Source organism: Agelaius phoeniceus, chromosome 5 (genome assembly GCF_051311805.1).
Source record: "Agelaius phoeniceus isolate bAgePho1 chromosome 5, bAgePho1.hap1, whole genome shotgun sequence".
NCBI lineage: Eukaryota > Metazoa > Chordata > Aves > Passeriformes > Icteridae > Agelaius > Agelaius phoeniceus.
In genome coordinates, this window is record NC_135269.1 from 2,502,357 (window position 1) to 3,079,072 (window position 576,716).

Sequence of the window (576,716 nt, forward strand, 5' to 3'; positions counted from 1 at the left end):
GGGTTGGGAGACACTTTGTGCTGGAAGGAAAAGGCCCACGATGGTGGCGGGGTGCTGGAGTGGTGGCAGGAAAGGGCTTGTGCTGGGCACCTGCACTTTGTGACATCACTGCAGCAACACTGGAAGGATGGGGGGCCGAACATTCCATGGCACTCCAGCAGCACACAGGGGCATGAGGAGCCCACTGTGAGCCCAAGCAAGGGCTGGTGATGGCACTGCAGTGAGGGGGCTGGAGCACAGCCACCATGGATGAGAATAGATATCCTTTTTTTCTGCTGCCTTCTCCTCCTCCTCTCCCCTCCCTGCCCTGTGACAGCAGCCATTGGGTCCCCCTGACGTGTCTCCTTCCCCTCAGGCCTGGAGGTGGCCTGGGCACACAGGAGGGTGGTAGGGATGGCCTGGGGCAGCCAGTCCCATCAGCCAGGGCCGGTTGATAAGGTTTGGGTGGGCACAGTGCTGGGGACACTCATTCCTTGGTGTTTCTTGGCATTTCCCACTGTTCCCTGGCGCTGCTGAGGCCCCTCGGCCTCCCCACATTTCCCTCCTCTCACTGCACCCCTTTCTGTACCCTGAGCACCCCCTGATCTCCTTCACTCCCTCCCTTCAGCCCTTCTGGTCACTGACCTCTGAGTCTCTGAGGACAGAGCAAAAATCTCTTCCTGCACACCTGCTGCATTCTCACAAGTCAGATGACAAGGATGTTCTAGAGTATGAGAAAAGGAAAGCACCATCTTCTTAGGTCTAACAAAATGAAACTTCTCCCCCTCATCCCCCCATTAATGGGCAATTTCATGGGCCAGAATCTTCCTTAACTTCATACGTGGTTTTGGAATCTCATTCAGGATGATTTCAAAGATGGGAATATTAATTTTGATGGTTGCATTAGGCTGCTTGAAAAAATGCAAATAAATTTTAATGAAGACCATTTAAAACATATTTTCAAGGTAAGGTGTATGTACATTAAGCAATTAGTAGTTCAGAAGTTCAGTTACACACATCATACCTTTGCTGAATTTTTTCAAGTTAATTTTTCGGGAAATGTATTTCGTGCTAGAGTGGTGTGCAAAATCAGCAAAGATTTTTTTCTCCCCCGGGTCTTTTGTTTCTGTGTAAAATAGATAACCCAAGGCTTGTATTTAAATCACAATCATTCAGATTGAAAAATGCCTCTAAGATCACTGAGTCCAACCATTAATACATTGAAAAGTTCACCTCTAAACCTTGTCCCTAAACACCACATCTACAGGTCTCTTAAATACTTTCAAGGACTGGTGACTCAGACACTTCCCTGGACAGCCTGTTCCAATGCTTGACAACACTTTCAGTGAAGAAATTGTTCCTACTAGCCAGTCTAAACCATCCCTGGCACAATTTGAGTCCACTTCTGCTTGTCCTACTTCTTGGTACTCAGACAAGAGACTAACATCCACATAACTCTGTCTTTCCACCACAACAGATTAGTGTCAGATGGAACACACGTTGATTTTGATTCCCAGGGGTTTTTTGTAACATTACTACACTTAGAAAACGTGAAGCATTCTGGCTTCATCCTATTCAGCTTCTTCTGTGATCAAGCTAATGAGCCCACATGTGTCTGTCTGATGCTGGGTAGAGCCATGAGAGCAACTTCCTCAAAATCCTCTTGCCAGGAGGACAACATGGACTTGTCTGAGCTGCCCAGGCTTTAGATCCAGCACCCATTCATTCTGTTCTCCACTACACCTCTCCTGGAGTATTTAAGAGGTGTGCCTTGAATGGATGGGAATTGCGCTCCAGGGAAAGGATTTGGCCTTGAGATGTGGCAGTGTTTAAGAGATTTCCATAAAGGTTACACCATCCAGCTAGAAACTGGTCTTAGTAAGTTAATTTAGGGTAGGCAAACTACTGCCAAGCAGATCTTGTCCCACTGTTACTGTCATATTTTCTGAAAAATCCCTTTGCCAGGATTTTTTCTCTGAAGCTAAGAACCTTCAGAGAATTGTCTGATTGCTCCTCCTGTGTTTTGCTGCTTTGGAATGTGGTTGGAGATTGTTTATCCAACATGCGAATTGTTTTTACTTAATGACCAATTATGATCTAGCTGTGTCGGGACTCTAGAAGCAGTCACGAGTTTTTAATTAGTATTTTGTTAAGCCTTTTCTTTCAATTTTTTCTCTATTCTTAGTATAGTTTTAGTATAGTATTCTTTAATATAATATAATCTAAAATAATAAATCAGTCTTCTAAAAACATGGAGTCAGATTCTCAATTCCTCCTTTGTCCTGGGGATGCAACAAGTACCACATCCCAGTGAGCATATACTAGAAAACTGTGTGCCTTGGCACATACTGGGTATACATGTTCTTCTTGTAATGACTCAAAAGATGTAAGATTTTCCTTTTACCTCATTCCCCCCCGCCCCCCCCCGCAAAACAGCTGTCTGGTAATGCTGTTTCCCTAAGGGAATGAAAACAAATGTGTATATATATAGAAATACATATTTATTTATTTATTTATTTACACATTTATATACTTTTGAGAATTCTTAAGAATGCTGTAACCAGCTGGCTGATTCTGTCCTGATTTGGCAGAGGAGAATTAACTATGGCAAGTCAGAAGCTTTTAGGTCATTGAGACATAAAACTTAGCAATGCTAAGTTTTCCTCACCCTGTCTTCCTCTCTCATTGTTGTCAAGCCAAGGTAGAACCAGCAGCATGAGCTCAACCCTGGCTGGAGAGGCTTTCTGTGGTTTTGGAACTTGCAAGGAGATATTTGCCAACCTAAAGAACCTCTTGAGAATTTAAAAATACTTCTCACTGTTTTTTCTATCTTTCCCCTACTTTGGTTTCTGGCAGGAGTTTGAGAGTGATCAGCTGTGGGTAGAGAAAAGAATTATTTGAGGGAAGTGACCTGCAAAGAACAAGTCTGATCTAGTTGAGTTTAACAACCTATTATACCCAATAGCTTGATCTAGTTATTTATTGCAGTACTAATAGATGTTCTTTGCTATTTGAGAAAGATTTACAGGTGTTCCGTAGTTTGGGGGCTCAAATATTTAATCAGTGTAATAACACATAAAAATTCAAAGCATTCTGGAAGGGAATCTTACTGACATCATTGTAAGTAACCACACATCAGCAGTTAATCTAATAGTTGCACATAGCAAAATACATTTTATAGAAAACTAATTTTAAGGAATAATCTGCTTTTTTTTCTTGTCTGTTCTCTTTGAGTTTGTTTTACCGTAATACTCTTTTGAGCAGTATGAGCATTAAGGTTTTAAGGAATAATAAATTTTCATATAATTTCTCTCAAGACTCTTTGTCTCTTCTTTTTCTGAACAGCAAAGATTTGATGTGCCTTAATAAAAATAGGAATGACAAAAATCTACCCCCAAAATTGTAAGAATATCTTTTTATAGTGAAATGATTTTTATCACTTTAATTTTTAGAGATCTCTTATGTAGTATTATTGCCTGTATTTCATCAAAAGGCAACTAAAATAGAAACTTTAATTTTTTGCCCAGCTTCTCTTTGTGCCAGTAACTAAGTGAACATCTTCCAAGTCCTGATAGACTGTTTATTGCCAAAATAAGTTGGTATTCTCTTTTCCTGCTTAATGGTTATGAGCAAATTTGCTGTATTGTTAAGAACATTAAAAATTGGATTGAAGATATCAACCTTAGCTGGGGAATTTTTCAGCAGTACTGAAATGTGTATAATTAGCATTTGTACAGAAATATTTTCTTGCTAGTGACTTCTGTTAAAAATCATTATTATTCTCTTTCACAAACTCAAAGCAAATACTGAAGTACTGATTCGTAGGATTTTTTCACTAGAACTCCTCATGAAATTTAATTTTGTACTTGTTTTAGTTATCTAATATATTTTTACTCCTATTGTACTTATTCAGAAGTACAGTAGGAACTTTACTGCTTAGGAAGGAACTGGCAGTGGATCATTAAATTTTAGGTTTTATGCTATGGCTTCAAAACCAATCTAATTTAGCAGCAATCCCAAATCTTGATCAAAGAGCAGGCAGAGCTCAAGTAAGCAATTTCCTGTTTATAGACACTTTGGTGGAAGCCAACCCAGCCATTGTAAGTGCCGTGTTTTGGATGCTGGAACTTGGCCTCTTTGGCACTTTCTGTTTAAGGAGCCAACAATTAGGAATTTTCATCAGCGTGCAGTGATGATCACTGAGGCAGTGGATTGCCATTTGTTTTGGATTTTTGTGAGCAATTTTGTCAGCAGATTTCTCTTAATTTGGCAACTTTTAAGAATAATTCAGGCTAATTTATTCATATTTTGTATGCAGTTACTTATTTTGAGTAGAAAATTTTAAAGGAAAAATTGAATTATTAAACCTGAGAAAAACACAAAAGACAGAAATGGTAAAAAAAAATCATTCTACTCAAATTCTTTTGTCCTTTTCACTTTTCTTTTGACTTTTTTACTGAAACATTGAAATTAATTACTATGCTAACATTTTGTAAGCTCTATGAAAACAAGCTTACAATTCAAGAATTCTGAAAGTGCGAATAATTAACCTAAGTTAAACATTCTGGCTTGTTAAGAACAGAACACGATGCCATAGGTTATTATAAAATATTGTCTTCAAATTTTAATAGTGTTTCTTATTTGAAGTGTTAAAAGACTTGTGTCTCTTGATAACTTGGTCATCCTTATTTCATTTTTAAGATTACTGGTTGATGTTTTTGTATGCAAATTTCACTGACAGTATTTACAATATGATGTCAATAGCTGTTGGAGAGGTATTATACTAAATATATTTTCCACTAGATGAGTTTTATGCTGCACATTTGTTTTAATGCATAGCATTTTAGAGATTTTCTACAATGTATTTTAATATTAAAAATGCATTAAATCTAAATTTATTATACTTATTTAGATGCTAATTATGTCATATGGTCCATTTTACTTTATATAAAATATTTGTAGCACACAAAGTGTAATCTGAAAGTTGAAGAATGTAATCTGATTGTAGTCACTGTTGGATTCTTCTATGATTCTTACTCCTATGGTCAGTTATAAAAAAATGTTTGGTGCATAACTTTGTATATATGAATGTTGTTTTATTGATTTTTTTTAAAAATTTTTTGGTTGCTTTTTTCCTCAGAAAACCATTGACAAACACTCAGGAGATAGAATTAGCATGGACGACTTCAGAGCAATTTATCGAGCTCTTGAACACAGACCTGAATTTGAAGAACTATTCAAGGCTTACTCAATAGATGGCAACATTCTACCTGATGGCCAGCTCCTGAAATTTCTTGCAAAAGAACAATTTCAAACTGAAGCTAATGAAACAACTGCCTTAGAAATTATTATGAAGTATGAACCCATTGATGAAGGTATGCACAGTTAAATTATTTGATATCTAGCTCTGATTTATTGTGCTTCTCTCAATTACTTGGTTTTGCAAAACCTCATCTCTTTATTTATTTTAAAGCATGTCTTTTCATCTATTAATTATTTTTCTTCCTTTGTTTTAATTAATTTTCATGGTGCCCTCCTTTCTCTTCTCTCTCCTTTTTTCTGTCATTTTTTAATCTTTTCTTTCTAGTCCTTCTATAATTCTGTCCTTCAACTCATTACAAATAATTTCCAATTTGTTTTTCTTAAGGTTCTTATCTGCCATTTTTCTTGTCTGCTCATTACCTGTCTTCTCTACCTTGAGTCATTTAGTGATAATGCAAGGCTTCAGACAAGACTTTGATGTCCCTCTGACTTCCTTGCAGAAGCACCGTGTAAGATTTTCAGAGGCGCCTGGTCACCCTTTCTGATTCCCTAGAACTCTGAGATGAGGAGGGGTTCATAAATCTCTAACATGTTCTTCACCTATTTCAAGGTGCCCCAAGCTGAAGTGTAACACTTCTGCTGAGCTTCGCTGATTTCAGCTTGTGGCAAAATTTACCACTGGGCTATGAAAAGGATATAGCTGCATTTTGTTGGAAGCTGTTATTTAATTCAGTGGAATGTGTTTAATCTTTATTTCCTTGGTTCCCAGTCTTTGGAAATGGGTGGAATTGATAACTGGTTAAGAAAAAAAAAGGAGAAAATATTTCTTCTGGGATAAAATCCTGGGGTTTTCTATGTTGACCTGTGGTGAAAGAAGAAAATGAAAAATGCCACTTTTTCAATGAGAAACAAAAGAACATTTGGTGTTTCATTAAGAGACACTTACTGTGCAGTAATAGCTGCAAAACACGTGACTCCTTATGCCCTTACTCTTTGAGGTTGCTTTTCAAATTTGACTGTATTTTATTGGACATATTCTACTGTTTCAGAAGAAGTAATGTGTACTAATTGTACAAGTTACCAGTTTGAAAGGTTCCTGTTATTAACAGGTAATTTTGTGTTACCTGTTTTGATGGGAAAGTTAAAAGCTATAACACAGTTAAACAATGAAAAAACTTGAGTCCATTGCAAAACACCTTTGTAAATATCAACTGATGTTTCTATAGGTATAATTTGATGTCTGGTTTAAATTTCAGATGCTGAGCCAAATTCTTGTTTGTTTCTTCACCTGTGATAAATTTGTTTGTCTCGTAATTGGAAATAATCTTGTTGAGCAAAATAATCTCTGTATTGTTCATGGTCCTTTGAGTGAATTCAAACTCCCACTCAGACATATTTATTGAAAAGTTCCAGTTATGATTGACATGAGAGATGATTCATATGGTATTGTGATAGACCATTTTGTGCAACTGTCATTCTGAATTTGCTACAGAACATTCTTCATCAGGATGATCTGTTGGACTCATCTATCACCCTTGCCCTGTGCTTTACAGAGAGGGAAAAAGGCAGGTTTTGACATTTGATTGACAGGTTTGCTAATAGTAATAACCATTCTCTCATCAATGTGATAGCACTGGTATGTCAAGATTAAAACAACTAAGATGAAAGCAATGACTACATTTTACATATAAATTAAATAAATCCATTTATGGCATTTAGTGCATCCTTAACATTTGTGCAGAGAGATTCCCAAATATATTGGGCCAGATAACTCTGAATTTACTCTCTGTGGGTACCATAACTACTTCAGGAACGAATTACTCTTTCATTTTTGTTATACAATTTAAATGCCTAATGTCAAAATGCTGCACTAACAGATTTTTTCATGTGTATGCTAAAAGCTTGCATTTTTGGCAGAAAGAGCCATTTCTATGGAATTGATCACAAAATATGAATATGTGATTCACACCTGACATTTATGTCTTACTAACACCCAAATTTCAGTTTTGTTCTTCCCAAACATCCCATTATCTGCCCATTTTACTATTAGCTTTGAATAGAAGCCTTGACTCATTAAATGAGGTTAAAGAAAACATGCCAACTAAATGCATTTTTTTTTAGCTTGGTATATATGTCTTTTTAAAAAAAATACTTCTTATTTACATGGATAGGATTAGAGGCAGAGTGAGGATAAGAAGATGCATCCCATTATTATTTATAATGTAGTGCCACTCAAAGACTCTACCCCTGCCTATTTTACTCAAAGACTCTACCCCTGCCTATTTTACTGCTAGGCAATACAAAAACAGGGCAAAAATGCAATCCTGTCTTAAAAAACCAGCTTGCTTTGTAAATAACAATATAAGCCTGGTGCATCTGTCAGATAAGGACTTTGAGTAATCCAGAATGTGTTTGTGAAGCAAAATACTGTCTTCCATTTATTCTAGTATACACAGTCATGAGGGGTTTTTTGGGTTTTTTTGTGCATGTGTGTGAGAGACAGAGCAGGATGTAGAGCAGAAATTTGCAGAAGAGAACATTTGATCCCATTGGCCAATGTAAATCAAATTTAATAAAGCAGACATCTCTGTCAAAGTCCTACAGATTTCATAAAAAATCATATGAAGCAAGAAAGATGAGTTAAAATCTCAACAAAGACAATGGCTGTGGCTGGATTTGTGAGACACAATAGTTCAGATGAACGAAAGGGTGTGTAAATACCCAGTCTCAGGGCAAATTTTCAAAAGGTGATTATGAGATATAAGCCCTTAGGAAACTGAACTGAACTGTTCAGACAGATACTTTATTCGAGTATGCACCAGTTATGGGTGTATGTAAGGTAGAAAAAAAAGCCTCCCTATAATGTAAACTCAGAGTAGAAAAGGAATAACTGTATTTTTACTTTAAGGAATAATACTTTAGTCAGGGAAATACTTCCTTCTTTACAGCTCCCTTAGAGCATGAATGTTCATTCTGATGTGAAGTAGTCAAATTTCACAGTATGAAATTCCATCTGATGATGTTTCTGCCTGACTTTTAACAATGATTGAAAGCTTCCTCCTTCCAGTACAGCAGAGGAACACCCTGGTCTCTGCAGGTCTTTCTCATGAGTTCCCCCCTAAAATTCCCAGTAAATATATCTGTACCCACTTTACTATCTCTGGGTGCCAAGTAATGTAGCTATTTAATTACTAATTCAGCTCCTAGGAAATAAAGAGCACACATACATTTAAAACCATGGGAAACACCTTTCTCCCCATTTCCTAGTCCCAAATTCAGTTCAGGCTCTTCTCTCCCCCACAACCCACTCTCTACTTCAGAAGGACTGTAGGTTGTACTCAGTCCCTCCAGTGCTGTTTTTTTTGGGTTTGGATTGAAGGCACTTGAGATGGTAGTTTATGTTTGGACTCAAGTGTTTATTATTTTTTATTAGTAAAACAGTCTTATTACTGTGACTTTGGCAGTTTTTCATTAGCAGGCACAAAATGGCTAACAATCTTTTGTTACAAGGTCTTTTAAGAATAAACTTTTTAATTAAGAGCTGACACCTGGATTATTTTCCCTTTTAACCCGACAACTGATCCCAAAGAGCCCCCAGTGTGGACTTTTCTGCCCAATTACAAAATGCCACCTAAACTCATAAAGAAGAAGGAAGAAGAAGCATGAAGAAGAAATTCAGGACGACACCTTGTTTCTTTCATTTTGCTTTTATCCACAACATACTAAAAATTTTAAAACCTCAATTTCTCACCAAGTGATGCACCTACACTACTCTCTATATTCCACTCCAGGAGGAAACAGTTCTTGCAGAGGCTCTGGCCAGTGCAGAGTGATTTCTTACTTGTTTTCTCTGCTGCAGTGTGGGTACCCTACAGGCCTTCAGGGCAGCAAATATCTTATGAAAGTTTCCAATTTTTTCTTTCCAGAGAGGAAGAAAAATACTTTCAAAGAAGTTCCAAGATAAATAAGAAAGCGGAATGTAATAAACACTGAAAATAATGTATAATGTAGTCAGAGTCTTTCAAATACTCAGATTATATCCATAATTCCTCTCTGATGTGACAGTATTTGTATATATGGCAGACCTGGAGTTTACCTTAACAGGAGGAATGAGAAAAATAATTTTTTCTTAAATCAGATTGAAAAAAACCCCAAACCATATAAAAGACTATTGCTAATAAAATGAATTCCACACTATCCAAAAGAGGGGGGCAAGAAAAAAAATCATTGAACTTTGTGAACAGAAAGAGGCAATGAGAAGACAGAAATCTTTTCTTGCCTTCCCTTTCTACAAGGAATGGATATGTGTGTGCACACTAGCTACTGCTAAAAGGTCCTAATGGAGAAAAAGACTGAGGTTCCTCAGGGGGAGAAATGTAAGGCCTTGATGAAAGTCTTTTCACTGTGGAATAGTTATGGAGATGAATTCCCATTTCCTTTAATGGAGAAGCAGAAAATGTCTGTAAATGGTCAGAAAATAGTGTGACTGGGCTATTGCTCAGAAATGTAAGGGCCTGAAATAAGCTCTGTAAAAATACAAAGATTTTTATTCTGTTGATTGGAGACATGAGCTGAATGTTTTATTGAAGTCCATATTGACTAACAAAACAATGCTAGATGTTCATTTTTGGGGGATTATGCTCATCAGCATATTTACATAAACATTAATTTCTCTTGAGAATATTGCAGTTAACTTTTGTCGATGACAAGAACAGCCAGGAAAAGCATCATAAATAATTCAGAAAAAAAAGCAAGACTTTGAAAAGCCAGGATTTTTCACTAATTTAATAAATAAATGCAGTAAAGGTAAGAATTGTTAGAAAATAAAAAAATGCACACACACACACACACACACACACACACACACACACACACACAAATAGTTACTAGCTCTACTTGTAATTGCTCAGAGAAATAGACAGACTGTGAAAAATAAATGAATCAGAAATGAAATCCAGACAGTTCATGTAATTCATTGTAAGCAAAGAATACAGGATGAGTGTATTATGTTTTAAATAACATTAAAAAAATTCAAAATGAATTTTAAAGAGACAGAAAGTAGAAAATTAATTCAGTTGTTACAAGTATAGAACAATATAACATGGACATGTGGATAAATCTAAGTCAAGATACTAAATAGGATACTCTTTTCAAGAGTCATCAGGGTGGCAAGAAGTCATCCTGCAAATCTTTTAGTTAAAAGACCAAAGAAATTCCTCTGTAATAGTATTAATATTATTTATTAATATTAGTAAGATCTCAGTCGAAAATACGGATAAAACAGGGTAGGACCTTCTTAAATGATGTAATCAGGTCAGTGAAGACAGGTTGACAAATCCAAGTTCTTAGAAAATTGACTGTAACAAGCTTGGCTAATACAAGTCAAAGGTTACTTTTGAAAATAGGGGGCAAATGAATGATGAATTGAAAGACTGGAAAAGATCAAATGTAATATCTATTTTAGAAAGGGAACATCCAAGCAACTAGACTCTGTCAGTTACTAGAAAAAAAAATGGAGCAAATAATAAATATGTAAACTCTACTAGGATGGTAAAGGTGAGTAGCAGTTTCATGTTTTTTCCTTAGAAGGATTAACAGCACTGGTGGATAACAGAAAAATGAAAATTATCAGAAATCTGAAACAGAAAGATGCTCTGGCTTGGATTTGTTTTTGTGGAAAGCACTGGAAGGAGGCAAGTGTGAGAGCAGTTTTCATCAGTGAAAGAGCGTGGAAACAGAGGAGAGGAATAATACCAAACTGATAAAATATTTTGGACAGCAAGGAAGTTTCAGGGTAAACTTCTGTTTCCTAATGATGGAAAATGTCCTGAAAATAAGGTTATTTAGCTGTTGAAATGGTTTTACTGGGTTGTCTGTGGATTCTTGATCAATGGAAGTGTGGAAGAATAATTTCAGAAAGACTTCTGGTAGGAATAACAGTGGTGCGGTGAATGTATGTTTGATGTCTGGATGGCCTTCTGTTTTTCTTTATCATTGTAAAACATTGCAAGTTTTCTAGTTCAAAGACCTGTGTAATTGAGAAATAATTATTTTCTGTAAATTCTCATTCAGGTGTAAAACTTTCACTCTGATACACCCTGAAGATTGATAATAGCAATTCTAACTTGTGCATTCTGATACTTACAGCTGTAGTAAGAATTACAGGGCAGAAAAGGGGGTTTTCCTGCAGGTATTTCCAGTCCTCAAGCTGGTATACATTGATTTTTAAGTTATTGTTAGCATAAAATAATCTTGGATTATTTACTGCTTGTTCACTACTGGCCTGCTATGATGACAATAAAGTTATTTTAGAGTAAGAACTGGGCAAAATCCCTCCTAATTCAAACTATGTTTTGAAGCAAAGCTGTCTTTTGAGATTATATCATTTGCAAAATGACTGCATTTGAAACAGGACATTGGGAGCAGTAGCTGGCAGTGTAATGGCTCTGTTTGCCATTAAATCAGTCAAAAGCAGAACAAATGGGATGACTATCACTGGGATGGACTCAATTAGTTAATTTTGTTTTAAATGCGGTAGTGTAATAAGCTTGATTTGCAAATCATCTGTATGGGCAGTAAATTCTTTTGTTAAGATGCTATTTTTATTTCAAATATTTCTAAACATGATTTGATCAATATTTATTTGAAATTTTCCACCCCTGGAGAAGATATTTGGTGCTAGGAGTCATAGTTTCTGCAAGATTATATTGAGAATTTCTAACTGAATTTTAGAGAACAATCCTGGTTCTCTTAAAAGGGAAAAGAAGATTCTCTTATCTCATTGTCTGGCATGTCATGTTACTTTCCAAATTAAATAACAAATATTTTACTTTATATTTAATCAGGACTACTGAAAACTCTTCCTACTGCTGTCCGTAGAAAAATATAAGTGTCAAAACACATTTATTTCCTCTCAGAAGTTTGAACCACAGCAATTCAGCTCCAGAGTCACATGTATCTGATTTTTGAGTTATTTATACATTTGTTATGAACTTTAAAATTGCAGGGAAAGTGTTGTGCTGTATAACCTTCAGCAGTGTTCAGAATTGGCTATTAAAAAAAATTTCAGAAAGGACATAGATATAACCATCAGAGTGGCTTCCTTACAGAGATGTTTTTCCTTTTGTTTTTGTGCAGTGAGGAAGAGAAGGCAGATGTCATTTGAAGGATTTATAAGGTACATGAAGTCAGATGAATGTTCAATATTTAAATACCAGCACAGGAGCGTCTATCAAGACATGACCCAGCCATTGTGTGACTATTTTATTTCATCTTCTCACAACACCTACTTGATAGCTGACCAACTAATGGGACCCAGTGATTTATGGGGATATAGCAGGTATTTAGACATTGTTTTTTAATATTTTAAATATTCTTTGGCTTTTTTGAAATGAATGCTAAGTCACATACAATCGTACTTGGCAATAAGGGACAAAGCCATCAAAGATACAAGTTGAAAATGTGAGAGTAGTATTTTATTTTATGTGCACACTTTTCAATACATTTGCCAAACCATCTGTTCATAGTCTGGAAACAATTTATTTTTTTCACTTACATCTCAGAAAGTCAACCTTGCAGCAAATGAAATCTATAGTATGGTGTAGAGTACATTATTAAATCAGTTTTTAATCTCAACACACTGTGCAAAAATAAATAACTGCCTGAAAGAAAGGTAAAAATCCTGGGCAAGCTCTAATCTGTTCAATATAGAGGATGTGTGTTGGAGTATATCTGTGTAAGGAACATATGTGGTCAGTGCATGTGGGCAGTTTAGAAGCAACAAAAACAACAAAACGTGGGCATTCAAGCAGCCAGCAGGGGAGGACCCTCTGCAGGGTGTGAGTCCAGGAGGAGGAGGACCAGGATGGCAGGGAAGGTGGAAATGCATTGTGTAACAAAGGCAACACTGAGGGCAGGATATATTAAGAATTAGGAAGAGGTGTGTCTAGAATTCCTATTATTTGTACTGCTTTAGTGAAGAGAAAGCAGCTGGAACCATCATCTATCTGAACTCTTTTTTTTTTGGTTGCTCTCATAATGTTCTATAGTGACCTGCAAATACCAGAAACAAATACTGAATATATACTGAAACATATATATATTCTGAAATATCAGAAACATAAATACTGAAACACAAATACTGAATTATTAACAGTATTTAAAATTCCATTATGTGAATGCTGCATTGCTGAAAGTAATTGCAAGGAGGGTATAGCCCCCCCTCTTTTCCTCTTTATCTATTATTTGTGTGAGGAAAATGCTAAAATCAGCTAGAGGCATATTTGACATATTGTTAATGTGTGAAAAGCAGCGTGTAAAAGACAGATTGGTAATTAAGTAAAACGGTTTATAAGGAATGTTTCAGTTAGTTGCAAGTCAAATATTAGAAACCTAAGAATTTAAGGGACGCCACTAATTTATTAAAATTAAAGCAGGAAAGTCAAGGTGCCTGAGAAACTTTAGCACTCCCTCTTAGAAATGTGGGCTGGAGAGAACTGACTTATGTAAAGACCAAGTGCAACCTGATTCTCTAAGTGCAATGGATTTTTAAACACAGGCATTCTCAAAATTGCAAGCAAGTTTGGAAGAGTAACAAAAGACCATTTAAAATATTTATTCTTTTGTTTTAAGTGAAAATTTGTCTTTATTCCAAAATTCCTTTATTGAAATCTATGACCCTTGTTTTTAGTCTTTTAAGGAAGACAATTCAGGTAATCCCATATTCTTTAATGCTCTAATAAAGTTTATTACATAACACACCTAAAATAAACAACAGAAAGTATGTCTGTCTCATAAATGTAAAATTCTGTGGGATTTCTTTTTATTTATGATGAAAATGAGGTGGTTTTTCTGTAATTAATCACTGTGCTTGTAATCAGAAATACAGCAACTTGTATAAAAAAGTGTGGTATCTTTCTTTTGGCTGTGAAATGATTTCTCTTTTTCTTCTGAAGTGCTCTCTTAAAAGGATGTCGTTGCCTGGAGATTGACTGCTGGGATGGCCACAACAATGAACCTATTGTGTATCATGGTCACACTTTAACAAGCAAAATCCCATTTCGTTCTGTAATTCACGTGATTGACAAGTTTGCATTTATGGTATGTATAGATATATGTCTACAGAAATAAGTTGGGATGGTGGCTTTGACTAAGCCAGGGACACGGCTCTTATAGATTCTCCAGGGTAAAAAAAATATGAAACAGAGCCTGTGGCAATGGGCATTGTTAAAATTAATTACAGAGCAATTGTGCTATGTATTCTTAATGTATTTTAAAAACTTTTAAAAGAATCATAATCATTTTTCCCGATAATGAATATACACCAAACTTAGTGCAAAGGATCCATGTGATCTTACTCAGCTTCTTAGGTGTAATTCTCATGTGAGATCATTTAAACAAGGATTGAATAAAAATGGAAGAGCTACTTTAGAATTGGTCTGATGTTTTTCTCCTTTTTTATATCTTTTAAAGGTCTTTGTGTCACTTGTTCTTCTGCTGCTATCACTCTGTCTTATATCCTATGTGAGAATTTATGAAATAGACAAAAATTTTAGATAATAGATGAGTCTGAGATTTTGTTTTCCATTTCCTCTCTTTTTATTTTGAATGTTGACCTGATAAATATTAACAGCTACTGATTTTTTTTGGTCAAGTGACTCACAGGGCAAGGTTCTTTCTGCCTATCTCTGGAAAAGCACTGAAATCTGGAGAGATTTTGGCACTGTCTCAGGCTTTTGTATAGGCTTTTGGCAAAACTCCTGCTCAAAGGAAGTGCTGTATTACTGTTAATACAAATCTCAGAATCAGGCCAGCATTATGTGTGTGAATTTATACATCCAAAATCATAAATTTATGTGGATTTTTACACATATGTGTTATTAACCTTCTCAGTGCTAATGAAAGATGTATTTTTTCTGTTCTGTTTTCTATATACAATTTAATTAATCTCTGATTTTAAAAGTGAAATTAAAACCATGATTTTATCCCACTGTTTTTCAAAACTCATTGGATATAACTCTCCTATTCTTGCTAATACACAACATATTGTGCTTAACTCAAATGCAAACTTCATTTCTCAAGCCCAAGTGCCAATGAGATGATAAAATCACAAGAGGTAATGGTTGATACCAGCTGTCCCTGCAGGCTGAGCTCTGCTTCTCTTAACAAAAGCTCATGGGACAAAATGTAAAGACAGGAGAAAATAAAATGGTGTTTTCCTTATTGATAATTTAGGTCCTGCCTGAGCAAAGATTTCATTCGGACTATGGGTTTGGTAGCCACCAGTATTACTGGCAACTTCTGAGATTTATTTATATGTTTAAATGGATATGTTTCTTTTGAGTTATTATCTAAGTTTTACTCAATTTCCCCTTTTCACCTTTTACCTTATATTTTTACTCAATTACCCTTGCTTGAGTACTATGATGAGTAAAGTGCAGACTGTCCCTAGAAATGTTTATGGTATTATTAAAAATAAAAAAATGCATAGCTTGTCTTTGCAAAAGCAGTAATTTCTAAACAAGCTTTGGGGAGACTATCAGCTTGAAAAGTAATTAAAAAAATCTGTCATAAACTAAAGCAAAAGACATTTAATCCTGCTTTATGTTGTCAATTTTAATTTTAGAATTTGATTTACCTTTTAAAACCAAAACAAAGCAGTTCTTTTTACACCTCTGCCTATGTCCAGCTCTGCTTTAGCTTTCTGAAGGTGCATTTTTTTCTTCTTCAATTGTTCTTTCTCTTTTTCAAAAATGTGAGCTTTTTTATTGTCTTACTAACCTGAAACAACTGATCTATATCCAGAACGCTTTGAAAATGAAGGTAAATACAGATTGCCGGGGGACTTTTGTAATGTGTTTTGGAAAAGCAATTATTCTTATTTTTATTTATTAATAATAAAATCCCAAAATTATGTTTCCAGTCATCTCCCTATCCAGTTGTACTGTCTTTGGAAAACCACTGCAGCCCTAAACAGCAGGAAGTGATGGCAATGTGCTTGAAAAGTGTTCTAGGTGACAAACTTCTTTCTGCACCACTTGGTGGTGAGGTAGATATGACAAAACTGCCTTCTCCTGAGGTAATAAGTTTTCATTTTTCTCTATAAAAGAAATGGAAAAAATTGTGGGGTTCTTCATTATTTTGTTTTTAATCCTCTGGAACTGAATTTATGAATCACATCTGGTGTCAGAAATAGACTTCAGTTAGTAACAAAAAAATTTAAACAGCAGAAAAAAGCCCCATGGAAAGATGCACATGTTGGTGTATCTGTTATCTGCTGATTTATTTTTTCTTGCTTGAATTGAAGGAAATTCCTGAAATTTAAACTTGTTATTGAATTGGAAACCTGAACCAGCTTTTTTTTTTTTTTTTGTCAGTAACAGTGACAATGAAGCTTTTTCTTGGTGTTCTGCTACTGCAAAGCCATTCTCTTTCTCAGTGTGTTTCTCCCCAAGACAGTGTTCCTCAGCTGGTGGCCTGAGACCTCTGGGATATTAACTCAGAAAAGGCAATTAGATGGGTGTTGAAAATTTTATTGCAAGCTAAAACAAATAAATTTCCACTGTTCCAGTCTTTGCACATAATTTTCTTTCAAGGACAATTTCTTTTTTAAAATCTCTTGTAGCACAAATACATGCATATATACAAAATACTTATTTAGGCTTGTCACTGTTGCTAGTGATAGCTATATTTTAGACTTTTTTTTTTACAGTAGCTAAAAAAAATGCAAATGAAAATGTGGGGAGGAAGCACTGTCATAAGGAAAAACAACATACACAAAAGGTTGTAATTTTCAAAGGATTTGTTAAAGAAAAATATTTTTGAAGCACTCTTTCCAGAAGATGTGTTAAAGTATTACCATATTCTTCTATTTCCATAAAAATGTTGTTATAAATTTATTTAATAGTCACATTTATCTGCCTTTTATTTTTATTGTAGCATTATATTTTATTACATCACAGTGTCCAATACAATTTTGAAGCCTTAAAAACTGCTTTTTCAATTAGGAAAAAATAGAAACTATACCAAACAGGAGGGCTTGTTTTAAAGCTTCTCAAAACATGGCTAGATTCAGTGTAGGAGATGTCCAAAGATCATACACCCTCTGAAGCAAGCACAAAAGCAGTGAACATGGAATCACTGAATCACTTAAAAATATTACTGTCTATGATATATGTCTCTTATCATATGGTTGCTGTGATATAGGGAATTCATACTTTATATTTCCGTAGCTTAGAGTTTTCATGAGTCATTTTTGCCCAAAAATGGATTGCTGGGTCTATAAGTATGGAAATGCTGACAGGTGAGATTCATTCTCCTGAACTTTCAACATATTAAAGAATTGCAAGACATTTTCCATCTGTGCAAGGTGTAAGGATTACCTAAATACCACCACTGTCCTCAGCTGGTTACAAAAGTTTGAATTTAATAAATTATTATCTTGAGAATGAACATAAATTAGGATCATCTCCATTTCTCCTAAAAGTACTTATCAAGCATGTTAGAAAAATCACTAGGATTTTACCTAGCAATGGAAATATGTAGCTATGACAGAATTTGTAAATTCAGTAGTCAGCTTGACTTTTGGCTGGCATCCTTTTGAAAAACAACTTTTGGTCCATGTTCAAAAGGAGTTTAGTGACATCACATCTTTAAAGCTTGGGACCTTGTGCATTTTCAAGGCCTGGGTAAATTTATTATGATTTTAGAAAACCAAATTCTGAATTTTGTCTTCAGACTGCTTTGCTTAAGCTGTGCAAAGGAGATGATACAGAATCATAAATGATGAATTTAAAATGCTCTTTGTGGGAAGGATTCTCAGTTAGTGTGGAAAAAACCCTCTGTCACCTATATATTTACTGTTCCACTTTTTTCAAGATGGAGCATGAGCAAGAATAGCGAAAAAGCCACCTCAGTGTTCTTCAAGATCAGAATTAAATGGTTCTCTTGTGTGTACATGAAGTGGGAAACCACGCAGTTTATCACAACACTTCAGAGAAACATTTCCCAGTTACAGGTTCCTTTTAGGTTTTGGAGGCTTCCATGGAAATTATTTTCTCTTCTCTTATATGGACAATCTTCTCCTTCCTTCTTTAAGTAGATCTTGAGCTATTCCCTTGTCCACTGAGATGATTTTGTGTGTGTGGAAGGAGGTTAAAATGAGGAACAAACCCACTCTTAGGTGGCTCCTTGGACCACCTTGCAATGAGGTGTCCTACCATTGTAATTCAAAGTGAAATAGACATGGAGGGCCAGAAAATAAAAGAGGAGGATCACTGGACACTTCTTGTCTCTGCTTTTCCCAACACTTGCTTCATCTGAAAAACAAACCCCAGAAAATTTCAGGAAGAAAGGTTTTTATAATTCTTTGCCCTCAGTCATATATTGACACTTCCAGCTGACTATATTGATATTGTTAACTCCCTGCAATTCCTGTATTCTGTAGCATCTCAACACACAATTCTTCCTCTGCATATGGAGGAAAGAGAAGACTTTTGCTCTGTTTCTTTCTTTCACATATACCTTATCTCATGAGAAACTGAGGCTGCCCTTAAGCTTCACCTATCTATCCTACCTCTTTGCAGAGCAGATGTTTTGCCACCCAAAGCAACAGACCTGATAAAATTCTCTGTCCCCAGTCTTGGCCATCATGGTGCTTCTAAAGAGACTTCATGAACCTCCTCTAACGTTCACTGGAATATCAGATCCTTTGAGTCAGTTCCTGCACTAAATTAGATGTGGCGTCACTGACTGGTGCCAGACATCCCTGATGCTTGCACCAGCACTCCTGATGATGTGCTGATATAAAGTGAAGGAATGAAGTGTCTTTAGCAGCAATTCATAGATGAACTTAGAAAATATCAAAAATTTGTGTTAAAATATATGTTAGAAGAGATAAGGTTTTACTTACCCTGCTATGTCCTTCCTCTCTAAGAAATTTGACAGCAATTGAAGGAAACATGTAGGCATCCAATGTAACACAGAAAAGAATGTAAACACATTGCTTTGATGAAGATTTGTTCTTCAATTATTTTGCATTGTGGTGCATTGAACTGCCTTACACTACTGACAGCATATATATATCAGATAGTTAGGGAACTTTTATTATTTGCAGGTTTCCTGTCACAGAGTTGGAATTGATGTGTGATTAACTGAATGGGAAGTGGCAGCTACTGTGATTTTACAAGTTGTCTTTAATGTTTACCACACAGCTGCAAGATCAATTACTGTATTGTGGTGATTCACAAGCATTTCTGGCCAGGATTGCCAAGGCTTCCTATGGTTGTTAAACCTGTGGTGTCCAAATAAAATGATCTATTTAATGATCTCCTTGAGAAAGATCAATAGAAGGTCTCCAGTACAACTTTATGGGCTATGGACATTTTAAATTCTGCTATTATGGGGAAAACCAGCTAACCCCATAAACCAGGACTCATTCTTCCCACTTTTCTTCACCTTTATCTACTCAGTATACAAAGGATCTTTCTCTACACAGTGAGTGTTTTCATGGAGAAATTCAAGATTAAGCCTGCTTTAGCATATCTAATTCTGTTGCTTCAGTTATGAGAGGAATTCCTATTTATTTTGGCAATTAAAAGTATGCAAACATCTTGACCATCTTTGCATCAGAAATGTCTTTGCTTCTTAGCAACTCAAAACATTTCTTTTGCCTTTCAATCAGTCTATGGTATCTATTCTTTACAAAAAGAAGAAAAAAGATATGAGAATATGGTATGTCATGGTGATGACCTCAAAAAAAAAACCAAAACAAACCAGTATTGTTTCTCATAAAATTTCTGGAATCTCTAGGCTATACTGAGTACTTACAGAAGGCTCATCTAATTCCTTCACTATTTTTAGGCATTGCACTCTTCTTGAGGGAATATGGTTTTCCCAGAAATGTGGTAAACATGTGACAGCCATTTTCTGTTGTTAATAGCTTCCCTGTAGTGTAAAGCAACTTCAGGAGGGAACTAAAAGCAAGACATTGCCATATTTTATATCATCACCCAGGCAGGTTGATGGCTTATTTGGTGTCTAAAAATCAGGTTGTTTGTTGGCAAGGTATCTTCCTGGAACACTGAGCTTTGCTAAGGAATCTGCCATGAGGACTCTGAGCACACTGGTTTAATATCCTGGCCAACCTGCAACCATCTTTCTCCATAACCATCCGTTGGATTTCTTTCCAGTTCATCCAGAGATTTAGCTGCCTGTGTAGAATATCATCTCAGCTGTAGAACAGCTGTTTAGCCTTGGACTAGACTTGCCTGAGGTTTACTACAGAGCACAATACAGAAGTGGAATTTTCAGGGTAGGGTGCTTTTCACTGGGTAAATGTATTGTATGAAAACTTGCTATGAGCTAGCTAAAATGGTGCTCCTGATATAATTAATATCTATTTCCCCAGAGCTCAGACATTGCTGGTAGTATTGATTTAAAGTATCTTGATAATTGCGATTTTTAAGGCTGCCACAAAGACATCCAGTCCCACTTCACTAAGTGTGATTCTCTTGAATTGTTAAAGATAGCTGGTGTCAGGTTTTTTAACAGTTGTACTTAATAGATCTTGTCATTGTCTCAAAACCTTTCCCTGTGTTAGACTTCACAGGAGATGCTGCATCTTCACCCTATATCAGAATTTAAGGCAGCAACACAATTCTTGAAATAGAATATTATGCAAAAGTCAGAAGAGATTTTTAACCCTGTTATTTAGCAAGATTTTCAGGATTTGATATTCCTCTAACTAAGAGGAACTAACTCTACAGATGGTCAGGAGAAGACAAGGGAGAACAACAAGCTAAATTTAAACAGGAGAAGCTATTCTTTTTTAAATACTTATATCTCAAATCCAGGGTTTATTCCTTACATTTTTGGGGACTGAAGTTTTGCATTACGTAACCACAGTGATCAATAGGTGGGTTTGCTTGATCCAAAGTGCTTGTGATTTTTGTCTTGGAAACTTCACAATGCTTCAGCTGATTTGTGTTGTACATCACATTAACTAGAATGTACAAAAAAAAAAAAAAGAGTTTTGTTCATTTAATTACGAAAATATTTGTTCCAGTTGATTGTACTTTGAGGCTGGCTTTTGCTTATGCCAGCCTTGAAGTCCACTGTGCTCTAAGGAAGACCTATTATGTTTTACATATTTAAATTTTTTAGTATGCTTACAGTTTATATAGAAGTAAACAGCAAATGTATTTTAACATATTGTGCCTTAATAAAACTAGAAAGGAGAACTTTTAGTGAATGCTCAGAGTTTCAGCTCATTTAAAGAGTTTTCTGCTCTCTTGGAAGACCTGGACTTGTACAGAAAATTGTGTCACATGCTTAGCAGTGCTGATTACCAATTAAAGAACTCAGATTTCACAGTCACTGATTTTGTAACCATACATTTATTGTAAGTTTTTTTGAAGATGTTTGAAGTTCAGACAAAATCCTTGGTATGTCATTTTTTCGCTCTATGTTTCACTTTCAATAATTTGGGGTAACTGTTATTGCAATTTGCTTATGGTCAAAAAATAGTAAATTTTCATATCACTGGAGTATTTTTTATGACTGTTTCTAAAATGAGCCATGATTTAAAAATGTTATCTTTGTAGAAAAAAACCCAAAAAAACCTTAAAAAACTCCTCCTACCTCAGGGTGTTTATGTTTTTGTTAACAGCTTGTAAACAGAATTTTAGAGACTGACTTAAAACATCATGACCCATTTTTTTATAATTACACACACTCATTCTATGGTCTTTTTTATTTAAAGAAATTTGCATACAGGAGGCAATAATGTAACCATAGAAAGTGTTTTATTCCCCTGTATACTAGGTTTGGGGTTTTTTTAATTTGTAGAATTAAGTCTTCCTGGGAATAACAAAATACAAAATTGAAAATGGATAGAATTTCTTTTAAATATTGGGAAATGTGAACATACAAAGGAAAATTCAGAACTCTTTAAAAATATGGGTTGCATTAATAATATTAAAAATATCACAAGGAAAAAACAAAGAGTGCATCAATAAGAAATGAAGGAAATGTTAAAGGGCATCCTTATTCTGAGTCACCAGTGCAGAGAGACTGATCAAACCTCCCAGCAGCATGGCACTGATAGATATTGGGCATGGAATGTCTCATTTCACTGGCACCCTGGCAAACTACCAGCCAGAGATCTGAAGTGATAAAGGCATTATGAGCAATGGAGCAACAATGGAAATGAATGGAATGTCTCTGTCCTTGCCTATGGCTCTGGTTTCCATTATAGAACTTTGGGTTTATGAGTTTCATCATCCACACCTTTCATATTTACTTAGTGGATACCTTAAACCACAGCATTTCAGTTACATTTCATTTATTGTGAAATTATTTGTTTCCTCTTCCTGCCACACTCCCAGCAGTGTAATCACCCTTTTCACTAGAGCACAGGAAATTTAAGGAATATTTTTGAGGATCACTTTATTCAAGAGCCATAGTAAGTCCTGTTACTCACTGGCAGCTCCTGTGTCCAGATGTAGAGTTGATTCTGCTACATAATAGCAGATTTACTATTAATATTATTTTGTAAATTGAAGTGAAATATATACTCAAAGAATTCTGTTGGATAGATGAAAGCCATGTTATTAGAATCAATATAATTCAGAGATGCTTTTCCCCCTTTACATTATATATTATGGAGGTTGATATGTGTCTATAAATGGAGAAACTGCTTAGGCAAAATCACCAAACTGTTGTTTCCCTGACCAGGTAAGATCAGCATAAGGATCTACTGTAAAGAACACAAGTTATAAACAAAACTTTTAATTTGGTACTCAAGACAGATATGCACAAAAAATCAAATGATAAATTTCCTGCAGCCTCAATGATAGATGAAAACATTCCAAATTAACATCAGACACGTCTTTAAGTACATATATATATATATTTAAGGACATTTAGGCATAGTAAAAAATAAACAACTTTGAAGATGAGTTAAATAATACCAAGAGATGAAAAACCTACATAATTCTAGTTACTATTGTTAAACCTCTTTTCTACAGGCATTAAAACACAAAGTTCTGATAAAAAATAAGAAAGTTGGAACACTTGAGCAAGGCATGCTCAGGATGGAGGAGGACTATGCTGGTGAGGCAGAGGAAGTGTCTGACTCTGACGTTCCCTCTGACGATGATTACCCAGAAGACATGTCACCTGTTAGATCCAGGACTCCTTCCAAAAGAAAAGGAGATCGTAGATCTTCACCTCCACCTAAAAGAAAAATCAAGGTAGCTTTTGCTTCAATTGAATATAGAGAACACATAATTTTTTTTTTTTTAAGAAGGACTATATTATCTTAAAATAGAGACTAAATTTAAAAGGGAAACTTTAAAATTACTAAGATCAGCGCATTTGGAAATTGCATGTTTTACCTGAAGGTTTCAGAGTTTTCCTATTTTTATAAGAAAAGTCAAACTGGACCACATTTTAGTATCCAGCAAAAAGCAGCCCCTCCCTGTGCTCCCATCTTGAACTTCAACTCCATTTTCCTCTTTCTGTGCTTGTCCCAGGTGCTCAGTACCACAGTAGATTTAAGATGAAGTTACCCAAGTGTTTTGTTGGTGTCATGGGCCCCTGGAGCTATGTATAGAGAACATTTATAGCAGTTCCTGATGACAACAGGCAGAGTTAACTCTTTCTTCCCCAAGTGTACCTGTCTATTTTTAAGACAGATAGATTCCCCTATTTTCTTCTGTTCTATGATTTTTGCATTAAATTAGGTGCACATTCCTGGTTGTGCTGAAACATTTTTCAGCACCTGGAATTGAAAAGGCATTTTAACATTTATCATGTAGAGACTTAACATTAAGCACGGTTTCTGAAAGAAGTGTAAAAATTTGGTCTAATCTCCTATCTGAAAGTCAAATTGAACTTATTTTTTTTAACCAAGTATAATTCTCTACCATTGAAAATCTGTTGCTTTCTCAGGTTTGAAACTGCTTTGTTCAACTTTTTTAAGATGTCAAGCAGCACCTGAAGTATCCAGTCACTCTTGCACATCATGCTCTGATTACCTGAATGAGGCTAAACTGGCAGTGCTCCTCAGAGCTCAGTGTTCTTGTTGAGAGGCAGTGTCTCTTCTTTTTGTATAATTTAATGGTGAAAGCTTTTGCTTCTTTCTCATTCAATCTGACATGGAGAGACAGCAAGGAAAAATTCTGAGGAAGGATGGAGTCTTCTTTGAGCAACAAATGCCAACTTTCTAGGCTACAGGTTTCAAGTTTATTGGTAGGGCCATGTACAGATGAGAATGTATTCCACATACTCTTAAACAGCCGCAACAAAAAGTATCTGCTCATGTTTCACAGGCAGAAGAGAAAGTGGTTTCCAGGCTCCCACTCTGTGGGAGTATTTGCCTTGCTATCCCACTTTTGGGAGGGTGGGAGAACATTTGAATCTGCAGAAGATGCCCCAGTGATGCTGCTGCCTTTGCCTGCCTCCAGAGAGTTGCATTTTTCAGGATTCCATGGCAGGAGACCCCTATTGCTCCTCGTGGGACACAGCTCCAGAATAATTAATGTTCTTGAACTTTGCATAGTTTAAGAGCTATGAGGAGGCAATCTCTGTTATTTTGTCAGATGAGAATTTACCTTCAGAAGCTTTAATGGAATGTAAACATGATTAGCATCAGCAGCTCTCTGCTGGCTACTGCCCCCAATTAGCTCACAAGTTGTGCTGTGGAAAATGAAATGGTCATGTAGTGCCTCACTCTAAGAGAGAAGACCCTGTTAAAATGTCAGTCATTTCTGCTTGTTTTGGTAATGGAGCAAGACTAAATTAAGATTTTGGTGAGAGAATTTTCAACCTTAATCAAGAAGAGTTTTCCTGACTTCAGAGCAATGATTAGAGGAATAATAGGCCTTTGACTAATTTGCTTGGCACAGTGTAATATTTTCCTGTTATTCTACATTTTATAGATGAGTTTATGCTGTTCGTCTTTTCTAGTACTTCATATAATTACAAATAGAAAGTTGGAGGTATAATTTAAGGAGTAATGTTAAAAGCCAAGAAAAATGATGTTATTGCAAACCAGTCTTAGAAGCAGGAAAACTGTAAAGCTATGCAGAAGAATATTCTGCTAGGAAGCATCTCTCCACTCACCCTATGATTACTACGATGAACATGAACAAAATAACCTCAATTTTCTCTCAGTAGATCAAATCTCACTATTAAAGATCATATTTATTAAATTCATTAACTGTGGCATATTTTGTCCTGCTTTATGCATCCAAAATTATTGTTTCTGTGAATTATCAATAGTAATAATAGTGAAATATGCATTATTGTGACTTTTTTTGTTCCATTATTCATCTAATGATTATTAGGAGAGGAAGATAAAGATTGCCCTTGCATTGTCAGATCTTGTGGTTTATACCAAATCTCAGAAGTTTGTAGGCTTTGAGCATTCCATGCAGTTTCAAAAGTGCTGGGAAAATAATTCCATTGGAGAGTCTCAAGCACGAAAACTTGCAAGAGTTTCAGGTAATTTCTTTTGAGTTAATTAGTTTAAAGTTACATTGTTGCTATGGTTCACTGCTTAAGCATTGGAAGGGTTAAAATTTTATAAAACAACTGCTGTCTGATTTTATTTGGTTCTTTGTATAATACTGTTTAAGGAATGTCCTTTGCATAGCATTTTTTAAAATTTCTGTTGGTTTTGTGGGGAAAATTGAAATTCAACTTTGTTTTAATTCTGTGTATTTTAATAAGAACAAATATTAACACAGTCTACAAAATGAATGTCTGCCTTTTGATTCATTGTTTTCTGCATCAAATAATTTAGGAGTTTCAGCCAGTACTTGAAAAAGTGTGGAATAAATTTCACTCCTCCCCTTCCCCCCTTCCCAAAATCTGGGCTGAGAAAGTGGAGTTGGCTTGGCAGTGCCCTGGCTTTGGTGAGAGCTGCAGATAAGAGCTCTCATTAAAGGGCTGGATAAAGCCCAGAGCAGGCAGTTTGCTCCACTGGAGCACACCTTTCATCCCAGCCAAGCTGGATATTCCAAACTCATTCTGGCTTGGAGCATCTCCGTTTGGTGGAGGCAGCGCAGTGCAGCCTCTGCTGTTCTAACTCCAGCTGCCTGCCCGGGGCTCTGGGGGTGTGGAGAGCAGAGATCACCGACTGTGACAATGACAATGACAATGACAATGACGCCTGCCACATGCCCATTCACTCGGGGCCAGCCCTGCTGCCACCCACCCACTTTGTGGAGGTGCTTCAGTGCCTGGTGAGGTGAATGATGCATCACAAAGTAGGACTTTCCAGCCATCCACAGAGAGAGTCCTCTCTGTTCCTCTGGTACTCTAGGGAATATAAAAGTAGTTCTATAAAACTCACCCCTCCTCATAAAAACCACCCCCAAACAACAAACCCAACCAAAATCAACCAAACAAAACCCCTAAACAAACAAAAAAATGATAAGATGGGAGGAGAATGGAACAGATCAGAGAGATGAGCCTGGAAATGTAGATTTTTGCTGAATAACTAAAAATTGTGTAGATAGAAGTCATCTGGAGCTTCCAAAATCTGTGTAGTCTATGCCTGCATATGAGAAAGGAGGGAACAGAGCCAGCAGAAGGAAAAACAATGTTCATGAATAGTTAACAGCTTTGAGGCTTATATAAGAATAATTTAAGTGGCTTTTAAAAGTGTGCTCTTCCCTGGTCTCAATATCATTTAGTAATTTTATTTAAATCTCCCAACAGCAAACAAGCCAAGATCATCTAGAGATGATTTCCTTTTTCATTTTGAGCTACTATAGAATGAGGAAACTTTTGTGCAGTTTCCTGTTCTGTGTCTTAGTTTCCCGTGGGAACACAGTGGGCTTTAGTGTAGAAATCATATGATTACCCTGTAAAAAGATGAAGAAACAGAATATTCCAGTGAAGGAATGATTTTTGGTTCATGAACTTTTTTAAGAAGTCTGCACTATATACAGAAATACTGTCAGATTAAAATACATGGAAGGTATTAAGGTTTCAAAATAAGATTTTAGGCATAGTTCAGAGCGGTCCATGTATTAATGTTAAAATAGAATACATTGATATAATATTGTGTAAAAAAAATTGCTGGATCCAATGACTACATTTTTATTATTTATTCAAATAGAACCTCTTTAATAGAAAAGGTTTTCTTACCAAGATTTTATCCTTCTGTTTATCAGCTAGCCAGTTTATTGCACATACTACAAGATTTATTACAAGAATTTACCCCAAGGGATCAAGAATGAAATCTTCAAATTATAATCCTCAAGAGTTCTGGAATATAGGGTGTCAAATGGGTATGTATCCTTGCAGAGACTATTGCATTCTAGGCTTTACAAATACAAGGGTTTCTTGCTTTCTATAGTATTTTGGTGTTATATAGGTTGCATATGGCCCACCAGTGGCATTATTTTAATTTTTTGTTATATAAAATTTTCCTTCAACCCACACCTCCCATTAGTTTTTCATCCCTGGTAGTTGTAAATATGACTTTGTGTTGAATAGCTGTCTCTTATCCCAGATATTTAATTTATTATATTTTAGTAATTTCTTTAAAAAACCATTTTGAATTGGATATTAAGAAAAGCACTAATTCAGCATTTTTAAGCTTCCATTACTCAGCAGTGGAAGTTTCTTCTGAGGGGTCTGTGGGTTTTCAGTGGCTCCTGTGACTTGAGCTGTACAGGGGCACGAGATGTGAGCACAGCCATTGACAGTAGTGCCAGAAATCCCAGAACATGATATGTTACACAGGGAAACACAAATATTCCTGGTCAGCACCACACCCAGGTTCAGCTGGGGGCTGCTGGGAGCCTCCAGTCTTTATATAAATGTAACATACATTTAGCATCTTAATTCCCACTGCAATATTAGTTTCCTGAGCAACAAAATAAAAATTACTTCTGCTTCTCTTCATTGCAAGTTATTACTTCGAATTTAAAAATAAGCATGGCATGACTTCTGTACCCAGCAGGCTTTGAAAAACCTCTTACCTGTAAACATTTTGTCCTTTTTAAAGGCCTTAGAGACAATTTTACCTTCATCTGTTTGTTCTTCAGTTTGAAAGATTCTCATTACAGAATATTTTTCTATGTTGCCTGCTACATCTTCTTCAGCCCTAGGTAAAATAGAGCAGAATAGTTGGGGTTTTTTTGTATCCACAAATATATCCTGTCTTTGAGTTTTGGCCAAGGGCACCTGAGGGAGGCTGTGGGGTGAGCAGGGCACTTTGCTGTAGGCTCCTGGTTTTGAGGTGAAAGGTTTGGATTCACCTTGTTATGTTAAAATATACACTCATCCAAGGACAGGCACAGCTTTCAGTCTGCCTGCAGGGCCCTGGAGCTTATGTCACCCTTGTTCCAGGCTGCCTTTCCCACTTGTTTCCTTTCTCAGCTCCCCATATATCTTCTGTGACAAGTTACCTTCTCCATCCTGACTGGTATATTGGGGTAGATTTTTACATAACTCCACAAGGACTAAAAAAATTACTATTTAGTATAAATTTTACTTGTTTCTGTGACCTTATAAATGCTTATTTGCAGTATAGATTTGGACTTGGGCTGGACTATCTAAGTATCTTCTCATTACCACACTGTGTGAAATTGGCTTGATTATGTTCTGTCCTTGTGGTTCATCCACACTTAGTGTAATTTCTGGATTATTGACTGGCGTGCTGCACTCTCTGTATGCTATCTACACTCCATATTGCCATTAAAAACTAGTAAGTTTGTTTCATGCTTAGAGGAAGCACTAGCCAGAGGTCCTTAATTTAAAATTGAATTAATCTCCCAGTCTTATCATACTGCAATTTACTAGTTTTCTTTCTGGCCTGTAAATCTCCACACTTATCTTTGAAAGAATATCAATTTGTTAGATCACAGACAGGGCTGAAGTCTTTCAAAATCACTACACTGATTGTTTACTCAGAGTATACTTTAATGAGAAGTCATTCTAAACATTAGTATGCAAAACATATGACTTTTGGTGCATAGGGGGTTTGGGCCCTTTCCTGGAAGAATGAAAAATATGCAGGAAGTGGTTAGATCTGCCCTCTTGGTCACTTCATTTGCATCTTCACTTAAAAACCCCTCCATTTTTCACATGGGAATAGTCTGATTAAAAACAATTCTCCACGTGTATAATTTCCAAGCTATGTTAGTTCTATTCTTAATTCCCTAATCTGCTTCAGATAAGTGTTTGGCAGAACTACAGCTGCTCTTCACAATGCAACTCCCAAAGTGAACATTCTGCTGATGTCCTTCCACTGATAACACAGAGTTTTGATTTTTTATGTCTGTCCCATTTCTCTATAATTCACACACTTTTTGTGTGTTCTTTACACACCCTGCCTTTGTATTTTACACCTCATGAACAAAAGTGAACCCTCCAGATCCCTTCTACCACTTCCCTAAAACTCTTCAAAGGACTCTCAGGTTTCCCCTACGCCACCTATTCCCCTTCTTACCTCCCTTCTCCTCCCCACACCTGCGAGTTTGCCTTCAAGTTCCTTTAACATCCGTAACTTTTTCTGGCTGGGCAAAGAAAGTATATTAGGTTTTGTTCAGACCTAACATATAATACTGCCTGCCAGGCCTCTGCATCTTGTAATGATGAGAATTGAGTTATTCCTTCACTTCCCTTTCGTGATGGACCCAAAACAGTCTCTCTCCTGTACCTTGCCAGCAATTTTCTCTAAATTGCTTGGAATGTATTAACTCAGAGCAGGCTGGCACTCAGCTAAAGCAGGATGAAATGGTCCAACAGGCTCAAGATTTGTTGGGGCTGAGGATGGGACATGTAATTGTGTAAACCTAATTTCCAGAGGAAGGCAAGTTAAAACCTCACTGAAAAGTACAGAGTTTCCACAAAATAGCTTTTGGATATCGCTGTGCACTCCCTGTCTGTTCTCTGAAAATGGAGACTCATAAGAACAGGAGGTTTTGTGGAAAAAAACCCCCACTTTTCATAGTCTGTGAAAATTAGTATGCCTTCTGCATACAGCTGCAGTGAGGCACTGGAAAGAACTAGTTTGGTGTATCCATGTCTCCTTTCTCTTTAGTAAATAAAATGAAATGGAAAGATTTATGCAGGAAAAGAAAATTCAGGACAGTTATTTAAATAAACTGATAGCAGTTGTTTTATATCAACTGAGAAAAACAACAAAAAATCTGAAACAAAAGAGAGCCTCAGTGAAAAAAAAAGACAAAAAAAGACTTAAATATCCTTTTGAATATGGCATTTCCATGCAGTAGGAAATGTTATAAATGTATCAAAGCACTCTGCAGGAATGACCAAAACATGTGATAAGTTACAGGAGAAAGCCACAGTATGGCAGGTACAGGATTTTGTTTCAGAAGATCCCATATGTGCTTTTTAGTGTGTGCATAAAATTTATATGCTGCTGTGAAAGTTGTACTTGGATGATGGGTTTTTTTTCTTACTGTAGGTTTTGTCTTGGCCTGTAACAGTGAAATGCAGCTTGGCAATTTTGTCACATCTGTTTTGTGGCTCAATTTTGTGTGCCATAACACGACAAAATATGAAAAGAGGCGGGATAAAGAGTTCTCTAACCAGTTCTGATTTTGATCTCTGAAGCAACCAAGGGAAAAGAAACTAACTAATTTTGGTATGCCATACCTGTGCAAATCAAAATGGCTCAAATCTGACCCTGCTTGGGTGCTGTGTCAATAACTATATTATTGCTGTCTTCTATTGGCTTTAATAGCCCAAAAATGCGTCCTTGGGAAGTGAAAACTAGAGGAATATTTTTTTTTTTCATGTTGTCCCTTGAACTTCATTGATTTGATCCTCACTAAGAGGGAAGTGGTGCAGCTAATTCAAGTGTAGACATCTACAAGATAGGTGGGGCAATATGATTCTACATATGAAGCTCCCCAAATGCACTCAAAGCTTTACTTTGGAATGGTTCCAAAGGCCAGGAGCTGTTTTGGATGAAGGTTTCATGTTTCTTCTGCAGAAATGTGTCTGCTTCCAGGTTTATGAAAAAGCTCTTGGGCTACTCTATAGCCTGTTTCTTTTTAGGCAGTTTTTGGTGTGTGGAATAGATACTGGGATTTGACTTAAAAGCAAAGAAACATTGAAATTCCATTTTATCAGTTTTTCCAGCTGTCTTCACTGCAGACAACCAATAGAACAGTAAATAATTTATGTGAAGTCTAATAAATTTTAAAAGAGGATGGGGGAAAAAAATTGCAGGAACACAATTGTTTCTGAAGTCCTTGCAGACCTTGCTCTAAAATCTGTCAGTGATTCAGACTAAAACAGGAAAGGGAAGTTGGTAATACTCACTGTTAAATAGTGAATATTTAACAGTGAATATTATCACTGCCAAGAACCACAAGTTAAATAAATTTTAAAAATTTTGGAAAATTTTCAGGTGTAAAATTGGTCAAATGACAGCCAAAAGATGCTCAGCCTTACACTAAAGTGTGACTTTCAGACTGATACATTAATTAAATAGCAAAAATCAATTTAGATTTTTAGACCTGATAATTTATCAGAAATGTTTTAGGTACTTTTCCCATGAGAACCTCACAAGAGAGGATCCCTACTTAAACCCTTTGCAGATATACTGGGACAATGGATGACTCAATCATCTGACATCTTTTTTTCCAGTAGAACCACTTGTAATTAAGTAAGAACAATGTCAGCAATTATGAAGTGTATGACTGAATTCTTCACATTTCTTTTGACAGTATCTTTGGAGCCACAGTATTAAATTGGCCCAAAGACAATACAGAAAAGACATTATAAGCATATTATGTCACTGTTCTGCATTTATTCAGTTCTCAGAAGAGCAGTCCCTCTTCTTCCTTCACATTGTAAGTCATTCATAAATCAAGTTTCCATAGAATAAAAAAACATTTCAAAATGTGTAGGTGAAAAATAAAGCCAGGAATTATCATTAAGCTTAATAAAATTTGAAGTCTGTTAGGGGAGGGAAAAAACCAACAGTTTGACTGATTTTTTTTTTTTGCCAGGAAGAGAGGTGAGACTTTGTATGCCAAAATTTATACTGTCCATAAAAGATTGCTCTGTTGTAAGGGATTCAATCATTGCATACTTTTTTTTTTTTTTTTCTGGTAGGAAAAAATGGTTTTTTTTCTTTATATTTGGTCCGGTAGACCAAAGTCCTTGTTCATAAAGTTTGTGTGGGGTCTCACCTATTCACAGATTTACTCTTTCATCTTGAAGCCATTCCCCCTTGTCCTGTCATGCCCTTGTAAATAGTCTTGTTCCATCTTTCTTGGACTTGTGAGATATTTCTGTAAATTTAGGCAGTGATGGATTGAGTGCAGCTGTGACCTGCATGTGAGAAGAAAGCCTAGACAGTCCATGCCCAGCCCGGAGTGCTGATGTGGAATGAAAGCAGTGTCCTCAAATCCAAGCACATTGATCATCTCATGGCCAATGGCAGCACTCCAGAGCTTTGGGATACAGGCCTGCTTTCAATAGGATTTCCCAGGCTGTGTGCAATTCAGTTCAGATTTTGAATATCTAAGGCATAGATTTTTTTGTTGCATTCATTGTGAGTGGCCCACTTTAAGAACACAGACAATTGGAAAGAGCTGAGAGGAAAGCAACAAGGCTGATAAAAGTGTGATCTATTAAATCTCTTTAGATTCAAATGAGTGAGGTGAATCATTGAGATAGGAAGCACTGAGTGCTTTTTGCATATGGTATTTTTTGAAATGACATAAAATTCATACACTTTGAGATGCATTTTAAATGGCATAAAATGCAATTAAGTAACTCATTTTAAGTAAAATTGGTGATAAATGTGCCCTTATCCATTTTAAAATCTTCCCATTTGAATGGGGAAATACATTAAACCTTATGGTTGCAATATAGCTAATAGAACCAGAAAGCAAAGAACAAAAAATAAAAAAATTACAATTTAAAAGTCCCACTAGGAATATTAATAAGAGGCGGGATAACAGACAAGATGTGCAGTTTTCCTCAACTGCCTTCAAATCATAGTCACAGTGCTCATTTTGGTTTTAAAAAGCTTTTGCTTTTAGTCTATAAATCAATTATGTCTTGAATGGTGGTGCTTATGGAAGGTGCTGTATAGGAATATTTAGAAAGTCTTTAGCTCTGTACTTGGTTGTGGGACTGACTTCAGTTAACTGTTTGTGATACAGAGATTTGGGGTCAAAAATAGAATTGCTCTGTGTATTATGGAATGGCTCATCTTTTTTGGAGCTGGGCTATTTCCTACCTTCCATTTGCTATATGAAGTTATATAAGTTATTTACTATATAAGTTATTTGCTATATGAGGTTATTTACCCCTGAGACTTACTGGCACAACCATGGCAGCATTGGTGCTTTGCAAGATGATTTGAGTATGGAATATTCTGGTCTGAAGGGGACTTAACCTCGTGGTTCTAGGAATATTTGAATCCATTTCAGGTGCAGGAATCACACGGAGGAATTCCTTTGCTCAGGTTGTTCCTCAGGCTCAGGTTTTGCTGTTCTGCTTTGATTTGGAGTCAATATTAAAAGGCTTTTGGTGCTTAATGAAAGGACTAAAGAAAAAGTTTAATGTACACAGTGTTAAACTTCAGATGCCTTTACTTCCCCAAGAAAACCATGCATCAAGATTATGTACTGCTCAGATGGTTTCACTACAAGCTCATTTAGGCTTCTTTCCAAAGAAACTGTCAGTTTTAATCTCTCTTCATACATGCATTAAATTTATACTGTTTCATAAAACAACAGTACAAAGGATGTTATTGACAGTTCTGCTCTTGAATTCAGCAAAGCTAAAATGAAACACTGGGTAGAAATTCAGGGTTGTTTGCAGAAAGATGTTGCTCAGCCCATGCTGCTAGGCATAGCTTTTGGTTTATGATCATTGCCATTTCTCAAGAAGTGTTAGGGCTATAACTGCACCTGATTAAAAAGAAAAACTGTGCATCAATGCACCATAAAGCAGTGCCCTGGGAGGCCCCAAGCAGCTATGAACCCTCTGAACAGTTTTAGTAGAGGTTTGCATCTCAGAGAATATGACACAAAATCTCACATTTGCTTAATCACCTTAAATCTTGCAACACAAAGAAACCAGCAGGTAAACTAAAACTACTGTTCCATATGTTTTTTAACTTGTTCTAAGGTCAAATTAAATTAAGGGAAAACACAGCGCTGATGTTTGAAGATATGAACCCATAATAACATTGCCCTTCACTTGTGTTGCAAAAGTAATTTTCCTAATATGATAAAATATAAAGTATTCTCATTTGCTTGTTGCTGTTGTTACATCAGATTTTCCTGCTTAGTCGCCTATAAAGCTTGGTAAATTTAGCAGTAGTCTCATTATGTGCAATCATGTAATTTGGTTCATCATGTGGAAGCTGCTATTTGAAACTGACTGTTCAATGTCTGCCTAATTTCAGTTGCACTTTTAAACCCACATATTCTGAAAGTGTGGCCCAGGAATCACCTGAGGACTGAGAGGTCCTGGGTTATCTGTGGTTCAGATTTCCAGGGGCCTCAGGGTTGCTGCTCTTGTAGCATCCTCTGCACAACTTGATTCAGTCTATTGAAATATGACAAGCATCATAGAGCACCAAATCTGGGGCTGTTTCTGGATGATGTTTTGATCATAAAAAGCAAATTGTGAACTACATATCAAAACCACACCAAGAAAATACTTACCCTGTTTAAAAAAAGCAATGATGTGCAAAGGGTAATATGAACACTGTGAAGTTTGATTTCTGTTGTTAAAGGTAAAACAGATTTCCTGTGTATATTAATATAAAATCATGTCTTCATCTACATTAACACTAGTTCCAAGCAGGACTGCATGTTGTGTTTTGCTGTTTCAAGTTTTTGGTTTTTTTTTGTTTGGGGTTTTTCTAGACAGGGTTTCCAGTTGCTCCTACTTGCTGCATATTGGTTCATGATGCAGAGCAATCTTAGCTGGCACAGATGGGATTCCTGTCAGATTAAATAGATGATGCACTCTGGGAGCACGTCATATATTCCACCCATTAATTGGTTTTGAGACTATGGAGCCAGGCCCAAGCTCTTCAGAAGTAACCCCACCAAAAAACATGCGTAGTGCAAATATCAGGTCCATTGTACCAGCTGCTTCATTCCTATTTGTGCTATTTGCTACAGAACATTTTAAAAGGATCATCAAAGCAGTGAAGGAACAAATAATTTTTGCATGAAAACAATTCTGTGTGTTTTCCACCTGCGATAGGATTTTTGCATTATGCCAAATGTTCATTCAATACATTCATATTATCTCATAGGAACAGGTAATAATGTCCTCTTCATGAATTATTATGAGGAGTCACTTGAACTGCTTAAAGTCTTCTTTTTTCATTCCTACCAAACCACCAGTTTAAGTAAATGACTTCTTATCATTGTCTGTTTAACACATGTCACAGGTTCATAATGCCATCATTCACTGCTGATTTGACTTCTGCATTTTCTATTTTGAACGTGACAGGAAGCTCCAATGTACTGGAATAAGGGAAAATTTCATTAAACAGGTCTATTTCAGTGTTGGCTTTATCTCATGAATTACAATATCCTGTTGATGAGAAATGTGATATTTTGTTATTGGTGCTGCAGCATACCAAAAATGTTTTGAACTGCCAAGGAAAGGAAAATCTGTCAGGCGTATTCTTGCAATAATCACCAGTACTGGAGGATTAAACTCCTAGAGAATGTGTGCTCACATAAATTTAAGAACACTTTTTAAATTGGTTCTAGTTCTATAAACTTATATTGCATTTTCACTGGGTGTTCTAACAGTAAACTAAAGCTTCTTAATCTTCTGGGTGAGATGTTTTTGTGACGAATTCTGCACCATAACTAAGGTTGGATACAATCCTGTGGTTTTGACTTCTGCACCAGAACTTTGTTAGCAGCTTTGGAGTGCAGGGTCTTGCTGCTCTAGAGCAACTAGGATGTGAATTCAGTTCTTAGGGAGAAAAAGGATCTCTCATTTCATATTCTCCAAGGTCTAAGAAAGCAAAGGGAAAACAGAGCAACGTAAAAATATCTATAGGGTAATTCTTAAAATGGGATGCAGTTCTAAATAGCGCACTGCTTTTGTGCACAAATAATTATGGGTGTATGAGTATGGGGATTTTTGAAGGGATTTTGAATGAGTTAGAGATGGGATTTCTGAGTTGTTTTGATATGATTTATTGTTCTTATCATCTATGTAAATAGGAAGGGTGAGTTCAGCTCACATCTTTATGATTTAGAAGGTTACAAGACTCCTGGTTATAAGACCTTTTAAGGATTTATTGATTAATAAAGCACTGTTAATAAAGATATTTATGTTTTTGACCTAATCCTTAAATATTTCATCTTATGGACTCATGTTACAGTGTAAGCTGGAAGCTTTCTCAGCCGATCATGTTATAACATATAAACTTACAGTACTGTATTCTAAACTCCTGGTTTACCTCTGTAACTACTTTTATTTTTTTCTATATCTTAAACTCTAAAACTCTAAACTTTCTTCTTCTTAATTTGATGTGTTTCTGCTTTAAACTATAAATCCACATTCTCCCTTCTAGAACTTAAATTTGGAAACTTTTTCCAAGGTCTCAAATTGAATCTTTAATTCTAAGCTTTGGCTTAGAGGCCCAAAGTTCTGAGAATTCCTTACATTTCAGATTCCAGCAATTGAGTATCACTTAATTTAAGGGAAATAGCAGGATCTTACACATGAATTGAGAGATATAGATACCTTAAGCTCATTTGCTTTTTTAAAAAATATTTGTTTTATAAAATGTTATCAAACTTAATTCACTAAAATCAATATTGATCTAATTTTCCAGTGGCCTTAAACTTCCAAACACCAGGCCCATTCTTGGAATTGCAAGTTGGAAAATTCCTGGACAATGGTGGTTGTGGCTATGTGCTGAAACCTGCATTCTTGAGGGATCTCAATACCACATTTACACCCCGAAATGTGGGAGCACACAGCAGACCAATGTCTCTGTCAATAAGGGTAAGATTACTGAAGGGTTGCTTTGTTCCATAAAAAATGGGAAAACAAATGTTATCTAGTTCAGATGCAATTGTTATCTATTTTTTTTTCCGTTTTATTCTCATTCCTGTTTGTTGGGAATTAATATTTTCAACAAGAAAGGTAAAACTCTCATTTAGTATCAACTGCTGCTTGGGTGCTTTCCAATCTGTAGCTCACTTATGTTTGCTAAAAATATGTAAGAGTTCAGAGCCTCTAAGAGTCTCTAAAAATACATGATTTTTCAGGATGCTGTATAAAGAAATATGAATAATGGAGCTGACAAATGGACCAGTTAATTGTGCTTGTGGAAACTGAGCTGAAAACACAGAAATCAAATGTGCACTTTGGGTGTTATTTCTTTCAATATCAATAATACTACGTGTACTATTATAATGCTAATTGAGAAATGGAAATTTTTTAAAGATAAGATAGGAAGCTTTAGGCTTCTTTTAAGTCTCATTATCTTCCTATGCATATATTAAAGGCTATTTATAATCCTAAAATGGGATAAATAAGTGTGAAAGGAGGGATGAATTAATAAGTCTTTGAATTATTTCTACTTCTCCCAAATTATAATGTGATTTACGTCCCAAAAATACTAGAAATACATGTCATTTACAAATAAATGGTTAGAAAAGCCCTTTTTTTTGAGATAAAGTAGATTTGTTATAATTGTTCACTGATTAGAAAACTCCCTTTTCCCAATGAAAAAGCAGTATTTCTGAATACACAGAATACCACTGGCATAAATGCTATTTAATTAGCATATAATTAGTGTGTAATTGCTATTTTGTTTCTTTCAGACTAATAAATAGTGGAGATAAAACAATAGTTAGTGACAATTATAAAATACTTACATAATGCACGCACCTAATCAAGAACATTTTAGTGTCCTGACAGGGAGCATACCAATTGTGAAAAGACATTGCTGGATGATTTCAGGCAGCCAGGCAAATACATCACTTATTGTAGCCCTAATTTGGATGAAGCTGGAATTAGGATGAGGAGAAACCCTGAATTGTAATGCAGGAGACAGAAAAAAATCATTGTCAATGCAAAAGAAGTGTCTGAGCTTGGAAGGAGCTGGAGAAGAGAAAGGCAGTGTTTTAGACTGAGGACTTTAGACTGAGACTACAGGCTGGTAGAGGAGCAGTGGCATCCCACTGGCTGAGGCAATGAAGGGCACAGAGAGCCCCATTCATTCTCAGCAGCAAAAACCAGGAAATGGTGGGTGAAGACAAAAGGAATTGGGAGCAGGAGTCAAAGGAAAAGCAGCTTCTGCTGGAAAAGTTACTAACTGGATGAATGGACAAATGACTAAACTGAAAGCAAAGATATAAAACATCTAGGGGGCAAATCTCTCAGAATGAGTGAATAAAGAACAGAAAAGTCACATAGGGCCTGATTTTACTGAATTCATTATCCTCAATCTGATGTGCCACAATTCCTATCAAGAGGCATGGAGCTTTTGAAGCACAAATAGAGATATTCAAGGTGCTTCATAAAGAGTCTTTTCAGCCTAACAATTTTTATGTCTCTGCATCACCTTGGATCTCAAACATGGATTGGATTTATGTAGTATTTGTGTCCTAGTGTGCTCAAAAGAACTCACTCTTTTCCCACTCCAGGGGAAACTTTGGCTCTAGCAATGGCTCATGCAGGCCTTGGCAAAAGCATTCAGGACATGGCAAGGAATCTCCCAGGTTCTCAGTGGGCAGCCCATCAGGGATTGCAAAGCTTCCTGGTGAAGGCTGTAGCTATTCCCTAGGAAGAAAGGACATCAGTGTTTGCCAAGGCTCTGCTCTTCAATATTTCAGACTAGACCTTCTCTTTGAACAAGGTGTTACAGAAAATACCTAAGCAAAAGGTGGAATTGGTGGGTTGTGATTGTTTGGGTGGTTGACAGGGGAATAAGAAACTCTTACGATGCTTAGTCCTGAGACCAGGATCAGGGGTCATATCTTGCAGCTGTGTTTGCAGGCTTGTATATATCTCTCAAGACATTTCATACACTGATTTCTAAAAAGCTGATTACTGCACAGATGTTTACTCTTTCCTAGGTGTCCTGAAATATAGATAGAAAGCAGACAATGTTGTGACTTTCAGAAGTCCTTTCTTAGGCTGGGTGCCAGATTACAGGGCAGTCTGAGACAAAATTTCCAGGTAGCTAACTAAATTAAGGAGAAAAACTTCAGGAAGCTCACTAAATGAGGAATTTCTGTGTTACTGTGTAAGACATGAGGCACAGGTGAGGGAGTCTGCTACACACCCTGTAGCACAATGCAGATGTCACCGTGGGTCTTGATGCTGATCCACTCCCCACAGACTGGAATTCATGAGCTCATTTATGTGAAAATCACTGTAGACTGATTCCTCCAATGTTATTATTTTGCATGGTAACAAAATATAGAATTTTTATGTGCAGCTACTGAGTAAAAAACCACTGAAAATTATTGTTTAAAATATGGTATCAGTTATATATATATATATATATATATATATATATATGTATGTGTGTGTGTGTGTGTGTGTATACACACATAGTTAGTGACATATATATTATATATTTATTATTCATATATATATTTATCTATTTATATATTTAATTATTTCTATATTTATTTATTTGTAAAGAGGGTGGTGAAACACTGGCACAGGCAGCCCAGAGAGTTTGTATATGTCCCATCCCTATAACTATTCAAGGTCACTTTGGACTGGGCTTGGAGCAATCTGATCTAATTAAAAATGTTCCTAAATATATATATATGTATATATATATCCTAATATATATTATATAAATATATACCACAATATTTCTAAAAAATTATCAACAACTTAAATTAGATGAAATCCATATTCTTGATTCCATTGTATTTAATATGTCTTTAATACACCAGTTTATGTCTGGTATATACTTAAAATAATTTCTTATGAAAGTTATTTCTCTTATGGTTACTATATGGCTGTAAATAGTTCATTCTTACAGTTATTTCAATATAACTTTAATTTTCCAGCTGATCAGTGGCCATCAGTTACCACCCAGTGCCATGTCAAAGACCAACAAAGCTGACCCCACGGTGCAGATAGAAATCTATGGTGTGCCAGAGGATCAAGCCAAAAAGAGATCTAGTGTTGTAAAAAGCAATGGTGAGCAGCAGTCTGATTCTCTTGGCTGTGAACAAAGCACAACAACATTTTATAAGGAATCACCAAGGAATTGTTATAGAAAATGCAATTATTTCTCTCTAGACTAGGGTCTCCTGGCACAAAATCTATAGCAGAAATTCATGCTGAGTGCCATTTTTCTAGACTGGTAGGTTAAGGAAGCACAAACTCCTAGCTGAGAACACTCTCCCTTTCTAAAGAAGATGGAATTTTTTTTGCACACTTCTGTGGGCTCATCCTGGACAGCAGCTCAGCCCCACAGAGCTGATTGCCTGCTCTCCCTCAGGTGGATGGGAAGAGGGCTGGAAGGGCCAAAATGAGAAAACCCATGGGTTGAGAAGACAGTTTAATATGTAAAGTAAAAGCTGCTTTACACACAAGGAAAGCATAATAAGGAATTCATTCACCACTTCCCATGGGCAGGCAGGGGTAGAGCCATTCCCAGGGAAACAAGGCTTCATTATGGAGCTTTGTGTTACTTGGGAAAACAGATGCTGAATGCCCTCCCTTCCTCCTTTCCCCAGCTGTGAGCATGCCACCCTTGCTAAGGAACATCCCTTTGCTGAGCTGGCGTCAGCTGTCCCACCTGTGTCTCCTCCCAGCTTCCTGGGTACCCCCAGCCCCCTCACTGGGATGTGGAGGCTGCTTTGCACAGTGAGAAAGACAGAAATCTCAACACTGTGTGAGCCCTGCTCAGCAACAGCCCAAACTGGTGTGTAATCAGCACTGTTTGGGTTAAAAATCCAAAATGCAGCACCATAGGGGTTGATATGAAGAAAATTAATCTTATCCCAGCCTAAACCAATAGACAAATTGTTAAATTAGACCTTTTTCTTAAGCAATTGCTGTAACTTCATCACTTGTCTCATTTGAAGTTTCTGGTAGGAGTAATCCCTTAATTGCTTGACAGGTGAACTGTGTACTCTTTGTTGCTGTCTTTGAGCACTCCCTTATCTGTATAATATAGATCTTCTTGATGTCTCAGACTACAACTTCCCTCTGATCTCCCTTTTTCTGTATCTCTGTCTTCTGTTCTTCCTTTTTTTTTTTTTTTGAGGGCTGCTGTTTTAAATCAGCCCCTGAATTTCTTTTCTCTGTACAAACATTGCTAAAGACAAAGTAACCCTTTCTGTTCCACATTATTTTTTTGTCTTTCTAGTCAAGTGAATGTTTTACTACCTGAATTTATTTATTCACTGTGAAAGGAGAAGCTTTGGCAAAAGCATGAAACTGGTACGGCTATAGGAAAATTTAGGTTGAGCAGTTCTTAACTTGGCTATCCTTGGCCAACTTTGCTCTCTTTTAAGGGATGATACCAACTGTCTTAGGCTTTTGCACCTCCACAGTCAGTGGGAGTCTGGTTATTTATTTAAATGGGCACAGATATCTAGGGAAAAAGAATGACTCTTTACCAGTTCAGACTAGTGATAGCAGGTGCAATAATTTCGTTACTGAGTAGAAAAAAAAAAAGAAATCACATTTGAATCCTGTTTCTTTTCTCTTTTCCTTAGCTTTGTGCCCTAAATGGAATGAAACCTTCTCTTTCAACATCCAAGTTCCAGAGCTGGCAATGATACGCTTCTGTGTGGAGGATGAGGTGTCTCTGGTCAACAAGGAGTTCCTTGGCCAATACACTTTACCTGTGATGTGCCTGAATACAGGTAATACTTTTATGTCAACCATCTATAACAGCTTAAAAAAATCTGCAAAATTCCAAGCTTAGCTTTTTACTGTAGCATTGAGAGAGTACAGCATCATGCCTGTTTTCTAGAGGGAGATTGTGTAACTAAATGAATACATGGCACTCTCTGTTTTTTGAACTAATTGTATTCTCTGGATGCAAATCCATGATGTTGAAATCAAAGCAGTATTAATGACAGGTGATTATTCCCACTGCAGTATTCCATTCTAGATGGAAACTGCTCAGGTGGTATTTTAATTCATTGCAAGAAGTGAGTCTAGTCAGAATGCTATGAAGGCAGCAGTTTTGTGCAATTCCTACTCAGATAAGTTCAAAACTCAATACCGAATTAAAACAAAACAAACCACCAAAACTCCCTCAGGTAACCTATTTCCAACTTTTCAGAGTGGAGAACAATGGTTATAAATTAGAAAAAAGATGGCATTTTTCTTGCTGGAGTTTCTTTTTTTAAGCCAGTAGAGTTCCTGGAACCTTTGTAATGAATAGGCTGAACATAAAGAGCAGACACAGAAGTCAATAGGCCAAGGAGAAAGGCTTATGTAAAATGGCTGTTTACTACACTGGCTTTCCAAAGCTATTTCTGACAAAACAAACAGCTTTTATTAGAGAATAAAGATGGGAAGGCAAAACACTGGAGCTGGCAACAGGCACTGAGCTATTTTATTAAGCTTAACAGGTTTTTAAATGGCTTTTTTTCCCCTCGTGTTTGGAAGTCATAAAGCTGCTTGTGATTCTTAGTTGAGGTTGAGGAGTTATACAAGAACAAAGACATTACTCTTAGAGCTCAGTTGTTTTTCTACAACATAAATTTTTACACTGATAACCTTTTACTTTCCTTTTATTTGTATACTTCTGGATAATGAAAGAAAACCCACCAATTCACAATGTCTGAGACAAATTCAATTATCAGGCACTGCTGCTTACAAGTGCTTGTAAAATTATTAATTGAGGCTTTTTTTAAGTACAAATTTTCAGTGTGGCTTAATGTCTCTAAATGATTAATTTTGGTCACAAATGAGATATTCATATTTTGGAAAAGTAAGAGCAGTAGATTTTTGAGGAAATATTTCCAGTGGAGTAATTCAAAATGCTAGGGAATGAGTTTAGGTACAAAAACTATAATTGATGCCAAACAAATTGCCCCTTAACACAACATTAAAAAAAAAGTAATTTGCCATCAGGTTGCCCAGAGGCCATTAATAAAATGCTTCTATGATGTGAAATGATAAATAATTTCAAAATTTATTGCAAGCATTTATTGAAATGCTTGCCATTGAGACCTCTGAAACCTGGTCTGGAACAATGGTTTTGCTTTAGGTACTCAGGTTCTCTAAACAGGGAAATGGGAAAATAATGTTCTTGCAGAGGTAAGAAGACAAGGGAAGAACTGCCTAAAATGCTGAAGGGTGAGCTAGGATTTCAGTCTTAGTCTTCAGCACTCCAATTGCTTTAATCTGCGCTACAGGACTGTCCCTCAGTCCCCAGGATTTGTATCCCTGAGGTGTCCCTGAGGGCAAGTTTCTTCCAAAAGTTGAGCAGTGCTTACATCTTTTTTATTTTCTTTGTCAGGTTGTGGGAAAAAGTTGTGCCATTTCCTCCCTCCTCTGCATTTTCTTTTGAAAGGATTCAAACCTAAATCCATACTGCCTTCCTTTCCCCAGCAACAGACTCCCAACTACTTGTAGACTCTACTGGGGAGGAATGTTTGCTGTCCAGCTGTAGCAGAATTTGATTTTCCATGTAGTGATTATGTAGCTATACTCAGAGGGGCTGAAATTGAGAAAAATTCACAACCTGGGTGGTTAAAGGCAAATAGGAGGGGAGTACTCTGTTACAGTCCCTGTGCCAATGAATCTGCCATGGAGAATGCTAATACAGGACAGGAACTCAATTATTACCTCTATTATCATGGGATCCTTCAGTAGTTAATTATTTAATGCAAAATAGAACAATTTCAATTAAAAAAAAAAGTTTTACTTCTTTCAGGACACTTCGTAGAATATTCTCTTGATAGGGGCTAGAACAAAACACACAAGTCTTCCGAAATTAATCTTAGTCCTTGGATAGGAAATCAACCAAGCCTTCCACATATTGTGTGCATGCCTTAAAAACTGATCTCAAATGAAAAGTGTCAGAAACCAGCTTTAATATCTGCTGCCCAGAATCTGAACCTTAAATACCAGAGGAACTTATGTGTAATATGACAGAACAAGGGGAAATGGCCTCAAGCTGTGCCAGGGAAGGTTCAGTTGGACATCAGGGAGAATTTTGCCACTGGAAGTGTTGTTCAGCACTAGAAAGGGCTTCTCAAGAGAGGAGGTGGAATCACCATCCCTGAAGGTGTTCAAGAAACAACTGGATGTGGAACTTAGTGCCACACTCTGGTTCACAAGGTGAAGCCTAAACAATTTTAGGCTTTAAGCCTAAACAATTTTATGATCCTGTATAAAAGAAACAAGAAATTCCAAACCCAGGTAAATGTGGGCCCCAAAGACTCCACAGGCATCCAGACACACCTAAAGAGGGACTTTGACAACTGCAGTTTTGAAAACACAGATGCTGATACAAAACAGAGACTTACTGAAATAGCTGGAGTTATATATACATAGATAGAATACAGAATATTTTTTAATCAAAAGTGACATTGTTTATTATTATGAAATAATGGACATTTAGTCATATAAAGCCATACAGGCTGGGGTTTTAAAGAAGAGATTGTTTTGTTTTCTAAGCAGGTAAGTGAATTATGTTTGAAATTGAGAACTACAGCTTCTCCAAATGCTTCAACCAGCTAGAAGAACACTTTGTTTCTGATGGCATGACTTATCTCTAATAAAGTGAATTACTCATATGAAATCAACTTTTTAAGATGTCATGGCAGAAGATGTTACACTTCATTTTTTTTCTGACTCAGCTGGACAGTGCACAGCTGCTGTAACACCGTTCTGTAGGTGCCCTCACTTCTGTTTCACATGCTGATTTCATTTGCTATCAGAACAATGTGTGCAGCACCTAACCTTGGGTATTACATTGTAACCTTTGCCCATGTTTAAATATCACTTGGCTAAAAACACACTGGAATTTTTCACTCTGTCACTAAAAATACCAGAATCTAAATACTATATATATATATATATATATATATATATAGGAAGAAACAGCACAAATGGTGTTTAGGTGCTGTATAATTTCATTTTATTTTAAAGAGCTATTTAGAGAATCATAAATTATGCCTTATCTGCGTAGATGATCATAAAACCACTCCATTATAATCTGTGCTTGTGGTTAATACACTAATAAGGTGTCATTGTATTTCCAGGTTACCGTAACATTCCACTGATGTCCAAATATGGAACCAGGCTGAAATCTGCATCGCTGTTTGCTCATGTTTGGTTCTATTAGTGATGTTCTGCAGAAGAAATTGTTCTGGGGGATTGTCCCCTGCTTCAATAAAGTAGCATTTCTGGCTTTCCAAGAGCCCAGCGGCCCGATTTCCAGACTGGCACATTCTCAATGATTTTGTGAAGCCAGTGGGACTTTGATGGAAGGGATGTTCTGGATAAAGGCTACTATCCTTGGCCATATGGCTATTTTTCTGTAGGGGAAGACTGAGTTTGAGAAAACCTAAGGAGCTTTGAAATGCACAAGTGTTGAAAAATCCCAGCTCTACAGAGATGAGAGGTGTTTTAAAAGATTTTATTCCATTATCAGTCTTGTAGAAGAGTGAGACATGAGATGTAAAACTCAATGCCATTCTATCAGAAGCCACCCTATTTCCTGCTTACAATACCTTATAAAGGTTTTTCAGCCTATTAGCTTTTGCCACGCAATGCTGCTAATACTTTTAACCCAAATCATCTATTTTTTTATCCTAAGTGGTCTTGCTGCAATGCATCTTTCACAGTTCTAATTCTCCAAAATATCTGGTCTTTTTGCAAGGCCATCTTTTGAAACTTGTTTCTAGTTCAATCTCTCTCTCAACAATGTAATCTCTATTCCATGGCCTTCCTAAGTCAGCGCACTTTATCTCAGAGTTTGCACACAGAGATGTACAAGTCAGGTTTTGAGAATCCTTTACAGATCCATTTCTCATGCATGGGACCTGATGAGATACATCCACAGGTCCTGAGGGAACTGGCCTAAGCTGCTATCCATCATACTTGGGAAGTCATGGGAAGCCAGGGAAGTTCCCACTGATTGAAAAAGGGGAAAATAGCTCACATTTGCTATCAAAAACAGCACTGAGGAGGTGATTTTACCCTCCCCCTCTGCTCTCAGGAGATCCCAACTGGAATGTTGCATTCAGCTCTGGGGCCCCCAACACAAGAAAGATGTTGATTTTTTGGGGTGAGTCCAGAGCAGGGTCATGAAAATGGTCAGAGGTGTGGAGCACCTCTGCTGTGAGGAAAGGTTGAGAGGATTGGAGCTGTTCAGCCCAGAGAAGAAAAGGCTCCAGGGAGACCTTATAGAACCTTCCAGTAGAAGGGCACATAGATTGGACAAGGGTGGATGGTTTTAAACTGAAAGAAGGTTAGTTTAATTGGATATTAGGAAGAAATTATTTTCTGTGGGGGTGGTGAGGCCGTGGCACAGGTTTCCAGAGAAGTTGTGGACTCCTCATCCTTGGAAGTGTCTAAGGCCTGTTGGATGGGGCTCTGAGCAACCTACAAAGTGTTTCTGGCAATGGCAGGGGTTGGAATGAGATGATCTTTAAGATCCCTTCCAACCCAAGCCATTCTGTGATTCTATTATTCTCTCATTATTTAGAAACAATTCATAAATGCTGAGTAGTTTTGGATATTTTTAAAATTCACTTAATGTCACTTGGAACAAATTTCAAATTTATGATTAATTATTGAGTGAGAATGATAGTCCAATATATATGAGAGATCATGCTAATTTTTAGGATATGAGGATGTGAAATGGACCTTTATATTTGTATTGAACAAAATTTTTTACCATTGTACCTTTTCAAGGGAACAGGAAAAATTACACATGCAACCTTCCCTTTAAATTTGTAAAAAGTGGGTTCTGATTGGGCTATTCCTCTTTAGTGCCCACTGTCATTTTCTTACCTGAAAAAATAGTTTTGAGGAAAAAAAAGTACTTCTTAAAATCATAAAAAATCATATGCTAGCACTGGTACCTTTCCTTAGCTTAGTCTTGAACCTGCTGCTGCTAAAGGAAGATAAAAAATTCATGGGCTGGTTTGTAAAGAACCATGTTCCTCCTAGGAACACGGAGCTCAGGAAACACAGTACTCTGAGGAGAGCCAGAGAATTTTAGAAAAAGCCAGGGTTGATTATATGTGTGTGAAGATCCATGAGGACACCTTCTTGCCTACCAGAGCTATCTTTAGTTCTTGTCCATAAGACACAATTTTTCATTTTCCTTTCAGAACTGAAGTACTGTTGGCCTTCCACAGGACTACAGACTAATGGCAGATTTGTTAATTACACAATTAATGGCAGATTTGTTACTCAAATATTATTTTTTTTAATAAAAAGGATGTTATATTGACAAGTTCCTTTAATATCAAACACTATGGCTTAAGTTTGCAGACCGTTCTGATAATGCGTTGTAATGCTTTTTTTATTTATTGTTATTCTAATGCTGTTTTATTTAATGTTGTTCTAAAATGGAAAATCAGGGCATGTGGTAAACAAGGGTTAGAAAATGTCGCAGGAAATAGCACTATTAGAAAATTGCATTATAGTTTTAATAAGGAAACTGAGACAGTAGACTAAGAGGAATCTAAAATCAATATTGAACTGTTAGGTCAGGTAATTTGGTAACTTTGTAAGCTGCTCTCAGAGTGTTTTCTGTGCTTGAATGACAAGGCACTTGATATGTTTCCCAGGAGAGCCTACAGCATAAAATTTCGGTGTCCAGATCTTTGTAGTGATGATATTCTGTGTGCCAGCCAATGTCCCTTGCATGTGGTAAATATTTTACAGTTTCTTACAGTTCTGAATAGACTAATAATATTAATATTCAAACAGAGTTCCCCTCACCTCCCCCTACTGAGGAGGATCTTAGCGCACCAGTTTGACTGGGGAAAGAATTTTCAGATAAAACCTGATTTAGTCCATTGGTTTGATCTGAGAAAAACTCCAGCTTATTTAATTTCCTAGCTAACAGTCCAAGCCCCACTTCAGAGCTTTATACAGCTTTATATCCTGAAGACTGATGTAAATGTCCTTTGGGAGAAGAAGGCAATTACCTTCACTTCTGGGATTATAACCCCTCTGTTGACCAGTTTTCCACCTGGTAGGAGAAATGTCAGATCTGTCCAGTATATGGTAATTTAAAATTTACAGCAGATCAGATCACAAATCAACACATCTCCTGTGCCTTAAAAATGTGCCCCTGGCCCTGGAAAGGTTTATTTACATGGTCAGTGGGTCTGGCAACAATGGACAGTTCACGGTGGCTGCTCACATGCCAAATGCTTAAAGATGTGCTTAAGTGCTTCCTCAAATTAGAGAAAAACAGAGCCCATAATTAGCATCTGTGAACTTAAAGGAACCACCCATGTTCATTATTTAATAGATCAACATATATTTTATAGCCCTGAGGTCTATTCAATGCATGTATTGACTTGAGACCCTTATGCAGCACAGGAGTGCAATGTGGGAAGACTGCTGAACAAATATCTGTGGTATCATGATCTTCAATAAATCCCCCACTGAAAGCTCACATTCAATATATTCTCCTTATTCATGAACATTAGCTTTTCCCTTCTTCTTTACTCACACCAATGACCAAGTTACATCTGTTTCTTGGATGTCAGAATAAAAGAAACAATGACATATATTAATGACAAATTAATATCCTGGATTAAATGTTACATTGTATCAAAACTTTTAAAGTTCTTAAAAAACCAAAGTATTGATTGGGTAAGATTTAATGTGAAATTTGCTGGACATCTGAAATATACATGAAATATATAAACCATCCCATGGATTTCTGGTGAAATCACAGGCAGTGATGATAATTACAGCATTATCAGCATTGTTTCAACACAGTCAGTGGAATAAATGGGCGAAGAATGAGCCCCCACACACTGATGTGTACAGGATTCAGTATTTTTACAGTACTATTTAATATTAACAAAACCAAGCCCTTCATTGCTGTATAAGCAGTTTCTGCATGTTGCTAGGATGTGATTCCTTAAACTAACACTAGCAGGAATCTGTGGCACTTCTAAGACAACAGCCTAATGGTTAGAAATGTTAGGATATATGCTCAGCAGATGACTGCCTATTCTCAAGGGCAACTGAGACAAAATGTACCCTGGGAAATGAGATAAAGAAACATTAGTGGGCAAATAATTGAATCATCTTGGAGAACATTTAAATTACACTGTTTCCCAGTGGGTACCACTTTTCTTCATTGAACTGGACACTGCTCAGTTGAATGTTAACAGCTCCCACAAATGCTCCTTTGCTTTTCACCACAAGCTTCAGGACACGGCCTTGGAGCTCTGGGACTCTGTCATAGACAATCTGAAATCATACACAGTGAAACAGAATAAAACACACAAATTTGTTAATTTATGTAACAGGCAAAGCACTTCAGTGCAGCACACAGGATGATGATTAATCCAATTTTGTGATAATTGCTTTAAACTTCTATCCAGAATAGTAAGTTATTAACCATGAGCCAAATTCAGTTAACTTAGTAAATTTACCTCAGAAATACATTTGACCTTGTCTCATTCATTTAAAGAGATTTTACCTTAAAATCACGAGCTTAGGCTTGTGAGATCTCATTATTTTAAAATAAATATTATTTCAAATCATTAAATTACATACTAATTGTTATATACAATATAATAATATACTATATATAATTATATATATCTTATACAATTATTAGATACATATACCAGATATAATATACACAGTATAATATATATAAAATACATATAATTTAAAATATATATTATGTTATATGATTATATATATTATTATTATATATTATGTGTTAAATATATGTTATAAATATATGTTATCTGTTATGTGTTATCTATAATATATATACACTATATTATATAGTATATATATAATATCTATTTAAAATTATATATAATACATATTATATAGTATATATTATATATCAATATATAATATTGATATATATAATACATAATATATAATATTTAACATAATATTATATATACACTATATATCATTATATATTATATATACTATGTTGTATATATATTATATATTATATAGTCTATATATTTTATCTATATTATAATATAGATAAAATATTACATAATAATATTAAAAATTATTATTTTAGAATAAATCTGGAACCTGTCTTGAGCAATGCTTGAGAGAAAAAAAAATCAGTATTCATAATTTTCCCTGTGAAAACTGGAAAAGATTAGACCCAGTTCAGCAAATGGAAGTTACTAAATTTAGATGTTTCTGATACTCCAGAAGTGCTGTTGATACTTCTCAAAATAAATGAGACAGTAATTTAGTATCTCTTAAAAAATTACTAATGCCTATAAATTTAAAATAGCTTTTAAATTACCTTAATGCTCTGAGAACACACTGGGATTAAGTATGAAATTATAATGGTGTATTTTTTGAATTAAAAAAAAACCCCAAACAATCTGGAGCAATAACCTAACAAAAGTCATCTGCACTCAGAACAGATTCCCATGCTTCAGTCTCTGCATCAATAAAATCTGCTGACTGAAGTGCCTGTGAGGTGACAAAATGTGAGGGAATGCTCTCAGTGCAGGCCTGAAAGGTAAACTCCCTTAAAAGAAGTCCATTTAAGCTATAATTTGTATGGCTGGAAATGTTTTTGCTGTTTTAGTAGCAGTGGAAAAACCCTTTAAGTTTTAATCTCTCTGTGCTGTTTGAAAAGCAAATGTGGTGACATTCTCTCACTTCAGGACAATGGGAAACTGAAACTGCCTAAAAAAGGCATTTTTCTGCTTGGATTTTCTATGGAATCTGTACCCAAGGCACTGCTGGGGAGGAGGAAAGCAGACTGAGCCCCTCCAGCTTGGATCTCTGTGGCTGGACTGCTGAACCCCCTCTATACTTCCACTTCCAACTGCAGGAATTTCACAGGGAGCATGGAATGGACAGGACACCAGGCAACTCTCACAGAAAGCACCAACAAGACCAAGAAAGGTCTTGCCAGGGGATTAACATTTCCTTTTCCATTTAAAAACCTTTGGAAATAGTAGTTTGGGATGGCTAGCATGAAATTGGCACCTGGTGCTTTTTGGTTTTCATGTTTACTGCACCTATTTTGCCAAATTGTCTGTGAATTACAAATTTCACAGCTTCTTTTTCACTCACTGAAATAAAAGTGAGATGATGAAGAAAATCTGAAAAGCAAGGACAGGCAGAGTAAGCATAATACAATTTAGAATAAATCTGTGATCTGACACTGAGGCGATGCTAATGTTACCAAAGAAAGCTGCCTTGTTTTTTACCAATATATTAAAGGTACCAGCTGTTGCTTTAAATCACCAAAAACTACACATATCATCTGTAAATGCTAAGAAACTGAACTGGGGTAATGAACAACTTTTAATCTTTGGCCAAAAAGAGCCTTTAATCTTTGAGCAATGCAACTTTTGCAGTGCAGGGTGGGTGGTTTTCAAATGATCCCAGTAAACTGTTACTAAAATGGTATTGCAAATTCAGCTGGAGCAAGGTATATAATATTATCAGGATGGAGGGACAGAAGAAAGGTCTGGAGAAGGCTGAATTAGAGTGGATTAGTGGATAAAAAAAAATAATTAGTGGATAAAACAAATGCCACCTGCCAGAGTTTGGGAACAGTTAAGTCCTGAAATGACAGTGCAGTGAGAATATTTGCCTGCTTTTTACATAGATAGATCAGATGGAGGTGAGTTATGTGTGGCCATGCAGTGAACCAGTGGGACAGTTAGGGCTGGAATTCAACTGCTCCTGGCTCCAAAAAAGAGAAACACTGTTGACCTACAGGAGTCTAATGACATTTTAATCACAAATGAGGGACAGTTGCTTCTCCTTAGGTAGCCATGGCACAGTTCCTAGATTTGGTAATTAATCCAAGGTAGTTTTGATGCATGGTGCTGAGGGAGTGGCCATGGCTCCTGGTGCAGTTCCCCTCCTCCCTTTCCATCACACTGACTGGGGCTGCTCTGCCTTCATTTTCTCTTTGTATTATTCCATTTCTCTGTATTATTCCTCTTCTTCTCCCCCACCACTTAATCCAATATAACATTTCCTACTGTGAATGCTACAAATTCCAAAATCCAGATACAGGCGCAGGAGAAAAGGACTTGTTTGCTAAAAGCCACTCCAAAACATTTGCTGTAACTCATTTTATTGCCAGCCCTCCTGGACCTTCGCATCTTCACTCTCACACACGAATAAAAAACAAACATAAAAAGCAGTTTTGCAATGTTGATAATTTGCTGTAGGCAGTCATAAGCAATAGAAGTACAAAACTAAAATCAAAAATACCCAAGAGAAGCACATTTCAGATTTTTCTCAGTCTGGAACAAAGAAAGAAATTAATATACAGCTTCCTTCCAGCCATTTGGATTTAATAAAAACTTATGAACTCATAAAAAAGGCTACAACATTTCTGTACACAGTGTTTTGGACAGTAACTAACTTAAGAGACAGCTGACTTATATTTTTAGTACTTTTTCTTCCCTGGGGCGGCTTCTGCCTCAGTCTACCAGCCTTGGATAGAAAATGCATCCAGAATGACATCACATATGGAGGAGCAGAGCTGCTAAAGCACAGGCATCGGGTTGGAAATGGCCAGGTTCAGTGGAACCATATGTCCCCACTGTGATTAGCACTTCCCAGTGAAAAAGATTGAGCATCTGGGAAGGAGGTTCTCAGTTTTGATTAAGGACATTAAAGTTTTCATGGAATTTCTTTTAATGGTGGTGGAATACTTGTTAACCACAATTAAATCTCCTCCCAGTGACTACTGACTGACTGCAGACAGGATTTTGGATTTCATTGCATTCAAAAGGATCTAAGTACAATTTGAAAGATAATTGTCTTCCAGCGTTGCTGGCTTGCTCTTATCTGTTGCCCATTTTGGATACCTTACAATGAATGTTATGATATAATTGTATTATGTTCCTTTGCTTTAAATGTCCTTTAAATGTAAAGGAATTTCTTTAGACAGATTAATTAGATTCATTCCACTCTGATAGCAAAAAAAAAAAAAAAAAAAAAAAAGAAAGAACAAAAAAATAAAGCCTACTTCCTTGTTATTCCACTGCAGTACTGTGGGGAGGGAAATTTGCCTCAGCTGTGAGCAGCAATACTACTCAGGGAGACTTCTTACAGAATGCTGGAAGTCATCAGTGTAAGCAGGCAACTTTTGTAATTAACAGATGTGGGAAAGGAGAAATATTAGAACTCCAGGAGTGAGAAACTAAGAGATAAGCACTCAGACTCTGCTGACTAACCTAAGTTTTATCATATCTTATCTGTGAAACAGGGTGGAGTGGTAATATTTTCCATGCCTTCTACTTCATAGCCTGCTGAAAGAGCATTTGTAAATTACTTTGAGATCTTTAGGAGATTTGTTACATGCAATAATTATAATCTCCAATCCCACCTACTGTTTCAATCTCATCTGCCCTTACAAATGAACACACTTTATACCACTTCCCATTCTGCCATAAATGTTTCTCCATACAAATGTTTCCTTTCACCCCAGAGGCATAAGCACTTCAGTGGTGTGTGAAATAATCATATATAGCTGTGAACTGATGGCATTTTAACATAAAAAGAACCTGGCTATTTATTCTTGTGTTATCATTTAGGACAGTGACAACCAATTTTCAAATGTTAATTTGAATAACAGCAACCATTCAATTAATACTTTCCATGCTATTGTGCATATCTGCATTCAGAACTGCTGGGTTATGGTGCAATGATGCTTGGCCTCATTTGGCTAACATGTAACTGTGGTTATGGGGTGAGACAGAGCGCTGTGAACAATCCAGCTGCTTTCCTGAAGAGAGAGGCTTAAAAGACACTGTTTCACTTCTGAGAAAGGTGCAAAACAGACAGTTGTCCCTTTTTGTGATACATTCCTTCATTTTGGTCATCCTCATTGCTAAAATGCTGTATTGTTGTTTTATTTCAAGAGTGGGCAAAGCAAATAAAACAAGTTGCACCTGTGTGGGTTATGGGTGACCTGCTGGGAAGGACCTGGGGGTCCTGGTGGGCAACAGGCTGTCCATGAGCCAGCAGTGTGCCCTCATGGCCAAAAAGGGTCCTGGGGTGCATTAGGAAAAGCACTGACAGCAGGTTGAGGGGGGTGATCCTGCCTCTAACCAGCCCCAGTGAGGCACATCTGGAGAGCTGTGTCCAGCTCTGGGCTCAACAGACCCAGAAAAGCAGGGCACTCCTGGAGTGAGTCCAGGGAAGGGCTGTGGAGATGGTGAGGCACTGGAGCATCTCTCTCATGAGAAAAAGCTGAGTGATCTGGGCCTGTTCACCCTGGAAAAGAGACAGCTGAGAGGGAGCCTCATCCAGGTCTGCCAGTGTCCACAGGAAAAGCTCAAGGGATGCACCAGGCTCTGCTCTGCAGGGCCCAGAATGGGACAGGAGGCAACAGGAGGAACAGATACCCAGGAAGGTTCACCTGAACATGAGGAAGAACTTCCATGTGCAGTGATTGAGTACTGGAACAGATTGTCCAGAGTGGGTGTGGAGTGTCCTTATTGGAGATATCCCATCTGGGCACACTGCTGTGCCATGTGCTCTGGGATGGCCCTGCTGGAGCTGGGAGGTGGCACCAGGTGCCCACTGTGGGCCCTTCCAGCCTGACCCATTCTGGGATTCTGTGAAACAAGAAAGGGTGGAAGGAAGTGAAGGGAACTCACAAGTTCATTGAAAGTAGGGTCAGAGCCTTTTGGAGCTGTCCTTGTTTTCCTTCGACTGACCTCTCCAGGGTCTGGCAGAAGATAAAATTCAGCATGTGCACTTGGGGCAGAGCCATCTGGGAGGTGCTGGAAAACAAGAAGGTCACAAATATGAATGCCCACGTTGTAGCAAAGAAAACAAATAAAAAAGCACCAAATGATATCTTGGCTTTTAGTAGACACAGAAACAAGTTACATTCTCAAGTATTCTCTGGGCTAAATTGGAGTGCTAGTGGAATAACAAGAATTATTAGAATTCAGCTTAAAATAGAATCAGGAAAATAAAAATTAAAATATACAAAGACAAGGTAAAATTGTCTATCTTTAATATTTACATTCTGATGGAAAAACCCTTAAGCCTCAATCTACCCTAACTCATCTTAATCTGATACAAAGTCCAGCCCTTCCACTTTCTAGAGCAAGGTACAGAAACTGGATTTAAACAGTAAGCTCCTTTTGATTTTAACCCCCAAGTATCAGTGCAGATATGGGGAGAGCCAATTGTTTCTAAGGGTGTTTTGTAAAACATATTACTAAAGAGGACCCAGGAGCATTTCCTGCAGCAATATGGGCAGGACAGGATTCTTTTAACAGCCTTTCCCATCTCACCCATCACACAGCTGCAATCTCTCTTTAATTTTCCAGTTCAGGTTACTGAATGATATTCCACATAGTCCATCTTCTATGGTAGCAACTCCAGATCAGAGACAATCTATTAACCAGGCTCAGTCATCAGCCAGTGCTGGTGGGTGGAGAATTTTTTGATAACTTCTGAGGAGCTCTAAAGTTATTCCTAAAGCAGCATTACAATTACTCAGAAAACACATTGTATTGCTTGAGGCTTTGAAAAAACACACAAGAAACATAAAAATGAAAAAGTGTGGAGCAGGCATGCTGCCAGCACCTGTCACTTAATGCTTGGGTCATAATTGAGTACAAACCCTTGTGCTGGTTACATAGCATACAGTCAGAAAGCACAAAATGGGGTGTATTAAAATATCAGTAATTTTAATCATATAATCAGCATTTTAGACAGGAAGCTCACCTGTCAGCTCCCAGGCAATCCAGTGACAGGATGCAAATAAGAATACAGGCAAAAAGAAGAGAACTTAAAACATTTGGAACCAATGAACCCAGAGGATTATACAGGCTCTTGCATTTATAGCTCCTGTTGTAATTTTACACCTGGCTCAGAATGAAGTAATTTCTCAGATTTTGATTATTCACAATATGTGGCTGGAAATATGGGGCTTTCTACAGCATTATCAACAACTATCCCTGGAATGGAAAAAACTGCTGTCTCCTAGCAATAAATAACTTCTCTATTGGGAAGGAAAATGGTGCTTGTGTGTGTGAACAACCAATTCTTGCACAAAAACCTCTGGTTTTTTGTTATCTGAAATGATCCTTCAAGGCAAATGATGTGGTCAACTGCAAAGCTCATTATTGCTATCATTAACACCACACAGCATCAAAGGATGCCCCACTCAAACCATTACAGATTGTCAGCACTATGGGAGTGATTAATATTCCTATTGCTAAGTTCCCCAAAGCACATCTGACTTAAAATACCCATGGGATTGAGCTGGATGGGATTCAATGGCAACAAAAGAGAGACATTAAAGGGCAGTGGAATGAAAGGGTATTTTCCTAGGATGGGTTGCCACATCATTAATGCAAGATTTATTTACAATTTACACTGTCCAATTGAAAGCTCATCTCTGTTGATCTAGGACTGTACTAAAACTTCAATTGAGGATTACAAGTAACAGTAAACTGAGAATCTCTAAAAAATCAGGAGGGAGAATGAAATGCAGCCTGAAGTACCAGTCCAAGCAATCAGGATTACACCTGAGCAATCAAGCTCTTCACTTCTCAATGAATAGGTAAACATCACTGTAACTTGAAGGTCAGCTGATTTTAGTTGTTTCAGACAAAGAAAGGAACCAGGTTGAGGTGATAGGCTCCAAAGGTAATGTGGTTTAACAGGACCTGGGTGTCCAGAAGTGATTAACTGTCCAGATGTGATTAACTGAAAAGAAGTCACATAAAATTGTCACTATGCCTTTGAGATTTGTCCTGTTACCCTGCCTTCAGCCAACTAACCTTCCCCTGTCAGCTGATTCCTCCCAAAATTTAAGGAAGGCCCTTTGCAGCAGTGCTTTGGCTATATGAGATGGACTGAAAACTACTTCCACACTATCCCTCTGAATGTAGATAAATAGGTGTTGAAAGATGTGAGGGGAAGGAGTGGGTCAAGAGAGAAAATTAAAGGAGAACATTTGAGTGATTCAGATGGGAAAACTCAAGGGGAGATCTGCTGCTCTGGGATATTTCAGAGCTGAAATAAAGCCACTTTTCATGAATAGTGGCAATCAGCCAGTCAGACTGTTAGAGGCAATTTGATGAGCAGCCACTTGAATTCCAAGTAGACATTGTAGTTCTGATTGTTGGTTTTTTTCTCCCCAACTTTACAGGTGACATTTTCCCCCTTCCTCTTCCCGTGCTGAAGAAAGGCAAACAGGCCACTCCAAATCCCACTGCTGTCCCAATTCTCCATCTGCAGTGGCACTGTTATGCCATCAAACAATCAAAAAAGCTTCAGCTGAGCACTCTCCCAGCCAGATCAGGTTCTCCACTTGTCAGCTGCCCTCCCCTGCCTCCTGACACAGCACAATCCATCTAATGAAGGACTCCAGCTGTTAAAGACTCTGTCCCACCATGCACTAATCATTCAAAACTCCACATTAAGAGCAGTTTTAAACCAGTCCCAGCCTTACAAGAGCAGAGTATGGGGAGCTCATATGATGAGTTTTTGCTGGTTTGTCTTTTGATTGGCATAAGTGCTGAATTTTTTTTTCTTGTGAAGAGCCTACTTAGCCACAGGATTTCTTGAGGCAAGACTTGCAGTGGAAAGTTGTACTTTGATAAACACTTCCCTGCAGGAGCAAGGAGTGATAGGGGCAGTTTGACTGCAATAGTGCAAAAACAAGACTGGCATTGACATGGTGAAAGTCTCTTTTTAAATCATAAGTAGGTGGAATTTGAACTAAACAGTTTTAAGACAACTGAAATAGCAGGCAAAAAACCCCCAAGTTTTGGGCAAACTAATTCTTTTCTAGGGCTTCTGAGTTGAGCACTGAACTAAAGGAGAATAGAGAATAAAGGAAAAATGGAGAAAACAATGAAAAATGGAGGAAACATCAGAAATATTTTTCCCACTAAGGATTATGACTTCTGTCATATTACCATATCACATTTAGTGATCACTTCTAACTCAGACTGCACTGGCTTATTTATAAATGTAGTAAACATGAGGAACACCTGACCAAAACCAGAGAATCCCAGATGGGGTCAGGCTGGAAGGACCCACAGTGATCATCTGGCCCCACCTCCCTGCCCAGGCAGGGTCATCCCAGAGCACAGGGCACAGCAGTGTGTGCAGATGGTTCTGGAACATCTCCAGGGAGGGATTCTCCACACCCTCTCTGGGCAATCTGTTCCAGTGCATGGTCACCCACACAGGAAAGAAATTTTTCTCTGTGTTCAGGTGGAATTTCTCTCTTTGCACCAGAGGACCTGTTCTGGTTGAGTTCATTATAGAAACAGAATGATATTTCTACCAGGTTCATAAGTAGTTCTGAAACCCAGCAAACCCCCTCTTTTTTATTATTAAAGGATTAAAAAAAATGACTGATTTCTGTCCATCGTCCAGGCTAGGAAAAAAAAAATAAAAATCAAAGGGTACCTTGGGAAAGCCATTTTGCACCTTACTCTGCAAAACCTTTATAGCTTGAATGCACTTGTGATCAAGCAAACAGAAAAAGCTTAAAGTTTTAAATTGAGTTCTATTTGTGTTTAATTCTGTAGTCATTTTATTAACCCAAAAATAAAGGATTTTTACTTTCTTCAGAAGAAGTTACTCCCAATTTAAATTACTGTCTTAAATCTTTTATTGTGTTTGCTTGCAAATAAATCCAAGCTATAAAAATCTGTCAGGCTGTAAAGGTATAAAACCAAGCTCCCAACAAAAATGCCATAGGTTCTCTTGATATGCTTAGGGACAAAAAGCCCACAAAATTCCCCCGTGATTTTGATCTGCCAATAAAAAAATCTGAATTTAGAAGTTGTCTCAAATTGAATTTAGAAACTGACTGTATTTTCTTTCTTCAAGTACAACCAAGTGATGATTGATCTATTTTCTCAGAGAATGACCAGCCTAGTTGACCTTGATAATGACAGATGTTTCTAAAGGAGCTCAGTTACTATTGCTTGTATTTATGTTTAAAAAGGATTTTACTTTGGAAATGTTATTTTCTTCTAAAGTCAGGAAGAATGTGGTGAAATTATTTAAGAATGAGGGAGAATATGAGAGAGAAATTAAAACTCTGGATTTACTTTTTCCATACCTCTAATTCAATACTGAAAACCTAACATACACAGCCTGTATCTGTTATGACTGTGTTCCATTTTCCACTCCAGTTTTATTTTCCAAAACAAGTTGGTATTTGCTTCCATAAACCCACACAGATGTGTTACATTCTCTACAATTTAATTTTAAATATAGTAGCTGTGGCTGGGAAATAATGGATGAAATTCAATTAATTTTTACACAAGAAATATATTATCCTAATGACTTTTCTCTCCTGATCATTATTAATCATCCAGAACTCTCCTCACACAAGAATCCTTCTTAGTATTACTATTGGCATAACTACTGCAAAATTTTCCATATATTCACCTATTCAGTGATTTAGAATCCAATATGAATATTGATCTATTCTCATATGATTTTTAAAATACTCATTTTAAGGATAATTTATTGTAAAACTTTTTAAAACTCACTTCCTAAGTGACATAAAATTTTCTTTTTAGGTGACTTTTGCCTCAAATTTAAATCATGTCATCAGTTTCTGTTAGTGCTAGACATGCAGATCACCTTTTGTCCTAGAGAGGAACAGATTGATGGCTCCTGAACATTTGATAGTTCCAGCTGCTGTTCTCTTTTTCCCATTTTTCATTTTCAACAATCTTGACAGTAAAAACTAATGATCAACTAACTTGTATTAACTAATGACATCTTTCCTCCTCTATATATAACTACTTTTATTCCCCCCAAAAATTCATTTCCTTGACATTTTTAAATCTCAGTTTCTCTCTTCCTTTTCTTCAATGGAAAAAAAAAATAAAGAAGATATCCAGGCATTAGAAAGACTCCTATTTCAGCTGCAAATAAAAATAATTCATGTTTTCCAGTATTTTTCTTAGTCTCCCTATCCTTTACCATCCTTATGTTGTTCTCTTACATACACTGCTGTGAGAATTTATTTACATGGTGAAGAAAGGACTACAAAATATTCCATAATCGTTAATATCAAGTTTTCCATACACCTTTCAAAAGCAAACCACTATAGTGAGTGGTTAGGAAAAACCTTCAACAAGACAAAATGTCTATATATTATCTGTAGACATTAGGTGGATTTGATTATCATCCAATAAAGGAGGATTAGAAAAAAATCCAGAGAAGAAATCATCCTTGCACTGCAGTAACCTCTGTAAATTACTGGCTGCCTCTAGACTAAATTAAAACCAGTGAGGAACTGGAGGAGCCATCAGTGCTGCTGTTTTCCACTTCCCTCAAGTCCCTGCGCCACTCAGCAGAGGAAGGATAAACCCTGTCTTTCAGAGCTGCAGCTTAATTAGCAAACACAGCCTCTACCTCAGGAAAAAGAGAACATCCTCTGGGCTACTTCTAAGCTTAAAGAGCTGAGAAATTAGTATTACAAAGCAAGAGGTTCCTTCAAAGGCAGATTAATGATATATAAACTTCAGGAAAAAGGGGATTGCTGGGTGAATGGGTGGCTGTGCTGTTGCTACCTGCAGTATTGCACTAATAGGGCACAAAATAGGTAACTAATTTTTTTACAAGGTCTTTTAAGGTTAAACTATCTAATTAACAAATGATACTTAAATTATTTTCACTTTATAACTAATTACTCAAAGTCTGCAAAGCTGACTTTTCTGCCTAATTACAAGATTTTACTTAAACTTATGAAGAAGACGGTAAAGAATAAGAACTAGTCTCTGTTGAAAAACTTTCATCTTGCTTCACATATGTATTAATATTTTCTAAACCCCCAAACTCTAAGTTTTCTACTTTGTGATATGATATACTTCTAATCGACTATACACTTGTAATTTCAGTGCTATTAATTAATTTTGAAAGCTTTTTTCATGGCCTCAGGTCAAATGCAGTGCTCTCTTGGGAGGCAGAGACTATATGCACAAAAAGTCTGAAATTCTCAGTATCCAGAACTCCAACAGCTTCCCAAATCCTAAAGTGCTATCCAAGACCTTTGCTTGTTCTTCCTTTGAGCTCTGCATATCCCAAAGCATGAACACCTCTATTCCACCCTGCTATTGAGCTTTTCATTTCCCTCTCACAAAATATCCCCAAATTGCTTTGAAGGAAATTAAAAATAAAATACCATTTGCAGAAATTAAATAATAATTACAGAAGAAGATAATCCACTCCACCACTATGGTGCACTCTGCATTCTCTGCCATTGGCAAGACAAAACAAGAAGGCAACTTGTCAAAAGTGATTGCACAAATATGGTACTTTTTTTTCCCCAAACAACCACCTTTTTCACCTAAAATTTGAAAATATTGAACTGCTTTTTTTCAACAGCAGTTTTATTTTATTACATTTTTTGATCCCAGTTTTTTTGGGTTATCTGGGTATGTACATAAAGGCAGAAGATCGCTGCCATGGAGGTCAGTGGCAAGGCAAGCAAAGAAGAAATTAATTAATCTCAAGTTAATGCAGGGCAATAAAAATATTTTGCTGTCAGGGAAATTCTGGAAATCTTTCTTTTTTTGAGCAGGCATCTTCTACCTTTTGGAAAGCTGGCAGTGTCCATGGAGCGAGCCTCCAGATGGCTTTGTCATTTCCCATGCTAAAAATGCAAAGATGCTCTATCCACATTATTGATTTGAATATCCAAATATAGCTTATGTCCAAAACCTTCAGCATCCTCATCAACCTGCCTGCAGCAGAGTGGGCAGGACTGGAGCAGCCTGGCTGGAACAGCTGGCTCTGCAGCACTCCTGAGGGGACAACTGGGCTGGAAAAATAGGGTTAGAGCCGTCCTGAGACACAACATTTCTAAAGAGTGAACCAACAACCAACCCTTTCCAAGGTCTCCTGGCTGTCAAATGGGAAAAAAATAACCCTGTCAAGGAGGGAGACCAGCAAGGGATTCACTCTGTCACATTGTGGGCATCTGGTTTGGCTTGGTTAAATTGCCCCCACATTGGTGCCTGGCCCCAGCTGAGAGGGGTCCTGCTGCTCGCGTCACCAGCAGTGACAAAAGGTGTGTATGGAGCTGGAAACTGGGGGGAAAATGGTCCATTCTGGAATGATCAGGTCAGGCAAGATAATTCATGGTATTCAGAACAGCCTGGTCAGGCAGCTGATCCATCACAATGAGATGGAAATGTGATTCCAGCACATCACAGAGGTAAACATCTCAGTTTCAAACTGATCCCAAGGCACAGAGACAGTGGGACTTCCAAAATGAACAGGAATTATTTGTTAAATATTTTAAAAAAATAATTTGTGATTTTTTTAATTTAAGGAGACAGTTCTGGAAAACAGATTGGATCCCAAAAGACTCAGGGCTTTCTAAGAATTATGAAAAATATTTCTGATCTGCTTCAGTCATTTAAGAGGAAAGCCCATCTATCTCTGCTTAAATGAAGTAAGTAAAATGAAAGTGAGGATACCCATAAGGTCACACAGGTTTTTCTCCCAAGCCTTTATTTCTATAGAGCCCTGAAACCCAGAAAGTTGAAGAAATACACTGAGATTTATCTCTGAAGCCCCACTGAAAAAGAATAAATTACTGTCCTGATGATCCAAAGGAGATAAGGAGAGACATAATCCCAAATGAAATGGCGAAGAATCTGCACAACCACACTTTGTAACTATCATAAAACAGCATACTGCCTTTTAGAGACCATTGACGGCAGCAAGGAGGACTAGAATTTCACTCCAGCAAGAAATGACACAACTTTGCATGTGTTTATTTCTGTTTCTGAAGAAGCAGTAGAGACATCACAGAATGGGTTGTGGCTGTACCCAACTCACTCAGAGCTTAACTCCAGCTCCTGACTCTGACAAACTTCTGACCCTGCACTGATATTTGGGACTCCATTCCTGTGTGCTCCACGTGGCACCATGTGGGTATAAAAAAGTTGCCAAGGCTGAAAAACAGAATATAAAGCAGAAGTGGGAATGCATGGAATAAATGTACAACTTCCAGTAAAAAATCTGAGAGAGAATCACACAGAAGTTGGTTTTTTCTGAGAGAAAAGGTAACATGTTCTAGATTTCTGAACCATATGTTGCATTACTATTTTAAGACAATTAACTCCACTGGGTTTTTTTTTTTTTTTGCATAGATGAGAGAAATCAAGGGTCAGGAATGCTTTAAAACTGTATTATCCTGTGGATAAGCAATGTTGGTGTAGGGTGTAGAATGCAGAGAGCAGAATTCATGGACAAGTCTCTGAAGCTTTTATCTCAGAATTACCACCAAGCCCATATAGAAACTAAATTCCATTGCTTTCAACCCTGTATTATTGCTGTGTTTGGAACACTTAATATTCAGATGAATATTTAGTCACAGAGTCTGTGACACTGGCTGAGATAAGAATGATCTTGTTTTGACCCTTAGAAACATAGATCCCAGAATTTCTTCTTTTGAATGAAATACAAAGGAGAACAAATACTAAAGACAAATCCCCATTTCACTTTCCTTTTGAAATCAGTCAGGATTAAGAGCATTGCTGCCTGTTAGAGGGCATGAAAGGAAATTAGCCTTTGAGAAAAGAAACACAAGCAAAGGCTATTGTTCTGTTTCTATCTTTTTGCCACATACAAATTCTTTTCTCTCCTTGCCTGGGCCAAGACAGTAAGTGAATATAAAAATGTGTATAGAAACAGTGAGATTGTGATCCTTGCTTCATTCTGCACTGTTTTTCTTCTCAATTTCTTAATTAGTTACTAAAGTCTGTATATGCCTATCTTTAATTTCTCCAACTGTACAATCTCCCTGCACTTTTCTTTCAATTATTCTGCAGCATGCCATCTCCCTGTGTAAGAAAGCATTTTATTATATGAGGCTTGCAATTTCTGCTCATTAATTAGCTCTCATTACTTCTACTTATGCTCTTGCTCAATGTTCTAAATAATTCCTCCTGAACCTTCCTGTCTTCTCCCTTAAATATTTGCACAATTGACTCGTGTCCTTGTTAGTCTGTTCTTAACTAAGTTTTAGTAACAATAAATCACCCCTGAAGAATCACTCAATCACTCCCCAGCAACCCTACTGAGAGCTGTTCTTTGAACTTGTATTCTAGTTAAAAAAACATCCTGAGAGAAATAGTTTACTATCAAAGCCTTATAAAGATGAACTGCTTCATTTCTGCCCCATGACACCAGGATCTGGCCTTTCTCATTGGCATCTCTTGTAGCAGCCTCATGTCTCACTGTGGGCTTGTTTTATCTTCACATTACTGTGGGATATAGATCTCTCCCTCCCTGAGGAAATATTTTTCATTTGTCCAAGCTGGTTGTAGGGTTCTGGAAATTACTTTTATTCTCTTGATCTTGCTCTGTCTGCACTATTATTTTTAATGTTTTCTTCATTTGCAACCAGTGGCAAATCTAATTTTTGTTCACCTTCATCTCCCAGATCACTCATATTATGAAACAGAACTCACTGTTGTTTTGTTTTGATTTTTTTTTCCTTATTCAACACATATCAACTATGTAGGGAATTACTTATTTAAAAATGAGCAGTTAGAATTTAGAGCTGAGGCAGTACTGTGACTGTGACAGATTAAAGGGTTTAACAAGAAATAATAACAGAACTTTCTGTACAACATATTTGTCAAACACCTTTCAAAACAAATATGTTTGAATCCAACAGTAATCCCTGGGCCACAAGAATCAGACCTCATCTCTTTCCAATTTAAAGTACTGCTGAGTTGTAGTACCCTTTGTTTAGAGGTGTTCAGCTAATTTTCAGTCTCAAGGAGAACACAGCTTATCTGTGCTAATTTCCTTTCACTTTAAAAGAATTTTCTATGAATATAAAATTAAATCCAAATTCTTTATAAGCTAAAGTTAGCGCAAGAGCTTTCTTTCTCATGGCTTTTTATTTTGTTTTCCCGTGCCAGACTAAGGAGAACTTCATCTGAATGTTACCTCCCTCCATCAGCCAAGCTGCTGATTTAATTCTGTCACTGGTACTCTCTGGATAACTTTGTTCAGCTCAAAATGATTTTTTTCCACTTGTTTTCCATCCCTGCCTTGTCTACCTGTGCACCTCCCATCCAATCCCTGTAGGCTGCAGTAAGGAAGGCAGTACACATTCATAAAATTCTGAAAGGATAATGTGGCCTTTTATTTCACTGCCGGGCACTGTGTTGCTGGCAGGCAGTAAATATTTTCCATTTAAATCTATATAATGATAGTCATAAAGTCATTGAGAGGAATGATGGGAACCAACTAAGACTGAACAAAGATCCCTGACCCTTCCCCAGCTCAAACTGAAAGAAAACCCAGCAAAAGCAGCAGAGCATCCACCTGTGCTATAGGTGGGAACATCCCTACAGCCCTCTGCTGCAGGCTTAGACCTCATCCCTTTGGACTTGGGAAAGACTGGCTGCTTTTTTTGGCAGCCTTTTGGTTTTTGGCTTCTTTTCCTACCTCTGTTGAGGTCAGGATTGAAGGCACTTGAGACAATAGTTTGCATTCAGGCTCAGGTGTTTATTATTTCTTATCAATGTTACAGTCTCACAGCAGGGAGTTCTGCAGCCTTTCATTAGAAGGCACAAAATGGCCAACTATCTCTTGTTGCAAGGTCTTTTAAGGCTAAACTATCCAATTAAGAAATGGCACCTAAATTATTTTCACTTTTAACCCAATAACTAATTACTCAAAGTCTGCACTGCAGACTTTTCTGTCCAGTTACAAAACACCACGCAAAGCCATGAAGAAAAGGGTGAAGAAGGTAAAGAACAACCTGTCTCCACCCTAAAACCTTCATCTTGCCTCATATATATTGCTATATTCTAAAACCCCAAACTCTAAGTTTTCTGCCCTGTGATATTACACACTTCTAACCAACTATACACCCATAATCCCAGTGTTATCAATCAATTTTGGAAGCTTCTCCATGACCTCAGGTCAAATGCAGTGTCTCCTGGGAGTCAGAGTCAGCACAGAAAGTCTAAAATTCTCAGCATCCACAACTCCATCAATTGGCTCTCACCTTTTTTTCCCAAAACGTTTCAACCACTGCATCTCACAAACATTTTTGGAAGCAATTTGTACACGCAATGGAAAGAGGCTGGATGTCTGTGCAAGCCTAAAGCTGATTGCTAATTCGTCACCCACGTATCAGCTATCCCAGAATCATTAATCACCAGGAGTGCTACATGACAGCTTCAGAGCTTTTATAAAAGGAAAGCTGGAAGTACTTTTGCAAAGAACTGTAGGAGTTTATTTTTCTTCCAGCAAATTTTCCCCCGTAAAATTGGTTCTGAATTCATCGCCTACGCATGCTTTCCTGAATTCTAGTAACATTTTCCATTTACTGGCAGGAGATTCAGGATAACTTGGCTTTGTTTCTCCTCCCCTCTACCCCTGAGGAGTTACTCTGTCCACAAGAAGTAATGGGCAAAAAATGTTTAGCAGAGAGGATTGAAAGTTTAGCTGCTTATCTAGGAAAACAGGGCATGCCTGAAGCCATGGCAATGAAATCAGTGGCAAAAGCAGGCTTCCTTCTGAGCCAGTGCTGGACCACTGCTCCCTTTGCTTCTCATGAAGCAGGCAAGGAAATGTGTTAGAAACCTTTTCTGGGCATCAGCAGTGGCTATTCCTGCTGCCTCTGGGGATTTTTGAGGAGTGGGCAAGCCCACCAGTAGGTAGCCTTGCTGTTTCTGGCTGTGTGGAACAAACCAGCTCACAGCCAGCCCTGTGTGAGATTTGGTGGGCTCTAGATATCTCCCATTCTCTGTGCTGGTTAATGAAGGTGAACAGAACTGCACTTGAACATTACAAGTTCAAAACCTACATGTGTTTCAATAAATCCATCTCCACATCTGCACAAGCCTACTTTTTTGAGGTAGAGCAGCATTCCCCCTGTGCTCCTGCTCCTGCCTGCTGCTCTTTGTCTGGGTATTGTGCTGCCACAATTGCACTATTCTTGTCCTAAGGTAACAGATCCTTTCAGAGGCCAAAGGAAACCTCCCCTGGGGCTCCTTTATATCCCTCCTGAGATCACTTAATGCACTTTGCCAGGTACTGTGCTATTGTCTTTATGGAATAAGCCTGCCCTGTCTCACCCCTCCACTTGCCACATCCTCCAGGACTCCAGAGGCAAACTCTCCAGGCCTCCAAGGTTTTCACCCCTACACAAATGTTTCCCTCTCCCCCAGCCTCACTTTATTAAGGCAATATTGCCTGTAGTCCAGACAGCGCCCAGTGTGGCACTGCCTGCATTTGAGAGGAGCAATGCCCCAATAAGCTGACTTCAGGTTATGTAATATATTTGGAAAATTGCATTTTTTTGGTATCTTGGCTTTTGTATATTTGAAAATTGAATTTAAAGTTATTTTCCTCAGCAATCACGGTGATGCCATTCAAATCCTAAGTAGAAGCATTGACTTACAGAATCTCAGGATTCTGAGCCACCTGACTTACAGAATCTCAGGATTCAAATGAAACTGAATTGCTGAGGGAAATATTGAGACTGAAACATTTTTAGTATCTTATAAATATCTGTTTAAAAGAACTTGTCTTCATTGTGCACCCACAACCTTGAACTGTAGGCAAACACTACCAACCAGTCTTAACATCTCTGTGTTCAAACAGTTTCCTTGGCTGCAAGTTTTTCCTTAGTGAAAAACCACAGCTTTTTCTTTGCAGAAGGTTAGATTAGATTAATGGCCCTTTCCAGGCACAAAATCCATAAGGCTGTTCTCTGCTCTTTGTCTTTGCAGAAATTTTGATAGAGTTTTCTTGAAGCAGGACTGGATTTTTTTTACGCATGTCTGAAATGTTACAGTGGGGAAGGAGAGGACACTCTGAAGCTGCCCCAGGGATGAGAGTTGTGCATCTGCAGCAAATCTGGCTCTGTGGATGCTTCAGATCCCAGGGGCCCACACAGGCACCCAGATTAACCAGTCCTCACACCAGGGTTCTCTCCACTGCTGCTGCATTTTTCCTCCAACACACCCCATGTGAATGGGCAAATTTCCTTCAGAAGAAATTCCCGCAAAGTTATGGCACTGCAGTCCTCTGGCTTCCTCCTTTAAAGAACCTGTGTGACACCTGAGAGTGGCTATAAAAAATACCAGCTCCTTAGGGAGTCTCTTGTGCATTGTATATCAATATAAGATTTGCACAGCAGGATCTAGGTCTCCTATTAAAACTCCTAGAAGTAAACTCACACAAACACTAAATCAGATTTATTTCTGTGGATCAAAAGTCTTTATCACAATTCCTGTCAGTTCTGTGAAGCTCCATTTGGGATTAATTTGGCCCACTACAATTATTTTCACATCTGAACACATCATAAAATCTCTTTATAGAGATAAATTAAATAGGGAAGAGCAGAACAAAAATTATTTACTATAAATTATGAAATAAAACAAGATAGCAAAGTAATCTCTGCACAGATGAACCACTAAAATATAATTAGTGAGACTCTGCAAAAGAGTGACTATACCTGAAATAGCTTTAACATGTCTTGAATAAGATATGATCTTGGCATACTTTTAAAATCCCTGTTCAGCTCAACCAAAAAAAAGAAGAGGAAAGAGAAGGAAAAAGAAAAGACAGCACATTAGAAAGATTGATTTATATGGCTGGGAAGCTGAGAAGATCACTAATGGGATAAAGAACCTTCCTATTAGAGGTTGCTGGTCTGAAGGCAGTGCAGTATCACAGGACCCTGAAGCACATTTCATATTTCAGATCAGATGACAAGGGATGGATGGCCAGGTGGAAGGAAGGAATTGGAAACCCAGGATTTAAAACCATGATTGGCTAAGTTAGGCTGCCACAGCAATAACCTTATTTTGGAGTCATGAATCATTGTTAGCCTTGCTGAACAAGACTCCTACCACTTCTCTTCAAACCCACTAAAATGGGTTTGATTTAAATTACCTGATTTAAATTACCTATTTCAAAAGCAACACAGTAACTTCAAGTTGTACTATCCCTTTCCATAATGAAGTGAACTGAACCTGGATTTTATGTTTGCACTACAGAGCTATCTGTGCTGTAATTTAATTTAATTAAATGGCTGGAACTTCCTAAGAACACAGTTAGGAGCCTACACAATTACAGTGATGGAAGTAAGGAGAAAGGAAGACTAATTCCAACACCTGCAAATTGTTTGTGTGCATGTCCACATCACCTGCTTGAAGTCTCAAGGATATCATCAGCATGGCAATCACTTAACTATGCCCCTCCCACCAATCAGAGCTTTATCAGAAGCTTATCAAAGTCACTTAGATTTAAAAAGCTCAACAGAAAAAAATAAAGAGGGTCTTGTGCTATATCCTGAAGGTAAAGTTTGTATAAATTGGACCTGTCAGCAGAGGCTGATCTCACCTGTCAGAGTGGCACACAGGACATAGAAAACAAGTCTCAGGACAGAGATGTATGAATGTTATAGACCAGAATGGAGATGCTTGAATTGCAAATGAGAAGCCAGAGTGGCCAGCAGAGAACAGTCAGAGCTGTGTAAGCCTCATGTGCCTCATACCACTAATTAGACAATCAGCCTCATTTTATTACTGGCTGGTGCTCACACAAGCCCCTCAGTTTGGCCCCATTTAGGAAAAGGGATTGCAACCCAGTTTGGGATGGAGGTGGCACAGAGTGTGCACTGAGAGCCCACAATAGCTAATAATAGCTAGAGAAATAAAGGCTCTCTTGCCAGAGCCATTGCTTGAGACGTGAGCCATGGGAATTCATTATGGAGCAGACCCCCCACTCCTCAGTGAGAGATCACACTTCATACACAGCCCCAGTTCCACCTCTGAAGCCACCCTCAGCAGCCAATTCCACCTGCCTTGGGCTGCAGGAGCACTGCCAGCTTCCCCGGCTGCAGCCTGGCTCCAGGAACTCCCAACATTTACCTCCCAGCCTCCTGACAGTGCTACAAAGCTGAGCATCGTGTCTCCAAATGACACTGCTCCTTCAAACACAGCTCTGCTCCCTCTGCTGAGCTCTTCCTTCCTCACAGACAGCCAGGCTGGACTGGGAAGAAATGCCTGGATAATCAATCCCCAGTGCCAGGCTGACATGCTGCAAAAAGTCATGCTGCTGCACCATGCCTTATGTGTGACTGCTATCAAAATGTGTCAGCTGAGAGGGCCAAAACAGAATCAAAATTGGTTTTCTTGGAAAAGGCCATTACCAGCCATTAAGGAGACCCAGCTCCTCTATCTGTCTCACACCTGGAACCATATTGAGTGAGCTCAAAGGGAAAAACCAATTGTTAAATCGTGTCAGAACAGCACTATCATTACTTTGAGCTGAAATTAGTTATCCCAGAAAGGCTGTTTGAAGATTAATGTTTTCACAGTACTCTGCAAATGCAAGGACTTACTGGTTACACATTCTGATAAAAATACTCACGAGGTTCCTCATGTGTTTCAGCATTATTGTCAGGCAGGTGTTCTCATAGGATATGACCAGTTGTACTCCAGGCTTCTCACCAGCTGACTGAGGACCTAAAAAAGGACAGACTTGATTTTTTAGTTAACAGCTTAGAGGAAATAGATCTGTAAAATATTGAATTACACATTAGCTAACATATAAAAACCTGCTGCGTGCTTAAATCAGGAATGAAATGAGAAACCATGGATAAGGAGTGTGATGGAAGAAAGTGGTCTGACATGCAGTACTCTTTTTCTTTCCTGTTTGGTAACTGCCAGTGAGATTTTCTGTTTACTAATTGCCATCAATCTGAAATTCAGTGGGAAATTTATGCTTGAGTGACAAATAATTGGGGCAGTTTTTTTGGCAGTCACTGATGACACTATTCACTATTGTTGCAGTTCTGTCTGCTTAAAAAAACTGTAATTTTTTTTCCCAGTTCCCAAGAGAAAGAAAAAAAGGAAAAATAAAGGAAAAAAAGAAAGGAAAAAAAAGGGAAAAAAGAGCAAGCTTCCTGACCAGTTCCAAAGCAAGTTAGAGAAACAACATTATGTATAAATTCTCCCTTCCTTATTCTGTACTTTATGTGTTCCAGGCTGGTTTTCATGCAACCCATTGCTTTCATAGATTTTTCTACTAAGATGCACTTTAGGAGTCTGATATAATTCCCACTGAAAAAAAGCCATTTTTCATTTTCCAAGCAAGAAGAATCAGTCTCATATTGTGGAAGAAATGACTAAGCAAATCCTGTTCCATCTTTCTCCTGGAGGCACTGAGCCAGCTGTCTTCACTGCCAAAAGGTGTGTCCTTGAGGCTGGGGAAGTAATGTGGTTTACCTGCCCTGCAGAGACAGCAGGGAGGCACAGCAGAGGAAAGATGCCTTTGACCACTGCAAATCAGCTAATGGTGAGCACAACCTCTCCTCAATATCTCTTTGACCTCCTTATTTTTGCAGTGTTTCACCTGAGCAGGGGCTGAAGAGCAGGGCTTGAGCCATTTTTCACCACCTGGTCACCAAGTACAGCCCAGATACTGCCTGGGTGAGATTGCCTGGTTTTAATCAGCCAAACAGGGCTATATTTAATTAAACCAAAGCTGTATTACACTCACTAATTTACCTGAAAAAGCAAGAACTCAATCCTGCTAAGCTTACAACACAATGAGGATGTCTCATGAGCTGGGCTTTGCTCTCCCACCTCCCCTTTAGAGCTGAGCTGGAGACCTCAGCTAGAGAAATCCTGCTCTCCTTTCCGCACCTTGGGATCTGCCACTGACACTCCAGCCCTGAAGCCACTGCAGGGTGACATAACAACATGAGACAAGACAATAGAGTGGTGATTAATTCTTTAAATAGAAACACATCTCGTGAGGAGCAGAGACAGTGGGAAAGGATGATGGGAATGTGAGAACAGCCATCACTCAGAGTCATACACTGCCACAGGAGGCTTTTGGGAGGACCAGACAAGGGAACCCTCCTACTCCCCTGGTAGCAGGAGGGTTCCCTTGTGTCCCTTTCAGCCTCAGCAGAGACCTGGCTGATGCCTCAGGTTTCAGATTTCTATTTTTCAGATTCTGTGCTGCTTTAGTGCTTGGGTCTGAGCTTCCTATTTGGGGATGGTGAGCTCTGTGCACAGAGCAGGGAGACAAAACAATTCCTGCTCCAGCTGGGGACCAAGGACAAATGATCCAAATCTCAGCCCCAAGAGCACAAACAACATGGGCTGGAGAGAGAAAAACAAGCAGGGTGGAACTGCATGGGCTAAAGCTGGAATGGGACAATGAACTGCAAGATGCAAATGGAGCAGAACTGATCCCAGGGAGAGACCCCGTGCCCGGCCGTGCATTTTGGGACCATTTTGGTTCATCTTGGGTGCAGCCCTATGCTCTTTGTGCTACCCAAGGTGGATCCATGGAGGAGATCCTTTGAATAAATCCCTGCTTTATTCTCTAACTCTTTCTATTCACTGATCGAGGTCAGCCTTCACAGAGCATCATGGGCACTCCCTGTCTCACTCCTGCCCTCTCCTCCCCATGTGCCCCAGAGCTCTCACAGCCAGGGTGGTGGGAGCCAGAAATCCAGTTTCTTCTTCTCAGCCTCTCCTCTGTTGCTCAGCAGAGGAGGAGACACAGGGACTGTTATAATGGACAAGCCACGTTGGGTGTATTTTTTCTGAAGAAACCAAATGTGTAACCTCTGGAGCAAACAGAGCCTAAAATAACTGCTCAGCAGACACAGTGACAGTGGGGCCATGTACTGCTGACAGCCAGAGAGGCAGTGTAATTGCCATTTATCCTGAGGAAGGGAGTTCAAATGAATTAGAAATAATACAGTGTGTACATGCAACTGCCATAATACAATTGTACCAACGCTTCTGAGTTTATGATGCTTGGAGTGGAATTTCAGAATATGAATCTATCTCCAATTTCTCCCCTTTAGAGACTACAGAAATACATTTTTAATCACATCCTAACTAGAGAAGGGCCTGAAAGACTCCTGAAAAATTGAAATCTCAGGAAGAAATCACTAAGCTGGGACTCAGAAGAGTGTGTAGCAGTTCTTCATTTGTTATTCTCCCTTATGAACCTTGACAAATCACTTGGCAAGACTGTGCCTTATTTCATTTCTTGTGTTATGAAAATAGGAACAGGGAGGGACAAGGGATGAAAACTCCAGACAATGCTGAGTCTTTTCCAGGTTAAGAGGAAGCCCATAAACTTCAATTCCTTTTTTTTTTTTTCATGTAAAGCCACTTTACCATATTTTTTTCTTAAGCCGTGAGTCCTTTTGCCTTGAATTTGCAAGAGGAAATGTAGAATTCAGGTTACAGCCTCCTAAGTCCCTGACTTCACACAATCAACCCTAAAAACACCAACTGGCTCAGGGCTTCAGTCCTCCAAGCCAGCCAGAGGTGCTCATGGGTGAATGTGATTAACCAGGAAGGCAACTTGTGGCAAAAGCTTTACATCAACAGTGAGCAACTTCAGAAGATCAAAACACTGTGGGACATGAGCAAGAGAGCATTTTTCTCCTCAGGGACTATTCATGAGGACTGTGGCTCTGCATGGAGGGGAATGCCACATTACAATGTCCCTGGATGTCCCTTTACAAGGACACAGAACCTGTTCCCCGAGGCCAGAGGCTCATACAAACACAGGGAGCACTAATTAAACATGCCAGAACTGGGGCTGGGCTGTACAGTGTTACAGCCCAGAGCAGAACCAAAACTGTCTGAATGATTAATATTTTCAGGAGATACAAACTCAAGACAAGAAAAAGAAACAAGTTGGATATTAAATTGTTTTTGGTAGATTTTTCTTTCTTCCTTCCTTTTTTTATAAAAGTCTGATTGTGAAATCATTCCTGTTATCTGCTCTTACGGCCTTGTAGTGAGCTTGGTATAATGAAATGCTGACAATGTTCAGGATAATTCAGAATTCACCCCACTGGGAATACCGATTCAGAATTCATGTCAAGTAAATTTAACACTGATTTCTAATCTCTCTATTGCTGGGAGCAGAGTACAAATTCATAAATTTTAATTTTTATTTTACCTTAGTAAGTGTAATTACCTACAACATTTATAAATTATAGCAGTGTAAGAGAAACATGCTGTTTTGATCAAAATTCATAACCTGATCCTATTGGGCATTAATCTTATTTCATATTGATCCTAACCAAGAGAGAGATGATTTCTTTTGCTTGAGAGAGAAGCTACCAGACCCATGGAAAGCTACAGCCTATATTAAACGTGAGTTATTTTTCAAAAGAGACAAATATTAAGACCCCTATAACCTCAGAAAGCAATGAAATTTGTGGGGGAAAAAAAATCTATGCTTTTATTTATGGCAACCACCTCTTTCCTGCAGGCTCGGTGAATTTAATTCCTCCCCAGACTGACTATGGCATTACTGCAGAGTCTACCTCCAAATCAAGAGGGTTTCTGGGCACCCTCAGCCAGAAAGAACCTCTGGGGCCACTTTGCTCCTCCCAGCAATTCCTTGTTTGCTACCTGGCACCTTGGCATGACCAGACACCTCCTCCTGCCTTAGCTGGACCTGTGTCTCCTCTGGATGCCACCAGTGTGCAGAATGCCATGGAACAAAGATTTCAGTGAGCTCTCTAGGGTGTGGCAGTAGCCTGACTCCAAAGGTGAGGTGAAGAATAGAGAAAAATAAAAATAGAAATATATGTGTTTCAGTAGATTTCTTAGGTGGGTAATCAGCACATGCATGGCAGGTCTTCCACAATTCACCAAAAATGGTGCAGTACTCAGAGCAACCCAGCCCATGATTCCTGTTCTCTGTTTTTACCACGTCTAAACTCATTGCTTGGACCTCATGTACACTGCTGGTTTATTAGTAAATGATAGTGATCAGTTTTCTAGGACAAAGAGAGCTGCTTTTGTTTGTGTTTGGGTTTTGTTTGCTTACCCTTGTTAAACAAAGGTTTTGCCCTAAGTCTAGAAGGGAAGTATCCAAACTTTAAAAGGCAGAGTTCTTGAACAGGATTGGATTCTTGAAAAATCCAATCCCTCAGTAACATCACTGCTGGAGGCCAGAGACCCACTCATCTTCCCCAGCCATGCTGTGACCCTCACCAGGAGTAACTACAAAGTGAGGAACAGATGGGGTTACCTGACACACAGCTCTCACCAAACACCCACTAAACACATTCTTGCCTCTGTTTCTTCATTCTCTTCCTTGATTTTTTTGCCACTGACAACAATAATAGATGGCTCATCTGTGGCATTTTTGGGGTCCTCCGTGGCAGGAAGGAAACGATGAATCTGACTCCATGTTCTTAGAAGGCTAATTTATTATTTTATGTTACTATATTATAATAAAGAATGCTATACTAAATTATACTAAAGAATAGAGAAAGGATACTTACAGAAGGCTTAACAAGATACTAATTAAAAACTCCTGACTCTCTCCAGAGCCTCGACACAACTGGACCGTAATTGACCAATAAGTAAAAACAATTCACATGTTGGATAAACAATCTCCAACCACATTCTAAAGCAGCAGAACACAGGAGAAGCAAATGAGATTTTGTTTTCCTTTTTCTCTGAGGCTTCTCAGCTTCCCCAGAGAAGAAATCCTGGCAAAGGGATTTTTCCAGAAAATATGACAGTGGCAGCTCATCCTTCAGACTACACTGGCTCAGGTCACTGCTGTAGGAATTATGATGTTGCAAGTTATTTCTCAATTTTATTACAGATTCAGTTCGTGATTTTGCATAAAACTTTTACACCCAGATTCTCTGTAAGAATTAGGCAGCTGAATATTAGTGACATATCAAAATTATTCTGGGGTTTTAACTGCCTTGTGCCTGAGCTCCCTCTGACATCTGTAACTTTGCTTAAAGACACCTACAGAGAGATGCATCCCATGGACCCAGATTACATGTTCCTAACACCTAGGACATCTTTGCATTATCTCCCTGATCCTTTGTAAAAGTTAGAGCAACCATTAGTAATTTTCAATAGTCATAATGGGTTTAATATGATAATGGCATGCCCTAATCAAATAAACTCCACACAGGGGGAATCTTCCAAAGGCTGAGAAGCCAGAATGGGATTTATTTTGTTCTGATGGATTAAAAAAAACTGGTCCCAGCAAAAGAGATAATGAAACCTCTGTCTGCAGAGGGATTAAATTAACTTAATGGACATGCAAACTAAATATGCAGAGATACAATCCCTTCTGAAATGTGGAAAACTGATGATCTTGGAAACCATCCTATCACTTGGAGCACATAACAAACAGCTGAATTGTTGTGGTGCAGAGTGCAGCTGCAGACTCCTTTATGAGGTTTTATTTTGCCTAAAAACTGAGTACAGAAGATTATTATCAGTGCAGAACTAAGGCAGTGGAAGACAATAAACATTCAGAGTTTACTTTTTATGGTTTATGCTTTGGCTCTTAATGCTGTAATGTCAGAAATTAGATTAAATTAGGGGCTGGACAGAAGAGGAAAATGGGTTAAGTATTTAGATAGGCTAAGGGAACTGTGCAGCATCTCATTTAGCTAGAAGTGAATTACCACAGTCATTAATAATGTATGCCTAAGCATTAACATAATGTTCTGTTATTTACTTGCTCCACTCATTGTGAAAATTACTTTAGAAGTCACCCCTGATTTTCTTCGCTTGTGCAAGCACACATTGTGCTTTGTCATGACTCACATCCTTTCCTCCAAAATCTTTGAATATTTTGTTTTGTAAAACAAGAAACTTGCCACAATTTGTGTAAATGAACTTTTGCTTTGTATATAAGCATGTTTATTCAAAAAGAAATGAAGCAAGGCTGAAAGGAATTTGAGAAAGAGAAAGAAATCTACAGGTGACGTCAGTAACACATTTTCAAAGACTTTGAGAAATCGGGAATTACATCCTAAAAAAACCCCAAACCATCTAAACACTTTGGACTCACCTTTGCATAAAACTATCAAAGATTATAATTTCTTAGAAAAGAAATAAGATTGGTAATCCACATACCTAAGGTCAGAGATGATTGTTCTGCCAAGGTATTTTTGGACCAGCTGAGGAAGAAGCTGAGTACAAGCTCATTCTGAAAGAGAACACAAACACTATAGGTAATCTCATATGTTGCACTCTGTTCCTTGTATCATTCCCCCCAGAAGCTTGCTGGTAATTTTTAATGCACATATTAGAGTTAGCAATAAAAGGCAGCTTTTCCCTTTTGATCATGAGCTAGGAATCCAGGAGTGACTTCTGCTGTGGCACTGGGAGGATGATGATGGTGTCCTTTAGCACTCTCAGGGATGCTGCTTTGGTGCCTACCTGGCCCCTTTCTGTCAGCACACTTCAGAGCTGTGGGGCCACAGATTTGTGTATGTACAAATCACAAACAGGACAGGACTGCTGGGAATGTGCCCTGAGCTGTTTTATTTTCCAGCATCAGCCTCATTACATGGTTATGGCAATGGGAAGATGCCAGCAGCTCACATCCCAGGCAGCAGACGAGGAACTTAATGTTACAACTTATAAAGTAAGTTTTTTGACTAATCACACAAAGCAAGAGCACATTGACAGTAGTTCCATCCAACCACTATAAGCACAGGTACCTTTGGTTAAAACAATGGTTGCTTATTTCAAATACAATACCTGCTTGTAAGCCTTAGAACACAATGCACAGAGCTCCATTATTAAGCTTAGAATTTCCTAATATCTTGCTAGATAAACTTTTCTGTAGCTTAGGGAGTTATTCTAGACAAGTGTTCACTATTCTAGACCATTGTTCTATTTGTCCTTACTTTTCTACTTCTTACATAATTTTTCTGCTGACCTATCTCATGGCTGCTGCTTAGCTCTAATCACAGTTCTGCTGTCTCTGAGGCCTGCCTTTTGCAGCTTTCCCAAAACCCTCTGATGTTGGATTCCCATGCTGTGGGGCCATAGATCTGTGCTTGTGCTCCATCTCCAGTAGCTCAAGATTTGTCTGAGCAGCTGCAGATGCTGTGACAGAGCAGCCCCTGTGTGAAACAAAGGCAGGAGAGCATCTCCACTCTGGGCTGTGCACTAAGCAGGGAACTTGCCCTTGGCACGGGACTGACCCCAAGTAACTGACCTCGCGTGTGCCTCCCTGAGGCTCAGATATTGTGCAAACCTCCCTCCCACAGCAGCTTAATGGACACTTGTGCTGAAAAGCTCCATACACAGTTAAATCCTACCAGAAACCCACAGGGAGTGAAAGGCAGGATCGTATTTCACCCTCCTGTTTAAAAGAGTAATCCACCTTATGTACTGCTATAACTTTTATTTTTATGTACTGACCTGTGCTGCTCTAGTGAACATATATAACAGGTAGTTACCTTCAGCTGGAGAGAATTAAAACAATAAAGCAAATCCCCAGATTTCAGTATTTTGCAAGGTAATAAAAACGTGAATTCTTAAATGGACTCTTATGACTCTGAATCAAAGCTGGACAGTAATTGCATTTTATTGGCTTTTCATAAAGCCATATTTCAGAATGGCCATTCTTTAAGAGGGTTAGAATTGTTACATTCATGCTGATGTTACATGGACTGACACTGTAATGAATGGGTAGGACAAGAGACTTTTCAGATTCCAGCATTAAAATGTCACCATTGTTTTTTTCCAGTCAGTGGAAAATAATGTGTCTCTTATCAGCAAGATGTACTTCAAGTAGTATTTGTGTTCCTTCAATTTGACAAGATGTAGCATAACTCGTGTAAGGAAAAAAGAAAAGGAACGGGGTAGTGACAAAAGCAGCTAGTGAGGAGTTAACATGTGGTTACAGCAGACACAGGAACAGATGTGTATGCTCAGCGGAGAGATAAGATTTAGAAATCTGGGTTTATTTTCACAGTTGCCTTTCATTTTTCACTCTACTGTTTGGAGTTTTTCCTCCCACATTGATATTTTCTTTAAAACAAAAATCAGGGGGAAAAAAAAAGACAAAAAGAAAGAAAACTCAACATAATTGTTTTCCTTGAATTGAATGACAGATCCTTAAGTTATTAGCAGTGGACTGCCAATACACCTGTCTGTACTGAGCACGAGTAATTATTCTCCCATCTGATGAAGACAGCTGACAGGGGTAAGCCCATACACCTGCCACAGCTTCCAGCAGCTTTAAACAGCAGAGTTATTCCCCAGGGGACCTTCACTTGCTGTTTCAGCACAAGTCCCAAGTGTAGGAAATCTCCAGGGTTGAGAGTGTATTTTTGGCAGCCCAGCCTTTATTTGACAGCCTGAAAATAAGCAAACTCAAGTGGCCCTATGACTTCAAAGATCTTGAGAGAAGTAGGCAGGAGGTGGAAATAAAGATACACAAACTGACTTGAAAGAGAAATAAAAAATTCCACTCTGAGCAGCATGATGTTTTTTCTGCTTCCTCTCCACCTACTCTTTCTGCAATAAATAGAAATGCAAGACAAATAATACAAAGCAAGATGTTTGTAAATAGGACGTGCAGAGATTGCTTCAGGCAAAAATTCCAAAATCTCATTCTAATGGAGAGAAGGCTGAAAAAAAAAGGACATTTGGTTTAAGTACAGGAGTGTGGTGTTGTGAGGTCCCCAGGATGAGGTGAGATGAGAATTTGACTCCAGGTTCTCAGAAGGCTGATTATTATATTATATTATATTATATTATATTATATTATATTATAGTATAGTATAGTATAGTATAGTATAGTATAGTATATACTTAAACTATACTTAAGAAAGAGAGAGGATACATCAGAAGGCCAGAAAAGAATGAATAATAAAAACCCATGACTGACCAGAGTCCTTACACAGCTGGACTGGGATTGGTCATTAAGTTAAAACGATTCACATGGAACCAATGAAAGAATCACCTACCACATTCCAAAGCAGTAAAACACAAGGAGAAGCAATCAGATAATTATTATTTACATTTCTCTCGGAGGCTTCTCAATTTCCCATAGAAGAAATCCTGGCAAAGGGATTTTTCAGAAAATATGACAGTGACACGAGGGTGGAAATGTGCAGAACTTACAACAGGCATGGACAGGACTGGCATGCACCCTGTGGGCCCATCATACTCAAAAGAAGCCTGAGGGGAAGCAGCAAGGCTGATGTTGGCAGAAGGAATGCAAAACCTGAATGGAGCAGATCGTGTGGCAGGAGCAGATGCAGAAGGCTGTCCAGGGCAAGGTGCTTCAGAAGCACTGGGGGTGTCTCCTGGCTGTTTGTGCAGAGAAGCATTGTGCACACTGTTATTTAAAAGACAGCAATTTCCCCCTGACCTGTGCTAATCTGCCTGCTGCAGGACTCCACTTAGATTTCCACCAGAAAATGGGTGCCTTATCGAGCTCCCCCTTTTCCAGCAGACCTCCAAAAATCATACTGAACTTCCAGGTGATTCCTGAATCTGTGAGACCTCCAACAGCTGGACCCCAGCAAATGTGACTGGAGCACAGAATTAAGCCAAGCACACTGCTAAACAAAAGCAGATCTAGCAGAGCTTTGAACACTTGTATGAGCTGTTTGAAGGTGCAGAGTCCATTTCTAACCCAGCAGTTTTTGTTACATGGAAGTGACAGTGGGTGGCAATCTCAGAGACCCCATGATGGCCTTGGCAGAAAGAAAGACACTGAGGATGACCAAAGCATTCCCTCACCCTCTTCCCCCTTGGAACTCTTACCTTTAAATCAGCAAATGGAAATTTCCTAAAATATTGCACACTTACGAAGTCCTCCTATCATTTGCCCAAACATTCTTACCTAATAAGACAATAATCTTCAACAGGTAATTCTGATTTTTTGCAGGTCCCTCAGCACATTATCCCAAACAGGAGCAGAGTGGTCTGTGTGGTCAGTCTGGCTAGAACTCACAGACCTTTTTTCAGCCATTTAACTCAAAAGGCACAAACTCCACCTTTACTTGCACTAGGACCCAACTGAAATAAAATATTTCAGTGGCTTTGGGGGGCTGGCACAGCCCTGCACTGCTGCAGCATGATAGAATTTGTCTGTTGCTCTCCATCAGACACTAACCAGAAAATCACTTTGCAGTTTGTGAAACACAGCCAGGTTTCAAGGCAGATTTAATTTCAATAGAAAGAAAAGCAGCCTCCCCTCTGCTTCCAGCTTTCTTTTCAGCTGTGCTGGAGTAGATTTGGGGTCAGAGAACACCCATGCTCCTTTTATACTGTCACAGGATGGAGAATCAGCAGGAAAGAAAGCAACCAGAAAAAGCTGACCTTGGTGCAGCTGTTATAACTTCAGGAAAGGACAGGGGAAGAGAGAGGACTTTGAACCCTCCCCATTTTGGCTCTGCTGGGTGCCCTGCCACAGGAACAGAGGAGTGGTGAAGTTTAAGGGACCCACACACCCTGGGAGCACTTTGTTCCCCCTCTTTATGTACCCCCCTACAGGCATGTGGGAGCTTTTTCTTCATCTCTGCAAATCACAAGGAGCACCAGTGAATAAAATAGAAATGAAATATGGGAAGCTCTTATCAAATTGATTACTTTTACAGTGTAAAACATCATTCACCCTAGAACAATGCTGTGGGCCTGGTTTTTACTGTGTGCTGGAAAATGAGTGAACATAATTTACAATCATTCCCATTTACATCCTCTTTAAAGTCCTTTTACAAAGCCTGTAAGTCACTATAAAGCTGTTTACAGAGCCTATCCACAGCTGAAACAACACCACTGTTTGCTTACCTGCCTGCACAAGGTTTATCTTCACCTCCAAAGTCCTCTGTTAATTTGAATACTTAGAAAATCTTTCTAGACTCAAACTCCAAAAGAATTTATTTTTTTTTACTGACTAACCTACTGTGCACCTGCACTCACTATTGTGTTTGACACTGGGGCAAAAACCAGACTCAATTAATGGAGTCTTACCTTGATTTTGTGTCCCCAGGCAGTGCACAACCCTCCTATGATACAGCCATAAAAGGAGGAGCCACCAGGGCAGCCCTAATTTATGTGATGAGATTTGGGCTGCAGTTACCATCCAGCCCATCCCTCAGCTGGAATTGAGTGAAACAGAAAAATACAACAATGGTCAGCAGCTGTCTTTTATCACAGACTTTATGCTTTAAGAACACATTTTTGTCCTCTTCCATGTTATCAACTCTCAGTTCAGTATTTCTTGGTGCTTCACCTCTTATTGGTGATATCACTTGGTTGTTTTACCATTTAATGGAGCAAAACTCAAGGATTCTGAAGATTGTTAAGAATTTTGTCCTGCAGATCTAAAAAACTCGGGTATTTCAGTGCATGCAGGTGATGAGTCAGTCAGCAGTGGTGCAGCTGGCCCAAAACTAAACGTTATTTTGCTGTGATCAGAACTACTGACTCTGGTTTGGGACAAGTAGAATGAAATTTAAAAAATATAAAATAAAAAGGTGCAGAAACCTGTTTTTCATCCTGTCCTAATTGACTCAGTTTGACAATGAAGGCTCATCAATTTCTGCATGTTAGTGATTGATGCAATGAATACAGCTTGCTCATGAACACAGTCTGGTGAGGGAGTTATTTATAACACTGCTAACCTGAATCTAAAAAAGGACTCCTATTCTAGGCAATTCTTCAACAAAAGTAACTAAGTGAGGCTTATGCTTAAAGTAAACCATAGACTTAAAAAAAAAACCCCTTGAACAGGGATGGACACGAGCACATTTAAGATTTAAACTGGTCCAAGAACAAATATTCCACCAACTAGTGTTTCTGCATTTACTGGATCTGGCACTAAAATTCAGAGATAGAGGAAGAAAAAGTTTCTATTTATTAAAGAAGGGTTTGAAGAAACATTTAATTCCATTTGAGCTCCAGTGCAAATAAGAAGGCAGCTGTTTTCCACCTCTCCTCCTTCATTCCAACCATTTAGCAGAAAAGGTCAGTGACATTCTGACTTACTCTCAATTATAATAAAATTTTCATAATCAGAACTTAGTGTAGACTAAAAACGCTTGCACTTAAGGCATGACTGAGGAAGGAATTTGGATGTAATCTGATTCTTTCTTCATTTCCAGGATTTATAATTACTTGATTGGTAGAACCAAGCATGTGTTCAGTCCTGTGTGGACTGGACTAAATTCTTCAGAGCAGAAAATGGAGCCTAGTCATTTAGGTTAATGTGTTTACAGAGATTACAAGTGTTACAAGGGTATTTTATAATGAAATAAAAGCTCTTCTCCCTATCTCAGACAATACTGCAGCCCACTCTACAGCTACAATAAATTACATCTACAATTCAGCATAAATGACTGTAGAAAGAAAGTAAAAGGACTCCTGTTCTACAGGCAACTGATCTTCCTAGATCTTCACAAATTTATGAGTTAATTATTTATTCCTACATAGTTTTACTATTTCATAGGAATGACAGTTTGATAATGCTTGAAAACTGACAACTCACTCAATGGTTTCAGCCAGGCTCCTTAACATTTTGAGAAAAAGGACAAATTTGACTGCAAAGTTGTCATAGGCATAGAAAGGGACAAAATAATTGTATTTATTTTTACCAAGAAAGCCTCCTAGGCTTGGAGGCTCTGGCTAAAGCAAAGATAACACCATGATATTTTCAAAAGAGTCATACCAAAGTGAAAAGTAAAGGAAAAGGTAATACAAAGGAAATTACCCACCAACTGCTCTCCTTGTTCTAAGTGGGTCAGAACACGTCAGTATTTTCTAAATTTCTCCCACCTCCCAGCAGGAGAAGCATATTGAGGTAAAAATAACGATTCAATGTTTATGGAGTATCAATAACTTGAAAGGTTATCATCCAGAATTGCAGGTTAGCTGCATGGGGGTGAGCAAGATGATTTCCTACATGCAGCAGCACTTTAGGATGGGAACAATCTGCTCATTCCTCTGCTCCTTATCCCTTGCCCTCCAAGTCCAGCACAGCCCTCACAGGTACAAAATTGCTTTCTTCTCCTCGTGGTTCAGCCCTCCAGGCTGTACCAGCCTGGAAAATTCCTTACTCTCAACAGTTCTTAAAGGTTTCATTTTAAAAGCAGAATCAATACATGGTGATAGTCATAAATAGATACATAAATAAATCTTATTCTTGATTAATGTAATGCATTACTAAGCAGCTTTGTGTTTGTGGTGCATGTTTTTCTCAGGAAACCTTGTGTTAATTAATGTCATCACTGGGTGAGGTGCTCAGATGAGCTACAACACAGCTTCCTAAAAAAGTTTCAAGTTCTGGATCTTACTAAGTAAAACATTTACTTTTAAGTGATGCAGCCAAGTTTTTCATACTGGCACATCTAAGATGATGACATTGACTTCCCCAAAAGCTTTTCCTTAAAACCAGTTTTATTTTGTGGCTCAGAACCACAGCAGTGCCTGTTCCTGAGCATATCTGCCCAGAGTTACCTCCAACACCTCAGCCATGGTTGGGAGGATGTCCCAGCTCCAGGGCTGGGAGGATGTCCCAGCTCCAGGGCTGTGTGCTGCAAACGCACAAAGGGAGCAGGAGGGACACTGGGAAGGACACTGGGGTTTTCTGAGGAGGAGGCCAGGCAGCCTGCTCTGCCTGAGCACCACCCCAAGGATCAGGAGGCACAGCAGAGCTTCTGTGCACCACTGGGAAATGCTTTTATGACTATCCCAGGGCTTTCAGCAGCCTAATTTTTCAGCTGTAGATTAGGCTTCTGCACAGCAGTGCTTGGCCCAAATTGAAAATCCCTGTACCTCCCAGCAGTCCAGAGCACAGCAGAAGACACTGAGCTCTTCATTTCTGGGTCACAGGCTTAGATCAGCTTTTCCTCAGCTGTGACTGAGGGCACTGATGTGAAATAAACCCATCGCCCTAACATGGGGGTCAGAAAGGAACCATGGAATCCTCAGGCTTGGAAGAGACCTTTGGAGATCATCCAGGCCAACCCTGCTGCCACAACAGGGTCACCCAGGGCAGGTGACACAGGAATGTGTCCAGGTTGGTTGGGAATGTCTCCAGGGATAGAAACTCCATGACCTCCTGGGCAGCTGCTCCAGGGCTCTGCCACCCTCAGTGTAAAAAAGTCCTTCCTCATGCTGAGGTGAAATTTCTTGTATTTTACTTGCACAATAATCTGCCCAAACATGAGCAGATTATTTGGCAGTGTCAGTCAAAGGAGCCAAGCACCCAAGTCATCTGTTCTTACCAAATTACGTGTAATTAGTGAGTCAAAAAGATTTTTATCCTCTTTGGAAATCTCAATTTCAACTCAGGGCTCAGAATCTATATTCATATTAATAAGAAAACTTCTGCTTGTTTGGCATATGGACAATTTCCTCTTTAATCTCCATTACAAAGTCACAGCTGGGAAAGTTATATAGTTAGGCAGGAAACTTTTTTTTTCTCCCCTCCTGCAAGATGTTGGAGATTTTGGAGATCAAACATCCTGTCATATCCTCTTTTGGCTGTCCTTGCTATGAAACCCAAGCAGCCCCAGTTTGTGCTGTGGCCCTGAGGTGCACAAGGCTTTGTGCTGGCCCAGACAATGAGAAGTCAATGTTTGTTACCATTTTGGCTCTCCATTTTTAAGCAGGAGGATAACCACAAGCCTCAGAAAACAATAATGAATAAAAAATGAGAAAACACCAGTTTTAATGGACTCAATGCATCATTCTGATGTTATTGAAACATTCTGGGTTAGTTCTTATGTTTAGAAAACTTTCTTCTACCCGTTAAATACATTTTGAAAAAGGTATTTCTGGGCTGCAAGAATGGAACTTTTCATTTAACAACTGTCAAAATCAGACTTTTCAATATTTCAAAGCTTACTTCTTTTTTTAGATGTTACATTTCTCAGAACCTACTCCTTACTGTCAAAAATTCAGTGAATCACTACTTTTCGATGGCAGCAAAGGAAGCAAAGTTTTTTTTTCTGAAAAATGCCCTGCCAAGTCTAATAAACTATTTCTCAGTCCTACTTGTCTTTGTCTTAAGTTTTGATGAATGCTGCAATGGCTCCATCCCAAAAATGTATCATTAGAAGATGTGTCACTTACGTAGTTTTTTTTTTTTAAACAGGCAATGGAAAATTTCCTGAATCTTTTGGTGAAATGCTACTAGAAATCATGTGCAAATAAAAGAAATACTGGAAATGCTCACATTAGCCAGTTTCCTGGAGCCACTTAATAGCTGCTTCAGATAGAGATTCAAATCCTTCACTCTCTTATGTTCAAGATCCGGAAAAGGTAAATGCCATGGGTGGGGAAACCTGCAAAAGAAGAATATTTATGAGCAGAACTCTTGCACTCTGTATTTGCTGAAAATATTTCCAGCTGTACTTAACAGAAGAAAGCCAAGATTTCCTAAGAGGTTTTGCAGGTAAGGGAAGAAATGCTTACAGGGTCATATTACAGTGATTCACTTTCTTCTAATAATTTGCTGCTAAATGGTCTCATACTGAAGCACTTTTTCTCTCTAAATAATTAATTTAAAAGTAAGTAAATAAATAAACAAATCCTACAATACACTTTGCCTTTTATGGTCTCTAAATAGCTCTGAATAACTGGCCCTTTATGATCCCAAGAAAACACTGCCTTTTTGCACAACAGATCTCTGATCTCAGCCCAGAGTTGACATATCCTTACCACAGAACATTGAGCACCAAAGCCTTACAGCAACAATGTGACATTTGATGAATATATCATTGCTAGCATTTTTTTACTTCAGCTATTTAGAGTGTAGATAAGGTTTTCAGAGTAGGCCCCTGATCCCATATCTAATTTCAGGTACTAGCATAATAAAAATAATCTATGAAAACAAACGATCATCACACTAACAAAATCAATCCCAGCAAAAACCAATAACAATAAAAATAGCAAAAGTAATGTTCTTGCTGAATTTTTATTAAGATGAATTTAATTTTGGGTTAGTAAATAAATTACACATGCATAAAATGGCCTTGTGTCAATTTTCAAATACTTTGGTGGTTGAAAATGTCAAAACCTCCCATTTTTTTACTTGAATCATCTTTGCATTTTAGAGACAATGCATATTGGATCAGGCAAAAGGTTAGAGTTTTAACAACACACATAATCAATTTGTATTAACCTTGCCCTGACAAAGGGTATTTATCTCCCAGGCTGAAGGAGCATTAGAAAAGCTATCTGTGTTAAATTGCACTTAATGGGCTTGGTGATACAGATTGCTAATAGCAGGATTCATAATTAACATTATGCTTTATGTCCTCTAATGTATGAGGCAGAGAAAGGTAGAAGTTTTCACCTGGTTGTATTTCATGTCCCACCACCACCACTGTAAATAGTCAAGGGTGCCTTGCTTACAAAACTCGTTCTTTTCTGCTGATGCCTTGTGAAGACTGAGCTAGAAGAGGCTGGGCAGGGCTAAGGAATAAAGCAGGGATTTATTCAAAGGATCTCCTCAATGGATCCACCTTGGGCAGCACAAGAGCCCAGCCAGGCCTGCACCCAAGATGAACCAAAATGGCCCCAAAATGCACCAGCGCTCCCAGGGCCTCTCACTGTGATCAGTTCTGCTCCATTTGCATCTTGCAGTTCATTGTCCCATTCCAGCTTTAGCCTATGCAGTCCCACCCTGCTTGTTTTTCTCTCTCCAGCCCACGGTGTTTGTGCTCTTGGGCCTGAGATTTGGATCATTTGTCCTTGGTGCCCAGCTGGAGAAGGAATTGTTTTGTCTCCCTGCTCTGTGCTGAGCTCACCATCCGCTCATATGAAGCCCAGTCCCACACACTAAAGCAGCACAGAATCTGAAAAATATAAAAGCTAAACCTGAGGCATCACTGCTGTGAGCTTTTTTTTATCCAAGAGATCTCAACATATGTCTGAAGGGTTCAGACAAAGGATCTGTCTGGTTTGTGGTACACTTGGCTAGCCTTTAGGAAGGCAGCTGCAAAATCCTATAGAGAAAACTCAGCTCTGGTGTGATTTAGTCTGGGATTAAACCAGAGAGGGAGCAGGATGACGTCAGCATGCTGCATGTATGGATGAACTTCTGCTGGTCCTTGCCTATGGCCCTGGAAGATCAGGGTTCACTTAGGGGCTGCACAGATGGGTAGCAAGAGGACACTCTTCCCTCAAAATCACAGTGACAGGACACACAATGAGGAGGGAAAAGTGACACGACCCTGGCTCATGACACATGTGAACAGCACAGATAAAAATAGAGCCCAGGTCATCTGGCACACAGAGGCTTCTTTCAAGGGCTGGGAGAGGAGAACAGTTTGGAAGCAGCTTAAAATGAATCAGTCTGTGTAACACAAAGAGAGGGCTCTGGCTGGAGAGTGCAGACCCTCAGAAGATGCACGCAGAGCACAGTGGCCAAACAGAGGACAGAGAAACTGCAGATTGATGGCCCCAGTGACTGCTGGAGTGAAGGACAATGTGAACCTTGTGGTGGCACTGAACCCTTCTTTTAAAGCCCTGCTTGCCTTTGCTGGATCATGGCTGTGCTGTAAGTGGCCTTGCCCTTGAGAGTGCACTTGTGTTAGAAAAGGTGAACTTTCTAACCTGATACTTGGCATCTTCTTTAAATGGATCAGAAAAATATAAACTTGCACCATGTGCAAATGTCCTACACAGAACATTGCATTTCCTACTTGTCTGAACAGTGTTCTGTGTATCAGTTATGTCACCTACAGGTTTTGTTGGGTGAAAAGATTGTTGGCACTTTACAAAACAATAATTAAACACAATTAATACCCTCAAAAAAATCAAAAGAGAAGGATGGTGCTAGAGTGCAAGGGCAGCTGTGTTTCTAACTTTTAAATGTGGGCTGAATGAATACATGTCAATAGCAAAATTTCAGATTCTGGGAACTCTGAGCTTTTGCCATGTGTTTCTTACAATACACTCAGTATTTAGCACTCGTATGAAGCACTCTCATATTTCGTTGTTTTCTCCTAATGAGCCATGAATATGTACAATTCCATAGAATCATTACAAAGCAGAAACCAAGTCCTTTCTGTTAGCAGTTCCAATTAATATTCTAGCAATATTAAACATTTAAATTTTTTAATCAGACACTTTTAAACTGATTTTGTGATTACATTGTGGAACAAGGCTTTTTCCTTCCTTTGAAGCATCTGGCATCAGCCAGAGCTGGAGCTTTGTAACACACAGGCAGACTAATGGTCTGATATGGAATGGCAGTTTCAGTAATAACTTCCTATAAAGAAATAATTAGGTTTTTATTATTAGAATAAAATCTGGGATACATGAAAAACCTCCAATTAATGAAGTTCTGTTAGAACACAACACAAAATTATACCATTAAAAAACATGCCTATCAAAAACCACCATAAAATGAATTGTTTTAACACAATCTTATGGAAAGATCCTGCAGTGACAGGATACTGCTGGGACTGAATTATGGCAATAAAGCACTGGAGCTCCTAGAGACAGCCTCAGTATATGTAGATTTACCCTCAGTGAGTTCTGAAGTGCTCTTTAGCTGTGAAAATGTTGCAAAGGATTTTATCAGAGGTAGATTTATCTGAGAAATGACTAGTACTATTTTTGAAATTCACTACAGGGTTTCTGAGGTTTATGTGTTTCTGAAGAGAAATGTATTTTCTTTTCAAAGGGCTCTGCTCACCACAGGAAAAATTCATAAACAGGTCCTTGTTAAATATTTTATTTTACAACCCAATAGTTAGCCTGCAATATCTCCAAATCAAAACCATGATTCAAACAATTTTTTTCAGTATTTGTTTAGTGAAATTTCAATTCTCACCAGCTGCTGCAAACCAGTTCATGTGAGAAAGCCATAATGAATCAAATTGGAGTCAATAAAATCCCCTCAGGCAGGAGACAGATTCTCTAGAATTAACTAACCTTAAGCCATTTTTTCAGAATGCTTCTCAGGAGCTCAAGGGAATATCAGCTTTGGATCTGAAATTCATGGACTTTAAGTTCAAACCATGTTTGTGGCTATTTACTTCATGTCAAATCCAAAGACCTTTCTCTTTTTCAAGCCTATCACTTAAATCTCAGCTTGGTTTAAGTAAGCTGCTGGTATTTTAGGCCAGATTTATGATGTTTTTTTGTAGATTGAGCTTGAAGAAGGGCTTGTACCAGGTGAGTCAGAAAGATTATCTAAGAGAGGACTACTTTGTACTCACTGGTGTATGCAGTACAAGGTATATCATATATGTAGGAAAAACCACTTGTATTTCTAAAGCCATGGACAATCATTACATAAGATAAAGCTGGTTTATGTAAGACAGAAATAAACCATGGGACTCACTACCCCAGGAAACTGTAAAGAAATAACTTTCAGAAAATGAAAAGCAGGAAAGGACATGCACATGGATAGAAAGTAATATTCAGAATTATTGCAACTAATGACAGCAGATTTTTCAAAGGATGTTAAACTGAATTATGTGAGGCACAAAGTGTTGGGCTTGGGGGCAGGACAGTACATAAAATTATTGTGTATTTCTCAGCTGGGGGAATGTGTACCATGTTGTAAAAATGTTCATCATGGCACTAGAGTCAGAGATTTCTGTTCTGACCCACTGTGAACATTCCTACATTACTTTGACATATGGATCTTGCCATAAGTTTTGATAAACAAAATGAAGAAAGTAAAAAACTATTAGAGGTGCCCTTAATTAACTCAACACCACTTACCCTTTAATTTCATGAGTAGTTTTTTTCAGGCCCAAGCTGTTCCCCTTTTCTCCTCCCATTAAAAAAAGGAACAATAAAATATAAAACTTAGACTGCCACAATGGCCTGTGATTCAGTTTCTTCTGGGGCTGAATAGGAGGCTTGATAGAATATGTCTCTCTGCCTTTGTGTTTCTAAAAATACATCTGCTGTGAATATTCTCACAGATTTATCTGAGCACAGAAGAGAGAACCACTTAACAGCAGAATAACATTGACTATTATGCTGCCTTACTCTGGGAGGGCATGAGATGGGAATTGCTTCTGGAGGTGGCTGTGAAGTTTTGAGAACTGCTGGAATGATTTTTCCACGAAGGTGACCACGTTGCAGGTCTGCACCACCTGGATGAGGTAAACCTGTGTTGGGGGAAAAAGAGAGACAGAGCAGAGAAATGATCAAAGAAATAAATTAAGGTGACCACGTTGCAGGTCTGCACCACCTGGATGAGGTAAACCTGTGTTAGGGGAAAAAGAGAGACAGAGCAGAGAAATGATCAAAGATACAAATTAAAAAAAAAAAGTACAAGAAAACATATAGGGTGATTTCAACAAAGCAAAACCTTCCTTTAATGTACTGCCACGTGCCAGAGAATTCAGTTTGTAATTCATAGTCCTTGCTGCACAGGAAGAGAAACTTGCCTGGGTAGCATACAAGTCAAACACTGAAAGATCACTGCAGTGTGTGAAAACTAATAGTGCACCATTAAAGCATCATATAACAGCCTCCAATTTCTATTAGGCTTCCTAATTTTGTGCCATGCTTTCCTTCTGGATGCTTTAATTAGCTCTTGATTTATTTTTCACTATAGGGAATGAACTGTTCTCCTTAATGGCTCCCTGCAAATATCTGTCTGCCTGGTGCTTTTGCTCTCTGGTAGCTCACTGCTTATGGCACCACTATTCATCCCATGATGGTTTTAATGGAGCACAAGCACATCTCTATAAAGGAGGAGGGAGAGTGCATGAGTTCTTAAAAGTGTCATTAAAGATCAGGCAAATGAGGGCAAGCATAGAAGATAATACATACAGGGTCAGGCTTTCTGCTGAATCCCAGAATGGTGGCCCTTGCAATTGACCTCTCTGTGTCCAGCATCATCCATTCCTGGGGGACACTCTCTGGAGCTGGAGGCTTTGCAGAGCTCCCCACTGACATCTGCATGAGCGTGTGGATCAAGTTGTTGAGTTTAACAGGAAAGCACTCCAAACTTTCCTTTATTTTCCTGAAAAATGAACAAACAGAAGAGGTGCTATTCATGCCTTTTTCTTTTTCCACTCCATGACCCCTCTTTTTACGGATCCAAGTCCAAAAAATCCCAGATTCTAAAGCCTACCTTACATACCCCCCACACACCAGTCACTGCTATTTGCACTGCAGCACATCCAGCCCCTGAGCTCTACTGCTTAAAGGAGTGCTCTTGCCACAACCTGCCTCAAGGCTTAGCTTGGAGCAGCTATTCCTCATGAGCTGGACTTCTTTCAGACATCAGAACATTTCCAAGTGTGTTCTGAGGAGTCCCAGGGTTGAACAGCACGTGTTCATTTTGCTTCCAGGAGAGGAGGCACTAGTTTTGATTATATTTATTTTTGGTTACACTAACCTCACATGGGCTTACACGTGTTTGAGCAAGGCTCTTGGATTCAATTTGTGATTTAGCTGAGCATGATGTGTTGCTAAATCCTCTACCTAGCTCTTAAAAGCTCTATCCCTGTGGAACTGCTTAAGATGAATTTAAAAGAAAAAAAAAGAGAAATTTTCTCCTGGTATCTCACTCCATCTCATCCCTGTGCAAGGGGAGCCAGAAAACTGTTTTGATTGCCTTGAGTTTTGAGATCTTTCATCAGAAAAGACACAATAGATTAAAAAAAACCCTAGATAAACATGAAGATATATACTGCAAATGTGAGATTGAACTCGACTTGAGAAATAACAACCCAAGATAATCAAAGGTCTTTGAAGAGTGAGATGCAGTACTCTTTAGAAACACTTCTCTCTTGAATTCGATTGCTGATTGAATTTTAAGACCTATTAACTTCTGATGGTAATGTTTTTTTGTTTCCCTGCTTAGTTCTACAGCTCTCTGAAGGTATCCTATATCTGTTCTGATTTTATAGAACAACAACCCATTAATTTCAAAATGTATGGCAGCAAGCCTTCTACCAAATTGTCAGGGGTTTGCTGTGTTTTTTTCTCTTTTCTTTCTTTCTCCAGGTTTTGGATTATATCTAACAAGGTTACAAGGGCTGACAACATCCTTAACCACCTTCATCATGCCTTGTCCAAAGCTGAGCAAATGCTCCACCTGTCATTTCAGATTAGATTTCTATTCATGGGTTTCTGTGAGAGGGTTGGAATGTGTAGTGCAATCATTTGAAATCAAGTCCATTCATTGCATTAGCCTAATTTCCATTATCTCAGATGCTCTGGCTAAAGTTTGCAGCTTCACAGACTAAACCAAACCAGAAAGAATAAGGAATATTCTACCTATAGGTATCTCCCCAGCTCACCTCCCTGAAATTCAGATTTTATTCAAAACAGGGTGTGAATTTATCATACACCAATTAGGGATAGTAAACTGGGGAAAGATGTATGTTCCTCTTAATGTAATACAAGGAAAGGTACCTCAGAATTGATTTGGTTAATTACCTTAATTATTAATTATGTTCTTCAGAAACAGACACAAACTATTTAATGAATTAAACAAATTAACACACTGAGTAAAACAAGAAAACAAATCTCATTTCAAAATATTAGTACAGAATCAATTCAGTGATGATTAACCAGGCTGCATCAGGGGTGAACTCTTCCTTTTTAACTCCTATGTGTTTAATTTGATGTGTAGCTTAAACACTTCCTAAATCACTGAGACATTAGGTTATAGAGTCTGTAACTGGCCATATTATGGCACAGCAGTTAGGGAATTTGCCACATTAGTATAAAAGGCACAATAACTTTGCAGCTAAACACACTGCATTTTAATTTACATAAAACAGGCCTCAGCTTGTAAATTACTAGTAATTCAGACATCATCACTACATATCAGACTACCACTATTCCTTTCATGGGGCCATTAGGCTTCTAAAATACTTATAAAACCCTGATTGCTAACCACATCCTTTAGATCTAAAACAGAGCCTTGTGTTGTCATCACTGCAGATTTTCCCTCTGAGTTATTTAAAATTATTACGTCTAAAATCAAATAAGAACAGAAGTATGAGTTGTTTTCTCCCCCTCTCTGTTTTGCCTGCATGCAGTCCTCTTTGCCAGGATAGAAAACATTAAGCAAACCTTATTACATGTAATCAACAAAGAAATCAAGGCCTCTTGGCTATTCTGTGTCTCCCCAGCAAGGTGGAACAACTCTGCTTGTGGCTCTCTGCATTTTCTTTCAAGGGCAAATTGGCTTGAGGAAACCCTTTTTCCCAAAAGCTGGTTCTTAACTAAATACGGGAGCAATGGGGTACATCAAACCTGTGTGTCTTACTTTTTTGAGATTTTGCAGTTTATTTTTGGCCTGGATCAGTTCAGTGACCCAGTTTATCACATTGTGGTACCCGACTCCCCTTTCTGTTGGCATTTTTAAAGTTGATCCTGAGGACCAGTGGTGGAAGTTTCTCCTTGAACTCTCCCAGATCCCCATACACCTCCTTTTCCCTAGCCACATTAAGCTTAGCAATAGTTGAAAGCAGTAAGGTCATGGGTATTCTCTGTAAAAATCCTCCTCTTGCTCCCTGGCCATTACCACCTTTACCTGTGCCCAAAGCTTTGCCTTCACAAAGGTGACAAAAAGTTCCTTATTTATTTGAGAGCTCTGGTAGCCCAGGCTGCATAGAAAATTAGTGCCTGATGGTCTAAAGATTGCTAAACTAAGTGAACAAAGAGTATTAAAAGTCCAGGTTAATCAGAAGAAAATTGGAAACTGTCATTAACTAGAGTAACATTAGCAGTGAATCCAAATATTGCCAACACAGTTTTCAGGGAGAAAAATGCTATTTTCCACATGACAATAACTGTTTACCATGCAGATTGGTTTCTGACCTACTTCTCAGAAAAGAAAGTTAAATATCTGGGATTATTGGAAAGTAATGACTTTCTGCTTTCCACCTGCTGAATTGACTTTGAATTTCAGATTTGGCTTCTTTCTTTCTACAGAGCTGTCAAATTACAGTATCAGGTAAAACATGAACAGACTGTCTGGCTGCTTGTGTAAAAGGAGATGGATGAAAAGTTTGGCTGATGTTTTCACAAGTGCCTAGTGGTAGTTTGCCACTTTAGTTTTAGGAAGCAGACATTCCTTATGGGACTTCTGAGGGCTGGTGCTCAGATTTTTCAGGACAAACCAGCCTTTATACACAGCACATACGACCATTATTACCACCTAGTTTTTAAGATTTTAACCTTGGTGGATATTTCTTTATCTTTCTTGATGATATCCTGCTTCTCATTTCCATCTAGGCCTGAAAATCATTTAGAGTATAATGAGCAAAATTTATTTTCATGGGATTCTCAGATGTTAATGGAGAGTGTTCCATTTATAGTCCACATTTCCATCCATGAATTCACCAAGCTCCATTTTAAAACAAGTTGAATAGTATGCCCTCATATTAATAGAGTTTTCAACAATATTACTGCTTTCAGCAACAGACCTTTTATAATACAAATCCCTCAAAAAACATAAATTCAAGTGGGAAGTCTGCCTCCTGTTCCTTCGGGGCACATACACCACAATTTTACAAACTACTTGGACAGCACTGAAATAAAGTTTAGGGTTGTAGTTTGGTCCATTCCCTTTCAGATGCCACCAACTGCCTCTGTGTTTCACCTTTTTGAGAAATTTCTTGCTGAAATACCCTCAGCCACCTGAGAAACAGAGTTGACTGATCAATTTGAGATCAGAATCATGTTTTGAAAGGAGTTACTGTGGATTGTCCAGCTCGGAGCTGCTGGCATTTGTGGTTTGGAGCCGATGTGCTTGACCCGAGCAGAGACAGGTACCTAAAAAATGAGTCCATTAATAACTAAACAAAGCAGCTGACCCAAGCAGCACTCCCCTCCATCAGGCTGCTGAAGATATGCACTGTGCTCCCCTGGTAATTGTCAGATCCACCCTGCATCTCTTATTCATGGGTTTCTGTGAGTGGGTTAGATTGCACACTGCAATCAATTGAAATCAACTCCATTCATTGCATTAGGCTAACTTTATGCTCTTAAAACCAATTTTAAATACACATCCCTGTGCAGGCACATTAAAAATGTCAGGCAGCCTGCCCCACCATGGTGACATTTGAAGACATCTGCAGAAAATCATAGAGGAAATTTATATCCAGAGGTAAGATGGGTTTCCAGCTTCTGATAAAACTGTGCTGTCAGGGGAAGAGGAAAGGAGGGAGGGGTAAGGATCAAATTGAGTTTCAAGGATCAAACCGAGTTCAGGGCAGATGCTGGAGAGACAAAGATGTTTCATTTGGCAGTAGGTGCACAGGACTGCCAAAGAAACACAGAAACTCTTGTTTAACTCTCAATTGGTGTATTGTTTATCCACAAGTGAGGCTGTGACCTTGCAGAGGGCTGTGAGGCTGAACGCTGCTGCTCATCAGCTCAGAACAGGGGACTGACCCCATGTGGGAAGGGCTGCACACAAATGACACCACAGACTGCTGCACATGACTTAAATCAAGAATGAGAGCAAAGGAATTCAGTAAAACACAGAATGTTTTAGGAGCCTGGAAGGGGTCAGTATGTTACAGTCCAAACCCCAACCCAATTGCTCTGCTGGCCAAAGAGGTGACGGCAAAGACCAAATCAACATCGTTCTGCCAGGAGCTTTTGTGACACCATTCATCATTTCATGCTGTTCCTAAACAACACTAGGGCCAGTGTCAGTGTAATTGCTAAAACCAAACTCAGGGAATTGCTAAAAGCAGCCCATTTCTACAGAAATACAGAGGAATGCTGTTCTCCTGTTTCCACTAGCAGAAGATTGGGATTTTCTGTGGACACGTTATAGGATTGAATCTGAAAGATTACAATAACGATCCTGTACTTAGAACAAGAAACACCTTTCTGTTGGCAACATTTAACATTCCAACTCTTCTTGTCTAGAAAAGAGCTTGTAAAAAACAATGAAGTGGCTTTGGAAGCAATTATAGAGAAAAAGGAGTTACAAATTGCAAGGGATTTGAGAACTACTGGAACTTGTGCTAATAATCAGAACTTCCAATTTCCTTGTCTTTCTAAGGGCAGTTTGAAAAATAGATACAGGAATAAGCCGAAAAGTATGTAACAGACTTTTTATCCTATCAATATTTTGTATAAGAAGGAGATAAGGAATAAAGATGATGTAGCTCACAAAAATCTCAATATATTTACATTCCTAAAGCCAAGTTGGAAATTGTTTTTTACAGAGGGGAAGTCTCTGCATGGATCTGGGTATGAGGTCATCCCAAAATCTTTATTTTGAAAAATGCCTGGATACAATTTCCAGAAGTTAAAATCCTACCAGACATGAGCCATGATATTATTCCTGTGCTCAAACATGTTGAAATGTTAATTAATTTTTTGAATTAACAGAAATAACATTCTAATGAATAGAAATTAGAATAAAGAAGAAAAGAAAGAGAAATGAGATCCATGGAAATTCATGAATCAGTGTAAAGGGATTTTCTTGCAAATGAGCACATCTAATAGAAACAAATCCTAAGAATATTAATGAATAAAATATGCACTCTAGCAATATCTGTCTTTTCTATGTGATGCAATGATGGACAATAACAAAGCTTCAGCATTTTCAAGGAAATTGGAACAATAGCTCTGGAGTTCACAGGATGCATTTTAGGAGAAAAAGCAGTTTCAAATAAGAACAGAGCCCACAGAACAGCTAATTTGTTGGAATTGAGTGGAATTTCCTTCATTTCCTTAGCACCATCACTAAGAAATCTAAGGGGAAGAAGGACATTCTGGCTCCTGAGTCCTACCTATAGTGTCTGTGAGCTGAACAGGATTTCCTAAGGCTAACACAAACCTCTACCAGGCATCAAAGCACACCAACTCTTCCAAATTCCATATTCTTTTTTTAAAATGTTAGTATTGAATGGGATTTGCTTCAAGTCTCAGCTTCACACTAACAGTATGGGTCTTGTCCAGGCTTGTTCCTTTCTGAAATTATTCTGAAAATGTTCTTTTCTCATGTCACTTTATGTGGCCTTGCTCCACATGCTTTGGCTGAGGAAGACTGCAGGTGAATTCCCACCCTGAAGTCCCTAACTCTCAAATGAAAGTGTGGAGATCCAGCTCTGGCCTGAACCAAATCGTCATCCCGACTCTTCCTTAAGCAAGGCTGCAGTGATGCCATCCCATAACTGACTGAACTGGAAGCTGATCCTTTCCACCTCCAGAGGGGCACCAGCTCTGAGCTTTGCATGCCATTGATGCAATTTTCACTCTGAAAACACTGATTTTCCTGCTTGTTTTTTATATCCCAGCCCCTTTTCACTAACTACACAAAGTGGGTATTTTACCCACAAGAGACAGACACAACCACCTGAACTAGTTGACAGAATCAAGACTTCTACAGTTTAATTAGAAACTGCATGCTTCCTATTTCAAGTGGAAATTTAAGTCTGTAATTTGGGAATATATGAAATTTTAAAGGAAAGGATAAGGTAGGAGTTGATGGTGAATGTGAAGCTGTAATTAAATTTTAAAATATAACAATCTTGCTAAGGGGCAGGAATGAAAGCATATGAAAAAAGCAAGTGCTACAGGAAAAGGAACTTAGTGCTATGCTGTGTGTAAAGTCATGGAACAATAGTTTTGTTTCACAAGTTTTTCTCTTTTTTTTTTTTCTCAGAGAAATGTCACCCTTAGAGTCTCTAGGTCTCTGCCCCAGCCTTCTACAAATTTGCTGCCTTGCTCCAAACTTGGTTCCTCAGATTGTAGCAGATTCTAGTGCATAGAAAGGAGACATATAAACAGCACACTCTTAATTTCCCAAGACTTTCATCAGGTCAGAGGAGTCTGGGTCATTTTCCATGTGTAGAGGGTGCCCAGGGAGCACGAATTCATAGTTCGTGGGAAATGATGGTGCTGCTCAGGGCAGACCCTGACAGGAAGATTTTGCCTCATGCTGTGCCCAGAACTGCTGTGGGTTTCCAGTTCCAGAGAAGTCTGCACTCCATCTACAGCATCCTCACAGCAACAGCTGGAATTACAGGTGATGCAGAGCTGAAAGATCAGGACTGAGGTTCTTAGACTGACTTTATGCACACCAGCTGCAGCTCCTCCTCATGAATCCCCAGGTTTCATTATCCTAACACAACTGGAGCTTTAAATATATCTATATTCACACACAAGGCTTTTCTGTGATTGATCTGTTGATCCAAGAACCAGCACAGTTTTGCAGATGGAGAAACTATGACTAGCAGAGGGAAAGCAACATCTCTGAGGCAGCACAGAAGGTCAAAAGAGGAAGAGAAAAAGGAGAAAAATGCAGAAATTGAAGGCTCTCACTCAGACTATTAACAGGTTGAACCTCTTTAAGCAGTCTAAACCCATTTGCATGTAGCTGCTGCATTTAAAAACAGAGAAAACACTTGATACAAATCAGGATGGTTTCACCAAGAAGGCCTAAGAAATCTCCAGGCACTGAGTAAGTGACTTGTTACAAGTGTACCACAAATGCACAACTGTTTCTTCCACAAATTTGAGGAAACTGGTTATAATATGCATAAGGAATGACTTTTTAAAAGTAAACACGTGAACATAAATTATCCTTTAGTGTAATTTCCCTGATTAAGCTTCTAACATAGGAGCAAAATTGCTCCATGCCTGAGGAAGACAAGGTTTCTGGGAAATATTCTGTTTTTACCTTGTAAAGTAGCTTGTAGCCTGGAGATCTGAGTCCTGAGGACGGAGGTTATCATACACATATTTCAGATCCTGGATGCTCTTCAGCTCAGGCAATCCTGCATGCAGCATCTAAATGTAAATAATATTAGATCATTAGTCCACTGTTCTATTGAAAACAAATTTAAATGAAACAGGCCCAAGTGAGAGAAGGAAGGTTTTACACCAAAACAGTCTCGTAGAACAGTTTTGCTGATCTGAAAAGTGATTCTGATGCTAGAGAAATGCCTGGAATAATAAAGTGAATATACTGCATTGTAAACCTCCACACTGAGGCACCTGGAGGAGGCATGGGTCAGAATCAATGATCCATTGCAGTTATTTATTTTCTTTTCTGACACCATAACCTCAAGGTGTGCATGGCTAAGCCTTCTTCAGATCCTTCTAATGGACATAAAGGGAAAGTGACCAAATTCAGCCACCTGAACAATAGTAAGCAGATTTCTGTGGTTTTCTTAGCCCTAATTCAATTTAGCACAACATCAGCCTCTCATTTGTAACTCCTGTTTCCACCAGCTCTGCTCTGGGCTCCTCCTGCAAAGGGACCACAGATTCACTCCCTTTACAGTCAGAGCAGTGATGCCTCACGTTTAACTTTTATATTTTTCACATTCTGTGCTGCTTTAGTGTGTGGGTCTGGGCTTCCTATCAGGGGATGGTGAGCTCTGTGCACAGAGCAGGGAGACAAAACAATTCCTGCTCTAGCTGGGCACCAAGGACAAATGATCCAAATCTCAGCCCCAAGAGCACAAACACCGTGGGCTGGAGAGAGAAAAACAAGCAGGGTGGGACTGCAGGGGCTAAAGCTGGAATGGGACAATGAACTGCAAGATGCAAATGGAGCAGAACTGATCCCAGGGAGAGACCCCGTGCCCGCTCGTGCATTTTGGGGCCATTTTGGTTCATCTTGGGTGCAGCCCTGGCTGGGCTCTGGTGCTGCCCAAGGTGGATCCATGGAGGAGATCCCTTTTATAAATCCCTGCTTTATTCTTTAACTCCAGCTAGTCTCTGTTCTAGGTCAGCCTTCTCCAATATGCAAATGGAGCAGAACCGATAAAAGCGAGAGACCCCATGACCTGCTGTCCATTTTGTGGCCAGTTTAGGTTATGCTGCCCAAGGTAGATCTCTTTGAGGCCTCCTAATAAATCTCTACTTTATTCTTTAGCCCTGTCTAGTCTCAGTTCTAGGTCAGCCTTCACAAGACATCAGGAGAAGAGCTTCTTCAGACACTGATTCATGGCAAGAGCCCTGAGTGGGCAGTGAGAGCTGCCCTCTGGAGCAGGTATCATTCTCCATGGATGAGGGACAGAGCTGTTCTAGTTAGCCAGATCAGATTCAAAAACCAAATAATATCAATATTCCCCTTGCAAAGGAAAAACTTGAGGAGATTAGACAGCCCAGTGTGTCCAATTGCCCATGCAGCTCTCTCCAGGCATTTACAAATGTCAACAACAATAAAATCTACTCTCTTCAAAACCTACTGATTTTTCTCTGCAATCACAGCAAGTTGAGAGTGATGGTTTTTTTTGTGTGTAATGCAGAAAAACATCACTCCTTCAGATTGCACAGATGGAAATGTATCTGAATTTGCAGTCTCTACTGTGTATTTTCCATTGATATTAATGTCTAGCTCAGACAGAAAGTACCACTGAGTTTTTCAAGTAACAGCAAAGAAAAAAGGACACACTGATTTTATTTTAAGGTTATTCCTTCAAACATTCTCAACATCTGTACATTTTCTTTTTGTTATTATGAGGAAAATCTTCCTCAGCCCATTCCAAGCTACCACTGGAGAGTTAGATTGCTGTCTTCACAGAGTTTTGACTGGCAAGGAGCAGAGAGACAGAAAGCTCAATGAGGTGAATTTAAGTGGATTGACAGCAAGGACAATAACAATATTCAGCACTGAAGGACACACAGTGCTATTTATAAATATACCTTCAACCCATTTATAAAAGATGAGAACAACTTTTGCCCCCTTTGGATTAAAAAAAAAAAAAAAAAGTTGTTGCATATTGTTGCAAATTAAGCTCCTTGCCATTCACCAGGAAAGGGAGTGATAAAGTCCCTTTTAATAACTTTCTATATGAAAAAATATTTTTTACAGTAATGGCGTTTGCATTTCTTTAAAGTAGTCAGAAGGTGTTTGTGTCCTGCCTTCACCCTCTTTGTAATAGTTCACATCAAATCTTTAATGAGAGCAAAGCTGATGAACTACAGGCACTTACACAGCTGAACTCTGCCAGAAGACTCTTGGGTCTCCCACAGATGTTTCTGCTTTTGAAAGTGATGGAAACTTCATGGATTATTTCTTACTCCCAGTAGCAAATGTCAGTACAGCTTTAGAGACATGCTGCTCACCACCAAGAAATAACATTAATTCCCAAACTGGGCCAAAAATCCCTCCATTTGTTCATAATCATGTTTGCTCTAAACCACTAATTGTCACTGATCACCCAGGGTACAATTTACTATTCTGTGAGAATTCTGTAAACTCAATGTAATATTCTGTGATATACTGTTTTTCAGTCTTATTTTAATTTTTTTTTGAACCATGTTTTACAAATAGCATCTGGGAAAACAGAATGTGGGAGTAGAATTAAAGATTAATGATGCAGGTTTCCAAACAGGGAGAGAAATCTTAGACTTTCACTGATACAAAGAAGCAGTGATTAGTTTATCTTACCCCTCCATGATGACATCTGAAATTCTGTGTGGAAACGAATTCTAAGTGGAACTTCAAAGTCTATTTATTTTTTTCCAGAAATGACCAATGGAATGGAATAATTTTAATTTTTACAATTTCTGACCAACACCCCACTTCAAGTGCAGAAACAGGCTCACCTTTCCAAATATTACTGGCAAAATCAGGTGCCCTCAAACTGGTCTTGTTTGTTTAACTCTTTTAGCAATGAAGAGCTCGTGGATGGGGTGTGCGTGTGCTGCCAGTTATTTTTCACTTATGAAGTGCAACGCAACTGACTGAGCTGCAGCCCACTGACAAATATTAATTCACATCTGGATGCTGACTTTCAGCTCAGCTCTGTTACCTCTGCTAGAAGATCAGCAGGAACAAAAGATGCAGCCTGTCCTGAATAGAGACAAACCTGAGCTTTGGCCAGGCAGAGAGAGCTATTTCAGAGCTGCTGCTTGGAGCATTTTCCTAACAGGCTCTCTATTATCCCAGGGTAATCTGACATCATCATCTCTGCCTCTTGCAGAAAGAAGGACAAGGAGATGGGGCTTTATTTGCCCACACAGTTTTAGGCAACCTGTTCAGAAATCCTGCAGGGATTACTGCTGTGGATGAGAACAGGCTGATCCTGAGCTTTCCAGAGGCTCTTTAACCTATTCAGGATCTCCTACGACCCCACCCTGCACTGCTTCCAGAGGAAAGTTGTGCTTTATGATGAGAATGCAGTTTTGTGCACCTTTGTGGCTACTAAGCAGCAAGTTCAAGAGATCTGGAGCAATCCTTCCTGCTCTGTGGTAGAGGATCTCTCTCAGAATCCCTGCATCAGAATCCATGGACAAGATGGAAGAGGCAAGGGGAGAGACTGCTTCAGTTTCTATCTCCCACCCCCATCGAAAAACTGAAGATGGTAAATTGGTGTTTACAGAGCAACTTTTTGGCTGTACCCCAATCTCAGCAGCTCTGTTTATAAGGCCGTGTAGGCTTTTTTATGCACAGACCACTCCCTTAGGTTGTGGGGCCCTGCACATAAATTCTGGATTGATATCTTAGCCAAGCATCTTAGCAAATATTAGTTGATGTCATATTCTTGTTGTACCCATGAAGAGGAAAATCATTAACCTTTCCCACACAAGTAAATAGAGGCATAAATCAGATATGGAACTTGCCACAGCACATAAATCAGTAGGAATACTTACTGATAAAAGCTCCTTTAAAAATCTATACAAAAGAATTTAAAAACCTGTGTCAATATGGGTGCTGCCCTTTATTTCCTGTGTTTGCATCCTAGGGAGGGACTGTGGAAACGTGCAACCCCCCCATTGTAAAGGCATCACTAAGTACTGTCAGATCCCCCACCCTGTGAAATATTTAGCTTACTTTGTCTTGTAAACATGAACAGGGATGGTAAATTAAGACCTAGGAAAAGGGCTCAGTGAAATTCCAGAATGCAAAACTTTCACCCAGCTTCTTTTGCAGATTTCTGCTATTTTGTAAGAACCAATGCATTATAAAATGGAAAAGACACCAAGCAGCTTAGCTTTCCTTTTCTCACAAAATATTACTGAAAGTGACCAGCTTCTTTGCACAGGAAGTGCAGCACCTGGGCACCTGATACCTCCTCAAATCAAATCTACTGGAAGCAGCAGAGAGGTGGGGAAAGGAAAGAGAACCCCAGAAATGGACTTTTGTTTTCATCCTCGAGCTCCTTACCATCTCCAGCAGGTTCAGGAGTAGCTGGCTGTGTTTCCTGACTATGTTATAAGCTCGACAACAAAGCTCCACAAACTCCTGGAAACGCTGTGGGTTTTTCCCCCCCTCTGTTATGAAATACTCCATCTCTGATGTGAAGATGAAGGGAGCTCTGTCCCTGCAAAAGAGAACAATTACCTGAGAAATTTCACCCAAAATAGCTAATCATGCAAGACAGTTAATAATTGCAACTCATTATTCACATTTGTGTTTTTCAGTATTACCTTCCTCATTATTTCATCTCTTTCTCAGGGTGGAAATCTCTATTGCTCTAAGTGGACAGAGATAAGTTTGACAGCAAGAGCTTCTGAGTGAGAAATCCAACAACTGAACAAGTGTTTTCTTCTGGTTCTGCTTTGCTTTTCTTTTTAAACCCTCATTGCTTTAATTTCTTGACTCCATCCTGAAAGTGAATCTGGAAACAAGTTCTCTCTTGGTATTGAAATATTTAAAAGCTGTTCTCAAAGAGGGTGGGTTATAAATATCAACTCCCTACTAGGCAAGAAGGGAATTTAAGAAAAAACCCTACACCTCCACAATCCAACAACAAGAAGAAAACCCCAAGGTATGATGCTATCATTAAATATGCACCATTCTGAAGAGATATTTCTGACTCGGGTTCAAAGGGAATATAAATACATTGTCTTGTTTTCCTTACAGTTACTCTGTGTTCACCCTTGGGTAAATAAGGTGCAGAATCTGACAACATGGATTGCCTTTTTTTGTAATCACCAGCACAGTTTGTGGCTATGGCATGCTATTGCAGAAGAAAGCAGATGAGCCAGGCTTGTCCTAACAATCCTATCATTCAATAGTTCCAGAAAGGTCTGATAAACTGCATCCTCACACAGAAAAACCTACTGCAGTGATTTACTCATCCCCACTGTGTACACAGAACCATGTAAACACATCAGAGGGCTCTATTCCAAGGCAATATACAGTGTGTTAACCCTTACTTCAAAATAATTTTAAATAAACTCAGTGTTCTTGCCAAGTTCAAAAGCAGAAATAAATTTCAGGATGTCTATTTCTTGCTAAAACCTCAAACATGGGCTGAGTCAACCCATTGCTTCCTGATACATTCATAAATGAGACAGATGAGCCTTCCTGGGAGTTTTCCTCATCTTCCCATAAAAGTGGCTGTCTTACTTTGCTGCAGAAAGAAAAACAAGTTGTCAGGTGATTATAGACTACAGCTGGAAGTTTAAGTCACAACAAATGCTCGGGTGGCCTTCCCACTTTTATGTTTGGAAAGGCTCCATGGCAGCCAACAGCGAATCCACAGCTCCCATGGTTGTCTTTCACCTCCAAGCAGTGCGGGCCACTGGGGTGGTTTTTAAAAAAAGATAAAATTATTCAATACAGCAAAGTACTACTGGGCATGATAAAGTTCCACAATAAAAATTCTTACCCTCCACTTTTTTCTGTATAATGTAAGATGTGAATTCACATTTGGAGAGTTATGTTAAACTGTTACACAGTTATTCTGGAGTTTTGTGCTGTAGATCTCAAAGAACTACAAACCTGTGTCTGTTACTGATTTCTCAGAGTTCAGGTTTGCCCAGAACCTTCTTTCACTCACTCACTTGTCTTTTATCTTATTCTTTATCAGTGGTATTTGAATATATTTAATAATATATTAATATATTAATAATATATACTATAAATACATTAATATGAATACATTAATATAATAATACAGAATATAAATATATGGCATAATAAATATTATTAAATAGACATTAAGTGTTAAATAAATTGATACAATTAGAATAATGAAATTCAATTTGTGGAAGCCCATAGGAAAGAGAGAGAGATATAGAAAATTATCAGTGTTAACACCTTGATGTATATGTGGATAGAAGGCCAATCTAAATCCTGATTTGAAAGCATTTTAGCATCTTGAAAAGGCCTAAGCCCCAAATTTGTTCCTGGGCAAAAATATTCCAAATCAAAAAACTACCACCATAGATATGCTGCATTTTGTTCAAAATTCATATTTGATTTCTGATGCCCAACTGCATTGAGACACAATGACACCAGGAAAACACAGCCCTTTCTGAGCCAGTCCAAGTCTCCCACACTGAGCTATTTGAGCTGAAAATAGATACTGCAATCAGAAATTACTTTCCTGGAAGAAATACAGTGTTTAACATTGCTGGTTTGGGCTGTGGGCCAATGTCCCCATCATATAATGACTGCAACATTAATCATTTCTCTTACTGTTGTTGCTAAAGGATCTGTGTGAATACATGACTGATATTTTAATATTTTTAGTATTTATAAATTAATTTTATTTGTGGGACGACTGAAATCAGTTTTACAAGGTTCTTAGATTTCTCAGTATCTTTTTTAAATCTTTAAATTTCTCAGTATGTTTTAGAGCATATTCAGTTCTAGGGCATTAGGCCAGTCCTCCCTTGTCAACATGCAATAGATGATGTAGGAATTAGATTTCCCCAGTTCTGTTTAAGGTCTTTTACTATCAGAGCCTCTCCCTCAAGGTAAACCCTGAAAAACCTGGATGCTGAAGCTCCAGAAAATAAGCTGGCTGTTCACAAAGGGAACACTTTGCAATGCAAATAAAAAAAAAAAATTAGAACATGGGAAAACTTAGAATATGGGAAACAAGACCCACTAGAAGGAACAACACAGCCATTTCTCACAACAGCATTATAAAATAAAGTTTCAGTGGGAAGAGACACTCCCTGAACAGCACATAAAGGATTCTGGAAAACCAATTGACAGGATGAATGTCTGTGCACAGATGTAGAATGTTCCTTGCTGTTTTCACAAACTCCTTTGGATAATAATAAACCAGAAGGGAAAATTCTCCAGCAAAATTACAAATAGCCAAGTCCAGTCACTGTCCATCAAGAAGGGAAAATTTACATCAGCAAATACAGGCAGTTTCAGCCTCCAGAAGGAGAAAAGCAATGGGTGCCCTGTTGCTGCCTGTACCAAACCCTGTGAAAATGGTGCAGCTCTGAATTTCTGTATTTAAACCAGGACAGCTTTAACGGGCAGATTTTCTGGGGCAGATTGCCAAGATCACATTCTATTCAGGCTTTTATTCAGAATATAAGCAGTGCATCCAAAGGCCTGGTAACAACAGCCTTCACCTGGACCTCTATCTGTCATCACACAGCTTGCTCACGTGGACTTACCTAGAAGTTACAAACATTAAATACTTTTTACCCAAAGCACCCTCAAGACCACAGCTAAGGCCTACAATACTTTACATGCATGTTTGATGACCAATGACTGTGCAACAGCCAATGGGACAAGACCCTCCTGGCCTAAAATCTGTACTGATACAACTTGCTGCCTCCATCAAACTGAAGAAATGCCTGGCATCAGTTTAAAAAAAACCTGCTATGATGAAGTACTTCCAAGGAAAAGCCTTTCACCATATCTCTGTAGACCAAAAGCTCTTTTTTTCTTATTTATGGTGTGCTAAAGAAATATGGAATTGAAGCATTGTTGAAAGACCTCCATGTGTAATTATAATGTCTGGTACCATTATTTTTTAGAAAAGAAAAGCCTCACTGAGAGAAATAGTATGGCTTGAGATTGACCAAGGATGTACAGCCAATAAAGCCCCCAAAATCATTAAAGCTACCTTATCACATCTTGCCTACTCTTTTCTTTCCTTCTTCTTTTCCCCCTCACTACAGCCCTAGATGAGATTAATGAACCCTTTGGTTTTAGAGTAGAAATCAGTCAAAAAGGCAATACTCCTGTTTATGACAGTCTGATTGCAATCCTGGACTTTAAAGACTTTACTATGGCGGTGACAAAAGAGTTTACTCAAGCCATTCAGTGAGAAACAAGGCTAATTCATGGGAGGTTTATTTTTTTTTCCTTTTTTTATTGTTTTTTTTTTTTTTTGCTTTTAGAGATTTAAGATTTTCATGAGAATGTGTTTTGCAGTTCCTCTGGAGATTATGAATGTTTGGATGATAAATCATGAGAGGGGAAAAAAAGGAAACCTCAAGGAAATGAAGAGATCATCGCACAAAAATAAACTTGGTCTGGGGTGATGGGAACATCTGCTGGGACTTCACTGTGGGCTGGAATTATGCTGCATTCCAAGAAAACTAGTAAGAGCATCAAGATTTGATAGGAAACACTAGATGTAAACTGATTAACAAAGCTTTTAAGGTCAACAATGGTTTTAGCTCTTCCTACTCTGAATCTCACTGTACAGAACATTCAAGATTCATACACAGACTTCTTTTTATATTAAGCAGGAAAAACACATGAGATAACCAACAACAAATGATCTCTGCTCTGCCCCAAAATAAGCTTCCCAATAGTGCACTTACGGAAAAGTCCAAGTCGCGCTCATTAATAAAATGAGATAAATCTGCTGTAGTCCAAGTTTTCACATGGACAGTGTGAGAAACCACATAGAACTCTGAAATTTAAAAATCAGCTGCTCAGCACTAAAATCCACCATGTATTCCCTGACTGCTTTTAAAATCATTTTGTCTGAGTCAAGAGTAACTGATAATATTCAGCATGACTATGTGGAATTTAGATGTATCCAATAAAATAGGAAAAGCTTTTAGGGAGTGCTTGACTGCTGACATCCTTTGCAGAAAAAGCCAAACGCTTATTGAAGAACACAAAAAAAATGAACATGAGTGCTTATTTCTCTAAAGCCAAGTGAAAATATTTAATCATAGTAATCATAGACATTTGTAGACACAGTAAAAAGCCATAATCAATGGCACTCCTTTTATATATTAAATAATGAAACAGGGAACAACCATACAACAAAATTCATCACCAGCAAACAAAGAAATATGCCTGGGCTACAAGACATGCTCCATTTTTCTTCTTATCAGGACAAGATCATAAACATGCTTCTGGCATTCTTATTTAGCCTATTCTCAAAGATTTTTATGATAGACTTCTTCAATCTCCCTATCAAATATCTGTTTCAGGATGTTCCCTCACAGCATTTTTTTCCCCTAATGCCTAATCTAACTCTTGCTGGGCTTTCATCTTATTAATTCTTGCTCTTTCCTAAGAGAACATGAGGATCCCATCTCCCTTACAGCAGCCTCTAAAGTATTTGCAGACTATTACCATGTCTTTCCTCAATCTTCTGTTGACAACTGCTTCCACCTTTTCTCACAAGTCTTGTATTTCAGATGTCCAATGATTTTAATTGCTTTTTTTCTGGTCTCCTTGTAATTTCCCTGGGCTCCTTATCTCCATTTCTCTAAAAGTAAAAAATGTTAAAAATATTCCAGGGGAAGCTTTCCCTGTAAGTGCAAAGGAAAACAAAAGGATTACTTCAAATTTCAAGCTTCTCTATCCAATATCTTATAATCAACTTATATTTGGCTGTGGTAAAACTCTCAGATCCCTTTCTAAAGTCTGCTAATCCAAACTTTCACCACAAAACCTTGTACAAAGGGCCTCTACCAAAAAATGAACAAACACGTTCTGTGTCCCATCATAATGATACTAATGAAAATACTGAAAGATGCCACATGTAAAGATGGTCCACTTAGCATTTATTAATTCATATCCTGCCAAAACTTGAAAGATTTCACTAAACTGGACTAAGTCACCAACATCATGGTGGCACTTGCCTGGGAGGAGAGGCTAAGGAACCTGGGTTTGTTTAGCCAGGAGATAAGAGGTTTTCAAGAGGCCAAAGGGGATTTTCTTGGATCTACAGGAGGCTCTAAAACAGATGGATCCAGGCAAGAATAAGAGAGAAAACTGAACCAGCTGAAGTTCTCACTTGCCATTAACAAATATAAAAAAATCCTCACTATGAGAAAAAGTAAATATTGAAACAGGTTGCCTTGGAAGATTATCCTGGGAGGTTTTAAGATTTAGCTGGACACAGCCTTGGGTAAACTGGTATGAATTTAGTGCTGACCTCATTCCCATAACACAGAAAGATTTCTAATGCCCCAAGTATCCTTGGCTTAAGTAACCTACATGTCCTGGGCAATTAAAACTCACATCTAGTATTTTTTTACCTACATTCTTAAACTAAATTATCAGGCCTATACCAGATTACATGGCCTTAACTCTATATTGTGCCATTTCTGCTGCTGTTTGAGATATCTACTGTAAGAAAATATTTCAAACTACAAATCTGAAGCCTCATTTCTGATTGCAGTTTTACCCACAGTATTTTTTATATGATATATATATTTCATATTATAGATCTGTATTGCATATTATATGTGTATATACATATATATGTATAATGTCTACCTTTAGGCAAAAAGCATTAAACTAGAAAGAATTCCCTGAATTCCTTAGGTAGATAGTTCTTAAACTATTATGGTCTCATTTATTCATTAAGTTAATTCTTCTTTTATGCGTATCAAGTTGCTAATATTTTTTTTTACTATCACAACCTCAATGCTAGCTCTTCAGTCAAATCACTGTGTCGAACATACCCACTATTTTGATCAGCCCTGAAAGCAGCATTCCACACACTGGACTATCCTATTCTGAAAGATTCATGTATTCCTGTCAGTAACTGAATTGGTGGCATTGAGATTTAATCATGTTTAATAGATACAGTTTGAAAACAAGCTGTAGTCCTTGTCTAAGCTAAGGGTTCTGGTTGATTTTCTGCTGACATTGAGTTTTCCCCTGTAAACTGAGTCAGAGCAGCTACTCACTTGTGCCCCTCTGCCTGCACAGAATGTGACTTTACTAAAACCCCTTTCTCTGTGGGCCAATGCAAGCTGGTGAGCAGATAAATCCCAGAGATTTGGTCCTACCTGGTCCTGTAGGATTGCTGTGCTGACAGCACATGTCACAGCACACATCACAGTTAAGACAGCCACAACACACAGAGTGTCACCACACGATTTCAGAAAGTTTCAACCCAAACAGGTAACACCAAACCTCTTCAGAAGGCTTCAGGTGTCTGCCCACACAGAGTAACACCAGACAGCTTCAGCAGGCTGCAGCATCTGCCCTCCCTGTCCCTCAGCCCAGGCTTTTGTGCCCTGCTGCTGCTGCAGTGTCTCTCTGTGCCCTCTGGGGTTGGGCAGTGCCCCTGTGCCCTCCATGGCTCGTTCCTGTTAATGCTGCTCACCTGTGCTGCACAGCTGGAGCCAATGAGGGATGATTGGGCACAGCCCCACCCCAATCACCCCTGACTCTGTGCCTCCAAGTACAGGTCACAGGGCAGGTGACAGCTGAGCTCACACACGGTCACAGCTCCTAGGACAGACCCAGTACTTGCAGTGTGCTGCCACAGGGACCCATCTGGAACCCTGCCATGGAGCAGGGAAGTTGGCAAGGCTCATCATGGGAACACAGGAACTCCCTGGAGGCACCCCTGGATGGGTTTCACTGCAATCCCCAGTTCTGCCACAGCCTGAGCATAGGATTTATTCACTTAGGTCACAGAATTTCAACATTCTTGCAGTTAGCTAGAAAATTCCTGAGAAGATCCTCCCTGAAAGAAGATCTGCTCTGCTTTAGGTGTCTTGAATAGTTTCAGACCTTGTCCTGTTGCCAACACTGACTGGTAAGGAAGCTCCCCTGTGTCCTTTGAGCTGAGCTGGGCTCCTCCATTCTGACAGACACAGCTCAAGCAGCCTGCACTCAGCCACCAGCAATCAGGCTGCAAAACAACATCCAGGTGGAGCTCAATCCTTTCCACCCTTCACCTCCAATACCCACATTTGGCAGTGCTCAGTGCAGCATTCCCAATGCCTTATCTACCATTTTCTAGGACTACCACATTTTCTGTGTTTGCTAGAGTTTATTACCAACCCTATTGATGAACCACTTAAGAGTTAATTCCCAAGGACATTGCAGCAATTCCTCTTGTTAACAGAGATTGTTGGACAATTGCTTTTTGTGTCCTGACTGGCCCTCAGCAGTGAAAGAGATTTTAAAACTGGGACCTAAAAGGTGCCTTAAAAGAAACAGAACAAGTGGGAACAGAACAGAACATAAGCCCTACCCATGGAATATTCAGCTCACAGGCCTTTTCAGTATGAGATGGATATTTAGAAAACACAGTAATAGATGGTTGGAGGGCATTTGTATATCACCAGGCAAAAGAGAGAAATAAACCAGTGATGAAGAAATTGAATTGCAAAGGAATTCCTCAGGGCAGGGGATGAAATCCTACATGAATTAAATACATCAGCATGCTTTCCAGTTAAGGATGAAGGACAAAGGGTTAGTGGGCAGAACAAGCAAAAGAAAAAAAAAGAAAATAAAAAAAAGTAGACCAAGAAACAGAGATTAATTTAAAAGTGCTTGATGTATACTTGACTGTGTATGAGAAGAGCTTCCCCTGAATATAAATGTATGTTTGAGTGCATGTGAGAACAGCTCCTTTGAAGATAAAAAATACGTATAGAAAGCTTTCAAAGGAAGGGGTGATACAACACAATGTTTCTGATGGGAGCAGGGAGGAGAAAATACACATCCCTATGAACAGTTACACTTTGAAAAGCATAACAAATAAAACCATAATCAAAATGGACAGTGACCAGGATGTCTTTTCCCCCTTTTCTTTCTGTTTTGTTAAATTTCCCATCTGTGGAGCCATATCCTACAAATAAATCTCAGGGTGGCTAATAGAATGACAAGGAGGAAAGAGGAGAGAGGAGGGGAATTTGGTAAAAAGTCACTTAAACATCTCATTTGCAGCCAGTCTCCCAAAGCAGAGGGAATTCTGCTGATGGCTCTGGAAGCATCAAGCAGCTTCTCTAGCCCATGTGATTATTGACAGGAATACCAAAAAACTCCTTCAAAAAAGAGAGAGAGAGAGAGAAAGAGAGAAAGAGAGAAGGCAAACTAGGATCGAGGCTCCATAAAGCCAAAGACAACAGAGTGCACCTGAGCTCCCTGACTGCAGTTTGTGCTGTTCATGTGTTCTCAGACTCAGCCTGTGCTCTTGGTGCTCAACTGCTCAATTTGGGACAAATTTTTGACTTTCAAAAGTGATGGACTTCTTCTCTGATAAATTCAAGCCCCTTGCCACCTTGGAGATGGTGGCTGTTTCACCTACAGGTTTTTGTGCATTTTTCCCCTTTCATTCTTTATGTGGATGGCAGGATTTAAACATCTCTATAATCTTGTTAAGATCATTTGGGCTACTAAGGTGCTTTAAGTCATGAAATTAAATCTTTCCAGGGTTGCATCAGAGATTTTTGGAGGGTGGCATACAGCAAGTGCTAAAAGTGAATAGTGGCAAAGAACTAGGACTTACCATTTCACAGAAAGCAATAAATCCAGACCTATCATGTCAGAAAAATAAATATAAACTTCAGAGAATGAAATCTTAACACTGAAAATACCCACTAAAATCTTTCAACATCTAATACAGGTTGGTAGAAGTTTTCATGCACAAATTTAGGGAAAAAAAAGTGATTATGCTTTCAAGTTTTTACTTTCAAGTTTTTGACTTTATGTGAGTACTCTAAATAAAGTTTTAAAAGGGTAAAAAGCAAAAAGTAAAATGTGTTATTTTCAAAGTCTTCCTTCTTCCCATTTTACCTTTTTTTTAAAAAAAAGAACAAACCTTGATACAATAGAATAAAAAAATGCAGATAGCACTTATTTTCCATGTCCACATCCCAACATTTCTGTTTTAGAAAGAAATTCCTGAAAAGATTTTTTTTTATCAGCACTTTTAGTGAAACATTAACACACATTTTAGGTTGTTAACACTAAAAATGAAATGTGTTACTTTTAAAAGGAAAAGAGGCACTACATTTTTATGTACTCAGATGTTCTGAAATCCTTCTCAATATAATAAAACACCAACCTAGGAAGAAAGTGTGGGAAACATAATTTTCCCATATTTTTGGAACTTCCCTAATAACTGGAATTTCCCAAAGGAATAGTCAGGCTGCCTGTAGTAATTAACTTTGTAGAAGAAAACCAGCTTAGCAGATTTAAATTCTGGGAAAGCCATGCCAAGAGCCAGGATTAGTTTGGCAAAGAGACAAGAGGGTCTCTGTGATTCAGATCAGGGAAATGAAAAGGCCAGTGAGTGCTGGGGGTAATCAGGATGACTGGGTTTTTAAGGAAAAGAATGGACCCTGATGTTATCAAAAGGTGGATTTGCAGTGTGCCATGAGCTGCACCACTTTGTGTCCTGCCACCAAATCTCACTCTGCACATGCCTGAGTGGAAAATGACAGATGACAGAGCTGGAAGTGACTGGTAGAGGGGAGGATGTGATTGTCTGCTGAATTTTGGATTAGTTCAGTTAGCACAGGATTTAAATAAATTTTTGGCTGCTTAATTCACCGAGGAAGGGATGTTCAAAAGGAGCTGGTCAGAACTGAAAGGAAGGAAACAAAGGTGAGCAAAGCATGGCACGTAAAACCATGAGCCAGACACCTTCTTCCAAACCACTTGATCAGGACTGAACTAGTCTTGGATGATAATCTGGACAACATTACATCTATTTATGTGTGACTGGGTCTGAGATGATTCCCATAAGACACTCAATAGATGAAGAATAAGGCAGTTATATGAAGAAAGTAAACAAGAAATATTTCTTTGTACAGTTTGGAGAGAACCTGCAGACTTGCCTGTTTTAGGGGAATGTAGGGTCAAAAGTGGAGGCTGGGTTAGAGAATGAAAAGAGCATTTTATTACTGCTAGCAGAAGGTGTCATTCAGTGTGATTAAAAAAAAAATAGGAAGAGAAGATAATGAAATCTCATGGTTCAGTAGGAAAGTTCCCTTTGGGACTTGGGGAATAACTCTTCTGCCAAGCTCTCTGTTATTATGCTATTGGTTAGATAGATCATAAGTCTGCCTCAAACACCTCTGAAATATTAGCTCTAGATGATGCCTCAGGTTTTAGCTTTTATATTTATCACATTCTGTGCTGCTCTATGGTGTGGGTCTGGGCTTCATATTATGGGATGGTGAGCTCTCTTCACAGAATAGGGAGACAAAACAATTCCTGCTCCAGCTGGGCACCAAGGACAAATGATCCAAATCTCAGGCCCAAGAGCACAAACACCGTGGGCTGGAGAGAGAAAAACAAGCAGGGTGGGACTGCAGGGGCTAAAGCTGGAATGGGACAATGAACTGCAAGATGCAAATGGAGCAGAACTGATCCCAGGGAGAGACCCCAGGAGTGCTGGTGCATTTTGGGGCCATTTTGGTTCATCTTGGGTGCAGCCCTGGCTGGGCTCTTGTGCTGCCCAAGGTGAATCCATGGAGGAGATGCTTTGAATAAATCCCTACTTTATTCTCTAACTCTGCCCAGCCTTCTCAAGGCAACATAGATCCATGGAAAGAAGGGTTATTGGTACTATTTAAAGTATTTACTGAACTGTGAAGGCAGATGTAGAAAGAAAGCTCCTGATTCCTCTCCCCTCTCACATCAGGAAGAGCTGATTTTTGACTTGAAACCAAAACTGAGCAGATTTATTGGATATCATTTAAAGATGAGGGCAGGAAATAGAAAAGTTTACTAATCCCCTTTTTATGGTCTTTACAAGTCAGGAATGCAAAAGTGAGCGTGACTGGATGAATGTGTCAGCTCCACCAGGTTCTCTGGAGACTCAGATTGGGTGAGCCCCTAGGCTGCCAAAGCACTTCTGGAACTTCACTTCCATCAGAAGGAGGACAGGATGCTGCACAGGACCTATCATTGGGAAGTTTTCTGAGGAATTAGATTTTTGTAGTGGCAAAGAGCACTCCCTGAGAGCAGGAAATGGACAGCTGTGGCAATCAGCTTGAAAAGCTCTGTAAGAAATGATTGTTTTATACACTTTGAGGAGGGAATCTTTGTCTGTAACCCTTCATTGATCTGCACAGATTTCATTTTACACTCATACACAAAAAAGGTTTGTATGATGTGTGTAAACCCCAAGTAGAGAGATTTGTATCAGATGCTTTGCATTCTTTAAAGCTCATTTAGACCCCCAGAAATGTATGTAAAATATCTACTGTACAACACTCCCCAAGGGTCAGCACTAATAATTCTTAGATTTGGCAGCATTGTGCTGCTGTTTTTTTCAATATTATTTTAGAGTATGATATTCTGGGAGTGCAAAAAAACCTCAAATAAAAATCTAACAAGAACTCAAATAAAAGTGCAATATAGGAGCTGTTAAAGAAACCAGAGGCCAAAGCTGTTTCAGGACTTGCCTTGTGGGAATTAGTAGATACAACTAGCACTGAGAGCTTCAAATTTTGAGAGAACCTGAATTTTGTGACCTGTAAAAATGTGATGTCCCTGTGTTATAAATAATATGTTACATTTTATGAAGGGGCATACAACTACTAAGAACAATAGTCATTAATACTGTATCACTAAAACATTAATACTTTATCTGCTCAGTTTCCTGTGGGCTTGAGGAAAACAATGATTATTCCATGGTGTTTGCAACCTGCTCTTGTGTGGGAGACCCAATCTTCCTAAGAAATCATGGGGGCAGTCCATGAATGGAGGTCCTAAATGTGCGATTTTATTCTGTAGTTTAAAAGCTACACACTGCATTGAGAAATGGGCAAAGAGGCTGATGTTTGTGGAAACGATTATATTTTAAGTTTTCATAGATTTAATAAGAAAGTGTAAGATAACTGAGCTGTAAAACAGTAACATTAATATTTATTTTTATTATTGCTATTACATAATTTAAATTTGGTTGTTGTGTCCCCTCTTATATTTGCTTCATCCTGCTGTTCACTCAACTAGGTAATTTTTTGTTTATGGAAAATTACTACTCAAGGAAATCCCTGCTAGGTTCCAACAGGAGTTTTGTTATGGAGAAGGATGCAGCACTTGAGAAGGAGTGTGCATGAGTATGTTTTTATTACTCTGCTCTGCTTTATTCTTTCCACAGCAAATGAGGGGGATTAAGGGTACATATCTTGAATGATGGACGATAATTCTAAGCACTGCAACTAAATCTTTTGACTGCTTGACTTAGAAGTACTTATTATCCTCATCAGTTTCCCTCAAAGCAATACTCCCATGCTGTTATGTCTGTCTAACACCCTGAGATAGTCTGGAGCAGGAAAAGGCCAGCTTAACAAAAAAAAAAGAACAAAAAATAAATAAGAAAATTATCTCAAACCTAATTTCGATAGTTGTTCTGGAAGTTTTCAGAAAACATGGATGAAAGCATACACAACTACTCATCACTAAAAGGGATCATTCATCCATTCCTTACTTTGCTGTAAAAGCTCCTTCACATTATCTTATCCTTATTCCATTTCAATTCATTCCTTCCTTCAGAAAATGTTCACATTAGGAACATGGATACATGCTCACATTGTTTGATTTATCCTCAGCATGACATAGGTACATCACACCTACCAACGTAATCAGCAAAGTAAATTTGCAAAGCAGCCCCTGAGCTCAGTGTAGTTTGATGTGGAACTCCAAAAGATAATGAAAAAGTTTGCAAATTTACCCATGGAGGCATAATTTAATTATTCTCCATGTCCATGTGGAAAATTTGGTTCTTTCTCTGAATGTGGGAAGAAAGCTGTCAATTAGACAGATATATGGATTTGGATCCATTTTAGGGACCCTCCTCTTTTGGGGAAAAACAAGCAATTGACATCAGAATTCTTCTATTCTGATCACTACTGAACTACATCATTCAAATTCCTGACCAAACAAGGAATTACATTTTTCTTTTACACTGAAAAGGGATCTCCAACATCTTTGAATCCTTCTCCAGTCATTCCTACAATTTTTAGAAGCTTCAAAAAACTACAAAAACACGTTATTTTGGAAAATACAGGAAGGAAACAAAAAGAAAGTGTAATCTCATTTGTATTTTTTTTTTTAATGGGAGTTGATAAGGCTATGAAATTTCAGACCACTGCTTTAAAGTTTACTGTGTGTTACTATAGATACCAACCTTCTGATGCTTCCAAACATCTGTGCATGACCCAAAAATCTTCCAAAATCTATGTGGAACATGTGTCCAGCTTTTGTCAGCATGATGTTGTCACTGTGTCGGTCACAGACGCCCAGGATGAAAGTAACAACACACCAGCCAGCACAGGAATAAAAGAAATTCCTTATGGCCTAGTGAGTAAAACAAAAGCTTTTACATGAAATACCCAGATGTATTTGTGATAAACAAATAAAATTGTGTTTAAAAACAATAAAATAAATATTTTTTAAAATATTTTTTTAAATGTAATCTTACATATCTTATGCTTGTTGGTAACTTGTTAAACCTGTAAAAAAAACCCAAACAAACTGTTAAACCTTTTGAGCCTGTTAAAATTTTACCAGGCAATTTTGAAAAGAGATTCATGAGTCAGGTCTGAGTAAGAATGGTATAAGCATGGCACTAAAAGATTTCAAAGTTACAGTACAAGAACGATTTTATGCATGAGGTTTTCACCTTTTCTGGAAGTCTACAGAAAACTTTAAGAAAAAAAGGTGCTTAAAAAAAAAAGCTACTTGGCAGGAAGTTGGCATTTTCTATTCAGTGTTCTGCAGGCATATTGCAAAAGAACCTGTTAGGAAATTATTTGCAAATAATTTTGCACAAATAATGCACAAATGCAACCATTTGCTTTGTGAAGGGTGCAGGCTGCTCTACATCCACTGCACTGTTTTGTACCTCCTTTGATTTTTTTCTCCACAACTCAGTTCACGTCCCATGACTGTAAATCACAATGTATACAACACCCAAACCATCCTAATCTAGATCTTAATGTTTTTTGGACAAAACCTGCATTGGCCAAGGCAAATGATTATTTAGGCTTTCAGGAATTCCCTGCAGATGCAAGATGCCACCTGCAAAACTTAGGCCACAGCTCAAGAGTTGGCTGAATTTTATGTCTAACTGTGCTACTTACTCACTGTGATGACCTTGGATAAAACACTTAAACTTTCTGTGATTTTGTTCACCCAACTGTAAAATGAGGATATTAAAGCTTGTCCTGCACCAGTTTTCTGGGCACCTTAGATCCAGTACTGTGTGAGTAAAAAATTATGAAGGAGTGAAAAAAGAGAAAGGTTCATTCGCTAGCAAGCACAAAGGGAATGCATAGCAGTAATTTTATGCATTTCCTATATAATCCGATCTGACTGCATTTTATATACTTAAAAAATTGGAAGAAATTGGGTAGGAATTGGTTTTAGAATATTCCACATGAATGGTATTTTTTACAAACAGCAGCTGCAGCAAGAAATCAAGTTTTCACTCAATAACTAGCAGTGCCTCTCTTTTGAATTGAAATGTTGTCTACATTTCTATCATAAAACTGTAAACACAAATATTGTAAAAAAAACCCCATTCTACACATATTGCTCCTGTTTAATAGAACAAAATGATATGCGAGGAATTCAAGAGTTTGTAGTCAAAATATTGATGAGAAAATGTCTATGGAATAATTACAAAATTACTAAACTCTACCAAACATATTTATAATACACACCGACTAACAAACTGCTATAAAAGCATTTCATTCTCAGAGAGCTAAATACTCAAAGCACTCCTTAAAATTTAAAATTCTGGCCCCTAATTTATCATTTAAACTGAAAAAGGATTATAAAAAGTGTCCCAGAAACACAAAAATTGAAAATTTTTTCAGGGCCTCAGAAAATGATCACCCAACAAGGGACTAATAGAAAAAAAAGAACCGATAGAAAGTTTTTCTTGGAAAACCTTTGCTTCTATAAATAAAATTTACAATTTTTTGGCTTATGCAGAACATCTAGTTTCATAAAATCAGGTGCCTACCATGGGATCTCATGAGAACAAGTGATATGAAAAGCATGAGCTTCTGTATTTTGACTCTGACTAGGTGGTTTTGATAAAACACCTTTCTGCAACTCTAGGTATTGGCCTGGTCTTTCCTAAATACAGGAAATCTTTATATGGTTTATACAAAATAAAGAATTTAAAGAGCTAACCTAAAAATATTTTTTTTCTGAGTTCAAGACACTTTCTGTTTCAATTTATCTTCACTTTGCAAATAAATTTCAAAACATCTCTATGACACACGTTTATAGAAAATGCAATAGCATGCACCTGATAAAAAGCAATATTTCCTCAGCTAGAGAGGGGCATTTAAGTGGATTCCCTGCTTTCTCTGCGTGAGACTTGTTTGTCTCGTGTTTGAACCACTCATTTTTGCTGCCTGCTGTAGTTTGGTTCTTTTTTTTTTTTTCCCCCGTGGCATAGCATGAAATGTGTAATAAGCTTCATTATGATATTACCTCTTGGTAACTTGATTCCAGAGGATGGTGATGGTGAAACCATTTTTTAATCGTGTTTTCTTTCAATGGTCCTATCAGCCCAGACTCCCTGTGGATCTTTGCTAGGGTGGTAGCATCTGGCACCATCTGCACCAGTCCTAATCAGATGGAAAAGAGTTTGCATTAAAAATCCTCAACTTTAAAAACACAGAAAAACAATGCATATTGCCATTTGTTTGATCATTCCATGCAGGAAAAAAACTCCAAAAAAACCATGAAGTTAAAAGCTAAAAATAACTAAGTTAAAATAAATAAATATGTTTAAAATGAATAATAAAGAAATAAATAAGTTTAAAGCTATAAATAAATAAATAAGAAAAACCTAAGTTAAAAGCTTAAAAATAATGAATGCAGCACAAAATGTAAAACAATATGTATATATGTTGTTTTAATCTTACTCTTTGGAAATTAGAAATAAAAGGGCACTGAGTGGAAAGGGACAGTTCTGTGAAGGAGAAAACAAATCATCAATAACAATATTGTGGATATAACTGCCTCAAAGTACGAACAAGGTGAACGATTTAGCAAGATTCAAAGTGGGTGGAATATGCACAAAACTAAAAAACAATTAAAAGTAGGATCTGATATTTAATAATATATGTAAATATTATATATAGTATAATATATAATACATATTATAAATATACTTTTATATATTTTATTTATCATATAACATTCTATATTATATAATATAATATAAATACATAATACATATAATATATATTATAACATGCATATATGTATATTATAATAATTATATTTATTATATTATATAAAAAATATATTTTATGTATTTTTACATATTATACATGCATATTTTTATATATTTATATATATATTGTTTCATGTGTATTTATTGTCTAGAAAGGTGCAGAAATTATTCTGGACTATGTGATGCTGATCACAGCTTGGAGAAAGGGTACTGGGATGTTCAGAAATTCAGTGATACTGATCCAGTATGTTACAAACTGGGACTCTGAGGTGCAGAGAGAAGCCGAGCACTTTGCAATGCTTCACTTGAATCCTCAGTCTCTACTGCATGCACTTAATTCCTGTTTTTGTTCCTGGGACCTGGCTTTCCATGCCTGTCCCCATGTGTGGTCCCCTGACATGTCATCCTGATACTCTGCAGCTCAGAAGGACTTTCTCTAAGAATTTGACTTCCTGACAGGCTCCTCTACTTCACCATGACTGGAAAGTGGAATTCTACCAAAGCTTTATTCACTTTTCACTGAATTACAGTGAAATTTTTCACTGAATTTCAGTGAAAAGTGATTTCTGTGCTGCACGACCATGAAATTACCATCTCCCACCCCCTTGTGTGGGAAAGGTGGCCAGGGAGGAAGTCATGAGCCTAGGACTTGGAAAAACTGTGTACCCAAGCCTCCCTAAGGTGTGGGTACATGTGCCCTATGTGACCACAGGCATGTCACTTTATCCTTAATAATTAACTGTAAATCTTTATTCTTAATAATTAACTGTAAATCAATTATCTTAGCACTGATGTGAACTTGTAAGGAAAGACATGTTTAAAATCTGTGAGACACTGAGGGGCTTTTGCTGCTATGATGCTGGAAGGAAGAGACTGTCAGGGTGAGAATATTATTTGCAGATGATCCCTGTATCTCTCTTGGCAAACATCAAATTAAGCATTAGTATATAGAAGAGTCTATATATAATGTCATGTCCAGAAATAGTATTCTTGTATTATCTGCCTTTGAAGCAGAAGCTTTCAAGCTTTGATTCCCATCCCACAAAGGGAGGAGATTTTTCCAGGTCACCACCACCACATGCCTTGTGTCTGAACTCATCTATACTTTTCTCTTATTTCCTTTAGATCATTCCTCCTCTCTCATGCTCACTTTGTGGCTCAGAGAGCAATGATTTTCTTTTAATTTTTCTATTTTAATAGCTTTTGTACAGCAGGTAATCTGGATACATCATCCTTCTCTTTGAGCTAGGATTATTTCCAGTAGAAGATTTGGTCAGGGAAATATAGGCAGCTTACTGCTGTCAGCAGATTTCTACAGCAAGCAATTGGTATCCCTGCTACAGCTCTGCTACAACAACCATAAAAGAGAGAAATAGAGCTTTCAGATGAGTCAGGCCTGCCCTAAGCAACATAAATCACAAGAATAATATTTCAAAATCAACAGCACAAAGCTGTCATCACTTGTCTGCAGGTACTTTGTGTAGCCACATGCATCTAGGCTCATTAAGCATCTATGTAGGAATACACTGGATTAAAACTTCAGTAGCTATGGTGAATTTTCTCCAAAGCCCTCTTTTTGATATGTGAATTTAAGAATGTTTTGTAAGCTGACAGTGTTGAGGCTTTTGGAAAATTCTAGTTGCTACAAAATCCAATGAGTTCTAGAGAGGCAGAATTAATAAATCTTACATGGCACTGTTTAGATGAAATATGAATAATGTAATACAGGCTCCTTTTGTAATTTAAGACTGACCTTGTCCTTTCCCTGTAGATAAACACCTGTAAATGATCATTTGCATATCCAGTCCCTCTTGGAGCCAAATGTTGTCCATCAGGTGAATAATTTGCAGAACCAACATATCTTGACGTAGATCATCACCTATCTGTGAAAATTGCACATGAAATTCATTTTTCTTCTTCAATACCAGACAGAAATAATGTCCTATTTAACTGGGACTTTTTTGCCCACCAGAGCAGCTACATTCATTTCAAGACAAGTAACTCTGTCTTGTTTTCCTTCAATGCTCCTACTTACCTCTCAATAATCTCAGGAGAGGACAGAGTGGATGGCACACACAGACAGAGACAGTTCTGGCAGCCACTGAGATGGCAACAAACGATCTGTACTTAACTGTGGCCTTTCTGCTTATTATTCCAATGTAATTATTAGAATTTGGAAATTTAATCCAGAGGTAGGATCCTAATTTAGTTACATTTTAAAGTCTCCTTAATGCTGGATCCCTCTGCACAAATGACAGCGTTTGTCTCACATTAAGCCTCACAACTTGGTATTTACAAGGGAATTTTATCACAAATTTACATTTTATCCATAATGTGATTCATATTCAGTTCCAAGCAGTGATGACCCCTCTCCCCATGGAGTTAGTCAAACAATAATCTCAGGGAAATGGGGCTTTAATGGTAGCCACAAGAATTAATGAAGAGATTATTTTCAACCACGGCTGAGTAAATGGCCTGCAAAAACAACAGCCCTGATTTTCTCTTTCCCCTCATCCCACTCCATGTAAAATACTTAATTTTTATTGGTATTTTAAGTGCCTTATTCTTTTGTTATATTCTTTTTACACAAGTATTCCAATCTACAGACATTTACTCCCAGGAAAGTATTTGAGAAGACAAACTCATTTTAAAAAGACAAAATATCTGAATCTATTTTTCTCTCATCAAAAGACTCCAATTAATTCTTCTTAGCACCTAAAAATGTAAAAAATATCTTACTCTCTCCACATACCTTCCCTTACATATACAGTGGGAAGACAATTTAGTAAGATACCCTTATCATTTACTGTGCTTATCATTTATGTATGAGTTATCTGTCATGAATAAGCAATGTAACTATAGTACAAACAAAAGGTATTTTAGCACAATGTTTTGCTGACAGGAGAAGGTGACAGCAGCTAAAATACTTCTACAGCAACTGGACAATGAGCTGCTTGCTGAACATTACTAGGCAGAAAAAAATTGTTTGAGTAGAATCAATACAATTGTTTAAAAGCCCCATGAGCAGGTATTCGCTCAAGTGGGTAGGAACCTGCTGCTTAATATTGATTCTCAGATAAAACAGCACATGAAACAGGTTTCTAAATGTTCAGAAAAACTTAAAATTGCTAATTTCTCCCCTTGGCAGGCCTGGAAAGCTTACTTCTATTTCTGAGAATCACAGCTGCTCTAAAGGGCAAGTTAATTTAAGACAGCATAGAATCTAGGTTTTTAAAAAAATTATTTATATCAATTTTTTAATTTCTCGTTTGGAAAATGATTCTGAAAAATAACTAAGAATAATGCCATTGGCAACCAACCATTTTTTACCCCTCAGCCGTTTTATGAACTTGTGTTCTTCTCTCAAAACAATATCCACTATTAGGGAAGACTTCTGCTCTTTGAAAAGAGAACTAACTTTAAAATTGTCTTTTGTGGTTGTGCTGTTCTGAAGCCTGAAGCTTTTCTAGGTGATAACTGCAAAATAAAGCAGAGTTTATTTTGAGTCAGTTCCTCCAAGTAATTCCAATCAGACAAAACTCCTCTGCTGCCTCCTCCAGCTCCATCTTCCTCAGCCCATTCCCCCACACTGGCTGACAGGGGCAGAATTAGGTTTGTGTGGCAAATGGAGCCTCTAACACTCCAGTATTTTGATTTTTTAGAGACATATGGACGAGGTTGAGTGTTCAGTCACTCTGACCTATCTCTTCTCTGAGACCCGCCCTAGTTAATAAACTAGGTTTAAATATGAACTTTATATTCTAGTCTGGTTGTCTTCACTAAGGAAAAAACTGCTATAATTTGTTTGATTCTCTGTTGATCAAAAAGGTGCCACTTCAGTGTATTGCCTCAACATGTTTCATTAATAGTTCTAGTGTCAAAAATAATAGGGATAAACAAGCAGCACAGCTAAATCAACTATTTTCGGACTCACGGTTTAAAATATAAATTAGATGAATTTTCAATGATCACTTTCCATACCAAAAGACCTGAGGAGTGGAGGAAGAACATACCTTAAAAATCACATTGATGTTTCCACTTGGAGCATTCGCATTGATGAAGGAGATTTTTAAGGGAAAGGCATTGGATGTAAAATAAGAACATGACTGCAGGGGAAAGAAAGATGAGACAGAAGAACAACAGTGTCACATAAACAAAACACCAGGCTAATAAAATATCTCTGAAAAAGATTCCAGCTTTAAACACTGCTCAGTAGCAGTGGCAGCAAAAATAAATAATACTTGATATTACTGACTGTTTCATTGGGTCTGAAAAACAAGAAATTCTTGTCCCCAGACAATCTGCTTCACTTAAATATCAGACCATATGAACAGATAATATTTTATGTGCTAATTGTTTTTTCATTTTCACCCAGGCCTATCAACAATAAGCTTTGCCTGTAACTGGGTGGATGAATTATATAAGACTGATCTAATGAGTTTTAAAGCATTGAAAAGCCTGTGGTCCCATTGTTTTCTGAAAAAACCGCAGCCCTGACCAATCAGACATGGAAGCAAAGAACCTGCCAGTTTCTTTGATTACCTCACTCTGTCTGAGGATACAGCAAATTTTGAAAATCATGCTTTATTTTATGTGGAATTTATCTTAATTAAACACAAACTGACTTTCATGCTCTACAGCTCCCTCCACCTGAAGATCTCAAAGGGCTTCAAAAGCATTAATGAGCCAAGCACTGCAAATCCTGTGAGAGTTTGGGGTGGAATTATTACCCTCATTAAAAACATCCAAAGAAAGGTGGTAGGGAAACCCGTCAAAACCAGCTAGAGACAATGGTAAATTAATGGTCTGGTTTGTGGAAATAATGAGCACCACACAAGAGCTGCTGCTGTCCTTACAGGGTGCAGTGCAAGGGAGGCTCAATTTGAGCTCCACCAGACACAGCTGTCTGCAGCTATTCATCTGAACATCTCAAAGCATGGCACCAGCAGGCAAATATTGTCTCAGCCACAGCAAACCTCTGGGATGGGCCAGAGCCATTATCAGTAATGAAATTCTGATCCCTCACCACTGAAATGATTCCATTTCAGTCGGAATTTTGCCAACTGAAATGTCTCAGTGAGTGCTTGAAAGGTTCCTGTGGGATGATGTGACTCTGATGGGGCTGTGAGCAGGGCTTGCTACTGGTAAAATCAATAGATGACACCAAAATGAATTAAATTTAGGTAATTATAAGCACTTAAAAGTTCTAATTTGCATGATTATACTGATGTACAGTCCAATCAAGAAACGACATGTATTTATAGAAAGATAATGGCCTATAATGATATAAGAAAAATGAGAAAAACCCAAAAAAACAAAAAGACCTCTTCAGACATTAGATTTAAACATTTTTGTATCTGTCCAGCCAAGCTAGTGCAGTATAAATAGCATGACTTTATGGTGAGATACCTTTCCATTAGTCATTATTTCCAAAAGCCTGAAAGCAGGGAGCAGCAGCAGGCTTCAAATCCTTCTGACTTGTATCACACACAATTTGCCCAAGCCTGTGGGGTGCTGGAAGACCTCAGTTCTCAGCCAGATCAAGGCTGAATAGCAATTACTTGGAGAAACACAGGTCAGAGGCAATTGAAAGGATCAGCACCTCTTAGAATCAGGTCTACTATGGATAATGAACCAGAGAACAAAAATAGAGCACAAATTACTGTAATTAGGCAGTTATAACTGGTAATATGGCTGTTCAGGTTTTTCTTTTTCCTCATGCTGGATGCATTTTCCTTCTCCAGAGATGAATCAGCTAACTCCTGGCTCTATATTGTTTATGAAAATATTTCTGAACAATGCATAACTGAATCTTAGTACTGCAGTCAAGTCAAGTAACACTAAAGAGCATTGCTATTGCCTTTATCCTTAAGTCATGTTTAATAGAGGTCATAGAGACAGGTAAGTTAGTATGAATATTTAACATTTTAGCAATTCTCAGTCAGCTCAGCAAACAGACAACTGGCTCCAGAGTTTGTGCTGCTCTCATACCTGACATAGGAGAGTCTTGGATGGGAAAAACACCAAGGGCTACCTGGTGGGTATTGCTGGCCAGGGGCTATGTACAAATCACAAATGGGACAGGACTGCTGTGGAACATGCCTTGAGCTGTTTGATTTTCCAGCATCAATCTCACTACATGGCTATGACAACAGAAAGATGCCAGCAGCTCACATCCCAGGCAGCAGACCAAGAACTTAATGTTACAACTCACTTTATAAGTTTTTTGACCAATCACACAAAGCAAGAGCACATTGACAGCAGTTCCATCTGTTGTGGTGTGTTTTATGCTTGTTCAGTTTTCCCTCCATTGTTCTCTCAGAAAGTCCTGCCCTGTTACCAGTTTGTGTCAATCCCCAAACCCCTCCCCAGTTGTCTTGGTTACCAAATGTATCTTTCTTGTTCCCCACCCCTGGCAGCCTGCCTGTCACTCGACACCCCTGCCTCTTTTTCTAGAGAGTTCGGGCCAGGATGTCGAGTGATTGGGTTAGGGGCCAGGGTCCCTCCCGCAACTGTGTTTGATGGGTTCTCCGATCATGCCAATCCTTAATGTATCCCTCTCTGATTTGCTATCTTTCACCCCTCCCACCCTCTGTAAAACCGAGGCTTTTTCCCTGCCTCGGGGCTCTCAGCTTCTTCCACCGAACCTGCACGTTTCCCTACCAATAAAACCACCCCCCCGAAGAAACTGAGGGTCGCCTCTTCATTTCATCCTGCGACTTCGGAGCTCTTTACTGCGGCCACACGTCCGCAAGGCTTGACATCGCCTTGGGCACAAAGCCCTGACTCCGGGTTGGGGAAGTGCCTTACTGGCTGGAGGTTGGCTGGACACTTATCTAGCCTGGGCGTTTCACTTTTCACCGGCCACTGCTCCAGTTTTGGCGCCCGGCGCGGGGCCCCCCCTTTTTTCGGATTCGTGGACCCCACGGACGGGATTTCAAGAATCCCAGCGGTCGCGGAACTACCCTGTGGTCGAGCAGACCTTGTTCGCGAGGTAGCGCTCCCCGGGGACCCTGGACGGCAGCTCCTTGCACCTGGGAGTCGTCCTGTCGCAGGAAACCCCTCGTTCCAGCTTTTCGTTTGTCGCCTCCGGACTTCGTGAGTATTCTGCTACTCTCCCTGTCGCCTTCCCCTCTATTGGTGTTTCGTCACCACCCTTCTTTTTCTCTAGACAGGGGCCGGGGGTGGGCACCCTTATTTTTTTTCTTTCGCGTTTACTGGAACGGGGGGGGCTTTACCGCAGCTGCCACTTATAACATCGAGCGATGGGTGCAAAGTTTTCGCTCTCGGCAGCTCAGAAGGGGCTGTTTTACCAAGTTGTGGGTATCCTAGTTGGGGGGGGTTGCTCCGTTGATAAAAAGGAAGTTAAAAAATTAATCCGATGGCTTTTTTCTGAGTTTCCCGAAGTCTCCCCCGATCAAATTAAAGATCCTGCCTTTTGGCAGAGGGCAAATGCCAAGTTATCAAACTTGATTAGATCAGGAGACACCTCGCTTTCTCCGTTAGCTTTTTGGATTTCACAAATTCGATCTATCTTGAAAGCAGGAGGAAACTCAGAAAAACCTTCGGTCAGTTTTAGTTCGTGCCCCAGTTCTCCCGCCTCTCCCTCTACTCCTAACCCTTCTTCCCGTCCCCATAAACGTAAAACCGGGATTCTGAAGGGTGCAGCGCGCTCCAGCCCCGCGCAGGGTGAACATTCGTCCCCTAGCCCCCTTCAAAATCCTCGGCCCCCCCGCCCTAAGAGTCCTGGCCAGTCTCTTAGGGGCTCCTTGTCTTCCCCTACCTCCTCTGTCCCCAGGTCCTCAGTTTCTAAAACCCCAAAATCCAAAACCCTAATTTCTAAGTCCCCAGTTTGCTCCCAGTCGCCTCCAATTCCCCAAAATGGCTCCTATGGGGCCCAAGATGGAGGCAACCACATGGCTGAAATGGCGGGAAAGCCCTCTTCTTCTCCCCAGAATCCCTTTTTCCCAAGCTCCAACCCCTTCCTGCCAGTCGGCCACTCCCAATGTTCTACCCCCTCGTCCTTCCCCCCTCCTGGTCCCTCCTCCTTTCCAGAAACCTCTTCAGTAGTCCCTCCCCTTTCTCCTCCCACGTCCCCGCCTATGGCTCCTCCCTCGGTCCCTCCCATACCACCTCCCATCTCTCCACCCCCTGCCAGTCAAAAGGTTCCACCCCTTGTCTCCGCCTCCTGGGAGGGTCCCTCGATATCGGATCGCCCTGCTCAAGTTCCCAGCCACGCCCCTACCTCCTCCTCTCCCGGTTCCCACGCTCTCCCTGCCGGCTCCCGCGCTTTGGGTTCCGGGGGGGGGGCAGCAGTTGGGAACCGGGAACCGGGGTCTGCTGCGATACCATCCGCAGCCCCGGTTGTTTACCATCCAGAGGGAGATGGTGGGGTGCGTCGCCAGTGGGTCCCCTTACACCATTCACAAATTAAGGAGCTGTGCAAGGCACAGAAAGATTACGGCCGGGACAGCGAATACTTTCGGGGAGTGTTGCAGGCAACACTTACCGAAGCCGATGTCACCCCCTCTGACATCCGGCGCCTCTTCACGTGCCTGCTCAATCCCACCGAGCGGGCTATGTGGGAGGCAGCCTGGAAGAGGGGAGTGACGGAGGCCCTCCCGAGCCTGTGGGAACAGCCCCACACGGGGCTGGACCTAACAGGCAATGTCCTGGCCATTGATCAGCTCCTAGGGACCGGCAACTGGGCAGATGGGCACTTGCAGGCGAGTGCCATCCCCCAGGAAGCGCTCCGAGAGTCAGCGCGGGCAGCCGAGAAGGCGTTCCTGGCGCTGCCGGGGGCGGCTCCTCTCCTTTCTTTTTCCAGAATCTTTCAGGGCGCCGAGGAATCTTTCCTCGATTTTGTCGAACGTCTTCGAAAAGCTGTCGAGCAGCAAGTGGCGGATGAGGTTGCCCGGGAACATATCCTGAAGGAAGTAGCATCCACGAATGCAAACTCTGCGTGTAGGGATGCCATCCTCAGCCTCCCGATGCACCCACCCCCCTCGCTGCACGATATGCTCGAGGTCTGCACCCGGAAGGTCCTAATCATGCCATCTAGGGAGGGAGAGAAGAGAAAACAGCTGCCACCCCGAGTCAGCGCCGCAGAAGAGGCGCCTGAAAACACCTTCTCTGAAGCCACCTGCCGCTCGCCTGCTCCCGGTCCTTCCGCCGCCAAATCACCCTGCCATCTGTGCGGAAAGCTTGGGCATTGGATGCCCGACTGCCCGCTGCGGCGGGAATTTTATGAATTCAAAAAGGGGCAGGGACTCCTGGGGAAAACCCAGGCAAAAAACTAACATCTGAGCGCAGTTCCCCCCTGCGCCATGATAAAAATAGGGCGGGACAACCAACACCACGCAGGGAGGGGAGATCTCAGGGACCGCCGCCTGCCAAACAAGACATATTCTCACCGGACTTGTCATATGTTGCATGTCTCCAACCTAGACCCGTGCTAACTACCTTTTCTGCTTTCAGACCCTTCCGGCTGCAGCTGACGGAGCCGCTACAACTTAAGAACTCCGATTTTCAACTCGTGTCAGTCAGCCCGGAATGCCCAGGAAACTGGGGGCGGATAAGGTGTAAGTACGTCGTTGTCGGAGACACTAAGCACACACCTTTAGAGGTGAACATAATTCCAGGTCTTCTGCCATCTGACCCGGGACTGTTCGCTGTGGGGCTGCACTGTGTCCAACCCCCCACTTTCCTGCCCAAGGGACAGGTGATCGCGCAAGCGATCCCTGTTCCCGAAATAACTTGGGCCCTGGGGTTTCCTCCGGCTGAACTCCAAAATCCAACAGTAGCTTGGGCCCAAGTCCTGGGGCGGGAAAGGCCTCATGTCACCTGTCATATCTCAAAAGGGGGAGAGGGCAAGCCTCTTAAAGGCTTGTTGGACACAGGAGCAGATGTAACGATCATTCCTTCCCGGGAATGGCCGTCACATTGGGAATTGCAAAACGCGCCTGGCCACGTCCGAGGTGTCGGGGGTTTACAATTGGCACGTCAATCAAAGAGCGTTGTACAAATTACGGGGCCGGATGGGCAATTGGCTTCAGTGCGCCCATTCGTATTAGATTACACGGAACCCCTGTGGGGGAGAGACCTCTTGGCCCAGTGGGGAGCCCGAATTGACCTCCCAGCAGCTCCCCAGGTTTTTCGGGCAGCGGTCACTGATGAGCGCCCTACCTGGAAACTGAATTGGAAATCAGATAAACCAGTGCAGGTAGTGCAGTGGCCGCTCAACAAGCAAAAATTAGCGGCGCTCAATGAGCTTGTTAAGGAGCAGCTACTCAAGGGTAACCTGGTGGAGACCATGTCAGAGTGGAACTCCCCAGTGTTCGTTATCAAAAAGCCCAACAAAGATAAGTGGCGGCTCCTTCACGACCTCCGCCAAATTAACAACATCATTGAAGATATGGGGCCTCTCCAACCAGGGATGCCGTCCCCAACGATGCTCCCCCAAAATTGGAATTTGGTCGTAATTGACATAAAAGATTGCTTTTTCCAAATTCCCTTACACCCGGACGATGCTCCGCGTTTCGCCTTCACGGTTCCTGCCATCAACCGTGAAGCCCCAAGCAAGCGCTATCATTGGCGAGTTCTTCCAAAAGGCCTAAAGGCCAGCCCAATGATCTGCCAATGGTACGTCGCCTCCTTGCTGTCCCCAGTACGTGCAGCCGCCAAAGACACCATCATTTACCATTATATGGATGACATCCTAGTGTGCGCTCCGACCAACGACCTACTTACCCACGCGCTTGACCTGACAATCGATGCATTGGTTGTTGCAGGGTTCGAGCTCCAGCAAGATAAGATTCAACAGATGCCACCCTGGAAGTACCTGGGCCTGGAAATAACGAAGCGGACCATTGTTCCGCAAAAATTGGCTATTAAAACTAACATCAAAAACCTGGCAGATGTCCACCAGCTGTGTGGGTCCTTGAATTGGGTAAGGCCTTGGCTAGGCATTCCAACAGAAGACCTAGCCCCCCTTTTCAATTTATTGAAAGGGGGAGAAGAGCTTAGTTCTCCAAGGTCCCTTACCCCAGAGGCCCAGACAGCGCTGGAGAAGATCCAAAACTCCATCTCGGCCAGGCAGGCCCACAGATATCACCCGGGCCTGCCATTTAAATTCATTGTTCTAGGTAAGCTGCCACACCTCCATGGGGTGATTTTCCAGTGGGACGATTCCATCAAGGGCAAGGACCGGGGCTCGGGGGATCCCCTCTTAATCATAGAGTGGGTGTTCCTCAGCCATCACAGGTCCAAAAGGATGACGCAGCCAGCCGAGCTGGTGGCAGAATTGATCAGAAAGGCTAGATCGCGGATCAGAGAGTTGGCAGGTTGTGACTTTGACTGCATCCACATTCCTTTAAAATTCGATTCAGGCCATCTAAAAAGAAAGATGATTGATAACCTTCTGGAAACAAATGAGATGCTTCAACTGGCTTTGGACAGCTACACCGGCCAAATTGCAGTAGATCGGCCGGCCCACAAATTATTCAATCAGGAATTCACACTGTCTATAAAATCAGTTCAGAGTAGAACCCCTCTGAAGGCTTTGACAGTTTTTACAGACGCGTCTGGAGCATCCCACAAGTCAGTGATGACTTGGAAGGATCCTCAGACTCAGCGGTGGGAGGCAGATGTCACCGAGGTGGAAGGTTCACCTCAAGTTGCTGAGTTGGACGCAGTCGTCAGAGCCTTTGAGAGGTTCTCTGAACCATTCAATTTGGTCACTGATTCAGCCTATGTCGCGGGTGTAGTTTCCAGAGCCGAAAATGCAATTTTACAGGAGGTATCAAACATCCCTTTGTTTAACTTGCTCTCTAAACTTGTGAACTTAGTCTCCCACCGAGAGCAACCCTTTTATGTGATGCATGTCAGGTCACATACCGATTTGCCTGGGTTTATTGCGGAAGGCAATAGGCGTGCTGACGCCCTTGCCGCTCCTGTTCAAGCTGCCCCACTCCCTGATCTGTTCAGTCAGGCCAAGATCAGCCACCAGCAATTTCATCAGAACGCCCCTGGCCTTGTTCGACAATTCCATCTTACACGCGAACAGGCCAAGGCGATCGTGGCTACATGTCCTCAATGCCAGTCCCACCAGCTCCCAACAATACCCTTGGGAGCTAACCCCAGAGGTTTATCTAGTTGTGAGGTGTGGCAGATGGATGTTACCCACATCCCTGCCTTTGGCCGTCTGCAATTCGTACATGTCTCAGTGGATACTTTCTCCGGCGCAGTCTATGCCTCTGCCCACACAGGGGAAAAGGCAGCAGATTGTGAAAAACACCTAGTTCAAGCGTTTGCTGTTCTGGGCATCCCCAAGGTCCTGAAAACAGACAATGGCCCGGCGTATAAATCCAGGGAGCTGCGAAGCTTCCTGCAACAATGGGGAATAGAGCATAAGACCGGCATCCCCTATTCCCCGACAGGCCAAGCCGTGGTGGAGAGGACCCACCAGAGCCTAAAGAGAGTTTTAGAACAACAGCGAGTGGCTGTGAAGGTGGAGTCCCCCCATATCCGTCTCGCGAAGGCGCTTTTTACCATTAACTTCCTAAACTGTTCTTTCGAAAATCTCAATCCGCCTATTGTGCGACATTTCGGGAGACATGAGCAGCTGCAGGCCAGGGTCAGGCCTCCTGTCCTGATTAAGGATCCGGAGACCTGGAAAACGGAGGGGCCTTTCGATCTAGTGACTTGGGGAAGGGGATACGCTTGCGTGTCCACCCCCTCAGGTCCGAGATGGATCCCCGCTAAGTGGGTCAAGCCCTTCCGCCCTGGGAAGACTCTGAGAGCAGAAAACGTAGAACAGGTCACGGAGGCATGTTGGCGGCGGCGGCGGAAGCTCCCAGGGATGGAGCCACTCCCAGTTTAACCCTCTCCCTGCCCCGGGCAGGACCTGATTCAGAGTCATTCCTTATGTCTGTCTCTTGTTTGTTTTTAGTTTTCCCCCAATGGAACGTGTCTACATCTTAGCCCGCTTGACAGCCGTCCTCATCTGGACCCTGATGCCATCAGTGGGCCCATGGATCGTCCCTCAGCCCAAGGCCAACGTTTGGCGCACCCTCGCGAGTGCCCTCGGCCAAGAACACATATGTTTAGATATGGGCTCAGCAGAGGACCCGATGTCGTCATGCCTTGTGGGGATCCCTCTCTCCCTTAATGAATTTCCCTCCCCTTTCAATACTTCCCTCACCTCCCTCTTATCCAAGACCCCTCCTCTAAAAATCAATGCACAAAATGCCTGGGGAGAAGGAGTCAAGGAGCTGGTCCCTTTGAGCTCTGAACCTCCAGAGCTTGATTTGCTCGGCTCAGCCAATGCTTCCCTTTGTATTTGGTTTCAGTTCGCCCCTAACCCTTGGGACAGCAGGTACTTGTGGATCAAACCATCAAGGCCCGAGTACAAAGCTGCCCAGTGGTGTCGAATGACCATCCAGATGCCACTTGCTTCCACCCTGGGTAGCCAACCGCTATCCCTGCCCCGAGGTATCTTTTTCATTTGTGGAGACCGAGCTTGGGCTGGCATCCCCACTCGTCTAGCCGGAGGTATCTGCACTTTTGGGCGGCTGTCGCTGCTTACACCCAACATTACCCAAATTCACGATTGGAAAATGAAAAGAGCACAACCGAATTCGGCCCGCTCCAAAAGAGATCTCAAAGATCTCGACCCGGATTGTGACTCCCAAATTGAACATTGGTCGAAACCAAAAACTGTAGCCCTCACCCTGTTTTTGCCCTGGGTGTCTGTGGCCAAGTCTCTAGGTGAATTGGCCCACCTGGAGTGTTGGGTAGCTAAGCAAGCCAATTTAACGTCAGCGACGCTATCAGACCTCCTCACAGACGAGGAAATTACAAGGAAGGCGACCCTCCAAAACCGCGCGGCAATTGACTTCCTGCTTTTACTGCATCACCACCACTGCGAGGAGTTTGAGGGCCTCTGCTGCCTCAACTTGTCATCTCGGGCTGAAGACGCGAGGGTGGCCATAGATAAAATGCAAGGCCTTGTCCACCAAATAAAACAACAGACATCAGACTGGCTGGGGGACCTCTTTCAAGGATGGGGCTTGTCAAGCTGGGCTGAGTCCATCCTGAAGACTATACTTTCCACCCTTTTAGTTTTGCTTATTGTTTTGATTGCCTGCTCCGTAGTCTGGGGACTCGTAAAGAGACTTATATCCAGGACCATCAATGTCCCAGACGTCAGCCGAGCGGAACTCTCAGAAGAAGGAGAAAGAGTTGACACCGCTTCGTCGGAGAACTCCGATCCTGAAGACTCCAGCTCGGTTTCTAGCGACGCGGAGCAGGCTGAAACTTCATTTTGAACAGTGTTTGCCCTTACAGTTTTTTTATTTTTAAACGAAAAAGGGGGAGATGTTGTGGTGTGTTTTATGCTTGTTCAGTTTTCCCTCCATTGTTCTCTCAGAAAGTCCTGCCCTGTTACCAGTTTGTGTCAATCCCCAAACCCCTCCCCAGTTGTCTTGGTTACCAAATGTATCTTTCTTGTTCCCCACCCCTGGCAGCCTGCCTGTCACTCGACACCCCTGCCTCTTTTTCTAGAGAGTTCGGGCCAGGATGTCGAGTGATTGGGTTAGGGGCCAGGGTCCCTCCCGCAACTGTGTTTGATGGGTTCTCCGATCATGCCAATCCTTAATGTATCCCTCTCTGATTTGCTATCTTTCACCCCTCCCACCCTCTGTAAAACCGAGGCTTTTTCCCTGCCTCGGGGCTCTCAGCTTCTTCCACCGAACCTGCACGTTTCCCTACCAATAAAACCACCCCCCCGAAGAAACTGAGGGTCGCCTCTTCATTTCATCCTGCGACTTCGGAGCTCTTTACTGCGGCCACACGTCCGCAAGGCTTGACATCGCCTTGGGCACAAAGCCCTGACTCCGGGTTGGGGAAGTGCCTTACTGGCTGGAGGTTGGCTGGACACTTATCTAGCCTGGGCGTTTCACTTTTCACCGGCCACTGCTCCATCCATCCAACCACTGTAAGCACATGTACCATTGGTTAAAACAATGGTTGCTTATTTTGAATAAAATAACTGCTTGTAAGCCTTAAAACACAATGCACAGAGCTCCATTATTAAGTTTACAACTCCCTAATATCTCACTAGATAAACTTTTTTTGTAGCTTAGGGAGTTATTCTAGACAACCAGATCATTCTTCTACTTGTCCTTCCTTTTCTACTTCTTACATAATTTTTCTGCTGACCTATCTCATGGCTACTGCTTAGCTCTAATCACAGTTCTGCTGTCTCTGAGGCCTGCCTATTGCAGCTTTCCCAAAACCCTCTGATTTTATGGATTCCCACAGTGGGAACCAGGTCCCAGCTCCCAGGTATTCTTGCCAATGCGAACACCACAGCAGGGCAGCTGAGTTTCCCTACAGAAACTTAGCTGGGGATGGGCTGCTCAGAGGTGAAATCTCTGGCTGGTGTGGCACACGTGCAGCAGCCACCCCAGCCATCCTGTCATCTCTGCCTCAGCCAAGGCAAAGGTTTGAAGGAGATTAGTCTGGGTGTGAATCAACCATATAGTTTATTCTCTATATCACTACGATAATTTCCTGATCATTTCCATGCAGGCATTCTCTCCTTCTGCCCTCTAGACTAAAACCCAAAATTGAAGGTGTAATGGATCCCACTTACATCTGCCTCTATGCCTTGCACAACAAGCGCGGGGTTCAGGGGCAGCCTGCAGAGCTTCACCTCCTGGAAGAAATGCTGCAGCCTGCAGAGCTCCACCTTCAACACCTCCTGCAGCACAAGAACCATTATGGCAGCATGAAAGGACAAAAAAAACCAACTTTTTATTTCTTTCTTTCTAATTTTTTTTTTTTTTTTTTTACTGTCATTCTTTACTTTAAACAAGCTATGCAATTTCCAGAGCTGGCAGCATCCGTGCGACCTTACAACAACTAATGAGGACACACTGGGGTATTAAAAATAAGAGCTGTAATTTTACTCCACATTGATGCCTTTTCTGCCTAGATGTGCTACCAGCTCATACTGCCCCATAGTTCAGATGGAAAGAGTCAGTTTCCAACAGCATGGAGTGACAGGACAAGGGAGAATGGCTTCAAACTGAAGGTTTAGATTGGATGTCTGAAAAAATCTCTGCCTGTGAAACCAGGCTGGATGGGGCCATCTGGTCTGGTGGAAGGTGCCACTGCCCATGGCAGGAGGGTTGGAACTGGACGATTTTTAAGGTCTCTTCCAGCCCAAACCATTCTGTGATTCTATGATTCAACACCCTTCAATAGGGCTCAATTAGCCTTGTATTGCTCTGCTGTATCTCTTGGGCTTTTTTGCCTTTCCTAAGATCTTCCCAATTTGTTGCTTGTTGCCTCAACACTGTGATCTCCCTTGCCTAATTCTATTAACTGTAAGGTTTGGGAGCTTCTCAGTATCATAGTAACTGCAGCCTTGAGATTAATCTCTAAAATCTGAATTATGCATTAGTAATGTATAATGTATTACTACTATTTCTTCTTCTTTGCATGGATTTTCCTTCTGCAAATATTTTTGTCTTTTTACTTCCATGTTTGCTTTGCTGGTCTCAGTAGCAGCACTGAGAGTTTTCTGAGAAACCCTTTGAAAACCTTTGAATCCTTAACAAGGCAGAAAGATTCATGATATTGTTCATGATAACCAGCAGTGGCAAGTACATTTTTATTTGGCTTTCTGCTCTGCCTTGCTGAGATTTCAACGAGAAGCTGTTTTACACACCAGGAAAACAGCAGTTGTCCTGGAAAATTAACAGATCTGAACTGGAAATGTACCTATGCAATATAAAAGCTGCACCCACTGGAGAAGATAACTGCAAGTTTGTCATGGGGGCATCTCTGCAGATATGTGTTCAGTGCTCATTGCTGAGAGCTGTATTTGAGATATTAGCCACATTCCACTATGGTTGTCTTTGCTGAGAAATGAGGCTATGTCCAGCCTGCCAAGAACAACTCTTAGTAAAGCTTCCCAGAAATGCTGCAGCTCTGCAGGGGTCAAATATTTTGGGATGAGGTGCTGAATGTGAGCATTCCTCTCAGTGAAATGATATTCAGCCTTGTTGCCATCATTTCTGGCCACCTCCAGGCCCATTTGAGAAACCACTGATGAAGGAATTTAAATGGATTAAAAGATCTGCAGACCTCAAGAGCAGCAGTGATGAGAGTTGTCCCATTAAATATCTATGTGTTACCTTTTTTCAGAGCTGAAAAATATTAATAAAGTTTAGTTAAGTCTTTGGTTTATTTATGTAAAGGGTATTAAAAGAAATAGGTGTTACTTCAGAAAAAAATAAAATTCCCTACAGAAACTTGTATGGAAGGGGAAGTATTTTTTAACAAACCTTTTTTTTTGGATCACTGGCAGCTTTCACTTTTGTGGCAATGTCTTCCAGAATTCTGATGAGTTTTTCTTCCTTAGAAAACTCATTGTTCAGGGTCTGTCCAGCACAGAATTGGAGAGCAGCCAGAAGTTTCTTATACCACATTCTGAAATGAACTTCATTCTGTGCATTCTTCAGCAGCCTGAAGGAAGGAGGAAAAAAAAAAATCTGTGTATCTAAAAATGAATTTTATTATTTATCAGTTCTAGCAGGGACAAGAAACTCCAGACTAATCTACATTTGGTCACTTTGGGCAGCAGAGAATGAAAAAAAATGTTATTGCTTCTAGGCAATGAGACTCAAGTTCCATTTGATAATAATGAGTTTCCAAATGTGTTGAAAAAACAGAAAACTGTCATTTCTTATTGTCATACATAGTGCAATGCCTCTATTGCTTTTTATTTCTGCAAGAAAAGTTAACAAAGTGAAAAGAAGTTGCATTTTTGAAGGCCAGTGTTAAATGTATATTCCTAAATGTATTTTTTTCCTGCCAGTTCATTTATCCAAGCAAGCACATCTTTCAGCTTTCAGGAGGTGCATTTAAAGACTGTTTTAGTCTCAGAGGTACCATCAATTCTAGAAATTTTCACTATTTTAAGCTGAGAAGACATTTCTGAAATTGGCTATACTGCTAAAAAGAGTGAAATGAGCCCATTTTATTCCCTTCTTTACTGGCAATTGCTGGTCTAAAGCAAAACTCAGCTTTTAGTTCTTCTGAAGCCTGCAAAAGCTTTGGAACTGGAGTTACTGACAACATAAAATCAGAAATAAAGCCAAACCCATACACTTTTTAATAATAATCACCATGAAGTCTTCTCTAATTACACATTTATTTGGGTCAGGAAAGCTGGAGAGTTTAGGGGTTTTTTTTAAATCAAATTGATCATTGGGAGATCTTTTCCTTCTGCAGGCCAGAGGTTCTGTACACTGTGTGATTTATTTTTGTAAGTGTACATGGAATCACCAGCTCTATACTGTTGTTAACATCCTGGGATTTCCCTCTGCCTGAAGGACTGGTGAACTGCTCTTTGCTTTTGTGTGAACTCTCCCCCTCACAGCTTCACTCTTGAGAACATCTGAAACCTTAAATTCCTTACAAATGTCTGAATCTTAATCCCTTACCTAAAATAATGCCACTTTTCACAGGACAGAAATCAGAGAAGCTCTTGACTTTCAAGGCACATCACACAAATGAATATTCATATGTCACATCATAAAAAACAAGAAATTATTTGAAGCACTGATATGTAAGGGTGAAAAACAATAATTCCTATAGACACTTCAACTCCTGCAAATATATATATGACTAATAATAATAATAATAATAATAAAAGGCATTACAGTATTGCCATAATCTGATATCTATATAATATATATAATCTATCTATATAATATATATAATATACAACAGGATATATATGACATATAATAATCATATATAAGGCATTGCAGTATTGCCAGTGCAGCACATGCCTCTTTTGGTGATGAGTGACCTTTCATGGAGCAGTGATTTTTCTAGGTCCTCTTTTCCTATGTAATTCAAGGCATAACAATATCACCTACTGGTTTTCAGAAATCAGTAGGTGATATTTTTTCCAGTTACACAAAACCTCTGAACATCTGAGGATTTGAAAATCCTTAAAGAATGAGTGGTGTTTCTATCAGAAATGCCTAGACATGAAAGGGAAGCAATATGAGAAGTTTATCATCAACACTCTCTGGAGAAGTCTGAAATGACTCTTCTTTTTTCACTGTAGACTAGTAGAAACAAATAATTACTTTTTGGATCTGAAGGAAATACAAGTTGTCATTGCAGTGCCAGGTGGAAGGCAAACCAGAGCACATAGAGGCTGCTGTGTTCTTACCCTGAAGCTTTCACAAACAGAGGAACACTGCACACATGGCAGTGGATAAACATATTCCCTCCTATTTCCATCAGAGTAAGCCCAAGATTCCACAGGATGGGATTCATCTCCTTAAATGCCAATAGCTCATGCCATTTTAGATATCCTAGGAAATCCATTTCCCCCAGCTGCTGCCTTGGAAGGGCATGGGTCCCCTAGAGGCAACATCTCATGTGTGCCACTGCCATGCAGATATCTCAGATTCCCTGTGCTGTCTAAAATAACCTGTGTTTAGGGCACTGCATCACACTCTGCCTTTTAGCTCAGCTGTAGGCAGCAAGACTATTTAAAATAAAAACATACTCAGTCCACTTCAACAGCAAGTCAGGAAGAGACTTGGTGATTATATTTTAAATAAAGGATTGTTGATTATCCTTTAAATAAAGGATTGGTGATTATCTTTTAAATAAAAGCATCACTGGTACAGTCCAAATTGTCACATGGGCAGGAATTTTAGTCTACCAAAGCAAAGCCCAGCTCAGTCTCAGTGCAGCCAAAAAGTGCATTTTTATTGGCACACAGTCAGATTGAACTTTTTCATTTCTGTTCTGCAAATACAAATGCACTGAAACTATCACTGTGATACCTGATTTGAAATGCTGGTGCAGAGCCTTGTCTGCACTAAGGCTTGCACTAGAATCAGCTCCTGAGTATCTAAATCACGTTCATTCACCTACTCCATTTTCAGCAGCACATATTTAGGGAATCCATAAAGGCTACCTCTTCATGTTTGAGATGTCCTTTAATCCTCTCAGATACAGAGAACATTAAACCAGCTTTTATTTCCCTAAAATGAAAGGCTTAGGATTTCACATAGAGCAAGCAAAATAGCAAAACCAAAACAGTTCACTATTTTAAATAGAGCTACTCCCTGCATAAGACAGATCAACATGGAAGATCCATGTTTTGATTATTCTTGTGGCTGAGTGTCTACAGAAAATAAGCTTATACACACCCATATGATATAACAATTTCTTTTTCCTTTCTGAGAAAGGAGTATGGGCCAGATTCAGAGAGCTCATGCATAAGATGGACATGAGGACAGAGGATGTATGGGCAGGTGTGCTCCTAAAAGCCTGCAGACCTCCCTTTGCAAAATAATTTGTACTTACTGGCTGTACCTTTTACATTCATTCTATAAAATTTCTATAAAAGTGGTCCCAAAGAGCACACACAGGACAGGTTTTGATGTGATGACTCATTGTAGGTTTTCCTGAAATGTTTGTCCAACAAATGAACAAATATATTGTTGTAGTTCTGTCCTCCCAGCTTGCTGGCACACACATCTTCACCCTGCCATGGTGAGAACTCAGCAGAGGTAGGAAAATCTGCAGCTTCTGGAGTTGTGAGATGGAGAAGTGCTCAAGACACTAATGAAATTTTCAAGTTAGAACACGATGCCTAGCTGAGACAGAGGAAGACAAAATTGGGATAGTTTAAAACCCAAGGCTACCAGTAAAGAAGCATGTGAAGTTGTTTTTTCCTGATAATATTCAGAGGATTCTGCAAGACAAAAGTCTGTACAAAAGCCTGGCTTTACGCCAGGCCTAGATGAAGCATGTAGCTCCTAACAACAGAGAGGATCCTTACTCTTCAGGTCCTGTGATTTGGGACAAACACCCTCATTCTCTCTGGTGAACTCAGACACCATCCCCAGGTCACTTTTGTGAAATAGTACAGAAGGAAGTTGACCTGAAATCTAGAAATGGAGTAAGTCAGGTACAGGGGTTCTTTGAAAGATGCCTCTGCCTTCTGCAAGCAGCTGCTCCTCCTCTCTGCACACACCTGCTCCTGCAAGCTGGCTCCAGCCCCATTTCCTGGCACTCACAGTTGCAGGGCTGTGTGTGAGTTCCCTGCACCTAGAAATGCAAGAAGGCTGGGAGATTTTTGCCACAGGGAAGAAAGGAAGGTGGAATTGAGTCAGGCTGCTGTGTCAGAGAAGAAAAACCAGGCTAAACCTAGCAGATATAGAGAAAAGGGTAATTAAGGGGGAAAAAAAGAAGGAGATTGGATGGAAGGAAGGGTCCTGGAGGAAAAACAGGTGAGCTGGCCTCATTCTCCCTCCGTGGTGCTGGAAGACAGGGAAGCTGACACAGTCTGCTCTCTGAGTAGGATTTGGCAGACAAATGAAGGAGTGAGGTAGCTCAGACAACTCTGCTGCTTGAACATCTGTTCCTTGTCTCCTCAGAAAGGGGAGCAGGGTGAACTGGGGAGCGATAACTGACAGGACAGATGAGTTCACAGGTAGCCCCTCAAACCACTTGGTACCAAAAAAACCCCAAGAAGAAAAGGGCAGGATTTGCAGAATCTTACTGCAGGTTTAGCCCCTACCTGTTACAAAGGAGCAGGGCAGTTTGACTGGGTTATTTGGACACAATATCAAGAAAGTGACCCTGGTAATTTGTTTCCAAGTGCATTTCTGGGATTTATTACACAAAAGTGGTGCCTGCCAGCACACAGTCTCTACACTCTGCAAAAGGTTTTTTGAATTCAGAGACACACCATGAAAACAAGGTGTCTTAGGGGTGTAAGGTGAGTGCTGAGGTACCTTCTGTTGTTGGTCCATCTTTGGTAAACCTGACCTTGTTCTGAAGGTGCATTTCATGTTTGTTTTCTGTTTTGCTAAGTTGGAGGCAGGACAGATGACAGAAGAAGAAAACAATGGTACAAGACTGCTGCTCATTATGGCAATAATTGCTTTAAAATTATTCTTTGCAGCCCCTCATATCAAAGATTAGCACACAAAACACTCCTCTACCACTGTACAGTTTCTGTGTTTGAGGTTGCCATCTGTCTTAATTATCCTTAGACATCCTGCAAAACTCCTAATCTGTCCTTTGTTCTTTATTGTGCCACAGAGCTGTGGCACACGCCTGAAGCTTTTATCTGTTTTCATTTTCTGCTCCTTGAAGAAAACATTTTACTGTTTGCATTCCTAAACAGGAGAACAAGGAACAGGGCTGGCTTGGCTGTAGGACTTCACTCAGGCTTTGCAGCTCCTTAAGTCTCAGTGCAAGTTCCCCAGAGACACATGGATGACAGAGATGACAAAAATCTACAGCTGAAGATTAAGGACTCCATCTACCCTGTGACAGGTCATGAGCATGAGTGGGCAACTGCAGCTATTAATTAATTACTCAGCTGCAAGTAAACCCTCTCTTTTTTTTTTCTCCCCAGCAGTACACTGGACAACCAGTCTCAAACTTCTGCCATTAATTAATTACTCAGTTGCAAAACCTCTCTGCTTTTTTGACTTTTATCTCCCCAGTAGCACACTGGACATCCAGTCCCAAACTCTAGAAAGGGTGATTTATGTACTACAAATCAAAGAAAAGGAAACAGAAACACAGAAACAACAGCAGCATTGTGGGTGGAACTACTGTGGCATTGCAGATGACAAAATAACAGACATAAAAACAAACTAACAGGTGAGAAGCACTAAATGCCTGTCATATTAAGAACAATACAATTTCTGCAGGGGAAAATAGGGAGCAAAGTCAATTAGGCAGAAGTTACTGTGCAAGAAGAATGGAAGAGAAATTACAATGCTCCCAAGAGACTGGAGTACCCAGCATTTTCCATGGATTTACAGAAACACAGAGCAAGGACATCAACCTGACTGGAAGGATAAAGACTGAACTTCCTTTTGGTCTCCATTTTTTTTGACCAAGTACAAAGCCAACAGGAAGGGAGAGGCACAAAAGGCAAAGCTCTGCTTCATCTGCTGATCTTTCATCTTTATTTCTAGTCTAGAACAAGAAAAGAATGAAAGTTTATGTTTCTTGAGTAGACTGAGTGAAGTGTGGTACATTTTCTATGACTATTTCAGAGAAATTCTATTTCTCTGAATCTTTGTCACCAATAAGCCTCCAAGATGAAGAAACAGCAGCTGTTCAGCTGCTTGAAGCACCTGTCCACTTTTGGCTCTTCAGTCCTCTCATATGAAAAACCTGCAGCCAGTTCCACATGCTGCTTCTCATAAAACAGAGCTGCTTTTATAGACTCATTTTTCAAAGCATTACCCTTGAACAGAAAATAACTCTGCTTAAAGTGAAATTTTGTTTTAACATTCCACGTGATTAATTTGCTTTTGTTTTTCTGATTCTTTTTTTTTATAGCATAGAACAGAAGTCTACCACATTGATCTCCGCTTGACAACAAAATATTGTTGCAGATATATAAAGTATGGGGGTTAGGCTTGAGAAACACAACATTGCCATTATTTTCTAACTTCCTAAAGTTCTTTATGAACACCACAATACAATCTGCATTCAGACAAATCACTTGATTCAGTACATTGAATCAAGGCAGCTCCTCCCACTCCCACTGAGTGCCTGAACTGTGGAATGCATGTCCTGCCGACTCACAAAAAAATTACCAGATCAGTGAAAACAAAGGCCATGCTCTGCTATGCAGGGAAGGTGCCAAACCCTGCTGAGGTTGCCTGGCAGAAAAATGTTTTGTTTGATATGTGATATAGCTAGGTGCACACACTTTGCATTAAGAAAATGAATCCCAGATAAAACCAGTGTTGTCTGGAGGAGAAAGAACTTGAAAGTGAAACAGAAATGAAATGAACCTTGAAAGTGAACTGTATCAAGAATTAATTGAAAGTATAATGCAAAAAGCACAGGTATCACCAGCAGAGAGAGAAGCTGCTTGGTCTAAGGGTTAAGTAAGAAGCAATCACCCCCAAAAGGTCTTCTCCAATTTGTTGAATGGATATGATAACATCAGTGTAAGTGCTACAAGAATCATCCAGTAAAAAGCAGTGCTAACAGTGTCTGTCTCTTTCTGCTCCAGCTGGTAAAAAAAGTAAAATAAAAAAATTGTTAGCAAAGTGTCTTTTTCTAGTTTGCTCTCCTTCATTGGGTAGGATCTGAAAGCAGAAATGTATTAACACACTACCACAAACAAAAAAAATACCTCCAGCAGAACACCAACACAACAAAATTTAGAGGTAGTTTGTGTACAGCAGTATTGACCTTAGATAACTTCAGAGGCCCTGAGTAGGGTCCACCAAAGATGCCACCACACATCAATCCAAAGCTACAGAAATGAAAAGCCTTCACCCCAAAGTCTCATTTAATACTGAGGGTAACTTAAGCTCAGACTTACAACTGTTGGTCTGACTGGTTTTGAGTATTAATAAAAAATATTAATATACCTCTTTAAAGAGTGATTAAATCTCCTCTCCAAAAACTGGATTTGGAAATAGGAAGAAAAAAGAATTTTGTTTAACAAAGGTATTGCATTTAATATCTTCATGAACATTATCAATTGGACAGCATTATTTTCCATTCAATGAGAAACTTGGCATTCAAGTCTGGCATGAATTTTGAAAAGTCTGGTTCCATTTTTGCCAGTGCCTTCTTCACATGACTGAGTGTGTCCCTGTCTGTGCTTTTTCCAAAGCTGCAGATTTTCTCCTCAGAACAAATGACGTATTGTTGTCAGAATTTCATGCAGTATCTTACACTAGCATCAGCAAAGCCTGAAAATTGTCCAACAATCTGTCACTGTGAGAGTTCAGAGTAAATTCATGCAGAGGAACTGAAATGCACCATTCATTCCAGGCATAACAGAAATTGTTGTGTTCTTCCCAGTGGGGAGCTGCACTGGGAGTGAGCAGGGAATGGGATTAGATGGGATAATCACCACTAAAATAAGCAGACCCAATGGCTTTATTGGGATGCTGTCCAATATGCCAGCAATTAATTGAATACAGGAGGTGACTAAGCTACTCTTCTTTCAAACTACATAAATAAAATGCAAAATTAATTCAGATGAAGCAGTCCATGAGAGCCAATGGACTTGCAAAGCTTTGTACTGTTTCTGAATTTAGGCCACAGTTATCACAGCAATACACTGAGGAGAAACTGAAAATGTTTTTTCTTCAACTGCCTATTGTTTGGGTAGTTTATGTCTATCAAAATGGCTTTGGATAGCATCTGTGGTTCCCATTAACTTCACAGCTGAACAAAAAAAAATCCCTCATGACACTACAAAACACAATGTAAGACACAGAACTAATTCTGAATGGCTCCGCATGTGTGGGCAATCTAAATGTACACAAAAATGCAGAATTAAATGAGTTACACCACAGTACTTTGGTAACTTTACTTTGTTTGTTGGTTTATTTTTTTTTAGTTGTGCTGGTTTTATCTGGGGTAGATCTTATTTTCTTCCCAGTAGCTGGTATGAGGCTATGTTTTGGATTTGTGCTGGAAACAGGTGATAATTCAGTTTTAGTTATTGCTGAACAGTGTTGGAAGAGCCAAGGCCTTTTCTGCTCCTCATCCCAACCCACAACTGAGTGGGCACAAAAAGTTGGAAAGCCAGGACAGCTGACCCCAAGCGACCAAAGGGATGTACCAGACCATATGGATCATGCTCAGCAAACAAAGATAGGGAAGTGTCACAGTCACATTTTCTGAAAAATCCTTTTGCCCAAGATTTTGCTCCTGGGAAGCTGAGAAGCCTCAGAGAAAAAAGGAAAACAATAATTATCTGATTTGCTTCTGCTGTGTTTTGCTCATGTGGATGTGTTTGGAGATTGTTTACCCACAGGTGATTGTTTCATTGGTTTCATGTGAGTTATTTTGACTTTTTGACCAATCAGTGCCAAGCTGTGTCAGGACTCTGAAAAGAGTCACGAGATTTCATTATTATCTTTTTAGCCTTCTGTCTGTATCCTTTCTGTATTCTTTAGTATAGTTCAGTATAGAATTCTTTTACATAATATAGTATTATAAAATAATAAATTAGCCTTCTGAGAACATGGAGTCAGATTCGTCATTCCTTCCTTTGTCTGGGAAACCCCACAAATACAATAGGGCAGAAGGAGGAAGGGGGGAAATTTGGGGTGATGGTGTTTGTCTTCCCAAGTCACCAATGTGAGACTTGGGAAGAGTCATTGAACACCTGCCTGCCCATGGGATGTGATGAATGAATTCCTCGTTCCATGCTGCTCCTGCTTTTCCTTTACCTGTTCAAATGTCTTTATCTCAGTCCAGGGATTTCATAACTTTCCTAATTCTCTGCCCCATCCCACTGCAGGGAACAGTGGCTGTGTGGGGCTTGCTTGCCATCTGGGGTTACACCATGACATTAATATACTAACACAGAAATAGCTTCAGGGAGAAAACTGAAATTGTCTTTCTACAAGGTCATTAAGACTGCTCATAACAGGAGAGTTCCAGATTTTATTCATATATTCTGAGCCAGATCTTTACTTATAATCCTAGAGTTTTCAGATTACTTTTTTTTAATGACTCTGGGCACAGGAAAAGAAGAGTTTGGTTTGGGGGGGGTGGGGAAATAGGATAAGACACTGACATTGTTTTTCAAATATTATGACATTTAAAAGGACTCGTTCTGCAGAGCTGTTAATTTTCCTATTTGCTCTGCATTCAGTTACAAGAATTTGCTTTGTTGAACAATGTCTACATTCAAAGCTGTTCTCTTTCAAGTGGAGTCTCAGATTTTTAGAGAAAAGGTGCTCAGATGTCAACAGCAGCAGAAGGATGTCAGAGATTTGATATGTTTCAAACACATTGGGAGTTAATGTTTCTTTTAAGGCAGCAGCCCTTTTACCTCTCTGGAAGAACCTGTCTGTAGATCCACACTGTTTTAAGCACAGGTAGCACAGATACAACAAGATCTGATTCCACATTATTTCCTGACATGTCTGTCTTCTGGATCTTTGCTTTCATCACTGCTGTAAGCTAGCAGACCAGCTTATCTTATTTTCCCAATATCTATCAAAGGGAACTTTATTCAAATCAGTGTCTAACAGGAACAGGGAGGAAACATGAGCCCCAGCAGGTATTGCTGTAAGTGTTTCAGCAATACTGGTAGCTCAGTGTGATTACAAGACCTCTCATATCTGACAGAGCAAGATGTTGAGCCTCCTTTTTGTGACAATTTGCTGTGTGGCAGCTCAATGCTGCACAGCAACAAAGGATGCGGGATCAGACTGTGCGATCACAGTGCTGTGCCAGCTCTGTGCCTCTACCTGGGTGACTTTGTCATAGAATGACTGGAGACAACCCTCAAAGTGGCATCATGAGGACATGCAGCCCCTTAGGCTTCAAAAATGACCCATTTGTTTTCAGAGAATAGCAGAGAGAAAATCAGAGTTTTCTGTGGGACAGTCTTTAGAGTCCAAATCACACTTTTTCATCTTTTCATGGTTCTGACTCCTTTAAAGGAGAAATCTCACATTACAGCTCTTCTTATGCATAAAGTTACTCTGCAATCTTTTTCAAGTAAGATGATAACTACCAGGTTTTAATTTAATTAAAAGAGAGGTGACCATGAAACATGGTGAAAGAAGAGCAAGCATTTACATGGTAAAGAAGAATATTTTATCTTCATACCTTTTCTAGACTGGTTTTATTTCTTTCTCTCTGGTTTTATTTTTCTTCCTCTTTTCTTGGCCTCTATTAATTTTTTGCTCCATGTTATACATAGCAATAGGACCTCTTGCAAAGGTAGGAGAGCAGAGATGGAAATAACTTTAGATTTCTCCTTTTTAAATACTGGTCTGGTTCTGATTTTCCTTCCATTTCACTGCTTTATTGCTCTCAAATATTGGCTTTGTAAATAGAGAAGTGGGAATTTGAAGTTAAGCTCATGTACCAAGGAAAGCTTGCTGTAAGATATTAGTAAGAGAAAAGCTTTCTTTTTTAGATGGCCCCAGGGTATTTTCCTAGTCGACAGCTGGCCTAGTTACCATGGAAAACAGAAGAGCAGGAGGGCAGGCACAGTAGGAAAATGAGGCAGAGACTTACATGAAATTGGGTTGGCTTGCTTTGCAGAGGCTTGCTGAAATGAATCTTGCTTCTGACACCTTGTTGCTCTTTCATTGCTGGGAGTCGACATTGAGTTTCATCTAGGTTTAAAAGTCCATCTCAGCTCTGCTGAGACATGTTCAGCTGTGGGACCAGATCTGAATAAACTTTAGAATAAAGTAAAATCCCTTTTAATGAACCCCTAAGCAAGAAGATGTTGCTTCTTAAGCTTTTACCAAGGAAATCTCACATCAGCTTCTTCAGATCAAACTGAATTTTAACCTTGGGGTTAAAATCCATAGATTTTAATGTCAGAAGAATTTAAGGCAGATATAAGAATGAAAATACATCCTGAATTTTACTTGATAGGTAACCTTGGCAAAATTATTTTATTTCTCTGCGCTTCTGTTTTCTTTGTCAGAAGAGGAGAGATTTATTTCTCATAGGCTCTCCACAGAATGCTGTGTTTGTTTCTAAGCTGCTCTTATGCCAGAGGTAAATACCATGGCAAATAGGTCTTTTTAATAACATTGCCACCTCCTTCCCATGTGGGAACCCATCTCACCAGCGTCTTTCAATCATATGGGAGAAAATAACAGCCCCAGGCAGAGGTTTTTTTCTCATAAGAAAACAGAATTAAGATTCAGTTGTTGTGATAAAAAGTCCAGGTGTGATTCCAAGATTCACAATCACATTTGTGGAAGTCATATTGCAGCAAGCAGATGTCATATTTCCATATGTCCTGAGTCAGGTAAAGAGTGGAGCAAGCTCTCCAGGGGCAGTCACAGCATTGGCAGAATAAATATAGATCAGCCAGCTGACACAGGATGCTCCTGGGACTTTGAAGCTCCCTGGCTCTGATGCTGGCATCTTTCTCACCCTGACTGCTGTCCTTGTGAGGATGCAGCAGGACTGAGATGCAGAGCTCCCATCTTTCCTCTCCTCTCCTGCTATATCTGTGCTCTGTGAATACCCCTCAATCAGCCACACTTCATCAAAATGGGTACTCTGCTGACAGACCAAAAATCTGTGCATGCCAAAAATTAATATGGGTAAATGCCATGTTTTTCCTACCAGCAATACACATGGGGTTGCAGCCATGGTGAGCCCGGCAAATTATTGGTTAAATCACCTTTAAATTGCTGGTCTGAAAACTCCTAATAACAAAGCTTGGCAACAGCTGAAGACAGCACGTGTCAGCTTTGAATTGATGCAAAAAAGATTTAAAATGGAGCATCCTTTGAATGAGGCTCCATTTCCATGACCAAGCAATGTCCCTCTGACTGACACACACAACAAGGCACTGACAGGTCAGGAATATTTGCCACTGTGGCCACGTTGAGAAACTGCCCTATCCACAAATGGGATCTGAGGGCTGTGTGAGCCACTCAAAAGTGACACGTTTAATTAAATTAAAGTGCTTTTCCTGATAGAAATCATCACACCCAATGAATGACATTGTGGAGCAGGTTTAGAAGAATAAATACTGACTTTTAATACCATACTCAATAAAGGAAAGGCTACAGAAATGTCGAAATCTTGTTTACTGCGTGACCTTCTCCATGCCCAGTGCTCACAGTATAATTATTGCAAGTAACAGAGCCTTTTTTCCTAGACAGAGCCCCACTTCCCTTGCTGAAGTAAAAACAAGGCCTTCCTTCAGTTAAAAATGTATAATGTGTTACAACACTCATGGTGAGGGATTGTTCTTTCAGTTAATCCAAGCCAATGAATTTGACTGTGGAAATCCCTGTTCAGTCCTTTCTTCATTAGCCAAGATGGCAGCTGCCACACTACAGTTAATGAGCCTGATTAATATCAATTCAGTAAATTAAATTTTTTTTCCAGACATCAGATAATTTTGTACTAATCCAGACATTTATACCGATTTAATATCAGCTGACATAACATAATTTCTCATTTAACACTAATTGAAAACTACTGATTTCTTATTCTAAAGAGCATTTGCTGTCACTTGTAAATTATGGCTTTTTATAAAGCTATCTTTCAAACAATATCACCATTGAATGTTATGTTTTCTGCCTTCCTGCAGAAACTTTATATGCAAGCATGTGGCTGGTGATGTGGGCAGAATGGAATAATCAGGTAATTTCTCTTAAAGGTTTTCATTTTAACAACTTTTCTTCATATTTTCCATTATATATTTGTAAAATGACTGATTGAAACAAATGATAGAACTCTCAAATGAAACAAATGAAAGAACAAAACAAAAACTCTCCATTTAAGTAGTGTTGAACTCAGCCCCTCTAGCTTTTTTTTTTTCTTTTAAATAATTTTGGGTCTTTTCAGCTTGCCTTCAGGCTTGGTTTCTTCAGATGCTACAGAAGAAAGAGCACATCGCTATTTCTGTGCCAATTGCTGTTATTGTAATGTAAAAACCCCTGTCCTGTGGGTTTCACCATGACACTGTCTCAGCTGAACACCACCTGTGTGGAACCCTACAGACAGGTACTGGTGAAAGCCTCCACCAGGAGAAGCACCTACTACAAAACTGGTTATTTGGAAAACACTCAACATTCTCAATCCTCCCAAAGGTAAGTGTTGGATTAAGCCCTTTTCTGACCCAGAGATGGGGCAACTGAGAGGCATTTTAAAATCTTTTATTCTATTTCAGTCTCATGTGAAGGGTGAGACAATACAGATGTTATAATCCACACCATCACAATCAGAAACTATTTCCTAATTACAATACATTATAAGACCTGCTTGGTTTATCAACTTTTGCCATACTCTGCACGTCCCCTGGTCTGGCCCCTGCTCTAATCAGAGCTAGCTCTGATATTGGATGGGTTGTTCAGAGGGCCTTCCCTCAGCAGCCGGGTGAGAGAGCTCCTGGGGTGGCAGAGGGAACAGCGGTGCAACGTGACTGTGTGATGATTATGATGGGTTTCCAGAACAAGGGGAGCTTCAAAAGTCATGACCCAGTGACAGGCAGGCCTGTCATTTGGCCAGGAACATGAATAAATGTTCCAGGAGCTGCTTTTCTAAGTTCTGTCACTTTTCTGTTTCAAGTGTCACTCTGCTCTGTCCCATCAACCACAGAAACTGGAGGGCAATTTCTGGCAAGCACATCAACCCAGGGCCCAGCTGACACAGGAACAGCAAATATTTCAAAATTCCTGTGATACAGATTAATTTTAGGGTAGGAACCAAGAATCCACATTACTCTTTACACTGACTGGACCATGTCTGGCAGAACCACCCTTGTGTATAAAATAGGAGACTGGGGGTTTGCCCATGGCACTGCCTGGACAAAATTCTCTTATGAGTTTGCAGTGCACAAAATGTGAGGGCTCTATCCTCTGAAGGAACAGCTGAATATTCACTCTTTGGCTTCTAGCTCTTCAGGTTCTCAGGGAAATTATGTCAGACAAAGCTCAGTCAGCCTCAGGATTCATGCAAAGCAATCAAGCAGAAGTCTCCAGGGGCTTTTCCAAAAGGACACTTGATGTCTGTCTCTTTTCTAGAATCAGTAACTTAGAGACTGAGACAGAAGCACAGAGAGATGACATTTCCAGGCACAAGGGTCTTTAAGGGAACATATAGCAATGTAGGAATCAAAATTACACTCTGCAGGAAGGGCAGAGTAGCACAGGTTATACTTGGGAATAATGCTTTATTATGGAACTCATTCTAGATCTCCAGTTCTCTTGGGAACTTCCCTGAATCTAAAGTGAACTGCTGGTAAAAAGTATCATTAGAACACAGCAGATCTATGCAATTTACAGTAGTAGTTATGTCTGCTTTCCTCTTGCTTTTCTGCACCCTTCCTTCTATAAAAATATTTTTCTTGCTGTCCTTTATTCCCTCTTTGTTCCTTTGCCTGCTTATTTTTTATTTTATTTATAAAGCATATTTTTTGTTGCTTCAATTAGTGACACCCTTTGCTGCAAACACTGGGAAAATTGTCACAATTCCCTCCTTTCCCAAGCCAGTGAACACTGCTCAGGATTCTGTTCCTGGGAGAAGATTTGGGATCTTGAAGCAGAATAGGCAGAGATGTTTTCAGAGCAGGTGGAGGGAATTCCCAGCTTCAAGCCTTCCCACTGCCAGAATCATGCTACTTTGCACATTACATCCTCTACCCACTTCCAAGGGAATCTAGATGAATCTTGGGAGGGAAGTGGAAGGAGGCCTTGTGGGAACAGTAATTTTAATTTCACTGGATGACAGACTGTGAACAATTGCTGAGGGAGGCTGAACATGAAAACTGAGCACTTATGTAAGGGGAAAAAATACATTTTTTTAATCTACTTGGATATAAGCCTTGCTACACAAGCTAGAAAAATCAAGTGTAAGAAGCATAAAACAGGATTTTATCTAGAGATATGTTGAAGGTGGCTTTGCTGTTTACATTGAAGTATTTGAGAGTCATCCTTTATGTCCAAGGATTTGAACTCTACAATCCACTTATTAGATAAGGAAGGAAATCTCATTTTGTGTAAGAGGGAGGGTGCTGGATTGAAAGGACCATCCACCTGTGTATGTGCCAGTGTTTCTCTATTCAAGTAAACACTAACTTTTATTACTATGTTATATTATTGTAATACCTATACTACCTCTAATACTGCCAAAAGATAAAGGTATTATTTCCACATCAACAGAACTCTCACCACTCTAGAGCTGCTCCACTGTGCTGTGCTTGCACAGCTTGCAACCACTTTTGATCCAGCAAGCACTGAGCCAGAATGTTATTTTTCTACTACCCACCAAGACCCAGCCCTTGTTACCTCTTTACCAGCTAAAAAAAGGATTTTTTGTCTTTAACATGTGTTTTTCACAAAAAAATATATATTTATACAACTTTCTAAAAGTTCAACAAACCATCAACTCCCAAAATCATCACTCAATTAGTTCTTTTTATCAAACACCAAAAAAACTACCAACAGCTTCTCCTAAAACATGAATTCCATAATAAAAAAACAAAACAAACCTGAACCAGAAAAAATCCTGAGTAGAAAAAAAAAGGAATGAATATGAACAAATTCGTATTCAGCATTTAAAATTTTCAGTGGAGGTAATTTGTACTAGCTCTTGAAAGATAGACAAATGAAAAACAATAACTACTCCAGCACTGAGACTTTGATCAAATTTACAAACAAATAATTTCCCATATATATGCTGCCAGCAGTTTATGCCACTTAAAACCCACATGTTCCACTTCATAACACTTTTTTTTAAACTTCTTCTTAAAATTTTTTCCCTTAACAGAAGGTTTTCCCTCAAGTAACAGCCAGCAGTGAACAGCAGCCAGGCAACACACTGCAGAGGTGAGATACCATTTTTGAAATGGTATTTCAAAAATTACTGTGCCTAAAATATTGGTGTGTTTTCAAGCTAAGAAATAAGGCAACCAAAATGAACACTAAGAGAGGGAAAGAGAAACTTGAAAGATAGAAACTTGAAATTACAAGTGGATGATGGATAGGGATGGCTGAATAGTTTTTTCAAGAGCTGGGACATCACTGGGTGGTTTAAGGCCTTGTTGAAGCCTGGATTGTTAATTCTGTTGGTAATTGTAATTATTGCCCTGTGTCTCCCTTGTCTGCTTCGGTTTTTGCACCAGGCTCTGCAAAAATCCTTGTCAGCTGTGTCTGTTGCTCAAATACAAAAAAGGGGGAAGTATGGAGGGGGATTGACAGCTGGCCTGCAAGCAAAGCTGAGCTGATAGAAGAAATAACAATTGATGATTTTTGAGTGTATCCATAGTAAGGAAGAAGACAAGGCCATCAGCATGGCAACAGATTAGAAAAGATAAATGAAAATTTTTGCAAGCTAGGCTATGTGCATAAGTAAATGTGTATACGTGCCTTACTAAATTTCTGTAAAACTTTTGCCAATTATATTGAGGCTAAGTGCTTTGCACCAATGAATATAATAAGTTATTGTGATGTAGTTAATGACTTAAGATCACCCTTTGTTAAGAGTATATAAGCTAGAGAACATGCAGAAAAAAAACCTTTTTCTTTTTAGACCCTGATCAGAGACAGAGATGTACCTGAGATAACAAACTTTGCATTAGGGATTGTCTGAAAATGTGCATTGCCCCTCCTCTAAGTTGAGTTGGAAACATGCTGGTGACTTGCCTTAGAATGGATGGGATGGTTTATAGCAATAGAGAGGGGAAGGTAAATTGTTCAAAAAACAGCTCAATGTGGCACTCACTGGCTTACCTCAGCCACAAGTCTCTGCTTTGCCATCTGCAGTGACAAGCAGAAGAATTAGGACTTTTTGACAGGCCATCTGAATGTTTCCATCTAAGCTCCATGTTTCTCTGAAAAGCTTTGGTGTTTTGATGAACATTAAAAAAAATCAGTGAAAAATTCCTTGCTGCTTTGCATTACTCTGTCAGCCACCCACTATTGATGCAATATTGTGATAACTTCTCTGAATGCCTTTACACAGGAATAAAGGCCTTTTGGAGGAAAAAAATCAGTTCTTGTAGCCTGGTTTTTTTTTCTGAAACAAAAAATAATGTGCTGAACTTTACCAAACAGTATTCTGTGTATTTGACAGACACCACAGAGAAAGCTAAAGGATAATTCAGCTGTCTGTCTTTTGACAGAGATGCCAATGGCTTGTATGACTCACTGGGAAGAATTTTAGAGGTTTTAGATTTGGATGAAATCCTAATTCTTGCAGATTCACTGGTCACTTTATATTGTTTAATTCAAGGGTCCAATATCATCAGTTCCAACCAGGTGGGCTCTCTGCCAAGAAAACCCTGAAGAAGACAATGTGAGACAATGGTCCCTTTAATAATTCTTTGTTTAAAAGGAGGTTATTACAACATCAGAACAGTGTTGTTCAAGCAAAAGAGCCAAAACCAACCCATCTGACAGCTCTTTCTGTCCTCTCTCAAATGGTTTTTGATTTGGTTACCATCCAAATGACATCATTCTGATGACAGACTAATATACCATTGAGTATGGGTGAGCATTCTGAAAGCAATTAACATTCAGGGAAATATTTTCTAACAGCAAGAGCTTTATGAGTTTAATCCTGAAATATTCATCATCTGCAAACACCTAAAAATACTGAATTATAGTAATCCTGCACTGTTATCCTTACAAGACCTTTTATCAATCCTTCCTGTCTCCTTCCCTAAAATATTACCTTTTATTCTAGTTTATTTATTTATTTATTTTAAAATGTGTTAATAATTATATTTGGGTTCACATTAGGGAATTCTTTTCTAAGAAAAATTACCCAAAACTGAGGAAAAATTACAAAGTAATCGTCTGCTAAATCATGCCCTGATGCAACATATTCTACAATGTCTAATTCATGATTCTATTTCTTCTAATGTTTCAGTTATTTAGGCAAAGGTCCAAGGCCCAGTTTTCATGCTGGTGGAGAGTGATGACTAAACCTAGAAATATTAACCACAGAAAACACATAACTGACAGCAACATTAAGCCTACCAATAACTCATTACATTGGATGTCCTGTAACCACTTGAAGCCTCGTTCTTTATTCATATTTTTCCTTGAAGTTGTCACTGCCAGTGTTCAGAAATAGGAATGATTTACAAAACTCCAGACTGTGACCAACAGCCAAACTATAAATGAGTAGTCCAACCATATCAGTCCAAGGAAATCTGGGCCTGAACTGCATTTATTCAAGTCACGAGGCAAAAACTTTGTGTTCTAAGAAAAATGGATTGAAAACAATGCTCTAAAGTATCTCAAGACAAATTTTGTCAAAAATTGGTTCAAACAGCTACAGTTAAAACATGAAACTTGCTAAGCTGGAAAGAATCAAAGATCTATAAACAGACCAAGACTTATGAAATGCTTCACATAATGTGATGCAATTTTGAAACATCTGCAGACTCATTTTGAGTACAGTAATTGCCATTTCTAGCAAAACAAAAGTTTCAAATTGAAGAAAGAAATGTAATTGTTTTTTTCCAAATATTCCCAAAACATAAAGCCTGAAAGTGAAATCATGAAATGCAACTAAATTAAATTTTTTTAGATACAACATCTGAAAAACTTGTAGTGAGGCATCTTCTCCCAGTATTTCAACTGAGCACTGAGAATCAGGAACACCTGGGCTGCAGAGGCAGCATTTCACCAGTGACACACAGCACCAGCTGCTCAGCTGAGAGTCACAGGAGATTCTCCCCATACTGTTCACTTTCTAACTGAGGCTTTGTCTCTTCAAAATCATTAGAATTTGGGAAATTTGCAGCATCCTTAAATTGCAGTTACTGTTATTTATGATTTGGACACCATTGAGGTTGGCCATTCAGTATTGGCCTAGCCTAACGAAAATTTTCATATAAAGAAACTACTTCTACGATTAGATTCAGGCATCTTTTTCTAGTAGCTTTTCACAGTACACACACAAAAAAAAAATCAAAATAATTCCACAACCTTCAAGTTCATGACTGAAAATTACCCATGTGAAGTGACAGAGCTAGATGAATGTTTTCTCAAAATTTTTCCTGACTTATTACTACTCTGGTTTACATCCCCAAATGTCTCTCTGGGACAACAACGACTACATGAGGCATTCATCAGCAAAGATTTTGTCTCCCTGTTTCGCTTTTCAAAGAAGCAACAATAAAATATTTTTAATGGGAAAATAAGAAAGGCAGAGATGAAAGCTGTGTGTGACACCTGCACAGCACGCTGCTCTGAGTCCCTCTCTGCCCACCCAGGGGAGTAACTGCAGCCCATCATGAGACATGAGAGCACCACAAGGCTCTGTGCAACCCTTCCTACAGGGCACATCCAAGGGGCAAACCCATCCTTCATGTTCAGCTCCATTACTGAAGGGGTTAGCACAGATAGGACTTGAAGCTCGTGGGGAGTTTTCTGGCATAGCTGAAAAAGCAGATTTGTCAGCTCCAGAATTTTTAACTGCAAAAGGAGCCAAATGCAAAATAAATCAGACAAGCCGTGCATGCAAAAAAATTGTACTGAAAAACTTCTTCCTTAGTGCTACCTTATAAATCATGAAGCAGCTAAAAGAATTAAAGCTTTTCAGAACTCTGTCACCTTTTCCAGTTTATCTCTGCAATTCTAAATAGGTTCACTTGTTCACATAACAGTGGTGTGTTTTTTCATTACAGTAACATGCACTAATAACTGGTATTTACAGACTTTCTATGCTTCACTTGACAACGTTAATCCTCCTTGAATATGACTTTTGGCATGAAATTTCCCTTGTTCTAAAGGTGGGACACACACAGAATTATCTCTGTGTTCAGTAACTTATTTAGTGCTGCTGAATATTTGCCTGCACCAATAAAATTAATGATGCTTCACTCCACGCTCACATTGATGTATGATCACCAGGGTGCCTCACCTCTTCCCTTTTATTTGGAAGAAGACCCAGCATTCCTCAATTTCTGGACATTCAGGAACACATTCACTCTACTAAGGATCATTAAAATAATTAAAAACAGATACATACACAACTATGTTATTTATGTCCTTTGTCAGTGACTCACCAGATTTTCTCATATTCGCTAAATTACAAAAAGGCTTAACTTTGTGCTTTATTAATTTTTAAACAGATTTCTTTTTTAAAAAATCTGTAATTTTCAACAGTGTGGAAAAACTCCCTCTTTATACTTTAAATGTTAAAATGCCATACTTAGATTCTTTGTTAACCTTTCCTAGTCGTGTTTTAAGTTTGATTTTTTTTTAAATTCTTTGGAATTTATCTTCATTTTCCTTTTTGTTACAATTTTGAAAGTTTAAAATGGGGTCTTGCCCCACAGTCCTCTAGTCCTCCAGCTGGCACCTCCTTTTATCAATTCCAGCTGAGGTCAAAGCCAGTCTACTCCTCTGTCTTTAGAGACAGCAAAAAGTGACCCTAAAATACTAAATACTTTTTACTAAATACTAATTTTTTTCCTTAAGATCTCAAATGTGTTTTAATTAAATGTAAGATATGGTTTTGTTGATTTATAGCTACCATTTTCTCACTAAGTCAGTAACTACTAAAGGTCAAACCCAACAGTTGTTACTTCTTCACAACAATCTCTTTATTCCATTTGACATCATCTTTTTCTAAAACTGGAGTCTGAGAAAATGGAAAGTCTGTAAATTAGGAAACAAAATAATTATCTGTCTGTTGTACAAGGCAATAACCCAAGGCCCACACAGCTAATAATGAGGCACTCAGCACAGAAGTTGGCTGAATCATTATCTCACACAAATAATGCTCTAATGGTGTTATTTACCAGACCTTTAAGTAACTAAAGAACAAAGAAAGGTCTCCAAATGATTGGTGTTACATAAACAAGAATCATGATTTCAGAACTAGAATCCCAATGTGTGATCTATGGCTGAGGTTCTCTGCAGTCCAAATCATAATGATCACATCAAGTTCTCCGAATTCCAATGAAATTCACAATCACCACTAAGGGGAATCAAAAATATCCTTGGGCTGGCTATTCCTACACAGGTTCAAAGTTACACATATGATTAAATGTTTTTTTAATTCTGCTCAGTAAAAAGGACCAAATTAATACAAAAACAAGAACAGGCATCTTTTGTGTTTACATTCATGTCATTTTAATGGGCTGGGGTTTTCAGCCTGCTCTGCACAGCTATTTGGGAAGTTCATTTCATAATTAGCAGACTCGATAACTTCTGACTGTCAGAGAAGGATACGATAATGCAGGAAGAAAAAGATCTGGAGGATGGTCATCTGTTTAATGTTCAGATAATTAAGAGTGTTGGAAAATGAGTATCTGCTTGATTTATTCCTTCTTTTGAACACTTTAAGTAAATTATGGTTAACATCGACCAGTTCTGACGGTTAAAAATATATTTCCTTTCAGAAAATATGAGGCAATTGTTCCAATGCTGGAGTTCTGAATGAAACAGTGGTAATGATTTTGGAGAAGAGGTATTGAGGTACAAACCTCTCAAGAGCAGAAAATGTAACTGGGGTCTTTTTAAACTTTTATACATTGCTGTTCTTTTTGCTTCTTATAGTTCTTTTTCTGTATATATAGAAAAAAAAAATGTTCTGACCATGAAATCAATAGTCTGATTCACATTGTTTCCAGTGTGTTGAATTCCACCAAGTTCCTTTTTAATCTTACATTCTTACTTTTCTACAAGATGTGGACTTGGAAAAGTCAGAAGACTACTCCCTTTTCTCTTATCAGTCAACCTGCAGTTCAGAAATGTCAAAAACTGGGAAAGTTCTCCAAAGTGACTTAGAGGGCAAGCTACAAAAGAACATTCTGTCTTCAGCAAGGTTTTCACCTGACTTTTACCTTTCCTTGAGCTAAGCAAACTAGATTATTGGAATTTACAAACACTCCCACTCTTGCATGACGATGGTGCTGCTCCCCAGCACCACCTTCAAGCAGCTGCCACAGATCCTGGAGGACATTTCCCCCTGTTATTCAATCTTCCTGTGGAAGGCAACCATCTGTGAAACATTCTCCTGGCCACCTGCTGCCCCAGCCAGCTGTTCTGGCTCCACGCTGCAGCTGCCACCTGTGACAGCAGCTAAAAGCCAAAAACACTCAAGCAAGAGGAAAACCAGCTGGCAGGAAGCCAGGTGGATTAAAGCTCCAGCACAAAAGCTGACAAAAACCCACCTGTGGGTGAAACATCAAGTAGTAAAGAGAAAAGCACTGGCTTTCCGTGAGCAGAAGGGCCCAAAAGGGCTCAGCAGGTTTCTTTCCCCTCAAGCAACTTTTTGTGCTTTGCTAGAACCAGTAAAAAAATAACTTGACACCTTAGCTCCAGGGAATGGGGAAACTTGCTCCAGCCTTCACGCCTGCCAGGAGCTCTGGTGGGACTGGCATCAGAGAGAAAGTCTGGAAGGTATTGGGATAATTCTCCATGTCTCATAGACATTGGGAAGTCCTGAAATAAGACTAAAATGGGATTTAAGTGGTACACTACTCCTAATCAGGCACAGTATGCATGGGCAAATTTTGTCTCCTTGAAGGGTATTCAATGAGAAGGTAAAACACTGATGGATGCAATGGCCCAGATTCCTCAAGAATTTAGAGAATAGAAAAGACACAAATGATAAGAGAAAACCCAAACATTCAAACAGCATGTAAGATCCTTCTCATTCTCAATAGCAGAATTAATGAACAAATCTGCAACAGATAGAAGCAAAGAACAGACTGAAACTATCATGACTGACAACAGCTGAAGGTATGTCCCAAGAATGAAAATTCTCTCTGTTCTGTGCACCTTTGCCAGTTACTGCCCCATAATTTTTAAATAAAATCTTCAGAAAAACTTATCACTGCTTGATGAAAAGAAATTAACAATTTACTATCCAACATTAATATTAAAAAAGTGATGAGATGGTACACTGTTGGTGGGTAGCTGCTTATCTCTGACCTGCATGGAAATTGAGTCAATTTTAAATAATTGATATCTTCTTATAAACAGTATTTGTCACTAAAATAAGTTATAGTGTCAACAGTCACCACCTTTTCTAGTAATTTCTAAATTTACAATAGTAAATTACTATTTACTATTGTAAATTTAGAAATTACTGGAAAGTTATGGAAGTTCACATCAGTTGAATTTTCCCCAGTGGCTCTGAAACAACTTCAGCAGTTTTCTATATTGCATTAGCCTTCTTTTCCAAGTTTTATTTTGGGCAGGTACAGCGTGCACATTATTGTATTATTTAACAGTATTTGTATTGTAATGCCACTCATTACAATTAAAAATAAACAAAAAACTTGTTACTAAAGTTTTTTTTAGCAGTCTTTGCTTCTTGACAGCTAATTTGGTAATGAAACAGAACGTGACACTTGAGAATAAAATGTAACCTAATCACATCTCTTAAAAGAAGTTATCTGAGTGTACATGCACACATGTGCTCCACACATTATTAAATCATTGAACTTCTAAGTCTCTTTAGAAATAAGTGGAAGAAAACCTCTGCTTTCCCTTACCTCTATAATGACTGAAATTCAATTTGTGAAGAAAATACTTTATTAATTATTTAAGACTTTATTAATAAAAGCCACAAAATTACTGGTAAACTTTGTAAGTAGAATTTATGGCTTGGGAAACTCTTTTAAAATACAGGAGCAGGAATATGAGTAATTACATAAATTCGGTAATATTAGGTAGAAAGCAGTTTACAACTGAAGAACAGGGTGGAGCAGAGTAACCAAAAAACTGCTAAAGTGTAGATGGTGAATACAAGCCCCAGTTTTTAAGAGATGCCTGCCACATTTATGTTCTCAGTTTAGCTTGAAACATATGAACTAAACACCTAAATAAAAGAGGTACCCCAGCACGAACAGAACTACTACCAGCTGAAAGGCAGAGAATACAGTGAGAAATAACCTGCCTGATGTGGATGTAGTTACCCTATAAAGCTGCGTATAAAATAAATTTATTTCACCACTTTACATTGCACTGTGCCAGATAAGCATTTATATTCATGATGGAGTAACTGCTCTGTATTACCCAAGGTTATGATATTAGGCAGTTTGGGCAAAATTTGGGGAAAAACAGGGATTTGCACTGGGAAGTAAAGAGGAAGAAGACTGCAGTAATTTTTCTTCTGAGAAGAAGAGAGGAGTTAAAGAAAACACAGGCAAACTAATGATGTTCCCCTGTCCACTGAACTCTGGATATAATTTCTAATTTTACAAGAAAACTACCAGCTCTGAGGGCATGTTTAAAACTCCAGACTAGATATTTTATATACAGTATGACTACGTTTGATATTAGTAGAAATTGTCTCAGGCATATTTCAGGCACTGTTGAAAAATGGCTGGCTAAATGTGGTTCCTCTTTATTTGAAAGATATGCTCATTAAGCACATAATCCTACCCATTTCAGTAAAACAAACACATTAATAATTCTGTTTTATCCCCACTAACACTTCCAGAGACAATGCAGGTATGAAAGTATTATTTATGCTCTTCCCAACCCCACACTTCATCAACCAAATTAATACATTTCAAATTGTTTTCTTTCCTTTGCAGGGAGGAAAGCTTTGGTTTAAGGGATCTGAACCAGTTGAACTGTAAATGAAAGCTCAGTTCATCCATCATTACTAAAGATGGGGGGTTGGGGGGAAAAAAGAAAACACATAAGAGTTTGATTTTCAGATCACAGGGCAGATGTTAAACCATCAAAAAGCCACATTCTTTCTCAGAGAGCCTTGAGGTAACAGCAAAGCAAACATAATAATTCAATAATACAATAAGAGGACCCCTTATGTTGGAGGTAGGTGGTGAATGGCAATTTCTGCTAGGTCTGGTACATCTCCATAATCATGAAAAGAAACTGTCGGAAACTCTACCATCACAAGTCAGACTGTTATAAAAATGGGTAAGACATACATTTTGACACACATGACAACTCTGACAACTTCAGGAAAGGTCAGGGGAATCACAAAAGCAGCTAGCCTCCTTTGAAAGTGAACCAATGCTTGCCAATTTTTATACAAGTTTCCCATATCCAGTGCTGAAAGGGAAGAGCAAAACTTAGCTTTTCTGTTGATTTTAAACCAAAAGAGTTTATCACCAATGGAATCATGGATAAATTTCACGATGACAGAAAATGACTATAATGGCAAAAATTACTGTAATGGTCTTACCAGTAAAGCTGATGGGCTACTTGGATGCTCTGAAGAGAACGATTCAGCAGGAGTTTCACCAGAGGGCTTTCAAGACTCCACTCAAACTTGAGCACCTTAACAGAAAAAATTATGGTAAAAATCAATTTTGTGCTGGCTTTGGTGTCTTTTCTTTGTAACAGAAAGCACCCAGTGCTTAGTTTTAACAAAGCAATCAATGGAGAGTTTGCTCTGGCAACACAATGAGCAGAGAAACTTCAGTTCCCAAGGATCTACCACTAGCTGTAAGACAGACAGACACATATCCATATAAATATGCAGCTCGTCTCCCCCCACTTAAAACTATCACTGCTATATTTAATTTTTTATCTGATTATCTGGTTTGGAAAATAAACTTATTTTAGAACAGAAGCTGAGGAAGGTGAAAGGTCACAGCAGTTTGTGAATGCTGTAAAGCTGTGAAGGTTCTGCTGCCTCACAGTAGTGGATTACATGATTAAATTCATAAATGCATAGAGAGATATCTATCTAGATAAGCAGATATCAAAAACACAGAAAGAACCTCTGAGAAACTCTGCAGTGTGGATAGTGGGTCATCCATATGCACAGTGTCACCAAGTGAGGGGATAAAGCTCCCGAAAGTTCCTGCTCAGCCCCAGCACAGAACCTATTCAATCACCAAGTGCTTTGGAAGCAGTGATGCCATAACTTGTAAAACATTAACTTCCAGCAAAACGCAGTGTACATCTCTAAAGAGACAATTGCACACCAAATGTCCACTTCACTCTGTGTTGACAGTGGTTTGCTCAGTATATGTGGTATTAAAAACCCAGTGATTAAAAACTCAGATATTAAAAATTTCATAGCAACAGCATTTCCTTCCTTGACTGAAATGAAGCCCTTTCACTTGAGCAGAATTTCTCTTGTTCAGATGCACTTTTTGCTTTTCTTTGTTACTTGAAAAATACATTCATTTGCTATCTATAAAAGCCCAATCAGAATGCCAAAACAATTCCTTGCTCCTAAGCTGGAAACTCTCCCTCAGCCCTGTTTTTAACCACTCATTGCATCAGTGGCATTGACAAGACTTATTTGTTCCTCTTACAATGTCTTAACCAACCTGAAAGCATCAAAAATATTTAATGAAGTTATTGATCTGGACTGAAGGCTTCCTTGGCTATCAATTTCCTCCTTACCTGAACCAGCTGTGGGAGGTATTCTAACAATTCATCATTTGACACATTTTCTATTTGTTGGACTGCTGCCCTGCGAATATCTTGATCTGCGAAACTGGAGAAAAAACAAATAGGCATCATTAAGAGCTACCAGACCACTGCAACTCTCCTGAGCTCTCACTGATATAAAATGTTAGAAAAACTGATTTTCACTCAAAATGGAACAGGAAAAAAAATCCTTAAATTTGCTTTATTGTACCAAGAAGCACACCACAGATGACTTAATTGGATTGACTGTTACAATGTCACACAGGGGAAAAAAAACAAACCAAAAAGCTGATCTTCAAATAACTTTTTGAATTTGAAATAGCACGTATTGTAATTTCCCAGAAAATAAAGCAAATTACAGATCTCTCGCTGCTCTTTCTTACCTGAAATAGGAAATTTCTGAGCCATGTGAACTTTCAACAGTCACTTGAAGACTTCATATGTTCTGAGCAACAATACAAAAGCCTTAAATTTCCATTACAAAAAGGATTCATTTCAGATAATTTATTCCCAAATCTGTTTTCTGTCATAACACATTCAAAAATACTTTTTAAACAAAAGCAATTTTAAAATTGAAAACAGGGGCTGGGTATTTTTAGGATTTTATTATGTGAAATTTGGTAAAAAAATTAACACCTTCCTGAGAAAGGCTCCAAGTCTATGAAGCAGACATTTCTGATGAGAAAATGTTTGAGAATTCAGCATAAACCACATTCTCAACTAACTCTGGCTGAAACCAGGGTGGCTGTAGCCTGGTATAGATTTTGTGACAGAGCTCTCATCATAAAAATGATAAAAGAGGAAAACACAGTGTGGCAGCAGTGATAATGCAGAAAAAGAAGGCTGGGTAATATAGATGGGAAAAACATTTTCCTTTGAAAGAGAGTGAAATTTTGGTGTAACCTGATTGATCGAAACTGACTCTTAACAGAACATTTTCTCTCTTCTAAGAGGAAAGGATAGAAAGTATACAGTATCTCTTTTAATATTTGAAAGCCAAAAGATAATCTTTAAAGGACTTATTTTGAAAATATAAAAGTAATTTTGATCTTTTCACGTTTTCCAATTGTGACATTAATCATTAAAGTTTGTGCTCAATGATCTGAAGAAGTCTTTTCCAACCTCAATGATTCTATGATTTTGTACACAGGGAATTTCACATCCACAGGAGTTGCCTAGATTGGTTCAAATTTGGCTGATTTGCTGTCGCTCTGCTTTAACAAGGAAAGGAACAGATGTGCTCTTCCATGTGTGTCTGCTACCTGGTGTCACCCTTTTGTGTGTTCCAGTACCTGCCTGATGGCCATTGCCACCCAAAGAATATTTCCCGTCTTCTGAAGCAAACTGGAAATGTTCCTGGAGACCTTTCAGTTACCAGGGGTTCAAGAAGGGTCAACTCTGCCTGAGGGGCAGAAATGTCTTCAAACAGCACCACAGTGAACTGGACATTGCTCAGAAAAGCTGGTGGGCTTTGATCCAGTTCCCTGAGGGTGAGCACCTGCCCCACAAAAAGCAGAGAATCTCTACCCTATGAACTGATATGGCCATTAGGAGAGATCTCCGATTTGGCAGTCTAGGCACACAAAAAAAAAGAAAAAATGAAGACTAAAGGACAAGGGTTATCCTGTCAATTCACCCTGAGGAAAGTACTTTGAAATCAGATCCTTCATGCATGGCAGGAGATGTCACAGGCCAACAGTGTCACTGCTTCAAGAGCTCAGCACAAAACCACACTGCTCTCTGCCCACCATCCCACCCAGCACCTTTTGCCAATAATATAGAAATAAAATCTGAAGTGAAACAGAGGAAGGCAGTATCACATTTGCAGCTATGACTGCTTGCTGCTATCAAGATAAAAAGAGAAGAAATTGTAAAGCTTGGTGCTCAGCAGTATTATGGCACCTGCTGCTTGAATCTTGAGCTTCTAAGTTCAATAAAACCAGCTGAAGCAGAGCAGTATGTACACTTTGATCAGAGAATTAACTAGAGGCCATCTAATAAAAATGGGGATATTTTGATTAGAAAAAAAAACAACAGGTGGAAAGTTGGACTCAAAAAAAATTAGTTTTCAACCATTTACACTTTTCAACTATTTACACAACCATTTCAACTTGTAACACTTTCCAGCACCCTTTAGCAATGTGACTCAGGTCTGGTTTTACTACTTTGTTTGTCTGTTATGGCACATATTTAATGATGTTTCTAAAATGGTTTATAATTCTTTGTATAATGCCAAGAGGGCCTTGATGGGGAGAGGAGGAACACATCATGAATAAATTATCATCCTAGGTCCAAATTAGATCTTTGCAAGGCTTATTTTTATAACTTATTTATTCTAGACAACCTATTAGGAATGAGAAGGTGTTACTTTAATATTCACATAGCTATTTAGAACAAAACATATTTGAAGGAGGCCTATATATTAAACAAAATAATCCCTTTCGTATCATCCTATTTTCTAATTATGCAATTGCTCCAAAGGCTTGTGTGCCAAGCATGTGCAGATAAGATGGAAATGAGTCTTTCCCTTCCCCTTCTTGCCTAGTTCAACAGGCTACTGAACAGTGAAATACACTCTAAACAGGCGCAAGGCCAGGCAGAAAAATGTTTTTACTTAGTTACAGCTTGTCCTGACCAGCAGCCAAGATCTCAACTCATGCAATGCTATGAGGACAGAAACTACTATTTTTTTTTCCAGCTAGACAAAGAACAAGAAAATTATTTTAATCCCAAACTTTCCAGAAAATTCAGCAGCTAACATTTGATTTATTTAGAATTTATTTGATGTAAGTTAAAACCAGGGCTATGTCTAACTCACCAGAAGCAGTGCCAGGAGATGTGATTAGGGCATGACAGGCACTGTGGTGAAATACCTTTAGGGTGGTTTGCTTCAGGAAACATGGCTCTTGTCATTCTTCTTCAACGAGATTTTGGTAATTTTGGTGACTAAATTGTTTCCTTCAGCTTGTAAATCTTGAGGTCAGCCTGAGGCTTAGCTCAATCTTTTGAACAGAATGGACAATTAGCCTATTTTTTCAACTACCTGACAATTTGTTAATCCCTAGATGCAATATCCATTGCTTTTTCTGAATTTCAGTGTTGTTCAGGACCACAGGTACAAGTGCAATATTGAATTTGTATTTAAATATTGTACACAGGCACAATATTTAATTCTATTTGTTTTCCCCCTTACATTTGTATTTGAGCAAACATTTAACAGCCTCAGAAACATTGGAGTTACAGGAAACTCTAATGAACTCCACTAGTATTACATGGTGCTATGCTATTCACACTTGCATACACCAGTTTATTTGCTAGAAGCCAATAAAAGGGGATGGTTTAGAAGCAAATCTGAGTAAAAAAAATCCTTTCACATGCCTGGAAACTGTGCCATCTTGCAGTCTGGTACTTCATTAGGGCTGGAAGGGGTTTTTTCCAGTGAATAATCTTGAAAATGTTTGAGTTGCATCAAATCTGATTTTAGTAATCCATAAATTAGTCTTGATTAGAGGACAAAATTAATTGGTTTTTGACTCTAACTCAATGCAAGAGAAATCACTTCAGGCCTAAGAAAAAGAGCTTTATATTTTGGATATTAGAGGAGAGCCGATTTCCAGGGCTTGCTGCAATGAACATGCAATTATTTATTTACACATGCCGAAAATTTTGAAAGCAGAGAAGTGAGACAACTCTACCACAACAAATTCAATATTCCAGTCTTTAAGGGGACATTCCTCAGAAATAGGAGCTCATCTTTAGCACAGTCTGTCTACATCAGATCAATTTTTGGAAGGATTTGAAATGACAGAATTCCTGACATGTGGCCTCTGACTGTGGCTTCAGACAGGCAGGACCTTCAAGGACTCTGCTTCCTAACTGCTTTATGGTTGTCACCAAAATATCTGGGAATTTAGCTAAAAAAAAAAACCCAGCTTAAAATGAAATCTTTTAAAAATGCTTGTAAGATTCTTTTATTGCGTAGTTTCAAAATGGTAACTGTCATCCAGGTTTAAGTTTCCACTCACTTATAGTTGTTTGGTTTTTTTCCCTTCAAGAAGCAACTTATTGGTTAATAAATACTTCATTGAATAGAACCACATTGTTGTGGTTCTGGTCTCTGTGACTAGAACCCAAGTGTTCCCCATTTATTTGCCTGGCTGCATTGTAATATCTTGCAGCTTTCTTCTCTTGGCCAATTTAACTGTTCTCTCTTAAAGCAATGAGTACTCCACAACAGAAATCATGGCTTCTTACATACTTGTTCCAGGTTTACACACATCAGAAACACCACAAGCTCTACCAAAAAATAAACAATATACAAATTATTGTTGTTGAGTTTAGTCTTTAGCTACAGGTCACTGTGCAGGACTTCAAATGTCCCCTACCCAACCTGTCTCACAATTTTTATTTTCTATAAGTTATGAAACTGTTTTTCTCTCATTAAACACTCATCTGCTTAAACTCAACACCCCTTTTGCAGTTTTGTTCTCTGCATGATGCCAATGATTGACAGCCACTTGTTTTTTAACATCTAAGTATATTATTAGATCTCCCTTGAGACTTTAAGATGTTTTTGTGACAGTTGAATTTTGAGCTGGGTGAGCATAGATTACAATTTGCTTTAGAAATAAGAAAAACTTTCAGTCTTTGATTCTTTTCATACAGATAGCCAGTCAGGGGCTATTTGTCTAGCTGTACCTTTCAGCTAAATCAGATTCAAAGAGAAAACTAAGTACTGCTGAGGAGTCCTGTGGATCTGTGAAATTCTCTTGAGATTTTAGCATTTGCCAGTGGTGAGCTGATTGTAAATGAGAAATAGATGTGCATTTCATTTTTAACAGTTTTACTATTCTAATTTTATTGTGCTGCCTCAAATAGCTCTGTGCTGGAATACATTTGTCAGGTAAGTGAAACTGCTCAGTTCTCTACATTTTCTGGCACATGATGATCTCTGAAGAGAACAATGTAGCCTTTCACAGGCCTTCTTTTAAGGTAGAGCCTTATATCATGCCACTTATCTCTGCATTTTCCTTTACATTTTAAGTTCTGCTGCATTTTCAAAAAAGAAAAACTTCAGTCCATGAAACAAGGGCAGAAACAAGGGAAGCTGAACTAGCAAACCTGTTGGAATGAGGATTCCAACAGAAAACAAAACACCCTTGGAGTAGTAGAGGATATCATGCCAATAACAGACAGGGAAGTTTTGTGAGGCAGTTAAGGTATTTTGAAAACAATTAGAAATGAAGAGGGAAGAAATTACTAGAATACTGATTAAGGTGTGTAGTTTTAGCTTACAGATAAGGTAAGCAGGACTTTCTGTTTGTGACTTTCATTCTTTTGAGGACTTCTAAAGAAAACACTGTGTGAATGTATGAAGGTCAGAAAAAGTAAGGACTAAAGGAAAGTACAGAAGGATAACAAAAACCATCAATAAAAAGGACACTGCATTTTCTTTTCTTTTTTTTTAAGAGAAAATTCACTCTTCATTGTGAGAGGTCACATGAACTATTCCCAACCCCACTCATTGCAAAGGTCATGGTCATATTCACTCATTTTGCTTTGGCTGATTGATTGGCAGATAGATCTGTGAATTTACTCACAGAAAATATACTTTCAGTGATGCTCAGAGAGATTTTCTACAAGAAATTCTGAGTGAAACAACTAAGAATAAGTTTAAGATGTCATGGAGACCATATGGTGAACCATATCCTAGGACAAGAGTAGGAAGAAATTAAGAAAAAGAAGTTTCCATTTGAAACCTGTATGATCTAGAAGGCTCTTCCCACCCTAGAGACAAACTTCTCTGTTGCATTAAAACCAAAGATTAAACCATGGAAAACATGATTATTTAGATTAAGCTTCCTGACTAGAGTGCACATTTATGCACAAAAACCATGCAATATTCTACATAGTTGTCTATTTGTCCTACTACAGAATTCTGCTGCAATACCCTTATATTTATTGCCAAGAAAGCTCAAAATGGTTAAAAGCAGTTAAAAAAATAAAGAATTCATCATGTGCGACTGCTTAAAAAGAAGCACGCATCACCATCTAAGTTATCACTAAATTTCATGTATATTAAGAATAAGCAGTTTTAAAGCTTTATCAGTAACATGTTCTGTACATCAAAGTATCAAATTAACTGTGGAGTATTGCTTTGTTCTTATCTTATTTCTTTGCCTAAGCCTGTGTTTGCTCTCCATGTTGATGCATAACTGCAGCCAAGGAACAAGATGCAAACAGGCAAGGTATGCTTTACTGCTATCTGATTTATAAATACTCTGCTGTATTTATAAATACTCCATTGTGAGCTCCAAGGGAACATTTTCAATTTTCCTTTTATTGAAACAATAACAATCTGATTCAAAAATTCTAAATCTGTTTGGCTTTCAAAGGTGCAAGAACAAAATTTGTTCTTCAAGGTATCACATTTAATTTTAATTATTGGTTAGGTATCTGAACCTCTGAAATGCCATAGCACTCTGTTACATAAATCAAGAATAATACTGTGACAGTCACAGGCTGAGGGATACTATAACCAAAACTGTGTCTGACACTGATTTGCCACATGGTTTTAAAGGAATGTGCTTTCCTGTGGAGTTGCCCTGACAGAATTAGAATTCAACAAGAAGTTTCCAGGAAAATTTTTAAGCCTAACAGGGAGGTTGCATCTTCACCTCCACAAGCTACTTCAAAAAATTCTCTCTGTAAAATAATTACAGCCATGCACTATACTGGAAAAAAGACTAACATTCCATGGCTCTTTCCAGATTCTAGCTCAATTTCCTCATTCCCAGCCATGACACCTCACAGGGCTGCAAATGTACTCTAAATAGGCCAGAAAAAAAACAAACCCACCAAACCAAAAAAAACCCATCAAAAAAAAAAAAAAAAAAAAAAAAAAATTACCCAAACCAACAAAAACAACTCCCCAAAAAAGCTGAAAAAGACCTTTGCTGGTTTGATTAATGAATGTGCTTGAACTTTCCAGTAATTTGAATAGCAAGATAACCTGCCTAAAAATTCCCAACTGTGGCTGCTCTGAACATACCCAAAACATTGGTCTGCCAACCCTGCCCTTGGTTTCTTTCAGTCATCAAGGAAGTTCTCTGAGTAAAGGAGTGCACTGGTCTTATTTCCCTGGACACAGCTGTAGAAAGATCTAACTCACTAAAGCTTGGCTTTTTACCCAACTCAATAAGTGAAATCAACAGCAAAATGCACAGGGCACCAAGAAGCTGCTCTGAGTAGGAAGGATCCTCTCTATAACTTCTGCCTTAGGGATAATTTTTTATTTCAGGCAATAGCTTATAACCATCCTTCCCTGAAATTAGAGGTAAGAGTGTAAAATCTTTTTTTCTCCACTTCCCCCTCCCATCCTCTCCATCGCATCTTTATTGATTAAAGGAACATTAATGGTTTTTTAAATTCCTTTTTCTAAGCATTGGCTTCTAGGGCTGTAAGAAACAATGCACTTGCTCTGAGTACTGGATTCAAGGTTGCAGCTGAATTTATCTGTGAAATGTACCGTGATTGTGTTTTTCATTTATGAAAGTTCTTCCTTTCCACAGCATAAATGAGCATGTTATCATTTGCCTGCCTTGAGGGCTGCCTGCAAAAGTGGAAGAGCATAAGCAAGAGAGACAAACTCAAAGAACAAGAAACAAGAACAAGAAAATTAAAGGGTGTGTTTAACTGTGAGGTGAACAAAACAACTTAGAAATTGCAGAAAGTTGCAGTGAGGTTTCCAGCTCAGATTCCTGATAAGGGGGCTTGGCCTGATGGACTCTGATACCCCTCCCTTAGCTCTGTGATGCTGCCTTCTATGCCAGGAAGCACCTCCAATGTTTTCATTTCTCTGTCCTCCTCAATGGGTGTTTGAGTTTAATCCGCTGCTTTCTTTGCTCTGAGAAGAAGGATAACCTAGAGTTCCCAAGCCAAGGCTTGCAGAAGTGACAGTGATTTTGAGAACCCTTTCTAAAGAGTGAGCACATGCCTGCAGCACAAATTCAAGTTCTCCTAAAGACACTGCAAACTGAAGTTCCACCACAGAAAGCATCCAGAATCTGGAGTGACTGGAAACTCTTGGTCTCTTTTATGGTATTGATAAATTGTGGTGCACAGAAATAACACAGCACAGAGCTGAGCTGCAGATTTGGCTTTAGGATTGTAAGCTGAATATTTATGCAGAATCAATTTTACTTTGGAAAAAGTCATGGAAGAAAAATGCAAGAGGGCTCTTGCAATAACAGCAACAACAAAATCTGTCTGAGGAAGTCTCTGAGCTACAGAATACTGAAAGCTGGGAGAGTAGCAGTGTCACTATGTTTGGCCCATTTTCACTGTGTTCCCTGGGTAGCTGCTGTCCACTGCAGAGAGAATGCACTAGACTGACTTTTGGGCTGATTTAGTACAGTTGCTCCTGCCAGAAACACTTGTAGACAAAGATCAGCTCTAATTCACTTTCCTTACCCATGGTTTGATAGCGATGGTTACACAAGTCCTTAAAATAGACATGAATATATGGAGAGAATGTATTTTATATTCTGCTCATGTTTTATATGAACTTGGATCTTTCAGCCGTGTCTTCGCAATCACAAGAAATCAGAGAGCTGTTTCCTGGATGATAGAAGTGAGGAACTGAGTTGATGAGTTGTCAATGCCAAACATAAAACGGGATAGAGTTGAATGAATGTTCAAAACCAGCTCAGTTAAAAAGCCTGTGATCCAAAGTCAGTGAGGGTAAGGGGGAAGGAAGGTTGGGCCCCAGCCAGTGTTACTGTACTTTTCTCAAATTGATAGAAAACTGAGAAATAGAGAACCAAGAGAAAAAACCTCAGAAATGCATTTATATGGAAAGTACTCCTCTCCTTCAACCCACTCTCTCAATTTGCATGTATCCAAGTGTCTCAGCAGTTCAATCAGTGACCTAGACAGTTTTGAAATGAGGAAACAATCTCTGTGTTTCTGAAGGTTAGCTTCCCAGCTGTTCATGCACCAACAAGATATTGTGGATATAAGAAGGACAGATTTTTTTCCTAAGAGGATTTCTTCTGTGATGCAAAAGTTCTTTCTGCAGTATTACCATGAAGCAAAAAACCTGGATTGATATTATCTTCTGTGAGAAACTAAAGGGACAAAGCATCTCAGATCCTGATCAGGAGAGAAGTACTTGTTCTTTGGCACAGCTGCAGGTGCCAGCCACTCCCCATGGTGGCACAAGAGGGACAAAGTGGTGACATTTTCCCCTCTTTTCCGTGCCAGCAATCTTTGTTTAGCTAGAATGAACAATGGGTGCACTGCAGCTGATGCACACTGAGAAGCTGGGGGACAGACTAATATTAAATACTCTCTGAAGCACCTGAAAGGGCTGATATTCTGCACCACACCCTCGTGCAGAGCTGCATCTTCAAAGAGCAATCAAGATCTACTCTGAAGTCTGGAACACAACACACTGCTCATAAACTCCTTTCTACATGGATCTTTTAGAAAGTAGAATTGGATCCAAAGAATTTAATAATGATAAATAACAATATTATGCTCCAGAATCTAATCTTTCAGGATCTTTGCTTCCACCATTCCCACTACACATAAAAAAGACATATATGCAAACATGTGAATGTGCTAACGGTTCAGATAGAAACCTGGGATACAAGTATTAGGAAATTGCATCCAGAAAAAAGAATCAGTTTTAGATTATTAAATGTCTATTTTTAATAATCTGACAGTAAATTTACCAAGTCACAGTATATTTCCCAAGTAAAGATTTGGAGGAGGTTTATTTTTTTCCCAAAGGTAGAGCATGAAACTGAGATTGCAAAACTGATGCAGCTTGTGCTTACTCAAGACAAGCAACGGCTTGATAAAACAAATTTGCTCAAGCATTTCATCTGCATGTGTAATGCTTTTACAGGTCACTTAATGCAGAATACCTCCCAAGTTTTTGGAAGGAATGTAGCTGCTGACACAGATCCTGTCCCCTGACATCTCTGTTCCATCACTTGGGTAGGGCTATCTCCAGCATCAAGCAAGTGTCCTGACAAACAATCAGCCCCCAGTGGGGGTGGAACACAAGGCACCACAACAGGATTTATTCAACTGACTTCAAAGTTCTATCCAATCTGCTTCAGAAAGATAGGTTACACGTGGGACTGTATGTATTTACATAGATTATTGTATAATCCAGAGATATATTTCAGTCCTCCTTATCTCCCAATATTCACCTGGTGCCTGTTGAGTAGTTTGAAGTTATGGAGTGCTGAGTAAGTGTTAAGTGTTTGACTGATCACCTGTTACCAGAAACTGCCTGAATCTGTTCTAGAGAATGAAATACTCTTCTCATTATCCTGAGAAACAGAAAACCTTCTCAGCCAAGCAGACGTGGCTGGCACACTCAAGGTCATCACAAGAGCTGCAACTCCATTTTCACTGTGGCCCAGAGAGAAAGGAAAACACAGCCAGTGCACCAAACTGGACAGGGTGCTGAGCAAAATGAAACACTGAATGAACCAGCACATGATCCTCCTATTTATCATTACCGTCCTGTGGGAATTGGAAAAACAGAAACTTCCACAGACACTGAAGGATTTGATCTGCAGCCTTGGAAGGAGGTTGGACTGATGTAAAAATACAACACACAGACATTAAAGCAGAAAAATCATCAACTTTTATACTTCTACAGTTGTAAGAAAGAATATGCCTTAAGAAAGTTAGAAACTGTATTGATAAGATGCTGAAGGGTTTATTATGTAGGGGTGTAACTATGCGGAGTAAGTTAAGAGTTTACAAATTGTAAGAGAAGGATCTGTGTACATATGAGACAGAAGCCTATTGGACAAAAGTATCCACAGTACAGCAAAATTAATAAAGGTGATAGGTTAGAAAAGCAAAATAAATTCTGTGACAATTGTCTATTAGATTAGAAAGTTCTATATTGCCTTGTAACAAAGAACTTGTGACTACTTTGAGCTGTAACCAACTGCTTGCTCCTCTAAAATCTCTCAGCCTCTGAGAGTGATGTTTATCTGAGCAATGAATCGTTCTTAGCCCAAAGATGGTCCCATCCCTTCATTAAAAGCAGTGACAATGATAACCTTCTCAGCCAATCAGACATGGGTGGCACCCTCAAAGTCATGGCAAGAGCTGCAACTCCATTTTCACTTTGGTCCAGAGAGAAAGGAAAGCACAGCCAGTGCACCAAACCTGGACAGTGTGCTGAGCAAACAGCAGCACTGAATGATCCAGCACACGATCCTATTGTTCATCCTTAATTTCCTACCTGGGTGATTTTCCCTTACCTGAAAGTTAGCAGCCCAAGTGCCTGCAGAGGGTGGGAAAACCTCCAAGCCCTCAGCAGGGCATACATTTCTGACACAGTGGTTCTGTCCCAGCTGGGTGCACTGCCCAGCACCAGAGGAAGGGAGCAGTTCTGGTTATTGCAGGAGTAGCGATAAAACCACAAGATTCTTCTCTGCTGCTCTGAGAGTCTGGAAAAGAAGATTAAAATTTCAGTTTGAAATTAAAACCATCTGAAGCTTTGTGTAGCAACAAACTTTATTGTACAGAGGGCCCAAGTCACACAGTACACTGCTTTTCAGCAAAGTACATGTTTTCCTTTGGGTAGGATATCATTTTCTGCAGACCAGCTTTTATAAGAAAAGTGATACTTATATTCTGGATCTGTCAGCCTTAGGTCATATAAAAATGAAGTGTCAAAAGACACACACAGATATATATATATATGATTATTTCACATTCCAAGCACTTTCAATTTTCTTCTCTGCTGTCTCTATTGTTGGTGTTGTTTGTTTGTTTTTACTGGTTGGGTTTTTTGTTTTTTTCTTGACAAAGAAGGTACAGTTGTCACTGGGTAAATTATTGTTACACCTATCTGCTACAAATCATCTCTAACTTTCAGAAACAGACACACAACACTGCAAGTCATAGCTTTCATTCCTACCCTTGTTTTTCCTCTTTAATGCAGGGGTATCTATTTTTAACATATTTGCTTTTAAAATAATGCTTAGGCACATCTATGCATGTACACAAAAACATGAGCACAGGTACACACATGCAGAGTGTGATTATCCCTAGTTTAGAAAAGTTTAGAAAAGGAAAGAAAAGCTCCCAACAACTTCTACATTTGTTTGAAAAGACTAGCTTCCCATGTTTTACTGTACTCACAAAAAAATAATAAGAAGAAAAAAAGATGCAATATGCACTCCTCACAGAGATATTACATATCTAAATGTCATATTGATAAAATGGTCAGTCATCACACCATATTTCACCACAGCACAATAATTTCTGCCTTATATCATCTGATTTGTCAACAATTCAGATGTCTTTGCCTCATGCATATTAAATCTCAGGTTCTGACACATCAGAAAACAGGAAAATAAATTTCCCTGGAGAAACAAGCTCAGACAACAGCCTTAATTTGATATCAGAGCCTTCAAAAGCAAACTCTTTTTGAGAGTTTGAGAGAAAGAGCAAACTTATCTCCAGTTCATACAAATAATTACTCAAATCAAGAAGAACATTGGTTTTCTCGGTCATATTTGACCAGGTTGGTGATGCAGCTAGTTAATAGCATAAAACAATTGTGACTTTAAAAAACCTGAACATTTCAGAATGAGGTGTGAGGGATCTAGGAGGAGGCAATAAGTAAATAGTTTGCTTCCAGACAAGCATTTAATTATCCAGATATGTAAACAGGGTTCAAAATCCAAGTGTTTACATTTTTTCCAAGGTTGTCTCCCTTCTATTTGCAATGTTTTGGGACATTCTTAGCCAAAAAAAATTCTAGCCCCACTCTAACTGTCAAGATTGTGTCATTCACAGCTCATAGAAATGAGTTCCTTTGGCTCTGTAGGCACTTGAGAACTTTTTTCCTTTGCAATTTTGAATTGCCAAGTGTTTAGGAACAGAGAGCAGCAGCACAAAGATGGGCATGTTTTTTCCTTAGTGAATGTTAATTTCTTCCCTTTAGGAGAAGAAGCTCATAAATGTATGCAGAAGATGAACTTAACTGTGATACCAATCCTGACTTTCAGTAAGCAGCTCAGGAAAAGTGTCATTTTGGTAATGACTTCAAGAAACAACTCCAGAATTCATAGCGTGTCTTCTGTGACAACAGATAGATGCTTTTGTGATCATGTGAAAAAGTCACACAGAGAGAAAGAGATAAAAGCAGGCCTAAAACTTCACTGCCTGTCTGGTTATTTTGTGTATTTGGATGACATTGTGCAGGACAGTTCAGCTAAAGGACCTTGTTCAAATGATAATTTTAAGCAGAGATTTCAGCTTTCAAACAGCATCCTCCAAACTAGACAGTCTGTTGTTCAGATTAAAGCAGCTAAAACTTCTACTGAGCTTGCGAAGGGTGATAAGAAATCAATCCTTGTATCATGTTTTCTAAATAACAGATTTCTCTCTCTGACTTTACTCAGAGGCAATGCCATTTTCTCTTTGCATGCTTTAAAGATCAGAGATGAAATGAAAGGGTGGGTGGGGCAGGAGTGTCTTAAGTTTTAAGTTTCTTAGTTGAAACAAAGTTTATATAAATATTTAATAAGACATTTAAGATGGTAAAAATATTTTGCATACATATAGGATCTGTAGATTGTTAAGCAAATAAGGGCATTTCTTTGTCTCAGTAGGGTTAAGATGCTATTTAAACCTCTTTTTTAATAAAAGTTAAGTTTATAGTTTTTAGGTGGTGTATCTATTTAGGTGTATCTAAATTTCCCTCCATGTGAGATATATATTAAAATATATAGCCTTCTGCTTAACATGAATAAAACCAAAATACCTTATAGCCTAAATAATTCAGTTGTTTTCTGTTCAGGATTTGATTAATCCCTTTAACTCAATGAAGAAAACAGCTTCTCTGAAGACTTTGTTAGTTGGTGTTTTTACTTTTTTGGTGGGAGGGGGAAAGAGCATAAAATGAGCTTAAATGCTTCTGATCTGCTTTTTTTGTTCACTTTCAGTACTAAAGGAGAACATGACAAAAGGCAAAGACAGGAGAGAGCAGAGAAGGTCAAAAACAAAAATTTCTGTCCCCCAGCACTGATTTTCACTTTAAAGTTTCTCCTCCATGGACAGTCTAGAAAAGATCTCTTCCACTATTCACCCAGCTGGAAGTAGATCTAATCCCACCTCATTACAGGATTTTTGTGACCACTGGTAAGCAAACGAGATCCTTTCCAGGCAAGTGGCCAAAAGGAAAAGGGAAGCTGGAAGAGAGGGAAAAGTAAGGTAGAAGGAAAATGATGAATGAAGGAAATAAAGATGTCAGAAACCAGACTGGCATGATCCTGGCTTCAAACCAGTCTCCCATCCCTTCACCGGGACACACTGCAAGCAGGCTGCACCAGGTTCAAAGAGCAGCCTTAATCTCAGATGCAGAGCTTGCTGGGGCTTGTATTTCAAACACATTAATCCTAAAAGGAACCAGAAGCTCACATCTGAAATGTTTGCAGATCAGCCAAAGCAGCTGGCAGTAAGCAATGACCTCCCCTCTTGGCTCTCTCTGGTCTGGCTTGGTGATGATGCCAAAGATCAGAGTGAGAGACAGTGAGAAGCACAAGAGCCATGTGGGCACATTCATTTCCTTCAGTGCCACTCAACAATACCTTCATTAATCAACATCCAAGAGAGTGGGTGAGATTGGAAGAGCTGGCCAAGGGACCACTGGTCTGAGCCACCTACCATAAAGACAAGAGCCTGAGCTGCTGGGAGGAGCACATATCTGGGACAGACACACATCCATGTACCAGGAAGAGGCACAAGCACCAGCAACCAGCTGAGTTAGCTGTGGATCTTGAGGGTTTTTATGTGTTTTGTGTTTACTTTATGCTGAGGGTGTCAGCAGCTGGGGAGAGCAGGGAGATCTGGATCCAGCTACTGGACAGACTACGCAGAGCTACTGGTGCAATCAATTTTTGGATACTATATATAAAAATATATTGTATTTGCATCTATTCCAGCAGCAGACTTGGATCATGACCCTGCAGAGAGGAGGAACAGAATCAGGCTGTCTGTGCTGTCAGTTTTGTGGCAGCGCTGGATTTATAACACTGCTGGATTCAACAAGCATGCAGCTGTCTGGTTTTTACCACTGTTTCTTCCTTTTCTACCATTGGTTTAAGAGTTTTCTGTCCATTCAGATATTCCCTCTGCTTGTAGTAGGAGGAACAGAAGGATCCTGACAGACTGAGAAAGGTTTCTTGTATGCTCTGACACAGACACCTACTTATTTCAAAGTCATATTTGAGGCTTGTAAGCCTGAAGCATCAGCACAGAGTGATACTGCCACTAAAAAAGCTGCCTAGATTCCTCTCTTTTTCTTGACATGTGGAAAAAAAAGAAAAGAAGAAATCTTCAAATATCATGGCAATAATGTGTTGGGATACAAACACGCTACAATTTTTTTAAGAGAAAGTATTTCATGAATGAGAAAGGTTAAAAGGATTCCTCTGATACAGATACAACAAAATTTACAGGCTGACAGATTCCTCTGGATTAAAAAAGTACCATTAAAAAATGGAATTGCTTCATTCAAACTCCAGATATGTTACCCTTCCCTAGATGATTCATTTACTAGACCAGCTTTGCCTGTAAGACAGGAGAACAAAAAAAAAACAAACTATGGAAACTATGGGAAAACACAGGATTACCACTGCCTTTCATCCAAGGACCTGAATTTAGCACAGCCTAAACTCCAAACGGGTGACTTTTCAGTGGTCTTTTCCCTTCATATTCCCACAGAACCCCAAAATTGTTGTATTAGGGATGTTATAGGATCGATCCTTTGCTGGTCCTTTCTGAAACCTATCCATGAACCTCTTATCCATGAATTTGTGTTCAGCCTTCACAAATGTGGTGATGTTGTCATCTGCCTTCACAGCTTTGTGACAGACTTTAAAATCTCACCACTGACTGTAAAGAAACACTTTATTCCATTTATTGTGAATTGATTTCCTACTCGTTTCATTGAATGTCCCTAAGTTCAAATATTGTAGGATTTGATGAGGCATTTACCTTGCCCATCACCATCATGATTTTACAAAAATTAATTGTACATACACAGACATCCTCTAGTCTTCTCTCCAAGCTATAGTCTCAGCCTTTTTAGCTTCTCTTGGTCAAAGAGAAACTTAAGCCCTTTCATGATATTTGCTGCCCCTCTCTGCACACTTTGCACATCTACTGTGTCCTTCCTGAGTCTTGAAGACAAGAACCATGCAGCATTCTCAATAAAATGGACATCAAGGTTTTAAGCAGCAGAGAAAGGGCATGACCTATCTTCTTTGACAAATTACTTTGTACTTTGCTAATTTCTTAATGATCTTATTCCTTCTTACTGAAACCATATTTTTGCCATGGTAACAGAGGTCACAGGCAGTGGGTTTGAAGTTCCCTAAATCATTCTAAAGCATATTTTGTAGATGGAAATTTCAACATCACTCTTCATAATAAAATACTGACATCCCATTCATATTTTTAAACAGACTAACTAAACCTCAAATCACACATCCTATGGTTAATAAAAATAATTTTACATTTTGTTTGTCTTTGTAAAAGTTGAGTTAAACATAAAAACAACTCTTTTTTAAAATAAATTAATTTTAGAAACCCTCAAACCACCAACATAGAAATCAGCACAGAAAAATCTTCTTAACAGATACATCATATCCCACTGAGAGTGCTGAATTAAGTTGTTTAGTTATTGCAAAACTAATGCACCTTTTGACCTTTGATGGAGGATTAATTTACACAATTAACTGCTATTAGTATAATGGCTCTCTGTGAGCACCTGTGTTCCAAATTCCACTCTGATTACGCCCAAAATTACTTTATGCAGTACATAATCCTAATTGGTAGTACAACACTCATGTAGCAGAGCATACTAATCTACCTCAGTTCAGAGTGTGTTTTGTACCACTGTGTCTTTATCCACCTTCTGTGGAACCTGAACTTTCCATACTTTTTTCCTTGCTTATAACCTGAAACAGATTTCTCAAAGGCCATTTATTTCAGAGCTCCATCTGAAGTTTGAGTGTTTAATAAATAAAGGAGGCTGATTTCCTTAGGACCTAAAGGTGTTCTTGATAATACTGGTACAGATGCACTGCATTACCTGAAAATCTTATGTTTTGAATGAAAAATTAGTTTCTTGCCTCAAAGACATGAAAAGATTTAGTAATAGAAAGGGAAAAACAATCCTTTTCTAAACTGATAAAATACACTGCCACCTCCAGGGCCTTGTTAGGCCTTGCTGTGATCTATTCTTTCATTTAGAGGTGTTACTCCTCAAATCAGCCAAGCTAGGCTGCTTCAGAGGAAAATTTTGTTTTTAACAAATTGGATACATTTAATTGTGATTGATAGGGTGGGTACAGCACAGCAAGAACCAGCAGGGTGAGGTGGGGACAACTTACAGCAAGAGAGAATGTCTCTGTGAAAGTCTTGCAATGTGCTTCAGGCACTCTTGGGTTGGCTCTACAAGATCACCTCTTCTTTCTTCAGGTTCAGGTTTAATGAACTCCAAATCAGCTTCTGGGAAGTCAATCTTTATTAAAAAAAAAAAAAAAAACAAAGAGAAAAAAAAGGAAGGCTTTTAGCAATGTGTAATCTCCAAATACAAGTGTCAATAAGTGTCAAGAAATGCTATCTTGGATTTGTACAGGGAGTACACGAAGTATGACAAAAAGAAGGGGGGATAATTATTCGAACATGCTCACTGTATGTAATATGTTACTTACAAGTTTTGGTGATAAATTCCATCCACAAAAATCAGTGGAACCTAACTTTCCTGGGAGAATTTCAGGCATCATATTGCAATTTTATTAGAACTACGTAAGCTCAAAACTGAACTTTTTGCCTCCTTTTTTTTTTTTTTTTTTAAATGAGATGATTCCCGAATGGAAACCTTTCATTAATGTAGGTTTGTTTTGCTTTTTTGAAAAGTAAGGCTATTTCTGATGTGCAGCTTGTCACTGCAAGAGATGGAAATTGGATTCCTGATTTCTCTTCTGGATGTTCAATTTATAAATATATTGTACAGAATCTACCAATTTTCCATTCTTACACATGCCTGTCAGAAATGAAGGATAATGTTTGTTAAGGTACAGAGAAAGCAAACATTCAAACAAAACTACAACACGAGTTACTTGATAATCTGAGTAGACTTATCTGAAAATTCAGATTGTTCTTCAAAATTCAACTCAATTTGCATCCAGCTTTGGTCTATTAATGCACACCAAAACATCTTATCTCTATCTAATTTTTAATGTAAGTATTTGATATGCATCACTTTTCTAAAAGTTAACAAATTTGTTCCCTATAAAACACTCACTCAAAAAACTGGATGATCTTTAAGGTCTCTTCCAACCCAAGCCTAGATTTTCTATAAAATATATATATTTACAACATTTCCAGCATGCTCACAAACTGTGATACTGCTATATGGCTGGAATAGCTGAAAATGAGGGGGGGCAGAATGAGAAATCCTATTTCATTTCTTTCAGTAGATATAAATTAATATATAAATTAATAGCCATTTACTGTCTCAACTTCCCTGAATTATTAATAGAGGGAGCTATTTTAAGGCATGGTCTTTGACTGAACTCCTCAGCCTGGAAAATCCCCATTTGCTCGTCTGTTAAAACAAGGTTATTTTTAGGCCAGGCTCATTTATCTGTAATATCTGCTTTTACATTTAATTTGCTAACAGACATTAGCATTTTTAAATACAGAAAACAATTGGCTTTGTCCTTGAAATACCCAGTTGCTAACTCAGCCTGGAAAGGTGACAAAACCATCATGCAGACCTGATGTAATTCTTTGAGTGGCTGCAATGGACATTGGATTTTGAGTTTGGGTGGTCTGGATGAACTGTGGGAACACCCCTTTTCTTTGCACTTTGCTAGAAAACAAGCCTTTTGCTTTGCTTTCTGGCTTCCTCACCTGCAGGGTGGCTGAGGTTGGTGTCTCAGTGCTGCAGATGCCCGGGGTGATCACTGCTGTGGGGAGTGTGCTGCACGGTGCCAGGCTGAGCAGCACGGTTCCACGGACCAGCCTCCTGCAGGAAACAGGGAGAGAGGAACACTGCACTGGTAATCACTGAAATCATGGAACTGCAGAGCTCAAAGGACAAGCAAAAGGAGAGCAAACCCTTTATCTTTATGTGACTAGTACAAATCTGGCCTCAGCCAGCAGAGTATTGTATTTGCAGGGATGTCCCAACGAGGGCAGGAATGATGCATCTGACTCCATGTTCTCAGAAGGCTCTTTTATTACTTTATGATACTATATTAGTTTAAAGAATACTATACTATACTGAAGAATACAGAAAGGATACTTACAGCAGGCTAAAAAGATAATAATGAAAACTCGTGACTCTTTCCAGAGCCTCGACACAGCTTGGCCCTGATTGGCCAATGAGTGAAAACAACTCACAGCAGAATCCAATGAAACAATCACCTGTGGCTAAACAATCTCCAAACACATTCCACATGTGAGCACAACACAGGAGAAGCCAATGAGATAAGAACTGTTTTCCTTTTCTCTGAGGCCTCTCAGCTTTCCAGGAGAAAAATCCTGGGCAAAGGAATTTTTTCAGAGAAAGTGAATGCCACAGCAGAGCTTGCATCCTGGTGGCCTCACTGCCACAGCAGCATCCCTGCACTTGCAGGGTTCATGAAAAAAAAATCCCTCTGCCAAGACATTCTGAGTCAGCTCTGCACTTCCCCACTGGCTTCTTGTGTGACAGGGGCTGCCCTTTAAGCAGGTGTAAAAATAAGGATAATACAATATTTCTGTCCCTAGATTTAATTTTGAGGGCAAATATGGTAGAGACTGTCAAACATTGATACGCTGTGAAAGGTGGAGGGCAGCATATTTATTCCACAAAAAGAAGAAACTCATGGCTATCTCTACTGCTTCCATAAGGGATCCTTGCTGATTTTATGTGTGGGTGGCAGGGAGGGGGAAGTATGATATAAGAGTCTCCAAAGAGTTGAAAGGAGTTTGAGTGGGATAGTTTGTACCACATGTGCCACATGGAGTTTTTGGACAGATGAAAGGTTATAGTCTGAAGTACCAGTCTTAGCACTACACCCACAAGAAAGTCTTATCAGTAAAACAGGCATGCATGTGGCCAGCAGATAAGAAACCCAGCCTGATTTGGCAGGGCAGCACAATCCAGTCTAGAGAACTTGAATAAAATCAGAAAGTTTGGGTGTAAATCTGAAGCATAACAAACCAACTCAAATTTATATTGCAGCACCTGAATAAAGGAAGATATCACTCACTGGGCTTATCCCTTAATTTGTCTATATCTTAATGAGTACTGAAGTTGGAAATCTGATTATGTTCAGCACCTCGTCTTTTACTGACAAATAATTTTTATTAAGATTTTTTTAAACACTGCTCAGTCAAAACAACTGAGAGAATCACTAGATACTGCAGCAGAAGCAGCCAGCCAGGTAAATGAGGTCTGAACTCCCACCTTTCACCTAGGAGGTTCAAGAGATACCAGATGGACCATTTGATCCCAGCACGAATTTGCAATATTGCTGTAAAGAAAGTATCTTTTGAATTGTAAATTGAAATAAATTGCTTCAAGCCATCTGAAGAAGATTGAAGAAACTCCCACAAAGTGACTGTTACAGTCAACATAAATGAGTATAAACCTAACTCAGGACTAATTTTTCTTTTCCACTTCTTAAGCTGTTTGTGTAGTTAGCACAAACATTCTACTTTATTTTTTTGCGAGAACAGAGCTCAGGAGGATTAAAGACAGTTATTTTCTGAAGTTTTTTGCAGCTGTAGGTGGATTTGCAAGGGAATGGAGGGAGAAAAAGAACTGTGATATGAACAAGATACTTGGAAGAAAGCAATTGTGTGATATGAAGTCTATCTCATTTAGGTAATTGATGTGAATGAGGAAGTGATCAATGGTGATTCAAAGAGGTTTTCCTGTGATGTGTACTCAGATGACCTTTAATAAATGAGTTGCATCTCTTCAACTAATCCTTTGTTGACAAAGATTTACATCATAATTTGAACTAATTGGCACTTTTGTTAGAAGGGAGAGGAGTAGCTGAGAATAAATGAACATGAAGACTAAATTACCCTTTTGAGCTCTCATTACTGCTAATCACTTTCATATTGTGCTCTAAAACTATGGGAGCCTTTAAAAAAGAATACATTCAGTGGATTTTTTTTCCTGGGAAACCTGTGTAGACAAATATAAGTAGTATAGACCTCAGAGGAGCTCTAGATGTGTTTGAGACCTTTCCTAAGCTCATTATTTCAACTCATTTACACCTAAAACAGATGTGGCTAAAGACTGTCCAGGAAGACTAAGAAGAATTGTTGAAGGCAGATGGGCTTCTCAGACATAAAGAGAATTTAATAGGAAATCAAAAGTCATGCAAAAAAGCAAAGCAAAGCAAGGAATTAATTCACTTCTTCCCATGGGCAGGCAGGTGGCTCAGCCACCTCCAGAAGAGCAGAGCCCCAGCACAGGTAACAGTGTCTTGGGAAGACAAATGTCACCACTCCAAATGTCTCTACTCTTTCTCCTTTATCCCCCTCACTTTATGCTCTGAGAATGATGTCCCATGGTCTGGAATGTCCCTCTGGTCAGTTGGGATCACCTGTCCTGGCCATGTCCCCTTCCCAGCCAGCCCCAACTTCCTTGCCAGTGTGGCAACAAGAAAAGCAGAAAAGGCCTTGGCTCTGTGCAAGCCCTGCTCAGTAACAAAACCATCCCTACATTATCAACCCTGTGCTCAGCATAAATCCAAAACACAGCTCCATACCCAGCCACTGGGGAGAAAATTAATTCTACCCCAGCCCAAACCAGCAGCACACTCAGCCAACTTTGGGGCACTACCAGCACATTCAATGATCCTCAGAAAAATCAGATTTTGGAAACAGAAATGGAACAACAACAGGGGCCAAGTGGATGAATGAAACGGGGAAAAGATGCATCATTATTTTTAGAAAAAGAAGCAGGTGAGAGGGCAGGATCCATTCTGAAAATGAAGGAATTATCATCTTGATAACCATATCCTTTAGTGAACAGTCAGGTTCTTCTCTTTGCTACTTGGTTCTGCTGATGAGGTCAGGAAGGTGACTCCCTATTCCACCTACCATTGCAGTTTTTCCATCTCTGAGGTGAGGGTAATGACCTTTTAAAGACTCCTAGAATGATCACAGACACAGAAAATGGCTTTCATGTAACAACTTCACCATCAAGCAGATCAGAAAGTGATCATCCTGCTCTGTGCCTACTGCCATTTATTCATTTTGGAATTACACAGATTCCCTTCTCTTGTTTATAACTGGAGCTAAAATAACTTTCCCATCTTGCTACAGAAAATGACATTGCTATTTAAAGGCAGCTCAAGTCATCCTAAGTTGATAAAGTCAGCCTTATACCCTGAAGTCCCATGGCAGACTTTCCCCACAAGAGGAAAGTTCTGCTGCTTGCTCTGTCTGATTCAGAAATACCAAAATAAATTGTGGTACAATCAGTGAAGCCAGAGCAATGTGGGGAACTGTGGGGGACATTGCAACTCCCAACTGCCCCAAAATGATGGATTTCTGTTTTGTTCATCAGCTCTGAATCAGTAAACTGTTCAGCCCAAGAGAGTAACACAGTTTCTGATGTGAAGGAATGGAAGGCTGGCACACAGGCTTCCAAACCCTTTTTGAACTGCCTCTAGCATCTAATGAGACTTCTTGATAGAGATGCACCACCAAAGGCTCTACTGGCGCTGATTTAGGGCTTCTGTTTGAAGTCAACTCTCTGACAAGGCTCAGAAAAGAAGATGTGATGGCTCACCTACTGGGCAAGTAGGCAGCTACACTCATGATCACTGTGTTCATTCAAAAATGTACATAATATTAGAGTAGGGCTACTGCTTAGGCTGAATAAAATGGGAAAATCAGGACAAAGTACTGTGTAAAAATAATGTAAAGTGTCCCCAAAGCTGACATTATAAGTCTCAGAAGTTGAGAGTTAAATTTAAAGGAAATGCAAAGCTGCTAAAATATATAAAAAACCCTTTCCCATATCTTATGACTCAAGCAGTCTTAATTCTGCATTGGAATGATACTGTGAAATAACTCCTTTATTATAATTACAAATACTACAGAGTTCTAGAAAATTCAAACTAGAGAAAATTTTCAACTACAAATTAATGCTAAATGTACTGCAGACATTTATAAGGACCACAACCTCCATCCCCACAGTTTCTAGTTTAAATAACTTCCCAAAATTTGTAGGATAAATTTCTAAGTTATAATTACATTGAGTACAAAATTATTCCAGACTTCAAAAAAATTTTTGCATTGCACACCACTGATTACTTTGTAATTTTTGTTCCAAAAATATACAATCACAAAATTACCTTACATGCAATGATTTTAAAAGTAAACAACTCAATTTAGGCAATGCTTGGAGAATACTTTCAGGAAGTCAGTTTGATAAGCAGGAGTCCCAAAACATTTGGCTAAGGCTACAGTGTGTATCCAGCAGCTAATCATGTCATAAATCTACACACTGCAAGAAAACTGTGACAAGAGTACAAGATAACACTAGAATTCAGGAAATAATGTAAATAAAGCAAATTTGCTAAACATCTGTTCACTGACAAGTCTTTAGCAACAACAAAAACCCTAAAGCTGGCCAAATTCTTGAGGATGTTTTTAGGTATTGTGTGGTTTCAAAATGGGCCAGGTGAGAAAAAGAGATTGCAATATAAAAAAAAAAAGTAATATGCTTTATTTAAAGAGCTAGATTTGATTCTTTATAAATAAATAAATAAATAAATAAATAAATTCACTTCTTATCCAATCTGATTCATATTTTTCAGAGGAAAATGGGAGTGGTAAACTCTCAGCAAATAACTACAAATAACTACTTGGACCTGGCAAGAGACTTCAACATGGTCGTGTTCATAGGCATGAGAAACTTCACATCTCTTGAAACAAATTAAAAGAATTTGTATACATATTAAGTTCATATTTTTTAATCTTCAGTTCAAATTAAAGTATTAAAATACAAAGATGGGACGTGACCATACAATAAAAATAGTTGCTTGAGAAAAGAAATTAGATATAAAATTTACAAAGAGGAGCAAATTCAGAGACTTTTTAATTAGTGTTCTTTTGCCCTAACAGATCAAGATTCTAAACAATACCTGGGAATAACACAAAACTGTTGGGTTTTTTTTTTCCTTCTCTCTTTAACATAATTCTAGTCAAATAACTTTGACTAGAGTTTCTGTGGTTTTAATCAGACAATGATATAACAGGACAGAAATGAGGAACAGTATTTAAAAAAAACACGTTTGACATTTATTTTCTTTTTCCAATGTTTAACAAAACAATCCTTTTTTTCTTTTTATCAAGCATCTGAATAGGAAAAGAAGAACCATACTGTGTCCTTATCTTCACTGACCCTGAGAAGAGACCAACCAGCCAACCAGGACAAGGATTTGAACCAGGATGTTTGGTGACCCAGGCAAATACCTCAGGGCAGCTGGCTTCTTCAAAAAGCTTATTTCTGTCCTTTCCCCAGTAAATTAAATTCTAGACATAAGAATGTTAAGACTTTTTTAGAACTCAAATTCACCTCTGAGGAAAGTTTTATTTTGAGAAAGTGTTATTTTCCAAGCTAGAAATGTTTTGTCAAAGATTTTCTGGTCAGATTTCTTTAATCTCTTTACACACATTCACAGAGTTTGTTATTTAAAAACCCTAATACCATAATCTTTGCAGTAATACAAGGTGCTCTTGACATATTAGCATGACACTGGAAGTACAAATCTTTTCTTGGTACATACTTCCAAGTTCAGAAGTACTCTATTGAAATAAGTCTGGAAAGTTTAGTTGCATTCCAGCAGACAGGGGATTTTCAGGGCAATTCTTATTTTCAGACCAGTTTGTCTATCAATTGAAATCACAGAGAATAAATAATCCTATGGAGCTGTGCTTGGCCAAAGGAGAAAAAGGCATTTAGGCTTCTTTGTGGTGGTAATTACTGTAATTGCAAATGACACAGCTATCAGATTAGGGGGTGTTGAATGTGCTATTCCTAAATCATTCCTGCAACAACTCAACCTTGATTTCTGCTTTGAAGGGTCACTTCAGCAGTGATCTCTCCAATTACACAGCAAATGAAAGGAAAGTGGCCCTCTATCCCCTTCACTGTGCTGATTATGTGTTCCAGGAAAGAACAGAGCCATTTTGCAGCCAAATTTTTCAAACCATCAGGGTAGTGTGGGCATTTACCTAACAAAAACCAACGTTCTTGCTCTGATGGCATACATGAAAAAATATACCTCACAGGGAGTTGAGGACTTTCAGGCCTTCCAAAAGTCATTCCTTTTGGATTTGAACACTGGCAAAGAAGAAATCCTCCAGAACAACACAGGTCCTCGAGAACAGAATTCTCCTTTAGGAACCTTTGGAGGTAAATGGGGTAAGTGTTCCCTCAGTAAGTTATCATGCCTCAAACACAATTCATGCTTTCTTTAAAAATGTATACACAATGGAAGAGTGAAGTGCCCTTCCTAAGGCTACCTATGAAAAAAAGTAATTGAATAAATTGCCCCAGCAATCCTTGCAGCAGAGATTTGATTCATGCTTCTTTCCTTCCTTCAAGCTAAGTGCTCTACACACTAAGTCACAAAAGAGCAGAGTTACCTCGAATTTCCTCTGAAAAGATGGAAAAGGCATCTATCCCAGTCCAAATAATTTTCTACACCTCTCAGATTAAAAGCTCAAGGAAACACAAGGTCTATCAAATATAGCAAATTAATACGTGCAATCAGCTTTTTTGTTTTGTTTTGAATGGTGATTGCCACCATGTAGAGAAGTAGATCAAGATGTCTCAAGATAAGTAAAGAGCTACAGCTTAGAGGTTGATACTAATCTAGAAATTTGGGGGGCTTGAACATATCCCTCTATTGCACAGAGGGTACTGCAGGGCTATGGAGCCCAAATAAAAAACTCCTAACACTGCAAAGACTCAGTCTAAATTCAGGTATCTCAGTGCTACTGAAACATTTAGAGCACTGCAGAAAATTTACCTTGGGTATTTGTACTTCACTGCAGAGACATTCAAACTACAAGCACCTTTAAACCACTGTTACATTGTGTACTGTGCAGAAAGAAGTGGTTAGAAAAGAGAAGAAAGCTTCTAAAGTGGTGTGGAGAGTGAAAAGTGCTCATTGTGGTCACCACTAACTGTCCCAATTTCAGCAGAATGCATGTGTGTGAGAACAGAAAAAAAAACCCAAAAAACAACCATTGTGAAGAAGAAAGAGAAAGTGTTAAAGAGTCACCTAAAACTAGAAAAGGAGGGAGGGAAAGACGGAAGGGAGGTAAGAGGGAAGGGAGGGAAGAGGGAAGGGAGGGAGAAAAAAGAGGGCGAAAAGAAAGAGAGAAAAGAAAGGAAAAAGACATCTGTGGATGTGGTTCTTACTGGCACATCCAAAGCAGTTTGCTGTGAGTGACCCTCTCAGTTTTATTACAGAAGGTCCTGAAATGAGTAATTTTTTCTTTTTATATTTCTCCCACGTTGTAGACTCCAACACTATTCAAGAATGGTCTTTTCTTAAGGTCATGCAAAACTGAACTTACTCCTTTGCATACAATGGGCAGCATGTCCAAGCAAGCACTTCTGTATGTTTAGAGGCACCGTTTACTCCCAGAAGTTTTATTGTCAGCATAGTTTCCCTTGGAAGAGCCTTTATTCGTAGAGGGAAGTTGACCCTAAATGAAAACCAGAAAAGAGAAAAAATAAAAGGTAAAATATATGAGCAGTGTTACAACAAGTGGGTTCTTTCCACATTTTTCTACATGTTCTAACACATATATTGAGCTATAAATTACAGAAGTTGCACTCTGAAGGAAAATGCAACTGACAGATCCCTTCAATACATTGATGAGCATTGGCAACCATTAACCTGAGTCACAGCATTTGAGAAGAGGCAGATAGAAACTCATTCACTTCAGTGGTAACTACTAGAGCTGGCAAAGGCAGGAAGAACTTAATTAAACTTTGCTTTGGAATTACCTTATCAGTGAAAGGCTATTTCACAATAAGGAGCCTGTTAAGGGAGAATTGTCAAGTAGCAGTTATTGGTTGTCTTGTGTCTTCAGAGGAAAACACCACTTAAAAAGCCAAGATTTGCTGAATGATAATCATTCTCTTGTTCAGGTGTGCTTTGGTGTTGTGATGTTTCTGAACCACAAGTTAAAGGCAGATGTTGTTTTAACAGCAATGACAGATTTGCATTTTTTAGTGAGAAAACTCATTTTTCATCAATATTCATCTCGACTTTGCATTGACCACTAGCTTGCTTGGTCATTCAGTCCATTTATACAGTTTATGAAAATTTATCTAAAACAATGACTTGGAATGATTTCAAGAACCAGATAGTTACATGCTGTATGGAAAGATCACATGTGTTATTACCCACACAAGTCTGCATTTTCTTTTTCCTGAACAGATAATTTTCTAGCTTTTTCCATGTATATTCAGTAGAAACTCAAATTTCTTAAGCAGAGAGTAAAATTAATTACATTTTTTTCTGTATAAACAAAATCAATATAAGGAGCTAGGAGCTAAAAGGATTATTCCACATTGATAATATAATCATTAGGAAAACAAAAGATCTGCATAAACTGGAGATTAAGAAAACAGACGAAAAGATAAATCTGAGTAATAGAGTGACAAAAGAATGCAACTCAGCAATTTTAAAAAGATATAGTCACACTTAAACAGCAAGCAAAAGGAAAAATTGCATTTTAAAAGCATATTGGCCTGTAAAACATAAGAATTATGGGTGCTAGAAGTAAGACATGGTAATAGTGAAAGGAAAAATCTGCATACGATTTTGCTCCCAGTTCCAAATCTATCAATTTCTATTGGATTTGGGAAAGTTTCCTGGACTGTGCTGAGGAGCTACTGAAAGAAATTAGATGGGTTTAGCTGAAAATCTGAACTACTCCAAATCAGCACTAATGTCAAAATTTCAGAGCATCAGTCTTCCAACATTTGTAAATGATGCAAATTTGCACACCTCCCTCTTTGAATAACAAAGCAAGACAGCCATTTCCCACTCTTTCTGATTACCAGGAACAGAATTGAGAAGCAATTCTCAACTGTCTTACCACGTGTCCCTATTTATCGCTTTCAAGTCTGCTTTCCCTGTCTCATGACCTCTTCCTTACTCATAATTAGTTAGAAACAGTTATTGGGAAACTGAACTGGTTTACCTGCTAAAAATAACTTGTTCTGTCTTTTTCACTGAGGCCAACAACATTTGTTACATAAAAATGTTTGACAGAATTAACTTTAAGAACCATTAATGATTTGAAGAGACAGTAATAAAAACATCAAGACATGCATTTTGTGATACAGACAACTGTTAACACTCTGTCTGAACTTGGAGCAGTGAAGAAAAACTCTCAATATCATCACTGCAGAAACCAAATGCTTGCTAGAGTTTCCCTAGGACACATGCACCACTACTTCTAGCAGGAAAAAAGCCTGGAAACTCTGACAAGTTACACATCTCAAGAGTTGAAGTATGGGCCAAAGAGGACCAAAATTGCCCTTCTGGAGACATGTGATACACAAAGAAGAGGAATATCTGTATTGCTTTTAAGAACTTGTAGTGGTTTTGGTTTGCTAATTTGAGATTTCCTGGCCAAGATTTCCCAAGATTTTTTTATGTTTAACATGTTTTACACAACAGCATGTACAGCTTCTTAGTAGTTCAACAGACTACCAACTCTCAAAGCCATCACTAATTAGTTCTTTTTGTCAGACACAGAGAAAACTACCAACAGCCTCTCCTAAAACATCACTTCTTTAATGCGAAACCAAGACAGAACTTTAATTAATGCCTATCTGAATTGACCCAGTTGGTCTCAGCCTTTGTGACTGCAGGAGGCTGAGCCAAGTGGGTGACTAAGAAGAAGGGATGGAACTCTGGCCAGAAATGAGACAAAGAAGCAGCTCACTGAGATTGTGCCATTCACAGGATTCAGATAAAGTTATACAACTTGTTTCCTAAAAGCACTCAACACAGAAAAGCTCTGGGGCAACCCAGAGAGAATGGAAACAAAACAGACAAGCCAAGCAAAATAGGGAGAAGAGGGAAATCCAGTGCCAAGAAAGTATCTGAGGTGATGAATTGTTGACTTAATGTTAATTCCATACTTTGTGTCTGTAGGTTTAACATAAATTATGAAAGATGGAAAAAGAGGAGATGGTGAAATAAATACATCAAGAGCAACCAGCTAAGATCAATGAAAATAACTAAGAGATCTCAGCCACCAGAAAATGAAATTGATGAGAGAATAAGGGGGGCAAATTTGGACTTTACACATTATATGTTAAATGGTACCAGCCTGTTTAGACTCTGCATCAAGAAGAAAATCACACTTTCCAAAGGTAATTTACAAGTTCTAAAGCAAAACTATACTCTCAAAAAAGAACAAACAGAAGAAGCACTGCACAAGGCAAGCTTCTTAGGAATCAAATTATTTCCATCATTTCTGAGAACATTTTGGGAAAGATTAAATATGATAACAGACTTTAACAGAAGATGGATTATATTTATACATAAAACCCCATCTCAAGTTTAGACACTAACTGGTTGAAGTACTTGAAAACAGAAACTAAATTCATGAAAATGAGGAAATAAAGCAAGCCTTGTCTTTGGCAGAAGCTCTCTACCTAGATTCCTCATCACCAAAACACTTTTTTTCCCCTGTTCAAATCAATCCTAATGTAAGATCAGAACTCATTTTGAATTAGCTAGGTTTATTTTATGGCCTGAATGATCCATAGCTATATAGAGAATATCTGACTTCCTAATGTAACAGATGCTCTTCCTGGTGACCTTTTACCCCATTCATTTTTAACAGCTGTGATCAGCTTCTCTGGGCAACATGTGCCAGGGTCTCTCCACTCTCAGAGTAAAGAATTTCTTACCAACATCTAATCTAAACCTCCTCTCCATTTAAGGCTGCTAGCTAATTTAAAATGCTCACCTGGCATCTCTATTTTGACTCAAAAAGAGCATTTTTTCACAAAATCCAGTTCCGGATACATGTTAAACATAAAAAACATAATGGCAAAACCTGGTTCTCCAGATTCTCAGCCTAGACCTCAGGACAAGGGGTTCAAGAAACCTCCCCTCATGTACTGAGACTTAAACAAATCTAGGTCAATCAATTAGAGGCAGAAAATATGTGCATACCTTCAATGTTTGAGGGAAATATTCAAAATCCTACCAGACAGATAGAAATTTCTGGGTTTTTACTTTAGAATTTATTTGAAATGTATTTTGAAATTTTTTTTTGAAAATCAAGCAACAATAAAAAGTAAAAAGATGCTCTCCCAAACTGATGCTATTATGTTTCACACACTTCTAGATCTGACATTAAGAGTCTCTTACAAGCATCTATGATCTATGAAAGGATGTGGTCTGCATATTTAATTTCTTCTTTTTCCTACAAGATTTGGATGGAATTGTGCACATTTAATAATGATTTTGCAAGGGAGAAGCTTCAATGGAAAGCCTGAAGCTTCAGGCTGATTGCTTTACATTTTCATGAAGCAGAGGAGAAAAATTTTTGCTTCAGTTACACTAAACACTTATTTCTATTCTATCTATCTTCTGTTTTAGCAAACGTTTTGTAACATGAATTCCAGAAAAGCATTAGCCACCTTTTAGAAGCCAAAACTGCTCATAAGAAATACAATCCTCCTTATACCCTTTCAATGTTATCTGCCTGTATGTACCATAAGAAATTACTTGACCGAAACCCTGACAAGGTGAAAATTCCTACAGAGGAAAAGGGAATACTATGATTTTTTAAACACAAGGATAGCAGCTGCTTGCCAATCATACAAAAGACTGAGGGATATGTACTTATATGCTATGGACACAACTGAGGGTGATGGCTCAGATTTTAGCTCTTATATTTTTCAGATTCTGTGCTGCTTTAGTGTGTGGGTCTGGGTTCATATTAGGGGATGGTGAGCTCTGTGCACAGAGCAGGGAGACAAAACAATTCCTGCTCCAGCTGGGCACCAAGGACAAATGATCCAAATCTCAGCCCAAGAGCACAAACAACATTGGCTGGAGAGAGAAAAACAAGCAGGGTGGGACTGCATGGGCTAAAGCTGGGATTGGACAATGAACTGCAAGATGCAAATGGAGCAGAACTGATCCAAGGGAGAGACCCCAGGAGTGCTCGTGCATTTTGGGACCATTTTGGTTCATCTTGGGTGCAGCCCTGTCTGGGCTCTTGTGCTGCCCAAGGTGGATCCATGGAGGAGATCCTTTGAATAAATCCCTGCTTTATTCTTTAACATCCATCCTCTGTTCCAGGGCAGCGTTCAGAAGGCATCAAGGGCCTTATTTGGACACTTAGCAGAAGTTCACCCATTTTGTCTCTTGTTTCTTAATAATACACTGACATACTAATCTTCTTATATCCTTCCACTAAGATAAATGTGTTTGATATGGAAAGCTCTTCTTCCATTTGACCAGTTTGATACTGATGTGTGTCTCAGAAAAAGGCAAACAGAAGTTAATAATTACACATACAATTATAATTGTGATTAGGAAAAAACCCCAAAAACAAACCTTTTCAGACTTGTGGTCTCTGTTCAATTCTAATGTAATCAAGCTGCTTTCAGGTTTAGAATACAGTATACAGTGATGCAAAACACCAAAAATTTCAAATATTGTAAACACAAATATGTCAGTTTCAAGAAGCTGACAGAATTCCATATCACCACAAAATCATAAAAAAGGTGTATCTCTGTCTCATCTGTTGCAAATATGCTTTTTTTCATGCCATTGCCTTAAATGAATGTTGACTGAGTGTGAGACAGACAGGTAATAAGCAGCCTTTATCCTAAAATGCTAGTCTCAAATTAAGGTCCTCATTGTAAAACTGCAAATCCTTCTAATAAAAAAATCCAAAACCATAACAACAAACAACCAAATAAAATAGCCCTCCAAAAATTAAAGAAGCAAACAAACAAATAAGACCCCAACCGAACAACCCAAACAGCCTTGTTTGGTAAAAAAAAGGACCATGAAGAAAAGTTAAAGTAGTTTCTCAAGCTGGGTTTCAAATGTATTAAAGGTAGATCCAAAGGGTGGAACTCCTCAAAGGAACAGAAATACAGCCTTTGGTTTCATCTGCTTTCAGTTCCAGCACTCCTGGACCTCTCAAGTGAACAAAATCACAGACCAGCTTAGTTTAGATTTTTGTCAGACCAGACGTACCTCAGTCCTATTTCCCTACCTCTGAGTGTCTCATTTCTTTCTCATTCCAATCTCTCTAAGTTTCTATGTATTCCATGCAGTTGAATTGTCTCAGAAGAACCTCCATTAAAAAAAAAAAATGCTGTTTTTGGTTTTTTTTAAATGAATATTGGATGTATAATATTTGTCTGACAAACATATATCAAACACAGACCAAAACTTACTTCTCATTCCAGTCAGCCAGGAAAAAGAAGGATTTTTTAACTGGAGTATTTTTGCAAATCTTCACTTGACATATTGTCTTCCCAGCATAGGTTAGTAAACAGGAAAAAGAGAAAACTTTGTAGCTACAAAAGAGAAAAAAAAGTTAATTTATTGTAATATACTATGTCCAGCACAGCATATTTGGATCCAACCACTCAGGAACTTATGAAAATCCATCCTTACATGAGAAAAGGAATTATAATAATTCATATCACCGTAATGTGTGCATGGAGGGGTTTTTAAGTTTTTTGGGTTTTTTTTCCCTAAAGTTCTGAATTAAAGAGAAGTCTCAAAGACACCTGGGTCCTGTTCCAAGTTTTTGACATTATTTTTTTTTCCCATTATTGCAGTGAACAAAAATTTGGACATAAGTGAAGTGTTGGTGCTTGCTCATCCTAGAGTCAACAAGAAATCTCCCACCTGGGGAACTGCATCCAGCCCTGGGGGCCCCCAGCACATGAAAGACATGGAACTGTCAGAGCAGGTCCAGAGGGGGACACAAAGATGCTCAGAGGGCTGGGGCACCTCTCCTGGGAAGACTGAGGGAACAGGGCTTGTTCAGCCTGGAGAAGAAAAGGCTCCAGGGGGACATTAGAGCACCCAAAGGGGGCTGGGGAGGGATATTTTACAAGGGAATGTAGTGATAGGAAAAGGGAAAGCTTTAAACTGAAGTAGGCTAGGTTTAGATTGGATATTAGGACGAAATTCTTCCCTGTGAGGGTGGGCAGGCCCTGGCACAGGGTGCCCAGAGTAGCTGTGGTTGCCCTTGGATCTCTGGATGTGTCCAAGGCCAGGGTGGATGGAGCTCTGAGCAACCTGGCATAGTCAGAGGTGTCCCTGCCCTGTAGGGGTGGAATGGATGATCTTTAAGGCTCTTTTAACCCAGGGTATTCTATGATTCTATTTATACCTTCTTTTCCCAATCTGTAAAAACCAGATCAGTACTCAAGGGAATACATACATTTTTACAGCAGAAGCATTAAAGCCCTCTGTGTTGGCCTTCAGAAAATGAACTGAGCAGCTTCAGAGTGAAATTTGGGTCTGGGAATATCTCTTGTTTCATATTCCTCTTACTGAAATCTTTTAAAATATTAGTCAAAATAGATTATAAATTACTAATGTTCCTAATTAGTCTTGTAACTTCCAGATCTTCCTGCCAGACTCAGATTTAGATCTCATTCTGGACAAGACTGATGAACATGGGAAACAGTCAAATATGAACAGGAAATTTGAGGCAGTCAGAGACTGAAACTGACTTTGCCATATTTAGAAGAATGATGGCTTATCTCTTCCAGAACATTATAATATATTTTATAATTATTGTAGCAGATTTGGGGGATTTTCCTCTTTTTTTCTTTTAATTGAAAGAAAATTATCTGTAGTCTTCAGTACCTATGAGTTGTCAGTTCAGAGAAGGAAAAATTACCTTATAGGACTAGGAAATACTTCCCCTAACAGTCTAAAGAGTCTAAACTTTACAAAGAGTTGGAGGATAGTTCAGGAAATAAAAGGTTTACATACAATCAAATTATTAAGTTCAGCTTTTTAAACAAAAGTACTGATACATATATATTATATATCATAATGTATATACTTTCTTATAGAAAACATTTTATACATTATACATATGCAGGAATATAGACATGTTAAAATACATCTTCAAACAGCTGCAAGATCATAATGTGATCTTTGGAAAGGGAATCTGCCAGCATGAATTCATGCAGTGGAGAAAAATAAGAATGGGGAGCATGCATGTGAACAATGTCAATAAAAGAATTTGAGGAAACCATGAGTTAGAGCAGCAGTTCATATTAACAAGTCCATGCCAGTTATGAATATTGGAAAGACTGGAAAGGGGGATTAGGAGAAAGAAAGATTCTCATTTTTGTGTGCTCCAACATAGCACTGAACTCATCAGTGACCTTTAGGCTAGGTGTAATATCACATTTTTCTGATAAAACATAAAATGCAGTGGGAATGGTATAACCAGCTGAAATCAGGATAGTGATTCTAGTTCTGTATTTATTACCTTAACTAATGCAAAGTCCCTCAGATTTTTGTTAAATGGCTAATTACAGATAATGCTGTATAGCACAATCTCTTGCTCACAGTCTAATGCAAATGATCTCATAGTCATTTGGGATTGAAACTAAAGAGGGAGCAATGGGAAAATTAACAAAAACTTTGAGAACAACATTTTAACTCATTAAAATAATGCTGCCAGACTGTGTTCACCTATCCCCCTTTGATCACACTGGAGTGGTAAGAGCAGAACACCAGTTTTGCTCAGACTAGGAACAGCAGCTACTTGATGAGACAATTAGTTTTACCAAGTTTGAGCAGTACAGAAGACAATTTTTCTATTAGCTTTTTATGTAATTGTCTCTTTTTTCTATCAAAATTCTATTTCTATAATTCTGTGTTTTTGTTTTCTTGTGGTATGCTGATAGCAGGTATACTTGGATCTCTAAACTTCAATCACATCTATGAAGGACATCAGCAATTCAGGTGCTTAGCCACATGAGAAGGCTGGAACAAACCAAGAGCAGAAATTGCTGAGAAAGCCTCACTGAGACTGGGCTCAAGCAAAACCACCCCTTTGTTTCACTTGGCAAGCTGGCCTCCAACCCTTCCTGCTGAGACCACACCAATTCCCAGTCCAATCAGCCTTGGTGTGCATCACACAGTCTCTAACATTAATTTAGGACCACCACCAAAGCAGAGGTGAGCTGGTGTCTGTGAAAAATTACTTTTGTCAAAGAGAAAAGACATCATTTTATGAGCCCTCCTCCTACCTGGTCACCCAGGCTTCTGGGATGTTATGGGCAGCGTAAACAGTGAAGCTCAGCTGGGAATTCAGGCTGATGTCTGCACACAAAGGGCTCCTAGGGATGCTGGCAAGCTGGAAATTTGCATCAAAGCTGCTGCTGTAGGCATGGATGAGATGAGAGATGGCCATGGAGAGCTCAGTCACAGCAGCCTCTATTAACACTGAGAGGAGACAGGAATAAATAAAGGTTAGCAATAGGTCATTTATGAAGAACTATATTTATCCTAAACCATCAGTTATGGCTTTGAAATGCTTCCTAATAAAATTTAATTGAAATGACATAACCTGCAACTGAAGCCAATTAGCCATCTGTGCTTCTGAAAGTGCCATAGCTCATTTCTGGTGTATCCTTAACAGACTTTCATTACAGAGCTTTCAAATTAAGGCATTTTCAAATTAAGGCATTTTCAAAGTAAGCATTTTCAACTACAGCAAGCTTCTGGGTACCTCAGATACGCCATTTGAGTCTTTGAATTTTTGTTCTGGAAGGATTTTTATCAAGTAGGTATTCTGTCATTTCAGCAGCTAAGTAGCTACTTACTTCAAGGGAACTGGCAAGGCAGCAGTAGAAGGGACAAAAGGCACTGGTTAAATTTTAAGACTACAAAGCTGTTGCAACTGTAGGTAAACAATTAATAAAACATATAAAACAGCAGCTACAACCTTAAAAACTCAGCATTCAGGTAGTCATGGGTTGGTGATAATATGACACAAAAATGGTCACTCAAATACATAGCTATACAAATAGGTATGAAATGCAGGCTGTATCTTAATTTTTACCACACTTGTATTTATGTATTTATGTCATTCCCTCTGGCTTCAGCTCTGCAGTACTTTTTTTTTCTTTTCTCTTTTTCCTTTTTTTTTTTTTCAATTCCTGGCTTTTATCCATCTTCTCTCTCTGTTTTTGGAGCAGCTTGGGGTTGCCTGATTGCCAGCGTAAACTCAAACCCCCAGTCCTGGCAGCCTCCATCAAGTGAAGAGAGCTGTTAAGAGCACTCATTTCTCAAGCATGGACTAGGTTGAGAGAGAAAGTGTCAGAGTACATTGCATTGTTCCAAGATCAGGCTGATTTATCTTCCAAGAGGAAAACCCCAAATTCTCCTTTTTTTTTACCCTTCTAACTCACATTTTTCTACATGATCAAGAACATACTCTCACCACCTGTTAACAGTTCTTGAAATATTCCCTGGACTTCTCTGGCCACTGAAGTCAGCAGCCATCTATCAGCTCATACTGTCTATTGAAAGAAAAAAGAAAAGAAAAAGAAACAATGCAGGAATAGGAAGCCTGAGACTCCTATTAGCTTTTTATCCTTGGGATAGGTGCAGCAGTCCTGCCCAACCTCAAATACAGATACCACTATTCACTAGACTTAGCTATCCCTGTTTCCTGACAGAAATGTTTCCAAAAAAACCTTATCCTCAGTCAGGAATTTTATTTTCCTCCTTTGATACCTTTTGCCTTTAAACCAGTAACTACCCAGAACTATTGAGTCACAAAATGCATTGCAAGCAGTGCAAAGAAATGATTTCTCTTCATTTCATAATAGACAAATTTTAGTTATGTAACAATAGAAATACACATAAAATTGAAATAGTTTGACATATAATGAGGTTTGCTTCTGAAAATATTGACAGCAAATTACTGCATGTATGAAGGACTGGCTAGAGTACTACACCTTGTAATGTCATCATCTTCCTCATATGAAAACTGAGTAATTTTAGAGATCAATAGGCTAAAAAACCTCAGTCCTTCTACTCTCTCTGTCTACCATTTGGTTTTAATTGCCTTTTTTATTTATCCTCTATAGCATTTTCACCATTTATCATCCTTCACCACAATAGTTTTGAAAAAATCTTTGTCTCTAGTGATTTTTTTCCCCTAGAACACCATTTAATTCTCATTCCCAGATGTGCAATCACTTAGTAACCAAAAACTAAATGTTTAATTTGCACTGAATTATTTTACATTCCAAGAACTTACCCATAGTGATACATATGGAGCCTTTTTAAGAGGTCCAGAAGAGGACATCAGCTGACTGTCATTTGAACCAGTATTTTATCTGAAAAGTACCACACTATTTTTTCATTAAGGACCAACAGCTCCTTAGGAGATTCCTTGTTTCCAATCTGTTCCAAGTGGTTGACAGGCAAATTTGGTGCAATAGCAAACCCCTTATTTATGAAAATTGGTTGTTGAAGTCAATGATTTCTGAACAGAACCTTCTCAGTGTTTTCTCCAAAAGAGGGTAAAAGGTAGTTCAGAATCTCTGAAAATAGAGTTTTAACACAATCTGTATTCTAGGTGGTAAAGCAACATTTCATATTTTTGTCTCTAGAACAAGAAGTAATATATTCTATCTCAGCTAAGCCACAGATAGAAGGGAATACTCTCTGACCAAAGGATTCCCAAATAATAAAGTCAGGAGAAAATACACAATGGAGTATTTTCCATAACAGAAAATGTACATGTGCCAGACAAGGAAGTGATTAAGATGCAAGATGCCTATCGCTACCTCCAAGCTGCACTGCCCATTGACCTTGTTTGCAGAAGAAGTATTTTCATGGTTTACCTGAGTCACAAAACTGATGTCAGATATGTAAAAACCAGACAGGCAGACAAAACCAAAGAAAACATGTTTTTCTAACAGCATGTGAGGGGTGAAGGCAGCAATGGAACAACCAAGGGGCAATAGTTTCACTGCCAGCCAGGGGAGACAAATGGCCTTCAACATTATTTATCTAATTATTAGGACATACAGAATGAAGATATTATCAGGAACAGAGTTCCACAGTGTTGTAGTGCGTTTTTATATTTCGTAATACTCTAAAGTAGTTTTGTTTTGTATTCCCATATTTTTCCCAAATGGTTTATCCCAGACTGTACCCCCCTCCCTTTACCTGTGTTATCCCTCTCCCGGGATGAGATCATCCCCAAACCCCCACCCTGGCTCTCTGTCAATCACTCAGCCTCCCATCCCCTCCATGCAGAAGTTTCAGTCCAAGTCATCGAGTGATGAGCCAGAGGCCAGGGGTCAGCCCCCCAAGCCTTGCCCCATACGCTGTCCTAAATGTCCATCCCCCAGTACCCATCCCTTAGAGTTACTTATTGGTTGGTAAGATGTTATCTACTTTTGGTTTCCACCTCCCTTTAAATGTGACCTTGGCACATCTCCCGGGGCTCTCGGCAGGAGGCCCCTGAGGTGCAGGAGCTCCTTTGGGATCCTAATAAAACCTTGGATTAATGCCTGCTAAGAGTCGGCCCTTTCTCTTCTACCGATGTCTCTGGTGTCTCTTGTGCTGCACAGGCGCCAGCCCAGGTGCCCTCAGCACCCTTGGGGCACAGAGAGTGTCTCCCTGCCAGCCCAGGTGCCCTCAGTACCCTCAGGGCACACACAGAGAGTGTCTCCCTGCCAGCCCAGGTGCCCTCAGCACCCTCGGGGCACACACAGAGAGTGTCTCCCCCCAGCCCAGGTGCCCTCAGTACCCTCGGGGCACACACAGAGAGTGTCTCCCTGCTGTCAGCCCAGGTGCCCTCAGTAACCTCGGGGCACACACAGAGAGTGTCTCCCTGCCAGCCCAGGTGCCCTCAGTACCCTCGGGGCACACACAGAGAGTGTCTCCCCTCTGCCAGCCCAGGTGCCCTCAGCACCCTCGGGGCACACACAGACAGTGTCTCCCTGCCAGCCCAGGTGCCCTCAGTACCCTCGGGGCACACACAGACAGTGTCTCCCTGCCAGCCCAGGTGCCCTCAGTACCCTCAGGGCACACACAGACAGTGTCTCCCCCCAGCCCAGGTGCCCTCAGTACCCTCGGGGCACACACAGAGAGTGTCTCCCTGCTGTCAGCCCAGGTGCCCTCAGCACCCTCGGGGCACACACAGACAGTGTCTCCCCGCTGTCGGCCGTGTTGGGGCTGCTCCCCCCGGTGTCTGCCGACTTGGGACTGGCCCAGGGTTCCTGAGAGGCTCGCAGAGAGACAGAGACACCACAGGTTTAAGCAAATGTCCAATTATGATCTGGTCTTCAGGCACAGGATTTTTTCAACATTAATTTTCTTATTCTTGCTAGCTCTCAGTTATAAAACAGTCTATGGTTCCTGTGCCAGAATCAACCCTTTTCCAACCCCCATTCAGTCATTAGGAGCTGTAGCAATTAACTGAATTAGAGGGAAATATCTTGGGTAGTCTGTAAACATCCATTACTCACAAAACTTGGTCAGCATTTTCTCACTGTATTTTAATGAGCTGCTGAATAGGATATGGTAGGCTGAAATTACATCTCCCATTCATGAAGCCAGAGAACTTCTACTGCTTTTTATGCTTTTTAATAAATCTTAGCTGAGAAAGGACTGGTGCTTCACTGATTTACAAAGCACAGACCATGGACTTCCTACAGCAGATTCAGAGTTTCAGCTACATCAAAACCTATTTTCTAGGGAGGTGTCCCAGGCATAGCCAGTATGTAAGAGACAATGAAAGGACCACATTGCAAAGTGAACTGTGACCAAGATTAATAATCTCACTACTCAAACCTTGTGATCTATTTCTGCTGTGAAATTATTTGCCGTCACCTTCTCCCTGAAGGTGAGGAGAAATCTGACATGCAGAAATGAGAGGAGAACCAGGGAAGTGAACTTTAACCACAGCTGCCAGATATGCTTATTTCTGACAGATTCCTCTTCCTTGTGCAGGAAGTCTGAAGGAATAAATTCTACCTGTAGTGAGAAACAGAAAAATCCTCACAATCCTCAAAGAATTAATGAATACACCTGCAAGTGCCTTCAAGATTTAGTAAGGAATATAGTAGCTTATTCCTCACTGAAACCAACTTACTTTTTCCTCTCAGTCCAGTATTACTGTTCCCATATTATTTTATTGCCAGATCTTCTGACAGAGCAGGCACCTTGCTGTTACTGCACCAGCAGATGATGTCAGTTCAATACATGTTAAACATTCTCTCTGACCTGTACACGTTTTCTCCAGGTAAAACATGACAAAAACGTGGTTGAACAGAATTTGGAATGAAGGCTTATGACTCTTTTGACAGATTAAAAATACTTTTGAGAAGTAGAGCTTGGTTTTTTCCTTTCCAGCTTATTTTCAGAGATGAATAGAGCAAGGTCCTGAATAAAGTTTAGGACACACACAGACACAAAACCCCATAACAAAAACTACAGAAAAAAAGAAACCCACCTGACCTTTAAGTAAAATACTAGCAGCATTCATACAGCCATTATTGCGATAAGAAAGAGGCAAAACATGAAAAGGCTGTAACACACATACTGATCAGGTGCAGCTTCCAAGCACCAATATTTACTGGACTGTTTTCTCCTACTAGCTGAAGAATCCTATGGATTATCCCTTGAAAACAATTTTAAAATCACCTGCTATCCTGGTATCAAAAATGTCTCTGCTCCTATATGGTTTATAATGACTTGATAACTTCTGCCTACTTTTTGTGCAGAACTGGGGGATTGTTATTTAAAATTTGTTCTTGATTAAAAGGCCTCTGGCTATAGGGACAATATATCAGGAAGCAACAGCAACTTTGAGGTGAGGAGCTGTGCTCTGGTTTGGAAACAATGCAGGAGACATGTAGAAAAATGAAACAAAATCAACAAAAGTCCCTTAAGATTTTTCCATATTGTGAAACAAAAAGAGTTTCTCCCAAAACAAAAACTTAACGGGTTTGTGCTAAGAAAGGAAGAAAAAGAATTTTTCAGCTCCAAAGGAAACTCCAACAAAAAAACCAAACCGAAACAACAACAAATTTCCCCCCCTTCCTCCCCTTTTTTAAAAAATAGAAAGCCTTTCTGTTGTGAATGCTTCTATTATCAGGTCTAGAAATAAATATCAAATCCCAAGCACAGCTAGAGAAGCTTTACAGTCTCAATGTAATGATGACTACATGACATGTATTGTAAGCATTACATTCCTGCATTCACTCTAAAAGATAACAACTCCAGCAATTCAGTTGGCAAATACTGTTAACTCAGTATCATCAGTTCCTGGTGCATACCAGACCTTCTGGATGGGTCCCAGAGAACTACTGATCAAATTCTGAAAGCTGCTTATTATGTCTGATCTGAAATCCCTGCCCTGAGCAGCAAGGCTGTAGACATGGAATAAACATTCATTCATCAGCTTTGGAGAGCCACACACAGACTCAGGTGTGAAAAGCCTGCAGCCTTTTCACAGTCTGGATTGCAGCAAACTCCAATACTAAATCTCCACTAACATGAGTAATCTTCATTTTCTGGGAACACTTCATGCTGCAGAAAGATACTGATGACTAGAAATACCTATAGTTCCTCCCATTTAACAAGAAAGAAAATATTTCAAGCACTAAAACTTGAATATAATCTTCTAAGGACTTCATAGAGAGGAAAAAGAACATGATCCAGACTTCAGCATAATGTGGATAAGTTTTACTTTGTTCACAGCAGTGGCATAAATTGTTCTACAGAGATAACACTGCTAACAGAGGCGGTTATTGGAGCACTAAATCAAGGCTAGATATTTTGAATATAGTCTTTGACTAGCTTAGTCCATGGTGAGTACTAATAATAAACCTCAAACAATCTGTTATTCACGAGTAAGGTTAAGGCAGTTTCTAAACAAGTTTTTAAGTAAGGCTTTCATTTTAATAGTATATTTTATCTTTTTATCTTTTGTGGTAGAGAGAAGCTGTAATGGAGATAAACAAAACTCTTTTATGATACTCAGGGTAATAATCATCTCTCGGGGAAAAAAGGGGAAAAGAAACAAATTATTAGTTGGAATAACTGATTGGTGCTCTTGCTGTTAAAATTTGATCCTGTTTTCTTCAAGATAAACATGAATACATATGAGGGACAGAAAGGAATAGTAAAAATGGGAAATCCAGTCTGTCTCTTCCTTGGCTGTCAATTCTGACTTCATCTGCAAATGTGCTGCTTGAAGAAGGAAAGCACATGGGTTTTAGCTTCCCAGAGATCTGGAAAGATTTAACAGCACTGAGCAAATCTATGATTTTCCTTTAATTTTGGGTCACAGGCTTGTAGATTTTTGCATGCATGCAATCCTAGACAGCCGAGCACAATGAAGTAAAAAAAGGGTGGGAAGCAAATGAGGTGGAAAAGGACACACAAAGGTGAATTTGGCAGGAGCTTACAACTCACCACTCATTTGGCTTTTACTTCTAGCTTCAGCAGGTGAAAATATCATCTGGATTCCTCTCAAGGTTAGTGCTCCTAGATCAGTGGCATCATCATGAAGGTGAGCACTGGGAAGACAGGGACTAGGGAAAACTTGTGATGCCCAAAAGAGAAGATGTAATATGGTTTTTCCCCACATCTGAGAGTTCAGCCCTAGGTTCCTGCAGATCAGATTTGGTCATTGCACTCACACTTGGTTTTTCTCAGACATGTTCTTAACACCAGTTTTGACATGCTAGCTCATTAGCCTAACTTTAAATATTTTACTGATTTTTAGTCTATTTAGTTTATGTATTAGGTGCAGAAGTAAGGCATGTAGCATGTCAAAACATACATGAAATGGAAATGTGGGTACCTTGGACAAATCTGAATGCAGGCTTCTCCACAGAATGACTAATGGCTTGGCAAGTTCTGACTTGCTATCAGTAAATTGCAGTTTCTAATCTTACACTACCAAAAGGATTCTGCAATTCTTATGAAATTAGGGTGTGCCAAAAGCAAACAGAGAAATCTTCACAGTTGAAGATTTCCTGGCATAAATAAAGGTACAGAGAAGTAGGGAGTTAACACTGATTCCTTCACTGTTACTCAATAAATGAGATTTTCCTTGAGAGAGCTGCTGATTCAATAAAGTTCAAATTTGGAAATACCTGTAATCAGAGGAGTGTTTCAAATCCATTCCAATTACATTTTCTGAGCAGTGTGTGGAGGAAGATGTTTCTCAGGTAGATGTTTATTAGTAACTATTGATTGTTTTTTAACATGAGCAATTAGGTGCCATTGAGGATGTTAAAAAAAAAGCACGGGAAAAAAGAATATATCCAAGAAAGAAGAGTCCCACAAACTGAATTTACCCTCTTCTCCCTTCTGCACCTGAATGTTCCTGGCCCTCCAGCTACTCAGCTTCTCCTGGCATCTTACAAATTGAATTGCTGCTTCCCTTCTCTGCTGTTCATGAAGTTGAATAATACAGAAAACAAGCCTGGCATTAGGAAACCTGCATTTGAAACAACTGTATGTTTGAAAGATTGCTGAAATCATTGCTGCTGATTCACCTTTTTTGCCTCTCTGAGCACACTGCAGTTGAGAAAAACAAACAGAGGAAAAGAGCATCTCAGAGGCCATTTTTTCCTCAAACAAAATGGAGAGAGACAAATTCCTTCCACAGCCCACACCAGTGCTCAGCTGCAGGGAGGGCCCTTGGATGGTACCCATGCAGCAGCCCCAGCTGCACTGGGGCAGCCACAGAGGGGTAGAGCAGCACCTGATGAGGCTGTTCCCTCCTGGAATCCACCCTGGACAGAGCAGACTCCTGCTCATCCCTCGGTCTGAGAGGTGCTGACAGTGCTGGGCACCTCTGAGCCAGTGAGGATTTTAAAAGGCAGGGTTTATAATTGTTCCATTACTGTTAATTAATGTACTCTTCTTATGCCAGTCTATCATTCGACAAGACACTGTTTACACAGCAAAAGATCACAAAGAATTAAAGCTTACAGAAGGAGGAATTAAAGTTACTGGAGTCAGGTGGTAAAGTCATACAGAAAAATCATTTTTCAGCCTTCCATGAAGTTCATTGTTTTCCGTTTTCTCCACATGGAAAGTTGTGATTAAAGAAAACTACCATGACCACCTTGGCCTGAACTCAGTTCTTTCACTTTGCTATTCATTCTCCATATTTGAGTCTCCAGATCATTTTGTGGAAATGCTGTTTTATTTACACTTTTAGATCACTTCAATTTCAACTTATCAAAATTACCTTATAATAAACCTTAACATGTCAACATCTGCAATATGCACACTCAAACAGATTAGTAAAACAAACAAATAGTAAAGCATGTGTTTTATGATGACACACCTTGAATTAACATACTTAAAACAAAAAACAAACCACTGTACCTTTGCCTGATGTTTCCACACTTTGAAGAGAATTCTATAAAGACAAAACCAGACAGGAAAAAAGTAATCAGCCACTTCAGAAAAGACTGGGTAGAAGTTCTAATGGTTGTAGAAGTAGAAAATACAGTGGAAAGGGGGAAGGATTTAGATTTATCTTAATGTTATGATGACAGAAGACATGACTGGGATTCAGAGAACCAGGACCTGCTTCCTCTACCACCTCAGCCAAGCCACTCAGTCCTGATTTCTGACAGTATTTGGGCAAGGTACAAAGAAGCACTCAGCAAATGTGCTCACACGTTCTCAGCCTCCACAGTGGTACAACAGAGAGAAGAATTCCCTCTCCACCCCTTTGCAAGCCTTACAATCAGATGTGAAGCCCTAAGGGCAGGGTCTTGGCATCCTCTCAAAGGTGAGGAGCAGCAAGTCTCCACTCAAGTGGCCTCCATTTCACCTACTCGTGTGCCAGATCACTGAAAACAGCTGTGCTCTTTAAGGGCCTTGGAGCAGGCAGCTGACCAGAGGTGGCCAAAAGGAAATATTGAGTGAGGCGAAACCCCAAAGTGCTCTCCAGCTTCCTCATGAGGGCAAGTGACAGGCACTGATGTCTTGTCCTGGTCATCAGTGACAGGACCCAGGGGAATGACATGAAGCTGTGTCAGGGGAGGTTAAGTGGATATCAGGAAAAGCTTTTTCACCCAGGGACTGGTTGGGCTCTGAACAGGTTCTCCAGGGAAATGCTCACAGCTCCAAGCCTGACAGAGTTCTGGAAGCATTTGGATGACACTTTAGGGCACAGGGTGTGATTCTGTGTCCTCCCTTCAGGGTGTCCTCTGCAGGGACAGAAGTTGGACTTTGACGATCCTTGTGGATCTCTTTCAACTCAGCATGCTCTATGATTATATGAGTCTGTGATCAGACTTGTATCTACAAAAATGAGGAGCGAATCTTGACCAGAGAGATTGCAAGGATAATTCTGCATTTCAGTATTGCCTCTGGCTTGCACTGTTTGAACCCACATCCCTGTAAGGTTTTCTGCCCTTCAAAGTCATTAATCCCTTTGCAGTGGGCTCAGAATGCTTCGTGTTAGTACATATGTATTCAGCATGATGCTTCTCAAAAATTACAATGCATGCAGAGGTGGCAGAAGAAACCAATGCTGGATGTACATTCTCCCCCTGGCACCCAGCTTGGAGCTGCCAGCATTTGTCTGGTGAAGATGAACAGAAGAAGTCAAATGCTTACTTGAGGCAAGAAAAGCAGCATCCAGGTTGAGAATTATGTTTGCACAATCTTCATAATGCAGCGAGACAAATGGGAACAGAGACTTTTGTTCAATTCCCTCAAATTTTGGAAAGTAAACAACCTTTTGGCACAGTACTTATAATTTCAACATAGTATAGCATGCTTAATATATAGTGGATTAGTGCCTGTTCTGGCAGGATTTGATCTCCTATGACATTTTGTGAGCTGCTCTAAGAAAGGAATGGGGGGAAAAAAAATAAGGAGAGATGAAAAACATTAAGTATGCATCAGGCCCAGAGCCTCCCCTGAATGGATTTGAAAATCCCAGGGTTAGGTTGGTTAGAGACTGAAATAATCACATTTACAAAGAGATGCAATCAGTTAAGAAGAAACCAGCACTGGTGCCAGTTGCTTTCATAATCTCTTAACCACGGTACAGGAATGCACAGTACTGGAAGAGAGGAGGTAATAAGTACAATTTAATTAAAGACAGAAGATTGAAACTAAGTTTCTTTGTTTTGGTTCAGGTTTTTTAGGGTTTTTTTAAAACCAAATTCAATAGAAGCACATTCTTTTTTTTTTTTTCTAAGTAGGAGAGCACATATATACAGATAGGTATAAACAAACATACACTGGCAACCTATGCAATTTACACTGGAAGGATTAAGCAGTGGTTTCCCTGAGGCTTTATGTGCACTTGTGCCAAATGGATGTATTAAAAAATATTCCACACAAAACCACACCATATATTACACTAAAGCATCAGGAAATCATGTGGAAAAGCAGTTATAATGTTTTTCTGGCACCTCTTCCTTAGCAGATGTGTAATGCTGCAGTGCATGAGATGTAACAGGTAACCTCAAAAATGTCACTTAATTTATGAGGCTGTTTACCTGCTCATCTGAAAAAAGCCTCTCTTCCTCCTAACAAAATCTTTTGGTACTACACCGATGAACGTAATAGAAACAATTCAAGCAATATGGTAAAATACAATAATATTGCAGCATTTAATAATTTTTTCAGTACCCAAAAGTTACATAAAAAATGACCCTACCATTCTATATGAGTTTAAATCAAAAAGAGGTCTGAGGGGGTTGGTACTCCATTGAGTAACTGGCTGCTGAGTACTAATTTTGACTACATACGTTGCTACGGACAGGAGAGCTGGTCAATTTGTCTTTGCACAAATATTAACAAATAGAGATGCAATCTGATTTGTGACATTTATATTCTACATGTAAGGTAGATGCATGTAGCATTCACTTTCTCTGAAAAAATTCCTTTGCCCAGGATTTTTCTCCTGGAAAGCTGAGAGGCCTCAGAGAAAAGGAAAACAAATTCTTATCTCATTTGCTTCTCCTGTGTTTTTCTCACATGTGGATGTGTTTGGAGATTGTTTAGCCACAGGTGATTGTTTCATTGGATTCTGCTGTGAGTTGTTTTCACTCATTGGCCAATCAGGGCCAAGCTGTGTCAGGACTCTGGAAAGAGTCACAAGTTTTCATTATTATCTTTTTAGCATTCAGTAAATATCTTTTCTGTATTCTTTAGCATAGTTAAGTTTAGTATTTTTTAATATATGATAGTATTATAAAGTAATAAATTGGCCTTCTGGGAACATGGAGTCAGATGCATCATTCCTGCCTTCGTTGGGACATTTCCCAGCAAATACAATATTGCATATAATGTGTAATGACTATCCTCACGAAATGGGGCAGTGCTCAAGTTACAAAACATGCAGGAATATATCTGACTGCTTTTATGACATTTATAGTTCAGCTGCTGAGAAAGATGAACCTCTTTATGGAATCAAAGCCCAACCGTTTCTGGATTGCTGAGGTCTATTGACTGTCCTAGCAGTATTTCTCAAAGGAGTCAAAAGGCAGCAGCAGCAACAGCATTTGAAGTCAGTTGTTAGTCAGGTCTGCTTCAGCACAGAGGGAGTCAGAGGGACAGGGGTGGCACTCAAGGTCACAGGCAGCTTTTACAGGAAGGCTTCAAGGGACAGACAACCAGCTCAGCTAACCAAACCTGAAAGGCAGCATTAAGAGAACAAAACCTCAATAACTGAAAAACTTTATAGCATGAAAGACAATCTAAGCACTAGTTTCCAAGAGATATGTTGTTAGAATCCAAAATGCAAAGAATTCTCAGAACTTTGGGCCTGCAAGCCAAATCTCAGAATGAAACACAGGATTCAATTTGAGACCTTAGAAGAGATTTCCAAACTTCGGTGTTAGAAGCAAGAATGCAGATTTTTAGTTTAAAACAGAGACACGTTAAGAAGAAGAAAGTTTAAAGTTTTAGAGTTTAATATCTAGAAAAAAAAAATGTAGCTACAAAGGTAAACAAGGAGTTTAGAATGCAGCAGTCTAAGTTTATGTGTCATAACATGATTGGCCAAGAAAGCTTACACTGTAACATGAGCCCATAAAACTAAATATTTAAGGATTAAGTCAAAAACATAAATATTCTTGTTAGCAGTATTTTATTAGTCAATAAATCCTTCAAAAATTTTAGTAACTAAGGGTCTTGTGACTTTCTGAACCATGCAGTAAAGATGTGAACCAAGCTCACCCTTCCTGCCTATGTAGAAGATAAGAAAATAAACCACATCATCTAAAAACTCAGAGGTCTTGTCTCTAACTCATTCAAAACTCCTTAAAAAATTCCCATAATACATGAAGCAGCTTCTTACTGAATATTAGAACAGAAAAATATTTAAGACTGCTCAATCAGGACAATCTTTTCAACATTCAGAAGAGGCTATTCAGAACAGTATCATTTTGCTCATTACAGATGAGCAAACAGTACCATTATCATCATCCCTTATCAGCTGCAGCCTCTGGACATCCCAGCCAGGACCAGCACTCTGCTGTGCTGGAGACTGCACAGAGATAAAGAGCTGTGACTTGCTCTGCAAGAATAATCTAAACAGGTTAAACAGGAAAAGGGAAGTGTATTGCTCCCTCCATGTGAGGAAGAACATGGAAATTGCTTTAGAAGAAGCTGCAAATATTGGAGACAGTATATACAGTGGAATTGGACATTTTGACATGCTGGAGAATGAGCAATAGCAAACAGGGAACATTTGGAGCAGAGGTTTTTTGTTTGTTTCTTTCTACAACAAGTAGATCAGGTGATAATTTAATTATTTGCCTATTAATAGCCAATTCATCTCAAAAATAAAATCAATATTTTTATAACAACGACTCTGAAGATAAGCAGAAGAAAATGTCAACATCCACAAAAAAAACTAAGACTTGAAAAAGATGGCCTGTACTGTTAGGGTTTTGTCCCATTATATAATTCTGCATGGCATGTGGCATTTTCTGACTTAGGATGAGCCACACTAATAGGAACTGATTTGTCTCTTTGACCACTGTACCTATTTCTCTGCTCAACTTCAGAGAGGGTGGGGCTGCAAATGGACCAAGGGCTATATAAAACAGTTATAAGAGGCAGTTTACACATGAGGTTCACAGGGCTGACCTGAGCACTAAAAGATAAAATACACTAAATTTTTCTTGCCTCAAAATAAATGTTTTTAACAAATTAGTCCTGATATATTTCTTCTGCTCTAATTCCTTTCTAAAACAAAGTTCTGTTGCTTCCCTCTCTATCTTTTACCTGGACCCAGCTCTTTGTCTATCTCTTAAGACACATTCTGGATTGAGAAAATTCTTGTCTGAAGGACAAGACACTGATCATCCTGACACCTCTTAAGAGAATCTGGATTTTAACTGAAAAGCAAATCACATGAATCCCTTGTTACTTCCTTTATCTCTTTCTCTACAGTATTTACCCTCTAATATCTAAGAAAAGCTTTTCTTAAATGGATATTCTTATTTCCATTTGATTCCACATCATGCCGATAAAATGTGTGCCAACACAGACTCATTTATGCAGGAATTTACTCCCAGTTGTGACTTCTAATAATTGATGCCAAAACAGCATTTAAAAGATTTAGGATCATATAGAAGCAAGATTTGCAGGGAAGCATGAACTAGAAGGGAAGCAAGAAAAGCCACTTCAGGGAAACAGCTGGTCAGGTCCGAGCAATGAACCAAGAACCCTAGAGCTGCCTTGGTTCTTCAAGTCTTGGGTGCTCTTACACATAGCACAAGCCATGGAAAAAAACAAAATCAAACCCAACAGGAAAGAGAAAGCATAAAAGTCTTGCAGGAGGCAGGTAATGGTCTGAATGCAAGCATCACATAGACCCTGGCATGTTTTTCTAAAGAGTATTTGCTGTGAGAAACAATGACAAGAGACCATGCAAGGAGAGAATTCCTCAATAATTTTTTTTTAAGTGCAAAGAGGGAATTTCCTTAGGATGTGAAAAAATTATCACTACTCATAGTTACACCAGAGTAAATCCAAGTGATTAATGGCTTGATTTTTAGATTTGCTGAGCACCTGTATCTCCAAGATGCTGATTTCAAAAAGAGCTTTTGGGTGCTCAGAACTTCTATAAATCAGGTTCATAGTGACTTTTCTAAGGTCACACCAAAGCAGATGATGACCAAACTGAGAAGGGATACTGCCCTCCAAAGTCCCAGTTCACAATTATTCAGAAACCCCTGGAAAACCCAATTCAGAGTTTTAAGAGTATTTCAGCTAAAATCAAGACTGTATGATGCTGGTACTCTATTTATTTCTATATAGGGACATTTCAATCTGAAAAAAAAAATCACTATTTAAATGACATTTTTGGAAGTTTTTTTTAAAATTACTGACAACCTGTACTAAATATCTGCAAATCTAATACTCTGAAATCACAGGATAAATGGTAAATAGGTGATGTGGCAGAGAGTTTTCTACATTGAGTAGGAACAAGAAAGAGCTGGAGGGGAATATCAGTTCAAGTTAAACACATGGCAAATCTTCTGTTGGTCCTATATCACATCACATGTGGTCAACATTCTTTTTTTTTACAGTGCCTCTACCCAACACATGTCAAAGGGAAAACAAGACAGCAAGACAGTAAAAAGTATCAAGACAGAAAAATGGACTTGATCAATCAAAAAAAGTAGTGATACCCATTCAAGTTCCAGTTTTAAAGAGAAAAATAGGACATGAACATGCATCCTTTACCTGTGCTCTCCCCAAAGCATGGAGTTTCCAGATTGCATCAGTGATGTCTCTGGTTTCCACAAAACACAGGACACTGCAGATGGCTTTAGCTGCTTCAATCACATTATCAACATTATTCTGTTGATAGTAGAGAAATAGGGAGAAAAAAAGGAAGCAGTAGACATGCAGAATTTACCAAAAATACCTGACCATAACCTTCATGGCAGTGAGGGGTAGGAAATCCTACCCTCTCAAGCAGAATTCAAACACCATGGTTTAGTCTGGCTACACTGAAATCACCACAGGCCAATATTTTTTAAGGATGGTGACATTTCTGTTGAAGTCCAATTATCTCCCGCAAAATATATGCTGGTCAAAACCAGAACAAATTTGGTATCAAGGACTGATTTTAAGGGAAAACCTTGGTTTGAATGAATTCCAGAAGTGTGGAAGCACTGTAGAGAAACTCCATAGGAGACCTGAAGCCAAGTGATTCATGAGCATTCTGTAATTCTGTGAATTTATCCTCACTATTGTCTCCTACCCATTTCTGCCAGAGTTGGAAAACAGCCACATTCCTCCTAAAAATAGGTACTGTGTGGGAGGCTGCATAATCTGACACCTGTGGACTAAGTACTTTTGCAACCAGCTTTCTGCAAAATTATATATTTAGTTAAAACTATGGAATCTTATTGATTGTAAATTTAGATATTTTAATATTGCCATATGGGAAAAAAATAGTTTCTAGATGAAATACTTTGGGGAACTAAAATAAAAAAATAATTGGATCCCCAAAGGAAGGAAAACACCATATGAAGTACTCTATGTTCAGGAAAATAAATAAATAAATATACAAATTCATGGGCTTTCTGGAGGGTTGTATCCCTTCATTAAATGTTAAAATACATCCTCTGAACAAACAGAAGCTCTCCTATAAATATTCTCCATGTTTCTGTACTGATAAATGGTCCTTTTAGTGCACTATAGCATGTGGATGTACCCATGAACCCATTTCTCTAACTCAGGCATCTCATGCCTGAAAAATACAAATTGTACCAAGATGAACTTTCTGTTTTCAGGTCTGAGGTCTAGGCACAGACTGTACTGAGAAGGTTAACACCTGTCATTATTAGAAATAAATATAAAAATATATTGAGCTTACTAATTGCACATTACCTGCTTCGAGCAAAACTAAAGCAGGAATGAATTACATGAAATATCCACAAATATCTGGTGGTCAGATTCTTTTCAACATAAATTTTTGGGTTTTTTGGTTAGTAATTAAGGACACAAACACCTTTTCACACTACAGGTTCTAGAGAGGAAAAGGCTGACTGTAATCTCTTGAGAATTTTAGATCCTCCTTGGGGCTGAAGTTGATTGACTGCTCAGTGGCATGGCTTTGCTATGTGTAACCCTGACAACTCCAGAACATTATAAAAGCTGGTTTACTCTGATTTCTTGAAGAAATAAGTGAGTATATATACAAAATAAGCATAAAATAAGTGTATATATATATATAAATTACTACATAGAGTTCTTAATTAATATAAACTATCATTCCAATTTTGCATTTGATTTAAATAAGTTTTAATTTAGCATTTTACTTCTTCACAAGCAGAGATGTATTATTGGAAGAAGGAATTTTGTGCCTATAAATACAGCTCTACAGGGTAATTTCTGAGCAGTAACAAGCAATAGACATCCACAAAAGTAACCCTTAAACAGAGAAACAGCTCTCTGGATGGAGAAAAATAAAAACAAAACCAAAAACCCAAACCCACCCACAGTTTATGTATTTTTGTACGTACATATAAATGCTATTCCATAAAGAGAATTGGTGTCTTGAGGAATGTATCAATTTCTGTTTAACATGCTATTCTGTTTAGAGATAAACTATCAAAGTATTAATATTTATAGAAGCTACTTTACCATACAATTTATTTTTATGGTAGCTACTTCTAAGGAGCATATTGCAGATGAAGAAGAGTAAGCACGTAAAATTATGTGATACTGAATACTACACATGATGCCTTCTTCCACACTATTTCTCTGCTGGGACATTATCATGTAAAGAGTTCTCTTTCTTCATGTAAAGAGGTTGGGGGTTTTTTTATGTGTAGATACAGGACATTGATTTTTGTCCCAAAGAAGGGAAGATGGAGATTCATTTCTTACAAAAATTTTACATCCTCTGAAATTCCAAAGGAATTCAGTCAACAACTTGTAATTTTTTTCCCCCTTCTACATATTTAAATAGAGCAGAACCTTAGAAGAATATTTTGGTGTTTCAATAATTTATATGATGAAAAAGTTATTTCATTCTCGAACTTCTACACTCTGTATAAAAAATTTACAAAGTCCTCTCTACAGTAACAGTACATTTTGACTGGATTTCAAAATGAAGTGCATAAAAAGTGGTTGTCAGGGCAATCAAAATTGGATGCTTATTTTACAGCACATATTGTCTGAAAAATACATTTCAAAACTTACATTTCAACCCTAACAGCACTGATTCCATCTTTGTGCCAGACATCTTCATTATCTTTTTAATATGTTTGTTTTATAAAGTCATTATCAATCTCAAAATTAATTTTCCATTTATTTACTATTATTACTAATTAGATTAATAATGGTAGTGGGCTTGTGCCATAAGTCAAATGTTCTGGTATCCCCATATCTGTTGGAAGAATAAATTTGTAAATAAGTACAAAAATGTGCAAATTTTTTTTTTCAACTGAGAATCTCAAGGTGTGTCTGGTTAAAAACTGAATGCTTAAAGAACTTCCAGCTGAGTACAGAATTTCAGCAGTTATGTGTGCACTTAATTTACAATCTGTGAACAGCTCCCAGTGTCTTAAATTCCTGAATGCAGTGCTGAAGGTGGATTGTGCTGAACCAGAGAGGAGTAACAACAGTGCTAGGTGGGAATGGGAATAGCTTGGAAAAGTGGCAGAATTACTTCTGTGCAGATTTGGGATAAGGAGGAGTTTACAACAACCCCAATTTTAGACCTTCTTTAAGCAATCTAATCAGAAGTTAGAGAAAATAAGTAAACAAGGATTCAAAGCCCAAATAAAGGGGTCTCATTTTTTGTTTTGTTTACTACATATTACTCATTACATTAGAGCGCCATCATTTTTTGAGCCACTAATTAAAGGAAATCAGACTTCATGACTCTAGGTTTGAAAAATCTCCATACACTGAGCCTCTGAATGAAAATATCCATGATATGACCTAAATCATTAACTTCCAATCCTACTCTTTTAAGCAATTAATATGAACTTATTGAGTGTCCCTGAGTAGAAAAGGCCTTATTTAAAAAAAAAAAAAAAAAAAAACTACAGAGAAATTTAGCTCTAGACACACACATATTTGCTGGATGGTATGAATATTTGAAAAATGTACTTCCTTCCCTTTATAAAAAGTTAATGGTTTCAAGAAATTGCTTACTCAATGTAAAAATCTTTAGCAAAAACAAATTTAGGAATGCTTCATTATAGGTCTGAGGAATATCTGCACGGCGTCAGTTGCAGAGGGTGGATTGCAAAGTCTCATTAATGGTGAGGTTATGGCTTTTTTTGAATTTAGAATCCTCTTGCTTTAGGCCCTAAAATTTCAAGTGAATGTAAATAACTACCCTGGTGGGTCTACTTCAGTGAAGAAATATACGTGTGCATTTGAGCTTGGGGAACTAACTTTTCCAAATGGTTATGACTGCATCACATTTTATACACTAAACACTTCCCTTTGAGATGATGCTTACAAAGAAAAATTCAGCAAATACCTGCACAGTACCAGACCCAGAGTTTTATTTTGTAGCCAGGCACACTTCAACAGCCTCTAAATTTGTGTTTTGCATTTTGAAAAAGCATCTAAGATTTACACAAAATGTAAAATGTTTGTATATATCTATATAATGTATTTACAAATATTATATATTATTGATATATATGTATTCATGTATGTGTCTCTACGTTTAGGTGGATTTCTGTACATGTGTGTACATGTATAAAATTTGTATGCAAATTTATGTTTTCTGCCTATTCAAAATAGAAATAATAATAGATCAAGAATTTCCAGAGATACTAAATTCTGAACTAAAATGTAAGTGACAGAGTTCTGAAGAAAAATATTCATTTTATGTTCTAACATATATTTCAAAGTAATGCATAACTTAGCATAATGAGTTATAACTCTGGAAGGGATACACTGGAATATCTTCATGCTACATCAGTATTCTTTGATTTTTATAAGTCTTTTGTTCTTTCTAGTTTTAAACCTTAGAAAATCAGTTATCATGCCAACTTGAAAGTCAGATCAAATCAGTTATCATGCCAGCTTGGAAGTCAGATCAAATAAACATATGGTTTCTTCCAAGGTATGACTCAATTTGTCCTTTAGATATTTGTCCTTAAAACATTGGACAGCAGAGAAGATTTCCTAAAAGAGTTTTCCTTCAAGCATGTAGCATTCAATTGGCAGCCTACAATGCTTGAAAATAAAGCTCTTGGGAATTTTGCTGGCTAAATTTAATCCTTCAAACTAGCACATGCTTGCATGTATGTACTATATATGTAAACATTAAGCTTAGGCGTTTTCAAAATCAGGGACAAATTTTGCAGATCCATATGATGCATTATACCTCTACTAATTCCAAATATTATATTGCCAACTCAAACAACTCTGGTTTTATTTACAAGTTCCTTGACACATAGAAACAGTCACCTTTTATATTTTAAATTTATAACACTTTCTTCCTAACCTCAGACCAAGTTTTATTAAGAGAATTTATATCCTTTCAAAGTCAGATTAAGCAGTCTTAATGAAAAGTCTTCCTTAATTGCATCTAAGACAGATTAATAATTAGATACCTTTCATGTAGAAGTTAATGCTTTTCTGGTGTAACAAACTGAGAACAAATACCTCATTTTGCAGCAGATATTCCACTTGACCTCTGTAGTTGATAATAACAGAGATAAGGTTCTGCCTAGAAATCAGAAAAAAAAGGGAAACAAGAGAGAACAGGTTTGGATTTGTTTTTTGTTGGGTTTTTTTTTTCACATTCTAGACATTTGAAATAATTTGAGAGCCATTTTATATTAGTATAAAATAAAGCCAAGTGTGTATGCAGACATCATGCAATTGAGCCTGGACTTCCCTGGGTTTTTGGTAGACTTTTGCCACAAAGAATAGATGAAAAAAGTCTATTTATAGAAGATACAAGTTTCCCAAGTTAAAGAACCCCAGTAAGTGATTTGCTGTTTCAATGTCTATTGAAATTCACTTCCCATTTATTTTACTCTTTATGGTTAAGCAAGTGTTTTAATATTACCTTAAAGAAGGATGGACTCAAGTATATGCTACATTCTTACACTTAGACTTGATGATCTTAATGCTCTTTTCCAACTTAGATGATTTTATGATTCAATGCCTTCTGCCTCAATCACTTCACAGACTTAAACTGCATGGAATCAGATAAAACATCTGCCCAAGATCTGGAAAATCTCAACACTTCCATAACACAGGCTAAGTCCCAAGTACAAAAGTGTGTTATAAAACAGGACAGCATTGCTACATAACCCATGAAACTTAATTTGCATGCAGTTCTCAAGTTTACATGCTCAAACTGTTTCAGCACCTGCCTTTCCACAGCATTTCCTAAGCAGTAAAATTTGCTTTACTTCTGTAGAGAGCCACTCACCACTCTGTGGTTGCATGCCTCTGTCATGCTACAGAAGCTGCCACAAAATTTGTACAGGCAGATTGCTGAGTCTTAGCAAAGCTTCACTAAATTAATTAGGATTATGAAGAGGAGCATACACCTCTCTACACTAAACTCCTCAAGCTGTAAATCTCACACTTTTACTACCCCAGGCTCCAAGTGCTATCTGGAATCATATTTTTGCTTATAAGAAGCATTTGTGGAATTTTCTGTGTTTCAAGCACTGTGAAATTCCTGCTGTTCTTCATTTGTCAGCTGAACAAAACAAAAACAGGTGCCTGTGAGACTATTGCTAAGACATCATCCTGGCAAGCCTCCTCTGTAGTAGGAAAGGATAAGTAAACCTTAATTCCCAGTTTTACACCTTGCCTAGCCCACTGATTAGTAAAAGGGACACATCATTACCTTGATAGCCATCAGAGGTAGTTGGGGTTTGCACATGCTTATATAAAAAAGAGCAAACTGCAATTTAAATTCTTCCTTGATTGTTTGTTTTACTCTATCATTTTATTCCTGTCTTTTAAATTCTACTCTTCTATCCCACACCAATCTTTTATTAAGGTTCTTCTCTTCAGAAGGCTTAGAAGAAATTTCCCCCCACTCTTCCATCCCCATTGCAGTCTGGTAGCTCTAAGTCCCAAAAATATTTTGATATTTTTTCAGAGCTTCAAAGCAAATTAACCATTTATAGAGCAACTGTGTGTGTCCTCATATATTTTAGTTGGGCCAACTAAGCAATTAGAATTTAGAATTGCAACTGCAGCCCAAAGTACAGGTTTCATGGTATATGATTAGATTTTCATTATCTATATTTCATGGCAGAAAGAGAAGACTCATTGCACTGAAATAAAACAGAACAAAGAAAAGTTAGGTGGTCTCCCCTGTGCCAGTACCACAGTGCATTTCCCTGGATATGCCAACTATTCTCTTCCTCCTACAGGTAGATTTGCCTTTACAGCTTTTTATTTCCAATCTGCACTGGCTTTATCTAGCCAGGCAGTTTGTATGTGGAGCTGCTGCCTGGAAATTCCTCCTGTAATCCTGTTAAATCATAGCTAATACAAGTTGTCACTCTGCTTTGACCGAGTCTTCAGGCATAAGATCTTTTTCACAGCCTTGCCCAGTTCAAAAATATATCTGAACATATGAGCTTGCCTTGTTGTATTTTTCCATGGAGGTGAGCATGTTTATTAGCATGGTTGGTCAAAATGCAGGTTAAAATGCAGAATAATTTCCTAAATTACAATGCTAGTTCAAAAAATTAGCATATTTTCCATCAGTTTATTTTCCCCTGGAGAATTTTTGGCATAAAGCAGCCATAATTTTGCATCATTAATAGGAAACAAACCCAGCAAGTTGTAATGATGATTGAAATACCCCTACTAATGCCATCCTGAGTCCTTGTCTGCCAGATAGCTAATAATACCCATATCTTATCACACAGACATGCCTCATACTTGTGCATCATTATAGCTGTGTATAAATAAGGCAAGCCTAACCAACCCGTGAACATTTAGTACTTCTTTGATGTTAAGGACATTTTTTTTTGATTTTAGTAAGTCAATATGGTGCAAGAGTTTTGAAAAGGAAATAAGAAAAGCACAAACAGGAGAGGCAGTCCTAGCTCCCAGCTGCTCTAAATGGGAGGAGGATGACAGGTACATAGCATGGACCTGCACTTTCATTTTTCAGTCTCCTGGCAGCAGCACCTACCATGGAGAACTGCTAGGTTCCCCTTCTAAAATGCTGTTTATCACCATTCTGCCTCACTAAGCAGTGCCCAAATGCATGCCTGGGGCCAGAGGGTTGTGGTGAAGGGAATTGTTGGGAGCTGTTCCCATGTGATTGTCCTCCGAGTTGGGCCCCTCACCAAGAAGGGCATTGAGGTGTTGGAGTGTGTCCAGAAGAGGGAGCAGAGCTGGGGATGGGTCTGGAACACAGTTCTAATGGGGAGAGGGAGATGGGATTGTTTAGCCTGGAGAAAAGGGACCCACAGCAAATGATCCTGTCCTGCAGACATCCTCTGTGCTACCAAATTTCATACACTTGCCATCTGTAAAATTTATTTCTTCTACTCAGTTCTTTGGAGCAAGGACCAGAATGGAAATCTGGGCCATGCTCCTAGGAAGCCAGATGGGTCCCCAGTAAGCACCAGGTACTCCCCCTCAAACAAGTCACTACCCCTCTGTTTTCCTCCATCTGCCTAATGACAGGTGTGTCATTTAAGTTCACTATTGTTGGTAAATTACTTTATAACACAATGATGAAAAACATTGCAAAAAGTGTCAACAGCTTCTTTATCTAAAATGAGAATTTATCTAAATGGAATACAATTAAAGATGAATGAGGAATATATCTCATTTAGTGTTTGTCCAGCACAGACTAGCTTTACAATCAACTTCATTTTGACTGCCAAGTTAAAGGCCCATCATAGTTAGTCTCCATTAAAAAAGAACAAAAAAAAAAAGTAAAAAGAGGTTTAAAGATAACTGAACTGTGAAAATACAGTCCTAATGAAGAGCAAACCTACTACTTTTACAATATTTAATGTCAAAAATTCTCTAACAGCAACACATACATGACGATTTTGACACCTTCAATCTTGGGAATCTTTGGGAAAAATGAAACCTTCAATGAAAATTTCAGTAATATGAAAAGGAGACAATTGGGAAAAATTACATGGATCTGAAAAACATTGATTTTTGCTAAGTAACAACTAAGGTCTGAAAAGAAAAAGTCTGAAATATTGAACCAATTGTCTTTCTCATTGGTATCATTCCTGTCCCCAGTAGTTCTCAGAATTGTCCTTTGGTGCAAGGAGGCTTCCTACAAATATAAACAATTAGAAACATAAATATTGCTGAATAGCAGCTTACCAAATCAGTCTCCAGGCACAAGTGTCTTCCAACAGCTCGTTCACACTGAACCTTCTTTGGTCATCTCCACTCTGTGGAAGAGAGGTGTATGGTGACATACATTATTCCGATAAAGAAGAATGCATATCAGAGATGTTAACATGGTATTTTCCAAAGTCAGAATGTTCTCAACTGTGTTCAGGATGTTCTGATCTGAAATTTTATTTGGTGAGTATTTTATGTTACACTGGGTGGCACTATACAGGCACCAGTGGGGCCAAGAGTGTTCAGGAAAACAAGCTAGCTGGATTTAGAAATAGAGCTTTAAATTAGATTCAGTGGGGGAACCAGGATGTGCTTGAATCCAGGCAGGGAGATTGGAGGCAGTGGGATATTCCAGTGCCCTGCCTACATGGGAGACATGAAGAAGGCAGACAACATGGCCTAGGGAATGCATCAATTCTGCTTTGATTTCACACTGAGGCGGTCCAGAGGAAGAGATGATGCAGACTTAGAGGTGAGCTGTGAGGGGAAGCATCACCCTGGGCAGCTTAAGGCTTTGCCATTTGAAGGACCTGGATATTTCTTCCACCAGCTTTTGCTGTGTCAGAAAACAAGGAGTTTTATTAAGTATGTCAGTAGCAAGTGGGTGTCCAAAGAAAACACCTTCATTGACGAAGATGGTCCCACTTGGCAAATGGGTGTACAGAAAAAGCAGAGGACTTTAGGGCTTGTTTTGCCTCAGTCTTTAAGACTACTGATAAACCTGGGGCTTCCCTGTCCTCTCAGCTGGAGGAGCACAACTGCAGCAACCGTGACCTTCCCTTTGTGGACACTGTGATTGTAAGGGGCCATCTGCAGCAGATCAATGTTCTTAAGTCCACAGAGCCTTGGTAGGATTCATCCTGGAGTACTAAAAGAAAGTAAAGAAGGGAAGAAGAGAAGAGAAAGGAACACAGCTCATTTGCCAGAGATCTAGAGCAATCATCTAGTGCAACAGCTGGATTATGACATCACCAACCAGGGATCCAATCTGACCATGGATTCACCTAGCAATAGGCTATAATGTCACAGATGACCCAGCAGGTTGCGTCAGCTAGGTCAGCCCAGGTTTTTTCCCAGCCCTAGCACACCCAGGCCTTGTAAACACCCAGGAGGTGCACTCTCAGCAGCAGAGGGGGACTGGGAGGGGAGATTTCTCCCTGGGCAGCTGGGAGGCTTTCCCTCTTGAAGAACCTGGGCATTTCCACCATTCACCTCCTGGGCAGCCCCCACCCCTTTGCTCGTGTGACACCTGGTCACCTGGTGCTGGGAGGCTTTCCCTCTTGAAGGACTTGAACATTTCCACCATTTACTCCCAGGGTAGGTCCCATCCCTTTGCTTGTGTGACACCTGGTGCTGGGAGGCTTTCCCTCTTGAAGAACCTGGGCATTTCCACCACTCACTCCCAGCGTAGGCCCTGTCTCTGTCCCTATGTGACACTTAGTAGCCCCTGCCCCTTTGCTTGCAGGACCCCTGCTGCTGGGAGGCTTTCCCTCTTGAAGGACCTGGGCATTTCCATCATTCACCCCCAGGATAGGCTCTGTCCCTGCTCTTGTGTGACACCCAGTGCCCTCTTGAAGGACCTGGGCATTTCTACCATTCAGACCCTATGCAGCCCCTGTCCCTGTGTAACACTTGGTGCTGGAAGGCATTCCCTCTTGAAGGACCTGGGCATTTCCACCATTCACCCCCAGTGAAGGTGACAACAGGCCCTTTCCCTTTGCTTGCATGACACCCGGTGCTGCAGCCCTGGCAAGAGGGAGCAGCTCATACCCTGAGCAAGCCCCACCTGCCAGCTGAGCTCCAGCACTCTGCCCATCTACCCTGGCAGGACATGGCATCCACTGCCAAAGAAGACATGGAGCAGAGCAGCTCTGGCAGCCAGAGCCGGCCGCCGCAGGCAGCAGCACAGGAGGCAGCAGAGAACGCGCAGTGCCCCATCTGCCTGGGCCCCATGAGGAGGCCGGCCTACGTCACCTACTGCATGCACAAGTTCTGCCTCAGCTGCATCCAGCAGTGGGCCAGGGCCAGGGACAGCTGCCCCGTGTGCCGGCAGCCCATGGAGCAGCTGCTGCACTCCGTGCGAGGGGACAGCGACTACAGCGAGTGCGTTGTGGGCCTGGCTGGCCGCCCGCACCGTAGTGGGGACACCGAGAGGGGAGCGCAGGCCATCATGGCCGTCATGCTGTGGGCAATGCAGGCGGTGCAGGAGCAGCAGCGCTGGGCTGCCAGAAGCAGGCCCGTGGATGCCGAGAGTGCCCAAAGCCAGGAAGCAGCTCCAGGGCCCTCCAGTGCCCCTTCCCGCAGCCTCACGCGAGGTGATCCCACTGAGAGAACGTGAGCACCCGCCTGGCCCTGCTGCTGCTCCTCTGGAACCACAAAATGGCACCGAATGACTTCAGCTTCTCAGCATCCCCTCTGGTACTTCATCCAATAAACTGCATGGTCCTTTCAAGAGCGTGTGTTTCACGGCCAAAAAATGTTTCTGGGTCCACAAGGCCTTGGTGGGATTCATTGCAGAGCACTAAAGGACCTAGCTGATTTCATGGCTGCATCCTCTCAGTTCTTTTCCAAAGCTCTTGACAATCTAAGAAGGTCCCAGCTGACTGGAAGATGGTCAATGTCATTTGGATTTACAGGAAGGGCACAAGGAAATGGAAAGGGATGCAACGGAAGGGGACTGCAATGGAAGGGGAGAAGGAAATGGAAGTGCACAAGGAAATGGAAGGGGATGGCAATGGAAGGGAGAAAGGACATAGTTTAGCTGGTGGGGACCTACAATTCTCATGTAGTCCAACTACTTCACCTCTTCAGGGCTGCCCGTGAATGAAAAGCCCCTTACAAATGACATTGTCTGAAGGCCTCTTCCTAAGGGACTGATAGGCACCAGCAACCTTTCTGGGAACCCATTTTTTGTGTTTGACCACCCGGCCTGTAAAGAATCACACATGTGTGATTGATAGGATCCAAAGAGGATTTGATGGACTACAGCAACAGGTGGGCTTGTGTGAATTATTTACTATCGGATTACACGTGGGTGATTATTATATACAAGATCTGTCAAGATCTTGCTTCTGTGACACTAATTAAACTACAACCTTAGTGGAGACTTCTATAATGAAACATACTTCATATTTCAAAATTTAGAAGGATCATTTAGATCAGAGGTGAAGTTCTCTCAAGAGCACATTATTTCACGAAAATAAACAGTAGCTGGGTATGTGCATAAGTGTCAGAGACAGCTGAAGAATCTTAAAACTCCCAAAGTTTCTGCTTATTTTCTTTTGTAAAAGCATAATTTTTGCATCTTTTTATATGAATTCTGAGGGAAGAAATTTTTTTTCCATAACCTCTCAGTCTGTGACTTTCTAATGCATTTTACAGCCATGTGTTTTACCTAACAGCAGCAACAAAACTAACTGTGAGCTCAGTGTAGACTACATCAGATCCTTCAATTCATCGTGGCTCAAGCAGGTTTCAGTACACATAAAGAAATGTATAGGACTAGGTCCAGAGTGAAAGAAACACTTCAGCTTTCAAGGCACTTTATCTGTTAGGTTTTTTTCTGGTCCTGATGGACTTGCTGGCTGTGAGCAGAACCTCTCATTTCTGTACCAGTGCCCTGTCACAAGCACGCCCTAGAGCTGGGGGAAAACTCTGTGTCTGTGACTGATTCCACCTCAAGGGCTGCTCCTGCTCTTTGCTATTATTAGTAACATGAAATAACTTCACGGCCTGAAGCTTTCAGAGCTGTGCCTGTCCCTGTAAAGGGCTGATCAATAATTCACTTTGAGATCTTAAAATGTCACCCTTCCCACTTAAACCCTAACTGGAGGGTCCACAAATTCTTTTGAGAGGCTGAATGTTTTCTAATGGCCTGAACTACACAATCTCTCTAGAAAGCCACAAATATTTAAATAATGGAAAAGTCTCCACCTTCTCATCATGACAGGCCTCTGGCTTCTTTCATCTGCGGTTATGCTCACAAGGTTAACTCTTAAATCATTATGCCTGGCAAAATACTAACACTAATATATATATTTAAAAAAAAGGGTTTTGAACTCACAGAAAATACCATTTCCTGTCTGCTTTAGCTCAAAAATCCTTTTCTGAAAGCAAGTGAGGCTCTTGTTAGCAACCTGTAAGTATTTGCTGACTGTTCACTATGAAGATTAATGCTTTCCTGAGATGATCAGAATGTGGGGACATCTGAAATCCTGAAACTCTGAAAAAATAGGATAGGCAGAGCATTCCCTGGAATTTCAGAGAGTGCTAAAGCTGATAAATCTCATGGCTTAAAAAAACCAAAATCTAATTAAAGGTCACCAACTAACTGAAAGAACTGTGATTTTGTGTAAAGCCTCTGGTCAAATCTCTTGCTTGCAACTGTTCAGCTGAAGAAAATTTCCTGCTCTGAGTACTTCATAGTAGAGTGACAGCTTCCCATAAAGGGAAGAAAGCAGAAAATATGCATGTGACACAGGGATGCAGAAGGAAAGGGGAAGAAGAGAAAGTTACTTACTGTTCTAGCCAAGCTGTGCTCCAGATGAGCAGCATGGTGCAGGCGAAGCTGAATGCAGGTGCTTGCCTTTCGGAGACTTTCGTGGCTTCCCAAAGTACAGTTGCTGCAGTTTGGGGGAAAAACAACAAATAAATGGTTATCTCTGCTTTCCACTTCCTGCTTTTATCCTTGCTACCTCTCCTAAAAGCTCTAGTAGTTTAAATTCTAAGTGCAAAGAAGACTGAATAATACAAACCCAGTTCTTGGCACCTGCTTCTGTGAAAATTGATGGTTCTGGCATGTTTTCTAGGAAAACAAATAATAATTGCTTAGTTGCATCATTGACCATTAAATTCTGAAAGAGAACAACAAGGACATGGAGAAAATATCCTTGACAAGCTGCATGTGCTCCCAAACCTTGATATTATTTATGCATATTCTTCAAAGCCAAACAGTGCAGTGTCCTGGTTATAAATGTGCCACTGCAGAATGACTTGTAGCGTCTGACACCCAACTCAAAAATTAAATATTAGCTGTAGGTCCGGAAACCACATCCATCAAGGCAGGCGACCCTTGGTTCTCAAAGAAGTCTAAGTTTTCACCCTGTGCAGCTCACACAGAGGTGGCAAAAGCAGAGTTCACATTTTTCTTTCTCAAATCATGTGCCAGCTAAGATCAGACTCACTCAGCTGGCATGAATCCTAAAAACTAAGCTGCTGGTCAAAGATGATCCAGCAGCCCATGACAAGGGAATGCCTTAATCTTATTTGCCTCTTTCCATTTACTGCTCTTGGCAACCTTTTCTAAATTAGAACACAGCCTTGTTTTTTCACTCTTAAAATCATTTGGAACAAAAATAATTTAATTTTTTCCCCTTCACATCTTGTTTTAAAGCGGTGAAATAATTCAAGAAATATTTCAGGGTTGAGGCAAATACCTTTTTGCATTTGAAAAAGTCCTTTGGGATTAATGAAAAAAACAACAATGATTTTTACAAAGGTAAATTCATCACCAAAACAAGTTAGTATGCATCATCAGTTACAACTTTGGTGTGTATCCAATTAGATTCAGGATGCTTTATTGAGCCTTCAGCCACAGAAGCACAAAAAAGGATATTTCATATTTATACAGTTTTACAGCATGGTAAGTTGTTTCAGAACTCCCTGGGCCATGAAGGAAAGATGATTTTTTTTTTTTGGCTTGAAAACTTTGTTTAAATGTAAACCGTATTTCTACCTAAAAGGGCTTTTGATAGAATGCCTGAATAAAAAGGGCTGGATTTAGTTAAAAAAATAAACAAACCCAAAATGCTCACCCCTATGAATAAATCATGGAAAATGTGTCTTAGATGAGACTCCTCTCTCTCATGGCAGCAGAAGTCTTCAGCATAAATGAATGGATAAACTTAAATGCCATTCAGCCCATTTACAGGGGACTTACACATCCTGTAAATGTTCTGCACTGACACTACACTGTAAGTAAAATACAGACTCACCACTGAGGTTACAAGAGCTATAAATGTATATATAGGATTCTTTTTTTAAACAAACATATTAAACATCATAAGGGACAAACTCATTTCCATCTGATGCAAATACCTGAAGCAAGGATCACCTTTGATAGCACCTCCATGCAGCTGCAAAATTTCTTCATTTCAAGAGCAGAAAGTACAGATGTAAGAGTGGGAGGAGTGAACAGCAACACAGTGAAATACCCATACTGGTGCAAAGCATATCCCTGTTATAGCCAAACCCTTCTCAAGTCCCTTTTCAAAGCTCAAGTGTCCAATTCCCAGTTCCTGGGACTGTACCAATGCATGTGTTCTCCTCTGCTCCTCCTCCTCTCATCTCTGTGTTCTGCCTACCCACAGCTTTCCTCAAAGTTCTTCCTCTCCTCATTTCACCAAATCGTGTTTGCCTCATCACTAAAATGATGAACTTTTTATCTTTATCCCCTCTGGTTGAGGAACACATTTAGTGCAGTGCAAGCTGCAGATGGTGCTCTGGGTGCTGGGAAAGGGCAGCAGGCCATGAACAGGCACAGACGCTTGTCACCTTGAAGGGAGTGTGACTGCCAGAGAGCCCCTAATTGGTCAGACTGGGAAGTTTCCTTTACATTTTAGAACGGCCCCAACATATGTTTTTTACTTAATGCCTCACCTGCTCTTTTCATTCTGCCTCACCTCCAGCCTGTGGACAGGCATAGAAACAAGAATATTACAGAGACATCCATGAGCCCTGAGTCACCTTTTCCTGATTCTTTAGGAATGGCATTCCTGTTGCAATGACAGTGACAGGAACTGGTACAGCTAGAAAAATACAGAGTACCCTCATATGAAGTAACAATCTTGAACCACAGATACATAAAAAGTGTCTTTTTCAAGTGTAATTTTTCCATGCCACCATGCTTCCAGGCAAAACAAGCTACAGAAGAGAAACTTAATTTTGTTGTTATAACTGCTTTTACATTAGTGGTTTGTGTTAGCTTCTGCTGTGTGAAGCAGATACTATCCATCAGCAAAGTCTTTATTGACACAGCAAGGCCGCCTGAAACACTGCAAGCAGAAGTGGCCACGCAGTTGACTTAATGAATGGATTTAATTTGCACAAATACAAAGAGAAATGTTTTGACAGCTATTGTTACACAAAGGACTAGACAAAATGGATTAATGCCTCAACAAAATAATGTGGAAACCTGGTCTAGATGAAAAGTGTGCTACAAGAAATAGAAGTGTAGCTTTGCCACAGATTGACAAAGTAGGTTTTAGCTGTACCCCAGGCAGATTTGCTACCATACCAGTACTACAGAGATAAAAATGATAGATCCTCTTTGGAGGATAACATGATTATTAGTAACTGGTTTATAGCACTCTGAGCTCTGTAAAGGAAACAAAAATGGAAGTGTTACAACCTTGTTAACGCAACATTTCTCCCCTTATTTTTTTTCTGAAATTACATGGAGAGCACAGCTCTGATGAGAATGCCATGAAGAGAAATGTAATCTTTGTCTTTAGGAGACATGGTAATGACTGGTCCAAGTGACTTGCCTGTGGTCTCACAAATTATCTAAATATAAGAAAGGTAAAGTCCTCATCGTTTGAGACTCCCTCACTGCTTGCTTCCCCACAGCAACGTTCACTGATATGCTATAAGCTCCAAATCTTAATACAGTTCAATCAGACTATTTTTTTAAAGTAACTCAGCTAGTAGCATCTCTGAACAAGAAACTTAATCTGCAGTGACAAGAGAAAATTATGTTTACTTTTCACAAAGAACATATTCATCCAAAGGTGCTTGCTTCTTATGACTTCAATCTGTATGATTATGTCTATGTCAGTCTATAATTAATAGCTTAAACTTCACTTTGAGTGAAAACCAATTTTTATTTAGGTTTCAATTCCCAGAGAACAGAATTAGTAAGAGAAAAAAATATCATCAATAAGGTCACAGGCAAGCATGTTAGAAGAAAAGATAAGCATTTAGATTTTTCAATTCCATTCCCCTGCTCACTGTGGTGGCTGAACTGCAAAGCAATAAGGTAGCTGTGCAAATTATACCATGTGAGGGTGTGGATGGAACTTAAAATACTCTGACACCTTAGAATAAAAGGATGTTTAGAAATAAAGCTTATCAGTTTTTTTGTACTACATTCCTTTGGTGATCTACATTACTGCAACCTATTGCTAGATCACACATCAATAAAATAATAAAGACCTTTTTTTAAAACTTCCACATTTTTAGATTCACATTTTAAAACATCCACATTCTCTCATGTGTTTTGTTAGGTATTTTGGGATGAAACGAGATCTATGGCCTGTTTTTTCTAAAAATAAAGGACTGATTCATTGCTGACAGATGAGAAGGGTTGGTTTTGGCTAGCTGCTGGCATTAAGAGCCAGGAGTTGACACAAGGTGTTTAAGCACAATTTAATTTACTTTTATATAATATTTTTCATGAAAGGCGTAATAAAATCATATTTAGGGGTATTCATTTTAAATCTAAGGAAAGATAGGGAAGCGTGAGAGCAAGATTTAAAGGTGGATCTAGGTTTGTTTGATGGGATGAAAAAGAAAACCAGCAGGTTTTAGCAAAGTCAGGTTTTCTACAGTAAAAAGATCAGAAAACAAAAGTTTCCAAATCAGAATTCTACAGATGGCTATATTAATTACAGACTGGCCTACAGTCTATATGCTACCTTCTGATATCTTTAAAATTTGGGTATTTAAATCTGATGCTCTACTCATAAGTCAGGCAGGATGTGAGCCCGGGGTTCTCTGCGTAGGAAGGGGGTGATGGACAGTGAAATCTTCTGCTGCTGGGTGTAATGGTCATTAGCACAGAGGTGGTTTTCCTTCCCCCTCTCATTCAAAGCTAAATGGATTCTAAAAATCATCAAGTCTTTCAGGTGCTTCTGCAGGAGTTGGGGTGAAGTGCTCATTAATACAATCCAATATAATAGTAAATGAAAGCTTTTGACAAACCTTGACAAAGCTGCCTGCTTCACTAAAGCACTCTGCTCTGGGAACAATTCATCAAATCACCTTTTTGGCTTCACTTTAGGTGTTTCTTTCTGGATTACAGTACAGCAGGAGCAGCAGAATATTTATTCCCTTTGCTGTGTTAGGAACTTGAGGAACTTCTACTGGAATTCATCCATGAACTGACTCCAAATACTTTTCTAGGGAAGAACTGCACAAGGGCATCAAATCACTCATAGTAACACTGGGAAGAAACCAATTTGCACTTGAAGATAGCCCACACACAGGAAAAATTTCACCCTGAGGCAACTCCTCAGGCCCTGTTCAACTACCCAAGGGATCCTTAGGGTCTGGGGTTTCATATCTCAGATCCAGGGCTCCCTTGAAGAGGCAGAAGAAAGGGAGCTGAATTTAACAGCACAATCTAGAATTACAAGCTGCTGAAGTTTCAGTGGAGCTTAGAGCTTGGTGAATGACAGTGGAGGAGCAAAGTAAGAAAGCTGAGAACGTTATTGACAGTTGTTTCACTGCTAATGAGACGTGCAGAGATTCTACAAGTGCAGGAATTTAGAGTCTGCTATTGATGCATTCCCCCCAACAATGAAAAAAAACTCTTCAGCAAATACTGCACTGCGCTCACCCTCAATACAATGGTTCATTATTTCCACTTTTTAGCAATTTCTTTGAAGTTAGAAGAGCATCTTGGAAAAAAAAAATAAATCCCTGGCCTTCTTCTGTAACTAACAGATCTGTGTATGACCTGGTTCTCTGCTTGGTGCTTCTGGTGTTCTAATAATTTACAGTTTGCTCTTCCAGCTCCTGCTTCACCAAGGTTGGAAGAGTGGGCTCAGAAATGTTAAAGAGGTAATCTTGGCATCTTTAGTTGCCAGATGCAATTCGCTATGAACATATGAACATTTGGCCTGTGTAAGGGTAGAAGTGCTCCAGATGGATACAGAGCAAAGCTAACTCACACAGAGTGACACTTGCTCTCACAACTGCATGGCTTTAATTAATCAAACTGACTTGCTCTAGGCCACTTCAGGTAATTTTTACACTCTACTGTAAATATGACTGCTTCTAGAACCTTCCCTTTCAATTACAGCCATAAACTATTTTGTCTAACACTCTTTACACCTCTAACAGATGAGCTGTGATTCCTGCAGTGCCAGTACCACAGAACACTGCCAACCCTTCTGCTGAGAGCCAGTGTCCACAAAGCCCTGCTGACAAGCACCTCCACTTCAGCTGCTTCAACACAGAATCTGCTCACTTTGGCTGACAGCTAAATTTAAGATGCCACAGGGCAAAAAAACAACTAGCTGAATCCAACCAGTGTGCTTTCAACCACCACAAGAGCTTACCTGAATCAGAGCATTTATTTGCCCAATTGTAAACTATTTGCATTCAGAAAGACCTGCTTGTATGTTTAATGTGTTTTTATCTTGCATTCAGCACCACAGTGCTGACTTCATTTGTTTTGTTACTACTGCAACTGGATATGAAGAAAAATCACCTCCTCTGCAGCTGCATAATACTGCATAAATAAATAATTCATAATATCACTCTTGGGTGATTTCCTCCTTAGAGGACTTACTTATAACATTCCTATGAGTTAGTGGAGGTAGCAGCATCCTTGTATCACAGATGAGAAACACCAGAAGGAGAACAGAGTAACAAGCAATTAAAAGCTGCACGAAGCTTCCATAAAAGAGGGTTTGAATCCTTGCACTGCAGCACACCATCCTCTCTGCAGAACACAAGCAGCATGTGTTTCAGGAGTTTCAGAAACGACACATATATCATGGTCACCACTAGAAATGAAGGGATGGGACTAGTTTCAGGCTAAGAAGGATTCATTGCTCAGATAAACATCACTCTCAGTGGCTGAGAGATTTTAGAGGAGCGAGCAGTCAGCCATAGCTTAAAGTAGTGACAAGTTTCCTCATTACAAGGCAATATAGAACTTTCTAAAGCAATAGACAGTTGCCAGAATTTATTTTGCTTTTCTAACCTATCAGCTTTACTTCTGCTGCACTGTGGATACTTTTGTCCTATGGCTTCTGTCTCACATGCACACAAATGCTTCTATTACAACTTCTAAACTCTTAACTTACTTTATACAACCACACCCTTACACTATAAACCCTTGACCATCTTATCAATGCAGTTTCTCACTTACTTAAGGTACATTCTCACAACTATAGAAATATAAGTTTATGATTTTTCTGCTTAATAGCTGTACATTGTATTTTTATAAATACAATCTGCATATTGTATTTTTACATCAATCTAAGCTTCTTCTAAGGCTGTAGATCAAACCCTACAGTGTCTCTGGAAGTTTCTGTTTTTCTGTTTCTTACACACGTGGAGTGTTTGCAACCTGACACCTCAGCTCTCCCCCCGGCTCTGTTGACATGGCTGGTGGCTTAATGAGGTACTTACTTTTGTAAGAATTCATCAGCCCCACAAACACTCAGAAGGCATTCCTCCCGGGCTGGGTATTGATTTGTGCAACTGAGGATCTCCACAATTAAGTCGTGAGTGATACAGCCAGCTGTAAATAAAGATAGCAAGGAAAATTAATAGTAGCTTGCTGGAGAATTGCAACTACATACTCGAGCAGAGAAAATAAGGTTTTGTTCTGTAATTCCTAACAATTGCTGCAGACTAGCTCCATCAAGAGGAATTAGATCAAGACACACTTGATTTTATTATTTTTAATTTTGCTTCAAATATTCTACCTGACATGGAATCTATGTCCATCAAGAGGAAATGAACAATTTGCTGGGCAGCTGGACAGAAGAAGAGATGAGCAATATTCCCAGGAGGAATGAAAGAGACAAATGGCTTTTTTTTTTTTCCATTTTCCTGATGAATATTTTGGTACATTTCCAATGATGCAAAAGTTGACTCTGTAGCCACTTAAGATACAAAAAAGCTCCAGAACATTACTTGGTATTGTTTCTGCTATGCACACTTTTTTAGCCATAAAAAAGAAGTAAATTAATATTCTAACGTATTTTAAATCTGCAAAATATTATATTATTTAATACATGCGGAAAACATGTATTAAATATGCAAAATATTGTATTATTTAGCCACATAATAATATAAAAATATACATGCTCCCTATAAATTAGGAAGTTCTATGTCAGTTTGTACAATCTGCTGTTCAGAAACACTTTAGAATTTTGAAAATTTTCTCCAGTTCCACTTCAGTTTTTTAAGCCATTTTCCACGCTTGCCAATATGCTTCCCCTCTGTCCATTTTAGAAAAATTGATCACAAATGGCAAAGAATAGTTGCATAATCTAGAAACAATTCTGATAAATTTGGTTTTCCATTGAAGGGGATGGGAAAACATCAGAGAACAGGTGGCATTTTTAGGGGAGAGGGTTATGGCATTAACAAAGCTGAAATAAAACAGAGTAGGTCACCATAGCTTGCTTTTTGCTTTGGTTTGGTTTTCCCCAGGGAAAAAACAAATGTATGAATGGATTCAAAAGCTCCTTCTGAAAATCTTAATTTTCTTTGCAAAATGTTTGTTTTTCCTTAAAAAGACACTTCAATTACACATTTTTCTACTGATTTTACCAGTTTAAATAATTTAAACTTAAGACAATTTGCCAGTGTAAGCAACTCATCAGGTTTGATGTTTAAACTGCAGTGCTTGCTGGCTGAATTTACACAGTCCAGAAAATGAAGAGCGGCACAAAATCTTGAATAAAAATTGTAACATGCACTTTTTTTAGGTCACTCATTGGGGAAAAAATCCAAAACTTGCTAGTATCACTCATTTCCACTCTGTAGATCCATCTTCCTTTACTTACTCTGGCAAAAGTTCTTGCCTAACTCAACAATACTTTACATTAGATGGGGCAAAAAAAAGTTCTTGTACTTCAACCTTACTGCTTGCCTGGTCTAAGCAAGTTCAGGATAATTAATACTCAGCCTGTTACAGTCAACTAATTCCTTGAAAACTAAAGAAATTATTAATTAAAAAGAAAGACAAAAAAAAGACTGTGACTTAATAAAGCAGCACAGGAAGAGAGGGGGAGAAAAAAAATAATTTATTTTGGCGTATGTTGCAGAAATAAAAATTACTAGAGTTGGAATTAAAGATTCTCCCATTAATCACAGATACAGGATGCACAGGAGCTCATTATCATTAATGACAGAATCATTTAGGTTGGGAAGAACCTCTTCCCTGCAAAGCTGGGTCAACACTGAATTCAGACCACCTTGTTCAGGGTTTTGTCTTGTAAAACCTTAAAAATCTCCAAGCCTGGAGACTCCACAAACTTCATGGGCAAACTCTTATAGTTCTTAATTATTCTCCTTGATTTTTCCACCTCCTTGGAATTTCTCCTTTCATTTCATGCCTGATGTGCTTCTCCTGTACATAACCACTTACCATTTTGTGTAAGAAGTAGAGGATGGGGTGAAAAATCTGTCCAAATGCTGAGTCTGAATTGTGTTCCACCAAGGATATGCTCTGGGAACCTTGTTGTGATACTCCAGATTTTCCCAGTATTTGTCTTCAAATCAAAAGCAGGATAGGCATTTCTGATTCTGGAAAAAAACATGTGCAGAAACTATTTCTAAAGAGGTGTGTGGTTTTGGCCTCTTCTAAGGGCAAACCAAAAAATTCTGCAAGATACTTATGGGGATACATAGAGAGCTGTTGGAAATAAGAATCTGTGGAGAGAAATGGTAGCAACACAAATTCTGGTTTTGTGCATTAGTGAGATAACTACATATCAGCACACATTACTACATCTGTTATTTCAGGGAAACCAGCAGCAAAATCTTCATGAATTTGACAGAACCACTGCTGAGCTTGACCTCAGTGAAACCAAAAGGAGTTTAAACAGAGACTTCAGTGTACACTGAGCTCAGTAGAAGTGATAGTGCTCAAATATGTACTTAAATAACTGAGTTTTAACACAGAACTAGCCAAGAGCACATGCACAGACAGCTGCAACTAGGACATCTGGTCAAACTGAGTACAGGAATATGCTTCCTATGCAAAATCTTAAGGAGTATCTATTTCCACAAGTCTCTGAAATCCTCATCACTAAAATCCTGGGTGTTTATGTAAAAGTCTGTGGAGTGCAGTAACGGTTGCAGTCACTGAGTCCCTCTGATATACCATTAAATATAAAATATATTGCCCCTCGTCCTTCCAATTACCATAGACTTGCAGAAATTAATTCCTCCTGAGGTCCCATTTCCTAATGAACACTGGTCACAGTTATTATGCCTATCATCTGGGATTAAACTTGCTTTTTAAGCAAATGCACTCTGCAGCTGCAGGTAAGGGTACACACTGTACCAGATGAAGCTTTACATTTCACTAATTAGCCTGAATATTTAGCAGCTAAACCCAAATATCCTGTACTAAGCATCATGTATTCTTTTCTGCTTGCCCAAGTCTCTTAAGCAACCCTGTGAACTACTCTTTGTGCCCTGCATTTCTACAGAATGAGAAGGAAAAAGGAAAAGCAACAAGGAAAAAAAACAACAAGAAAAAAAAAAAAAGGAAAAAAAAAAAACAAGGGAAAAAAACAAGGAAAATAAAGGAAAAAATAGGAAAAAGATAAGAAGGGAAAAAAGGAAAAAAAAAGAAAGGAAAAAAAAGGAAAAAAAGGGAAAAAAGGGGAAAAAAGGGGGGAAAAAGATAAAAGAGCCTAGGCTTCAAAATTTAAAAAACCCAGCAAAGCAGCCAATTCTTATCATGAAAAGCCAGGGGCTTGATGTTTCAGTGGGGTGGGAGGAAATGAGGCTTGACAAGAGAACCTCCAGTACAAGGCAGATTTATCCTCATGGTTAGAAAGCATTCCACTGCAAAAGCTGTTTGGGTGACCTGTGTAGTTGGTGTCAGTCTATTTCCTTTGTGCACAAGGTACAGCTTTTCCCCTGTAACATGTTTCTGCAAGAAAGCTCAGGACTAAATAAAGCTGGAAACTTCACTAGCCTTTATCCAGCCTCAAATTACCAGGCTATGTACACACACAGGGCATGAATCACCTCCTCAACTCGCTGGCAGTCATTCCAAAACTAAGCAAACATCATCTCCTTCCCTACCCACACACTGCTAATATTTTAGCAAAATGTGGGAACACAAATTTGCTTTTCAGATAAAACCCCATTCAGTTTCCAAGAGTGTTGTTCATTTATGGCCATCTACTATTCTCATGTGATTAAAGGGCTTCTGGCCTCAGCAGGTGGGCAAAACACTGCAAAACTTTGAAAGTTTGGGTCTTCCAAAACACAACTGAAGTATTATACAAACATTACACATATAAAATCCTGTGCTACTTGCTTTCTGTGCTGCCACAACTCAGTGTGTGCAGAAAGTACTGACATTTATAGGGATTTGCTATTCCACAGCATTTCATAACATGATATTTTTCTCTGCAGTGCAAAGCATATCCTTGAAGACACTGAAAAATGGAGGAACTCTGCATTTTGCAGCACTGGACTCTCAGACTGCCAGCTTGGTATGAAAGTGGCTTTGGGATGTGTTCTGAAGCCACCCAGGGATGACTGCTCACTACAGCTCTGCTCACAGTCCTACAAGTCACCTGAGAAAGGGCTTTGGAAGAGTGAATTACAGTCCTGTACAACCAAATGCTTCAATTACAGACTGCTATCTGTGCAACTATCACCTAGAGAAAAACACAGTGGGTTTCTAGCTGAGCTACAAGCTGGAGCTGCAAGAATGCATGTCACAGAGTCTGAATTATACATCCTGCCTCTGCCAGCACCTGAAATTCACTGGGCACTGGGAGGATGCTCATTTGGCCAGCCTGAATACGTAAGTTATTTGAATATTTATTATATTTTTCAGTCTTTTGGTTGTAGTGACATTTTGTCCTTAAAAAGTTTCTCTACTTATTTAATAGAAGAAAAACAAAAGCTGTTCTTATTTTCTTTTTAAGAGTATTTGCTCGTGACACACACAAAACAAGCTTCTGCAAAACAAGAACCACTTTGTATTTATCTTTTTAGTTTGGTAAATAAACTCATCTACTCAAAAATCAATATCAAGTTTTTCCTAGAATTAGAATGTTTGGACATTAAAAAAATATCAATAGCTGGGAGGAAAGCAGTCATGTAGAATGTGCCTTCATGCACCTCATGGTAGAATTGGGTTGGGTTCAGGCTGATGAACTGTGGAAAAGGAAACTGAGAGATGTAGCTGAGCATGTTTTGAAGCTGACCACCTCATTTGAATATATAATATACTCCTCTTAATTTCATTGCAACGTCAAACTGGGGTTTTTGGTTGGGTTGTTTTGGGTTTATTTTTCTTTAAAGAGAAGCAGCTTTGGATGACCTTGAATAAAATCAATTCATTAAAGTCTAATAAGAAAATCAGGATTCCATTTTCCAGCTACTTTCCAGGGGGAAAAGCATGCATTTGTGCTAACAACTTGACACTGTGATCGGTGAATATCTACAAAAGAAAAATCAATCTGCACAGATGGTCTAAATACTTGTAATTTTTTTGTGTGCTTGGATTTCAACACAATTCATTTTTCTGCAGAAGATTAAGAAAGTAAAAAATGTTCTATGCCATTAAGTCAGGCTATTAAGTGTAATGGTAAAATATAATTAAAGTAGGTTTTGTCACTTGCTAAGTCTCACTTTTCATCATGACAGTATGTAGCAATTCTGTTCTCAATCAGTTCCTCCAGCTCTTATTTTCCTGCTCAGAATTGCACAGGCACTAATATTGTCCAAAACAATGAAAGAAAAAGGATGGGAAATTTCACACACTATAAGCCATCAACAGTGAAGAGTTAAATGTACTTATCACAAATAAAGCAGACAGAAGATTAAATATTTTTTGAATTAACATTCCTTTGCGGTTTTTAATATTTAAACCAAAATTAGAAATGTTTCCTTATTTAAGTAGATACTGGAATTGCAGCATTGTTCAGGACTGCAGGGTGTGGTTGGCTGACCTTAGGTGGATGCCAGGTGCCCACCAAGCTGCTCCACCACTCCCTCCCTCTTCAGCACAGGGGCAGGGGGAGAAAAAATGGGAAAAAACTCTACTGGGTCAAGATAAAGGCAGTTTCACCAAAGCAAAGGCAAAGGACACACACATAATTATGGAAGACAAATATTCTCAACTTCCAATCAGCAGGCAATTTCCAGCCTCTTTTCAGGAAGAAAGGCTTCAGAAAAAATGCCATAATAATGAACAGTGCTCAGCAGTAGCCAAGACATTGGTGTGCTATCACACCTTTCTAGCTGCTAATACACAGCCCAGCCCTGTGAGGAGATAATTACCTCCATCCCAGTCACCCCAAAACACAGGGATAACCAATCACATTAATGTAAGTGAAATGTGATAGTTGGCTGAAAAAAGCCTTTTCATTACTTACTTCTCCACTGCACTGCAGAAACCAACTGTTTTTTCATTACTTCCTTGATCTGCTTCAATCAGCTGGATAGACCAAGGTGCAGCCTAAAAACACCAACAAGACCACAGAAGAAACAGAGCTGAATTATTTAGGTATGAGAAGAAAAAAGACTATAAGGCTAATCTTGAATTTTGTTCCATGACAGCTTATCACCCCTCCCCTGACTTCATGGAGTTCCAAAGAAACACAAATGACCCCATTTTGACTGCACTCTAAATGCTTTCAGAAGTGACAAAGCATCAGCTGCCCTGGATAAAAACTGTTTTTCCCCTCCATGCAGAACATGAGGAATTTCAGGCCAAGCTTTCAGGATTCACCTGGTATCAAGGCACAGATAACTCCAAATGCAGATAGTTTGTTTACAAAAGGTAGGAAGTAGGAAGTTTATGCTTCAGTGTGTTTTAATCCTTATTTTCTCTCTTTCTGCCCTGTCAGGAAGCTCAGCATCCCCTCAAACTCCATAAAGCTGTCAGGTAAGTCCCTAAGACAGATAAGAGGGAACCAGTGGACTCTACTGAGCATGAAAAATCCCCCCATACTTTCTGTGAACTTGGAGAGCAGAGGTCTGAGCCACTGCTTTGGGTCAAGCATCCCTTTGTGTGTTTGCTTGAAGTACTCTTCAGCCAGAATATCATCTCCAGGAAAGAACTTAATGCTATTACATCTGCAAGCCTTTCTGCCCTTGTAGGTAGAGACATGACAAGGCTTAACTGTATAAGAGCTTTTAAATCCCTTCAAAAAGAGAAGAGGAAACAGAGACAAAAGGTTTATTTTATAATTTGAATAGTAATTTGTATGAAAGTGTGGGAATTTATTAAAAAACTAATAAACAGAACTTAAGATTCTTTTTGCTGGATAAGAAAGTGCAATATGCATTAGAAGATGCAGGGTGGAAAATTTTAGTTATAGTTTAAAAGATGGGATGATTATAAAAGATGAGAGATGTGCTGGGAGATGGCTGGTGGGGAAATCACAAACACAGAACTGAAAGCTCAAAAGTCAGAAACCTCGTGAGGATACAGTGAGACCCCAAACTGATGGGATGTAGTATTTTCATTATCCACAATACACACAAAGAATTAGGAGAGTGCACATGAAATTTAGAGATACTAGAGGGGCATCATCAATAGAGAGGAAAATCGAAATTTTCTGGTAGGAAAAAGCAATGGATAATCCTGAGAGTGTAAAGAAGAGAGTAAAATTAAATTTAGCAATCTGAACCAGTAGTCCCTCATTCCCTGGTTCCCAGAAGTGCTGAGAAAGGTCCTTCAAAATCCAACACTTCCACTGGTTCATTGTTTCCATTTTGATAAGGCACATACTTTTCAATTCACCTCATCAGACAGTAATAAGAACTTCTGGAGGATGTTCACTATTTAGAAATTATAAGTGATTTGGTGATAGCCTCCAAAAATTACCTGTTCATTAGAAAACCCTGCAAAACTAAACAAAGGCTCCTTTTTCTCCTGCAGCTCTGTCCTAGCAGACAGGCAGAGTGCCCTGGAAAAAGTACATGGAAAAAGAGAAATAGCCACTGAGTGAAAAGCTAAGAAAATGAGCCCACAGGTAAGATAAGATGAGGCTGGCACATGACATTACACGGGACTGAAGGTATTAAAAGAACAAAACACAACTGCAAACAAAGGCAGGACAGAGAGGAATTGAGCAGGAAGGGGGACAAGACTTGGAATACATGATTTGCCACAAGGACATGGGCATGAATCCTCAAATCTTCATGGCTTGAAGAAGAATATGATTAAATAATTACTAAAGGATGGAAAAGAGGAGCCCAAAGCTGCAATCTGGATCCTCCCCCACAGGACACAGGAGTGGCACACAAGCCCTCTACCTTTTTGCACCTTCGCTGGCAACATCTCTGAGTGATTCCTAATGACAAACAAGAATCCTGTGAGGCAGTAATAATCTACACATCTGGAAAACACCATTGGTAAGTCACTCAAATTCATCCTGGTGGCAGAGGTATATAATAAAAATAAATAGCTCCAGCTCCAGGGATGAGAGATTGATTTTGGTCATGTCTTCTTTCCACATGTCCAGAAATGTCACTTTCTTCTTCTTGCATATAAAGTTAAAATGTTAATTAATAAAATGTTAATTACATGATCACATTATTGTACATTATTTTTCAACAGGACTTGAGTCTCCATGCACTGCAAATCTGTCAAAGAGAACAGGGAATGAGATGGAACTCCATATCAGGAGAAGTAACGACAACAGGGATGAAGCAACTGGATCCATCCCTTGATGATTGGAATTTTTTTCATCCATAGACTTCTCACATTATGCTAATCAAGTCACCTAAATCATCCTTCCAAATATGAAAAATACAGTGTATTTCTCATTTCTGGAGCACCCAAAACAAAATCAAGATGTTTGGTCTGATGATGAGACTTGGGTGAAGATATGAGTCTTGTTAGTTACTCTGAAAACATTGTCATTTAAAATTAGATCCCAAATATCATAGACAGAGTAGCTAAGTATATCAGATACCTTTTAGGTTTTCAGTTTACTTTCTAACATGGAAAAAAAAATCTCATTTCACCAGGATGTTATGAAGAAAGTTTTCTTTTTTGAACATCTGTCCTGTTGTGACAAGGCCAGAAAAAAATTAATGTTTCCTTTATTACTTTGGACATATTTTGATTGGCACACATTAAATGAAGCCTAGGGCCATACAACTGCATGCAAGAGCTATGATTAGAATACCAGAATGATTTCAGCAGGGTGAATATTTCATCTTGCCTAGCTATGACCCACCTCAATTCTAATCTCCATGTCTCAGCATTCTTTGTATTTCACTCTCAAGTGTTGATTCTCCCCTCCTACTACTTGGATGCATTGTTTACTTGCTCTGGACCTCACAAATCCAACCTGTTCTCATTCTTCTGCTGTGGTGTCCCACTTTTCCAACCTTTCTGATTGTCTTACTCAGCATCAGGTCTGTCACTCCACAGCACTTGTCTCTTCCAGAACTCCCAGCCCAGCAGCAGTAACTGCTGTACAGGCTCGTTCTGCTCCTCCCTCTCTCTAAGAGTCCCTTTCACTCTTATTTTCCTTTATCACCTCAAGGTTCAGCTGCCAGCCCCTTACCTTGCCTCTCTTCCTATCCTGACATGGCTTTTTCTCCCTGAAGGAATTCCTGTGACCACAGTGAATTTTATGCTACAAATCAATTCACTCCTCTCTCCCATTTGTTCATCTTGGAGCTAAACAGCTCAAATACTTTCCTGACTTAATCAAATCCTCCCACACATTCGATTGTAGCTGCCCTTGACTCACTCAGCTCTTCTCTTCCCTCCCCTATAATTCTGTCCTCCTCCGTCACAGAAGCATTTGTGCCTGTTCTTAAATGTGTGTGTGCTTCCTCTAGCACCTCTTCTTCCCATCCCATCATTTAATCTCCTTCTGCTCATTTATATCCCACTATTTTCTGCTTTTCTCCTGAGAAGGCTTGTTCTTTTCATCACCATGTCAGCATGCTTTAGTTTTCCTATCACGAGTAAAAAAAACCAAAAACAACAGCCTTTTGTCTCTCCACCTATTCTTCCCCTCCTCTTTTGTATTCATCACTGAAATTCTAAAATGCAGTGCACAGGATTAGTCTTAAGAGTTCTTGTCCTCAGATATATTTCCCCCTGCTGCCTTCCCATCTGTCTGGGCCTGCATATGTTTACTTTTATAGTTCTCCTTATTCAGAGACATAGAAACAAGTCAATCAAGTGTCTCTTCCCCTCTGCTGTATGATACTGTGATCACTGGGACTTAAAGGCAGAAGGTGAACCTAAACTGTCTTTTAATATTCATGCTGCAGAGGTATCCTGTAGGCTATTTCAGGATTCCTATAATGATTCACACTGCTAACAAGCACTGGAGGAAAGGAAGGGTTTATCATTTTCTTTTCCCTTCTCCATATCAGGATTTTGAAAGAAAGAAAATGAGGACAGATATAACATCACAGAGAGTCATGGGAATCCCATAAGACACTGTTATTAAAAATGGCAAAATCACAAACAGCTGTGAACACCTGATGAAGGAGGAAAAAAGCTAAAGGGTTTGCTTCAGACAGACAGCTAAGAGAGAGTGTGTGTCATAGGATCCAACTCCCTCAGTTAGAGTAGATGTGTCTATTTTTAGAAAATAATTATATATGCACAAGGAAGTGCATGCAGGACATGGTGAAGGTAGGATGGGGTATGTTTCATCCCTCAGGATCAGGATATGTCAGCCAGACTAGACACAGAGACAGTAATCCGTCTCAACAAAAACAAAAAACAAACAAACCAGGTTCAACATAATGTATTGTTATTTTGAACCTCAGGTTTCATATCAGACCATAAAGATTTGTCATGTTATCTTTCAAACACTTACTCTACATTTCTGTACTTATCCTTCTCTGGTAGTTTTATGGTTCAGTGAGCCATAAAATGAGCCTACTGAAGCATTCTAGACCATAATCTAGATTCTCTTCTGGTATAAAATTCTTTTGCTTCCCCTGAGGCATAAATGTTTTATTTTTCAGAAGGTCTTTCAATTAAGTGCTTCTAATCTATGTTGCAACAGTGTGAGTGAATACACATAGCACAAGGACACAAACAAGAACAAAAAACCTTAAGCACTGTTAATGTAAGAACATTTCAATACCTCTCTGTTGTGTCCAGAGTCCTGGGGGTGGGTAAATCCTGCGCTGGATCTTCTGGAAATGTTGGTTACAGAAGCTTCCCCATTTCCACTTTCTTCTCTCACTTTTTGTCCAAATGGATAACTGTCTAAGAAGACAGGACTTGGAACATCCAGATTGTCAAAGCCAATCTGAAACTGCAGATTTGCGTTGCCCCTTTCCACATTAGAAACTGAATTTACACTATTCCTTCCATGGAGTTCTCTCTCGTGACTGTAGGGGTGGGAATTCACCACAGAGAAGTTTCTGCAGTCAGGCAGTAAAGAAGGTCTGAAGCCAACCATTGGTGCCACTGTGCCTTGCTGCCAGTGAGGGATTGGAATTCCAGGGTAAAGCTCTCCATGAACAACCAGAGGATGACTGTAAAGATGCTGGTCAGGCACATTCTGACTGAATAGTCCTGCTGGGAAAAATATTTCTTCATGATGATGTGGATGGGATGAACCATAAAAAAAAAATTCGTGGCTGACTTCATCAACTATTCGATCAAATCCCAGAGGGATGTCTCCATCAGAGCCAGAATGGCACTCTGGGTGAGATGCTTGGGGCCCAGGCTGTCCTGCACACAATTCACTGTGTGAGAAGGGCACCCTCCCAAAGTGTGCCATGGCTGATGGGTGCCTTCAGCCCTTCTGCTCCTCAGCAAAGTCTCATTATAGTTCCAGGTCCAGAGAGCAAAGATGGATACCACTGGAATGAAGCACAGAATGGAAGTTAAACCCCAAAATAATTTATATAATGAAAGCACTACACTGCTTTGGTTTTTTTTTTTGTTTTAGAGCTTTCTCTAAAGAGTGGAAATATTTTCTTAATGTGGAGCTTGATCAGCTGTTGTCTGATCCTTATTTCCAGACATATTATTCATATTAGTCATGATAATAAAAACAAATTACTAATTTTATTATTATCATCCTTGACTCATAAATAATAGCAACAGGATGCCTGAAACAGCTGATCTAAATATTAAATACTAATTCTGATTAATAATAAAGAAAATCTCTATGTTTTTCCCCATAGTTTCTACACTTGGATAGCACACAATGCAGGAAGGAAGAGTTTGTATTAATTGTTGTCACTTTGATTCACATTTTCCTTTTTTGTGCCTCCGGTTGTCTTCATATTCACTTCTTAGTGTAATCAGGTGAAGAAAGTTAAGTCAAAGAATATAGAAGACATGGACCTCTAATTAATATTCCCCAAAAGCTAGGATATGGCATATATAAAGGAAAAAATATATATATCAATAAATGTCAGCCTTTTTTTGTTTCTTGTTTTACAGAAGAAATTTAATCTTCAAAGCCTGAGGCTGGCCTTTTTTAGCAAATTAACAGGCAAGAGCATGAATTTTGCAGCTCCATCCTTAATGTTGTTACTAGAAAACTTCCTGATCTGATTTTGGCATGTGCCAAGTATTCCTATGGTTCAGGTGGCAGCATGCACTGGGAACTGCTGTCAGCAGGCATGAGGATAAATTTTTTAGGAAGGGAGTTTAGTTCTACAGCCAAAGTCTATTCTAGGCCATTTGCCCTAAAGGCCTTAGCCTGTTTCATTTACTGATACAGATGTAGCCTAAAACCCACAAATGACACAGAACAGCAATACCACACACTGCACACAGTTGGCTATTTATCACCTAAAAGAAACAGAGACATCTGACTTAATAATTCAATAAAAAAATGTATTCCCCAGCAGAAGAAAAAACAAAAGCTGTTGAGCTAAAAGGTGTGCTCAGAAATTGTTAAAGCTTAGCTCCACAAAGAGATTTTCCATTAAGTCCTCAAGATACTGTATTTGTTTAGATAACAGCACCTTGCAATGAAAATCTGTGTTACAATGGAAGGTATTCATCCCAATTTTATTTATTTTTGTTTCATTTCAAGTCAAACTCTAGGTGACATAAGCTTCTGTCACACACAGTATGGAATGAGAAATTAAATGAGAACTTAAACAGGCTGAAATAAAACCTGCAACCCAGAGGCTGAACTACTGTTTCAAACACGCCACTTAGTAATTCCATGTATTGCATGCTTTGGTTTGCTTTAACTGTGTTGGAAAAAAACCCACATTTATGAAATTACACTAGGCCAGATAACCAAAATTATACATACCACTTTGAATGGTGATAAAATGCAATTACAGTTTTGTAGCTTTCTCTCAGAATGAATGCTAAGTTGACTATGTTTTTAGAGAAAAATGACACCATTAAAAAAAAAAGAATAACAACAAAAGTTTCTTCTACAAAATTGTCCTAATTTACAACTTTCTTTGTTTTTCATTTCTGCAGCAGGTAAATAGAAGAAAGAAAACAAGAAAGAAAATTATATAGCCATTAAATAAAGAAGTATGAGGTCTTCCACTCTTTTTGTAACCGAACTCGAAAATGTCAACATTTCAGGAAGAAATAGAAGATAAACTAATGAAATCTCCCTCCATTCCCATCTTCCTTAAAAAAGCTTGGCTGTCTGGAAGACTGCAAGGCATAGAAAATACCTTTTACACCCTTTCAACTGTTCCTAAAATATTTTCCTTGCATTTCAAACAAATTGTGTTTGTGATGGCACATAAATGCCTAACATCAAACCTTGAACAGGCTGTGACCTCTGCTCAGAGGCATCTTGTGTCTTTCATAAAGGCTTATATTTAAAACTGACCCTGAGAAAGGAGGCTCAGCATGCCATGGTGCAAATCTCCATGGTGTAAGTCCTGCTAGTCCTGGCTCTGCATTTGGGCCAACTCCTCACCCTTTTCAAAACAGTACACAAAGGTCAGGGAAAGATCTGGCTCTTTGCCAGCCACTATTTCACCTTCTGAGTCTTGTCAAGTGCATTGATAAAACAATTGGCAAAAATCACAAAGGAGGCAACATTTACATGAATATTTTATAAAACATCCAAGTTTTTGGTTTGGTTGTTCTTTTTTTTTGCCTTGTGGTTTCTCAAACCAAATTTCATTTTGGAGGGTTTGGCTTTTTCCATCCACAGCTATGAAGCCCTCCTTGTCCATTTGAATGACAGCTGTATGTTCACATAATGGTGTGGTTCTGGGATCAGGGGTTTTAAGGAAGAATCCCAACCAGTACTGTAAAATATCCACTACAAATCAAGAGACTTGAGAGTCTCACAGCATTGCAAGCACCATGCAAGTACACAAAACCACTTTCTACACGTGGCCATGCCCATGAATCCTCCTAAAAAAGCTTGGCACTCTGCGGGCTCAATTTTCGCTTTTACAGGTCCCAGGAGGAGATGACTGGGGCACTTGCTAAGCAGTAAGAATATCTGTTGCAACTCCTTACCTGAAACACAATTTTTTAGAAGGATATAGAGCCTCCTGTGCCTTCCTCACAGACATTTTCAGGTGACCTATGTGCTTTCAGTATCAAGGGGGTGTAACTTTTCCATTTGGAGCTTTCCTTCCTGCTTAACCGGTTTATGGCAGTGATGATTCTCTTCCCAAGGCATCCCTCAGGGAAAATTCAAACTGCAGTAGCAATAAAAAGCTAACACCTTATCTATTCTCCTTCTCAATTTGGAAACCCAACCATACTTTTTTATTTTTTTAATATATATATGGTGGCAGATTATCTTGCACTTTCAGTGCGAGTTTCCAACATGCTTAAATAACAACTTCATTAAAGGGAAAGAATTGCCTCTTAGGAAGATTTCTTCACAAGAATAGGAGTAAAAATTTTTCTCTATTCCATCTACCTGCTCCAAAAGGAGCCTCCAGCTCCAGTCACAGGGGAGGGGGACAATACAAACCTCTGATGGCAGAGTGGCCCTCTGGCTTTGGCTCTAGTGTGCAGAGCTGGGAGAACACAATAGTGGAAGAACCTCCCTTATTCTGGGATATTTCCCAGGGACCACTGAGGACTTGTCTCCCTGCAAAGGGCCTGAAGAGCTGCATTAAACACAGCACTGGCCACGTCCATCTTCCACAACCTCAAAGAGCCCAGTGCCCTCCATAAAAGGGAGCAGCAGAGGCTGCTCCAGACACAACACAGAGGGAGTTCCCTCAGGGACCACTTGCCTTCACACTTCATACCATTCCTTAAAAAGTTAGAAATTGCTCCACTCAAGTGGCTATTCAGAATTCAAGCAAAATCCCAAGGTTGCAACAGGCAAGGAAATATCCTCAGAAAGAGGGAGGGAGGAAGGGTCAAGAGTATGTCAGTTATATAAAGCCATGCAATAAAACTGAACAGATTAGGATAAAGCATATAAAGTTAATTATTAATAGCTGATATCTTATATCTGATAAACTGAAGTTATAATTTGATAAAATTAGCACTTTTACTTTTGATAAAATTACAGGAAAAAAGCCCTGGCCTTGAAAGCATAAAAGCTGTCAGTGATGTCAGTGTGATTTAAAAGCAATTAGGGACAAAACTTATTTCAGTTGGTGAAAGGTGATGCATTTTTTGTCATATATTCTCCATATACTCTCTTTAAATGTCAGCTTGCTCCACGAGCTATTTGGTGGCATTTATGCTGTACCATCCTCATTTCCAGTGATTACTGTGAAGTGATCCTGAGAGAAAGAACACACCAGTTTTAGGAGCTGCCATTTCAGAGTTTCTGCCAGTGTGGTGTTGCTTCACCTTACAGGGATTGGACACAGCTGAAGGAGGAGGAGGATTGGGAAAACAGGAAATACTCATGGGAAGAGCTCATGTTCCAAGCACACACAGAAGGCTGTACACACACAATAAAAACTGAGCTGGGACCTCTCTCCCCATGGTGATTTCCAGGAGAAGCCAATGAGGGTTTTTCTTGAGAAACTGAATATTTTCAGAATTTTCCCAGGCTTTTAGGTGGCTATTTCTCTGTTTCATGCTTCCCATTAAAGCAGCAGACAGGGAACTGCTGAGTCACTTTCTAGCCTCACTCCTCCTGGAGCTGCCAAGAATTGCCTCCTCCTCTTTTGCTGGCATGTGGGACAAAATTTCCAGAGACACAGAAAACCAGACAGTCCCTGGGATGTTCCCTTCCCCTCTTTAGACATTCTCACTGCTCCACCAGCTGGCAGGAGCCACAGCTTGCTCAGGTTAATATTAAATTAAATAATTCGATTTAGTTGTGCACGAGTGTGCTCTTTGGAGCCAGGGCTGATAGAGAAAGAGCTGGCAAAACAATCATTCCACACCCCCCAGGATGAAGCACAAGATCTTCAGCAGGTTTTACTCACAGGGTTGCTTCACAGGCAGTGTGAAGTTTCTGAAACAGCACTCTTGCCTTTGGAGCCTGCAGGCTTCCAGTAATAACAGGCTTGCACAGGGAATGCAGCAAAGTGTTTTAGCAATCCGTGGGGATGGAAAACTGGCTGAACAGAGAGCCAGTGAGGAAACTGCTCCGTTTCATAAGAAATCCATCCTCCGTGCTCCTATTCTCCAGTGCCACCTACTGTCATTTCCCAAAACTGTGAGGCAGGGACAGAGATCGCTGTGTCTGAGCTTTATAATTTTATCCATCACCATCCCTGACAAGTATGGTCGCTCTCAGAAAGCTGTTCTTTGTGGGAAAGATTGATGATTCTCGAGGTCCTGCCTCTCCTGGAGCAGCGCTCCAAAGTTACTGCTGCACCAAAGGGATGGCAAAGTGTCAGCAAAACTACAGAGATAGATCAGGGCTTTTCCATGTGCTGGCAAAAAACCCCCAAAAAACAAAAAAAAAAAACCTCAAAAAAACCCAAAACAAAACAAAAAAAAACCACAAAACAAAACAAAAACCACAAAAAACCAAACTAAACCAAAAAAAACCAACAACAACAAAAAAAAAAACGCCAGGATGTTGTGTTTAAGTAACAGATGAATAAGAATACTGGTTATAGAAAAAGAACCTAAAAAGAGGTTGTTTTGTATTACAGTCCCTTTTTTCTTTCTCACAAGTTTCATCAAGCAGGGGTTGTGCCCTCCTACCTGTTTAGTAAAACCCAGTAGAGTAGATGCTGCTGGGCAAAGAAAATAAAAGTTGCAACAGACACAATACCACTCAACAGTGGTTGAGTCATTACAATGATTCATCAGTGAAGGAGACATTTGTTGGAAAGGGCAAGAAGGACTTTTCAGTTCTGAAAACACTCCTCACCCTCTATTTACTCACCCAGAACACGAAAGGGAAAGGACAAAGAGGAAGGAGAGGGAGGGGAGCAAAGTTCCAATTTTCTAAGAAGAACAAACTGAAAAAAAAAGTAAAGTTTAACATAAAAAACATTTTCACAGGCTCTGCTGACACCTCCATCTAATATACAAAGTTACTAAGTTACCAACACCCTCCTGAGGTTTGAAATAGGCTGTTGTGAAAGATCAACCTCCACAGCCTGCACAGCCAGCAAGGACTAAATGTAGCCTACAGAATTTAATCTCTCCTTTTATTTGAACATCTTTTGTACTTTGATCCTCTGAAAGGAACAGCGCCCTTCAACAGCCTTGTTTCTGGCAGAAACAATTACTCTGGCTGAAAGAAAAAAATTAAATAATCAAATAAATCTCTGAAAAAAAATTAGGTGCTGGAATGGAGAACAGTCTTAATGTATATTAAAATATGCAGCTGAAATAAGGCAAGCAGGCAATTTATTATATGTGTACACACAGATACACACATATATGAAGGTTTATATATATGTATCTAAATGCATGCATATGCATACAAGTATATATATGTGTACACTTACATACATAGATCTCTCTATAAAAGCCTAAAATAGGTATATACATAGAAACACCTATTAAATGCTAAGGGACCCAAGAAGAGAGCTTAAATGATTCAGAAAAGAGATCAACCCACAAGTTTCAGCTCAAAGCGAAAAACCATGAAGCTGACGAGTGCTTAAAGCCAAAGCTCTTGCTCATAAGGTTTCATAAATTTCACTTTTTTTTCCCTTTCTATTTATCTTACCTTCTCTCTTTTTTCCACCCTTTTCCTATGCTATTCTTCTCCTCTTCCCACTCCAGTGTGGCTGCTCAGTGGCTTTCTGGGAAACTGGCTTTGTCATTCCAAAGTGTTCAATAGGGTTTGTTGACCTTCTAGAACCTGTTCACACCACAGACTGTACAAAGATAAAAACACTCTTGTGTTTTGCACTGGCACACTGGTGAGATATGTTGTGTTTAAGCAACAGATGAATAAGAGTATTGGTTTGAAAAAAATAAAATGCTTGGGACTTCCGTAAGGCTGCCAGAGCAGAAGGTGGGCAAAGAGCCCCCCCAAAGGACAGAGCTCAACCACCCGCTCTGGCAGACCAGAGTTCTACTGCCTTTACCAAAAATAATAATTCCTTAAGCATAAGAGCATCTCTATTTGCCATATTACCCATATTGCAGCAGCTTAAATAATACAGTCCTTCTGAATTCTCCCTGAACTTCTTGCAAATGGTCAGCTTCTTTTATCTTTCTTCTGACTTCAATTTTACTGTCAGAATCGCTCATAAGACAATTGAAACTGTTGCTTTAAAAAACCAAACAAACATGCAAAAAAACCAAACATATGGCTTTTATTAAAAAAAAAAAAAAAGTTTGTGGGTGTATATATAATTTTTAAACCAACTGAACAACATTCCTTATATGCAATTCAGGATATAAAGCATCTGCTTAGATAGCTAATTTGGCTGCATACTTAGGTTGCCTGTGCATGCCAGCAAAGCATTCATTACTGTTTTCATTACAACTTTACCTGCAGCATGAAAGCCAACAATAATTTACTTAACTTTTAACATAAATAATGCAAAGGAACGGCTTACCTGCAATAAAACATATTTCTGCAAACTCCTGTGTGGAAATCAGGCTCACAGCAGACCTCCACCACAATTGAACTGGTTGGCAAAGAGGCACTTGCAGAGGTGAGAATACAGCTTCATCTGTCACCCCAAAGCACCTTTCCCACCTACGGGACACACACACACACACATTATTCTAAAACAGCAAATGCTCTCTGCTGTGTCAGGCTGCTGGTGGTCCAATTAATGATGGTTTTGTGTATATGAGCCAGGAGTGCACCAAGGAGGACCCTGCTCATTGTGCATCTAGAATTAACCAGGTGACATGAATTCCCTGCAGCTGGAACACTCACACTGTGGCACCCCTGCAGTGATGAACATCCACCCTCCTCCATACCAAAGGTGTCAGGACCCAGGACATTCCTCTGGCTGGCCTGGAGGACTTGACACCCTGGCAGGGGGCTCAGAGACCTTGGCATAGAGTCACAAACACCTGTGCCTTTTATTTTAGCCCATGGAAACAATTACCAACTTTGTGTGAAGAGTTACAAGCCACAAGGGTTTGAGTAGAATGATAGTGAATTTGTCACAGGGTGAAAAAGTAGAATTTTGGGTATTTAGAATGGGGGCTCAAGAGGCAAGATGGAGGAATCTGGGCATGTTCTGTCCTTCCTCTTCTTGCCCTCCATCTTCTCCTGTGATGGTGACACTTGTGGGTTGGTATAGAGTAGAGACAGACTGTCTAACATTGGTGATAGGGATTGGAAAATTATTGTAAATTAAGTACACGTAGTTCTTAATATAAAAAGCCAACACCACCCCAAGGGCAGGGACTGTGCCGCAAACCAACCTGCTGGACAGACCTCAGCAGGTCAGAGAAAGAATGGAATAGATAGGAGAAAATAAACAACCCTGAAAAGCAGAGTTGAGGAATTTCAACTTCTTCTTTGAGCACAGGACTGGGAAAAAAGTGACTTTCTAACACCTTGGGGGTCATCTCAACCACAGAAACCCGAGACAAAGGCACTCATCCCACTGCAGCAGCCACCACCTGGATTTGTGCTCTGCCCTGCACTGCTCTGAGCAGACATGACCACTGACTGCAGGGAATGCTCCCAGAGCTTCCTGGCTCTTTCCCTTGCTCCCGTAACTCTGGTGAAGATTGTGTCTCCTCCTCTCCATGTTTATGGAGTCAGTGCAGGTGATTTTGAAAGCATGCATGATATAATAAAAACAGTTTGAAGCCTTCTGAAAATGGCGTGTTGCTTCGTATTATGACCATCTTGGCCATGACACATCTCCACCCATTCCACAGCCCTTGGAAAACCCTCATTCAAAGAGCTCAACAGTCTCTGCACAGACAGTAATTCCTGGTGCTTTTGGGTGGGGGTAATTACTGCAATAGAAACAAATAGTAGCATCCATCACCTTGGCCTGGAAGATGGCCAAAAGCACCTGCACTGAGCCCATTAACACAGAGAGGAGGAGACACAATCTTCACCAGAGTTACTGGAGCAAGGGAAAGAGCCAGGAAGCTCTGGGAGCATTCCCTGCTCTGAGTGGTCATGTCCTGTCACCCCTGCCCCACCAGTCTGTGCACAGCTCGTTTCACCCTCCTTTGTGGCTCATGCAAAGCAAGAAACCTCAGTTTAGAAGAAGCTTTAGGCCAGGGGAGGTGACCCTGCTATGAAGAGCTACATAACAAGCAGCTCAACCATCTCCTCCTTTCCCAAGCAGATGCTGACCTTGCCAGACCCACCTGATCCCAAGCAGGGGAACACTTCACTGCTCCTTCCAGTTCTGGCAGTGTGGGAGCTGTCCTGATGTCCCAGACACCTGACTGCAAACAAACCTGCTCTATTCAGGTCAAACATGACCCTGGGCTGTGCCTGAAAGCAAATGAACACACAACTTTCTGCCATTTCAGGTCTCATTAAGGGCTGCTTGGGTGGTTTTAAGGAGGAGGGGACAGAAATTTCAGGATATAAAACAAGCCATCTGACCCCATAGGTTGGGAGCTGAAGGAAAATACCAAAAAACAACAAAAGAAACATGAGAAAACTTAAATGCACTTGACATTCAGGAGCTGAGGTGTCATCTCAGGCTGTGCTCAGGCCCCCAGGACTTGGTCTAAAATAAGATATCTGTTGTTCCACAGCAACATGTCCTTCCTTTGGGGTGTGGTGTCACAGCAGCTTATGGTCACTGAAGTTTGAGACTCTAAGCAGGATTTATCTTGATCTGAAACCAAACCTCATCCAAAGGGCTCCTTGAACATCTGCACTTCCTTGTGACTGTCTCAATTAACTGTGCCATGTCTGCACTACTGCACTGAGTCCTGAAAATATCCAGACCCCCCAGGCTGAGGCTGGAGCCCACTCATAATAGACAGCACCCTCATAATGCACTTTTAGTGTCTGCTGCAGCCCAGGAACAGCTCCCCATCCTTCACTTGGCTGATCTACTTTTATATCCTTGATTCATATGGAGATATGCAAACTTCATGTTTGCTATCAGGCTATGAAGAAGCCTATTGTAACCAGGATATGCTTTTCTTAGATGTAAATGTACATGCAAAATAGAAAGAGCTTTGATACTGAGATTTTTTTCCCCTTGAGGTTCAAGTATTTTATCATTTTAATATTATTCCATTTTCCTGATGCACTCATTTTTAGAACATCTTTTTTGTATTAGCTCAGAGTATTATAATTCCTTCAGAATTCCTCTGGAGGGCACTATTACCATAACTATACAATTAGCTACAGCTGGATGTAATAGAGATAAACACTAAATAGCCTTGCTGGCAGGAGGCAGAGTGTCTTTTAACCCAGACATCTTCTTTACTGCTGCCTGGCTTGTTGCTCTGCTTTAGGGAGTATGGGAAACCTTAGTTACAAACAAGAAGAGAATTTAGAAATTGTAATTGGTGAAGTTTGTCTTGCAAAAAGGTGCTGTGGATTTGTTTGTTTGTTTTTCCCCCTATCATTATCTCTGTTAGCAAGTACTAGAATTTGGTATAACCACTCAAAGGCTTTGTAAAAGTGCTATTTCCCAAGACACAGGATGATTTGTGATATTTGGGGAGGGATGGAGGAGCTGATAACTTGTGGACTCTTCCTGCTCTCTTGCTCGTGTGAGATCAGTGATCCAATCTCTTTCTACTCCCTGTCCCACAGTGCAGAGCCAAGAGGATTTTAATCCATTCCTCCAGGATTTAGAAAAGCCAGCACAACAAAGTGAGGGAAGGGTAATATTTTGGAGCCAAGAAAGACATTAGGACACACCAGGGTTTCTTAGAAGATACTTTTTTTACTTTTTTTTCTTTTTGTCAGAACTGAGCAGGAGTGATTATACCAAATTCTAGTACTTCCTAGCAAAGATAATGATAGGAAAAAAAACCAAACAAATCCAAAGCACCTTTTTTGCAAAACGAACTTCTACAATTCTGTTTTCTAAATTCTCTTCTCCTTTGTAACTGAGCTTTCCCATACGCCCTAAAGCAGAGGAACAACCCAGAAGTTGTGAAAGGAACTCGCAGCTCACAGGAAAACTTTTGAAGCAGGAATAAACTCTCGAGAGCTTGGAAAGGTCAACTTGAAAATCTGTCTGATCCGGCTGCCCTCTTGTGAGCACGGAGTAGATTGCAAGATCATTTCACCAGAGTGCCCAGAGATTTCTTGAGCTAAAACCAGCGATGAGCTGCAATCCTCCAGGAGCTCTGGCTTGGGTGGGATTATTCCCTTCTGCATTTTCTGGGAAGCATCATGCTTATGTAGAGAAAAAAAATATGTTCTTTACTTTGATTTTGTGACTTCTTCATGTTCCTTTTCCTTTTATATTGCACAGATAGTTGGCTCATCTATTTCCCAATTAGAATAGAAATTGTTCAAGTGGGTGAAATGCTTGTTTGAGACTTATGAGGGTCTTGGGATATTATATCATGTAGGAAAAAAATATACTGATACACTCTGGTTTTAATTAGGCCATCAAACAAAGAAAAGAAGGAAGGGTATACTTCAGTTATGGCAGGAATAATGTACAACAATCTGCTATTACTGAGGAAGAATCAGCAAAATGAAAAAAAGCCAAAAACAACAAACAGAAAAAAACAAGAATATCCCCCCCCCCAAAAAAAAAAAAACAACAAACCCAGAATAAAATCTATTAGAACAAAAATAAATAGACTGCTTGAGTTAAGTTGTTGTGAACTTAAGTTTGGATCTGCATTGGTGTTTTCAATTAGTAAAAAAATCTTTGATCACTTTTATTGATTCCATTCCACATTTCAGCCTGAATTCTCATTTATTAACTATCCCCCAATTCAAAGACACTCCCCATACCTGTGTTTTGTTTCAGGATCTTTCCTCCTTCACAATACCTGCATTGTCACACTGACACTCACAGCTTCTCCTCTTAATCACTCCCCTCCAACAGCAATTGAAGCATTTTGGTTTAGATTTAAAGATTTTTAAAAGCATAAAAACAAACTACATGAACTTTTCAAATAGATGTAAGAGAGAGAAAAGGGAAAAAAAATAAAAGATCGGTCAGATTTTGGCTAGACCAACCTTGACATTGTCCTTTTAAAGCACTCCCCAGGCAGCTTTAACTTTTGCAAGCAGCCTCTCACCCCAGGGCCCAGTCAGGCTGGCAGGATGGCAGAGGTCAGCATTTCACATGAATGAACAATTTCTCCAATGTCTAAGGCAAGCATTCAGCTACCCCTCTCTCTTTTCACCTGTCCTTTAAAGTTTAAACTGAGACTATCACTGTGCACAATGCAAGGAAAATCCCTCTTTCCATTAACCCTTTGAACCCTCAGGACAGGAGTGATACCCTGAGTTGGAAACTGAGACAGAGACACAGGACTCCTGTCTCTGTCCCCACTTTTTTTCCCATTTGTCACTGTCATATTTTCTGAAAAATCCCTTCACCAGGATTTCTTCTCCTGGAAAGCTGGGAAGCTTCAGCTTCTCCATGTTTTGCTGCTTTGCAATGTGATTTGGAGAATTGTTTACTCAGCATGTGAATTGTTTTTAATTAATGGCCAATCACAGTCAGCTGTGTCAGACTCTCTGAGTCTGTCACAAGTTTTTTATCATTCCTTTTCTAGCCTTCTGATGGCTCCTTTCTCTTTCTTTAGTGTAGTTTTAGTATATTAATATAACATGATATGATAACATGACATAACATGATAACATAACATAACCATAAAATAAGATATGATAATATATGATATGATAATATAATAAAAAAATAAAAATAAATTAAAAAAAGAAAATAAAAAAAGAAAAGAAAGTAAAAATAAAAACATTAAATTAAAAAATAAAATAAAACAAAAAAAGTAAATTAAAAATCAACAAAAAAATTTATAATAAAATAAAAATAAACAAAAAATTTTAACAAAATAATCTAATAAAATATATAAAATATTATAAAATATAATAAAATAAAAAATAAAATAAAATATACTAAAATATAATCTACTAAAATATACTATAATGTAATCTATCAGCCTTCTAAGAATTCGATGTCAATTCTCATCTCTCACCTCATCCTGGGGTCCCTCACAACAACACCCCAGCAATTAATAAATGAATCACCACACCCATCCATGTAATTTCCCTTGCAAACAAATCTCTCATTGCCTCTCTCACTCAACCACCAGAATCCTGCAGAGCATTCCAAGTGTGAGCACATGCTCACAGGTGCAGTACCCAGATCCACTTTTGGGATCAAACATTTCTTTCTGCCTCAAATGTGACTGGCACTTGCTCATCAAGGCACCAAGCAATTCACAGAAATCTTCCCAAACTCAAAGGGGCTCACAGTGGTCACCCATCTACAGGCTTTAATCAAAAATGTAAATCTTTGCTCCTAAAATCCAGGAAACAAGCATCTTACCTGTTATTAGCTGAACAATCCAAATGAGTGTGGAAGCAGAGTTATCTGCCCAAATTCTCTGCACAGATCTTAGAACGTAACCTCTGGGACTTTGGTTCGAGCTCAGTGTTGAAGTAAACTGGAAAGGAGAAAGCAGAAGGAATTCTGGATTAGGAAACCTGCACTGGCTTTGATGTGCGGTCACATAAACAGTCAACTTCTGCACTCCCAAAATTCCAAACTCAGATCCCATTTCTCTGGCTTAGGCTAGCTCTGCCTTAAACTGGTGTGCAATTTTTCATGGCAAAAAACCCACCAAAACCATTCAGAAACAAACCTCTGGGCACCTATTAAATAGAAAATAATGATCCAACAAGTTTTGATGCACAGGTTAGACAGATTAAGAAGGCTAAGTAAATAGTGAAGGAGAAGTTTGGAATTCACTGACTACTTTGCAGCATTTAGGACAGCCATAAGATAATTTTGTGGTCCCTGGAGCCACATGCTGATGACTGCCACCTGGAGTTCCCCATACAAGAAGTGCACACAGCAGGCCATCAACCGAGTAGAAACTGTGGCTGTGAAACAAACAAAGCTCCTGAGTTCTAGATTTTCCTAAGAGCCATTGTGGTCCCTGCTTTTGCACTCAAAGAAAAGATTTAAAGCAGATAAAATTATCAAAGGGCAGTGAGACCTGAATTTATGACAAGAAAGGGTTAAGAAATTCTGAATTTCTGAGCACCCAACACACCCAATCTTTTCAACAGCTGTGTAACTAAAATGCTGAAATGTGCAGGATTAAGCATAAACCTGAGATTTCATTGCACAGAGCACCACTTTGGTTTTTCCAGGCAGGAGACTGCAGCTGAGTAGACTACAGCCAAACACTGGATATGCATCTACTTGGACAAATATACCAAAAGAAGAAACATGGAATAGAGCATTGTGCCCCTTTCAGATAACAAGAGAGAATCTTAAGTCACGCTGATGCTGATAAGCCTAAACCACCAAAAAAACCCACCCAACAAACTATCTTGCATTGTATTTTTTTATATTCAAGCATTTCTGTGTTCCTGTCACATTGCTCTTTCCCCCACATCTGAACTGATAAACTCTATGAACTTCAGAAACTTTGCAGGAAGAGCTGTGAGGTTTCAGGGCCCCCTCATTACTTTATTTGTCAAAAGACAAAAGTTTGTGATCCATCCAAATCTCTGAGGGCTGAACTGCAGGGAGAATTCCCTGGAGCCTGGCCTGGAGGGGCTGTTGCTTCAGTGAATTCAATTTTTTCAGGGTATTAAAAACTGAGAAAGTAAAACAGATGACAGGCACTGAGGGTGGAATTCTATCTCCAGAGGAGTTTAATGGGGCTTTGTGCCACTGTCTTCATGCAGGCCAGGATTTTAACCCTGCTTCAGGGAACAGGGCAGAAAAATGCTACACAAAATTTAAACACTTCTTTTGTAAGGCTGAGTTTGGTAGTAAAATTCAAATGATGATACTGACTTCTCCTGAAAACACTTCTGACATAGAAAAAGTTTTTTGATCCTCTGTCTTATCCTCAGAGAAGAAAATGAGGAGAAACGTAGAAGACTTTTGCATTTAATTTCAACTCACATATAATTTCATTTTTCTGAATATTTTACCTTGATCTCAGTGGTATGCTTTGCATATTAAGATATAGGCAGTCTTAATACTGCCAGATGTGGGGAAGAAGGGAAATTAAGAAAGAAAAAGGTCAACAAATAAACCAGGCGAAGCCATGTGGCAATGGATCAAAAAATCCAAAGCAAAGAACAGCAAATAAGTATGGGAGCAAAGGAGAAAGTCATCAAAGAGGGCAGTAGAGGATGGAAAGAGAAATAAGCAGAGGAAGGAAGGCATTATCTAAAGCAGAAGTGCAATGGAGGCAAAAAAAAAATTAAAACAGAAAGACACCACAGAAATTGAAAACAAAGCAAACAGATGAATGATGAAAATGGCATATGGAGAAGAATAGGGGAAGCAAAGGAGCTGAAGCAGGGAAAAAGAACAGAAGGACACCACTTCTCTGGGAATACATTTAGCTGCCATCAGGAGGTGACTGCCCTTAGAGGACTAAATTCCCTTAAGGGAATTAAGGGAAAAGAGCCCCACACTGCCCCAGCCCCACAGAGCACCACAGCTCCTGAGGAGCAGCAGTACAAGCTGCCCTTCAATGCTCTTAACCTCTCTCTGGGCTGGCAGGGTTTCTCTCTTCTGTGCTTTTCTCCAACATTTTTGCCAACCTCACTTCACCTCCTGAGCTGTCTCCTTCTTGCTTCTCCCTCTGCGCCTTTTTCCCTGGATATTTTGCACCTTGATTCAAAAGAACAACTGTAATAAGTGTTTGTTTCCATCCAGCAGTGACTGAATGAAGGATGGCAGCATATCCACAGAAACTACAGAACCATTCTGAGGGAAGGAAAGTGCATCAAGAAGAAAAAAAAAAACCACGAACAAAAAAAGCTCAGTGCAATTCAATGTTTTGAAGGAAGTTCAGTGAGCTGCTTCTGCACAGCAGGCCCTTAGCAAGAACTCTTCCTGGTCCATTTTTGGCTGTAAAGAAAGGAAAGCAAAGCAGATTTGGAGTAGCAATGGAGCACTTCAAGAATTCATGCTGTAGTGGATTCATGGTGAATGCAATGCTTTAAATGTCATTTATTGGAGTTCCTGATTAGCAGCCATCCTGTAAAACCAGGGCCAAGACCATGACCCTTGGTTTGGGATTTTGGGCTGAGCAATGCTCTATCAGTTGATGCACTGTGCTAATGCAGCTTTAACTTTCACACTGGGTTTGGTTCATAACAGGTGGATTTGAGGGGCAGGAGTGGAGCTAATTAAGACTTTTTTTCCTTCTTGAATGAAGCCCTGATTGGGGTGGCTCATGCTGGGACTCTGCACAACATGGGTAATGCTCTCTGTTTCAGTGACATCTGTTACAGATGAAATTGATGTCTCCCCACGGGAAAGCAACTTTATAAATAGAATAAAGTCTGTTTCTCTCACTGGGCAGAGCTCTGGAAGGACAGGAAGAATCAGCTTAGTCATGGGCAGAACTAGCACCATTCTCATGGTGAGTGCTCCTGGATGGAGATAACTTCACATTTTTCAGCTCATCTCTGTTATCTGATTAAATTTTTAATCTTTCAAACCCAAAAGCTTTGTTAGAGTATAGAACTTGCTAGACTACTTATTCCACCACAAAAGTTCTTAAGTTCTATGAGGGCTTTCCTAGTCAAAAAACCAAACCAACCAATCAAAAATGTAACAAACAAGCAAAATGTAAATACCCCACAAACCAACCAAACAAAAATGTAACAAACAAAATCCAACCCAAGGAAAAAAAGCACCCCAGATGATGATTACATTGAGGCAGAGTGTGAATCAGCAATGCATTGTATTATCCTGGGAGACTTTAAAAAGAGCAAACAAGGAAACAAAAGCATGTAGAAAAATACTTTAGAGTACTTTCACATGAATCAAGCATTTCCCCAAAAAGGAAACCAGAAAAGGACTGCAGTCCTGACCGTGGAAGTGAGGATTAAACAGGGGAAAATTTGGGCAAGTGAAAAATTACAAGCATGATGTGTAAAATATTCTGACAGCTGGACAAAAAGGAAGCTCCACTGCTCCAAGTCCAAGGAGAGAGTCCAGCTGTGCAAGAAGAGCTTTTCCAATTGCCTGGCAGGGATGAGGCAGTGACCAGCTTTCCCCACAAAGGAGGTGGAAATGCAGCATCCACCCACACTCATTTCTCCTTGTGCTACTGGAGTTGCCCAGCTGGCCCACACGTGGCCCCTGAGCTGAACACTTATCACACTGTAAGCTCTGGAAATATTGCAGTTTTCCAGTTAAAACATTCCAGGCAAGCATCAAAGCAATGGACAAAGGGAACTGCTAAGCATGAAAAGCAATCATTGCTAAAAACATAACTTAGAGCAGAGGAGGGGATAGGCTTTAAACATCAGGGATTACAGACTTTAAATTCAAGTAAAAAAGGACATTAATAACTATCATCTTTACACTCCATGATTTCTACATACAATTCAAAGGACATCTCCTCAGTGTATGCTGTGCCAATCAAACTTACTGTGGACTGCTATCAGTGCTCCTCAGAAAAAGCCATGGACATGCAGGAGCAGCAGGCAAAATTCTGCCTTCTCTGCCAGGTTTCCCTGACCATGAGCAAGTTTCTGTTTGCACACCCACATTTCAAATTTACCACTTGCCAGGCCTGGACAAGCATGCAAGCCACACACTGAGATGTGTGCTCTGCAAAGTGAAAACTACTGGGGGAGTGCAATTCTTTTCTGCCTGAGAAAAGCCTCACTGATGTCTACAATGCATAGAGGATAGATCTGGCTTTTTAAAATTCTGGTTAAAACAAACAAACAAACAAACAAACAAAAAAAACACCCAAACCATGAACGCTTTGGAATCCACTGTCAATTCAGTAATAATGGTTTAAACTTTTTAAAAAGTTGTCATGAGAGATATAAGAGGAAGGAAAATGTTCACAGCCCAGTTCTCTTGCACCAATCAGATGCCTGAAACAGGCTTTCTGTTGCAGAAATAATCATCAAAAGAGGCTACAACTTCAGCAAAGCACATTAGGGCACTCTCCCTTCTCTGCCAGGCTCCCCTGACCATGAGGAAGTTTCTTCTTGCACATCCACATTTCAAATTTACCACTTGCCAAACCTGGACAAGCATGCAAGCCACACACTGAGATGTGTGCTCTGCAAAGTGAAAACTACTGTGGCAGTGCAATTCTTTTCTGCCTGAGAAAAGCCTCACTGATGTCTAACAAATGTGTTTGAACACACACACTTAAAATGCACATAGGTTAGATCTGGCTTTTTAAAAATCTGGTTAAAAAAAATCCAACAAAACCATTTGGAATCCACTGTCAATTCAGTAATAATGGTTTAAACTTTTTAAAAAGTTGTCATGAGAGATATAAGAGGAAGCAAAGTGTTCACAGCCCAGTTCTCCAGCACCAAGCAGATGCCTGAAACAGGCTTTTTGTGGCAGAAATAATCATCAGTGCTTAACAAACAAAGAGGCTACAAGGTCAGCAAAGCACTTCGGGGCACTCCATCCCTGCAGAGAGCACTGAGGTCAACAGCTTGGACACTTTCCTAAAAGTATGAATATTCCTCAGCTCTTCTGCTGAATAGGGATGAGCTGGTCCCCCATCCAGCAATCCATTACAGTGACAAAGTGGCTCTTAGTATGCCCAGCAACATGTGTGACAGCAGCAAGTGTTGAGCAGCAGCCAAATTCTGTCTGGGAGAGATAAAATCAGATCCAGGAGGCTAATAAGATAAGGATCAGTGCTCTGTGTACATCCATCCATTCATCAGAGCACTGATTTGAGTACAGGGAAAAAAAAAAAAAAGGTTATAAGGAAAAAGGAAAGGATGGGATGGGGGGAATAATCCTCCTGAAATGTTATTTATGTTTCAGAAATTTTGTGAGAACATTGAGTACGTGCTGACATTGTCAGTAATGTTTTTCTCAGGAAGAAGCTGTGTAAAATTCAAGTTATTTACTGCCTTTCACTCAAGCCCCATTCTGCAGCAGAGTGCTTCCACAAGAGCTGCAAGTTTATAATTGTAAATAAGACATTCTCTGTCACATATTGTACACGTCCCCATTTTTTCACTGTAAATTCCTTAAGGCAGAGACCATTATTAATGCTAAATACATTAAAATTCAAGTCGAATAGCAGAGAGGAAAATAAGCAACAAGTTAATTAAACTTGCAATAAACACTTCATTGGAAAATGTTGCTAACACCCCCAAGGAAGATCTGGAGTGTGGAAGAACAAAATGAAATTGATCAAATGGGCAAAGAAAGTTTGCATCTTAAAAATTATACTCTGTCTTCAATATATAAGTATGAAATTAAGTGTTTGCTGGGAAAAAATATTTTCAGGAGACTTGGTCTGGTTTTACCTGTTTGACAAGTTGACCCACGCATTTAGGATGGGAATTAAAGAGTCCTTTGCACATGCAGAAATAACCTAGAAATTCACTTTTGTGAGTGGAATACAGGCTGATAAACGATTACAAGTGCCTGTTTCCACTAAAATACAAAACAACTTTTTCTTACAATTGTACCTTATTAAATATCCTGTGAAGAAAAAGTCTGCATTACCAGGGGAAGAATCATGGTAAAGGAAAGAGTCTGTCCTGTGGGTCTGACTCAAAATACACCTTCAGAGCTGGTTTTCATAACTGGAAATTTTAAATGAAATATATCTGACTATATATCTATATATCTGACTATATATAACTGACAAATATCCCTGTGTCAGTTAAATTCTGTACATGCTTCAGGCAGGGTTTGAAAATCTGTCCATCAGGATGCCCACAGACCTCCAGCTTCTAGAGATGAAATCAGTATACACCTCGAATTACTGCTGGCACTATTAAAAGCAGGAGACAAGCTCAGGGATAACTGTGGCATGAACATTCTCCTGCAAACAGTCAGCATGAAAACTTCGAATCTTACAGTTGTGGAGCCTTAGCTAATTAGTTGTGTCTAACTCATTATACAGAGATAGCAACTTTCTTTAAAAAAAATAATCAGGAATTTCTATTCCTTTGTTACTCTCAGTAAAGCTGGAAAAGGAATTCAGGGTTTTCAGTTTGCAAGAGTACAAATTGGCTTTGCCCTCAGAAGAAAATAAAGTATATTTTAGGAAAATACCAAGAAGGTCCTTTGAAGTAAATTCCTTTACATGTTAAATAATGAAAAGATGGTATAAAAATCTTTTATACCATCTTTTTTTTTTAATGTTTCTTACTTAGCAGAAATTTAGCATTTATTCAAAAAAAAAAAAAAAGCCAGGCCAAGAGCTGGAGGGTTTTCAATCCACTGAGGAGGTGTGGTATGGATAATATGCTCATTATTATTGACCATATATCAACACTTCCTTAATATTGATAAAACAAACTCTGCCAGTGCTGAGGAGAATCTCTTTTTTGAGATATGTGTTATTTCTATCCTTCCAGTCCTTGTCACCTCTCCACTGAGATGCCATTTCCAACACACCCCTAATATTCCAGACTTCAACAGATCACTGGAAAGGACTCAGACTTCTGACTCATTTTACTTAGGCCTCCTGTCAGCAAAGTGATATATTCCTTTCTGCCCTTCAGAGAAAGGAAAATCCCATAAGGGAAAAGGGGTGGAATCCTAAAACCACCTCAGCATTGCCACCCAGTAGTATCAGACAGAGCCTCAAGAGATCAGGGCTCAGCTGCTGAATCTACTCTGAACTTGAGTCACTTTCTCTGGGCTTAAATCCCTCCATTCCTTTATTCCTGGAGAAGTCTCTAAGCGCATTCCTCCAAGAAAACATGCAAGGAAAGAGCTTTGTAATTTCTTTTTTGATACTCACAGGGGTACACAAGGCAGACAATCTAACAATCAAAACCCAGGAACTTCTGTATCGGTGAGAAGCTCTTTTGCTCTTCAGGTGCAGATTTTACTTTCCCAGATGAGGACAGTATCTATTTCTTCATGCAGTAGCAGTGATTTTCTTGTCCTGTGCTTCTCATTGACACCAGTAGTTCTTTATGGCCTTCTGAACAAATAAGAGCGTTCCATTAAAGACTGCACCACTGTGGAATATCCTTACATTAACAGCTGAAAAAACTTGAGGAAATCAGTACATCTCTATGCCTTTTCAATAGCAGCTAAAAGGCAAAGTCCAAGCAGCTCCTAGATCATGTCCCTATTTCACTTCTATCCAGTTCTTTCTCATGCCAAGCAACTTCAAGTTCTCAGTTTTAGTTTGATTTTCCATCACTTCCATTTTCCTCTGAAGGCCCAGAGTATGCTTTCTGATGCTACAGATAAATGCCCAGCCCTTTCTGCCTTCCCATTTAGACAACTGTAATTCTGATTCAGAGCTTGCAATTCCTTTCCAAAGGTTGATATTTGATCCTCCAACTTTACAAGATGTTCCTGTGCCTGATATTTCACATTAATCCCACCTCCTAATTCTCTAATCATCACAAATGCCACTTGAGATGGAAGCTCAGAAGATAAATTCACTGCTAACATTGCTCCTGGCTTGTGAGTCATCACAAGTTAGGGACTGAGAAACTGTAATTGAAAAATGCTTCTCTGCAACTTCTTCCCCTGAAACATTTCACCTGATCAACAAATGATGCTCAGGGGACTTCTGTCTTCTCAACATCATCCCACATGCCAGAGATAAAATATTATTGAATCAAAAAGCTCAGGTAAACCCTAATTAAAAAAAAAAAAAAAGGAAGAAAAAAACCAAGCATATAAATTCCTAGGAAAGAAAACTCACATTTCTCAAGCTATCAGAGTTTAATTCTTATTATTACAACATTCTGCAATGGCACCTTGATGTCTCACCTGAGATTCGGACCTCATTCTGACATGTGCTGCATGAAAACGTGGTGAAAAACAGTCCTTTCCCTTCTGTGTTTAAAATCCATATAAACCCAACTCAAAGTACTCAAAGGCATTTATACCTCACATTCCTGCTCTGAAACCTGCTTATTTCTGCCGTACAGCTGAGGAAATTGTGGATGTCTCTCCTGACCTCCCCTTTTACCAGGAGTCGGGAAGGAAACTAACATCAAAAGGAGGTTCAAAAAGCACAACTCAGGGTCAAGGTGGAGGTTGAAACAAGGACCTCAGTAATTCCATAAAAAACACTCCACTGTCCATTTTCCACATGGACTCTGCTGCCTTTGCTCAGGACAAGTAAGGCTGATGTTGGCCAGTGAAAACTCATTTATGTGGGGCTGTTAATGCACTACTGAGCAGTGGGGTAAAAGAAGAATCTGCCCAGCCTGTGTTGTCAAACAGCTCTTGTTCTGAGCCTTATCTTTCTCTGTTGTCCTCAGCCCTGATAGTCATTCAAACTTTTGATAAAATACCAGCACTGAGACATGAGTGATTTGTCATCTTTATACCTTGTAAATGCAGCATAAAAATAAGTTAGACTGATTGAGATTACACTGTTGAGCCAAAACAAAATAGGGATCAAATCCAAACTGACAGCTACATCAATTTTATTAGTTTGAAAAGAAAAATTTACAAAAAAACTCTAATCCAAAAACCAATAAAGCACTTTGCCAAATATGATGTTATCTGAGACTCGTCATATTAAAAAAAGTTCTATTAAATCTCCCACTTTCAAGTTCAGCATCAAAAACACTCAGTTTAAATGATATTTCTGTCATTTTTTTTCTTAACCTTCATGAAAAATTTACTATACCATGCTTAGAATTACTTGAATAATACATATCTTGTTTTAAATTCCAGTTATTACATGCACTTGTAAAATGCTATTTGATTTGATTTTTTCCTCCCACACCTTAAGCAAAATATGTGACAATTTTGTTTTCTCTGGGGTAGCATGTATACGAGCTAACCCATTCCTGAGGGATTTTCAATTGCCAGCTAATCCAAAGCTATTTCTTTTAGAATTGCATCCAATGAAGTTAATGGACTCAAGGGGCTTTTTTTTTTTTTGAAACTCCAGAGTGTATGCAGGGTTGTTTTTTGCTTTGGGTAGTTTGGGTTATTCACATAAAAAGGTCCATAATATATTTTCTCTTTTCTAGTCCTCACACACACACAAAAAAAGTAAAGAAGCCCACAGCAGCATGGCCAGCAACCTCCACTGCCATAAAGGTTCTGGTCTTGCAGAATGGCCAATGGCAACAAATGCTTTTTCAGAATCTCTTTGCTTCTGTTGTAATTATATACAAGTCCAAGGGTATTTACCATATCTTTCACAGAGAAATTGTTAAATAGAATTGTTGAGTAAAGAAATAAAACAAACAAATCTCCCAATTCCACATGCTTCGCTCTTCCTTTGTTCCTCCCGCCACCTCACTCACATAGACTTGTTCTCAGAGCAAACCCTCACCTTATCTTTGCCTTTTTCCAATGCCTTTGCATGTAATTTCTCCAAACCAAACCCTTGAACTGATTTTGGATCTCATATGTCTGACTCTGGATTTTTGAGAAATAATGGAGCTTTTTATGCCCATGTTTTAGAGCTGACAGCAGTGATGGCCCTGGTTCTAAACAGTAAAGTAGGTTTCTTGATTTTGATGCCCCAAATATCACAAGGTCAGAGTGATCTGGGAAACATGAAGAAGTCTCTCATCTGTACTTGAAGCAGTTCTGTTCAATTCCTTAACTCTTAATGAACCCCACAGAAAAATGTGAGCACACAAAAGTGTTCTGACTGATTAAAAAGAGGATATCCCAAGAGGAGCTAATTTAATATTAGATCAAATGAGCTGGAGTTGAAATTACCATGTTTTTGTTGACTATTTTAACATATTCAGGGGAGGCACAGGGATCTTTACATATTTCTGAGTCTCTTTGTAGTATCATTCTTCACACGTTGTACAAGTCAGTGTGGAATACATGGATTTGAAGGGATGAGGGGGTGGGAGAACTTGTGGAGTGGATTACTGATGTACCCCAGAGAAGTTTATTAAAGTGATAAAAGAAAAATCCCATCATAATTCATTTTCTGGTTTGTTTTTTTTCTGTGTTAAACTGTGCAAGCCTCTAACAATAAAGCTCCCCAGAATGTTCACTGCTTTCATAAGAATTAGCTCAGCTTAATACATAATCAAATTGTCAGAGAAGCCACAGTGCTCTTCCCCCTCCTCATTCCATGTTGTGATCTCTGATTAAAAAAAAAACCAAAAACTTATCCAAGACTTCCAGGAATACTTTCTGGCAAATTTCTTGCCAATGAAGAAATCATTATAAGGAAATGCAACTCTGCTTTTCAGCTGAGCTCTGTTTTTTCTTTCAGAGCAGCAGCAATGCTTTCTCATGTCACTTAGGCCCACAGATATTTTACAGCAAGATGGGAGAGAGCAAAAACTAGCTTATTAAAAATTTGACAGTCAATAGTGCTTTCAGTGTACTTTAATGGTACAAACAGTGAGCTGAACCACTCCAGTTCAGCAGCCTTATTTTGGGCATCCCATCATGTATTTGTGGCTGTGGACATAGAATCACAGAATGGTTTGGATTGGAAGGGAACTTAAAAATCACCAAGTGCCCTGCCATGGGCATGACATAGGCTAGAACTGTGTGTTTTCAGTTTAATTCTGTCTGAAACCCAAACATTTCACAGCAGCCTGCTCTCATTTGCCCTACATTTCCTGAATTTGTAAACAAAGTTATTCTACAATTAACTAAGAAAAATCCCATCCTGAATCCATGGACTGTGGTTCCAGGAGAACAGACATAGTGATGAACAAAGAGCACAACTATTCTTTCCCTCTGAGTGCCCTCACAAGCCTCAGAACCATCCCAGACTAGCACAGCAAGTAAGTGTTAATGCATGGTTGCAATATCAACAACATTTGAAGATAATGGAAACGTTTGGGATTTTCAATTTCATGTGTTTCAAGCAGCTAAAAAAAGCTTTTCTCCTAAAAGACTGAAAGATGATGGGCTAAAATTCTTTGATACAGTGATGGCTCAAAATACAAGGGAAAGAATAGCTAAAAAATAACTGCAGATACTGGGCTCATTTCAGTAGCAGCACAACCATGAAACTACTGATAAACTATTTCTCATCTCTGTCACATCAGCAGAGATAAGCCAATCCTAAAACTGCATTCCAAAAGCCACACCATTTACTCATCAATAGGACAACAAAGCTCAGCAGTCAGCCAGATCAAAGATGGTCAGTCACCTGTGCTCTCACAAGCGATCAGTAAACTGGAAATGCTGTCAGTAGAAGCATTTCCTTTTTAGGTCCAACATTTCATTTTTAGGGCCAGCACACAGAGGAATTGCTGAGGAACTTAGTGGACAATAAATGTCAACCTGCAAAGTGTTAGAAGAGAGGACAACTAACCTGAGGAGCAAGTGTGATACATTCCTCTAATTAAAAAAAACCAAAAAAACAAACAACAACAAGAAAGCAAGGGTCATAGACAATGATAGAAATACATCTGCAAAAGGAATTGGCACTAAAAGGAAAAATTTCAGGAGCTGTTATCAGGCCTAGAGCAAATACAGCTCATTTTTGAGGACAGTGTGAGAGATCACTGAGGTTACATGACAGTGCTGGAGACCTGAGTTGCATACTAAGATACAGAGAGAATTTAGGAAAATAAATTAAAAATAGTATATAAAAATCTATGTAATTATGAAAACTGCTAAAAAATGTCTGAGCTTTTGACTTCAGAACTATGAAGCATTAAGAAGTAAAGTATGATAGAGAGACCTGTGAGTTGTAGCACAGCTGAAAGTTTAATGTAGATGGTTGAGGGCAAAATACTTGAAGAAAGAACATGACCATATCGTCCATATCTGAGTAAATGCTTTGCAGATAAACCAGTTTAACCTGAAAAAGATGAATTAAGCTTAAAGAAAAAAAAAAAAAAAATATATATATATATATAAATGGTTTAAACAAAGAATAACATTGCGACACAGACCTTGGGAAAAATATGTAATGAAGATTTCCAGACCAGACAGGTCACTAGGTTATGTACAGATTTACAGGGAATAAATGTGATCTCATTCCCCAGGAGGTGCAGATATAGACCTGATGAATTATTAGAACAGCTATAGAAACCTGAGTTCACAGTGGCATTTGAATCAGAAGGTATTGGCAGATATCTCCAATGAAAATCTTTTTCACACTGCAAAGGCTTTGAATTCAAGACAATTATCATTCCCTTACACAGGAAAAACAACAGCATTGATCAGCTGAAACACTCATCAACCCACCAAGAGCACACAGCTCAAGGCACACCTGATACCATGATCTCCCATGATTGATGGGGAGATCCCAGAAGTTCTGTAAATAATTGCAGCAAGGCTCCAATAAAAAACAAATCAAGCAGGGATGACTGCAAACACAGCTATGAATGTGGCCAGGATTTTGATGGATTAAGAGCAGGCTACAACTGGATAAAACTTTTGAGGGATGATGTGTAAGGCTGCTGCAGGAATTGGTAAGAGAGACAGAAAACAGAAACAGTGAATTTAATACATTTGGCCAGTTACTACAGGCACTGGTGCCCCTATTTAGGTGTGATAATCATGATAGTCCTACTGACAAAATTTATCAAAAGCAGACTGGGAAGATAGAAAAAGAAGAGATGGCTAGAGATCTAACAGAACTCACCTAGCCAGGGAAGCAGCACAGCCACAAGCAGTGGTCAGAGAACCATACAGAGCTATTCCATTTTCAAGAAGAACACGCCTGAATGCAGAAAAAATACCAGGGAGGGGAAAAAAAATGTCCAAAGTGCTTTTTGCTGTCATCCATTTTACACCAGTGAGGCATTGTGTCCCTCTGTTTGACTAAACCAAATTATCCTTAGTGACAGAGTACAGAGGTGAGCGGCTCAGCTTCTAGCAGCTATCTTCAGTACAACATCATTGTAAAACAACACTTTTCAAATTTTTCCTCCTTGTATGGAGGTTGATCCCTCCTTCTCTTCCCTCCTTTTGCCATGAGGGGGAGCATGATGAATTTAAACCTGTGCAACAGCAGCAAAGTCACACTGCTGCTCTCTAAAGAATATTACAAATGACAGTCTCTGTTTTTAAGAATATTACAAACTCTGTCTCCATAAACTCTCCTATTTTGTGGGAATAAATAAGTGTACTAATAGGTTAAAAAATATAATTTAAAAATGGTAGCAATTCAGGGAAAAAAACCCAACAAAAACATGGTGTTACCATTAAAACCTACAACTCTTTTGTGTTTAGCAAAACTTTCTGATCACTTGAGGGTTTTCTGGCATTTCAGAGTTATAACAGGCTAAATTCACTCATGAGGTGTAACTCCTTGAGGCTTCTCAGTGGGATATGGAGCACATTGAGCTGTTTCAGGTGTCAGGGCACACAGGCCACAGCTGAAACGAGGTTTGGGATTTTTTTCAGCCAAAGAGGCAGGGGCTGAACCCTGTGTGCCCAGCTGTGCAATCTCCCTTGGAAAATAATGGGTTCTAACAGGATGCACAATGTGAAGGATGCCTTCTCCAACCCAACTGCACTAAGGCAAAAGACTTCCATCAGGGATTAATTTGGCATTTAGTCTTCTGATGGTTTTTTCTGTGCTTGTAGCTATTACTGCTCCTTTGGCACAAACCCAGATTAGCCATTAGTCTGTGGATTGCCATTACTCTGCCAAGCTTTTAGAACATAAACAAAAAATAAAAGCCACTTTGCTAAGATGACAATAAACATTTAAAGCCCAATAATATCTCTGTGCAACTTTGGTAACAGTAAAAATATGGAGCCAGCTTTCATGTACAAACATGGAAAATGGGCTAAAATCATTAAGGCATTATAGATGTTACATAATTAGAATTGTCATTTTATATTTGCTACAATAAAAAAAAGCTATTTTACTTAGAGTAATTACCATCAGTGATTGGTGTTATTGTACATGCTGATTAAAATGTTGATTTCTGTGAGGAGAAAATTAATTGAGAAGTGGCACAAAAAAGCTAAGGATAAGGAGTAGGGCTGTTGCAATATTTTACATGGGACACAAAAAGGAGGCCTTAACCTATTCTTAATTTGATTTCCTGAAAAGTGTCTTAATCTAGACTGTGGCTGCCTGGCTGTTGCTTTGATTTAATTAGCCTAAAGAACCATTATTTCAATTTTATCTTGCCCTACACAGAAGGAAGAAAAAAACAAATCTTATTGTTGTCTTCATGTGGATCATACAAATGTATTTGATGAAGTGGAGAATATTACAATTTTTTTTTTAAAAAGTTAATTTTCAAGTCTTATCTTTCAAAAGCCTGGAGAATTTCAGGAATGTGTGAAGGAGGAAAGGGGTAACATGAAAGCTATTTTAGGAATGTGGGATTACTCAGGTTTCTTAAATAAAACCACTCATAGCAGAAAAAGACTGGCACGAGTTGTGATGCACTGGTGGCCTTAATAGATTTGGAGATTAATAATATATGAATATTTTGTGAGGAGAGAAGAAAAACAAGTCCCTGTGACTCTAAACAATGTGGACAGCTTGTTTGCTAATGACTGGATAGAATCAGCGTCCCTTTGTCCCCACCCCAAACCAAAACCACTTCGATGATGCCAGAGTTCCACCCTCCATAAAAACTTCTCTATCAGTGATGTTTCTTATTTTAATCCTCCACTACCAAAACAACCCTTTTCAGAGTTAGCTTTACTAGATAGTAAAAACCCAGAGCTGTTCTAGTTTCCCCTGCTTGGCTAGCTTCTCTAAAAGTCATTTAATCCTCTTTGTAGCACTTCCAGCCTGGGCTGGGTTCATTCTGCTGGAGGAACAGTGATCTGAGCCGTAGGCTCTAACCCTGGAGTTTTCTGCAGCACAGCTCCTGCGAGGGAAGCACCTGCCCTGCCTCTGTGCCAAGAACATTTCCATTTCCCCTTCAGTTTGTGTGTTCCTGTCCCACACACACCCCACAGCAGTGGTGGCTCAGAAGTCTCTGAGAGTGCCTGCTCCACACATGTTTTTCTGCTCAGCTTTCTTCTAAAGTAGCAGCCTGCACATGGCAACAGAAATGGATGCTTTTAATTCTCAAAAAAAACCCCAAACAGTTTGTACTGCTGAACCTCAATTTCTTTATATTACTCAGAGGTAAATAAATATAAATAAAATATACTGCATCTCAGCTTTCATTCCTTCTCTCCTTTTTCTTTCGTGTCTTTTCCTATCTGAGAGCCCAACACTCAACCTCATCATCCTTACAAATTGTGAGTAGGATTATTTATTTTGCCATTTGTCCTCTTTATCTTATTCCAACTTCAAACCTCCTCCAATTAGTCTCTTTTTTTGTGCATGTACCTGAAAATAACTTTACCTATTTGCCTTGACTCCTCTCACAAAATCTAAGCCTGGCTTTTATTCAGCCTTGTCTGTACATAGCCTGAGCTCCAGCATGCAGCTTCCTGTAATGCTCAGTGCTCCTTTCCATCTCCAGAGGTGTTTTCCTCTTGGAGCTTATTTTGGTTATGTTGGATTTGCAACTCTTCTATAGCTGTGTTTTGCCCTGCTTAGGATTCTAGTTTCTGATTGTCCTTTGTGTCTCTCATGCAGGGAAGTGTGAAACTCCTGCATATTCAAGTCTCTGAGCTTTTCATGTCAGGTCACTTCTCTAACCAGTTCCTTTTATCTCCTCCCTTCAAAAGGTTTCCCCTTTTGAAGTTACAAGAGACCTGAAAGTCCAAAGAAATCTCTTTTCTTATGGTCACCATGTCCAGTTGGTTTTTTTACCAACCAATATGAACCAGAGAGACTTCTCACAAACTGAAACAGGTTACAGTTCTTGTATTTTTTTTTTTTGGCACTTGTGCAAATACAGCATCTTTTTTTTAAAAGTAACTTCACTTTATAAAGCAAAGTCAAGGAAAGACTAAATGATTTCCCTCAAGATCATACAGGACACCTTTCTTAAAGCAGAAAAGGGAGGATTTTGGCTTCCTCTGCTGAAATTATCTGAATCAAACTTATTCTCTTCCTCTGCGTTCTGATATAAGCCCCTCATAGACCTCATCCACAAGCAGGCATTTCTTTCCACACTTATTTTTCCAACTCACCTGAACTTAATGCCACTAGTTAGGAAGCATGGGGAGGGGGGCAGGAGGAGCAGGAACAGGGGAGGGAAAGCCTTGAGCATTGCAGACTTCAAAGATTCACCCATTTTATTTAGCCCTGCTGTGTTAAGGACACACAAACAGGAAAAATGCAAAGAACAGGGAGAGGTTCCTGTGACAATGCTGCTTAGTGTGCTGCACCCCATTTAACTTTAATAACTGCTCTGACACTCCCTTTTCCAGGGCTGTAGAAACAAACACAACAACATGGGTGGGACAATGCACCTCAAAAACTCCACGAGCTGCGACACCTCTACTTTTTATGACATGGACATTTTAGTACAGCTCAGCTATCTCACAGCAGTGAGCTGAAGGCCTCTGAGAAAACAATTCCAGTGCAACACAGCACCATCAAGAGATGTCTGGATGGTTGGAGAACCAGAAATGTATCTGAGCCACAGCATCAATATGATTTAAAACTTAATAACTTTTCTGTTTCCAGAAATAAAGCAAAGTTGTTATTTAATGGCTGAAATACTGCCATTTTCTCCAAATGCCAGTAATAATTTAAATTCATGACTCCTGTATTATTCATGTGGTCCAATTTAATAGGAACAGTATTTCTGGTGCTCAGTGTTTATGAAGAGTGTCTCTTTGGGGTATACCTTCCTTTATGTCAAACAGATGCTAGAAATAACTACCTGGTGTTCTGCTGCTGTGGACTGGGATTAAAAATAGGGCTCATAATTTTCTAACCTGAACAAGGGAAAACATAAGGATCTTTTCTTGACAAGATACAAATCTCATTTTTTTTTCCCTTCTTTTCATTTATCCCTACTGTTCTCTCTCTCTTCACTCAGAAACAATAGTTGCTACTAAGCACAACTTACAGTCTCAAAGAAAGCCCCACTTTTAAAATTTAATTATTTGTTACAACACCCCCTAGGGCTCATCAAAGATAAAAAACTGTAAACCGTTGCAATTATTGCAAAGATATTGAGAAGCAGTGAGACAACTGGACCAAGCCACCCATTTCCCCCTTCTGAGAACACACCTGCAATTGCTCCTGAAATTCAGGGTAAGGCAAATTTACAATCTACTAGATGTGAATGGCACAAGAAACACAAAGTAAAATAAATGCTTATTTATCATTTACAAAACTAATTAATTTTTGAAAAATAAAGAAATAACAACCTTGAGAGATTCACAGAATCACAGATTCCTTCACCTCTCCAGTGCTTTTTGTTTTAACAAAGTACTTTGGGGTCATTTTCATACCTGTATTTTTCCATGGAGTACTAAGAAGAAGGAGGAGTAGTTTTTTGATGTTCAGTTATCAGCAGAAGTCACCAACTTGAATAAATACTTCATAAAACAGTGCAGGATATCCAACAGCAGTTCAATATCTCAATATAGAACACAATATCAGTTTCAATATCACCCTGAAAGAAATAGTGAAAATCTTAATTCAACTTACATTTGGCAAAGAAAATTTACAAACTAAGTTTAGGAATCCTTCTTTAGACTATTTAAAGTATCAGCCATTTTATAACGCAATTGTGTTCTTTTCCTGGTATTAAAAATCTACCATTTATTTTTTCCTCCAAAAGCTGGTTTTTATCCATAAAGGTAACCAGTATTAAGTGTTGTTCTTCTGTTTCCTGCTGACACAAGCTGTAATTCTTGAATTATTTGTGTTTGACCAACTGAAATAGGGCATCAGGATTAAGTCAAGACTCTAAAATGAAACTGAGTAGGATGCAAAGGTTAAAACCAAAAAAAAACAATTAAAACCAAAGATTGCCTCTTAACAACCCTACAATAACAGGATCACTGACCACTGCGTATTGCTTTTTCCAGTTTTTTTTTCTTATTAATAGAAATTTAATTATGTTTCTACAGATTACTGGAAGCAAAACTACTGAAAACAAATGGAGAAACAGGTTATAAATTTGCTCAGGATGAAAACCAGGACAGATTTCCATTAGCTTGCTTAGAATTATCTCAAAAGATTTACTTTAGGGACAATCCAGAATTCTCATTTTATATAGTGTATGCACGTACTGGGAAAAACAAAGATCCATAAACAACCCATAAATTGGCTTTTCTTCACAAAAAACCCATTGTGAATGTTTGCACTCAGCATCATTAAAGGTAATCTGTGTATTATCTCTATTATACATATCAATTTCATAATACTTATAATTCATGCTGTCATGTACTGCAATCTTTTCCCCATGCACTCCCAAATTAACAGTTTGGACTAATCATTAAATTAGAGAAACAAAAAGAAAAAAAAAGCCCAAACAAAACAAAATTCTAAAAAACCCAAAAAATAAGCAAAAAAGCCAGCCAAAAAAGCCCCACAAAATCCTCACCAAAGAAACCCCTCATTTCTTTTTTTCTGTCACTGTAGAGGAATTATTTTCTTTCACTCTAACACTGTGTGAGGTCACTCAAAATTTCTCTCCTGTAGCTGGACTAGAAAGCAGCAAAGATGCAAAATTTTAAAAATAAGGTCATAATTACCATGATACATTTAATAAAAGCACCAGAAAATTTCCATCCTTCTATAAAAACATGGATACATACAAACAGACATGCAGATAATTCTGTGGGTAATACAGAACAGCAGGGACATGAAGGGTGACCTGTGTGATGACACTGTATCTCTGCATTAATAAGGGAGTATTCTGCCCAAAGCTATGAAAATAAATTAAGAATAATGCATTTAGATAGAGTGATAAAGTTTCACTTGATGTTTTTGCTTCATGGTTTAAAATGCTTTTGACATTATTTGAATAAATCCTCATTACCTACTGTCTATTTCTGGATAGTACTACACTACCCATGAAATTTTGTCTCAGTTAGCCTTCTGCTTTGTCTCTGAAAAAGAGGCCTTTCTTCCCCAAAACAAAAAAAAAATCTATTAAAAAGTCCTCATCATTAGATTGAGCTATTGTTCTAGTAAAATACGTGACAGCTTTTATCAAATCCACATTTCAATTTGCTCCAAACCAGAAGTTAGCAGGCTGGGATTGCAGTGGGCCTGGTGGGTAAACAAAATACAAGACATATTTGAAAAGAAATGGGTAACAATATTTCTAGTAGCCATTTTTTCATAGATAACAGTAATAAGAGAAACACAGAACTGTAATACTAAAATTATTTATTGCAGAAATTCTGTAGTCTTTATAGGCTTTTCTTTTACCATAATTTCACTGCATTTTTTTCTTCACATTCCACATTCCCATGGAACACCACAAATATTTTCCTTTGCAATCAACAGCATAAACATATGAATTTAGGTTCAAAATCTTTGTTTCCTTTCTTGAAGTTCTTTTTTCATTATTAAAAAAAAAAAAAAAAAAAAAAACACCAAAAAAACGGTCAGAAACTTGGATAGCCTAAATAAATTTATAACTGCTTCCATGAAACCTGAAGGGATAGAAACTGATGCACAGGAAATTCCACTTGAACATTAATAACTTTTCCAGTATGACCATGAATGCAGTTACACCTTCAGATCAGGACTTTTTTTTTTTTTTTAATGAGTTGGGTTGTTTTATTCCAGCAATGATGTTTCATTCATCTATGGAGACATTGGTTTATTTTTTGTTTTGGTTTTTTTTTTCAGCTGCAGATAAGTGAGACTTAGATGATAAGAATATCAGATGACAAAGAGGGAGGGGCGAACCAAACCAGAATTCCCCAATTTACAGTTCCAGAAGATCAACTATTGATAAAAGCAGAATATGTCTCACACAGGAGACTCAAATTAAAGCAGTGCCTGGAAACTGCAAAGCTGAGAATTAACAAAATGACAAAAGCAACACAAACTGGACTTCAGCTGCATACAGCAAATCACTGATATACCCACACCTTTCACAGGGAGGCCAACGTCTGCTCTTGGCGTGATTCAAACTGAGATTTTGTTTCTTTCTGTTAAAATAAAGGATAACTTTGTTCAATTCTTCATGACAAATACCCCCAAACTTAAACAACACTGAACTGGAGGTAGGAGGACCCAAATGAACAACACATTTTAACTCACCAAGAAGATCAAGACAGTTCTGTGCTCATCTCCTCTATAAAAAATAAAAAAAAAGAAAAATTACAATAAAAAACCCACTGCAGCCTGTTGCCCAGGAGCTATTTCTGATTACACAATGGGGAAATACAGAAATGCTTTCCTCAAACTCGACTCTGAATTACAGCCCCTATTCAATCAACAATGGCAGCAATGATCAGAGAAAAGAGGGAAGAAAACTGCTACTTATTTACTGAGGATCTTAAAAGCCCAGATGAGAATCTCAGCCAGATCCAAATACACCATAAAGTTAGAGTATTTATCTGCCTTGTTTTCTACAGCTGAATACTCAGCTGAGATTAGAACCTTGTTTGGTTAAACCAATGGAAATAGATTCTGCTATGGACAATCTTCTCCCAGCTCACAAATAACAGAATTCAGCTCCCCTCAAACTGGCTATAAACAGCAAAAGCTGTAACCAAAATAAACTACTCTCTAAACCCAAGTAAGCATCCCCCCCGGGGAATTTGTGCTCTTTAACAACATCAATTTATTTAGATGTTATCAGTGGCACCTCAGCCTGGGGCAAAAGCACTGAGCCTTCCCTTCCTGTGTGGAATCATTTCACAGGCTCCTGTTATTCAGGATAAAGCACTGGAGGAAACATCTTGTTTAATTTGCTTCATTGCAATGATAAATATTGCTTTTCTTGTTTGATAGTCATTGAAAAATTAATGACCAACACATCAATAACCATTTACTATGATTCGATGCTCTACATAGATTATTTTTTTGTTTTTCCTGAAAGTTAAGACTGCAGTACAACAGAAGCAGTTTTTCCAAAATATCTGAATATTCAACATGTAACTTGTGTATACTTTGACCACTTTGGAAAACTATTCCAAAGTTGGCTCTCTTTGTAATGTGTTATTTTCTGTCTAGATGTACCAACTTCACATGAAATATATTTTTTAAAACTAACTGAAATTGAACAACCACATAAATTGTAAAAAATTGCATCATCAAGAAGGTCCTTAGTCTAAACCAGAGTTGTGTTCAAAATGCAAGATCCAATTTTTTAAATGCTTATCTTTGAAATAATTATGTAGGTAGACAGATGAGAAAGGAAGAGCTAAATGAAATAAGGAAGAACTTTTAAGGGTAAAGTAAAACTGAAATTTCATACCAGTCCATGAAAAGTTCCATTTCTAAATTCCCCCAGTTCTTTGAGATTAAAACTAGCTGGAGCTTTTCATAAAGTAACATTGATTACTATATTTATGCTGAGCTAATCTGTACTTATAAAAAATTAATCCCACACTAAAAATTAGAAATCATTAACAGGGCTCAGGAGAGGAAGATTTCACAGACTTGGAAGCAAAACTATTTGTTCCTCACATGTTCAGTCTATGAACAAATACACACTTGGCTGGAGGAGGGAAAAAAAAAAAAGACTTTTTGGGATGTTTTAAAGACCTCTAGCAAGGAGAAACAGCCAATACCCAGGCCTTGGTTTGTCACAGTCATATTTTCTGAAAAAATCCCCTTGCCCAGGATTCTTCTCCTGGAAAGCTGAGAAGCCTCAGAGAAAAAGGAAAACAATATTATCTCATTTCCTTCTCCTGATTTTTGCTGCTTTGGAATGTGTTTGGAGATTGTTTCATTGGTTTCATGTGAATTATTTTGACTTCTTAGCCAATCAGGGCCAAGCTCTGTCAGGCTCTGGAAAGAGTAATGAGTTTTCATTATTATCTTTTTAGCCTTCTGTTAAGTATCCTTCCTGTATTCTTTAGTATCGTTAAGTACAGTATTCTTTAATATAACATAGTGCCATAAAATAATAAATTATCCTTCTGAGAACATGGAGTCAGATTCATCATTCCTTCCTTTGTCTGGGAACCCCACAAATACAAAACTAGGTTTATTTTGCTATTTAGGATTGCTAAAGGACAGGCTCCTATATGACACCAGCAAAGAAGAAGAAAAGATTTCAGCTCACACTTTTAAAACATTCTGGCAGGGCATGGTATCAGCTAGGAAAGAAGGAAACATCTCTATCAAGCATCACAGACTTATATAAGTACAATTAAAATTGCTTTCCCCCTGCACACCAAGGGTTCTGGGCATGTCTGGAATTAACAACATCCAGATACATGCTGCAAACTTTTTTCACAGCTTGAAAACAACATTTATTTAATCATCTTTAATGTTTACTAACTTGCTAGAGTGATAAAGAGGTCAATTAATTATGTCTTTATCAGAAGATGAAAAGTTAACCTCCTGGTGCTTAGCAGAACTATCTCATGGTTATCAAAACCACTATGGCACTATTATCCTCACAGCAAGAGCAAGGATGTTTCTTGGGGAACAAGAACAATTTTTTCCCCTTTTAAGAAGTTCCACCCTACTCCAGCACAGAGGGTGGACCAGAGGATCCCCAGAGGTGCCTCCCAACCCTCATCATTTTGTGATTCTGCAATATCCTCTCAGTCTAATTCTTTTGACTGTCACAGACAAAAATCAAAATGTGTATATTTAATGTAACTTTTTTTATGAATACTTAAAACATAATTGCATCTTCTTTATGGGCCTTCTGCTAGCTTGGTCTCATTAAAATTCATTCTTCTGAATGTGCAGTGCAGGGAAAAGGCTGCTAACATGTCACAATAAACCAACTGTCTGAAACCCTGCAGAAGGAAAAAAAAAGATGTAACATTTGCCTTGTACCTTGTAGTTTATGAGAGAAGATATCTAGAAGCAGCTGTAAAATAGTCATAAAATAAAATTGGAATTTATATCAAAATCACTCAATACCTTGGGGCTTTTCTATCTCTGCATAGTTTACCCTGAGAGATTTAGTGGTGGAGTTTTATGTTAAGGGGCTGAAAGTTATAGTGGAGCTGTCAGCAATGCCACCTCTTTTTGGTGTGTCTGCCTATATATCAGCCTATTTATTTTTAAATAGCAAGACAGTAACCCCCAGAAGGTGCAATATGAAAATGCTGTTGGCAACAGCTGAGCAGTTATAGATCTGTTAACCAGCCTTAATGAAAATCCTACTGCACACACGGATTTTCAGATTTTGTGGTTGTTTGTGTGTTTTTTGGAGGTGTTTTTTCCCTTTTTTTTTTCAATAAAGTGTTAAAGGGTTTTTTTTTTTTCATGGGAGTCATGAGAGGCAGGATGAACTTGCACATCACTCTCCGCCATCTTCCTCTGTCAAAAGGTATTTCTTTAAAAGAAATAAACAACAAAACAAAGCAGCATGAGAAACTGCAATAAAATTCCCATACATTGTGAATGAATGATGAAGCTTTTGCTGTGTGATGGTGTCTGGGGCAGAAGAGAAAAGCAGTTACTGTAAATACATTTGAAAAAGATAATGTTGACCTGAAGTCCTTTTCCAAGATAAGGAAGATATGTATGTGTATACAAACATGATAAGGAAAGTGCAAGAAACAGGTTTATCAAAGTTGAAAGACTCACATAAAAAATCCAGAAAATTAATGGTAAATGCAAGCACCTTACTCTAGGTCCTGCCTCATGAGGAATAACAGCCCTAATGTTTTACAGCTGGAGAATAAAAAAAAATTTCCACATAAAAAGCAAGGTCTGTTTGACACCAAAACTTTGAGGGATTTACTTTCACGTTCAGACATGATGCTTCCCAGGGCCTGCTGAAGTTCCACAAGAAAAGTTTGCACAGCTTTACTATCTTGTCAGCTGAGCCTCAAGTCTAGCCTCAATTTTCATCAAGCTCAGCTTTTATCTTTTCTCTGTAAGCCTGTAAAAATGTGTCATTACAGAACTCAATTAAGTTCCCAGATGCTCCAGTATTCCAACCCAGAAATCTCTACAGATAACTTCTGGTTAAGGAGATTCCCAGGAATAAAATGAATATGAACTGGCACAGTCCAAGTACAGTCTGAAATTATTTCTTATTTGTAAAACAAAACGAAGTGCAAATGTATTGGTACCTATGCTGAATGCATTTCCATTTCTTTGATTACTACTTTGTATGGTGATGTATAACCACAGATCAGTGGAGAAGACTGAAATGAAGAAAGGAACAAAAGAAAATAAAAACCAATTACCCACAGTTGTTTACAGTATAATACAAAGGGAATTGCCAGGCATCTTCTTTTGATTAGAAAGAATAAAGAATTTTATTTCAGCTCCATGAACATCAGAAACGGAGAATTCTGCAAGGTGTACAAACAGATAATGAGCTACCAAGTCTCAACAATTCACCTGCTCCAGAGCAGGGCAGGTGAGAAGAGGCCACTCAAGTGTGAGCCCACACGTGTTAGTCCAGACTAAGGTGAGCTGGGCTCTGCTGGGCTCAGCTGAGACTCACACCAACACCACAGACATGGGATGCCTGCTGCTGGCTCACAGACTATATAATTCTTCATTTTCCTGCGCATATTTGCTTCCACAAACGTGGCAAAGCTTGCATCTAATCCTTCCTCTTTATTTCCAGTCTCACCTTTAAATCTCCATCTACACCACTTAGGATAACTGCATGGCTCTTCTGACAACAGGCATGAAGATTCACTTTGTGGTGTACCAGCTTTATTTGTAAAAATTGCAAGTAATTAAAGATCTACTGGGTTTTTTTTTTTCCCTAAGTATTTCTTGCTAGGGGAAAGACAAAGAAGTAGGAAAGAGAAATAGGACAGCAGCTGGAGGCAGAGTGCAAATGTTTGCTGCCACACCTTTCACCTCAACTGAGAATCCTGCAATAATTTGGGTTGGAAGGAGCCTTAAAGAATATCTGATTCCAGCCCCCAGCCATGGGCAGGGACACCTCCCACCAGAGCAGCCCAAAGCCCCATCCAAACTGTCCCTGAAGGATTTGAATTACTGTGGTAGCCAGCAGTACTGGGAACAGCAGCTCTTGACCTTGTGTCAGGCATAGCCATGCAAAATCTCACAGTCTTTTTAGTTGTGATACCTCTAGCAGTATCTAGAGCAGTAGGCATTGCCATTGTAGCAAACACTTTAGAAGCCCAAAGTCTTGTATAAAGTCTTGTATCAGCCTAATTACTGTATCAGGGAGAGCCATAATCAAATATTTTACTATAGTGGGCCTCACTTGGGGTCTTTAAACACTGTCTGAAATGATGACAGAGCTACAGGCAGTTTAAGAAATAAAGCAAGAACAAAACCTGCACAGCTTTCTTTGCAAGAGATTAATTTCCACTGGGAGTAGAAAGGCTGGGTTTGAGTTATCCTAATCCTCTTGAGCCACTATATGCCTTTAATGAAGTGTGGACAAAGCCAGACAGTGCTTAAGAAGCCACAGAAAAGACTTTGTAAAACAGTTTCAAGCCCACAGAGGATGGCACACTTCTCGTTAGAGCAAATAGCTTTAAAAACTCTGAAAAATTAATCAAATCTAAACAGGATTTATATTTGCCATGAGCAAAAAGTCTAATGACTTTGGCTTGGCAACACAGTGACCAGGGCTAACTGTGGCTAGAATTTGATGGGGTTTAATAACCCAGGATTTGCAACTGTTTGATTATCTTGGGACCAAAGCCAGCTAAGCAATATATTCCTAGGGAAGTGTGGATTTAAGTGCACTTGGTACCAGATGAATGTTACCACCTATGTGTGACACCATCTGCAAGAAGGCTGACAGCTTTAAAAAAAAACAAACAAAAAACCCCATATTACATAAATGGATGAAAAGCTGGTCTCAACATGTGCACTAAACAATACAGAACTTTTGTTTAGAAACCTCCTGTTCACTTTACTATGAGTGACTCTATATGAAAATATGTTGGGGGTTGGAGCAAAGTAATAACTTTTTACAGTAAGAGGTTTTTGCTCATTTCAGAACAAGCAGGTTATGTAAGGTAAAAACAAAATCACAATGCAGCGAAGCTGGATGCCACCAGTCTCATTTTAGGACTAAATCAGCAAGGAAAATTTAGGCTCCAATACCTGAACAGTGAGGTATCCTGCTACCCAAAAAATCCTGGGCTGGGTGCCCAGTGCCTCAGAGACATGGAGAAGGTCAAGGAGCTCACAACAGGATTTACACAAGTGTGTGGGCCAGGTACACCACAGCCAGTGCAGAGGCCCCAGACAAACTTTTAGACCTTGTAAACAATTAGGCATCAAAGTCCACACTAACAGAAAAATCCGTATTTCTTCTCCAGGACCAAGCTGCTTTTCCTCCTGCTCCCACTCCACCAGAGTGAGATAAAGTCATACTCAAGCTGAATTACACCTCATTCCTCCAGAAATCAGTGAGGCCACTCAAAGACCACACTAAATGCTAGAAAGCACAACAGACTGTCCATAAACCTGAAAATCTCATTCAAATATGTTATAAACCAAATTCATCTGCAAGTAATTTAATTTAGCTCTTTGCAAACAGCAGAGAAGTGCTCTGCACAGCTTCAGGTGTCTGAGGCTCATCCCAGAAGCAATCAGATCACTTTGGAGAGCAGCTGTGCATCAAGTAGATTGCTTTTATCTAAGTGATAAAAACCTTGTAGACTGTGAACAATACAGGGCATAAAACGTAACATTTTTAATGAGCAACATAAAAGATGAATAGAATGAGCACAAGAAATGGCAATTTAGTCAGAAGATGGGGAAAAGGAGCCTCCAGAACATGACATTTTATAGCAAGAGGGGTTTGCAGTAAGCAGAATTTAGAGAGGGAAGCAGTATTTTTCTCTTCTAATTAATCCAGTTGGGGTACCTTGCAAATCAATCACAAGTGTTCAAGCATCAGCTGACTGCATCTAAAGAACAAGTATTAAGATATTTTGGACCTGTTTCAGATCCAAAATAAGTTGTTGAAACTCCATTAATTTCAATGTAGATGCAGAATTGGCCTTTTTACTGTAATTTTCTACATCAACATGAAAGAAAAAGCATAAACCATTAAACATTAAACTGCCTTTCTATTTTATTTCTTTTATGAGGCTCCTAGCAGGACATTAACAGCAGATTACACCTTTTGTGAGCCATCTAACAGGATATTAATGACAGAAGGGTGCCCAATAAATAAAATTATTGTTATTACTACTATTTATAGCCAGCTTGTCAGTACCAAACAATAAAACTTTAACATTTGGAAAGGCAGGAGCTACTCCAGCACTTTGCATTTCCAACTACCCTCTTCCACAGCATTATTTTTTTTTTTTGGCCCAACTTGAACACAACTAAAACTTCATTTCAGCACCTCAATTTATTTTTAATTTCAGGTGCTAAAGCTGCACAGAAGAGATTTGAGTGCTGCAATAACAGCCAGTGCAGGCACAGCCTAGTTCAGAATAGTGGAGGAAGTGGGAAGAAAATAACCGGGAGTTTCAATTCTTAGAGGCACAAGTGGATGTAGACTTGGAAAACATGTGTACAAATATTTCATGCCCCTCTCAACACTCTTTTTTTTATCTACGGAGCCTTTCTGTTGTGCTCCCATCACTCCTTACATACCATGAGATCATTTCAATGTCTTCCTTACAGACAATTATAAGCATTTTTTAGTTCATTATGAAAAGAAAGCCAACTGTAAACTTGGATTAAAGTGGTTTTTGGTTTTTTTCTGGACCATCCTATTCAATAATAAAAGCTCCAGCCATCAAAAACTCAATCATTTTCAGGAGAGAGGGTTCCACACCTGAAACTAAAGTACAAGTAGGTATACACTCATCTACACACACACAGACCCTTTTAAGAGTTTCAGATTTCTAGAATCAGTCTACATACCTGGATTGTGGGGGAAAAAAAAAAACTTTAAAAAAATTTTCTCCTTTTCTCCTTGTCCCCAACTTCCACTTTCTTCTATCTTTAATGTAAAAAAAAAAAAAAAAAAATCCACAAGCTTGACAATGCTCTACAAGTATTTACATCTGAACAATCTTATTGTATTTACAGAGACTGCACAGGAACAAAAGATCATTTGCCTGCAGAAAAAGGACTCAAAGTAAAATGTTCAAACAAAACACCGCACTTAAATATAATTTATTTTAAAATGCAGATATTAAAAAGCTTAAAATGTTAATGTTTGCTCACAGTTCAGAACTGTATCTTGACTATTTATTATTACTTGAACTCTCTTTGCTTTTCTGGTTAAATCTTTTTATAGCTCATTGTCTTATCTTTCTTTGCCCCTTCCATACACAGAGTAAATTTTCTGTCTAACAAGTCAGGAAAATACTGCAGGCATGACTTCTTCTCATGGCAGTGGTTTTAGTAGGCCTTTAAAAATCTGGGATTAGTCCCAATAAATTAGCTAGTTTATTAGTCCTAATAAAGTACACTAACCTCTGAGCTCTTGGGGAGCAAGCCCTACTCACCCATGGTGGAGCAGCAAAGCAAGTTTTCCAAGAACTCTCTCAGATCAGTTTTCCCACTACAGAGAAACTTATTTTTAAGAAAAAAAGCTCAAGTTTCCATATACAACTGTTTCTTGGCTGCCAAAGACAGACTATTAAAAAAAAAATATATAATAATCCTAAGAATGGTTTGATTTTTTGTTTCCATTGCCTTCCCCACCTTTTTCTTTCCCCCTCTGTACTTTATCAAAGGGTTGTTCTTCAGTGTACTTGCTTCTATGGATACCATCCTTTATAAAGATGCACAGACTGCTCGGACTCATGTTTTAGAGCAGCAGAAATACTTGATGACTTTCACTTGGTGTTTACTACAGACAGAAGGACGTTTAACAGCCCTGCCAAATACCTTCTTGTTTTGTTCCTTCTACCTTCAGGGCTTGTGCTTATATTCTGTCTCTCTCTGTATAAACTGTGTCACAGAAGCAGATAGAAGCCAACAGAAGCAGAGTTTTTGATCCAAATGACTTCTAAGAGAGTTCAGTTGTCTTCAACAAGATAAAAAGGTGAAAAGAGGCAATGAAGAGAGGAATATTTTCTACATACAGTACCCAAATATGCGCCCTCCCTTCTGGATGAAGTGTGCCAGTGGAGCATGAAACTTTCCAGCAAATTTCCTACTAAAGCAGCATTTTGCTGCACCTGCATTTACAAAGGAGTGGGCAACTTTGGAATGGGATGCAGTTGCAGGATCTCTGGGGCACAGAACACTAAGCCAGGACAGGTAGGCACATTGTTGGATGACGATTTTCCATGAATTAGCTGGGTAGGGGTGAGAGGCAGCCTGCACTTGCAGGGGAGCAGGTTTTCAAACCTTTTTAACCAGGTAGTGATTACTGCCAGTGATCATCAACAAACACAAACCTCTGCTATGCTGGAAAGCTGACAGAGAACCTCTGGGCCAGACTGTATGCAGAGAGACTCTGGAAAACATGAAGGAAAAGGCAGGGGAGAGGGGTGTTGATGTAAAGCACACCCAGCTAGGGAATAATGTGCTCTGACTCTATGAATCAGAAAGCTTAACAATTGCTTCATTAAGCTTAGTTATATTAAATAATATAACTAAGTTATATTACACTAATTACTATATAAATTAATATAAATTATACTAAATCACATACTAAAGAGATACTATACTATATTAAAGAGATACTACAGAAAAACTCATGACTGTCTGGAGACAGCCAGGACACAGTTTTAACTAAATTAGTTAAAGAAACAAAACAACTTTCATTAGTGTTTAATAACTAAATCACTTTTAGCAAACAATCTCCATAACACATTCCACAGGTGTAAAACAGCAAGAGTAACAAGTAGAAATAAGAATTGTTTTCTCTTCTTCTCTAAGCTTCTCACTACCTTCCCTAAGAAAAATCCTTACAGAACTTGTGCCTGCTGCTCTCTGTGAAGAGAGCTGTGGCCACAGAGGGGGATCAACTTTTGATGCTTGCCCCATTAATTATCCTGCTGGCTGGCTGTGCCTGTGGCTGCCAAGGAGCAGGAGGGGACACAGGAGGCCCAGAACACACCCATCACACACAGCCCTGGTGTCCCTGACCCACTGCTGCTGGCAGCACCCTAATTTGTGACTGCATGCCCATCTATGGCCCCTGCACACACTGGGACTAGAACACAGAGCTGGCCAGGATGTTTTGGGTGGCAACCAGCCCAGAGAGCACTGGAGATGCAGCTTCAGGACCTCCATGAGTCACTGACCTTGGCAGACCCAACCAGCACTCATCTATTAAGCCATAAAGCATTAAGGATCACACGCGGCCAGCTTCCAGACTCTGATGCTGTCCAGAAATGTTTGTGCTGCCTCTGCATGTCTTGTCAGGTCGTGGTACAAATCCCATACCCAAAATAGAAAATCCACCACTGACAACCCACATTCCAACTGATTTACTGGTCTCAGAGATGCTGCAAAAACTATTTTGACACAATAGTTTTGTGTCAAAAAACTATCAAAGCAGAGTGGTATCTGCTTTCCTGGTGGCAGATTGCAGCTCTCCAGGTACAGTCCTCAAGTATTAGAAAGTAGATGAAATATAGTTGTTTTTTCACAGCAATACCAGGATTATAGACACAGAGATAAACACAGTGATGATCTTGCATGCATTTATGGTTTTATAATCCATTTGTTCTGTTCAGGATGAAGCTTTTCATTAGTTTTCTCTTGTCTTACAATCCTGACAGCCAAACTATGGCAATATGCTGATGTAGGGGGACAACTATGGGCAGTAAAATGCCTCCATCTCTTATCTGTGACTTCCACTACAGGGTTGGGACTATTTCAAACAAGAAACCCAGGGAAATGTTAGAGCATCCAATAAAACACACTGGCTAAACACAAATAACCACACAATCAAATCCACGCTTGTTATGCAGAGTATCTGATGCCAGCCTTGACCTGAGCTGCAGATCAGCAGCCATGGCATCAAGGTTCCTGCACCAAAGCTTTGGTTTAAAGCACCAGTTTTCCTCACAGAGGATCATATGAATACAATAAATACCAACTCTAGCAGACTGCTTAGTCTGATTGGTTTGGTTTTTAACTTATGCCATCAAATTACAGAATTCCACCCACAATGTAGAAGCCATCAGATGCTGCCATTTTATGCAGCAAAACAAGGTAAAAAATTCATTTTGTGAAACCAACATCAAAATTACTGAGGATAAAGATATAATAAAAGTCTCAGCTTCATTTAGAGTCCCAGAAGCTGCCCTCATTTCTTTAAAGTCCTGTTAAGGGCAGGTCAGAGATGGTGCTGAAGATGCAGCTAAAGTTGATGAGGACAGCTACCACAGCAGGCAGCAGCTGAGCCAAAAGGGATCCTGCCTGACAAATTCCCAGGACAAACTCCTCAAATGCAGCTTGAACACGACCTGTAATCACACAGATTATCCCAACTGGCTCCTGCAGGATGCTCAGGACTCACATTCATCATGGAGTGTAAGCAGATCCTTTGTCACAGCTTCAAGAAGTGAAGCGAGCCCCATTTGCTCTGTTTTCTGGGTGAACCAATTCACACATTTTTGATTAGCCTTTTAAATTGCTGTATTTTGAAGGACTAGCACCTAAATTTAAATCTCCTTCAGGAAATTAGATTAGAACCCTGTATGTTAGACTGTAATTTTCCAGTAGCAACAAGTTTCTTACTTGCAACATAAAAAGAGACTGAAGCTTGTGAAGTTATGCCATTGTCAGTTTGCTCTACTGGAGAAGAGTGTTCACTGTGTGGTTTAAAATTGCTCTTACCAAAAACTAAAAATCACTGTTTCCAGTGGGAAGCTCTTCTCCTGTTGAAATTGTTATGATTTCCAGTTATATTTTCATGAATTAGAGGACTTAAATTCTTTACTGTGAACTGTTTCTCTTGGAATTAAACTAGAAAACTAAGATGTTGTGAATTTTTTAGTGTTCCAAGCATTAAGAGAGACTGTTGGACCAAATATGTAATTTTGTGCCCAGCAAAATTTCAATTAGCAAAAGACAGAAAGATGTTCTGTAAGGGAAAATAAAAAAAAAAAAAACAAACCAAAACACAAATTGCATTAATCTGCCTTCTCAGTGAAGTATTTGAGTGGCGCCCATCTTCTCAGAACTGCTTTATGCCAAATCAAAATAATAATTAATTACATTGCCACAATTCACTTTCATCTATGGATTTCAAAGCATCATTAGTAAGAATCAGGGTTGCAATTAATGGCAGCTTTCTCTGGACCCCTGGGATTGCACAGGGCATTAGGGATGCTTGGCCTTCCAACACCCCAGCTTTGTGTTTTTAGATGTGCAATCACAGCCTCTTCCTTCTGCAATGCAAACAACATCATTTACAGCCTGCACCACTGCTCCAAGCCAATCCTGAATGGAAACCAACTATTGGGGAAACACCATGCAGGAGCACTCAGCCAGAGGAGGACTGTTCCTCAGTTTTGGTATTTCTGCAGCAAGAGCTCCTCCTAAGTATTGGGTTTTGTGTTGCTGAAATGGCTCCCAAGGTATTAAAAGTCTTTTTACCCAGCTCTGTGCTCAAGGAGGAAGTCAGGATTCCTCAGCTCTGCTTTTCAAGGCTGTTTATTTTCTCTTATCTATTCCATTCTTTCTCTGAGCTGCTGAGGTCTGTCCAGCAGGTTGGGCTGTGGCACAGTGACCACCCTTGGGGTGGTGTTGGCTTTTTATACTAAGAACTACCTGTACTTTATTTACAATAATTTTCCAATACCTATCACCTATGTTAGACAGTCTGTCTCTAAACTAATCCACAAGTGCCACCATCACAGCAGAAGATGGAGGACAAGAAGAAGAAAGACTGGACATGCCCAGATTCCTCCATCTTGCCTCTTGAACCCCCATTCTAAATCCCCAAAATCCTACATTTTCACCCTGTGACTAATTCATTATCATTCTACTCAAACCCACTCAAACCCTTGTGGCTTGTAACTCTCCACACAAAGTTGGTAATTGTTTCCATGGGCTAAAATCAAAGGCACAGGTGTTTGTGACTCTGTGCCAAGGTCTCTGAGCCCCTGCCAGGGTCTGGAGTCCTCTAGGGCAGCCAGAGGAATGTCCTGGGTTCTGACACCTAAGTATCCTCCAGTGGCAGAAAGCTCAGCTCAGTCCCACCCTACCTAGTCTAGGGTCTCCTAAACTTTGTATTTCTTGCTGTAAGCTCAGCTCCCAAAGCCTCACACTACAAACAGCTCCTCTGCTCATTTAACAAACTCATTCACAGTCACCACATTGGGGTGGTCTGCTTAGCTCCTCTGCTTGGGAAAAAAAATATCAGGGGCAAGAAAAGCAGCCCTTTTGTGAAATTTCACAGGTTTACCTTTGAACAGATTTAAAAAAACAAAACCAAACAAAAAATTGATCACCATTCTTAAAATGAATGCAAATCTTTAAGGCTCTTTGAGGTTTAGTCCAGGAAAGGAATTTGTTCTCATTTCTGTTGCACTACTTTTACTCACTCATCTCTATGAATCCTTATGACAAGCATAGCAAACTGTTTCAAGGAAACATTTACAACAAAATAACTATTCTGGAGACCTTACTTTCAGATATCTCAAATTAGGCACGAATAAAAAAACTTTGCTGAGCCAGCTTCAGACAATTTACAGCCAGCTCTGATCTGCTTGTCTAGACTTCCTTCAGTCAAGTGAAAGAAACAGACAGTTTGGGACTGGAATCCTGACCTGCAAATGTAAACACAGTCCTGTGTTCACTGAGCACAGAGAGGATCCAATCTCTGCCCCCACCACAGGAAAAGACAAAGCACAACATTAATTCAGGCAAGAACAATCTCCCTGCTAACACTTGCACTGGATTTTTTTTTTCTTCCAGTTCACACACATCCACTTGAAATATTCAAGTGTGCAGCATTTTTATGAAGGCTTTAGAGTATTTCAGTCTAGAAATTACCACAAAATGAAGCACTTAAAAAGAGGCAATCAACGGATATTTCTGAAAAGTGTTGGTTCAGCTTTAGAGTGGAATACACAGCGGACCCTTCCTGATTCAGGCACAGAACAGACTTTTCCCTTTTCAAGTTCAGGCTATTCAGGAGTGGTTATTTCACTCATTTTCAACTGTGCAGTGGTTGGCTTGATGCTCACTTGTAGTGAGGGCTCAATTCAGCACTTCTTTGCAACTGCAAGTGGTCAGAAGGAGTTTAAAATTTAAATTTACTGTACATCCAATTAGCATCACAGAAGATGCTCACAAGACCCAGTCTAGAAAATCTTGAAACAATTTTAACCACCTATCTTTCAAAAATATTTAGCTTTTTAACACACTTATTTCTTAGAAAAACTTCTTGTAACTTGTTTTGGAGTTCAAATTTGTCCAACGCTGCAGTGATGGCTAATTTTCTCTAATTTATTTCTTTAGATGATTAGTTTCATGCTCTCTCCTTTTCTTCCATAGAGATCTTATAAACACTTGTATGAAATTTATAGACATGAACTAAAAATTTATGCTTTTGGTACTTTCATAGTTCCTCAACTTGCCCAAGAACTGTGCAAAGAACTGAAATCAGATTCAAGAATCTCTCCCTTGCATAACTGATTCCTGACTGTTTTTTAGTCAGTGTTTAGAGGAATTGAATAAAGTTGGTATTTTTTCCTGACACAAACTTCCTTTTCTGAACTTGTGATGATCTCAGCTGGTCAAAATTCCTTGTAAGTTTTCATCAGAGAAAATAATATGCTCAAATACTCTTTAACTAACTTCTGCTACCTCATTTAAAGAATATAAAATGTTCATATTGCATTAATAAAACCACTTAACGGCATGTTGCATGTATCACACATATGTAGATTTAACTCATGGAAGTCACTATGGATATGTCCACTCCTCAGGAAATGGAATAAAATGAAAAACGCTCAGCCATGTTGCTGCAGCTGCAAAGACACATGTTCATACTATAAAGGGACAGAAGAGAAGTATTTCCCCTCATTTGATCTTGCTATTCTTTTTCACAGTGCAAGAGTGCAATGAATTATATTTAAATAACTTCCAAGAAGTCTCATAAGCACCAACATCATCCATCTTCCCCAAGTGACTCAAGAAACAGCACAAGGACCACAAAATTGACTATGGAGCAGAATATTCTCTTTCCATGGCATCCCCCTCAAACATCCTGTATTCTAAAGGCACTAATTTTGCAAACTAAAACCTGCATTAAAAACATTCTCCAGCCAGACAAGAGAGGACTTCCCCCCTCCTTAAGAACAAAAAGTCATTGAGAAAGTCTGGTGAACACTGAGCCCAGGACCTGAGCCTGAGAAAGGTCAAGTCTGTTCTAAATGCAGAGCCAGTGATGTTCCAAAAGAGCTCAGAAATCCACATCCTCTGCTCTCCCACTCCCAATATAAACGCTGAATTATTTAGATAAGCTTTTTGGGACAAAGGTTAATGAGCCTTTAGGTCAAAACCCAATAGTTATCAGCATTCTCAAATTAAACAGCTATTCTTTTTGTTGTGCTCCCCATTTTTTCCCCCCGGAGGAAAAAAAAAAAGTTGTTAATCCAAAGTGGAAACAAGCAAAACAAAACAACAAAAAATCCTTTCCCAAGAATTTTTCCTAAGCCTGAATGCCATATCCACACCGCACAGTCCCTTTATAATCACAGACCTTTTTGTCAGATACGTTTCTGATTTTTACAAAATAAAATCAAGACGTTAGTTTGTTATGTACAAACAAGAAGCGAACTTTCCCGCCTCCAAAAACAGCTTTGCAGCTAAAATGAAAGTGCTTGTAATGAAATAGACATGATTAAAGCATGCACAGAAAATAAATTGAGTACTTCTAAGTCTGAAATTAAGTAGCAGAACAATAGCTACAAGAGTTGAGGATTCCAGGCAGTAAGTGACTAATGACCATCACAATTAGCAGACACATTCTTTACTGCACTTAGGTAATTGTTCAGATTTGCTGAGATAATTTGTTAAATGCCTGCACCACAAACACAGCTATTTTCAGGTGTCTCCTACTGTTCTGCAGCATTAAATTATCCAACAGGGAATGGGACAGCACAAGATTTAATGGAGAGGCTTGGGAGTCCTGGGCAGACATGAATTTCCCAGCTCAGTTCACAGTGACAAGGAAACATCTCCCAGGAAAAGCTTTCCATGGAGCTACAAGGGCAATAATCCTGGGATAAATCCTGCCAGATGGGACTGTGTTCACGCCATGAATTTGTACCCCAGACTGGATTAGACAAGCTAGCTACCAGCACAGCACGGGACACTGGGTCACACCTCACACTTCCAGCTAGGAGGTGAAATCTGAAATCTGCTCAGGCTCCTCTAACAGGCAGAAGAGGCAGCACAACTTGTACTGGCCACAAATCTCCAGTTACAAAATCCTGTCTTCAGTGCTTATAAAGCTTTTCCATGCTGCCCATTTTGGTTTGTGTTTTCCAGGCCTTTTTGGTTTATTAAGTGCCTTCTTCACAGTTTCAAATAATAAGATAAGAAAGAGGAAAAATGAAAAAAAAACAACCCCAAACTAAAAACACCAAGTGCAAGCATTTTAATGGGGGCTATGCCATGCTAACAAAGATGGATTTAAGTTTGGCTGGAAACAGCAAAGGCCTCCACTTCAGAGTTTTGCTCCCATTCAACTTCCCACAGACCTGAATTATAGTTCCCCCCTCTTCCAAAATCTGTTCAGTCTGACCCTGCACAGCTAGTTTTGTCACTGCATATCTAAGATGATTTTATGATTTGTACCAGTAGTAACTTGATAGCCAGCCCTGTAGAAGATACTTGTGCCTTCTTCCTCTTGCCACTGTTCTGTTAACAGATGCAATGACTTTCCAAATTGACAAATGCATTCAAAGATGCATTGGCATCTTCAAATTATTTTATAAACTACACCAGACACTTTGGTTGTGCCTTAGACAGATTATATCTGCTGCTTCAATCTTTTGTTCTTATCATTGTGTTCCAGGAAACTGTGTAGAAATGCTGGTCATGACATTTATGTTAAAAAAAAAAAAACTATGAAACTTTTGGATATTTTGTAAAAAGCTAAAGAAGCTAATTCTGATTTCATATAATAAGAGAAACTCCATTGTTCTTGCAATGCCGAAAGTTGCATGGAACCAGCAACAATCCTAAATGTCTTCTAAAGAGTAAAATTCAGGAAATATCAAACTGCTAGAAAGGCACAACAGATTTTCTTTTGTATTTTAATAGCAACCTTTGGGATTAGAAAAGAAGTATCAAACATTAAAATACTTTCTTTGCTTCCTTTGCATCTTCTGATCAATTCTGGGCCATGAATTGTAAAATCTCATGGAGGCATTGTAATTAACATGCTTCCTTCCTTGCTGGAACCATGCTGATTTTATAAAGGGAAGTGAAAGACATTCTTCCACTTACAATCGAATGTAAATTGTATAATTTATTAATTATTTCAGTAGCACTTGATATTTATTTTAATTAATCTTTAAGTCAGACATTAACACTGGGGAGTAACAGCAGGACATCAGAAGCAGCAAAAGGTTTTTCCTTTTGCTTGAGTGCATTTTTTGATGAAAAAAAAAGATAATGCACTTTTTTTCTTTTTAAAGTACGAAAAGTAAAGTTTGGTGAAGTTAAACCATGTAAAATGTTTTATAACAGAATAGAAAGCTTTTGAATGGAATAGCTCTACGAGCAGGCCATAGAATTCCAGCTGGAGATAAACCAGCAACACTTCCCATGGCCTGTGGGAAGAGCAGATGATGACAACTATGGGCCAAGGTTGTCCTCCCTCCATCTCATCAAGCCACAGCAACAAGCGCTTGCCTAGCCCAGGAATTTGTAGCTGAACCACCTTTCTCCATGACACTGATAACTTGAAGCGGCAATAGGAATGCACAATATTATTTTGTTCTCTTCTGGCTTTGTTTGTTCTAAAATTAATAAGCATTTTTTCCTAATCAAGCTGAGCTTCAGCGACCTGACATCCTGCTGAATCTTTTATTGCAAGCGAAAAATGGAAATTACTTTGGTTCCTTAAAACATTGAGTACAAGATGCTTAACTTTTAACTTGATTTTTACCTAAGTATTATTCCTTACTAAACTGTTATAGGATTTACATGAATACTACCAGCACTAGCTGCTTTATTTCTCTACATTTGGCCTCTACAGATACCAGATATATACCAACATAAATATAATTTCTGGGAAAACACAGGCCCTCTTTTCTTAAAATAAAAAAATCAGAACCAGATTAAAATAGACCTGTTCAAAAATAGTGTGTCTTTCAATGTTTTGGTTTTTCTAAGATGATAATAAATCTGCTTAAAAATTTTGGCCGTTCATGCCCCTAAATAAATCACTTAGTCTGTCATTTTTCCTCATCCATCTAATTGCAGCTGGAATAGGAAGGAAAAGAGGGGGGGAAAAGGCAATTTTGGCATGACTTTTGCATCAGGGTCATTCAGGAACATATCTGGTCGATGACATGGGCAGGATTAGCTCTGTGCTGGCTTGGAGCTGCAGTTCACCGTGCTCAGCTCATCAGTTTGTCCTCCTCCTGACACCACTGCCTTCCCCGTGCCCACACACTGCTATCTATCCCCAGCTCTGGAAGCAAGGCAGACAGAGTTTTATCCTGCTTTACTTAGAATTGCATCAGGCAGCTACCCTCTGGAAGAAAGTTCATCTGCTCTTTGCTGATAAATTGCAAAAAAACCCCACCAACAAACAAACAAAAAACACCAAACAAAAAAAAAAAAAAAAAAAAAAAAAAAAAACAAAAAAAAAGAGAAAAGAGAAATGACCCACAACTCACACTACTTGCAATCTCAAAGCTGTTTCACTTAAGAACAAAATTATGTCATTTCCACCTATTTTAAGTGACTCAAATCTGCACTGAACAAGATAGCTGCTGGTTCTTCAGGCAGGAATTACTTCTCAGCATTTTACATGGCTTCAGATAATAAATATTTTCACAACATCCTCCAAAAACCCCTCCCCACCAAAGGAACCCAAGGTTAAATACTTTATTGTAGAGTTTAAAAAATGGAGAAAATTTCCACACTAAAGTAATCAGAGACACGTGCTTAAACTTCATGGAGTGAAGCAAATCCCTCCCCTTCTTTTTCTGAGCAATGCAGAGGGGAAAGCAGCTGCTTTTCACAGGCAGGCAGCACCAAATGCCACTTTCAAGGTCACAGTCCAGATAAGAAGTCCCAGGGCAGAAACGACATAACTTTCCTTTTCATAATTGTTCTCTGAATCTGTCTGGTCACTCTGAGTTCATGCCATCATTTCCCTTTTTTATATGCCTTGCTGCTTTGCACATTTCAGTGAATCTTCACACACAATATCAAGTTCAGACAATATAATGGGAATTAAAGCTCTTTGAAAGCCTATGCCACAAATTCAATTAGCAGTAGCAAGGACCCAGTAGTTAGCAGCAAGTCCAAAAATATAATAGGATTACTTGGGGGTTTAGTGATGAATCAAGTCCTACTCAAATACTTTCTTTTTTGGCTTTCTCCTCCTCCAGAAGTGAGCAGACAAAGAGTGCTTTTTTGTAATAATGTCCAGAATGACACTTGTGGTTAGTCTTTGAAAGATCTACTTCACTTCAAAGACCATAAGCATTGTAATAATTATCATGAATAGACAAGGAATTTTGTTTTGGTGTCTACAGTTTAAAATACACAAAGCTAATCTTTATTAAAATAATATATATTATTGTATTTGTTACCACTTCCCTTCAGGACACATTCTCTACCCAGAAGCATGGAGAAATGGGGGAAGAAAATTCAATACTCTGCCACTATACAAAAGAGCTCCTTCCAAGGCAAAAATGATGACTCCCAGCCTTAAAAGCAATCAGTTCCAAGCACAAAACTCCAAAGCAGTGGAGCCACCCACCAAACTGGAGGCAACCCCAGGAGAAATGGAGAGCTACAGCGTGAGAGAAGCAAGCCTGAAATGACTTGAGCTCCAGGAATGAGCTCCAACCCAACCACATCCAGCAGAGGCCTGTTCCGAGCTATGAGAAAGCCCCCAGCCAGGCATTTCTCTACCACATCAGTAAACTGCCACCATTAGCTTTAGAGAAAGCAAGTTTTCCATCTCCTTTTTGCTCTGGCTTCAGCAAAACCACTTCAGGGCTCTTTCTTGCCTACAACATGTTAGGAAGTTGGTTGTGTATGAACAATATTTATCTGAAAATGTGCTTACTATGTCTAGGAATTTCCCAGGAGGAATACACACATCTGTTTAGTACACAGCAAAGTCAGTCATCTTCTGCTAGAAGTCTCCTTGATGCACTCAAGAAAAATTCAGCTATTTGGCTGGAAAGAATTCCTAAAGCTCTGCAGCATTAGCACACTAGAAGGGGCAAAAAGCTTTGATGTAATTATTACCAGTAGGTGGTATGCATTAACTATTATTTTCAAGCCAGCAGGTTATTCAGCAGCTTTAAAACAATAAAATCCTCAAGACTTTAGGGGAAAAAAAAGTAAAATATTTTTAAAAAATCATTAACCAGTCTTATGCATTCATGATAAATTGCAATTATAAGCAGGCATTCATGCTGGGAATAATTAGCAGCATACCTCAACATTATTGAATGTCAATGAAGTCAAGAATACTCTTCATGAAAGAACAATACAGAGGAGGTGGCCAAGTTGTATTTAAAAGGAGGCAGGAGCAATTTTGTTAATTGCAGGGAAAAATGCCAGCTGTAAACAGAATAGGCTCTCAGTTTGCAGCATTTTTTCAAAAAACAGGAACCAAACACACTGAAGGGCAAAACATTTTGTTGCTAAAGTTTAAGAGACAGACTGCTTGTTGGCCAGATTTTTTTTTAAATACTCCTTGATAATACCTTGATAATAAGGTATTGTTACTCTAAATTAGATATTTGGTGAGTATTTTGAGTTCTGCCATCCACAGGAGTCTCCAAGACTGTAAAGTGCACATCTAAAGGAATGATTAACTTCACATAAAATGCACTTCTAAGGAGCAGTAACATGAATGCAAATGCACATTTCAATGCAATATGGGCAGATAAAGGAGCCTTCTCCCCTACTTTTAATAACTACAAAGTCAAGTTTCATTTCTTAAGAATGCATTTGTAAATAAAAGAATTGTAAATAAAAGAATTTCTCAACAAAGTTGTCTCTGACAGTGCCTCAGTAGTGGTTTAGGCTGGGTTTCTCTTTCTCTCATAACAATATTTGGTTGTCTGTTTTTAAGGAAAATGGCAGAAGAATTATTCTTTAAATGAGACTGCAAGAACCTGAAGCAAACTAAAATCCATACAAATATGTAAACCCCCAGATCTACAGCACCCTGACTAAATTAATTGCCTCAGACTAACCAAGAACCTTAGTAGGAGCCACAGGCTGCAGACCTCTTAATATCTAAGTTTATGCTGCTGTAACTTGGCTGACAAATGCAGTATTTATAAGCAACAGAAGAATTCCTAGCTATAGGGAAATTTCTAAGTGAAAATATTTTTAATGAAGCAGAGAAGGCAAAAGATTTTTCTGGCATGTTGGAGAGAAGCAGGATGGTGGGTTAGTATCACAACAAGATGATAAAATACTTTGTAGTCCGTTGGTAACTAAGGAATATGTTAAACAACACTTAAAATAATAAACACAGTATTAATATTCCTGGATAACTCACAGAGAATGCTTGAAATATATTTACAGATCATTTCTATGGCCTACCTGTATCCAAATATGACAATTTCTGCCTTATTGCAACCTTCCAATATTTAAAGGGGGCTTGTAAGAAAGATGGGGACAGATTTTTCAGTAGGACAAGTAGTGGCTCTAAACTAAAAGGGGGTGGATTTGAACTTAATTCAAGGAATAAATTTTTTACACAGAGGGTGCAGAAACAGTGGAACAGGCTGCCCAGAGAGGCAGTAGATTTCCCATCCATCCCTGGAAGCACTCAAGGGCAGATTGGAGAAGGTTCTGAGCAATCTAATCTAGTAAAAGATTCCCCTGCTCATTGCAGCAGGGCTGGACTAAAGGATCATTAAAGATCCCTTCCAGCTGAACCAATTCTATGATTTAAACTAAATATCCTTTATTTCCACACCACATTTGAACTAGTGTCCCAGGGTATTCTAACAGTACTTTTTAAAATTAACAGGACTCTTAAATAAAAATATTTCTCTTTCTTAATATTTATTTAAATAATATTAATTTAATATTTATTTGTAAAATATTTATTATCTCTTTCTTAATTTTAAAGACATATAAACTTCATTAAAGAACTTTGACACCAAGATTGTGCCACAAAGAACCACAAAAAAAAAGACAAAAAAAAAAAAAAAACCAAAAACAACAAAAACCAACAACTTTTTAGATCCTCCTCATGCTTCAACAAACCAGACAAACATTTTCACAGAGAGCAGCCAGGGTGGAATGGGCTGACCTTTAGCCAAGGCTTTGTTTACACGGGCAGGAGGCAGCACGGCCCCTTTAGGAAAGGCTCTGCAGGGTGCCCGATGGCAGGGGAGGGCTGAGGGAAGGGAGGAGGTGGAGAAAGGACTTTCCACCCAGCTGTGCCTCACCTGCCCAGCCCCAGATGTGCCTGCCCAGCCCCAGATGTGGCTCCGCAGCTGGAGCGCAACAGGCACGGGGATCCCCAGCTCCAGGACGCTGTCCCATCTCAGGGGTTTTCAGGGTTTGGAGGGTGAAAAAGGATCAGCAAACCTGCTTCAACACCCACCCCATCCAACAGGGACATGCTAATATAGATGCTCCCAAAATCCTCCCAGGAATCGGCCGCTGGAGACAAAGACAAGTTAGAGTAAATTCCTAATTATCACTATTTAATTCTAAAGGAGATTTGTTTATTTGAGCCAACTAATCACTCCAGAGCCCCCATTTCTGGTCATCTCCAAACCCAGGTGTCACAGACATATTTTATGAAAAATCCTTTTGCCAGGATTTTTTTCTCCTGAGAAGCCTCAGAGGAAAAGAAAAACAATGATTATCTGCTGCTGTGGAATGCAACACGTGCATCTGTGATTGGTCTCATGTGGTTGTTTTTAATTAATGGCCAATCACAGTCCAGATGTCTCAGACTCTCTGGTCAGTCACAAGATTTTATCATCATTCCTTTCTTTTCTTTGCTGGCCTTCTGATGAGATCCTTTCTTCTATTTTTTTAGTACAGTTTTAATATATCATTTTCTTTTAATATAATGTATATAATAAAATAATAAATCAGCCTTCTGAAACATAGAGTCAAGATTCTCATCTCTTCCCTCGTCCTGGGACCCCTGCAAACAGCACCACACCCAGGCAGTAAGAGTTTCTGTTTGAATAAGACTGACAGAAGCCAGGGGACCTCAAGGGACAGGTGAACACTGTAAAACTGACAGGACTGTGGCATCATTTACAAACCAGATATTGATGTGCAAACCAAAGGAGCCTTCCTGGTTTTGAACTCCCCAAAATTACAAAAGCTCTCACAGAACTTATACTGAGCAACTGCAAATCCAATTGAGCTTGACAGAAATGGAGGCACTTCAACCACAGAGAATATGATGAAAAATATCAGTTGATTTCAGGCAAGTTGTGGTTTGTGTATTTTCCTAGTAGGAAAGTGGGACACTTCCTTTATTTATAAAGTGTTTGTTTCTATAACAAGTGTTTGGTTGTAGAGTTATTTTCATACACATCTTCTAAAACTCTAGAATATTAATGGTATTCACCTGAGTTTGGAAGGCAGACAAAATTTAAAGAAGGTGTAAAATACTAATTGGGTAAACTCACTTTTTTACTGTATTAAAAAAAGCATATTACTTTTATGATGCACACATTGGAAATAAATACAATTTCTGTGTGTTGCTAAGATGAGCAACACCACAATCACAAATCTGAGCTCTGTACATTTATGCATTATGAGAAAGGGATATGACATCCAGGAAAAGCAAAATAGCCTTGAGTTCTTAGGTTTAATTCTCTTCCTTAGAAGAAATTTGAAGGTGAAATTTTCATACACATCTTCTAAAACTCTAGTATATTAATGGTATTCACCTGAGTTTGGAAGGTAGACAAGATTTAAAGAAGGTGTAAAATACTAATTGGGTAAGCTCATTTTTTCACTGTATAAGAAAAAGCACATTACTGTTGTGATGCTTCAGCTTTACAGAAGTTGTGTCCCTGCTCATAAACAAATTATTTTATCAGAAGCTCCTGAGACCACATGGTTCTCCTGGTACCTGTGCAGAAGAACCTGGAGGCAGACACAGCTGGACAAACAGCACAGACAAGGGGATGAGTAATTATCAAGTGCTAAAAGAAGGCCTTTTCCACAACAACTTCAAACATAAAATTTTCTCATTAGGTAAAAGCTTCCTAGCTCGTACACTGCAGTCAGAGCACACAGGGTGCACATCAGTTTTATGCAGCACACCTCACAGCCCACGTTTTCACTTACACACGAGTAACCACACATTATCTTCTTTTGACAAAGCCCGAGTCAATAGGCACCTTCTGCCTATCAGGCTGCTCCTAAATCATGAGCTGTTTTCTGAAAGATTACAGGGGTTTTTTTGGGCAAAAAGAGCAATAATTGGATTTTCTACTATTGCAAGGGCATAGAGACAGAGCTAAGGTTTGTATGTCATTAACTTGAGTACTTCCATACATTCCAGTGGGTTGGCCTGTTTATTTTCCCAAAGGGGTGATGAGAGAGGATTTTGTTTTCCCCTGCTGGGTCGTTTTTGTTTTTTTTTTAAGACCTGGACTTTTCTGTACAGTAAATTTACTTGCTTGCACCAAGAAATCTGAGCTATGCACACAGCAAAATGGTAATTTTTTTGGATACAATACACTGATCTTCATACACACACAGTTCAGTTTTACTTTATGTTTCCACTCAGGCTTTTTTGCCTAACTGGAAAGAGATCACAATTCTTGAAGAATCTATGCAATTCCAGACAAAAAGAAAGCTGGATCCACATGAATGATGATCACATCTTATGTAATTTAAAAAGAGCACATACTTAACTTTTTTTAAAAGCAAGCACTTAGGTACCAAACACTTACAATTCCTAACACTGGCACTCAGAAAACATTAGGAAAACCAAAAAAGGCAAAAACAAAAGCCTCAAAAAGCATAATTTTGGATTTGCTGGGCAAGGCACTAAACAAAAAGATTTGAAACCAACCTGCAACCCTAGAGTGGTGTTCCTGAAGGCCGAAACTTTTCCATAATCCTTTATCATGCAGAAGTGCTGGCTGGAACAAACCTTCAGATCTTGACAATTTCTACCATCACCAAGACAGTGCAGCAGCTCCTTTACACAGAAGTTTCCTACTCCTCTCCAGCTCTCTACCTGCCTCTCACATCCTCTATCCCACTCTTTGTCCCCTCCAACATCTCACTAAACTCTCCTCACCTGTGCATGCTCAATCATTCCCTGGGAGGAGCAATCCTCCCCCGCCCTTCCAAGGCTTATCAGCCACCAAGGATGAAGAAGGAGATCAACAAGCAGCTCCTCCCCTATCTAGCCAGAGTCTCCTTTCAAAAAAAAAAGTCGCACCTGCAACCTCATTAATTAGTCAACAACCTCACTACATACCATCAGTTCAACAAAAAACAGGAGAAAGGAAGAACTCTAGAGATGAAAGCAAACAGCAAGATTTTAGTGACCTTTCATTGAATATGAGGAATAAAAACCACCAAACCTAGAGAAGACATGAGAAAAATCTCCAGCAGTAAAAACCTGATGAGCTTTTGCAGCATCCAAGGAGTTCATTTGAGTTTAGGGGATGTATTGTCACAGTTGAGACTACCATGACACACAGAATGTCACCATACAAATCAGAAAGCTTCAACCCACACAGAGTAACACCATACCCCATCAGAAGGCTTCAACCCATACAGAGTAACATCATTCCACTTCAGAAGGCTTCACCCCAAACCCAGTAACACCAAACCTCTTCAGAAGGCTTTAGGCACCTGCCCACACACAGTAACATCATTCCAACTTCAGAAAGCTTCACCCTAAACCCAGTAACACCATACTTCTTCAGAATGCAATAACACCTTACCTCTTCAGAAGGCTTCAGTCATGTGCACATGCAGAGTAACACCTTTCCACTCCAGAAGGCTTCAGGCATCTCCCCACACAGAGTAACACCTTTCCACTCCAGCAGGCTGCAGGATCTGCCCTCCTTGTCCCTCAGCCCAGGCTTTTGTGCCCTGCTGCAGTGCCTCTCTGTGCCCTCTGGGGTTGGGCAGTTCCCCTGGGCACTCCATGGCTCGTTCCTGTTAATGCTGCTCACCTGTGCTGCACAGCTGGAGCCAATTGGGGATGATTGGGCACAGCCCCACCCCAACCACCACTGACTCTGTGCCTACAATTTTTTGCAGTGCGTGCTCACACTTACAGAGGAGTCATTAATATTTGGCTGCCCTTAAAAATAGCTCCAGTTTCAGGCAGCAGACTGACATCAAATATTTTCCATCATGGAATGTGTAGTATAAAGCGTGGCAGGAATCAGCAAGCCACACCAAGATTCTGAGGTCAGGCTCAGATTAAGGCACAGATATGACAAACCAGCATCTGATGAAGCCGTACCTGCAATTATATAATGTTAAGATGTCTTAAATAATGAACTGAATTACCTCTCCAGTCCATATTCCTGATCTTGGTGAACCCTTCAGTGTAAACAAGGAATTGCATAATCTGGAAGGAGTCACCTCTTTCAGATTTGGCTTCTGAAGTTTGAAACTGACCTTGAAATGAGCTTTATCATAAAAAGCAAGCACTTCTGGAAAACATATTTTTCAATGAAGACAGTTTAGGCTGTAGCCCCAGACTAAAACAATGTGAAAACATTAAGTCCTTATCATGGCATGAGGTTAAGGATTAAAGTGTAGGTACAACTAGAAGCACGATTTAAAAATATTTACTTCCCCAATATATCTCCTTATCTCTGCAAGCCATGTCTGTTTGCTGTCCTAACAAATTCATTTTTCCTGTAGCAGCTTTCACCCTCCAGAGCTAGGTACAGGCTGGATTCAGCCAAGCATCAGTGCCATGTCAGCCAAGCTCTAAATGTTGAATCTTCTGCAGATTGAAGCAGAAGTAACAGCTTTGATTCTCCAGACTGAGGCTGACTTTGCAGTTCTGGAAGTCAATAAATAATGTTTGACTTGTAAACTGAGCAGATTTGGTCTGGATGTCACAGAGAAAAAAAATAAATGCAGTGCTCTCAGCATGTCAGCTTGACAGGGTCACTTTGCTTTTCTGACCACAATTCTGCTTTAAAACTAACCTTTCAGCAGCTGCTCAGTTCCAGTCATCAATCCTACTACTGTTGAAAAGCAATTGCAAAAACACCCATTGACTTCAGCAGGAACAGGATGAGGCTCTTATCTTATAAATGATAGTCTTATGACACACAAAGTGAACATAAAAAATCTCACTATGATTCAGACAGGCAGAAAATATCCCCATTGACCCAGCTCAGCTCACTGGAGACCTACATCCATTTGTTTTCAGTTCAACAAACAGAAGGGTTTATGATTTATTTTTTTAAATAAATCAAGCCAAGGATATGATAGAAAACAAAACCTATTCTATCTCTGATGGAATCTGCAGATCAGTTTTGTAATAAAGTGGAAAATCTCTGATTCTTAACCATATCTAGAAGGGAAGCACAGACCCCTTACTGAGGCTGCATTTTATAAATTGTGATAGATCCACACTCAAAGCACTCTTGGCTTACCAAACTCAAGACTTTTACACTGAGAAGATTTGAGCCCTTTAAATGGAGCAGCAACACTGTAATGCAAATCATCAAGTTGCAGGACCATTAAAATTCTCCTGTTTCATTGCCCTCTGGGCAACAATTGATTCTGAGCCACCAGCCGGCCTCCAAAGGGAAACAGAACAAAAAGACAAGCTAAGACATAGTGCAGCAGTATGAGGGTTTCAAATCCAAAATTCATTACCTTCACTGCAGCATTTTTACCACAAAGAGTTGTCCCCAGCAGAACATGATAAAATGGATGTTGTTTCCCCTGTTTGGTTTGCCTGCTTTTGCAAATCCATGCAGTAAGAGTCAGCTTGGTTCCTGGCTTTCAGTGCATCTTTTCCAAATTGTTCAGCTCCATTGGAGACAGAGATTCTTCCCACCCCACACACTGAGTTGTCAGCACTACATAAGTGTGTTCTGAGCAGTTACAGTTTTCTATACACTAATTAAAGCTTCATATAGAACCTCAGCTAATTAAAATTCCAATGAACTAATTCTGAAATGAACTGTCTGCAACGGGGTATTTACATGAAAATACCTGCTGATGAACGGCTGTTTCTATTCTTATTTTCCCTCCTGCTTCTTTCAGCAGCAGTCAACAGCTGTGGGCACACAAAGAATGTAAAACAATTCAAGATTCAGATGTTAGACCCTGAGGTATTTTTTCCTCACAGTCATAATCCCCATTAGTGCCTCTACAGTATGCTCTGCAGTGTTATATACCTGGAGTTTGTTTCTATTCCTGAATTCCAGAATCCTACAGCTACCTTTGATTTTTTTTTTTACTTCTATTATCCTCACTGTGTGCATGAAAACAAAATAATTTATAAATTTCTCGTAAGAGTCTGTCTGCAGGAGCTTCTCACAGCCAAAGTCCAGAGAATGTCAGTAATAAATTTACACATTGCTCTCAAGGAAAACAAAAGAAGAAAAACCAAAAAAACCTAAACAAAACCAGCTAAATACAACCCAAACCTAAAAGCTTTTTGTGAATATGTTGTATTTTTCTCTGTTTATAAGCCAGACAGGTGTAAGATCTCCTACACTGTAAATAGGTCCTTGCCTGATATGTTTTTAGTGTGGTACAATCAAGACAAACTTGAGTTGGACCAGCTCCTGCTAGATTTGAGACCAAGAAAAATATTCCAAGCCTTTTGTTTTATTTCTAATAGCAATATCTCTAAATTAGTAATTCTAGGCCTGAACTGTTTGCATGATCTACTGCACCAAGCAAAACAAAACCCTTAGGGAGAACCTGAAAATAACACTGGCCATACTCAACTGCAAAAATTTCCATTGCCCAAACAGAGAAAAGTTCAAAAATACATCAACAATATCATTATTAGTAGGAATTTGGATTATAAAAACCCTTTAAAAATCTCAGTTTTTATCTATATACAAAAAATAACCAAAATATCTACTTGTTATCATTTTTATTGGCAGCAGAACTCTATGCCTGAACACTTAGACTATAAGCACCTTATTCTGATGAAACTGCACTTAGTAAGATATTAAATAGCATTAAATGGATGCATTTAATTAGAAAAACTGGCCAGAAAATTTTAAGCCAAATGAAAGCTTTAGTATCAGAAAAGGGCTTATTAAAAACCTCAGGCATGTAAGTGCCAGTTTTCCAAGGGCAGTTCTACTCAGAGTCACTGGAGTTGATGCCATGTAACTCACAGATAAATATTTTAACACATAACACAGGCAAACACCAAAAATACATTAAATATAAAGTAAGAAAACATGAAGTCTTCAAAAAGAATCTGTGTCCCTCCTTCTCACACCCCATAATGATTCAAGTAATGGATTTATAGCAAGGAAAAAAGATATCCTCTGCTTCATATAAACTATTCAAAGATTTTTCAGACTATATCTACAATCAAAAAATGCACAAGATCTGATTTGGAGAGTGGGGAGAATTGACAATGACAGGGAAGATGCTCAGCTGGAGCCTCCCTTCATCTCTGAACCCATGGAGGCAACCTGAGCCTTTTTTAAGTGTTGAAAGAGCTGACATTAAACCTGAAGGGCCCCAAGCAGAGGCCAAGACTTTATAGCTCAACATTCCCTGTGCAGAAAGACCTGGCTTCCCTTGCAGATCAGCTTATCTCACGTGTTCACCTGAGATAAGGACATTTGTGCCAGCATTTTACTGTAGAATAGTTAAAATGCTGCAAATTCAAACACTGGTTTATCTCCCTGTGACTCATTTAGGAACTTTCAGCAGGACTTTCATCACCATGCAGACTCACCAAATGTCACTGATCACTGGAAAGCCTTGGCCATCACAGCAGAAATAGGTTGGTGTCATTTGCAGCCCTGCAAATTAATTAATTAAATTTAATTAATTAATTATTTTAATGGCTCTTCAATCCATTTCAAAGTTCACTGTGGTCTCTTTTTCCTACTTTACGGGCAGGGAAACTTCTAATCCACTATTTGCTTTTATCATTTGTTTCCAGGCCCCTATTTCTTCCATGTATTTTAGGGGAAAGCCTTCAGTTGTAGTTCCCACAATTTTTGTGTATGGGACACTTGTTTCTAGACCGTATGAAAAAAAAATATAAATACAGTTTGTACTAATTTTCTAATATATGAAATCATCTTCATATCACAAGCCCCCATATATTTTTCCTAACTGATTAAAAAAATTAAAAAAGACATTAATTAAATGAAGTACTTTTTGTTATTTTCTAAAATAAGCCAAGTCTTAATTGCTTGTAGAATGCAAGTTCACGGGTTTTTTTTCCAACTGATGGAAATTATATATGTTTTTTCACTATGTATTTTTGTGTCATTTTTCTGACAGCTCAGTAGTTTTAGCCTTCTATTCTTTTCTTTTTCACATCTGAACATCCAAATGAGCAAACCACCAGAAATTGTCCTTGGTCATAATTTTTATCAAATCAGAGATGGAAATTTAGGTAAGGAAAAGAGAAAAAAACCCCAAAAACCATGGTACCAAATGACTTGGTGGCAAAGGTTAATCTTCCCTCAAATATCATGGTTTCTTGCAGCACTTTTTACCACAGCTGTTCTTGGTTTGTGAGATTTTTTTCGGGGGGGGGGGCAGGAGGGGGGTGTTTATTTGTTTTTAATTTCTTGTATAAATAACATCTGTGACAGAGAATAAAAACTGGTTTCATCCCTGAAGAGTTTTGCAATCACCTGGGATGTAAGAAACAGAATTTGGAATTTTAAATTGTTATTTGACTCAAGTCAGGTACTTGAGCCTGGGTTTTTTAAATCTTAAATAAATATTTCTCTATCACAAGACTGTTTAATTATTTTAGGATAATGTTCCCTGTCTTATCCTTTGCTAAACATATCTGGAAGGTAACTTTTTTTTTCCAATGCTAAAAGAGGCATAAAAATGTCAAACACTTAGAATTATATCAATAAGCAATATTCCTTTCTGGCAAATTCAAATACAGAAACAGATTTCTTTTATTTTTTTTAAATTTCTACTGATATTATCAATAACTTCCTCTATACAGTGTTTAATTTTTACTGTAAATTACAAAAAAATTAATTAATTTTCATTGTAAAATGAAAATGCAGCAGTAATAATAGAATATTGACAGAAAAGTGGATATTCAGGAGTTCCTCCCGTTATAAATTTTCTCAGTTCCACTTAGTTCTAGGAAGGGCTGGAGAAAAACAGTCTTTCAGAAAAGAAACGTTCACGTTGTTTAATCTTCAATTACACTTCATTTCTCTAATGCTTTAAGTTATATGCTTACTAAGTACACACAACAAATTATCTTAGTCTTCTTAACTTTTTTTGTTTGTTTTACTAAAAGAAATAAAAGTCCCAGGCAGTACATTCTTTAACATGTGCAACACCCTAATTTGGTCATCATATCTGCTGTTTAGGCAAGGGATGTGTTTATGTAGTTAAGTTCAAATAATGAGAGCAGAGACCTGGATTCTGTTCTTCCCTTTGCTGAGGGTATGAAATAAGAATTTGTACAATTCATATCTCAAGTACAACACAATACCACAGCATTTGATTTTTAGCAAGCTGCCATATCCTCAATATTTATTCTAAGCTTCCTGTAAAGTTTCTCTGTCCTGTTGCAGTGGTTTCAATGTATATGAAATAGCAAAATACCAAGTTGTGCCTTTTGCACCAATATTGGCTCAAGCCTAGTGATCTCAGCATCCTGATATTTCAAAAGCAAATCTTAAAACAGCCAAAAGGAAAGTCAGACTAAAGTTCTTTTAGACATTTTAGTAACTTTTGTCTTGTGAACAAGCAATAGCAGAACAGGACAAGGGGGAATGGTTCAAACTGAAAGATAGTAGGGTTATATAAGATATCATAAGATGGTGAGGGTGGTTACCACAAGTTGCCAGAGAAGTTATGGATGTCCCATCCCTGGAAATGTCCAAGGCCAGGCTAGAAGGGGCTCTGAGCAACCTGGGACAGTGGAAGTGGAAGATCTCCAACCCCCAAGGCAGGCGGGTGGGAAATGGATGATCTTTAATGTCCCTTCCAACCCAGACCAATCTGTGATTCTGTGAATAAACCTCCACAAAGCAAACCAGATAACATATCTGATATCCTCTGACCACACCTCCAGCCCTGAGCAACTTTTAAGCAGGGAATTTAGATCCAAGTTGAATCCACCTGTTAATTTTTAAATATCTTTTCCCACAGTAAGCATTTCCATCAACTATAACAAAAGACACATTCAAACACCTCCCCTGCTTGTTTTCCTGAGCTCGTGGAAATCTCTTGTACCTGGAACACCCCCTGGCAAGCACACTACAGCAGTGCTTCATTGAATGATTTATATAATCTCACAACAGCTTCATCAGGAGAGAGTAAAAATATCAGAATAAACACACTAAACTTATATAAACCAAATAAAATAAACATGAACAGAACAAGTATAAAAGCACAAGCAACCTGGATGGTAAATCTCTTATTTCAGTGAGTTAAGTAAACCTTTTTACACATGTATTTTGTGTATGCTTAGAACCAAACAGACATTAGAGAGCACTTGAGGAACCTCAAAAAAAAGAGGCACAACAGACACAAAATGTCTTTTCAGGGGGATAAGCTCTTTCTACCTCACACTCCACATCTGTATTATTATGCTATTTCACATTTTCCCTTTTCACAGGTGTACTGCAAGTCTTAGCTGAGCACTGTGCACCGCATAATCCCAAATTTAAATTCAATAAAAACATTCTCAGGCACAAAAAGGCAAACCCACAGAAGATTTTTACAATGTAAGAGTTTAGTGAGAGTTAGATGAGAGTTTTGAAACCTGGGGCATAGAACAGACAAGCGCAAACAACTTTTTAAATAATTTTTTATAAAAAGTTACCCCCAGAATCACTTTAAAAAAAAAACCCAACCAACCAAACAGAAAACAACCCAAAATCACCTTAGTTTCTTCATTTTCATATTCCTGGTAGAAAATGATGACAAGCCTGCAAAACAAACTTGGAGCAAAACCAAACACACACACACAGAGATTGGGTTTTGGATTTTTTGTTGGGTTTTTTGGGTTTTGTGTGTTTTTTTGGATTTTTTGGTTGGGCTTTTTTGTTGTTGTTTTTACTTGTTTATTTCTGGGGTTTTTTGGGGGGGGGGGGTTGTGGCTTTTTTTTGTTTTTACTGGTTTGGGGTTTTTTTGGGTTTTTTATGGGGAATTTTTGTTGTTTTTGGGGGGGTTTTGGTGGTTTTTTTTTTTGTTTGGGTTTTTTGTTGTTTTTTGGGGTTTTTAAATTTGTTTTGGGGGTTTTTGTTGGCTTTTTTGATGGTTTTTTTGTTGGGCTTTTTTTGGTCGTTGTTTTTTATTTGTTTGGGTTTTGGGTGTTGTTTGCTTGGGGTTTTTGGGGGTGTTTTTTTTTTTTGGTTTTTATTTGTTTTTTTGGGTGTTTTTTTTTTTAATTTAGGGGTTTTTTTCGTTCGGTTTTTCTTTTTTTAGTTGTGGGGAGTTGTTTGGGGGTTTTTTTTGTTTTTTTTGGTTTTTTTTTTCTCTTTTTCTTTAGTGTTTTTTCTCGTTTTCCTTTCCCCCCATCCCCCGAGCGCACCGAGGGGAGGAGGAGGAGGCGAGAGGAAGGCGCCCCGCACAAAGTTGGCGCGGCGGGGGCGCGGCCGGGGGGCCCCGGAGGGGAGGAGGAGGAGGAGGAGGAGGAAGGCGCCTCTCAGAAGGCGCAGAGGCCGCGGGGAGCTGCACCTCCCCGGTGGGAGGAGGCGGGCAGAGGCTGAGGGATGCGGGATGCGGGATGCAGGATGCGGGGCGGCGTCGCCCGAGGCGCTTTAAAGGCTCGCAGGCAGCGGGGGCGGCGGAGCCATGAGCGAGGTGAAGGTGGCCGTGCTGGGCGGCAGCGGGGCCGGCAAGTCGGGTAAGGGTGAGGGGAAAAGCAGGGAATGCATCGGGTTTGGTGGAGGGGGAGGAGAGGCCCCGCTAATCCTGGCTCTGCTAATCCTGGTCCCGGCTCTGCTTCCCTCCCGCAGCGCTGGCGGTGCGGTTCCTGACCCGGCGCTTCATCGGAGAGTACGCGTCCGGAGCCGGTGAGCGCCCCGCGGGCACGGAGGCAGGGATGGAGGGACAGATGGAGGCAGGGAGGGGTGGATGGATGGAGGGATGGATGCTTTTTCCCCTGGGGAGAGCTAGTGCTAAATGTGTGTTGATATATGTATGTGACACAGAAACTGCATTTAGGGGGGAGGCAGTGCCTCAGCGCTAAGACAGTGCAGTGTTGTTATGTGAAAAAGTGCCTGAACAGAAATGACGAGGGGAGTAGGGCTAATATTCAAATATCGTAATTAATTAGTTTGACCACCAAACTCTCAAAAAACTCACTTCTTTTTCAAACCAAAACAATGTATCACGTCTTTTTTATCTGGCAAGCTCTGTCTTGTTGAAACCTGTAAAACTCATGCTCTTTCACAAATCTGTAGTTTGCTTTGCCCACCCTGAAAGTAAAGGTTTAAATAGCAAAGCACAAAGCACATTTCTGAAGCACTGCTTCCAAAAAAGCAGATATAAGTGCTTAACAAATGGTAGAAAGTGGAGTAGCATTTCCTGGTTACAGCTGGTCTCAACAATATCCCATTACTTCCATTGTGAACTGCCAAGTTTCTTTTCTGACAAGGCGTTGTAAGTGCTTTTCCCTTGCGGCTCCCCAAGCGCTGATTTGATGGAGAATTTGGGCTTGGTAGAACTTGGCAAGGAGATGGGAGTTCCCTCTTGGTTATGGGTGGGGGTTCCTCTGCTGGGGTGTGAACCCTGGGGAAAGGGAAAAGGGCGAGCCGGGGATCGAGAGATCGCTGCTCTCAGAGCGGCTGGGGAGGGCAAGAGAACCGGGCTGAGAGTGGGGTATGGTCAGCTCGGTCAGAGAGAGCGAAGGAATAGACTAAAAAACCCCATAACAAGTATTCAGTATTCTACTGAATATCCCCTCCTCGGCTCCAGGGGATATTCAGATTGTTTATCAGCACGGGTGGTTAATCAAAGCATTAAGGCGATCCCCCAGTGGGGAAGGAAGGAGCTGCTTTGGTGGCTTTGAGGAAAACCTGGCTGGTCACAGGATTAAATGTCCCTTTGGTGCCATTCGTGTCACTTTCGTTAAGGCACTTCTAAGTCTCAGAAGGTGGCAAAGCAGGACTTGAACTTTTACATCCCGGGTGGAAATACCGTTCAGCTGATGCACAAATAACTCTGGAAGTGTGCTGCCACCCCGGCTGATGTGGCAGAGATCCCAAAACTTAGCAAGGCACAGAGATTGCCTTCCTCTACCTCACTCTCCCTGCTAAAATAAAGGATTCTCTCCACACGTTCCCCCCCACCCCTACAGGAATCAGAGTAACTTCTAGTGATCTGTAAATAACAAAGAAAAAAAGAAGGAAAAACTTAATGAGGAACAGAGAAAAGAAAAAGAAGGAAAACAGAGAAAAAGAAGGAAAAACTTAACAAGGAACAGAGATTGCCCTCTACCTCACTCTCCCTGCCACAGTAAAGGATTCTCTCCATGCTTCCCCCCCCACCCCTCTCTCCCAGGAATCAGAGTAGCTTCTAGTGATCTGCAAATAACAAAGAAAAAAGAATTACTAAGCTGAATTGTATTGAATATATCCAAATGAACTTATTCTGAAGGAAGAGCTACAACTGCTCATGTGTGCTCTACCATTATTTGTCATTTTACAAACACAGTGAGCAGACAGTTTGTCCCCCAGCTGGCTGCTCTAGGTCTAAGCTACCACATGTAAATTATGTGCTCTCTGTGCTCTCTCTGTGTTCCAAGCCACCTACAACCAAAACCAGGTTTTCTCAGCCTCCAGTACTGCAAGTCATGTAAAAGCCATGTCAAAACCCCAAAACATTTTCATTTTTTAACAAATGCTTGTTGGAAGATAAGTTTAGCACTGTCTCTAGAGATGAGGAAAGTGCTAATAGGGGTGGTAAAATAAAGATCATGCCACTATTAGTGGGGTCAAAATAATAATAATAATAATAATTAAAAGTTTGTTTAATTAAGGAAACAAGCAAGGGGCTGTAGATTTTATACCCTGAGATGCTTGGGACTGATAGTTTATCATCAGATGAATTCTTAAGATGAGCATGAGGAATGCTGAAGATGCTGAGTTCCAGAGATCACTGAGCTATCCCTCATTACACAGTTTTAAGTGTGTTTTCTGTACTGTCAACACCAATTCTTGTCCCTGAAGTTCAGAAAATGACAAATTACAGTGCAGAACGCCTGTTGGCAACCACAAACTGCTTACACTTGCTCAGAACATCCTGCTGCTTTAAATAGTAGTGATGGTGTGTCTGCAGTAGAGTTCCCAGTGCTGGTGGAGAGTCCTAAATCTGAGACACTGCAGAACTATTTTTGGACTAGATCCTAAGGACATGGTCCTGTAAATACTCTTGATCTAATGCTGCCTGGTATGAGAACTTTTAAAGCACCAGAAGCCATGGTAAATAAATATTATTGCTAAATAACACTTCTGTGCACAATCAGAGCTGCACATTTGATAATCCTGAGCCCTGGTATCAAGCTGAATGATGATCAGCATTTAGCTGATTGTGAGGATTGTGAATTCCCCTCACCTCTGTTTTGGAAGAGAACAAGCAGGGTCTGAAAGTATTCACTCACCAAGACTTTGATGGGAACACCATAGAGAAATGGTGCTGGTCTGCCTGAGGGATTGATTGGTGCAAAATTCAGGTTTGTTTCCAGCGTGGGTTCAGAAAAAAAGGCAAACAACCAGTCAACAAAACCAAAACCACAAAACAAACAAAAAACCTTCCCTAACAACCTTCCTCAAAAAAACAGATCAGAGCCAAAAAAATTGTAAATTTCTTGGGAAACCAACCAAATATCCAGTATTCAAGTAATCCTCAGTATTATCAAATTTCACTGTTGCCTTTTCTTTTCACTGTCATCCCCAGTCAGTAACACTGATTTTCTTTGGATGCTATCTATCTTAGAATGCATCTACACCAAGCACTTGTGCCTGGACGGGAGGCAGATACACCTGGAAATTTATGACCCTTGTTCCCAGGTAAGAATTTAGCAGGAGGAGGGTAAAGAAAAGCTGTTCTTCATTACCTGTGTCTATGGTAAAAGACAAGGGGTTACAAACTTCTAGTTGTTGGAATTTGTGCCTGCTCTTTTGGGTTTTTTTTTTTTTTTAAAGACTGAAATTGTATAGTTGCTGGGGCTTGGAATTAGAGTACTTTCCCATTAGCAGGAGAGATTTTGGTTGCACATATTTGTGCTAGCCCTCTGAGCTGTCTGTACTCATTTTTTTCCCTTAGGAAGAAGGCCTAACTTTGGCTGTTTAGCAAAGTAAATGATTAATTTTTATTTTTTTTTCTGATTAGCTTCCAGTTTTTTCATCTATTTTAGGTCCTATGGTCTTGCTAGCTGCTGCCAAGTCATGTGCAGGGATAAGCTAATTTTAAATAGTTTTGAAATGACACTCCTTTGCTTAATGGGACAGTTTAAAGCTGTTGCTTTCTGGAAATCCAAATGTGGCAGCTTCTTGGTGTGAAGAGGGTCAAGGATTAGTATAACCCTATTATCACTCAAGTGACTTTTGTCACTAGATTTATGAAACTCAACTGCAGATTGAAAGATTTTTTTCCCCTAGCTCTTCAGAAATTTAACATATGGGCAATTAGTGTTTAAAACTTAAACAATTCAAAGAGGAAAGAAAAAAAATGAAGAAAATTCTTAAGCTTACTGTAGTCAGAACATTAGGAACAATCAAACCAGAGCTACAACCACAAAACACACAAATGTTAATGGCTCCTGTGTGTTTCACTCTCATGTAACCCTGCAGAATATTAATGGCTGTACAGGTTGTGGAATTTCACTGCTTAAACAAAGTGTAAATGTTTCAAAATGAAGTTGTCAGTGATCCAAAGTGCCATTTTTGATGTTGGTTTGTTTATTTATATAAATAAACTTATACAAATACAAAGGCTTTATTTATAAGGCTTTTGGAGCAGCACTAGCCTGAATTCAATGCCAGCACCTTGACCTATTAAATATCTTGCAATCAAAGTTACGATGTTCTGGCATTCACAGCAACAGAGAAAAGGCTCTGGAGTGGCAAGAGTAACATTATTTTTCTGTGTACTTTTGCACCTCTTTCAGCCCCAGCAGGGGAAGCTGTCCCTGGCAGATGAGCTCCACTGGGCTGATGGATTTATCATTGTCTATGACATCAGTGACAGAGCATCATTTGCCTTTGCCAAGGCACTGCTCTACAGGATCCGAGAGTCTCACATAGGAGTTTGTAAAAAGTAAGTGGCATTATTTTTTTTTTCCCCTCAGCAAACATAGAGAAAAGCTGAAAAGCCTTTTGTGAGCTTGAAGGCTATCCTAGCAGCAATTAAAATCCAGCAGCATCAAAGGGATGTAACAAAATGCCAACAACAAGGTACCCGAGGGTAAAACGTGTGGCAAATTACAATCAATTTTACTGTAACCAAACCCAAGTACATCAGGATTTTTTGTTCTTATTTCTTACAGAACTAGTATTTAAATTACTGCCATAAAAATTTCTGCTGTGTTGCTCAGGTAAAAAAGCCTGGCATAGTCAGTCTGGGCTTTTACTCTCCTACTCAATTACCAATGGAGACGCACTAATGCAGGGGCTGAAGAAAAGCATTTCCCACAACAAAGGAAAGTAATACCACAAATACCCCTTAAACTGCCTTTGGTGGTGACCCCAGCATCATTTGTGCACATGGTTGACCATATGGAAAGAAAGAAAGGACTTAAAAAAAAAAGAATCATCAGAACTGCAGGTGTGAGTGTGGATGGGGGTGTGTATTCCTGCATCAGTCAGCTGAGGTGCTTTCTAAATAAAAGAGTGAAATCCTTGACCTGTATCAGAAGTAAAACCCCCATTTTTCTATCTGTTTTCCTGCTGACCTTTCTTAATTAAGGTTAATTTCTGAAAGGAATAATTTTGGCAGAAGCTTGGAATTAGATTTCCTGTTTCTTTCTGAAGTATGCCACTGACACTGATCTGTCTCTTGGACTCTGTTCTGTTACCTGCAAATGGAAATAATGATCAGGTTGCTTCTTCATGAAGTCCAGGTGCTGACAAAATACTCAGCAGCACAAAAAAAGCAGTAGATTAAAAATACATTAATTCTTGGAGTAGAGAAAACCGAAATGAAAATCTACTGGTAGAGAATAGCTTGTCTGGAAAATCCTTTCACAAATGAAAAACTAGAATTCTTCCTGGCAAGATGAGGGGGCTGGTTAGTTCATTTTGGGTTATTTTGAAATGCCTGTTATCCTCAACAAACATATTTTTCATACATATTGAATTTAGGACAGCACATGACACAGCATGGTATACATCTCTTCTCTCTAACTGGAACCTTTTTCATTTCAGGATGGTCGAGTCATCAATATTTTTGGTTGGCAATAAACAGGATTTATGCCACATGAGGGAGGTTGGCTGGGATGAAGGACAGAAGCTGGCAATAGATAACAAGTGCCAATTCTGTGAACTGTCTGCAGCAGAGCACTATCAGGAGGTTGTGGCAATGTTCACCAAGGTGCTGAGGAATATCACTGCCAATTCCAAAGTGAAGGAGAAGAGAAGACCAAGCGGTTCCAAGTCAATGGCCAAGTTGATCAACAATGTGTTTGGGAAGAGGAGGAAATCTGTGTAAGAGATGGTTAGTCCTGAAGTTGGAACATGCTGAAATAATGGAGCTGAGCTCTTGGGATTCACTGAATTTCCTCCAAAGGTCAATATGTGGAGGAGTAAGACAGTAGGAACCAAAGGTGGGAGACAGTATGGTCTAGACCTGGAAGATCTGACCTTCTATTTCAGCTCTGCTGCAGATTTACTGTATAGGGCAGTGCCATTTAAACTCTAAGCTGCTCCAGAGGAGAGGTTTAGTCTGCATTTATTCAACGCCAGCATGGTCTCAGATAGAGCTTCTAGGTGCAACTGAGGTATAAACAGATATATAATTTCACAGATTGACTTCTATTGGAAAAGACCCTAAAGTCATCAAATCCAGCCATCAACTAAACACTACCAAATCTATCATTAAACCATGTCCCTAAGTGCCACCCACATAACATCCAGTAAACTCAGCCTTGCTGATCAAAATCTTACTTCAGAATTCTGAGTAGTTTTGGTTTTTGTGTGCAAAAACATTTGCACTAAGAAAAGCAAAACACTGCAGCTTCATGTGGTAATGTATTTGTATTAAACTCAGGTCCTTGTGTGCCTTACACTTGCTGAAATTCATATGAATTCAATGCTTAGACACCAAGTCTACAAAAGGTATTTACCTGCAAAGCTGCCTTGCAGAGGCGCCAGAAGTAGGGAAGCAAATATATAAAGCAGTATTGTCTCCTGTTTCGCTATCCTTTTTTCTTTATTCCATGAGTGATGAGAGAAAGTAGAGAGGGTTGAGGAGTGTGGGAGCTGAAATGTTGGTGAAATGCTACTCAGTGAGCACTAGACTGTTTTGGCAAGGTGGTTGTTGAGTGAAATAATTTTACAGCAAGGGCCAGGATAAGGCTTGGGTTGATTCCTTCCACAGAGCAGCTTTTGTCAGCTTTAACAAAAGTTTCATTAGCTGCAAGGTGGCTGTGACTGCTCAATCTCAGATGGCAGCAGAAGCTTGGAAGGCACATGGGCTGGTAAAGAGCACAAGTTCTCTCGGATATCTGCCTGGATTTAAAGGTCAGCCTGCTGGTGAGACCTGTGCTCCCAGAGAGTGTTTTTCCTAATAACCAATGTCCTTGCAGCTACTCATGGCTGTGGTATTGAAATACCACAGAGAGAGCACTGAGTACTGCTAGCTACACTTTTCAGATGTGGAAATTAAACATCAGCTGGGTTTAGTGTTGTCAGTTGACATTCAGAGCTCTTACTCTAGACAGCTAAATAAGGGCTTAGCCCAGAGTGTTTGCAAGTGCTGTTCTCATACAGAAATTATGAAAGGGAAGTGATCTGAAGATGAATTGCTGCCTCCTACACACTCCAGGGACAGCTGAGATTCAGTCTTTGTAGGATGCTGAGTTGAAGCCTACCTCTGCTCTGAAATTTTACCTGCATTGAAACTAAAAAGTTTCAGTTTTTTTATTTTTTTTGCTTTAAGGTTTTGAGTGCTCACCCATAAGACAACATAAAAAGGTTACATATAATCTTAGCAGTAAGGTTGTAAAATAGTACTAAAGCACATTTTATTGTGTTGACCAAAGATCACTTTCTTTTTTTAAGCAAAAGATACTGCTTATTTCACTTGTTATAAGACTAAAAATATTGGAAGTAGTTCTCAGTTGACAGGCACAGGGTTGCTTTGTTTTTCTGCAGATGCTGCTCTGCCATATCAGCAGCATTGTATTTTAAGTGTATGGTCAATATCTATGAGACTCAATGTGCAGATTTCTCATGTACACCTTTCAGATTCCCAGCCCACACAGGATTCCAGAACTACCAACAGAGTTGTAGCTTTACCTTGCTCTAGCAATGCCAGGTTCCAGAACTCATATTTGTATTTACTGCTCTGGTATTAAATAAACTGGATATAAGGTGGATGTATTAATGATTTTTGTTTTGTTTTCCCTTTACTCTGGTATAAAGCTACAGAGTTTTGACTGCTAGAAAAGGGAAGCACTGTGCAGATCTGAGATTCAGACTGGAGAAGGCAAATCTGGGAATCAGCCACTTTCACCAAAGAAAAACTCTGGCTGTGTTTACTGAGCACAATGAAGAAGCCCTCACTGCCTTTAAGCAGTGAAGAGAGCCTTTTAAAAACTTGCTTTATCCTTTAAAAATTAGTCAAAACAGCCAGAGAGAGGCCAATTAGTTGTGTTCATATTCCTGGGAATGCGGGGTTTCAGATAGATGGAACCTGTAATACAGTCCACAGTTTTTTTGTATGGAGTAAGTGTTGGAACAGAGAGTAGCTGTCATCTACAGGGCCATGTGCTCACCTGAAAACCACCTGAAACAGCTGCATTGTCTAGAAACAGGATGATTAAGACTTAAGCATACTAAAACACCCAGCACAGACATAATTTGGTGTTCTCCGCATCAGGATTTCACTTGTCTTTCATTGCTGATAAGTGCAGATGAACAAGGAAGCAGAATTTTAAAGCAGATACACATTCTCCCTTTCCAAATGTATTTTTTAAATAAAAGTAAGGCCTTTAATAATACTTAAAAGGCTGATATATACATATATATATATGTTTTGCTAAGTGTTCTTGGAGTTCTAACAGGGAAGGAAATCTATTAACTGTCACAGCCACATTGCAAACAAGAAATTAGCAAGAACCCTGCTTGTATAAACAGTAAATGATGTAAATGATGTCTGCTGTTCAGCCTTGACAGTGACATCACCTGGAGCATATACCACCTCATTAAGGAGTGTGGAAATGGAGCTATTTGTGTTGTCACATTTTGCTTCAGCATACAACCCCATCCTTTCTCACCAAAATATTTGGAAATTGCTGTCCAAGAATTAAAGGTTTCTTGCTGTCACACCTAGAAGTCCTTGTTTTTTGAACTTTCTAGTTTCAGTAGAATTTTGCCTGAGAAGGGCACTCGGAATTGATGTTCTTTCTCCCTGTCTTCAACTCATTTTTACTTTGGAAACAGTGACATAGAAGCAACGAGATTCTACTGAAATATAAAGGTAATAGCCCCTGGCTCCCAACTGCTGTCTCTCAGAGCACTTTCAGGGCTTTTTGAAGCTCTTTCTCACTACAGTTTTGAAATAAACAATTTAGACCAACATCACCTCAGCTCTTTTTCCCACTGTCATGTCTGTATGCATTAAACTCTTTTAGAAAATCCCACTGAAGTCACGTTCACAACAGGGCAGAGGGGAAAACATCACAGGAAAACTTGGAGCATGACACTCCTGGAAAAAAGGAATAATGAAGTGCAGTATTGAGTAGCCCAACCAAACATGCTGTACTCTGAAGACAAAAGTAACTACCATGGGCTTTTTTAGCCCATTGCCAGAAGCTGGTTTCTGAAGGGATGGAGGAGAGAACATTGAGCCATGTGGGCAGAGCTGATGCTTTTCTCTCTATCTGACTACACTGATTGAAGATGAGATTTGAAGATGTCTGATCCTGACTCTCTCTAGCTCTGAGGCAGAGAAAGGGATGGATGCTGTGGCCATTGGCCTGAATTGTTGTGATTCTTTCCCCAACAGCCAGACCCAAATCACTCAATGGTATTTTCAGAGCCTAGCTAAAAAGAAGAGGAATATGAAAACCACTGAAAGCAGAACTAAAGTGCAGTTAGCATCCAAGAACATGCTAATTTTCCATCAGCATGCCTGTTGGAACAGGTGCTTTAGGCTAATGAGGTTTCATACATTGCTTATGGATAGAGGAACAAACTCCAGTTCTGATTCAGCTGGAAAGCAATCCTTGCCTATCCACTCTGAAACAAGAAATACATAAAAAAAAAAAAAAGAGAGAGAGAGACAGACTACTAGAATAACCCATAGCAATATTAAGTTGTACATTAAAAACCATGAAACCTCTACCTCCTGTCCATAGGAACACAGGCCTCTTCTTATCCTTAATGTGCCCACAGGGAATGAAAACAAGGGGAAGCCAAGTTTTGATGTGCTCCTCAAGCAGTTTGAAAAGCAAAGCCTTTGTTTACATGCCTAAAAGTGCACCTGGGCACCTGTCAACTTGTATTGTTTTAAAACTTTGGTTTGGTATTTCCATAAAGAAGTACTGTTGTAAATGCCAAAGTCTTCTCTTGTGTTAGTTTGGATCCTTCCCCCCCCCCATAACTGATATTATGTGAGACAGGCAGACTATTCTGGGCAGAAAGTTATTTTTAAACAGGCATTACTCTTTTCCAGAAACAGACTGTAAATTTCTGTCTTCTTTTAATTGCTTTACAAAGTAAATTGAGTCCCTATGGTTATATAATTAATATTCACATTTAGCCCCATATATTTGACATGACTTGAGCCATTTACTGCTACATTCATTTTTCAAGACTGGCTCTAGGAGTTCAGATAGGCATTTAATTATTGCTGAACTCTGGGAAATAGCCAAAGTTTTTCCAGGGAGGTGTCTTAACACTACTAAGAAACACATACACAAACAAGATAATTGGAGCAGAGTGATCTCTCTGAGCAGGTCTTTCTCCTTGTACACTTCTCTCCTCATACTGAGCAGTACAGTGTCACCATATCTATACTATGTAATGCATTTTACCACTTAAAGTAACTATAAAAGAAGTGGAAATTCAAATATCTGACCTTAAAACAGCAGGCATTGTGATGTCTGGTGAAGATACATTTTTTAATAAACACCTCTTTTTAAATAGGCTTCTCACAGGTTTTTGGTTTCAGTGTGGGTTTTTTCCTTTTTTTTTTTTTTTTGGGGGGGGGGGTGGGGGGGTGGGGGGTTTCCCCAAAGTGACTTCTAGCTTTCCAGACTAATTCCCTCCCAGAATAAATTTTATTTTAAAGATGCTGTGAGCTCCCTGAAGGTTCAATAAACTTTAGTGGAGTGCCTTTTGGAAGTAGCCCGCTGCACGAGGCTGAGAATCCCGACAGCTTTCCTGCTTCCAACATCTCCCTCTCGTGGCGTTTTCCCCTCACTTCATCCCTCCTCGGCTGAAACATCCCCGTTAACAAATCCAAGGGCACCGATCACAAAGTTCAGGTGAAACCCCTCCTGCCTTCCAACACTATAAAATTTTGGAATGAATTTTTTTCTGTGTTTAACAACGTGAAATCTCATAGGCTTAACTGGACAGGATTTATTGGTAAAACTGCAGGTGTTGGGAGGGTTTTTTCACTACTGACTCTTCTGGGCTCAGCTGTTTCACTGAAACGAACTTCAGCTCTCTCTAAGGCACTAGAAGGTTTCCTGTTAACATCCCCTCCATGCATATTAATATCCTCAAGAAGGGCTCTAAAGCTTCTGTCCTGTTTCCTGACACACCTGCTGGTCTGAGCACAGGTTTCACTTCCACCTTGCCTTTCTGCAGCTTCCTGAAAAGACCCTGAGGTTGGGTTTGCCCAGCCCAAAGCAGAGATCTGCTTCTAGATTCCCCCCACATCCATATGCCTTTCTACCAAACAATTCATGAGATGGTGCCTCAAATAACGCAGATGAGTCACCCTCCAAAAGGCATTAAAGCCTCCACCAGCTCTAAAGGTAATTAGGGCTGGGGATCTCTGAAGTTAGGTGAGATGAATCATGCTCCTAATACAGCCTCTTGGGGCTCTTGGCTGGTTATTTTGTCCTTCATCTTCAGCACTACAGAGCCCATCTGTCCTACTTTACCAAATTAATGGAGTCCCCATGGTTAGACAATTAACACGTAACTTGAGATGACCACTGGGTCATTTAATGCTAAATTTATTTCATATGATTGATCAGAGTGCTGGATTATATTTGATCCCTGCTGAACTTCAGCAAACACCCTGAAATCCAACTGCCACAAGTGAAATTAATGGATGAACTGGAACTGAGGATAAGTTAACTGAGTACTGCCACAGACTGCTTCCAAGCTAGCTCATTAAAACTAACTAGCAGACCTTGATGCTTCACTGCAGTCTGCAGCAAAGCCATATTTCAAAAGCTTGGCTATGCTAACTCCAAAAACCTAAGGTGGAGCACAAAGTTGAATCAGGTCTCCTGACTTCCAAGCTCATGATTCAACTAATCGGTTATTTTCTGACTTGGAAAATATGTTTCTCCAATTTGTGTGTGAGCAAAGCCATTAGCTCACTTTGTGACTTATTCTGATAGCAATTACCAGCCATATGGATGAACCAAGCTTATTACTTGCAAACAGACAGCATAAAATCTCTGCACCACTTATGCCTTCATTTGCTCTTGCTCACGTCCTTCTCTTTGCAACTGGAGGATTTGGCACCAAATGGCTCCAATTCACATTATTTCATTAAACATAATAAAAAAAAATCACATTATTTCATACAACAACATTTTTTACTAACTACACAACAAAGTTGTTCAGTGAGTTGTTTCCTTTAGGCCACTGGGGTGAGGCCACAGTCACACCAGTTTCTGAGCATATCCCCAGCTATTCCAGCACCCAAACATCAGAATGAGCTGCCTAGCAGATGCATGTTGCTGACTGCCTTACCAAAAGTGCCAGTCAGGGTTTCTGCCTTAGAGTCTGAGATTTTTTCCCCAATAATCTTAAAGAAAATGCATTTTGAAACTTGACTTCCTCTTTCAAATTTCTCTCACAGGTTCAGAAGTTGTTGGAGGAGAATGTTCTGACAGGGCAGTTCAGATGATGTTCAGTGGATATCTAGGCTGAAATGTCATTTTCCACCCCTATATATTTAAATTGGTAAGCTATAACAGAAATTCTTTCATAGTTTATTTCACATGATATCAGCAGGGTAGCATCTTTTACTTTGCAGTAAGGTGGCTGCATACAAAAAAAACCCTACTTTAAAAACAATCCTCATTTACAACAATGGATTTTTAGTAATGTCTCTTGCTGGCATATAGCTAGGCCTTATTCTCCAAATCCTCTGCCTGAGAATGCCCTCTGAGTGAGCTTTCCTACTTATTAACCACGAGTCACATAGGTAAAGGTACTTGTGGATAAGGGTTCTTGTGATTGCTGGGCTGATCTAAATGGATGCACAATTATATGATTAAATACAACAACATTTTTTACTAACTACATATAATTTTGGCTGTCACTCAGAATTCAATTGCATTAGATGATTCACTAAATGACTGAGGCAGCCTGGGATCTGTCCTATACAGACCTTAGGGAATACTGCAAATACTGAACCAAATCACACAACTTATCTTAAATGCAAATGGGAAGGCTTTACAAAGAAACTAATCTATACTCATCTTTTACTGTATTTGACATCTCCTTCTGTTTGCTTACATTTTGGATCATTAATACAGATTTACAAACCTATTCTGTTCATGGAGCTCTTTCTCTTTCCAAGCATAGAGGGTGCATGCAGTTAGGCCTATGTTAAAAAACAGGCCAGTACATACAAGTTGGTGTGTCCTGAGTGGTCCAGTCTGGCTTCACAAAACAAGTTAAACTATTTTTTTTTCCTTATATCACCTTTTAAATAGTTCCTCCAAAGTTTCTCTTTATTCTGCTGTGAATCTCCTAGGAGTCACACCAGCTCTGCTCAGCTTAGCAAGTCACTCTTTCCTCCTTTCTGTTGTTTCCTCTCAGTCCTGCTTCAACCCCTGGGTCTTATTGCAAAGAATTTAGTAGCAGACTGATTATTAATGAATAAAACAGATACAGTAGAGTTTATGGTCATATCCTGATCCATGTTTGACATAATGCACTGATGCATGTCTGGGTGCCATGGGAGAAACATTTCCCTCTCTCTTCTCTTCCCTTATGCACATGCAATAAATCTGTTGTGTTTTTGGAAATCCATGCTAAAATATTCCAGTGCAGATATACCCACACAGGGGTTTGACTAGGGCAATACATACAACACTTTAAATTGGTGTACCAGGACTTGTGAGGCTGGCACAGATAACCAGACCATGCTTTGGAACTTCTGCATTTCCAGTTCTTCCCTGCTTGGCTGAAATTGCCATTTCTCCAGACCCACAGAGCTACCTTGTATCTTTGGAAGGAACACACAGAGAGCCTTTAGTCCAAACCTTCTTTTTCCCCAGCTAACTCCCTCCCTTTCCCCAGCTGATCAGAAGAGATGCAAGTCGTTGTTTTTAATTTGATTAAACCCAGGGTCAAATCCCGCTTGCTGTTAGTCTGGAACAAACACAGAATGACTCCAGCTTTACAGTGCTACAAGTGAGAATTAAATTAGGCCCTGAAAATTCATTTAAAAAGTCTTTCAGACACTTAAACAGATGGATAAATCAAGCACAGATTCTCAGGTCAACCCCTACCAGAAGGCATCTCTCATCTGACTCAGGGTGGAAGGAAGATGCTGTGATAGCAGCTAACAATAGAAAGGGAGTTACAATAAGGGTGGGGAATATTTTTCCTTAGCAAATTCACTTGATTTAATACAGGGCTTGCAAAATTAATGGTGGCTTTGAGTGATACCTGTATCTTTTATAGGTTTATAAATTGATTGTAGTAAAATCTTACATGTCCTATATCACTAGGTATTGTTTCAGCCTATTACAGGAGATATCTATCTAGAGTTGACTGAATTGTATTAATCTGATCCTAGTTTAATGATGCCTTAACATTTTTATGGGAGAATTTAATGTTTGCAATATCCATGTTCCTTATTTGAAAGTGTGACTTATAGGTTCTCATCTCCCTTAAATTATGAAATCCTTCAGCTAATAAAGGAAAATGATTATGGTTTGCAAAAAAGGCAAAGTCATTTAACAATCCATATAACTGCCTATTGTAGGTCTTTGCATAATAATTGTAATTTAGCTATTAGAAGTTCTAAAGGCAGTTATCAGTCATATGCCACAATTCTGAGGAAATAAGTGAAAACTCAAATTATTTAAGGACTTTGTACTTTCCAAAGGCAGGAAAAAAAACTAACAGAAATCAATAATACTTTTAATAATGAAAAAAAAATGTTCTATTGAAATAACCAGTTGTTGGTGGCAATTTTTCTATCTATTCAATATTAAAATGTTCAACTTGTCCCCATTTCACCATCACAAAAGGATCTTCATTTTATAAAGATATTTCTGTGCGCCAATAAAGCCAAGTTAGGAAAGGAAGCTGCAATTCTTGATGCCCAAGATTCCTCATTTTCCTCCTGGGCACTTGAAAAGAGGTGAACACAGAAATTAGGCTGTAAACCTGGAAAATATTTCATTTTGAATTTTAAATGACAATCTAAAGTTGACTTCATATCTAGTGTATGCCTTGACTATTTCCTTCAAGGATGATGACACTGCAAACTTGAATCCAGCTTATCAAACTGGTCAACCAGCTTTGTCTCCCTCCAGAGAAACAGGCTGGGGTTAGCTCAACACAAGGCCATGAAGATGATTAGTAAAGGCACATGACATGTGAGTAGAGGCTGATGGAAATATTTATCCTGAAGGGTAAGAGAAGTATAAGGGATTCAATTGCCCATTTCAGCTACCAGCAAGGGGGCTACAGATATTCTGAGATGAAGAGTGAAAGGATACGGGCCAAAAAATACAAGTGACAGTAAGGAAAATTCCAGCTGGAGGTGTGGAAATAAATTGAGAGAAACAAGTTTTCCAGAAAGGCTGGAACTTCTGTTCTTGTAAGTGCTCAAAACTTGGCTGTGAAAGGCTCTGAGGAGCTTGATCTAACTCTGAGCAACCTGGAAGGTGTCCCTGCCCAAGGCAGGGGGGTTTGGAACTTCATGATCTCCAACCTGGGCCATTTTATGATTCCAAATTAACCTCAGATGGAGCAGGGATTGGACAGATGACTTCCATCTGTCCTGTATGATTCTGCTCCACACATCCTCCTCCTTTACTCACCTCTCAGAGCTGCTGTGGAGACAGCACAGCTCCCAAGCTCTGAGCTGCTGGGAAGTTTCTGTCTGAAAGAGTGTGATGGAAGGAAACTTTCTGTGCACCCCCTGCTTGCACAATACTGAGAAAAATTGCCAAGCCCTTAGGAATACTCATGGAGATGTGTCTGGCCATATGACAGCTAGAAATTTCTCCCTCTTCCTTGCAATTTCATGTTGCAAGGATATTTATAAAGAATTTCAGCTGTGCTCTTGATGCTAAGGTGACCAGATGAAAATTATCTAAATGAATATTTCTTAAACAGGACAAAAATAGAAATCTGTTATTGCATCATATTCAAAATCTACTGTGGTAGGAGAACTCTGCTTTTACTTTAGCTCTGACATTTGTCCCACCCAACTTACATTTGGCATACAGCACAATTTTTGTAGCAGACCCAGAGGTCAAGACACAAAATTGACAGAAGTGCCAAGCACACAGCTATTAGCAGGCACTGGTAGCATGAAATATCCAGAATGAAAGCAAATCTTGACATTCACCAGCTCCCTATAACAGACTACTGTCTAACAGACCCAGATACAGCAAAGACACACTTTCAGTGCCTCCTTTAAACCCTGTATTTACTGTAGTTCTAACTATCTGTTGTCAGTAATTGCTGACAACCTTGCCCACCAATTGATTTCTGTAATGACATCTTTAGATAGATCTGCAGAACATGCTGAGAAAACAAGTAGTAATGGACTGACAGAAAATGCATCACTTCTGTGAATTGCTCATCTTTAATTCACTTAAAATAGGTGTAAAACACACAGGCAAGTTACAATGAAAAAGACGCCAGGCTACTAAAGGTGAAGGGGAAAAAAAAAGCTCTTTTCATGCATCCTAACATCCATGTGGATGTTAATGTCTTTGAGAAATTTGGCTTTGAAGAGTCAATTTATTCTTAAGAGGTATCTTAAGAATTATTTCTTAGCTTATTGTTACAAAAGGGTCTGATCTATCTCTTCCAATGATTTTCTCTGCTTACATCAAATCCAGATATGTCTTCTGTAAATTGTTCTGGATGTTGTATGTCCTTAAAAAACCCCAAACATCAACAACAAAAAACCTCCCAAAGAACAGAAAACTTTTTACTTTGAAATTAACATTTAAGCTATTTAAAAGAACCAGTTAATGCTGTCTGTGTGAGTATTAAGAAATAAAACAGTTTCTAAGGAAAGCCTTTGATAAAAGCATGATTACAGTTTAAAAAGAAAATTAAAAAAAAGGCTCTTAAAATGTCACATTTCTATTCAGAAAAAGCATTCCCAGTGACTTCTTAAAGCATATCAGCCCTTGCTGCATCAAAAGCTTTTGCAGGATCCTCAGACAATTTAAAATGACATGAAGTTCTCAAGTCCCCAGCAGATGCGACAAGGACACAGACAGGCACTTCCACCCACCGCTCATTTCTGAGAGGACTCATCCAAATTGTCCTTTTCTGTACTCATTTTTCATCAGCCTCCTCTCACCTGCATTATTCTTGTTGCTTTGAATCTCATTTTTTCCCCCTCTCAGATGCCTAAAAGCAGGACTCCCAGCAAAGATGTCAGGACTAAAGAAACTATTGGTGGCACAACATGTACAGAAGGTGCTATGCCAAGTTTGGGTGGTAAAACGCTCAATCCCCAAAGTGCTGGAACCACTTAAAATCTATTAACTGCATAAAGGTGCTGTGCTTTGGCTTTCACAGCCCAGGTTCAGTCAGGGCTCACAAACAGCCTCAGTCTTCTCTCAACATCATGGAAAGCTGCATCTGGGTTCCAGTGGGGCTCCCCATTAGTGATTGCTGAGTAATTTTGGGTCAACCATGCTCAGACTTATTGTTTTTTCTCATTCACAGCACGATAACGTGTAGTAAGAGAGAAGTACTGAATGCACATCTTATCACCCAAATGTTCTGATTTTTGGCTAATGTAATACACAATTGGAAGTTGATTATTTTAGATAGTTAAGCCATAAAACTCCATTTAAATATGATGAGTAAGAAACTGGGCTATTAATAATAATTATTGCAAATGTCACTGATTTCAGATTTTAAAACTTAATAGCCTATCACCATTAAGCATGTGTTCTCCATAATTGCACTGTGTACCAACTGGTTCTTGATTCTGCCTCTCTGAATCCCTTCAACACTCCTTTCAAATCTCTTCCTTAGAGAAGAAAACATGTTTTCCATGCACATGGGGAGGGGTTGAAAGGAAGAACCCTTTTTCTTTTCAGGACTTTGGGACAGAAAAAGAAGTCTAAATATTTTCCTCCTTGTAAAATATTTGTGTTAAACCTTGACATGTTCTTTTTCTCTATCAGACAAGTTTTATGAAGCAAAGCATAAATCATTTTATGAGAGATATCTTGATCAGCTCTAATGTCGGGCTTTCAAAGCTTGATAGCCTAAGAATGCAAGATGATTTTGGCATTTGGGCTACATTTCACTTCAAATCACAAAAAAGGAATTGGCCTGATCAGGTTCCATCAACTGACCCTTTCTCTTCTTTCTAATTCTTTCTTCCAGCTTCCTCTAAGTCTCACAGACAGGAAGGTAAAGGTGAGCCAAAATACAACAGGAGAACATTAAATTATGTACTTGGTGCTTATCTCAATTTCAAACTCAGAATCCCTCTTGCGGAACAAAAAGTTACAACACAAAAATTTTTCTTCTGCTTTCCAACTACTTACAGGAGAATTATGTAGGAGCTCTAGCAACATGCAGACAAAGAGATGAGGGAAATATACATTAGTTAGACTGTAGATCCAGGTTCTGGAAATCAGGAAACTCCTCTATATTCCATATAGAAAAGATGTATTTCAGAAATCCTGACTACAGGGAAGCCCAACACCCACTTTGCAAGTGACCAAGTCCTTTATGAAAAGGGGAATTTTAGCTGCTGTGAAAACCCATTACAGTGAATTCCTTACAACTTTATGCCTTGGTTTTTCAGTCTGCAAAATGTGCGTGCTAATTAAAATGTTTCTTTAAACAAGGCTTGGAAACGTTCAGCTCACAACATACCTCATATACACAAACACTTGCCATATCATTCCTCACAAAATTGGCAAGTTGTTCATATAAAATAAATGAGGCTCAGAATTATTCTATAAAGCCAGAAGCACCTAAAACCACAGTGACATTTTAACATGAAGCAGATGCCTTGGTGATGAGCAAAGCACCTAGAAATCAATCTGAGGGGCTTTGAGCAAATAGCTGAGTTTGTCAATTTAGAACATTAGTTCACCTAGCAAATCATAGCTGCTAATGTTAACATATCCTACTGCAGGGGACACACAACAATAAATGAGATGGTAAATATTTTCTGAGGAGAGGTCAATATTTGCTGTGCTTGATGCTGTTTAATTCCTCAAATCCATTAGTGCTTAAGAGGCCAGAATGCAGAGGTGCTCTAAAGCCCTTGTAGCTTCCTGCTGACTTTGGATACAGCTCAGGTACAGAGCACCCAGCAAAAGGATTCATTCTTGTCTCATACAACAGGCATACCTTAATAAACCCAAGGTGATTTATAATACATAATAAATATTATTACATTATGCAGTATAATAAAATAGTTACACAATACGTATTATAATATCTCATAATTATTATTTTTATACATTATATTTGTGTAGAAGGGCTGAAGGCATGACCTGGGGACTATTTCTGATCTCTTTTGAGGGTTTATTTATAGCCACAATAGATTTTCTGGCAGACAATCTCCATTCATTAGGAAGAATCTTACTTCAAAATAAATGAAGAATTGATTATATATGATAACATCACTAGATGAGAACATTTATGGTTGGGCATTTGAGTTTTGGTTTCTTTTTGAGCTTTTCTGGGTTTTTTGTTTGTTTTGGTTGGTTTTGGGGTGTTTGTGTTTGTTTTGGTTTTTTTTTAAACAAGAGGTTATCTTTAAAATTCCCACCTGCAGAAAGTTTTATGTAACTGAAACAGAAACTGTGACTATACTATCTGGATAGGATTATGTGACATCTTTGCTTTTAGGATGTTTTGTGGGGATATGGAGAGTACTATCTCCAGTATCCAATTAATAAAACTTCCAGGAAAATGTGATTACTTAGTCTGATAAAAAATCCAGGTTTTTTCAAACCACATTTTCCAATTAATATACAAATATCCATTGCCTCAATTATCAGTATGTTCATACTTATCAGTATGTTCATATTTATACAAGCATGAGCCCATGTCCCTTCTATATTAGCTGTTATATTAGCAAAAGAAATTCGGATTTACAGATTTTTTTCAGGAAGTTTTCTTCTCTCATCCGAAACACAGTTATCAATAATAAAAATACACAAAAAAGCCACCACTTATGACTATTAGAGTATTATCTGAGTAGTAACTCGGATTTTGAAAGAGCTGGTGATACAACTTCCACGTGTCTACTTTTTTTAGGGAGAAGTAAGCTGATATACAAATTTCTACACTTTTCAAGAAGCTTGATTTGCCAAAGTACCAAACACGAGTGCTCTAAAAATCTGTCTCAAACTGCACAATTATTATTTGGAAAAATATAGCAGAGTGCCACACATGCAAGTCCAATCTAAAACTTGTCAGGTTTTCACGCATTCACCTGCCAGCTATCACAATCCTGCATTTCCTTGTGAAAAAAGGAAAATTTCAGATTTAGTTTTCCTCCAGGAAACAGCAGCAGCAGTGTTGGGTACCACAGCAGGAGATTTTCCTGACTGATAAAGGGCAGACACGACTCCTACAGGAGGGGAGATGAGCAGGCTCCTGTGAGCTGCTAGGATGTGCCAGCTTTGTCACTTCTGGTTGTTGGTGTGTAACAACTCAGCCTTCCCAGGAGGACTCAGGAAATGTTAATACTCAGTCCAACAGCTCAGCACCGTAATCTCCTCAGAGAAGTAAACAAATTAAACTGAAACAGAGAGAGAGTGACCTTGGATAAGTCACTTGAGCAACCTGTGCCACTCTCTACTCTCAATCTCTGGCAGCCCAGAGCCAGAAAAAGATCTGTACAGGACTCAGATATTTACAGGAATAACTCGGAGCCCTCAGCTGTAAGGACAGTGCAAGGAGGGATGTAAGGTCCTGCACATCAAGAGTTTGACAAACACCCTTTCTCCATAATTTCAATACAACTTTATCTAAGCAGCAACAAATCTCTTGATGCCTTGTTGGGAGTACCTAAAAACAGAGGCCAGACAAAATTAAGTGACTAAATGTGGTTATATTTATTGAAGGGCCTTCAGGTACCCTTAGGGCAGAAAAAGCCCCCCGGGGCTACACCCTAATGATGGGTCATGGGTCTTACTACTTTTATAAGTTTGAAGGCATAAATCTTCCGATAGCTTCAGGTAATGAAGTCATTTATGCCAAGTTTTCTCCACACAAACTTGCTTTTATTTACATTTTTCAAGGCCTGAGGCAGTGAGGTGTCCTTGATTGCCAGGCCTGGAGAGGAATTGTTTTTTTCTGACCAAAATGTGAAGATAGGAGCTAACACTGTGTATGGAGTTTAGAGTTATACACAGAAGAATTACAGGATTACAAATATATGTAAAATATAAAAAGCTAAAACCCCAAGGCCTCACTCTAACAGAGCATAAAGGTAAAGTAAAGGCACTGAACTTACAGATGTATCTAGAAAGGGAAAGAGGACTTAGGACCAAGGAAATGAAGGTGCCTGAACAGTAAAGAGCCACAACATATTAATTGAGATGGTTGTTGAGACAGTGAAATTCTTTATTGGGCCTCAATGCCCACAGAAATACCTGCAGAATTATTCACTGCAGTGTCCAAGCTGGATTGTTTATACTTTTCCACAGTAGCTTAAATTCTGTGCTAAAAAACCTTGCCTCTCTTTTAAGTCATTCAACCACTTCAGACAAACTTGTTTTTAAATACAAATCTAGCTGACCATCTTCAACAGTTGTCAAATAAATTAAATTTATTGTCTGCTGTCGGCAACAACCCCACACACACACTACTGATCAATCTTTTCCTTCTACCTCTAGTTATGTATAACTTGATATCCACAATTTTTTCTCCCCTTTTAACAAAGTGTTTCTGGGAAACAGGTCCTACAGGTAGGGTATTTTTCTCTCTCTTTTTGACAGGCCTATACAGGAAGATAAGAACCCTGTTGGGATGCTGAATAGCCTACCTGTGTATGGTGTTGCTCTAAACATATGGCTCCAAAATTCAGAGCAGATATATCATTGGTGAAGTCCAGATAATTGATTCGTAAGTCAGCAGCATCAGGCAGGTTTTTGATGGTATCTTTATAAATAGGCTGGTGCTTTCAAAGTGCCTGATGGTATCTCTCATACTGACATGAAAGGCATTTGGAGGTTGGAATATGCTAGTTTTACAGTTTGTATTCTTGGTGCAGTTCCTGGGAGTTATCAGGTTATTAGAACACTAATATAAATATTTGGGTACACATAATTTTTGCATTTATACGCTCTAGTATTTCACCTTTCAGTCCTTTTAATAACTTACTGCATTTTTAAAAACAATTTCAAGATCTGCATTTCCTCATTGTGAAGAAAAAGCATGGTTATTCTTCAAAATGGACATGACTACACACAGTTTATGACCTAAAATCAACAAAACACAATTCATTTCAAAAGAGTGCCTTTCAGACTCTTATTTCTAAAACCCCTAAAAAGGATCATCATGTCCTTTAGAAACAACAGCTGAATGGAGCCACACATTCCCAATGCAGTGAAACTTTGGGCCAAACCACAGAGACAAAAAAAAACCAAACCAATACCACACAAACATTTGGCATGGTTCATTCCAAGCACACCAGGAGACATGATTTGGTTTACAAATTTTAAAAGCAAAAGCAAGATCAGCAGCTGAAAGGATCCCTGAATTTACAGGAGGGATTGCCTTCCAGGAGGTGTGTGTGCAACACTAGCAGGCCACTTTGAAAACCTCTTCATCTGCATTTTTCATTTTAAGAGAGGGGATGTAAAACTGATGAGGATATTCTTCCTTCTTCTTAAATATAAGCACTTAAAATTTGATCACTTTTATATACTTTATGTACATTTACCTGCATGTAAGTCATAAGTACATTGAAACTGTCCTGAATTGTAATAGAAAAGAAAAAATTATTAAAGAGGAGCTAATAAAAATGAGGCATATCCACATCTCGCTGGTTGATTTACTGAAAAAATGCACATCTTTAATAAAAGATGTTATTCCTTAGATGTCCTGGCTACTCACATTGCATAGATCACATCAATGACATTTTCAGTTACTCTGTGACAAATAAAATGAGACTATCTGAAGACATCTTACCTAACACTCATCACACCTGAAAATGCATTGTTGAGAGAGAAATTGAACTAAAACCAAGTTTCAACAAGTTTCAAAAGATGGCCAGGTGAAAAGACCAGATATTTTGGAGAATTAGAACTGTGAAAAGATGCAATGCTACAGGACCATATGGGGTAAAATAACAGGTGATTGGTGTTAGGAGTATTAGCAGCATTGTGTGGCAAAAGCTAAAGGCTGAAAAACATTTATAAGGTATTGTAAGCAGAAAATAGGGTGGCTTCTGATGGAATGGTGTTGAGTTTTACATCTCTTGTGTCTCACTAGACTGATAATGAAATAAAATCTTTGAAAACACCTCTCAGTTACCCCATCTCTGTAAAAGCTGGGAAAACCAACAGATGAACCTCAGCCATGCTCCAGGTGGGAACAAGCTGGACATATCTCCTTTGTTAACCTGCCTGTCTTTGTCATTTAGAGTTGCAGGCACTATGTTTTCTCAGGATGAAAAAAAATTTTTCAGTTTGCTTGAAAACAGACCTTATAAAGGAAGCTTAACACTATTGCATCAAAACTGCTGAGGCTAAAACATCTTGTGTTTTACTGTATTTCTGTCTTCTGCACACAGTAATGTCCAGGCACCCAAAAAAGCACCACACACAGAGGTGAACCTCTTTCTGAGCAGCCTTTTCCTTGCTCTCCTACCTTGCATATATCATATGCATAGAAAAACACAAGAATTTTAACTCAGGGGTATTGATGTAAATATCAAAATCCTTTCACAATATCATGACATGCAGAAAAAAACTGCTGAAAGTGTCAGCTCCCAATTCCACACAAGCTGAGGAACAGCAAGAGAGGCCACCCTGCTGCAAAGGGTCTTGGTGGGCTGCACACTCCCAAAGCCTTCCCAAAGTGCCAGTATGGGAACTGTTTTCCCCTGCAGTTATTCAGACTGAATCTTTCTGCTTAAAATTCCCATGTGGGAAAAACTTTACTGCCAAAATCTGCTTTGAGCAACCTGGTCTAGTGAGGGATGCCCATGGCAGGGGGGTTGGAATGAGATGGTCTTTAATGTCCCTTCCAACCCAAACCCATTCCATGGTTCTGTGATAAAACAGAATGAGAGTTTCCAGGTTTTCCAGTGCTGCTGCAGGGGGATGGAGAGCAGCACCAAACCCCTCTGCTGTTCACAACAAGCAGGTGCCTTTGTCTGTGACTTGAAATTCCTTCCTCTCCTTCCCTTGCAAACATTTTAGAAGTAAGTCTGCCTCTTCAAACCCGACTTAAAAGGATTATCCTCAGAGCTGGAGACAGGCAGGAGAGCTGAGCCCCAGGTTCAGCTGCCCCAGCAGGGGGGGAAAGCCAGAATGGCAGCATGCTTAAGCAGACTTTCCATTTTGATACAAACAATAAAGAGAAAGCAGAGACGGAAATTTTTATTTACACAGATCAGATCCAGATATGGAATTATCTAAATATGAATAGGCAGCTGAAGAATCTAAGAAAATAAGGAGCAAATAAGAACAGATGAGAGAGAAGATCATAAAGGGTTAGGCCTCCTCTGCAATGTGAGTTTACATCTTTTGCATTTTTGCTCCACTAAGACCACTGAATGGTGCAAAGGACAGCTCATTAACATTCTCCTGTTTTATCAGTGTCTCACAGATTTTTCCTTTTTGTAATAGTTGTTGCCCATTAATTTTAAAATATTTCAAATAAAATTCAACCAGCAAATCCTTAGCCATTTGAAAGCCTTAAACAAGTCCCAAATCTAGAAGTCTCATGGAGTGACACCAGTGGAGAAGAATTTGCTACATTAAAGTTTCAGTGCTCCTGCTTTCTCATTTGCCTCTAATAATCCCAGTTATGCATCTGACACATGGTGCTTTATTCTGCAGCTCCAAGGCAGAGTAGAAGAGCTTCCCAAAGAGAAGTGCTATCAGCAAACATCCTCATCTGAGTTAGCAAGTCAGGTCTCTGAAGGGGGGAAAATTAGGGGTAAATGGGTTGGATGTCATAGAGGAGGATTTGCATGTACAACAAACACTTTTTCTTGTAGAGAACACTACAGAGAGGTTAATCACCTAAGCCACTGCCTCTTCTGAAGTCAAATTTCCTCTCCCTTCCAGCCTTCCCCTCCTTTCTTTGTCTGGACCCTCACCTCCTGAGATCCTGGTTGCCTCACCTCATCAAAAGGAGAGGAAACCTTTCCCCCTCCTTTCAATGTTGTCACTATCACAATGGTGGCATTCCCTATCTTTTGGATCTGTTTGTTAGTGGCTTGCTCAGCCAAGGCCCCCAGGGATACACACTGTTATCTCTGTGCTCTCTGTGTATCTCTTCTGAATTTATGCATCTTGTATTACTGGAGTTCCTGTGGGAAACTTTTCCCTGCATTTTCCAGAGGGCTGGGAAACCTTCCGGTCACTAAGACTTGCATTTGTCCTTAGAATATTCCTCTATTAAAAATATCCATCTAAAGCTTTTTATACTCCCTTATAGGTCATCCAGCTCATATGTCAAGCCAGAATTCTTCTACTCTCTCCCTCACCCTCCTGAAGAATTAAAATCAAAGCTTCAGATGCAGGTGGAAGCCAATCCCAATTTTTATTTCTGCCCCACTCTCCAAACTCTGAGAAGGATACAAAGCTGGAAAAATTATCATGCAAACTGGGCCAGTAACAGCCAAAGACCCAGTGTGAGCTGAGCTGGCTGCATCCTGTGAGTTTGACATGCCATGATTTACAGAGGAACATTTTACCCTGTAAAAGGGAACATTTTCCCTTCTCTGTCCCTTATCATACTTCCAGGACTACATTACAATACCTGAGTGCCTCTCAGTCCATAATGCATTTAATCCTAATGACATCTCTGTGAGGGATGGAGGTGCCATAATTTTCATTTCATAGATGGGTAACTGGGGCACATTACAGACTCTGTTCTTGTCTAGGAGTTTTATTGGCAGGTAAGACTCCAGGTGGAGCCTGCTACAGCAGAATAAGGCTATCCACAGAGAGGATTATATCAGTTTTAAGGATATTAGAAAATTCCTCGGTATAGTCACATACCCACATACAGTTGTCACCATCGTATTTTCCGAAAAATCCCTTCACCGGGATTTCTTCTCCTGGGAAGCTGAGAAGCCTCAGAGAAAAAGGAAAACCATAATTATCTGATTCATTTCTCCTGTGTTTTGCTGCTTTGGAATGTGGTTTGGACATTGTTTATCAAGTGGTCATTGTTTGATTGGTTTCATGTGAATTGTTTTTACTTAATGACCAGTCATAGCCAGCTGTGTTGGACTCTGAGGAGAGAGTCACAGGTTTTTCATTATTATCTTGTCAAGCCTTCTGTAAGTATCCTTGCTCTATTCTTTAGTATAGTTTTAGTATAGCATTCTTTAATACAATATTATAAAACAATAAATTTGCCTTCTAAGAACATGGAGTCAGATTCATCATTCCTTCCTGCCACAGGGACCCCTGAAAATACCACATACAGTAGCAAAGTAGTCTTACAAAATTTAAAGGGTAGATATTTGGGATCTTTTCTGCTTTTCCAACAACAACAAAAATATGTGATAGTGGGAAAAATTTAGAGGAAAAAAAATTGAGTTTTTCAAAATGCCTAGTTTAAAAAAACCCTATTATATCTTGCTGACTGATGGCCCTAACTGCTGCAGATTGCTAAACCCTAAAGAGGAGCTAGGTCTCAGACTCTTTCAAAGGATGGTCCCTTCAGTCCCATTAGAGTCTGATCTTTGCTGGCAGATCTTCTCCTATTCTGGGCCAAACCAGATTTAGGCTTTGGCCAGAGACAGGGAAAATCTTCAAAGCTAATACTGCTGGCATTAGCCCTCCATAATCCTCCCCAGTATGAATATTACATTTGCTGTTTTCCAGTCAGATGGTACCACTGCTGGCTAAAATGGTTTATTAAAACTCTTTTCCACTGGACCTGCTTGGCCATGCACCATTTCCTGGACAATTTTAGGACAGAGATTTTCTAGTCCCACTAACCTGACATTACCTTATTCCCTTCCAACTCAAATGAATGTGCACTTAGTTTTCTTTTGACTCCATATTTGTAAAAGCATCCTTCCTGAAAACTGCTACAAATTATTTAATAAAATTTCAAGACCAAGACAGAGAAGCTTCTGGATTTTCTTAAAGATGTGTGATTTGAAAGAATTTTAATCATTTCCTACCAACTTTCCTAGGCAGAGTCCTGGAAAATCCTTTGCTAGTGAGCACCACATTAAGCACGCCATCATATACTTTATATAAACAATTAGAGCTCCAAATTAATCAGAAACATAAGACTTTCTGAATGTTTTCTTTGAAGCAGAGTCTGAGAAAAAAAAAGACAAAAACTTTAAGCTTTTCTGTTACGCAAAAGTCTAAGTTAGGAATGCTATCATTATCATCACTCATGATCACAAGATTTGGTTCTGTGTTGTTTCTCTGTTCAAATTTAAAAGAATTTGAAATAAATTTGAGAAGGGTTGAAGAGTAGTGAATTATAACCACCTGAAGAAGAAATATGACAAAGAATTAAAATTCATCTGCTACAAGCAGCCTAGCTAAATCTGTTGGCTCAATACTTTGTAATTTTTTCAGAAAATACAAGTACATCAGATCCCCATTTTCTGAAAGTAAAATATATTTTTCCTGAATAAATGTATGAACACATACCTTGTTGATGTTACCTATATTTAATTCAACTGCTTATTCTAAATATCTGTTTCAGGTAGGAAAAAAAAATATTTATACTTAGAAACATGGTGTAGCTTGAGGAAAACAATTGAATAGGCTTATCCTAGTAATTATTGATGGTATGGTACACATCTATATGTACCATGCATAATGTTATGGATTATATGGTATGTAATCCAAGGAAAATACGTTTATAGCCAATCCTTATTTATTAAAAAACTTAACAACAAGTTAAGCACCAAAGGCTAAGAGTCCAAACCAATACTTGTTACACTTATACAGATGTTTTCTTACAGAATTTTTTTTCCTTAAATAAGTGTCATTAATAAAAAAAATCCCACTGCACACCAGATTTTCTGAACCTTTTGTCACACCCGATGTGATTTTCATGTTACAGACAAAAAAGAAAACTCAGAAATGTTTCGTGTAGCTTATTTCATCACAAGCATTTCTCATAGCCCCAGCAGATTAGTAAAAACCCCCTTTAGCATTACTGTTCTTAATCAGACTCCTACACACATATCGCCATTTGGTTTTCTGCAGGAATCTCATCTATTCTCTCAACTATATCTCTATAAGTACACTAAGTTTTGAAACTTACACCAATACTTTACATGAGCCCACTGGATAAATAAAACTGACCAGGTAGTCCAGAAAGCAAAATTAAAAATTGAGTAATGAAGCACCTGGATATTTTAGATAAAATGCAGGAGCTTTTATGAATCGAGCTTTGCTCAGTGTTGCCCACTGTCTTTATTTTTAGCTGCTGCAATGTGTCTTTTACACTCTTATACAGAATTTCCATCCCCAGGAGGGACACAATAGAAACCCAGTACTTAATATAAGCACAACCAGGCTATTTCTAAACCGCAAAGTTAGATAGGGAAGTAGTAATTAGAAGTAATAATTCAAATAATTCAAAGTGATGCAAGCAATGCCAGAGTTTCCTTGCCACCCATTTAGACATTTTCAACACACAAGTTTACCACCAGTCCACTTTTGTTAGCTTGGATAATTTAATAAACCTAGAGAACCAAAACAAAAGCCAAAGTTCTGTGTTTCATCATTGTTTTGTGTAAAGGCCATGCCAAACAGAAGATTTCCAGGATACATATAAATAAATATAAATAAGCAAACTCAAAGAAGTTTGAAAAAGGAACTTAGGTACAATTAAAACAAAATGTGTAATTACAGAAATCAAGTAAATCTGATCTGAGTTTCATCCTTATAGCAGAACTATATGCAGAAAAACTAAGAAAACTTTGAAGAAATAACTTAAAGACAGATAATATATTTTTTTAGATCAAATAGTATGGGTGGAAAAACTAGATCAACTTTTGGGCACTCAGCCTTGTTTGGAACTGAGACATAATAGCCTATTCTTGCTTTACCAAAAAAGAAGGAAAAAATAATCTCAGAGATTCCTTCTTTACATAAACTAGTCCTGCAACAACCTCCATTTCCTTCACTTGAATTATTTTCAGGGAGGCTTGAGACCTTGGCTGCTCCTTGAACCCTCTATTAAGTTCTCACCAAAAGGTTTGGGTCAAAATGTTAAAGATCACATAATCCCAACCCCCCTGCCAAGGGTAAAGACATCTTCCACTACACCACATTGTTCAAATCCAGCTTTGCTGTCATCTTATGGCAGGGGTTCCATGCTGTTGTCTCCTTACCACAAAAGTTTCACACCTTCTTGGTGTTTCTGGTGGGCAGCTCCTCACAGCACTGACTCTCTCTTCTTCACAGAGCAGCACCTGAACCCAGTTCCCTTCTCACCCAGCCACCCCACTCTTTTTTAGCACTCTTCTTCTCATTGGCTACAGCTGTGGCCTGTTAAAGTCAGGCCTGTTCCTAATCTTTGATAATTGGCCCAGCTGCAACTCCTTAGGGGTAAGATTACTTTCTACACCATCTTTATTTTCTTATATTCTATCCCCCAACACAGCCTGGCCTTGAACACTTCCAGGGCTGAGGCATCGACAACTTCTCTGGACAACCTGTTTGAGCGTCCAGCCACTCATACAGTAAAGAATTTCTTCCTAATATCTAACCTAAACCTTCTTTTGGTTTTGAAGCCATTTCCCCTTGCCATAAAAAAAGCCTCTCTTGAGGTATTTACAGCGTCCTTTAGGTACTGGAGTGGGCTCAAAGGTCTCCCCAGAGCCTTCTCTTCCGCAACTGAAGACTGAACAACCTCAACTCTCAGCTGCAGGGACATGAGACCCTCCCTGCCCAGAAAGGAGAAGGTCACCTGTGGCTAGAGAGCTCTGTGTGGCATTCACATTCTCTGAAAAAATCCCTTCACCCAGGATTTTTCTCCTGGGAAGCTGAGAAGCCTCAGAGAAAAGGAAAATAATCTCTTTGGCTTTTCCTGTGTTGTGCTCATGTGGAATGTGTTTGGAGATTGTTTAGCCACAGGTGATTGTTTCATTGGATTCTGGTGAGTTGTTTTCACTCATTGGCCAATCAGGGCCAAGCTGTGTCAGGACTCTGGAAAGAGTCACAAGTTTCCATTATTATGTTTTTAGCCTTCTCTAAGTATCCTGTCTGTATTCTTTAGTATAGTATAGTATTCTTTAATATAATATAGTATTATAAAATAATAAATTAGCCTTCTCAGAACATGGAGTCAGATGCATCATTGCTGCCTTTATCTGGGCATTCCTTGCAAATACAATACTCTGTGGATTTACCCTTGCCAAGCAGAAAGAGTACAGCCCATGTGCCACATGAAAGCAAAGATGTTTTGTTCTGTTAAGATAAAAACATGGAAGTTTTAATCCTCACCTGCTTTTGCAATCCTGACCATCAAAACAGAGAAGGGATTTAGAATAAAAATAGCAATGATTCAGCCAGTACATTAAAAACCACAAGACCCATTAAATGGAGTTTCTAATAAAAATTCTTCCTAACTGGTTAATTGGAGTTGCTAAATGATTTCTTTTTATAGTAAAAGCTTTATAATTAACAAGTCAGACATTGATTTCTAGTCATTATCAATTTCTCTATGATTATTATTGCTTCTATAATAATCTTCACTGTATTAACATAGATTAAGAAGCTCTTTAAAATAGAGCAGCTTCATTAGCTCCTGCTATCACAGGAGGACCTGCAGAACTCTGCACTCCAGTTAACCACCACAAAGAAGCTGAAAATAAATGCTGCAAGTCTCTTCCTGGGGGCTGATGTGCACAGAGAAGAAACCTCAGCACTCAGCTCCAAGCATTTAACTCCCAGTCAGTAAAGCTTCTAAAATCATTAACTTGTACAGCCACGCTAACAATATTTCTTTGTTAATCTTTATTGTTCCCTTAATGAAACATCTTTTATGCTGCAGACCTGCTACATTTGGAAAACTTTATAAATCCACTTGTAAAAGCAGAATAATTTCAGCTGGGCAAATGAAAGTGGGGTAAAACAGCCTTGAAAACACAGCAATGTAAAAAAAAAAACATTTAGCAAGCCTGGGACAGGGGATGGATAGCTCCTGAATTTCAGGTATTGGTGTGCGCTGAGTGGAATAGGGATGGGACCCAAACCACAAAATTTTCCTCCTCTGAAATGCACCTGGGAATCTTAGCAGACTAAGGTTACTTCTGACCCAGAGAGAGCAGCCTGCCAGCTGAGCTTTGCCTGATATTTTCCATGGAGATGTGCTGAGATAGATAATGGTGATGGCTGTCCTTTGGACAGCCTCACTGACCACTCATTTCTGCCTGCAAATCACTGAATTCAAGAAGGTTTTACCACACTTTGAATGTGTTTGTTTCTGAAATCATACTGACTGCTTTGCACTCTGATTTTGATGTTTGATTCATTTGCCAAGAACTCACAAGAAGTCTTGCAACAGCACATTTTTATGAGCCATGCAGGGGTTTTATTACAGGTATAGTTCCCAGATTAATTAATTTGTGACATATAGAATATCTTATAAATATTTGTATTTAGTGTGAACTGTTATCTCAGACCGTGCAAGTGATCTCACTCAACTCTCCTTCATGAATTTGCAGAGAATATCTAAAACAGAGCACAATGGAAAAGGGGTTTTAAAAAATTGTGAGTTGTTTTATACAATGGATGGAATAGGCAGAAGAAGAAGCCATATGCAAGTCAAACTTATAGCCCATGAATTCAGACATTCCAAATTCCAAATATGTCAAGTGTGATGCTATGGTTTGTCTCTCATGTGATAACAGCTGGGAAATGTAGAGCTTTTTAAATGCTGAAACCAAGATGGGCTCTGACCTGTCCTTCTTGACTCACTCATTTTATTTAAATGTTACAATTGCGAATGAGAGAGTGCAAGAAGAAACAAATTGTAAGGGAATTATACTGATGGAGTAAAAATAAGAAGCATTAAAAAATTCTCATGTTTGAAGCATTGACTCTATTTTTCAACATAGTTCAAAAAGGAAATGTATTGGAGCTGCTTTCTCTCATTATCTACAAAAATCTTTTCAGCTCTCAGAAGAGTTACTCATAGCAGGATTTTAAATCAAACTTCATAGATTTACTTTGTCAACTTTGCTCAGTTTTCTCTGGCTTTCCCAGGAACTAGTAGCTAGGATTCCACCCATCCTGCCCCCAAGGTGATCAAGTGCTAAAGGAAAACTTTTGTGTTTTCCTGTGATTTGTCCAAGTTCATTAAGGTCTGTTAGACTGACACTGTGTTTTTTGCATTATCAGGAATCTCAATCACTCCAGAAAAGAACACAAAAACTTTGCTCTGTTTATAGCTGTGCTCCATTCAGAGAAGCAGAAACATGAATTATACAGTAAGTACAAAGTGATGGAAGATCAGATCCTTGGAGACACTACTCAAGGAAGTACCAAACACATGCTCACCTTTCAGGTAAACCTGAGGTAATTATTTGGATGTGGAGGACAATTACGGGAAAGAAAGGAAAAAAAAAAAAAAAAGAGAAAGGAAGCCTTCTTGAATAAAGCCTCTAGAGGGAAGAGAGTTTGGGACTAAATCATTGACTAATCCAGAAAGATTGATTTGGGAGAAAATAGAATCATCATCATCCTCACAGTATCTCACAAAGAGCATAGCATCAAATGCTAATAAGGGTTAAGGAAAGCAGAACCCTCTTAGGTCCTCCCCTTGTAAATTCACTCTTTCAGGACCTGATCTTTGTACAGTAATGCATTTTCTCACACAGGCAGACCATTCTGAGTTACCTTGTAATGTCTAATTTTTATCTCTATATAAATAAATATAAAATATAATATACTCTATAAAATATAGTATATATAAATTATTAATATAGTATTATATTATATGTTTATATTAATTATAATTATTATATATAATTTATATATATATAAATTATATAGATTTTATATATATATATACACACACACATATATTTTTATGATGTAAATATACTCAAACATTCTTTTCCACCTGGCTGCTTTTAAAAATTTCAAAGGGAGCTTTACTTCCCTGCCATGAGACTTGGCATTTCATATTTCATGCTCTTTATTCATGAGGCTTAGCTGAAACTTGATTTAGGAAAAGCGAAACTTTCCTATGCAACAGTACAAAACTATTAAAATTAATTGATGTGACCATAACTATCAGTGAATAACTGGGGATGTAACCATGGAATCATCATGCCTTTTGAAAACTGTCTAGGTAGATTTAATGGATATACACAGCAATGTGATCTAAGGGAATACATGCATTCATTTCCCTTCTCCACTCACCTAAGAGGGTATTGCAACTTTTATCTGATGCCACATTAAGGTATAATGTCCACTGATATGCAACAGATAAGGAACTGCCAAAACTTTGATGCCTTTCAGTCATGCTTCCATCAAATAATTCACCACACAAAGAACATACATAGAAATCACCAACTACTTTGTAACTAGCTAATTGGTTTAGACCAAAACCATCCAAGTTCTTTTACATCTTTAATCCAAATCTTCTTTTTTTTTTTAATCCTTGTTTTATTTATCTTATCTGGAGAGGGAAATTACACATATTCATCTGAAAAACTTATGGAGTGAGAAATTAAACCCAAGAACAAAGTCCAACTCTTTCATCCTGCAATGCAGAGAAGATCAAAGGGCCACACCTAGGAAAATATTATTTTTCCTCTAAACTTTTTGTCCCAAGGCTATAAAAAATCTCTGCTCATGTCTGATTTATGTTCCAACAATGTTTTCAGTAACCTCTACAGCTCCATGTCTGGTGAGAAGCACTCTGGAGGTACAGCAGAGAATTGTTATGTTCTAGTACAACGTATATAGAACAGTGAATATATTGAAACCAATCTATTTTCTCAGGCATGAAGAGCACATGAATGTAATTGCTATTCTATTTTATGACAAATATCTTGTGGCTACAGCAACAAGGGCCATGAATAGTAACATAAAGAAATAATATAAGAGCTCTGCATCTTCCGACACCTTTTTGGATGGGGCTGTGCACTGCCTTCCCTAAATTCAGTGCACAGCTGGTTTAGATACACACTGTAGTACTCAGGACACCAGTATTTCTTTTAAGTGTTTCAAAGCAAAGTCACCAACTCTATTAATTCCTCAAGAAAAATTTATGTTTCCTTAGAAAGTGGATGAAAGCAATTAAGACACCAAAGCATATAATGACATGGGTGCTCCTACCCCAATCCTGGCTGGGATATTCCTGTTGCCACAGGTGGAAGCACTGCTGGGAGTAACATTGCTTGGATTTCTCAATCATAAAATTACCATTTCTTTATAATTTCTATCATTATTGTGCAAGAACACTCAGATCGACAAGCCTGTGCTGGTTATCCTCAGGACACATTCAGAATTTCTCCATGACTCACTAGAGCAGCAAGACAAATTGAGATTAAAAAGTAAGACAAATTGAGAACTCAACTGTGTTGAGTTCAATGAAAGCTGATGGCTTCAGCTAATGATTAAAAAAACTCACAAACCCAAACTAGACTTAGGTTCTGCTCTGGACCCCTTGAATCTTCTGATTCCAAGAGACTGAGACAGTATCCAGACGTTAATCTAATCATATTTCAAGTGTGTAATTGGTATATCTGATATACTTGGTATTTGGTATATCTGGTATTTGTCCACCTTTCTTCAGTTCTTATTTATTCTAGGCATAAGTTTTAATGCAAACCCACACAGCAGAGTGAAAGAAAACATCTGAAATTTTCAGATTTCAGACCTAGATGTACTTTGCTTATGTCGAGTTCAAATCTAAAGCATGTGAGCTTAGGTTCAGCTGTGGTTACCAAACTGCCCATGGTTCATGAAAGTCACTCACCCACACTCTCCCTCTCTCCTTCCCAATCCCAATTAGAACTGCCCTTTACAAGATGAAAATGGGAAATCATTTGCAAGATCAGGAAATTAGGCCCCTTGCACCAGACAATCTGCGTCTCAAGGTATTTGTTTGAGAACTATCAGAGCATGCTATGCTTAAGACTTGTGATAACAAACAATAAATTTTTTTATAAGTCATGAAAGTTGTATTAAATGAAATTAATAAAAATATTCTATCAGTATATAAAAGATTGTTTTGAACTTGAAACTTGAAGTAGGATCAAAAGTTGGACTTGATCATTAAAAATTGTAAAGGAATAAGTTATAAGAAAGACTAATCCAAAGGACAGAGATTCCTAAAATTTTATCCATGGATTGGAAGTTAGTGGGCTTGACTTAACAGCAGATCCAAAAAAGAGTAATTATGCTCAGAAATACTTTTATGTCTTGCGCTTCTAATGTGAACTTGGACATAAGCTCTGTCAACTCAGAGCCTCTCAAAGAGGTGTGGCAGCAGCTTCTGGTGTGAATTAAAGGCAGGAATGGAACAGCAGCAATGTCACTGAGCTCTAGAACAGAGCAGCTCAGAGCTCTCACAGCTCCTTGGTGGCAGGGCACTTTGCATCTTTATTCTTTGGCAGATTTATACCAATATTGCTTTTATCTCTTTCTCTTTCTATCTGCCCACAGTGACAGTTCAGCCCAGAGCTGGCTCATCTGAGGGGGATCCTGGAGGTGCCTCTAAGGACAATTTGGGATAATCACATAAAGAAGTCACTTGCAGAATCCAGTCAGGTGCTGTGAGAACTGTACCCTGCAATATCCCCAGGCTGCAAAGACACAGATGTGTGGCCTAATATCTCCTTGAAATTATTTATACTGATGGAAGGAAATTAATTTAAACTGCATGAAGCTAAAAGGGACTGAATTCTGCATGAGAAGGAGAATGAATGGGGAGGGCCAAATCCATGCAAGGACTTTTCCTTTGCACTCCTGAGAGTACCTTGGGTGCTCCAAGTGCCTCCTGGCTATTTGCAAAGTAAATATAATGAAATATTTGCCAAAAAATAAAATAAGCCAACACCCCATGGACAGGTGGTGCTGTGCATCCAAGGCCTCCTTCCATCCCAGCCAGTGGTCACATGTGTGATTTCTTTGATCCCTGCGTCCAGAACCCCTGAGTTCCCTGTCTGGGCACTAATTCTGGCTTACATTTTCCTGTTCTAGACCTCCTTCACAAAAGGTCATCTAGCAGCTGACCCTTTTTTAAAATCTGGTATAAAGATGTGTTTAATCCGAGGACTAAGTCCTTTTTATTTGGTGGTTAGGTAGCAACATCTTTCCCAATGTTAAAAATCCTAGGAAACCATATTCAGTCTGAAAAATTTGGCTGCATGCATTTATTGGAAGACACTAATGCAAACACGAATTAGCAATGATACAGCCATTTTCATAAAAGAAGTGCAAAAAACATTTTGGAAAGAGAAAGGCTGTAATTTCCTAAGTTTTACAGAACTACCTAATAAAGTCCCAAAAGAAAACACATGATGTTATCAAGATGACAAGCTCAGAAAAGAAAAAAAACCCAGTTGATTCAGCTATATTTCATTTACCTTACTATCTCTGCATCTTTTATTTTTGACAGCTTCACAAGGACATAGTTAACTATTTCCAATAATTTTCTTAGACTTGGGAATTCAATATTTGCATTTCCAGTATATAAAGTTGATTTAAGTGAGAATTTAAGAACAACAAATAGTCACTACTTTTAGCATGAATGAAACCTATGTGACAGATATTGAAGAGGAGAGGACACTTAAATGAAAAAGTAACAATACATATATATATGTAAATATAAAATATATTATAAAATATATATTAATTATATTATATTACATTACATAAATATTATATATATATATATGTTATATATGTCTACTATATTATATATATCTATCTATATATATATATAGATATACACACAGACACTCAGGTATCCAAAAATCTTTTGCCAAGGTGTGTAGATTTTTCTGGGTTTTTCTGCTCTTGTTCTGTGATATTAATTCTGAAGTAGATTTTAGTACCACAATAGAACTACAGTCATTATCTCGCTAATTAGTCCCATTTCTGCTGTTAGCACTGAAAACACTGGCTTTTTTCCCCCAGTTTGCCTCCTTCAAAGACATGCCAAACGAGTTTGGAGACTGTAAATTAACAGCAGTATTTTGATCAAGCTGCATTTAAAATGACTACAATCACTTAAAAAGGATGTTAATTCTGAGCCACTGAAATGAATCTTTGAATGATGCACTTTGGCTTTCTGTCTCCACTGGGCAGCTGAAATCAGAGCCACAAGACTATGAACAAAAACCAGAGTGATGTTATCTGTCCATGGAAATGTCAAGCAACAAATAATTTGGTTTCTCTAATATATGTTTTTTTCTAGACTAAACACAGAATCTGACAGTCTGCTTTGCTTTTCATTTCTTTTCTTCATCAACTGTAAAAAAATTATCCCATACAATGGACATGGCATGTAGGGTCACAGAGTGCTCTGAGAACTCTGCCTGTACCTCAGAGTAACAAGATGAGTTATGGATTGAATGACAATTTCACTGAACTGAATTTTCTTTGCTTTTTCAGTCTTCAGACAGACTCTTTAAGAGAACAGTGTGTGCATGCAGTTTGAGAGAGGTGCACATGTGAAAGTCATGGACAAGGTACACATTATTTTAACTATTAAAAGATATTAAGGGTTGGGAAAAGATAAGAGCAAATATCTACCATAACAGAAAAAAAAATCTATGGCAGCAGAACTCCCAGTTCAGTCAAATATTGTGGCAGTTTTTTTTTTTTTTTAAGGGAAACTATGAAGGTAAAATTTTAAAGAAATATTTATGACTTTCCTGGGCTTTGTGAATTCCTTTTAAACAGCCAGCATTTTTCCCCAGATAAGGTGCTTTGTCTTCATCTTCTAAAGTATTATTATTCTTATTAAAAAAAAAAAAGGAAAAAAACCAGAATTGATGAAACTACTGCCTCCTGGCTTTGCTAGACAATGCAGAATTTCTTCTGACACTTTTGGGATATTTGGTGGGACTTTCAGGGTACAAACACCTGTGTTAGTAAAGAATAGCAAAGAGATCTTTTCTTTAATGCAGAGTGCCATCATCTGGTAGCATGCTCGAGTTCCACTTAAACCCCACTTCAGGCTTCCAGGGCGATTATTTGTGAAGCAATCCCTGAAACATTCTTCTCTAAAATTGGCTTAATCCTCTCCTGGAGTCATAAACAAAAGGAAATTCTTGCCTCTAAGAGACAAACTAATGGTTAGGGCCTGGGGGGAATAACTGTACCTGGGCTTGCTGAGAGCCAGAAATTATTTAAGTTGTTTATTGTAGTGTTTATTGTAGGTTTTTTGTTTTGTTTTGTTTTTTTTTCTCCTATCCAGTTAAAGTTTGACCTACAGCTTCATTCTCTTTGCTTTCAAGTGAATTTTATTATATTTGAGTCCTGGCCTTGAATCCCAGCAGTGCCTAGGCCATGTCCTCAAGTGCCACATCTACTAAATGTCTTCTAAATCCCTTCAGGGCTGCTGCCCCAAACTCTTTCCTGGGGAGCCTGTTCCACTGCTTTTCATGTAGAAATTTTTCCTAATGTGCAATTAAACCTCTCCTGGCCCAACTTTAGGCCATTTTCTCTTATCCTGTCAGCTGTTATCTGGGAGAAGAGACACATTCCCACCTTGCTTCCCCAGCAAATAAATGGAGCAACACCAATTTGCAGTGACTTCATGCTAGAATGTAACATTTCTTCCTAAAGAAATCACCACCTTTCTCCTTTTGGAGATGCTGGGCCTCTTTAAGAACTCTCAAATATGGTTGGTTGTTTTGGTTTTTTTTTCCTTTTTCCTTCCTCAATTTGTTCCGAAGCTTAACAGCAGTAGCACATTTCTAATTAAATGGACAGATAGGATGCTGATAACATCTGCTTTCTGTAATAAAAACTATTGATATTGTTGACCTGACAGATTATCTGCAATAGACAGAGCACAATGGCCAAATGTAAAAAGCAAGGGAGGAAGAGCAGCTTAGCACAAGAATACATATATTATCATCTGTCCTTCTGCCTTTCAGAATTATTAAGAATGATTATAGAAATTATCAGTCATCTCTGCTTCTTGTTCTGGCATATGAAACAGAAACAATGATTGAATGTCACCAAGAACTGACTTTGATCTTTCTTTTTCTTGATGAAATGACTTTGTAAGGTGCTTCTTATTTTTTTATGGTAGCATCTCTTCCAGGAACACCCAAGATTTATAACAGCAGCTCCCATTTTTCAAACTTTTTCTCCATGTTGTGTAGAGTAACACTTAAAAATATAAAAAAAATCCTAATAGTAAATGACATGTACAGAGCCTTTCATTGAAAAACCTTAGCCTGTTATAGCCCAAACCTGATTTCTCCTTAAAGTTACTGTTTTTTTCTGGGGTTTGCAGTAAAAATCTGTCTCTCTGTGAATTAAGGCTGTACAATTGCCTAGTAAATACCTACTCAACAGTTTTATTTCTCTGCTTAAAATCCCAACATTCAAAAATGTCACATGGCTTCCTTAAAGAATTACTTATAGCAAAACATTAAAAGTGGCAAAAAACACTTATAGAAAAAATATAGCTAATATCAACTTGACCCTTCATGCAAGGACTTAAAGAAACCCTAGCAAGTAAATTCTTCCCTGTGGCTTTAGATTTGCAGGGGGAAATCACTGATTTTAGGGCAACTTGGCTCATTTACACCATGGAGGTGGCTTCAGTTCAACCTGTGCCCCCCTCTCCAGGGCTGCAACATCAGGGGTTTCCCCTTTTCAAGAGGAAGCACTGTCAGGTGCCTGTTTCACTCAGTTTTTCACATGTCTGGATGTTCCAAGGTCATGGTAGAGGCAAGAGCCATCTCTAAATTCAGCCAAGCTCCTGAATTTCCAGAGGTAAACAAACAAGCAAACAAAATGCTACTGTAGGAGATGTAATCTCTTCTTTTTTGTTCCCAGTGCCAAACAGCAGCACCTTATTTTCAGAGACTGACCTACATCATTTGCCAAGAATTCAATATTCAGGAGTTAGTTAAATACTTTAGCCTGACTGGTATCCAGGCTTTTTTTTTTTTTTTAATAAGAAAGGCTTAATGGAGAGTTTATCTGCATTTGCCAGTAATCACAGGAGTCAAGGAGCATGGGCTTTCAGAAAGAAACAAAACAACCAAATGTCTTGGTGGCTGGCTATGTAGAACCCTTATCTTTGGATTACAGTTTGATTTTCTTTGTGAAAATTTTCTATGCAAAACTAAAAGTAGTGCAGAGGGAGAAATCAAAATACAAAATTAATAAAGCCTAGAAACTCATATACTTAAATTACTGTGCCTTAAGAAAAAAAACGAAACAACAGAGGGCAGAAAAGTAATGAAAATATATTTAACTTTTACAAATTTTTCATTAACTCTTCCTGAAAAAAGGTTCTTTTGTCACAATATGGACAAAAACCATTCATTTAAAATCCGTTGGGAGTTTCCAACAACTATTTCACTGCAATTGTCCGTAATCTCACTCCTATTCCACGTGAGGTTCTCCTGCCACCCAATATGTATTAATTTGAAATTAAGCAGGACACTGATAAGATAATATGCATGGCCATGGTCTTCAGTGAGCAAGGTCTTTGTCACAGCTATTTTTGGTTGAATAGATGCCACTTGCCAAATTTCATCCTAAAAGGAGTTCTCAGGCAATTTTTGGGCTAAAAAGATGTCTACCCAGGCTCTTCCCATTTCAGAGAGCAAAACCTCCAGCAAACTACCTCAAAATTTTCTCAGCTTCCAGAATTTTGCATCACTGTTTTCTGCCTCTTTTCTGACAGGCTATTCTAAGGTGAAAGTTTGCTGCCCACCCACAGTAGCCTCCTGATAAACCCCTATTTTTTGTCTCTGGTAATGAAAAACTACTCAAAAATTTATAAAATTTTAAATTATTTAAAATAATAATTTAAATAATTTAAATTTAAAATAAATTTAAAATAATTTAAAAAAATAATTAAAAATAATAATTTTAATAATTTAAAATAATAAGTTTAAAATGCTTACAGAATTTTTAAAATTTTCTTTTTTTTAATTCAAAACATCCCTGTTATTTAGGTGAAATATTTATTAAATATCTATTATCTTTAAAATATCGATTTATTATTATCTAATATCTCTTAAACTGCTTGATCCATAGTGTTCTTAGACACTGTTCTTAGCTTATACTCATTTCCACAAATATGAGGCCTCACATCCAACACCCCTGTAATTCACACCTAAATTGGCTGCCCCATCCCTGGAAATGTTCAGGGTGAGGTTGGATGGGGCTCTGAGCAGCCTGGAATAGTGGAAGGTGTCCGTGCCCTGGGAGTTGGAACTGGATGATTTTTAAGGTCCCTTTCAACCTAAACTATTCTATGATAACAAAAAAAAACAAACAAAAACCAAACCAAAACACAAAAAAATCCTCCAAAAAAAAAAAAAACAAACAACCAAAAAACCCACCAAAAACCACCAAAACAAAAACAAAAAAAGCCCCTCAAAACAGATAATAAAAATAACCAACACACAGGTTGGTAATAAAAATAATGCATATACCGCATTTTTATGTATCCTTGCAGAATTATGCTCTCAGTAACTACACTTTTACAGCTGGACATACTGGTTTTGATGGGAAACACATATTGTATAAAATAGCCTTGGAGCAGTGCTTTTGTGACTCCAAAAGACATATAAACTGACTCTCAAAAGGCAGGAATCAATCTAATCACAAAAATGTAATCATGATGATATTAATGAAAAAACATCCAAAGCAAATCTTCCTTACTTGGCCACATCCTCACTGTTTTTAATTTAGGAAATCATCTGATAAATGATAAAAGCAAACACTACCCCATTTCTGGTGCAAGCACACATTTTGTTTAAAATATTTAAACCCATTTGTTTTAGCTGAGGAATTAGATAGCTGCATTTTTTCACAGAGGGTACAGAATTCTTCTCTTTACAAAATAAAATCTTCAGCATTTTAAAGATTGGGAGTACTGGAATACAGAACTTCAGAGGCTCTGCACAGCCTAACTGTGTGAACCTGACTTTTCTTAATTCCAGGGAAAAGCACAAGTCTGTCAAACTTCTCTGTAGGACCAAGCAATTTTTTCTGAGGACTATTCACAGCTCTTAAATCTTATTTTTCTTAATAGAGGGAAAGTTTTATTAGCAGCACCTTCATCTCTGACAACTTTCTTATTACAGCCTTTGCTTTCTACTCCAAAGGCCTTGCAATATGCCTAATAACTAAACTCATGTTATACCTTTCCATCTAAATAGCAATGACTGCCATTAAGGAGTTCTGACAAGCTTCAAAATCCTTCTAACTGAATTTTTAGCCATCTAAACTTTTTAAACTTGATTATGCAACCAGACAGCTTTTCCCATAAATATTTTTTTTCCTTATTTTTTAAGTTACAAAGCAAACTGCCACCACTTATCTGTATAAGTGCCCAATGCCCAAATGAATGTAGAGCTGCCACAGCAATAAAAAATACAAGAGAAATTTAGAAACACTTGGGATAATCCCAGATTAGTTTCCTGCTCTTGAATGCATGGGACATCAAACTTTGTTTTGGCTTTTAAATGTATAAAAAAGGGAAGACTATCCAATATTCTTAGTAATCTAGAAGTGAAAATAAAGGTAACAAATCTGAAGTGAAGCAGGAAGGAAATCCATTACTTCCTTCCCCCACTGTGTGTTCTGTCTTGGGTAAAGAAGCTGCTTCATAGGGGCTACAGTATGGATAAAGTCATGGAAGAAACTTGAAGATTATTATCTTCAAAATGTAGAAAATAAAAGGGCAGATTTAGTTGAAGTATATAAATTGTCTATAAAGTAGCTCCAATTTTTGTGGGAAAAAAAAAAGAAAAAAGAAGAAAAAACAGAAAGGTGGAAGTTTGTTCTATATTGCATGGGGAGACATTCCTGAAATATTTTGGTACCCTTTCTGAAAGGCACTTGTTGTATACCCACCTTTTGAATCCTTAATCATGTAATTTGCTTAGTTTTTTAAACTTCTCAGGCTTGAAAAACATTTGTCTGATACAAAACTGGTCCCCAGGGTTCTACATGGCTTTTTTTATGGGTTCAACTTTAAGGCCCAGGACTAAAACAGTTTTGCCATTCCCTGGTCCACATGTGACTAACAGTCAGGGAATTGGAAGCTTTTCTGCCACCCACACCATCTGCTCGTGTTTCTGCCATTACATCATCTGTAAAAAACCCACAAAGGTGATTTCAACCCAAGGGCTCTCTCTGAAAGAGAAAATTCTCACACTCTGTTCTGCCTTTTGGTGCGTGGGGAATCCCAAATGGTTTGATAGAGTCATGCTAAAGCTGCTCTTTCTGTTCTACCCAGACCAGAAGCAAAGTTAAAACCAAGCCTTTCTATCTCTCACACATATGCACCCACCCACACAGACATGTGAGGGTTTTATAATGTACAAAAAATGAAGCTAAAAAAAAATGTTTAATGTGTGATATCACCTTGGATATTGTTTGCCAAGGTGTGGAGTGCAGAGGGTTACCCACCATGCACAGCTTCAGCAGGAACTGTGGTTCGCCAGTTAGTGAGGAAGTTAACAAGTCAACTCTTGCTTCTAGCAGAATCTGAAAGAAATTCTGATGCTGCCACATCAGCAGCAGAGGTAGCCAAGAAGCCCAAATGGCCAATGCTTTAGTGTTTTAGTGTTTTGTGTGCTCTCTCACTCCTTGCTCCCGGCTCCCTTCTCACCATTTCTGCAGACTTTGTACACTTGATAGGGCTTATGGGACTCCACTTAATATTTTCCTGTTTTTTCCTCTGGCAGAAGCACACTCTGCAGCAGGAATTAGATCTGGGTTGGCCCCCTTGGCTCTCAAAACTCAGCTCTCCACAGCCTGTGCCTGTGGCACTCTGAGTCACACAGGATTGCATTAGGAGACAAACCAAAGCTGAGTATGGATCACTGAAATGTAGCTGTGCTGCAATCCCCAAAGAAAGCAGAAGATGTCAATACCATCCATCTTAATGGCTTGTGTGCTTCTCACAGCACAGCTGCCAATCAGAGCTAGCTTAGGGGAAGGGGATTTTAATGGGACCAAAAAGATCTCATGAAACAGGCAGTGCTGCCTAAGATCTTAGCACAGGACAGAAAGGGCAGTACTCGATGCAGTATAAGACTAGAGAAAATATTCATTGAAAGTGAGTGAAAAAGAAAAAAACAAACCACTTTTATTTGTGTAAGGAGAGGTGAAAATCTATTTTCCAGCAGCCAAAAGAAAGCAAAAAGAAGAAGAGGAGAAAAGAAAACCTGGAGGATAATTGAAAATTACTTCTCTATTTGGAAATCTGTTAATCACAAAGGTAATGGAATTGTAAAATAAATTCCCCTAGCATTGACATTATGATTGTTAAATAAGGAAAATAATAGAATGAGAGCTGTTTGCTTATTTCCACAAATATAATTTTCATTAAGTACAAACCAACTCATTAAAGTAACTAAACCCTCAGAAACAGTTCAACAAACAGAACCCTGCAGCATTCAGATGAGGGATGATACCAAAAATCTGTGGGGGTACACTGAAAAGGCATGGAAAACTTTGGGGACATTATGATGCTTACAAGATACCATTATTAAGTGGGAAAACTGCAACACTGCAACATTATGTTTGATGGATTAAAATGGGAAAAAAAGCCAGGAAACAGTGCAATCAATCCATTTTTGTGGTGCTTATCCTTTGATAGTATAAATATTTATCACATTAATACCAGTGTGTAGAAACCCAGGCCCAAATAAAGCCACAGCAAATCTGGGCCTGCCCTTCCTTAAGAGTTGCAAATCTCAGCATCACTACATGATATTTTCATATATCTATGCCTCTGATTTGCCATCACGGTGCAAATGAGCCAAGTTGCCCTAAAATCAGTCAAGTCCAGACATTTCTCTCACCCTGCAAATCTAAAGTCACGTGGAAGAATTTAGTTCCTAGGGTTTAAGTCCTTGCATGAAGCATCAAGTTGATATTTTAGCTGTCTTTTTTTATGCTCTGAGCATTTCTAGCCTTTGAGGAGGGCTTCTAAAGCAGCAAATCACACAGGTCTTAAGTTTAGCTACTGGAGACAATGACCCTCAGGATCATCTCCCCACCAGCACCATGTGAGCAGCAGAATTCAGAATGACAAGACTGGAACAATTCAGATGGCACAGCTCATCCACAGGAGGTCTGGGTCAGGCAGCCCTGATTTGCCATCACCTTGTGAGTGCTTTGAAGAGCAGGACTGTTCTCCCATTTCTGCACAGGAGGGGAGCACCCCACTGCAGAAATAGTGTGACAATATTTAGAGGAGCCTTTTAGCCCTTCTAGGCTGGACTCCAAGAGGCTGTTTCAGTCAGGAGTGCCTTGTTGCCATCTGCACTGTGCTGTGGTTGAGGTGTGCTTGGAGGGGCTCTTATCCCACTCTGCCAAGTGCTGCACTCCTGAGAGGGACTCTCCTGCTTCTCAGCTGTGCAGAAATTATTTACAAGCCTTAGAGACATACATTTTTACACCAAAAGCCTGATTCCATGGCCCTTTGGGGAGTCACTCACTCAGAACCTGCACTCAGTGAATGAGGGGAAAAAAGGCTGTTCAGGCTGATTGCAGCATCCCCCCTGCTGAAATCAGTGACACCTGCAACAATATTTTGTATGAACACCAAAACCTCCCAGTTTCACTGTGCTAAATTTGAGGATACTCTGTGCATCATATATCTCACAGTTGTGGAAGAAGGATCCCATTTTTTTCCAGGAGGCTGAAGCCGGACATCAGAGCCATCAGCAGCACCTGGTGCACATGGCTGTGTGGCCAGACTGGAGAAAACAAAAAATGTGCAAAGCAAGGTATAGGGAGCTGTCTAAACCCATGTTTAGGTGGGCAGGGATTGTTTGGAAATGCTCCTGGAAGCATTGCAACTCCTGTGGATGTGAGCAGCACAGAAGTGGTGGCAGAGACAGGCAGTATGAAATAGAAATGAGAGCAGATCATTCACACGGGTACAACACCAGGGAAGCAAACATGATTTGCTCCACAGTGGATAATTTCCTTGATCTCTGAATGGTAAAGCATCATGAAAATGACCTCTTCTGGTTAGGCCTTTCTGAAAGTATGGATTTTTCCATCTTAAGAATATTACTGTTGCTAAGAGGAATGTTACAGGCAGCATGGAACAGGGATTACTCTTTCACTCAGAGAACTGATTTTGTTCCAGACTCTTACAAAAAAATTAAAACAAATGTAAATGTTGATAAAACATTTTCAAAAGTAGGCTGAAAAAGGAGTGGGTTCATCTTGGAGAGGACAGGTTGTGTGCAGGCCTCATAGCAGCCTTCCAGTATCTGCAGCGGGCCTGCAGGGAAGCTGGAGAGAGATCCTTCACCAGGAAATGTAGCAACAGGAAAAGGACTAATGGGTGCAAACTAAAGAAGGGAAATTGAGGTTAGAAACATGGAAGAAATTCTTTACTGTGAAGGTGGTAAAACACTGAACAGCTGCCCAGAGAGGCTGTGAATGCTCCATCCCTGGAAGGGTTCAAGGCCAGGTTGGACCGGCCTTGGAGCAACCTGGGACAGTGGAAGGGGTCCCTGCCTACAGTAGGGTGGTGAAAATTAAATTATCTTTACAGTTCCTTCCAACCCAAATCAGGAGGTGATTCTATGATTTATTTCAGTGACAGTATTTCCATCCCACCTCAGATTATGATTTTTGAAGAAAAGATGACTTGGAAGAAAAAGTAACCTCAAAAGAAAGGTTTAATTTGGTGTAAGAAAGGCAAGTGTTTTGGTTTAATTTAATAGAATATATCTGAATTTCCTAAACACTCTCCTATTCCCAGAAAATATTTCAGTCTCATTAGTAGATGAGACAGCATTTTCCAACTAACTGTTTTGATGAAATTTTTCTAACCCCCTCTAATTATTAACACCACAGTCTTTTATCTTTGAGGAGTTTTCTTATCCTTAATCCCATTTAACCCCAAATCTGAAGAGTAACTTTCCATTCATAATCCTATTGATGTATATAAGATTTTCAGATCATGCTTCCCACCAAGCAAGGTAAAACAGACAGTGCTTAAATATTGTAATAAAGAGATTTTGTACTGAATGACAGTTTTCCTCTTTATGATCTCAGCACTGAAGAAAAAGCACTGAACTGATTATATTTCTTGTTTTAAATATTCATGTGACAATGTTGAAGAGAGAAATGAATATCAGAATGAAAAAATGACAAGAAAAAACGACTACAAGAAATCTCTAGACATTTATCACAGGCCTAGAGGATACAAACCAATCAACTTCTAAAATCTGCTCTTTGATCGAGATGCCCAGTTAAAGCCTACATTATTAATATATGATTCTGTTTAAAAAGTCTATTAATCAAGCAGGGATGAATGATTAAGTGGATAAAGCAGTAGCCTTTGACCTAACAGGCAACTTTCACAAATCTCCTGTGAATTCAATTCATAAAAAAAGAAAAAGAATGCTTCAATAGCTGTATAAATTATCTGGAAACAATGGTTCTCATTGTTTTTCTCTGTGTCATTAAACGATTTTCATTTGCATGCAAGACCATCTCCATTATCTGATTGCCAGGCTGATAGCTTGCTACAGGATGGGGGCTGATCAATAAAGCCCATGGCTGGTTGTGTTTTATCTAATAATATCAGTAAAAACAGCAAAAAAAATCTGCTTTCAGCACTCCACCCTTGTCTTACAACAATTCTCCAGACCTTTGGAAATATTAATGGGAAAGGCCCTGATCCTGAAGACAGCTCTGTGCACAGGAATTTTTGTTTTGGGGTTTTGGTGGGATCCTGGGTAAGGAAACATGGGACAGCCTGAACACAGGCTTTAAGGCCCTGCTTTAAGGCCTGATGATCCCAAAGAGTTCAAATAAGCTCTGCCATGTACTGGCACTCTCCAGGAGTGCCATGGTCATATTTTCTGAAAAAACCTCTCTGCCCAGGATTTTTCTCCTGGGAAGCTGAGAAGCCTCAAAGAGAAATGAAAACAATAATTATCTCCTTTGCTTCTCCTGTGTTTTGCTGCTTTGGAATGTGGTTGGAGATTGTTTATCCAACATGTGAATTGTTTTGACTTAATGACCAATCACAGCCAGCTGTGTTGGAACTCTGAGGAGTCAGTCACAAGTTTTCATTAGTATCTGGTTAACATTCTGTAAGATCCTTTCTCTATTCCTTAGTATAGTTTTAGTATAGCATTCTTTTATATAATATAATATCATAAAATAATAAATTAGCCTTCTAAGAACATGGAGTCAGATTCTCAATTCTTCCTTCATCCTGGGGACCCAGAAAACACCACACAGGAACACTGGAAAGCCAAGGATTGCAGTGAAGTGTGTATGGAGGCAGGTATTAAAATAAGTAAGGAGTTGAATACATGGCTTCTTAAATAACTGACAGATTCAAGCTATTTCACATGCCACTAATGCTGCTTTTTAAGGGTTTTTTCAACATGCATCTTATTTCCCAGTGATAATCAGTGTTTCCAGTACCTTTTTGCACTGGCAGTAGAGATAAATTTACTAATTCTGGTCAAGGGCAAGAAGGGGTCTGTCTCATTTAGCATCACAAGTGAAATCTTGTTGACTTTGGGCACCCAGGAGGCTGCAGTCTGTTCTTTTTCTCCTTGTTGAGAAGAAGAAAGTGATTTTTTTAGGGCTTTGAACACTAAACTACTCAGTATCACAAGCCCTGTCTGCTGTCACTGAGCACTTGATTTGTCACCAGGCAATATTTATTGAACTATATTGTAAAATATTTCTCAAACTTTTTGTATTCCACTGCAGTGTTCTCCTCAAATATGAGAAATACTGACTTTATGTTGATATACAGCAATTATGGGCTTGATGTAGGAATTCCTGATGGAGGCTCTGTACTTGTGCTATGCTGCTGGTTAGGCTGGGTCACACAATGATCTCCCTGTTTTGAAATGGGGGAAGTTATAAACACTGTTATAAAAATCATCACTAGAAATAGAGTTTCCCAAATTCATCTCACACCTGAGCTCAGTGTAGAACACCTTGGTGTTTAGCAATCACATTTGTCCTTTAATGGGGCAGTTTGTCTGGAGTACATAAAAAAATCCCACTCAACATATACAGTAAATTCCTAAATATTAGGGCTTATTATTCCTAAATATTAATCATGACAATGAGCAACACAAATAACAAAAGTTCTGCTGAGAAAAGATTGTTTTACATATCAATTTCAAAAATATATTACCATAACCAGGCCAGTTTTCCAGGTGACAATCAATTGAAAATAAATAACCAATTTTTTGTTGACAAAGAGGAAAAAGAAACAATCCTACCTCATGCTCTCTCCCTAAGTAAATAATTTCTGATGGGAAAACAATGTGAAATATTTTTTAATGCCATTAAAATAACTAAGTGTCCCCTGACACACACAGGAAGAGCTGTGTTTTATGTTTGGGGTTTCTTGACAAAGCTGGAATACAGATCAACTTTTTAGAGTGAGTTTTTTGTTGCTGAGAATTGTATGGGCAACTTTCAGCCTCTAAAAAGAGTTGAAAAGAAAGGGTTTTTTGCAAGTGATACAATTTTTCTCACAGTATTCCTCTTTACTCACTTTAGATTCAGACTGTTATACCAATCCACATAAAATATTTTTTTCTTTTTTTTCCATCTGTGAGGCCTAAAATGGAAACTATTGATTTCTGATACTATTGGTGCAATTCTGATGTATTCCAGGACCCATTCAGATATCCCAGAAACTCCAGTGGGGATGATTAGAAAATGTGCAGTGTTACATAAAAAATTCAAGTATAATTGTTTCACTGACCCTTCAAGGCACTTCGCCTGAAGTACTCTGAAGTGTCCCTTCTCCCCAGGAATGGTGTGAGGTGGATGGAAAACAGACACAAGCTCCCTTTTTGAGTGACAAAAAGGATAAAAAAGTCCAGTTTACAGGAGAAACTGAGCTCAGACATTAGAAGAATTCAAAAATAATTGTGATGCCTACTCTTAACAGGTTGAGCAGAGATTTGTTGCCTGTCTTTGTCACACAATTAAACCACATTTTTAACATGGGAAGCTTCACAAGTTGCACCTGCAGACACCTTTCTTAGCATACACAGGACAGGCTTGCTGGAATTAGGAAATGTCCCAGAAAATGCCAGAATATTCAAGCTTTCATGTGAAGCATCTACCAGAAGGTACTAGGCTTGTGTCGCACCACTGCTGAATTCTTCAATGTCATGTACAATAACCTGCCATAAACACTATCTGCTACTGAAAGGTGTCACTGTTGGAAGGCTCAAAGTGAAAGCTGCCCCTGGCATTTTCATGGATTTTAATGATTCCACAGGAAATATAAGGACAGCAGCCATCCCCAGTGGGCTGTTTCTTCCATGCAAAGACCTCAGTGAAGGGGCTGGAATGGAGAAGAGAACCTGGCCAGAAGGGTTACAGTCCTTGCACACATGCTGAGACTGCTGGAAATGTTTTGGCCCAAATATGTGGGAAAAGAAGTGGAGTTCCCATAACCTTCACCTAACAAGGTTGGTCACAGAGAACCAAACTCACATGAAAGGGGGATCACACACATTGGCCATGAAGATTCCAGATTAGCTGAGGCCAAAGCAATTTTCCTTGCATTCTTCAGGAGATGAACTAGAATTTAAGTGCTAAATTTCAGCAGACAACATCACTGAGCTCTCACAGGACAGGTATTCCAAAGATGTAAAAACTGGGGAGCAGTTTAGACAGAGGAGGGCCAGTGTTTGCAGATGAGCAGATACAGGGGAAAATGAAACAATATCAGATTACGGAGATCTGAATATCAGATTACTGGGTTCAGTGCTGAATCCCAGTGCCCTGTGTGTTGTTTAGAGCAAGACCTCACTGACCGTGTTACATACAAAGGAACAGCCCTTTTAAAAAACTATTTAAAGATAAAAGTCTCCAGGAGGGCTTTGGGGAAGCAATTATGTCTGGAGGAAAAGGACTGAAATTTAGGCAATTCTCAACATGATGGGTTATTTTCCATTTTTCACAGTGTGATGTCAATTGAATCAAGAGACTTTTTGCTAGTCCCCAACTAGCTAATGAGTTCTGCCTAATTTATTGGGGAAAAAGTGGCCAATGCCTCCTCACTGGAAACAGACTATGCACCTAAGCAAGATAAAATCCTTTCTTATTGTCCACCACAAAACCTAGAAATTTTATGCCCTTATAAGCAGAAAAACCTTCTGCCTGGATGTTATCTCTGTAAAAATCCAACTTAAATTCTTGCTCATATCTCCTGCACGCTCCAGGAAGTTTCATATCTAAATTAATTGTTGGCATTCATAGCTTAGGCCTACATTTGATTTATATCCAGAAGTATTTCTGCATTGAATTGTTTGACAATAAAATTTATTCACAATGATTAGGAACATGTTTGGGATCTGTGGAATCCCTGTGCCATTAAGAGGTGCACTGACAGAGCCAGGAGAGGGCTGATAACTCCCACTGGAGAGTGCAGCCCAGTTAAAGACTGGGTGTATATTATGAACCATCCTCCAAATTTGTTATAGCCAGGGAAAAAAGTCCTCCTTTTCCCTTGGAGAACAAAAATGACACTTAGAAACAAATATAAAAATGCCTTTGGTGATTCGGAAGAATGAACTAGAAGACTGCATTTTTCTTTTTTTGGGAAAAACACTGATCTTAGGGACATAACGCCTAAGATTCTTTCATGTAATGGCTATTTACTGAGCACATGTAAAATTACACATGCTATATGTAAAATTGCCAGGCCAAGGGTGGCCATCTACCTAGGCAGAGACTGTCCATCAATGCCTTCTGGAGGGCAGATGACACATCACGACTCCAATCCCTTTGTTGCCCCTACATATTCCTAAGAATTTATTTGCTCACTCTCTTGATTTAGGGGAGACATTTCTAGTTAAATGTGTAAGTAGGTAAACATTTTGTAAAAGAGTACACTAAATATTCAGAATTCACAAATGCCAGGAGAGGCTAAAAGACAAAATCCTATATTCTTTAACCATCAAAAGTCCTCAGTACATTTGTAAGCCTCTATGTAATCTTGAAAGGTCAACAGACTTGGATTTTTTTCTGCCTGAAGGGAATATAAGTTCCAGGGGGTAGGTTTTTCTGCTTCTTGCCCACTGCCTGCAGTTGGAAAATGCTGAAACTACAAACATGAATATCAAATTAGGAATATTATACCTGTTAAGTAAAAGTTGAAGTTCTTTCTATTACAAAGTGAGGAGTACTTCTTACAGACGTTAAATGGTGACAGGAAAGACTCAAGTCAAAATACTTTGGCCATGGATCCAAAGTTTAGGTAACTCAAGAGAGAAAGTAATTCCAAATTCATTTTGAGGATAGTGTTTAACAAATTTACTAAGCTGTTTTAGAGTCTTTGCACAAGAGTTATAAAATCATTTCAGTGTAACTAAAATAGTATAACTCTGAGGTCACTTGAGCACACACAGAAAGAGTTCCCAACAACTTAGAATGGGATAGAAATTGTGGTGTCAGATCTAATTTAGAGTAGAGGGGTGATTAAACAGAATTGCACAGCAATGGTTTGGAAATGATAAAATTCTTACTCTGCAAATATTAAGAAAAATTTATAAAGCAGAAGCAAAAGAAGCAAGTTCAGGTTTTTGTTTAATGTACTAAAAGGGAGCACTTTGAGTTGTTTTTGTACCATTGAGTATTAAGCAAAAGTCTGGTTTGATCAGCTTTTATGCATTTGATGTTACTATAGTTTTTGCTGAGTATGTTTTCTTCTATGTCATTCAGCAAACTTTGAACTGCATTTCTTATTTTAAACCAACTTAAATGCATACATATTTTTTCTTAAATTCTTGTTTCACTTTGCCCTGTTAGCCTTGTATCTGTTCAGGACTGAATATTCCTATAGTCTCTGCAGTATTTACGTATATCTGGTTGTTTCAGGTACATTGAAGCAACAAATTATTCATGTCAAAAAAAAAAAAAAAACCACCTTAAAACAGATACTACTATAAATATTATTAAGCATTCTTTATGGTTATATGCCTAGTTTCTATCTGGTTCTGTTGAAAAGAATGAACAGAAATCATATTTAACACTTGACCATGACATAAGCTTGAAGACTATGTGGTAAAAAATATCTGTTGTTTGCAGCAGAGTGTTTGTCCTCAGTCTGAGCTCTACTCTGATAAGGCAGGCTTAAATAATCACTTCCCCTTGCCTGGTTTTAATTAAAGTGACAGTAAGCAAACACTGACTAGAAATCGATCAGAATCAATGGCCTTATGGCAAACTGGCAGAGAGAAATCCAGTGTCAGTCAGGATCAGCCCAAAGAGCCAGGCCTGGGTCTGCAAGGGACCAGCTTGGGTCTGTAACACTCACAAAACCAGGAGAAAAACCCCAATTCAGCATGGGAATGACCCAAACTGATAACAGGGAAAAAGGTAATTGTAATTCTCCACCCTCCTGTTTCTATCTTAGAAACCTTTCAAAGAAGAACAAGTAGCAAAATGTTTTGCTCTCAACTGTTTGATTTGCAGCTGTAGAGCCAGTGGAGCAAGGTTGCAGGATTTGGGGTTTTTTCAGTATAATCTGCTAAACACAGCAGATATGTGTTTTGCTGCCTGGTCATTTAACAAATATATATATATTTTCCCTGTATCTGTCTCCACAGTTGTGCCCTATCTCTGTACTTATATATTCCTTTTCTCTAAGAAGTCTTTGACAGCTACCAAGTAATTAATAAGAAATAACTTAGAACAATGTCATGCATCTCTCACATTTCTGTTTGACTGACCCAAGCCTGGCCTCAGAAATGCTGAGGTGATTTGATCAGAGAGAGCCAAAGCTCTGCCATTTGGATCTCTTTCTTTGCCTCAGCCCCAGGAATTTCCTCCCCCTACAGAACTACTTAAACATTTCTTCCCATCTCTTTCTCTTCCCAGACAGGAGGCAGCCTATCTGTTCCTGAGGTAGAATATCATGTTTGTCTTAAAGATAAATGAAGGTATATTTAAAGTCTAATGATTGGATTTTACGCCTTATCAAGGTACTTCTATTTTTCCTAAAAAAAAAAAAAAAAAAGTTGGATTTTAATTTTCTTTTTAATGTTTTTAATGTTAAGGAAATTACACTTCCAAGTAACTAGTTTGTAATTTGTGATCATGCATGATTCTGATAGTGAAGGAATTTCATTACAGGCACGGTAAAAAGAGGAGAATGCATGTACATTTGCATGTCCATGTGCAGGTAAATAAATAGTAAACCACATTGATAACAGAGGCCATTATAATTTGAATAAGATTATATTCTCTCTAGGAGAGATAAAGGGTAATGAAAGACAATTCAAAGCTAGTTTGTTATTACTTCATCAAATACCTCAGCCTCAAGCTGATAAAATTCCCTTGTATAGCTCCCATGAGACATTAACTGCAATGATGCTGCCAACCATTTGTAGTGATCTCTAAAAACATTAATAATACTATTTAAATGAGTTTGTGATGTAGTATAACAGAGGGTAAAGCTAGAGGTGAAACTGCTACACAAGCTTTCACAAAATGACTACCAGTGTGTTACTGGGCATGACAAAATGAATTATTTTCACGACAGACAGGTGCTCCAAAGAGACTTTAAAAGACTTGTGCAGAAGACAAGTTGGAAAGTGTTCAGTGGAGTAACTTTCGCTGTCCTCACCACCTTCAATGGAAGACAGAACTTTTGTTTTCTTTTCAAACAAGTAAGGAGTATCAGACTCGAAACTGCTAGGGAGTTGAACTCAAACCTACTTGTTCTTTTCTTTCCCTGAGAACTCTGCTTTTTTCCCCCTCAGCCTTAATTGTTTGAGGAATCTTTCCTTTTGTGGCCCCATTGTTGAGCAGATTTGGGCATTTGCTATACCTCTGTAGGGGATGAAAGGTGAACCACATGTTGGCTATTGCCATGAGGCTTTCTGTTCCAAGATTGGAGAATTTTTGCAAGGGTCTGGCGTCACTCAAACAGCACAAATCTGAAGCCAGCTGTGGTTTTGCAGTAAGGGCTTCAGAGGAAAAAGAGTTTAAATGCATTATATTACAGATCTGCACACTTTTCCTGTGATAGTCCCTCCTTAGAACCAGAACCAGACACTTTTCTGCAGAATTAGACTGTTTCTAGGACTGGTGTCTTGCAAAACAACTTGTAAATCTTAAAAGTGATTAATTTACTTTTTCTGTAATGAGGAAATTTCCTCTTTCCGTAATGGGTAAAACAAGACAAGTAAGGCAGTTGTTTGTCTTATTTTAGATCAAAATCTCTGTATACTTAAAAAAATTCATGCTTGACTACAGACTTTTGTTAAAATCTTCTCATTGTGAGCCTGTTAACTAAGACTTTCTCAGGGGGAGTATTCCATTAACACTTGGAAAGAAGAGGCACAGAAGCAAAGAGTACTGTTGTCACAGAGTGTCACTTAGGCTGAGAGGGAATTTCACAGTCCTGGGTAGAAGTTGAGTCCCTTAGAGGAATGCTCTGGAAAATCAATGTAAATTTGTGAAAAGGTAAAATAGGCTGGGCTGACAAGTCGCTCAATGTTTGGGTTGGTATTTTTCTTAAAATACAAAACAAAACAACCAAAAAATCCCACCCCAAACAGGGGTCAGAAGCTTCTTTTAAAAGCTGAGCCCATCAGTTCCATGGTTGTACAGCACAAGAACCGCTCTGTTCCAGCACAAATAATCAGTTCATAAATTAACCTCCTGTCTACAAATACTGAGATTGTGGCTGCTGATCACAATGTAGCCACTGGCCACAAAATTTGTCTAGGAAGCCCCTGGGTATCTAAGTAAAAACCAGAATATTTTGACTTGAAATTTTATGTAGTAGATTAGATTTGCTTAAAAATAATAATTATTAAAAACAAAACAAAACATAAACAAACCATGAAAGAACAAAAAGGAAATGAGGAATTATTCAGGCCTTTGCTAATTTAAAAAGAAATTATTTACAAAGCTTATTGTAAAATTTAAGGATAAAGTTTTAAAGAACTGTACTGTCTGGTTCACTAGCAAGTGACTTTATTTCACTGTCTGAAATAAATTGTACATAATGCACGAGTGCTAGAAAGCATTGAGTTTCATTCATACCCAGATGCAAGGCAATTTTTTCTCTCTCCTTCTGCCTATCTGTGATAGCTATGACTTGATAATATAAAATAATTGATTGTGCTTTAATTGCCTTTCAAATAAAATTTTTTAGTGTAATCAAGAGGCTTTTGCCAGAATGAGGTCAATGAGAATGTGAATTATTACAGATGTTAACCTGATGATCAATTGGTAGTGTTCACACACAATAGGTTATTTTCCCCACAAGAAGGGACAGTAGACATGTTCAAGATTATTTTGTAAATTTGATTTTTGGTGCCCATTTGAAAGATTCTCTTTTTGAATAACAATGGTGTATTTACTTTTCTTTTTTCAGATTTTTATTTTCCAGAGAAGAGAGAAATGATTCTTAGTTTTTAGCTATATAATATCTTTTCTATCCAGAATGAATGCAGTCACTAAAAGTACCTGGGAGTAGTGAAATGAGATTTTCTACTTCCAATCTGTTCTTTGTCCTCTGACAGTTACCAAGTGATGGAGAATATTTCAGGATATCTAGGAAGTGTTTTATGATTTTGCATTCAAAGCTGCCCCTTGTTCTGAGCTTACAAAACAACGATTTTCAAGTGAAGTTGCAGGTAATAGCTTTCAGTAATTAATATTTTTCTTTTCACACTTGAGGTTTATGGAAGATACATCATCTTCATGGTGTTTTGTGTTTGGTTTTTTGGTGCTTTTTATTTGTTTGTTATTCTTTACCCCATTTACTAAGCAAAAGCAATTCTAACATGCCCCAATAAGCAGAGGGCCAGTGTAATGCATGCTGATCTCTTCCAGAACTGATATTTCAATCCCTGTCATACACTCAGGCAGACTTAAGAGCTTGCTTGTCAAGATTGTTGCTGTCAGCAGCTGAATCTCACCCTTCTGTTGGAGACATCTTGCATCAGGACTCAGGACTGTTCTTTTGCAGCAGAAAGGTGACACTTGCTCTGCTTTTGCTTTGCTTCCAGGCTGTTCCTGACTGCTAAGTGATTTTCAGTGCAATATGGTTAAAGATATGGGCCTGACCCACCTAAGGATCCTCCCTGCTGCACCAACCAAGAGAAGTAAAAGGAAGAGCCCTGTGGAACACAGCCCAAATTTCTGTGAAATCAAATTCAATTTCAACCTGCATGACTGCCCCAAGGTGTATTTATTATGTAGACAAGAAGAACCTTTTCTACAGGTAATTTAGGATTTCACTAATATTCACACTCCACAGAATTATGTCCAATAAGAGGAATCCATATCCCCCCACAGGTCTGTCCTCACCAAGATCATCAGTAAAATATTTCCATGCACCTTAGTGAAAGCAGAACTGGGTACATAGTTAATAACAAATGCTAGGAGGGAAGAATTGACAGAAGCATTCACCACAGAACTGGCTTTGTAAAGATTAGACTAGAAACCAGAGATTAAAATATTGTTATTTCAGCCACAGGAACACAAATGGAAAATTATCAGGTTTGCCACAGTTTCTAATGGTCTATCACTTATTAAAAACATTTTTAATGCAATTTCTTCAGATATGCAGATAATGCATTGTCTTTCAGATATGCAGAAACACTCTCCTTGGCATCAGAGATGATGTGCACAGTAAATCACTTACTCAAAACCTCACAAAGTTGGGGTGAAGCACGCAAAGACACACTTAAGTCATCAAGAGATTTTCTCAGTTTTACTCTTCAGAAAAAAAAAATGTTATGATGCATATGGAGAAATGAAACTTTTTCATTTTCCAACAGAGGTTCATCTCCTCCTAGCACCTTTGGGCAGAGCAAAAAGAAATCTTCTTTGGTGGTTTAGGAAGAGGATAAAGGAGCAAGAGTGAGATCAAATCCTCAAATCCTGCCCAAGCTGCAAAATTTTCAGGAGAATTAATTTGGATTTCATTGTTTCCTTTCAGCAGCCTCTCCCCTGGTCAGCAAGTGGGCAGTCATGGCAATCCAGGTTTTTTACCAAAAACCTTCCACTGTGAGATAAGGATCCATCTAAGGGAGGTCTGTGCATCCCACTGCTAAACATGGGACCCAATCAGGAGGTTTGTTACACATATTGATCTTGACTGATGCTGCACCACAAGCCTGTCACAGATGGTTTTAACAGAACTAAAAATGGAAACTTCAAGAAATGCTTATGAATCTTATCCCCAGCTGGTGATGGGGCTTTCACAATAAGAAACGGATCTGCAAAATCAGCACAGATCCACGTTTTCATTAAACAGTTCAGATGTTCTTCATGTTCAGCTTTTTCTTTCATATTAATCTGCAAAGCTTGATTGCAGACCCAATCCCCAGACTTGATGGAGATTCAGCAGTAGCACCTCACTCCCACCCTTGGAGTCTTCAGAAGTAATATTATGTATATTCCACAACATGGAAAAAAAGGTTAATGCATGGTTTAATGCCCTGAATAAGGAGCATTGCATTATTCTTTTGAAGAGTTTGTTCCCAGGGGAATAATTTGGGTGAAGGTTTTCCAGTCATATCCCAGACCTTCTTAAAATCACAGCAGATATAATCAGTTTTTGAAATGCCCTTTATACCTGTCAAGCTAAATAAGATTACAGATTTGTCTGCTCACAAAAGTGTGATGTCATATAGTCCCATTTGCTGCAGTTCAAGTCATTATCTATCTTGTCTGAAAATGCAGTGTGCATGATCTGCAAGATCAATGTTGGGTTTGTTAGAGGGGGAAAACCAAAGGTGACGGTGGTGAATCCTCACATGGAAAAGCAGAAGTCAGGATGTGATAAAACAGGGCTGTCCCTGGGTATGTCAAAGAGAGACAGGGAATTTTCAAATCAGCAAGAGGCAGCTACTTTAAGGCAAATGCCAGGAAACACAACAGGAGAGGAGAGCACTGCAGCAGCTCAGTGTGCTTTGTTGGCAGGCTGATAAGCAAGACCAAAGCTGCAAGTGTGACAGAAAAGAGCTCACCATTTTTGCACAGATAATCACAGATGCTTTTAACTCATCTCTCTCAGCATCCCTGGGGGCACCAAGCTCCAGAGAACCATTTCCCTCTGTGCTGCCTTCACACTGGTACCCCTGCCTGCTCTACAGCATCCTCACCAGCCAGCAGCAGAGAGGGCACAGCTTGGCCCAGGCAAAACAATTGGAAAGACTGGATTCAAAGGTTAAGAGACTGAAATGCTTTTAGGCCAAAGATCTAAGTAGTAAAAGAGTTTTTCCACACACAGCAGAAGGTAGGGGACCTGTGCTTACTGCTTTCAGATGCGAACTTCCCCATAGGTGTGCCTGAACTGAAACTCTCGGCCTGAACTTCATGAAGCTGTGATGAAACTCATCACAGAACCTTGCTGCCAAATCTCTTCAGAGCTCAGGGTCTGTTCCATCCTCTAAAATGTAGCATTTTCAACTGTTGCCCATTATGGCCTATCATATTCCCATACCAAAAGATCTCTTTTTTTGGTGTTCTTTGTAGGTTTTTCTCCCCATATGTCTCAACAATGCTTTACAAGCTGACCTGGTCTCAGGTATATCTAAATTTTAACTATCAACAATTATTTTGGAGAAAGAAGTTATAAACCCAAGATAAGCACAGATTTACAGGGGGGAAAGAGAAATGGTAAACCTTAGAGACACTAATACAGCCATATGGTCCCTGAATAAATTCCTAAACTGAAATCCCATGTCTCTCTCCTCTGTCTGTTCTGTCAAATATGGAAAGAAGAAAGCTCTTCTTTCCATATCTGACACAAGCATCTTCAAGAATTGCAATATTTTTTTAATTTATTGGGATATATTTAACCCTTGTGAGCAAAGACATGAAGTTTGGCTCAAAAACCCAGAAGAGAACACTGGAAAGGTTCTGGTTTTTAATGTAGCACTGTGTCCGCCTTGGGGCAGAATTCTGCCTGGGTTGTTGATCAGCAGAGCTGTGAGTAAAGATGCCCTGCTTTGAACTGGGATGGATTTTACCCATTTTCCTAGAGACCAGGATATTCCTAAAGCAACCCAGCTCATCTGTTTCTACATATAACACTTCATGAGTGCTCAGATAAACTTGAATAGGTAGAAGGGAATCTCTTAATTCCTGGTGTTCACTATGGACTTGGCTATCTTACAATGCATTAACCATACAAAATGTTTTATTTATTTTTGCTGTTAAAAAAAAAAAGACCTGCCAACTTTATTTCAACTTGACTTCAAACTGGCTTCACCCTTGCATGTGACTTTCTGACAGTATTAATCTCACAGGCTGTATGTACTCTAATATACATATTTCTGGTTGTTTGACTCCTGAATGCAATTCCAGTTTTCTTCCTATACACCTGTGATGGTTTTCACTTCAGATCAAGCTATAAGCTTGTCTTATATTAAAATCTTATATTGGGTCAAATTGTTTACCAAAATCTCTATCTTTTGTTCCACTAAATAATTAAGTCTATATTTGTACATAGTTACTTTGTATCATAGAACATTAGATTTTTTATAAGTATATTCAGTGTTAAATTACCACTGACACCTAATTTAATGAAAGCCAAAGCTCATCTACATCTCCCTGCCTGCTCCACCTTTGGAGGCAGAACTAGAACAGGGAAGGAGTGCTTTCACTGGTGAATTTCAGCATTTTTCTGTCTGCTGAAATATTTAGCAGTTAGCTTCAGGGACTGATGATCTCAGTATACCAGTCCTGTGAGTGGCACAATGTGAGGAATCTTAAAAATGTAGGGGTAGAAAATTTATCCAAACCTCCCATTTCTGACTGAAATAACATGTGAAAACTTTCTATCCAAAGACGCCCCTTACGCAAACTTGATATTGAAACCTTTAACAATTCCCTGCCAATAAAAACATGATGACAGCAGAAATTTCAAACATACAACAGGATCTTTTTTCCCTGTCTCACTTGTTAGCTTAAGGGCAAGTTTTTTTTGAGAGTGCCCAAAGGGAGGAGGGGGACACCTACATTATTTCATCCCCTAATGATACACACTGATGCTTTGTTATATTTTCAGGGATATTTAAGCAGGCAAAGAGACATAAAATTAGTTTTTGGTGGCATTATGAGCCCCATGGCCAAGCTTCACTGGTAAAAATGGGGCTGAAGTGTCCCTAAGAACCAAATTGGTTTCCAAGTTACAGTCCTGTTGAGATTAAGACATCACTTCTCCTTAAGTCTGGAATTTTCTGCCTTCTAGTGATTACCCCTCCCAACAGAGCCAGAAGCACAAACTCCTCAACTGCTCCTCTTCAAATGCAAAGTGATTTTCTTCAGCTACAATTCATCCTTCACAGCTGATCTCACACATCCTCATGCACCTGATCTTCCTCAGTGTGAGGTGATCAACTCAACTGCACGCCAGTGGCAAACAGGACAAGGAAACAAGATGGAAGAGGTAGAATGTTAAGAAGGATTATTGAGGGAAAATCCTGTTTCTACATCCGTTTTTCCCTTCCTGCCACTATGCACTTTGCTATTTCTAACTTTGAAAGAAATAATACCTAGAATTTGGCCTTCAGGTTAAAAGCATACTAAATATTTAAAAAAGAGCAAATCCTTCACTGGAATGACTCAAAAAGGCACTCAGTGTTGGGGGTGTTGACAGGGTATTCATTAAGAATTTTGTCAGGTGCACATATTTTAGAATAGGCGTTTTACTGATGTAAACACTTCAGTCAATGAAATTTCACGTTCATGAAATAAAGCTATAATTAATGAAAGTTCAAATTCAAATGTGCAATTGCAAGAGATAGCTTAAAAAAAAATATGGCAAAATGCAAGCCACCCCTGACTGTATGATCAACAGGATTGCGTTAAGTCACTCAGTCATGCTAATTCATCCAGTTTTATTACTAGCTCTTCATTAACACTCACACTCTGTGTAATTATGCAAATATCTCTGAAGAAAAAAAAATGTTCTTTTCAAATCTGTTTTTTAGTTCTGGGGGAAGTGTAACAACATATGTTTTTCAGATACTGAGAGGTGGTTCCACCACTAACAACATATTATTAACTTGAACTAAACAACTTCCTCACAGCAGTGGGGCCCAATCTTTTTGTCTACCTGAATATGACTTGGGCCCAATGCAGGAGTTCCCTCTCTCCCAAGGTGGGGTTGGAATCTGAAAAAAATCTTTTTGTCCATGATTATTCCATGATACCTCATGGATTAGGAGATACTCTGCTCTGAATCTTTGTTTTGGGGAGGTGTATTGGCTTTCTACTCATAAATATCTTTACATTTACATGTCTTCACCTGTCTTTCTGCAGGTTCCAGGAATGTTAGGGATGGGAAGCCAAATAACAAAAAAAGAGAAGCAGAGGTGCTATCATTTGGAGAAAGAGGAAAGTCTGATGTTCCAGACTCCTCCTTCTCTCTGCACAGGTGTGGTGCTGTGTCCTGTGCAAGAGGAGAAAGCACTGCAGGGTTCTGAGCAGGGCACAGCAGGGATCAAGAGGCATTGCATGATTTAAAGAACAATATTGTGTCTCCACACACTTGGTTTGATGGATAGTCAAGTCAGAGGCATTTCAGCCCCAACTCTGAAAACCTTGGCTCTGCAAGGACTTGTCTCTGTGTAGTGATGCTCAGCTCCTGCAGTCAATATGCAATGCAAGAGATATAAGTGAGAGGGAGAGCACCAAGCCTTTGTGAGCCCAGGCTGGATCCATCCAAATTCTGGAGCTCAGAGTCTGCTCAAAGTCAGGGTCCATTTCATTAGCAGAGAGAAACAAAAGAAGACTTTAAGATCCTTTACTTCCAACTTTTTTGCTAAAATCATCCTTTTGCTAAAACCCCCAGCCTTCTGCAACCTCCTTAGATCCCATATGAGATCCCAAATCATGAGGGCCAGTGAACAAATCATGCACCTGTGGTTCCATTTCAACACACAGTCAACCTTTGCATCCAAACATGTTCCTGCAGTTATGGTAAAGCATTGATCCTTAAAATGAAATCTCTGTTCTGTTTGTCACTTGTGACTGGATGCGTCCATCACTCAGCACATTCAAAATTGAACCTCAGGAGCAGCCCAAGCAATTCTGATTAGTACAAAGGTGAAAAAAAATTCAACAACACATTTCATCTCCACATTTTTCTATACAAAAAGGCAAGAGAACTGAACATAACTGTTCTGCTCACTGAAGAGCTGTAGGATCAGGTTCAAGTTTGACTTAATTTTTAAGAGTGGCTTGGTTGTGGGGAATTTTCTTTTTCAGCAATAAGGAAGGAGAGGGCTGAAGTCTTGGCCACAGCAAAAGGGGGAAAGAAAACAAATATAAATAAATATTTCTGCATGTTGTGAAAGTGTCAGGTGGAGGAAAACTTCAAGACAGGATGCAAAATGATAGGTGTTAAGCAGGCCATATCAGTGAATCTAAGAGGGAGCACTACTTGGACCAAACCTGCATGAACCTGAGGAATCCCCTCCCAACTCTGCATCCAGCTCTGTCTATATACACACCTGAATGCCCAACTGCCAAATGTGACAAATTTGGAGTTATTTGCCTCTTGAGTTTGACTGATAACATTATTTAGTGAATATATTTTTCGCCTTCTAAGTCACTAAGGTGAAGAACTGGTTCTACTCTGGTCATGTTATTTCAGCTTCTTAGGACACCTTCATGCATAAAATGCACACTGACTCCTCCCCTCCCCCAGACGGGCCAGTGCATAGCAGTAAATTCCCCAAGAAATGAACACATCATAAGATTAACATGAAATTCTGTGTCTCTGGGCACGTGCACACATATACTTCATTGCTCCATGATCTCACGCCTCACAAAAAACAAACTGTTTAATTCTGATTTTTAAAGAGCAAAATCATTTGCTATATTGAAACAGCCCATTCATCACATAAAGCATTTGATTCTGTCACCTCAAGTACTTGTTAAATCACTTCCAGCTGCTACAATCAAGGGCTAGGTACTTCCAAGGTCTGACACTTTCTGAGCTCTATTACACCTTTAAGTATGATTCTCCAATCCAATTCTAGCCTTCATAATAATCAAGTGCCCACTCCACTTAACTTCAAGGCAACTAGGGAACCTGGAATTCTCCATATATGCCTGTGTCTGATTTTCAATCAGATCTCTTCAAGCCAAGACTGAAAGCTCCTGAATACCAGCTAAGTACTAAAAGGGCATCATTTGCAACTTGCAGCAGTGTCATCAGTAGCACTTCCATTGTAAAGCTCCTGTTTTTGCCAGGTCCAAAGCAGTGTTTAAACTGAGGCTGAAATTAAATATACAAGGCAGAATGTAGCTGCAAGCATTCAGAGTGTTTGCCAGATAAACTCTGTCTACTCACACAATTTTGTTACCTGGGCCTTAACTAAGCTGCTGAAGGTTGCTAAATGATGATTTTTTTGCTGCAAATGGGAGTGTCACACAGGGGGAACGATGGAGTGCAGACCTGGTAAGAAAGCGTGACTCTGCCTGGTCATAGGTTGCAATATCAGCCTCAAAGCTGATATTACAAATATTGTTCAAATCTGAGTTGTTCCAAAGGAAGCATCATTATACTTAGGGATTTTCCCCTCCTTTTTAGAAAGATCATCTATTGTTTTTCCCTTTTCTTTCTCTCAAAGCATTAGCTCCTGCCCAACTCATGGGAGAAGCACTCAGATTTTTACATTTTGCATTATTATACAGCAGTTCCCAAGACCCTGACACTGTTATGACAGATTACCTGAATTACCACAGATTCCTGAATATTCCTGCCCCTGCACCTATGATCAGCATCACCTGTTCTTGCCTGCTTGTGCAAACCTGCAGCTCAACACCCCTCACCGTGCCTTCTTTTTTTCTTTTTCCAAAGAAAAACAGGAGATTCCTATTACAATACCTTCTAGGAAACAGTAAGAAAAGAGGGACAGCAGCAGTTTTCCAGACACAAACTAAGAAATCCCACTTCCCACAGAGCTTCAGTTTTCTCTTCTCCTGACAGAAAAGAGAAAAAAACTCCACACTAGAGTACACATGACATTGCTTTCTCTAGTGCCAGCTAGCAAACTGGTGATATATTTATGCCTTTCCTAATAAAAAAAAAAAAAAAAAAGAACAAAAAAACTCCTAAATCCTAAAAAACCCCTCACAAATGCAGCAGCACAAGGCAGAGCTTGCACAGCTCCATTTTCCATGGTTTTGTGTGCTGTGTTTGGGTTCTCTCCTCCAGTAAGGTACAAAGGAGGTTTAGTATTTTCCAGTGTTTAATTCATTCCTACAACACTTTCAGGTTTTAATTCTCTTGGGATTTATAAACCTCAAGTCCTCCCTCCGGTCTTTTCATGAAAGAGACACTTGTGGGACTTTACTTTCTTGTAGGACAACTTGTAGGACAAAAAGTGCTCATAAAAGTGTTGCTCTGCAACATGGTTAAAATTAGACAGTATATTCAACTGCTGGTAGCAGAGTCAGACAGACAAATGGGAATTCAAAAGCTCAAATTTTCAGGAGGTACGCTTAAACAGGGTCAAGATTTACCAGCTTGCAGAAGCAGTTGTATGTGGCACAAAGGGTTTTTTATTTAGTTAGGCTGCTTAGAACACCTTAAAAAGTTTTCTGTGGTTTTTCCCTGAAAGCATTTTTTTTAAACTTCACTTTTCAAAATTAATATTTATTTATTTCCTTGTGGCAAAATCTTCCAATTTTTCCAATGCAATTACCTCAGGAATTTAGTGGCCTAAATAATCTTGGACAAACTTAATTACACATCAGAATGGATTACATGAAACAGCCTTAAGAGGACCTTTTCCTTTATTTAAAAAGAAGCATTCCTATGCTCCTAATGAGCATTCCTATATTCCTAATGCTTAAAAGAAGCATTCCTATGCTGTAATGAGTGAATACATTTTACATGCAAAGCTGAATATACAAAGTGAGTGCACACCAGCTAAAATACAAGGTGTTGAAGAACACTGCCAATGTTTTTTTGAACTAAAAGCTTTCTGTGTTATGTGAGAAAAGCAGCCAAAATACTCTTAAAAGGAAGGCACTTAGAGTGAGTTGGGTATTTTTTTCCCAGACAGTTCTCAATTAGCAGCCAGAGCAATCCTGCTGCTGGCTTGGGGAGGGGCAGGAGTACCCCGGGTGTCGCTTTAATCCTTTCAGGCTGGAGTCAGAAATTCCAGATGCTGCTCTCCTCACTGTTAATGGGCACTCAAAAGCTTCTCAGTGACAGCAAAGAGAAAGGGAAGCAGGGATATGGACACCATGAAGCACAGAGGAGAGGAGCTAAGGTTTGACACAGATGCATTGACTGCTGCCCTGCAAGGAAGGGGAAAAACAAAGCAATATAGCTTTTTCTAGTCTGGTGAATGGATAAATAGAAGATGACAGAAAGTCTTTTGGATGCTTATGAATGTCAAATACTTTTAAGTGGCTGCCTTTTCTTGTCACTTAACATTAAAGAGCCATCTAAAAATACACTTATGCTCAGTCATTTGGTTAGGGACATAAGGCTTAGCTGACTTAAAACTTCAATATCGATTAGGTAAAAATGGTGAGGCTGGCTTTTCTTTTAAAACAGCCCCCTTGATAGTTCATACATTATCTTTGTATAGTTTTCCCACTATCAGTGTGTATTACTTAAACAGATTAAGAAATAGAATTGTAAATTAGTCCCACAAGAAACCCTTTCAAACTCAAGATCTTCTGTTTGCCTTTATTATTATTATTTTTTCTTCCTCAAAAGAAGTGCTGTATATGCTGTATATGCCTGTACTGTGTATATTCAAAAATACATTGCTCCATAAGGTTTCGCAAACCAAGCATTACAGCACTTTGCTGGTGCATGGAAACAAAACAACAAGGAAAGAAAGAACTACTCCTTAACTAGAAATGTGTATTTTGCTTTCTAAACACAAGTTGTAACTGATTAGAAAAAGAAAATCATTATTGTTTCCCATTCTCCTATTAGAAATGTCCATCCTGTCATTTGTGCTGAAATGGAAATTAACTCTTTGATGGCTATGAACAGAGGGAGTGAGCAGGAGTAGGAGTTCCCAATGAAAATAGGAGTGAGCAAAGGCCAGAAACTCTGCCATTGTATCAAATAGCTGGACCAGATGCCTAACAGTTGGTTGGGTGGTTCAAATTCTTGCTCAGTGGGTGGGAAAACCAAACAGCACCCTTTGAACCTCTAAGGAGTTAAAGCTTTCCTCCTTGTAACAGAGAACTGTGCTGTTGCTAATCAGGGAAAGGAGTTATTTCCAACTCCTTTCCCTGTGCCAAGAAGGCATAATTCAGGTGCACCATTCAGATCTTTCTGTCACTGATTTCTTTATTTATTTTTCCCCTTTACAAATTGCTCATCTGCATGACCAGATTATTTTTCTTTTTCCACTCAGGCTCATCTCTGCACTGTATGAAGAGCTTTATACTAAAATTAGATCCCAATGGAGAGTTAGGTTTTCAGCTGAAATCATTTTGAAGTCACTTCAAAAAAACCAAACATAAAACAACCAATGAACCAACTAACAAACAACAAAAATAACCATCCACCCCAAAACACCACCACTCCTGGAAAACCCATAGTACAGAAAGTTTCAGACTAAGGATAAAGGTTCAAAATGTCTTTAAGGGAATAGAGACAAAGCCCAAGTCCTGGCACAGATAAATTGTTTCAGAACAATATCTCCAGTAATACAAAAGATTAATGCATAGCATGATGGTGGAATGAACTCCTCACAGCCACGTTCCCCTTTGCAATATATTCCATTAAAACATGTCAGCATAAACTCATTTATTTCAAGTTTCTGGGATTCAGAGTTCAACTGAAAGGTATTTTTAGGATTTTTAACCCTGTGCCACAGTTTCAGTTCAGTTACAGACAGAGAGAGGACGAGTAAGGAGCTCACCACAGACATGGCAGCTCTGGCTGTTTGCCTTGTGCGTCAGAGAATTGAATGTGGGGGTAAAGAGGGATGGCAAAGAGTCCTCAGTACTGCCAGCAAGTCATGTTTTTGATGAATAATGAGATAGCAAAACCAAAACTAGTTAAGACTTGTGGAAGAATCTCATAAGAGTAACATAAAAATAAAATAAATTGAGTGCACATGGTGAAAATGAGCCCTCCCCTCAGCTTACAGTATGATTATATAATAGTTATTATCATTAAGGAACAGGATCTTGGAGCTACTTTAGCCAGTTCTGTAAGTAACACACATCAGAGATCACTAGGGATCCAACAAGCAGACAATGGTAAGAACGAGTAAGAGATGAACAGCAAGCAAACCAGAAAATATTGTCATGATATTTAATGACAATATAGTAATGATATTTAATGACAATTTAAATATTTAATGACATTTAATATTGAGATCAGAAATATTAATATGAGGCTAGAAGAATGCTGTGGAGGCTGACCTTTCTTGAAGGAGGAATAACCCAATGTTAAGAAAAATTAAAAAAGGGTTTGAGTTTTTGATCACTAGGCAATGGACATTATTAATTCTGTGCTATGCTCAATATCTACTTTTGGCTCTTGAAGATCAATCCTATGAACAGCATAACCTGTTGAAAGGAGCTTACCCCACTAAGAGTCAATGGTTTCAGCAGTACCCTGGGTGAACAGGAGGGATGCAGAGCTACCTGTGCAACTACAGAGATGCAGGACCATGCACCTAAAACCCCTCTGGGACATTGCTTCCTGCCTTGGACCCTGTTCCATGGAATACAGATAATCATACAGTTCTCTCCTCTGTTTTCACAGAGCCCTTTGAACTGTGCTGCTGAAAAGCCACTGATGAGCGAGGTATTAGAGATCAAAACCAGACCAGAACTGCAAACACCGATCCATCATCCTTGCAAGTTTTGATTGGGACCTCAACTTCAACTTTTGCTCCTTTCTACTCCTTGCACTAGCTGAAGGTATAAATATCTCCTCAACAAGGCTCAGATAAAAACCAGAAGGTTCACCTTCTGGATTCTGTCCTTATTTTGGTTTTAAAGTGCTTCTCAGTGGCAGCCCCTTGCATATGGTACATTCTCATTGAAGTGCTCATTTTTTCCTGTAGTACCAAGCACTTCAAAGCACACTCCTCTGTTCCTCCACTGCTCATTGGCTTCAGCAGTGAACAGCAGCTAGGTTGGGAGTATTATATCTGACTTCTAATTCCATAGAACATCAAAGGGACATATGTATATTTTAAAGAATTACAGCTAGAGCTGTGCAGAACTTGCCTTACAAGCCCCAAACCTTAGTAGTGTGTTTGTATCTTCACCTTTCTTTATATTATCCTTTTCATGCTCAGTGTAAGGATCACAGAAAATCTGTTGATAGAACAACTCCAATTATCCCAAATAAAACCAAGATACTTTAAAGGTTGGGATAATAAATGATGTCCTTGGTGTTCACAGGCACAGGGGAGACTAACTTCTTTCAGCTAAGAAGGAATGCCAAATAACTGCACAAATAATACATGCTTGAAGTTTGTCATATGCGTGGTCTCCTTCCATTTTACTCTGTCTGATCTGTATTCCCCCAAGTTTTCTAATTCTCTCCAAATCATTTGCATGACTACTCTGCCTCCCTGAAATAATGACACAAAAGGACTCCCCACCCCGAAAAAAACATCATCATGCAAACCACTTGTGAAGTTTTTAAACACGCACTTGACATTTTTTGAGTTTAGGGCTGCGAGAGGAGGTTTATGCTGAAGTTGTTTACCCAAAGGCTCTCCAGGTGCCCCCATTACTGGGTCACCCTGTAGTAGCTGCAGCTCTCTCAATCTTTCATGCGCTCATGTCCCAAATACCCCACGGGAAGGCAAGAAGTGCTGTTAGCTCTGCTTTATAATTAGGACAATGAAGACAAGAGAAGCAAAAAGCATGGTTTCCAGAAGCACTCCAGACCCTGAGTCACTTCACCCTTATTACAGGCAATATTGTGCTGTGCTCCAGGAAGAGCTGGCTCAGCCAGCAGCCTTTTCTGTGCTGCTCCCTGGAGCACAGCACAGGGCTCCTCTGGGAGCAGCCTACATGCTGCTGCTGGAGGAGGAATCATTAGACATGTTTACTTGTCACTGCTCCTAAACCACAGAGACCTTTCTGAGAGCAGCAGGCTGTTTTCAGGCCTGGATTTGAGGTGTTTGCACAGTGTCACAGCTTTCCTGGTAGCTCATGATCCTTGCACCTCTCTGCCTTTCTGCTTCACATAAGCCTGGTAAGCAATGCTCTTAGTTTGTAAATGTCATTTAGGCTCCTGCAGCAGGAGTGTTCCTGAAAATTTTACCTTTGCACAGGTTTATTTGAAACCTGAATCTCCAGTAACTCAAAGGCCTGTCCTAACTGAAGGACCATCCTCAGACAGACCAAGCTCATGCCCAAGTGTGCACATGTGTAAATTTGCACACGTGTTTAATGCCACTGGATACTCCTGCCCCTGCCTGCAGCTCAGAAATTCAGAAGGAAGTTAAGAGACAAAGAGAAATGCCTTGTTTGGTGTGTTTTAACCATTACTGAATTCCAAAATTAAATTATAAGCTTGAGTGCGTTTTAGAATCATAGAATGGTTTGGGTTGGAAGGGACCTTAAGGATCATCTCACTCCAAACCCCTGCCAGGGGCAAGGACACTTTTCACTGCCCCAGATTGCTCAGAGCTCCATCCAACCTGGCCTTGAACACTGCTTGGGAAGCAACCACAGCTTCTCTGGGCATCCTGTACCTCACCAACCTACCTCCATCTACTTATTTACACCCATGAAATCCATGAAGTTGATTAAACCTTCAGTGAGACTTGAAGCATTTTTTTCCCCTTCTTTGCAATAAACAGGAAGACAGCATGATTAAAAAAACTCAAAAAAAATCAAGAAAAGCAATATAACATAAAGCATTTCCCTCCTGCTGGTATTTTATAGACAAGGCATGAAATGATTGATCATGCACTAATGACAGATAAGGACAATTGGCTGAAAGGTCAAAACTATTAAGTAAATAGTAAAAAAAAAAAAAAAGAGACAAGACTGTATATTTCTCTCTGAGGCATAGTAAGTTTAAATGGCAGGAAACCTTCATGTCATAGCCACACTGCTTCCATTTAAGCTTAGAGTACTGAACTGAAATACCATCAATTAGTTAAGCATTTTTTTATGTTCTTTGACAAGGAAATTTTGAGCAGGGTTAAGATTGTTTGGATTACCTTGAATGCCTATTTACATGGACACAGTGCTAAGACAAGGAGGACCTAAAAGAGGAGAGATTCAGGTTGTATATTTCAATTAAACTCTTCACTGAGGGTGATGAGGCTCTAGCACAGGTTGCTCAGAGAAGCTGTGGATGTCCCATCCCTGGAAGGGTTCAAAGTCAGGTTGGATGGAGCTCTGAGCAGCCTGGGACAGTGGAAGGTGTCCCTGCTCATGGCAGGGGGCTGGCCTGGGATGACCTTTAAGGTCTCTTTCAGCCCAAGCCTCTCTATGACAACATTCATGATTCCAGTATGATGGCTGTATTAATTTCTTTCCCTTAATTTATGTGTGCATCTACATAGACAAGATCAGATTAAAAAAAAATTAAATGGAGGACTACAAATTCATATTTCAGGGCTTGTGGACCTCCCTGGATTTTAATATAGTTTTTCCACATCTGGATTTAACTCTGCACAGAGGAGAGTCCTGGGGAGGTACTGGCTACCCTCAAACACTGTGACCCAATTCTCCTGGGTGTGATGATACAGATGAAGAGGCTCTCTAGGAATTCTCAGTAACCCCTAACACAGCAAGGCTGTGAAAGCTGTTTCTCACCGTACCCACTACTAAATTTATTTCAGTTTTCCAAAAACAAAAGCATTTTAAATTTTGTTTATATGTAGTATTTTTTATTGGGTTTTTTTTGCTTTTCTTTCTTCTCTTCCTAAAGAAGCCTCTGCAAACATCCCTCTCTTACACCCACAAATCACTGAATCTACTTAGCATTTCCTGAAGAGGTGTAATTTTTAATTTTTTTTCATATGTGACTTTTTTGTGCTAGTGCATTTGTCAACATTAGAGTAATTAGCTCAAGTTTCATCAACTAGCTGGTGCAATCTGTTCAGAAAGCAACTTGGAATGTTAAAAATCCTAATAAGCTTTTCCAGCTTCACAGTTAAAGCCTGAGGGATTTGATTTCAGTTGTGTCTAAAATCAGAGGAAGTCTTTTAGTACATAAATCAATAGCACTAAAAAACACAAACAAAAAAATACACTAATTAAGAATGATGCTATTAGGCAGAATTATTTTTTATGATATGTTAGCTTGCAGCACAGTTACAATTAAGCAGCGTTCTACACAGGAAAAACTGAATTAAAGCACATCTAGAGATACAAACCCACAAAAGCTTCCATCCTTCAGTAACTTCCTGTTTTTGAATAACCCAATTGAAATGAAAATATTTGGACCACAAATAAGAGGTTATCCAATATCTACTCCTAGTGAAATAGATACACAATAACAAATAGTTTCTGTACTGCTTTTGGTTTTTGCTTTTCTTGTGGCTGTTTGTGTCCCAACATGCATACATTTGTATGTTTTAAGTGCAGATAGAATCAGTCAAGGCAGAAACAAGGAAAAACATGTTTTTCAAAGCATAAAAAGCACTTATTGATAGGGGTTTGTCTCCACCAAAAGGCAGCACAAAAAATGGAGCCTCTGGAAAACATCTTTAACAGCTGCCCGATCAAAACCATCATCTTTTAAAACACCAAAGCAATCTCTCTCCCTTGGAAGCCTTTTACTTAGACAATTCAGGAGAAAAGAGGCTTGAAAAACTTTCACTGAGAAGTCACTCAGTGAAACCACATTAACAGCACTGGATTATACAGCAGGAATGATTTGGGGATGTCAATTAAAATACACAAATGTATGATTTGTGTGAAGGGTGACTTCCCTGAGGCAGCTGTAGGGGACAACTGATATGGGAAGAAGACAAGAACAAACACTGACTTGGTCACCTTCATTCAGAAAAGTCCTACAAACCATGTGGGAAAATGCATGGCTGGTACTGTGCAATAAAACTGGGAATATGCACTTCCACTGTGGCTCAGATTTCCTTCTGCCCCTGCTGCACTGTCCACTGCACTCCCTGATAGATAGATGTTGCAACTGTTGGATTTTCTGAGACCCCCATCTAAGGGGGGAATGATGAATCCTACTCCATGTTCTTAGAAGGCTAATTTATTATTTTATGATACTATATGATATTAAAGAATACTATACTAAACTATACTAAAGAATACAGAAAGGATACAGACAGAAGGCTAGAAAAACACTAAAGAAAACTCATGACTCTCTCTCCTCAGAGTCTGACACATTTTGGCCCCAGTTGGCCAATGAGTCAAAACAACTCACATGAAACCAATGAAACAATCACCGGTTGGTAAACAATCTCCAAACACATTCCAACACAGCAAAACACAGGAGAAGCAAAGGAGATAATATTGTTTTCATTTTCTTTGAGGCTTCCCAGCTTCCCAGGAGAAAAATCCTGGGCAAAGAAGATTTTTCAGAAAATATGAAGGTGACAGATAACATGTGCTATTTTCACAGTGATAGAACCAGCAGGTGAAGACCAGAGAACTTTTCCTGAAAGAGTGAAAAAATTGGAAAAGTCTAAGGAAAAAGGCAGCAACCACAGATATAAAATACAACTATTGTTATTCAGCAGCAAAAAGAAGAAAAAAAATCCCCAACCTGATGATGGCATCCTTCTTATTTGATCACTCCATAGAAATATTTTAGTCCTAAAAAACTGCCTTCTCTGAGAGATCAAATTAGGCCGTAATACATTTGCTAATTAGCAGTAATGCACTAGAAATTACAACTCACAGGATTTTAGCTAGTGCCCATTATTTCTCTAGCAAACAAAATTAAACAGGCTTTTACAATCTGTTCCCTGACAATTTTCCTAGCTTTCCCTCTGTTTTGCCTCACTCCAACAAAAATATAGGGCCATGTTTTATGGCCATGTTTTGATCTTTAGGCAATGCACCTGTGCACCCCTCATGAGCACTGCTGGGCTCCAGAGCTGGGAAAGCAGGCAGAAGATGCTTCATTGCTGCAACACTGGGTGGTTTCAGGCATAAATTCTGCAGCACATTTTGGTCTGTGCCATGTCTGTGTGGAGCACAGATCCCATAAATCCAGCCCTCAGTGGTTATCCCATAAATCCAAACCCACAGCAGCTGCTTCCCAAACCTGGCGTCAGGATGCCAGGACCACGCTGATCTGCAAGGCAATGGTGGCACCTCACAGGCAGCCAAACTGCTCTGGAGCAGCTTTTGGGCTGCTCTGAGTTAGACTGGGGACTAAACTACTCTGGAGCAGTTTTAGGGTTTCTCTGAGTCACTCTGGGAACTCAGGGAATTGCCAGGGGCTCTCAAACTCAGGAGAAGCAAAACCTCTGCATATCCCCATGCTGCAGGTAAGGACCTGATCCAAAGTTCCCAACGTTGATCCCTTAAAGCTTTGCACAAGTGATGAAGTTCCATCACTCGTTTGGCTGCTGGCACACCCACCAGCATGCCACACAAAGGGATGGGGACATTGGTGTCCCTTGAGGCAGTTCACAGCTCCCTGGCCTGAAGTACCATTCCTATTTCACATTACACTAATTGGAGATTGGAGAGGGAACTGTACTTCTCAAATCATAATAACAGGTGCTGTAGAAAGGTTGTTTTGGTGGTTTTCATTGTTTTATTACTAGTCTTTATTCGTATTTTTTAGCATGATACAGAGCCTACAGTTATCCATTGAAATATTGTTAATGCCCATGAGCTTTCCTGCTTCAGTAACAAAATTTTGGCTTTTACCACATTTTTTTAGGTTTTTTTTGGCTGTTTTTCTGGTTATTACCCATTGCTCATTTCTTTAGAAAGAGTAAGCCTCCATTTGTGTGTCTCTCTGCTCTCTCTCCTCTCCATGTAGTTCATGGTGAGTTCAACAACCTTTTCCCCCTTTTGTGGAAATCAAGTGAGCTTTGACCACCAGTCCCAGGACTGACATTTGTCATCTACTCTGCTGTGACACCAAGAAAAACTATGGGAGCAAGGACATACATGTTTAGAAGAAGCAACTTTTGTTAAAGTCTGTTTTGGTTTTGTCCTTTTTTTTTTTTTGCAAATCTGAATAAGTGTCTAACTTGAGAAACATACACTCCTTATTAGAGAGAGTATCAATAAATAAATGTCAGGTTTCTAAACTGTATTTGTTGCCTGAGCTTGTTGAATATGCATTTTTCAATTTATTGTTGTGCTTTAATAAAAATTAGTGTTTTAATAAAAATTATATATTACTACTTGTGCTGCTCTGGCTATCTGGGATTGCTTGCATATATGGCAGTTACACAAATCTCTTTTTCCTCCTAGCTGGTAAGTACAAATGCCATTACAACCACCTCAGTGCAGAGCTCTGCAAGGCTGAATGCACTGAATACTCTCAAAGCTCAATTTGAAATTTCCTTTTTAATTTCAGCCCTTCATTGTTGAATCCTGTCTCTGATGGAGTACCTTGAGAAAAGTTTTACAGGATCCATAGTAACCAGCACTTTAAAGATGGCCACAATCTGAGAAAAGAACAATATCTAGTAAAGAAAAGAAACTAAATATTAAGGTTGGTGATCAACAGGGTGATCTCAGGGTGTGGCAAGCAGGCAACACTCAGTTGGTCCCATTTCAGGTCAGGGTTTGATCAGACTTCAATGTTGCTTCCATGCCTGTTTTCTCTATTAGCAAAAGGCTGCCTTAGATGGACATTCAGAGTCTCCCAAAGCAGTGGAAGTCTGATGTGGCACAAAGACACTGACACATCACCTTGGTGGTGGTGCAGGACAAGCTGAAATGCCAGAAGGGGTAGGGAAGGAAGGGCTGTATGGCCAGCAAGCCCTGGTTACAGGGATAGGGTGCAGGCAGCAGCAGTCATAAGAAAAATTGACTGATTTTTGCTTTTTCCTACCAACTCCCTTGCAAAGAGGGCAGAGACTGAATTATTGTTCAGTTTAGCAGGTGTGAAGATCTTGGAACTTACAGTTGCAGACACACATATTCTAGAGCAGAAAAAGAAAGCTGAATGACAGTCCTTATATACTTTTCTAATATGATATATTGTGACAATAAAAATCTATTTGTAGTCCTTTCCAGTGATACAGTATGCTGTATTTCAAACCAGATTAAGCTGTTGACAAAACAAATCTTCCAATAGTTAAAGTCCTATGGCTTTTAAGGTACCATAAAGTGTTGGGGAGTTTTTCCCCTACAAGTAAAAGATTTTTACTTCTTGAATACCTCCTCATCTATCAGAAGATATCCAAGAAGACTGGATATCCATGTGCTGTTAATTTTTAATTTCCACTGTAATAAACTCATAATTCTAATAATAAAACTACTGTGCAGTAATTTAGCAGCAATCATCAATGGATTTTCAGCTGTTAGTGTAGGCAGAGGCTAAATCTGATATACAAGTGAGCAGCACAACCAGACAAATAGCACACACATTTCTTCACTGCTGTTTGATTTAAAAAAAAAAGTCAGAAAACCTTAATAGACCTATTCAAATTTGATTTTGCCAGCTAAGGCTGCCCTTGATATACAAATGGATCTCACTGGGGTGAAAAGAACTAATCCAACAAAGAAGAATGTGGTGTGTTATCAATGTGGTGTGTTATCAGACTTTTCTACTGATTTTCTAGTTGAAGTGACTTGTAAAACAGAAACAGCTGGCTTTTAGATGTTTGGTTTTTTGCTTGCCTGCCTGGAAACAATAACAGAGTATTTCACTTGAAGTACTGTTTGGCATCCTTACTCCAAGAGCAGAACTCTGCAAATTCCCAGAATGTTACCCCTCATTTATGTTCCTGAGCTGCATGCTATCTGTGGGCCTCCCAGATTCTAAGCGCTGCCAGGGTCTACCTTGCTCCCAGAATAAATCAGAGCAGCCTCAGAGAGCAGCTGCTTTCCAGGCTGCTAAAACAGGGGGAAGAAATCAATTCTTAGCTGTGCCACTGGCTCTGTGGCAGTGGACGATGCCCCACAGATACTTTCAATTAAAAACTTGCATCCTCATGGCAGCACAAAATGTCTAGGGTAAAAAAAAACAAAACAACAAATTGGGCCCTCTGGTTCCTCCCCTTTAGAGATACAGATATGAATCCAAGCCTGTTTATCAGCTCCAAATACACCAAAACTTCGAAGGAAGTTTGGATCTATAGCTGTGTTTTCTAACATGAGCCCATTCCTACTCCTGACATATCTCACTGTGCCTGTGATTAGGAAAGGTTATGACTGTGAATCATGGCTTGAGGAAATGTGTAGTACACCTGTGTACAAGAGTAAACTGAATTCAGTTTGCTATTTATCTACTGTATTTATCTCAGTTAAGTAAACTTTGAGTTTGTCAAGATTTCCTGCTGGAAATTCTCATGATAATACGAGTATAATTGCCTTTTTATTGCCACAGACATCTGCTACAGTTTTCAAACAAAGAAAATACTGTGGGTTTTTTTTTCCTTCCCCTCCCCAGGCTTTCTCTATAATAAGATCCTCTCTTATTTTGTGTGTGATAGATTACAAAGCCAACTGAGGGGCAGTAGAAACCAACCAGCCAACCCTTTCTCCTCTAGACCCCCTTGTCCTCCACCATGAGGACAAGAAACAAAACAAGCTGGTTATCCTGATATCCACCCCATTTTTTGATGGGTATAATCTTGTAATGAGCGATAACACACCTCGAGATACTCAAGTGTAGCATAAAATACATTCAAAGCCTTGCTCAACTTCTTCAGGCACTCCAGGGCTACAAAGACCATGGCACAAGAGGGCCAGATGTGACATTTTCATTGAAATTTGGTGTGTGATGAGAACAAGGAGATTGAAAATTACCTGCTAGAAAAAGCCTAAGTTTCAAAACATGCCACTGAGATGCACATCTGTGTAAATGAAGTAAGCCCAGGCCCTAGAACATGAAGGACTATGCACTTGCAGTCCAGTGCAGCCTCTATTTAACAGAAGGCCAATGGGTTATTCTTGTGAAAAGTCTCAAACTACTGGATCACAAAAAATGCCTAGAAATTTTTGCAAAACATGACATGGATTTTTACTCTAAGTATTTCAATGTGTAGTTAGAAATATGCTATGGAAAATTATAATTCTATCTCTCCCCCAACACCAGCATCTTCAAATTCACTAAAAACTTCCCCGACAATGAGATTCAGCTGGAGTCTGATATAAGGGAAGGCAAATATCTGATCCTGTAGTCAGACAGAGAGAATTCAGACACATAAGAAAAAGTAATAATTGTTATTCTTTTAATTTTCACATCTTACTGTTTGTTCTGTTCTTCATGTAGTGAAGTGTTAGTGATTAAAGGAACTTCTTACAGATTATTCAATTTATTTCCCTTAACATGTAGCATATTCAAAATGAGATTGTCAGAAAGACAGCAGGAGAAGAAAGACAGACTCTTCAGAGGCACTCAACTCTCAAATCCCTCAAACTCATCACTGTGTTCTCAAGGCAAAGCTCAGGATACAGATACAGAGTATGATCACCTTTTGTTTTGATAAAGATCATGAGCAAAGTCTGTTTAGGTGAATTATATTGCTGTTAAATTCATATTATATGTATTAATTAGGTTCAAATCTATAAAAAGTCCAAAGCTCAGCACAACTTTCATAAGTCACGCTTTGCCCCCAACTTTTTATGAAAAAAACTTTAAACATATTGGAATATCTAGTGACTCAAAATGGTGTAATGTTGAGATGAATAACCATTAAAAGTCTGGAAGCACACCACTTCTATTAAAACTGCACAGAGGAAGAAAACTTAAGTGAAGCTTTTATATATTCTGGCTTTAAATCAAATATATTCCCAATGATAAGAATCTTTCTTATAGTCAAGCTACCAGGGACAGCAAGATAAGTCAGACAGCTAGCTGGTAGCATAATTATGCTCCAATATAAAAATATAACCATTCTCTTTGCTTTGTTAATAGCTCTGGCAATTTGAACCAACTCAGAAAAAAAGCAAGAAAGGTATTTGGCTGTCTGAAAGTCATCACACAGCACATTACACTCCTGTGTAATGCTTACTTTGAATAAAGGGATGACACTGTGTTATAACATGACACACCAGTCACAATTTTTCAAAGGACAGAAGTGGTTTTTAAATCAGAAGTGAATGTGTGTTTAAGCCACTTTTCAAGACATTTTTACTGCTGTCCTCATGAGTAGCATGACTGCTCCAAAGTCACTGCAGCCTCATTAGAGATGTGACCTTGGGCAATTCCATCAAATTAAGAACTGAAATCCAGGGGCTGGCCAAGGGTCTGATACAGGTGCAAAATTTTCCACTCAAACAAATAAAAAAAATTAAAGAGGCTTTAAAAAATAATTAATCACAACAGCTATGAAAGGACCTTGCTTTTCACTTGGATTTTTTTCATTTGTTTGATGAAGAGAACAAACATCCCCACTGCCATGAACACATCAGAAACAGGGACCTTGGTTTTGTAGAACCTGTGGGGATACAGAGCTAGGAAGGAGCAAAATCCATCAGCATGAGAACCCAGCCCTTGTGTGTTACCCTGTACTGCCACGAGTCCCTTCCATTTGATGTGAAGAATTATTTCTACCCTTCAGATTCAAGAAATTCTTTGTAAAATGGGGGAAAAGCTGCAAAACTAAAAAAAAAAAGCACAAAAACAACCAAACCAAACAAACACCAAAAAACCAAACCCAAAAAGCCCAAACAAAATCCCAAAACCAAACAAAAACAAAAAAAACACCTGAACATCCCCCCCAAAATAAACAAAAACCCCAACCCTAAAACCAAACACCCCCCCCAAAAAAAAGCCAAAAAAACACCAACCCCCCCAAAAACCTAAAAACAAAAGGAAAAAAATGTATATAAGCCCCTCAAGTTTTCATTTTCTTTGAGATTAGAAGAAATTATCATTACCACATTTCCATGTGCACTCTTACAGAAAGGAAAGTTGTGGTGGTACACCAAAAAATGAGCCTGGACACTTAAATCAGTACAAGTTTGGCTTTACATGCCAGAGAAATAAAATGTACACATGGAAGAGCTTCCTAAGACACAGCTTCATTTCTGGACTGACACCAGCCAGCCCTACCTGCTCATTCCCCACCCACTCAGCTCTGCCAATGCAACTCTCCAGAGCTACAATCTGAACCATCTCTATGGAAAAACAAAACAAAAACCCCCAAACCACACATCCCTTGAATGTTGCTTTTAGTTTATTAGCCAATGCATCAAAGAGTGTTTGATACAGTTCCTTCCTCCCTTTTCTTGCCCATCACTGAAGTTTTATTCAGAGCAAAAAGCAAAACCAAGTCCCTCTCCTGACCCTTTCCCCACAAAACATACCAATAATAATAAAATCACACAATAAAGGAAATAAAAATCACAGATTTGAGCACATACCTGTCTGCTCAGCGATCCCTTTTGCCAGTAATCATCTTAATAAATTTGTTATAAACAACCTTAAAAATAATTTTTTTCCCTCTGCTGTGCCCCTACTCTGCCAGTAGCTAAATTCAACATCCCTTTCTTTATAAGGGCTCAAGCTCTTTTTAGGAACATTAATATTAGAGGACTGCATTGAGGGTTGTTGCATAATTTCTAGCACAGTGAAGTCCTGAACTAGGAGTGGAATTACTAATATCACTGAAATTCTCCTATTCCTAATAATAATAAATTGAAAATGACTGCTTGGCTTATCTCTGTAAGTAATGGGATCACATTAAGACAAGTGCACTGAAGATAAATATTGGATATGAACTCCTGACAGGAAGACATCCTGGAATGAGAGATGGGAAGAAGTTCTTTCCCTTGAGTTATATTGATTTACAACAAGGCAAGAAAAGAGCAGAAGTTGTAACACCAGAGCAAGGACTGGGCTGGCCAAAAGCACAAAAGGAAAGAACACCATAACCTAGGTAAATTACACTGTAATCCTGCAGCAACTGAAAATAAGTATTGGCCTCAAATCTTGTGTCATCCTGACTAGAACAGTGATATTGAAATTTGTGGCTGGAAAAAAAAAAATCAGGAAAGAAGAAAACATTAAGGCAAGTATTTGTTAAGAATTTTCTAACAATCCAGGCTGCCTTAATGGCTAAATTTAGACCATCATGAACAGGATCTGCCTCTGACATAAACTTTAAATATTCTTGTAGGGTACATCTATAATTCCTGGTAGAGAAGTTCTCTGAATTAAAGGGAAAAGGGCATAGATTAGTTTATTTCTTTCTACACAGAGCCCAATAGTTGCAAGAGTGCAAAGATGTAGGTTGAATTTTTGCTAGCATGAAGATGGAGGTTGAATTTTTTTAACTTCCACCTTAGAGGTCGAGGATGGAGCACTCAGCACTGTAATGAGCAGGTTAGGAATCTGCATGCTGGCATTACCCCACAGATAAGGAGTGCTAAAAATGACATTTTTTACTGATCAGCTGGCAACTGCCAGCCCCTCTTGAAGTAAGAAAAGGGGAAGAAAACAAAAAGGAAGAAGTCTTGTGGCAGGAGTTTAACTGCATGCTCCAAATTACTTGAAGAAATGCCCTCCATCTTTTGTGGGGGTGACCTCAATCAGGACCTGCTTCTACAAACATCCAAACATTTTCTAACCCAAAGCAACACAGCAAATCTCCACATTCAATTAGATACAAAGCCAATGTGGATATCAAGAATTAATGTGGCTATCTCCTTGCCTCTGCCAGGGCTCTGCTGCAGGAGTGGCTTCCTCAACCAGGAGAGCACCAAGACAAATTTCTTAAAGCTGCATGGCTGCAGCAGAGTGAGCAAATCTCACTGCTGGGCTGTATTTCTCTGTTCATGACTGATGACAGCTCCCAGTGACTGCAGCCAGCCTCTCTTCCCCACCTTTTTAAAAAAGCAATTAATTGTCTTAACATCTCACAGTCTTTCACATAGTTACCTGCTCTCACTAAATAAAACTTTACAAGGATTTGGTGTTTTTCTAGTGCTTGAGCAGCCATCTGACACCTGGGGAAGTGGGAGCTGGCTCCTACCCAGGCCAGGATTCTCACAGCAGCACCAGGAGGGATCAGAAAATCCAAAAGCAAGGTCCCAGCTCTCCCAGGCTGAGCAGAGCTAAGCCTGGCTTTCCAGGTCTATTTACATTGTGTACAGGCACCTCATTGTGCTCACCCTGCAGGCACAGCAATTTTCACAACATCTCAGAGCTCTCAAATCTGGTTTTAACAAAGCCAACAGGCAAGCAAGTTCAGGCCTCCAACCCAGCAATGTCTGGGCTTCACCTTCAGTGTAAACATGCCAGAGAGGAGCTGGAGAGCCCAGAGCCTGCCCACCTTTGGGTGGGTGAGGCAAGCAATCCTTAAACCATGCTGCTTTTCATCCTTGAGCTTCTGAAGTGCTGGGCTCATTTTGGCTTCCCCTTGAGCCAGCAAGACCCCCTAAGGATGCTGTGCCTTCCTGCAGGGCACAGTGGCTGTCCAGGTGTGAAAGTAAAGATTTTAGGGGGAATCTTCATAGTTCTCCATATTTCATAACCTTCAAATCATCTGGTCCCACACACCAAGGGCCTCTCCTGGCCTGGCCTGTGATAACTTTCAGTGCTTGATACTATTAATCAGAGCTTATCAGCAGAACAATAGATAACAAACTGTTGTAATGATTGATAACAAACTGTTCAATGATCTTTTTATTCCTTTTTCTCAGGGAAAAAGAAAATCAAGATCACTGAATGTTAGTTTATTCCAGACCCAGAAATACATTCCTGCCACTCTTTAGCAGCTACAGTGCTGCTCTCACCAATCAGCTGGGTCACAGATAAATGGAGAGAATAAGTGTGTATATATTCCATTTCCATCCTCCTGCATCACAGAATAAGATCATTGCCAATATGATCTGTAAAAGTAAACCTGAATCAAGGGTTATTCACACAGTAATCACTGTAAAACAATGCAACAAATCTGGATTTCTAACTAGAGCCTGGTCAGAACAGAATAATGCTGCTGAAAGAACATCCAGACAATGTGGCTCTGCCCATTACCTATAGATAAAAAAACCTCTTTGGCAGGGGAGATGTTTACAACTGCCCTAATCAGAAGCTTCTCACAAATTTTTATTCCACCCTGCACCTTCTGTTGTAAATCAGGCTTTAAAAAGCAGATAGCACTGTGATCTCATGTCAAGAGTGAGAGATGTTTGTTTAATGGGCCTTTAAATTGTTTGGTTTAGAAAATACACATAGCACTGCCAACACAATAACTCCCCACCATATTTTTTTAGCTTGCTCTGTCTTTATGCAATTAAAAACAAAAAAAAGGAGATGGAAAAAAATCAGTATAAATAGCCTTAACTTACATTTGTTTGCTTTTTTCCAATACACTCCTTTCTAGTTTCTTTGTATCCCTCTTCAACAGTTCAAGAAAAATAAAAAAGGCTTATTGTAAGAATCTGAGCTGAATGGTCACTCTTTTTCAGAGGAGTGTTAGTGCCTCTTTGAGGTGCAAATAAAAATCAAAAGAGGCCATGGAGCACACAAATGTGTTAAAGCTCTGACTCTAGAACACAGCTAGGAGGCTTGGGCACTTGGAGTTTGCATTTCATTTTTTTCTGGGCTTCTTTGAGAAACTCAGCTCTTTTTTTTTTAATAATTACTTGAGATGTGTTGTTTAAAGCATGACAAATTATCTTCCTCAACAAGTGTATGTCTTGAACCCTTTGTAGATCTGATGAAATACAGTTATTATGTACATGTATAATTTTTCAGAGGTCTTTATTATCATCTTATTGTGTAGGCCGCTGCAAATATCAGAGTCCAACTAGTTTTTGTTTTCCTTATCAGGTGACAATTGAAATGAAAATAGTTTTTTAGTTTTTCAACAAGCCTGCATATTTTTCCCTGTTAGGTCCACTTTGCAGGTCTCAAACATATGAAAGCTTTAAATATAATTTTTTCCTAAAGGCAGAACAACTTGTTTTCTATTTTTGTTTCCTGTGGATGCATCTATACAAACTTGTTCCAGTAACAACAAATTATTTCAGGTCATAAAAACACTGAGCAGGGGGATAGAAAAAACAGTTGGTTCGGAGGGTCTGCTGCATCTCCTAGTTCTTCTTAAAAGATACAAAATTATAGTGCTGATTAACTTAAAAAGCTGGGCTAATTACAGAACATTCCAGAAGACACTGGAGAGTAAGAAAATCCCTAAAACTAACAGCAGGTGATGCTATTTATATTTTTTTAATAAGTTAGAAAATTATTTAGAAAATAAGCGTGGTTTGAGTGATAATATAATTAATCATAAATTGAATGGAAGAAGCAAACACACCTCCCTCCCTGATCCATAATTAAGATTTCTGGTTTCAAAAGATTGAGAAGCTTGAGCTAGTAAACAAAATCTGGATTGAAAAGGTAAGAAATCACAGAGTGCATAAGCTTTTTCTACTTGTAGCCCCAAAACCAGACAAATAGGATAGAATTTGTATTTTGCACCAGGGAAGAATTACAGGGAAAGGTTCTGACCACAACAGGATTGGCAGCAGTGTTTTAAGGATACCAGAAGGAAACAAAGCTTTCAAGGAGAGGAAGGTAGTATTTATTGGAAAGAAGGCTGTGTTCATAGCTGACAATGTGGATTAAGTGAGAACAACCAGAGTGCAACATGCTGCAAAGTAATGAAAATAAATCGTAAATGATTCTTCACTCATATGAAGCCAAAAGGAAAAGCTGCTGCTCTCTAAAGGAGCAGAAACTGGAAAAAAACCTAAACCTGTGGGGAGTTTTCATAAACTAAACTTTGCTTTTTGATGAAAACACGTTGGCAAACCTGTTGTCAAAGGTGGGATAGCTAAAAGAAAAAGAATAAAAGTGGTAAACTTAGATGAAGCTGAAGCAGGAGAAAAACAAAGGTCCTAGACCCACTCATGTTAAAACACCAGCTAATGTCTGCAAAAGTATTATGTAAAAAAAAAAAAAAGGACAGGAATTCATAAATTATTTCTTGATGCTTCAGAGAAATATCTAAGGTCATGCAGCATGATACCCCATTAGCCACTCTGGATCACCTGCATTTAAAGCCTGGGGAAGAAGTGAGCAGCTCTTCTCCCTCAGTGCACCACCTGACCTGAATAGCACAGAAAGCTTCAGGAAAGAAATCCACAGTGGAAAATGTTGACAAGAGAATTGCAAAATAAGAACCTAGTGACACAAATAGAGAGTAAGATAAAATGCAACACAGGTTTGCTAAAGGTAGGAGTTGACAAGCTTGACATCCTCCTTTGATACAATTTTCTAGACAAGGGCGACACAGCAGATCTAATATATTTGGTATTGAGAAAAGCACTGGATTTTGTGTTACACATGGCATTCCTAGTTAAAAGGGAGGGGATGAGGATTAGAATTGCATAGTTAGCAGCTATACAGCTAGTCCTACACAGAATCAGCAGGGCCAGCAGGTCTAAGCGCCAAGCCAGAGGGATGTCTGAAAACACTTCCAGTGGCTGACCATACAACAAACTTCATTTTCATTCAGTGCCCTAACACACAGTAAAGAGGCCTGCTGAAGTTTCCCAAGAACCATATATTTCAGAAAATATTGTCAATGTTTTGTTGTCACTATATTGCAAAGGTTTCATATTGTTGTTTCCTTAATGCAAGAGTTTCCTACCTCCTTGATGTTTCTCGTAGGCAGCTCCTCCAAGCACTGACTCTTCCTTCCTCACACAGCAGCCAACTGACTCCAGTTCCCCCTCAACCAACCAAGCCACTCTTTTATAGCACTCTTCTTATTGGCTACAGCTGCAGCCTGTTAAAGTCAGGCCTGCTCCTAATCTTTGATAATTAACCCACCTGCAACTCTTTAGGGGTAAGATTACTTTCTACACTATCTTTATTTACTTCTACTCTATCCCCCTACAATATACAGAAGGATCCAAACACTGCAGGGCTGCATCTGCATTAGTGGTTTTTTTGGAGCAGTAACTCTCCCTGCAAGCAAACATTTGAGGAGGCAGCCCAGTTCTTAGTGGGTTTTTGCCACTCAGGACCAGGCTAGGGATAAAAGGAGCTCCTCTCTGCTTTCATTGTCCAAAACTTTGGAACACAGGGGCCCTCAACACAGTGAGACAGGAGCAGATTTGCTGGGTGGAACAGCCTGTGCTATTTGCAGATGCAGACAGAGAACTGGTCTCCTTGAGGACTTCAGTCACAGAAAAGATATGTAATGTACACAGTTCCAGGTCACACATCTAAGATTAAGAAAAAAACCCTCATATTTGGAAATGCCAGAGGGGAAAAGAGGTTAAGGCTTCATCAGATGATGGTTTTGAAGCAGAAATGTAATACATTAGGTGTGCCTGTGAGGAGAGGGAACACCAGAGCAGGCTAGCTCAGAGTAACCCACACCTCCACCTTGGCTTGCCTGAATTTAACTCCTATTTTTAAGCTACCACATCCTCTGTTTCAGAGCCTCTGCAGCTCTCCAAGGAGGACTGAATCTAGGGAATCACAGTTCAGTTCCTGGCAGGACACACCCAGCAACCCCATCCAACAGGGACCAGTACTTGCCCTGTTGGAAGGAGGAGGAGAGGGGCACTGCCACTGCTCTGGGGCACTTCTGGCTGCTCCAGCCTCCTGGGGGAGATGCCAGAGCTGCAGGGGGCTCAGCTTTCCCCCCCTGACTGCCCATGTACTTCACAGCCAGGGGAAATCACCCAGGGCTGTTCAGGAGCACTGCACAAGTGTGGGCTGCCCCACATCCTCCTGAAGTGCTGCTGAAGACAGAAAACACTGCTTGCAGGTGATTTCCCTTAAGAAGAGGGGTCCATGACTGCCTCTACCACTCAGCTTGTGAAATTTGCAGTTCAGACAGGCTGACACCTGCTGCCTTCCACCTGAGACCCAATCTGGGCATCTGGGAGCAGCCAACAGCACACACTAAAGCTCAGGAATGGAGTCAGGCTTAAAACACACACACACAGAGTCCTAACATAAAAAATATAACATAGATGTAGTGGGAAAGTGAAAAATACTGCTGTGACGTTACCCAACAGAGGCCTGAGCAGACAAGCAGTGGAAGGCAGTTAAATGGGGTGCAGAATTAAAAAGGGTCAGCATGGGCAGCCTCCCCAGACCCCCTTCCCTGGCTTGATCTCTGAGCTTGGGATCCTCCTCCATTGGCAGGAGGAGCTTGTGCTCACCTGGAGCCCCTGCAGTCACTCTGCAAAGGGAGATCCATCCAGAGCCAGTCTTAACAACTCCTCCAATTCACCTGGTAATTTTTTTTTTCCTTTTTAGGTATGCTTGAACACTAAGAAGGAATAATTTTGATTCTTCAGTCAAAGTGAAAAGTTTTTCAGTGTGGAAACCTCCCTGAAAGGCTCTCTGATTCATGGAATATTAACCTACTTAAGCTACATTATGCTGAAAAGCTATGGTGCTGGATGACATGGAAAGTCCAGAGGGAGCTAGATCAATCAGAAATTAAGACTTCCAGATGCCATTTTATAAATTAAAGATTTGGTTTCCCATTTGTACAAGTGCTGATGTAAACAACAATTCTCAGAAACGTCCAAGTATAGAAAAAACCAAAGGGCCCAGCAGCATATTTTAGTGTTACAGTAGTTCAATAAGTGCATTTATTGCAGTTCCTTGGGGGGTTGTGCAATATGTATCATAGACAAAAATATGTTTTATGGGCCAAATCCTGCTCTCCAACTTCATTAGAGGCTTTAAACTGGCATAATGGAAAATGAACATGCTTCCTCTGAGATCTTCAAATCTCTTTTGAAATAAGGACAAAAATAGGAACTAAAAATATTTACCATCTGGAAGGCACAGATAATCTACAAAAGAGGGGGAAAAAAAAAGATGCAAAGTAGCCACCTACTCATTAGAATTGATTACCTCTTCTAGATATAGAAAGCCATCCACCCAAGTTTTCTTCTTTTGGCACACTGCCACAAGTTAAAACTGAGTTTGACAATGATCAAATGAGTGTTGATGCCTTTTTTTTTTCTGAAATCTCACCTAGCAGATTTATCTTTATTATAAAAGGCAAGAGCTGTTTGTTATAATTGTACTAGAAATAAATCATGGGGTTGTTTGGGAGCACTTTCTAAGGAAAGACACAGACACCTCCCCATTTGAAATTTTGGTTGTCCCATTCTATCTCTCCTAATGTGCTCAGGTGTGTACATATAGATATTTGATTGGCCCTGCTATATCTCTGTGAAGGGACAGAGTTGCCTAGAAAAGCCCTTAAAAATTAAATAAAAATAACTAGTTTAAAAAAATCAGAAGGATAAAGGAGTTTCCAACTTATGTCATCACTGTAGGATCAGCCCGTTCAAGTGCCAAAAGTTCACTGATAAAAGATTGTGTAATGTCCATGTACACTCAACATCTAAATAAAAAATGAGGACTGAAGTTTTACAATCTCTTCCTCTTAAATTTTTTCCTACTTAAGTGCCACCTGAGCACCTATGCAGCAAACTCCAGCTCCCAAGGTAGAGCAAGGTATCCTCAAGAAGGTTTTTTGCTTTTCTGATAAAATGCCTTTATAACAATATTGTGGGAGCATTCAGTTACTCCCTATGCTTTGGGTCTAGCAAACCTTCTAGAAATCACAGTGCTCTTAGAAAGAATTATGGTTGCTTCAGTTACTTATCACAATCATTCAAATGGCTTTAAAAATACATGCTTCATTTTGCTTAATATATTTAAGACCACAGTGAAGGGGGAAAAAAAAGTATCCCAGTTTCCCAGGATAAATAATTGCCAAAGCTGAAGGGTCAGTTTCGTTCCCTCCAGGCTTGCAACAAATCAAAGGCATTGCTTGAGAAATGACTATGGATAACTAGGGAAATAAATAGGAAATTACTAAGAAGCTATTTTATTATGTCTATGAGGATACAGTTATAAACCGATTACCAAAAGAAATAATCTGTTCCTGCACCCTAAAATTGAGCTGCCTTTCATTATTTTGAATAAATTAGGGCAATCCCAGAGCGGAGGAACATTGTGTTGCCATTTGTACTGTTGGGGCTCAAACATGAATTCTGGTAAAAGTGACTGTGACCCAATCCTCCTGTCGTGTACAAGGGTAGAGACAGAGTGGAATGAAAAAACTGCTTTTTTTCCTACACTGCTTCAGACAAAGAATTTGGGTGAAAGGGAATTTTTTGGTGTCTCTGAGGAATGAAAGGAAATGAAAGACTGTTTTTGGGGAAGGTTAGTAACAGCACAAGCCTTCTGAATGGCCATTTATATTTAATATAACTCTTCCATTGCAGGTTAAACTATTTCTACTTGCAGCTCCTCTGAAGACAAATGGTTGCTCCATTAGGCTCACTTCCACAGACACTGCTTACAGAGCATTGCACAGACACTGATATTAAATAAATCATAAGCAATTTGGAGGATAGAAATGCAGTAAAACAGACACCATACTGACCAGAAGGTCCACAGGGTTTGTTATGGGCTGCACACATTTCTACTTGGGGGCACCAGTTGGAATCGAGCAAGAATCAACAGCGTGACATTTACTCAGTGAAAAAACAAATGCAATAATCTCAGCACACCAGAAAGTGCATCCACACAAACACATGAGCACATCAATCCTGTGCTGGCAAGCACTGCAACACCTGGCAGGGAGAGGGTTTGTGCACAGATAGAGATGAAGAGAGGCAGAGCAGCAAATGCTGCTGCCAGCTCCTGAAGCTGATCATATCTGAGATACTTTAGAGCACAGTGTGGGAACAGGCTTGAAGGAGCAAGGTGGGGATAGACCCCAACTCCAAGAAATGGTCACCTAATAGACAGCTACTCAATGGTGTCCAGGCTCCAGTGGATAATTTCAGAGATAAATATGAGAAAAACCAGCAGGGCTGGGCCAGTAATGAGTTTGTTATTGTTGCTTTCTCAAATGTGATAATGCAGCATCCCTACTTCCCAAGGACATGGGAACAACTAATCAAGAAATCCAGAGGTTTTCTCTAACCTAACCAAGAAATCTAGGATTTTCAAATCCTGTTTTGTGTCTTACTGAGTTAAGGCAGTCCTGGTTTATGGTCCAAAACCTACCCTTAAAATTGCCCCAAGTGCAGGTAACTCATTTTGTTTCAATGGAATTTTGCAGGATTAGAAGAAAATTTTGGTTTGTTCTATAGACAGTCTTCCATTTATACCATCTTCTAGTTTAACACTATAAACTGTTTTCATATTGTCCTTTGCATCAAATACCTAAAAACATAATCCAAAGACAAAAAAAAACCCCTTTCCTGACCCACCCTTCTCTGACTGCTTATTATTTTAGTTTCATGTAAGCTTTGCTGTGATAATTCCCAAGGTCAGACCTTCAGCACTACATGAGATTAGACTGGAACACCATTTTCCCCTCCCATCCAGATTCTCATGCTCACAAAACAGCCCAAGCACTTTGGCTAGAACTTTTCAGCTCCACATGAAGGCAGCAAATGAATTACAGTACACACTGTATTCAATAACAGTGAATACTTCAAAGCTTCCTAATAACTAGGGCATGAATGTAAAATGTGTTGCTCTGCACATCTAAGAGTTTTCCCCTTTCTCATCATGTTCTTTGAAAAGGTGGCTTTATTCAGATTTTTGTGACTGTTCTTGTTCTACAAAAGCACTTTTAGGATTTTATTGAGGTTTACATACACCAGTGTTCAAGACGAAAGGCTTTCATGTCAATTATTAATAACAAAATCTTTCATCTGTCTATTTAAAAAAATAAAAACATGATCCTTTTTTTCCCTCATTTTGATGTTTAATTTAGAATGAAAATCAAACTCTTTAAAAAAGTTTTCCTCACTATCACAAGGGAAACTATGATGTTTTTAAGAATTCTCTCTATGAAGATAATGCCTACTAAAAATAAAATAGAAAATAATAAAATAAAAGGCTTAATACTTTTTTAAAAAACATTGAGCATACTTAATGATTTCAACAGGAGTTAGGATCTCATGGAATCAGAGCACAAAATGCTGTTCCTACTAATGTATTTGGGGATAATCAGCTCATTGGCTTAGAAAGTGACTCAACAGGGACCTCAAGAGCTGTAAAAAAATGGAAATATTCATGATTTAAAGAAAACCCTTCTTGCTTTGACACCTATTCCTTTAAAGCACCTCAGCAAGACCACAGACTGTCCCCATATTATCCCAGAGCATGAGGGCTTGTCTTGTGGTGACCTGGATTTCTGGTGCCCTTGCCATGGTGCAGTGGAATTGCTGTAGTACAAGCAATTAAAGTCACTGGTGCTCTGCAAGAGTCATTTCACAGCCCTTTGTGGAACTTTGCTGCCCAGGCCCCTGTCTAGGAGCTGTGCCTGTCACATTTCATGGCATTTTAAAATTAGAGCTGCAAGTGGATTCTATTTCATTCATTTTTATTTCTGCAACACTGACTACCACAGAAAAATCCTGCTTCCCTGAAACACTCATCAGGTGTCAGTTTATACAGAATTCCCTTCAAAATTTCAGACAGACCTACCAAATTTCACATTTAGGGTTTGAAATGAAATGATTTTGTTAGAGACAGCAGCACTTTCAGTTCTTTAATTTAATTGTAAAAGGTTCTTGCCCTTCTAATTATGTTTACATTCCTTGCCCTTCTATTTACATTTACATTTTACATTAAGACTCAATATTTCTGGCCTGATTTCATGTTTCTAACACATTTCATCGCTGAATTTTGAGCTATTGGTGGATGTACCTTTGGGTGCTTTCCTAGAGCCCCAACACAATGCAAGTGCTAGAACAAACTGTGCAACAAAAGTCAGGGGAATTGCACACCTAGTCTTGATGTGGTCTTCCCCATCAGCTCAAGGAATCACACTTATTCATGCCTCCTGTTTGCAATACAAGCACAAAAGGATACCAAGGTGCATCTTGGAACTCATATTTCTAAACTATGACTAGATTTATTTTTTTTAAAGGAATCAGCAGATAAAATAACCCAAGTACATTTTTTCTGTAACTTTTTCTCCCTGTACACAATGTAGCTGCACTTCAGAGCAATTCCACTTTGCTTTCTCTCTACAGAACTGATTAAATTTTGATTGTCTTCTCTGGAAGCTTCTATGACAATTAAAGCTGAATTTGTTTCATGGCCTTCAGAAAAAAAAAAAAAAAAAAGAAAAAACCAAAGAAACCCAAACAAACTCAAGCCTCTAAAATGTTTGGAAGCCATTCCAAAATACTATTTAAAAAACCACAGGAGCAAGTTCATGTTATGCATTTGACAATGTAGAGAGAGAGGAAAGATAAAAGCAGCACGAGTTGGTGCTTAGGTCTAATGACAGGGATTAAAACGTTTGAGCTGCCATTTCAGCTTCAGTATTGATTAATCATATAATCTAATCTCTGACACATTATAGCCACACCATGCCACAGTTTCACCCTCTATATATTGAGGACAAAAATATTCACCCCCATTTCTGAAGAGGTTTAAAATTTTCGTGAAAAGAACACCAGATAAGTAAAAAAAAAAAACCATAATCATCCATTTTGGTTATCAGAGCTGAAGGGGCTCCCTTCACACATGACTGATGAGGGCTTTGGGAGGAAAATGAAGTATTTGGGCAAGACTCTGCCTTTTGTTACTTTTTCTGGATTTAATTATTACTTTTCATCCTCTGATTAGGCTAGTGCTGATCTGGAAATCTTACCCACACTCTGAAGTGGAATAAACCCCTCACCTTTTTATTTGCTAGCACTGAAGCCCTTTCACTGTACATGGAGGTGAGTTAGTTACCTGTTCTTGCTTCCCCTCCTTCCCCCCTGTCACACAAAGGAAGAGGCTAATCCTGTTTTACTCCTCATGAATGATAGTAAAGGTGTGATTCATTTGCTCTAATTTAGTCACCATCTGCCCAGGCTCTGAGGCAGGTACCCCCATCCCTGTTTATTATCAGCAGGTATCTCCAGAGTGCAATTTATCTTATCCTTAGATGGGGGTGGCTAAAATAGATCAGAAAAAAATCCCACTCTGGAGATCTTTATTGTATTTCTGGGAGCATTAAGGGAGCCTGAGGTGACTGCCTCAAACTTGGGTGCATAACTTTCAGACACCCCACTCAGGATATCCACAAGAGCTGCTGAAATGATATCATAATTCTCACTGCAGACTGATACAACCTAAATGAGACTGACATCTCCCAGCACAGATAAAGTCTGGCATGGACAGTCATCATTAACTACTGTGAATTTGATGCCTGACATTAATCAGGAGATAATAGTGAGATTGTAGCTTTGAGAGCCATCAGATGAACTCGACCCAGTCACCATTAATCAAACACACTTTACTTTCACATCCTATACTTTGGGGCCCCCATGCATGAGGCAGTGATGCTAAAATGTGCAGCTGAGCATCTCTTTTTCTGGAACAGCAAGTTCCTTATTGCTAACAATAGTAAATGAGTTACTATTGATTCTCAAACACTGTGGTCATCCCAGTCTAACCATTAACCTTCCTGCAAGGTAGGAAGGTTCCCTATCAAAAGGAATCAATTTTAAATTTGGGACTTCACCTTAAAAAAAAAAAAAAATTAAAAAGTAGGATACTTAAGGTTTGTCATGATTGCTCAGAAGATTGATTAGAGGTACTTTTGACAAAGTAATAAAGATGTAGGAAGATTTATTTTGCCACATAAACCCAACCACGAGACCCAGATGTCCCAGGCATGTGGGTAATCATCAGTGCAATGCTATTGTCACTCAGGGGACTGTGGTGCACCTTACAGGGTACACTGCAACAGCACAGAACAGTTTAGGACAAGAATCAGCTACATAAATGGAACTGCTGACACTTCCTTCCCAAGAAACTTTGCTTTCTATGCTATTAACAGAGAGACCTCAAGTGAGAAGATAAAGTAACAAAGAAACTGCCAACAAATTCAAAAAGAGAAAGGAAAAAAGGTGGTGCTTCTGGCTGTAAAAAATCTACTGGCACCTCCAGGAAGCTGTCTTGAGTTTTCCTCTCCTGCAATCCTGCTGCCATCCTAATCACTTCTGAATATTACAGTTGCTTCTTTTACTGTTTTATTAAATCCCAACTCTTCAGACTTCAGGTGTTGGAGGTACCAAACATAAATAATGTTTTGCCCTGGGAAGGGACTCTACTCTCAGCAACATGGATTTTTTTTTTTCTTTCCTTATTTTCTCTTTCCTTAACTCAATGTGACACCGTCACCCTCCTCCCCAGCAAACAAACAATTACCCTTTTTTGAACTCATGCCACTTTTTGCTCATTATTTCCTCTTTTCTTAGTTTCAAATGACTCTCAGTCTTAGCAGCAGTCCCACAAAGCCTCAAACATAATTTTTCATGCCAATATGAACATCACAAAAGGAAACTTTCCTCTCCCAGAAATGCTTTTCAAGGGGCCTTGCACATCAAAATCAAACCAATCCTTGAACATTTGACTTTATATCTTTTCCCTTTCAAGAAAACATATTCCCCTTTATATATAAAAAAGCTGAAATATATAAAAAAGAAATAAAATTGAGTACTCACAAGAGTGAAGAGAGCACAGCAACCAACAGCCCCTCTGCTAAGGAGCTACTCAAGCTACAGCGGCCCACCTGATCCATATTTAAGCGTTAGCCTCAAATTGGGGTGGGTCAGAGAAATACTCAGACTTAAAAAAAAAAAAAAACCAACAAAAAAAACCTTTTTAAGAAGCTGTTACTTCTCTGCATGAAATGACAGAAACTGTTGGGCTCTTCTATTACAGCCTTGATCTTTATTTTAGATTATTTCCCAGTCAACAACGTTTTGTGGTAACATGCACAACAGGGACCCTGTGTATAAAAACCCATATCCACACCCTCTATATTTTCAAAAGAAATCAATATTGATCATGTTTTTAAAGTCAACATTTATTCAAAGGATCCTCAACACGCAGGAAACTTTACCCAAACAATACCAACAGGCCATTATTATTATTATTCTTCACAAGAAAAAAAAAAGGTTAATAGACTTACAGTAAAATATATATCTGTCAATTAGGCTTGGAATTCCCAAATTCAAATGGGCATTTGTCTATAAATATTTGGTACAATTTTGTACAAATGCTTCACTTCACACCCACATCTTAATTTACTGTGTTTATCAGGTTTAGCTCCACAGACACATCCTTGTCTTGGAGTCAGCAATAATCTTCAATTTACATTTTAAACTAGTAAAATTGGACTAGAAAGAGGGTACCAAGGAATAAAATTACCTCTACAGGTTTGCTTCTTGGGCCAATATTGTAACTGTTAATAACATCAAATTCTCCTGATCCCTGGTCTAGCATTATTAACACAGGCCCAACTTTATTTTAAACCAAAGATGTTGGAAAACAGAGCAGCACCAAGTCTAAAATGTGTGTGTCTCACCTGAATGCAAATTTGCAGTCAGATTTTTAGCTTTGTATAGCCATCATATAGCACCAAACAGATTTTCCTGTGTTTATTGTACACAAATGATAATTGTGATATCTGAAGAATGTCAATCCCTTGCCTCAGTCTTAGGGAACCAAACTGAACTGAGTACAGATGCACAAAGCTTGCAGCCTGAATCAAAAAGGTAAAACCATCCTGACAAGTGGAATAAAAATGATTTAGGTCACATTACAGAAATACTCAAAAATCAACAGTGCCCTGAATGCAAAATGAGACTGAAGCCAATAGCTAGCCTGAACTTTGTTCACAAATTCAAATTTCCAACAGCAGCAATGCCAGCTTTCACTGTTTTCTTTGGGACTGTTGTGATATTTGTTGTTCTTCTTAAAGTCCTGGCACCTGTGGTCAAGGGATTAGGTGTTGATCTCTGCTTTCTTCTAAAATAAAAGTAACTTTTTCAAGTTTGAGGAAATGGTTCTAAATGTTGCCTGTGCATGGCAGCTTATGGACTATTTCTTCCTGGGCTCCAGAGCACCAGACCCAAAGCAGCTCTGGAGCAGAAAGCACGGGCTGAGAGTGCTCTTAGTAACTCCTGTCTGCTATTAAGATTTTTGGAAAGCTGTTTGCTTGATGTAAAGAATAGGCAGAAAAAAATAATGTTTAACTCTTCAGGCAGAAAAAGATAGAAAAAGTGAATGAAAAAAATTACCTCAACTCCATATTTGCCCAGGATTTGCTCCAATATCAGGATTTTTCTTGCCAGGTGAGATGCATGCGGGATGCAGGATGTTTCTGTACCCTAAAAGGTTATGAAGACAGAGTTGGATGTGAGAAATCTTTCCAGTGCTGTCCTTTCCATGTCCTGCTCCAAGAGGACTGTACAAGTCGTGTACAGGATATGGTTCAGTTTTCAGTCTGGAAGCTTCAATCCACTCCCACCTTTAGTGGGACTAAAACAGTCACTTTTCTAAACTTAAGCAGCTTAAGAGGAAGAAAATGTTGGTTATCATTTGACAGGCACTCTGATCAGATGCTGTTCAGAAACAATATGATTTATAGGCAAGGAAATAATATTAGTGAGCAGCCACAAGGCAAAGTTTGCTGTCACTGTTAATTTTTCTAGGATTGACTAGTAAAAAACCCCACAAATTACAGAAATCAAAGAATGGAGATGGCCGTTGGGAAGAAGAACAAACAGCATCTTCATATATTTTCTGGTTTGCATGGAGTTTTCCTGAAAGAGCCCATCTGAACCAGAATAGTATTTGTTGTTATGATTCTAGAGTGAGGAAGTGTGAATTCTCCTATTCCTCCCCTTACTCAGTAAACACTTCTCATTTCTGGTGTTGTTTGAATCACCCTTTAACACAAAAGGTTTAAAATATGAGAAAGAGAAATCAAGGATACAAATTCTAAATATTTGTCTGATCTTTCTATCTGTGACTTTCATTCACTCTCACAAAAACCATATGACACCAACACACTGAAGTTGTGCTGTGTTTCCATCTTTGTGAGGAGTTCAGCACCAATTCCTGTATGAATCAATAATGTGTGTTAAATGTGATCCACCCTGCAAAGCGTTCCTCCAAAATATTCCTGTTCAAGGGACTTTATCCATGCAGTTCTAGCTCCCAAAGTTCAAACTTTCCCAGTGTTTATTTTAAACCAAAGATGTTGGAAAACAGAGCAGCAGTATTTAGCAATTGCCTTTAAATTTTTATTTTTCATATACATCTACATCCTGGCACATAAAGAAATATTCCAAGTACTTTATGTTTTTTATAGCCGTTTATTCCAAATGAAATAAAGCAGGCAATGTACAGACTAGATTACAGAGGGGATTTTACCTGCTGCTCTGAGGCCAGATGTGCATATAACCAACCCTGGGAAAGCACATTTTTAATTTTGCTGAACCACAAGACTGGAAATTAAATGAGAATTTCCATTCAGAGAGAGCAGGCTTCCTTTAAGGGCACGAAGGGAAGATGTATGAGGTAAGAAAAGTATATTTAGGTATTGTCTGCCTGGATTATGCCATCTCCTTTAGATTTTCAAAGGAGTAGGAAATTATCTGGCTTGCATTCTCAGCAAGTTGGGCTTACAAATGTTACTGAAGTGTAATAGCTCCCCCTGCCAGGTTTAGATAATAAGCTGCATTTCCTAAATGTGTAGATACCCTAACACACACTACAGAAATAAATTAACACCTACATCACCATTTGCTGTCACTTTAATATTCAACAATTATTAAGTTAAAAGAAAAAAAAAACAAACCTGCACCTGATATCTAATGTGTATTAAAGTAATTTTGTAAAACTTTCAAAGAAGCAGATATTAATATTAATTTGAATTTAGTGGGGGTGAGAGAAATGTAAAATTATTCCAAGCAGTAAGGAAGAAATGAACTAAATTACAAAATTTTAATTTTGCATTAATCTACTGTTAACTTTTCAGTCTTCTATCAAATTAACCTATTTTTTAATCTCAGGCATTTAATTTCAGGAAAGATAATTGTGGTCTAAATCTGTTGACTGCTGATGAGCTAGGACCTAACTCTTTGTGTTGCACCATGTTTGGTCCATTTTTGTCTTCAATAAAGCAGATGAAAAGAGTTCAGAGCTAACAGCCTTAACCTTCAGAAACCTACACTTATGACTGATGCCAAGAAATCCTACAGGATGGTGCTGAAAGTCAAGCTATTTAAAAAAATTGTGCCAGAACAGGTAGAAATCAAATCTCTCATGAAGTCCCCAGTCTGAAAAACACTCAACAACTCTATGGATATGTGAAAATGTCTGCCTAAGTGTCTGTGTCTACAGAAGAGATAAAATGGTAATGACTAGGCTGAAGTCTTGAAAATCTGAGTGTGAAAGTAAGTAAGTAAGTAATAATAATAATAATATGTAATTATTCAAGAAAACATATTTTTGCCATCCTCTGCTTCCTCTCCCATCTCATCCCCACCCTAGTTAATACATTAATTTAGACCCAGCAAATTTTTTGATAATCTTGCAGTTAATTTTCAATGAGTCAGTCAGGCATCCTTCACCTTTAATGCAAATTACCAGGGTATGTGATTAATGAATTTTTTATTGCTGGCTGTTTACTATACTCAGTTTGAAATACTGAGGAACTCTAAATTAGGTCCCATGGAAATCGTGGAATTGTTTAGGAAAGCGCAGTCATAATGTAGCAAAAAACTGTTCTTCAACTTATCTTTTTCAGCTACTTCTCTTTGAGATCACCTATTTTCCAAGCTGAGACAAAATATTTTCCAGTGGATTTTCCAAGTCCTTAAATTTAAAGTCCTACTCCAGAAGGAACTGGATGGGTGGGAACAAAAGGAGAGGTGTGACGTGGCACCTGTGGGAATCAAAAAGCTGCTTGCTGAAAAAAAATAATTCCTCCAGGAGACACCAGCTTTGACTTTTAGAGGGAAGGCAGTGGCAGAGCCAGGTGAGGCTCATGGTGGAGCCTCTTTTCTCTCCCTGTAAAATGTGTTAGAACAGGAAGTGTTTATATGGAACTAAAAGTCCGCTTTGATCTCGCCGTAGTGACGGAGCTGACAACAGCAGCAAACAGTTGCAGAGTCTATCTGTCATGATTTGAGATGCTGAGCTTCAGGAATACACAAGAGGAGATAAAATTGAGACGAAGATAAAGTGCTTATTTCCTAATGGCTACTCCATTTCACTGTCACGAGCACGGGAATTCTCAGGCACAAAAAGCACCATATTCAGAAAAAGTCATTTAACAGACACCTATTTTTCAAGACTGTCCATTGCTAAGTGAGAAACACAAGGGTATACTTTAGTTCTTTTTTTACCCATTGTTTCACCCTTATTCCTCTCATAACTTCTAAGGAGAAAATATTAAACCATGGGACACTTCTGAGGCTGTGATCAACTCCAAGCTCATATCCTCTGCTGCTTTCAACTCTAACAGTATCAGGATGGATCCCAGGAAAAGCTGTAAATTGAAATTAAGGAATTTTTACAGCTTGAAGTCTTTTGTCCTTTATAAGTGAATATTTTTTTATGCCTCTTTTATGAAATCAAAGTCAAGGCTCCTGTTCAACACTAATCTACAAATAGGGACCTATTTTGCCCATTTGACCAGAAGCTTGAGAAGTGACTACTTGGTTTAAGAGACACGAAATAAATACAGGAACCTGTCAAAATAATGTTTGAGAGGCAATATTGCAGATTCCTTAGATCATTAGTCACTTTTGAACATCTTACATTTCCCTTCCATGGTCTGGATTCAGGAATCTATCTAGTAGGAGGCAAACTCCATAAAAAGAAAATGAAATCATAAAATTAATCACACATCAGAGAACCTCACCTATTAGGCATTTTGTCTTTCATAAAAGCATTACAAAGACAGAAAATAAAACAATACATGTTGATTTTTGGAAGAGTACAAGTCAATAGAGAAAACCATCTAAGCTTTCATGGGAGGTGGACAAAATGCACAATTATTTTCATAATTATAATATAATCTGCTTTCATAATGAAAAGACTTTAAGTCTGTTTTGTATGATTAAGGTACACAAGTCTTAAAATAGAGAACAGTGAAATGGTCAAGAGGTGACCAGGAAGAATAATTACACAGGTAAAGGACAAAGCACTTCTGTTCATATCTCAAAGAGAATGGGGTATGGTTTGATTTGAGTTTATACCTGTTACTATGCACAGAAAATTTTGTAAATGCATAATTAGCATGTCCATTTGACAGCCTACATGATCTGCCAGTACATCTGAGGGAAAAGATCAAAGCAGAGAATTCACAGACTTGTGTATGCAACTATGAAGTTATTGTATGACGTTTTTCAGTTTAACTACAAATTCCACTTGTATGTAAAAATGTCATTTACATTTTTGCAGAAGTTCTCCTAAATTAACTTTCATTATTTATTAATTTAACCTGATGATGTCTTATAATTAGAACTGCTGAGAGATTGACTACATTGTGGCACATCCCTATAATTAGAACTGCATTGTTCATGACTGTAGAAGTTTTTAATGTGCTCACTCACACCTCTGGTTGCTTGAAGAATGAAGTGGATGAAAAGGCCCAAAGGTCCTGAAAATATGGGCATGTGTAAATACATATAACTATAATGTTACAAATCTAGACCAACGGGGGTTTATTTTAAGTGATTTAGATGGCAAATATATGATATGGAAAGTGAGTGGCAGCCTAGAAGTTGTTAGATTATACAGACTGGTTCCTTGGAGGTCTGGTTATATGGAGATATATATATATATATAAATTTTGATATAGGAATAGGGGCAAATGATAGTTGCATACCATAGTAGTAATTGCTTTTTATTTACAGTAGTGTGAATTACCTCCATTTTATACTGGAATAACAAAGACATAGATCTGGTCACTGACTTTGCACAAGAGTTCTTTCAGCCAAAGAATGACAGAACCAGAAATGACTCCATTCTCTTTTAAAAGGAAGAGAAATCATGGAATAAGGACATCACCAAACTATAGGTTTAACTCATTCCCTTTATTTCATATCAGAAGGATTGCCTTGTGCATCTGGGTCTCTAATGAGGCCGGAAAAGACAAAAGGAAGATGCTCTCTTCTCACTGACCTCCCTGGCTATTGGCAAATCCCTGAGGTGCAAGGCAGGGAGGCAGGGAGAGCAACTCCAGTTTTTTAGGAGAGCTAAAACTGGAATGGCAAAGCAGCAAAACCTTCTTCTTTCCAGATGGAGCATTGTTAATATTCTGGATTTGTGGCGCTGAGCTATTTTGAAACAAATAAAACAAAGTAATAAAAAAGGAAGTTCATTTGCCATATGGCTGTTTATTTCTCTTGTGCTACAGCTCAGAGATAAGTAATGTATGGTTTCTCAATATGGCACATCCACATGCTCCTCCCAGGTGTATAGGATCTAGCACACCTAGATTAACACAAGCCAAACTCCTTTTGATTGCATTGAACATGTGGCATCGTGGCTTAAGGGATTTTCTCCTTCAGCTGAAGTTTAAGACACGTTTGACAGGCAGCAGAGGGAAAGATACATTTAGCACTGAAAGGAAGGGTACAGGGGGAAGAAGCAGGTGGATGCAAAAGCACAAAAGATAAAGTGGTTGGTTGTTCAGTGTTTTCTATATGAAATTAGTGCTTGGGAATTTGGGATTCTGGCAGCCCAAACAAACAAAGATTTGTCTAAAGGGAGAGTGAGACATGAGCAGCAGCATCCCTGGCTCACCACCAGCAAGAGATTTGAGCAGATACAAATTTGAGCAGACAAAAATTTCTGGTGCCCATCAGAGAATGACCAGAAATGACAAAACTTCCAGTACACCTCAGACACCTCCAGATGTGCTCAGGGAAGAAGGTGTGCTGCCTGTGTGTTACAGACACTTCATGGCACTTGACAGTAAATATAAATAGCATATATAAACATATTCATATGTATATAAAATACAGAAAACCATATCTAGCTAATGTCCACTCAGTCTCCAGAATTTTCCTTTGCAGCATAGGGTAGCCACAGTAGCTGGCCTTTCTGCCCTCTCCTCTCTTGTCTCAGCAGGTGCACCTTGAACTTTTAAAAATAGTAAAATTAAAAGAAATTTGCTAAGGATCTTAGTGTCATGTTTGACTTAATTTTCCTGAATTTGTCAAAGCATTCAAAGGAAAGGCAGGCCTGCCACAGCCACACACACTTCAGAAGTTTAGAGTATCAGTGTCTGTGTGTCTGTTGCAGGAGAACTTTGGTGTGTGTTCTCTGCTCTGCTGCAGCGGGATAAAGTATGGCTGAGGATGCCAGTGTCACATGGTAGGTAATATTATCCTTGCAGTAGGACGGTTCAAATCTGGAATGGGTAACTTAGAGAAGCTACTCCATTCCTTTTACCTTCTTTGGTCCTGATTTCAGGTTTTCTCTCTGATTTCTAGGGTATGACTGAGGTTTGGAGTAGAAACACCAGACCGCTGTAGATAGAAGTGAAGTGCATGTAGACACAGAAATAATCTGGGGGACATTACCACTCCCAGTCTCACAGCTCAGTGATGACCATATAATGTTCATGGGGAAAAAAGGAAAAGTGTACTGAGAAGCTCACTCTCAAAGCAATCATTTCCACACCTTCCCCTGACTGTTCATTTAGGACAGCCATATAAGAAAATCAGTGACAACATATAGTAAAATTTAAATGACTTTGCAACCAATGGCATTCCAACCAAAGGCCTAAACCAAGGAAATAAGCATGTGGTGCCCATAGAAAACCAAAAATGTCTTTTTGTTTGTTTGCTTTGCTTTGTTTTAATTGAGATGAGACCTCAGAGTTCCTGCAGGTTTTGCTGCGCAGAAAGTTCTGAGTAGACATTGAGAGTAACTTGAGGGGGAAAAGTGTGGTAGCTCATCCATTTTAATTCTGGGTAACAAGGCAAAACTTATCTGCTGATAGCTCTCTAGCTACTCTGATGATAGGAACCCCAGTACAAAACACTTACTCATGCACTTAATTTTAAACCCAGCAGTAATCCTGATTGAATCAAGACCTCTACCTTTGTGCTTAAAGTAAAGCATGTGCTTAAGTACCTTTTTGTATAGGGGCCTTAATTACATTATGTGTGTGAGAGGATATGATAATTTTAGTTGGCTTTCCCAAGAGAGCCTTTAGTTAATAAAATAACTAGGTTTAATACTCCACAGAGTCGTATGGGAACAGAACTGTGCTCCTCCTCCGGAAGCCCAGCACAGGGTAGATGGTAATTTAATTGTTGGAAGCACAGAAAGTGCTGAAATGCTGTATGTCTTAATATTGTACTGCAGGAGCTTGTTTGTTTCTATTATGCAATACCTTGGGAAACCACTGTGCAATGCTATCACCAGTTATTCTTAACTGTGAATTTACTGATGTTCAGTTGCAGACTTTAGCTGTTTTATCAGACGAGTGAAGGGGTAAAAAAGATGAATTAACAGGAATTTCTTTAAAGACAATGAAAGAAAACAAAAGCAAAAATAAAACTCATGTTCTTTCCCAACAGAACCACCTTCTCCAGTGAGGAAAATTCAGCACAATAAAGAGAAGACCAAAATAAAAGTAGGGCAGATCTGTTTGCAAATTTTTTCTTCAAAAGCTATTGTTCTGTGTGAAAAGCAGTGTTTAAACTGAAGTGCATGGCTTTGAGAGACAGTGGTGAGCAGAGGAAGGACTGGTGAACTCACTGTAGATTCTCAACCATCATCCTGAGGTTTTCATTCCAACCTTTGATTCTCCACCACACGTCACCAAATGTTTCCTGCACCACCAGCTGCTCCCAAAAGTGCTTAAAGGCAACACCTCAAGGCAGCAATTTGGGCTGGGCAACCGCAGGCAGGTGGAACCCAAGAGCCAGGATTTTACACTGCACAATTTACTCTGACACCTACGGGGTCTGGGAGAGTTTTCCTACTTGCTGGGTTTACCTCAAGTGGTTTTATGTACATACCATGAGTCTTTGTAGAACATTACATTGGGCAGTACAGACAAGGGCTTCTTAAATGTAGTTCCCCATAGTGGTTCCTCTTGTGAAAGAGCTGAAGCAAGACTGAGCCATATCACATCAGGATCTGACAATTTTTGTCACTCTATTTGTTTGCAGCAGCAAAGCTGATTTTCCTTAAATGGCAAAGAGCAACAATTTCTATAGTTGATTAATACATAGTGTGGTTTTACGCCATGGACAGGTTCCATATTAGTTTGACAGCATCACAGCGTGCTTTTGCTGTATTTAAAGAACAATCCTCAGCTGGGAAAAGAACAAAAATAGTTTTAATAAATGTAAGAAAGACACTTACATAAAAATAAAATGAAATAAAATAAAAACAAATAAGTAAGGAGGAAATATTATTTTTTTAACAGATTTTTTTAATGGAAAAATTATCTTTTACCTCAAAATGGAGAGTGAGATCTTAGGCCATACTTGTAATTTAGTATATGTAGTAATTTAGAATTAGTTTTACAAAGCTAAAGATTAAAAAATTATCCATTAGAAGTGTTAACTATAAGTGGCTTCCAAGACATTTCTCCTCAATTCTCTTTGGGATTGACTAGCAAAAAGGATTTATGGAGCTAAGTACAACTTCATGCACCCAACTTGCACAGTTTAACTCCTCATGGTCTATGGTCAGATGCCACCTTTTGGCCATCAGCCTGTCTGTGGTTGTGTAGGATCAGACATTCCACACATGTCCTACTGCGTGGAACACAGCAATCCTTTTACACCTCCCTCTCCTTGAGGGAGGAATGGATTAACAACAGTGACTATCTGTGGGGTTTTTCACAGAAAACCCAGCAGCTGTGACAGCCTGCAGGTGTGCAGTGTACAGGCAGGTCTGCAGTGCCTTCCTGGGCTGCAGAGTAATAGAGAAATTACTATTTTTAATAGCTACATGCTCAGGAGTGTCCTCCCCAAACGTGGGCACAGAAGGCTGGCTGCTTTTCCAATCCCCTGTTAATGGCTGTGCAGGTGTACAAGCCCTCACACTGGATTTTGGGGGAGAGGTTGGATAAAACCAGCCTGGGTGTTAGGAAATCGCAGTTAAAAAAGTGATTTTCAATAATGTTACTATTTACAGGCTTAACCTTGCTTCCATCTGAGTCAGCAGCAGACATCAAATGATTTCAATACTGGAGGCTAAAGCACTCAATACCTTTCAAACTATAAGGTCAGAACACAAATTCTTGATGTATAGACTACCAGCCAGCAAGGGAAAGAGGGGAAGAAATGAAGCTCTGTAACAGAGATGTTCATAAATTTGAGACCTAGCTCATCAGCATCAAATTTCAATTTGAATATGTATAAATTTCTAAGTAATAGAGGAACTAAGCTGGCAAAGTACATATATATTAGTCTAAACTCAGATTAGTTTCAGATACATGTAACAAACAGCATCCGACTTCAATCACTTGCATAGTTAAAGTATTTGAATGGCTTAAACTTAGCCATATGCTTAAATCTCTAATGAACAGAGACCAGACTGCCTTTTTTAAAAAAAGTCTTACATTTAACATTTGCCTAAATACCGATTTAGACTCAGGGACTTAAATCTATGGAATAATTTTAATTTAGAAAGACAGAGGTAAAAAGGGGGAGGAAATTCTTTCCCTCTTCTGACATGGAAAATCAGACAGAAAGAGACTCTGATATTCCATATTACAGCCCACAGTATCCTCCCCCTTCTGTTTTCACTGTAAATAAAAGTTCACTTACTGCCATTCACTTCACAGGAAACAACTAATTTGAAAACTGCTATTACATCTCCCCTCAGTTTTCTGATGTTCAGACTAAACAAGTCCAGTCCTCTCAAATTTGCTTGTAAGACATTTTTCTATATGTCTTTGATCATATTTGTCATCTTCCCGTGGACTGCTCCTGCTTTCTTCACATCTCTCTTAAAATGTAGTAACATGAACAGGAGATCAGAGTTGAGGGCTTTACCAGAAAATTGAAAATATTACTTGCTGGGATTTATATGTGACACTTCTTTTTATACATGGTGGCAAGAGTGGTTAAAACGATTATTTTTTGTACAGATTATTTTCCCTTATAACCCCAAAATAATTTCTGGCAAATCTACTGCGCCCTCCCTTATCTTATATTTGTGCAGAAGTCATAAGTTTGGTCAGAGAGAATAAAATTAAGCATAGCTGCTTGGCCTGTTCAACCACCTCTTTTTTTTCCAGACTGTGATTCTAATTTGCTAAAGCTGGTTTGAATTCTAATCTTAAGGGTGCCCGAGAGTTGTCCCAGTTGGATGTAATCCACAAAAATTAATACACATGTTCAATTCCACCCTTCATTACTAAAAATGAGGAATAATATGAAACCAGGAGAGGTCAAAGTATGACTCTTTTCTGCATTGTTCCAGTGTAACAGAAACCCATTTAGAACTGTTTTGTTTTGTTTTTTTAATTTCCTTTCAATTCACTTTTGTAACTGGATGTGCATACAACACTTGCCCATTTTGCATTTTCTTGCTTTATTTATGGTAACATCTTTCAAATCATGTCAGAATCAGATGGAGACTCACAACCACTTCATTCTATGAATGCTGTTACCCTGCCATTGAAGGAAAAGTGATTGGTTTGACAGCTTAGTCTGATGTATCTGTCAGTTGTTACTTATCACTTTTACATCCTTTGCTTACAGGTGAGTTGAGCATTGCTCCTTATCTATTTGGCCTAGAATTTCTTTATCTGCAATTCTCCCCTGTTTAAAAATCAGATATTACATTCCCCCATTTCCTCTATTCTAGATTTCCAATCATTCTCTCATTTTCCTATTCACCTGTTCTAGATTATTTCAGCACATCCAGAAATAATAGAAAAAGTTCATATTTTTCAAACTAATCTCTAATTTATTCTTTGCCTATATGAATCTCAATTCTTTGTGGTGGAAAACTGACTTTTTCTTTCTTTTAAGTGAAAAATGGAGGGAAAAAACCCTTGAGAATTCAACACCATCTTTATAATTTTTAATGTAATCCAGTAGCTAATAAGGAAACTAACGAGGGATTCTCATGGGCAGACAAAATTAGCAGAATTTATCCAAAACATATCCCAACAATGCAACCAAAGATGTGGGATTTAGTTTAATATTTTTCCTATACTGTATGGGCACACACTTATTTAAATATATTTCTATTAAATTGCATACTGAGCAATTGAAATATCAGATTAGCAGGAAAATGAAATAGTTTGACAGCTATTTTAAAAACACATTTCAACATCTGTACAATTATTAAAATCTTGGGGAAAAGCTTCCTTGTACTTTTTTCATTGAACAGAAAATACAGCAATTATAGTTCTGTGCCATGTTGTTCCCAACCTATTATAATAAATATTTTACATGCATTTTCTTTTTTCACTTTCTCAACTATTGATTCCTATGCAAAAGTGAATTTAACATGATGCAGAAACATCAGATGGGCAAGGTTCCCCTTTGTATTTGGTGGGAGCAATTTATACACACTTCATTAATAGTTCCTCTACATTCATGTGAATATTGCAATTTTTTAGTATATTTTATGAGCAAAGGAAGGAGGCATGTAAAAGTGTTGGGGTAAACCCGGTGACATGTGAAGACTTTTTCAGCCTGATGAGCAGAGAAGAGAGATTAAGGAAGAGGATGGAAAGGATCCATAATAGCTATAATCTGGAAAACCATAATAGCCATAGTAATCTGGAAAATTTTAAAATTGCCAAAGGTAAAAACCAAATAACCATGATTGTAACTTTCCATTATCACCCCAAGTTACCTGGCCCACTTAAGACTGCACCCTGGAAACGAGGAGTTCATAAATGTTAAATTAGACAGACTCTGCTCTGTGATGCCAGCTATGGCTGTGACCTAAAGCAAGAATATAGAATGCCTTTCAGTTAGAGAGTCTGTCACTCTCATTCTCTTTGATGCTCTCCCTTCACTTTCAGGAGGAGAGCACGGGGAGTTAAGGTTGGTGGCCTGCTCCCCTGTTGTCCCTTATTTCACAGGCATTGAAATCCAGATGAAACCTCAAGCCACGCACACAAAATCCCTTTTGCTTTCATCAGTAACTTTCTCCTTCATGAAAGTTTCCATCAGAGGGCCGGTGAGCCTTATTATACAGTCACCCAGCTCTGGTTTCCACACAGCCATGGCAAAGCAAGCATTGTAGAAACTCCCCGAAAAGGTTCCTTCATCTGACCACGCTCTGGCTGAGGCCCTTTCTTCCTCCAGCTTTGAGAAGTGAACGAAATCTCTGCGGGTGCTCTGGCTCCTGCAGATCACAGAGGCTCTGTGGCCCCTTGTAACCTCCCCGGTTGTCTTTACTCTGGCAGCAGCATCCCTACACTCACAGGGAAGGCTGAGTCAGCAGCCCAGGCCTGCCATCCCTTTGTTGGAAACTTGTCCATAAACATTAGCTGTAGGCCTGTGCTCTAGCAAACTTCTCTCCTTGTCAAAATTGCACGTATTTATCACATGCCTGGGGTTTTGGAAGGTGGGGCAAAGCTTGTGGACTCTTCTCTGACTAAAAATTGAAAACTGGACTTGGATCTGGTCAGAAATGCTGGAAACATTCACACCCTTCTGTTCCTCACTGGGTATAACAAAGCTGGGCTGTAGTTAACATATCAAGGACGTATCAAGGTTGATTTCTTCTTAAATCAGCATAAGATTGCAGATTTGTTTTATTTTTCCTTTGCATCTTGATTAGACTGCTAGGCTGTCTGTCATTTTTTTGTTTTTTGGGACTGATGGCAATCCTCTCAACAGGGTTAGAGCACATTGCAAAATGTCTGGAGCTCAGCCTATGCTAATGTCCCTACTGCTGCTTCTGCTTCGAGGAAGCAACTGGAGACGAATGACTGGGCTTAACTTCCTAATTAAGGAAGAGCTGGAGGGAATACATCATGGGCAGTAGGGAAAAAAAAAAGAAGAAAAGGAATTTTTTTCTGGTTTATGCTTCAAATGATTCATGACTTGCAATACATCATATGCAGTCCTGGTTCAACACAAGTCTTAGGCAAGTGTATTGCTTTAACTTGTAACCTTTTCTGAAAACCATTGGAAAATTGAGTAGGGTTTCATTTCAAAAATGAAAGACTAAGTAAGGACATAAGTTAGATGGGAGAGGAACTGTGTTTGTTTTACTGTTTTCAACACTTGCTTAGCATACTTTTTTTACGTTAGTCTTTTGTAACTGATCCCCTTTATTGGGACTAAAGATTGATGCGTCTATCACTTCAGAAACATGTCTTGTTTCACTATGACTTTAAGAAGCCTGTGAGATTTAATAAAGTTTGTAGGGATGCAGAACTCACAACCAAAACTGAAGTACCCTACGCTTAACTTTGATCAACTCCATGTCCACCTGAATAAATACCATGATCTAAGGGTCTATCATACATAAGTAACATCTATATAGCATTTTTCATAGGAAAACACCCCTAAAACTGAAATAGATTAAAGTTTTCCTCCTCTTCTGTTGTCATAATTTCTACAAAACTGATGCTTTCCTGAAGAAGTCTTCCATTCAGTACCCTACCATCCTACTTCCTCCCTAAAAAAAGTATCAAGAAATATTTATGACATGCAAAAAGGCTTCCATTTCTAAGGATATGAAATGTGTTCAAGTTCTCACAAGAAATAGAGCATTACACTTGGGTTTACATTTAGATATGATTTCTGAAAACTAATAAAAAATTAGAAATGTTGGTGCACAGGAAAATGACAAGTGAGAAAAAACGCATATGAAAATATCCACAGAATAGCGTGGGGAACTAAATGGGGGAAAATTTCTTTTGCTTTGGAGAGAGCATTATGTAGGCAAGGCAAATTTAATAGCACGGTTGGATAGAATATAAAGGGTTTTCCTAATCTCAGAGACTTCAAAAGAGAATTTTTTTGAGACAATATTAATATCAAAGCCAGTTGTCACTATTATTAAAATGTTCTTTGCTCTTCATTAGTCACAAATGATCCCCTCGACTCACAAAAAGGTACTCGGTAAATTAAAAGCTTTTATGTAACACTCCAACAAAAGTTGAATGACTCCAGAGTTAAAAGGCAACTCTTGTGTCTGTCAATATTCAAAGTGGTACCCAATTTTTTCCTTTTTTAAAGTAGCAATTTCCTTGGGGTATTTATTCATTTATAGATCTATTAAGAGACCGATGAAGAACGGACGATTAATGAAAAGCTTTGTCACTCCGACTGCTCACAAGCAATCATTAAAGGCCTGATTTTGCATGGTGGGCAGCCTGCTAGGGCCATGTAAAATCCCTCAGGAGGATAAACAGGCCTATCCATCTCCAGGATTTATGTCTGTGTGAGGGCAGAGTGGTAATTCCTGGTGCTGGGTGCTCTTCCTAACGCACTCAGTCTAAGCTCTTCAAAAGAGTTTGTTTGCTGATCGTGTTAGCCAGAGCACAGCTCATCCCTCTGGTGGGCTGCATTGTGCCACTCTTAATCGCCCTTTAATTGCAGTCTCACACTGCTGGACTTCATGGGGGCTCCTCACCCACTCCATGGTGAAAGACTGGAGGATAGGATTATGGGATTTCCTTGATGTAGGCACAGAAATGCCACACATGGTGTGGGGAAGTCACCGGAATTTGCCCACCACTGATTTATGCTTGGAGTTTTCCCTTCACTGAGCCTCCTCTGAGTCTGAGATGTGGGGACTAAGGATCCACAGTTGATTTTCACCTTCAGATAACCCTGATGGTGGTACCATTTATCTATTATGTCTTTGCGTTGTGGGAAGGTTGGTGCTGGAATGGTGCAGACAGCACTGGGAACCAGATTTCCAGGATTTTATGCCTGCCCTGATACTGATTTGCCTTGTGCCTTCAGTTGTATCACTTTCCCCCTTTGTGCCTCAATTTTTTCTCTTTATAAAATAGGAAAAGAAACGGTAAGCTAAGGCTGAATTAATACCTTTAGACTGCAACAGAAAGGTAATATAGTAGTACAAAGTATTAATTATTATATTATCTCTCTCTTTTTAATGGATTTATATTTAATTCAGTTACAGAGAGATGCTTTGTTCGCATAATAACATTTTCTACTGCCTTTGAGGCTCATAGGAGCAAGCTTGTGGGAAGGAAACTAGTAAGTGTTTGAATTTAGAAATGCTGCTGGTTTCAGTGTCTTTAAAATGCTGTTGAAGTCGGGACAATTTAAATGTGTGAGATTTCAAATGTCTCATTGACACACATCGCAAATTCCTTCATTGCCTGAGGGAGCTACAGCAAAAGGGAAAATTGGAGTCTTTTAGTTTCACAGTTAAGGCAGCTTTTTTTTAAAGTGAGTTAATGATGGAGCATTTGCCTGTGCAGTTGTAACAGAGCAATCTGTCACTGTGAGAAGACTCCTGGGGTGACTACCAAGACATGTTAACTAGCAATGGCTCCTCCATTGCACATGACCCATTGCTCACCCTGGTGTTGCAATATATTCCAGCCAGATTCCTGAGTGAGAAATGGGAATGGATTCGTGTTTTGAACAGAGACACAGGCCCCACTCAGCTTGTAAAAACTGAGGGTGAGGGGACTCTGCTGGGGGAAGCAAGCTGAGGGTCTGACCAACCCTCAGTTCTTTTTCTATTCTTACTCTCAGCATTGAGGAGTGCATCTGTTGTTTTGTCACAGAGCTGGCTCCTCTCGTGGTCCCCTCACTGCACACCCCACCCTGGGACATGCTGTAAGCACACACTCATTGATCTTTACTCCATCTGATGACAGATACAAATCTGCTGCCACTGCACCTTATGCTAATGTTCAAATGAAAATGAATAGTATGCACTGAGGCACACCAGGTTGCACTTTACCTGCCTGTATGTATTTATTTGGGAATGTGATGCTGAAACCAGCCTTCTGGGCCCATCTCCAGGTCTCAGCTCCAGAACAGCATGAGATTTTCAGGTGTGTGAATTCCCCTACATTAGGACTTGTTTTCTTGGCAGAGGAACCAAGTTCTCTGGGCTGAAAAAAGCAACCAAGTGGTCTGACAAAATTCTTGCCCTGGGCACAGGGCAAACAGGACAATAGCTTATTCCTGTGATTTGTTTCAAGGTCACATTTTGTGTTACATGAGACTGGTACAGTCTTTCAGTGGTGCTGGATAGAGCAATTGGAGAGGGGAAGAGCACATGAAGGGGAGAGACTTGGACTCTCCCCTTCATGCCATCCATGATGATGGAGTACCAAACTGGATGCCCTGGACATTTGTAGCAGAAAAAAAAAGTCAAAGTGAAATCAGGCTTCCTACCTTTCCACCTTCATTCTGTGTGTGGTGCAATTCTCAATGGAATATGGCTGGATGAAACATGTCTCAGAAATAAGCAGTGATATTCCATGTGAAAGTTTCTGTAGCAGTCAATGACCAAATCCTCCATTTCATTCTCCAAAGCTGTAATTTCAGTTGATGTCTATGTCCAAATAAAAAATCAAAAATATGAGTAAACCAAATCCAATACATCTCATATACTCACCCAGCTCCCAGAGGATAACATATTCCATATATCTAACACATTTTTTTCTGATTTTGTAACTGAAACTCTGGAATTGCAGCTGCTGATTATGAATAATGTTTGAAATGAGAAATCCAATGCCTGGCAACTCTTTCAGTGAAGAAATTCTTCCTGATGTCCAACTGAACCTTTCCTGGCACAGCCTGAGGCCATTTCTAATCCTGTTGGAAATGTCCCTGCAAACTAAAACTCAAGTCTCAGGAGATTCTGTGTGGGATCACATCTACTTTGTTTCTGTCAAGATCCTCCTCAGGACTGGAAAATTATTTTCTTTTCATGTCACACTGTTCTACACCCAAAGAAATTATTTGTTCCTTTATTTGTAAAGAAATTAACAAAATCTCATTTTATCTGGAATTTTGCCCCACATCCTCTACAGATACCAACTCAACAAATTATTTTTCTTTCCACCCCACTCTTAAGAATCATCTCTAAACTTATTTGTCTGTGTAATTCCAACTTCCCCAGTCTGTCCCCATGAGATGATGATGTTTCCCCATCCTGCCCTCAGATAAGCCTATTTTTGTGTGTTTTACCATGGAATCCTCATCCACTCTGTGTCCCCTACCTGAGTTTCTTTGTGGTTGAACAGGAGACAGCACGTGCCATGGCTGATCTGGTACACTGGGCACCCTGACTGATTGATTTGCCAGCCAGCTGAGATGAAAGAGCAGAGTTGACTACTATGTTCCCTGCTTTTCCCTCAAGGGAATGATTTAAAATCGTTCTCTTCTACCAGCATTTGTGGAATATACCAACTGCCAGAACACCTGAAGGAACTGAGACCCCTATCCAGTCTAAGATTTGAATGAAGTTGCCTCATAGGTGTGATTGACAGGCAGATCAAGCTATTTCTGTTTTTAACTAGGTTCCTAAGAAAAAAAAATCAAGTTGTAGTATTTTTCAGTCAAACTGACTCTGAAGAGAAGATCAGGAACCTTTATCATTTTTCCTCAATTTTTTTTATACCATCCTTAATCTGACATATCTAATTACACTCTGTGTTCTGATACAGAGCTGGTAAAGGGTATTTCTTTTTGTAAGACTGGATATTAAGACAGGCCCTGAACACTGCTGGGACTTCCAGATGTCACTGTAGTAAAACTAAGTAAAGGTAACCTTATGAAAAATTTCTCTGAGCTGCAGCACATTCCCACACCTGCAGGGAATAAAGATACTAAAGGTACACTACAAAACTACCCAGAATGCAGAATTATAGAATCTCCTGAGTTGAAAGGGACTCACAAAGATCATCAAATTCCAACTCCTGGGCTTGCACAGAACACCCCAAAAGTTACACAATAATCTTGCACTTTGTCAGGCTTGTGCCAGCTCCTGCCAGATTCTTGTGACCAAGAATCTGAACACAAATCTGGCCATGACCATTTCCCTGAGGAGCCTGTTCCAGTACCCAAGTACCCTCTGGCTGAAGAATTTTTTCCTGATATCGAGCCTAAACCTCCCCTGACTCAGCTTTGTGCGGTTTGCTCAAGTTGTGTCACTGGTCATGAGTGAAGGGTTCAGTGCCTGCCCTTCCTCTTCCCCTCACAAGGAAGATGTAGACAGCAATGAGGTTTGCCATCAGTCTCTTCTAGAAGAAAGGAAGAATCTGAAAGGGAAAGAAAAGGAATGCTGCAGGAAAATCTGTGCTGTCTGGATGTTCAGTTTTCCCAGAGTGAGTTCTCTTATCACTCTAGACCTGCACATTACCTGAGTGTTAGGCTTTGCTTAACTAGCAAAATCATCCCTGCTCTTGCAGGAGCAGAGCCACTTAGTGCCTGTTCACAGAGCACTTTGGTTCAGGCTATCTTGTGTTCTAATGAACATATCACAGCAATAGCTCAGAGCTCCCCATATTTCCAAAAAGCATATGTTAAACAATGTAAGCAAAGAGAAACCCTAACAGGCTTCGCTTGTCCTCACAGTCCATCTGTTTCCCACTCCCCACTGAGCCCATCTCTTCTCCTGGTTCCCTTTCAGGTGCACTCTTACCTTATGTAACGTGCTTTTTATTGGAGATTCATGCTGTGACCCTGTCAGAATTGCTACAGCAGGGGTGACCTCGGTAATGACTGTCCACAGCCTGCCAAGCTAAGTTGGTCAGTGTTAGCTGATTAAACTTTTAACAACATCCCCTGTGCGATAAAGGGCAAAATGACAACTTTGCCCATCGTCAAGGTGTCTGTATAATAAACTAATTAGTAAACCACACAGTCTGTGGAGCTTTTAATGAGTGCTATCGTCTGGCCTCTGTAATAAAAACCCAGTCTGCCCCCTTTTGGGATTCAATTAAGGCACAGACTGTCATATGCTTGGCCTGGCTGATCAATGAATCCATTCCGACCTTTGTCGGAGCTGTTTGCAAGGTCACTGGCAGGAGTGAGGGAAGCCAGCCTGGTGCTGGGGAGACAAACCCACCAGCCTCAGCTGCTAATGTCCTCCAGCTCCTTTGACATCAGCAGAAGTTTCTCTCCCACAAAGGTTAGCTGAAAGAGAATGTGGCAATATGCATATATATAAAATTATAATATATGGATGCCAGTACTTCTGAACAGAAAGGTTTCCCTGTTATTTAAAAAGTTCATTAATTCCTTCACATCTGCATACACCTAGACACCTGTGGGGTTTTTAAGCACCAAAATGTGCTGTCAAATGTTTGCTCTCTAAGCTGCATTTATTGCTATGATCCAGATACACAAACAAAACAAACACAATAGAGTAGCCCTAGATTATACAAAACAGCCCCCTTTTCAGGTCCTTGAATACAAATAATTCTTATCACTATACAATTCCAGAAGGGGTTTATAATGCTGAAGTAATTTTTATGGTGTTCCATTGCAATTTTACAGACAGGAAAATTTATTGGGAAAAAAAAGTCAGGCAAGCAATGACCCAATGAGATACCTAAGGGCTGTAGTGAAGGCATCTTTAAAAGTAAAGATTTCAGGTTTCAGTCCTTTCACCTCTGTCTTTCACCCTCAGGAGGATAAACAGGAATCAGGGGACTAGCAGAGTGAAGATAAGGCCTTTAGTGTCATTATCATCTGTCCTGAGCAGTGCCTAGGTACCTGAGCTCCAGGCAAGCTCTGTCCACAGCCACACTGCCACCAAAAATGCACTTGGTTTTTATTACTGCTGGAAGCTCCAGAGCTCCCAAACATCACTCCCTATACCCCACAGGAAAGCACTGCATTTGGTGATGTGGCAGGGCCACCAAAGACTGTCGCCTACTGCGAAATTTGCAATCAGAAGAGCAAAAAACTGGATGGAGTTTCTGAATTCACTCTGCACAGGTGAGAACACTAACCTCCATACAGTGGGCTTTCTCTCCTGTCCTCTTCTTTTTTTCATTTGAATTGAATAATCTTTCCTCTGTCACCTCATGGTATTTGATAGCCTGGGGAATAAGGAGGTGTCTGAAAGGTGATTTTTAACTGCTGTGATGCAAAGGAAGGGAAAAAAAAGTCTGGTCACAATTGTCCTGCTGATTCAGAAGCTGAGCAATCTCTGTAGACAAAACCCACTTGAATCTATATCAAGAGATCAAGTTCTGTTGGTCTTTAAATACCAAAACTAGCCCTCACATCTTTAAAACAGGTTTTAAGTTGTGCCTATATGGTCTTACCAACCTCAAGACTCTCTAGACATATATACAGGAGTAGCAGTAGGTCATATGCATTAGAGAAAGAATATTTTCTTCATATTCCAAAGAAAAACTTGAAAAAGGTACACATAGATGTAAAACAAATTTAAGATTAAATAGGTTTTACACTAAAGAATAGCTTAAAACATTGCATGTGTTATTCTCTCTTTCATTCTGCACCAAGAACTTAAAACTTTGAGAAAATAAATGATATAAAATAATTAGTAACTATATAAAATAATTAGCTTCATTGTATCTTTACTGAGTTTCCCAGCTGTCCTTTTCTATCAGCTGCTCATTTACAGCCCCGAACTTAGAAATAACAAACAATATACACTTGGATGCTGTCAACCTAAATCATACCAAACGAGCAAATGTGTTTTGAAAATTTACTGGCCCAGACCCCAAATACAAACCTCACAGCTTTACTAAGGATGTTACTGTGTGCAATCTAATTAGCTCTTTCCTATGGTTAAATTTACTTTTCCTTGGGTTTGCTGATGGCTGGAACAGTACTCAGATTAATATGCAAGGAGGCATCATGAAGTTCAGTGACTTGTGCCTCACCTAAAAGCCATGCACAGACTTTGAGCACTTTGACATTTTGGCTGATGGAATTACCATGAATGCTCACCTGCAGCGTGGCTGCATCCTCTGCTAGAGGTGGGAAGAAGGTGCTGTGAATTCAGGTTTTCACTGTATTCAATAATTATTCACTGTGGACCTTTCCACCCCAGCCCCATGAAAACCAGCTCTTCTTCCCATCTCTATTAAGTGGCAGGTGACTGAAAAATAAAAAATTTCTAGCTACCCTTTTCACTCGTGTTGCAGAAAAATGGAAAATACTTCAGGAAAACTCTCTGAAGATGCATACTAAAGATCAAGACTGTAAAAATAAATATATCATAAGCTAAATCTCTCTTTTCTTTATGCTTTGCAGGGGCATTTTGCATCAGCCCTTAAGCAGCTGCGGCTGTGCAAGATGTGGTTTTATCCAGAAGGGTCCTCTCTGCCCAGAACACAGCTGGGACAGGCAAAGCAGGTCCAGTTACACTTGATCACAAGCATGGGAGGTGTGATGTAGGGAGGAGGCATGGCAGAGCATCCTGACTGGAGAGAAGGCAAAATATCTTAGCTAAATTTGGATTAGATGAATTCTTGAAGCTGCTCCAACTTTTGAGAAGGGCTGGAGAGGCCTGGTTGGCATCAAGGTACAGGAAATCAAGGGAACCCCAATGAAGGGGAAAAAGGATGAGGAGGACTCTATAGATATCAGAAGGCTAATTAATTACTTTATTATACTATATTATTTTATACTATATTACACTGAATCTGCACAAGCACTTTACTCTTCTGCACAGAATCTTGTGCCTGTCAACTGACAGTCTTGACGCCCACACTTGGATAAGAATTGGTTAATGAATTAAAACACACTAGAATCTAATTACTAATATTTTTCAGATAAACAATCTTCTACAATACATTCTACTTGTTCTAAAACACAGGAGCAGAGATAAGAATTGTTTTTTCTTTGAGGTTCAGAGAATGTGAATCTTAGACAATCCTTGGGAAGTTGTGCCTTGCTTTTCTCTGTGAAGAGAAATGCAGCCACACCAAGATGGCTCAGGCTGCCTGTCCCTGGTGTGCCCTGCAGGTCGTGGGGACAACCAGCCTCTGGCTGTCACTGCAGTGGCTGGAATCACATCTGCTGATGCACAATATACACATCTTCCTTTTCCAGTGCTCTGTTCCTGGACAGACATGCACTCTAAAGAGCTAACATTTGATAATAGCCTCTTTAGGTAGAAACTGATCCAAACATTCCTGTGAATATTCATAACCATTACTAATTTCACCTGAGTTTGTTAATTTGGCATCTGAGTGGCTCTCCAGTTCAGAAGTAGCCATGAGAATTGCCCACAAGCTTTATCTGTCAGAAGGTTGGTGAATTGATAAATTATGAGTGTGTCAACACAGATTTTGCTGCATTTACTTTCCTTTAAATGAATTCCGGGTAGTATTTGGTGTGAAAGGCTCATTGGGAAACTGTAGCTAGGTAAAAGGCAAAAAAAATTTAAAAACCAAGCAGGAAAGTGTAAAAGAATTAAAACTTTAACAAACTCTTCACTCCAGTATTTTTAATAAAAGCTCTGAAAGAAGACTGCTCCCATGGATTTACTGATAAAATCAGGAAGCTGAACTTTTTCTTAAGTCAGCTACTGCTTCTTTACAAGAAAGCTTCAGATTTTGTACTTGGGCTTCAGTATGAAGGGAATGCTTATAAGAGATTAATTTCTTAATCAAGGTTTTATATACAATTCTGATTTAGCATTCTTGAAATTTCACCAATCACAGTTAAATTATATTCATCAGTCTGCTTTTTAGCTCCTTCAAAATAACTCTAAGTACAAGAAGCTGTGAATTTCTAAATCTTCAGGAATAAAGGACTGCTGAAAAAAGATCTGAGCTCTGATTTTCAGTGGTTTTATCAACTGGAGTACTAGCAGTTGCCTTTCTGTTGTAAAGGGAAATGCCTTATAAAAATTGACCGTTTTAACTTCATACCACCTCAACAGATCCTATCACTGTCATCCTTTTAAAATGGAGATACCAGGACTAGATTTTTCAGGGGTTTGACAACATTTTTTTCTACTCCTGTGCTAAGGCATTGGAGACTTGGTTTTAAAAAGCACAGAACATCAGCTCCAGCACAAATCTGCAGTTCAAGAAGCTGCTCAGTGACCATGGAAAAATCATGACCTGCAGATGCCCTTCAAGCATGGCCTTTGTGCCTTGCCCAAAGCAGGCTAGTGAGATATAATTACTGCTGAAACAAGAGTTTGTGACACTGGGAGGTTTTTTTAAATGCTATTATGCGTTTCTATTGTGATAAAATTGAAAAACACTATAAAGAGTAGGTCACCTCCCAAAGACATTTTCTTACTCTTAACCTGGTTTTTCATTATATTTTTCCTTCTGCATTTAGAGCATTATGGCACTTGTGGTAGTGTGAGACCCACAGCTCACAGGAAGATGTTTGCCCAGAAATCTGGGTTTTGCAGGAGGATTTATATCCCTTTTGACCCTTTGCAGCTTCCAAGCCGATCCAGCAGGGTACTGTGATCTAAGACAGCATTTGGGGCCACATTTAACTTACAGGCAGCTTAAAATTGCATTTAAAATCAAATACCTTGCACGCAAATATGTTTTCAAGGGCTTACTCCAGAATTCAAGTCCTGGTATGTAAATTTTGTTAATGCATTATTTACATCTAGAAGGGTACATATATCTATGTACCCTTCGAGAAAAGGGAAGGAGGGAATTGCAGAAAATCCACATCATGGAAAACAGGTGCAGGTGTGTTTCTAAGACAGTCACAAAGATTTTTTTTGCTGTTGTGAGCAGAAGGGAAAGAACATTTTCTTCAGCATGCCTTAGCAGTCCCCCTTGCATGGCAGGGCAAAAGGTGCAGATCCCAGCTGCATCCCAGGAAAGCACACAGAGTGAGCTGCATTCCATGGAACTCATTCCTGGAGGTTTTCCCAAATCAGGGCCTCGAGGAGGAAGTTTCCTTTTCCTTTTCTTTTCCTGCCTCTGAAACGACCCACAGACTTTTCCAGGATTCTCTCCCACCTCATGTTGAACCACTCTCACTTTCTTCTGAGCTTGCTCACAGAGCCTTTATCTTATTTGTCAATGTTTGATATTAAAATAAAGAAAGGTATTAATCTCTGCAGTGACCTTTCTGCTTTATTTCTCCTGGAAGGGGATGCTGCATCTTTTGTAAGTAACTTCAAGGCAAGATATTATGCACCATTCAAACATATGGCTTTTATCCAGTTAATCATTGTGCATTACCTACTTTCATCAATGTTCAGAAACTTAATTCCAGGATTACTCATTCCCCAAAAAACCCAAATAAGAAAATCAGAAGAATAGACCCAAACAATAGAACTTTTATACCAGGATAATTAGAAAAGGAACCTATTACCCAGGATTATAATTACTGACTAACATATTAAATGACCTTTAACATTTACCTTAAGCCCCAGATTTCTAGAAAACCAGAAAGGTTATGAATGCCATATTAGTAATCTTTAATCTTTATTACTGCTGTGGACAGAATTTTAATGATTTTTAAATAGGCAGCGGTCACTAACATATCCCTATTAAAATAAAAAAAATCTCATAAAAAATTAAATGGATTAAGACTTCAAATGTACCATCATCAAAAGTATTATCTAATTATGGAGTTCAGTGAACAGGCCAAGTGAAATGGTTGGTAATATTAGTTACTTACCACATGGGAATGCCCAGGATTTATGCACAAATAGATTCTGCTTCTGTTGCAACATAGTAATTAAGAATTTGTCAGGGAAATTTGACCCTCTAGGGTAGATATTACTTTGTAAAATAAGAATGGCAGAGCACTAGTCTCCTTGCTGCACATAATTTAACTTGATTATTTATACATCAAAGGGAGTCTGCAGTGACTGCAGTATAATATTTAAGTAGAGGGATATTAGAGAAAGAAGCATCTAGTGAAATCTTTTTCCCAAATCTCCGTGAGAAAATAGAGGAAATTTTCATAAAGCATTTCATTTTGCATATAAATTGGTGTCTAGATTGTGCCTGTGAATTTACTGCTGTCAAATTTAATTTTTCTTTAATTCTTCAGGCCCAGATGTGAAAAGCTCTGTGTGCAGGCTGCAATTTTCAATGCTTACAGGTAGCACCCGGATCGATAATGTGTCTTTATGAGAAATTACCCTTAATGTTATTGAGTATGCATTTTGCTTTATAGGATAATAAGGTAATATGAAATGCCAATTCATTCATTAGGAGAAAGCTAAGTGCTTAAATGAAATGGGTGACAGGTCTGAAAAAAGATGTAGTTGTGGGCAGGAAGTCAAGAATGGATTTTTAATGACCTAATACCAAAAGGTTTTTACCACTTATTTGCATTTGCTTCCTATAAACAATATTAACTTTAAAATAAAAGGGCTTGAATATTTAAATTGCAGCAAGTGATTCCACTTGAAGAGGCTATTTGGAAATGCTGGGTTTCTGGGAAACTCTCTGCCTGGCCTTTCTGAAGACCACAATGTGAACTCATCTGGTACAAAAATTAAAACAAGGCTCATTTAAATTGACAGGCATAAAGTGAGCATATTGTGAGCATGGCCAAAAAAGTCAGAGGTTAGTATGTGAAAGACAAACAAAAAAGTGCTTTAGCTCTTTGTTTGAAGTACAGTGTTCTCCCAGCTCAGTACAGTAAAAACAGCAGGTATTGAAAAGAAGGCAAAAAGACTTTGTCAAGAGGAAAAACTCCAAACTAAACCCAGATCCCATAGTTATTGTTCAATAACAGCCTCCTCAGAGTACAATATTAAAAAACAAACAAACAAAAAAGTGGTGTTCTTTGAAAGTCTGCTCATAAAGAAATTAATTGATTTCTAGGTACATTCAGTGTCTGAAATCATGACCATAAGGAAGGAAGTTAACAGACTTTTTGCAAAACCTCACTAGGTTCTTTTTCCCCCCAAGTCCTCTCTCACTTTTTTGAGTTTCACAGTTTTCAGTGAGTGGTTTGCCTTCCTTTTCTCTGGACTTGCTCCCCACCGGCGATCCTTGGGGCACAAGCTGTGCCAGGGGATGCTGCCACCCTGATCCTGCCAGGGTTGGAGCCAGCTTTATCCCTCTCCAAGGGGACAGGATCAGAACCTTCAGGAGATGAATTTCATGCCTGGAAGCAGAGCTGGTTTTTCCTGGAGCAGTACTCTGTGTCAGAGTCATGCTCCTGCTCCTGGCCACCATGGAAAGCCTCCACCAGCCAAAGCCGCCTTCAAACTTCTGGTGCAGAAATGCCAAGTTTTGCCTTACTGATAAAATTTATTAGGATGTAACACAAGACGTGAAAAGGAAGCAATTCACCCAGGGAAAAGCACATCCAGGTGCTCCAGTTTTCCTCACTCCCACTGCAAAGTGTTATTCCAATTACAACTAAGGACAGGAGTAGCTTAATGCTGAAGTTTCCAAAGCTGATCTTTTTTCTACAGAGATACAGGGCCCTGACTTCCACTACAAATGATGGCATTCTCTTCAATTAGATCCGAATTTAGAATTCCTCAACATTGATTTTCCTGAAGTTTTCATTTGGTCTTTTATGAACTTGACATTTTTGCTCTTCAGCAGTAAATAAGACACTTTATTTACTATCAACACCTTAATACAGCAGTTTGAAAGAGCAGACAGCTTAATCTTTTTTTTTTTTTCCTTTTGAATAGCTAACATTGTAAAAACAAAGGACAGATACCAGAAAAAGCTTTAAAGTTTTATTTTTATTTCTACTTTAACTTGGCAATGACTGCTTTGCCTAAACTTTTTTTTTTTTTTTACTTTTATGTAGGGCTCTTTTTATTTTTTTTTCCCTTGACCTTCAACATCTCAAACTACAAAGAGAGGACTTTCTCTAATGCTGTTTGAATATACTGTATTTTTCTTTTAAGGAGCCTTCCACTGATTTTTATCCTTCAGGGATCAATGGTTCCCTCAGTTCCATAATCTGACAAGCCATAGTGAAAGCAAAAGGCCCCCACTTCTGGAGCTGTAAATGCTCACGTGAGATGGCAAAGGATGTATTTTCACACTGAACTCACAACAGCCTAAGGAGAGCTTTAAAGTATCTTAGCCTAAGTCTCTCTCTTTGGGAGGACTGAGATATGGGAGGAACTTTAGTGTTATTGTTAATCTGTTTTACAAAAGCACCTAACAGCCTCTGCTGAGTTCAGAGCCCCATTAAAAGCAAGGATGGATAAAGCTGGTTCAAATGTGTGTTCATTTCAGCATAACCCATGAATGCCTTTGCTTTCTGGTAATGTCTGACTCTTTTCCACAAAACTTGTGAAGTTTGGAAAGGGGCAGAAACAAGGAGAAGGGAAATGGTGATTCACTGCTAAATTAAGCACTGCTCATTTTGCTGCGACAGTTACTTGGAAGAAACAAAATTTATTGCTGTGATGCAGCATATTATGCTGATTTCTAAGGGACTTTTTGATCAAAATCATCTACATATCATCACATAGTTCTCAGAATTACTCCTTCCCCAACGTCTCCCTGTGGTTTTTTGCCTGGACCACCAACACTCCTTTCTGCTCAGTCACGTACCATACAGAGAGTTCACATTTAAATTTCCTTCAGTACTTCAGCACAGTTTACTTTGTCTCACTGGCATCCAAACACCTTGACATGCTGCCAAACATTCCCACAGCCTGAGGAACCAGGCAGGGGCTGAGCCTGGAGCAGCATCCCACACAGGGAGTGTGTAAAAGGAGGAGGGATCAGTGAGCTGAGATGTGGTGGAGGAGAACTGCCCTCCAACCCTGATGCTCCTACAAAAGAGGCTCAGGAACCTGCCTGGTGAATATCTGGGTGCTGTTCTCTGAGGGAGAGCAGACATCAGCTGCCATAATTCACTTTATGCTGCCAAGAGTGCAAGTCAGGGAAGTGGAGATGGGCCCCTGCCACATCTTGCTCTGCCTCTATTTTACTGCCTCTAGAATGTGCTGACTTCAAAAATCAGAGTGGCATCAGAGGGACATTGATAATTTAGCAGTCCTGTGATATATGCCAGTGCTCACACTGGGATGGTACAACTGAGGCAGAGCTGTCACCATTTCTGATTTGTTAGAATTGGTGCTGGAGTAGAACAAGTACTACCTAGGGCTTAATGTAAAACAGTTAATGGGATTCAGAGGGAAGATAATGGAATATATTCACAATGAGTCATATATTTATGTCCATATTATGTAGAATATAACAACATATTGCAACCAGATTGTGATAGACTTCATTTACATATGTGTTTTTAACTCCTGTCTTCAGTTCTCAAACTGCATGGGAAATCCAGGCACTAAATTTCTACTTCTAGCATCAAAGTACATACAAGCCCTTGGCTGGGAGTGGATATCAAGCAATCCTGGCAAAAATTAAAACCCGTATGACCAGCAGACCCTCTGTAGTTTCCTACTTTAAGAAAGAATTTCACAACCTCCCCATCTGTCTCCTGTGGACATACAGGCATTGCTCTCTACTCCTTTGACCTTGCTTCTTCTGTCATCCCTGTTTCAAGAGCATCATCCTCTGCTGCAGCCAGGGCTCTGACATTCCAGCTCTCTCCAGGCTCTTGTGGAGACCTCATGCCTTCTCCTTCCCACTGGAATTTTGAACCAAACCATTCCTGAGGTGTGGTTTATATGTCACATCCAAAGAGCACTGCTCTGAACAACACAGTTACCTTCTAGCAATCAAGCAGCCCTGGTGAAATAAAGGAAGCTGAGAGAATGGATATTTACTCCAAGGATTTTTGGATCAGGCTTTTGACATGCTTCATCTTCTATACATTGTCTACAGCTCAAACATATTTACAGCCAATTACCAACAGCAAGGATTGTAGAGGTTACTGATGATCTATAGAGTAATCACTGAGATAAGACATTCCTCTCATCACAGACATCTGGGCAGCATTGCCACATTGCTACTCTTCAAGTGGCTGTGCAGGTGATTTCTCTTAATAATCTAGTAAGTGCTATGGGATCTTTCTGAATAAATGGATTTCTAGAGCAAATGCATTCCTCTTGTTGTTACTTATCTGTTTGAGTACTGTCACACAGAAATAGGGATTCTATGTGTTAATTTGGTTTTGAAATAATATATCATCAGTACAGCTATAGATCTCAATCCTGTCATGGGAAGCAAAGCACTATCTGTTAAAATATATCAGCCAAATGTATGCAGGCAAATGCAGGCAACAGCACCCCACCATAGACAACAAAGTTCTCTACTCCTTTACTCCTTTGTTTGTGTGTTTGGGTTTTTTTTTTGTTGTTGTTGTTATTTTTTGGGTCTTTTTGTCTGTTTTATTGTTGTTGGTGGTTTTATTTTGGTTATTGTTTTTATAAAAAAAGCACCTAATCTCATATGCAATGTGTCAGGAGAGCTCCTCTCTCTGATTTCCACAGGCAGTTACTCAGTCTCTTCCTATATTCACCTGTTTGGACAGTGGGTGCAGTTTCACACATCCCTTCCCTAAAATGAGGCCCCCATTAAACATATTTTCCCTGAGGTATTATTATCTCCTGTGTGTAGTTAACAGAGAACAGTGCAGTTAGTTTGAGTATAATTATCCATAATTTGTTGAGCACTGATGGCATCCATCATTCTTCTGGCAGGAGCAAACTTGATTCCCACACCAAAAAGCTTATCAGCAAAATCAAGAAAATTTATAACTGATACCAAAAATATGACTACACTACATACCTCCCCAATAATATCTGTGGTGAATTTTGACTGATATTTGGCCTCATTTCCTAATTTAGGCCAAACAAGCCTCATAGGCTAGAGAAATTCAAATTTAGATCCTGACTTTAGTTTATAAGAGCATTTTATATATCTGGGGCCTGGGAGTTTCAGTGATGGGGAAGAAATCTCAAGACAACTAAATGTTCAGTGTATGCTGAAAATTTTGAGATAGCACCACTTATAATTTTCTTTGTTTTTAAAACCAGAGGTAAGGATTATACAAATATGCAATCTTATTCTTTTCTGTGTTTTTGTGTCTGTATCTATACAGCCACATAACATTTTATGTTCATGTTGAATGGTTTGTAATAAGAATCAAGTTTTGGGGTTTTTTTCATCTTTAACATGTGTTTTTTACAAAAAACATTTATCGCTTTCTAGTAGTTAGAGGCTTTACATCATTTCTATAAATGCCTCTCATACAAAACTACTACAAAGTTACACAGTCTTTTTTTTTTTTTTGTGGGATATTGCACAATTTTAGTTTAGTGCTTTTCTAATGATCATTTAATGAATCTGTTTGCATGAGATCACAAAGGCAAAGATTACCAGCACCTAACCTACAACAGAGAAAAAGAATATATATTGAACTAAGAGTTAATCTAAAAACCCAGGAAAGTCTCCTTCATTTCAGGGAGGAAATAAACAAAGTTCTCTTCAAATTTGTACCCTCTGAAGGACACGTAAATCTCTTTCACAAAATCATAGCTCACTTTTGGTGTCTAAATATTTTCAGTTTTAGTCTTGCACTTGACTTAAAGAGCTGAGATTTCACCCTTTCAAACAAGCACCTCATGGAATGAGGCAATTGAAATTAACAGACAGAAAAGAGATGAAGGAAAGACAATTTCTCCACTAAGACAAAAAGTTCATATTGGCTCAACTTTTTTTTAAAATAGCTTCTCATCTGCATGAAGTAGCATAATTTTTTAACAACAGTAAACAGGAATCATTGCCTTACTAATTGGTGAACCAGCAAGTCTGTAAGGCATCCAAGTCCTCTCCCAATCCCCATCTTAGCAAAATCTTAGTTAGATTAATAATAATGCCTGGGGATTCTGAGCTAAGCTTCATTCAGTCTTACAAGATTTAAATTCAACATGCAATTCAGTGGGAAATAAGTTTGCAAGCTGTCACACAGTTTTCAGTTCGTGTTTCAAGAAACAAGGAGCAAAAGGTAGAAGGTGAAAAATGCATCATGTAGTCTCTCTCTCTCTTCTGCACCACAAAAACGTGAGAATTTGAGGCAGATGTTAGTAATCTCAACTAATTTTGTGAGCAAGACTTGTGGGGTCTGACTCTTCAACAACCAAGAAAGCACACAGATCATTTTTAGTGTCATTTTCTCAGTTTCTTTGGCTAGAAGGAATGGTTTCTTGATGCTGAGAGGTTTTCTATGTGTTACTCTGGAGCATTTACTTTTGAAACTGGACAGGGCTCAGAAACATCAATAAAATATGAAATAGATCTTTTTTCTTACCTCCTTAATTCTACACTCCCCAAAGCATTGCTTAGGTTTTAGGTGAAGGGCTGAGTCGTGTCGCCTCCATCAACATTTTTGTAGATTTGTTTTCATGTTTCTGCAAACTGATTCTCTCTGTTTCATCAAACCTGAAAACAATCACAGAGTCAGGAGAGTTAAAAATATGCTGCTCCTCGAAAGAACCGTGTGGCTGGAAAGTAATTATACTGAGAAAGCTGCTCTGGGTGGACAAAGCCAACCAGATTGCTTGAGAGTGTGACAAAATGCTAAATTGATCTGAGCTGTCTAGAGACAGTTTAAAATTTCTTCTTGGGACATTCTGTTTCAAGACCTTATTACTGTAACTTGTCAGTGACAGTGTGACAAGATCATGAGTTACTCCATTTCAATGTGTATTTATTTTCTGTTAATGTTATAACTTAGGAAATTCAAAAGGATGGAAAGGGTACTTGGTTCTATCCCTAAATGTCAACCATGTAAGTGCTTTGACTTTTATTTTCTATTTGCTTTGGTCAGTGTAAATTTCTATGGGTTTTGCTGGTTGGGGGAAGGGGATTTGGAGATGTGCAGTTCTTGGTTATTAATATTTGACTTTGTTAGTGCTATCTGTTTACCGTATGGCTTCTGGAAAGAGATGGGAAATATTAGCTGGTGAGTCCTTAAAATGCACAATGTGTGGGCACACTCCTTGTGCCTGCACATTCTTTGCATTGCTGCTGCATTTAGCCTGGGATTGTCCATTTGATATTGTTTCTTGATACTACTTTGCTTTTACTTCATTATTTCACTCTTTTTTACTTTTAATACATGTGGATGGTCGAGTTTGAGTGAATTCCATGTGCTTTGTACAGGCTGGTTTTTCTCCTTATTTCTGGAATAGAGAAGATGAAAGCTGTTTTTAGCTGCTGTTTACATTCACAAAGCTGGATCCTGCACATAAATGAGTTTTTATACAAATGCCTGGGATTTTATACAAATCCCATTCCTCTTTCGCTTAGAACGAGTTACAAGGCAGCTGTCTCCAAAAGCAGAAAAGGCTGTTGTAAAGAAACCAATAATAGGCCAGGCTTAAGATCCTTAGCTGGGCTCTTTTATTTTGGGACTTTTACCAAAGGCTGAGAGAGACCCAAAGAAAATATAAAATATCCACTAATATTGAGGGCCTAGTATTTACACTTGGCAGGGTATAAAATTTGTTTCTATAGGAAATCACCTTATTTTACAGAACACTGAAGCTGTGTGAAGGCTTTTTTAAAATTCCCTTTTCTTTTCCCCAAACTGTACGTGAAAACTTTTGGGGGTTGGAGGTGATGGCATATTGTACTGTGAAAAATTGGTTTATGCTCAAATGCCTTTTGCGGTCACAACACGATTCCTCACCTCTTCTTGCATGAAAAGGCAAGAGTCAGAGGGCACTTCTCCTCTGTTTTTTTTTTGTTTTTCCTGAGATAATTTCTTCTTTCCTAGGCCAGATCCAGGTCCTCAGCTGATGGAGCAGGAATGTCACAGCCCGGGTGCTGTCCTGCAGCATGTTTCCAAACAAGTAATTTCTCTTGTTTTCCTTATTTTTCTCTCTAAAATGCGATTAAAAAGGAAAAGGACATCGATGCCCGTGAGATTAGCTGAAATTCCTTGAAATACTGCTGTGACTTTCAGAATTCCGCTGCTGAGGAGGTTGTGCAGTTGTGCTAGGAAGCCACTGGGTGTCAGCAGGAATGTGAGAGCAAGGCAGGGACCCCTCTCCGTAAGATCCAGCGCTTCGCAGCACATCCCTAAGAATTACGGAGAGGAAAAGCCGGCAAGACTCCTGCACCCTAGAACATGAGCAAGTGGCAAGTGACCCCTCCATAAATCAGCTCAGCCTGAAGTGCAAGACTCTCTCAGGGCTTCTCTTCACCCTCTAATAGCTGATTGTTCAGAGAAAGTTTTAGAGCCAGCTTATAAAACCAGACTGAGCTCAACCCAGTGCCTCAGCCAGCCAGCAGGACTGCTCAGGATCAGAGCAAAATCGCCATTGACAAGATGCAAAATCCTTTAGCACCTCTGCTTTTCAGACATTAATATTTGTTTATACTTACCATAAAACCAAAGTTTTGCACAGCTTTTACTGATTTTTTATGTGCATTTCAACAGCACCCACAGATCATGCTCTGCTCTATGTAAAAGCTGCTCTAAAATAAAGTGCTAACTTACCACTACACAGTAAATTAATTTGGACCTCAAACCCCCTAAAAATCGAGGACTTTGTGATCCCAAAGAAAAGCAAAATAATTAAGGTCTAAAAGCGCCCTTGCCTCTTTGCTGTTATTGGTACAATGGTCTGGCTGGTTGTGAGAGACAAAACCTGAGACACTCAGAATAGTAAACTCAGAATAAACTCACCAGGTTTTGAAACATGAGCAGTAATAAATTTTGTAGACACATTGTTATGGGTCCCAGTGTATGCTTTCTTTAAATCAGTAATGGAAACAGTAGGATGAAACAAAGAAGAAGCAGCCACAGACACTTTTGTTTCTTTAGAAGGAGAAGATGTATACATCAGGAAAGTTTGGAATATTTTTCTCTAGAGAATTCTAGACTCACTACTGCTAAGTAACACCTGAGGACCCGTGAGCTGCAAAGTGTCTGGAAGCTGTGCAAACTTCAGTGGGAGTGGAGAGCACCCCTCTTATGCACAATTAACCATTTACCTCAGTGATGTTCTCCATGTGTTTCTCTGCAAATAACACAGGGATGCTCCCAGAGTGGATGGCTGCTGAAAAAAGACTTTTCCCCTTGAGAAGAGGGGCTTTCAAACTAGAGGCAACAAAGTATTAACTCATATGGTGCTCTGTGGAGTGGCCTGATTTACATAAATATACTTTATTCACAATGAAGGGAATGCACCAATTTACTCTCTCTTTTCCCTCTCCTCCCTTTTCACTGCCCTTTTAAGGTGCATAGGGTTGCTTTAATTCCACTCAGAATTACTTCTCTAAAAACCTTGGTAATTCTGACAAAAGCATCTCACTTTACTCTAAAGGCACCCAGTGAGCAACACTATGAAGGTTACGGGAGAGCACCAGCTATAATTCTGTTGTTTTCATTTGCATACAAATTGTCAGCCAGAAGCAAACATTTTCCAACAATGAATTATATAAAACCTACTTTTTTGGACTGAGATTTAATTTTATTTTTATCCACAAGAATTTCTAAAGAAGTAACTGTTTTTTTTAGGTTTTTTTTTTTTTTTTAAGGTAGAGATCTAAATTCAGAGTAATTTCTCCAAATGGCAGGTATTTCGAAATTGTTTTATAAGTTCTTTATAATATAGAATTTGAGGACTAGCAATCAGAGATTTAGGTTCCATTATTCCAGGTGGTCTACAAATGAAGACACTCTCTGGGCCACAATTGCAAAAGCAGATTTATGACAACAGAAAAAACAGACATACATGGAGACAACAGGTGGGAAAGTGAGGAAAAAGTATAAAAGAGGTGGGAATTATTTTTTTTTTCATCTTTATCTTTTTGTATCTGTATCTTTTTTTTTTTTTTGACTCTTTATCACCTGTGCTGAAACTGTCAAGTGCTAAAGTAGCCATTGGTGATTTGAAAGGTATGAGGCTGTATGAGGCTGAGGTTTTACTTGAGCTTAACAGATATGTCTGTGAAGCTGCTTCTGCTTCTTTCAGCCTGCAGAGGAGAAACTATGAGCTGAATTAGTTCCACTCCTACCTGTGAGCTTCACTTGTACATCCTTAGCAGTGAGAAAGAAACATTAACAGCAGCTGATATGAAAGAGCAGAGGGCATAAAACAATCTGATTTATAATTTACCCACTTCCTCCCTCTCCAGTGTGGTGTTACACCTCTAAGAATGTGTCCCAAAGCTCTCCTGTCCCCCATGAGATAACAGGACATGGGATGTGCCTGGTTCCTAAGCCACCTGACACCCTTTGTGGTGGCTTTTAGGGGATCAGTAACACTCTGGTACTGGGTAAAGTGGCAGAGTGAGGCTCCTGCCGAAGCTGGAAACCAAGAGCTTGTGCCTGGGGCATTAGACATAAAGGTAGTGAGGTAGGAGGCTGGCTATAAGGGTGTGTATTTACTAAATATTGTGCAATGAAATGGCATTTTGCTACTGCTATTTTTCCCCAACAAAAGTTAGTTACCCATAAAAGAACTAAACCAAACTGTAGTGTTATGCAAATGAGTTTCCAAATATTTATCGGTGTTTAACCTGTGAAAAATGGTCAGAAAAGTTTAATGTTGTAGTGCCTTCTTTTAGTTGGATTTCTATTAAAAATATCAGTGAAATACTAATTTAGGTGGGTTTAAAACTTGCAGCATTTTGACATTGTACATTTTATTTTCTTGGCTCTCTGACTGTGAAAGATTAGGCACACCTCCATTAAACAGATAACAGTTTTCTCAGAGAGATCTTATTGTGGTTCTTTTTTCTATTTGTTCTTCCTGGGGGCGACATTCTCAGCTGACATAAACTGGCAGAGCTCTCTGCTTACAGGGCAGAGCTCTGCTGGTTTACAGAGATTCAAAACCAGGCCTAGAAATCATCAGAATTGATGATTTACTGATAGCTACCAATCACCTGGATCTGTTGGACCTTTCTCAGCAGGGTATTTGTGTATGCACATTTATTTTCTCCTTCTTTGAGGGCACCAGGTTATTTCAACTTGACTGTTGCTGCTATCCAACTCATATCCAACTGATCTAATTAATTAAATTCCTTTATGATATTTGTAAAGTTTGTCCCACTAGCTCACAGTGCTGCCAAAGATTTTCCTTTTAGTGTGGCACGCTGACTTCAGTGTCAATCCAAAGAGACTAGGATGGCTTGACTTTAAGAATAAACTTTTTAAAATGTTTGATGGGCTATGGAGCTCAGCTGTTGCAAGTGACTGTCTCAAATGTCTCAATGTGTGTGCATAAAATCCAGGATTTTAAAATCCAGGATTATTTACAGCAACTGAACGTGCTCATTGGCTTGACCATGACAACATTTGGAAGCTGTCCTGTCATTAAGATGGACATATTATATTAGATTGCTCTGAAAGACTTTATCCTCAGCTCTGAGATGAGCCCCAGCAGAAACCTCATTGTCAGGATCACATGATTGGCTGATCAAGTTTTTTAAAGGGTACCATGCAGATTTCATTTTGTGGAAGATGCTTCCCTGTGGCTTTGACTGGGATCCATTTAAGCAGTAAATGTAACAGTCGCTGACACCTAGATCTGATATAGCCAATGAGACTCTTTTTATATTCACTGGAGTGATCTGAGGATGCAAAGATTGCAAATGTCCAGAATAGGTCAGATGAGTTATGAGCTAAATTTGACTATTCTTCTTTATTGAATAGAACAGGCACTGAGGATGCCCAGCTGAGGTGTAAAAATTTGTGTTGTGGCCACCTAAGCCTACATGAGGTGAATCTCACAGTCACTGTCATAAATAAACTCATCAAAATTATGTTGCAGGAGTGTCCTTAACACTGAGCACGAGCAGACGTGCAGTTCTGAACAGCATCTGTGTTTGCTCAACTTCTCATTCCAATTTGAGCACTCCAGCACATACATCATCAGCTGAGCAAAATAAAAGATTGGCCCTTCAAAGAAGTGCATTTCATGGAAACATGCTAGGATTGTCGAAAAACAGAAATCTTGACTGATGACATGGAAAAATTCATTACATTTAGGTTGCCATTCTTAAGTGACTTATGAAAGGAAGAGGTCTCCTTTTTTTTTTTTTTTTTTGGTGGATATTAGAGGGACTGGAAGGAATCGCATCCACTGTGTCCACATGATGTGACTAAAAACTGTGTGGACTTACCTATTGTATTTGCAGGGAATGCCCCAACGAAGGCAGGAATGATGAATCTGACTCCATGTTCTGAAGGCTAATTTATTACTTCATGATACTATATTATATTAAAAAATATTATACTAAACTATACTAAAGAATACAGAAAGGATACTTAATGAATGCTAAAAAGATAATAATGAAAACTTGTGACTCTTTCCAGAGTCCCGGCACAGCTTGGCCCTGATTGGCCAATGAGTGAAAACAACTCACACCAGAATCCAGTGAAAAAATCACCTGTGGGTAAACAATCTCCAAACGCATTCCATGTGTGAGCACAACACAGGAGAAGCAAATGAGATAAGAATTTGTTTTCCTTTTTCTCTGAAGCCTCTCAGCTTTCCAGGAGAAAAATGCTGGGCAAAGGGATTTTTTCAGAGAAAGTGAATGACACACTTACCATCCCAATCTTATTTTAAAAACCCAGGAGCGGCCCTGTGGAGCTATGAACAGGCTCATGAGTGAAGCACCAAATTGCAAGGGAAGACGATCTCTGGGTGGCATGGAGCCCATTCTCTGCCCTGGCCACTTCTACACACATGAACTGGAAGCTGCTACAAAATCAGAAAGGCCACAGTCCCACCAGCTGTAGTGCAAGGAATGATTGAATTTCCAATCTTTTGACTGTGACACAACTCTCCAAGAGGACTCTGGGTGAGCAAACAGCAGCATGTGAAAAGTGTGACACAAACACCTGTATAGCAGGGTAAAGAGGCATGTTATCTGACTCTGAAGTGAATTCCTAGCTATGAAGATGTGAAGGGAGAGGGGAGGAGAAGGTCACTATGTAGTAAAAGACAAACATATCTGATGCATGCAATCAAGCAGGGCCCGTAAATTAATTTTCAGCTCTAAAAATTGACTATCTCCTGGGGAAATTCTATTATCGAAAAACAAGATATATTCCAATTAGGAGAGAGGTCATATAGAGGGCAGGATAGAAAAGAGAAAAGGAAGATGAGAAAAAAAAAATCCCAACTTTACATATTAGAGCTCTAAAGGTATGACCATCACTAAATGGGACAAAGGGGAGGAGGCCATTAGGAGCCTTAATTTGCAATGCCCTTGATTTCTGTCATTTTAAGTTAAAGCCTGCATATTTTAACACAGTGGTGCCTTACAGGATTCTGGCACATTGTGTGTGCTGCTGCCTGCTGTGGATCTGGACCTTGGATCAGTGCTCTGTCTCTCAGCACGACGTGAAGCACCAAGGGGAACATTTTCAAAGCAGCGAGTGGGGATCTCACTGCGTGCTTCCCACTGAAGGCAGTGTAAGATATGGAGCTGAAGCCCTGTGAGATGATTTGAATACTTCCCATATCACTTCTTACAATTGCCAAAAAACATGTCTGCTACTAGAATTTTCCCAGGGAGTGCTGTTTGACTTCAAACTTTTTACTCTGTAAATTTTGGGCTTCGATAGGTTTCTGGAAGTAGACAAATATTGTTACCAAATATTGTTTTGGAAGTAGACAAATATTGTTATCAAATATTGTTTTCTGTAGGTGTTGTCAGCTGATCAGCTCATTATGAAATCTGCTAATCGTTAGTGAAAAGAATAGGTATCCATAAAGCAATTCACTATTTTGCTGAACAGAATCTATACAAACAATGCACATTTTGGTACCAGGTTTCCTGTCAAGTTTGTCTTGCAAGATTTTGGGTCACAGAATAGTACTAAAACTTCTGTGCTAATCTGAGACTTTCTAAACTTCTGCAGAGAGGAATTATTATTTATCATGCAGCCCTGACTTCCACCCCAGAGTGCATATTTTTAGTTTTTCAAGACTGATTTTTTTTCCCCATAGAAAATCAGATAATCTGAAATAAATAAATTTTATATTTCAGCAAAAATAAATTAAAATTCAGTCTATCAACTAAGTGAGAAGCTGTCATCAGCTCTGAGTAATGGTAAAAATATTGAGCAGGTAAGGGCAAAGCAGGAGGCTGAGGTTTTGCACAGGCAGGAAAAATAATTTTTTATGTATCTCACTGATGCAAAATTAAGTATCTTAATATGTTCAGATAAAGAGAACTACAGGATCACTGGAGCAGACTACCAGAGAGCTGGTACATGGAGTGAACATTAATGTAAACCCTAATTTTTACATAGAAAATGATAATATTATCATCTGTATTGGATATAAGCAACATGCCGAGTGAGCTGAGAAACTTCCCTTGAGAATGGAACACAAGAGCAACGTGGCTTTTAGACAGAAGTGGGAAGCCTCTTCTGCCAGCACAAGGCTGGATACAAGGCCAGGACTGTGGCTTTTTCTGCTTTAATCTGGTTTAATTTTCTGCTTTCTCTGCTGAACCCAGCTTAATAATTAGAGCGAAACGCAAGAGAATGTTGGGAATTTTGGGAGAAATGAGCAGTGTGGAACAAGTGGAACAAGAACCACATCTAGAACAAAAAAAAAAAAAAGAGTGAGCAAGTGGAAAGTGGAAGTACAAGGGTTTTAGAAGCTAAAAACCCCCAGTTGCTCTGTAACCTCTGCACCAAACATGGCAAAGAGAAGGAAGCCTGTGAACCACAAATGTGAGGCAGCAACAGGAAAGGGAAATGCAGGCATTTGAGCTGGAAAGGTGATTAATGACACCTTGCAAGCCTACAACACCTGGTGAGACCTGAAAAGCGGTGCATAATTCAGGTCATCCTGCTACAAGAAATATGAATGCAAATTGGGACTGATAGAACAAAGTACCAGTGGGCTGGTCAGGAGAAGGGAGACCCTGCCTCATAAAGAGAAAATTAGAAATGCTCTGAGGAGCCGTGTGTCTGTGCTCCAAGCTGCTCTGCAGCACAGCAGCCACAGCTCAGGACAGTGCTGGCAGCAACCTGGCATCTCCTAAGGCCATGAGGGTGGGCACAACAGGCTGAGCCTATTCTAGTAGCTGGATATTTTTCAATTAGCCTGACATGTGAGAAGTTCCCCAAAATCTTGAACTCGGCTTGTCTAACACTGTGGGTAAAGGATTTGAATCTTTTCATAGATATAGGAAAAGGATGAATGTCAAAGAGCTAGAGGAGCTAAAGTTCTTAAGGTTCAGAGTATTCTGGTGAGAGGTAAAAAAAACCAAAAAACCAAAAACGTCAGCTGAAAAATTACAAGAATCTTTCTAAACACTGGTAGGAGTGGTTGAAACAGGTACCAGTAAAAGTAGTGGAGTGCAACTTGACAAGATTAAGAAATTGGGTATCTAATCCCAAATGGCTTTGTTGTGCATCTGAAAAAGATTCTATAAACATATACCTGGAGAACAAGGCAGTTACACATTCCTACATAGGTGTGAAAAACAACAAATATTTTTCCCCAGTTTGAATAAATTTTACTTTATAGAACATTATCTTTTGTTAAAATCGATCAATCAAACAAGCAACCCTAGAAAAGTGGAAACTCTTTTTAGTTTTAGATGAAAGTGACTGATGGGCAGTTTTCAGCAAGTCAGCTCTTGAACAATGGAAGGTATTCCACCAGAGAGTGTTGACAAACTCTGGTTCCCTGGCAGTAGATGCAATGCTAATTCCTACAGTTTATTTTGAAACAAACATCCTGAAGGCAGTAATGGGGAAAAGCAGCAGTGTGCAGCAGATGCTAAGTCTACCCTAGCAGTCTCTGCAGCAAAGAAAAATCATGTAAGGAGGGTCAATTCTTACATGTTGCAATTGCAAAACAGCGTGTTAGCCTCATTCAGGGAAGGAAAGAATGATCCCTGATCAGATCATGGGATGAGGGTCAGATTCAGCAGCAGCAGAAGGCAGACACCTCAGTCACTCTTCTATGTGTCTGGCTGGCAGGACCTGTCCCATTACTCATTTTCTGAGCACTCCTGCTAGATTGGCTCCATTCTTCTGCTAAATGGGCTCACTGATTAGAGCATTCATATGGGAAATGTGGGTTCAATTCTTTTCTCTCGCTGAGCATAAACAAGCCTGCATCTTCCAGGGGAAAACTCCAACCATTATGCTAACAGGTATTCGGGAATTATGATCTTGCTCAGCCCTTCTTGTTGAAGCTTTGCATGGAATAATAAACATACATTAGAGCAAGGAGGAAAACGAGCCCTGAGTAAGGATTTGCAGCCAATGGGGAGCAGACTTGCACCAGCCTTGGTGTAACTACACACATGTGTTGGTCTGTAGTCACACTGTGAGTATTTCCTGGAGCAGGGAGCAGCCCTTGGGTTTCTCCACTTCCCAACAGGTCCCACTGCCAGTACAGAACAGAGCAGTGCCAGTCCTTGTGGTTTCCACCCCTCCACACCCCCTTTTTTCTATTACCTTTAGTTCTTATGACAGAGTGGGATGGATGGGCCAGTGAGAGATTCACCCAGCAGCACATCTGGCTGGGAGGTTTGTGGAGAGACACGGGTTCACACTGTTTGGTATTTTACAAAGAAAGAGTGAAAACTCAGATCTTTCACTGCCCAGTCCTCTGGGCATTTATCAATGTGGTGGAAATAAGGGAGGGGAGAGGAGGAGAGGAGAGGAGGAAGAGGAAAGAGAGGGAGAAGGAGAAGGAGAAGGAGAAGGAGAAGGAGAAGGAGAAGGAGAAGGAGAAGGAGAAGGAGAAGGAAAAGGAAAAGGAAAAGGAAAAGGAAAAGGAAAAGGAAAAGGAAAAGGAAAAGGAAAAGGAAAAGGAAAAGGAAAAGGAAAAGGAAAAGGAAAAGGAAAAGGAGGCAGAAGTGACTTTTTCCCTCTCCAGGCATTATGAGGTGGGATGGACATGGGTATCAAACTCAACAAGGCTCAGGGCTGGTCAAGGCATGGCAGAGGACCAGGGTTTGACATTTCCATATCCACTGCTCTGAAGAGGCTGCTGTGGATGATTCAGCTCTCTTTACCCTTATATGCTTTTCTGGACCCATTTTAGGATCCAATTGCCCTCATTTTAAGCAGCCTGCCAACCAGCTGGGGTTGTACATTCCTGCAGCAGGTGTTTGAGGATGAAGGTGCTGGAAACAAGCAGCACCTGTGATCTGTTGAGAATTTAGCTCTTAATGAGGGCTGTAGATCTAGTCCTAGGCACATATCCCATTTTCAAAATGTTCTAAGAGATTGAATAATAAGTCAGTAGTTATCAGTTAATTACTGAATTGTGAAAAATGTCAGAGCAGATGAAGAAATACTCACACAAAACCAATGTATTCATCTCAACAGCTACATTTGCCTGATAATGCAGTTCAAAATTATTTATTTACGCTCATATTTGCACTGCAGAGCAATAAAAAATGTTGTGAAGTATTTTTTTATAAAGAATCAATCTCGTTACATTTTGCAAAAAGTCAAGAAGTTGCAATAATGTGAGGCCTTCCAAAATACTGTAGCTGCTATTAAATATTTGCTGAGAAATGGTAAAGAAACCATTGTTTTTTATGTCAGTTTTATGGGATATGTGGATAGGTAAAATGCAACTTAGTGAGCTTTTACTGAATTGCTTACTGATTCCAAGCATATAATTCACAGGATCCGAGGATGGATTTGCATATGTTTGTCTTATTACATAAACTGAACAGAGATTTCTTGTAGATATCAAACAAAACCTGCTTGAAATATATTCCTATGGCTGCCAAAAGGGGGTTTGTAATGTGCTGCTAGATACAACTTGTCAGCAGTAAACAAAATTCAAGAAAACCCCAACAAATATGCAGAGAAGAGATTTGAAGGCGCACTCTTCTCTCGGTTACAATTACATTTTACTGTTTTGTGGACTTGCTGATGGAGATTTTCCTAGCAGCTGGTTCAGGGAGACCTGCCCTGAGCATCCTCTCTGACTTGCAGTGTGACCAAACACTTGATCAAATCAGGGCAGATGGCCTGAGATGTGAACTTGTCAGCAGGAAGAAAATGCAGGAGGACAGTGAATCTGGGCTGTGGCAGTGCTGCAGCAAGGATGTTTGACAATGGGCACAGGATCTTTTCCCACCTCAGCTTTGTCAGGCATAGCTGTGAGCCTTCCCTCCATGACATATTATGTTCTGGCACAGAGACAATAACAGGCAAGGCTTCAAAGAGGTGTCCTGATTTCATTCACTGAATTTAAAAAAGCAAGGAGAGAAATCCCTCAGACTGGAAAGAGGAAAAATGAGCAGGAGTTAACTGTGATGGTAGGGTTTTTTGATGCAGTGAGGTAAGAGGCTGGAGTTACCCACAAATCACACCACTTTGAGAAACGTGGGATTTGTCATCACTGATCACACAAGTGCTCTGAATTCTGCCTCCAGCTGGGACCAATACCTGGTGCTGGGATAAAAAAGCCCCACAATATATATAACTCAGCTGAGTAGAGGGAAACAATTGAACCTGGCTGTTACAGCCCAGAATTTCCTTATTTATCTACCCTGCCAAAGTTATTGGCTGAGTGCAATATGACATTTTTTCATTTCCAACCCTTCCTGCTGAAGTCAGTGGGAATGTTGAGTGCACATGAACTGCAATGATCATAAAATTAGTCAGACTTATTAAAAATCCACTCACAACATTTAAAACTCCATGACCATCTGTTGAAATGCATTCCACACGCCAGCTAGGGAAAACTGAATTTAAAAAAAACCCCAAATTAAAATCAAAACCAAAAATCCAGTCCTTAGCAATTTCAGTCAGAGAACTGAAATTTTGAGCTTAGCCACAGCTACAGGAGGTATGGATGGCGAGTGGGATGAAAGAGTAGAGAGCAGGAGACACAAGAAAATCTGATGCCTAAGTATAACTTCAAAGAACATTTCTTTCAGCAACAGGCAGCATAAATATCTTCTGAAACATCCTTCACCATTACTACACACTGTCCCTCCTAAATGCTGATGCAACTGTTTGGTTTTAGTTTTGGGTTATTTATGGGCTGAAGAATCCTCTGATCCAGTTCAGAAGTAACCCCAGAAACATGGAGCAGAAGGGAAAGCAAGAGGGAGAGACCAAATGGCCTGAGAGGTTTTTGTGACCTTGACTTCTCTGAGTCATTAAAGAATTCAGACCCTCCATCCCTTAGGAATGGTCAAAACGTAGTTGAGAGTGCACATTTATTTTTGGTTGTTGAGCAAACAACTGTGAGGACAAACAGGAGCCCCTGCTGTGCTCCCACAGCAGAGTACAGAGCTGTGCTCTGCTTCCCCTGTGGTGGAGGGTCAGCTTCTGTTTGGGTGCCAGAGGCTGGTGCACCTCTTTCCCCAATGCTGCTGCCAATCAGCTTTTCTATTAGTTGTTTACATCACTATATTAATTGTTTATGTTACTCTGTTAGGGTTTGTTCCCTCTGTTTGTTATGTGCAATTATTTGATTAAATCTCTTTTGCAAATAATTTTTTTAAAATAAGATATAGACCTAAAAGAGCTTATCTATGTAGCTGTGAGAGGCCAGCTCTATGGACATATCACCAGGTGGGTTAGCATCTGGGATACTTTTGTTTCCTGAGGAGATTCCTGCAAAAAGAAATGTGCTTGTCACCTGAAGGCTTCTAAGCCAATAAACCAATAAAAGGTATCACACACAGCAGCAAGGTGAATTGATTATCTTTATACATAAGAATAATTTTTTGTGTTCTCCTAACCATACCCTCTAAGCTCCACAGACAGAGTACAGGAGTTTCTTTTAGAACAATCTACAAGTGTTGTTACACATTAAAACATGGTAGATGGAATCTGAGATATTTGTATGCCCCAAAGGTCTGCTCCTTGAGGGATGTCAAAATCTCTAATAAAAAGATTTATTCTTGCAACACCTCCAGAAGCCAGAAAGGCACAGTTGTGGCTGTGCACAGATGGGAAACTGAGCTAGGTAAGGTTAGCTCCAAGGAAAACATTTAGTCTTCTGGGGTAGAGATGAAGTTCATGAGTTCAAAAATCCTCTGTAGATTCCAGTTTGGTGTGTGGGAAACTCTAGGAAGCTGTGCTTTGACTCATGTCTTTATTAGCTAGGCTCATTTTTACTCAGACTGCTGAAGCTCTTTTATTAACTAAAACAAAGCTGTGTCCTCTTTGCTGAACAGAATGTGGTACCCCAAGGGAGCATCCCCTACCAAGGAAATCCACCAAGGATCACTGAGCAGAAGCCCCAAAGAGCCCCTACCAAGAATCTCTGACCCAAGTGGGAAATACTAGTGTAGAAGACACGACCTGATCATCTCTGGTTAAAAATTCTGGTCAGAAATGTTGGGAGTGTTGTCACCATCACTTTTATTTTAGTGTTTCAGTGACTGGGTAACAGTCTAGAAGGTGTGAAAGCTGGAGTTTGTCTTCTTCAGCTCAAGAAAATTCAAGCCCACATCACCCACTCCCCATTACACAATGTAATGCAAATATCTCATTTACATGATCACATTTATCTCATTTCCACTGAGTTCTCTTACCTTGAGTTCCTGAACCAAGGGTTCCTCAGCCTGTTAAATAACACTGCAAAAAACCCAACACAAAACTCTGTAAAAGTTAAATTGTCAATCTGTTAACAAAAAAACAACTGAAGATCTATGATACCTCTGTGCCAGATACTTTCACTGTGAAATAAGATTCATGCTAGCATAAACTAGTGTGACGAATAAACTTGCATGCAGGTAGGATGGTGAGAAACTAACACCCATTTTTCAGACAGGTTTTTTTTTGTAATTGTCTGTGCTTTTTTGATAGTCTTAAATATTTATGTAAACTCACCATATTTGTAGAAAATTCTGTTCTAGGAACAAAACTGTTGCACCTAGGCTGAAAGGATTAAATTTCATATTATGAATAATCAAAGTTCTAGATACTCATGCCAGCACAGGACAGATATCTCCTATGGGGTGGAATACCTCATGACATAATTAATATTTGTTGCACTTTAAAAGGAGGTTAAAAAATTTTCATAGGATTCTCATTGCAGTAATTTAAAATAAGAATAATTCCACTTTAAAATGAATGAAATTTTCCCTTTTTTTTTCCTGTGGGAAAATTATGTTTTCAACAAGATGAATCTTTCAGCATTATTATTTTCTTAGTATCAAAAATGCAGTTTTTCTTACCAGGTAAAAAGAATGATCTTTATCATCACAGATCTTCAAGGGGTCCAAGCAATGTTTTCTGTCACTCCAAAGACTCGTGGTCACTGTCTTTTCCCATCACATGTAATAGTATGGAATTCTTATTAAGATATATTACCTAAGAAGGGAACTTAGACATTAGCAAATATTTTCTGAAAAAAAAATGAACTCTTAATTAGAAGTGTTAGAAAGGAATTCTACTGAGAGGGACTGCAGTGTTATTTCTAAATTAAAATATTCTGACTTGAGTCTGTATGTTTTATTTTCATTAGTTTAAAAAAAAGCAAACCAACCCTTTTGGGCAAGTGTAAAACATCTGTATATTTTTACTTTCATGAACTAAAAACTAAGCAGACCAACAAAGCCTTTTTGGGCAAGAGTTAACAATCTGTATGCATGTATTTATTTTCACTGAAATTTTCCATGAAGTTAAAATTTGATCAACTCTTTGTATACTTGAAACCCAATGTAAAAATCAGTGTTTTGGTTCCTTCTAGATATATACATATTAATAAAACCAATTCAAAGTTCCTCTGGCTGAAAAAGGTGATAAGAAATGGGGGAGTGAATATACTAAAGCAATGGAAAGAGATATTTCATCTGAAATAAAATTCAAACATTGTGTAGGATTGTTATGTAACAAGACAGAAAGGACTGAGGGTTTTTTTTGCAGCTGAAGAAAATGAGCTTTGCAGATTTTCCAAGGTCAAATTAGCTGTTGGATGAAAGGTTCTTTATTGAAGTGGGAAGAAGCAGATTAACACAACAGTGGTGTTTTGGCAAATGAGACACTTTGATGCCACCATTGTGAGGAAAAGTTGTGAATTCATCTAAGTCCTTACTTAACCTGAAATCACCTTGGCTGCAGCCAAAATAACTCAAGGAGGCCTCAAAAAAATTACACTTGTAGAGTAAAACTTGGGGGAACTTCTCAGGGATAGGCCTGTGGAACTTCAGCTTAAAAAATGCTGAAAATAAGGAGCAGCTCCCAGGAGGAAAATGGCAAAGAACACACATCCAAGAACTCTTCCACAACTCTAATTTAAATATTTTGGTTTTGTAGGTTGACAAAGAGAGATGCCCTACACTTTCTGGAGTCCTCAAGAAGTTCCTTCTGTGCTCTCATGCAATTATTGACAGTCACAGAGGGCATGGGGAGAACTTTTATCAAAATGCAGCAGGGATGCAGCCCAGGGACCCTTTAAGGAGACAGTAAGGCTACACAAGCAATTAAAGAGGGTTTTTAGGAGGGCTTGACAGATTGCAGTTTGGTGGCACTACTGTTACTTTCTCAGTTACAAGCTGGCTTGATCTGATTAACAAAAGACTGGAACAGCACAAAACCAACACTGAAATATGTCTCAGAAAGCATGGAGCTTTATGAGGTTTCTTTTTTTTTTTTCTGGGGGCAACAAAAAATTTTTAAAAAAGGGAAGAAAAAAGTTTTACAGACTTAAGTGAAGCACAAAGTCATAATTTATTTATTCTTATAGGTTATAGGGATATGAGATCAACAGCCTGGACTCTGCTCCATGGTAATCAATATCATCAGAATGCTTTCCATTAAAATAAGGTCTGTCTACATAAAATGCTGCAAGAAATCATGGCATCAATGGTGTATCCCATATAAGGAATCTTGAAGTACCAATGTCATGGGAAGAAGCCTAATGGGGCACACAGAACCTTTCTACTAATAGGGAATAGTTTGTGCAATGGTAAGAGAAGTTCTTGCATTTTTAAGACTAGCAAATAAAATTTTAAAAAATACTTTATTTGTAGGGCAAATTTTTTTTGCAGAGAATAACTAAAAAATATGAAACCTGGTGTTGTTTTAATGGAATCCAATTTTAAGGCAGAACACTTAATCTAAGTTGCATGTGTTATGAAAGGAGTCAAATAAAAATACATGGTATTCCCAGGTATGAAAACGAGAAAAATTACAAGACAATTTGCATATGCATCTTTGTCATCTGCAGAGTCAAGTCTGAACCTGCTCCCAGCACAAGAAACTGAAGTTCTGTCATTAAATTCAATGAATGTGGATGTAACCCCTTTAGATCTTACAGTCAACATGTATATTTTAATAGATATAAATTCACACCATCCACTGGTTAGAAATCACCTTTTCTCTGTATAGATTTACTGTCTGCTGCTGATCAACTTTATATAGATGAAAACCAATGACCTAGGAGCAGAAGAGCTTCACCAGTTTAATATTTCCTCGGGCTACTTGCAATAACTACTAAAGTAGAAAACAAATAGATAACAAGAAATACAAGATCAAGAAACTGATTAAATAGGGCAATATGTTTGTGTTTAAGCAGCCTCAGCAGCCTCCTAGGAATAACTAAGCAGATTCTCCCTTTGGGAAAAGTGGACAACACCACAGAAAATTCATGGCAAGAGCCACAGGAGAGAAAGAGATTTGAAATGTCAAATAGAAGAGCATTAAAAAAGTTTTAAAGAGCCATAGAAACATCAAGATGTTAAGGTGTTAACAGCATTATTAATAATCCCCAGGTTAAAATTTAATGTTTAAGATATCATGAAAACAAAGTTCCTGCAATGTACAGAAAGTGGCTTTAAAGCAGGTCTTCAGGTACATGAATGGAACAATTCTAGACAGGAGAAATATTTGGGCACAGTGCTCATATTAGCTAAAAAAAAGCCTTCACAAGGCTTTACTGGAAGGCCTTAAATTTGCAGCAGAGAGCCACTGCCTCATATACATATTTGCCTCTAAAAAAATACTGCATTTGTCCACAGAGTGCACAGATACTCACAGAGCAAACCCAGATGGTGCTGCTGGCCATGCACTCTCAAAGAAAAAAAAATAAAATAAAAGGAAAGAAAGGTCAGTGGAATAAAACATTAATATCCTAATCAGTTTCCCAATCTTCAAACGAAATTCAGAAAAGAGAATTTCTTGCACAAAGAGATCATACCAGTTAAAACAATAAAATGAGTAAACAAGCCCTGACATAATGGAGGATTTTATGCTGCTCTTTCATTGCAACCCTGGTCAGTCAAATATAGATGGAAGTCAGATAGATAAACACACAGAAAAAAAGGAAAAATTCACCTGAAATTGATCTCAAAAATGAAAAAGCAATTCTGAAGAAGATGCTGATCTTTGCATAAAGTTTAAGAGGATTTTATGGGGGTTTTAACTTGAATTTTTGATAAAATTATTGCTTATTTTTTCAATTAAATTTTTCAATATAATTAAAGCTTTATTTTCAGTAAAAACCTCCACAGTTATTTCAATAAAAATGTTGACAAAAAATATCATGGCAGATTCCACAACAAAAATTTTGGAAAAGATGGGAATTCTGTATGCAAATATATTCAGTTCTGAAAAAGGTTCAGGCTGATTGTTTTGCAATAAGCACATGCAGTTTTTACTGCTTTTATTTTATTGGAAGAACTTCAGACTATTTCAAAATTTGGATCTATATTTGCATTTTTGAAATTCAAGACAGCTGTCAGTTTTCATATAAAAAGCCCACCCTCCTCTACTGAGAACTTAACAGTTTTTTAGAGTGAAATAATAAAAACATGAGAAATGTTTGCTTAGGCACACCATACTTTCTCCTTGTATCTGCCACAATTTTATAAATTTAAATTTACCCAATATTGATGATTTTGTGCTTGCTGGGTTTGGTTTCAACCTTCACATAATTGAAACAGCCAAAATTCTGGTGAAGTCAATGAAAACTTTCCTTCCATGACCTGAAGCTTCAAATTTTTACAATGTTACTGACTGAAAAAAATAAACCCAAACCAGTTTTTGTGAAAATAAAAAGAAAACTTAACTTTTGCTTCTTAAATCTCTGTAGTACTTAGGAAAATGCAAATCAATTAAAAATTACATAAAGTTTAAAATTTCAACTAATGAAATTAAAAAGGAATAGCACACTGCACTGGCATACAATTGGATATTTAAAAAGTAGTTGTGTCTAATGTGTATTCAAGCCTCTGTTAGAGTTGTTACTAGAGAAAAGAATCTTTTGTTATGGTGATGATTTTCTATTTAATCTGTCACATGGCATAACCATATCCAGACTGCAAAATTATTACAATCTACCCCAACTCAAGTTTGCTACTGCTGTATCCCCATCATGCAAATAAAAATATTAATGCAAAGCAATACATGAATAAAATCCCCTTTTATCCCATACATCTTTATTAATTACCAACTGACTTTCTAGAAAGCTCATGCAAGGCACATTGTGAGGAAAACCTGAGATGGGCTCTCATTCCTTTTTTAAAAAATGGTATTCTTTCTATTATTTAAAAGGCTGTACACAGCAGTTCTGTGTTTCTTACAAGATTTTTGCCTTTTTAAATTGTGGTAAAAAAAAAATTAAATTTTCCAAACCCTCACCATGTTATGGAAGTGAGAGGGATCTCCCTGAGCACCTCTCACCTCTGCTGGGATGTGACAGGTCTGCACAGACAGTTCTCTGGTATTGTATGTGCAGGGTGCCTCATGGCAGGCAGGAATGATGAATCTGACTCCACGTTCTCAGAAGGCTGATTTATTACTTTATAATACTATATTATATTAAAGAATACTATACTATACTAAAGAATACAGAAAGGATACTTACAGAGGCTAAAAAGATAATAATGAAAACTCGTGACTCTTTCCAGAGCCTTGACACAGCTTGGCCCTGATTGGCCAATGAGTCAAAATAATTCACACCAGAATCCAGTGAAACAATCACCTGTGGGTAAACAATCTCCAAACACATTCCACATGAGCACAACACAGGAGAAGCAAATGAGATAAAACTTTGTTTTCTTTTTCTCTGAGGCTTCTCAGTTTCCCAGGAGAAGAAATCCTGGGAGAAGGAATTTTTCGGAAAATATGAATGTGACACTCTGGTGCCCAGGCCAAACACAAGGAGAATTTATGGTGCCTTCCCCTCTTTCTCCTTGCTAAGCCTTGCCTCTGTCACCTGGTTTTGCCTGCTCATTGTGTGATTGGGGGGACAGAGAAAGGGCAAATCCCTCTCCAAACTCACCACAGCAGGGACGCCCCCTCTCCTCTTGCAGCAACTCCCAGCACCCTGGGCTCTGGGCTGGGGAAACAACTCCTGGTGATGCTCTCAGGGCACTGGGGGCTCTCAGTGAAGATCAAAGAGTCTGAGCAGTGCAGACACGTTGTGTGCAGATAATCTGCCAAAGGGAAAATGTTGGGGTGGGGGGAGACACAGACGAGAGGTAGATGAGCCATCCCAACTGATTTGCAAGAATGCAAGACGTTCTTTTACATAATATTACATAAATGTGATGTTTAAGTTACCCTCACAAAATGAGGTCCCTGATCTGGTGAGATTTAAGCACATATGTAGCTTGACACACATGAGTAGTCCTTTAGGACACAAGCCTGTTAACATTCAACAAATGAAGCTCTTGCAGAGCAATTCACCCACAATATATTCAAGCCAAATTGAGAAATCTGAAAAAGAAAACAGCTGAGATATGAATATTTAAAACTTTGCTGCAGCAGTGGACATGTGTAATAACTTTTCAAAGAGATTTTCAGAGGATTTTTTTTTAATACTGTACACACAGCACTTGTCCTAAATACATATTTACATTATGGACTGGAAAAGCTCTTTTAGAAACTGTTCTGGTCTTCTGGGTAAATAATATTCCTTTTAAAAAATTATGAATACATATTTAACTGATAAACTAGAATGGCTCTATTAGGCACATCATAAACAATTTTTTTAACTGTCTAGTGAATATGTTTACTGCAGCACAGAAATGAATCCAGATTATTTAGGCTCTCTAATTTATTTTTCAACTGCAGCTCTTTTGCCATTTTAAACCCCCTCCCCAAATATAAAAAAAAAATTCTCCTTGTTCCCTTCCTCTCAATACTGTCCAGTATGAAGCTTTGGAGAGGTAACTGTGAAGGAAAAAAATATTTTTTCTGTGAACAGTATCATTGAAGCACTGTGTTCCAAACCATAGATCAATCACGGTTGACTCCTAGACATATGATTTAAAAAAAAAACTTGTGGCCCAAACTGTTCTGTCTGTGCTATTGGTGCTCTGCAGAGTCAGAGAAAGGGATTGGAATAATTTTTCTCTCTGCTCCCAAACAGAAAACATAAAATCCTATGATTTTATGTTTAATTATAAAGCAAAACTGATCCAGAAGAACATAGTTAAGATCTGAACTCGTTTGTAGGAAACTCTAAAACTTACTGCCAGACATGTTGGTTAATCCGTGAATATTCAACAGAGTAGAGACAGTTTTGCCTTTTCCTACTGAGAAAATATCTAAATACCCAGATTTATAAAAATGGTGACTGTTCATAGGTAAAAAATCCTGAACTGACTCTTCAGCCTGATTTATTTATACAGTTTTGTTCAATGTCTGCATTACTTGTGAAGTGTAAAAACCCTGGCAAGTTGGTCCAGATATCCACCTTAACTTGAGCATCTTCAGGCACCATTCTTCCATGACTATTAATTACTTTTATTGTAATTTTTAATGCTTTAAAAATTGTGTGAAGATTGATTTTGAACCTTCTCTTTGCTTACTTAAAAATATATGGAGTTTTACAGAAATCCCTGATCTTAATAATGTGAAATAGAAATAGAAGGTGCTGAGAACAACCAACAATTTCTCATTTGTAGGAAAGATTTCTTAAAGGTATTGGAGGCAGACATTCATTTGCTCAAGATTTTTATCAGCACCACATTTTTAACAACTTCATTTAGACACCTACAAAAGAGAAAAGGCTTCCTTAAGCAGAAGTTCCCATAATGATATTTTACAGCCATAGTTTCAAAAGCTCTCAACATTCAAAGTGCTTTTGGAAATCTGGCCCCAGCTGTGAGCAGTGACCTCTCCTGAAAATCTGTGGGGATCTGGCATGAAGGCATATGGAACTTTGCATTTAGTTGCAGGAATCTTAATTACCAAAAACATATTGACAAATTAGAGAGAGTTCAGAGAAGAGAAACAAAAATGTTCAGGGGACCAGAGGAATTTACATATGAGGGAAGATAAAAAGAGCTATCAATGTATGGCTCAGCTATGGTATAATTAAGAGAGGATATATGTTAAGACTCCACAAGTGTTCCTAATCTTGTGTGGAGAATGGGGAGGAACAAATTAAATGGGATATGAGGTTATAGCTACAGCTGCAAGTAAAGAAGGAAAAAGAAAATCATCTGGGTCTTTAAAAGAGCACCCTGGCAGTGAGGTCAGGCTCTGAAATGGGGCCTGAAGGGACCAAGTTCCATTGCCAGGGTTGTATGAAAGTTTACCTGTGGGAGGCAGCTCTGAATGTTCCAGACAAGCCTGTTCAGATTCCACTTTCAATCTAAATGGTAGCTTGGAGTGGTTAAGCTGAGTGGAAGTATTCTTTGGAATAGCTGAAACAAACCCCTTTGAGGAAAAAAAAAAAAAAAAAGAAGATAATAACTTTTTCAAAGAAAAAAAATAGTTATTGAACCATCACTTTTTTTTCAAACAAGATTATTTAAAGAGTTATAATGTATAGTTGTTGTGGCCCTGATCTCTGAGGAAATAAACATCAGTCCTTGACCATAAGGAGTATTTCAGAACCATGGGATTAACAAGAACAGCTAATTGTGACCCAGGAGGTCAGGAGTAGCCCAGCTCAGATGAAGTGGTTGTCATGTGTAGTAATCACATATTCTCTGAACAGAGAGATACATATTTTTCCCAGGATTTTCCTGGGAAGCTGTGAGAAGCTGTGGGAAACTTAGAGAGAAGAATTCAAACCATTATTATCTCTCTTTCCCTAACCATTGTTTATAGATATAGTTCTCCAGGGTGTGCTATACATAGTTCACCAATGATGTGAGAGAAAATTCCTAAAAGCCAATCAGGACTTAGGTCCACCATTGTTTCCATAAGAACTGTAGATTTCTAGTAATAAAGTGTCTTTTCGTGCCTTCTGATGATAGAGTCTGTATCACCTTTAACTGTCCCTGATACCCCCTTGTTGACAGCCACGTGGTTTGGGTACCTATGTGCAGACATATCCTTGTAGAGGCAGAAATTACTCAATAAATCAATATGGTCAATTAGATTAATAGATATATTAGTCAATATATCTAGGTTTATAATGTAGACAGTCACTATTACATTTGATTGAGGTCTGGATGGATTCAGGCAGGTAGGTGAAACAAAATAATCTGTGCTGGTTCTCCTTCCCCACTCCATCTTACACCTTACAAGATTTTGTGCTTCCTGAGCAGCCATACAGCAGGCATGGTAGGAATTGTACCTCTGGATGCTCAGACAGCCACTTCATCTTTCACCAAAAAATTGTAACCATCCCTCTGAAAAAATCTTTAGGGGTTTGTACCCTTGAGACCCCAAAGATATCCTCAAGCCACAGAAATGAGGGAAGACTTCTCTGTGTTTTCCTCTGTACAAAGAGAAGGGCTAAAACTACATGTCTAGAAAGGAAAAGAAGATTCTATTTTCTGCTTCTAACTCTTGAAACAGAAAGGTTTCCAGGGCTGGGCTCCAAACGGGAGATCTGATTCCAAATCAGCCCCTCAGGGACTAATCCTGCCATGAGCAGAGGGGTGCCTGTGGACATTAGTGGGGTTTTGCAGGGAGGCTGGAGCTGTGTGCACAAAGAGCAGTGTGGTGGCACCAGCTTTACTGGGATTCACCGAAAACTCCTTCCACAACCACATCAGATTAATGTCTGCATAATGCCTGCTCCACATGGGGAAGAGGAACAGTCCATCTAATTCAAATTCAGGGTAATTCTCTTTTTTAAAAACTGACTTTGGGCTGGAGGATTCCATGTTCAGACTTTTTGAAAGGCTTCTTTAGCCTTCTCTGCATCTAGCTCCAAAAAGGGGCTGTGCTGGGCAGAACTATGACACAAGAAACTAGAGAGGTCAGACAAAATAGACTGATCAGAAAAAATCTGAAGCAATTTTGACAATGAGTTTTTATTCAGCTCTTCCTCTCCTACCTTGGCTAATTTTATAATAAATATGGACAAATTTTCCTCACCAAAATGTAGTCCAAGCCCACGGAACCAACTGCTGCAAGAGGTCATCGAGTCAGATACTGCAGTTAGATTTAAAAAAGCACTGAATACATTTTATGGCCAAACAACATCTGTACAGCCATCCAAGCTAAGGTAATGGTGATGAAATTTCATGCTTGAGTGTGTAAAATGATTGCTACATCACTCAGAAAGGATTTTTTTTTCTTCTCAGGTAGAGGATTACACAATTGAGAAGATGCATTATAAGGAGCTTTCTGAGCTTGGGTTTTTTTAACCTTTTTCCAAAGAGTGAAAGATCAGCTCATGGACCTCACAGAATAATAACTTAGCCTTCTATTTCTTCTCTTCTTAAACATAATGAGGCTCTTCAATGAGATGTTTCATTTCAGGACCTCCAAGTTTCTTTCATTTTTTTCCCCACTAACCGATCTCGTGTGCAGGTGAAATAACTGAAGCAAATCTTAGTGGCTGCCAAGGTTATTAATTCACCCTCCTGACCTCAACAGGTGAGAGATGTGAGTTTGCACATGAGCACTGAGAGGCCTGAGCCTGATTTTTGATGCAACAGCTGGCTGCATTTCTCATGCAACTTGCACTTACTGTACATCTGGCTTCGTTTAATTATAAAGCAAAACAAACAAAAAAATTGATCTTCCTTCAGTAGTCAGCAACTTAATGATAATTTTGACCATTTTTTCCTCTTTTCATCAGCTCAATTCTGTTTCCAGGACTTAATCATGGAATGAATTAAGCAGGGACAGAATACATATCTAGCTGAGGATTTTTGTGATAACTTGCAGCAAATTTAATTCACTGGGAGTACGTAGGGGAGGAAACTGTGGGGTGGAATGACTGCTGAAACACTTAAAACCTCATTACCACATATCCCCACTTCACCCCGAGAGCTCCCAGCCTGTCCATTATTGTCCTGTCTCTACTTTCTGTGGGACTTTGAAAAGAAAAGGTTCAAAGAGCAAGACTTTCATGCTCCCCTTTCCATGTCAAACACTTTCAACTCCTGATTTCAAAGTGCCACTAGCTCGCTGTTCAAAGGCCTGTGGACACATAGGGGGTGAGATAGGAGGAAAAGGTTGCACTACAAAGCCTGCTGCATTCAGAGCAATACCCAGCTCAGAGATACAAATGATAATATAAACCCAAGTACCTACCAATAAGACTGCCAGTCTGTGAAGGAAGGGTTGGAAAAATACTAAATGGCTTCTTTCTGCCCCCTCTCCCACACTGGCATTGTGCCATTATTGGTTTGGATAAAAGCATAATTTATATTTTGAAGTGCAGCTTTTCCCTCTGTTGCAGCAATGACCAGGGGACTGCAGAACCAGGAGAGAAGCCCAAACCCCAAATAAGTTAGTTAAGAATACCTAAAGAAGTTCCTACCAACATCTGAAAAACCTGCCTTGCTCTCTTTGAGTATTCATCCACCTCCCCTTCTCTATCTGTATCCTTTTCATCTGCCTGCCCACAAGATTTGGAACACCATTAATTGGTCCTCAGGGAGGCTGACAGGCCTGTGCTTTTATGACTTGATTCTTTGTATTGTACACATGTGGGCATCTCTCAGGAGATAAACAAAGGGAAAACGTGCTGAGAAGGGGGGCAGAATTTGTATAAGACTAAACACAGAACAAACTGCCTTCCCAATTTGCTGCTAATATCCTAAATTGCATGAATAAATCCACCCCCTCCTCCCCATCTTCCCTTTTCCCCACACCTGCTTCTCTTAATCTGCTTTTCCTGATCACTACAGGCTCACCTTCTGAGGAATTTCACCTCCCATTTGAAATCAGTCTAACTCTTCTTTGCCCCCCCCCCCCGCCCCATTCTCCCTCCCCCTTGCCAACAAAAGAGTGAGGGGCTCTTATGGGAAGATAAAAAGAATAGTTGATCATAAGAACTAACCTGGAGCCAACACCTTGGTCTTTCGTCCCTTCAGCAGTTTCTAAACCCTCAGCACCTGCAGCTAATTCTTATGGCTTCCAGCCTTGGCCTTGGATTTGCTGAGAGTGAGAGACTTTCTGGAACAGCTTTCATCTCAGGAAAAATAAACTTAAAAACTCAGGCAGACTCCAACACACCAGCACAAGCTTTAGAGCCCATGTGTGCTTGTGCATGAACATGCCTGGGGAGAAAGCAGCCTGTGCTACACAAAGGCACCAATAATCCTTAAAAATGGGTGCTAGCAGCCTTGGCTGCCGACCAAAAACATGCCAGAATTCCTGCAGGGATTTGGTATTTACCAACACAGCAGGTGGGTGATATGTTCTTCCCTGAGCTGGACACCTGAAAAGGAGTTCTGGATCAAGTCCTCCTGGACTTACAGAAGTTTAGATAGGAAGACAAGGATTTATCCTGCTTTCAGACCTGAAAATAACTGTGAATTTGTGAACCAGATTCACAGCTGGAAGGCAGGTGCTTGAGTGCTTTTATATCCACCCCAGCACATCCTAAAAATCTGGTCATTAGTGTCTGTGCCTAGGAGCCAAAACAGAACAGGACTTGGGAATCAAAATCCAACATTTTCATTCTATCTTTTTCCCCCCCTTCCCCCCTTAGCCTGCCTGTATTCCAGTGGTTAAGTCAGTCCACCAGACATAGATGTATTTTTGAAATCCTCAGCAGAGGAGAAGACATGGATCTGTATATTCCACGCCTGGAATGAATGCTCTGACTCCTAAAAATCTGTGTAAAATGTGACCCCTCCTTATCCACCATATCCTTCAAGGACAGAAGTTGCTCTGAAGGAAAAGGCCCGGGAAACCAGAGCACTGCAAAGGAAAGCAGCTGTGAGAAAAGCGGAATTTATCACAACCTTGTCCTGAACTGTTTAATTCATTACAATAAGCAGCTCCTAGCTCAACATGTCAATTTTTTTGTGAATTCAAGGCAACTGACTTTTCCTTTCATACAGGGACAATGTATATGGTGAATGTATTTTGGAGGTTAGACCCTTAATTTGAAGCTGATGGAGACAGAATCTGTTGTAACAGTATAAGTCAGATTTTTGGTGCTAAGACCTCAGAGCCTCTAGAACTATTTGAAGGTTTTAGCTACATGCTATACCTCTGACTCAGTCTACACATCTGAAGAAAAATTCCAAAAATTCCATTTGCAGCTTGATTTCTTTTTTTTCAGTCCACAAGGAATGTTCTCATTCTTAACCTTTGAATATCAACTCAACATTGGTGTATTGCTTACATTTTTAAGAAGAATCATATATACATGGCACAAGCTAACTTTAAAAAAAAAATTTTTTTCCCTGGTGGCTAACCTGTGAAGGCAAATTTCTTCAGGGAAACTAAAGGAAAGGTCACAGTGAACAACTTTACATATGTCACTTCTTGTTCTTCCAAACTTTTACTGAGGCATGGCAATTTCTACCTGGTTTTCATCCCATACTCAACAGCAGGAATTTCAGTGTGGGTTGTAAAACCTGCTTAAGAGCCTGTGTAATTTACCTGACGTTGATTACTCTGTGTGGAACAGCTAATGGTACACGAGCTAATTAATCTATAGCTTCCTCTCCTGTCTGGGCTAAATAGTTGCAATGGCTATATCTTTGAAAATCTTGAGATACCATTCTTTTAATTGTTACCAGTGGCTTTGTGCACCTGGCAGAAATAGGCATTTAAATTACAGACTGGGTCTGATTTGAGCCCAGGGTCTAAAGACATCTATAATGGGAAAATGTCCCTGGAGAGAAATCCATTCCTGCAAGACAAACACTGCTCTCAGCTTGGGAAGAGACAGCAGCCAGGCAGGGCAGATTTTGGTAAAGGAGAAGTAGAGCTAAAAAAAAAAAGCATCAGGCTGCAAGCTTTTGGTCCTGTGCTGTTCCCACAATGCTGGTCTGAAAATTAAAGGGCAGTGTGAAAGGCCCCATGTGTTAATACAGTCAGAGGAAACACTGTCACTATTAATTTCCTCTAGTTCCCTTGAAAATAAGCTAAGCAAGGTTTCTATAAAACAAAAGACACAATTTCAATCTGCAGTTTGAATACTGCAGTTCCAAGCAGAGAAAAAAGTGGCAACTTTTAGGTTTGCATGCTCACTGTGCTGCTCAACTGTGTGTCTGTGGGCACCAGAGAGCCACAGAAATGCACCTTTAAACATGACAAAGAGATCATTTAAATAGAGTTGTTTGTCACTGGCTTATAGCCTGCCTGGCATCTAGTCCCAAAACCAGTGTCTGGAGCCTGACTTTCAGAGGTTTTGTACCACTTTACATGAATAAAGGACTTTTCCTTTTAATGCTTAGGAATACATCGTTGCACTAAAATAGTCACTTTTCAACCCCAGCTGAAAATGCCCCTTTGGGGATTCTCAGCATATGGATAGTTACATTGAAAATCAATTCTTCTGACATTCAGAGCTTTCTTTTGGAGAGGTTTATTTGCTCTACTAACCATTTTAAGCCTCTATGGCACCTTCTTACTCACCATAACTGCTGTGCTTAGTACCTGGCTCATAAGCATTATTTGATTTCAGTACCTTGTGCACTGTGCAGCTTTATAAATTAATATAAAAATTGCTTCAGCAGTCTCCTTGTTTGTGCTGGTGTTAAACATCTCTTGTAGAAATGTGAGTGGTGATGGGGACTGTGGGCATTGGGGATTTGGGGTGCCCCATCCCCATCTCCTCTGGAGTTCTCCCCAAGCCACCAGGTACTCACCAAAGGGTCTTCAATGCTGCTGATGGAAGAGGTCCATGGCTCATCTCACAGGCCCAATTCTGCTCCAGGGTGCAGAAAATCTTACCTGAGGAGAAAATAAAGAAGCTGACTGCTAATATTGAGGAAGCTGAATAAGAGCAGTTGTGCAGTGTCACACACAAGACAAATTACAGGCCATGAATTTGCTTGAAACACGCAATTTCGTACTAATAAGCCATGGAAAATATAATTAATTACTTCTATTGTATGACTGATGGCAATGGCATATTTTGGCTGCAAGTTTCTGCATTGGTCCAATTTTGTTAGGGGCCAAAGAAGTCTGTTATTTCAGTTAAATATTTTCTACCAAACTTATTTTTCTATTGACTTTCTTTACTGGTGGTGGTTTTCTCCTAAGGAGAACCTCATTTGAAAAGCAAAGATGTTTGTTTGGGGGGGTTTTAATACATGCTTACTCTTGAAAATTCTCTTAGAATAAATGATATTTCAACTTCTCTGCAGAAGAGACTGTTGTTCCACGGAATTACACCCCCATTTCAAACTCTAAAGTTAACTTCTGTAGATCTTCAAGGCTTCTTGCCTGTTAGAGTAAAAATATGGTGATTTTTTTTTGGAGTTTGTGCTAAATTGCTGCAATGCCCTGAAACTGGTCAGTTTTAGATGCTAAGAAATAATCCCTCATACAGCAGCTATCTTGAGACATGCTGGACAGATTGGTTTTTGATTTTTTTTTTTCCCTTCAAATGGAGTATCACCAGCAAGACAAAAATTCAAGCACCTGTTTCGGACCAAATCTTTTATATGACTGGTATTATAAATATTTTTTCTTTCTTAACAAAACATTCTAATATTTACAAAGAACAGTGCCCATAGAAAAATCAACTGCATTTCTAGTTAATTTTTAAATGTATTTCTGTGACCTTTTTTCCCTATTGCCATCATACACTACTTTTTGGCTGAAGTCTCTTTAAGATGGGGAAGTTACATCAGCAATTTCACCTACTCTGAAATCACCTCATTCTGCCCTGATTTATACCCCATGAAATCCTACTGCCCCCAGGGGGGTTCTACAGAGTGTAAGGCTGGGCAGAGTTTGATCCAGAATGTTAAATACTGGAGCATCAAAGTTATAGGTTTATTGCAATTATTATTGGTCCCCATTGGTTATTTACTTATGCTTTATCTCAGCTACAGTTAAAATTCTATGCTACAAGGTGTGTGGGGAAGAATAAAAGCACAAACAGCAAGTGAGTGCATTGATTTGGAATGGGCTTGAACCTGTTTTTATGCCCCAGGACACTGCAGAAATGGAGGGATTTCCAAGGCTCCCCACAAAGTGACCTGAGAGTTGGGATTCTGTTAAAAAACTCTGCTGTGAAGTGAGGCAGCTCTTGCACTCCTACACCAGGAGCTCAACTTTCTCCATCTCAGGGGCAGGATGGGTTTTGGGACCCCCAAATCCCTCCCTGCCATGCCTCCCTCACTGATGAACCCCTTTTGAGCACCTTCACCAAAGCAACAGCAACACATCTGCAACACATCTGACTCCTTCTGCAGCCCTGGGAATGTTTTCCTGAAGATCAAGGGGCAAATCTCAGTCACTTCTCAGTTAATTGTGTCTGGAGAAAGGCTCTGTGCTAAATTACCAAACTTTGGACTCAAGACTTTCCAGATCTAATCACCAGATATTTTCCAGATATAATCTGGTATTCTAGCTATCTCATCTATATTTATATCTATATCTAATCTATATCTATATACCTAATCTATCTATATCTATATCATCTATTCTATATAATCTATATCTATATCTATCTATATCATCTAGATCTATATCAATATAATCTATATCTATATCTAGCTATATCATCTCTATCTATATCTGTATCAGGCCTTTTTCTACAGATTCCCCCAATCATGCTCCAGAAGTTAAAACAGAATTGGGAAACCAAAATCATACCTAATTATGAACCATTTCCACCCTCAGATTTTATTTTTTGTTCCAGTTTATGTGCCCAATATCAAAATATCCCTACAGCTACAACAGGAATTCTCCTTTGAATGATTCAAAGATCTTAATGGACACCTGCACCTACATCACTGCTGAAGTCAGGTGCCTTGGTGAACGTTTAAAATCAAATATTTATGTGTTAAAGGGATATTTTGAAAAAATGGGCTAAAATAAAGCCCATCAGGCAATAGTATGAATACCACTGTCCCTGAAGTCCAGAGGATTTTACATTTTAAGCTTCACAGTGATTTCCCTCAGCAGTGTTTGGGCTGACTGAGATGGTCTAACCCTGGTATGAGTACCAGAGACACAGAGTGTATTTGAGAGGGATCAAAACAATAGAATAATATAGATCCCACTTTCCACTAAACCACCTTAGAGCTAATTACCATCACAGGAACTCTACTGATATGCAACGTAATTTAAAATTTAAACCATACTGGTAGAAGTGCCAGAACAATACACAACAAAATGAATGACTGTTTTAAATTTAAATTTCTTTTCCTTCTTCGCACTATGCATGAGAAAGTAGTGTGGGGTCCTCTATAGGTAACCATACATCTTACATCAAGTGACTACTCAATTTTTCTCTGTCTAGAGTTTCTGGTTGGACATGCAGATCTTCAGCACAATGAAAAACTTGTATCCCTTATATTTTCTTACATGTAAAGTCTTCATTTTTTTAATCCAATAGCTGGAGATAAGAAATAGTCCAAATTAAGTCTCATTTTTCTTTTGCTATGAAAAGTCACAAGTAGTTAAAAAAAGAAATGCATTTTACAATCAGTTCTATAGCAGAAAATTTTAGGTGAAAGAAATTTCTAATTGAGAGTGAGAAGTTCCCTGTTACATTATTTTATGCATGTCTTCTCCATTTGGCCCACACTATCTTGAATTTATACTTACCAAAAAAATGAACTTTCAAATTTAGCAGTCAGATTTGCTAGTCACAATAAATAGCAAACAGAATGACATGGAAAATTCTTGTCCCAACAGTTATTACCAACCAGCTTCTCAAGACTTTTACTGGTGGACAAACATTTTTCCTTTCTTTTTTAACTGCACTCACTGATCAGGATCTAGTCTGCCTCACAACAGTCAGCTGCCATTGTAACAAGTTACAGGAAAATTATAATGCTTCCTAAGCATTTCCACAGAAACAAATTTCATGTGTGTGTGGGTGGGCAGTAGGAGGAGAATAACCTTGGGAAAAACACAATTATAAACAGCTGCAGCATGCATTAAATGTAATTATGATTGATTCCTATAAATAATTCTTTGTGTAAATTTCCACTTAAGCTGGATTTGCTGTTCGGGTGCAGTGGACATTTCTGCATTAAGTGATTATGTCTTTTTATTATTATTAAAAATACAGAGCTTTTTTTTTCACTTGGGAGAGAAGATGGGGAAAGAAGACTTACTGCACCAGCATGAAATGCTGAAAATCTGGACTATCACAATTAATAGTTGAACAGCCTGGACATGATGAAATTGTTTGTGCCTGAACAACAAAGAAGGATTAAAATGAAAAAGAGTGCATCATCCAAAGTTACTGTCAGCAAAACCTCATAACACTATTTCACAAGATAATAGGTGTATAATGATAGATAGCACCTGATCAACCACTATGGAACAGCTGACTATATTAATAGGGCTTGACATTTGTTCTGTTTAATGCAGAAGGTGCTGAGCACCTAGGTTTCTGCCATGCTAATTGCTTGGTCATTTGAAAAAGAAATCAATACAATACTGCCCTCACAGGAGAAAATCTTGACTGATTCTTCACAGTTCCTACAGCAAAAATACACTAAATCATGGTCATTAATTCATTTGACTAATTCAACACTTAAAATTTCATTCATTCTCATATAAGATTTTACAACTGTCTATTACATGAACATTCAGCAGTGGTAATGGCAGGAAAAGATCATATAAAGTGATGGGAGAAGGAAGGATGGTTCCTCTGGAAGCTTTATGGAGCACAGTCTTGTTCCCACCAATATTAATTACAGCTGGCCATTTATTGGACTGAGAGGGGACAAGGGCAGTGCCTTGGCACATCTGTGCTCAGCTCTCATTGCATGTGTGGAGCCAGCAAGAGCTGCTCAGAGCTTTGAAAAAAAAACCCAAAAAACATCTTACTGCAGCTGCAAGACTGATGTGCTACAGCTGGCCTCCCTCAGATGGCTCCAGGCCCATATTTAGTAGGAGAACAGGATTGGGAGGCATCTCTGGAGATCACCCCGTCCATCCCTGCTGCCACGGCAGAGTCACCCAGAGCAGGTGACACAGGAATGCATCTAGGGGTTGGGAATGTCTCCAGGTGGCTTGGGATGTCTCCAGAGAGGGACACTCCATGCCCTTCCTAGGCAGCTCTTCCAGGGCTCTGCCACCCTCAATGCAAAAAAAGTTCTTCCTCATCTTGAGGTGAAGTTCTGATTTTTAGTTTATGGCCATTGCTCCTTGTCCTGTCACTGGGCACCACTGAAAAGGGCCTGGCACCACCTTCTTGGAACCACCTTTGAGATAATACATTCATTAATGAGATCCCCTCTCAATCTTCCCAGGCCCAGCTCCTGGGGTCTCACCTCACAGGAGAGATGTTCCAGACCCTCATCATCTTCATGGCTTCTTCTGGATCCTCTCCAGAAGCTCCGTGTCTTTTTTAAGCTGTTGGAGACCAGAATAGAGCTTATGAACATAGCACTGCCCATGTGGCCTAAGCAGAGCTGAGTGCAGAGGTGAGGATCACTTTCCTTGGCCTGCTGGCCACGCTCCTCCCAATGCACCCAAGGACAGTCAAGCTCTTTACCACATTTCTGACCTCTTCTCTTCCTCAGGAACCAATCACACACGCTCAGAGTTAAGCCACTTAACCAATATGCTAAACCAATATGCTAATCCAAGGCTATCTTTCTACTCTGTGTACCTCCTAAACAACTGAGGTTTTAATTTAGACTTCCTTTCCAGACGAGATATACCTTTAATTCTTCATATAGAACATATGGAGGTTGCAAACTATATCAACATTTGTAAGACAAAATCAGAAATATAGGGACCTGCTTTTCTCATAGACATCTCTAAAGGCTTTCATGTTTTAGTCTTTTTCACATCCTTGAGACCTTTCATCATGCCTTTCTTGTTTTTCTGTTCATCTACAGAGGACTTTATCAGCTAACCAAGCCCTCTGTGTGCAGTAGGGATGGGGTAACCATGCTGGAGGTTGACATCTTCCAGCTTAAAAATGTCACTCGGGGGGTTTGTCCAAATTAACAGCATGTCAAAGGCAAAGCTGGATTCAAAGCTGAGCTCTGCCTGTGCCTCAACATGGAGAGAGGTTTCCTTAAAAAATGGCTGCCTAGAGAGCCTTCAAAGCAGAGCTAAAATATTGCACAGCTTCTTTACTATTAGAACCAAGGATTTTATTTTATTTTTGCCATTTCTACCTCCTCTGCATGGCTGTGTGATTAGCTTGATTTAAAATAAAACCTTGCTTTCTTTATAATAATATGATTTGGTAGTACTACAAATGAGACAGCTTTCACCTGACATGAGTTAGGTTATTTTTTACAGACTTTTGTTGGAATTGCTGGTAATTCCAGAGCTTTAAGCTCTGCATGGAAGAAAAAAAGCATCATTTGTTCCAAAGTTACAGTAAATTAATATGAATAACCCTGCTGATGTTCAGGTTTCATTTAGCACATACATACAGAAATGCCGTTAAGACTCCACAGAATACTTAAGACTTGCCTGCATGCTTTTCAAACAACAACAAAAAAGTAAAGGAGGTACATGCTTAACCCCCTTGGGCTAATTTTTTAAGGCATGCCTCTAAAACTGCATCAAAATATTTTCTGAATACAGTTCTTCACACCTGACCTCTATTTAGGTGTAGAAATCAGATGCTGTACAACAGATAAGAGACTCTGAAGCTAAGTTTATCCTTTTGACCATAAAGACATTCCTTCATTTTTATTTGTCATTATGAATAGATTTAAAGAACTTTTTAAATAAGACAGAGAAAGAACAAACAAACAAACAAAAAAAACCCTAAAAAAAACCAACTAAAACCCCCAACCAACAAGAGCTGTACATATTTTGTAAGAAAACATTCTTACATCAATCAAGCAAATATACATTAGCAAGAAGGAAACACATTAAGACTCATTTTCCTTTTTCCCGTGCCAGGTTGTTTCTTTTGTGCTATATATCAGAATGAAAGTAATTCACCTCTCAAAACAAAATATTAAAGAACAAAATATGACTGTGATGCACTTCTGCAGAATACAGTCGAATTTCCATAAAATGTCTGCAGGGTTTTGCACATTAAAATTTCTCTTACTAAAAATGTTTATGGAAATAGGTCATTATGCACATTACTAATAGAGAGCAATTTGTTGCTTTTAAAGGAGCTTTTATACTAATAGTTGTGAATAAACACATTTATCAGACACCCTAAATATAAACAATGTATACACTGGCAAGCACAGCAGACATGGATTAGAGGAGTTGCTCATTTGGGGCCCAGTTCTGCTGCCAGGGAGCTCGGGGGAATTTTGGACAGTTTTTGTTGGGTTGGTGTGGGATATGAATGGTGCCTCAGCTGGGGAATTGGGCTAATGGAAGGTACCACAGCATAGAAAAATTGGGTCCTACCTGCTTGCACACAGCTCAGCCAGACCCATTAAGGCTCTCCCCTGTGTTTAGTGAAAGGGAGAGCAAGGGTTGGGATGTCCAAGCAAAATCCATCCTTTGCAGCCAGAGCTGCAGAATCTAGGCCAACAAGCTCAGCCCCACAAAAGCATCATCAATCTGTGGAAAACAAAGCAGATTTTCACATCAATAGCAGCAACTGTGCTCATGTCACATCAGAATTCTGTTTGAAATGATACACATCCCATTATCAGCACTTGGAAAAAATAAAAGAATGATAACAGCTATTGTGATTTTACTTGACTTCTGAGCAACAAAGAGGATAGAACCAGGCAATTACACTGTGTAGGTTATCATAGCATGGGAAGCAACAGGATACCAGTTTAAAACTGCAGGACTCACTGAGGAACATCTTAGAATATATTTACACAGTAGCCAGCATCCATTCTCTTAAAAATCCCACTTAAACCACAGATTAGATCACGTAGAAAGTGCAAATGAAATGAGCTGCTTTAGGAAGATATGTTGATTCCTGTGGTCCCTTGCTTGGTTGTCAGTAAAAGTGAAGAAAATGTAAAACATCTATCCAATTATTTCAGTTAATATACAAGCATTAGGCATTCAAATTCCTAATTAAGAGACAACATGCCCTGTCAGGCATCTGCATGGGCTATTGAACATTGCCTAGATTGTTCCATAATTATCCTGGCTTAATAGCTCTAAAAATGTAAGCAATGTGCATCCATTGAGGAAATGCACTGCTTATCACATGAGGAGGAACAGCACACAGAACATGCTCTGCCATGGTGTGTTTGTGCTGCAGGTTTTTAGTGGAACATGCTTTAATTAACAGCTTAGGCTGCTGTTGGCAAGGAGGAAATGGAAATCACACATCAAAATATATTTCCATTATCAGATTTAAATATGAAAAACTCAACTGTTGGATGTGCTCCATTTCAGGGATTCCATTGTCAGGCACCAAAAGAAGAGATACCATGTGCAAAATTACATATATATATATATAGTGATATAGTAGTGATTTTACCATGATACTTTTCATTTGCTAAAATCTCCTATCTCCCAGCCCCATTCTCCAAACAGAAAAACAAAAATCAGCATCCTCTGGGGCAGTCATGTTGTCAAGGAAACAGATTTTTTGCCACCTTCTATGATTTGCATGGTTGGTAAATTTGTTACAATTTCCTTCTTTATAAGTCTGATGTCAATGTTCAAGATTTGACCAAAGTTGCCTTAAATGGTGCAGCCCTAGCATCAAGATGTCTATTCTTTCACACTCTCTGGCAAAACTGGGCAAATAATGGATATATTCTCCCATGTAAAGTCTGCAAGGAACACAAAAATGAAATACTTCAGCTCCTTGAAATGGATTTCTTCTGCCCTTTAGGCAATAGGCTTTGTTTTGGAAAATAATGTGTTTTAAGGACTCCATGTACCTTTCTCGTTCTCTCTTCTTTTTGCTTTGAAAAAGACAGAAGACAAAAAAGGGAAAAACAAAGAAAAGGCCATTTTAAAAAAGACAGTGGAAATGTGAAGAAATTTTAGAACTGAAAAACGTGCAAACCATACCTGTTTTTTTCAGCACTGTTTTTGTTTTAGCTAAAAGTCTAAGTTAAAAACTCAAGAGGCTCTGGTCAAGTTTACTGTTAAACCCCTGTAAATGGATATTTCATGGGATGCAAGAGTGTAATGTGCAAATTTGGCAGCCTCAGGATGTTTCATGCAGCAGAGTGAGGGAGAGACCCCTCACCATTTCTCTTGAGACTACTAGGAAGAATGGAAGCAATTCTCAAGTTCCCTGTAGACTATCAATAAATAAAATATAAATAAATCAATTCCCTGCCATCCTATCAATAAATAACATGAATAAATATATCTTCTTACCTGGGACAGATCCAGCAGAGTTGAGTTGATTCAGCTGCTTTTAGGTGGATTTTCTTTTTGTTTTTTTATATCACAGTAGGCATTACTGCCATAGCATCTAATGGTGAACTTCCATCTCTTTAAAATAAAAATTTCTGCCATAGCATCTCACACCTATTTTGCCAGCTCTGTTGAGAAAAAACTTTTCTTATCTGCTCTTCTAAGCAGAGATAACTGATTTTGAAAAAAAAATTATGTATTTATCTATTCTTTCCTGTCCCTGTCCCAAAATAACTAGAATTTTACAGGCAATATCAGAATATAGTAGGCCTCAGCTGTGTATTTTCTAGCCTGCAATCTGACACCATAACGGGTATTAAATATGCATGTTTTTCTCTTCACTAGATATGTAAACTTTTTATTAATTAGACAGGAAAGTAATCATCCATCTGGGGGTATTAAAGGAATATCAATCCAAATGGTAGAACTGATTATGTATTTTGGTGGAACTGTTCCTGTCAAAAGATAGATTATTAATTTTTTTAAAAAAATCTATATATAATATTATTTAATGTTTTAATGAAATTCAACAATGAACTTTAGATAAATTGAATGATATTTTTAAAGACTATTTTTAGGTCTCGAATTTTTTTTTTCCTTTCCCTTTCTGGTACAAAATTATAAACAACACATATTTTTTTGGCTCAAATAAAAAAGAGCAAACAAAAAAAAAACCCTCTACATTTTCAAAAGAAGACAATTTATTGTTCCATATGAGATCACAAGATAATTAAGGCACTTAACAGTACAGGTCACATAAGAGCATAGGCCACTTACCAATATTATTTCTTCTGTGGTAACCTTGCAGACTAAACTCCATACTTGGGAAGTAAATTGTAATAAATTTATGTTTTGGATATATGTATAAATTTATGGTCGTGTTGTGTTTTGGTTTGGTTTGAGGGTTTGGGGTTTTTTTGTTTTGGTTTTTTATTATTTTTTAGTTTTTATTTTTCTACTCTGTATGGTGGCAGCAATGTGAACACCTCACTTTGGATCCCTCCAACTCCTGCACTATGAGGTCTTCTGAGGAGGGATGAGACATTCTCCCTGACACAACATTCCTGGGACACAGACCTGGCTTTGCCTCAGGGATAAGACAAGCAGACTGCACTCTGCTTGCCCTTTAATATTGAGGACAGTGTTGAGTAGTCCCATGGTAAGATTTTTGGGCTACTTTGAAGCTTTCTTTTCACCATTTTTTTTCTTTTCAGATGTGAGATGGAGAGTGGAAATGCTAAGGCAAGCCAGGGATACCTGGTTGGAAGCTTGGCACAGATTTTCTCCACAGGTTTATGTGAGGGAAGAGGGGAGGTATCACTCAACATTTTGGATGTACAACTTTGGCTGCAGAAATGAATAAATCAAAACTCAAAGGCAGCCAAGATGCCCTTTGCTGTTGTGTGGAGGGGAGTTCTGCACACTTAGCCCCTTTCCCAAACACAACACCCTGGACTGGTTTTTGCAAGCTACTGCATTATTTTCCTCCTCTCCAGGCCCCATTCTCTGAAAAACCTGTTTGATCTGGATTGCTGAAGCACAGATTCTCATCATCACTCAGAGGAGACAGCTCCCAAGAGACAGCTCCAAACAGCTGCTTCCTGCAGCTGGAAAGTTTTTCAGTGCCAGTCTAGACCTTCATGCAGTAAAGCTCTGATGTTCATGAATAGTCAGCTGATTTCCCTAGGAAAGTTTGGGTGCCTCACTGCATTGGTTCCTACAGCAAATATTGCAATTACAGTTTCCTTTTGTAGATAAGCAGATATTACAGGCTTGTGTCACTCCAGGTACTTCTCACCCATGTGAGAAATACAATATATTCATGTGGGAATACTGATGTGGGGTTCACAGTGCCAAGGTGAACCTGTAAAATGAGATTCCTCAAATTGGAATAAGAAGTTTGGGGTGTGTTTGCTTTTGTTGGGTTTTTTTTTTTTCCACTAATGCAGACAATTTGCAAATAAATAGGCAAAAAATACATATGGCATACGGGTAACTTTGAAATGACAGTAAAGAACATGATTTAAGATGAGGGTCCAGTCAGAGCACCTAAATTTACCTTTAAAATGAAGAATTATGGGGATTGTGGTAAGAACTAGGTTTTGCCCCATTTTTTCCTTCAGACAAAATATGCACTGCCAGGCACAAACAGAGAAAGTTGTTGGGGTTTTGGTTGTTTGCTTGTTTTGGTTTGGGTTTTTAATTCATTTTTCTTTGTTTGTTTGTTTTGATTAGGTCATTCAAAGTCTTATTTGCTCTGGAAACTGCAGCTACATAAAGATCCTGTTGGAAGCTCAAAATTTTTCCAAAATCAAGAAAAGAGGAACAGCAAAATAGTTATTAACAGACAAGAGAACTCATTATATTTTTCTATTAAAGAAATTTGTTAACTAGATGCCTTTAAAAGAGAGTTTATCATGACTGCTCCTTCGAAGTGCAGAGTCTGCCTTGTTAAGTATTCACATTTTCTGACTCATTGTTTATAAAATCAGGTGTTCCAAAGACAAGAGGTATTTTTTACAATAAAAAAACTCTGTAATGAAACAGAGAAATAGAAATCAATTTATTAGATATCATCTGCATAGAGAGCTATGAAAAAGACCTCAGGAAAAAAAGCTCAAGACTGCTGTAATTTGTACTTTGAGGGAGCATATATAAATATCTTCAGGCACCATAAATTTAGATGGTTTACCAGAAAACATTAATAACTTTCCAGTGCAAAGGGTGAAATGCCCCACCCATAGTCTCCATACTGCATTCTTCCCAAAATGCCTTTACTTCCTGTAAGCATGAATTCTATGTTTAGATTTGTTTAAAATAATGAAATCGAGTAGGAAGCAGTCTACCTTTTTAAAAGATGCAACTGAGAGCCAGTAAAATAGGATTCCAGGGGCACCTTCATATCTTCTTCATATCTTCCTACTTTCACCTTTCGCTACAATAAAAAAAAAGTAAATTGCTTAAATGTTTTGCTAAGCCCTACTCACCTCTTGGGTGTTTCAATGAATTTAGTTGATGTGGCTCCTTCACAATCAAATGTATTTTGATACACCTATAGCTTGTTGATTACAACCCATTTCTCCCACTCTACTCCCCTGAAAAAGGAGCTCTGTGTCAGTGTGCCTCTCACAAATCAGGCAACAGCACAATTGAGCTGCTTTCCTGATGAGCCCCATCAAGCCCATTTTTGGAAATGACGTAAAATAATGCATTTCTCCTTTTTCTCAGGCAAAGATATTTTATATTCTGCCTTGTATTATGTTGCATGTAGTCATCTCAGAGTGTGCCATCCTCCTTTTCCAAAGCATGCTGCTGTATACGTGTACATTCAGACTCTGAATTCAATTTGGGGAAGAATCAGCACTTTAGTGGTGGCCATCTTTGTACTCATGAGGGTGGAGTGATGCACCAAAACTGTGCTGTTGTGTTATTGCTTTCTTGGTAGTGGTATTTCTGGCTATTTTGAAATAACCCAGAGTTTCTAGACAAAGGGAAACCTTTTGAATGAAACAGGCACATTGGCTGGTGGTGGAATTATTCAGTAGTGGAGAACCTGGTACATTTATTCCCTCCTCACAGAGCTCTTCCTCACTGGTGACATCAAAGTCACAGTGCCCAGGCATGTCCTGCCCTCAGATGTAAAAGACCAAGACTAAAAGAAGAGATGAGGACCCATAAACAAAACCTGCTGGTTTCTCTCTCCCCTTCAGCTCTGGCCTTGGGTGCACGATGGCCTCTAACAGTGACAATCACACCCCAAAGTAACTCATCCCTTCTGTAATGTTGCAATGGTTTTGCTTCACAGATCAGATAATAAATCATTGTTTTCCATTGTGGTCTCCTTCATTTGTCTTATCAGATGCTGGTGAGGAGTGCTGAAGTGCTTTTCAAGTTCTCTGGCCTCCTCATACCTCAGTGTGTTTTTATGCCTAGTGACACAAGCCAACTTCATTGCTGCTCTGAAGCTTGTTAGCAATTTTTCTCAACTGAGTTACCAAATTCAGAAAACTCTGAATTAAGCAGTTTTTGTGTAAAAAAACTAAGTGAAGTGACTACAAAATCTTAATCAACCTTTCATTCAGTTCTGTCTGGTATTTGATGTTTTTGTTTATTGCACACAACTGAAAACCAGCACATCATACTCATGATAAATTCAAGTGTTTAAAGTGCATTGCTATTCTGCCTTGTGTGATGGAAAGTGGGGTAAGAATGAGAAAAAGAGAGGCATAATTAGCTGTACACTGAAATACTTCCTTGTACAAGTCTTTCTTCCTTTGTGCCTTAACTGAAAAACATGCCTGACAGTATTATTTTCTCCCTTCTGCATTCAGTCTATCTGATATAAATACTTAATTCTACTGTCAGGACTATTAATTCTTAAGCATTAGAACAAGGGGCCTGGGCCAAAGCCAGTGCTTCCCTTCTACAGCAAAAAAAATAAAAATAATCAGTGGATAGTTATTTCAATATAGTCAGCCTCATGCTAATCTCCTCAGGTACAGGATAAATCTAACTCAGCTGGATATTTATTATATCTTTAAGATACAACCTGCCTTCCCCAAACAGACAGTTTAATATCTTCCTCAGGTACTCATTATCCCTTGTTTGGATTGCTGTGGCTCTGTTACCTTAGCAGAGCTGAGCATATCCATGCTGCAGAGCTCTCTGCCAGCCTCCTGCTCTGGCCTTGATGCACATCTGCATCCCCTCTGCCAGATGTTCCACAGCCCACCTCAGTTTACCTGTATCTCTTCTCAACAAGCAGGTTTTGCAAAAGATCCTCTGGTCTTCCTCTCAAAGCTGCTCCTCATCCTCAGGAGAAGAAACCTGAAAATATTTTCAGTTACCTCAGTGCTTTTTCTTTCAGATATCTCAATAAAACTCTGAATTGCCAGAATCTTTGTGAAATGACTCCCTAACACTGCTGATATCCTGAGGATGACACCCAAGCATGGCCAGTAGAGTGGCCTGTTGTAATCTGATTTTTCCCATTAAGCAGCTCACTTCTATTATTTCCCCTATTGTAAAAACTTAGAGATAAAAACATTTCTGTATTAAATATGGCAGTGGGGTGGTCATGATTACAGTGCAAAGTGTTGTTATAGTAGTAATAATAGGAATTGAAAGAAGTCTCCAAACCTCTAATTTAAAATAAGTATTCATAACTTAACATGTATACTGTAAGTATACATAACTTAACAATATAATAATAATTTTTTATAAAACATCATATATTTATATATGCAAATTTAAATATAGGTGTACACATGTTTTATATTAAAATATACATAAATCCAATAATTATAAACATTGAAATGCTGCAAAAATAGCCCAAATAACCAGTTCCTATCAAACTCATCTCAAATCTAAATAAACTTAAAAACAAGGGCATGCCATTAATGCAAATACTACCTACTCCAAATATGCAAATACCATGTCAGATCCTGGACATGAAACAATGAGATTTTATCTCTAGAAATCTTTTTTACTGTACTACCATCTTACGCAGCTTATTTTATTCAAATGAAAAATAGAGTTTGTATATCGCTGATTATTTTCTGTAATTATTTGAAGATACAGAGGTCAGACTTGTGTGTTTAAGTACGCATGTATCTCTTCACTTAATTTTTGTAATGTTATTGAAATATTCTTAGCTGAACAAGCTGAGAACTAGAATATTTTTTCTCTGTCTAAAAAAGACCATGAAAATGAATCATACTCTTAGTGCCAGTAATTTGAAAAGAGCAGGAAAAAAGTGTATGGGGAGCACCTGTGTTGGTGTAAGTCACTTTAGTGACAAAAAAACTTCTGTTAAACTTTTCTATCTAGTTTGAGACCATAAATATATAGACAGGTGAACCAAAGTACCAGAGTGCCAGTGTCTGCCCAGTAAAGCTGCTCTTAATCTCTAATTGAAAAAGTCTGTAGCAGAACATAACTATTTATAAAATTTTCCTTGTTTGACAAATGAGACACAGCTCAAAGCACCCTGATTAACTTTTTTCTTTAAAACAAACAAACAAACAAAACAAAACCAAAAAAACCAAAAAGAAACAGTTTTTATTGAGACCCTGGACCTCATCCTTCTCCAGAGTCAAAATTTACTTTATGCCCTGGGCAAAAACTGGTCTGAGAGAAGTTCACATTGCATTAATGAAAATTCTCCAAGGAACCTGACCTTTGGAAAAAAGTGGAAGGCCAGATGAAACCCTATTCCCTTGAGTATTCACAGAAAAAAATGCTGCTTAATCATTAATCGAACAATTTAAAAATAAAAGCATTTACCTTCTCCCAGCAAAACAGAAGCACTCTTGCCCTGGTTATGCCAGGTTCACATAGTCTGGTAGATTTTTCCTGGGTGGAGGTATTGGGGCACTGAGGTTTAACCCCACAGAGGTGAGGCTGATGGATATAGGAGTGTCTGGTCCTGTGGTGCAGCCTCCATACTCTGTATTTAGTTATGGTCTGCAGCTGTCCTGCATTATAGCACATTTGAATGAGGCAGAGAAAGATGAGTTTGTCTCAAGTCCCTGTGGATGAAAGGCACCTGTAAATAATACACAGAGATACAGTAAAGGAGCAGGAATATTGTATTTGTGGGGTGCCCCATGGCAGGAAGGAATGATGAATCTGACTCCATGTTCTTGAAGGCTAATTTATTATTTTATGACACTATATTGTATTAAAGAATGCTATACTAAACTATACTAAAGATTACAGAAAGGATACTTACAGAAGGTTAAAAAAGTAATAATAAAAGTAATAGAGACTTTCCAGAGTCTCGACACAGCTTGGCACTGATTGGCCAAAGAGTGAAAACAACTCACACCAGAATCCAATGAAACAATCACCTGTGGGTAAACAATCTCCAAACACATTCCACATGAGCACAACACAGGAGAAGAAAATGAGATAAGAATTTGTTTTCCTTTTTCTCTGAGGCTTCTCAGCTTCCCAGGAGAAAAATCCTGGGCAAAGGGTTTTTTCCAGAAAATATGAATGTGACACAGGACAGGTCCAGGATGGTGGTTTTCCTCCCAGATGAGCAAAAAATGCAGTGCAACTGTAGCTCTAATCCAGAGAAAGTTCTTCTGACTCTGTAATAGTTTCAGTTGAACTTTCCTTACATCAGTTTCCCAGAGTTTATTTCGAAGCCATTTATATTTTTGAATGCCACAATGTCATGGGGCAAAAAATAATCACAGTATAGCTATAATTTGCACGGAAAATTAGTTCCTTCAGTATTATAGCTCTGGTTGCTAACAAAAAGGTCCACTGGAAACAAAGATTTTTTATGCCATGTAGGTGTGATTAACTTCTTTTGCAAAGCATAAACAGAGGAGGGAAAAATGCTTGCTTGATTTCTAATGGAAAAGTGAGATCCCCATAACACATTTGCCTAAAATTTCTTTTCTGTTATTAAGGAAGGCTCTAGATGGAGACATGTTTGCATAAGCAACCAGAGGCATTCCAAGCAGCCAGAGAAAGACACTTTCCAGCACTCTGACAAAGGGAGGTGCCATCATGCAGCCTAGGAGGCAAGTTTGAAAGAAAATGTTACAGGTCTCAGCCTTTAAAACATTGCTAGTGTGTCTGTAGAAATGTCAGTAGCCCAAATGGCAAGCATTCTGTGTCTTCTAACAAAGAGCAGAATATCAAAGCCTGTAATTTTTAAAGCAGACATCCCTTAAATGGTCTCTTCCACAGCTGGCTGTTTGCTTGAATGTGGTGGAGGGCAGACCACACCACAGAGACAACATGTGGAAGGTGTATTGATGCCTCAGGTTTAGCTTTTATATTTTTCAGGTTCTGTGCTGCTTTAGTGTGTGGGTCTGGGCTTCATATTAGGGGATGGTGAGCTCTCTGCACAGAAAACAATTCCTGCTCCAGCTGGGGACCAAGGACAAATGATCCAAATCTCAGCCCCAAGAGCACAAACACCGTGGGCTGGAGAGAGAAAAACAAGCAGGGTGGGACTGCAGGGGCTAAAGCTGGAATGGGATAATGAACTGTAAGATGCAAATGGAGCAGAACTGATCACAGTGAGAGACCCCGTGCCCGGTCGAGCATTTTGGGACCATTTTGGTTCATCTTGGGTGCAGCCCTGGCTGGGCTCTTGTGCTGGTAGGATCCATTAGCCCAAGGTGGATCCATTGAGGAGATCCTTTGAATAAATCCCTGCTTTATTCTTTAGCTCTGTCCAGCCTCTGTTCTAGGTCAGCCTTCACAAGGCATCAGTATGAGGTAAACCCAGGATACCTGTGGCTTTTAGGAAAACACTTGTGTCTTACTGAGCATCCTGGTCTAGTGCAAGGTGTCCCCTGCCTGTGGCAGGGGCTTGGAATGAGAGGATCTTTGGATTTCCCTTCTGTGAGTCTATGATTTGGGGGACTTCTGAAACCGTAATATCGGTGTGCAGCCTGCAAGCTACCCTGGATCCATAACCCAGAGGCTGCCCACTGCCTTTCCCCCACCCTGCTGTTGACCCCAGCATGTCTGCAGGGACCTGCCAGCCCAGCCAGGGCTGGAGGCAGGCTCCCTCCCCACTCTGCATGGCTGCTGTGGCCTGTCACTGCCCAGCCGTGGCACTGGGCCAGCCCCACATAAAACATGAACCTCGGGTGGGTGAAAAACGCTCTTAATTCCAAATCTGAGACGCTCTGGGGGAGTTTGAAATTAAGCAAAGCACATCTGCCCATTCCTCATTATTGTTGCTGTTATTGTTGTTATAACCTTTCCTTACACTAATCCACATTTCTGTTCCACATTGTGGCTATGCGAGAGGCTGGAAACAGTCATTAAAATGCGATAATGCTTAAAATTCTAGCACATTAACACTGACATTTGGCCTTCTAAACAATCTCAGGTAATGAAGGTCAGTACAAGCAAACAGTCTGTCTATGGCCCTTCGTTAGAGGCTCTCTGTGCTTGGACTTCACAGCAGGGGACTGTCAGGCAGTGTTTTCCTCTGTGCGGCTTCTCTCCAAGTGCTTGCTGCAGCTGGCTCCAGCATATGGTAGAATATGAAGATATTTTCTGGGGTCCACTGCCTCAATCACTGTTTAATGATTAATTACTGCAGGCTGGTGTCAGGGTGAGACATTCAAGGCTTCAGGCAACAGTCTTAACTATGGGAAATGACAGCAGGCGGGATTTTGCCAAAACGAGCGACTTTGCGCTGCTAGTTCTAATGATTTGCACTTCCTTTTGATCCATTTGTAAACAGCAAGATGGTAAAAGGCTGAAATTATCAGGCAATAAATGCCAACAATAACAAGAAATTGTTCCCAGAGAGAGTCTTAGGATGTTTGGTCTTGCTGAGAAAATGTTATAACTCAATCTCTTGAAACAAAGTGGGGACTTGTGCACTCAGACCATCTCCAAGAGGGAAGGAACCCAGGCTCCAACCACCAGGACAAAGATAAGTGAGAGGCAGTGGCTGTGAGGGTGAGAAACTAAGCTTGGAAATTCCCAGTTCCATTCCAGCTGATAGCATGGAAGCCATGGAGCTTTCTGTGGCAGATCTGGAGCTAGGACTTGTAAGAGCCTGAACGAGAGATGTGGGACTCCAGGCAGCTCTCCAAAATGCAGTTTATTGTATCCAGGAGGTTACAGCAGTCCAGGGTTGTGGGTGACAGAGCCTGTGCCTACAGCTGTCAGCTCCAGCTGCAGACCCTTAGTTTAGGTTACAATGCATTATATACTTTTCTTTGCTGAGCATCTTCATATAGTAGAACCAATCCATACCTTAACTTTAATCTATAGCCTATCATAACTACTGTAATTACCATATTCATGTTACTATTCTCCAATCACTAAAAGTTAGGACATTACAGTTTAAGCTAGAAGGTGGTTTTCAGTTTTCCTGTAGAGGAAAATTCTGGGACCTTTTTTCTACTTGCAGCATCTGCTGACTTGTTTGCCTGTGCTCTCTTTCTGCTTGGTAAAAACATCTTCTTGTTTGAGGTGGGTTTATCCTTTGCTCTAAGTCAAAAAAACCCCTTCTAACTAACCTACCCTTTGCCTTCTTGGTTATCCAGTAAAACTGGCTCAGCAATTCTTTTCTTCTATGTCAAAACTTGCTTCCATCTCTATTCCTTTTTCAGATTCTATATTTAAAAATATTTCTGCTAAGCATCCATATCTGTGAGACTTTCTTGTCAAACTTTCATCCTTCCCAAGAAGGACTAACCCTGTGGGGAGCTCCTGGACAGCACACAGCCCCTCCCCAGGCACCTGGTGCAGCATCCCCATCATCCCTGCCTCCTGGGGCATGTCTGGGGGAGCTGGGATGTGCTCCCCTGCTCCACAGGGACTCTGGGGGAGATGGAAAGCTGCCTTCACCCCACCCTGTGGTTCCACACTGTGCACAGCCCCACTGAAGGACAGAGCCCTTGAGCCTCAAGCTCGTGATCAGCAGCCCTCCTCTCCAGTTACATCAGCCTCAAATTGATGTAATGAGGACATGAGGGATCAAAGCTGTTTAAAGGCTTTTGTTCAGTTCATTTAGAAATGCATCTTAAACCTCATTAATTTTCTTTTCATGGCTCTGTGTGTGTATCAAAACTACCCATAAAGATACAATTATCTCCCACCTACAAAGATAAGAATTGTATGTGTGCTTTAATAAAGCCCAGGTTAATTTTCTTCAGATTGCCCTTCATCAGAAATGCAAAATGAGTGCAAATTATACAATTCACATTTAGTATCATGTTGCAACTGCTTTGTGCTTGTGCCAGTGAGTCTATGGAGCAACAGAAGAGAATAAGATCTTTCATCTCAAGTGCCTTTGTCTTTGATAAAAATATGAAAAACACTTACTTTGATGAAGGAGTGTTTCAAAGTGGATAGATTGTGGTTCCATCTTCCTTATGCAGCGCCATTACAGAAGCCAAAATCTCACCATCTTCTTCCCAGTGAGGCTAGAATTAGAAAATCTCAAAAGGCCAAAATATCACCATCTTCTCCCAGTGAAGATTAGCACTGGAAATGCTTTTGGTAATTCAATGAAAATATTTTTCATTCCTGGAGAAAAACATTATCCAATGTTTTTGGCTGTTGAAAACCAAAAAAGTTTATGCTTTTGGGAAAGAGAAGCAAAAGAAATCACTTTACTTTCTTCTTTTATATCAAGTAATTTCTACTGAAGTAAAAAAGAAAATCTGTAAAGTGTATTTGTTGCAGGAAAAGGTATTTTTTGAGGAAACAAAATTGATTCACTTTAGGTGAATTTACTGCTTTATAAAGGTATTTTATTTTCATGAATTAAATAATTTTTTCACAGAGCATAATCAAAATGATTTTCTATTCCTCCAGGTTACAGAGTATGAAGGAGTATGAAAAAGACTCAGTTGTCTACTAATAAAAAATTAATTTTAGCTGCCTCCAATCTTTAGTCCTTTTATTATTATGGGAAGAGAATGATGCTAACTGAGAAGCAGCAGATAATTAATGGGCAGGTTACCTAGCTTGTACAAGTCACAATGAAATGCAACATTATTTGTCAGTTTTTAATGTGATATTAACTGGTGATGGGTGAACCACAAAAGGTTGAGAGACTGTATGAATGATCACCAGAAGTGTAGAAGCTTATTTAAAATTTATCTGAATGTCTAAATACTGTTGAGTTGGGATTAACTTAGTGCAGGTCTCCAGGAAATAAAAGTGATGACATGAAAGTCCACACTTTGGAAAGGAGACTTTTGGTACTCACATAAGCACTGGAAATACTGTGAAAACAGCACTTCTTTCTTGTTTCTCCTAATGGAAAGAATAAAGTTCCTCAGCCTCTTAAAATCTCCTGAAAAGTCATGAACTATTGGAATATGATCCCAATATTATTGGGTGGAATGTGCCTGGGCTCGTCTGACCCTTGCTGCTGGACCAGAGGTGGAAACTGAGGTATTTCACCTGAGAGACACCTTTGGCTGGCTGGAAGTGGCAGCTGGCACTTGGAACAAGTCCAGGCAAGCAGGAACTCAGTTTTATCTCTGGTGGAAAGGCTTTAGGCGATGGTGAAGGAGGAAAGGAGATGGATTCTGCCGGAGGGTTTAATCCAGAGCTTTATTCCAGGGTCACAGGTCTCTGAATCTTGTAACAGCTCCAACAGAATACGGGACCGCGTGGTCGCTGTGTCTTTTAAGCTCAGGGAGAGGGGAAGGGGTAGGTATGCCACACCTGGGAAAGGACTGGGATAGCTGAAACAGGATATTGCATCACGCTGCAACAATGAACTTTTAGCTGATATTAAAATATTAATCTGAATTAGTCTGCATATGTCTAATTTTAAAAGCAATTTGAGTCCTTCATAAATTAATAAAGCTTATTGAAACCAGATGATTTTTTTTTTTTTGTCTAAGCAGCACCAAAAGAAAACTTGCTATGCAGACTGAAACTTTTAATCCAAAATATTTTTTGTGATCTTAGAAACAATTTCAGAGAACCAAAACTGGAAGATGGAACTTCAAGGCCCCATCATACACAAAGGCACAACCTGGATAAATGTAGATAACTTTCAAGATGAGTATCTCATTGTCAATGCAGACAGTTCCAAAGGCAAAAACAAACAGCATTTTGGCAACAGGAACTTTTAATGAGAATGTCATTAAGGAGCTCAAGCTACAGACCACAAAGTGATGCACAGCAGACCCAGCTGACTTCCCTGCACCTCATACCTTTAGCTTCCATTAAACATAAAGATATTTTGGGTGAACTAAGTGTGTGTCCCCAAGTGAGGAGCCCTTCTTGCATAAAATCACAGATTTTCCAGAAGGTTACTATCAGCTTCTGGCAAATTGTCACCATGGGTGAATGATTTCTTGGATATCACCTCTACTCATCTGTGAAACCACAGAAAAATTCAGAGAAGACCCATATGGAGTCAACATCCACCATAAAGACTTTGGGAGGGGTTTGACTAGAAAGCAGAGCCCAGATGGAGTTTTGGTGCAGGACTAAAAGGCCGGTGCATTCAGGCTTAGAGAGAGCCTGTTTCACACTGCAAATGTAGGTTATCAGCCTAGCCAGGAGCAAAATCTGTGTCCTTGCTAAGGAACATTTGTAACTCCTCCTGCTACCACCTGGAAGAGCCTCATGCATCAGGAGAAGGACAAAAATCAAAACAGAGATGAACAATGAGCATAAAAAAGAAATCCTGAATTCAAGTTGCTGTTATTTTGGGTTGGCAGAGCTCATGATTAGCATCATCAGACACTATTCAGGTTTATGTCAGGTCAGCCTTAAATCTACAAGTAAAAATTAAAGGGAATCTCAAACATTAATCATACTCCTTTAAAAAGAAAAGAAAAGTGATTAACGTGCTGTTGCAGTTGTGTTATTGTCATTACCTTGTGCTTTTGCTCCTCCACTCCAGAAATCATCTAATATCATTTTAGATTACCTAAGAATGCTTCCTATTACTTACCTGCCATTTCAAGAGCACAGGACTCTCAGAGGTCATGTCACATCCAGCAGCACTGTCCAAAACCTGCTAGGTTGTCTGCTAAGTGACTGGATATGTCTAGAAACAAAAGGGCAAGATTGTGATTTTTCTGAGATTAAGACTCCCCAGCAGCCTAAAAATGGTAGAAATTCTTAAAAGATTTAGGTGAACAGTAGATTTTTGGATGCCACCCTATGAAAGAATATATGCAAGATCTCTGATCTCGTTTAGTTGAGCTGGCATATTTATATCCCAAATTTTATGAGGCTTGAGCTTTCAGAGTAAGGGTGTTATGATGAGTTAACACCACTGCTTAGATTGTTCACCAGCCAAATAGCAAAATTTCTTAATGTCATTTTATGGGACTTATAAGACATTAAACTAAATATGATTGCTGCTCCATAAAACAGAACAGTTCTCCATATACTGTATGTATGCAAATACAACATCCTATCTCAGCCTCCAGTGCCCATAGTAAGTTATCCTTAGAGTTTAGACTGAATAGCTATTATTGGTTTACATGCTCCTATATCTTTGCATTTCATATAGCTAATAAAGGGAGAAGCTTTTCAAAAAAACAGGAGTGATGCCTTATGTGCCTCACCATGCAGCTGAGAAGCTTTTCTCTTTCAGCAGAAGAGGTAAATACATTTTCAAAATGCAGAAGAGGTGAATTTTCAAACCCAGGCAGGTGGGATGTTTAATGAAAGGCAAAAGTTTCTTTCAAAATCCATTGTCATATGAGGCCAAATAGTCACATGGATCCAAGGTGAGCAAGGTGTCTAGAATCAATAGATCATATTAATAAATAGGATACCAGGTGAAAGTTCAAACATGATCTAAAAAAATCTCTCTACCAAGAATGAGAAAAATGGCTTTTATCGTAATTACCTACTCTAGCAATTTAACTTCAATGCATATTGTCCACTTTTGCAAAGATTATTTCTTATCTATGTGGACCCCAGTTCTGTTTCTGAAAATAATTTCACTCTGTTTGCTACAATGGGAAGACCAACCGTAACAGGGGGCCATTACTATGGTCCTATATTTTATTTTAGATATTGAACATAAAATACTTGTTACTGTTTTCCAATGAATTCTGATTTGGGATGCATTGAATCTGGAATATTCACCAGATAATGCCTGAGCTGAATGTTATGATTCTGAGGGCAGAAAAATGCATGAGGTTTTTAAAAGCTGGGATTTTGAATGAAAGAGGAAATGAATCATCAATTTATGAAATCACCAGCATATGAAAATCACCAATTAAGGAATGCATAAGTTTGATAAAATCTGAAAATAGTCATGTGTACTAGTCAAAGTAATAATTTGTACAGCTACTGATCTTGGCAGCATTACAGAGGTAACATTTTTACAAGGTTAAGCTGTCTTTGAACTTTTCTCTAATTTAGTAGATGCAAACAGACTTTTTTTCTGTATCAAAACATTTGACAGACATTTTTTTTCTGTATCATTTTTTTCTGTATTCTGTGTCTTTTCGTTCCTTTACTTAAAAATTATCTCAAATTTTGACAACTATAAGAGGAAAAAAGTCCTCTTCATTGCATTTTACTACTCCACATCACATTAAAAAATATCTAAGATATTAAGCCAACTAAGTATTGTTCCACATTCCCAGCTTTTGAAATTATTGGCAAGGCAACTTTGTGGTTAACCCCTACAGAAAGAAAACTATTTGATATATATTTCTCATCTCTTTTATATTATTTTGCTGCAACTACTTAGCTGTTCTTTCAGAGAGACTCTGATTTTGGGGCTTTTTTTCTGAGAAGAGAATCAAACATGCTGGAGAAGGGTGCATGGAAAACTGCAGAGATTCATGAGTAAAACTGCCATTAAACTTAGAGAAAGACTGTCTCTATATATAATATTTAGGCAAATCTGAGCACAGGGGTCATAAAATTCATTCCACACTTTCTTTATGCATTAGTATAAAAGTTCAAGTCTTTGAGTCAGTTCTTTTCAGCATTAGTGGCAGCTATTGCTGCAAGGAAATTAATAGGGCTATCTCACTGACTTCAGTAGGAATATGCTCAGTCCCTAACCTCAGTCCCTAAAGCTCTGCTGAAATATAAATGTCACTGTTTTGAGGGAATACTCAATATATTTTGTTCTCTGAGGTACAACAGCCTCTAAAGCTGCTTCAATGAAAGTTGGAAGCTCAGGAAAAGTTAGTTGATACTTCCTGAATATCTTCAATGAGAAAAAAAAACAAAAACAACAAACCAAAAGTCATTTACGTTCCCCCACTTCTGTCACTTTTTCTTTTGGCTAGTTTCTGTGAAATAACCTGTCTAAAATCAATGGTTTAACTGAGTGTAAGAGATCTGGATCAGGAGCTTCTCAAGTAACTGTCCCTGGATGGGAAGTTTCAGTGTGCAGGGTCATCCTAATTTTGGGTCCATGGAGTTCCTTTCAGCAAGATTCCCAAACGACTGCAGCATCACAGCTCAAATTTTAGCAGATTTAGGAACCCAATTTTTGATTCTTTCTTAATCTTACCAGAAATAATTACGCTCACTTGCTTCAGAAGTCCTAAAAACCAGGTAAAACTAGGGATTTTTCAGTGCTGATCACATAAGAGATGCTGAGTCCTCAAAGTAGTGCTCTACTACATATTTTCTCTACATTTGATACATGACCAAATGATAAGCAATCTCTGGTAAGAACAATGTATGATTTTTTTTTGGCCTCAATTTTGTGGTTTCAGATAAACAGGATTCAAGTCTTGTTTTTAGAGTCTGATCTGCTTTTCAAACCCTTTTGATTTTGCTCCCTTTTTAATAAACTATTTGTCACGCCTCTTTGTTCTAAAATGAGAGCAAATGTTTTGCTTTGTAATCTTACTTTTTTGACTAAATAAAAGTTGCTGCATAAAGTTTTAATATAATTCTAAAATATGCCCTTGTAGAAGTTGCCATAAATGTCGACATTTTCAGCAGTATGAATTTATGATGACACTGAATTTTTACAGCACTATAAAAGTCCATAGTCATGATGACATCTACAGCTGCCTTTTCATTAAAATATAAGAAACTATATTAAGATACATAGTTCAACGTTTCCACAGACTTTAAGGAAGAAATTGTATACACCAGCGAGTGCTCACAGCAGTCTCAAGATGGAATAGATGATTATTTAGCTACTAAATGTTTTTATATTGAAATGGAAATCAGCAGAGGGTTCTTTTGTTCCCCTTCAGTTTTTATTTTCTTCTATTGATCAAGGCAGAAATTGTACCTAAAGGACTCGAAATAAGCTTGAATTGAAGTAGCATTCTGCCAGGTAAAGGTAGCCTGATCAGCCAAAACGCCTCAGTGCAAACTCCCACAGGGTGCGGAATAAGAGGACTGAGACAGGAGTGCACGTACCTGCAGGGCTGGTATCTCACTGGCATTCCAGAGGTGTGGTGGGATGGCTCCTGGGATGGCTCCTTTTCCACTGGAATGGAAAAACAGGGTTCTCTGCCAAGAAAAGGCAGGGAAGACGAGGCGGGACTGTCATCCCCTAAGCCCCTCTGGAGTGCAGAGTGTTCCACCTGGGGGTGGGTGAGGGGCCAACCGAGAGCTTCTGGGCCAGGATTAAAAAGAAAACATGCTCCCATCAGGAGTTCTGCTCAGGAACTCCCTGCATAAGGTCACAGACCTGTTGGAATGGATGATGAGAGGGGAGGAGCACCTCTCCTATAAAGACAGGCTTCTATTAAAGAGTTGAGGTTCCAGCAGGAGAAGAGAAGGCTCTGGAGAGACCTTACAGCACTTTTCAGTACCTAAAGTGCATTTACCAGAGAGCTGGAGAGGCACTTTTTGCAAGGGCAAGAGGGAGTGGCATTGAATGGAAGAGGGTGGATTTAGATATTAAAAAAAATTCTTTACTGTGGGGATGGTGAGGCGCTGGAGAAGGCTGGCCAGAGAATTTGTGGATGCCCCATCCCTGGAAGTGTTCAAGACCAGGTTGGATGGGGCTTTGAATAACCTGGTCTAGTGGAAGGTGTCCCTGTCCATGATAGTGGAATTGGAACAAGAAGACCTTTGGGATCCCTTCCAACTCAAAGCATTCCATGATACTCTAATTATTAAGTTGTGGGTCCTACCTTAAGCCTAGAGGTAGCCAGAGCACCTGGTTTTTGTTTTGCAAACATATAAAAGGTACCTCAGAGACACCAGAAATCTTCATATTTTCTGCAACTAAAAGGAAAAGGACACACTTCTACATGGCATTCCAGAAAATATGCACTTAAATATGAAATTAAATCCATGGAATATTTTCATATCCATAATCTATAAAGTCACATACTTTTGGAATATGATTATGACTTGTATTGCATACCAGAATCAAAAACTGCAACAACAGCATTACTGTACTGGAGGTGGTGCTCTTGTATTTGTTCAAGTCCCAAATTATGGAAAGTTTGGATTAAAGGAAGTCTATAAGACTTCTCTCTTTGATACAAGTATTTAATTTAGGTGAAATATTTCAAAGCCTTGAATATTTCCATACTCAGGCTGTGGGTAAATGGAATATACCACTGGATAAGACATTTCCTGATTATCACAATAAGACAAGTATGGACCCAACTCTTCCACCAATGCACACTCAACGATTCCATTGAATTAAATATGAGTTACATGTACAGAGGGACTGAGGCAGCCTGGTTTAATTAGTGTGAAAATGTCAAGTCCCTGTGTACAGTGCAAACCTAAAAACACCCAGACAGTTAACCCTTCCATTGCTATTGAACAAGGTATTCAAGTCAAATTAGAAAACCTCACAGGAATCAACTGAGTGTAAAATGACCCAGCATTTCAACAGGAAAATTACTAGGAAACTAAGGGTCCAAAAAATCCAACTAAATGCTCAAGCAAACAAACCAATGCCTTTTAAAACTACTCTGAATTTACCCCATCAAGTCCATTGTTAAGCAAGTGGTCAGATACAACAGCAGTGAGAACTTGTTAGCTTTCATTAAACTGGAAAAATCAGACCACTTAGGGCTGTCCACTTCCATGGTAATTACAAAAAAAAAAAAAAAAACCAAAAAAAAAACTAACAAAAAAACCCCAAAAACCCCTTTTTGCTTTGTCCAAGAATCCCATTGGCTTTGATATCCAAACATTTGATTGAAAACTGAAGCTATGTATCATAAAAAAAATATTTTGTCGAATCTAAGAGTGGAGGTTTCTAATCAGATACTCAAAAAACAAAATTTAAGGTCTCAGTTTTTGAAAAATGAAGCTGTATGGGGAATTCTCTCCATTTTATAGTGTAACTGCTCTACGTTATTTTTAGATGCCTAGAAACACTTGTTATCTTTATTCCTTAGAGGAGAGAACTCATTCTTTGCCAGCCCTGTGGCTGCAGCAACAGAAATCCCCATGGAAGTTGCTTGCTGGGTGGGTCTGCTTTTTCTGGACACACTCACTGTCCTAAAGCTGTGCCTTTCCACAGCTCAGTATTCTTGGGACAAGTTCCTTGACTGAAACTTCTCAGTTTAAGACACATGTGTCTTAAAAACTCAAGGAAAACTCAGAGTATAGCTCCAGACCAGCTATGAAAGGAACTTATCCTCAATTTTGATATAATTTTTCAGCATCAGGAGTCTTTAGGCAGAGTTCCATATTACTAATGCAAACATGCTACCATATACAGTGCAGAATGAAAATTATTTAATATCCCACATCTTAATTTGTGCTTTTCAGAATTAAAATACATTAGCACAGACAGGTATTTTCAAAAAGCTTCTCTAAGATGCAGGAACCCTCTCCCCTGGTAATTAAAGCCTAGCACATCTCCTGGGCCAAAGCTGCAATGACAGGACATGAGCTGCAAGAATGGTACAGAAAATAGATAGGATGCAGCAATATCTGGAATATCACAGCACCACCAGGCAGCCTTTCCCCTTGCATGTCAATCCTCATATGAATCCCCTGCCTAATGCAGAGAAATTCTAGAAGAACAGCTCCAATGTTTTTAAGGCCTTGTGCCACTCAGCAACCAGAGGAGATGATCATTAGTAAAAAAATAATTGAATTCTCTGAGGAATTTTGTATTTTACATAGCACTAGTGGTGAACGGGTACATTTGTAGCTAGCATTTACAAAGAATTTTTAGCTAAAACATTGGCAAAAATAAAAGTGCATGATGCAGGGTTCCTCCATACTGTTGCTTTTGGCTTGAATCAACCAATTGGAGTCAGATAGAATAATTAATATTACAAACCTTTTAATCACAGCACAAGTTAGTAAGATATGGACAGACATAATTACATAGCAAAAATTGTCTAGGCTCTGCTAACTCCAGTATTAAGATATTTTCTGGGAAATGGCAAAAAACAATGTCACATTATTTCTCCAATTCATTAATAAGCATGTTTTTTGCACACTGTTCTTCATGGTGTATTAACTTATGACAGGGGTCAGGGCTACATTAAATTATAGGATAAATTATTATAGTTAACAGTGCTATTTGACAGTTTCTGAGGTATCTGCTGCTCTTAAGCTTGTTCTGCATAGAATTATTTTTTAAGACCACAATTAAGAAAACATTAAATAATAACACATTTTACCTTGATTCTCAACTCTTTGTTAGCCTTTTTCATACACAGCAAGTGGTGACCAGAGAGACCTCTAAGAAAAGAATAAGTGATAATAGATCAGATCAAGTTTAACATTTATAGACTCTGAACGTTTATAATATAAACCACAAGTTAGTCCTTCCTTCCTCTGCTTTCAGGTAGCATTTGGCCTCAGCTTCTCCAAATTCAGGGTAGTTGGAATAGAATAAAAACCTGGTGCATGGTCTTGAACTTTAAAGTCTTATATGAAAACTTAAAAAATAGACCAAATGTTTTCTTGCAAGAGAGTTTGCCACACTATTCAAGGAAAGACAAGCTCCACAAGCAGGTAGTAGGTGTTTGTGTGTTTTTAAGAACTTTTTCCTGTTCTGTTTTTATGTTTCCATCATTACCCACAGCTTTACACTCATAATGTCCTATTTTTCATCCCTCTCCTCCTGCTCCTCATTGTGTTTTGTTTCCTGCAGTGACAGAGCTGGATGGGGACAGTCCTTTGGCACACACTGCATGTGCAGCCACCTCTCTGAAATTCTTCCCTTCCCTTCTTACATGGGCACTTTGATTGTCTGCTGATGTCACTCCTTCCCATGAGATCTCATTCTCTAGGATTCCATTTGACTGCTGAAACTGTTTTCTGGGCTGCTTTTCATACTTCTGTGTACAGGACATGTTCTCTGAATAAACTCTCTACTTAGGGCCCATCTATGATTTTTTCCTTTTTTTTCAGTATTTTTTATTTGTTGCTGATTGCTACAACTCATGGTTTTCTTTTTTTACTCCTTTTTTGATGGTAGCTGAATTTGTATGTCTTCAATGTGCACAGCTAGCCACCAGCCTCAAAAGTGATGCCTTTGGTAGCTACAGCTGTTCAAAATTACAGAGTTATTAAGAATCATAACAAAAAAAAAGTCTAACTGTGGAATCCATGGGTGTCTGAAAAAAGGTGTGACATGGTTAGGGAAGAATCACAACATTCTAGGTGAAAATAAACTTTGGAAAAATGCCTTTTAAAAAATAGATGAACCTATTCCAAAAGACCCTGAAGTCAAGAAAAAGAAAATTAAAATCCTCAGACTTATCATGAAACTTGCTTAGGTGCAATATAGCAACCCCAGAAGACACAAATGCCTGTAGACAACAACAAAAAATAAACAAAAGTGTGAACAAGACAGCCCAGTTAACTAATGAAGCTCAAGAGGTCACTGAAGCCATGTAGGTACTCTTCAGGCAGTGGAAACTGAGCCAATGACTCCTGCAGTAAGTGTACCTTTCTTTCTTAAGTAATTTTCTTACACTTCAGCAAGCTTAAGACTTCAGCACAGTTTTTTTTTCCACTGTTAAAATACAGTCCAGTGTTAGAAATGCAATGCTTGAAAAAACACTCGTGTGACAGGAATAAATATTTTGCAAATATTCTAGTCCATTGCACAAATGTGCTTGAAACTAAATTTGGCAATGAAGCAGTTTAGCCTCAGTGACCCATCCCACTTGACCTTTCTATGGATTTCTCTAACATTCACAGGACCAAGATGAAATTAAATATAGAGAGGCACAAACTTGAGCTCTTGGGAAAGAGAAAGCAAATACACAGCTACAAAATGAGGGACAGCTCCTAAAGCACTGATATAGAAACTATATATGCATTACAAATAGAACCTGTCAACTACTGGCAGCAACAGAAGGGTAAATCTCATTTTGAAAGGTGTTAGTAGGAATGCTGTACCTAAAGGACAGGAATCCACTCCCCCACTCTTTCCAAAGAACTGTTGCCGGCTGCCTTCCAGACTTTAGCAAAGATGGAACTTAGAGTGCCAAGTAGAATAATACAAATAACAAATAGTGCAAAAGTTTAAGAAACTACCTTTTCTGTGTGCGTGAAGAAAAGCAAAGGTTAGGATAGTACATTACAGGGACTATGCAGATGAAGCTTATTTTCCCTATTTATGGGAGAAACAGAAAGAAATGGGTATTGGCCAAGCTCAGCTACTTATTTAGATGACAGCAGATAGATGACAACTCTTCCATGGAAAATACAGCTGGTTGGTTCAGCAGTGCCAAAGCCACTTTGCCAGGTCTACAATTAGAAAAGGGTTCCTGGTTTATGAGTGGAGTGAACTTCAGGAATCCAGGGCATCATACTCCCTGCAGGGCAATCAAATGGAAGAAGTGGGAATACCACAGGAACAAAGCAACTGCAGAGGGTGATCTCTGAATGGGAAGAAGAACAGCACTCCAGCAGGGGTGTCCCCTCCAACACCAGCTATGATTACTGTCCCATGTTTGTCTCTGAAAACATGTAATTTTGTTATTTTCTCTTCCTGGGAGATCAGGGAGTTGGATGTGGGTGTGATTTCTACAAGTCAATACATAATGCAGATACCCTCAACCTGTGCTTTGCATCAAGCAAGAGTTCAGCAAACAAGGCACATTCTGAGATAGAGGTTTCTGCATAATCTCAGATTTTGATTGCCAATTCCAGGCAGCACCATGAAGGTTACAGCCTTTTTTTACAAATCATTATTCAGAGTTACTTTGCAAGGCCACTGGTGTCTAGACCCTCTTTGCTGGACAAAGAGATTTGAAGAAAATTTGGTAATTGTGTATTGAAGTGCACATGGAAATTCAACAATTAGCAGTACAATGAAAACTGATTGCTTTACATTAGCAAGACGGTGCTAGTTATGAAGCCAGCAAATGTCCTATTGTGCCTCAACATGAAATTAGTCCCCAGTATGCAAGAGGTGCTTGCCTATTTCAAAATCAATGTCTTTATGATATGAAGGAAGTTGTCTTGGAGATGGTTTTGCTTATAAGGCAGCAGAGAGCTGAAAAGTTAAAATGTGTGTGCAGATTTTGTAAATTCAGAAATCAGATTTTGTTTCACACTAATCTTTCATCTTAATGGAAACAATGATGATTGGAAAAATCAGAAAATTGTCAGAGTGAGAAGGGGGGTATTTTCTCTGAGTGAGGAGATCTACTCATTTGCAAAATTGCTGTAAACCATTTCAAGCATCAATGTAGAAACCTTGCAATACCTTGAACTAGACCTAAAGCCCTTTCAGGACATGGCAGAGCTCATCATTTCTGCAAGACCAAGATTTCTCTCTGTGGTGTTAGGCCTACCCTACACAAAGTTACATCACTTTAATTAAAAGTGCATTTTTAAATCAATTTAACAAACCCATGCAAACCCTATGTGGGCACTTTTTATTTCAGACTTGCATTAATTTATCTTAAGTGAATTCCTTCCTGACTTAAGCTAAATCAATATAAGCCAGGACAAAATCAATTTAGGAGTGTCCAAACAAGTGTTCACATCGGTTTAACAAAATCGATTTATAAAGCGATTCAAATTACTTTGGTGTGACTTTTGTGCGAAGACAAGCTTGGCTTAGCTAATTTCCTCAAACTAGACATTTTAAAAAACCAACCAAAAAAAAACAAACCCATAGAATTTCTTTTGGATCTAAGGTTATTTGCATTGACAAATTCATCATCTTCAAAAATTTATGGCATTTGAGAAAAAAAAATCTGGACTGGAAGCACAATTAGAAGCACAATTGCCAGTTTGGTTATTAGAAATTTTTCTTCATCATTTATTCATGCACATTTGAGCTTGGTGAAAGGCAAACAGAACTAGGAAAAGACCCCAGGAAATAAGATGCTTTCTGGATACTCAACCCTGAATTTACTGTTTCATCGGTTAGATTGAAGAGCAAAAAATTTCCCTGGAACTCTATTTTTTTATCTGTCAGTTGTTCTGCAGATCTGACATTTCTGAGGTCCACTGGGGGAGATTTGGTCTACATGCCTTTGGAAATACTAGCCTAGAGACTTTGAATTAAAAAAAAAAAAGACAAAAAACCACCAATCGACAAAAAACCACCAATCCACAAAAAGCAGAGTTCTAACAAAGGCATTTTGTGGAAGGAATTCTCAGAATGCTAGAGGAGTGCAACCAAATCAATATGTGAAACATTTCCAAAGAATTAAAACCTTTCTCTCCTTATTCAGAACAGTTGATCAACTAACATGAAACTTTGTCAGGATGCATATTAAATGTACTTGAGAATGACAAGATTTTATATCAATCAGCTAGATATAATTTTTTAAAATATAGTTTAGGAAGAATCCACCATTTCATTCCACTTTCTGAAAACTGCACATTTTTTCTGTGTTAGTAGTGAATTCTACTAGCAACCTCCTAAAGGTTTTAATGTTCACAGACCTACAACTAACTCCTGAAAACTGAGTTCATGTCTAACACATTCAAAACTTTACAAACAACCTTGAAGTATTTCTTTTGGAAAAGTTGAGTATGATTTGAAGCTTTTACAAGAGAAAATGGAAGCCCATCAGGAAATAGAAACAGTTTTTTGGGATCCCAGTGCTTCAAAAAGTGGTACAAATGGGCTGGCCTCAGAATGCTCTTATTTAAGAACAAGAAGGAAGGTTTTCAAAAAGGCAAAAGAGAAGATGGGTAATAAAATCAGTAGCAGGAGGGTCAAGTTGTAGCATCTAAGTGTAAGAAATGTTAATTGTGGGCTCAGCATTACAGTTCCACACAGAACCATCCCAGTCCTTGTTCAGTGTCAGTGAACAAGGGAGACACAAGGGGACACAAACCAGAGACATTTCTGATGCATACTATAGTCATCCTTGTAAAATCTCAAGACAGTGGGATAACCTCACAAAAAAATCCATTAAAAAATAAAAAATCTGGTTTTAGACCCATAATATTAGGAATAATTTGAATAGCATGAGTTTTATATTCACAATACTACTTTATTTCAAAGTGGGGTCAGTAAAATAAATTTGAAGGTAGGGTAATCGTACACTGCAGATCCATAAATCTCCTCTGGGATGGATGTGCTATGAATTGGCATCACATATAGCCCACAGCCATATTTCCACTCATTCACACACTAATCCTGTGGCCTGTGGGAAATGGCCTTGTCTAAGATACAAATACCTCCCTGAAGTTTTGGGCTGTGCTTTGCTCTCTGCTGAAGTAATTGCAGGTTGTCAGTAGAAATTCAGTTGGTGCTGTTACTTCAAGCACAGAGGGAACACAGGGAAATGCATTGCTCTGGTGTTTTTAACCAGCTGTATAATGGGAGGGAGGCAGAGAGAACCTCTGAAGTATTTCACAATTAAAAGTTGCTCAGGCCAGGCACCATTTCAGATGAACACTGTGCTCTGGCTGTGTGTCTTCTCCCCCCTCTCCTCAGGTTTCTTAAGGTATTTCTGTCTCCACTGATAATGCCAGAGGGCAGGAAGGTGGGACTCAGGACTACTGAAGAATATTAAAAATGACATCATAACTTACACTTCCACATGTTAAAGATGAGCCTGTCCCCATGTCCCTGTTCACAGCAGTGCCCTGTTACCCTGTCATGCCTCAGGGTCCCAAGTCCCTGTGAAGATCAGGCAGCACCTGAATTTGTGCCTTAATGACAGCCAAGAACCATGGGTTTGGTGTTCCTGAAAAAGGACCCACCAGCTCACCTTGTCTCCTCAAACAAGCATTAGGTCAAGCTTAACTGACCCAGAGAGAGATGGTGTCAAGCCTTCCTTTCCCAAGAGAAAGGGATACAGCCTACAAAGACACCAGACTAGGGAGGTAGAAAAATACAAAGAAAAAGAGAAAAAAAAAAGCATGAAACTCTAAAACTAGGCAGGCTGGTTTAAGGAACTCTGGCTGTGCACAAACTGAAACTATTTCTGTAGAATATAAATATTTTTAAGTCTCATGGTAAAGATAAATGATAACTTTGAAAGAAGTTGGTTTTTTTTTTTTGGTTTTTTTTTTTTTTTTTTTTTTTTTTTTTTTTGTGAAATCTGTGTTATTTTAACCCAGAAATAGGCTTTCTGAATGAAGTTATCCACACCTTTCTCCTGGCTGCAGGTTTCTATATATCCCTGAAGCAACTGGAGCAACACTGAAATTATACTTCCATACTTCCATGAGAGCTATTCCTTTGCTTATAGAAAAAAATAAAGTTTCATATTTTTTTACTGCAAAGTGTGCAAAGATTTCTCATGTCAGAAATCAGGGTTAAAGTGAGATACTGAATCCTGGTATGTCTCATGTGCTGGATGTAGCCATGCATTAGTTCTTTGTATTTTTACCTTTTTCACATTTCCAAGCACACTTTCTGCTTTCAAAGGTAGCAGTAATTTTGTCTTCAGTGTTGTCTGCTTGCTACCAGAGGATACAGGCAAACTGTGCTCTTTTGAAGAAGCCATCCTTTGTTCACTCTGCTTTTATGTAAATTTAGTCAATTTGAGAAAAGATACACAAGTGGCTAACTGCTTTTTGTATTGTTATTTCTTCAATGAGTTTCTTTCTTGCTATCTTAATCATATTATTTACCTATTATTATTCGAATCTACCTTTGTGTCATTAATATTGCTCACTTTTTATCACTGAAATTTCTTGAACCTCGCTTGTTAATCAGGTATATAAAGCACTAGTATAATGTCTATTCATGGTATCTGCCAAAGTGATACAGAGAGAAACATTTTTCTACCCCAAAAGATTTTCAGACATTATAGAGTCTTGGCAAAAAATATGAGAACAAAAAAAAAAACAACAACACTGAAAGACAGAAAAATCCAGGTGAGTTACCAGCACAGCAGAGGTAGTTGGTCATAAAAAACAAAAACCCTGGAGATTAAAACTAACCTCTGCCAAGTCTTCATCTTGCACAAAAATTGAGAGCAAACTTGGTGGAATAAACGAGAACCTTACACAAACCCCTGGTGTCTGTTGGGAGCTTTAGGTCTGGGCCAAACCAAGAGCAGCAGAGAGAGAAAAGCTGTGGGAAATACACCTTTGCAACCTCGTGCTGTGCAGGGAAGGTTCCTCTCCTATCTTTTAACCTGTCCCCAGAAGGGGCTGGCCCCTGGGGTGCCCTTTTTCCAAGTTTTGCAGCTCACATGGATCAAAAACCTGTAACAACCCAAGCTGGATAGGGCCCTCAGACTCACCTGTGTCAATGCAGTCATTTGGATGATTATTTACATTTTCCTTTCTCTCTGTGAAAGCTCTGTTGTGGCACACAGGAATCAACAATAATCTTCCTTCCATAATTCTGTAAGCTATTTTGCTCAGTCTGCTTGCCAAAATACTCACTCATGAATATGCAATGAGGTGGAAGAAATATTTCTTTAAGTTTTAAGCCCCTTGGGCCTTTAATCTTGAAGCCTTTTAAATCCAGGATATGATTTTTTTGTGAGTATGCATGTATATGTGCTGAAGTGTGTGTATTGGTGTCACTTCTCTTAACTTGTGTGCATACTTGATTGCTGGAGGGCTTTCATTCTCATTTAGATATATCATGTACTCATGCACACGTACTGCAAGGACAGTTTTTGCCTATTTTTGATAGTATGGAAGAGACTGATTATCCAAAGTGTTTCCTGCTGCAGATATGGGAAATAAATGTTGATGTATTTTGTAGCAGGGAAAAAAAAAGTTTAGTTTAACTTTTCAAGGACACCTGCCATATGATGACCACAGCATTATCTGGGGTGTCCAGCCTGACTGCAAGTTTTGGCCTAGGAACATGTGACTGCTGAGGCAGTGATCAACTGGAAAGCACAGGTCAGCAAAAAACATTTTCAGGACAAGCAGGACACATCTTTAACTGGTTTTTATATCCATCCTTTGGAGTGCTTCTTGACTGGCTGGGCTCTGGGCTGGTGAAGAGGAGAAACCTTCTGCAAGTAAGCTGAAATATTGGGCCTGGCAGCCCTAACTCCCCATTGAGTCATTCTTTGTTGAGCCTACCTGTTGGAATTTCCTGCCTAAGGGCTTATCCAAGGCTTGGGATACCAAAATTCCTGGTGGAACTTCCTGCCTAAGAGCTCATCCAAGGGTTGGGCTATAAATGAGCAAGACCTTTATCCAAAACTGGCCAGAGTGGGTCCTTCAATACACATGAATCTCCTCTATCAAGCTATATTATTAATAGAAATGAGGTTTCAAGTGTATCTGTATCTTCCAGTTATAAATAACGTTAAAAAATTAAACTCAAAGTAGTTTGGGAATGTCAAAATTTCCACTTTTGTGCTTACTGAAAATAAGCATGAAAACACTGAAGGAGAAGGGAAACCAGTGGTTGAACTCTTAGACTCAGACTTCCAAGTAAGTTATGGCGCTACAAAATCACAGGTTTTTGAGCTAATAAACAACCCTACAAAACTAAGTTATTACTTCTTACCAAGAATTACTCACCAGTCATATAAACACTTTGCCAAGAGACAGTTCTTGCCCAAAAGACTTAATAACCTAATGCCCCACGGAGTTCTGCTCTGTCTGGAGAATACACTATAAAAAATAATTATGAACTGGTAGCACAAGTTCTGTACTCTGAAAGTGGTCCACATATTTATTGCAGCAATTAAAACTTCAGCTTTTGTGCTGCTTTCTTCCATTTCCTTCCTTAAATTTCTGGCTCTCCAGATTCTGCTTACTGACTTGCATTAAAAGTAAGGCGTGCACTAAAGCCTTATGAATTCCTCACAAAAAGAAATTTCTGAGATGTGCAATCAAGTACACACTGGTTTAAGGGGAGCATGGAGATGAGGGATGGACAGGCGGATGGTTAATTCAAAAAAGACAATATATTTGTCCACATTTGGGGAAAAATGCAATTTTTCCACCAGAGGTAGGGCTGGTGAAGTTGCTGAACATGTCCAGTATGCCCCATAGGGATTTGAACTGGGGAAAGAAGAAAACAAATTGTCCCTAATCATAAATTAACTCTGTGGGTTCTCGCTCAAAATCATACATTTTACAAATTGGGCAGAGCAAGGAAGACTCTTTCTCAGACTTTTTTTTATATTTATGGGTGTATGAGTGCTCCTAAGAGCTAAGAAAAAAAAAAAAAAAGCGGGTAGAGGAGAAAAATCTAGAAACAAAGAAAGGAAAAGAAAGAGATGTATCTGTCTGATGCTGTTAGATTAAATTAGACTATAATGATTACTGTGTGCCTTCACAAAAGACATTTTGTAACATTTAAGATTTCTGCTAATTGAACGAGGTACATTACCATGCAAAAGAATGTTAGTGAAGGTTGAAAAGGACAAACCAACTATTCTCGTACATCACCATAATTATGCAGCCCCATGTTCGAACAATTACATTTATGTAGACCCACTGTTAAAATCAATGTTACTTGTACAGCTAGTCCTTAATCAATGGAATCAGTCAATTTACCATGGTCACATCCTTCTTCTTAATTAAGACAGTGATATCTCTGGAGCGCAGGGTCTCAAAGAGATAAATAAGTACAGAGGTTGGGAAATGTCAAAGAGGTGACTCCCCGATTTTACTCTCAACGAACTTGGGAGGAAATAAGACAGTTCCCTCAGTTCAGGGAAGCAGCACAATCTTCTAAAGAGATGGCTTAGCATTCATTAAGAAAAGAGCAGGTAGCAGTGTCTGACAGAAATAGCACTAATGAGCAAAGAGCGCTTTCAACATGCATATCCTTCATAGCCATAGTCTGAATTATGAAGGTTGTGCCACCTAAGCCAATTTTAATTAGAGCGAGCATGGACCTCTTTGGACAGTTAGCCTTTCTTTCCAAAATCCATTTCAATATGGTGTCATTTTGTTGTCATAATCAAAATGGCAAAGTGATGGAATAACCTACTTAAAATGTCTGCGGTGTTAAAGCAGATATGGCAAACATCCTCTAATGACACATGTAATAAGGGTATTACCTCCAGGACTTTGACAGTGTGTTCTGTGTTGTCAGCCTAGCTGGAATAATGATAGAGGTCTCCTCTGGAATAAGACACAGGTCTTTAAAGACCAGGTCTAAACTTCCTGTTCTACAGGTAAGCTATTAAACCCCCGTGTGCTGAAAGAAAATAGGAAAATACAGATCTATTGAGCTGCCAAGTGCTGACGTGGTCATAACTCTGGAGATTTTTTCCCTCTGCAAAATATACTTGTTCTGTCAAACTAAGATTATTCAGTCCTGCTATAGAAAAACACACATAAAAGACTACTACACAAAGGGAAACAAAGCTCGAAATAATTTGCAATTCTCTGTTTATAAAAGAATGGCCTTTACTATCATTTCTGATAGCACATTTATATGATATTTACTGTATAGCAAGAATAACAATAATAAAATAATATAATTCTGTTCACAGGGACCTGTGATGATCATCTGGCCCAACTGCCTGATCACTTTAGGGCTGACCAAAAGCTAAGGCGTGCTAATAAAGGCATTGTCCAAATGCCTCTTAAACACTGAGATGCATTAAACAGCGAAAGGACTTCTCCTCCTGAAGTACTTCAGGTGTTCTAAATGCAAAAGTGAAGGTATTAAAGGTATTTAGGGGCAAAAAAGCCACTTAACTGGAGCTTTTTCTCTTTGACATCTCTTACAACCCATGACAGATTTCTTTAAACATACATGAAGTCAGTTGGAGTCTTGGTGGGTTCCTATCTGTTTTACCAGGTATTTTTGGGAAAGTGGAAAAAAGTCTGGCCACAAACATTTAAACAACTTTAAAAAAAATGGGACCCAGGAGTTTATATCCATGTCTAAGTGCTGGACAAAGCTGTTGTAGTGAGCTCAAATCAATGACTCCATAAAAAAGCAGTAGAAGGCCAAGAGAAACATCATCATGATGCAAATGTACTGCTTCCCATACCCAAATTAGCATCTGGGTCTGGACTCCAGAGCAATTCTAGCACAACAAAGTTGAGTTTGGGGCAACTTTTTTAGTTTTGCTTCTTTTCAAAAGGCAGTAAAACAAAAATAATATTAAAAGCCTGCCCAGTCAAGAACATCCCCATCTAAATTTGAAAATACAAGATGAAGTTTGGCATTTCTCTCATCAATTTGGTTGAAGGATTTAAAACCACCCAATTGTAGAGAAAAATCCTGAAAAACTCATTGCTCTTTGAAATGTCATCTGAAATAAATTAATTTATTGAAAAACTGAAAAGAAAATCTATTTCTGAAACATGATCTTTTTTCAGAAAAAAGTATTAGAATTTTTGACTTAGACTTCCAATAGCTAATAAAAATCAAAATAAAAGTGAGCATATTAGAAGAAAAATAGAGCTCTTTTGTAGAGATAAACAATTTAGTTATAAATATTTCCTATAAAAACTGAACTATATTAAAGTTTTAATGGATTAACATCATCATAGACAGGAGCCACTCCCCTATTCTGTCCTACACTCCCTGTATTTTATTGTATGAGCATTGTAACAATCACTGTATTTCATGGCTGAAAATTGGAATATTTTCACTCTCTTTAGGTTTATTGTTAAATTTAATAAGTTAATATCTTAAATGTGCTTTGAGAATTCCAAGGCAAAGTAGAGAAAGTTAGTGTTGTTAAAAACTACTATCCTAAGACTGAGGCAAGAAAAATTCCCTTATTTGGACTATGTATAAAATCATGCATATATTTGAAGTTTACTGCAGCAAAGGCAGTAAGGAAAAAAAAATCATGCCACAAATACAAGAATAAATAATTTGACTTACTATAGAACAATTTTTCTTCTCCTTCACTGTCTCTCCATTTTATGACTTGAAACTCTGTTTAGCTCCCCTAGAATTATTTACTTCTGCATTTGGGGTATTCTGGGTGAAAACCAAAACTATAAACTTGAAATAGAAGTGATTTAATATTTGGGGAAAAATTACAATAAGAAAAAAAAACCAGAATGATTTTCACAGTGTTTGCTATAAAGGAACAGCATTAGGAGGAAAAAGCCAAGAAAGCTGCGGGGATTAAAGAAGATATTTTATAAATTTGAAAGCAGCTGTTCAGCCATATGTGCTTACCTTTTCATTTTTTCTCAGCTAGCACTCTTTACCCTGGATCTGTACCAACCTGGCTTGTTTTTAATCCAGCGCTGTGACTGCCTGAGTAACCAACACCCTCCCGATCTTCACAGTAGAATCAGCAGTAAGGAGGCTTTGCTCTGCTAGGATAAAACACACAAATTCTTCCTTTCCTTTAATTTATTTTAAATCCTGTAGATTCCAGTGTGTTGCAGTATTTCAAGATCGTGAATTCCTTGAGCAACTCGGCCATGAACCTCACAGCCTACGGCCATATAACAGTGCAGCCATACATCTGTTTGAGAGCCCAGATTACCATTCAGTAAAAAATATAAATAAAGAATATAAACATGTGATTAACTTTTATCATATGTTTATAACTTTGCTGAAGAGAGGCAATATAAAGTAAATGTTTACTTACTTTTTTCTCATCTGAGAATGGCAACAGTTCCTGTTTGGGTTTAAAGATGATGTCCCTATAAATATAGGCACATGCCTCATCACAGACAGATCTATGAATAAAATAACCTGAAATGAGAGCCAAATATTCCCAAATGCTCTTGAATTTCCCATTCAGCTCTCAATATCACCTCTTGGAAAAGCTTTCCATGTGCTATCATTTTGCAGCTACCATCCCAGAAGCTGCTAATTTACGTGGTTTGCTGTCAGGTGTGTGTTCTGTTATGTCAAGAAGATATTTCTTATATATTAATTTATTTTATACTGAACTTTGGAAAGCCTGCTCATGCTTTTGTCCTTCTGGGTACTTATTAATAGAAAAATGTGACAAATGGCAGAACTGCAGCCAAGATAGCATATTTGGAAAAGGAAAATGAATCACTGCACATTCGACAATGGATCATATCAAAGCTGTTCTTAGCCTTGCATACTTTACATTCAATGGTCAATCTTTGAACAAACTACTGCCTGAGCTATAGGCTCTCCAACTCATTCATCACGGCATAACTCTACCTTCTGCCTTTCAAGAAAATTATAGAAAATAGAAGTGCAATAAACCCAAAAAGCTGGAAACAGAGATGACACCCATGACAACATTAAAAACAGAATACTGAGGGTGTGCAGCCATCCATTCAACTTACAATTAATGCACCTCAAGATAGATGTCTGCTTTTCTCTAATGCTAAATCCATCAGATAACCCACAAGAAGAGCACAAGGCTTGTAACAGTTTTCGGCCACAAATAATAGAGACCAGGAATGGAAGAACTAGACAGAGAAAAATCAGAAATACATTAAATATTTTTATATGAAGCCTAATGTGGAGCAACATTAGAGTGTAACTCTCCATACAGCCACAGCACATAACAAAAAGTCCAAAATCAGGCACATGGCTCTTCTCCCCACAATGAAATAACACAAACTAGTGATTCAGACACTGAAGTGACTGGAACTAGATAATCTCCTGACTTTGCAACTTCATGTCCCCTGTAATCAACTCCACACAAATTGTCTTACTTGAAAAAGTTACTTTTCTTCTATTTTTTTTTAAATTTTCCTGCACTTTACACATCCTGATTCTGCCCTTGCCAGAAACACAACTGCCAAAGTATTAGGCCAGATCTTGAGAGTTTTCCAGCCAAGCTGCATCCTCAGGATGATTATGTTATTTAGTGAGGTTCACTTAATTATCCATATTTTGAAATGCTGAAGCAGCCCTATACTTGACTTTAGTCCCTCTTAATTTTATTTTATCAAAGTACATAAAAAACTGCTCAGAAATCAAATTACATGCAAAAATTTTATCTCCTTTATGGTCATATATTCTTTTATGGAGTATGAGACATCTCTTGCTCTTCTGGTCTTGTATGCAACTGAGGGCTGTTAATCAGAAAAGCTTGTAGAACATCTGTCCCATGTCTACAATCCAACACCAACAGAAAACACCTTTAAAGAGCCTGTAGCACACTTAAGACTCATAGGAAATGAACATAATCACAGTTTAATATTCCCCAAAAAGGTGATTGGAGAAATGGAGAGTACTGAGAGAATAGTGTGACTGCTTCCAGACCTTAGCAGTGCTCTGGAAGAGTAAAAGGAGATGCTCAGTATCACCTTTGAAAAGTTCTGGTAGCACAGTAAATATGACATGCCCAAAACCAAAATTTAAAATATGGCTTTTAGCTTTAGCTCTAGAAGCAAGAAACTGCTGTTTTGACAGCAGTCCTTTAAGACTTGTTACTCACAAGGAGTTCTTTGCCATGTTTCATTACAGAGTTATAACTCTACTGAAACAATTTCAAGAGTGAGTGTCATACATCCAAAAATAGTTTTGTAGTGAAGAAGGAAAGGCCAGTGAAGTACAGTTAAGAATGGTCTTTTTCCTCTTCCCCCTCCCATTTTCTTCCCATTGCCCAGAACACTGAATATGCATTGGCACAGCTTGGGCATCCTACAGAATAAAATAGAATTTATGAAGATATACGGCCTTTCATATTCAAGGTACCTCAAAGCAGTTTATGGAGCAATGACTTAGATAATGGAGTGACTGTGTTGGCAAACTTGACTCTCATTACATCCTCAGCAATAGATCATGCACAGTCGAGATATCACATCCCTGAGAATGGTTGAAATGTTGGCCAAAATATGGGGCACAACCTAAAAAATAAAACAGAACCACAAAGGAGTGAAAAAAGATACCTCTTACCCAAAGGAGGGCAACATACAGCATCATTTAATTGGTCAAAGTGATCTAATTGCTTCTATAATGGAGACATCCTGTGCTGTTTAATTTCATATACAACTCTTTTTCAAAAAAGTCGCATGCCGCATCTATTTATTATTTCTTTTAATTTCATATACCACCTATTTTCAAAAAAGTCGCATGTCTTAGAAATCTGTTTGCATGATCACTACTAATCAGACAAGGCAATTGATTTTCAAACTTCAAATAAAATGCAACTGCACCATTGGAGACCTTTTAAGCAGCACTGGAAGAGGTGCACAAAGCAGTGCTGATAGGGCAGCATTATGGGAACTTTTCTGAAAAGTTCCCTTTTCAGAAACTTCACTTTTCTGTGAAGCCAGCAGGGCTGGCAGCATCTCCAAGGTAACTGTAAACATGTGAGTCACAGGATGCAGGCCGCAGGAATTAGGGATCCGCATGCACAGGCAGAGCTGTGATCCCACTGGGAGCACAGAAATGTCTGGGATCATGAGCCAGTTGGGGCTATGAGAGGGTGGAGTTCAGGCTCATGAGAGAAGAGGGACAAAGCCAAACAGGAACATAACCCTGCAATTCAGGAAGGCAAATTGCTTTACCCACGAAGAATAAAGACTGGAAGAATCCCTCAATACACTCAATATATGTTCATGGAGCATTTGAGTTCCAGGAGAAGTGGATAATTGTGGAGGATCAGCTACTGCAAGTTCAGGACCAGTGCATCCTAGTGCACAGGAAAACAGGCAGATAAATACTGGATGGAGACTTAATCCTTTTTGTAGTACACCTAGTGACTGGCCAGGAGTCATTAGGCGCAAGCTGAACTACAGTAAATTCTTTTTAAACATCAGGAAAAAAAGTGAGGGTGATTATGAAGAAGTTGTCAAGAGAAGCTGGGCATTCTTTATTTCTGGAGATGTTCAAAACATAACTGAACACAGTCCAGAGCAATCTACTGCAGCTGACTGTGCTTTTATCAGGGGAGTTGAATGAGGTCTCCAGAGCTGCCTTCCAAGCTCTGCCACTCTGTGAAATTGTAGCTCATTGAAAGATAAAAGGGATCACATTTATGAGATGGTACCTATAAACATTTCAGTGACAGAGAGATACACAAAGTGGTTTAACAGGTATGTCCACACATACATTATGTCCAGAATAAAAATAAAGCCCAAAGATAGACATTAACTTCCTGCAGCACAAAATAGTGGCTAAGGGATAGGTTTGTCTGGTACTCTTTAACTCATAGAAGGTGACTAAGATAATGTCTGGCTTCCTCTCTCAGTCATGAGCAGATAATTGTTTCATTTCTTGCTGAAAATGTAGGATCTACATTACAATTTCACAAATTTCATCAGTTTTACTGCTCTGTTTACCACCTGCCTCACCCTGCATACCTGGGAATGACAGTGCAATGATGATTCACAGAAGAGGACCCCAGTTCCAGTCAGAGATCCACCTTTAAAGATTTTCCTTGGGGTCTGTGATGAATTTCTACAGGGTGAGAATGTATATCTGACATATTCCTCCCTTTGCTGCCCTAAGCTTTTAAGCCCCCATTCCAATAAGGTTATGCCAAACAAAGTGCACCCTCCAAAGTCTCATGCAGAGAAGCACCCAATCCCTATTTCTTGCTTTCCACAGAGAAAACACTGAAAACCTAAAATCTGTGTGTGGACCCTCCACACACAGATCCGTGGGGCACTGCTGCCCTGCCCACAAATGAGAAAAGATCAAATGAAGAGTAATTCATATTTATAAGGAATCAATTCTAGCAAGAAATTGAACCAAGAAGCTTTGGGCTCAAAGTAGTGTGGCTTCCTGCTGAGATAAGAAGAAATGACTTTGTCTCTACCCAACTAACTAGGTGTCACGGGTGATGTTCCTGCTTTAATGCCTGCCTTACATATGGTGCCTGATAACTTCAGGGATAAGGGGATAGAAATATATGTCACAAAACACTACCAGCATGTGAGTGGGATATGCATAAATGAGTGGATGTGAATGGCTCTTTTCTAGGCCAACAGACTTTCTGACGTTTCTTCATTATGTCTGAGAGTAATCTTCAAACATGCAAGTCTTCCCTTGAAGAATACATTAGCAAAAGAAGGGTGTAAAAGGTTCTGTGTCATTAAGAGGGCTTGACTTTAAGTGCAGCTTATGCTGCCTGTGAGAGAGTAAATAAATAAAAGTGCTGATTTTAAAATTAGTGTTCTACTATACAGACCAGAGGTGATTAGTGCAAAATGCAAGGATCTGTGTGTTGGTAAAAATATCTCCTCATCAGTTTGACCATAGATAATAAGATGGGAAAATATTAACCTAGTGTCCATTTTGTGCATATCTCCCTCAGTAGAAGCCTAACCTGAAGAGAAGGCTTATTTCTAGAAGAGGTGGGACATCTTTGATCACAGAGCATCAAGTTGGATCTGGTTTGATCCAGTTTGAGTTGGTTGGATCCACTTTGGATCCCGTCTGACATCTAAAACAAGCAGTCTGAAAAGCCTTTGGGTTCCCCCTGTCACTACTATGGACAAATGACCAGTGCTGACCTTGTGTTGAATTAACCTGAGCTGAGACAACTGAGACTCAAAGGAGACAACATCACAGTCCTCACCCCGACTACTTTTTTCCTCTTAAGAATTTCCTTATGTTTTCAGTACAAAATTCAATATCTGGTGTCCAAACAATGCCGTAATTTAGACTTTTCTTTCTTTCCATAATTCTGTATGTTCAATTCCATATATTTGTAGATAATTGTGGGTTGCTACAGCCATCATATTCAGGATGAGAGGAAAAATCCCATCTCTCCTATCAGAATATTTATAGCTGCCATATTACTTATGGTTATAACTGCATTATACCAGTTATTACAATATTAACATATTTATATGCCATTTGCTACTTAAATGCTAATAAAACAAAACCAGAAAATTAAAGAATGGTAAAATATCCAATTTTAATTTTTTTAAATCTTTGATACAGAGTTTTTTTTGGTAAATACAGCAAATGCTTCTAATTATATTTTAACAAGCAGTTAGGAAGAGGTATGCCTCCTATTGGATCCTAAGTGACTAAAAATGACCTACTTTAATTTTATTCATTATCTCTAACTGTTATTAGAACCTGTATTTGACATATGTGAATATTATTTGATCTTTTCAAACCACATTCATTCTCATTAAGAAAGCCCCAAGACATTTTCTTTCAGAATATTTTTCAAATATTCTGAGATTTTGCTTGTTATGTGAAATGTGACAGCACTTTCAAGTTCTTTATTATAGTTTTTTTTCCACGGCAAGAACCAATTATCCCTTCCTAGTACTAGTGTCTAGTTTTGAACTCAATATTTAAGCAATTAGTAGCTGTATCTGTAAATTAATACATCTATATTGCTAATGTAGTTTTAATCATACAAAATGAGTAAGAACAGCCTTTTCCAATGTTACTAAATGTAAAGAAATGTTTATTTAAGTTAAAATGAAATTAAACTAGGAGAGGACAAGCAATGGATATAATTTTTTATGGCACTTCAGCTTTTCTTTCTCTGAAGAAGACTACTTAAAGGAACACTACCTTTTTTCCAAGAGGGTTGCTGGTTTTGCAGAAATCTAACTTATTTTCATACTTTTACATACAGTAATTGCTGACTGTATAGAAACTTCATGACAGACTCAAATCCATTAAAGTATTTGAACTTCTAATACAAAAAAACCTTCATTTTAAGTTAGGAATATGCTGAGTGCTCTGCTGAAAATGTTTCAAGTCAGAAATTATATTTAGCTGTAATTAAGTATCAGGGCTATGAGTTATTATGAATACACAGTGATTGATAGAGATTTTACTGTTTGTTATAAAGCTCCCTTTTTGGGAAGTATCTGTGATATTTCACTAGATCAGAGAAATGAATCTTGATATGTACAGATGCATCAGATTTCAAAATACATTTCATCAGTAATCTACACAAAATAGCTCTTCTGGCAAATGAAAACTAATTTCTTCATTTTGTTTTCTTATCTTGCCTGCAGAAAATGAGTAATAACAAAACTGCACTACACAGATTTGAGTTCATTATTACCTTCTTATGTTAATCACCAATTAACGTTTTCTTTCTCTCATGAATAAAAATTCTATAAATATTTTAGGTCCACTTGCTGATGTGCTGATGGATGGGTTTATCTGACCTGCAGATGGCTGTTGTTACATGCTATTCATATTGATAGTCTCAGAGTGTCTATCCAGAAATGCTGGAGAGGAAAATAGAAAAGTTGAGAATGAAGAGAAAAACTACTAAAATTGCATTGAGTCTGCTATTCAGTTCAAATTTTGTGTAATACTCACGTCATTATATTTCTTTTCCTGATGTGGAGAGATTATTCTAATGCTGCACTTACAGCCAAGTGAACAAGCTGATGAGAAAAAAATGGAGAGTTGGCTTAATATTTGACTATTGCAGCTAGAATTGCCTTAACTCATCTTTGCTAGATTGGTGGGAAAAGATAAATGCAGAAATTAGTTCAGGTAAAGCTTTTCCTAGCAGTTTGAAATATCTAAATGTGGGAACATTGAGAAAGGACAGGAGGTCTGAGTGCTCGGCAGACTGAATTCAGGCTGAAAGAAGCAAGGTATGGAGAGAACAGAGCAATATCTGTGCTTTGAATTTCTGACTTTCCTTGTCGACTCAGAGATCTCACTGCCCAGCTCCTGCTGTCATTAAACACAGACATTAGCAAGGCTTTGTGTCAAACCAGCTCAAACAATGGTTTTAAACATGAGAAAACAAGGCTTATTTTCTTAATCTTGTTCTTAGAAACAGTTGAACTCTTCTATCCCATTCAGCCTGAGGGAGATATTCGACCCAGAAAACTTCAGCCAAACTGTTTCTGGAGTCTGAAAAAGTTGCTAACAGCAGAACAGGTGTCTTACACTACAAAGCAATTGTTAAGCAATTACAGGCATTGATGTTCCATCTAAGATGTTCCACTTATGCCACTCATGCATGGACAAAAATATAAACATTTTGTAGCTTTCATTGCAAGGGGAGCTGCATAAAACTGAACCAACAAGGTCAAATCAGAATTAGTCTTGGATACAAGCACTTAACACAATGAAGAAACAGAAAATATGCTTAAATTCAAGTTATCCTCCAGCTTTTAGGTGTGCCTGAACCATGAACCAAGGCATGTAAAGATTAACTTCTAATTTAAATTATCCCCAGTGACAATTTAGGACTCAGTGCAGGCCACAGAGAAATGGGATAAATCCTTTGGTTAATCTATAACAAGCTCCATTCTATCATGAATTACATATCAGCTATAACTGATACAAGATGGAAAAGTACTGCAGCAGTGGCACCTCCTGAACTCATTCTAATACTCAATACTCTTTGCTTTTATTTTTTTCCACTCAAAGGATATTTTCACAATCTTTGTTGACAACAAAGTAAGTTTGCTCGCACTGGTAAAATTCTGGCTAACTGCAAGAATTTTAACATTTCTATATTCCGTTACTTACACCTTCTCAGAGAGTGTAAAGATGTTTTTCAGGGTGTAGTGTGAAATCTATTACTTCTACTTATGTGATTAAAATGCAAAACTGTGTTGGAAACAGATGCAAAAGTGAAAAAAGAAAAAGAATATTTTAAAATTCTTGTATACAGATGTTACTGCACTTTAAAAAAAATGTACTACATGCAAAAGCTTTACAAAAATTCTAGTAAAGTGGATTTTTTTTTTAATATTTGAAGCACTTCACTCTTCCTTTAAATGTAGATTTTGACTAAGGGAATTCTGATTTCTTCATCACTTATGTACAAAGTTAACTTTAGCTACACTAAGAAAGCACCTTCAAAGGCAGAAAGCCTATGGATTTTTTTAGGAGCTTAATCTCTACTGAAAATTCTTTCCTCAGCCTGATACTTTGCACCCAGATCATATTTGTTTCACATGGGCTTTTTAACCTTTCCTGCTCTTTCAGAAAATGCATCTATGATCAGTAGAAATATGAATCTTCAGGTAGTTCTCAATTTGCTCCACAGAGAAGTGATGCCACTGGATAGGTGAGCTGACATATTTCCCACAGAATCAGTGGGGCTGGAAAAGACCTCTGGGATCACTTCTGAGTCCAACCTATGACTCAACCCAACCCATGTCAACCAGATCACATCCTGGAGCCTTAATTTTGCTTCTGTTTTACATCATGTATGTAGCTACCACAGTATAATTTGGTACTAAGGAAGTCATTGACTACTTTGACAAAGCCTGGAAGAGGGAAAGCTTTTTTTCTTTATGGCTACCATTACTGCCATAATAGGATTCTATGATATAGGTACAAATTAACTAAATTGGGTTAGCAGGCTACTTGATTTTTTAACATCTCAGGTACCTGCTCATCCTTTGTGCCTTTTTCTCATATCAGAACGTGAACTCTTCAGCCAGAACTTCACATCTTGGTTACTCTTCCAGAAGATAACCTCTGCTTCTGTAAATTGGTAAGAAATAGCTGACTGCCTGCTGAGACTCAAGACATTATTCAACAGCTTGAGAAAAGCATGACCCACCCTCCCAGAATTGCAAAGTGGAAGCAAAGGAGACAGAGGGGTGAAGATGAGCCTGTAACTGATGCTGCTGAGGAAGACTGAGCCAAGCGGCCACTGGAGCCACCTCTTGGTGCTGCAGGACTTGGTCTCTGCACTGAAGTTGACTACAGAAACTCCAGGGTCTCCTTTAGCAGGTCTGCTTTCAGCAGGAAGGTGAGGCACCATTTTCTCAATGACTCTCTCCATCTCCTGATGAAGAGCTGCCTGCAAGAGAGCCTGGAGAGCTCATCTGTGCTGAGAGTTTTGGGGCTGATAGCAGTGAGTATGAAAGTAAAATATATGTTTCTTAAGGAATGCAGCCACTCTGAATAACACTGAGAGTTCTTTATCTCCTATTCAAATAATGATGCTCATATTTTTAAAAATTACATCAACTTTTAAGCATCATTCATGTCTACCTTCTATTAATTAAAATGTTCTCTGCCTAGTCCATATACATGCAAAACTGCAGTTTGCAGTTTGACAGGATATTATTGAACAGAATGTGAATTGGTTGAAAAGTAACCAGATTTGAAGCATCCATCAGTCAGTAACAGTGCACTCATAGGTCACTGGAGCTGTCAATTTCAATCAACTCTGTAATTAAATACATCACCAATATAGATTTTGTGTAAGAATGTCACTTGTTCTTCAGATGTCTGCTACTAGGACAAATCACACTTCAGTGTCTTTGAATGTGCCTTCTAAATACAGTTTTTTAAAACAGCATAGCATATCCATCCATCTCAATCCAATTTGCTGAATGGAAATTTGTTTAACTAATACATAGTCTAAACACTGAATTAAAAACCAATATGTGTGTTTCCTTTTCTGCTTAAATGAATGCTGCAATGCTACAGTAGATATTTTATTGCTTCTCTTAAAACTCTTCTGGTATTTGTTACGCAGAATAAAAAGAAAGAGCAGTATGTCACAGAAAGAGAAAAATTATTCACATCATCTGTAATTAAAATTGCTTTGCTTCATGTTCAAAAATAAAAGAGCAGAGTCTTCAGACATGGAGAAATAAATCATTAATTCTAATTTTGCTAGGGATAGAAATACCAGGCACTTTCAAATAAAAAAAAAAAGGAAAAAAAAGAAAAACCCATTTAGTGCTGTTGAGTGTCAGATTCTTCTATTATACTTGCCACTAGATTGGAAAAGTCTGAAACAAAGCTGAATTACCAAATATATATTGCCTGCCATTTGATTTAATCTTCAAATAAGCTCCAGGAAGCAGGTCCCTGGACAGTTAATCTTTAGTTTTGTAGCCCATGCACATTTTCAATAAGGTTACCAGGGAATTAGGCCCGGTAGGGAGGGGAAAGGCATATTGTCTTATTCTAAAGACAACTGTCGAGATCCTGCTAGCAAATTATAACTCCCTTAATATAAAAAAAAACTTTATTAGCCAGGTCCCTGCTGCAGTGAAACAGTAGGCACTCAGGAGGGGAATGTTCTTCATGTTTTCTCCCTGGAATCAGATCCTTGTCCAGTTTAAAATACATAAAATCTAAATATTACAGGTGTAAGACACTTTAAGGTGCAGTTCTGCAGCCCAGACAGTGCTAAGGAGGCTGCAGCTGAGGATTTAAGGGAAATGCTGATGGACTGGGGGAGTCGGAGATTTACCATATGCAATAGTGAGGTTATGGAGAGCTGGTTTGTTTCCCTCTTTAAGCAGCAGTGCACAGGTTTGTGGGACACTGGATCCCTAAATGACTGCATCTAGAGCCAAGAGGAAGCTCTAGAAAGTGAAATGCATAAATAAAAACCCAAGCTTTTATTTCCTGTGTTGGGCAGTCCCTGGGGTATGAATGAAAACCTGCAGCAATGAAACACTTTGGAACTTTTTAGAATATTTACGCCTACATTCCCAACTCAAAAGCATATGATACAAGCAAATTTAAAAATAAAGATACTTTAAAAAGTCATGCAGCACAAGGCATCACAGTAAAAATCCAGTTAAAATATCCCAATGCACACGTCCTGTGAGGGAAACATCTATGTCACTATTCTTCTGTCCACATTTCATCTCTGGGTAATCTCATATGAAAACAAACAGAACAGTGGAAAAATAATATTAAACAAAGGAAGAGGAAACTCGATTAATATATTTTGAACAATGGTAGTTTCAGGAAAATCTAGAGAAAGCCTGATAAGACAATTTTTAATAAGACTTGGAGACATATAGAGGATACCAGACAGAATTGCATCAGAGTGGAAGTTCAACAGCCAATTTGCAAGAGTAATTGTGTCATTGGTTCTTCAAACAACTGAAAAAACCTTTCTATCAAATTAAGGTTCAGGTAAATATGTGTCTCATTAAATGCTGCAGTAGCTTATAGTCTATTTGCATTTTCTAAATTGGCATGGTAAAGAAACAAACAAGCAAAAAAAAAGACACAAATGAACATTAAGAAATATAAAGAAAATGTACTTTGAACTCAGGGAAAATTCAGGGAAATACAATAAATAGAATTTAAGGGGTGAAAGAAAACTTCATCTAGCCCATAAATCAACATAAACTGGTATTTTTTTTCACTAAATATTTCTCACTGTTGCACCATTGGCAGTGTTAAGGCTGTGGTTTCTGCCTGCAGTCTCCTTTCATCTGTGAACTTGATGATTATACTTTTTTACAATCCCATCAAAAATACCACCGTGCTTTTCCCAGAGCAATGAAATTATTCATCACAATTTCAGATGACTTCTCTCTCACATTGAAGACAGCTGGGACAATGCCTCCTTCTCATCCTCACTGCCCTCTTACCTGCTTTTGAGGCTGTGGTTTTGAAACTATTCTCTTTTGGCCTCAGTGACCCTCTTCTTTTGCGCTTCCCTTCCTGGAGTTTTCTAATCATTCCTCCAGTGCACTCCTTGGAAAACCCTCCTCATCCTCTCCCAGTGTCCTACTGGGGGCCTTTTTCTCCTGCCCACTTTTCATCTCTGAGTAATCTCATATGCAAACAAGAGCTCAGTGAAACGTGACACTGACCTCTAATCAATACCTGAGACAAGTCTCCATCCTCTTATGGGCTGCAAGCTGCACCTCTCCCTCTTTCTTCTCTGCTCAGGCTAGAAAGGGTACACAAGAAAGGAGGAAGATGTGCATTTCAAAACGTGGAAAAGATGAAGATGGGCCTCAAAGGAGTGCCTTATTATCATCTGTAAAGCCACCTCCTCATTCATCTTCCTGGTCTTAAAATTCACTTGTGTGATGTCCACGGAGCCTGGTAAGTGCTGGGTCCCAGCTGTCCTGAGACTGTTAGTATCTCTGTCTCCTGCTCCTGAATTCAACCATGTTATATATATATATATATAATATTCTTTTTTAATTTTTAATGCTTTTAGTGTAAAATCCCTAGGGAAGGTACAATTTTTGTGTTTGTACAGAGATAAGCAAAGTGAAATACCAGATTCTGCCTCCATCATACAGGGACCATGGTGCCAGAAAATGTTGATAACCCAACCCAAGCCACAAAGAATTTGTGCTTGCTGTGAAAAGATGTATGGAACTGGGAGAACAAACAGCCTTGACTCTGGGAATGTGCCAGTGCCTCTGAAATGCATTTTTCCTTAAAAAAAGACACATGTGCCTTCAAGATCTGACACTTGGTGGAAAGGGCCATTGCAAGAATAAAGGCAATTTTAAAGTACTAAGAGCTGAGTTCCTCCTCCAAGGAGTAGATTATCATGGTCCATGTGGACATATTACCCAAGCCCACCTTCATATGGCCCCAAAGACTTAATTTTCTTCCATCCTCAGACATGTTAAAGTATATTATTCTGCCTCAGTGCCCCAGAGCAAAATGTTCAGGATTCAGACCATAGTAAATAGATTACTGGGGAGAGGAATTTAAAAATCTGTGTGACCAAATCATGAGAACCTAATCACTCTACAACCCAACCAGAGAAATTTGAATAGTGTTTCGGGTACATTAACCTCAAATAGCTGATCTGAGCTTTTTTTTTTCTTTTTTTTTTTGTCATCAGTAACAGGTGATAACTCAACTGCAATTTCCTGTGAATTACATTACACAGTTCAACATATTTGAAGGAATTCTTCCATCAAAATTATGACTCAACATCTAAATATGGGATAAAAAAGGTAGCAGAGGACAAGGCATCCTAATTTTTCCTGGTACTTTATTTTTAGGCACTAGATAGATTTTACAGGGATTGATTAAGAGTCACTGATAGATAAGGGAAATTTACAGTACAGCAGGCCTGTAACATGTGAGGCTATGTTTAACAACCAGTACAGGATCTATATGGGAAAAGATGGGAATAATGCAAGAAACCCTGCTATTAAATAAGTACTCTACAGGAAAAACTGCCACTGCTACCAGTGAAAGAAGCCCTGATGCACTTTTAATTTTCATTCTACACATACTTCTTATTTCTATGATGTCATGCAAGTAACATAGCATTGGTGCCATGGGAGCACCTCCATGGACATTTGCAATTCTTAATGATGATAAAGACACAGAAACAAATTTTACCATGATATGTACCAAAGAGTGAGATATTCCTTGGATGGGTGGCTGAATACAAGAAAAGAAATTTGAAGAAAAGCAGAATTGGGAGATTCTTTAAAAAAGTTTGGTTTGAAGCTTGGAATTTCCATTTTGGAGCAAATATCACAGTTTTTTAGATCTGTTTTGATTCTGAATCAATAACAACATACTGGTGAGCCAGATATTGATGATTCTGATGCGATCACTAAATTTTTGCAAGGGTGTCAAGGTACTTTTGTTTCAGGAAGCATCAAAAATGAGAGAGTTCTGAAGGCAAAGTTTCAACATCTGCTGGATGAGAGAGACCCTGTAAGTTCCTACTCTGCTTCACATTCCTCTTTGTATAATGTCTTCTCTGCAGTCAGAACAAGAGGTCTCATTTATTTTATTCCACTTAAGTAAAAATTTATGAGGGAAATTAATTTTGTGTTAGGGTTATGTTCTGCTTCTATAAAACTCAAATCCTTTAGTCTAATCTTGACTTTTTAAATCATAGATGATGGTTAACAATCCAAAGTCTAATACATCTTGACACAAGACATTACTTCAAATCCAAAAGTTTCAATGGTCCATTCTGAAACTAAAATGCTTTTTTCTCCCACAATGTCTCTGCAAATTTTCTATATTCCCACAGAACATTCCAATGCTGACAATTTAAAATTTTTGATCAGATCTGCTCTGTGGTGAAGGATTATTTTATATTCCCCCACTAAGGAATTGGGAGTTTACACCTTGGGGAGACAATGACTTGCCCTGAACATGTACTACTTCTCAGTATTGCAAAAAGCCTTCTTAATGAAATGTTCTAGATAATTTATCCCTAGTAAGGTAGCAAATTTTCCTTGAGAATGTCATCTTGAGCATTACAGTGCTTAGCCATTCTCTTCCAATATCACACTGCGATAAATAAAACGGGCAATGAAACTTCCTATGACTCTCAAAGGTGAAATTCAGCCTTAGATTGGCAACCATAATAAATATCCATGACTCTTAGATCTGGTTAACTGACCAGGCCAAACAGGAAAGTGCAGGAGTGTCAAGCCTCCATAGTGAGGACGACTTGAGCAGATGGAGTGCAGGGAGAGCATACACTACAGATATTTAATGCAAGCTTCCAGCACAATAAACAATGTTCAATTTTCACTGAGATGGACATGGCTTTAAATAAAATCTTCAGGGTAAAAAAATAGTAGATCAGGGATTTCACCTGAAAAAATTTCTGACCGGACAGTGATGGCAAATGCTCTCATAGTATATACCATAGAAGCAATATTTATTTTTCTCTCTCTACTTAACAGACATTTCAAGAGCCAAGGTTGCCAAATGACATAAAAGATACTTTGTGTTCTTGATCCCAATGGTGATGTCTCCTTTGTGAATATTTCCTTTCAGGAAAGTTTGACATGCCATAATTCTGAAAGGGAAGTATTTTACTCTAGTAATACCCAAATGAAAATGACAATATGAACTTTGTAGAAAAAAAGAATAAAACTGTCTTGCAAATTGCCTTGCCTCCAAGAAAGAAGGACAGCAGAGATTATTTATGAGGGCGTGAAGTAATGGGACTAGAAGGAATGGCTTCAAAATAAAAGAAGGCAGGTTTAGATCAGATACTAGGAAAAAAATCCTTTACTGTGAGGGTTCTGAGGCTGGAAAAAGCTGCCTGGAGAAGTTGTAGATGCCCCATTCCTGGAAGTGCTCAAGGCCAGGTTGGGTGGAACTCTGAGCAACCTGAGTTGGTTGAAGGAGGGTTAGAACTGGATGATCTTTAAGGTCTCTTCCAACCCAGCCATTCTATAATTCTATGAAATGCACTTGGAAGCAATTTAGCAAATCAGAGTTAATCTGCTGAACACAACTGCTACTACCCTTCTGTTCATCCATTGAGAGTGACAACAAAAGGAGCCACAGCTTATCACACCTTCCACCAAAGCATGGAGAGAGGAAGAGAAGCAGAAAAAAGGGTGGTGAACAGGGAAGGTTTACAAAGAGAAGGTGAACAGTTTCTCCTACCTCAGGTGTTCCTCACCAAGTCGTGCCTGGGATGTGCTCATCTTCCTGGAGATCCTCTGCCAAGAAGCAGCACTGGAAGACAGGTCATGCTGATGAGCAGAGCTGGCATGGATCTGGTTCCCAGCAGGTCCCCTGAGGGCCTGCAGTTCTACTGGTACCTGACTTTCCCAGAAGGAAAACCTGCCTCCCTGAAGTAACAGGACAGAAGGAAAATGAGGTAAAGTCCAAAATCTTCTATGGAAAAATAAAAGATAAAAACAATGCAGAAGAACAATTTATCAAGGAATCTGTTGCAAATTCCATTTTTTAATATTTATTGGCCATACTAAGGAAAAAAAACTTAAGAATTAAAAAAAAAGTCAATGTATGACATATGATGACTTTGTCAAAAAACCCAATTTGATTTAGGCATTAAAATCTCATTTTTTAATAGAAACTCAGAAATGGACTCAGCAAGACCTTCTCAAAGAAATCTTTGCTTCATTTTTTAACAGCATGAGGATAAATGAGAAGCTTATGAGAAGCAAGACTAATGTGAAATAAACAGGTATTTTTTTTTAGTCACGGCATCAATCAGAGGACTGCAAAATTCAAAAAAGGATTTCTTTGCTCAAAATGGGTATACTCCTTGTTCCATGGGGGTCTCATTTTAACTTGTAAAATGCTGTGGGTTTCATTAATAAAACTAGAAAAAGGTGTTAGGTTTCTTTAAGCACTCGGGACTTGCTGTAGAGTCAAGCAGCCAAGTACCATTTGTGTGGTTCTGTTCTGGATTACCACATGATTTGGAACAGAAGCCTTTATTTATCTTCTGAACACAGTGTTCCTACCAGAATCAAAAAGCAGGAAATTCATCCATGAACAGGACTTAAAACAGGAACCAGCTGAGGTGAGAGGTGGTTTTCTTTTGCTGCAGAGAGAATTTACAAAAAACATAACTCACAATAGCACCACTCACTTCTGCTCTGAGAAGGAGTGAGCTGGTTCTGTGCATGGCTCAGGCTGACTTGAAGCCACCTACTGACTGTACTCAGTCTCCCAGCAAAGCTTATTAGTTTGGCCCCCTGCTATACTCACATGTCTACACACCTCTTGGCTTGTGTGCAGCCTCCTCAGAGCACAGGGATCCACAGCTCACACCTGACTGAAAAATGTAAGGTACACAGATATTGCATTAGTTATAACAGAAATATAATAACAGAGGGATAAACAAAATTACACTGAGAACAGCATCTTCTGGTTTTGTCACCCCTTTGGTACAGGACAAGAAATACACTAAAAAAAACATTAAAGATGATTTTGCTTATAATTTGAAGCATATACAGTTTACAGATTATTAGATTAATGACAATTTGACCTTGAAAACACCTCTATCTGCTGAAAGAGCAACACTCCATCACCTGTTTTGATTCATTAATGTATCATTTAACTTGGTATGACACATGTTCAGCACTTATAATTACATTATGGCCTCCCTATTACATCAGCTCCGCTCCAAGTTTCTGTCACCACAAGTCCAATTTTCAACACAGAGCAATCCAGTGCACTCTTTCCTTATTAGTGTCATCTTTAATGTAGCACAGAGTCTGAACCATTACTTGGCACTGAGAGTTTAACAGCAATTAACCCCTGCTCTATCCCCAGGGAGAAGTACATCAGCAACTTGCCAAAACACTGTAAACAAGCTGGCCAAGATCAATGCAAAACCATGCTGGCTGCAGAGCACCTACTGTATTAATTTAGGATTGATATAGAAAAAGAGAAAATAGTCTGCATGAGATTGACCTAAAAGGATGGCCCACACAGGTTACACGATTTCCTCTAAGCTGAAAAGGGAAAATTCTAAATCCCTAGTCAGCTGCCTCATAAACACACATTCTTTTCTAGCTTGGATTTTATACTAAGCTGATCACCATAGGACTGGCAAGGATTGCAGAGGATAAATATTTATTACCAGATAATATGTTAAAAAAGAGAAAACAATGATTTTTTTTTTTTTGTGATGAATTAAGTACGTTTCAAACTTTACCAGCAAAGCAAGCAAAAAGGGTGAAAATGCCAAAATGCCAGTATATGTTTCTGGTTATTGAACAGGACCCATGCACACCAAAGCCTAAACCAAAGCTGAAGGTTATTCCCCCACAGCATCAAAACAAAGCAAACCAAGGACTGCAGAGCTCCCTGGAGGTCCCTCACATCAGCAGCACACTTGGAGTGCAGAAGACCTAGAATTTAAATTATTTGAAAAAATAGTGAAAGTCTTACATCTGAAATTTTCCAAACACTGGCCATTTGTCCATTTCCATAAACTCATAAGTGAGGAGTTTTAAAATGGGTACTGTTGACCTAATTAGAGAGACAGACGTGGAGGATTTGCATGTAAAATATCTAATGCTGATCTATTAAGTTTGAGGAACACCAAAGTGTGCAAGTTTAATACTGCTCTGGCACTGAACTTGTAAATACTTTTTGGTAGCATAAGATCTTTCTTTTTAGACTTTGCAGATTTGGACTGAAAATTTGAAACACATAAACCTAAATATATTCTTAAATCTCCTTAAATAGTTACTTAAATCTACTGAGAACTGCCATTACTTTCACTTTTGAAAAATCAGGCAGCAATTTAACTCTTCAGTTCTGAACTTCCCAAACAGTCACTCTTAAGAGAATTGCTTAAAAATGTTAGCATATGATAATTTTAAAATTCATTTCACTGTTAACTCTCAAGTATCCATTTTGGTTTGTGTTCTGCTAAATTAATATTCCAAGGAGAAGTGCAGCTACTAAATTTATTTATTATGATCAAAAAAAAAAAATAGCTAAAAAGGGGAAGAAAATATGGTACTACAAGGTAAGAAGTGGGAATTTGAGTGGAAAAGCTGGAATGGAATTCATCTTCTACATGTTGATCCAGATATAAAAATTCAAATTTGTCAGGTATAAAGGTTTTTTTCAGCTCATTTGCAAAAAGGAGAGCATTTCAAATTTAGAATCTAAAACCAAATTCAGTTTGTGCCTGAGCATGACTGCTAACCAAGGTAGATGCAGCTCAGTGCAAAAAACACTCAACTGTTATAAAATAATTGCAGTATTTGTTTTTTGAGTTAAGTTGGAAAATTGTGGCAAGAGGAAGAGGATTGAATAGAAAAGAGTAGAAATAAAATTAAAATTAGGTAAAACAAACAAACAAAAAAACAGTCTGTTTATAATGCAGAAGGGTTCCTCCATTTTAAAAGGCTTTGACATAGTTTCTTGTCTTAATTATTGCAAATAAAATCAAGAAAGACCTGAAAATCATGAAGAAGAAAAGATGACTAGGACTAATATGTGGAAAGCAAATTAAATATCAATATAACATTATATTAAGAATGTAAAATTAGGTGCAGATCCAGAATGAATGCAGTGATTCTGTGTGCCTGCCATTTTTCACCTGTAGACCACAGGGTTATATTATGCTCTTTATTGTTTTCCTTACCTCTTCCTTGGCAACAGAAGTGTTTTCATCCTGGTATCACTATTCTGTAAAAACATGCTTGGTTGGTAGCTTTTCTCCCAGGGGTACTTTGTTTTACTCTGATGTAAACACAGGTGAATTTCATGCTGAACTGGCACTAGGAGGGTAAAGAAGAGCACATCTGTTCTGCCGCAAATATTCCTAGAAACTTACATCCACTTCAAATTTCACAGCAAGAGCTTTACCAGCACCAGCCTAAAAAGGAAACAAAATATCTTTATACCAGCAGAGACGATTTTTTTTCTGGAAATATGTGGATATTCTGTTTTGGCCTGTTTGAAAGATGTTGTAGTACAAAACACATTATATCCCCTCATGTTATTTTTATACCCAAAATAGGCTGTACATAATTAAGGAAAAATCAAACTGTTAAGTCCTAGTTAAAAAAAAAAAAAATCAGAAATTTATTAGCAATAAATTAAAGCTCTGCCTAGCTCCTTTATTCAACTATCTGCAAGTCAAGAGTCACAGATGTTAAGAGCTGTTACAATGCCAAGTTAATTTGCTGAAAATGAGTGCCTGAGGTTGGCTGAAGAAGAATCTTACCAGTGTTCAACATGACTGATAAAAAAGTAAAACAGAGCTTAGAGGAGATAAAGGTAAAGGTGATAATAGTGGAAAGAAGGAAAATTGGTTTGTTTTTTTTTTTCTCAATAATATCTGAGCTGATCATAAACACCACAGCACAGACACTCCTGATAAATTATTCCTTGGCATGCTTGTTCTTTTCCCCTGTGCCCTCTGCAGGGATGAGGCTTCCATAAGACACCACAGAACTCCCACACTGCACCACAGTTCTTGCTTCCAGAAGAAATCTGGCTGGTTTACATACAAATAACCCATCAGCCCCACAAGCTGGGGGAGGAATGAATTAGGACAACAGAATATTCCTAAGGATACCACCACAACAAACCAAACAATAATATTGAACCGAGATTTTTGAGATCCCAGTTTCTGAGATTTTTTTTTTCTGGTCCAGCAAGCTCAAATATATATAGTTTGGGCTTGAATTTCCTGATGTAAATTCAAAAAAACTATCTGCAGAAGGAAGGGGGTTTTTTCTACCAAAAAAAAAAAGCAACAAAACACCAACTTTTCTTTGAAGAGAGATTTTTTCATCAAAGTCAGTTTCTGACCACTTCGATCACTGGTCTTCAAATTTCCTTCAGGTATTTCCAGACGTAAGGAGTCCTCCAAAACCTCACATCAGGCCAGGGTTGTCAAGCAGCCAATACCAAAACCCAAAACCAACAGAGAAGCACCTGGTGTGACCTCTTGTACTAATTGACCAGACACCCCTAAAGTGGGACTGATTTCTGCTTGGCTGAAGGCCAGAATGCACAACCACATGCAGGCTTAACTCCAGCACTCTGGTCCATTTTTTTCCTTGGTTTTCTAATTCCCAAGATGAAGGGATTGTTAATATGAATATTAAAAATCTAATATGAATATGTGTGGATTTATCTACGTGCCCCTGGTGTTGTACTGCTCGTTTCTCTTATTTCAGGTATCACGTCTATCAGTACCTCTTCCAGAAGGAGTTTACACACTGTAATCAAATAATCTTTAATCTCTTTAAAGGGCTGGTACTTCATTTTTAACATGCTGCTGCAAGGCAGTATTTCCAGTCCTTGCATAGTTACAGCAGCTCTTCTCCCTACTCTTTCCAACTGTTTAATATCCAAGTAAGATATAGGACATGATTCTCTGGGACTTGTTTAGTCACTCACAACTCTGAAAAAGGACTATAAAAGAGAATCAGTAATGTGTTAAGCCAGCCAGGCAGCAGTGTAAGTGCCAAGAGCTGAGGAGCTGGGTGTAGTACTCGAGAGATCAGCAAAAAATTTCATTTTACCTCCCTTCTCCTCCAAAGACAGAGGATGTTCAGATCACATTTCAGACCCTTAGTTTTGCCATCATGCACCTTGAAGTTTAGCACTTTTGCTTTGACTTTCATCAAATGTGAGAGTCAGCAGGTATGTCTTCTCACAAAGTCAAAGTCAAATTACAGTTTTGAAGAAATTCCTGGGAATCGAAACCATGCAGTTCTGCTCAGCTTTATCCTTAACTGTGTCTGTGTAAATCTTTCCTTCTTGCAATTCTTCCTTCCTCATTACATTTGAGTCTTGATTCACTGAGCAATTGTTTCAGACACAGAATCTAAAGTATTTCTCATCTTTTCTTCACTCTGATTGGTGTCATCTGGAATAAAATAAAGTATATTTCCAAGAAATTACACCGTGAGCTAAAAACAAAAGTTAAAGAGCATGTGCACTTTTTCTGTTCATCCTAACACAGTCATTCTCAGGCTGAACCAAGAAAAAACAATTGGCACGACTTAGTAAGGACTCTAATAATGGCCAGTAGCAGTATATATCTGGAACCTTTCACCTTCAGAATGGATTTGGTCCAGATTGAGAGCAATTTAAAAGAAATATTGACTTCTGGATGCTTAGTGACCTGTGTAAAAATGAATTAATAATCCCAGCTGTTTCCTATAGGACATCAGTAAAAGTGTCAGTGCTGTTGCCAGACCAAACGGCCCCTTCATTGAAAGGTGTGAAAGATTTTTCACTTCATTTATCAATACAGCACGCATAAATAGGTCACAGACTAGCCAAAGAAATTGAAATCCTTCCAAGTCCCTGGCAGATTTTGCTATATCCTGCAATCCATCACTTAGCCTACACATGTAGGCACAAGTGGCTCGTGTGTTCACGTGTGGGATATTGAGTTGGATGGCAAGTTGTTACCATCATATTTTCTGAAAAGTCCCCTTGCCCAAGATTCTTCTCCTGGGAAGCTGAGAAGCCTCAGAGAAAAAGGAAAACAATATTATCTCATTTTCTTTGGCTGTGTTTTGCTGATTTAGAATGTGGTTGGAGATTTTTTTATCCAACATGTGAATTCTTTTTACTTAATGACCAATCATGTTCCAGTTGTGTTGGGATTCTGGAGAGAGTCACAAGTTTTTCATTATTATCTTGTTAAGCCTTCTTTCTGTATCCTTTCTCTATTTCTTTAGTATAGTTTTAGTATAGCTTTCTTAAATATAACATCATAAAATAATAAACTAACCTTATAAAAACATGGAGTCAGATTCATCATTTCCTCCCTTCGTTGGGGGACCCTAAAAATACCACAGCAAGTGACCAATGCCTCTGGGCTACTGACAGTGCAGGATTATTGGAGAGGCACAAACTAAGAGTGAATGGACAGATACAGCACTAAGAAAATAGTGAGAAATAAACAAAACACTGACTTTCTTTCCTACAGGACAGCTGGACAATTCACCAAAACTCATAATTTGTTGTTGGCAAAGGCCCGTTACCAATTACCAATTCAGTAGAACACAGGCTATAAATGGAGGGAAGTGATATATTTCCTCTTGGAAGTGTCAGGGGTAGGTCAGAGAAAGAAAAGACCATCAGCACTTGCACAGATCCATGTGAAAGTTCAGGTTTTACTGAAAGCTCTTCAGTTATAAAAAGAATGTTTTGGCATGTAGATTTCTTAAGATATTTACAGATGGTTAAAAATAAATTATGATCCAAAACTTTAGAAGTCCTGTGAAAAATTAGTAATCGCTCAACCTCTGTATTTTTTAATTAGGTAAATTATTTTAAAAAGTTTTCACAAAGAAATGGGGTTTATATGTCTTATTCTTTATTTTCTTTTTTTTTTTTTTTTTCAATAATTAACTTGAGGTCATGAGGAGTTTGTCCTTTTTAACTGAGGTTAAAATGAGAAGCTGGAATGGGGTGGCAGAAGAGCTTATATACCACTTGCTTTCCACTTGGTCAACTCCAGAACAGCACATGAAATAACATTTGTCAGCAAGACCTACAAGATCCATCAAAGCAGGGAGAGAAATGAGGATTTCTGGATTTCCAACCAGCTTTTAGCATGTTTCCAATGTGACTGTGGGGACATGGCTTTTTTCCATGTACAAAATTAAGAGGGCAGCTACTCAAGTACTACACAAGAATAAATTAATATTTTTATTGGCAAAACTATTTTTAAGCCCCAAATGAAGGACACTACTGACTCTATATACATTTTGCCAATAGGTTACCTATTGTATTGTAATCATTGTCAATTCTAATAATTAACAAAGTATGTCAAAGGATCTTCAATTCCCTGAAAATAAGCTGCACAAAAAGAGAAAACACAGCACTTTATATTCTGGTTCAAATGATATCATAGCATCCTGAACATCCATTGGCACCCTAAAAGAAGTGAATGCAGCTCAAGCCTTTTTTCACTCTAGGGAGGGTTTTAACAATGAATAAAGACAATGTGGGTCAGAATACTTGTTAAAACCTCTGATAGAAAACCTCTGTCTGACTGCTGTTAAAAGCTCCTATAAACATATGAGGAAGACTAAAAGACTCTTCCAGGCTTCATTCTTCTTAACCCAAAATAAATGCCTCAATTAGGCAGATTAGTCATCAAGCCTTGATAAAGGTATCTACACTGAAGCCAACTGAAGCTTGGTGAAACGAATCCTGCGATAAAAAAGGCTGGGAAACTGGAAAAAAGGCCATTTTCAGGAGGATGATTCTTGTGTTGTTTTGACACTGGGCTGAGTACCTCTAAAAGCCTGTGAATATCAACCCCTCCCTCACCATCTTAATTCCAGGCTGAGATTTTGACATCTGAGGAAGTGAATCAAAATAATGAGGCCCCCACTTGCAGCATGCATATGATGAGTAAGTAAATGAAACCATGATAATTAGAAACCCAAATGCAGGCAAAAAAAAAAAGTTGCACATAGGCTGTGCATCTCTCTTTTTTATTTTTTCCCCTCAGGCTCTAACTTATCTTGGCCAAACCCTCCTCTCTACAAGTTCAGAGATATTTTAATTTTGAACTTCAAATGGAGTGCAAATAAAACACCAAACAAACTTAGGATGTTGCACAATTGTCAGTAGGGCCCATTTTAATATTTAATGACCTGGACACCTGTGACTATTGCTAAAAATAAAAAGAACTAATTTAAAAGGAATTATTGACATCATATAACACATGATAGTCTGTTAATAAAAATGCATACTTCTAATTGAATGCTGGCACCTAGCCACCAACTAAGCAGAACTTCAAAAGCAACAGCTGGGAAAGCATCTTTTAGATTTTAATTACAGTAGCTCGTAAGCCACTTATCTTTTCAACTTCTTTCTTCAGAAAGCATTTCTGTTTCACAGGAGTGAGTTCAAAGGTATTTACAACATGTAGGGTAAGAGAACTAGCTCTGACATAGTCAAACTTCACTTGTAAATTTGAATTCTGGACTAAGACAACTATTCTCAGCTTTGAAGTGTGAGTCCCATTTGAGCCCAAAAGAACACAGGCTTTGGGCTTGCTGTTCAGGTTTTTTGTTCTTTTTTATCTATAGATGCAGGATAAGATTTTTTATCTTATTTGTTTGTATTTCAGCATTATGTCAGGGCTGCCACTGAAATTGAAGTTGCATTATGCAAGTATTTTACTGTTCAAATACATAGTGAGCACACAATCTCTGATGATTCAGTCAAGGAAGGGAGAAGGAACTATTGAAGAGTTTGGGAAATGGGCATGGAGACAAACCTGAGTCCTGAAAAGTGATTAAATTCTGTAGCTGCATCCAGAAAACTATTTTCCTTGCATTTAGGAAAAAAAAACTATGCATGAATATATATTATTAAAGCTCTAAATGAATTTAAATTATTTCCTAGACTGACTACTTGGCATTTTTGGAGAACAGCCCCAGAGAAAGCTGTGACTTATTTGATGCAATGTCTGAAGTCCTACAGTCTCTGATGCTACTCTATATTTCCTCCACCACCAAAGAGACACAGAGAAAGTGAGAGAGAAAGAAACAGCCATGGAATTATTCTTCCCAAACTAAAAGAGGTTTCTACAGCCCATCTCTGTTCACTGACTCAAGAAATCCAGACAATTTCTTTAGATTAAGCACCAACATTTTAGTCAGCTATAATTAAACTCAGTCCTGCCTCCAATGTCTGTGACTGTGTAAAAACACTCTGCCAAAACATAGGAAATTAACTGTCCATCTGTGATTTGAAACAAGAAATTCACCCCAAGACTCTCCTCCCTCTCCTCCTCTCATACGCAAAGACATTTATGCAAGCTAAAGTGTTTTTGCTATAAGAAACTCTACTAACCAGAACAACGTTTGTTTTTTCACCTGCACAGTTAATAGAAAGATGATGTGACTATAGGGGCCTTATAAAAAGCAAAGTCATCTCCTTTAAAAAAACCACACAGAGACATCCATGAATTGCAACAATATTAGCAGATAACGACCAGGAAAAGGTTACAGGAGTGAGTTAATGGCTACATAATTTGACATAATCAGGAGGACCTTTAAAGAAGAGTTTTAAAGGAGAGTTTCTAGAATGTTGCAGACCCTGTGAGGACATGTAGTACAAGCAATAAGTCCAAAAAAGTCTATTTCCTTAAAGATAGATTCATTTATGAAATGGAATAGATTAATTGGCAAGTATGTGGAAGGGGACTAAACCTGAAATGCACCAGAGGTCTTTTCCCATCCCACAGAAATAACATAAATCAGAGCATCACAAGGTCTTAAATTTGCTGAAGGATTTTTTTAACTGCAATTCTGTTAACTGCTAGTTAATAGCTATATCTAAGCCAGTTAATTTAAAAAACAGCTCTTCCTACCTCTTCTGCAAAATCGAAATTTCCTTTACCCTTTTTTTGTGGATTTTGATGACATTATTCATACAGATAAGAATATGTCTTGTAGGAAGACAAATAGGATGCAGGAAGGCTTGGAGCCCTCTGTGCACTCTGCAAGCACAATTCAGGGCAGATTTTGATGTGAGACTGAAGAAAACATTGCTTTGCTTTGTTCTAAGCTGTCCTGTCCTTCCAAATTGTACAGGACCTCCAGGAGAAATGACAGATAGGAACCAAATCTATCCCTCTTAGGGAGACTCTGCCAAAGAAGCTTAGAGCACTGAGCAACAAGTTTAGGAAGAAACACTTTTTTGCATTCATTTCCAGTGCCAGTGGAAGTGGCAGTACTATGAATCCTGAATCCCCCTTTCCTGCATCGCAATTGTGCTTGTCTGAATGGCAGCTGCACAGCAGACTTGGGTATCCTATTTTTAAAAAAGTGAAAAAAACCCAAAAACCTTCACATGAATAATCATTCCCAGCTATTGAAATATCAGAACTTCAGTCAGCACTACTACAACCTAGACAGCTCATGCAGAGTTCATCACCAATTTTGGAATACTATGATTGTGGTTATAAAGCCTTACCTGATTAATTTTTTGCATATGTAGCTACCTATCTTTCACAGCAAAGTCCAATCTATTCCCCAAACCTTGCACTCTACATTTATAGCTAAGGACACAAAAAAGAAAAGCTATTAAAGAACTTGTGATGCAGTGTAAACAAGATGACTGGAGTTTATTAATCATAAATGAAGGTGATGAGTAGTTCAGGAGGCATATAAATGAACAGGCAACCTTGCTGAAAGGTCAGAACCTTTCAACAGTGAACTGCCTCTACTCCTTTCAAAGTTCCTTTCTAAATTTAGGGTCAAAAAGCACCACAAATGCTACTGCTAAATCTGAAGGATGCTTTAAAACATTTCAGTTTTCTCCTGTCCCTCTTCTTAATAGCTTTGGGTTTAGAAGTGCAAAAAACTTGGTAGTTAGGTTTTAGGGGATTCAACAGAAACATTTTAACACAAGTAACAGCTGCAAAAGTGCATACACAAAAGCAGTAAGATTCCCTCTCCAAGAGTTTAACCTTCTGCTTCACTGTAATTACAATCACTGGGCTAATCCTGTGCTAAAGGATTGGGATAATAAAATTTATTCTTTGTGTTATGGATGCCACTATCCTCCACCCTGTGCTGAAGTTACTGTAGAAAAGGGATCCAGTTTAAAAGGCTCCTATTTCCTCGCTGAGATAATTTTTTTCTCAAGTTACTAACATCTCCATCTTTGGAATGGGGGCTCAGTCCTTCTAAAGGCCCCTTTACTGTACTATGCAAATTTAGCTTTTAAAATTAAAATAAACAATTACATTTGTATACATTTGTCACAAATATTGAAGGAAGGGGGAGAGATTTCTAATGGCAAGCATCCATTTAGATGTCAAAGAGTTTTGTATGTCCACTAAATTAAAACATCATTTGCTGTCAAGCCTTAAAGATTTTGGCATTTCTTCTGATTTCTATTTATGATAGCTCTTGGGGGACATGCTGTGAAGTACTTTTGCCTGCTTTAGGCCCAATTGCATGTGACAAATGCATTAGTTTTTAATACCAGAAGTGGACATATGCTTTGATGAAGTATGTCTTTAAGCCATCAGCTGTTGTCTGCCACCAGCTTTTTACAAAGGCACTTTAAACAAGACCACCCCTAGCTGCCTTGACAATTAAATCCCTTTTCCTCCTGTAACCAGACCAAAGCCAGCTTGAAATTAGCAGAAAGACTTAAAATGGGGTTTGGATCAAGGCTGCAAAGCTAAAAATTCCTAGAGCTCATTCAGTTATCCTCTTTTCATGGCAAAGCAGATTGTTCCCTGGTGCACAAGGGCTGTGTTCATGGCTCCAGCTCTGCACAGGTGAGGAAGGACCTGCACAATATTTTCAGGCTGATATAGGCAGCCCAGGAAACAGGTTCTTCCCATGGAAAGAGGTTCTCTGTTGGGCTGCCCAGTGCCGAATTCCCTCTCTCTGCACATCTCTGAGCACCCTCCCTAACCCATCACACCCTGCAGGTGCTGCCATGAACTCCAAGAGTGATTCCTCTGAGTTCATTTGTGATTTAGAGGTCATGGGACAGCTTGTACCACCTATGGGGAAATAGCATCAATGTATATTGAAAGATTTATTCGCAGATTTGACCACCTCAGTAAAGGTACAGCTACTTCAGACATCCACCAAGTTTTTCCTTGCAGCACACAATGAGAATATATTTTTGTGTGGTATTTTCTGGGGTCTCTGTCATTGGAAGGAATGATGAATTTGACTTTATGTTTTTAGAAGGCTAATTTATTATTTTATGTTTTATATTATATTAAGGAATGCTACACTAAAACTATACTAAAGAATAGAAAAAGGATACTTGCAGAAGGTCTAACAAGATACAAATGTAAAACTCGTGACTCTTCAGAGCCTCGACATAGCTAGACTGTGACTGGTCATTAAGTTAAAACAACTTACATGAAACTAATACAACAATGACCAGTTGGTAAACAATGTCTAAACCACATTTCAAAGCAGGAAAATACAGGAGAAGAGAATCAGATAATTGTTGTTTTCATTTTTCTCTGAGGCTTCTCAGCTTCCCAGGAGAAGATATCCTGGTGAAGGGATTTTTCAGAAAATATGACAGTGACATCTTTGTTCTTAGCCCCACTAAATATCTAAACACATCTCAAAGTATAATTATTAAGGTATTTGACTCACTGAACAGCTGAAAATCACTTAATTTAATCTTGTCTTGTCTTTTGATTTTTCATTTTTCAGTAGCCAGCTGTACACCTTCTGAATTATCACTGTGACATGCTAAACAACAAAATTTCTTTACTGTTCCAATTAAACAATTAATGCCTATGGTGCAAAAATAAATATGAAATTAAGGAGAAACAGAACACCAATACTGAGTGGTGGGTTTGGTTTATTTTATTTCCATTTTGGTTCATGAAACCTTCTGGGGAGCTGCTATAGTCTTATCACTTTATTTTCATAGCTTCCATTTTGCTGATATATTTTTATCTATGCCAGTCAAATACCAAAAAGAATCCAATATTTCAGATTACATTCTTTGATTAATGTTTCTGTTATTTGCTAAATAATTTATCTAACAAAGCTGCAGAATCTAGTCAAATGCAGCAAAATACTACTCATCATATAAATTATTTAATAAAATCTGAAATAATTGTTGAAGGGTATATGTGACATATCGTATTTGGATTAGGTTATTGCATACCTGACATATATGACAGTTTAAAGAGTAAAAAAAGCTTTTGGATTATTTGGGTCTAAAAGCAGATCCCAGTTGCAGAGACACTGGAGTTTCAGTTTGTAAAAAATCACCCCTCTTTTGAATTTCTAGAGGCCTGAATAACATTGAAGTTCTGTTGGATGGCACTTAATTTCAATTCCTTTATTAACATACTTGTCTGCTTTAGTATTCTACTGGAAACAGTAGCAACAGTTTTTCTTCACTGAAAAATTAAAGGACATACTTTAATTCATAACTTTAGCATCTATGTGATCAATACTCCTCATGAACTATCTTAAAATTTTAGGAGAGTCTAAAATATGATTTTATCTACCGACTTACTGCAACAGCAGTGGGAAATCAAATCACCCCCGAATGTCTTATTAGAGCAATCTCTCTTTGACACTTCTCTACATCTTACTTTCACATCTTCAGTGCATTTTTTCAAATCAAAAGGATTTACAGGTAAAAATATTTTAAGAAATAATTACATTAATGCTTTCTGGAAAAAGGAATTAGATATGAAATAAGAAAAAAAAAGAGAACTCTGGGACTGTAAGGTGAACTACATCTCTATTTTGCTTAAAACCTAGAGAGTTGTTCCTTCTGTAGATTGCAGGCAAGTTGGTCTTTAGTCAAATGCAGCAAAATACTACTCATCACATAAATTATTTGATAAAGACTCGAAACAATTGTTGAAGGCTATATGTGACATATTTTGTTACATATATCTGACACTTTTTCTTTAAATTCCTTTTTCAGACTGGTTATTTCTAAGTGGTGCCATCTTGTGCCTTATTTCCCTTTGTAGTACAAAATGTGCTAAAGCTGAAAAATGAGCCTTGGTGCCTGTTCTTTTGTCCCCCCAAAAAAATTATTTAAAATCAAGTCAAGTGCCTACCTTGGTTTTTCCTCCTTCCCCTTGGAGTGAGGTGGTCTCCTGGAGAAGCTCCCTGCTGCTGCAATGCTTTACCAGGTTATTGAGATACATCTTCCAATGATGTGTGACCCCAGAGACCTTCCCTCACAGAATCTATGAACTGGCATCTCTAGTTATTGACAGGATTTATGTTTTTTCCTTCTTCCCTCCACTCCCATTTCCAGGGCAAACAGGCAGTCTTTTCTTCTGTTGCCTTTTTTCCAAACCTGGAAATGAAATTTGAGATGATTCAGTAAGGAGGTAATATAATAGTAGATTTTTATTGAAGGCTTTCTGGGGCTGTTATGGGAAGATGTTCACAACAGCTCACTTACAAGGGGTGAACATAGTTTTTAGAAGTTTAATAAATTAGCATAATTGACAAAAAAATCACCAATTCGGAGGACAAGTGGTGATGGAATTTTTGTTCTGATTCAAGCCCTTTCTAAGTTTTCTCCCCTTCAGATTAGCTCTACTTTGTCTATGAAATGACTATGAAATGTCCATGAAAAGAATCTCCAGGAGTTTTTCCCTACCTTGGTAGTCAGCAGAAGAACCAACACAGGGTAGGGGCCTCACACCCTCTGGGGCTTGGAGTTCTGGAATTTGTTGTATCTTTCTGCCTAGGGAAAGGCCATGGAAAATTATCCTGGGGGAAAAAAAAAAACCAACAAAAAATTAGCCACTAATCCAATAGGCTACAAACATAGGTGTAAAGCATACAGGGAACATATGATAGGAAAAAAAAGCATCACTTCTTAGCTGCAAGACTTTATTCACGTGGATGGGTGCCCGGGTTCTGTGTCCTTAGGGACCACAGGGACTGAGCATTCCTGCAGCCCAGGACTGCTGCATGGAGGCCCAGCCCAAGGCAGCCCCTTTGTGCAAGAGCTAAGAGAGGGAACAACAGCAGAATGTAGGAGATTTGTGAGGTCCTTGGATCCACTAAATCCCCAGAAGCTCTTAATGACCTTCTAAAAGAAATTTTACAGGCTAAATTATCTCCTAAAGTAATTTATAATAACAGTTTAATACCTGATTAGTAGGACTAACTTGAATTGTCAGTAGCATGGACTTGGTCATGTAATATGTCATATCTATCTACTGTGATCCCCAAATTCTCTTTCATTTTTCTTTAAAAAGGAATTAAAAGCTTTCTCCCAGGGAAGAACCAACCAACCTGATAAAGGAGGCACCACTCTTGTTCTTTCTATTAGATGATCACAGAATGGCTGAGAAATTTTGAAGGAATACTGCAAAATATTGCGAGTTCTTTCAATTTGATTTTTAAAGTCACAAATTAGAAGCTACTGGAAAATCATGATGCATGTTCACCTAGCCCAAAGTGGAGTAGCAGTGATGAATCAGTTTGCAGAACATACCTTCATATCTGTACCAGATTCATTTCTAAAACTGAAATAACTCATTTACATGCCAGCAGATTATATTTATTTACATTATTGCTTCAGAGATATGGAAGTGCACATTAATAAAAAATAAAATCTTGCAAGGCAAAAGCAAGACTATGCAGAAATTATTCCAGAAGCTGGCTACTGTTTCCTGTAATTTGACAGAATCACAGGCTGAAGGCTGTTACTGATTAGGAGCAGAGATTTACAAGATTTTTAAAATCAGAGATTACTTTTATTATGGCAAGAATTCAATTTAGCTTTACAGTTCATTTGGTACCCTATTTAATGATGATTTTGCTATCTCAACATGTTTCTTTGGAGCACATGAACTCAATTTAAAAATTATGTAGGATAATACTGAGATATTTTGGTTCAAATATATCAGTTTATCACTTGACAACATAGTAGAGAAGTGAAAAACTAATGTTTTGAAAAGTTAGAGTACATGTTTTAGCAAAAAATAATTAAATTAAAATTTTTAATCCTGATATGAGATCAAATGAAACTGATTTGAAATCAAATCAAATATTCAAAATCAAATATTCAAATCAGAATTTTCCTAGGGAATGGAAAATCAGTCACTTCTAATTAGACTAGAACATCAAAAGGAAGAAAAGTTTATTTGACAATGATTGTATTGGTTTTTTCTAGTGATTGTAATTATCTTAGGATCAAAGCTCTGCAGGAAAATCACATGAAAGCATGCCTTTAGGTTATGTATAAAACAACAATAATGTTTTCTTCTTTGTGTTGATGAAGAAGCAATGTTCTTTCCTTTTAGAACTCTTGCCATTTTAATATTTTCTCTAAGAAAAACCAAAACAAAGTGAAACAACCAAACAAATTGAAAAATTGTAAATCTGGTTGTATTTTTCCCTGGATCCATACATTCCTTTCTTACTTTTACAGCCATGTGTTTGTCTATGACAAACTGTCTAGAACTGTTAAAAATCTCTTTGTATGGCAAATTCTCAGTAATATGAAAAGTCTAACTCATTATTTCTTGGAGGGCAATTCAAAACTTTTAGCTGTCACAAACAGATTTGTACTCATTTGCTGCAGAAAACAAAATAACCACAAATTAATCACAAAATTAATTTCCCTCTAGCCATTAGCTTGAATCAAGTCACTTCAGTGACCAGCCTTAAGTCTGTGCCTAGGAATGCATCATCTACACTTCATTTAAATCCACTGATGCTAAAAGTCTTTTCAAAGGCACAAAAAAAAATATTATTTCCCCCATGCCACCTCTTCATAAGGAACAAAGCACGGGTCTTGCATAGAATTTCGAGTCTCATTTTCCTGATTGCTTTTCTCCTCTCAATTCTGCCTCCAGAACTGCCTGGCAATAAGGGCAGCCACAGACTGCTGCAGGTTTTCAGGGAGTTTCTGTCACCTGTGCTCAAGATCCAGCCACACCTAACCCACGTGATCTGCCAACACATGCTCTGAGCAGTGACAGACCACAGGGCCTTCAGAGCTCTCTCCAAACTAAAATAATCTATACATTTAGCTAAATATTAGTTTCTAAGAAATATTTTCCCGACCAACCTCACTGCTCAGGATGAGGAAGCCCGGAGGTTTTCTGTTTATTTCTTTACTTGTCTGTTTGGGGGCTTTTGTTTGTGGTTTTGCCTTTGCTTTGATTTGTAGTTTGGTTTCTTGTTCTCCTCTTGGGTTTTGCTCTCCCTTCTGGTATTTCCTGTACTTTTCAAGCCTCCCAATATCTTGACACATTTATCTCAGAGGAATTCCTCCCCATTGGTGCAGGGTTAATTTGTAAAGGAGAAAAAGGAGTGCTTTTAAGTTTTTATTGATATTCTGCCTCCTGGATAGCTGATGATCATTAGCACTGGCCTAAAGGTTCTTCTGTCTTTCATCTGGTTTAGGGCTCATTGACTATCTCTTGCTAGTTATGCTCCAGCTGTCATTTCTACTGCTCTGCCACCTTTCTGGAGCTGGCAAAACAAAAGCTTTGCCTCTGCCTGAGCTGCAGCAATGCAGACTATTAGATTATTGCACAGCTAAAGGTGGATTCACACTCACATTGCAGTCAGTGGAGCATCTGAGGTGTAAGTAAATATCACCTTTTTCTGCTGCTCCTGCCACAGAGGCAAAAATTGTCAGTAACAGAGCTGTGACACACAGCTGAGTGCTACTTTAAAGCACTGCAAGTGTTTGCTCAAAGACAGCAGATCAGAACCCTACAGTGTAGTTGGCTGCATATTTCTCCTTCTGCTGATATTACTAAGATAATGTGAATTATAATGCTATTTCCAGTCATGGTCATTAATATGTTAGAGATATTATTATAAAATAATAACAAAAAAGAGGAGCCATCTTCAAAGGTCTCTTGTTGACTTTCCCTCAAACCTGATATTTATGGATTTTGCTTAAAATTTCACAAAACCCAATTGCACGACATAATCCACTTATTGCTCTTCAAATGCATCCATTTTGTTTTACAAATTGCAGAAGCCTCATTTAGAGACCAAGGAAAGCTCTTTCCTGATTAATTTCTGGCAAAATTCTCTGTGCTTCTTTCTAGCCCTCTGCTATTCTGAGTCCCTAGATTAGAAACATATTATTCTGATAGCTTCAGTGTGATTCAACTGCTGTGAATAGGTCTGCATTTTCACATCTGAAGCAAAAGCAATCTTTGCTCAACTAAAACTTTATGAAAATCAACTAATAGAGAAGAAAAGCTGATTTTTTATACTTGGAGAATTTGTGGAACCCCAAGCATTGTCCCCATGCCTACTCCAAAACAAGGGTCTTTTAGCCTTTTTAACATAAAAAATAGCTTCATGCTTGGCTCATTACAGTGAAACCACTGCAGATTAAACCTCTCTATCAATTACAAGCAGCTGAACATCCTTTAGCATCAAACAGAATGACAAAAAGCTACACTATAATGAGTAATGGCTAAGGCCAATTGCTATTTAATTATGTAGATGACTTAACATCCTTTCATTGATGTTATCTGTATGTTTCAGAATGAAAGTTATCATTGCTTTGCTTCAGCTCTTACAGTGGATGATAGCAGAAGCAAAAAAGGAAACCTTTCCAGAGAGAAATGGCAAAAACTCGAAATACATATTGGACCAGCAATACGAGTCACACTTCACCATGCACCCACAACAGACAGGAGCTCCAACACATTGTGGAAAAAGAAATTCATGCATGGCAGCATGGGCGGGAGCTTGAAAGAGAGAGTGAAAACTGCAGCAGCAGGAGCCTGTGGCATGAGCAGCTCCCATGGAGGGGCCTGGTCCCTGCATTTTGTAAGTGGGAGATAAGGAGGACAGTGAAGTTAGTCACAACAGGAGAGATATTTCAGATGGGAAGGACCTGCTAGGTCATCTGTCCATCCCCCTGCCTAGGCAGGATTATACTGCGCAGTATCTCCCCAAAAAAGATTGCACAGAACAATTTCACATGAGCAGAGGAATGGAGTAAAGGACATAATAGATCTCTTCCATCTCTAACTTCTGCAAGTCAAGAGGTCCAGCCTGCAGCTGCTGTGGGGTGGCTGTGGGCACAAACACTGCAAAGTGTTGTCAGAATGGAAATTTGGGGGGGAATTCTACCCTGGGACCAAATAATGCAAGTGCATGCAAAACGTGGTGTTTGGTGTTAGTGAGCACAGAAATTATCCCATAAAGGACATGTTTCAATTATAAAAATGATCATAAATCATAATTTTCAGTCATAAAGAGTGACTCCAGTGTTGTGAGCATAGCACAGCATTTCTGTCAACTTGTGTATGTGCCTCACACCTTTTAGACTGATAGATCTGTACTATTCAAAAGGATATATATGAATTAAATTATTTCCATTAATATTATCAATTAAATCTTGCACTTACAATCATTTAAGCTTCCAGTTTCAGACTTTAAAAGCAAATATTATTATAGAATGATGTTTTCTTGTATATTTACAGTAGCAGAATGGCAAAATTTGTTTAGGAATTATTATTTTTCCTGAATTTAATGAAAAGAGAAGTACCTAAGAGTATATCAGGTCAATATTAGAGGAAGGAGTATGAGACATGCTTTTTTATACAAATCTCTGGTGAAAATTTTCAGAATATGAAGAAAGCACTAAATTATGTTTCCTTCTAGTTCTTAGGAGAGACATAAAGGAGGAAGTAAAACACTTGAAAATGTAATTAAAAGACAATATTTAAAATCCTTCTTCCAGGAAATCCTTACATGTGTTTAAAGCTAAGAATGAAGGGAATTCTGCTGATTAAACCTAACTATAAATACAGTCATTTGCTGAATTTGAACATAGAAGCAATTAGAGAAAGGAAAAAAAAAAGTAAAACAGGCAAGCTGTTGGCTGGACAGATCTTAAAATAAATTGCCAAGACAAGGTTTTGCAGAAATGAGAAATTTAAATCTGTGTTCATTTTGCATTCTCCCTCAACATTAGGTAATTTTTGGGGTCACTATATTATAATTGAACATAAAGGATTGCTTCAAAATAGCATGAAGGCATGTGCATATTTTCTACACAGACAGCAGTATTAGCAAAAGGCCTAAATCTGAAATGATAAATGAAATATCAGAAATATCATGAAATATCATGAAATATCAGAACATCAAATATAGTGTTTTGTATTTAGCTGCCAATAGCATGAAGGAAAATAGCTGGCAAACTATGACCATCCTATAGTAATCTGTAGATAAAATGTTATGATTGATAATGGTATTCAAATGTGTAGATTATTGGTAGATTAAATTGACAAAATCAGAAATCGTAATTTTCTATATTGGTTTCATATACAGCATATGGGCTTACAGAAATGTGGAGCTCTGAAAGTTTCCCTGATTTCTCTCCTACTTTGTCGTCATCTAATTTAATTTACTGTACATTGGTAATAGTATTTAAATGTGTAGATTATTGGTAGGTTCAATTCCCAAAATCAGAAATTGTAATTTACTGTATGGGCTTTCATATCCAGCATATGGGCTTATGGAAATGTGGAGCTCTGAAAGTTTCCCTGATTTCTCCCCTACTTTGTGGCCATTTAAGTCTTTGTTAAATTGATATGCTGCAGATTAGAGTACCTTACAGTTGCGGGATTCATCAGCTTTTCTTTTTCACTAAAACTTTTTGATTTTGCACCTAATCCTAGGGCAGCCTTTGAGCCCTGGTTCCAAATGCACAATCGATGTCAGTGGAACAGCTCAGCACTGCTCTGAGGGAGCTGAGCCCTTTCTGAATTAGCACTCACCAAGAGCAGCCAAGATTCCCTCCTCTAGTCTGGTGCTGGGGAAGTGATGGTGCTGAAACAAAGCTGCACTTCTCCTGGAGATAAACCCCCTAAACAGAGCATTTCTCACATGTCCTCCAAAAGCTTCATGGCTCCTTATCTTCACAGTGTAGAGCACACATGGGAAACGTGTGCTGTTCCAAGCAACAGATAGCAAAAAAAAGGACACTGGATCAGGGTCTGAACCATATCAAATTATGTGTGTGATGAAATAGCAATCAAGTGGAACCACTTAATATATGAGTGGTTAAGTGGATATAGTATAATATAATATAAGAGTATATAATAGTATATAAGAGTATATATAATATAATAGAATAATAGCATACAAATATATGCTATTATAAATAATTATAATATATCCTATTTTAAATTAAATAATAATAGAATATAAATATATTCTATTGTCTATAACATTCTATTATATTCTATTATTCGATTCTGTTATAATATAGTAAAATTCTATTATAGCAATATAATATAATATGAGATAATATAATAACAGTTTTTATATATAATGAAATAGAATATAGATATATTCTCTTATAAATAATTATATATTCTATTATAAATTTAATAACAATAGAATATAAATGTATTATATTATCTATAACATTCTATTATATTCAGTTATTCTATTCTAATATAATAATATATTATATTATTATATAATATTCTATTATGACAGTATAATATAACAAAATAATATAATGTAACATAATGTAAACATAATATAATATGATATGCTTGCATTATAAAATGTTTCCCCTATCAGTTGGCATAAATTAACATGTACAGAAATCACTTTCCAAAACACCAATGGCTAGAGAAATACACTTGTTATTTCTGTCCTCATGTAGATATTTCTGTTATTAATGGCTAAACATATGCTTGCTTTGGTGACCACTGCACTTAACTGGAGTCAGAAACTCAGGTCAGCCTTTCAGAGAGACAGCTGAGCCCACATTTGCACCACTAATTTTTGTTTGAATCAGATCTGGACACAATTCCTGTAGCTTTTTTCAACAGTAATAGAAGTAGTAGTAGTAGTAATAATAATGATAATAAAAAGTATATAGAAAATTAGAGATTCTATACAGTAAATTTTTCGCACTTACAAATATTATTTAAATTATTAGAATTTTTTTTATGTACACACATACACTGCAAGAAAAAAATCAGTTAGCACTTACACAAGCACCACTGGGGGAGGCATCATAGTTCAGTAACATGGGAGCCACTGATTTGGTTTGTGACACTAGGCAGGGTGTTTTACACCTCTGTGTCTATGTGTCTCCTCTTTCTCCTCTGCTCTGCTTTGTTTATTTCAATTCTAAGCCTTTCCAAGTCAGGACCATCTCTCACCAGGTGTTTCCATCACACCCATACTTTTCACTTGGGCTTTCATTCACAGATGTTGCTGTACTGTTAACAGAATTTACTTTTTTTATTTACAGTGATTTATTTACATCACTGTAAATAAAAAGAGAGGTGAGGATTCTGCTAGGACAAGCATTGTGCGGATTCTTCTAGGACAAGCATTGTGCCTACACTGAAGAAAAAGGAAGTCTGTTCTTATTAACTTTACTCTTGAAATAAATGTGATACCAAATCAATTAGGTTCATACTACATGTTTTGGGGATTAGTTTTTGTGTGGCATCAAATAATCTTTGAAAAAGCCTGTGAATGCGAACACAAACATCTTTGATACAAAAAAACCAGTTTCTTTCTATTATCTAAAAGTCATGCAAAATTTTCTGTTCTTTCAGATACTCTTGCTTGTAAACATCAGTAGCAGCAAAATGAGAGATAAGAGATTTAAGGGAGTACAGCCATTCTCAGAGATTTAACTCAGGTAATTTCACAGGGCATTTCACAAAAGTCAGCCACACAAACTTCAGCAGCAGGGTCTAAGGTCTGTGAAGCAGAAGGTAGAAGTGGAGTAGAGCAGGAATATTTTCTATATTCTTCTGATAGGGCATTCATCATTTCATGATGAATGTAGTGAGAAAGGAAAGACATGTAAGTTCCTAATAAATATGCAAACACTTTCTATTTCTTCCCTTTCTGGGATAACATCCTGGTTTTCAGACCAAATCCTTTGGTTACTTTACATCATTTAGTCCACACTCAGTCTATAACTGGGACCCCTAATTTTTCTCTCATGCAAATTTTTTTCAGCATATTTCACATTAAAATATCACTGAGGCATCCATGCAGCCAAAAACATCTATTCCAAAAAGGGTAAGTTCCATGTTTTCTTTTTTTATATATATATTGTTGAATCTAAAGCAGACTCACCAGTTTCCCTGCATGAAATCTAAAGAAAGCAGCGATATATTTCTCAGTGGAATACTGCCATATGCATAATCTCACATTAAAATAGGATATTTTGGTAGAAAAAGAACAAAGAATCCTGATGGCATCCCCATATTGTTTGTTTTTATGTATCACATTTCCCCTCAAAACCAGAGGGCAGCAGAAGGCTGGAGAGTTCCACACCATTTGGCCCAACAAAGTGTTTCTGATCCAACAAGCAGAAATAAAGAAAGGAAGAAGGAGAAGGTGCTAAAAAAGAAAGGAAGGAGGAGAAGATGCTGAAAAAGAAAAGAAGGAGGAGAAGGGGCTGGAAAAGCAGGAGTCATTTGCAGGTTTTGAGACAGATGATATCAGAGCACCATGTCTCATTCAGCTGTCCAACAATGCAGTGGCTGGCTAAGCCAGGCTGGGATTGTCAGGATAAATCAGGTGAGGATTTCTGTGCTCCTCCCTGCAGAGTTCAGTGAAGCCCTGATCCTCTAGAGGCAATGCCTTGCCTGTGCAGACTGCTGTAATATATCATTTTCAGCTCATTCTTTTTAATTACTTTTTTTTTCCTGTAGAAGACTTCTACAACTACAGGCAATCTTAATCCTAATAAAGTGAACATTTAATAAATATTACTCGTGCAATTCTTAGGGGCCCCGTTGAGTTCCAACATATAATTACTTTATTTTAAACTTTGGGATGTGCATGATAAAGCGAGCAGAGGTGATTCAGAGTAAGGGCAACACATTGCCACCTGTCTTGCTATGGAAAGACACTCTTGTGCAGTGTTTAAAATGTAGGGGAAAGTCTAGTGATTGATTAGCTAGTTAAGTAATAAGGAAGTATATCAGGCAGGGATGCAGAAAAGTACAGATGATAAGGACGATCAAGTATCCTCGATCTGAAAAAAATTGCAGTGCTTTCTAATCATTTAAATTATATTTTTAAGTGAGAAAAATTTACTGCACTGAGTCTCTAATTTTCTACATACTTACTTTTTTTTCTCTTTTTTTTTTTATTAAAGACAAAGCTATGGGAATTGTGTCCATTTTTTTTTTCCACTGCTGTAATCTCTCCTTGAAAAGGAAATTAGTGCATCATCAGACTTTCATTTGTCCATATAACATGCATATTCTTTGATCTCTTACTGGCATATTGTAGTACTGATAATTATCTTCTTCTCCTGTTTTTTATAATACCATGTGGCATTCTATTATGTTATACATTATTAACAATATTATACATATAATACAATTCTGCCAAATCAGGTTGTGGAAGCTGTACAGTATCAGGTAGGCTATTAGGCTTCAAATTAATGATCTCTATAGGTCACAGGCACACTAAGGATACTCATAAAATATTTTCATTGTGATTTTCAGGACCTTGTACAATTATATTAATATTTCAGATATTTTATGCATTTTATGTTCAAAGGGGAGGGATCTTCATGATTAGATGACAACCCTCCATTTTCTCATTATTCAGCCTCCATTACCATAAAACCCTGTGCTGTAGCAATTCTGCTTTTACTTAAAGAGTACTTGCAACAAATTTCATTAATATGCCAGAAGCTCTACCACTGATCTGGATAGAGAGGTTCCTGCCAATCCAGGAGCTTCTGTTACTGGGATGTCTTCAGATGAGGTTTCAGGACCTTTTCCTTACTTCACTTTTGTTATGCTAGGACCCAAAAGACTCACTAATAATTTTTGTCACTTATTTTTGTAGCCAGTTCTACAAGAAGTATTTATTTCCTTACCCATGTTTAGTCTTTTGCCAATGGGCACTATTATCATGAGGAACCTTTTTGTACATGTTGGAACAGCTTCTACCTTTTTGTCCTGTAGGCAGCAGTGGTCTTCTGGAGGATCATTTTGAAAGATTAGCTATCTTTATTTATCTATTATCTCCACCAAGAATAATTTTCAATTTTTTACAGTAAATTTTAATTTTTGCAACAAAACTGTTAACTTTGCATCTTCATAGTTTTCCTCCCTTTGTCCTTTTATTTTTCTGTGTAAGGAGGAGATATTAATTTCTAGCAATTTCCTTTTCAGAAATTTGGTCTGCTAGTGGAAACCTTCTCAGATGTTTTATACAAACTACGTGGTTTCCAGAAGATGATCCATCACCAACGAGTGAATTACATCTGAGGACAAAGTCCTAATCTAATATAATCTAATCACCAATCATGGTTATCCAATCAAAACAGATACATATCATAGGTTTTATTTTTTCTAGGGCTATCAGTATTTTAATGTAGTTGCCAGATAGGGGCAGAAATAAAAGAGTGTTTTGAACTTTTCTTGGAAATGAAAATAAACAGTAATAATTTCTTTTTGTGACCAGACCCGGCACATCTTTGCTTTTGCTGGCCTGCTGGATGCTAAGGCCAGCCCTGCTTTGCTTTACTGCTCCAGGAGCAAACCCAGCCAGGGTCAGGTTTTGCTGAGAAGTCTCCCCTGAAACAATGGCATTTGTTCCAGTCCCCATGCCCAGAGATGAAACACTTACCAAACCCAATGCCAGAGCATATTAATGCTCATAGCAAAATTTCCAGTATTCCAAAACGAGTTGTCATCCTCTTCTGCCAGCCTTTAACTTTGGCCAGACACTGAAACCAACTCTTTGGGAGCAAAGGCAAGTTTTCACTCCAACTGTGCTTCTGAACTTTTATGAGCACAAAAATATGTCAGGATCATCCAAAAAGAAACAAAACTCAGTCAGTGCAACAAAGCAAATATAGCAAAGCAACCACAGGTAATCAGCATTAAGCAGTGTGGGTTTCTCCATTTTGAGGTGGCTTTTCCCTCTCCTCCACTTTAGCAGGCACAAAGAATTCCAGTCCTTTGTGGGGTCTGGGTGTGCAGGTACCTGCCCCACCAAACACTGCTGTTTCAGAGGATTTAAATACTTTTTATATAGAAAAGAGAAGCGGCATTAAGTTGTCAAAAGCTACAGAGTGGAGGAGGATGTAAGAGAGTAGCAAAGGGTGACAGAGGAAGCAAGGCACTAATGAGATCAGAAATTTGTACCTTGCTTTTCAGCATCATTTTCCCCACTGCCTGGTTCAGTGTAGAAGGAAGCTCTGCGGGATTTAAACAAGTTAGGCAAATATTTATGTGCCTTGCTGAAAAAGGAAAGTTTGTTGAATGATGTTTTATTGAATCAATGTTCTGCTGCCTCCAATGAAAACCTAACCACAGTCAACTAAAACTGACAATCCCATGCTTTATTTATATATTTATTTATTTCCAAAGGTCATGCATTTGTATCCTGAACATCTCTTGTCTCCCATTTATTATACAATTTCAGGGTTGGTTAATCTTTACAACATTGAATTATGTAAGTTTCTAAAGCACAATTTCCCCATTTCATTTTTTTTAGTAGAAAATTACTACATGTTTAAAAGGTTATGAAAATTAATTATACCAATATTTACTCACATCTGTGGCATTAGAAACTGCTCAGAGAAAAAAGGGAATATCCAGATGTCTTCTATTTTTGTTGTAGGAATTTAAAAACCAGTTTTAGGGATTTAGAGTCTGATTTTTCTGTCTTCTGTAGTTAAAAAAACAATACATATAGATAAATACATATAGACATATCTTCACTCCACACACCCTCTTGCATTACCACACTGCCTGAAGGCAGCACAGCCAAATCTAAATTATTGTTTTCCTACATTCTGTACAATCTCTTGTGATCAATCAAGATGACAAACTTTACATAATTGTATTTAATTTCTTCCAATAATAAAGGTTGGTTACTAGTCATGACCTAAGTTAAATCCAAGAAGAGAAAGTTGCATTTGTTATCTCAAAATTTGTAAAAACAAACCTGAATGCATACAGAAAACCAGCTGCTACATTTTCTTTTGAAATAAGCCGCCAATTTTCACTATAGCAGTACTAAACTTAAAAAGACACTTTCTTTTTTAAATCTAGGAATTGATTTCCTTAAAGTTTTTTATTTCATTCTCACTGGAATAAGATAAAATTTATACCAAATAGTAGCATTAGACCTCATCTTTTCCTTCCCTCCTGAATTTTAGGTCTTTTCTATAATCAGACAATCCTTTTCTTCTTATGGACTATAACATGTGCTTTATTTCTGCAAGGTACTTTATAATCTTTTGTCACTGAGCAATAAAGTGTTTTACTTTATTTATCCTTAACAATAAACATGATTTTTCAGGTTTGTCTTCATATTCACATCGAGATTGATACAGGCTTTGCTAATTTATTGTGCATAGCATTATGGAACATAAAATTTGCAATTTAATATAAGTATTTGGTATAGGTGCCGTTACATTAGAAGAGAGTTGTAAATGTCTCCAGCATTTGTTAAGTTTTATGAGTAATCCTCATTCTAAGTGGTCCCATTGGACAGAGCTGGTGGTTTTCTTCCATACTTATCCCTCTTTTTAGGCCTAAACACTCCCTTTCTGATAAAAGCCATTAAAGAACAATAAAATTTGCAGGAGCGCTTCATTGCCTTGGGCAATGCTTACCTTGCAGTGACTGCAGTCTGCTGTAGGCAAACCCAAAACAGCCCTGCAAGCAGGGCCTGGTTGGACGTGTCACACCTTCACTCTGTCTATTCTTCTGTTTGGCTGAAATTAAGCTAGGCTTGATGAGGGCATAAAAGCAGGGCTTTGGAGAAGTGTAGTGTCACTGTTATATTTTCTGAAAAATCCCGTCACCAGGACTTCTTCTCCTGGGAAGCTGAGAAGTCTCAGAGAAAAATGAAAACAATCATTATCTGATTCTCTTCTCCTGTGTTTTACTGCTTTGGAATGTGGTTGGACATTGTTTACCAGCTGGTCATTGTGTCATTGGTTTCATGTGAATTGTTTTAACTTAAATGCCAATCCAAAAGCTTTGCATAATACTGTATTGGTTATACTCATTGTTTAGAGCAGCTTGCAATTTTAGATAGATGGGCACCATCACTGCTTTATGTCTTTACTGATGTCACTGTCATCAGAGGTTGAGGCAGGTCTCCAGTATCACAGTCTCCAGGTAAACCAGCACCAGCACTTTTTGCTTCATCATACAGAAAATTCCATTGTTTCACCCAAGAAAGGATAATAAATACATTAATGACAATGAAATCAGGGAACCTTACATCAATGCTATATTCAAATTTGTTTCACTCATGTCGTTGTAAAAGTTCCTCATGCCTAAGTGCTACATATTTTTAACACTCACCAATTTTAATGGAAAGAACAAGAGAGCGACCTCCACATATGAACACAAGTCTGATCAAGTTGTATTTTTGTCCTTGGCACTACTCAAAAACTGTCTAGAGATACTCTGGGGCAACCTGTGGTTGCGCAAGGGCGTTGGACAAGATGATCTCCAGAGGCCTTCCCAACCTTAATGATTCTGTGAAATCTAAGGCTAATGCTGGATTTCATTACTAGTATCCAAAATATCTAAAATACAACCTTAGAAGACATATATTGTTCTTGTTAGTTATGTGACTGATAATGTTCATTGGAATATACTTTTCCTTCTTAGAGTATTTCTTCTAGTAGTTTAGAAAAATCAACAATACGCATCACTGTTTCACTACAGAATTCATATTCTTGTTTTCATCCCAAGTTTACTTAGTCTTCAATAATAGAATTTACTCTTGGCAGAAGAAAAACAAGGATGTGTAAGCATTTCCTGTTGAAGTGTGTGTTCTGCAGGATAACCACAGAGGGAATTTAATCTCTTGAAGTTTAACTTTCTAAAGCCTATTGTGACTACAACATGGATAAGAGACTTGTCATTTCATTAATGAAGAGTGACCAGTTGTCACCCCCACATGGGAAAAAAAAAAAGATTGTGACACATTAGCAATGAAGGACCATGAGACAAACCAAATGTAAATACCGATGGTTTAAAGAGATAATTAAAGCTCTTGAGACTGCAATTATGACAAGGCAGCATGACAAGGCACATGTATGTCGACAGAATATATTTATATTGACAGAATCTGTCCAAGAAATCCTCTTTGTACAATATATGTGTCTGTCACATCTTTGGACTGCACATGCATTTATTGACTTTGTGTTAGCGTAGATCTTGAAATTTGTCCCTTTGCCTTATTACCCAATGACACTTGGTTAAATATATTGTGTTCTCAAACACCAGGCTTCCTAAAGCTATTTTTGTGGAACTGTGAATTCAGTGTGTACATTACTAAGTGATATTTCCATTCCATTCCATATTATGCTACTGTCACTCACAGATCCCTAGTTTATATCAGATATGTGTGCACAGTATGGATATTTTGACACTGTAAGTCCCAAGAATTTAGGGGGCTATCAAAGTCAGACCTGATCTTTAGACATGTGGTTAATTTTCTAAGGAACTTAAAAATATTCAAATTAAAATTTAAGTAATTCTAGCTTAAAAACATTTATTTGAGGACATCTGTTAGAAACAGACAGACCTGAAAAACAAAACTACTTTATCAAGTTCATCTCTTTTGCTTTTGGTAGCCAAATAGATTCTGATTATATTTTGTTATGAGGGGAAAAAAAAAAAAGAAATGAAAATAAAATCATGCCAGTGCATACTGACACATAGAAACAACTACATAAAAATAATTTGCATATACATAAAATGAAAGGTAATATTCAGCATTTGTATACAGAGATTGATTCATCTAAATTTTGCATATTGAAGAAATAAGGATGATGCACTGCCAAAGTGCAATGCTCAGGAAATAAATGCTTCAAGCTTGTCAATAATAGTCTTTAGGTAATAAACACAGAAATAGATTACAAATAGCTTCAACAGTATCTTTATCTGGAATACTCCTTTTAGATTAATTAAAGCTAATTTTGATTAACTTTACTACTTTTAACACCAGATTTTATTATACCAGCAAGGAACACACACCCTGTTTTATTCACCAAAACAAAACAAGAGATAACCTCCCTTCCATTAAGACTTTAGCATTCAAATCCTTTAAAAAAAAATCTAGTTAGATCTACAATTGATTTCACACTGAGTTTGACTCAACTTTGCAACTCAATTGACAAGAAGAATAAAGAATGTCTGCTTAAAAATACTCTTCAGATTTGCCTTCTATACAACTCAAACTCCAGAACTCAGATGATGAATTAAGAAGAAAATCATCTTTCATTAGTGAGTAATGCATTTTGAACATTTGGGGTTTGATAAAAGAGAGCTACAAATGTGGCTTACTGTTTCAGAAAAAGAACCTAGCAGACAGAAGGTCTAAACAAGATCCATTTTCTTCCCTTTACAGGAAACTTCCTTGTTTCAGTTTATTGATTCTGAAAGGTCAGTGGTAGAATCAGAGAGATTTAATAATAAATGTGAAGGTTTGCTACAAATGACTAATTTCCTACCATTCATGATTGTATTAGCTCCTGGTTTACTGACATTTGGGTAGGCATTCTGGGAAGAGTTTTCTACTGTTTCTCATTGAATTATGGTGTAGAAACCCTCTGTAGTGTTGACTCTGCTCCCACAAACACTGAGAAAGGGTTAATGCAGGGACTTTTATTTTTTCATTTTTATTTTTTTAAGATAGAAGTTGCAGACTTAATCCTGCTCATACCTGTGCAAGGAATCAGCCCTTCTGAGAGTGAAATGTACTTGGAAGAGAGGACAGCTATAGAGTAGGAAGAGGATGACATGAGAAGAACAAGACAAAGAACCCTGGCAAATGCATCAGCACACCAGGACAAGGAAGCAATGGAGAATTGTGCTGGATGTAGACAGAGAAATGGAAGGGACATCTAATCTACAACGTGAACCTGGGGGCCAGAAATTGAAAGGAGAACTAAGGCACACTCCCCAGTTGCTTGCTCTGCTCTGCCAATGCAAAGCATCTGTAAACCCAGCCCAATTTATTCTGGCTCTCTCACAGTGCTCCAGACTGGCACAAGGCTTCTAAGGTGCACGTTCAAATATGTCCATAAACACAGAAATTATTAATTTTGAAGTTCCTTTCTCAACTCACTGTGAGGTAGCATGGAGCAAAACTTTCTTAAAGTTTCCTGTGGAGACAGCATCAATCAGAAAATAGAAAAAAGGGAACTAAAAAGATAAAGCAAAACCTTGAACTCTCTGCTGTAGTTATACAAATGGAGAACAACAAATGGCTTAAATAAATCATTGGATTGTGATGACAAGCATATACTGTGAAGCCCAGAAATGCAGGTAGGGGCTGGATTAGTGATTTCCTAGGACACAGCACTGGGGAGAAAAATAATAAAAATAAGCAAACTTCTCACATTAAGCCCCATTTCTTCCACCATCAACTCCAGAAACTTCTCCTGATATTTGAGAGGCATGGTTCTTACTAAATTCTGCAGCTTTGCTTAAAGTTTCAATATTGTTAAAAAAAAAAAAAAAAGCCTCCTTCCTTACTGAAATACAAATAGTAATCTCCTCATTCAAAGGTGCTCCAAGGTACAGTTTGTACCCTCTACTGAAATTTAATACTTCTGGAGATGCTACATAATCATAGAATCATAAAATGTTAAAGGGTTGGAATGGATTTTACAGATTATCTAATCCCCAGATCTTTTCCTTCATGGAAACAACAGGAAAATCATGGTTTAAGGGAAAAAAGTATGAGATAAAAATATTAAAAATAATAGATGTCTACATAACATGCATATGTTTCCATCTTTAGGCATGAAAGTCAGCAGCAAGCATTGCCTGATAAGAAGGCATGATACCCAATATCTCAGCTCAAATAAACAGAAATTCCTGCATCTTTCCAGCTCTCCATCCACAGCAGAGTTATCAAGAGCACAGAGACTCTGTCTGCTAAAATGATTGTAATCACTGTCTCAGCTTGGTGACACATTAAACATCTCACCAGCAATCAGATACAGGGTGCTGAAGCCTTCAAAGAGAACTACTAAAATGCTTTTCTAGATTCATTGCTTCCTCTTCATTCAGGAGCATGGGCCTAAACTCAGGTAACTACTTGAATATTCAAAGAGAAGCTTCAGCTATCAAGTTGTATCTTTAACTGTTGGTACTGGGACATAACCATAATTTCCTGCCTGAATATGTCAATTCCTTTAAATTTTCCTTCAATTGCCATAAGGCTCCAAATGGAATATTATTTGATATTATTAATGAGAAAAGAAAACCTAAAGTTTTTTAGAGAATTGTACTGTAAGCAACCAGGAAGAGGCCATTTGAGAAAGGTATTATAAAGTTCTTTCTTTATCAATGATTTCACCTCCAAATAGACATAATTTTCCTTTTAAAAAAATATAACCACAATTTGCATTTCTTTAGGAGATCAGACACAACCTTGTGTCAGACAGCACATTTGAGAAGTCTGTTCTGCAATTCTCTTTAAAACGTTTTTCTAATCAGCAATTTTATTTTAAAATTTCGAATTTTTTAAAAAGTATTGCATTTAGAAATATTTTATTTCTAAAAGAAAGAATTCTGAACAATTTATAGATGCAGAAAGATTCCACTCTAAGTCAGAAGCTTCCCTTTACTTTCAATCACGGTAAAGTCTAAAAATTGGAAAATAAACCTTAAAAGGTTGCATTTGGTATTCTATAGTGATATGTTTCTTCTTTCTCCCTCACTTCTATTGCAACTATTTAAAAATCTTAAAAGTCATCAACATTTTCACAGACTTAGACAGCAGTCTGAAAATCTAGGATTATTTTTTTAATGCTGCATGCCACTTCACCCTGTTTATTTGTAAAGAAGGAGATTTCTGAAGCACAGGTCAGTACATTATGTAAATATAAAATGAACCAAAACAAACATAAGTGATAAACGGCTCTGAAAAGTACCACTGCAAATGACTGGAAGTAGCATCAGATGTTTTCAGAGCTCCCCCACAACATCTGTCCCTGGAAACATTTACACTCCAGCCTGGAAAGTACAAAGCACAGACTGGGTCAACAGCAGACAATCTGGATGAGTAACATGTTTATTTTTATTGTTTGACTGGCCTTGTGCAAAGGTGCTTGTGTGATTTCTTCGTGTGTTCAAATAAACTGGAAATACAGCAAAACTGCATTGCTGGATCACCAGATCCAACTCCAAGGAAAGCATTTGAAAGGTTCAACAAGCCTTGTAAGACAGGAACAAATTCCAATATTTACCAGTTGTCTCTTTCCAGTGTGAGGAAGGGCTTCTCAGATATTTGTATTAACTACAAATATCCTCTAAATCAAAACAATGCTTTCTTATGTGTGAAGTTGCTCTCAGTCCTTGCATGCAGGAACTAGATTTGAGGGGAATCTGAAACCTGAATGTCATGGTTTTTCTGCTGTTCTTTTAAGAGAATCTCATTATCTTTACAGTCAATAAGGTATAAGGGGGGTTGATATGCACAACATATTGTGGCCAAGAAGAAAATTAGCATTTCAAATGGCTGGAGCTATTGTACTCTTAAGTAGGCCTGTTTAACCCATCATTCAAGCAGGGGAAATAAAACAGATGAAGGGCTTTGGCAATTTTTTTTTCATGGAAGTGGATTCCAAAGATGGTGTCTGCTGTAACTGAGATCTGGGTGTCCCTCCAGCCAGTGTAGCAACCACAATGCCATCCTCAGCTGTGGCTATGAGATAAGGATGCTGCCTAATAAAAACGGTTCTAGGAGGAGCACAAATGAGATTACTTGAAGAAGACCTTCGGTGTGCCAAAACCTAGGCTGACTTTTTTGTCTTGGGCTGTCACAGATGGGAAGGCTTAAGCACGTGCATCACGTAGTTTAAAAAGGAGGTTGCAGAACAAGATTTTCAAGGACAGTGTCAGTGAAATGACACAAGCATTGGACTTGCAGAAAGAGCCCAAAGAACCAAACCTATTAAAAAACTGGCACATTACAAATTTGCACTCTGTTCAGCAATTTGGCAGAATCCATTTATGACAGATTTCATGTTGGGGATTGAGTCCAAAAATGACACCTCCCCCTAATTATGAACTGAATCCCCCTCCCCTTTCTCTTTTTTCTTTTTTTTTTTTTTTTGTTTTAATAATAATAAAACCAAAACAAAGTGAAATAAAATAAAACTGCTTTGTTTTGACTTGCAAAGAAACACCAAGGATAATGAAGGGCAAGGGTGTGAGTCTCCCCACCAGGATACATTACCAACTGGAAAATTTGGAGAGAAGCAGGACTTTGAGGGATTTGAGGCACCAGGCTGGTGGAATCTGAGTGTGTCACAAAGGTCTCCAAAGGGGAGCCAGGCATCCCATGCAAGAGTAGCCCTGCTGGTTGGTGGCCAGCTCGTGTTGGCATTGGTGCTGTGGCAGATGCTCATTTAAACTTCCACCCTAAAACTTGCTGGAAGAAAACTTACAGCAGTAGGTAGGGGAAGATGGAAGGAATAAAATGGGAAAAAATATTAGATGGACTGGAGAGCGAAACAAACTGGCTACAGTACAAATGCATTTGAATTGTCAATGTGTGGCTAATGGTTCTTGGTCCCAACTGTCCCTTTGGCTGCCATCATTTTTGTCTTTGGGTCATTATAACATAATACAACTGACAGTTACCAAGTTTCTCCGTGCTCTTGCGTAGCAAATTGATTTTTGGTTTTGCATTTATGGCAATACTTTGACCAAATTGTTTTTGGATTACACAGGAAAGTGGGGGAAAAAAGATATTTGACAGTATGAACTCCCCATTGCTTCATCTTGGAAATAGTTTACCAAGAAAAGTTCTTCCCAAAGTCTAGTCTAAAACTGACTTTGTATCTGAGAGATTCTTGATTGCCATGACAAAAGTGAATTTCCTTTTATGTATACCTGTGTCATTACAGTTTGATGTGAGAATTGAAACTAAGAGCACTGACTTTGGAGGGTTCCTTAATTTAGATAAATTGCAGCAGCAGTTTAGGATCAGCTGCAAAAGTATAACCCAAAGTATCAGCACAATTTTCAAGAGAGTCTGTGTAAAGTGGAAACTAGTCCAGGATTTTTCATGCCTTTTCCATAGAAATTTCCTGCCTGAATTTTCCCACATGAAATTATGTTTTGGCTTACACGGTCTTACTTTTACTTTTTCCTCCAAAATATGATCTTTATGTCATTTTCTCATTTAATTTCATGATGAATACCAGATACAGAGCCTCATACAGAGGCTCAAATACAGAGCCTCAAATCTAGCAAGAAGAGTGAATATGAGGCATTCTAACTAGGAATTTTCAGGATACCAACATAACAATCTCATATTGAAAGATAAATTGGAATATATGCAATTATACAGAATATTGAACCATACTGCTATAATATAGTATATTTGTCCATGGATATTAGTAGCAAAATATTACATATAAATAATTGTATGTATGATTAAGCAGATAATAAAGCATAAAAACAAAATAAAAGCATAAATAAAAATATATCCCAAAAGAAATTTTCTGTACTTACTGTCCAAATAAGACTCCATTTGTTGCATTTTCAAAACGTATAATTTGTGGTGGCCTTTTCTAAGATCTAATGTACAATATGACAATGTATTCTTTATATTGAACTGCTAACTAATGTTACATGTGGTAACCTCTCCAAATTTTTGGTTAGTTTGGACAAAGGAGTGGCTTAGAGATTTCCTATTCTCCTGTTCATTTTCATGGGATAGCAATAGAAATATCAGAACCATGAATTACAGGTTTGATCAACTGCATGTACAAGTTTTCTCTTTATCCAGACATTTCAGTAATCCTGGGAGTTATTGCAAATATTTTTCCCTGGAAAACTCAGTGGCAAGTCAAAGTCTAGGAGGAGATATGGGAAAAAGAGCACCAAGACCTTCCTGTTGTCAGGTATGGTTAATGCTGAGGAAAAAGCAGATGGAAATTGTCCTGGTTTCAGCTGGGAGAAAAGCACTGATATGTTTTAGCTGCTTTAGGAAAGGTGCAATTGCTGCTAGGTGAGTTAATCAAAATTACCTCCAGCCCTGCCAGTGCAATGCCAGCTCCCTGGAATGGTGGTGTTGAGTAGCTGTGGATGTTGTCTACTATTGATCATTTTGGTATGCAACTCCCACCTACCTGGGAGTGCACAGGGCTGTGTTTGGGTGAGGTTTTCACCATCATTCCCACTGCCTCATGTGATCTTGGATTAACTAATCTAGTTAGTTTACAGGGTCAAACATCTTAGTGCAACAAAAGCTTTGTGATAGTTTCACGATGCAAATAAAAAAGCTGTTGATTTCTGATGCCAAGAGCTAACAAGTGCTACTGGTGACTGAGTCAGGTTTGTTGTAATCTTTACTTTGAAGATATGCTGGAGTTCTCCAAGGTTAATGAAGCACTTGTGGGAGAGCTTTTCTTCAGACTTTAGCTCTGTTTTATTCTTGATAGAACCATTAACTTCTACACTAACCTTTCTACTTGTTACTATTACACACATTCTGCCCACTAAAGCTTTATATTGATTTTTGCCAGGGAGCACTTATAAATTGTAGGTTTAAATACATGGGGTTTTTAGTTCTGTTAGCATTGGGTGGGATATAGACAGACAATGCTTAATTTGTAGATTTTGATTTATTTTAGATATATGTTACAGCCATTTTGGCAACACTATTGTCATTAGGTTTTGTTTCTTGAATCATTTGCTCTAATTATTCCAGATATTTTTTAATTGCTATAGTTTCCAGTTAAGAAAGTAAAATTTACAAGATATGATGAATAGTGTCAGCAAAATACATTGAGATACTGGAAACTCTTCTGATCCTTCCAAATTTAGGACCTCATCTATGAAGAATTGTGTCAGTGGGGCAGAGAACCAACAGTTCTTGCCCTCTGGAATTTAGCCATGCATTAGAAAATCCTGCATTCTCCTTTTAACATTTTAATCTCCTACCTCTTCATTTTGTTTATGAAGCTTTCATGTTAAGATTCCAAAGAAACATATTTTTTTCCTTTGGTATATAAAAAAAAATTACGGTAAATGAATTAGAAAAAACTTGGGGATTAATCCTAAATTTTATAGTTTTAAAAAATTATTCTGGTTTAATTTTGCCATTTTATTTGCAAGTCTTTTATATACTATTGTGTTGGTTTTGTACAACCTGGTTTTTGGTACAGGGGCACAGATGTGGCTTCTGTGAGAAGCTGCTGGAAATTTCCACCATGTCCAGCAGAGCCAATGGCTGATGGCTCTGAAGATGGACATGCTGCTGGCCAAGGCTGGGACAATTACAAATTTTGGGAACACCTCTGTGATAACAGGTTTAAGAAGAAAATCAAAACTAAGAAGCACAGAAGTAGTTTTCCCTTCAGCCAGAGAAGAGGAGGTGAGAACATGTGAGGGAAACAACATAGGGACAACCAAGGTCAATGGGAAGGAGGGGCAGGAGGTGCTCCAGGGGCCAGAGCTGAGATTCCTCTGCAGCTGTGGTGAGACCAGGGTGAAGCAGCTGAGCCCCTGCAGCCCCTAGGGATCCATGGGGGATGCAGAGATCCACCCACAGCCCCTGGGGATCCACTGGGGATGCAGAGATCCACCCACAGCCCCTGGGGAAGGTGCCCACACTGGGGTAGGTGGATGTCTGGAGGAAGCTGTAATCCCATGGGAGACCCAGTGGAGAGAGGGGGCCCTGCTTCCAGGCTGGAGCAGCCTTGTCCTTGGAGGGCTGCACCCCATGGAAGAGCGACGCACACCACAGCAGTTTTGGGAGGATTCACATGGGAGGGGACTCACCTTACAGCTGTTTTGGGACCACTGCTGCTCATGAGAGTGAAGCCACGCTGGAGAAGTTCAGGGAGAGCTGTCTCCTTGGGAAGGGACCCCAGGTAGCAGCAGGGGAAGGATTCCTCTCCCTGAGCAGCACAAAAAAACCTTGGGTGATGAACGGACCAAGCCCCCACTCCTCTGTCTCCCTAGGCTGCCAATGAGAATGAGAAAGGAGTTGGAGAAAAAAAGTGTTTTTAAGGGCTTACTTTACTTCTTATTATCCTCCTCATGATTTTGTTAATAATAAACTTACTTTGCATTTCTAAGCTGAGCCTGTTTTGCCCTTGGAGTGTTTTCTCCTGGTCCCCATCTCAACTCATGAATCCTCAGTTTAATTTTTTTTCTCTCCTCTGCTGAGCTGTAGCAGGAGAGGGCGAGTGAGCAGCTGTGGTGGGTGCCTGGTGTTTGGCCAGTGCCAAGACCTACATAGATGTTTTTCCCTCTTGATTTCCTTCATTCCATGGCTTATTTCCATTTCACCCCTGCTTGAAACACTGAAGCACTACAGCTATAAATATTTGGTGAGTGAAATGTTGGTTTTATCTGACATTTTGAGTCAAAGCTGCCTTTTCGGGTTTTGCTGTTTTTCTGGTTCTATTTTCCAAACAGAAAATCATGTTCTAATCAGCACCAATTTGTTGTCTGCAAATAAAAAAATAAATCATGGAATAGAGCTTTTCCTCTATTTCCTCTATTTTTTGATGACTGTTTTTTGAACCTCAGTGTAGGCAGTCACTGAAAGCAGACTGTGGGTAAAGCATATTAGGCTGGTTGGAACCCTTGTGCTTTGCAAAATTACTTGTAGTTTTCCTCCATGGGGATTTTACAACAAGGCAGTTATTTCAACACCATTGTTTTTACAATGGATGGTAATAAAAGCTTGGATATTTCCCTGTTTGATTAGGAAAGAAACACATATACCCAGTCCTGGGACCTGAGCATGTCACTACAATGAAGAAGCTTGGAAATTACTTTCCATTTTAAGAACTACTAATAAAAGAATTCTTTGCATTATGGGTCAAATTTCTATCTGTGTATTCAGGCTTGACTCCCTTGATTTGATTGCTCTATACATTTCTGAAATCATTGTAGCTTTGAACAAGATTTGCTTTCAATAAGACATTATTCACGTCTGCCCAAGAATTAGGCTTTGAGAGATTTGTACTAATATTTTCTATTATGTTGGTCAACAGGGTGGCATTCTCTAAGTTTCACTTTGATATTCAGATTCAAATATTCACAACAAAAATATGAATGTCTCATGATTGCAGCTGTGCAAATAGCAAGGGATTACACCAACTTTGAAGTTGGATTCTGTTCTTATTCTTTTTATTATTCATTTCCCTGTGAACAGTAATGGCAGAAATGTGGGGAGCTTGCTAAAACTGACAGACAATAATGCATATTCACATCTGAAGTATTTACCGTGGCAAATAGCTCCTATGTACAAAACCAGCCCTGCCCTAGAGCAGGACAGCTGCCTGCCACTAGCATGTATTTAATAAATTGAAACGGACAAATGGGTACCACTACATCAATGCACTTTCTGACTGCTTAAAGCAGCCAGAGCTTCATTCAGCACAGGAAGAGTACCTGTACTGGGATCCCTCTGAATCCTCCTGAAGCAGTATTCTATGCATTATTCTGTGGTATCAATGTAGTGGAAGAAAATTAAATGTAAACATTTGCTGTAAGCAGCAAAAAAAGTCTAGCATTCAGCAATTTAGGTCATGATCCCTCAGTCAGAAGGAAATAAGTTGTATTTTTTTTTTTTTAAATCTGGTGTTTGTGAACATTGCTAGCATCTGAGAGTGGCTGGATAATTGAGAGGGGAAAAAAGGTTAACGTATCCTAATTAAATTACCTGACCTTCTACTTACCTTTTCCTAAAAAAAAACCCCACAAAACAAACAAAAAAAGTGAGTATTTTCATTCAGTTACTCATTCAATAAACACATCACATAGATGATTAAATATATGGGAAGAAAATGAAAAATACATTCAGAAATAATACTTCGGGTGTAATGGCAGTCCACAGGCAAGAGTTTATCAACAGATAATATTTTCTCGGCAATTTTGTATAGGAAATATAGTCTTAAAATTGATGTAATTTACAAGCAAGCTATGAACAAAGAAGAATTAAATCCCCTTAATTAATATATTAATAACAAAAATATTTCTGCCATCCTCAAACCAGATGAAATTTAGCTCAAAAAGAAGAACACATTTACTTAAAGGATTATGAACCACAGAATAACTTTTCAGCAAACTGGAACAAAGTCTGAAGCAGAGTCAAAAAGCACGAGGCCTTAATATAGTGTAATACTTCACAGTGAGCATTTGAGCAGCTGTATAAATAAACCACCATCCTAGTGAAGACAGTGAAAGAGAATTCAAAGAACTAAGACAATTCCATATTGCTAAAGTGGAAACCAATTTAGCATGAACTAGTAAGGAAGTTTTCTTAAAGTACCCCACTCCACAAACTTCTTTGTGAACACCAAAGCAATGTGAAATGTAATGTCACCACAAGTAAATGTGGTGACATTACATGTGAAATGTACTTTACCACAAGTAAAGGTCTAAAACATAGATTTCAACTCTGTCCAGGAATAAACAAGGGCGAAATATGATTCCAAGCTAAGCAATTTTCTCTAGTCAGAAAGCAACTTTCTTTTAATAGGAAAATAATTGGGTTTAAATTAGAAAATAAAAGCACTGCATATATATGCATGCATAAGAATAAATATATTTATATTTTAATATCATGCAACTCATTATTCATTATATACTGGACAACATTTGAGCTTCTCTCTAAGCTGTTTGTACCTTCCAAGCCCTTCAGTGGAAATGCTCCTCCTCCCAACAAGAGGCATCATCATTCACCACATGAAATGTAGTCCCTGTGAACACAAATAGCAGAAGGTATCAGTTCAAAATTGGAGTCTAATGAATCAGAGCTACAATTCTTCTATGAGAGACTATGTGGTACTAATTAGGATATAATCTTTTTCAGCTGAAATCCCCAAATTTTGCCCCCAAACAAATAGGGAATTTTTGATTCTAGATAAGTTTGTCAAATGTTTTTCCATCTCTTTTTATATTTAGCTGTTTAAACACTGGATCATTTCTAAGTCAGAAGTGAATGCAAGTTCGCTACTACTCCAGATCCTTATAGGAAATTTTATATAGGCTGTGAAGTCCTGAAAAATGTCTTTTTGCAGAAATATTTTCAAAACTGTATGGTGTAAATTTTGAATATAAATAGAGGTAACAAATTGTTCGGGAGGAATGGTAATGTGGATAAAAATAATTCCTTTGAGCCTCCTTTCAACTGCAGTGGAGAATTTTCAATACAGTTAATTCTTCTTGAGTCCTGCAAACCCAAACACAACCATGAGGTTCTAATATATAATAATGTCTAAAAGCAGAAAAAAGAACAAAACCAAAATGTGAAACCACACATATAACAGAAGATGAAATAATTGGAAAACCTGAGTAGAAATGAGAGTTAAAATGGATAGGAAAATTATTTCTTTGTTATTACCCTAAACAAAACACTCTGGTAAAAACATTATTTTAAATGGAACAGTTTAAGTAACTTGTAACTCATCTAAAATTTACATAGTCTAACCTAGAATTTCCGTGTCACTCAAGATGTTACATACCTCATCATTTTTACATTTTTCATTTAGATACCTGAATAACTAAAAATAACTACATTTATTTAGTTATTTCAATAACTAAAAAAATAATACATTTATATAACTAAAAATAATAAAAGTATAATAACTAAGAATAATAAAAAGTATTTTAAAAAATAATGAAAGTATTTTATAAAAAATAATGTAAGTATTGTGCTTTCCAATGCATTCAGTCCAAGAGAATGCCAGGCTCCAACACTCAGTCAGGAAAATTTCTATCTGCCACTCACATGCCAGGCTCCATGCCACAAAGTGCTGCTCATGCTGTATGAGCTTTAATGCCGCTGTTCCTTTAACTTGCCTTCTGCCAAAATATTTCATTTTTATGCAAAAAAAGCCTGAACTGCACATCTGGAGCATGCAGCACTGCAGCAGCATGAACTTTGAGTGATCTGAGTGGCAGGGCAGTCCCCTGGTGCAGGGATTAGAGGGCTCTGTCCTGTGGTGGATCGTGCAGAACGATCGCGACAGCAGCCGCATGATCCCCGTAAGACGAGTGCTGTAAAAATCATAAAAATCACCACCCTCAGGAGCTGGCACCAGTGCTGACAGACTTGGCAGAGAGGCCAAAGATTCAATTGACCTAAAGACTAAACAATGGCTTTTTTTTTCCCAGTGGAAATGCTCCCTTTAGATCAAGGCTGAGATACATTTAGAGAGGCAATGTGTGGAGTTGTGAGGTCCCCAGGACAAGGTGAGAGATGAGAATTTGACTCCAAGTTCTCAGAAGGCTGATTCATTATATTATGATATTATATTAAAAGGAAATATATACTAAAACTATACTGAAGAAAGAGAAAGGATCCATCAGAAGGTTAGAAAGAAATGAATAATAAAAACCCATGATTGACTCAGAGACTCCAACACAGCTGGCTGTGATTGACCATTAATTAAAAACAATTCACATATCTGGATAAAAGTGAACTTCACAATTCACATGTTTGGATTAACAATCTCTATCTAGACTACATTCCAGAGGAGCAAAACTTGGAGAAGCTGAGGCTTCTCATCTTCTCAGGAGAAGAAATCCTGGTGAAAGGATTTTTCAGAAAATATTGCTGTGACAGCAATGGTTCTCCATTACACAAAGCTCTTCCCTATAAAAATTAAAAAGAGCAGCAAAAGCTGGCCTAAGAAATGAATGTGACTGAGCCAGATTCTTTATTCATCCCATTCATTATTCCAAGATACACACACACAGAATATAGGTGCACACGTTTAAATACAAACTGACTGAAAACTAACATAGCTAATTTTGACCCAAATTATAACTGCATATCTGATTTCCTTCTAAACACAAACAAAGCACCTGAGTATATTGACAGCATGCAAGAGCAATCCTGTTCTCAGCCATGCCACCTTAACTCTGGAGAAACCCCACAGATGTCAATGAAATGGTATTGGATTTGTAATGGAGTGAGAACAGAATATTGCCCAGCATATCTTTTTTTTTAGTATATTTTATTTTAAGCAAAACATACAGAAGAAATCTTCCTTTGCTCTCCTGGTATCAATCAATGACCATTGCTCTGTTAATGTATTACAATAAAATATCTCAACGGTGCATTGAGCTGGTTGACTGTAATACATCAGCAGATCAATGGCTTGCAAAAAGAGAATGGTCAAATGCAAGACAACTTCTCCAATTAGGTAATTGTCAAAGATTTCACACACTGAATTCGTAATGACTTCAAAGAAATGAGTCAACAGTGTTAACTGACTAACTGGAGATCTCTCAGGGTTTTTCCAACTGTTATCCTTCCTTTTTGTTCCCCCATTATCAAAACCAAAGATAATATCTATTTAATAAATTTAGAGATGCTTGTATTCAGATCTGGATACTGTAGCTTGGGCTCCTACTTGCTGTTAAGAGGCTTCTCCCCACTGAAAAAACAAAACAAAACAAGCCAAGAGAGAAAGCAGCAACACACAGAACTGGAGGTCTGCAGCCCACATCCTCAGTGAAGGCAGATTTCAGCCTTTATATATAAAGTCCTAGGTTACTTTCAGGATTAATATATTTCCAGAATAATCCTGTGTCACCTTAAAGGGAGCCAGGTCACTGCAGCATCAATTCTTTCTAACTACATTTTCCTTTGTCTAAAATATCTCTCAGGTCTGTAATCATACTCACACCTGGACCTGATGGTATTTACAGAGGAAACTTGTACATATTTCTTTGTATGCAACTGGACATTTGAACACACAAAACAAGAAGCTGTGCTCCTAACATTTGTGATTTCTTCCTTCTCCCAAAAATTTAAATCCCTCTTGTGGGTGAAATTGTTTATATGGAAAAAAAAATCTGTTCAATTTTAAAAGCCAGAGCTAAAAGCTTTGCTCTGCATGGAGTTGTTCTACTGCAAAGAATTTTTTATTCATACATCCCTCTTTTTCATTGACATCATATATTTCTGTAATGGTGCATAATTAAGCATTGACAAATCTAAATCAATAAACATCTCCATTGGTTGGGGTGGCATCAGCACTTAGAAGTTCTGCCTATAGAGAAGCCCTGAGGTCTCAAAGATCAAATTATATATTTCAAGATATTGACATTTCTGATTTGTTCCAATCTCAGAATATAATAAAGATAACCTCTCTGCTTTGCTTTGTTTTTGCATTGGGTCTTTTTATCTCATTGAGAATGGAGAAGAATAAATAAAAACCAAAAGAAACCAAACAAAAAAGCACTTAAGCTAAACAGTTAAACCAGTTCAGTGCAATCTTTCCAAGTAATAGACATTTTTAGAATGAGATCTCCATGTAACACAAGTGTGAGGTGATGACTTATCAAAGATCTAAAAAAAGTGGAGAGTTGGGCTTTCCTATGTGCTGTGACTCAAAAATTGGAGCTGTTCAGACAGCTGTATTAACCTGGCAGTGAATGGAGAGAGCTACAAAAAATGCTCCATGATCTTAAAGGGTTTTCTCTCCAAACTAAATTATTTAATGATTCTACAAATCTGTATTGTGCTTTCTTTTAAGCAAATTGAATCTATCTCCAGTAAAGTTCATTTTTTAAATCCAAACTTGTGCTCAAAGCGCACAAGCAAACAATAATCCCTAGTGCCAAAGTATTACAAACTTCATCTAATTACTCAAAGCTCAGAGATATCTTAATTGAGGTTTGATTTTTTTTCTTTTAATGGTTACATATGCTGCAACAAAACCCAAGCAATGCATGTAAGAAAATTAGTCTTCTCTTCAACATGGTATTTCTGTTTCTGCTCAAAACAAGAAATTGCAAAACATGCATAAGAATACTGAGCATAACAAACAAAAATATTTTCCCATTACTCAAAACAGGTTACACACCAGAAAATATCAAAGACCTGAGATGATCTAATTGAGCACAGGTGTATTATAAGGTCAGAAAATTGAAAGTTAAAATTGTCCATGCAATTTTAATCAGTCTCTCCCATTTGTTTACTTTAGGATATGCTCTATTAGTATCACCAACTATAATAGTAGAATAATTTAATATTAATAATTTACATTTTTCAATGCTGAATAATCTCAAAGGATTTTCCAAATAATTAATCCATCTTTACATCATACTAGTAAATAGAAATAGCACTGTCTTGCCATTCTACATGGAAGAAAGGAATGGAGTTCTTATGGAAAGTTAACACTGGGACTAGTTTCTACTTCTCAAATTCTGCTTACTGAAACTTAGACTACAAGTAATACCAAATTAATGCAATATAAAATATGGTGACAGTCTTAGAATTGCATGTGTCGGATCTGGTACAATCCAGAAGTGCATGAAAGGAATTTATAATACACTTCTTGTCATACAACACAGCCTATCTCACAGAAGTGCTAAGAAAACTTGTATGTTATTACCATTCAGCATCTGACAAATAGTATATGATTCCTTAATGAGTCCTGAAGGCTTCAGATCTTTAGTCACAACAAAGTCAAAGAGAAGTACGGATGTCATCAAAGTCATAGGCAGTCTTAAATAACTTGTGGACTGCCAGCAGATCCTGGGGTTGCCTCAAGCAAGCAAGTTTAGTTTGCTAACACATGTTAACAAAATGTAACATCCCAGGCAATTGTCTCTCATGGACAGCAATAGAAACATTAACCAGGACAACTCTAGACTTCTAAAAGTTTGAGCTTCTAACAACAATTCTCTCCTATATTTAAATAAATAAGGTCTTGAATATATAATTGTTTGGTTTTAAAGACACATACCTACAAAGGAATGTTTCAGTTATAATCAGTGTAAGGGTCCCACAGCTTTCTGCTGTTTGAGGGATATGAGGGGTAAGACAACTCACCTAGAGCAGCAGCTGTGCAAAGCACACAATGAACACTTCCAGACATGGAGGGCACGTGTCAGGATCCACCTGCCCTGCTCACAGCGGCAGTGTGCACTCCCACAGGGATCCACAACATCTCAGCACAAGGGGAAACACTACTGTATATTGTTTTGTGCCACAAGGACACTCACCACCACAGAGGTACAACGAGTTTGCTGCAACGTGGAGCTGTGCCAAAACTATCAACACCTTCCCCTGGGATGTTTCCACTCAGGCAGTGACTTGTCTGTGTCAGAGTGTGCAGCACTGGACGTGCCACGAGGTCTGAACTACACATCAACTTCACCTCTACCTGTAGGATTAAAACCAAAGCCAACTCAACAAAATAAAGAAAACCATTATATTTTACCAATTATATTTTTTGCAGCATTACAAGACAGCTAGGCCAAATTCTACTCTATTTAAGCAATGTGCTCTACCACTTCTGACAGTTACTGCAGCATGACTGAGAGTAGAAATCAGGTTATTATTGTAGCCTTTGACAGAAAACGTTGTTAAAGAGATGTTGTCTTCAGAGTCTTTCATGAAATCTGTAAACACGTTTAACATTCCTTTGAATGGGAAATATGGCTTGTCAATCTATATTGACTCAGTGAAAAGAAAAGCCCAATATATTAAGCTTAGATCCTTCATTTATTTTCTCCAATGATTAACTTTACAATATAATTTCATCCTTTCACAAATCAATCACATTAATCATAAGAACTCAAAATGAATGTTTACACTGCATTTGTCTCCTGGTTTAATTCTTTTGGACATTGCTTAACTGAGTAGAATTCAGTATGGGGAAAAACATAGCATGGGTACTGCTGCTAAATTAAGACCACAAATTTACTAATCAGAAGGAGTTACCCAGTCTTTAATTCAAGTCCTCTAGGGACCTGAATTAACATCCATCCCACTGAATAAGACCACCATCATTTCTGAAATAGGGACATTATAAAAAGGATGCCATGGTGATGCTCTGTGGAGATAAACCCTTGTCCTGTAATCGACAGTGTTTATAGCCCACACAGGGTTCTATTAGTTTCTCAGAGCACCCCCTGATGGACCATGTGTAAAATGGACCAGGAAAATACAGGAAAAATCTCTATGGGGAATTTAGGAATCAGAAAGAAGTCAAAACTGTTTCTGTGTCACTGTTCTTTGTGTTGAGTCCTTCTTTCTAGAGTTCAATCTGTATGTGGGCAGAGAAGTGGTCACTCCAAATCTGAATGTCATTGTGGCTTTGACCTTAATCCCTAAACTAAAGATGAAAGTACAATGATTGCAACACCATTCTGGCTTCACAGTTTGTTACTATAAAGCATGTATTAGCTTATTATAGCCATTAGTGGAAATTTTTTTAAGTAAATGAGAAAAAACTGTTCAAGAAAGCGGAAGCAATACCCTGTGATACATATGAATTTTCATAGAAGAAGAGAACCATGAATGAGAAACAGGAATACAAAAATGAATAGTTCATAAAGTCCAATAGTTTAGAAAAGATTCAAAAATCCAGTAAGATACACATAACTCCATTACTGTGAATAAGGCAGTCAGGTTTTGATGCTAACTACTTAGTGTGGTACCCATTAATCTTAATAGAGAGATAAGCAAATGTTAAAAAATCTTTTACTTGTTGACATCCAAACATTCTTGTGCGACAAAGTCAAGCTTTAATAAGCTACTGCTAAAAATCAGCCGGACCTGCAGGATCACAACAGGACTTAGGTTTTGAAATCTTCCTCCTATCAATTTGTTTCTAACTGGATACCCCTTGGTTTACTGCCAGAAATATTCTCTGACTCTTCAGAAATGTAGCCAGCTCCTAAACTCAAAGGTCCCAGCCTCTCAACCCCATCCCAGCCACACTGAACAAAGAATATTTTGTTTGTACAGTGTAAATGCAAAAAGAACACCACAGGCATCTGAATTCTCAGAAAAACAGAACTGCTGTTTTCCACTCAGCTTTAAAGGTAAGAACAATGACATTTAGGGAGCCTTAGGAATAGTCATACTTGGTGTGGGATTTCCAGCTGCATAGGTTGATCAAGGTACTGAGGGGGACAAGCACATGGCCCCTGTGCCTCTGTCCTGTGTGGGGTGGTGCCCAACCCTGCTTTCTCACTGGATCTGTCATTGAAACCCCTTCTGAGTCTTTAACACTGAAAGGAAGCTTGGATGTACCTTGCTCAGAATATTTCAAGTTTATTCTCTGGAGAAATTAATGCTACTGATCACAAAATCACTGGCAGTAATTTATATGCATACATTATTTGTCCAACACTTGTGCAGTGCCAACAAGTCTATAAAAAAAAAAACCCACAACAGATTTGAAAGGATGAAGAGCTACTTTTGCTAAGTAGCTATTTGTTAATTTGGTCTGAGTTGGTCCTTGTTGAAAAGGGTCCAAAAACTAATGAAGCTGCTCCACATGACGTCCCCAAAGTTCCCTCATATGGGACATACTAACAGTTCACACAGTTTTCCTGCTGCTCCACTGATACAGGGCCAGACTCTGGGCTAGGTGTGTCTCTGGATGTCTTCTGAGTGATGGCCGTGATTTAGGTGAGGGTTATAACTGAAAACCAATTTGCACTCAATTTCACTTGCAAATGAACCAAAAAAAAACCACCCCAAGATATTAGTTGGGAAAAAAAAATCTAAAAAAAAAAAACCCAAAAAATAATCAAAGCCAAACTGCAACAAACAACCCAACCAAAAAAAAAAAAAAAAAAAAAACAAACAAAAAAAAACCAAAACCAAAAACCCAACCAAAACCAGCCTACTCACATACAGAGCTCACAAGGGTTCAGAGCCAATGCAGTGCAGTCACATAGCTGGGGAAGGGCTGTCCAGACAGTAGTTTTTGTTCCCAGAGGGCTGGACTGTTCCTCCAACACAGTGAATTAAATCTTCAAAGGAACATCTAGTCATGTCAGTCCTCATGTAAAGAACTTGATACTGCCAGCATTCCCTTACTTCAGCAAATAACAGGAATCTATATCTTTCAAATAGATAGTGAGATAAGACATGCCTTTTTAATCCCCACTGTAGGAAGACTTTAATCAATAAAATCTCCAGTTTTGATCTACAGCCAGCCAGCCCATGCATCAGGGTACACATTGCCTGCAAAAAAGCCATGCTAAGTCTCTGTTTGAGGGTCAGTCTTATTGTTTAACTTACCAAATTTTTAAGACTGCTTTCATGGCATATTTAATACCCTGTAACAACCCAAACTCAAGAGTCAATGGCAACTTTCCAAAGATTTCTGAACAAGCAAAAATAAAGGTGGGTTGTTTGTTTTGTCATACAATGAAATTTTAATTCAGATTTTCTTAGCAGCTAACTTACATGGATAGTCATGGGAAGCATGCTAGTATCCAGCTAGCTGTCAGTAAACTCTCATCTCAGTAACACACACAAATATTTCCACACCTATTTTCTAGTTCTTTAACAAGAAGTGCATGCCACCATGCACCAGATTCAGTATGAATGAAGGGTAAAAAATGAAAATAGCCATATTTTACATCTGAAAAGGCATTTCTGGTGCTAGATGCTCTTGGCAGGCACCAAGATCTTGGTGTAATAAGGCACAATTGCTGAAATATTAAGGTACCAATTGGGCTCAGGAATGAAGGGCACATGTGTAGAATTAAGGTATGGGACAGAAGGACTGTAGTCAATTCCCCCATCACCCATTTTTATCAGGACTTGAATAAAAGGTCTCCAGCCCACAATGACACTGCTGTGATGGCAGGATGTCAAGCAAGTCTTGGTGGC

General features: G+C 38.7%; 3 protein-coding genes and 2 long non-coding RNA genes across 8 annotated transcripts; 3 read left to right on the top strand and 2 right to left on the bottom strand.

The window, feature by feature from the left end:
- Positions 1-245: 245 nt before the first annotated feature.
- On the top strand, positions 246-45,538 carry PLCZ1 (phospholipase C zeta 1). 2 transcript variants are annotated; one of them, XM_054632138.2, is made up of 13 exons: positions 246-259; positions 821-944; positions 5,120-5,354; positions 12,379-12,580; positions 14,196-14,340; positions 16,163-16,318; positions 23,268-23,495; positions 25,593-25,746; positions 27,426-27,542; positions 37,076-37,248; positions 40,284-40,416; positions 41,946-42,095; positions 45,456-45,538. In XM_054632138.2, the coding sequence occupies exons 1-13, from the start codon at positions 246-248 to the stop codon at positions 45,536-45,538; spliced, it is 1,914 nt and encodes a 637-aa protein (XP_054488113.1). The 2 variants fall into 2 exon arrangements, with proteins under 2 accessions (XP_054488113.1, XP_054488112.1); XM_054632137.2 differs by having other exon boundaries at positions 23,268-23,492; positions 25,590-25,746.
- PIK3C2G (phosphatidylinositol-4-phosphate 3-kinase catalytic subunit type 2 gamma) lies at positions 44,761-247,288 on the bottom strand. Its single transcript, XM_077178127.1, has 32 exons — positions 246,644-247,288; positions 241,943-242,025; positions 237,958-238,115; positions 235,986-236,097; positions 229,084-229,186; positions 224,541-224,611; positions 220,866-220,929; positions 215,961-216,077; positions 209,619-209,652; positions 200,489-200,684; positions 197,654-197,776; positions 191,770-191,901; positions 184,075-184,189; positions 182,547-182,677; positions 176,397-176,585; positions 165,073-165,166; positions 163,898-163,992; positions 138,568-138,748; positions 136,869-136,976; positions 125,227-125,319; positions 122,967-123,096; positions 120,463-120,599; positions 118,142-118,311; positions 104,242-104,398; positions 99,799-99,908; positions 91,962-92,154; positions 91,170-91,291; positions 86,389-86,497; positions 77,316-77,388; positions 70,795-70,889; positions 55,029-55,154; positions 44,761-49,644 (listed from the first exon to the last, which is right to left on the bottom strand). The coding sequence occupies exons 1-32, from the start codon at positions 247,286-247,288 to the stop codon at positions 49,492-49,494; spliced, it is 4,419 nt and encodes a 1,472-aa protein (XP_077034242.1). The 3' UTR covers positions 44,761-49,491.
- On the top strand, positions 239,975-246,652 carry LOC143694076 (uncharacterized). 2 transcript variants are annotated; one of them, XR_013182250.1, is made up of 4 exons: positions 239,975-240,363; positions 242,005-242,349; positions 243,454-243,929; positions 244,135-246,652. It is a non-coding gene; the product is annotated as an uncharacterized LOC143694076 (long non-coding RNA). The 2 variants fall into 2 exon arrangements; XR_013182249.1 differs by having other exon boundaries at positions 243,454-246,652.
- Positions 247,289-314,702: 67,414 nt separating the features above from the next.
- On the top strand, positions 314,703-322,615 carry RERGL (RERG like). Of its 2 annotated transcripts, none has more exons than XM_077178129.1 (5): positions 314,703-314,878; positions 315,028-315,084; positions 318,008-318,081; positions 319,182-319,330; positions 320,437-322,615. In XM_077178129.1, exons 1-5 carry the CDS (start codon positions 314,782-314,784, stop codon positions 320,717-320,719), a joined length of 660 nt encoding a protein of 219 aa, XP_077034244.1. In that variant the 5' UTR covers positions 314,703-314,781; the 3' UTR covers positions 320,720-322,615. The 2 variants fall into 2 exon arrangements, with proteins under 2 accessions (XP_077034244.1, XP_054488232.2); XM_054632257.2 differs by having other exon boundaries at positions 314,740-314,915.
- Positions 322,616-427,193: 104,578 nt separating this feature from the next.
- On the bottom strand, positions 427,194-456,878 carry LOC143694033 (uncharacterized). The gene is made up of 5 exons (XR_013182209.1): positions 456,785-456,878; positions 456,140-456,182; positions 441,933-442,063; positions 430,757-430,886; positions 427,194-427,347 (listed from the first exon to the last, which is right to left on the bottom strand). It is a non-coding gene; the product is annotated as an uncharacterized LOC143694033 (long non-coding RNA).
- Between the last annotated feature and the right edge of the window lie 119,838 nt (positions 456,879-576,716).

Bases quoted from the DNA above. Each gene is read 5' to 3' on its own strand.
- PIK3C2G (XM_077178127.1), bottom strand. From the start codon at position 247,288: ATGGCACACTTTGGGAGGGTGCCCTTCTCACACAGTGAATTGTGTGCA. The intron at 200,685-209,618 runs GTACAGTGGTTT...GTCTCCTCTCAG, and splicing joins TGTGGAAACATCAGGCAAAG to TGTTAATAGAGGCTGCTGTG. The intron at 165,167-176,396 runs GTAAGGGAAAAT...TTTTTTCTCCAG, and splicing joins CTTGGGCTGCTAACTTTCAG to TTTCGCAGATCAAGATATTC.
- RERGL (XM_077178129.1), top strand. From the start codon at position 314,782: ATGCGGGATGCGGGATGCAGGATGCGGGGCGGCGTCGCCCGAGGCGCT. The intron at 314,879-315,027 runs GTGGCCGTGCTG...TCCCTCCCGCAG, and splicing joins GAGCCATGAGCGAGGTGAAG to CGCTGGCGGTGCGGTTCCTG. The intron at 319,331-320,436 runs GTAAGTGGCATT...TTTTCATTTCAG, and splicing joins CACATAGGAGTTTGTAAAAA to GATGGTCGAGTCATCAATAT.
- PLCZ1 (XM_054632138.2), top strand. The intron at 16,319-23,267 runs GTAATAAGTTTT...TCTTTTCTACAG, and splicing joins CAAAACTGCCTTCTCCTGAG to GCATTAAAACACAAAGTTCT. The intron at 25,747-27,425 runs GTAATTTCTTTT...TCTGTTTATCAG, and splicing joins AAAACTTGCAAGAGTTTCAG to CTAGCCAGTTTATTGCACAT.